Here is a 576,716-nt window from a genome sequence, read left to right on the forward strand (position 1 = left end):
ACTTGGAGCTGCTTCCACAATGGGCAGTATGCTCCCGCAAAATTAACTCCATGAGATTAATTTCTCCACCCTATGATTCAAGATTTAACCATGCGATTCGCTTTGGTCAATGAGACACTATCAGGTGTGACAGAAGAAGCAGCACACACAGTGCTTATACATTGGGAACTACCCTCTGGCTGCACATGAGAACACTGTGGCTACAACAATGCGAGCAAGCTTGAACTAGCCTGCTAGAGGATGAGTGGGATATGCCTACTTAACTCTGTTATCACTGATAACAACCACCGCAGCATCAGACATATAAGCAATACAAAAACCTACTTCTACTCTCAGTTACGCACTGAGCACAAATGTGAGAGCGAACCCAGCCAACGCTGCACGCGACACAGATAAGCCAAACTAGTTAAGCTGAGTCAAAATTGCTGATCCACAAAACTGTAAGCAAATAAACTGTTGTCATTTTGGAATAGTTTGTCACACAGTAAAAATTAACTGACACTCAGGTTGAAGTAAAATGACTGCTACTTAGTATCTGAATACATTGATCAATTACTCTGCCTTCCTTGTTATGTATAAAGATGCTGTTATTCTATCTTCAAGCAAAATAAACAGAGGGAACTAATCAAAGTGTACTGCCTCATAATTGTTTGTGGGGCCAATGGCTTTGTCTTAACAAACTTGTTCCTGAAGGCCAAGACACTTACTTGATAAACCATAGCCTTGGTGGAAGTATACTTCCGGCCAACCTCACCTGCCATTTTTTTTAATATACCAGAGTGAGAATACTGACTCAGTATTCTCACCAGAGTGAGAAGCATGATTGGTGTCACCATTAAGGCTTGGGTGATATCATAAAGGCCATTGTAGAGTATTTTTTTGTAAAGTTCAGCAGGCACATCTTTTGACCAAAGAAGTATGACATTAATAATGGCCAAGAAGATGCTCAACAGTGAAAGTATGTCAGCCACCTCTGTCAGAAAAATAAAAGAAGAAATATGATGCTGTTAGTTGCATAAAGTAAGCAACTGCTTTCTAACAAGATCAGCAAAATCAGGTAATACCTGCTAGAGAAGATTTGCTTACCTGTTCAAGTCTACCAACCCTGGTTTGGCCTGCCAGGAGTTGTACGGATCTTTTTCTCATAGATTTAAGGATACAGAGTTAATGCCCCCAAAAAACTAGTATCAGTCAAGATTCATGGAAATGAAGTTTAAATTTATTACTATTAAGTATCTCTTGATTCCACAGTGCTCACATGATTATGTGGCATATTCCTACGATTCACGGAAAGATGACAGTTACTGTGGTATGCATTTCCAGCAGGAATTGTGAATACAGTAAGGACAAGATAGAATAAGTGGTCTCCAAAAGAGCTGATTTTATAAACTGTGAGAAAACATTATTTAGACATCTCCAATGCCACTGAAAGTGCAAGAGTAAAGAAAGCGAAAAGCACCATACCCAATTGATGTGGAACTGAGAAATCAGATTATCTCAAGGTAGTCACTTCCCACAGCTCCTTGTGGATGATCAGAAATTCAACCTCCTTCATATACAAATGAGATTGGGCAGAGAATGTGAACCAAGAATACTATGTTTTCATCAATATGGGACACATTGTTACATCATTTGTTTTAGCAATGATTATACATGTCTCTGATATATTTTTTCAGAAGACTCAGTCATGCTAAAGTTGAATGCTGAAACTGTATTTCATTCCCTCACAAAGACCTGGTACATATTATATCAATTTGTGCTATGTGGGTGTATCATGTCTCCTTACTAAACATGTTTCTTTTACACATGACACATGACAGTGGAAATCTTATTCAGAATGAAACTCTTTCTCATCTATAGGAATAAGCATTTAAGGCAATATCAATTATAATAGCCAACACTTTTATTTTTTATCTTATTATTAGAACAATATAACTACATAAAATGTTTAACAGATTTCCCATGTTTTCTTTGAGGAAATAATTTACTGAGGAAATAGAGTAGGTGTCCTTATATTTGGTTTTAGTCAGCATACCATTTCACTGTAAAACTGTCTCTATATAATTGTTTTTAATGTTTTTATGACTCTCAGGGTAGCCTGTGACAAACACATTCATGAATAATTAATAGGGCAATGATACTCTCTACCTCTGTATGGACAAGTCCTGTAAAATCTGTATTAGATAGAGGGAACTATTCTGACCCTGCTGATATTTTCTTTCTATGCTACATTCTTTTTTTCTCATTTTTTGCCATTTAAATATTTTTTAGTTTTTTAAAATTATACTTTAAGTTCTAGGATATGTGTGCAGAACGTGCAGGTTTGTTACATAGGTATACACATGCCATGGTGGTTTGCTGCACCCTTCAACCCATTATCTACATTAGGTATTTCTGCTAATGCTATCTCTCCCCTACCCTCTCACTTCTTGACAGGCCCCAGTGTGTGATGTTCCCCTCCCTGTGTCCATGTGTTCTTACTGTACTTATGAGTGAGAACATGTGGTGTTTGTCTTTTCTTTTGTCCCTGAATTAGTCTGCTGAGAATGATGGTTTCCAGCTTCATCCATGTTCCTGCAAAAGACATGAACTCATCCTTTTTTGTGGCTGCATAGTATTCCACGGTGTATATGTAACACATTTTCTTTATCCAGTCTCATTGATGGGCATTTGGGTTGGTTCCAAGTTTTTGCTATTGTGACTAGTGCTGCAGTAAACATACATGTCCATGTGTCAAGGCTACATTCTAAGGACTCGTCAGTGTCACAAAAGGAGCAAAGCACTTTTTTGTTGTTGTTGTTCACAACTTTTATGTGCAATAATAAAAATAACAAATAGTGGGCTGGGCACGGTGGCTCACGCCTGTAATCCCAGCACTTTGGGAGGCCGAGGCGGGTGGATCACAAGGTCAAGAGATCGAGACCATCCTGGTCAACATGGTGAAACCCCGTCTCTACTAAAAAAAAAAAAAATACAAAAAATTAGATGGGCATGGTGGCGCGTGCCTGTAATCCCAGCTACTCAGGACACTGAGGCAGGAGAATTGCCTGAACCCAGGAGGCGGAGGTTGCGGTGAGCCGAGATAGTGCCATTGCACTCCAGCCTGGATAACAAGAGCGAAACTCCGTCTCAAAACAAAACAAAACAAAATAAAAAAAATAACAAATAGTTTTACAACGGGCTTTCATCAAATCATGTTATTTGCTTGTCTTGATAACCTCCTGCCCTCCATCCTCTAGCACCAGTTTACTGATGAGAAGACTGAGATTACAGAGAGAGCAACATTTTTCAGTGCCTGAAAGAAGACTAGTATCTGTGACTTCCAATCTTTCTAAGATAGAGTACGTAGTTTTCCAACCAATAGTTTAATGGAGACAGGCAGAATGAGTACATGCATTTCTGGGCTTGCTTTATTTAAAAAGCCTAATTTGTATACATTTATGTACTCAAGTTTTGTTTAAGACTGTATTCTACCTATAAATAATACTCCACTAAAAAAATACATAGAGATGGTGACATCACTATGCTACAATATCTCTATGCTACAATATAGAACATACTGATTCCATTACCATATTCTGATTTTATGGATAATAATGAAGATCATATTAATGCAGATGAAGTTAAGACATAAGGAACAGATATGGATGGCTGCCATGTTTAAAGTAAACTAGACTAACAATAAATCTCAAAATGGTAAAAATATTATTTGCAGTCATTGTATTCTACCTGGTATGTCAATTTCTGGTTTTTGTGTTTTGTTTTGTTTTGTTGCCAGTAGAAAATATATGTTGACTCCATTGTTTTACTAGTTTTTAAGGAAAAGGCTGAAACTGTTAGCACCATTCAAAAATCTTTCAAAATGAAAATACAGGAAAAACCATAATATTTTATATTATTATATTGTCATATTTTAAAAATTTTTCTGTTTTGATTTCTAATAAGTTCTGAATATTTCCCCTCAATAGCTCACATTTCCATGTGTACCGTAGTTCCCCTCTGAATATTTCCCCTCAATAGCTCACATTTCCATGTGTACGGTAGTTCCCTTCTGAATATTTCCCCTCAATAGCTCACGTTTCCCTTGTGTACAGTAGTTCCTCTCTTCTCCAGACTTTACTTTCTACAGTCTCTGTTACTGGTGGTCAATGGAAGTCCAAAAGTATTAAATGGAAAATTCCAGAAATAAACAATTTAAAAGTTTTAGATTGCTCATTGCTCTCAGTTGCTTGAGGAACTCCCACACTGTCCTGCTCTGCCTCGCCTGGGACTTGAATCATCCCTTTGTCTAGTGTATCCATGTTGTATACCCTACTCACCTGTTCATCACTCAGTAGCCATCTCACTTTTCAGATAGATTGTGGTAATATTTCAGTGTTAGTGGGATCATTGTTTTACCTAATAATCATCCCAAAGTATAAGAGCAGTGATGCTCAAATATTTTATAATTGTGATCTTTGATTATTATTGTGGTTGATCTCTTACTGTAGGTAATTTATAAATTAAACTTCATCATATGTATATATAGAAAAAACATAGTATATACAGGGTTTAATACTATCTGAAGTTTCAGGCCATATTCCCCCCAAATAAGGGAGGACTAGTGTATATAGCATCTATATGCTGTATGTAAATTCTATTCTTAGCACAGTAAAATAATTTAGTACAAATCTAATAAAATGTTGAGTTATGAGACTCTAATAAACTGTTCACTTTATTCTGTATAATTTTGAGAAAGTTAAAGACTATTTTCCCTTCAGAAGCTCATTGATTATTTTTTATTTATATCTCTGGTCTCCCCTGCCAAAACAGGACTAACTGGCTTGCTTTGTATCTCTCTTGACCTCTGGCAGACAGAAAGTCAGAAATCTATGTACCTTAGTCTGGCCATGGTAGCCAGTATCCCAACCCTGCAGCTGCTAATGTGCAATGCTATTTACATATGCACGGTCCCTGTTTTCCTCTTGGCCACCCCTTGTGTACACTCTGTTGTGTCAATCAGTTGCATATGTTTTCACAGGAGGCAGAATCAAAGTGGTAACCATCTACCATATGTGACTATGCCATATGTGACTCTATCCTTTTCTATTGCTTTCCTGAAAACAAATACGTAAGATACATTTTACCTACACATTTTGTTTCATGTTAACGTTAGCCACAAATGATTTTTAGGCTATCCAAAATGTTAAACATGACCAGGGCTTTGGGCTTCAAGATGAGATGCTAACAAGTTATCAACAGAATTCCAACAGCTAGGTCACTATTCTACCATTCACTGCTCACACTTGTTTTTATTTTCATCTTCATGAGGTGTTGAGTTTCAGTCATTCAGTTGGCATCTACTTTTAATGTAAAATTTCAAGAGATGATAAGATGAGGAGGTAAATACCTTCTTACTCTTGGACAATTTTCTGAAGTCTAATCCCTGGTAACCCTTTGGTGGAACCGAATCTGGAGGCATGTATGCACTAATGAACAAGCTGTCTTTGCTGACACATTTATAAATTAGTGCTTGAAGTAGAAAAGGAAAAATTTTGCTGCAATTTCAGGGTGTTGGCTAGCTGATCTAAGGATGCCTAAAACCTATGTTGTAAATGCTTTCACCTCTCTTAATAACAAAAAAGGAATGAAGTGCTGTTTTGTTGCTGATTATTTTCTAATATCCTTCTATCAAAGTTCTGGTAAACATTGATTGGAGAACACAAGTTGGCCTTTTTGTCTAAGTGGTGATGATACAAGATCTCAAATCCTGCTCTTGGAAGCTAGCCATTGTTTGGCTAAATTAATAGGCAGACTTCCAAAGTTATGAGAAGCACATTAGGGCCTATGTACAAAGAGAAACTCTGTATAACATACACACACACACAGACACACACACACAACCTTTTAATGCACAGAGACTACTTCCAGTAGTAAATAGTATCCTAAAATTTGAACATTTGTTCAATCTGTAACGTACTTCAATTTCTTTTGAAAGAACAGGAAGGGTTAGGGTTGAAGGAAATTTTCTTAAAGAATAGAACCAGAGCTTTCTACCCTAATATTTATTTTTCTCTACCTTTAACCCATATAATTCCATAAAGGATCTGGGATGATATTTTTGCTTGTCTATTTTATATTTACTTGCTTCTAAAATAGTTTAAAGATAGCTGAAGTTTGAAGTCAGTTAATTAGCCTATATTTCTAACATTTCTGAACATGTTATTAACTTGGTCTAAAGATTGTTTAAATTTTGCTCTTCCTCTTGATTATTACAAAGTCTTTACTTGATTGTTAAGAGATAAAACCCATTTTATATTCTCCATTTACTAAGCATCTAGTATTTTTCACAAATTAAATGACTTGCTATTACTAGTGATATATAGGCTACCAAGTTCAGTAATGGAGACTCTGGAAAGCATGGCGCTAGGAATTTGCTGAGTAGGTGCCAGATATTGCCTTTTTGGCTCTTCCTTACATTAAAATAAAATGCATTTCTCTTTCACTCTGCTCTATTATAATATTTCTTTGTACTTGTTCTCTATATCCATTTAATGTTATTTATTTTTTTGCTACAATTCCAAATTTATATGGCATTTAAATTTGCTTGTTAATTTTATACTTAAATGGATAAAATATGATCTAACAAACTTCTGATTTATAGAAGAAATGTAACAAAATACTTTTAAAAGATTAAGAAATTAAAGTATATAATGGTTTCCACCTTCACTGGCATCTTGGAAATAAACAATGTTTTATTTTATTAATACACTATTTTTCTTAACAAGTTATAAAATACCTCTTTAGTTATCCTCAACAAATACATAAATCTTTCAGCAAGCTTTCCCCTTCCTGAAATTATACATACGAAAATACTGCTCCATAAATCCTACCTACTGAAGTATAATAATAGTGAAATCAATGTCTCAGAAAATATGCAGCTATCCAATGTCTGTTTAATAACTGCTGAACAACAAAACCTGTAGGAAAATATTTTTCCTATTCTCCACAGGATGTACTGAATCAAAGTATTTTCATTAAAACTAATATGAAATGACAGAAAGTAGAGAAAAGGAGAATGCTTCTTGTTTATTTTACTTATTTCTGTCCCATATCATATATTGATAAAGCAATTTTAAGAGATGTATGCATGATATAATACAATGAAATTGACTTTTCTTTTTCATAACCACATGCACATTTTTACATCTGCAGCAATACGCTTTTTGAATAGCTACCTGCAGTTAATTTCAAGTTCTCATTGATCTTTGGTGGCCTAGACAAGTTAAGGTGATAATAAAACAGCCAACCTGAATTATCAGCATACCAAATAGAATATGAAAACTTAGTTATGCACATTCATCTCTGATAATGTGTAGTGGCAGACACCAAATTTAAAAATATATTTCATGTTTTTCAAGCCAGAACAGATTGCAATGTCAAAAAAATATTTGTTTCTGTTCTTTTGTGAATTCGAATTGCACAAATATTTATTTAAAATAGTAGCAATCAAAGAAGCCCAGAAAAAGAACTCTAACAATGCCCCATATTTAAGTGTATCCAATAAAAAATATTTAGAAGATTGAAAATAAAATTTGTCAAATATGAAATAACATATATACTGCAAAAAACATTTTTTTTTCATCTCACCACATAGAGCAGACGTGTAGAGAGAAAATGTTCTTATGTATAATTCAATGTGAATCCAAGGTAGCGGTAAATTCTACAGAGAATTTTTGAAAGAGATTTAGGCAGGGAAGCAAATGGATCACACTGGGTCATGTTAGACAGGATAAATATTATGGCTCCTCTTCTGCCACAGAAAATAGGAAAACCATAGAGCTACATTGCTGATACTTTTTGAAAATCAGAAGCTACCTTTAGGCAGTAAAGACGAAGTCTTTCACTTTTTTTAAAGGGTTTGAAATGGGCTTTTCTGTCAAGAAATGTTCTCTGTGATCATTCTAAATAATACTAACCAAAATCAATCTCAGACCTCAGTCCCATATCTTTCCTAGCAGAGGACTTGTTTATAGAGCCCTTATTGACAAACAGTAAAACGCCAATTTATAACTCTCTATGGTTAAATGGAAATCAAAATAAGAAAAGCTATTTCATGGGAAAAAGCAATTTTAAAGTGAAAGGATTGTCCAAGAGAAAAAGAAAAAAACCCTAAGTTGTGGCAAGTCAGCAACATGCTAGAAATTAGAAGAGAAAAAGTAATTTAAGCAAAGAATAGTAGGATACTCTTCACTGTTTCAAAGTTAGAATGTCAAACAAGAGTTCAAGTGTTTCCATTTTGAAATGTGTAAACTGTTTTTCACACCTCTCTTTTATACATTATATCCTGCCTTGAGAGGTTTGGCAGGGTCTATTTCTGTCAGTATCTTATCTTGCCTTTTGTATGGTCATCTTTCTGAGCATGAGCTGGAACCAGATTTTGTAACCAGCTTTCCAGAGCTGACTGTGAACATCTCTCTTAAACTTGGCATTCGGTAAATATCAAGTTGATAACTTAAAATCAACCATAGTCATAGTATTTATAGAAAAGAAAACCACAAAAGCTTCAAATAAGGCCCTTTCTCCCCTGAGAAAGCCAACTGTTAAACATTTACATCACTATGCATTTCTCTACTTTAGATAGCCAAGTATAATGCTTAATAAAGATTCAATAAATATTTTGGAATAAAAACATTGATGTTTGGTACCACATATTTTCATAATTTAAAGCATAAATAAATTATACCTTCTAATTTATTAAAAACTTTTTAAAAACTGTCTTGAAAATAACATGGAAAATAGTATGCTGGAACTTACAGGTTTGTGGTTAACGATCCAGCTCGGCCACCAGTAATAACCTTCCCGAGAGGTTTCTGTTACCCCCCTCACCTCTATGGGCACTGAGAAAAAATGAAATAAAACAGTGCAACTTAGAGAATTTACAAATTATACAGGATTCTATGAATGCAGAGTTTATAACAGTGTCATTACTATAAAAAGTTGCCTACATATGGGAAGCAGACAGAAAGGATAAAGGTATGCTCATATATCAATGAGGAACAGACGTTAAATTCTTTGTATTCACATTCTAATTGCTACAGAAGGAACAATGCACAAAAATATATCTAACCAATATATGTTTAAAAATACTAAAATACAGATCAAAAGTGAAAAAAAATCTGATAGAACCTTGGTGTTTGAGTGAATTGACAGAGGAGTAGAAGATGAATTTTCGTGTAGGAAGTAATTGAGTAATACAAGTAAAATAAACTATGCTCTGAACACTCAAAATTTCACATTGACAACCTTTGGTCTTAATACTTCTAATACCTAAAGAAAAATAACATAAAAGTAGCTACGGGTATTAAATTATCTTGATCCTGACAAATAATAACATGAAGAAGACTGCAGGATTATTTGCCTAAGTAGTTAAGAAAGTGTTAAAAGAAAATAAATAATATTTTAGGTCAGGTGAGGTGGCTCATGCCTGTAATCCCAGCACTATGGGAGGCTGATTCAGGCAGATCATTTGAGATCAGGAGTTCAAGACCAGCCTGATGAACATGGTGAAACTCCATGTCTACTAAAAATACAAAATATTGGCCAGGCATAGTGGTATGCATACCAGCTACTCCAACTCCAGCTACTTGGGAGGCTGAGTCAGGAGAATGGCTTGAACCTGGGAGGTAGAGGTTGTAGTGAGATAAGACTGCGCCACTCCATTCCAGCCTGGGCAACAGGGTGAGACTCCATATCAAATATAGATAGATAGATACACAGACAGATATAGATATACACGTTTGTATGTGTTTATATACATAGATATACACATATTTTTAAAGCCGTTTTTGTGGGGAAAGATAAACACATGGCACCTTTTTAACAAAATTTGTTCAAAGCAACAACTTTAAAAATTTTTCTCATATATTTTAAATAAACTATTAGAATAAATAGAGTGAATGTTATACATTTAAGAGATTTGTATAAGGATTACGAATTTAACTGTGTACATGCCTTTGATACAGTATTGGAACAATATATGCTGCTTAAGATACGACTCTGTAGATGAACGTAGGTTGGAAATTTTCTTCATGAGCCTCTTGACCTAGATTTTTAACTTTATGCTTTGGCTTGCGTCTTGATCTATCATTCACAACTAGATCTGGGCCCGCCACACAGCACCCAACAAATATTTGTTAAATAAATATTGAATTACTTTGTTAACTAAACTCTCCATTACATACTATGTGTGCATAATCACTTTAATAACTACGCCTCAAGCATGTCTTGTTACCTTGACCTCTTTTAAAGTCAAACTATTCTATATTCCACAGACCTCAAGTCATCCTTGAGGCACTTTGTTACTGTTTCATTTTTTTGATGTCACCCTATTAGTTTTTTTCCATTATCAGGTGGGTTTCAAAATAAAGCACTTGCTCCAAGATCATATTTTGCTCCATCATTGCTCATATATGAAGATACATTTTCATATTTTTGCTGCTTACAGGCTGGTTCTAATTTTTGTTATCTCTTGCTCGGGTTATTGCAATCATCTCCTAAACTGTTTGCCAACTTCGACCTGACATACTCCATTATAGTCTATTTTCAATACAGCAATCAGCATGAGACTTTAAAAACGGAAGTCAAAATATGTTCCCTGTTTGAGGTGAACCTTCCAAGAATTCACATCTCACTGAGTGTGAAAACCCAAACTTTTACACTGCCCAAAAGACCTACACCTTTTGTCCTTACTGCCTCTCTGATCTGCTCTGTTTATCCTTCTCCTGGACTCCCTTTGGCCCAGTCACACTGGCTCCCTTTGCTGGTTCTCTTTTTTTTTTTTTTTTTTTTTGAGACGGAGTTTCGCTCTTGATACCCAGGCTGGAGCGCAATGGCGCGATCTCGGCTCACCGCAATCTCCGCTTCCTGGGTTCAGGCAATTCTCCTGCCTCAGCCTCCTGAGTAGCTGGGATTACAGGCACGCGCCACTGTGCCCAGCTAATTTTTTGTATTAGTAGAGACGGGGTTTCACCATGTTGACCAGGATGGTCTCGATCTCTTGACCTCGTGATCCACCCGCCTCGGCCTCCCAAAGTGCTGGGATTACAGGCTTGAGCCACCGCGCCCGGCCTTTTTTTTTTTTTTTGAGACAGAATCTCACTTTGCTGCCAGGCTGGAGTTCAGTGGTACAATCTTGGAACACTGCAACCTCCTACTCCCTGATTCAAGTGATTCTTCTGCCTCAGCCTCCAGAGTAGCTGGGATTACAGACATGCGCCACCATGCCCAGCTAATTTTTTGTATTTTTAGTAGAGACGGAGTTTCACCATGTTGATTAGGATGGTCTCAAACTCCTGATCCTGTGATCTGCCTGCCTCAGCCTCCCAGAGTTCTGGGATCACCCGTTTGCTGGTTCTTAAAAACTATAGGCACATTCTCTCCTTGGATATTTTAAGCCAGCTGGAACTTACCTCTGCCAAGAATGTTGTTCCCCAAAGATGACTACTTTAACAACTCCCTTACTTCCTACAAGTCTTGGCTTAAAATATTATTACCTTTGTAGGAAGGCCTTCTCTGACATCTGCACTTAAAATTGTCAATTGCCACCTCTCCTTCCCAGCAAGACCCACCTTGCTTCTGTTTTATTCTACTAATTGTAAACATTTCTTTAGACTTTCTAGCATTTACCTTTCCTTATTCTAATTCTCATATAAAAGAATACAAAGTATGTAAGAGAAAATATCTATTCACAGTCATGTCCCCAGCATATGGTAAGTGCCGAATAGATATTTCATAAATAGATGAATGAATGAATATTAATAACATTAGGGATACAAATTAAGAATTCAGAACTTCAAAATTAACATCTTAATTCTGGTAGTCAAAGGACCTGATTTCTAATCAAAGTTCCAACAATACTTGACTTTAGAAACTTCTAAGAGCAAACTGTCTTCAAAGGATCCCTTTATTTGGAGAATTAGTGTTAATTCTGAGTATCTTCCTGTGATAATCAAAATGCTGCAGAACTTCAGGAATCCTATAGATATGTGGGAGATCAGTTTTTAAACTCTTTGGAATCCTTTCCCCCTTTTTCTACTGTCAAAATTTGTTGGTTAATTAGTGTTTAGTTTAAATGAAAGCTCTTTCACGAAAAGGAATCCTTTTACATCATGATTTCCACATTGTACATGTGGAAATTTAGTATTATTAATTACTTTTGAATTATATAAATATTGTACTAGCCGTACCTTTAATTATTAGGCATTCAGTCTTTAAATATTTGGCACTAGCATTTTGCACACTGACTTAATCATAACAGGCTCTTAAAAATATTTTTTATTGAACATGAAGAGACTCAATTTGTTATTTGATCAAATTTAAATATCTTACTTGTTTACCAACTTTCTTTTGTTTACAGCACAATTCAGAAACATGTGATATAGAATAAAGGAATAAAAATGACAAATATTAAGTAAATGTTCAATGTGTAATTCTAGAATTCTGTATTGAAGCAACTTGGGAAAAAACATACCAAAGGACAATTTTTCAAAGGTCATTTTCGATTTGGAGAGATGGTTTTAAGATACAAATCAAAGAATATGTTCACTGAAATTTACATGAAAGTTGTACCTTTAAAAGAAACATGAAAGACAATGCACTCCAAAGGAAAGAAATGAAAGTGTCTCCTTCCATGTCTTGAACCTTCATGGCACTTATTTTTTTAAAAAGATAAAATAGTTAATATGATTTTATGTTTCACAGTTGTAATTAGAAGTTATAAGACACCGAAAAATATAACTCATAGGACCTACTTTTAAATGATATTCAAGGTATTTCCACCTTCATTTATAAGACAAATAAAAAATACACACAACTAACCATATACTACTAATATTAAGCATCATTTGTTGAATGATGCAAAGTGTTAGCGCTTATTTAAATGCGGGTACAGGCATACCTCATTTTATTGTGCTTCCTTTCATTGCACTTTAAAGATTGTGTGTGTGTGTGTGTGTGTGTATTTTTTACAGATTAAAGGTTTGTGGCAATCCCGTGCAGAACAAGTTCATCATTCCCAATTTTTTCCCAAGAGCATATGCTCATTTTCTGTCTCTGTGTTACATTTTGGTAATTCTTACACTATTTCAAACTTTATTATTATTATTATATCTATTATGGTGATCTGTAATCAGTGATCTTTGATGCTATTTTGTTGGTGCAAATGTAATTGTGGTTTTTGTTATTACTTTTAATGGCAAAGCTGCAATTACATTTGCACCAACTGAATACTATTGTAATTGTTTCAGGGTGCCAAAACCATGCAAATATAAAACAGGAAGTTTAATCAACAAATGTGTGTGTTCTGATTGCTCCACTGACTAGCCATTGTCCAGTCTCTCTCCCTCTCCTCTGGTGTCCCAGTTTTCTGAGACACAATAATATTGAATTTAGGCCAGTTAATAACTCTACAATGGTCTCTAAGCATTTAAGTGAAAGGAAGAGTCAAATTTCTCTTACTTTAAATCAAATGCTAGAAATACTAAAGCTTAGTGAGGAAGGCATGTTGAAATCTAAGACAGGCCAAAAGCTAGGCATCTTAAAATAGCCAAGTTGTGAATGCAGAGAAAAAATTTTGAAGAAAATGAAAAATGCTACCCCAGTCAACATATGAATGATAAAAAGGCAAAATAGCCTTATTACTGATAAGAAAAAGGTTTTAATGATCTGAATAGAAGATAAAAGCAGTCACAACATTCTGTAAGTCAAAGCTTAATCCAGAGCAAGACCCTAATAGTCTTCAATTCTGTGAAGGCTGAAAGAGATGAAGAAGCTTCAGAAGAAGAGTTTGACACTTGCAGACATTAGTTCGCAAGGTTTAAGGAAAGAAGTCATCTCTATAACACAAAAGCACAAGATGAAGCAGCAAATGCTGATGTAGAAGCTGCAGCAAGTTACCTAGATGATGTAAGATAATTGATGAAGGTGACTACACTAAACAGCAGATTTTCAATGTAGACAAGTCAGCCTCAGATTGATGCCAACTAGGACTTTAATAGCTAGAGAGGAGAAATCAATGCTCACTTTTAAAGCTTCAAAGGACAGGCTGTCTCTATTGTTAGGAGCCACTGCAGCTGGTGACTTTAAGTTGAAGCCAATGCTCATTTACCGTTCTAAAAAGCCTCGGACTCTTTAGAATGATACTAACTCTACTCTCTCTATGCTGTATAAATGGGACAGCAAATCCTGTAGGACAGCACATCTATTGACAGCATGGCTTAATGAATAGTTTAAGCCCACTTTTGAGACCTACCAGTGAGGAAAAAATATTAATTTCAAAATATTACTGCTCACTGACAATGCACTTAGTCACCTGAGGGCTCTGATGGAGAGTACAAGCGGATTAACATTGTTTGTATGCCTGCTAACAAACACAACTTTCATTCTGCAGTCCACGGATCAAGGAGTAATTTTGCCTGTCAAGTCTTATTATTTAAGAAATATATTTCAGAAGGCTATCGCTAACACAGATATTTATTCCTTGGATGGATCTGGGTAAAGTAAATTGAAAACCTCCTGGAAAGGGTTCACCATTCTAGATGCTATTAAGAACATTTGTGATTCATGTGAAGGGATCAAAATATCAACATTAACAGGAATTTGCAAGACATTAATTCCACCCCCATGGATGACTTTGAAGGGTTCAAGGCTTCTGTGGAAGAAATCACTGCAGAGGTGATGGAAATAGCAAGAGGACTAGAATTAAAAGTGGAGCCTGAAGATGTGACTGAATTGCTGCAATCTCATGACAAAACTTTAACAAATGAGAAATCACTTTTGATGGCTGTAAAAAGAAAGAGAGTTCTTGAAATGAGATCTACTCCTGGCAAAGATGGGGTAAACATTCTTTAAATGACAACCAAAGGTTTAGAATATTACATAAACTTAGTTCATAGAGCAGCAGTAGGATTTGAAAGAGTTGACTCTAAGTTCTAATGTGGATAAAATTCTATCAAATAGCACTGTATGTTAAAGAGAAATTTTTGTGAAAGAAATGTAATCAATGAAGCAAACTTTATTGTTGTCTTATTTTAAGACATTGCCACAGCTACCCCAACCTTTAGCAACCAGCAGCATGATCAGTCAGCATCCAGTAACATCAATGCAAGACTCACAACCAGCAAAAAGATTGTGACTTGCTAATGGCTCAGATGATTGTTAACATTTTTGGCAATAAAATAATTTTAAATTAAGGTAAGTGCTTTTTAAAGACATTTTCTTCATGTTATTTCTCATCAACTCAATTGCATATCCAACCCACCCCATAGCCCTTTTTAAATCATTATTATTGAACAAATAATGAAGGCACTTTTTTTATCTCCTGAATTTTCAAATAATTCAAGTAGAATCATTAGAAAAGAAAAGTGTGAAATATTGTGCCATGAAATTAATGTGCATTTCAGGCACAACTGAAATAAATGTAGTATGCTAGGCATGAGACGTGTCTTCTATATTTACCTATATCTTTACTGTCAGTTTATAAATAGATAATATATAAATAGATGGTAAATATAATATAGATATAAATATACACATATCTTGAATATTATGTTCCATTAGACATGAATGGTGACTATCTCAGGAGAGGAGAAAGATGAGTCATAATATTCATGTTGAATTTCACAAACATGTTAGTTTTTCTCATTCACTGAGTAAGAATGGGAGCTTTATAATAACTCTTAGGGCTGGAAAGTTGGGGCCTCCTCAACTATGCTGCTAGTAGGAATTTATTTCAAAGCTTGGATGGCTACCATTAAGCTTAAAAAAATGCAGGCAGGAGGAGCTCTACATGAGAAGCAGCAGTGAGTTTTATCTGTAATATCACAAAAACGCTACTAAAAATTATATATTTCTAAATACTCGTGGAAATGAGAGAGGATATTACTCAGAGGCAGCTTATCTTCACAAAAAATCTGAAAAAAATCCCTATTAAATGTATCTAATTACTTTATACAGCCATTCTTAAAAAGATTTTGGCAAAAAAAAGCAACATTTATAATTCAGCTATCCATTCAAAGATATACCCTAAAGACGTTTATAAAATTGTGTCACATATAGCAAACAGAAAGGATTGAAAAAGGAGAGGCTTGGGATATTGGAAGACATATGGAGGGAAAAAGATGGATGCAAAGAAACAGTCACTCAACAAGAAGACACGTGATGAATGAAGGAGGATCAGTAAATTTAGCTCACTCAGAAAAAAAGAACTCAAATTAGTTTTTTTAAAAGTCCAAAAATTTACCACCAGCAGCTAAGTAGCAAAGGCAGAAACCACAATCTGAAGTTAGATTTCATTCAAATAAAAAATTTGAGCTCTGTCAAATACACTGTTAAGAAAATGAAAAGACAAGCCACAGACTGACAGAAAATATTTGCAAACATATATTTGACAAAAGACTTGTATCTAACATATACAAAGACCTTTTAAAAACTATCAGGGATACAAATTATCCAATTAAAAATGGGCAAAAGATCATAGAGAGACCTCACTAAAGAAGATATACAGATAGAAAATAAGCATAGGAAAAGAAAATCAACATAATATACCACTAAGAAAATGCAAATTAAAACACTGTATATTAGAGAGGAAATATTTGGAGAACAACCAAAACTAATGGAAGAATATATGCCTTTATTGCATCCTGATAAGAAAGAGTGGGTAGAATCTTACGATTTTAGTTAATGATCCGCAGCCTAATGCAATGAGATATCCTGCAGTTGCCCTCTATATAATAGGACATAAGAGCACATAATGATATAGATTTCTGAATTATGTGCTTAAATAAAAATTATTTTCAGGAGAAATAATAGTCTTGGTTTCCCCATTTGCCTAATGAATAAAACTTCAAAGATATTGCTAAATACGAACACCTTAAGAAAGAGATTGCCATGTTTTACCTTACAGTTATGTATTACCTTTGCTTTAAACTATGTCTAGGGAACAAACTGAAACATTTGTTATGTTCATTTTTTATTTTATAGTCTTCAAGATAGAAAATAAGCTGTCTCTGAAAAGGCGCAAGTGGGAGGCTCCCAGGCATTTCTTGTAACTTGTAATACCACACTGCCTGAAATGATAGTGATATATTCTTTACGTAACTTTACAAACTTGCAGGTTTTGTTATTAAAGAGTACAAAAGAACTGAGTAACACAGACTTGTGATGGGATAATGTTTCCCTGGATAATGCGAAAGCAATCGTTTTGTAATGTGTAATTCATTTCTTTGTAGCAGAATCAGAAAATTGTTCTTTTATTCTGAATTGGTCTGAAATTTTACTCCAGCTGGAATTATTTTTTTTTATTTAAGCAAAATAAAAGAACAAGACAATGTGATTAATCCAGAAATTATTTTACACCCAAGATTTTCTAACTAACTTTTGTTTCCTTTCTTTGAAGACTTTTTGTTAGCTTGTCTTTGAGATGACAAAGGTTATCCCAAATATCCTGCACATAATGAAATAAAGCAAAATATTCTACCATATAAAATACACGTAAAAGAGTAACTCGATGTATATGCAAAGCATCTATCTGTCATCTGTTTTGTTATACAAGAATCCTGAGACTGGGTAATTTATAAATAAATTTATAAAATTAAAGTTTATTTGGCTCATGGCTCTGGAGTCTAGGAAGTCCAAGAGCATGACACCAGGATCTGGTTAGGGGCCTTGTGTTACATTATCCCACGGCAAAAGAGAGAAAGGCAAGAGAGTGCGACAGCAAGAGTGAGTTGAACCTGTTTTTGTAACAACCCACTCTTGTGATAATGAACCTATTCCCACAGTAATGACATTAATCCGTTCATGAGAGTAGAACCCTCAGGACTTAATCACCTCTGATTAGGCCCCACCTCCAAACACTTCTGCATTGGGTATTAAGTATTCAACACATGAACTTGGGGACACATTCACACAAAGCAGTACCCAGATGAGGCATAAGGTAAACAAGGCACAGAATATCTTCATTCAGTCTGTTATGGCTTGACTGCCATTTTGTTTGATTGTATTTAATCATTGATTGTATTTAATCATCTATTATTTGCTCAGTGCTGGCAACTTTAAAGCACCTACCTCTCCTGTGTCTGGCATGAAGGTGTCTAAATATACCTCAGGATTCATCTATACTGAAATCTCTTTTGGACCGTTCATTTCCATAGCAAAATAACCAGGTGCCTATTGTCATTGTTTCTTTAACTTTTCCAAATCACTGACTGAAAAAGCTTTTATTTAACACAACTCTGTGACATTCACCATTCTAGACAGTTGGGATAGATTTGTGAACAAATATTCCTGTCTCTATGAGCCTACACACTACTGAGAGGCAGCAGATAATAAGCAACACTTTAATAATTAAGCAAACTATATATGTTAGAGGTAAAAAAAATGCTATTAAAGAAAAAATTAGAGCAACTTAAGTAGAAAACATTAATGAGACAGTTCACAGAAAAAGAGTGATCACAAATCATGATTTGGACCCAAACTTGAAAGAAGTGAAGAAGTTTGTTATATTATTTGAAGGAAAAGGAATAGCCAGTTCAAATCAGAAAGTATGCCTGCTGAGTTTGAGGAACAGCAGCAAGGATGAAACAAATTAAGCAAGAAGAAGCATCGAAGAAGGTGAAGTCAGTGAAGCTATTGCAAAGATTCACTCCAAGTGAAATGGGTATATATACAGGGTTTTGAACAGAGGAGTGACATGAATTTACTTTTTAAGAATGCTTACACAGGGTTACAGACTGAAGACAGACTCTGTGGAGACAAGGTGGAAGCAGAAAGTCTAATTAATCCATGACAGACGGTGCTGAGTAGTTGGGATCTCAATGTATTTTGAAGGATTACTGAGAGGCTGACTGGAGCTATGTTGGAAGTAGAGAAGACAAGGGTGATTTCAAGGGTTGTCCTTTACAACTGCAAAGATAGAGTTACTTTTACACACGTTGGAGCTTAATGCCTTGCAGAGTCTAAACTCCAGTATTTTGTTTTGAACACTTCTGCTAGCTCTTATACTTCGCTAATCTTCCTGTGTCTCTTACCTTTCCAAGTACTTTGTGCTTTGACCCCTTTCCACTTAGATTTATCATTAGCTCTGCCAGCTCAGCTGGCTTTCCTTTCCTAACATAAGTGTCTCTAATTCCACACTCATGAAATTGCAAACTATAAATGTAGTTAACAATTCACCCTTCGAATATTTCACATGAACTGCTGTGGATGGCCAGAATCATGCACACTGGGGTGACTGCAAATTTATATTTTTCAATTTTATTGAGACTATTGACAACACTTTTTTCCCCTGTCACTTTAAGAAACTCATATTCCCCTCTACTTTCAAATTGTCATTATATCCTCTTTCATCTACTGCATAAAGATGATAGAGGTTGTCAAAAGTTAATGATCTCATCTACATTCACAGAGGCATATGCGCAAGTACATCTGCACCCAAGGAAACGATTGTTTCTTTTACCCAAATCTCTCCACCTGCCATTCAGATCCTCCTCCCTCAGCACTTTGCTCCAGAGATTATACACACTCTCCTATATCTCACAGTTCTCCCTTTATAATGATTTTCTTTCTTAGTCTAAGGATATCCAAATCTTGCTTCTGAAAAAAGGGAGAAATTTCCCCCTCTAGATCCTATTATAGAATTCTTTTTGTCTTCAAAACTAGCTTTATTTATAGAACAGTTTGTATTTCCTCTCTCTCCTTCTTAAACTTCAAGTCCCACTAAATTAATCACAATTTTAGTTTCACCTCATTACTCCTGTTCTGAGTAAATCAAAACCAAGTTTATAACTATTTTCAATCCATTCTCTCACCCTAATTTTTATGTCTGCAGACATTTTTTTCTACACTTGTAGCTCTAGAGATCTATTTGGTCATATATTGGGGTCCAGATGCCACTTGGCTCTAGGCAGGACACACTCTGTTAGCAGAAGTTAACACAGTCAACACTATGCAGATTTAATTTGAAAGCTATTGTACTATGATCTGTCATGGGCATTTTGGAAGATATCATTGCAAATACACAAATTTCTAACATAAGATTCTTCCCTTGATAGTAGTCCTTTAAGATCGCATATCATAATTTTCACAATTAATTATGAACCAGAAATATGCAGATTAAAATGACTCTGGACATCAAGAAAGCACTTTCTCTACATCCCTGTCAACAGTTGTTGTTGTTGTTGTTTTACATAGTAGCCAGTTGAATAGACATGAAGTGATATCTCATTTTGACATCTGATTTTGATTTGCGTTTCTCTAATGATTAGCATGTTGGGCATCTTTTCATGTGCTTATTGGTTATCTGTATATCTTGTGAGAAATGCCTATTCACGTTTTTTACCCATATTTTAATCAGGTTTATGTCATTGACATTATTGTTGAATTGCAGGAGTTCTTTCTATATTCTGGATTTTAATCACTTATCAAATACATGATTTGCAAAATTTACTCCCATTTCACAGGCTGCTTTTTCTCTATACTGATAGTCTCTTTTGATGCACGAAAAGTTTTTGAATTAGCCCAATGATCTATATTTTCTTTTGTTAGCCATGCTTTTGGTATTATATCAAAAAATTTGCTAAATCCAATGTCATTTTTCCCCTATTTTTCTTCAAAAAGTTTTATAGTTTTAGCTCTTATGTTTAGGCCTTTGATCCAAACACATTAATTTCAATTATTTACTTATAAATCTGTTTTTTTATTTGCTATTCTCCAAGTTCGAAAAGCTATGCCTGAAATTTTATAAATTCTTAATAAATGTGTGATGACTAAAAAATAAATGATCAATAATAAACATGAAAATAGTAACATCTTTCTGTCTCAGGCACTATTCTAAGCATATTAGATACATATAACTCATTTTATGCTTAAAAATATCTATTAGTGAAGAAACTAAAGCACTGAGATGTTAAATTGCTTGGCCAAGATTACATCGATACTGAGTGACAAACTTTGGAACTCATGTGTGCATATGTGTATTAAATGATGGAGCAGTTTAGAACAGTGCAATCTGCTAGATGGCAAACTAAAGCAAACAGAGCATAGCAGAGGTTCTCAAATTTGGCTTCACATCAGAATTGCTTGGAAGAGCTTTAAAAATTACAGATTCTTGGACTACACTCCAGACCTACTGAGATACTGAGAACTTGTATTTTAAAAATCATCTTTGGTGATTTTTATGCAGTCAGCCTGGTATCTGCCTAAGCAAAATTATTTCACAATCGCTGAACACTATCAGAACATGACAATTCCTCATTTTTGTTTTACAGGAAACGATCAGAAAGCACTGGAAATATATCCTTGCTGCTGTTATCAGCTATTCAACTGTATTCTTCCAATGAGAACTGAAATTCTTTGAATAGAGAAAAAATACTTGGGAATTTAAAGGGCTCAGTTTACTGGAATGGAATGGGGAGCATTAGTGCTGCTAGGAGATAAAAGAAGCGTATTTGAAAATGCAAAGCCCAATCCTGTGTAATGAGAACTGAAGTAGGTGAGTGTATAAATCAATCTGCACAAATCATATAGAAAGAAAATTTTAAAAAGAAAGTTTGAAGATACTTTACTCCAATTCACTCATTTATAAATGAACAACCTATGAATAATAGCCAAACTTTAGGTGAACAAAAGAACAATCTGAGACAATCAATGACTAAATAAAGAATGAATCAACCCTGGAGATGTATAAAATATCAAGAAATTATGTGGTGACAGAAAGGGAATTCTATCATATATTATTTGTCCTATAGAACCTAGAAAAACATTTCAAAATGAGCCAGGAGTGGTGGCTCATGACTGTAATCCCAGCACTTTGGGAGGTTGAGGCAGAAGGATCACGAGGTCAAGAGATCGAGACCATCTTGGCTAATATGGTGATAACCCTGTCTCTACTAAAAATGCAAAAAATTATCGGGGTGTGGTGGTGCACACCTGTAGTCTCAGCTACATGGGAGGCTGAGGCGGGAGAATCACTTGAACCCAGGCGGTGGAGGCTGCATTGAGCTGAGATTGTGCCACTGCACTCCAGCCTGGTGACAGAGCCAAACTCGTCTCAAAAAGAAAAAGAAAAACATCAAACTGCTGGAGAATGTGAAGCCTCATTTTCACTTATGTGTGAAGACACTGGTAACTGCAACAGAACCTCCCTTCTCTTCCAAGCCTGAATGTGAAGTAGGCCCCTGATTAAAAGTCAGACCCTAGTATACAGTATTATTAGAAATAATTACGTATGTAGCCCAGATAGTAGCCCCTATGTCTCAGCAATGTGTACTCTGGTGCCTCATTTAAGAGCCAGGAATGAAGAATCTGGACTTACTTATATGCTAATGTGAATCACTTTATCTATTGCTTAGATTCTTTGGAGTATGTGATAGTGAGAAAACAATTTCTTTATCACCTTATAAGGCTTTGGATTGCACTATTTCTGAAAATTAATGCTTTTCATTGAGAAAGTATGGTCTTTGTAGAAGAGAGACGGAAAAACTCAACAATTTCAGTTTAAGCGACTGTGCATATGTGTGCATGAGCAAGTGTAAATGTGTGTGTGAACACACAGTATAGAGGGAAAGACTCAAAGTGTCCAATCAGGGAAATCTGGAGGGTGAGGGTGAAAATCTCTGAAATCATGCTAGAGAAGAGAGCCAATAGAGTGCTGCCCTAGAATATTCTGTGGGACTCATGGTGCCATTGGGGATTGATAATGTCACTGTTAAAACCTGCTGTTATTTTCCAGCTGTTCCAGATTTCAGGAGTATATTCTAGGAGGAGAGCATGTGATATAGGCTTGGGATGGGAGACCTTTTTCCAAAAGGTGAGTGAAGCTTTGAATATTAGAAGACAATATATTGGAGAGGAGGTAAGATCTGAAAATAAGAAGTCAGGTTAGGAACAGGGAAGAACTCATGGAGAACCCACTCGTGAAAAATTTAATATTTTATGTGCTTCTCTCTTTGACTATGGGAAAGCAATAATACCATGCATCTTTAAGTTTCTTGCCTCGTGTTGTTATATGTTTTATTTGATCTGTGTGTCTTATATAAACACAATATGTAATTCAATGAAACATTTTTACTTGGTTACCCAAACAACTTTGATTCATAAACTTCTAGCAGAGTTATTTTCTATTCTGATCTCAATATCCATCAAAGGTATGTAAGCAAGTCTCTGAAATTGGGTATCATTTTATTTTCTACATTATTACAAGCATAAGAGATACGCTATCTTATTAAAATTACTATATTTATTAGAAGGAATGGGGTATATTTTTCATGCGATGAACTAATCATATAAAGACGGCATTGATATAGACAAGATAGTTTCCTACTTACTCTTATAATAACAGGATATTTTATCATCCACAAATATTTAGCAGAGATGCTAAGTTCCTATATCCCTGGAACAATTCACTTTTCATTTAACTTATAAAAGAGAAGAAGGTTTTTACTTGGAAAAACCGATAAGCTGCCCACTTACTTTCCTATTTTTCTTACAATTCACCTTTAAATTTTATAATTTTAGTCTGTTTCTCTTATAATAACAAGATATTTTATCATCCACAAATATTTACCAGAGATGCTAAGTTCCTATATCCCTGGAACAATTCCATTTTTCATTTAACTTATAAAAGAGAAGGAGGTTTTTACTTAGAACAACCGATAAGCTGCCCACTTACTTTCCTATTTTTCTTACAATTCACCTTTAAATTTTATAATTTTAGTCTGTTTCTGGGATAATAAATATATAACTCTGCCTAAAAACGGGAATTGATGAGGGAACAATTCACCCAAACTGATTTTCTTTGGCATATTTTATCTGTCTTGGAATCTAATATGCATCTGCTATCATTTCCATGAAAATGCATCTGATTACTAATCAACCATTTTTATTAATAATAAGTTAATACCTCTCCTAATGATTTTACATTTTAATGAAAATGTAAATGCTAAGTGTAATGCTAGACACATGAATTTATGTGCCTAGTGTTGCTACCAAATTTGCTTAAGTAAACTCCTGAAAATGATAAAACTTCAGACACAATGTTACACCTTGTGATTTTTCTAAGGTAGCCAGTAATCCATGTATCTGTTTAACTCTGTATTGTTCAATTCCAAGTGGCATGCTACATTTTAACTGATACAATCTTTCCCCACCTGTCAGAGGAAATGTTCTGAATTGGGTGAGAGGCCAAGGAATATGTCTCTGTCCTCATCCTAAAGGGGTCCTGAGCACTGTGTGACACTATTCACCACTCCCTCCCTATTGAAACTTGCACTTCACTTGGCTTCTACCTTTTACTTCAAGCTGTGTAACCACCCCTCAGGCCCCATTGGTTCACCCTTCTCCACCCATTAATGAGCCATTAAAAGCTGGGATTCTGTGGGGCTTAGTTTCAGACTAATTTCTCCTTTCTGCTCTTCCTGTTGGTAAGTCATTGCATTCAAACCAGTGATTCACTGTCCTCTACATACCAATAACTAGCAAATTTATGTCGTTTTCAAAATCATTTTTTGAGTTCAGACTCATATCAACATTTCCATTTGAATATCTTAAAAAAAGATTCTTGCTTTTAACAGGTCCCAACTGTTCTCCTAATATCCATCTCGTCTTTTCCTGTCTCAAACCCAGTCATTTTCCAGTGTTTCATGTCCTAGGGAATGAAATCACCAAACTTCTAGATGCACAAGCCAGCAATCTTGTCTTCCATTCTATCAACTCTTGCATAGTGATCCAATGCCAAATCTTTCCTTTACTATCATCTTAATATCTCTTGAATTCTAAGAGTACTAATGTAGAATTAATTAGTAATCTCTGTACAAATTGCCATCAAGAAAGCAGCCACCTTTGCCTTCACCCAATACCTTCTTTTGCTAAAGCAGCTCTCTGTACTGTATTCATTGTTATCTTTTCAAAATGAGGAACTTACGATTTGAAAAACACCCCATTCCCAAACCACTGTCAAACTTTATCCAACTTAAACGTCTCTGTGACTACCCTATTGCTTTTAAATTACAGACCAAACAATTCCATAAGAACCACTCGTTTGCATGTAGTTCTGCCCATTCCTGTGGCTTCTTTCAGAAACTGGTTCGCTGAGCATCCATCGCATGGGTCTCTCTCCAGTTCCTCAGACAGGCCATGTTTCTTCCCATCACAGAGCTCTACATGCGGATTACCTCTCTCTGAAATGACCTCCAATGTCATCACCACTCTTTGCCCAGTTAATCCCTATTCACCAGACAAAGCTCAGCTCCATGGCTGTCCAGAACTTTCTAGACACTCAGATGAAGACAGATTTCTATATTCTATGACCTCATCCAATTGTGTTTCTTTTCTTTAGGACATTTACCTTCACATATAAGTATACCTTTTCTGTCTTACTTAGGTTTCCTTCCTGCTGTGAAGTCTTTCTCCAACGGATCTGCATTAACATAGGCCAGGTTTTAATCTTTACTTAAAAAGGATACGCACTAATAAATGCTTATAATATTTGTCGTGCATATTATTATCTATTTATTTTTTGCTTTCTCTTCCCCTTCCCCATTTTTAGGTTCTCTATTATTTTGTTTTGTATTGTATTTGACGGTGGTGCACTGTTTTTATTTCCAGGTTTTCTTGGTTCATTTCTTCATGCTGAAAGTCTTACCTCGCCTCACCTTTGTGGTATTGGTCTCGGTCAAAGGTTGACATTTATTTAAGGTTTATTTCAAAAAATTTTGGCCTATTTTTAATTTAATTCCATCTTTATAGTGTGAAGAGAAAGGTTTTAGGCAAACTAATCTCACAGAGTTTAATTAAGCAAAGAAAACTTCACGAACTGGGCAACCTCCTGCATCAGAGTAGGCTCAGAGACTCCAGCGCAGCCATGTGGTAGAAGATTTATAGACAGAGAAAGGAAAGCAACCTACAGAAAATGGATAGGGGCAGGTGCGGCGGCTTATGCCTGTAATCCCAGCACTTTGAGAGGCCAAGGCAGGTGGATCAATTGAAGTCAGGAGTTGGAGACTAGTCTGGCTAACATGGTGAAACCCCATCTCTAACAAAAATACAAGAATTAACCAGGCATGGTGGCACTTGCCTGTAATCTCACCTATTCTGGAGGCTGGAGCGAAGATTGCAGTGAGCTGGGATTGTCCCACTGCATTGACAGAGCTAGATCTTGTCTCAAAAAAACAAATAAGTAAATAAAAATAAAAATGGACATGATGTACAAAAACAGCCAGATTGGTTTATAGTTTAATGTTTGCCTAATGTGAACACAGTTTGGATAGTTGGCCCCCTTTGATTGGTCAAAACTTGGTGTTTGGCACAAGAATAGGTTACAGTCTGTTTACACCTCCATTTAGGTTATAGTTCACTATGTATAGAGAAACCTTTAGGCTGAACTTAAAATATGTAAGGAGGTAGCCTTAGGCTAAACTTGATTTAACATAAACTTCTAAATAACGTAGTCAAGTTTTACTAACATAACTTTTACAGAAAAGAAAGCCAAGTTACTGTCCATGACTCAGTGGTATTCGGGGTGATAAAACGTGGCTACCTAATACAGGCATGCTGCATATGGCCACGCTGGCTGTGCATTTGATGAAAATTGTGCCTCCTAGAGTTTTGTAGAGAACAGTCTTCACACTACATCCAGGGGCCTGGCAACACCGTGCCCTCTGCAACAATCAAGAAAATTTTAATTCAGTTGTTTTCCTTTCTCCCAGGACCACTTTTCTTTTCTACCAACACACACACACACACACACACATTCATACACACTCATAAACATTTTTCACCATGCATTCATTGTCCTTATGCCCTCCAAATTAAATCAGTGCTAGAAATAGGAAGAAACTTTCTGGAATCTACCTTTAAAGAATGAATAATGGTAATTATTCCATAATATTGCAGGATGAAAATGTACAGAAAAACATTTTCTCAGTAATGTGCATACAGTGCCCATACTGTACTTATGTGCCTACTGCTGGCTAACCAATCTATTATCATAGCTAAACAAAGCAACATTTTCGAACAATACTTGTAAGTTAAAACATTCTAAAAAGGTCTGGCAGTCAGTCCTTGTATGTCAAACCTGAGATTAAAACAACAATTTCCCATTCTGTTGGTTGCCGAACCAACAGAACGGGAAAAAATTTTTGCAGCCTACCCATCTGACAAAGGGCTGATATCCAGAATTTACAATGAGCTAAAACAGATTTACAAGAAAAAAACAAACAAGCCCATTCAAAAATGGGCGAAGGATATGAACAGATACTTTACAAAAGAAGACATACATGAGGCCAACAAGCATATGAAAAAATGCTCATCATCACTGGTCATTAGAGAAATGCAAATCAAAACTACATTGAGATACCATCTCACGCCAGTTAGAATGGCGATCATAAAAAAAATCTGGAGACAACAGATGCCAGAGAGGATGTGGAGAAATAGGAACACTTTTACACTGTTGGTGGGAGTGTAAATTAGTTCAACCATTGTGGAAGACATTGTGGCGATTCCTCAAGGACCTAGAAATAGAAATTCCATTTGACCCAGCAATCCCATTACTGGGCATATATCCAAAGGATTATAAATCGTTCTACTATAAGGACTCATGCACATGAATGTTCATTGCAGCACAGTTTACAATAGCAAAGACCTGGAACCAACCCAAATGCCCATCGATGATAGACTGGACAGGAAAAATGTGGCACATATACACCATGGAATATTATGCAGCCATCAAAAACGATGAGATTGCGTCCTTTGTAGGGACATGGATGAACCTGGAAACCATCATTCTCAGCAAACTGACACAAGAACACAAAATCAAACATCACATGTTCTCAGTCATAGACGGGTATTGAACAATGGGAACACATGGACACAGGGAGGGGAGCACTATACACTGGGGTCCGTTGGGGGAGAGTGGGGGGGACAGCGGGGGGTGGGGAGTTGGGGAGGGATAGCATGGGGAGAAATGCCAGATATAGGTGAAGGGGAGGAAGGCAGCAAATCACACTGCCACGTATGCACCTATGCAACAACCTTGCATGTTTTTCACATGTACCCCAAAACCTAAAATGCAATAAAAAAAAAAAACAAAAAAACAATAATTTATTTCATAGTTTCAGTGAGGATATCAGACGTTCTCATCTCTAAGATAATTTCAGCATGGATTTATTGATGCACGCTGTAAGTGGTATAACTGAATGTATGTCTTCTTTGCATGGGGCTATCAAGTGTCTAGATAGGAAGTTGCAAATAAAGCAAATTGAGACATATTGCTTGTTACAAAATTATTTCAAATATTCATGCCAGTAAGAAAGAAAATGAACAAATAATACAAACTCCTCCTCTACTTTGAGGAACAACGTTCTTTGCACTCTACTTTAAAAGCTTGTAGCAGAAATTCTCAATCAGAGAAATTTTAAATAACCTAATTTAACTGGATACAGATTACCTAAAATTAGAATGCAATTGTCATTTTGGACCACTGAAAAAATGGATAATCCTTCTTTAAAAACCTCGAGCTGGGTGTGTTGGTGTATGTCTGCAAACCCAGCACTTTCAGAGCCTGCTTGAGGCCAGGGATTTGATACCAGCCTAGGCAACATAGCAAGACCCCAGCTCTAATTTTTTTTTTAAATCAGCCAGGCATGGTGGCACATACCTGTGGTTTCAGCTACCTAGAAGGCTAAGGTGGGAGAATTGCTTGAGCCCAGGATTTTGAGGCTGAGTGAGCTATGATCACACCATTTCATTCCAGCGTGGGTGACAGACTGAGACTCTGTCTCAGAAAGAAGAAAAACTTCTTATGAGAGATTGATTCTAATACTTATATTTTGTATGCTAGCTTGAAAAAACTATGAACCAGTTTATTACGTATTTCTACTTCTTATAATCGTGGAATAAATGAGAATCACGTATAACTATTATGTGTATTTCAAAATTACCTATGTCAAACCCTGAAGTAAATCACATTTTTGTATTGATACATATGTGTATGACACGTCTGGCAAACGAAGCGTCAGTGGATACTCACGAAAAACTGAATACCTGATTTCCTGGTCTGAATCTTAACCTTTATTTTGCATAAAATTCTTTATTTTGTATAAAATTCTTAAATTTTTATTCTATGAATAAAAGAGCATTTCTTTAACAGGTTGAGATTGTCTATTAGAAAACAAAATGATGTCACATCTACCATTGTCATATGAGGAACATCTCTGCTAGAGTCAGTGGTAAACAAGCCTGACTACTCTTACCTGATGTCTTAGTCTCTGCTTGTGCTGCTATGATAAAACACCACAGACTGGGTAATTTATCAACAACATAAATTTATTTCTCTCAGTTCTGGAGGCTGGGAAGTGTAAGATCAAGGCACTGGTCTGATCAGTGTCTGTGAAGCCCCAGTCTCCTGCTTCCAAGATGCTGTCTTGTTGTGGCATCGTCTGGAGAGATGAACACTGTGTCAGACATGGCAGAAGGAATAGAAGGAAAAAAGGGCCAAGGCTAGTTTTCTCCAGTTCTTTTATAAGCACTAATACATTTACAACGGTAGAGTATGAATTGATCACTTCCAAGAGGCCTCCTCTGTTAATCCACTACAGTGGAATCAAGTTTCAATACCTGAATTTTGGGAAGCATTCAGATTATAGCACCTGACTATTCAACTTTGTACCTGAGTTCCTAGCCAATGCTACATGAAAGAGAAAAATAAATGAGATCTGTTTTTAGAAGACTCAAAACATGCACTATGTATATATTGCCTACCTTAAAATTCCAGAATAATCAAGTCACATAACTTAGAAACTAATAGGGGTTTGATAATGAGACCAAATAGAAAAACAAGTCGAGTGCTGGTTTCTTGCTATATTGACAATAATCAGTTAGAATAAAGAAGTAACTGTTCCAAACTCTCGACCAAGACAATGCTTTCCCATTTAAAGATGCAAAAAAAGATCTGAATAAGTGGGGAGTGGTCTACTGTGTTTTAAAAGCGTATTAGTCCATTTTCACACTGCTGATAAAAACATACCAGAGACTGGGCAATTTACAAGAGAAAGGTTCATTGGACTTACAGCTTCACATGGGTGGGGAGGCTTCACAAACATGGCGGAAGTCAAGAAGCAACAAATCATGTTTTATATGGATGGCAGCAGACAAAAAAAGAGAGCTTGTGCAAGAAAACCTATTGTTTATCCCACAAAAATTTCAATCCCATAGGACATGAAGTTTAATTTTTGGTGTTTAATATTATGTATATTATATATTAATATATTATTAATATATACTATATATAATATACTATATATGTATATATATGTACATATATAGTATATTATATATACACATATATGTTATATATAGTATATGTATCTTACACATATATACTATGTTATATATAGCATATGTATATATACTCTATATATACATATATAATATATGTATATTATATATATGTAGACTATTAATTACTGCCTCAATGTCAGAATTTGTTATTGGTCTATTGAGGGATTTGACTTCTTTCTGGTTCAGTCTTGGAAGGGTGCAAGTGTCCAGGAATTTATCAATTTCTTCCAGATTTTCTAGTTTATTTGTGTAAGGTTGTTTACAATATTCTCTGATGGTAGTTTGTATTTCTGTGAAGTTCGTGGTGTTATCCCATTTATCATTTTTTATTGTGTCTATTTGATTCTTCTCTCATTTCTTCTTTGTTACTCTAGCTAGCAGTCTATTTTCTTAATTTTTTCATAAAAACAGCTCCTGGATTTATTAACTTTTTGGAGGTTTTTCATGTCTCTACCTCCTTTGATTCTACTGATCTTAGTTATTTCTTGTCTTTTAGCTTTTGGATATATTCGCTCTTGCTTCTCTAGCTCTTTTAATTGTGATGTTAGGGTGTTAATTTGAAATCTTTCTAGCTTTCTGATGTTGGCATTTAGTGTTATTAATTTCCCTTTTAACACTGCTTTACCTGTGACCCAGAGATTCTGGTTTTTTATCTGTTTCTTTTAATTGGTTTCAATAAATTTCTTGATTTCTGCCTTAATTTTGTTATTTACTCAGGAGTAATTCAGGAGCAGGTTGTTCAATTTCCATGTAATTGTGTGGTTTTGAGTGAGTTTCAAAATCCTGAGTTCTAATTTGATTGCACTGTGGTATGAGAGACTGTTTGTTATGATTTCAGTTCTTTTACATTTGCTGAGGAGTGTTTTACTTCCAATTATGTAGTCAATTTTAGAACAGATGCCATGAGGTACTGGAAGAATGTATATTCTGTTGATTTGGGGTAGAGAGTTCTGTAGATATCTATTAGGCCCACTTGGTCCGGAGCTAAATTCAACTCCTGAATATTGTTGTTAATTTTCTGTCTCATTGCTCTGTCTAATATTGACAGTGGGGTGTTAAAAGTCTCCCACCATTATTGTGTGGGAGTCTAAGTCTCTTTGTACGTCTCTAAGAACTTGTTCTATGAATCTGGGTGCTCCTGTATTGGGTGGCTATATATTTAGGATAGTTAGCTCTTCTTGTTGAATTGATCCCTTTACCATTATGTAATGTCCTTTGTCTTTTTTTAATCTTTGTTGGTTTTAAAGTCTTGTTTTATCAAAGGATTGCAATTCTTGCTTTTTTTTTGCCTTCCATTTGCTTGGTAAATCCCTTTATTTTGAGCCTGTTTGTGTCTTTGCACATAAGATGAGTCTCCTGAATACAGAACACTGATGGGTCTTGACTCTATCTAAATAACCAGTCTGTGTCTTTTAATTGGGGAATTTGATCCTGCCATCCTGATGTTATCTGATTATTTTGCACACTAGTTGATGTAGTTTCTTCACAGTGTCATTGGTGTTTATATTTTGGTGTGTTTTTGCAGTGACGGGTACTGGTTTTTCCTTTTTATATTTAGTGCTTCCTTTAGGAGCCCTTGCAAGGCAGACTTTGTGGTAACAAAATTCCTCAGCATTTGCTTGTCTGGAAAGAACTGTATTTCTCCTTCACTTATAAAGCTTATTTTGGCTGGAAATAAAGTTCTGGATTGAAAATTCTTTAAGGACATTGAATATTGGTCCCCACTCCCTTCTGGCTTTTAGGGTTTCTGCTAAAAGGTCTTCTGTTAGTCTGATGGGCTTCCCTTCATAGGTGATCTGGTCCTTCTCTCTGGATGGGCTTATTATTTTTTTCTTCATTTCAACTTTGGAAAATCTGATGGTTATGCATCTTGGGGTTGATTGTCTCATGGAGTATCTTAGTGATGTTCTCTGTATTTCTTGAATTTAAATGCTGGCCTCTATTGCTAGTTTGGGGAAGTTCTCCTGGATAATATCCTGAAGTGTGTTTTCCAGTTGTTTCTATCTCCCTGTCTCCTTCAGCTACTCCTATCTATTGTATGTTCAGTCTTTTTACATAGTCTCATATTTCTTGGAGGCTTTGTTTACTCCTTTTAATTCTTTTTTTCTCTAGTCTTGTCTGTATGCCTTATTTCAGGAAGGTCTTCAAACGATATCCTTTCTTCCACTGGGTCAATGTGGTTATTGATATTTATGTATGCTTCACGAAATTCTCTTGCTGTGTTTCTCAGCTACATCAAGTCATTTATGTTCCCTTCTAAACTGTTTATTGTAATTGGCAGCTCCTCTAACCTCTGATCAAGGTTCTTAGCTTCTTTGCAGTGGGTTAAAACATGCTCCTTTAGCTCAGCGGAATTTGTTATTACCCATCTTCTGAAGCCTACTTCTGTCAATTCGTCCATCTCATTCTCCATCCAGTTCTGTGCCCTTGCTGGAACGGCAATGCAATCATTTGGAAAAGAGGCTTTTTGGCTTTTCAGCAATTTTTAATTGATTCTTTCTCTTCTTCACGAGTTTGCTTCGTTTTGCTCTTTGAAACCATTGATCCTTAGGTGGGGCTTTTGTGGGGACTTTTTTTTTTGGATGCTGTTGCTGTTACTTTCTGTTTGTTTTTCTTTCAATGTTCAGGTCTCTCTTCTGCAGGGCGGCTGTGGGTTGCTGGGGGTTTACTTCAGGCCCTATTCATCTGGTTTGCTCCTGTGCCTGGGAGGAGCAAGGAGGCTGGAGAACAACAAAAATGGGTGCCTGTTCCTTCCTCTGGGATCTCTGACTTCGAAGGGCACAATCCCTGTTCGAGGGTCTTACCCAGTTAAGTGGCACAGTGAACAGGGCCCATTTAATGAAACACTTTGTTCCTTGGTGGAGGGGATGTGCTTTGCTGGGGGGAAATCCCACTTGTCTGGGCTGCTCAGATTCCTCAGAACTAGCATGAGGAAAGGCTAAGTTGCTGGTCCGGGGACTGAGACCACCCCTCCCCCTGGGAGCTGAGGCCCATGGAGATCAGAGTTTTGTTTCTGAGCACCTGGCTGGAGTTGTCGGAGTTCCTGCAAGGAGGGCCCATCCAGTGAGGAGGGATGGGTCAGGGTCAGGCCTGAAAAGACGCTCTGGCCACAGTTCTGCTACAGCCAGTGTGTTGGGCGTGGGGGACCCCCTTGGGACCAAACCATGCAGCCTCCCTAACTCGAGCAGGGGAAAAGCACAGCCTGGAACTATAGAGATGGCTGCTGCCATTCCCTTGCCCAGGGAACTTAGGTGTAAGGCAGCTATCAGTCCCAGGGTTGGCTGTTGCTCTCCCCAAGAAACACAAATGGCTTAGACAGCAGGCAGCTGCAGTGCTGGTGCTGGTCGCCCCTCCCCTGGGGAATTCCACAGGTTTAAGCAAATTCTACCTGGGAGACTGTGGAGAATCTGCATGGCTCTGGGCTTGGAAGCCTAGGCCCCAGTGACATGGGCTCATGAGTGTGATCTTCTGATCCATGGGTTGCACAGTTCTGTGGAAAAGGCACGGTTTCCCCCGCTGGATAGCATGCTCACTCTCTGCCTCCTTGGCTGGGGGGTGGAGGCTCCCCTGCCCATGAGGCTCTCAGGTGATCCACTGCACTACACGGCTCTTCCTTCCTCCTTGTGGGTCACACCAGCCGCCTGGTCAGTTCTGATGAGAGAATCCAGATACCTCAGTTGCCCGTGCAGGATTCACATGCTATTACAGTTCTTTTCCATGGGAGCTTCTGATCACCACTGCTTCTAGTCGAACATCTTGCCCCGCCACCCACTACCTGTTGCCTTTCAATAGACTGCTCTTTCTTCTGCCTTAGCAAGACTTAAAAAACTTATGAAGGAAGAATGGGAGAAAAGCAAGCTAGTCAATATCAGCTCTAGGCTTTATCTATAGCATTATGGCAAAAACTGCAATTACTTTTGTACCAACCTGATAGTATTCACATGATGCCGTCTACTTCATTAGGCGTCTACAGTGGGCTTTGAAAACAAAACTTTACAACTTATATATTATTCAATCTTCCTTTATCTGCTGCAGTTGTTTGTGCATACATACATCTACCCTGAGGACCTATTCCAGCAGTGGTGGCTAGGGAATGCTTGGGTGTTGCTATATGCCCTGGGCAGAGAGCACCTTCATATTATTTCTTCAACATATTGCACCCTTTAGATTAACTTTGGCCACAGATTTTATAACTATAATCTGCAGCCATGACTCTTGCTAATGCTAAAGAAATTAAACTTTCAAAATGATTGAATTATGCATTAGTTGGTGAGTTACAAATGCTCTCTCCCTATAAAGTAAAAAAATATGGGAAGATACGTCACTTCAGAAAAAAGAGAGTAAGTCAATAAAGAACTTCTTTGACAAACCTGATAAAAACAAGCAATGGGGAAAGGATTCCCTGTTCAATAAGTGGTGTTGGGAAAACTGGCTAACCATATGCAGAAAGCAGAAACTCGACCCCTTCCTGACACCTTACACTAAAATTGACTCCAGATGGATTAAAGACTTAAACATAAGGCCTAACACCATAAAAACACTAGAAGGAAACCTAGGCAAAACCATTCAGGACATAGGCGTAGGCAAGGACTTTATGACCAAAACACCAAAAGCATTGGCAACAAAAGCCAAAATAGACAAATGGGACCTAATCAAACTCCACAGCTTCTGCACGGCAAAAGAAACAGTCAATAGAGTGAATCGGCAACCAACAGAATGGGAAAAAATTTTTGCAGCCTACCCATCTGACAAAGGGCTGATATCCAGAATTTACAACGAGCTAAAAAAAGATTTACAAGAAAAAAACAAACAAGCCCATTCAAAAATGGGCGAAGGATATGAACAGATACTTTACAAAAGAAGACATACAAGAGGCCAACAAACATATGAAAAAATGCTCATCATCACTGGTCATTAGAGAAATGCAAATCAAAACTACATTGAGATACCATCTCACGCCAGTTAGAATGGCGATCATTAAAAAATCTGGAGAAAATAGATGCTGGAGAGGATGTGGAGAAATAGGAACACTTTTACACTGTTGGTGGGAGTGTAAATTAGTTCAACCACTGTGGAAAACAGTGTGGCGATTCCTCAAGGACCTAGAAATAGAAATTCCATTTCACCCAGCAATCCCATTACTGGGCATATATCCAAAGGATTATAAATCATTCTACTATAAGGACACATGCACACGAATGTTCACTGCAGCACAGTTTACAATAGCAAAGACCTGGAACCAACCCAAATGCCCATCGATGATAGACTGGACAGGAAAAATGTGGCACATATACACCATGGAATATTATGCAGCCATTAAAAATGAGGAGTTCGCGTCCTTTGTAGGGACATGGATGAACCTGGAAACCATCATTCTCAGCAAACTGACACAAGAACACAAAAACAAACACCACATGTTCTCACTCATAGGAGGGTGTTGAACAAGGAGAACACATGGACAAAGGGAGGGGAGCACTATACACGGGGGTCTGTTGCGGGGGAGTGGGGGGGACAGCGGGGGGGGAGTTGGGGAGGGATAGCATGGGGAGAAATGCCAGATATGGGTGAGGGGGAGGGAGGCAGCAAATCACACTGCCATGAATGCACCTATGCAACAACTTTGCATGTTTTTCACATGTACCCCAAAACCTAAAATGCAATAAATAAATAAATAAATAAATAAATAAATAAATAAATAAAAAAGAAAAGTTGAAAAAAAAAAAAAAGAACTTCAAGAAGCATCATTTAAAAACAGGATTTACAAAGAAAATAACACAATGCGCAACAATCATATATAACAATTGAGGTGGATGCTGCATGTTTGGGCATTCTAATAAATGAAAGATGCGATACATAAAAGCATTGTTCCTAAATATTGTTGATTCATTCAACAACCACTTTTCATAATTGTTGGAGATTATTCTAGGTGCTGAGGTTACAGCCGCTAAAGGGAGAAAAGTACTTTGTCATTTGGGATAGAACTATAATCTCTCTACTTTAAGTGTAGATATACTGTTACTGGTTGTAGCAAAGGAATCTAAATTTAAAAGCTATGTAGGCCGGGCGCGGTGGCTCAAGCCTGTAATCCCAGCACTTTGGGAGGCCGAGGCGGGTGGATCACGAGGTCAAGAGATCGAGACCATCCTGGTCAACATGGTGAAACCCCGTCTCTACTAATACAAAAAAAAAATTAGCTGGGCACGGTGGCGCGTGCCTGTAATCCCAGCTACTCAGGAGGCTGAGGCAGGAGAATTGCCTGAACCCAGGAGGCGGAGATTGCGGTGAGCCGAGATCGCGCCATTGCGCTCCAGCCTGGGTATCAAGAGCGAAACTCCGTCTCAAAAAAAAAAAAAAAAAAAAAAAAAAAAAAGCTATGCATACAGCTCAACTTAGTAACCATAAGTATGAAATACAGTTCTTAATCTGTGATTGGCAACCAATCATAGAAATCATTTTCAAACTCCAAGAACAGCTATAGCATTTATATAAAAAAATCATAGACATTCACAAGACATAAGCTATGTTTCTCACCTTCTTTTGGTCTTCACTGCTCCTAACATTAATATTATAAACTATCCTTATTCTCCAGAGAATTATCTCTTTTAAGTCATTCATCACCAGCTCTGCCACATTACTTACGTATATTTTATTACTTAAGAAGAAAGAAATTAAATATCCAAAATGAAATTTGTATCATTTTAGGGACTTAAATCTTTAAAGCAAGGGCATTTAGAGCAAGGACTGAGTTTATAGTCACTATTTTCTGCTCTATCTAGACATTGTTCAGAATTTCAATCATAAAATGTTCAATAATCTGGCTAATATACTTTGCTTTTTGACACCAAGTCACACAGTTAATTATATGTAGAAAGCTTTAGAGGTGACTACAAGGGGCATTTTTCTTTCATTGCTTTAATACGTATTACATTTTTTAATTGATAAAAGTTTCTAATATTGTAAAAATACAACATTTAGGTATGATAACTATTTGAAGGAATATTCTGACTTCCATTTTGAATATTTGAAAAATTAGGCTGCCTGATAAGTCCCCATAATCTTTTTAACACAATAACTATGTAAATACAGAAATCTTTAACTACAAGGTATAAACTTAGGAAAGTTATAATCACGATTCAGTATTGGGAAAGCATTCCCATAAAAAATTAATTATGTACTTGTATTCTTCAACCACCATGACAGGGCATGGGATCCACTGCGATTCTTTATAAATGCTAACCTTCATCTCCCATCACCAGCCCTCCCACATCACAGGTCTTCTCATGTCCAATTAATAAGTTGATAGTATAGGACTAAAGGTGAAACATCTGAAAATCTATTAAAGGGGCATACCACAGTTTTAGGGAGTAAGCAAATGTGCATGTGTAGAAGGACAGAGATTGAGAATCCATCCCTACAATTCACAACACATGGCATATAAAGTGGCCACTGCCGTTGCACTCTTCATTTTATATGTTACTAACACATATATTTGGAATCAAAATGTACTAATTATGGTACAGTATATTCTATGATGTAAAGTATGTAGTATGAATGTGTTTATAAGTAGGAATATAGAATCAGGATACTCTGAAAGTTAATGTTGCTGAGTGAGTAACATTATAAACAGCTTATAATAATCCAATATTGAATTATCTGCATAGAAGGTACAGCAACCTGTAAAAGAAGAACATTTTTTTCTCAATTCAATAGTGGTAATACTAACTAAACAATAGCTGCTAATATTAAATATTTTACTTATGGGGCAGGTTGGAAGGAGCAGCCGAAGCCAAGCATGCTGGCTCACACCTGCAATCCCAGCACTTCGGGAGGCTGAGGTGGGCGGATCATCTGAGGTCAGGAGTTCGAAACCAGCCTGGCCAACATGATGAAACCCCATCTCCACTAAAAATACAAAAATTAGCCAGGCGTGGTGGCACATGCCTGGGTCCCAGCTACTCAGGAGGTTGAGGCAGAAGAATCACTTGAACCTGAGAGGCTTAGGTTGCAGTTAGCTGAGATCATACCACTGTACTCCAGTGTAGGCAACAGAGTAAGATTCCACCTCAAAAAAAAAAGGTATTGATTCATTCAGGAGAAGATGGGCGAAAGGAAGCTTCTCTGGAATGCAGCTACCACCGAGTGAGACAGAACCAGAGTGATATCCATGTCTCCGAGCGAGGTGGTGGTTTTGTTTTAAAGGGACTGGTTGAATAGCGGGATTAACCCCCAAAAAAGGCAGTGAAAGCAGCCCAAATGCATCCAGCCGAGGCATGGCAGGGCACTGCCCCACCTGGAAAGTGTATGAGGCACAGAGGATTGGCGGGGGTGCGCATCACCTCCTTGGTTCTCTGAATCAGATACAGCAGTTCACTCCAAGACTTTGGCAGCACTCAGACCAGGGAAATGCTGCCTTGCTGAGAACCCCCTGGAATCGCGGACCCGGGCGACAGTCCAGGCTGGCAGCCCTGGCCAGACCAGTGCCTTGTTAGCACAGACCAGGGCAGAGATATGGACTAATACTGAGAAAGCTTGTGAAAAGGAACTGACCCTCCCACAGAAGGGAGAGTTGAAAGTGGGGAGGGGATACAACCAGACAGGCCCCCCCCCACAAGATCCAGCAACCAGAGTCCCTCTCCTGGGAGAGTTTTGCAGTTAACACATCCTCCACCTGGGAACAGCGGGCTTGGCAGAGGGAAAGAGCCCGCTACTGGGAAGGCAGGGCTAACCCCACCAGTATGACAACCAGGCGAGGAATAAACAGCAGCTTGGGCTGAGACTGAGGCAGTCCAGCAGTGCCTCCACAGGCAGACAAAGGGCAGACTGTCTCAAGTGGAACACTGACACCTGCGTTTAAAAAAAAAAAAAAAAAAAAAGCCTCATACAGGAGAAATAACTCCAACTTTAACAGAAAGGATGTCCACTCAGAGAAGATGGGAATAAACCAGTGCAAAAAGGATGAAAACATCAAAGTCCAGAATGCCTCTCCGCCCCAGAGATATCACAACAAATCACCAGCATGGCAACAAAACAGGTCAGAAAACGAATTTGACAAGCTGACAGAAGCAGGCTTCAGAAGATGGTTAACGAGAGAGATCCAAGATGGCTGATCACTAGCAGCTCGGACTCCTAGCTCCCAGTGAAAGCGCAGAGAACAAGAGGACGCCACACTTTCAGACGAATATTTGTTGCTCACAGACTAAGAGATTAGCAGCAGAGGAGCCCCACGTGTCGCCAGGGCGACTCTTGTGGCCGGCGTGGCGGTTTTGCTGGTGCCTTAGCGCGCCAGTTTGTGGTGCAGAGTCCGGAGATTCCCGGGCAGAAAAGCACCATCAATCTTAACACCGCTATTTTGGCCGGCGCAGTGGACTGCTCAGATTTCGGCTCTGGGAATCAACAAGTTGGACGTCTGCTCAGAGACCTAGTTAGAAAGCCAGTAATTACAAAGACAACAGATGGATAAATATATAATGAAGGGAAGAAATCAGCGCAAAAAGGCAGAGAATATTCAAAATCAGAATGCCTCTCCCTCTACAGGGGATCGCAATTCCTCATCAGTAACGGAACAAGGCTTAATAGATTATGAGCGTGTTCCAATAACAGAAGCAGGCTTCAAAACGTGGGTGATAAGAAACTTCTATGAATTAAAAGAACTTGTTCTAACCCAATGCAAAGAAACTAAGAACCTTGAAAAAAGGTTTGACGAAATGTTAATGAGAATGGACAATTTAGAGAGGAATATAAGTGAATTGATGGAGCTGAAAAACACAACACGAGAACTTCGCGAAGCATCCACAAGTTTAAACAGTCGAATTGATCAAGTAGAAGAAAGGACATCAGAAGTCGAGAACCAGCTCAGTGAAATGAAACGAGAAGACAAGATTGGAGAAAAAAGGATGAAAAGGAATGAGCAAAGTCTCCAGGAAATATGGGACTATGTGAAAAGACCTAATTTACGTTTCATAGGTGTACCTGAATGTGATGAAGAGAATGAATCCAAGTTGGAAAATACTCTTCAGGATATCATTCAGGAAAATTTTCCCAACCTGGCCAGGCAGGGTAATATTCAACTCCAGGTAATACAGAGAACACCACAAAGATATTCTTCAAGAAGACCAACCCCAAGGCACATAATTGCCAGATTTATCAGGGTTGAAATGAAGGAGAAAATACTAAGGGCAGCCAGAGAGAAAGGTCAGGTTACCCATAAAGGGAAACCTATCAGACTTACAGCAGATCTCTCAGCAGAAACCCTACAAGCCAGAAAAGAGTGGGGACCAATATTTAACATCCTTAAAGAAAAGAACTTTCAACCCAGAATTTCATATTCAGCCAAACTAAGCTTTATAATCGAAGGAAAAATTAAATCCTTTGCAAACAAACAAGTACTTAGAGAGTTCACCACCACCAGGCCTGCTTTACAAGAGCTTCTGAAAGAAGCACTATACATATAAAGGAACAATCAATATCAGCCTTTCCAAAAATATATCAAAAAGAAAAGAACATTAACACAACGAAAAATTTACACTAACTAATGGGCAAAACAGCCAGCTAGCACCAAATGCTAGTATTAAAGTTATATATATTTTAATTGGATAAAAAGCCAAAACCCATTGCTATGCTGCATCCAGACCCATCTCACATGCAACGATACACAAAGACTCAAAACAAAGAGAAGGAGGAAGATTTACTAACCAATCAGAGAGTAAAAATAAACAAATAAAAAGCAGGGGAGGCAATTCTCGCCTCTGATAAAGTAGACTTTAAAGTAACAAAGAGCAAAAGAGGCAAAGAAGGACATTACATAATGGCAAAAGGATCAATGTAACAAGAAGAGCTAATGATTTTATAGATCAACAAGACAGAAAATTAACAAGGACATCCAGGACTTGAACTCAGACCCGGAACAAGTAAACTTAATAAACATTTATGGAACTCTCCACTTCAAATACATAAAACATACATTACCACCTCACACCTATTCCACAAGTGACTATATAATTGGAAGTAAATCACTCCTCAGTAATCGCATAGCATTTCATAGGTTTAAATGAAATATTGGTTGGCTGCTCGTTTGTTATTTTCTTCCCTTATTCCTTCCTGTTTACATCAAGTATAATTATTGGTATAAAAGAGGTTTTCAATACCCATTACTAAACTGCATTCTAGTCTGGGCAAGAAAGCAATACTCCCATTCTCTCTCTCTCTTTCTCTTCCTTTTTCCTCCTCTTCTTTATTCTTTTTCTTTCTTTCTAAAAAATAAAAAATAAATAAAATAAAAAAAAAGAAGATGGTTAACAAACTTCTCTGAGCTAAAAGAACATGTTTTAACCCAATGCAAAGAAATTAAGAACCTTGAACAAAGATTAGATGAAAAGCTAACTAGAAAAACCAGCCTAGAGAAGAACATAAAAGACTTGATGGAGCTGAAAAACACAGCATGAGTACTTTGTGAAGCATACACAAGTTTCAATAGCTGAATCGATCAAGCAGAAGAAAGGATATCAGAGATTGAAGATCAACTCAATGAAATAAAAAGAGAAGGCAAGAAAAGAAAAAAAAAGAGTGAAAAGAAATGAACAAAGCCTCCAAGAAATATGGGATTATGTGAAAAGACCTAATCTATGCTTGATCGGTGTACCTGAAGAGGACAGGGAAAATGAATCCAAGCTGGAAAACACTCTTCAAAACATGATCCAGGAGAACTTCCCCAACATAGCAAAGCAGGCCAACATTCAAATACAGGAAATACAGAGAATACCACAAAGATACTCCTCAAGAAGAGCAACCCCAAGGCACATAATTGTCAGATTCACCAGGGTTGAAACGAAGAAAAAATGCTAAGGGCAGCCAAAGAGAAAGTTCAGGTCACCCACAAAGGAAAGTCCACCAGACTCACAGCGGATCTCTTGGCAGAAACCCTACAAGCCAGAAGGGAGTGAGGACCAATATTCAACATCCTTAAAGAAAAGAACTTTCAAACCAGAATCTCATATCCAGCCAAACTAAGCTTCATAAGTGAAGGAGAAACAAAATCCTTTACAGACAAGCAATTACTGAGAGATTTCATCACCATGAGACCTGCCCTACAAGAGCTCCTGAAGGAAGCACTAAACACAGAAAAAAACATCCAGTACCAGCCACTGCAAAAACGAACCAAATGGTAAAGACCAACAACGCAATGGGAAACTGCACTGACCAATGGGCAAAACAACCAACCACTAACAAAATGGCAGGATCAAATTCACACATAACGATATTAACGTTAAATGTAAATGGCCTAAATGCCACAATCAAAAGACACAGACTGGCAAACTGGGTAAAAAGTCAAAACCCATTGCTGTGCTGTATTCAGGAGACCAATCTCACACACAAAGACACACATAGACTCAAATTAAAAGGATGGAAGAAGATCTACCAAGAAAATGGAGAGAAAAAAAAAAAAAAAAAGCAGGGGTTGCAATTTTAGTCTCGGATAAAATCAACTTTAAACCAACAAAGATCAGAAGAGACAAAGAAGGACATTACATAATGGTGAAAGGATCAATACAACAAGAAGAGCTAACTATCCTAAATATATATGCACCAAATACAGGAGCACCCAGATACATAAAGCAAGTTCTTAATGACCTACAAAGAGACTTAGACTCCCACACAATAATAGTGAGGCTTTAACACTCCACTGTCAATATTAGGCAGATCAGTGAGACAGAAAATCATCAAGGATATACAGGACTTCAACACAGAACAGGAACAAGTGGACCTAATAGACATCTACAGAACTCTCCACCCCACAGCCACAGACTATACATTCTTCTCAGCACCACATCACACTTACTCTAAAACTGACCACATAATTGGAAGTAAATCATTCTCAGCAAATGCAAAAAACAGAAATCCTAACAAACAGTCTCTAAGACCACAGGGCAACCAAATTAGATCTCAGGATTAAGAAGCTAACTCAAAACCGCACAACTTCATGGAAACTGAACAATTGGCTCCTGAAGGTTGACTGGATAAACAATGAAATGAAGGCAGAAATAAAGACGTTCTTCGAAACCAACGAGAACGAGGACACAACGTACCAGAATCTCTGGGAGACATTTAAAGCAGTGTCTAGAGGGAAATTTGTAGCCATAAATGCCCACATGAGAAGCAAGGGAAAATCTAAAATTGACACCCTATCATCAAAATTGAAAGAGCTAGAGGAGCAAAGATCAAAAAAACTCAAAAGCTGGCAGAAGACAAGAAATAACTAAGATCAGAGCAGAAATGAAGGAGATTGGGACACAAAAAAATCCCTTCAAAAAATCAATAAATCCAGGAGCTGGCTTTTTTAAAAGATCAACAAAATAGACCACTAGCCAGATTAATAAAAAAGAAAAGAGAGAAGAATCAAATAGATGGAATAAAAAAATGATAAACGGGATATCACCACTGATTCCACAGAAATACAAACTACCATCAGAGATTACTACAAATAACTGTATGCACATAAACCAGTACACCTGGAAGAAATGGATAAATTCATGGACACTTACACCCTACCAAAACTAAACCAGGAAGAAATTGAAACCCTGAATAGACCAATAACAAGGGCTGAGGTTGAGGCAGTAATTAACAGCCTACCAACCAAAAAATGTCCAGGTCCTAGAGGGTTCACAGCCGAATTCTACCAGACGTACAAACAGGAGCTGGTACCATTCCTTCTGAAACTATTCCAAAGAATACAAAAAGAGGGAATCCTTCCCAACTCATTCCATGACACCAACATCATCCTGATACCAAAACCTGGCAGAGACTCAACAAAAAAAAGAAAACTTCAGGCCAATCTCCATGATGAACATAGATGTAAAAATCTTCAATAAAATTCTGGCAAACCGATTGCAACAGCACATCAAAAAGCTTATCCATCATGATCAAGTAGGCTTCAACCCAGGGATGCAAGTCTGGTTCAACATAGGCAAGTCCATACACGTAATCCAACAAATAAACAGAACCAAAGACAAAAACCACATGATTATCTCAATAGATGCGGAGAAGGCCTTTGACAAAATTCAACAGCCGTGCATGCTAAAAACTCTCAATAAACTAGGTATCAACGGAACCTATCACAAAATAATAAAAGCTATTTATGAGAAACCCACAGCCAATATCAAAATGAATGGGCAAAAACTGGAAGCATTCCCTTTGAAATCAGGCACTAGACAAGGATGCCCTCTCTTTCCACTCTTATTCAATATAGTACTGAAAGTTTTAGCCAGAGCAATCAGGTAAGAAAAAGAAATAAAGGATATTCAATTAGGAAAGGAAGAAGTCAAATTGTCTCTATTTGCAGACAACATGATTGTATATTTAGAAGACCCAACATCTCAGCGCAAACTCTCCTTAAGCTGATAAGCAGCTTCAGCAAAGTCTCAGGATACAAATCAATGTACAGAAATCACAAGCATTCCTATACACCAATAACAGACAAACAGAGAGCCATCAAGAGCGAACTCCTGTTCACAATTGCTACAAGAAGAATAAAATACCTAGGAATATATCTAACAAAGAAGGTAAAGGACCTCTTCAAGGAAAGCTACAATCACTGCTCAAGGAAATAAGAGAAGACAAATACAGATGGAAAAACATTCCATGCTCATGGTTAGGAAGAATCAATATTGTGAAGATGGCCATACTACCCAAAGTAATTTATACATTTAATGCTATCCCCATCAAACTACCAATGACCTTCACAGAACTGGAAAAAACCACATTAAACTTCATATGGAACCAAATTAGAGCCCGCATAGCCAAGACAATCCTAAGCAAAAAGAACAAAGCTGGCGGCATCACGCTGCTGGACTTCAAGCTATACTACAAGGCAACAGTAATCAAAACAGCATGGTACTGGTACCAAAACAGAGATATAGACCAATGGAACAGAACAGAGGCAACGGAGGCAACACCACACATCTACAATCATCTGATCTTTGACAAACCTGACAAAAACAGGCAATGGGGAAAGGATCCCCTGTTTAATAAATGGTGTTGGGAAAACTGGCTAGCAGTGTGCAGAAAGCAGAAACTGGACCCCTCCTGATACATTACACTAAAATTAACTTCAGATGGATTAAGGACTTAAACACAAGACCTAACACCATAAAAACCCTAGAAGAAAACCTAGGCAAAACCATTCAGGTCACAGGCATAGGCAAAGACTTCATGACTAAAACACCAAAAGCAATGGCAACAAAAGCCAAAATAGACAAATGGGATCTAATTAAACTCCAGAGCTTCTATACAGCAAAAGAATCAATCATTAGAGTGAAGCAGCAACCAACAGAATAGTAAAAAATTTTTGCAGTCTACCCATCTGACAGAGGGCTAATATCCAGAATCTACAAGGAACTGAAACAGATTTACAAGAAAAAAACAAATCCATCCAAAAATGAGTGAAGGATATGAACAGACACTTTTTAAAAGAAGACATATATGAAGCCAACAAACATATGAAAAAATGCTCATCATCACTCATTATTACAGAAATGCAAATCAAAACTACATTGAGATACCACCTCACAGCAGTTATAATGGTGATCATTAAAAAATCTGAAGACAGCAGATGCTGGAGAGGATGTGGAGAAATAGGAACACTTTTACACTGTTGGTATGAGTGTGAATTAGTTGAACCATTGTGGAAGACAGTGTGGCGATTCCTCAAGGACCTAGAAGTAGAAATTCCATTTCACCCAGCAATCCCATTACTGGGTATATACCCAAAGAACTATAAATTGTTCTATTATAAAGACATATGCACACATATGTTGATCGCGGCACTGTTTACAATAGCAAAGACCTGGGAACAAACCAAATGCCCATCAATGATAGACTGTACAAAGAAAATGTGGCACATATACACCATGGAATGCTATATAGCCATAAAAAATGATGAGTTATGTCTTTTGTAGGGACATGCATGAACCTGGAAACCATCATTCTCAGGAAACTGACACAAGAACAGCAAATGAATCACTGCATGTTCTCACTCATAGGCAGGTGCTGAATAATAAAAACACTTGGATACAAAGAGGGAACATTACACACTGGGGTCCATTGCGGGGGGCTATTGGAGGGATAGTGAGAAGGAGGGTGGTGGAGGGATAACTTGGGAAGAAATGTCAGGTGTAGGTGATGGGGGGATGGTGGCAACAAACCACCTTGCCATGAATGTAACTATGCAACGATCTTGCATGATCTGCACATGTACCCCCAAATCTAATGTACAACAAATAAAAAATTAAAAAAAATTTACTTATGGTTTGAAAGTCAACTAAACCTATAATTTAAAATCTAAGAGGAAAGAAAGTTTGTGAAGATCTTGCTCAACCAGATAGATGGTGAGATGTCAGCAAGAAAGATGCAACAACATTTTATTTGTATATGTGCAGAATATTATCTATTTTGTTGTCCAAGACTAGGAAAAAATAAGACTTGGTAAAAGCTTCATTACAGTAAGTAACAGAAAAAGTCTATTCCACATTTATTGGAAAATCCCATTTATAAAATACAAGAAAAGACAAATTTTGGAAAGCACTTTTTTCAGTAAAATTCAATGAAATATAGGCTCTATTAAACCCGTGAACAAAATTATATTATAATGACTGAAATGGAAAGGTATCCATAAGTGTGGAAGGGAATAAGAAAGCTGAATGAAGTAAAAAATATAAAAGGAAACTAAAATGCAATTGTACATGTGGTTTTTACCAGAAATAACAATATGCAGAAGTAACTGCAACAAAATCTGAATCCTGATTTCAATTCTAATGTGTTAACTGAATTCAGAAGTCAGAGAAAAATAGCCAATAAGCAGAAAATATCCAAATAAGATGATATTTATATAAGAGAAAAATCCAATGTAAGTTAATATTTCCTGAAAATAATATTAGAACAAATCTAAGAAAAGCAATAATCAAAGATAAAATAGACATAAGCATTCCTGAGTTAAAGAAATGCCTGATTTTAAAGATTGACATGAATTACTGTATAATAGAAAAATAATCAGTGAAAAGAGAACAATGTTCAAACTTATGCTTATGAAATTAATATTTGGAGTAATAAAGATAATAAATCAACATTATATAGGCTACACTTTGGGAAACATAAGCACTCAGGAACAGTAGCACTCAGGCAAGGGTATGCCATTTAATTTCCAGGCTTTCATAAACCCTGGTTTGTGGACAAGGAGAAGATATTGGTGGACAAATAGAGGTTCTTCTAAATTTTTTTTAAATGCAGATAGTTTTATTCTAATCTTGAATATATATTATATGTTGCTCACACAATTTTATTTTATTTTTTGTTTAACTCAATCAATCTTATGGTTAAATGAAGATTCTCTGCAGTTGATTGTGGTCCTTACCCCCTATGTTTACATATATATTTCAGTTGAAAACGGTGAAAAGAGGTATCAAAGACTGCAAAGGAAACCATATTTACACTAAATATTTTATTTTTACCTGATACAAGCTTCCAATAAATTGACTGCTAAATATTTAACTCTGAAAAAGTAATCAAAAATTGAGTTTTTAGTATATTATTTGTTTTTCTTTTTTATGTGAATATTAAGAAATAAATAGAAGACTGTCCAAATTTTTCCTTGATGTCCCTGTATCTTAAAGGTAAGTAACAAAGAATGAATTGTTAGGTATAAGACAGATTTAAAAACCAAAATCTTTCCCTACTTGCTTGTTAGGCTCTTGCAATGTGACCTGCTTGGCCAATGGAATTTTATCAAATATAATGCAGACAGACAGTTGCAAAGTATTCACATACTGGGGTTTCCTCTCTTGTTCCACTTGGAACTCTATATCCACATAAGTAAGTCTAAGGTAGCATTGTGGAAGATGAAGTGCCATTATGGAGAGAAGTGATATACCCAGCTGACAGCCAGTGGTGACATATTTCAGATAATGAGTATGGCAATGATGGAATATCACCTTAAAGCAGATCTGCCAGTCAAACTGCCAGCTGAGTCTATAGATGCACAAAAGAGTCCAGTATAGATCAAAATGGGTTGGTCAAGACACACACAAAAAAACAGTTGACTGACCAAAAAAATTATAAGTAAATAAAAAGAACATTGTTTTATGTCACTAAGTTTGGTTGCTTTGATGTGTAACATGTTTCATGGTATGAATTGCTTTGGGTTAACCCTGGGAACTACATCACTGATTACTGTCCTCTTCTGTGAAATAAAGTCAGCATATAATCTCAATTTCCAAAATACATGTTCATGTAAATTTTATAACAGTGTTACCTCCTTATATTTTAAAGATGAAATATATTTAAATAAAAATATCCTTACTAGAAAAATTCCTTTCAGTAAAAAAATAAATATCCAGATATTTATTTTATTAAAAACATGTTTTAACTTCAGCAAGAAGAAATAAAATAGGTACAAATATATAGCTCATAGCTAAAATGATTTTTCTATATATTGATTATGTCTTTTTAATTGAAAATGTGCATCTAACTTAGCTATAATGCTGCCCATGGTTTTATTACTAATGGAATTTTACTCTGAAGTGTTCCTCTAAAATATCAGCTTGAACAAATTCTATAATGGCCAATAGAATATATATATACAACTTTTTAAATTGAGCTATTTCAGTGGAATGTCCGGTGTTGTATAATGATGTAGGATTTACTTCCAAAACAAATGATGTAGGATTTACTTCCAAAACAACTTTAAATTTTTGCCATATGATGCGTGTGAAAGTCATTCTAAAATTCTATAAGTTTTTACTCACTAACTCTGTGTCACAGACACTGACTGCCATATCTACTAAGTAAAATCTCAAGTTTGGAAAACATTTAATCGTGATTGTCAAGGCACTTTGTTATCACTTAGTAAATAATGATTAGCTTCTGTTATTTACTAGAAAAGTTACACTTGATGAAGCAGTTTGGCAGTGTATTGAATTTAACAAATCAAAATGATCATATTAGCATGTGCATCAAATAAATGATATTGAATGTTTTTAATATCTTATAGATGGAATCCTCCGGTTATTCTCCTTCCTCACTTTTCCAATGTTCCCAAGACTGTAAAACAAACGTATTCTTAATTTGAAGTCATTCAGGCTGTATTTATACCAGGCTATTGATAATTTAATCAAGTTTCTAAAATCAATTACACTCTACTCTATTTAAGTGTAACCTCACATTACCACTAAAGATGGAGAAAATGAAATTTGATTGCTTTTTCAGGTTATTCATCATGAGTACTTAATGGAAACTTGCCAAGTAAGCTCCCTCACCAGACTCTACACTATACCAAAATGTACTCACCAATGTTTTATAACACTTACTGTTCAGTAATCACAGTTATCATTCTAGGTCCCACTGTATAAGTTTCTCCTATTGAAGAAAATGAAGTATTATCAAATATTGAATCTCTCATATTTCTTGATAACACTCAAAGGAACTGCTTAGTTCTTATTCATCATTTCTGTATTTTAAAATTCTGAACATAATCTACAAAGCGATATCTAGGGTTTTGGCAAGCAGAATCTCAATGCTCTAGGTATTTAGTGTGAATGTCAAAGTCTGTGATTTCCCCCATAATAAATTTCAATTGACTGGTGTCATTTACTGGAAAGGTTACATGTGATTGAATTTATGACCACTTGCTGCTGAACTCAGCTTATAAATTGCTAATGATTCTGGCAGATGATCCAGTTTCTTATGCCAGTGAAATATTTGAGGTTAATTAAATAGCCTCCATCACCTCTTTTCACCATAATGCCAATGAACTGCTGAAAAGTTAAATAAATGTACTACTTGGTACCCAGTGTGCCAAATAAACTACTCTATACACACACTTTCCTGAGCCTACTGTAGTGATCTTCTAAAACAGCTTCAACTGTTGGATTCTTAAAAATTGCTAAATGGTGAAATTATTTGAAATGTAAATGTTTTCCTCAGCACCACTAGACAGAATCCCATTAGGTCAAAGTAAGAGTAAAATAAATTGAATAAGTTAAGAAAAGGCACAATTTAAAATATGCAATAATCAACAAATAGATTATAAATAAAATTACAATTCACATCTAACTTAAAATAAAACTAAATTAACGGTAATAAAATTTTTAAATAAAATACTTACTAGATTTCTTTTAGTAAGGAAGATATTTTTAGTTCTCACCATCTGAGAAAGTATTTCTATTTTGCCAAAGGCATAGTGTTTTATATATAAGTAATTCTAAAGTGACATCATTAGGTCTTACACACGATACTGTTATTTTTCTGTCCTATATCTAATCTACCCTTCTACCCATCCTAGTTTTTACTAGGACCTTAGTTTCTGTTTTATTTATTTATTTGGCAAACTCCTAGCTAAAGAATTACATTTTTCAGTATTCCTTGTAGTCAGGAGTCAACAATGAGTTGTAAAATGTTATTGGGTAAGGATTCAAGCAAAGCTTCTTAAAACTTATCTGGAACACTAGTATTTTTACTTTCTTTTCTGCCCTTTTCCTTTTACAAATCCTGGAGTTTCTTGTATACAACCTAAATCATAGATGACCTTGAAGACAGTCAAGCAGAAAGATTAAAAGAGGGTGACTAATGACTTTGGAGCCACCTCCAGACTTATTTCATGTAAGAAACAGAAAAATACAGTATTATTAAGGTCTCTTTATCAGTCACTTAGTAACTGAACTTTATCCTAACTCACATAGCAAATACTGCATTGTTGTATCAGGTGGTATACTAAGTATTGAAATAAAACTAATAGCCATTAGTTAATTAAGCAATCATTTGAAAGATGGTAAACAAATTCCTTGTAGATGTTTCAGTTTTTGCAAATAGCAGTTTCTATACATTTACTTATGAGGATAAAATAGAATAAATTATTTTTGAGTAAATATACATGCAATTTTAACCTTATTAACTCTTACCTACTCTAATGAGTCTCAACCCCCTGTATCTACCTCATGTTATATCATCTTTTAAACTAGCTCATCCAATCCCAATATTTCAGGTATCATAATGATGGCTCTAAAAGTATGATCTCCAGTCTTCACTTTTTCAAGGAGCTCCAAAATAATTTGCATATATCTATGTGCCTGGTGCTATGCTAGGTTGTAAATACACATATATATCTGAACAAATCAATTAAATACTTGCATTCATAATACTGTGCATGATAGACATCAAATATGCAAACTAAAAGCAGTATATTTATAACTTTTGTAAAATGCCATGAATAACAATTTAGGATTGTGGAATAGACAGTTTACAGAATAGAAAATAACTACATTTGTTAGTCAGAAAAAAGGTAATATAGCAGAGTCTAGAAGGAATAGGATTAATGTAATGGTTGTACAGATGGAGAAATGGGAGCATATTTAAGAAGTATTTAGAAAGTAGAATTAAAGTAACATCATGATATATTAAATACATAGGAAAGCGAAGAAGACCAAGAAACAAAAACTGATATACAAGCTTTTGGTGCTACTTTTTGGGAGATACACAATTTTAAAATAATTAATGGGGTTAAAGTTGTATTTTTTAATTCTTAAATTTGATACAATTATGAGATATTCAAGTTAAGTGAGTCTAAGAAGCAGGGAAAAAGTCAGAATTTGAGATAAAAATTTGGAAGTCATAGGTACATTAGTGTTTCAACTGTGGGAATAAATGAAAAAATAAATAAAAGGGGACAACTTATATCTGAGACCTCTATAGCATCAGCATTTTGGCATCAGAAGAAACCTAATGGAATATAATTTAAATTTATTTTATTTTATTATTTTTTTTTGGAGACAAATTGTCACTCTGTTGCCCAGGTTAGAGTGTGCATTGGTGCAATCTCAGCTCACTGAAAACTCTGCCTCCCAGATTCAAGCAATCCTTCCACCTCAGCCTCCAGAGTAGCTAGGATTATAGGCACGGACCATCATACCCGGCTAATTTGTTCAGTATTTTTGGTAGAGACGAGGTTGCACCATGTTGGACAGGCTTGACTCGAACCACTGACCTCAAGTCATCTGCTTGCCTCAGCCTCCCAAAGTGTTTAGATAACAGGAATGAGCCACTGCACCCAGCCATATATTTAAATTTCAAATGATCTAAATAGCAATCTCAACAGAAAAAAACATATTTAAAAAAAAAAAATTTAACTGTAACTTTTATATGTGTCTTCTTAACATATCTGAATTATTTGCATAGAAGGATCCGATGGTATATACAAATATATATGCAAATGGCTACTAAAAATCAATTTTATTTAAAAACTGCATAACAAATTAGCAGAGACTGATACTTTAGGTGGCACAGAATTAATAGATCATATCCACCTTTTCAAGTATACTGTCCCAATCACAGTCTATGTCAATGCTAATAGTCAACCTGAAAACAAAAAGCATAGACTTTCACATTCTTAATGAAGATTATGGTACAATTTTTCTGTATACTAATATTAGAAATATTAGCCATATTTCCGTATACTATGTTAATATATTACATTCTTAAAAATTATTTTTAAGTTTTTGATTTTTTGTTTGGTTGGCTTTTTGAATGTTTGTTGTCATGGTTTATTTTCATTATCTATTTATTTATTTTTATTTTTCTGGAGACAGGGTCTTGCTCTGTCACCCAGATTGAAGTACAGTGGCAAGATTACAGCTCACTGCACCCTCAACCTCCCATGCTCAAGCAATCTTCTTACCTCAGTCTCCCAAAGTGTTGGGATTTTATGTGTGAGCCACCATGCCTGGTGTAATTACTTTAAATCATATATTTTTATTTTCTACAGAGAACCCTAGAAATGTTATATTTGCATTTTAAGCTTATACTGATAACTGAGAATTACATATGGCAAACTTTGAAAAATAAACCTTTTGAGTAAACTGAGGAAGGAATCTTAAGTATGCTCTTTGTGAACTTTGTGTCTTTGCCTCACTACCTCTGTTTGCTCTACTAGGGCTATCTGGCCATTGATTTATTTATTCACCCTATGGCTTATACATTTCAATTATATGAATCTCAGGAAATTTCCATTACTTTAAATTCTGGGTAGCTGGAAACATTTAAATGACTTAGAAACTTTTTTCTTTTTCTTTTTTTTTTTTTTTTTTTTTTTACAGAAAAAGACATTCACTTTATTGCTATAACAAATGATGTCTTTGGAACATAAAAACAGTAGCATTAATCTGTATCACATAATGAAATGTCAAGGAAAAAACAACAATGTCAAAGGTTACTAGCAGCTCCAGAGCCCTGCATTCATATGGGCAAAACGATGAAGCAATTCATCCATTTTATTTAAGAGATCAGGCAATTTGGAAAAGTATTATGCAATTTCTTTGCTTTCTTTTATACAGAGTAAATCACAAGCACTGATATTATACTGAAAATGAAGCAATCTCACACATAAATCTTAAATGTAAATAAGAGTAATTCAGCAGTACATTAAAAATATTATAAAAAAATAATGTGTTTTATCCTAGAAATGTTGCAATTATTTCATATATGAAACTCTTTTAGTATATTTCATCTGTTAGTAGACTAAAGCAAAAAAAATCTGATAATGAGTAAAATACAACATTAATTCTGGACAACTCTTCCTGCACAAAGAATAGAGAACTACCTCCTTTTACATCGTGAATAGATTTATCTCAAAAAACCAAGCATTTAACATAGGTGCTCCTAAAGCATGACTATGAAGGTTGGGCAAGCTAAACATTATGGCTGTCCTCATATCACACAGAGTGGTGCTGTGTGTTCTATTACAGGGGAGAAACAGAAGCAAAGAAGAAAGTAGCAAATAAAATTATCATTTTTGCAGGCTGCATAATTGTCTCAAGAAAATGGAAAACCCATCAATTAACTAAATAATACTGTAACTCCTAAGAGTATGGGAAATGCTGTAATAACAATAAACGACCTTCATATATTGGGAAAAATCATTTACTTGCTTTTTCCACAATGAAATCAGTTCATATATTATTTTTCTCATTATATAAAAAAAGTTTTTATTACAAAATAAAACACTGAGTATATGTTACAAAGAAAAAGTTACCAAGTAGTAAATTGTTAACAAGTTAACAAGCACCCAGTAATAATCACCATTTTTTCTTCTTTTTTTTTCTGTTTTTTTGAGACAGAATCTCACTCTGTCACCAGGCTGGAGTGCAATGATGTGATCTCGGCTCACTGCAACCTCCACCTCCCGGGTTCAAGGGATATTCCTGCCTCAGACTCCTGAGTAGCTGGGACTACAGGCGTGTGCCATCACGCCCAGCTAATTTTTATATTTTTAGCAGAGACAGGGTTTCACCATGTTGGCCAGGATGGTCTTTATCTCTTGACCTTGTGATGGACCTGCCTCAGCCTCCCGAAGTGCTGGGGATTACAAGAGTGAGGCACCGTGCCCAGCAATAATCACTATTGGAACATTTGTGATGTTCTTATAAGCATATGTATAAATGGTGAATAATGTAGCATAGATGGGTCACTATCATATATTTTTCCCTTAAAGCACTTTTTGCTTTTTATCATTCCCCTTTATCTCCCTCATGACTCTGCTTTTCCCCTTTAACTGCTATTGACAAAGTGACCACTGGTAACAATCTCATGTGTATTTATTTCCTCTACATCCTTTTTCTCCAGTGTCATAGTACATATAGATTGAGCGCATGCGTGCACGCACACACACACACCCCATGCCTATGACTGTGTAGTTCTTTGTCATTGTTTGCCAGTTAAAAAAGGAAGATCACATTATATTGGCCTGAATAGCTTTCTTTTCTCAGCAATGCATCATAGAAGTCTCTCCAGATTAACTTTACTTTTGTTAATTATAATAGTTTTATATTTCTTGAGGGAACTGTAATATAGTTCACTTAAACTTCTCAAAATATGGGCATTGATGATGATCCTAGAATGACAGTTATCAAAACACTGTTGATTAAACATTCTTGCACATAATCGGCTGGGCGAGGTGGCGCACGTCGGTAATCTCAACACTTTGGGAGGCCAAGGCAGGTGGAGTTCGAGACCAGCCTGGCCAAAATGGCAAAACCATGCCAAATACATAAATTAGCCAGGCGTGGTGGTACATGCCTGCAGTCCCAGCTACTCAGGAAACTGAGGCAGGAGAATCACTGGAACCCAGGAGGTAGAGGTTGCAGTGAGCTGAGATGGTGCCACTGTACTCCAGCCCGAGTAACAGAGTGGGACTGTGTCTCAATAATAATAATAATAATAATAACACATTCTTGTACGTAATTATTTCACATATGGCATTTTTTGTTTCTAGCTCTGCTACTTGTGATCCTAGACAGCCACAGGGAATGTATTTTTGGAATATGACCTTAAATCTCAGTTCACAAAGCCAAAGCCACTGAAAAGAAATTTTCTCAGTTTCCTAGAGCCAAGTACATAAATGAATCTGCTTGTGTATTACATTTACTCTTTCCATCCTGCTAATGTAAAATGGGTATTTACTCTTCGGCTTAAAGCAAATTCCTACTCCACTGATGTGAATCATATCCCCTTTTACATTTAACAGAATCATTACATCTGTTATACTATTTATCTGAAATATTCAACATCTTTTCATTTTCACTTGCCACAGCTGTCAGCATTTAAGCATGTATAAAACCTTCTTCCATTGGGGAAAAAAACAAGAGATAAACATAAACAAACCTCATATTCGCTTGATCCCACATCTCATCCTCTCCTCTGGCAATGGCCTCTTTCTCTTCTAATTCTCACTAAAAACTCGGGAGTTGGGCATGGTGGCTCAGGCCTGGAATCCCAGCACTTGGGGAAGCTGAGGTAGGTGCATAACTTCAGCTCAGGAGTTTGAGACCAGCCTGGGCAACATAGAAAAACCCTGACTTCACAACTGCTTGGGAGGCTGAGGCAGGAGAATGGCTTGAGCCTCAGAGGCAGAGGTTGCAGTGAGCCAAGACTGCACCACTGCACTCCAGCCTGGGTGACAGAGCAAGATCCTGTCTCAAAAACAAAACAAACAAACAAAAACAAAAACTTTCTTGGTTTGTAAACACCTACTGTCTTCATTTTCTTGGTCTTCCCTCAATCTCTGGAATCTAGCTTCTGTACTCACAATGCCACAATCCACAGTATCTTTTTGATAAAAAACAATGGATAGTCTTGATCTTTCATCTTTTTTTACTCAGGAAATAAACTAACACTATTTACTGCAATGGTTAATTAATTTTATGTTTCAGCTTGACTGAGTCACAGGGTGCCCAGATTTGCTCAAATATTACTCTGGGTGTGTCTGTGAGGGTGTTTCTGTATGAAACATTTGAATGGGTAGACTGATAAAGCAGACTGTCTTCCCTAAATTAAAAATCTGACCTTCTCTCAGTTAAGAGGAAACTCCTCCTGTTTGATTAAGTCAAGTTGGAATATTTATTTTATCTGGTCTTTAGACTGGAACTTACACTAATGGTTCTCCTGGTTCTCAGACCTTTGAACTCAGACTGAAACAACACATCAGCACTCCTGGGTCTCTAGCTTGCCAAATGCAGATCTTGGGATGTCTCAGTTGCCATAATTGTGTGAATCAATTCCTTGTAATAAAATTACATATACATATATGTATGGACAGATAGAAGATAGATGATAGATAGATAGATAGATAGATAGATAGATAGATTGATTGATTCTGTATTCTGTTTCTCTGGAGAACTCTGACTAATACAGTTACCCACACTCTTTTTCTTTTTTGTTTACTTCATTGACAACTTATCTTCTGAAATACTTGTTAACTATGTAAACAAATAATTTTTATATGTTTATGTAAAAACATAACATAGAAAAGTCACAGTAGATAAAACTGCCACTGTTAACTTCACCAACAATATGTTCAAACTAACATTTTTTATCTTTTTATTTTATTGTTCTTATTTCTGCCCAAAATTTACAACCTCAATCTAATCCTGAAGTAACGTCAGACATTCTACAAACTAGCTTGAGTTGAAATCTACAAAAAATTCAACATTATGAAAGGCAAAGGAAAGAAACTATTCCAGACAAAAGGAGACTTAAATGTGCAAAATAAATGCAATGTGTAATTCAGTATTAGTTCCTATACTAAGTTTTCTTGTGGTGGTGGTGACAACGGTTATTATTGGGACAATTTGAAAATACGGATAGGGATTGTGGATTAGATAATCAAATAGTATCAGTGTTAGTTTACAAATTTGATATATCAAATATGGCTATATTAGGGTATATTCTTGGTCTTGACACTGGAATATTTGAAGTCATGTGTATCATAGAGAAAACTGAATCTCTAATATTTAGAAAATGATGGGGGGATGTGTGTAAAGAAAGAAAGAGGAGAAAAAAAGGAAATGTGGAGAATTTGGGTGAAAGTTCTATGTAACTGATGTATGTCAGAAATTATTTCAAAATTTAAATAATTTTCCCTTATAATGTCATCATCTCTGAATGTTCCTTTCAATGGGTTACAAATCCTGGCCTTACCCATGGCTTTGTGCTCCGACTCTCCCACCACATCTTTCTGTCACCAATTCTTTACAATGAGTTATTTTTCTCTACAACCATCTTTCACTGCACTGCTCTTCAACGTAGAATTTTATCCTGTTTTTATTTAAAGAGTCTTTTACTGGCTTCCTCTATTATTTTTATTTTATAGCCATTCTGCAGTCCTACTCTTTGTGCTCCAATCATTCATTCAACAAAAATTTAATGGGGGTCTGCTATGTGCCGAGCACTGCCCTTTGCCCTGGGAAAACAGAATGAAAACACAGACAGATCTCTCATAAGATGAATTCTGTGTTAAGGAGGAGGGAGATAATCAAATATAAATAGGCAAATAAATCCAGATGTGTAGATAGAGCACAGCAGGGGATTGAGTGGTTTAGGAATACTACAGATAAAGTAAAATTTGCACAAAGTCTTGATTAGAGAAAAACCAGGAGAAAAAGATCCCATGTCCAGGGAGGAGCAAAGGCAAAGGTCTTAATGCAGGAGCTCACACAGCCTGGTCAAGAAGGCCAGTGCAGTGAGGGAGGAAGAGAGCAGTGAGAAATTCAAACTCAGAAGGTCCATCATGTAGCACCTTAGGTGCTATGGTCAGAACTCATGACCCCCTGTGTAGCATTCTATATGCTATGGTAAGAACTCGATAATCCATTTACGCAACACTGAATGTGCTATAATAAGAGATCTGTGATACATTATGCAGGACTCTATGTGCTATGGGAAGAGTTCTGTGACCCAATCAGACCACCTTCTTTGGTCCATTTACCAGGTATGTCACGCATGCATTTCCCTCCTCCTGGTAAATCCTACAGCCAGCCTTCCCAAACTGCCTTTGTTTGAGTGACTTCTATTTAACCTTTAAATCTCTGCTTTCTGTGGGAATCATTCCCTGATACCCTCAACCCATAACTGAATTAGGCAGCCTCATTCTGTATTCCCACAGCTCATTGTACTAACCTCTCTGAACTCTGATCCCAATGCAACAGTAATTGTGATAGCTTGGTTTTTTTTCCACTAGCACTGAAACTTTGTGAGATTAGAGAGGCACTGTCCTGTTTGCCAGTGTATCCTCAGCACCCAGCAGTACCTAAAGTGAAGAATGCCCAAAATTGCTCTTTTCTGAGTGAAATAAATAAATGTAAAATTTTGTAGATATCATTGCAGTTACACCAAAATGGAAAACAACTATAATTACTGAACTATGGCAGGCAGTTTTATTCTCTGCAGATATGTATATAAATAGGTGTAGACTTTCAGAGCCACAATTTGTTCAATAATGTAAGAAAGATTCATATCCTCTAACTGATAAATTCTACTTCAAGGATAGTTTTCCTAAATAAGTATATAGCTATTGATTGAGGTAAAAGTTTAGGTATTTTAACCAGAAAATAACGACTCTAATGAAATGAAACAATATACTGCTAACAAAAATGATAGAATGAGCATATATTTGTTAAAATAAAAACAGTCTATACTTGTGAGTAAAAAAATCAGATTATAAAACTTCATTATAACTAATAATTATATGATACATTAATATAACTATGTAGCTAGAAGGATGTATACCAAACTATTATTAGTAACTAACTCTGGGATATAAAATTGCATGTAAATTTTATTTTAAATTTTAGCCTTCGGGTCTTTCTAAACTAAATATATATTTTTAGTTTAAAAAAAGAGTGGAAGTTTTTCTTTTTTATTACACATCAATAGCATGTTTTAAAAGAACCTTACAGGAAACCTATTCAGTTAATTTCTATAACAAAAGGCATAGTGGAAAAGGTGTATGAGATTTGGTGTGTGACAAACCAGGATTAGTACCAGTTTTGCCCTTCCACTGCGGATCTGTTAACCTCTCATAGCCAACATCTGAATATTGCCTTATCCCAATAATAGCTATCTCACAGTTTCTGAGAAATTGTGAATTTAATGTGCACACATCATACTAGCTAATAAAGCAACAGAAGTTATATGCAGTTTGTTTCCAAATACATCAAAAATAATCCTATTTTTTTCTCTAGGTGTTTCCCGCATTAAAACAAAAGCTCTGTGATGCCACTGTTAGCTTTGTTTACATCTGTATGCCCAGAGAAATACTCAGCATGTGTAAGCATTCATGAAATGTTTTTGAATAGATGAGTAAACGAGTAAAAATGAGGTAGGGAAAAAAACCCATTTTCATATCTTATCCAAACCAACGCTGAATAATGGCCAATATAAGATTGTGATATTGAAGGTTTCAATATCTTAACTGAAATGCGTCTCTTATAAGCAATATTAAAAGACTTTAAGGAACTCAGATGATTATGGCCACTATCATTTAACCTCTTAAGAGAAAGTCAGACTTATTCCTCAATTAATAAATTAAAGCTTAAAAAGAAAAAAAAAAAGATACAAGAAATAGAAACTAAGGATAAAGTAATAAATTAGTGCCAAAGAAACTTGTGAACAGTGATTAACTTCCTGACATTCCAACTCCCCTATTATTTATAATAATTCTAAACTAAGACTTACTTAGCCCTTTTAGAAGATGATTGCAAAATTATATGAAGTTCCAGGACTTATTTCTCTTATTACCTAGCAATTTCCATCTTCTGGCTCATTTGGGAAAATATGACTATCCTATACATATATGTATTTATATACTCACAGTTATATATCTATCATTTTAGTGGTTGAATTCATTATCAAGGTTTGATTTTCTCAGAAACACATTTTAAAGCTGAAACTCTACAGTAAAACCACAGCTCAATTTCTTTTCCTGACAAATAAAATGCCCTAGGAAGTTCAAAGAGCAGGAAAAGAGCATTTAACATTTGAAATTGTGTCTTTCCTTAAACCATAAATTCAGAAACTCCCCGGAATGGATGGCATCTCAAAGATCTTTTTGCTTAATTACTAAAATTATTCTACATAAAGAACCACCTATTCCAAGTTGTCATTCAGATACTATTTGAATATCTCTGGTAATGAGAGTTTCAATGAGGGGATTTTTTTCTGTGTTGTGGCCTCAAAACTAGAAGGTTTGCAATATAGTGGGATTCAGTAAATATTTCTTGAATGAATGAATGAATGAACTCATTATCGTCTGAGGCAAACCTAATTTTTGTACTTTTTACCATCTTTAGTGATGTCATAAAAAAGCATTAAAAAGATACAATACCTACTGTAGAAGAAATATGAAGAACAAAATACTACATGGAACGATAAGCCATGGATATAGTTTCTTGTCAATAAATATAAATCAATCACATCCCATGCTTAGTAGATGCAAGGCATTTCTTTTAATGGATATATAATAATTTAACTTACCAATTATCATTTGATGAATATTTATGCTATATCACATTTTTGTTATTATTAATAACACTGTGGTAAATATCTTTGTACTTACATTGTTTCTTGTCTGTGTGATTTAAAAAGGACTTAATGGCTGGGCATGGTGGCTCACGCCTATAATCCCAGCACTTTGGGAGGCTGAGGCAGGAGGATCTCACTTGAGCCTGGAAATTCAAGAACAGCCTAGGCAATATAGTGAGACCCTGTCTCTACAAAACAGAAAAAAAATTAAACAGGCATGGTGGTGTGCACCTGTGATCCCAGCTAGTTGGGAGGCTGAGATGGGGAGAATCATTCGAGCCTAAGAAGTCGAGACGGCAGTGAGCTGTGATTGTGCCACTGCATCACTGCACTTCAGCCTGGGCAACAGAGTGAAACCCTGGAAATAATATCCTTAGTCTATGCTGTATGTTTCAGTCATGTTATATATAATATGGTATATTTATAACACACACACATATATATACATACTATAACTGAAATATATGTGTGTATAAATATACCATATTATATATACTACACACACACACACACATATACTATATATGTATATATGTATACATATATAGTATATGTGTGTGTATAAATATACCATAATATTTACACTATAATAGGAATATAGTATATTTATTATATTCTATAATAGGAATATACATGCTCATTATGTCATACTAATACTTTTTTTCCTTTGGTCATTATATTTGTCTGCTAGCCCTGCCATAAGAAAATTCCACAGAATGGGTAGGTTAAGCAACAGAAATCTATTTCCTCGTAGTTCTGAAAGCTGGAAGTACAAAATCAAGGTGCTGGCAAGTGAAGTTCCCCTGAGGCCTTTCTCCTTGGCCTGCAGAGGGCCACCTTCTTCTCACTGTGTCTTCATGTAGCCTTTTCTTGATTCAAGTGTATCTCTAGTGTGTCCTCATTTTCTTCTAAGGACAATAGTTAGATTAAATTAGGGCTTCACACTTGTAACTTCATTTAACCTTCATTTCCTCTTTAAAATCTTTGTCTCCCAATATAGTCTCAAGATATAAATTTCAGAGAGACACAAATTTAGTCATTTTGCTAAATACCTGGTACCCTATAATGTTTTTCCCTAAAGGAATTTTTTGAGATATTCGATTGAAAGTATACGTATATAAAGAAGAATTCACAAGTTGTAAGTGTGCAGATTGAAAAATAATCAAAAAGTTAATGAATCCGTATAACCAAAACCCAGGTCTGGAAACAGAATTTGACCAATACCACAGAAGTCTCTCACCCCCTTATTCTTCTCCTAAACACAATGCCTTCCTCTTCCTCTTTTGAACTTTAAATAAATGAATTATATACTATGCACTCATTTGTGTCTGGCTTCTTTTGCTCAGCATTGTGTTTATAAAATTCATCCATGCATGAAGTTGTAATGCATTTATATTGATTCTATGTAATATGTAATTTAAATATTATAAAATTCATACACTCATATACTATTAACGAAATTTTGAGTTATATTCAATTTGAAGCTAATTAAAAATAATGCTGCTATAATAATTCTTACGCAATGCTTCTGGTGCACTCTTCCACACATCATTATTGGATATGTACTTTAAATGGAATTATTAGGTCTGAGAATATGTATTCAGTGAAATATATAGGATAAATCCAAAGTAACTGTACAGATTTAAACCCTCACTGGTTTCTCATGGGTCTACATCTATAATAAGAATCATCACACTTTTTTACTTGGGCTATTCTGGTAGGGATGTTGTGATGATACCTCATTTTTAAATTTTTTTTATGCTTAATTATGAGTTGGAATGATTTTTCACATACTTAGCCATTTGAAAAAATAAATCTATTTAAAATGTATTATGTAGTTATGTGCATAATGATTTTTAGCTTTTAAAGCATAATCAGAAAATTTTCCCAAATAAAGATTATATTTTAATAATTCACCTGTTATTTCCTAGCATTTTTATGATTTAATATTTCATTTTAAAATATTTAATCCTCCTCTAGTTAATTCTCATGTAAGCTTTCATGTACGAATCAGATTTTTCTTGGTCCATGTATATTTTATTGGGTTGGCCATAGTCTTAACCTCCATCTGTTATTCTGGCTTGTCACTGGTGCTGATCTTTATGATGCATTTGAAAAGTTACTGTGTCCATGGGACACACACATGCAGCTACTGTTTTTATCTTATTCCTGAAAGTGCTTTTTCTTGTTTAGTACTATAATTGTTAATTTTTGTGTCAAAAATTAACGATTGACTTGACTGGGCTAAAGGATGCCCTAATAGCCAGTAATACGTTATTTCTGAATGTGTCTATGAGGGTGTTTCCAGAAGAAATTAGCATATGAATCAGTAGCAGGCTGAGTAAAGAAGTTCACCAGCACCAATGTGAGTGGGTGTTATCTCATCCAGGGGTCCTCAAACCCCTGGCCTCGGACCGGTACCGGTCTCTGGCCTGTTAGGAACCAGGCCACACAGCAGGAGGTGAGTGACGGCTGAGCGAGCACTACCACCTGAGTTCTGCCTCCTCTCAAATCAGCTGCAGGATTAGATTTTCATCGGAACACCAACCCTACTGTGAACTGTACATGCAAGGTCAAGGTCGCGCACTCCTATGAGACTCTAATACCTGATGATCTGAGGCAGAACAGTTCCATCCCCAAACCATCCCCAATCCCTCCCATCCCCTATCTGTGGAAAAACTGTGTTCCATGAAAACCAATCTCTGGTGCCAAAAAGGTTAGGGACTGTTGATCTAATCCACTGACGGCTCCAATAGAATAGAAAGGCAGGAAAGGGGTAAATTTGTTCTCTCTTCTGGGGCTGCCGCATCCTTCTTCTCCTGCCCTGTGACATTGGAGCTCCTAGTTCTCTGGCTTTGGGTTTGACTTATACCATTCTTACCCCTGGCTCTAAGGTCTACAGGCTTGGACTGGAATCACACCACCAGCTTTCCTGGGCCAGTAGCTTACATATAATAGATTATGGGACTTCTCAGCCTCCATCATTGCATGAGTCAATGGCTAATAATAAATGTCTTTCTACATATCTATACATAGCCTTTGGGTTCTGTTTCCTAGAGAATCCTGAGTAATATAAATATAGGCCCTATTTTCAGCATTGTAAGGTCATGAATCTTTTCAGACTACTTCAACATTTCAGTTGATTCAATTCCTCACTTAATATTTCAGAATCACAGGATGAGAAGTGTGTCCTGGAAATGAACTTCTCTCTTGCTTCCCTATAATATCAAACATCCAGCTGCAGCCTCTGCATCTCTTAAAAATAGCTTTATTATTTTGTGATAACATATTTTTATCTTTCCCATTTCTAGTGTCTTCTTACTACTTTCTGTCTAATCCAAGTCTCTTGTATAAAAAGTAAGAAATCCAGGGCACTAGATTTTAAATTTTTGTATGTACAATATTTGATAAGTAATTTTATAAATTTATTTGCTATGTTAAAGCCCATGTTATTAAACAGAGAATTATATATTTATTTAATAATCTTATCTAGGAAAGAGAAAACATCTTGTGGATTATAAGTCATTATATATTTTGAGGTAATGTTGTCTGACACATAATAGGGCTCAATAAATATTTTTAATGAATGAATGACTAAGCTCATAGTGGGAACTATGTTTATAATCTTTATCAAGAAAGCCATTAATCTAGTTTATAAATATTCATATACTTGTTGTATTGTAGGAATTTGGACTATGAAGATTAAAAAGAGGAAACAGTGCCAAAAACACATAGCGAAAGCCAAAATTGCAATTAGGTTTTTTGGAATGGGGTCGACACTTTAAATATACCCTTAGAATAGAATAGATAGCAATGTATGGATCAAAAAAAAAAAAAATCAATGTTATAAAAAAATCTTATTTATAGACACTTCAACAGAGCCCTTTGACACTCATTTCTGTTAATTTTTCAAGGACAATGTTTTATTTTTAGCTCAGATAACATCTCCTTCTATCTTCTAGGAGCCCTGTTGATTCTCTCTCCCACTCAGGTTTGGGCAGGTATCCTTCCTCTCCTCCCACAAACCACCTTGTATCTGTCTCTGTTATTAAAATTACTACAGCATTTTCAGTAAACAAGTATAAGTTCTTGTGTCTTTTCTCTTCGTAAGCCTATGACAGCAGGGCCTATAACATTTACCTTTATGTTCTCAGAACTATGCATAGTGCTTGACATTTTGTAAATTCAATATAAATTTTGTTAAACAGAGCAAACTTTTAAAATTGAAACTCAGACTGAAATACTCCAGTCTGAACAGATTTAAGTAGAAGACTTTCCCCTTTGTTCACATAGGACTCATCTATGGTCCTAGTGTCCTAAAAATAATTGAAAATATTTATCGCTTACGTGCCTGGCCATATATTAGATGGTGTATATTCATCCATCTATGGCTGCTATAACAAATTACCACAAAATTGGTAGCTTAGAACAACCAGAACTTATTCTTTCACAGTTCTAGAGTGAGAAATCTGAAACCAGGGTGTCAGCAGGGCTATGCTTTCTCAAAAGTCTCTAGAAGATAAGTCTTCCTTGCCTCTTGTGAACCCAGGAGTTCTTTGGCTTTTTATTACTCCAGTTTCTGCCTGTGTCTTCACTGGGCCTTCTCGTCTCCTCTCTCTACCTAAATTCTCATTCTGTGTTTCTCTTACAAGGATATTGATCACTGGATTTATGAACTGCATGGACAGTCTGAAATGACCTCATCTCAAGATCTATAACTTAATTACATACGCAATTACCCTTTTGCCAAAGAAGGCAACATTCACACATTTCAGAGACTTGAACATGGACATATGCTTTTGAGGGCCACCATTCAACCTACTACAGAAGGATATTATTATTAACCCCATTTATTAGTAAGGAAACAACAGCATAGAAAGACTGAATGATCTGCAAAAAAAAAAAAAATTACAGCAAATGAACAATAGAACTAAGCTTTGACTCTAACAAATCAAACTAATACAGAATTCATAATTTTAACAACTTCCCTGTACTGATTCTTCAACATCTATCATTATGACTAAAATGCTTCTCAATTACCATAGGGTCACGTTCTCAAATAGTGGTACTACCTCATAAACCTTCCATAATGAGGCCTGGAGTATGAGACATGTCCTCTTGACTGCCATAAACATGTATTGACCTAAAACCCATATTCCAACCAACTCTCTTGCACAAATAGATTTTCTGACTTCATTCCACCACTGACATCATGAGACCACTTGGAATACCATTTTCTTCAACTTTATTGGCCATAGTTTATTCTTTCTTATGACAGTTTTATTCTAATCATTCCTACATTCGCCTTCTCACACCTTTAGGCAGAAAGGTCTACTATCTCATTTCAAAATTCTTATAACAGCAGTTTCAAAAGGGTAGTCTGCAAAGCATTACTCAGCTGAGTGCCTCCAAATCACCTACACTATTTGGCTAAAAACAGATTTTTTTTTTTTAATTGCATTTTAGGTTTTGGGGTACATGTGAGAAACATGCAAGACTGTTGCATAGGTGCATACGTGGCAGTGTGATTTGCTGCCAAAAACAGATTTTTTTTTTTTAACTGCATTCCATGTCTATGATGGAGCTTGACAGTACATTGTTTTTTTCAGTTTTTTTCTGTTGTGGTAAAATATACATACATAAAATATGCCATCCTAATCATTTTTTTAAGTATAAAGTTCAGTGGTATTAAATACATTCATAATGTTATGCTAACACCACCATCCATCTCCATAACACTTTTTATCTTATAAAACTGAATGTCTACACCCATTAAATAACTCTCAACTGCCCCTTCCCTGCAGCCCCTGCCAACCACCTTCCTACTTTATGTTTCTGTGATTTCCACTACCCTAAGTACTTAGTATAAGTTAATCATGTAGTATCTGTCTTTTTGCAATGGGCTTACTTCACTTAGTACATGTCTTCAAGGTTCATATACATTGTAGCATTTGTAATCACTGACCTCCTTTGAAAGAGTAAATAGTATTTTATGTATAAAGCACATCTCCTTTATCTATTTATTTATCAGTTAACACTAAGGTTGCTTACATATTATCGCTCTCATGAATAATGCTGCTATAAACATGGGTGTATAAATATCTCTTCAAGATCCTGCTGTGGATTATTTTGGATCTATATCCAGAAGGTGGAAAAACTGAATAACACGATAATTCTATTTTTAATTATTTTTTTAGAAACTACCATATTGTTTTCCACAGTAGCTGTACCATTCTACATTCCCCAAAACAGTGTGTAAAGCTTCCAACTTTTAAACATTCTCTCCAACACTTATTTTCTGGGAGTATTTCTTGGTAGTAACATTCTAATGTGTGAGAGGTGTTGAGACTCAGAAAATAATACTGCAAAATGAAGGCTTTAGAAGCAGCCTCAGAAGCAAAAGTTTTTCTCTGGCCTTCTCTCGCTCTCCTGTCTTTCAGGCCTATTTCCCCCAAGGATAGCTATATAAACTAGGACCTCACTTCCCCAAGATGGGTCAGAGGAACCAGAGCCTCTTTTTCCCCATGCCAGCCATAAAACGTACAATTTCCCTTCTGCTTTTCTGTATAAAAACTGGCTGTAAAAAAATGATCTGACCTATCTTATTTGACTGTAGATCATAAGACTTCCATCCCAGAGAGGGCCCTGCCCCACACCCTTATTATTTATAAAGGGAAGAGGTTTAAATGACTCACAGTTCAACATAACTGGGGAGGCAACAGGAAAGTTACAATCACAGGAGAAGGGGAAGCACATTCTTCTTCATATGGGATTAAGCAGAAGAATGAGAGCCAAGTGAAGGAAGAATCCCCTTATAAAACCATCAGGTTTTATAAAAACTTACTCATTATCACAAGAATAGCATGGAAGAAACTGCCCCCATGATTCAATTACCTCCCACTGGGTTCATCCCATGCCATTTGGGGATTATGGGGCCTACAATTCAAGATGAGATTTGGGGGGAAACACAGCCAAACCATATAATTCCACCCCGACCCTCCCCAAACTCATGTTCTCACATTTCAAAACAGAATCATGATATTCCAACAGTCCCCCAAAGTCTTAATTCATCCCATCATTAAATCAAACTCCAAGTCCAAAGTCTCATCTGAGATAAGGCAAGTCCCTTCTACCTATGAGCCCACAAAATCAAATGCCAGTTAGTTACTTCCTAGATACAATGGGGTTACAGGCATTGGATAAATACACCCTTATCAAAAGGGAGAAACGGGCCAAAATAAAGGGGCCATAGGCCCCATGCAATTCCAAAATCCAATAGGGCGGTCATTAAACCTTCGAGTTCCAAAATGATCTCCTTTGACCCCATGGACTCTGGGTAGGCTCCCACATCTTGGGCTGTATCTTTGTGAATATGGCCTTGAGCAGCAATGCCCCTGTGGCTTTGCAGGGTACATTCCCCCATTCTGGCTGCTTTCACAGGTGGGCATTGAGTGTCTGCAGTTTTTCCAGGCATATAGTGCAGGCTGTCAGTGGATCTACTATTCTGGAGTCTGGAGGATAGTGGCCCTCTTCTCACAGCTCTACCAGTGCCCTAGTAAGTACTTTGTGTGGGAACTCTGACCTCACATATCCCTTCCACACTGCCCTAGCATAAGTTCTCCATGAGGGTTCTGCCTATGCAGAAAACTTCTGCCTGCACATCCAGGCATTTCCATATATCCTTTGAAATCTAGGTAGAAGTTCCCAAACACCAATTCTGGACTTTGCACTGGCTGGCAGGCTCAACACCACATGGAAGCTGCCAACGTTTAGGGTTTGCACCCTCTAAAGCCATGGTCTGAAATATACTTTGGCACCTTTCCTTTTAGCCACGGCTGGAGTGGCTGGGATACAGGGTACCAAGTCCCAAGGCTGCACATAGCAGGGGTGTTCTTGGACCTGGCCCAGGAAACCACTTTTCCCTCCTAGGCCTCTGGGTCTAAGCTCCCGCAAAGGTATCTGTCATGCTCTGGAGGCATTTTCCCCATTGTCTTGGCAATTGGTTCCTTGTTAGTTATGCAAATTTCTGCAGTCAGCTTAAATTTCTCCTCAGAAAATAAGTTTTCTTCTTTTCTATCACATCGTCAGGCTGCAAATATTCTAAACTTTTATGCTCTGCTTTTCTTTTAAACATAAGTTCCAATTCCAAACCATATCTTTGCAAATACATAAATCTGAATGCTTTAAATAGCATCCAAGTCACCTCTTAAATGTTTTGCTGCTTAGAAATGTTTTTTCTGCCAGATACCCTACAAAAGTTTCTCTCTCAAGTTTAAAGTTCCATAGATCTCTAGGGCAGAGGCAAAATGCTACCAGTCTCTTCGCTAAAGCATAACAAGAATCACCTTTGTTCCAGTTCCCAACAAGTTCCTTGTCTCTATCTGAGACCATCTCAGCCTGGACTTCATGGTCCATATCACTATCAGCATTTTGGTGAAAACCATTCAACAAGTCTCTAGGAATTTCTACAGTTTCCCACATCTTCCTGTCTTCTGAACCCTTCAGTCTCTAGGAAGTTCCAAACTTTCCCACATTTTCCTGTCTTCTTCTGAGCCCTCCAAACTGTTCCAACCTCTGCCTGTTACCCAGTTCCAAGGTTGCTTACACATTTTTGGGTATCTTTGTAGGAACACCCACTCTCTGCAGTACATATTAACTGCATTAGTCTTTTCTCATGGTCCTAAGAAGAAATACCTGAGAACTGGGTAATTTATAAAGGAGAGAGGTTTAATTGACTCACAGTTCAGCATGGCAGGGGAGGCCTCAGCAAAATTACAATCATGACAGAAGGAGAAGCGAACATGTCCTTCTTCACATGGCAGCAGGGAGAAGAAGAGTGAGAGCTGAGTGAAGGGAGAAGCTCCTTATAAAACCATCAGATCTTGTGAGAACTAACTCACTTACACAAGAATAGCATGGAGGAAACTGCCCCAATAATTTGGTTACCTCCCACTGGGTCCCTTCTATGACATGTGGGGATTATGGGAACTACAATTAAAGACGAGATCTGGGTGGGAATACAGCCAAACTATATCACCTACCTCTTTGTCTATACCTTGATGATTAGATGCAGCATCAGTAATTATAGCGCAGTTCTGTGATATGTGGAAAAAAGGGTTCTTTTTGTTTACCTTCCTCCTGCAAACTCTATGCAAGCTGCTTTAAGAACAAGTGCGTAGTTGCCTGCCACCGGGCTGGGAGTGGGGAATAGGAAGTGGCTACCACATTCAGAACTGAAATTGACTGAAATTAATTGCAATTTACCATCCAAGACTTTCTCTAGAAGATGCTAGCCTTCAATACACTTCAGAGTTCCAAAATAGTTATGTCAAATAGATTCTGCAAGGGCAGGTGTTTCTAAGTGGGGAGACAGTTTCCTAGTCCTTCCTATTCCATCAACTTCTCAGAAACGAATCAATAATTTTTTGCAAAAAGCTCCCCAGTTGATTCTCAATCACAGAGAGGTTGTAGAATTGCTATCCCACAAAATTCTGTCATTAAAGAAAGAGGTTGGCCCTTTAGTTAATCATAGCTAATTCAAAGCCCTAACTTTGAAACTTTTAACCTCAGAATTCTTAGGTACCTCACTTAAAGTATATGTCAGTTTCTTCATGTTAAAGAAAAGTACTTCCACCTATATCATTTATTGTGAGAAATAATAACACATAAATACTACTACTGCTTACCATTTGCTGAATTTTTGCCAGGTGTTCAGTTGTGTTCAAGTCTTTTCATGAATTATTTGTATATCCCTGTCATATTACAAGAGAGTATGATAGATTCTTCTCTTTCATGAATTCTACCTTCCAAAATATTGTGCAGCATAACTTGAATAAAACAAGACACTTGTCTCCCTAAAGTCTTTACGGAAGTCCACTCAGTAATTAGACTGCTTTTTCAAAAGGGAGAGCTAGGGATTCAACATTAGCATAGTAAGAATAAAAAAAATTTTGGATACCATATTTATTCAAAATAGCTGAACTCTGAAATGGATCAGGCCCCCTTTGTGTGAAATGTGGCTTCTTCACTAATGTGTAATAATTTTTTTGACACTAAACATTTTCTCTGCCATACAAGAGACATCTATATTATGGGAATAATAATGCCTGCCCACAGTCTTTAAAATGTATAAAATACAATAAAAAGTACTTTAAGAAATCAACTATTAAGAGCTCCTGGATAGCTGAACACAGGGAGGTCCCTGGAGAGTGGTACACCCAGGAAAGGTGTGGTGGCTCAGTGCCTCTTTCCCCAGATCTCACCTTAGGCATCTCTTCACTGTATTTTTTGTAATATTCTTTGTAATAAACCAGTAAATATAAGTAAGTGTTTCTCTGAGTTCTGTTAGCTGCTTCAGTACATTAATCATACCCAAAGAGAAGGTTGTGGGAACCCCTACTTGAGGCCAGCTGGTCTGAAGTTCTCAAGGCCCTGAATTGCAATTGGACTGGGGGATACAGTTTTGGAGACTGAGCCCTTAATCTGTGGGATGTGATAATATGTTGTATTAGTCTGTTACCACACTGCTATGAAGACACACTTGAGACTCGGTAATTTATAAAGAAAAGAGGTTTAATTGGCTCAAGGTTCCACAGGCTATACAGAAAGCCTAGTGACATGTGTTTCTGGGGAGGCCTCAGGGGGCTTTTTCTCATGGTGAAAGACAAAGCAGAAGCAAACATCTAAATGGCAGGAGCAGGACCAAGAGAGAGAGCCAAGGAGGTGCTACACAACTGTAAAACAACCAGACCTCCTGATACTTGTTCACTCACTAGCACAAGAACAGCATTGACTGGATGGTATTAAACCATTCAGGAGAACTCCACCCCCATAGTCAAATCACCTCCCACCAGGCTCCAACACGGGGGATTATAATTCAACATGAGATATGGCAGGCACACAGATCCAAACCATACCATATCTCTAGGTAGATAGTGTCAGAATTGAGTTGGGGGACACCCAGTTGGTGTCCACTGAAGAATTAATTGCTTGCTTGGTGGTAGAGAGAAACCACTACACATTTGTTTACAGACGTCTTCTGTGCCAATGTGAGTGCAGAGAAAAAACAAAAAAAAAAACATGGTTTGAGAGTTTTTCTTAAACAATTGCTGGAATGGCCCTGACTCATAGAAACATGTGGGTTGGTTACAGGAGAATGAAATGATGGGAAACGAGCAAGTTTTGATTCCTAGGTGGCCACACGGTTGTGCAGGGTATGGAGCTGAAGCTGTGCTCCACTAAGTTACTAAAGGTAAAAGTTAACAGTGGAATTTTGTGATAGATCCAGCTCCTGGGGAGTTGATTCACTGAATGCATAAGGAAATGCAAACTAGTAAGAAGAAAGCAAAATATTCAATCCATGATTATTGTTATCTACAATACCTAAAATGAAGAGAGTGCTGGGAAGAGCCTTGAGGCTGAACCAAGCTCCTAAGTGACTGTCTGAGCTCAGGACACTAGACTCAAAGCCACTGACAAAGGGGGAGATTATGCTAGGATGACAGAAAATATCTCTAAGACCTCTGGTTACCAAAAAGGTAGTTAATGCTGGGGAAAGGCAAAACCAAGGAACTATTGAATTGAGAGGGTATAATGAGGAGGAAATTTTCCATTTTGCAAATTCTCATCAACTTACTGAGGAACTTTTACTAAAGGGATTGTGAGAGTAACTAGGTAGGATAATTTACGGGCAGTATCTTTGGTTTTAAATACTGCAGAGTGAAAAAGCATGTTTGGGTTGATATAGGACCTCCAGCACATTATGGCACAGTCACAGATGGGCATATATAATACAGACACACAGGAGGTTATTCCTGAAGGCATCATCAGTGTGGTGGACTGGATGAAAACCACTGTAAGGTCTCTTTATTCTGAGAAGGGGATTGTCTGACTCTACTCAATATGCCTAGTGCAAAGCCCCAGATGAAGTAGCTGATATGCTTCATATGCAAGCCATGTGGGACCAGACTTACGATAACCAGGGTATTTACCTGCTGAATATACCTATTACTTAGGTCATGGTAATTGCTGTGGTTAAGACAGCCCCTTTACTTGGGGATTCCCTGCAATACTACTCCTGCAGAGCTTAAACCACAGTTCAAGAAGTCTTATCAAACTTGCTGTCTCCACATCCCCTTGGGTCTTACGGATAATAAAAACATTAGGTTAATTAACAAGAGAATGGTAAAAGGCAAAAGAGAATGTCAAAGTACTCATCCCAGGAAGTTGGGAAATTTTAAACAGTTATTAAGAAATAAGCTGAATAAAGAAAATATTGATGGGGTAAAACTAAAAGGGAGAAGAGATTCCTGGGACTCGTTCTAGCAGGACAGAAATCTTTAGATGGCTATTAAAAATTGGAATGAATAAGATGGAAATTGATGGGGTTAAAACAAAGGTCTTAATACAACACTATCAAAGTTTGGGTGCACCCAAGGGAGGCCTTGCTGGACATTAAAGGGCCGCAAACCAGTTTTCTATATTTAACCCAGATTGAAGAAATATTAAAAGCGGGAAGGCAGGATTACAATGGGGAATTTGATCTGAAATTGCCTCAGGCAAGAGTTGGGCATACTGCTCAAGATAAAGAGTGATAAAAGGGCCAGGGTCTTTTGGCTCAACTCCTGGCTGGGGACCCGAAGTCTTTTGCACAAGGGTCTGAGGGTGGAGAAGTTCCTGGAAATAAAATATTAAAGAGTTGACAGTATTATAAAATTAAAAATGTTAAACGGGCTTTATGTAAAGAAGCTGTGTCTCCTTTACCTAAATGTTTTATAAAAATGGACTTTGTATCTGACTGGAAGATATCTCCCTACCTAGTACTGTAAAACAGAAGGCACATAAATTCGCCCTTCAAGTAGTTGCAATTGGACATGCTAAATGGAAACCAGTGAGACTGCCTAAGCCCACAGTGTCAGGTAGAAGCTGGAATGCTGGTCTGGACAAATTCTCCAATTGACAGCTTTCCATGGAGCATTTCCAGGCGCTTATGGGAAAAGCTTGTGAGAGCCTCCCAGCAACAACTACTAGAACTTCGGACTAGAGAATTTCCACTTCAGGGGCACTTACTACCTTATTATGGGACACTAATTGAAGCTACCTCTGTGACTGAAGGTTATAACATGATCTTGAGACCTAAAATACCCATGATTTCCTGGGTGATGTCAGAGAAGTGCTCTAATGGGGATGGTGGTCCCAGAAGCATTCCACAATAAAATGACAATGGTTCATACAGAATCACTCTACTTGGGTAATGCAAAGAGGAGATACTCACAAGCAGAGACACCTTACCCCTAAAACTGACTGTGGAACTGTGCTGCTGAATTCTATCAACATTAGGACAGTGCCCTATGAACAGCTCTTGACTGACCAATAAGATGCTGCTTTGTTTAAGTAGTTTCCAAGTGAATGAACAAATCCTGTTTGGAAGGCTGCTACTGTGGTCAAAGAAAGTACAAGCAAAGCAGAACAGCAAGCTGAATTACATGCTGTTTTCCTAAGAGTAATGGAAGAATTGAACAGTGGTAGGAGCCTCTGTGTTTGGGCATGTTGGACTCATGGGCAGTGACCAACAGCCTGGCCACATGGTCAGGTAGAAGTGCAATAGAAACCTGTCCCATTAAAGGGATGTCCATCTGAATCACAACGAAGGAGGAGTACACTGGTATAACAACCATAATTTTTTCTTTATTCCCCTAATCAACTCAAAAGATTTTTTTTCTTTTTTGATGCAGTGGTCCTAGAACCAGACCTGCAACTACAAGTGCTGGAAGTAGGTATGATTTCTAAGCAAAAATCAGTAACTATGTTTTTTAAACTTATGTCAGAATTCCTAAGGGCCTGATGGGAATGAGTCGTGCCTTCACTCAATCTAGCAAAATTCATTCATCTAGAATGAATACAGCTATATTGCCTTGTCGTTAAGATGTTCACTAGTTGGGAACCTGTGTAATCATATGCTATACGAATGGGAATGGACTAAGGGGGCAGCACTTAACAGACTGGTATCACTACTAGCAATTTGGAACAGCACAGTGGCTGAACTTAATGTCATTCCAAAAGGTGGAAAGTTTGATAAAAATAAATAACAAATGGAGGAAAAGAAGAAAAATAGCTGAGGGTAAAGAAATAAATATATGGATTACAACTTGAAGGAAATTCAATATTACATTACAACTGGAAAGGGTCTCAGAGCAAGAGATGACATTGTCTTTTAGCTCAATTATTCCATATCCTTAAGAGATATATACATATTTGTGGAGATTACATCTGCTTTTGGAATCTTATGGGATTGAAAGAAAGCTACCAACCTGAGAGGCCTCACCCTGGAAGACATTCATACAATGTAATGGACTGGACAAATTATTAATGATTGTGTGTATTATTTTCATATAAAGGATCCATGTTCAAAAACTAAAGCTTGGCCTGTGGTGTTATTTAATACACACACAGACACACACACACACACACACACACACATAAATATGTATTTATATGTCTACACAACATAATATACTTTTATGTGCATATGTAATATATAACATATAAAACATATAAGCCAGGAACTGGTTTATGACTCCTAGATACCTTGTTGTAGTCTTCTGTTATAATGCTGGGTACTTCAGGTCTCAGAAAACAGAATGCTCAAATATTCTCCTGACCTACTTTCACCACGCCAAGGCAGGACTCTAATCTTCCTCCACCTTTCTGATTGTGGGTCATGTGACCTTTCCCAGAAAGGGTTATACCCAATAACCTGGGGGAAGGAATGCTGACCTCATAAAGCTTCCATAAAAACCCAAGAGGTCAGGCTCCAGAGAGCTTCACATCCCTTCCCCCATACCTCACCCTAAGCATCTCTTCATATGTATCCCTTGTAATATCCCTTATAATAAACCATAAAATGTGAAAAAAAGAGAAATCAATTATTAGCAACAATAGCAACACAAGCAACACCACTCAATGGTTTAAAGGCTAGCTGGGCTAGGGTAATATGCAATACTTATATTTGGGCATGATGTCGAACAGCTGTGAACAAAGTTATACTGACTGGTATGCTTTCATGTTGGTGGTGTTGGTTGTTCATGATGTCGCTGTTTATGTAGTTTCTGAATTCTGAAATCTGGTTAATCTTGTAAACTTTCCATATCTAAGATGGAAGATAATTGAAAAATTTTCTTTAGAGTATTTTTGTGTGTATTGTTGTGGGGTAAGTGATGAAAATACTCAAAATAGCATCTTCCACAAAATATTTTAATATGTTGTATAAAAAGTAGTGTTACTTGTCTAATAATATTCTAACATAGAGAAACTTACAACATAAAAAATAATGATGTTGCCAGTAACTTTATGTACAAAGTTTTGTTTGTCATCTGGAGATGAGAATAAATTAAATACAGTAGTGATATAATTTTAAACAAATACATATCAAATATAATGTATGTAAAAGATTTGGCATATATGTTTTGAGATTCTATTATCAGACTTAAATTTCATTTTAAGCATTTTTTTTAAATGTTAACTATAATTTAGAAATAATACTTAGGCGACTTTATTGATTTATGGTGACTTTGTTTTTAGTGGATCAATAGAAGATAAATACATATGCTAAAGTAGGCTTCCACCATTTCTCTAAATTTTGCCTTGAGTCAAAACCTTTTAGAACTTTAAAAAAGTTAAATCAAAATTCCATTTCACTACTTTTTATTGTTGAACCCTCAGTGGTTTCAGATAGTAAGTGAAGCCAGCACTAAAAATGTTGAAATAATGTCAACTAGTTTTTCCCATTGAATTTCCAATCTAAACAGAAATCTCATAAGGAAACTACTTTCACAGAATCTGAAAAAAGTACAAGGAGTTTAAACAGAATCTAAAACTTTGGATTATTATTTAAAACAACTCCTAATTCGCTTCAGGTTGTCTATATATGAGGAATCATGTAAGGAAAAAAACTTCTCTTCCCAAGTCCACAAGGGGAGTTGTTTCAAAAGCAGGAGCTTCCCAGTGCCATGCCTCCATCCACACCCCAATCCAGGAACCTAGAGTTCTTTGTCTGACTTTCCCTAGCACAGGGTAGGTTGAGGAATCCAGGTGGTCTCTTTGTCCAAAAACCCCGCTGAAAGCTCTGGGAGGAAGGGACTCTGTTGCAGACCAAGCAGCCAATTTGGTATTAGAGTCAAATATCAATCACTTCAGAGGAAGTTTGAAAGAACTCCTCTCATTGGACAAGAACATGAATAGAGAGGGAATAACTCCAGGGTTAAAACCCTGATACTCCTTAACTATAGGGATTCCTTCCTTGGATCCCCTCCTGCAGCAGCATGGGAGCTCTCTCTCTCTCTCTCTTTCTCTCTCTGCCTAATAAATCATTCTCTGCTAAACTCATTGGGTCCATGATATTTATTTGAATAGTAAGCTCACCATGCCTCTGGGACCCCTTTCCCCATTCCTGGGGTAAGAGAGGCCAAGGACCCGGGCACATCAGAGCGGGGAACTGGGAGCATCTTCCAGAAGTCCTGCTCTCTCCCCTGCTTACATCTTGTCAGTTATTCCTCTTTTAGGAAGCAGAAAGGACTGTATATAAAACATTTTCCTAACTGTATATAGTTACTCAAGTACTAGTTTCTAAAATCATAATACATTGGTAGAACTAGAAAAGGTATTAATAAGTTAAATTGGAATTTAGTGTAAAATGTCAAGTGTCTCATAGTTCATTTATTCATAGCATTATTTAGTTTTACATTCTTTAAGTTTAATTTTTTTTATTCTTTAAAAGCTTTGCTGAATTTCAGTTTGTTAATGTAATTGCTTTGGCCTTTTGATTGTCTTATCAATATCTCATAGAATAAAAAGAGCTTTTGCATTACCCTATCATGTCTTGCATATAAAAATTGTCCTTGAAAAATGCCATATTAAATGCTCTGAAAAGTCCTGCAGTAGAGCAGTCTCTTAAATTTATTTAACAAGAGTTTTAGAAATTTTTTAGCATAAATCTTTATTCTTTTATAAGACTTTTTTCCTAAAATATTAATATTATATTCTTTATTAAAAAGGATAGTTTAAGATGGAATGTTTTCTTTCTTCTCTCCTAAAATTCTGTTGAAATAATGAAAAATGCACAAATGTTTAAATGCAAAACACAGAACAAAAGGAGACAGTGGGCTTTTCAGTTATCAATGTTCCTGAGCAAACCCAGTATATTCTAGACTTGGGGAAGACTGTGTTTGCCTGTCTGCTGTGTATATACCATAAAGCAAAGCTATCAGTTGAAGTGCTTGTCAGTGTATGCAGAGCTTCTATTAATAATATAATTCTTTATAGGTGAAGGGGTAAAAGGGGTATAGGAAGAAAAACTCACCTATGTGGCAACAGAGAAAATGGAGACTAACTGCTAACATGAGTCAATTCAGTCTTTAATTTTAAGTAAGAATTGACATCCAAGGTACAACAGATACTTGAGAAAATTAGAATAAAAGGGAAGAATTCGAATAAAGAAAGAACATGACTAAGCTGAGAGAAAACAATCCAAAGTAAAGAGAACAATTTCCAAAAAATTTAATTAATATTCCTTTAGATATTCATATGTAATACATGAAGACCTAGAAGTCTATCACAACAAAAGTAACAGAGAAAGGAAGACTTTAAAATTAAAGTGTGACTCTTGAAAATAAAAAGAATTGAAAGAATAAAGATAAAAATTTTAAAAATTCTAGAATATACAGCCTACCAGCAATAAATCATAAGACACGAAAGAGAAATAGAATAGAAAAAGAGAAGATAACAAATTTAATAAATTTAAGAGGTCCAATAGTCAATAAATTTGAATTACAGAGACAATAGAGAACATGAAGTAGAATAATAAAACAATAATACTAATAAATAGAATAACATTTTCAATAGTTAAAGGTAAATATTCAAATGATAGATACTTCTGAGTGCCAAATTCAACCAACAAAAATTGACTCACATAGACCTCATAAACCTTCAGAAGTACAAATATAAAGACAATTTCTAAAAGGAATGACTATGTAATTTATAATCCAATCCTGGATAATTTTATAGTTCAAGTTTTGCTTCTATCATTACTGTAGAACAATAAGAATGACACAAGACTATCCCAGACACAATGTGACTTTTGCAAACTGTTCCCGTAAAGGAACAAACTTAAGATTGACATCTGAATTCTCACTGGCAATATATGTAAGGAAAATGATTATAAACCTATAATTTCAGAAGCAGTCAGCATGATTAAATATAAAGATACAATCAATTTTTATATCTACCTAATCTCAGAAAGCTTACCTTTTATAAACTTAGAAAAAAAATGTTGTATAATAATTAAAAACAAAGAACCCAAATAAGGAAAGTATAAGATGTAAAAGAAACAGTAAATAAAGGAAAAAGAATCCTAGATTAATAGCTAACTATGCCATTAACCCATAGAGCAAATATTTCATGCTTTAGCAGAAAAGTATAGGCCTCTAACAATAATGCCCTTTTGAAGAATATGGATTCCACATGATAAACAGCTTAAATTTTTAATTTCTATGTTAAAAATATAACAAAAGTGGCTGCTTAGGGAAAAGGCAAGGTAATCAGAAACCCAGGAAGAATTTTAAAAGCTAATCAAAAAAACTGTGGTCAAAAAATGTATTACTTAAAATGTGTCATAACTTTGATTTTTCAAGTTACCCTTAGAATTGGCACAGAGAGAAAGAAAAACCTCAACAAAATAATAGCTGGAGATTTCAACACTCTACTTTTAGCATTAGACAGATTATCCAGACAAAAAATCAACAAAGAAACATCATACTTAATCTGTATTCTAGCCCGACTGGACCTAAGAGATATTTATAGAACATTTCATGCAATGGTTGCAGAGTACACATTCTCCTCCTCAGAACATGGATTATTCTCAAGGATAGACCATATGTTAGGCCACAAAATAAACTTTAAATATTTTTAAATGAAATCACATGAAGTATCTTCTCTGATCACAGTGGAATAAAACTAGAAATTAATAACACAAGGAATTTTGGAAACTATACAAGCATATGGAAATTAAACAATGTGATCCCAAATAACCAGTGGGTCAATGAAGAAATTAAGTAGAAAATTTTAGTTTCTTAAAACAAATGAAAATGGAAACACAACATACCAAAAAGAAACATAGCAAATGCATTACTAGAGGATTGTGTATAGTCATAAGCATCTACAGAAAAGAAAAAGAAACTTAAACAACCTAACAATGCTATGTATCTTTAAAAAACTAGGAAAACAAGAGCAAACCAAACTCAAAATTATTTGAAGAAAGGAAATAAGTATCAGAGCAGAAAAAAATGAAATTGAAACAAAAGCACAAAAGATACACAAAATTTTAAAAAATTGCCTTTTTTTTTTTTTTTTGAGACGGAGTCTCGCTCTTGTTACCCAGGCTGGAGAGCAATGGCGCGATCTCGGCTCACCGCAACCTCCGCCTCCTGGGTTCAGGCAATTCTCCTGCCTCAGCCTCCTGAGTAGCTGGGATTACAGGCACGCGCCACCGTGCCCAGCTAATTTTTTTGTATTAATAGAGACGGGGTTTCACAATGTTGACCGGGATGGTCTCGATCTCTCGACCTCGTGATCCACCCGCCTCGGCCTCCCAAAGTGCTGGGATTACAGGCTTGAGCCACCGCGCCCGGCCAAAAATTGCCTTTTTTTTGAGATGGAGTCTCTCTCTGTCACTCAGGCTGGAGTGCAGTGGTGCAATCTTGGCTCACTGCAATATCTGCCTCCCAGGTTAGAGCAATTCTCCCTACTAAGCTGGGATTATAGGAACTAGCCATCATGCCTTGCTAATTGCTGTATTTTTAGAAGAGACAGGGTTTTTTCATATAGAGCAGGCTGGCATCTAACTCCTGACCTCAGATGATACACCCGCCTTGGCCTCCCAAAGTTCTGGGATTACAGGCATGAGCCACCATGCTTGGCCCAATATTGGTTTTCAAAAAGGTAAATAAAATCAACAAATTTTGAACCAAACTAACCAAAAATTGAGAAAAGACCCAAGTAAATAAAATTAGAGACGAAAAAGGAGACATAACCTATACTGTAGAAATACAAAGGATTATTAATATAAGCAACTATATGCTAATAAATTGAAAAACCTAGAAGAAATGCATAAACTCCTAGACACATACAACCTACCAAGATAGAACCATGAGGAAATCCAAAACCTGAATTTTGGATTCAGATCAATAACAAGTAATGAGATTGAAGCAAAAAAAAAAAAAAAAAAATCTTAGCAGGGAAAAGCCCAGGATCTGATGGCTTCACTGCTAAATTCTGCCATGCATTAAAAAAAAGAACTAGTACCAATCCTAATCCCACTCAAATGATTCCAAAAAATAGAAGAGAAGGAGATACTTCCAAACTCATTCTACAAGGCCAGTATTACCCTGATACCAAAAGCAGATAAAGGTATATCAAAGAAAACTACAGACAAATTTCCCAGATGAACATTGATACAAAAATCTTCAATAGAATATTAGCAAGCTGAATTCAACAATGCATTACAAAATCATTATTTGTGACCAAGAGGGATTTGGATAAATCTCAGATGCAACCATAGCTCAACATATGCAACTGATCAATGTGATACATCATATCAACTGAATAAAGAATAAAAACCAAATGATCATTTTAATTGATGCTGAAAAAGCATTTGATGTAATTCAACATTCCTTCATAATTAAAAAAATCTCAGAAAATTGACTATAGAAGGAAAATATCTCAGCACAATTAAAGCCATATATGACAGATTCACAACTAGTATCATACTGAATGGGCAAATCAGACAAGGGAAAGAAATAGAGAGCATCCAAATCGGCAAAGAAGATGTGAAAGTATCCTTGTTTGCAGATAATATAATCTTATTTTGGAAAAACTGAAAAACTTGACCAAAAAAACTCTTAGAACTTAACAACAAATTCAGTAAAGCTGTAGGATACAAAAGCAACATGCAAAGGTCATTAACATCTTTTATTACAACAGCAAACAATCTGAAAAAGAAATCAAGAAAGTAATCACATTGAAAATAGCTACAAATAAAGTGCCTAGAAATAAACCTCACCAGAGAAGTGAAAGAGCTTTACTATGAAAACCATAAAACACTGATGCAATAAACTGAAGAGAAGACACAAAAAATGGAAAATGATTCCATGTTCATGGATTCAAAAACATCAATATTGTTACAATATTCATTCTACCCAAAGCAACCCACAGATTGCAATCCCTGTCAAAATATTAATGACATTCGTCAGAGAAATAGAAAAAAAAATTCTAAAATTTATGTGGAATCACAAAAGACTGAGAACAGCCAAAGCTATCCTGAGTAAAATGAAAACTAGAGAAATCACATTATCTAATTTCAAATTATAAAATAGAGTTATAGTAACCAAAACAGCATGGTACTGGCATAAAAACAGACACAGAGACCAATGGCATAGAAAAGAGAACCCAGAAATAAATCCATACATCTACAGAGAATTCATTTTCTACAAAGGCGCTAAGAGTATACCTTGGGGAAAAGACAGTCTCTCCAATAAATGGCGCTGGAAAAACTGAATATCTATATGCAGAAGAATGAAGCTAGCCCCTTATCTTTTGCCACATAAACAAAATTCAAACCAAAGTGAATTAAAGACATAAATGTAAAACCTCAAACTATGAAACTTTAGACAATTTTAGTAGGAAATTTTGGAGAAACTCTTTAGGACATTGAACTGAGCAAAGATTTGTTGAGTCATACCCGACAAGCACAGGCAACCAAAGTAAAATTGGATAAATGGAATCACATCAAGTTCAAAAGCTTCTGCACAGCAAAGGAAACAATCAACAAAATGAAGAGAAAATCCACAGAATTGGAGAAAATATTTAGCCCTATTCATTTGACAAAGGATTAACATCAAGAATATAAGAGGCACTCAATAGGAAAAAAAATCTAACCACCCAAGAGGATAAGTAAAATCTAACAATCCAATTAAAAATGGGCAAAAGATCTTAGACATTTCTCAAAAGAAGGCATACAAATGGCAAACAGGTATATGAAAAGGTACACAATATCACTGATCATCAGAGAAATGTAAATCAAAACTACAGTGAGATATCACCTCACCCCAGTTAAAACTGCTTTTACTCAAAAGACAGGCAATAACAAATGCTGGTTAGGATATGCAGAAAAAAGAGCCTTCCTACACTAGTGGTGGGAATGTAAATTAGTACAACCACTATGGAGAACTAGAACTATCATATGATCCACTAATCCCACTGCTAGGTAGGTACTCAAAAGCAAGGAAATCAGCATATTAAAGAGCTATCTGCACTCCCTGTTTATTGCTACACTAGTCATAGTAGACAAGGTTTGGGAGTTACTCAAGTGCCCATCAGTAAATGAATGGTAAAAGAAAATGTGGTGACTCAGGCCTATAATCCCAGCACTTCGGGAGGCCGAGGCGGGGGGATCCCGAGGTCAGGAGATCGGGACCATCCTGGTCAATGTGGTGAAACCCTGTCTCTACTAAAAATTCAAAAATTAGCTGGGCATGGTGGCCCAGCCTGTAGTCCCAGCTATTCGGGAGGCTGAGGTAGGAGAATTGCTTGAACCCAGGAGGTGGAGGTTGCGGTGAGCTGAGATGGCACCATTGCACTCCAGCCTGGATAACAAGAGTGAAACTCCATCTCAAAAAAAAAAGAAAAAAGAAAATGTGGTACATATACACAACTATTGTATATAGAGTACTGTTCCACCATAAAAAAAAAAAAAGAGAACCTGTTGTTAGCAACAACATGGATAGAACTGGAGTTCATTACATTAAGTGAAATAAGCCAGGCATGTAAAGCCAGGCACAGGTCATTACAGTAAGTAAACACTTACTAATGGGAGGTAAAAGCTAAAACAATTGACCTTGCAGAGATAAAGTATAGAATGATGGTTACCAGAAGCTGGGAACGGTAGTGGGGGATGGGAGGGCATGGAGACAGTTAATGGGTACAAAAACATAATCAGAGAGAATAAATAAGATACGGTATTTGATAGCATAAGAGAGTGAATACAGTCAACAATAATTTATTGTACATTTTAAAATAACTAAAAATATAATTGTTTTTCTTTGTGTTACAAAGAAAAGATAAATGCTTCAGGTAATAGATACCCCATTTGCAATTATATAATTATTACACTTTGTGTACCTGTATCAAGATATCCCATACACCTCATAAGTATGGTACATCTACTATGTACCCATAAAAATTGAAAATATAAAAATAAATATAAAGAAGTAGCACTAGGTTAGTGTCACAGGGTGATAGGGTGATATTTCCTTCTCTACAGATCCATCCTATCAAATTACTTGATTGATAATTAAACTTTAGACTGGGTGCAGTGGCTCACAACAGCAATCTCAGCACTTTGAGAGGCCGAGGGGGACAGATCACACGGGGCTAGGAGTTCAAGACCAGCCTGGTCAACATGGTGAAACCCTGCCTCTACTAAAAATACACACACAGGGCTGGGCGCAGTGGCTCACGCCTGTAATCCCAGCACTTTGGGAGGCCGAGGCGGGTGGATCACGAGGTCAAGAGATCGAGACCATCCTGGTCAACAAGGTGAAACCCCGTCTCTACTAAAAATACAAAAAATTAGCTGGGCATGGTGGCGCATGCCTGTAATCCCAGCTACTCAGGAGACTGAGGCAGGAGAATTGCCTGAACCCAGGAGGCAGAGGTTGCGGTGAGCCGAGATCGTGCCATTGCACTCCAGCCTGGGTAACAAGAGCGAAACTCCGTCTCAAAAAAAAAAAAAAAAAAAATACACGCACAAAAAAATAGCAGGGCATGGTGGTATTCGTCTGTAGTCCCAGCTACTTGGGAGGCTAAGGCAGGAGAATCACTCAAACCAGGAGGTGGAGGTTGCAGTGAGCCAAGATCTTGCCACTGCACTCCATCCTGGGTAACAGAGTGAGACTTTGCCTCAAAAAAAGAAAAGGAAAAAAAAAATTGAAATTTATAATCATATGTTGAATGCCATTCATTGGTCAATCTTCAAAATTTTAAATCAAACTATTAACATAAAAACTCAATTAATTAAACATATGTTCATATAAACTATGAACATAAAACTCAATTATCTCAATTTGAGATGGAGTTTCAAATCATCTCATAAATCTAAACACATACATCTAAGACCTCAAACTGTGAAACTACTAGTAGAAAATTTTGGAGCAACTCTCCAGGACTTTAGATTGAGCAAAGATTTCTTGAGTAATACCCAACAAAGACAGGCAACCAAAGTATAAATGGACAAATGGAATTACATCAACTTAAACACCTTCTGCACAGCAAATAAAACAATCAACAAAGGTTTGATCAAAAATTTCTATTCTAAAATTCTAATGTACATGTTCTAAACCTTGTCAACATAAAAATAATGGTAGAGTTGTCAGAAATTGAACATGAAAAGAAGAAAATGGAAAGAAGGAAATCTAACTTTCTAGTTTTTATTTTATATATTGCAGAATTAACTGCCTAAAATTGGCTAGTCAAGAATCAGAAGCTGAAGTGCATACTTAAAATTTTTAAGGTAATTGATCCAGGAAACAATTAGAAATTGAATAAATGTAGAGAAGGAAAGACTGTAGTTTAAGAAAAACACAAATGAGCTAATACTTTCTTTTTTAGAGATTCAATGTTCACTGTCTAAGCTTGATTAATCAAGACATAGAGATATAAGCATATTAGAATTTACAAGTGACTATAGATCTAAGAGAAGCATTTAAAATAATTTGTGTCAGGCCAGGCCTGGTGGCTGACACCTGTCAACCCAGCACATTGGGAGACCGAGGCAGGCAGATCATTTGAAGTCAGGATTTTGAGATCGGTCTGGCAAATAAGGTGAAACCCCATCTCTACTAAAACAAAACAAAACAAAAAAAAACAACTTAGCCAAGCATGGTGGCACATGCCTATAATCCCAGCTACTTGGGAGGCTGATGCAGGAGAATTATGTGAACCCAGGAGGGAGAGATTGCAGTGAACCGAGATTGCACCACTGCACTTAGTCTGGGCAACAGAGCGAGATTCTACCTCAAAAAAATATATATATAATCAAATACTTAGCTTCAGGAAAGGAAAATTCAAGGTTAGATGATTTGTTTAGAAACTTTTGTTTTTGGCTCTTTTGAATTCTTTGCTTTTTTTCTTTGAACCATGTTTTAAACCCAACTTTTACAACCACAATTTTAAAATCCAGAAATATAATTATCCAAGCTATAAACAGATACATATTTGCATTAATAGAATTTCACTACACATACTGTTTTGCAATCTGTATTTTAATTGAATAACATATTTTGCACAGCTTTTTCTGTCCATAAAAATAGGCCTAACATCTACTTTCATAGTAGAATAATTTGACTGTATTATACTTGATCTAACATTTTCCTTTCTGCTGAAAATAGTTTCCATGTATTTGACATTGTAAATCATGTGCAATGAATATCTTTGTGCATTTATTTTTTTTTTTTTTTTTTTTTTTGAGACGGAGTTTCGCTCTCGTTACCCAGGCTGGAGTGCAATGGCGCGATCTCGGCTCACCGCAACCTCCGCCTCCTGGGTTCAGGCAATTCTCCTGCCTCAGCTTCCTGAGTAGCTGGGATTACAGGCACGCGCCACCATGCCCAGCTAATTTTTTTGTATTAGTAGAGACGGGGTTTCACAATGTTGACCAGGATGGTCTCGATCTCTTGACCTCGTGATCCACCCGCCTCGGCCTCCCAAAGTGCTGGGATTACAGGCTTGAGCCACCGCGCCCGGCCTGTGCATTTATTAATGCACATTTTGCAAATCTAAATTTCAAGTAAATTTATGGATAAAAAATTATCAGGGAAACTGGTAATATGGCATGAACATACACATTAGCAGATGGCCTTCCCGAATATTTAAATCAATGAAAAACCCTGATCAGTATGTGGCAATGCCTGTGCTCATATCTACACTGATGCTCAAATCTCAGCATGCATCAGAAAAAAGTGGATTAAAACATGAGTGATTTGGCCCTACTTCCTTCCAAAGTTTCTAATTTTGTAGGCATTAAAAAACCTTGGGAATTTTCATTTTTGGCAAGTACCCATGTAATGCTGATGTTACAAGTCAAGACATCTCACCTTTGAAACACTTGCTAGGGATTTGAAATACCTTTTGAAACACTGCTATGGATTTGAAAATGCATTCTTTTTTTTTTTTTGAGACGGAGTCTCGCTCTTGTTACCCAGGCTGGAGTGCAATGGCGCGATCTCGGCTCACCGCAACCTCCGTCTCCTGGGTTCAGGCAATTCTCCTGCCTCAGCCTCCTGAGTAGCTGGGATTACAGGCACGCGCCACCGTGCCCAGCTAATTTTTTTGTATTAATAGAGACGGGGTTTCACAATGTTGACCAGGATGGTCTCGATCTCTCGACCTCGTGATCCACCCGCCTCGGCCTCCCAAAGTGCTGGGATTACAGGCTTGAGCCACCGCGCCCGGCCCTTGAAAATGCATTCTTAATTGAAAACATTCCATTTGGAATTAGCATTATGCCATTTCATTTACAATGTACTAACTTTAAAATATTCCATTGTACTGTCAATTATCTGTGATGTCATTAATTATATATATTTAGTAAAACTCACTATATATTGTTTTTGCTTTTTATTGTCAATATTCTTAAATATAAGTAAAAGAGGTCTTTATATTTACCACTGTAGTAGCTAATGCATATTATTCTTTCTGGTTGATCCATCCTGCTCTCTAGAATTAATTCCCCTTATCCTACAGAATTTCCTTTAGTACTCGTAATGAAAGACTTCTAGTGAGGAATTAGCTTGATTTGTTATGTATCTGTATTTTGTCTTAATTTTTGAATGATATTTCACAGAGTATAGAAGTCTCAGTTCACATTGTGACTTTTTTTTTTCTTTTCACTAATTACAACTGAAAAACCTAAAATTCCTACATGTAAAAGCTGGGGCTTACCTCTGTTTGTCTTTGGCCTAACTTAACCCACATTATCGTCACCTACTCTCCATCACACACTTTTTACTCTGATCATACTGATATATCTTCCACAGCCAGTTCTTTCTAAACTCGTGTATTTGCTTATTTTACGTAAATTATAATACCTTGCCTCATCTAGGTTATTGGTTACTATTATTTTCTTGGTTATTATTATTAAAACCTAACTCTCTTTGTATTAGTTCTTTCTCAAGGTGCTAATAAAGACATATCTCAGACTGTGTAATTCATAAAGGAAAGAGGTTTAATTGACTCACAGTTTAGCATGGCTGGAGAGACCTCAGGAAACTTACAATAATGGCAGAAAAGGAAGCAAGTGCGTCTTTCTTCACATGGCATCTGGAAGGAGAAGTGCATAGAGAAGAGGGGTCAATCCTTTCATAAAACCATCAGATCTCATGAAACCTCCTTCATTATCCTGAGAACAGCATGAAGGTAGCTGTCCCCATGATTCAATTGCCTCCCATGACATGTAGGGACTATGGGAATTATTATTCAAGATAAGATTTGGGTGAGGATACTGCAAAACCATATAAACTCTCTTTCATCAAAACCCAGTCTAAATGCACCTTAGGCATGAAGCATTTATTGTGCAGTGAACTCTGAACTCTTCTAATGTCCTAACATTTTCTCAGCTCCTACATAAAAACATTCATCATTACACAATACTCACTCATGTTACCATTCTGTCTCCTCTAAACCTTGCTAGATTGGGATAAATTCTTTCTGTTATAAAGTTATGCTATTATCTCATTCATCTTTGTTTCCTTAATCTCTAACATGCTTATTGCAAAACTAACACAAATTATTTCTTATTCAAAATACCACAGAAAATGCAATTAGTATAATAGGTATACTGTTGACTAGAATAATTTTGCTTATGCTGCTTAATGAACTTTAAACTACTAACATAATTTCCTGTAACATTTTTCTTTTTGAATCTAAATGAAGACAATTGACATGACTAATTCACAGCATATGGCATGCCCATCTGCGGTGGACACTGTGCTGCCCAGATCCCCTTTCAAAAATGAAGGACTTGCTCCCCCAGCTCTGGGAGACCTGCTGACAGGCAGCCCTCAACTCTCAATCCCTCAGGGTCTACTTTACCTTTAGAGAGACACTGTGCCCAAGGTCATACCTTTAGGCAGTCCTTATCTAATAACAACTATCAATATGATGAACAGGCCTAGCTAATGCAAATAGAACTCCATGTAAGGTCAACTGAGTCTTTATTCAGATCACACCACAGCTTGATTTCCTCCTTCTGGGGAATTTATTTCTTCCCTTCCACAGGTGTTTATTCCGACACCCTTCAATGTAAATATCACTTTCACTAGTCTTCATCTCAGAGACTGGTTTCATGGGGAATCTATCGTGTGGCACAAGATTAAGACTGATTCAATGCAAATGCTGAATATTAAATTGCCATTCTCTTGCCAGAAAATATGCTTTAAAATTCTTTCCTTCCTCCCAATGCTCCTGATCAATTCGTATGTAAAGGTGTAAGCAAAATATTAGTTTAACAATAACTAGAAAAATCAATGTATCTAAGAACTACAACAAATTCTAAAGTCATATTTGCCTATACCTTTTTCTCATTAGTTCATAAAGTCAAGGGCATAGTAAAGGAACAAATGTGTAATTCAGTTTAATTTGTGAATATTGCGGGGATGAACCCCTGCAAGTAGTTAACATAGGTACATATGCATAGATCCAGATACTACTCTTAGCAGGCATTTGCCAGGTCATCTGACACAAAAATTTCAAGAAAGATAAACTATAGGTATTTATGAAACTGGTCATAAAGCCATTTTGTGAAAACTGCCCCCTTTTTCAGCTGCTGACTGAAGCAATATGTGATTATTTTGGTACAGAAAAGAGACTGATCACATCTTTTTAGTAGAATAAAAATAAAAACAAATTTAAGAGAAATGGGGAAAAGCTTTTTTGTTCCATTTAAGACCCACTTAAAATGCTTAGATCCTGGGCTTTAAATAGAACTTGAGCTTTTCCAGATTTCTGTTCCTTTCATAGATGAAGAAAAGCCATTCCCACCTTCAATAAAGAATACCAAAAAAAGTATGCCAGCTTAGTGTACACTAGCTTTCTGGTATATTGAGAAAAATAGGTTTCTATAAAAACCCACATAAATTTTCTTTTGTACTGTGTAATATTTTCATTTTATTGTAAATGAAAATGTCTGTAACAAAATTCAGAGAATAAAAAAGAAACAGAAGAATACAAATATCCTAAGTAATCAAACTGTAGTTAAGTCAGAGATGCATTGATGAGAACAAAAATTAGTGTTTTTATTATGCAGTTTGTAGGTATGGGAATACACAAAGGCTCAGAATAAGTCAGAGTAAAGCATTCTCACACAATGGAGCATAGCTTCCATATCATTATTGTGGAGCCCCAGGGAGAAACATAATATATCACTTCTTAAATTTATGCATACATATCATGTATAAGTAAATACTACTCATAAAAATTGCATTTCAATTTTAAACTTTCTATTTCAAATCCTGATCTGTTCCTCTATATTGAATGAAATTATTTCTTGGGTCATTTAATTTTGCTAAAGGGTGATTCTGGACAATCAAGTGAATGTGACAAAAATATTTTCTTAAAATTTTAACTTGGAAGAATGATACTAAAATGGTTCTGGTAATATTAATGAGTGTTTAGATAAAGGCAGACAGTTAGATAGAAAAGTCTATTATGACAAACTAAGCCATAGGCATCATCTTTGTTTGGGAGAGTCAAATAGAATTGAAAATAATAATAAAAAGAAAGAACATGAGGACAAGATATTCATTCATTCATTTATTCTTTGGACGGGTGAAGAGTATTTTATGTTGTTCATTGTTCTTGTGTTCACAGATCTTTTAATCAGGAGGAACAAACACAAAAGCAAAAAATTAAAATGATTTGTATGTTGTTGCAGCAAAATTTTTTAAAAGAAAAAGAAAAAAAAAGATTTGAAAGTATACCCAAGTCTACTCAGAGTAGCAGAGAAGGCTTCAGAAAAAAGAATTGGAGTGAGGGGTTTGCCAGGGCCAGGGTCTATTTGAGAAGTTGCCAAAGAACTATTTGGCCTGTGTCTCACATTCACAGCAGGCTCAGGATATGATCTTTGATTTTGTCTTCAGATGAAGCATATGTATAGAATTTGTGTGTATATTGGTATGTGTGTATTTTCCAAGTATGTTATTTTGTTCAATATAAGCGTTTTAAATATAATGCATTTTAAACCCTCTTGATAGCTTTTGACCTTTTTAATATAGTGGTAATTGTCTCCAAAATTAGAAGAGACCCAGACTCTTAGAACTTCTGTAAAGTCCTGGGCCATTTATTTATTTGAGAGAGGGTCTCATGCCTCACTGTAGCCTCCACCTCCTGCGCTCCAGTGATCCTACCATCTAAGCTTCACGAGTAGCTGTGACTATGGGCATGCACCACCACACCCAGCTAATTTTTAATATTTTTTTGGAGAGACGGGGTCTCCCTCTGTAGCCGAGGTTGGTCTGGACCTCCAGGACTCAAGCAGTCCTCCCCCTCAGCATCCCAAAGTGCTGAGATTACAGGCGTGAGCCACTGCACCCAGCCCTTTTTTCCCCGCTTTGGGAGTGTTATTCATCTTATAGAAATAGATGTGAACATAATTAATGCCAACACTGCTTTCACTTATCTCACAGGCCAGAGGAAGTTTCCAGTTGTTCATTGTAGAACAGTCACCTTTCCTATGTATATTCACTGGTTGTCATGAATGCACCCAATACCATCTCTTTCTACCCCCTCCTCTTATTCCACTTTATTTTTTTTAGATAGATTCTAGCTCTGTCATCCAGGCTGGAATACAGTGGTGTGAACTCAGCTCACTGTAACCTCCATCTCCAGGGTTCAAGCAATTCTCATGCCTCAGCCTCCCAAGTAGCTGGTATTACAGACATGCACCACCACACCCAGATAACGTTTGTGTATTTATAATAGAGATGGGGTTTCACCATATTGGCCAGGATGGTCTCCTATTCCTGACCTTATGTGATCTGTCTGCCTTAGCTTCCCAAAGTACTGAGATTACAGGCGTGAGGCACTGCACCCAGCCTTCCTTATTCCACTTCTAAAACTCTATTTGTAGAACCTCCACCTTTCTTAAAAAGTATACTCCATAAGAAATGAACATGACTTAGCCTAAGACAGAATGCATCTACTCACTCATGTGATGAATTTTGAATGAACAATCTCTGATATTCATTAAACAATATTTGGATGATTACTAAGAAGCAAGCAATATTCTTGGATATGCAGTAAAAAAGATAGGGAAAAAACCCACTGTATCCTAATGGAATTTATAATTTAAAGTATATTTTTACCTGCTGTTTATATAATTTTCAATTCATAAAGAACTTGATCACTAATTAGTATTTTGATAGCATATTCTGTTAAAAAAAAAAAAAAAAAAGATAACAATAATAAGCAATGAATGGCCTTACTGCCAGCTCTCTCATTGGGCTAGGTTTAGAATAAGCATATAGAAATGGTTGTATGATGAGGGTAAGAATTTTCTCAAGAAAACTATCATAATTCTTTGCAAAATTATTCCCTCCAATAAGAAATTCTTTGTCAGTAACAGTGAAAAGTAATATAAATTCTAAGGCAATATTTCCATAGTTTTTACTTTTGGAAATTCACTTGCAAATATGTAACTCTTCTCCCAAGGTACAATTCTACTTTCCCAAAGAGGTACTTAGACAGACTGCTGGCTTCGGTACTGGAACACTAAATAGTCAAGCTGGCTTTGAATTCTCACGCTGCCCAGCAACACATTTGTTTTCTCAGAGTCTATTTAGCCCAGCAGGAGATGTTATGATACCACTGAGAGCCAAGCTGCTACCCAGCAATGCAGGATGTTTACCACAACTTCCTTAATTACTTCAGTTCTGCGTATGGCTGAGCATTTACTGTGTGCAAAGAAGCTATGACGTATGAATCATTTTGTGGCTGGACCTAGATTTTAGTCTTTTTTTTATGAGCAAGGGAAGTAGGTAAAGACATGGTAGATGAGGGGGAAAAAAGTAAATTCCCTTAAAAGGGAAATTTCACTCACTAAGAGGTAAAGTGAATGTATGTACAACTACATATAAAGATATATAGACAATATTAGCTATATAGCAATGCTTTTTTAATAGCATGCAACTAAGAATTGTCTTTCAGTAGAATCTCAATATCATCTCCCATTCTCAAATTTCCTGCTGATTTTAGAAAGGCACATGAAACTTGGCTACAGGGTATACATTTCCAACCATACTTACATCAAAAACTGGCTAGCTGACTAAATTCTGGGCAATGAGAGGCACATAGAATTAGTATATGCAACTTTAACATCTCATCTTTATGAAGAAAGCTATTTGTTTTTCACTTTCTCTTTCTATTCTTATGTTCTGGAATATAATTGTGGTAAAGGCAAGAATTTTTTCCACCTTCAGTGGTCAAAGACAATGTCCCAGAAAATGGTACAGTAAAAAGAGGGATTTGCATATTTATACATACATGCATATCTAGATATATATGCACATAATAGGATATTAATTTGTTTGTTATTTGCAAATTGTTGTGCTCCCCACAAAATTAAAATATGTATTTTTTATAAGAATTGTTATACTCTATCTACATAACAGATTTGTTTTAATACATATTCTTTTAACTTCTTGTTTTTGTAAGACAATAAAAAGTTCTTAGTAATCATTATTTCTTGATGCACTATGTTTTCAAATACTGTTTCTAATCACTTGCTAATTCCTTACATTCATATTGTTTCTGCTCTGAAAAATTATGAATTTAGTTACAAATTCAGAATAGTAAAATTGTTAAGATACCTTTTTGTGCCTACATTATGTTTTGCCATCCTGGACTGTTGATCGATAAAATAAAAATGTTCTTCTTTATCTTGTTATTATTATTATTTTTTGAGACAAGGCCTTGCTCTGTCACCCAGGCTGGAGTAGCGCAACCATGGCTCACTGCAGCCTCAACCTCCTGTGATCCTAGCATGTCAGCCTCCCATTTATTTATTTATTTATTTTTTTATTTTAAGGGTAAGAGAAAAGATAGGGAAAACAAAGTAACCAGGTTTGATATTCTCTAAATTTTATTGAGTTTAAAAATATCAGAAGAACTCTTTTCTATTACCTATTTATAAGGTAATAAAAATACAGATTAAAAAAATTTGGTGGCTCACGCCTATAAGCCCAGCACTTTGGGAGGCTGAGGTGGGCGGATCACCTGAGGTCAGGAGTTCAAGACCAGCCTGACCAATATGGTGAAACCCCATCTTAAAAAAAAAAAATTCTCATATTTAAGAATAAAACCTAGCATAATAACTGTCTACAAAATATTTACTTCTAAATATCCAGCTTTAAACATTATTGTCAATCAGAAAGTATCCATGGGATAAATTAAAGGCCCTGTAGTTATGTTAATGTCCTCATGATTGCTTTCCCCTTTGCAGGTCACTATCACTGCAGCAATCTGAAATCAGCAACCTCCTTCCCATACGTAAGGAACGAAAAATCTCTCTATTGGTTAACCTCTTAGAAAATAATCTATACCCTGTTCAAAACTTCTGTAGACTCCAGGGAATAATCCTGATTCAATTTTGTTAGTTAACAGATCATACTGAAAAACCCAAACTGGGAATAGTTCAACAGATACTATTACCACAGATTCAAGTTTATTTTTTAAATATCAGCTCCCAGAAGTTAAATCAATGCCAAAGGCTGAGTTAATTGCCTTCTACTGAGCCTGCCAGGTAGCAAAACGAAAAAGAGCTGTTATTTATACAAATGTTAAATATGCTCTAGAATGCTTTAGTCTTTTTTTTTTTTTCCTTTTCAATATGGATTGAAAATTTTCTTTGCTGGTAAATTGTATTTTACTGGAACTTTTTTTTTTCTTTTTTAACTCTTTTTTTTTTTTGAGACAGAGTCTGGCTCTGTCACCAGGCGCCTGACTGGAGTGCAGTGGCGTGATCTCGGCTCACTGCAACCTCTGCCTCCTGGGTTCAAACAATCCTCCTGCCTCAGCCTCCCGAGTAGCTGGGACTACAGGCGCACGCCACCGCACCCAGCTAATTTTTGTATTTTTAAAAAAGTAGAGATGGGGTTTCACCATGTTGGCCAGGATGGTCTCGATCTCTTGACCTCGTGATCCATCTGCCTCAGCCTCCCAAAGTGCTGGTATTATAGGTGTGAGCCACTGCGCCCAGCCATTACTGGAACTTTTATTTTAAAATGTTGAATACTGTTTTCAACATTAGAGAGTAAATGGACTTCTAAAACCAAAGTAGAGACTAAATGGACTTCTAAAATTGGCAAAAGCTATAAGAAGATTAAAAACTGCCTTTGTCAGGTCAGGCGCGGTGGCTCACACCTGTAATTCTAGCACTTTGAGAGGCCACGGTGGACAGATCACAAGGTCAGCAGATTGAGACCATCCTGGCTAACAATGGTGAAGTCCCATCTCTACTAAAACAAAATTAGCCTGGTGTGGTGGCGTGTGCCTGCAGTCCCAGCTACTTGAGAGGCTGAGGCAGGAGAATCACTTGAACCTGGAAGGTGGAGGTTACAGTGAGCTGAGATTGTGCCACTGCACTTCAGCCTGGATGACAGAGCGAGACTCCATCTCAAACAAACAAACAAACAAACAAACAAACAAAAACTGCATTAGTCAATATGGTGGCCACTAGCTATCTGTGGCTATTTAAACTTAAACTTGAATTAATTAAACTTAAAATAAAAATGCAGTTCTACAGTTGCACCTGCTTTATTTCAAGTGCTCAATAGTTACATGAGGCTAATAGCTACAATATTAACATGAGAATATTTTCATCATTATAAAAATTTATATTAGAGAATGCTATTTAGAACTTTCATGGCTTTCTACTAGCCTTGCTCTTTATGAGTTAAGAAAAGACTATCCCCATACCCTGTTAGAATCTCATGTTTGATCAGAGATGCTATCCTATAGCAAACTAATATAGATACAAACAACTCTTATATGAACAAAGCCTAATAGTTAAGCCAGAAAAAAACAGCTTTTTTTAAGATAGACACACAAATAGCTCCTGTAAGATCTGAGGTGGGGGGAAAGGAGAGAGACAGATAAGAAGAAAGAGCAAGAGAGAAAGAGAGAGAGATCTATCCTTCAGCCTCTATGGAAAGTATTTTATCACACTATTAATAATGATCATTAAGAAAAATGTTATTGGTATTGTTAACAATTTGCAATAATTTACACAGCACTAAAACTCCAAGAAATTGATCTTTGGATTTATTTTTTCCAATTAAAAAGACATAGCCATTCTCTCTGCTTCATTGAGCTGGCACCCTATTGGGAAACTTCCAGCTGAGTAGCCTTCAGAACTTCCAGAATTCAAGTAGCCAGGGAGTTATGACCAAGACTCTTAACATTCCCTTTAGTTTTACTAAACTTATTAGACAGCTTTCTTCCAGACACTAAGCCCCCAACCTTCAGTTTCCTAGTCATTTATATTAGAAAACTTTCATTACAAATCCCGTGTCTGCTCCTTTAAAATGTAAATCTTTTTAAAGCCTCTTGCTAGTTTTACAATCCAGGTATGTCTTTCTTAAGAACTTGAAAACAATTTATTTCAAATGCAATTATTGAAGGAGTCAGACCCCCCATCTCCCAGTCTCTGTGGGAGAGTAAGAGCCTAACTTTGGTAGGCCCCTTGATCCAACATGTCAAATTGTCTCTTGTCATGAAGATACAATAAAATTTAATTTTTGAGTAAAGCAAATGAGTAAACACCCAAGGCCAGCCTAAGAAACTCCTCTACCCTAGCTCTTAAAAACTCTCCATGCTGGCTGGGCACAGTGGCTCATGCCTGTAATCCCAGCACTTTGGGAAGCCGAGGTGAGTGGATCACGAGGTGAGGAGTTTGAAACCAGCCTGGCCAACATGGTGAAACCCAGTCTCTACTAAAGATACAAAAAATTAACCGGGCATGGTGACACACACCTGTAATCCCAGCTACTCAGGAGGCTGAGTCAGGAGAATCATTTGAGCCCAGGGGGTGGAGGCTGCAGTGAGCCAAGATCACACCATTCTGCTCCAGCCTGGGTGACAGGGTGAGACTCCATCTCAAAAACAAAAACAAAAAGAAAAACCTCTCCATGCCATCACCACCACAGAATTGGGTATCCAGTCTTGATATGTGCTTTCTGCCCTATTGCTCCAACAGTATCTGCTTACTAATCTTGTTCAATGTGGTTTTTCTTTTCCAATAGATAGCTGATTCAAAGATTCAGTTTAGATGACAACACAAAGTAGATAATTTCCAACCAAGAAGTGAAATATAAATTTTCCAATACATTTATGCTTTTTTCCTCTTTTCTCTAATACTAATCTTGTCTGTTATACTTCTGTGCTCTCTGGTAATCAATTAAATAGTTTTCAACATGCTCCACTGTACTTCCACCCCCACAGTCTTCTAACTGACACTTAAAACAAGACAAAACTCTTTTTTTTTTTTTTCAGATAGTAACTACTGATCTGAACCTAATGATTCCTGATGTGTCAGTCTTCACCTGATCCTGCTGCTCAAAATTCAACTACTGTTCTTTAAATTCTTTAGAAGGTTGATTTTCTTCTTGTTGTTCATTCAAGTCCTTACATTTTTCTTTCATTATTAATCCAACTTTTAATTTCATTATAAGTAGACTTTGATTCTATGCCAACAAAATGCTTCCAATGAGATCAGTACAGTCCTTTCATCAAAACTCAGTTTGATAAGACTGGAAACGAATAGTGAAGAGGCTACATTGCCTGGGGTAGATACCCAGGGTTCCTTGTCTCCCGCCAGGAAAATTTAGAACACAGACACATACGGGGGGTTTAGGAGCAGAGGTGTAATAGACAAGAGAAAGAGAGAGAAAGAGAAAGGAAAATAGCTCTCTCTAGTGAAAGAGAGGGAACTTTAAAAGGCCAGCTAGCTGCAGATGTGCCAGGTCAGGTTTCAGGAGGCTGTGTCTGATTTACATAGGTCTCACAGATTGGTCCATCAGGTATGACGTTTACCTAGTGCTCGGGAATACTGGATGCCCCCGCCCCGATTCTATTATGCAAATGAACTTTCCCCATCGGCCAGGGCCATCTTGCCTGCTCCTGACTGTACATACGGTAGACAAAGAGAAGGGAAGATGGAGCTGCCATCTTGAACATGACTGGCACAACGACTGGCATCTATGTCTGCAGCAGCTCGATTTTACAGGCTGCTCTTTGTTATAAAGGAAAATAATTTGTGCTGCTTTTCATTTGAATAAAGGTAAAGGAAAACCTTACTGAGACTTCTGTACCCTCACTATCTGCTTAAGTAATTTCTTCTTAACTCCTGTATCAATAGCAGGGTATCTTTTTATGTCACACTCAGCTTGTTACTTTGTAAGTTCTATTTATCTTCACTCAGAAAATCTGTTCTCCTTAAGGTATAAAAGGTTGTTTCACCAGTTGCCATAAATTAAATTTATATTTCTGATACATTTTGTATCCTACAGTACTGTTTATTCTACAAACACCAGCTTTTCTCTGAAAACCCAGCAAACCAGTTTGTAATTCTCCAATGTTGTCACGAACTACTGAGGGACTCTGAGTCCGCAAGGGGCATGGTTTCAAAGGCAGGAGTTTCCTGGCTCCATGCCTCCATCCAGGAATGTAAAGTTCTTTGTCTGGGTTTCCCACGGGGGCTAGGTAGAGAAATCCAGGTGAAGCCCCTTTGTCTCAAAAAACCAACCCAAAGCTCTGGGAGGAGGGGACTCCGTAACTCAAAGTTGTGGACCAAGCAGCCAATCCGGTATCAGAGTCAAAGATCAATCACTCCAGAGGAAGTTTGAAAGAACTGCTCTCATTGGACAAGAACATGAATAGGGAGGGAATAGCTCAAGGGTTAAAATTCAGCTGCTCCTTACCTGAATGAATTCCTTCTCTGGGTCCCCTCCCACAATAGCATGGGAACTTTCTTTCTCTCTCTCTCTCTGTCTAATAAATCGCTTTTCCACAAAACTCTTTTGAGCCCACGATATTTATTCAAAGGGCAAACTCACCATGCCTCCCGGGTCCCTTTCCCCATTCTTCAGGGTTAGTGAGGCTAAGAACCTTTTGGGAACCAGGAGGGAACTGAGTACGCTCTGGTTACACTATTAACATTAGCCCTTGATTTTCTTTTGGCTAGGTGAGAAATACAGCATGCTATAGCAAAAACTTCTTGCTGCCTCTGTATGGAACAGTCCACGAACAGGCCAGTTAAAAAACAAAAACACTTCACTGGGTGTGGTGGCTCAGGCCTGTAATCTCAGCACTTTGGTAGGCTGAGACGGGCAGATTGCTTTGAGCTCAGGAATTCAAGACCAGCCTGAGCAACATGGCAAAACCCCAGCTCTACAAAAAATACAAAAATTAGACAGGCATTGGTGGTTTGTGCCTGTAGTCCCAGCTACTTAGGAGTCTGAGGCTAAAGAATTGCTTGAGCATGGAGTAAGAAGTTGCTGTGAGCTGAGATCAGGCCACACTGCACCCTAGCCTGGGCAACAGAGTGAGACCCTATCTCAAACAACAACTTTACTCTGAAAAAGGCCCATCTGAACCGTGGAAAATGGTTTGTAGTCAGAGTTTGGTCATCTAGGCCTCTGGCTTCTATTATAAAAACTAATAGTCATATTGTTTCTGCTAAATGCCAGTACTGCAGTTAGCTGATGAGTTCTTCATAGAGTCCTAAAAGTTACTTTGTAGCCATTATCAAATTAGTTTGATAACTTATCCTGAACTAGGAAATACTAACTTTAGTTCAATTAGAGAAAATATTACATGCACATCTTTTTGATTAGCAAATTCTCAGCAATCCCTTACAGCCTGGCTTTATCAGCTCTTGGCCCAAAGACTTACCAAGACAGAAAAAAAGAAAAGAAAGGAAAGAAAGGCAAAGAAAAAAAGAAATAGCTCTGAGAGCTGTCAGCTAATAGCTGACCCAGTAGCTACCAGCAAGGCTGCAGTATTGCCCTGCTGAGCACAATCGCCATCATACAGTATCAGCATCTGATGAAAACTCTTGCAACTATGAAGACAGTTTCATAGTCATGACAGAACAAAGATAAAAACAAACTCTACTGACCAGGCGTGGTGGTTCACACCTGTAACCCCAGCAATTTGGGAGACCAAGGTGGATGGATCATGAGGTCAGGAGATCAAGACCATCCTGCCTAGCATGGTGAAACCCCGTCTCTACCAAAAATACAAAAATTAGCCGGGCATTGTGGCACATGCCTGTAATTCCAGCTACTCAGGAGGCTGGGGTTTGAACCTGGGAGTCGAGGTTGCAGTGAGCCTAGATTGCAGTAAGCCGAGATCGCGCCACTGCATTCCAGCCTGGCCACAGAGCAAGACTCAAGTCTAAAAGAAAAAAATCCACTCTGTTTAACTACTAAATATTACCAAAATCTCCAATTTCCAGTTTATACAAGTGAATACTGTTACTTCTTTCATGATAACTCTAGCCTCATCTGCTTTTCCTGACCCTTACAGAAAAGATCCCATACACCAAATTGTACCATTTTTTGGTAGCACCCAATCCAAAAGGGATCCCTTCTTCCTTCAACCTTCTGCTAAATTAAATTCTGTAATAACAAGCCGTTTCTAATTCCCTTTAATCAAGGTGCCTCAATGTTTCACCTGGTGACATGGCTGCCTCCTTAGTCACAGTAGATTTAATAAACTTAACTTTTTTTTTTTCTTTTAAATAACAGGTGTACTCTCTAGTAGTCTTTGGCTTTGAAATTGGCAAGGTACTATTCTAATTCAGGAAGCTGATGTAGATATGCTAAGTCACACTTTCTAGGTTACGTAACCACCTAGAGGTAAAAACAAAATTCAAACACAAAGTTTGACCCAAGAGTTGATACTCTCAAATTTATGCTGTCTTCAAATGATGGAATATCAGCAGAAATTATGTCAACTCAGTTCTATTCAAGCTGCCAAAACTGAAAACATGAAGCCAAATAGTTTGACATACTGAATGCAAAGAGGTATACAAAATAGATAATGTACACAGTAGCTCCTGTGTACATTAGTTCAAAAGAGCTTAGCAATTTATCTAAACATTTATGATTATATATCTTATTCATGAAATTACAACTCATTCTATCACCTGGGGTCTTAACAAAATCGTAAACATAAAGAAAATCAGTTTTACAAAAATATAAATATGTTTATCTTTGCAATCTTGTCCTCTTTTGTCTTTATATGGATATATTATGTATGGAAGAATTTATATACAAACTTAGCAAATACAAAAGCAGAAAAGGTAGAAAAAGAAATAGTTTGGCAAAAGTGAATCTGTGTGGTGTCAAGTACATTTTATTTGACTATAGTAATTGCAGGCTCAGAAAAAATCTGCCAAACAACTGACAAGAAATGCTTAATCTTCATTTTAATATTAATTTCTTGTTCTGCTTTATTGCTTTATATTTTATGAATTTTATTTTCTGTATCTTCCTAAGATATAAAATGATTATATCATAGAATAAATATCTTTCATCTATAGAAAACAAAAAAATGTCATGTGCAATTCTTAGGGTCAAGCAATTGATTAAAATGAAAGATAATTACAAATATGCTACGCAAAGCATATTTGCTTTTAAGTATTTTTTCTTTGAGGAAATTATAGCTTATTTGCTATATTTTCAAGGCATACTGACAGGGCAATTAGTAATCTGAACTATCAAATCCATTTGGAGATAATGGAGCTTATCGGTTCTTCTGTTATAATTGCTTTTCAAGGCCCCTCCCCCTGCCTGTCTTTCCCCCACCCGCCTCTGCCATCACTTACCCAATACACTTAATCCTGTTTAAATAGCAACATGTCAAACATATCTGCTAATCAACTGGCTGGCATCCCCATGGAGATTTCTGCAGTTTTAAGAACTGTATTTCACTGTGTAAGGATTTTTCCCAAATATTGACTTTTGGTTTTCAAGGTTACTGATGATGTGCTCTAGCACATTAATCATTCTAACCACCTTAACAAAAAGCTCATTAAAAAGACAAATACATTTATCAAGCAAATCATCAGGCAGATTATACACTTTCCGCCCATAATAGATTATAACTGAATAAATAACTTGGGCATTTTATAATTAAATATGCAGAACACTTAATATTTTAATACTCATATCCTTTACTGATGAATGGGGATGGATGAGGTTTTGTAGCATATAATTTGTATGGTACAACCTAGCCACAATTATGTCAGTTAAAAATAGGACTACTGCTTTGAGTATACAAACTAGATAATGTTTTGACATCATGATGAGGCCCTAAATACAAAGACATTTGAAGTTGTAAATATTGGAAATTTAACTTAAAATTTCTGTAGAACAACATTTTAGTATCTATTTCTAGTATCTAACAAATACATAGAGTCTGCCTTGGAAATAAGGCTTCCGGGTTGGGGAGATACAGCTCAGCAGTCATTTGCCCTCAGGCCTCCATGAAGGTGGAGTGATTATTCCTTTTGAAAGCCAAATAATACTTTAAAAGCTTGGGAAGCCCTCAGGGGTCAGCTTTGTTTTAGGTTCCAATCCTGTCTCCTGCTGTACCTCTCATCAACTTACCTCACACAAATCTGAGTTTTAGTTGGACAAGCTTGCTTTTCTATCTTGGGGTCTCCAAATTAATGGACCACAAATAACCTTGAATTGTAGCCTGCAGGCAGAAAGGATCTTCCTTAGCAGTTTCAGATTTCATTACTTTTGTTTTTAGTTTCAAAGTATCTTCCTTTCTAGAGAACCTTACTAAAACATGTACAAAATAGCTTACACACTCGGTTATCTTAAAATCTCCCAGTGCTGCTTTACTGAATCCCAAAGAAACAAAGGCTACAGATAGGCTACAATTTCATTACAAATTTTTGTGACCAGGAGAGAGATCCAAGATGGCTGATCACTAGCAGCTTGGGATTGTAGCTCCCAGAGAAAGCGCACAGAACGAGAGGACGCCACACTTTCAGACTAATTTTTGTTACCCACGGACCAGAAGATTCCCAGCGGAGGAGCCCCACGGGTCACCAGGGCGACTCTTGTGGCTAGTGTCACGGTTTTGCCCCCGGCGCGGCGGTTCTTGATGCAGAGTAAACGGGACTGGGTCCCCCTTTGATTGCTGTTTGGAGCTCCGGGAAAGCAGAGTTGCCCATTTACCTGATTGAAAAAGGGACTCAAGAGGGAAGCCAGACCGGAGATTCCAGGGCAGAAAAGCACCACGAATCTTAATGCCGCTGTTGTGGCCGGTGCAGTGGGTTGCTCAGATTTTGGCACTGGGAATCAACAAGTTGGATGTCCACTCAGAAACCTAATTTGAAAGTAGGCAATTACAAAGACGACAGGTGGATGAATTTACAATGATGGGAAGAAACCAGCGTAAAAAGGCTGAGAATACCCAAGATCAGAATGCCTCTCCTTCTACAGGTGATCACAGTTCCTCATCAACAAGAGAACAAGGCCTGATGGAGAACGAGTGTGTTCCAGTAACAGATTTAGGCTTCAGAAAGTGGATAATAAGGAATTTTACTGAGCTAAAAGAACATGTTCTAGCTCAATGTAAAGAAACTAAGAACTTTAAAAAAAGGTTTGACGAAATGCTAACGAGAATTGACAACTTAGAGAGGAATATAAGTGACTTAATGGAACTGAAGAACACAAAATGAGAACTTCGCGAAGTATGCACAGGTTTTAACAGTCGAATTGATCAAGCAGAAGAAAGGATATCAGAGGTCGAAGACCAACTTAATGAAATGAAACGAGAAGACAAGATTAGAGAAGAAAGAGTAAAAAGGAATGAGCAAAGTCTCCAAGAAATATGGGACTATGTGAAAAGACCTAATTTACGATTGATAGGTATACCTGTATGTCACGAATAGAATGAATCCAAGTTGGAAAATATTCTTCAGGATATTATTCAGGAAAATTTTCCTAATCTAGTAAGGCAGGACAATACTCAACTCCAGCTAATCCAGAGAACACCACAAAGATATTCCTCAAGTAGAGCAACTCCAAGACACATAATCACTAGATTCACTAGGGTTGAAATAAAGGAGAAAATTCTAAGGGCAGCTAGAGAGAAAGGTCACGTTACCCATAAAGGAAAGCCTATCAGACTCACAGCAGACCTCTCACCAGAAACCCTACAAACTAGAAGAGAGTGGGGGTCAATATTCAATATCTTCAAAGAAAAGAATTTTCAACCCAGAATCTCATATCCCGCCAAACTAAGCTTCATAAGCGCAGGAAAAAGAAAATTTTTCACGAACAAGTAAGCACTCAAGAGATTTCATCACCACCAGGCCTGCTTTACAAGAGCTTCTGAAAGAAGCACTACAAACAGGAAAGGAACAACCAGTATCAGTCATCTCCAAAAACTTAGCAAAACATAAAGAGTATCTCTATAATGAAGAATCTACATCAACTAATGGGCAAAATAGCCAGCTAGCATTAAATGACAATATTGAACTCACAAATATCAATATTAATTCTAAATGTAAATGGATTAAATGCCACAAAGACACAGACAGGCAAATTGAATAAAGTCAAAACCCATCGGTATGCTGTATCCAGATCTATTTCACAAGCAACGACATACAAAGACTCAAAACAAAGGGATGGAGGGAGATTCGCCAATTAAATGGAGAGAAAAAAAAATACAGGAGTTGTAACTTTCGTCTCTCACAAAATACACTTTAATAGTAACAAAGACTAAAAGAAACAAAGAAGGACATTACAGAATGGTAAAAGGATCAATGCAACAACAGGAGTTAATGATCATAAATATATATGCACCCAATACAGGAGCACCAAGATATACAAGACAAGTTCTTAATGACTTATAAAGAGACCTGGACTCCCACATAATAATAGCGGGAGATTTTGACACCACATTGTTAATATCTGACGTATCAATGACATAGAAAATTAATAGGGACATCTATGATTTGAACTTAGACCTGGAATAAGTAAACTTAGTGAGTATTTATAGAATTCTCCACCCCAGGTCCACAGAACATACATTTTTCTCAGTATCACTTTACACCTATTTTGAAAGTGACTACATAATTGCAAGTAAATCACTCTTCAGCATTTGCATAGCATTTCACAGACTTAAATGAAATATTGGTTGGCTGTTTGTTATTTTCTTCCCTTATTCCTTCCTGTCTCCGTTGTTAAGCACAATTATCGGCATAAAAGAGGTTTTTAATACCTATTTTTACATTGCATTCCAGCCCGGGCAATAGAGCAAGAATCCCGTTCTCTCTCCCCCTTTTTCTTTCTCTTTCTCTCATTAAAAAAAAAAAAAAAAAATTGTGACCATTAATAAGCCTTGCTGACTTTCGTGGCTGGCATCAAAGTAAAAATTGCACCTGACAAAGTGAAGCAGGCAGGAAAAGACTATCCGATGCTACTGCCACAGTAAAGAAAGATTAGAACTAAGCTGGAGCTCAAAATGGCCAAAATAAAGAGCTGGAGAGTTTTTAAGAGCTGGTCATGGATCAAAGAAGGAAAGGGAAGTGTCACAGGCCATCTGTGTTTGCTAATGGGCTTTACTCAAAAGAAAAGTAAATTTTCTTGTATCTTTGTGACAGGAGATAGTTTTACAACTTTAAATAAGAAGCCCACCAGAGAAAGACACCTACCCTTCCACAGAGACTGAGATAGTGGCTTTCTCTTTCTTGTGCTTACATTTCAAAGGGATGAGCCTGGAGTCTCAATTGCTCTAGAGGCTGAGGCCAGAGGATCATTTGAGCCGTGGAGCTGGAAGCTGCAGAGAGCTGTGACTGCACCACTGTACTCCAGCCTGGGTGACAGCCAAGATCTTGTATCCCAAAATGAATGAATGAATGAATGAATCAATCAATCAATCATTTTTTAAAAATTAGAAATAAAAGGGAAGTCTCCCATGTCCTTGAGAAAGACATTTTCCTGGATTGTAACACTGGCAGGAGACTTTCTAAAAGATTTACATCTAGAAGGGAAACAATGTATGTGACCTAAAGTTAATGCTCTAGGAAAAAGGAAGGCCAGTAGCCTAGAGTCAGGAAGAAGCCTCTTTAAAGATTAGTTAATCTGATCGCAATATGAAGGCTATCTTGGTTCCTGGTTAAGTAGCTATTCACTGCCTCTGCCCTACTTTCCAAAGTAGCTCACATTTTAGGATCTCTTTCTTTATACAATAGATCAAATTTGATATTAGAATTTTTTTGCAATTAAAATAACTCAATCCAAATTGGATTAGTAATGAATTAACTAGTGGATTTAAAGACTTGGACAACGAAAACTTCCAAAGATAGGCTAATTTTCAAGTTTAGTCAATCTGCTGTCTTTGTATTTGCTCCACTCTCTGCCTGACTTCCCCCCATGGTAGGAAGAGCCTTCTAAAAGCAACAGGCTTATGTGATTATTCAGACAGAGAAAACAGTGTGGTGGGTGGGAGCTTCTTAAAATTTCAAACAAACATTTTGAGATGTACACTGATGGAACTACCCTTGAATTAGAATATGTGGCCAGCGCTCTCCACACACTGTTTCATTTCTCAATCAGTAGCTGCAGTAATGAAGACAGAATTCCTGTGAAGGTAAGGGACTCTCTGGAGTGAAGGGTAAACTTAATCTATGTAAACCTCTTGATTGCTACAAAATGAGCAAGAGGGGAATGAATTCTTGAGGTGCACATGAGGCAGGGGAGCAGGATGAGGATATGGTATCTTCTACTACTAGGATATAATTGCCAAGTATTCTTGTTAAACCTTGACCAGTGTTACAGTACTACAATCCACTAATAAATAGGATTTTGCCATATGATAACATATGGCCACCTTAAATGCAGCTTTACTTAAACTGAAATTATTCTTACTAATTCCTCTTTATAGCTGCTCCACTTTGCTATAGGGTCACTCTAGGGTATATTTTAAATCTGAAGTCTATCAACTACTACTTGTGTGATTGAGAGGAAGTTGCTAAACTCTCTCACACTCCATTGTTCCCTTTATAAAACAAAAATGAAAATATCTTTTTGACAGAATATCATGAGAATTAAAAGAATCAACATTTTAATGTGCCTAATTATCTGCCTGGCTTATAGAGGAAATTTATTTAAAGTCATTTACCTTCCTTTCCTTTCCCTTGTCGACAACAGGTTAAGCCCATGTGTCTTGAGTTTTAGAGACTTCAGCATCTTGATTAACCTATTCACTTAATAAAATCAACAGAATTTCTTGCCTGACCCTCAGTGTATATGCCATGTGCTTTCTTAAGCCTTTGCTAAGTCTGCCTTCAGTACATGGGAAGTCCTCTGACCATCCCCATCCCACTGCCTTCTACTTAAGCCTTATCTCAGATGGCAACCTTCTCTTTCTGTTCCACATACTCCTAGAAAAACAAGCTATTGTCTCAAATTTCAATTCAACTCCACTGAGAAAGAAAACACAATAATCAATAACTGATCTAGAGTCAGACAGGCCTGAACTGGATTTGAACTGGCTCTTTTACTTAAAATGTGTGTAATTTCTTAGAAGTCATATTTCTGTGCCTTGGTTTAATCTACTAAAAAGAAAAAATAAGGGGCCGGGCGTGGTGGCTCACGCCTGTAATCCCAGCATTTTGGGAGGTCAAGAGACAGCGACCATCTTGGCCAACATGGTGAAACCCCATCTGTACTAAAAACGCAAAAATTAGCCAGGCGTGGTGGCACACACCTGTAATCCCAGCTACTCGGGAGGCTGAGGCAGGATAATCACTTGAACCTGGGAGGTGGAGGTTTCAGTGAGCCCAGATAGCGCCACTGCACTCCAGCCTGGCAACAGAGTGAGACTCCGTCTCAAAAGGAATACCTATTTCATGGGTTGCCAAAATTAAAAGACTGTCTTCAGATCTTACACAGCTACCAATATATGGAAAGTGCCATAATTCTCATTACTGTACCAGAGATTCTATACCTTGAGTCCTGGCGAGGCAGCCAGCTGGGAGACGTTCCCGGGAAACACTCAAACGGGCCTGTGCACTGCGGTGGAGCCTCAGGAAGTTCTGGCTTCTGGCTCCTCCTCTTCCTGGGTGGAACCCGGGACTAGAAAAGCCACGCCGGAAGCAGGAATTCTGGCGTCGTCCCTCCTTCCCCCTTTTCTCCGTTTTCGCCCAGTAAAACCGTTTGACCGCTCGAATTGTCCGGGAGCCTGAATTTTCGTGACTGTGGGACGATGAGCCAAGCCTTTAGCTGAACTAAGGAAAAGTTCTGCAACATTTTTGACGCGCAACATGGGTGCTGAAGCGGAGAAGCGGTGAGTGAAACAATGAAGGAAGGGGTTCTCTCTCCGGGTCCACGAGGAGGCGTGGCTTTAAGGGCAAGAATTTCCCAGAGGGCACATCTCTCTCCATCCGGGAAATTTAAAGGGAAATTTAAAGGCTTATGTTTAAATTTCGCGGGCGGGGGAAAAAACTAAAAGTCAATCACTCCAGCGAAAGTTCTAAGAAGCTCATTTCATTAGCCCAGAGTCTTGGAGACAGTGGGGGTTCCTTCCAGAATAAAAGTCCGTGTCCACACACCTGGCTGGATTTCCCCTCTGGAATCCCCTTTCACACTCTTCGTGAAAGCCTTTTTCTTCTCCTTTCCTTCTCTTTTCTCTACCTAAATAAAATCACCTTTCTGTAACAACAACAACAACAAAAGGTGGGGTGGACTTAAAACTTCTCACTGCTGCTTCTAAGCCTTTTATCTTTGCACTTCTAAGGGCAGGGGAAACATGCCCCCGTCCCCATAGCTCCTGGGCATTCGCTTGGCCTTTTCCTTATTTTCTCAGCTCCCTGCCACTCTCCCCTCCCTGCCACAGCTGGGAGGCGTGGCCCAAGGCGCCACAGAAGGCTGGCTGGCCTTTTCTGTCATGGGCCCATGGAGTCTCCTCCTCACAGAGTGAGGGAGGCCAGTTCCAACCCTCGGCAATTAAATTTGTCTCCCTTGTGAAGCAAACACTTGCATATGAATAAGAGGTTCTTCCCCAGGCATTTTAAACCTCTTTTCTTTCCTCTTCTCCACCATATCAGCAGTTAAGTTTAAGCAAGTTTTTTTCTTTCTAGAAGAGATTTACTAGGCTGGGAATGATAAGAATCCCTGTGTATATTCTCTGTAAAGCTGTAAAACTGTGAAAAAGGATTTGTAGGGCTCCTGTTGGGCTGTGGTCAGTCTGGTATGCTTTGTATGCCTGTATGGTTTGTGCTGCAAGCCTCCATCTTGTTTTACACAGGCCGGGGGCACGGCCAGTAACTGCTTCGCAGGGCTTTGTTTAGCAATCCTACTTTTAGGGGATGAGCCATCTCTGGACGATGTCTGCGTGTTTTTCTAGCCCTGCCTCTTCAAGGGCCCCACTCAACGACTGGATTTTCTTTTGCCTGTGTGGGCATTGTGTGTGGTGTCTGTAAAAAGAGCTCTAATTAATTTGGACTTACAAAACACTTGTATCAAGTATTTTTTTTTAAGGGAGGTTAAAAGCTGTGGTACCTTTCAGTTCACCTGACTTTAATCTTTGAGAAATAAAAACAGCCCTAAAGACTGGTAAAATGAAGGTGAGATGCAAAGTTTGCTAAGTGTTAGGAGGTTAAAAACTGCTTTTGGGGTTTTGAGAAATACTTGATTTGAGGGCTTCACAATTGGTAAGGCCTGGGGACATATGGAACTAACCACGTCCTTGATTATGCTGGGAGTCAAACCTTGGTTGCCCCTAGCACACAAATAAACAACTTGCCGGGTTTTACCTTAATTAAAAATTGCCTAGGGAAAAGATTCCCTATTCAATAAATGGTGTTGGGAAAATTGGCTAGCCATATGCAGAAAGCTGAAACTGGATCCCTTCTTTACACCTTATACAAAAATTAACTCAAGATAGATTAAACACTTTAAGACCTAAAACCATAAAAACCCTAGAAGAAAACCTAGGCAATGTCATTCAGGACATAGGCATGAGCAAAGACTTCATGACTAAAACACCAAAAGCAATGACAACAAAAACCAAAATAGACAAATGAGATCGAATTAAACGAAAGAGCTTCTGCAAAGCAAAAGAAATCATCATCAGAATAAACAGGCGACCTACAGAATGGGAGAAAATCTTTGCAATTGATCCATCTGACAAACGCTGATAATATCCAGAATCTACAAGGAACTTAAATGTACAACAAAAAGTGGGTGAAGGATATGAACAGACACTTCTCAAAAGGAGACATTTATGCAGCCAACAGACATATGAAAAAATGTTTCATCATCGCTGGTCATTAGAGAAATGCAAATCAAAACCACATTGAGAGACCGTCTCACTTAGAATGGCGATCATTAAAAAGTCAGGGTGCCTCACGCCTGTAATGCCAGCACTTTGGGAGGCTGAGGTGGGTGGATCACGAGGTCAAGAGATCGAGACCATCCTGGTCAACAAGGTGAAACCCCGTCTCTACTAAAAATACAAAAAATTAGCTGGGCATGGTGGCGCGTGCCTGTAATCCCAGCTACTCAGGAGACTGAGGCAGGAGAATTGCCTGAACCCAGGAGGCGGAGGTTGTGATGAGCCGAGATGGCGCCATCGCACTCCAGCCTGGGTAACAAGAGCAAAACTCCGTCTCAAAAAAAAAAAAAAGTCAGGAGACAGATGCTGGAGAGGATGTGGAAAAATAGGAACACTTTTACACTGTTGGTGGGAGTGTAAATTAGTTCAATCATTGTGGCAGATAGTGTGGTGATTCCTCAAGGATCTAGCACTAGAAATACCATTTGACCCAGTAATCCCATTACTGGATATATACCCAAAGGATTGTAAATCGTTCTACTATAAAGACACATGCACACCTATGTTTATTGCAGCACTGTTCACAGTAACAAAGACTTGGAACAAACCCAGATGCCCATGAATGATAGACTGGATAAAGAAAATGAGGCACATATACACCATGGACTCCTATGCAGCCATATAAAAGGATAAGTTCATGTCCTTTGCAGGATGAAGGTGGAAACCATCATTCTGAGCAAAAACACAAGAACAGAAAAGCAAACACCACATGTTATCACTCATAAGTGGGAGTTAAACAGTGGGAACGCATGGACACAAGAAGGGCAACATTACAAACTGGGGCTTGTTGGGGGTGGGGGGCTAGAGCAGGGATAACATTAGGACAGATACCTAATGTAGATAATGGGTTTATGGGTGCAACATATCACCATGGCCTGTGTATACCTATGTAACAAGCCTGCATGTTCTGCACATGTACCCCAGAACTTAAAGTATAATAATAATAAATTTTAAAATTGCTAGGAGTTACTATTCTAACATGTAATTGAGACTTTTGGAAATAGATTTACATGCAAGATGTGTAAGAACAGTAAAATGTGTGTCTGTGTGTGTGTTTTTTTTTTTTTTGGTAAAATATTATAAGAAGGCATGGAAATACAAACTTTTGCCTAGGGTTAAAGGATTGTTTAAATCAAGATAAAGCTGAAGGTTCAAACAATTGGTGGAAGAATTGTGGAAATTAATCTTACAGAAGAAGTTGAACATATTAACTAAATTCAAAAGGGTTATAAAAGGTTTTTGCTTCTTTGAAATTTCTCAGTCATCATTTTGGCAAAATAAATAACTTAATGGCAATTTGGAATTCAATTTCATAGTTTTTTTTTGTTTTTTTTTTTTTTTTTGAGACGGAGTTTCGCTCTTGTTACCCAGGCTGGAGTACAATGGCGTGATCTCGGCTCACCGCAACCTCCGCCTCCTGGGTTCAGACAATTCTCCTCCCTCAGCCTCCTGAGTAGCTGGGATTACAGGCACGCGCCACCATGCCCAGCTAATTTTTTTGTATTAGTAGAGACGGGGTTTCACCATGTTGACCAGGATGGTCTCGATCTCTTGACCTCGTGATCCACCCGCCTCGGCCTTCCAAAGTGCTGGGATTACAGGCTTGAGCCACCGCGCCCGGCCAGTATCAAGTGTTTTAAACCTCAGATGTATTTGACAGCCTTCCCAAAAAGCAAACTTAAATTTCAAAATTGTCTTCCCTGGCACCTGGCTTTTGGAATACTTCAGAGGTCCCCTTAAGTGTCCAGAAAAGAGAGGTAAACAAGGTTATTTGACATGTTTAGGTACATGGATTGCCAAAATGAGGCTCAATCTTCTTTAGGTTTTATCTTGGTAAATAATGCAATATATGTTCTAAAATTGTATGTGATTTCTATAATTTTAATGTCTAAGTATATGCTATCAATTATAATTAAGGCTAAGTTATTGTAAACCATGGAGATAACCAAACTTCTTTGTCATTGTGTTACTAACTGTAAGTACCTTGGACATTTTGCTATTCACAGGCAATTGTTTTGTTTTAATCCTTTTCAAAAGATGGTTTATGATAAGCTATACAACTTTAACAGGCACTCTCAAATACACGCTTCTGATAACTTTGGATATTGTAACATTGGAATAAAGAAAGATCTATAGGACTCATAAAGAGTTGAAATGTTCACGATTATCAAGCAAAACAAGAGTTAACTAAATGGACAGAACTCAGAAAACTGAAGCAACCTTTTTGACTTTTGCTTGGAATATTGCTGATCCTTATTTTGTTTTTCAGAGTCAAGGAAACTTACTTTGAACTATTTACAGAAATAATAAACTAAAGCTGTTTTAAACATTTTTGCTTTTTGAATTACTTCATTATTATCTGAAAAATTCCCTGAGAATGTTTTATTATAGAGAAGTTCTGTAAAACCTTAATAAATTTCCCTTATTTACCTAAATTAGATGGGAACAGATAAGAAATATCTCTTCCATCAATTTTCAGTTATAGCCAAATAAATGAACATATCCAGAAGAAAAAAAATTCTGGAAATCATTTCACCTGGTTTATGGGAGTAAGGAAATTCAATAAAATTACATTATTCTGGTTAGAAATTGTCTTAGTCTATTTTGTGTTGCTGTCACAGGATAACACTGACTGGGTAACTTATAATGAACAGAAATTTATTTGGCTCATGGTTCTGGCTGCTAGGAAGTCCAAGAGCATGGCACTGGCACCTGCTGAGGGACCTTGTGCAGTGTCATCTCATGGCAGAAAGTGGAAAGGCAAGAGAGCACACGAGAGCGAGACGGAGAGGCCTAAACTCACTTTTATAACAACCTGCTCTCACGATAATTAACTCACTCCTGCAATAGCAATATTAATCCATTCATGAACGCGAAGCCCTTATGACCTGATCACCTCTTGGTTCCATCTGCTAATACCTTCACAGTGGCAATTAAATTTCAACATGAGTTTTGGAGGGGGCATTCAAACCATAGCAGGAATAAGTTCTTACTGTTCAGTAAGTTGAGAGTCACAGAGGACTACTTCCCAAAATAATGACTCCCTTTCTCATTCTGTTGTGAACAATTTGAGAAATAAAAAACAATAGATAGAAAGTCAGTACATTGTTTTTAGTACTTCAGATTGGAGGACATAATTTCAAACAATATTAGCTAATTGGTTGAGCCCCATATTGTACCTCAGTATTAGTCAGATTTAACTAACTTTTTTCTGAAACTAAATAACCCTGAAGGAGGACCAGGTTCTTGATGAAGGAGAAAAACAGCCCCAGATTAGCAGGGCCAAATCTTTATTCCCCTGATACCACTGACATCTCTGAAGAACAGATGCCACAGAAGAGAGCTGCTTCCCAAGAAGGGCAGAGATCTCTGAGGCCATACTTGCTCTTAAGAAAAAAACAGAAGTGGCTCTCTACATTCACTTACACATACATTGTTCTTTAAGACAACTTCCCACCTAGGTTAGTTTCTCTGCCTTTCCTATGGCAAAGAAAGTTGTGAGGCTAAGAGAGGCTGGAGCATGTTTATGGAAGATGTCCCTTTATTAAAAACTCTTTCAGAAGAGTAGGGCAATAAGGTTCTCTACCACAACTCTGTCCATAGAGATGGTCAAATTTTTTTTTTCAAAAGGATATACATGTGAGATGCAATTCTCAGATGTCATTAATATATACACACACATAAACAGTTTTATTCTTAATAAAGATCTTCCCAATTGCCTTAAAAGGGAAATGGCTACAGATTATCTTATTTTCTTTATTTTAAATTATATAATTCATGCTCATTTTAATTGATTACATTGACTTCTATTCTGCTTATTTTTATAGTTCCTATTTGTGACAATTTTATTCATTTTCCATTTGTTCTAGTGATAAAAAATTTCCTTTAAAACAAACAAACACAAGATCTTACTGTGTTATTCAGGCTGGTCTGAAACTCCTGGGCTGAAGCAATCCTCCCACCTCGGCCTCCCGTGGTGCTGTGATTACAGATGTGAGTCATAAGGCCCAGCTGCTTTCTTTAAAATAAAAGAATGAGTTAATTTGTCGATTTTATTATTAATTCTGTTACAGACTGTATATAGGCACAGCAAAATTGTGAAGTCCAGACCTGGAAAACTAAAATATTAACAATTTTTGTCTAAAGGACAATAGTGATCTATATTTCAATGTGGTGTTACACTATCCCCCCATAAATATCAACTAAGAGAGTCAAAGCCAGGTGCATGGTAGCTATAATCACTGTTAAGTACTTTTTACTAGTGAGTCCACTAAAGCTGAACAAGCAGGCACTACTAATGTGTTAGTTACACAGCAACTAACACATTAAATTCAAAGAAGCTATTTCTGAAATACAATTTGCAAATTCTGATTAACGTGTAAAATACTAGAAGTGTTTAAGTCATAGTTTGTGTTTATAATATATATGCAGAAATAAAGATTAAAGGGATTATTCACAAGGAGAAGACACAATTGGCAATAAAACTGTAAGAAAGATTAATTGCAATTTTTGCAAGCAAGCCAGTTGTCAGAATCAAAGTGCACAGATTCTTTTTTTTTTTTTTTTTTTTTGAGACGGAGTTTCGCTCTTGATACCCAGGCTGGAGTGCAATGGCGCAATCTCGGCTCACCGCAACCTCCGCCTCCTGGGTTCAGGCAATTCTCCTGCCTCAGCCTCCTGAGTAGCTGGGATTACAGGCACGCGCCACCGTGCCCAGCTAATTTTTTGTATTAGTAGAGACGGGGTTTCACCATGTTGACCAGGATGGTCTCGATCTCTTGACCTCGTGATCCACCCACCTCGGCCTCCCAAAGTGCTGGGATTGCGCAGATTCTTAAGGTACATGTAGTCACAGCCATCAGATTCTTCATTTTGTTCTGCATTTTGCTGTGAAAGTGCTTTAAAATTGATGAGCCTTCTTGGGAAAGGACCACTGTCAGGTTGTGGCAGATGTTACAGCAGCTGCTCCCATGTTTTAAAGTGCATTTGATGTGATCCAGCCAATGCGATGGAAAGCAGCCTTCAAAGTGGAAACGGTAGCAGCTGTGGCTGCCGCAGACCTTCCATTGATGGACACTGTTGAGGAGTCTAAATGGCTCCAAAAGATCCTAAAGCTGGGCTGATGGACATTCAATCACCATCCCTACTCCACTGTTGTGCCAAGAAGGGAGAATAGAGAGAGAAGCAGTTGTGGTAGCTGCTACTGTTGGGCTTATGATGCATTTCATTCTGTAATGAATATTCTTAGTATTTTCTTTCTCCCAAATCTCATCAGCTTATCATATCTGCTCCTCCATAGGCAAAATTCTTGAATCAATATTCATTCACTCGACAAATATTCATTGAGTTTCTGATGGGGCAGGCATCATGAGGTCCTAGGCACTAAATAATAAATAAGAGAACATTTTTCCTTTCAAGAGTTTAAAACTAATAGGGAAAATAATAAATAAGCCAAAAGGCCATGTACCATCATTGAGGGTTATAATATTGGCAAACAGTGATGGTTCCTAAGAGAGATTGTGAATATAGGTGACATATAGGAGGAATACTGAAAAGCTAAATAAAGACATCTGCAAAGAACAATTAGACTTTAATCTAAAAACAATGGGAAAAAACTAAAGCCTTTAAACATAGGAGGAAAAGAATTTTTGTTTTGAAAATAAGAAAAAAAGACATTGGGCCGGGCGCGGTGGCTCAAGCCTGTAATCCCAGCACTTTGGGAGGCCGAGGCGGGTGGATCACGAGGTCAAGAGATCGAGACCATCCTGGTCAACATGGTGAAACCCCGTCTCTACTAATACAAAAAAATTAGCTGGGCACGGTGGCGTGTGCCTGTAATCCCAGCTACTCAGGAGGCTGAGGCAGGAGAATTGCCTGAACCCAGGAGGCGGAGATTGCGGTGAGCCGAGATCGCGCCATTGCGCTCCAGCCTGGGTATCAAGAGCGAAACTCCGTCTCAAAAAAAAAAAAAAAAAAAAAAAAAAAGAAAAAAAGACATTGATTGGAAGCAGGCAACCCTACCAACCTGAGACAACTCTTCCAGGTATGTGCAGTGTTCACATATATTTCATTTAAAACATCTTTTAAAAGCCAATCCTAAGGACAAGGAGGTTTAAGCAGCACTGAGACCAGCGAGGCCTCTGATGAAGATAATGGTGAGAAAATAATAATTTCTGGTCACAGCTGGCAGCTTGGAGCTCTGCAGCTCCCAGTAGCTACTAGTGATCATGCTGAAACAGATGGCCTCACTTGGCCCAACTAGCCATTCAGGGATAGCCTTTGATTTCATTCCTTAATCTCTAGTATGTCAGTGATTGAGAAGATCACAGCTTACTGCTGTTGTTATGAGATAGGATGTGATAGTGACATCATTCTAGCCTTAAGACCCAGCTTAAATCTGGAAAAGACTGAATTTCAGTGGTGTCATCCTTCATATCTGCTTCTACTCACTCATCCCTTCTCCTCACCTCTTCCTCACAAATCTTCCTACAACAGTCATCTGGAGTCAGGGCCTGTTTCATGGGCTTAGGAACCACATAGTCCCATAGGGATCCATGCACGGAAGTATGTCCCATGCTTGGGGTTTGATGCTGCCTTGAAATTGATAATAACTTTATTTTTGAATTTTGGTTTTGTAAGTGAAGTCAGATGGGGCAACTGAGCATGCACTAGAAGCTTGGAGTTTCAGCTTAAGCGTGGCTGCCCCCCTGCACTCCCGTGCCCACTTCCCTGACCCTGTCCAGTGACCACAGTCACCAACCATCCTCTTTAGAGGCCTGGGCCCAGGTGCTGGGAGGGTCAAGGTCAGGCACGCACACTCCAGGCACCAAGTCACTGGGCCAAACTCTTGGCAATTGGAAGGATCTGCACAAGGCCTGGGAGTATTTCTGTGCCTGAAGGAGGTACAGAATTAAAATAGACCATAACAAGTCAAGAGAGAAACCACAGAGAAAAGGGAAAAAAGCCTTTTCTGTTTCTTGAACAAGGAGCTTGACATCTTTATTTTGTTCTGATACTCACAAATTATGTAGATGAGATGGTCCTACTGAGAGGGAAGCAGCAAGTAGTCTTCTGGAATGGGCCAAGAGATCTTAAGTTTGATAGAATGCCTGCCTTTCTCCATTGTTCCTGCATACTGAGATGGAAATGTTGGCTTGATTGCTTTCATTCCTTTTGATCTGCCTAATGTTTTAAAAAATTTACTGTTTGATATTAGGAGCTTTAGTGTACAGTACAGGCCTGCCAGGAATACTTTCTGGAAGAGCTGCAGTTTGAGGAAAATGATTAATACCAACTGAAAGGCAGGCTTTTGTAGGGAAATCAAGCAGAGAGAAAGCATGGGGTGAGGCTCTGAGCCATGACTGAGAAGCTGTGTAATGGACGACAACTCTTCTAAAATGCAGGTTCTACATTTAGATGTACATAGTGATTATGGTCTTCCTTTATCCACCTAATTCCTCTTGGATTGATTGTATCTGTGTTATTGTTTTGCATTGTATGACCAAATAATACTATGCTATTATGCAGCAACTAACCCATTGAATTCAAAGAATCTTTTTTCGAAATACAATTTGAAAATTCTGATTAACGTTTAAAAACTAGACTAGTTTTAAGTCATAGTTTGTGTTTATATCTTCAGAAATAATTTAAAGACAAAATCAAAGGGATTCTTTACAAGGAGAAGACGCAATTGGCAATAAAACTATAAGTAAGGATTAATTGCAATTTTTACAAGCAAGCCAGTTGTCAGAATAACAAAGAATTCTTTAAAGTGTTTTATCAGTTGGTTGATTTTGTTGGCAGGAAATCACTATTGAGGAAATGTAATGAAGTGTCTTCAGATGTGAAATTCAGAAATAAGAGAGGGTTCTACAGAATCAGTTGAATCATTAAAAAGATTGCACTGATGGACATATTGATAAGAAATAAAAAAGTTTAATTTGAAAACAGTGTCTTATAAAAGTGAAGCCAGATCAACTATTAAAAGGATGGTTTAAATTATATTAATCTTTCATGAGAGGAAAAATAGAACTTACATCTCAAATTAAGTAAATTAAAGCATTTATATTTAATCAAAATTCAATGAGTTTCTTTTGACTTTGAAAAAACTACATTTGAGATTTATTTGCTTGGAAAATATATAGACAATTGTTTCTGACCTTTTGCACACAAATGCCATATTTGCATCTTATAAATAATAAACTTAGGCAAGTTTCACTCTGTGGCCATAAAAATAAGAAACTTTGAGTTTCTTTATTTTGTTGTCAGTCCCTTCAGGAAACAGTGCTGTAAGCAAATCCTTCTGGCTCCCAGAAGGGTTCAAGGATGTCCTGAATACAGGGAAAGGCTTTAATAAAGTCACACAATTGTACATTGGCCTCAGTGTGGGTGTGCTTTGCTCCTGGGAGCAGCACAAATGGAAGGCAGCAGAATAAGCACACTGCGTATACTTCTAGATGGAAATCTCCAGTGAGCACATTAGGAAGGTAAATTTCAGGGTCAACTTCTGTGGCCAGTCTCAGAAGGATATCTTCTCTCCCTTCTATGTTATATTATTGTCTCTCTTAGATGTCTTGTAATTGTCAGTATTGTAAATGGTAAGTGTTGCCTAAAGCATGGTAAAAAATAAATTTTGTAACTTATAATTATTGTATTTTTTGAAATCATTAGCAAGTGCCCACTAGATGCCAGGTACTGCAAAGTATCAGGACTTTCAGATAGACGCTGTCATTCCCCCTGGTCAGAAATATGGGGATGGTATACATTAAGTAAGAAGCTCCAAGTATGCAGTGAAAAGCAAAAGAGATCTGAAAACATTGGGAAATAATTCCCCTCCTTGTATGTACCACAGCAGGGATTTCAATAGAAAACTATTTCAGTGGAAAAAAAATAAAGCTAGTATGACTAATAATAATAATGCAAAAGTCCAGATTTGCTAAAAGACATTTTAACAAAGCAATTTACCCTTGGTTTATAAAAGAGCAGTAGGTAATAATAAAATGTACAAATACACAAGAGATATACAAATATACAAGATAGTTAAAATTTAATATCATGTTTTAGTGAATATAATGCAGAGTTGTAATTTAAACTACATTTATTCTTTTAATATTCAATTCGGTTCATTTCACACATTCTTCTTGAGTGCCTACCATGTTTCATAAACTGCACTTGGCACCGAAGAGAATGTTGAGTAACGAAGAAAGCACACACTTGATAAACCACAACAATAAGATGCTCAGGAATGTTGGCTGTTAAGATAAAGAAGAGATGATTTTGATGTCTGAGTACCCAGAGATGTTCCTTACAATTTCATTTATTTGAATTACATTAATTTATAAAAAAAAACATAATGGCCGGGCGTGGTGGCTCACGCCTGTAATCCCAGCACTTTGGGAGGCCGAGGTGGGTGGATCACGAGGTCAAGAGATCGAGACCATCCTGGTCAATATGGTGAAACCCTGTCTCTACTAAAAATACAAAAAATTGGCTGGGCATGGTGGTGCGTGCCTGTAATCCCAGCTACTCAGGAGGCTGAGGCAGGAGAATTGCCTGAACCCAGGAGGCGGAGGTTGCGGTGAGCCAAGATCGCGCCATTGCACTCTAGCCTGGGTAACAAGAGCGAAACTCCGTCTCAAAAAAAATAAATAAAAATAATGGTGCTTCCCCCTCCAAGAGTAGTTATGTTGGTTTATAAAAGATAATTTACAAATCTCATTTACTTTTCTAACAATGTTGTAAACTGTGCTAAGTAACTCTATTTGCTCAATGAAGGGATTAATTTAATAAGGTGAAACAATTTTCTTAATTTAAACAGTATCTCAAATGAAAGCAGATCATTATTCACTCCCTCCCCAAGCATTAATCAACTGCCCACATGACCTTAACTGGCCTACTCCAATGACCAGCATAATTACAAATAAAAGTTAATTCTGATTTTTATTTTATTTTATAACTGGATCTTATTTTATTAAAATTAGCTCTAGGCTTTTTCCTACTAGTTTAGAATAAACTACAAATCATATTTTTCATTCGGAATAGTTCTTATCCCTTAGGAAAAAATCAATACATCAAAATTAAATTTCAAAACTGCATTAACAGCATCTTTGAGGTCAGGTATTCTAATAGGCCCGAGTGGAAATTATAGAGTCACTATATGTGGACAGTGTAATTATCTGTACTACCTTTTACCTTATAGAACACAACAAAAAAGGAACTAAATCTGGCATAAGGATTCAGTTAAAAAATAGACATGTTTATCTATATCATCTTAATATCACTAAACTTAATGATTCCACATGAGCATTACTTTAATAGAATCTGCATTAAAATGTGAATATTTAAGCAGGGTGTGGTGGCTCACCCTTGTAATTCTAGCACTTCAGGAGGCCAAGTTGGGCAGATCACCTGAGGTCGGGAGTTGAGGACCAGCCTAGCCAATGTGGTGAAACACCGTCTCTACTGAAAATACAAAATATTAGCCGGGTGTGGTGGCGGATGCCTGTAATCTCAGCTACTTGGGAGGCTGAGGTCCAAGTATTGCTTGAACCCGGTAGGCAGAGGTTGCAGTGAGCCGAGATAGCGCCATTGCACCCAGCCAGGGTGACACAGCAAGACTCCAACATCTCAAAAAGAAATGAATATTTGAAAGGGTTAGCAAATTTATTTTAAAAAATATTAGAGTTAAGCAAAATTAACCTCTCTGGCAGTATACTAAATCATTAAAGATATCAAAGTATTATTTAATAGGAGACCTGTGAGAAATTTTATAAATCAATGAGTCCAATCACATTTACTTTAAAGAAAATGAGAATTATGTTAAGGAACAAACATGATTCTTAATTTTATCTCTTGAGAACTATTCTCATGAGATTTCCTTTTTCTCCATACTGCATTTCCTTACCTATTGTTCGCAGGATTTGGAGCTTAATCCATTGGGAAATTTTGATACTTGTGATGCCTGTTAGTTGTATAAAGGCAGGAATTTGTCTGATGTATCCCTTGATACATACTTCTTTTTGTGAGTAAGGGAGTCGCAAAGCAGGTAAATGGATTTGAAGAATGGGAACAGATAGTAGTGGACTCATTATCAGGAACCAAAAACTGTAATGCATCATAATATAAAAAAGTCATTATTTTGACCCAGATAATTCTTAGAAGATTATGTTGCCTTTAGGAAATATTTTTTTGCTTACTATGATATGGCAGAGACTGGTAGTTGATTTACTAATGTCTATTCCCCTTTCTTAAGCACAATATCCCCTACATTTAACAGTCACATGACTGCTTCTCTCGAGATTATGTTTGCCAATCTATATACCTTGCAGCCAGAAATGCTCATGTAAGTTACTTTTCCTCAGTAGAATCTGGGTGTGGCAGAATGTGTGCCGTTTGTCACAAAAGCTTAAAAGAAAGCAACTTGTGCTTTACCTCCTCTTTCCCTCTTCTCACTGGCTAAACTGTGGACACAGTGAGAGCCAATTGGTCCTGACCATGAAGAGATAAACCACACTTTAAGTGACGATGGAATTAAAAAAACACATGGAACTGGGGTTCCTGGATAACCTCATGAAGGAGAGCTCCCTTGTCTCCTGGTGGCTTATCCCCCGACCAACCCAGACTTTGAAGTAAAAGTAGAATAAATTTTCAGTCTTACTTAAATCACTATTTATTGTTTTCTGACAAAGACTGAGGGCCCATATCCTACAAATACGCAGGAATAAATTGATACTCTGTATATGTCCTTATAAAAGAGAAGTGTGTGTGTGTGTGTGTGTGTGTGTGTGTGTGTGTATTATCAAAGGTTTAACTACAAAATTAATAATTGCAATACAATAAGAACCTATACAGGAAGAAAACCTATCGGACAGCAGAGGAAATCTTTACTTAATTATGTGGCAGGGATTGAAGAACATCTTCACAAAATAGATTTCAGGATTGCCCTTTCTTTCCTGTTTCCTGTATTACGATTTGCCTCCAATTTTCCTAGATTCTTTGCAGTAGACCTTGAGTTTCAAAATGCTATGAAATACTCATCTTTTGGTCATTGACACTTCACTTAACATATGGCAAATAAAGACCAGCCTTCAGTTCCTTTGGTGTATTGGAATTTAGTTAGTTTGGGCTCAGAGGCTGGAACTTATTTGAAGTGGTCAAGTGCTTTCTTGCTATAATCTGTTCTGTATTGATCTTACTTCATTCATGCTTTTCATTTTGGAGAGTACTAGATTTGGAAGGTAAGTACTTATACTCTCTCTAATGGTCTCTTTAAAATTGAACTTTGATGGCACTGTTCTTAAAAGTCAATACATTTTCTTTTTTATCTTTTTAATTTTATGCCCTTCTCCCATCATTTGTGTATGACCTTTCTAATATTTAAAATCATCAGAGTTCACATTGTATTTCTTTTTGTAATCTCCAAAAGCAAAAAATTATAGTCAAAGTTAAGACTTGATTATAGATACTGCATAAGCCTGACTATATCTTTGTGTTTATTCTAATTTGTATAATTTATAATTTTAAATTTCCTATTTAGTGACTTATTTTCAAATACTTTAGATACTCATATTGTTCAATTTGAGTTTTGTGTAAAATCTCACACTCTGATCTTTATTTTCCTCTGCTTTGTCATTCAATAGTTTTAAATGTTCACAAATTTTTCTGTTTGCGTAAACCCAACAGTGGTTGTCCATATGAACCTGTTTGGGTTATACAGGTTTCTTGTTTCAATATAAGTTTTTCTCAAGTGTGAGACTGTGATATTAATAGATAATCTCATGGTATAGTTAGGACTAGCAATAGTATTTATAGAACCTATCTAACTCAATATAAGACAATAATACATTTTCGTTACCATCATTCAAAGTATATCATATGGAGAACCAAAAATTTTAATTTGAGTATCAAAATATGCAGCACAGTCCATAACATGGTAAAAGAATGATATATTTTCTCCATAAGCTCTCAACATGACCAATATTTCTTAAAACAGAATTTCTTTGCAACTCCAAATGTATAAATATTAAAGACCTTAGTATTGAATGTCATCTAAATGACCTCACTTAAGGTTTATGCTTCAAGCTTTAGAGGATATAATGTCTGAGATACATCAGGATTTCTCTGGTTATCTTGTCTGTACCTTTGTCGTAGTGTTACTAGGTCTTTTACATTTGTATACACACTTCCTGGGACTCTCGTAGGCAGTCAGCAGCAAATTTTACTGCAGAAGTATCTGAATTTGAAAACCACACTTTCACTATATACATACAAATATGTGTATGTGCATATATAAACAATATGTTTAGTTATAGTTAAATAGTGGAGTTAGAATGCAGCTATAAGTTTCATGTTATGTAGGTAAAATTAAATAATTATTGATTGCCTTGTTCTTTTGAATGATTGTATTTAAAAGAAAATACACTTATTTTGCTTAAGAGGGAATTTTTTTTTTTCCTTTTAGACAGATTCTTGCTTTTTACCCAGGCTGGAGTGCAGTGATGCCTTCTTGGTTCACTGCAATGTCTGCCTCCTAAGCCCAAGCGATCCTCCCACCTCAGCCTCCTGAGTAGCTGGGACCACCGGCATGCCACCACACCCAGCTAATTTTTGTATTTTTTGTAGAGAAGGGTTTCTCACTGTGTTGCTCAGGCTGGTCATGAACAGAGAGAATTTACATTAAAGAAATTATGAGAGTTGGAACATCTATTGGCATTTGTGATAATTGCATGCATAAGCTAGTCACAAAGTAGAGAATATGTATAATCTCTTCTGAATGCGTTATTGCCTTTATTTTACCTACCATAAACTTGACTATGAAAAGAAACCTACTCTGTGACTTTGAGCAGTTAATAGCTATCTCACAGGGTTTTGGAAAGAGTTAAATTAGGTACAGCCAAGAAACTCGTGAAAACAACCTCTATCACAGCAAACACATTTTAATTCCTTTTCTTTTTTTACTTTCAGTGTTTATCACCAACTAATAATAGTAAATTTTTTAAGACTTATTTTTCTGAAACTTCATGTAAACCAATGAACTGAGTTGATATGGGAACTGTTATTAACATTAGTAGTACAATTCTAATAATTACTAATTTTAATAATGATAACTAATCCTTATTGAAAACTTTTTATAAGCCAGTCATGGTACATGCATCATCTCAGAATAATATTATTGCAGAGAGCTTATTATTATACTGGTTTTACAAGTAAGGAAACTAAAGCTTGTAGACACTAAAGAATGTGCCCAAGATTTACATAGCTAATAAGGTATTCTGTCTATATAAATCCAGAGACCATATCACTGAAGTTATAAAGCATTGTTTTCTATAGTGCTTATCCACTAAGCAATTTGAAAAATCTGTATTTTACCAAAATACTTCATTGAAGATGGTGAAAATCTCAAGTCACTGGATAATAGCAGAGTTTACACTTTATTTTGCTATGAGGCAACAAGAAGTATTTGTTGCTCTTTTCTTCCACCTCTGAACACAAGCAAGTTAAGTTTCTAGAAAAGACTATGACAAATAACTAAATGTGGTCTGGATCAATAAAGCGGCTGCTGTAAAACAGCCTTGGGCTCTGAAATTTCTACTGAACTATCAACATCGAATGTCAGAGTGTTCTTTGAAGAATGAAAGTCAGACTGATATCTGGAAAGTAATTTTCTATTTGTATGTCAGTGATTGAATTTGGGTCAGTTTCCAAATTGTTTAATAAGACAACACAATGTGATTACTCATATCTCCTGTAAACAAAGCAATGATGATTCACAGAATTGTTAATGTGTCTTAAGAGAGAAAAACATCCCAGTCTAGTAATAATTACATATTTACATACTATAGCAATTTCACATGTTAAAAAACACTATTTTTAGGATTAGTTGTATTTCTTTTTTTCTTTTTCTCTTCTTCTTCTTTTTTTTTTTTTTTAAGACAGTGTCTTGCTCTGTTGCCCAGGCTAGAGTATAGTGGCATGATCTCAGCTTACTACAACCTCTGCCTCCCTGGTTCAAGTGATCATCCTGCCTCACCCTCCCACGTAGCTGGGATTGCAGGTGTGCACCACTAATCCTGGCTAGTTTCTGTATTTTTAGTAGGAACGAGGTTTCACCATGTTGCCCAGGCTAGTCTCAAGCTCCTGGCCTCAAGTGATCCTCCCACCTCAGCCTCCCAAAGTGCTGGTATTACAGGTGTGAGCCCCTGTGCCTGACCAGGATTAGTTGTGTTTCATCTTTTAATTTTTGTATTCTATACATATTTTTAGGAACTATATTAAAATACGAAGAAAATATTGTGGTTGTTAAAATACCTGAAATATTAAGGCCAATTCTCTCATTATAGTATTATAGGGGATATAAAGAACTGAAACAACATAGCAAATAAGTTTATTTTCTTACTAGAGGGGAACATGTAATGGTTGAGAAGCATGAGCTGAATTGGTGATACTGCTGCATCCCTGTGCTTTGTGACAGTAACAAATCATTTAACTGCCATATTCCTCTTACATCAAGGGTTTGCCTAGGTATTTCTTAATATCTTCTCAAGTTCTAAATTTTCCAAGACTTTTTCTGTCAATGTTTTAATTTTGGTCCAATTGGAATAGCAAAAGGAACACTTTATAAGTTGGTCTTTCCCTAAATAAATGATAAAATTATTTCAGTTATCTTTTATAAAGAAAACAGGATCCTGGACCAGAATCACATAGGTTACTGCTACCATAACTGCCAATGCCCAGGGAAGTGGTAGGAAAAGAGGGATTGAAGGCAACTATTACCATCTTCCATAGCATACAGTTTATCACTTCACATTTAAAATTTGTTCTTACTACCTTTCCATCTCATTTCTTATTTGTGATATGATCAATCTGAGAGCTTTCATTAATGAGGATATTTTCTGAAGTTTTACTCTTAGATAAAATGACTTTAATAATTTACTTTGACATTATATATTGTATTTATATAGTATACTTCTGTTGATTCCTGAACTGGTGATAATGAAAATAATTTAACTAGATAAAAATGTAACTAGATGATGAGTTAAGGACAATAAGTTAAAAAGCACAAAGAGTATATTTCCTTCTGTAACACTTATAATAAGTATATTCGAATAGTACCAAAAAAAATTATTAATGTGGACCCTGAAAAAATGATGTGAAAATTCACATATCTTTCCCTACTATTGTACCCAGTTTATGGTTTCTAAGTGCTATCCTCCCAAAGGGAACAATGGTTCCTTTGATGAATGGCTAATTCCAGATGGGAGCAGAAATTGTATAAGCTTTTGTCAAATGGACATAGGGACTAACTTGAAAGGGCTCATGTCTGCCAAAGATGTGACTGAACAACAGTAATAATAATAAATGCAAATGACTAAATCATATTTAATATATAAACCTCCAGAGGTTCATGATGATTCTCAAATAAATAGAAAACCAAATGACAAATAAATAAGTCATTGGAAACTATTGAAAGTAACTACAACTTATTCCACTCCTTCTATACTAACTGCATTTCAGAGTAAACAAATAGTTCTAGCTGAGAAGAAAAGTTATTTTCTTCTTGGAGTTAGAGTCTTACTCTGTCACCCAGGCTGGAGTTCAGTGGTGCATTCATGGCTCATTACAGCATCAAACTTGTGGGTTCAGCTTCAGCCTCCTGAGTAGCTGATGTGCACCATCATGCTCAGCTAATTTTTTTTTTTTTTTCTGTAGGGATGGGGTTTCACCATGTTTCCCAGGCTGGTCTCAAACTCCTGGGCTCAAGTGATCCACCCACCTTGTCCTCCCAAAGTGTGGGATTACGAGTGTGAGCCACTGCATCTGACCAAGAAAAGTTATTTTCTTTACAGGTAAACTTCAGCTAAATTGTTAAAGAAATAGTAAAATTAGTAAATAACCATTTGCCATGTCTAAATAATTTAACTATTTAATTATTGTGCCTACTTTTAGGATATATAAGTTTTTCACACTGAAATTAATTGATAGTATATAGAGTTTAGTTAGGAGAAGGTAAATGTATGACTGCTTATAATTATCAACTCCCAGCTCAGATCTGTGCATCCTTAATCTCATGCTTCTTTAACATATAGAATAGAGTTCTAAATTTAAAATTCTGTATCAAAAGTAGTTGGTACAATGAACTATATACAACTAGAGGGCGGTAAGATACTGAGTATCACTGAATTTTATGCCTATTTTAGACTATTAATCATAAAACTTCAAAATTGAAGAAATCTTTCTGGAGTACCTAATTTCCCCTATAATAAGGTATTTTTCTAAGCTCCCTTAACTGTTAGAATTATGAGCTCTTTCTAGATATAAGACTTCTTCTAGAATTCCCTACGATCCCCCATAATGGTTCTAAATGTAAATTGAAGAAAACTTAGAACTAAGATTTTCAGAATGATAGTTGAAATTGATGAATGGAAAAATGGAACTTGAGCCATAAAGAAAATTGTTTTCCTAGGATAGAGATGACTCTTGAACTGAGCCTTGGATCTTGGTATTCTGAGTCTGTATAAATGAAAATCAGCATGCTGGATTTGTAATATCTATTTATGAAAATGATTGCTTAAACCTTGGAAGATAATTGTTATAAATATTATATATGTATAACAAATAACAATTGTTATGATTATTGTATTATTTTACATTCACCAGCTAAATGATCGGCTCATATTAACTTGACAATGGGCCTTTTATAATTCATCTATGTTCTGTACACTGTCAATACTGTTCATGAGTATTGACATTTAAATTTTCTTATGCTTGCATTGAAGAGTTTGTTTTGTTATCTCTCGGGATGCTGCAATATCATTTCTCTATGTTGCTTCTGCTAGCTGCACCCTTACTTTTCTTAGCTACGGTTTTATGGCAAGATTAAAGGGACTGTCCTAATAGTGGATATGTTATTTACTGTGGACAAATGAAATTCTTTCTTAGAAGAGAGTGACATATAAATGATAATTCCATCAACCAACTATATTGGTGCTGAATTAACTTGAGTTGACATGAACAATAATTCTGATTCAGGAATAAATTTAGTTAAGCATCACTTTATTCTAGAATTACCAGTTACTATTTTTAATGAGACACATTTGATGGGTTGCTAATTTGATGCTGAAGATTAATTGGCTACCCTGTGAAAGACTAATAAATATGTAAAAAGAAAATAAGAAGCTAACTCTGAAAGAATCCACCATTTCAGCTGTAATAAATCTATCATAGCTGTCACTGAGATTAATATTAATTGTAATAAATACAAAAAAGAAGGCCTACTTCTGTCCATTTCTTTCATCCTTTCTTTTATTCAAGTGATATCATGGGTTTGAAAAGAGAAAACTTTTTCTGTGAGGAACCTGCTTACCTATGTTAGGGCAGAGTACTAGGATATAATTCAGTAAACGCTATCTTTCTGCGCATGAAATGATAACCCATATTCTTTAAATGCTCATTCATCTCCATAGTATTAAATATGTGTAATTAGGTCTCTCTTTTCTTTCTTTTCTTAGATGAACCTCAGTTTTTAAAAATAATCCTGAAAGAATTATGTTTATTTTATGTGAATAATTAGAAATAAATTGCCCCAATATATCCAAATTAATACATTCAAATATTAGCAAAAATATTTTTAAAAATGTTTAAACCTAACTAAATTAAAATCGAAAAGCTGAGGTTGTATTTAGTTTTAGTAGAAGCAAAACCAATTCTACAAACGACAAATAAATGTATCCCGACCCACATATTGTGAATCTGATACTGGCAATGTTTCTACCAAGAAGCATATTTTAACACATGATTGATATATAAGTTCTTTTAAAAGATCTGGATTGATATACTTTAAATTGATAATAATATAGGATCTCTCCTTGTGTTAGGTCCTTTAAAAATCAACAGCCCTTGTCTGATTATATGATTAAACCATTTCCTTAGTCCTTTATTTCTTTTAGCATACAAATTTTTTTTTAACATTTCTTACTGGGTTGTATTAGTCTGTTCTCACATTGCTATGAAGAAATAACTATAAAGAAAAGAGGTTTAATTAGCTCACAGTTTTGCAGGCTTTACCGTAAGCATGATGCTGACGTTTGCTTGGCTTCTGGGGAGCCTTCAGGAAGCTTATGATGATGGTAGAAAGTGAAGGGAGAGCTGGTATATTACATGACAAAAGCAGGAGCAAGAGAGACAGGGGGAGATCCCACACTTTCAGACAGCCAGATCTTGTGAGAACTCATTATTGAGAGGACAGTACCAAAGGGAGGTGCTAAACCATTCATGACAAATCTGCTTCCATGCTCCAGTCACCTCCCACCAGGCCCCACCTCCAACAATGGAAATTACAATTCAACAGGAGGTTGGAGTAGAGACACTTATCCAAACTATATCACAGGCCCTATATGATCTTTCTTGCTTAACCTTTGAAAGAGTCTAACTACCATTAACACCACCTCCCCACTCAGGATACCTATGAGTCCATTTTTATACAAGTATTTTATTTAAATGCTCATGTGCTAAGCAAGGTGATACAGTGTTTAAAAGAAAGTTGCTAATGTCAAGGAGCTTTGTAATATAGTTACTGAATTTCTTTTAGTTCCTCAAACTCGTGGTGTTTATGTCTGTCACTCCTTTTTCATCTTTGAGGTTTCACAAATGCTGGTTCCCTCTTCCTGAAATGTTCTTGTTTTGTCCCTTCCCCTAACCCTTCAATTCCTTTCATCCAGCTAAGTACCATTTAGTCTGCATGACTCCCTTGGATTTTATATCTTGAGAAAAAGTGCTTTATAGATCACCTGCTTCTCCATATACAAATCCCTGAGCTAGCACGCTTATCTAATGCTTCAGTTATGGCAGGTAACCCTCGCTTGCTTAGTGCTTATGAAACGAGAGACTAGCGCCAGCAGAAGAGAATCCCTGTAGGTCCAGGGCTTTGTTCTTGTTCCCTATTTTATTCCTGCCGTCTAGCTGAATACATGGTCATAATGCTGTTGGATAAATATTTGTTAAATTAAAAAATTATATATTTGGCGGTTTTCTGCAACACACATGTGAGACATGTAATTACATGTTTATAAAATAAAACTGTGACAATGTATTTTTTTAAGAATTTATTCTTCTGATAAGTCTAAAAAGATAAGCCATAATGACTAGGTGCTAAAGATAAGTAAAAAACCATTTGTGCTGTCATTATGTCATAACTAGAATTGTTTTACTCTCCTAGAACATCTAGCTTCTTCCTGAAGACTTCCACTGATGGGTGATCGTGTGGTTTTGAAACTGCCCCTTCTGTGGGAAAACAACCCTGATTGTCATATAGTTCTCAATAATGAGTAACAGTCTGCCTCCTCATGACTTCCACTTCTTCATCTTGAACCTGCCATCAGAAGCTAACCAGAATTCTAATTCTTTTTCTGAATGAAAACTGGTCAGGTTTATGAAGCTGCTTTTTATACCCTTCCGCCACCTTCTCCCAAATTTTTTTTTAACAGAAGGCACTTGCGAGATTCTAAGAGAGTCTTTACATGGCAAGACTTCTAAGTTTTTACCCACTTTTCCTCTTTTGAAGGTACTCTAATTTATCATTCTCCCTTTTACATTGCATAAAATAGTACTTCTCATCTGAACAATAATGTCTATCGACAGTCTTATTTTTATACCTTTTAGCAGCTACTTTATAGTGATGAATTACTGGGGTGTCCAATCTTTTGGCTTCCCTCAGCCACATTGGAAGACAAAGCATTTTCTTGGGCCACACACAAAATACATTAACACGAACCATAATTGATGAGCTAAAAAAAATTGCAAAAATACCTCAATGTTTTAAGAAAGTTCACAAATTTGTGTTGGGCGTCATTCAGAGCTGTCCTGGGCTGCATGCAGCCCATGGGCCATGGGTTGGACAAGCTTGGCTAAGCTTGAAGAAACCCAAAAGATCTAGGTCAACTCTGGAAAAGATTTTTAGATTTTTCCATAGTTCCTTTAAGTTTCAATCAAAATTGTTACTATGGTTACAAGGACCATATATCTGATAGGCAGAAAAGAAAAAATTCCAAAAAGAAACATTTTATAGTGTCCAAGGCATTGGTGAATAGCAGAGAAAACCTGGAGAGTGTAATTCTGACTGCAGGCTATAAACAAGGACCAGGAAACAACAGGGTAATGTTGATAGCTAGGCTGGAAAGTAAGTTTGCCTGAGAATAATATGGTTCCTGCCCTCTCATAGCCTAGCACAATGTTTCAAATAGACTGGAGGTCTCTTTCAGAACAGCATGTCTTCTGTTTAAGCTCCAGGCCCTTTACTCACACATTTTGATTCAGGAAACTCAAATCATTTCTTGCAGAAGGGATGTGGAAAACACAGTGTTCTGACACCATTTTATAGCTATTCCAGTGTCTTTTAATTCTTGTTAAGTGCATTTCAAAATTAAAAGGAAATTTTCAGGGCTCCAATTGAGTTTTAGCAATGAATCTATAGTCCATTATATTTTAAGCCCTCAGACTTTTGCCTTCTTTCCTCTTTTAACATTGAGAATATGGGATACAATAAATTACAGGTATTAGACTTCCTGCAAAATGCAGTTTAGGACACTGCATGTTTTAGCACAAAAAAATCAATCTTTTCTGCTGTCATAAAGCTTATTGAAAACTGCTATTGTGCCATTAAAATTAATGTAATCACTTTTCTCTTTCTTTCTAAGTCACATTGCCCTTTTGCCCAACCCCTTCTGGTCATCTCCCCCTGAAGACAATGAGCCCTTTCTGATTCTTCCACTTGAATTAAAACTCAAAACTAATGCTCTGAAATGTTGCTTTTCTAATTCATATTTTACACAAGAAGATTTAATTTTCACATAAGATTGCTGAATTTCCATTTGGATTTTTCCTGTAGTCTTTGCATCATTTAAAGCCCACTTCTATAGTAAGTTAGACTAATATGGGTTCCTTTTTTGAAATATGCTTGAAAAAGGCATCAAACCTGAAATAATTTACAGCAACTTTTTGATTTGAGAGAAAACTTTTGGGCTTTTTATTAGGCTTTAGCATAGTCATCTACAGTATATTAATATATTTTTAAATATAAGGAATTAGATATCCTATGCAATATAGATCTTAAAATGTAGTTGCAATTCATTGGGTATTCAAACATTTGCTTAAGAAAATGTAGCCTCATTTATAATGCTCTAAAATTAAATTTACATCAAATTTTACTTTATTAATATCTAACCAGGTTGTTGGTTAACCTCACTGACCTTGTTAACACAGAGAAGAAACTTGGGAGCCATTCACCTCTTCAGGAAGGCTCAGTCCTGTGGCAGCTACTAAACCCAGTCTCTTTGAACACGGAAACAGCTGGAGTCTCAGGCTCTGGGTGCGTCAGTCATCTTTAGAGCGGGGCAGATATGTTCTTCTTCTATACACCTCTTTCTTCCCCCCTCTGCTTTGGTGAAATATTCATTAGTTACTTGCAAGTTGTTAAGTTGTCATGGGAAGGTTAATTCATCTCAGGGTCTGCTCAACCTAAACAACATTTATTGGCAAACTGATCCTTGCCCCTTAAATAGTCAGGATTTGAGGCAAATTGTTTTAATGGGCATGCATGCTAAGATGCACATAAAAGTGTTCTAACATGAAATTTAATAACTTATAAAATTCACCAACATTTTGCTTACACATTTCCCCATCAGGTATACACATACACTCACAAGTCATATTTGGTGAAGGAACCCTATGTTTTACTGCATTATTGCGTGGTCTACTAGCCTTTAGTTCCTTGCTACGTGTAAACAGAAACTGCTTCTACTCTTGTTCATGGTGAATATTCTTTGTACTTGCCTAATGGAGCATGGGGAAAATTAAAGAGTCTGCCATTCACCATAGACTCTATGAAGGGAGATAAATAGTCAGGAATCTCTTCTAGTTCATTCTTTAGGCCTTCATCTCTTTCCTTGCATACCTGTTTCTTTCCTTTTCTATTTCCCTAGTGCTAAGATCCCAATTGTTCCATCACATTCTGTGGAGACATATGTAGTGCTGTTGACTCAGAGCTTAGGAAGCTGGTGGGGCAGTTGCTTGCTACTCTGTTATACTTTATCTGCAAGACACCCAGCCTTCACACATGAAACTGAAATACAATGCAACACCGAAATACAAACATAACTTTCAGGCTATCATAAATCATCCCTTTTACTTCTCTAGTTTTTAACAATGTACACACAACCCAAATACGTGATTGTCTTTTTTAAGGTCCCATTTTGATATGAGTGGTATTTTAAAAATAATAGAATAAATTGCGGAAGGAAGAAAACCATTAAGAGATTTGAATTCCAATTAACTGTCAGTGATTGCTTTGTAGCTCTGGGTCAGTTGCACTGAGAATTTCAGAGATCAGTGTTTTTGGAAGGTGGCAAAGGACAGTGTCCTGGAGGCTTGCAAACTCAGTAGCCTTTGAGACCATCAGTTAAGCCTCAGTTACGGTGAAAATTTACTTAAGTAGTGCACCTCATTTCCCAAAGTCAGATAAGTAAGGAAGATTTTCTGTTCCTTCGCTTGTTCATATTGGAATATTTCTCCATTTTCCTCCGGTTTTTCTGACTTCCTACTTTGTCTTCCTAATCATTTGACTCGAGCCAACCTTCAAAACAAAGTATCTGAAATTGTTTAATCCAAACTTTTGAAAGGAACAAAGGAAGATGGGGAAAGAAACCTTTTATGTATCAATTGTAGAAAACAATTAAATATGGATTATACTTACTAGCATTAACTGAGGCTCATTGTATGCCATTCCATAAGGGCATTCTTTGTATTAATTCATGTAAACTTTATAAAAATCTTTTATGATATTTTTATGTTACATATGAAAAAATTGGGATTTAAAATCTGTTATTTTAGTGCTAAAGCCTATAATATTAGCCAAAATACTACATAAATGGTTGATATAGAAGTTACAGAGATGAATAAATATGGTTTTTCCTTCAAACAATGCAGTCTTAGAAATAAACATTTTACTAGAGAAAACAACAACAGCAAAACATAGGTAGTAGGAGGAGTCTTTTTCCTGATTTGTGTTTCAGTGAAACAAAGCTGTTTCTTTACCCTGCCTTCTCATTTTCTTCTTTGATTTGTAATTGGGTAAGTTTTGAGGAGGAGGATGCATGACTCAGCCTCCCCTCTTCCTGTTTGAGATGGGGTCACCTGAATTAAGGAATGTGTTCGGATCTGTTCTCAGTCTAGATAGACTCAACAACAAAGGTCTGTCTTGCAGGTAACTGATATAGTCATATGAGGATAAGTCATGCATAAGAGTGAAAAAAAATTGGCCCCTTTTTTGGGGAGAGAAAAAAGCAGCCTTTTTCAGCAACCAAAGAGAGATGCATAATGAAGGAATAAATGAGGCATAAATGAAGGAATTTGCAGAAAGAATAAATGAAAGCATAAATGAAGGAATTTGCAGAAAGAGTATAGCGAGAAGATCCGGTAGAAAATTCACATACATTTTGAGTATAAAAAACAGTACATTTGTTAAGGTTTAGTGGCAGCTTGGGTGGTAATGAAGATCTTCTTGACATTTAGCAAATAATATATTTATGCATATTTAATTATGCCTTACAAACATGTAATTAAGGACTAAAACATTTACATTTAGTAAGTACCATAGGATTTTAGGAGAAAAAATAACATTAATATAAAATGCAATTTATGTATACCACTTTGAGTTTTACAAAATGCAGACCTAAGCTTAAGACATGATCCCAAACTTTTATTTTAGCTACTATTGCAATCTAGATACCCTGTGAAATCTGCTTAGTATAGGACACCAAAAATATGCAATAAAATATAGTTTTGAATATTTATAAATTCACAGCCAAGAAAAGGAAATAAATTACATGGAGTAGAGAGAAATAAATAAAATAAAGAAAAAAAGCATAAATCTGGAGCAAATCACAAGTATTGCAGCTGGTTCAGTGGCTGGTTCCCTTAATTGAAGCTGCTGCTGTTCCTGTTAGCCTGGAGCTTTAGTTTCTCTCTCCTTCCCTCTCCCTGTCTCCCTTTTTCTCCCTTTCTCTCTTTCTTTTCTTTTCTTTTTTTCTTAGAGACAGGGTCCCACTTACGGTATAGCCCAGGCTGTGATCATAGCTCCCTGCACCCTGTACCTGCCTCCTGAGTAGCTAGGGCTACAGGCTTACGCCACCACTCCAGGCTGATTTTTAAAATTTTATTTAGAGACAGAGTCTTGCTATGTTGCCCAGGCCAGTCTAGAGCTTTAGTTTCTAGTAGTTCAAAACATGGCACAGTGATAAGGCTGGGGCCTGGGAAAGAAGTTGTAAGACAATCCCATGCATAAGTTCAGATATAAAAAAAAAATTACAAAACAAATGAAAAATTTCACAGTCAGGATCATCAAGAAAACAACACAAAATCGAGTCAAACTCTCAAAGACTTCAGAAAATAAAGAAGATTGTAAAACATTAAAGTCTGTCAATATGTCATATTGACAGGATGTGGAGCAAAAGGAACTCTTATAAGCTACGGCCTGCTGGTAAAACAGTAGGACCACAAATTTGAAAGTGCATGTCTTTTGAACTGGGATTCTCTATCACAGCAGTATTGACATTTTGAGCTGGATGATTCTTTGCTGTAGAAGGCTGTGCTGTGTATTGTAGGATGCTTAGCAGCATTTCTGGCCTCTAGCCACTAAATGCCAGTAATACTCCTCCTGCTCCCTTTCCAGTTGTAGTATTCAAAAGTGTCCTCATACATTGTCAAATGTCTCCTGGAGACCAAGATCATCCCTGGTCAGAAGTTACTGCTGTACAGCCAGCAATTCTATCCCTAGAGATGTATGGCAGAGAAACTTTTGTATATTGGTGTTAGAAGGCATGCATATAATCAGAGTAGTGCTGTTTATAAAACAGAAAACTAGATACAATCTTAGAAAATTTGTGAGTATATTACAACACATTAATACAATGGAATATTACACAATTTCACTATTAAACAATAAGAAACAAACTACTGTTATATGCAATAGCATGCATGCATTTCATACTCATACTATTGAGAAAACGAGTATTTCAGAAGAATACTTAGTTTTGCCCCATTTAAGTAAAATATGAAAAGATGTTAGACTGAATGAATGAATCAATCAATAAATCAGTCAATCAATCTATCTGTCTCTGGGGATATATACTTGATAAAACTATAATGAAAAGGGAATCAAAAGCAAAATATTCAAGATAATGACTACTTCTCAAGGCAGTGGTGGGAGGAAAGAACATAGGATCGAAGTGGCATGATAAACTTCAAACATTAGTAATGTTCAATTTCTTCATCTTGATGGTGAGTATATGGTGTCTTATTTTATCAATGAAACCATTTTTATTATTTTACTCATGATTTATTTCATAATTCAAATATAAAAATATAATTTCATATACAGTTTAATATTATCAGATAAATTACAGACATTATTTTATTTTGTTTGCTGAGGATTCCCTTCTCCTTCCCAGAAATGTTCTTTCTCCCTTCTTTAAAATTTATAGAACCTTTCTTACCACCACTATACCCATGCCTCTAATGGAAACTGCAGTGTTTTTGCTCCCATGGGCACAAGGGGAGGAGTCAGGGTTCAAAGACAATCGTGGTACTTAAGTTAGTTTGATAGGAATGCCATAATGAAATATCACTGGCTGGGTGGCTTAAACAACAAAAATTTATTTTCTCACATTTCTGGATGCTAAAAGTCCAAGATCAAGTTGTCAATAGGTTTGATGTCTTCTGCAACCTTTCTCTTGGCTTGCAAGTGGCTCCTTCTCATCCTGTCCTCACATGGTCTTCTCTGTGCAAGCACACGTCTGGTATATCTCTATGTGTCAAAACTTATTCTTCTTACAAGGACACCAGTCATATCAGATTAGGGTCCTTGCTGATGGCTTCATTTAACTTAATCTTCTCTTTAAAAGACTTGATATTCAAATATAATATCATTGATGTGACTGTATTTGAATATCAGGCCTTTCAGAGAGGTGATCCATTTCTTTTTATTGCCTATGTTGTTCAATGTGTGCTTTTCTCACTTGTGATCACAAGATACCAAATAATACACGAATTATTGTTTTGTAAGTGGAAGAGTACTAATAATAATACTCATAAAACATTGAATACATTTAGGGCTAAAAATTAACTCCAGTTTTTCTTATATGTAAGAAAATAGTTGCTATAATTTTATTTCACTTTACTTATTAATACACATAATGGCCAGGCGAGGTGGCTCACACCTGTAATCCCAGCACTTAGGGAGACCTAGGTGGGTTGATCACCTGAGATTGGTAGTTCGATACCAGCCTGACCAACATAGAAAAACCTGGTCTCTACTAAAAATACAAAATTAGCTGGGTGTGGTGGTGCATGCCTGTAATTCCAGCTACTCAGGAGACTAAGCAGAAGAATTCCTTGGACCTGGGAGGTGAAGGTTGCCATGAGCTGAGATTGTGCCATTGCACTTTAGTCTGGACAACAAGAGTGAACCTCCATCTCAAAAATAAACAAATAAATAAAACATGGTGTTGTTGAAATATTTTATTACCGAAAATCTAATCTTACTATCCTAGGCGTACTTTTCTGATGGTGACCCTGAATAAAACACTAAATAACTATTCAGGTGCTATAAACATTATGTATAGAGGCAACTGCAGAGTTAAGGCCTCTCCTGAATTCTATGACTGTATCTAGTGAGGTTCATGGGATGTACATAAGGACAAAAACTGCAGTTATTAGTGTACCATTTGCTTAACAGTAGTTGCATTAAAACTGATGATATCTATTTCAATTTGTGCCTTCTTAATACTTATTACCACAGCTAGATTGACAGTGAGAATCACCAAATCTCATGGAAAAGAAAGCTACCAATTATGAACACTTATACCATCCATAATTTTTAGAAATTATTGTTAATACTTAAACATCTAAAACTGGGTTTTGTTTTATTTAACTGTATAAAATAAAGCTTTTCTGTTATCTCTGTTGCTGTCAAACTAAAGGTTTTTCTATTTGACAAAAAAGTGGAAGGGGAGCTGTGTACTCTGTTGTGTACAGCAGGGATTCAAAGGAACCAGTTGTTTGCACTATGTCATAATGTAGACTTTTCAGCCGACTAATTTGTTAAAAATTTTCCTGGAATAATTCTAATAAATAAATTTCAACATTATTGTATTCAATTCATGTTACCCTGTATCTGATAAATTTTAAAATTTTTATGAGACACGTTTGATGCATATCATCTATTTATATATAAATATGTAACATAAGAAACTTTGGAAAATTTTTAGGACAAGACCATATCATGTTTACTAAATGGATGTCTAAATTTATACAGAAAATGAGTATACACTCTGTTTAAACATGACAGACTGAACATATAAATTTATCTCTAACACTTTTGGAAAATCTCATAAAATGGCAGTAAAATAGTTTTAAAAGGGTAAGCTCCCCTGGCCCCCACCAAATTAATGAGACTAGGAGAGAAACCACATAACGCAAGATAAGTCAACAAAATTTGGGAAGCTGGAATGTAGACATATAAATGTAATAGATTTAGCAGATTGAAGAAAATTAAACATAAGTCAAAGCAATTCTTGCCATAGACTCTAAATAAATTTTAGGATCTGTAGACACAGATATCTCTCCAGGATGGACAACAAGAGGACTGGTTGGAAGTATGTATAAGGAGACTTTTGAGCCCAGATATTGCCTGGTTAGCAGACTGATATAGATTGAATGTGTGTCCCTACCCAAATCTCATATTGAAATGTAATCCCCAACGTTGGAGGTGGGGCCTGGTGGGAAGCCATTGGATCATAGGGGCAGTTTCTCATGAATGGTTTAACACCATCCTCCTTGTTACTGTCCTCACAAGAGTGAGTGAGTTCCTGTGAGATCTGTTTGTTTAAAAATATGTAGCACCTCCCCCATCATTATCTCACTCCTGCTCTGCCTGTGTGATATGCCTGCACCCCTTTGTCTTCTGCCATGATTGTAAGTTTGCTGAGGCCACCCCAGAAGCTGAGCAGATGCCAGCATTATGCTTCCTGTACTGCCTGCAGAACTGTGAGCCAATTAGATCTCTTTTCTTTATAAGTTACCCATTCTCAAATATTACTTTACAGCAATTCAAGAAAGGACAAATATACAGACCATATAGCTAATCCTTCAATAACTCAGCAGAAAACAAGAGATTGTTCTCTTACAACTTAAATGGAGAGATGTTCAGAACAAAAGGAGAACTAATTAAAGGTAGGAGTAAGTGCCATAATAAAAACAGAATGATAAAACTGAAATTTGCACGCTAACCAATGAATTTTCTTCAGCCTCTCTAAAACTTGGCTGCCAGAGCAGTGGGAGCAGGCTTACGGACTCTAAGAAGGAGACTAGAAAACTCTTGTAGAAAAACTAAGTCGTTTACATGTACAGTTTACGTGATTAGTGTATTAATAAATACCAAATATAAAGTTAAAGCTTGATAAAGAGAACATAGGTTTCATGAGAAAACAAAAGTTTAATAATAAGAGGAGACAGAAGAAATTTAGCCTTGTTAGGATACATGACAAACAGTGGCAATCACTTCCTAGATGTCTCACAAAATGGTACAGAGATGCCAATAACAGGTCTGAGTGAGTGAGGTTTACCTTAGAACTTCAAGATGCATGTCTCTCTCCTGTTTCTCTTGGGACTGTATTATTTCAGCATGTAGTCAAGAGTGGATACCTGGGGAAACAGTGACATCTGGGATGATTTTGCCTCTAAAGTCTGAAATGAGTACCAGAAACTATGATTGAAGGACATCATATATTTAGCTTAAAAAGCATTTTCCCTCATCACCTTAGATTTTCTGTCAGCTATATTCTCTTCAGTAAAATGATGTCAAAATATTCTCAGAAATATTGAGAATCATGATAACTAGTATCATACAGAATTTTTTCTTTCATGATATTCTGGTGTTCCTCCAAGAAGAAAAAGAAAAAAAAGGAAGAGGAAGAGAAGAAAGAGAAGAGGAGGGCCCAGTTCCTGCCAGTGAAACCCATTAGCAATATGCAGCACAGAAATTTTCATTGCCATTTTAATTCCTCAGTAGCAAATTTGAATGTTGACCCTAGAATCCCCAGAAATGTAAGATAAGCCTGAATGTAAAAAACAGCAAAAAGGAAATTAAAAGTCTCAGTGCTATTACATAGAAGCAAGAAGAAACTGTTGAATACGCCTTAACCATCTTGAAGATGAGAAAAATTTTGCTGCCACAAAACAATAATGTAATGCTTTTGAGGAGGTTTTTTTTTTTCTTTTTTTTTTTTTTTATTGAGACAGAGTTTCGCTCTTGTTGCCCAGGCTGGAATGAAATGGTGTGATCCCAGCTCACTGCAACAATCACCTCCCAGGTTTAATAAGTTGCTAATCAATTTTAAATTGCTTCTATATAATACATTTTCAACTTGACAATTGGAAATCATAGTGATACTCCAATAGCAATCTTTCTTACGTCTGTGGATTTACTACTTATAGCTTATGAACTTTTAGTGAACATATTAAGTTTTACATCCTATCTTTATATATGATTTTTTTAAACTTAGGCTTTCCCTTACAGTCTATTGAGTGTTTATTTTGTTCTTTCTACTCATCGTATGTCTTTATACTTATTTGATTATATTAATGAATAAGTAAAAAGAGAAGGAAAAGGTCTAGGAAGAAAAAGTTTACTGATCACTAAAAATTATTCAAATTACACACTAACTTCAAGGGTCTATTTAAAATTTAAATGCTATATTATATGTGTTAAAACAGAGATTTAATTGAATTTGATGCTTAAAAGTAATGTGGCATTTTTTACTTCAGACCTGCACAATATGTGGTTTTTTCTAATTAGAATTGTTGTAACTTTTAAGACAAACTAGGTTATCATTTGAGTAGATTGTACACGAATGGAATTTACTAATTAATTCCCTCAATAGTTGTTTATTGAGCATTTAGTATGTGCCAAGGATTCTGTGGACACTAATAATTTGATGGCAAAATAAGACACAAGAAAAAATCCAAACAATAAAAGCATGTTGATGCCCCCAATGAGTTTACAATCCAGTGGGAGGGAGACACACAAATCAGAGAAGTATAAATGAAAACTATGCAAGTTGAGGTACACCATGCTTTGCAGGTATAACTTGGGAAGACTAGCAAGATGCTACTTAGGGAAGGGAAATCAAGAAATAATCTGAAGAATGAATCATTTTTGGAAAAGAGTGTGGGAGCAACAGAAATGTAGAAAATTGAGAAGCTTGACAAACATTCTAGCAAGAAGAAGAACCATGGCTAGATTGAGACAGCAGGAAAATGGAGGTGAGAAAACAACTGGAGACATAAGCAGATTGTCAGGCTGGGGAATGCCTGAAGTATCCTGAGAAGTATTACAAGGGCTTGGCACGATCACACTAGTCTTTTGAAAAACCCACTTTGCTTGTATTCTGAAAAACTAGTTGGAGTGCAGCAAGACTAAATATGTAGAGATAAGTTAAAAGACCACTACAAGTTAGTAGTAATTTTATGTTAATATTTTATTAACTAATTTACATAACTTACAACAATCATAGTTTGGAAGTATCAACTTTTTAGCTATAGAATGATGCTACCGTAATGGCCATTAAATAAAATGGATTCCTTATTAAACTTGTATTAAAATGGAAATCTTTATGCCAGCATTCATTAAAATAGCAGAAGAAAAAAAAAAACAATTTGCAAGATTACAAGGATGAAAATAGAAACAGAAGCTGCAAGAACAAAAGTTGACTGACTCCAATATTACTGAGTGTGACATAAATTTCTACTTAAATTATTCATTCCACTTTCTAACTAAAACCTGAATTTTCTAGGAGACCATATAATCATCATTTTAATAAGCTGCTAATCAATTTTAAATTCCTTTTATATAATAAATTTTCAACCTGACAATTGGAAATCATAGTGATACTCTAATATGCATTACATGAAAATAGGAACGACAGTCCTTGATGAAAAAAGCAGACATGGGGACTGGTGTATTGGTTAGGGATCTCCAGAGAGATGGAACCAATAGGGTATATACATTACTCCCTCTAGAGAGAGAGTGTTAGAAGAAATTGGCTCACATATATTATATTGGTTCTACCTCTAAAGAAAGAGATTTAGAAGAAATTGGCTCACATGATGATAGAGACTGGCAAGTCCAAAATCTGTGGAGCCCATGTCCTAGTTAGAGTCCAAAGGTTGGGAGCTGCTGTAGAACCATGAATAGCCCAATGTCTCAGTTTGAAAGCTACCAGGAAAAGTAATTCTCTTTTACGGTGGGAGGGTGGGCCTTTTGTTCTGTTTAGGCCTGCAACTGATTGGGTAAGCCCCACCCACATTATGGAGGACATTCTGCTTTACTCAGTGTATCAGTGTAAATGTTCACCTCATCCAACGCACTTTCACAGAAATGCCAGAAAAATGTTTGTCCACATACCTGGGCCCACATGGTCCTATGAAGTTGGCATGTAAATTAACCATCACAGATGGATTTAGGAATAATTCAAAACACACACAACACAAATTACAAACTATCACACATTTAAATTTGAAATCTAGTACCTTATTTGTATTTGTCAGCTAATAGCTACTTGCTTTTTTTCTTGCAAAATAAAATTTCTCAGTGTGGAAGAGAAAATTTGAAGCCGATCTTAAATGTATTTATAGCACATGAAATGTCATATCTGTTTACATTTTTATTTTAAAAATGTAGGTGTAAAGAGTTTTCTGTTTGTTTTGTTTTTTGCTAATGACAAAGCCTCTGACTTTAGAATAAATCCTAACAATTAGGTGAATAGTAGATTATAAGAGATAGAAACAGATAAAGAGAAATTAGGATACATTTTTATAACTTTGGATTTCTTCAACTTTTGTACTATAAGAAAAAATTTTTCTGTATAAGAACTTTTTTCATATATAACACGAAAGTCAGAACACTGAAATGTTTTATACATATTTAAAATTTCAGTGTACGATTGCATTAATCAGCTGTCATAAACAGTTTTCTTATTGATGTATATTGAAAATTATAATTTTTTGAAGGCAATGTAAATAAAACTATAAATGGATTTAAAATAACTGACAAAATTATTTAAATGTGTAGTTATTTAGTTATTTGTGCAAGAATTTTATGGGTTTTCAAACAAATGAAAAGCAGTAACAAAGTTTGATCTATGGGCAAAACTGTATTCCCCCTGCCTTGCCAGTTTTCATGTGACTGGTGAAGCCTTAATCTCCAGTATAACTGCATTTGGAGATAAACCCTACAGGGAATAATTAAGGTTACATGATTTCATGAGGGTTAGAACCTGATCTGATAGGAATAGTGGGCTTATAAGAAGAGACCCAGAGAACTCCCATCACCCAAAGGGTGCACAGATGGAGGGAAAGGTTGTGTGAAGACACAGTGGGAAGGCAGCAATCAGGAAACCAGGAAGAGTCCCTAAACAGAAACCTAATTGGCCAGAACCTGGATGTTGAACCTCAAGCCTCCAGAACTATGCATAAATAAATTTCTGTTTTATTAAGCCACCCAGTCTGTAGTATTTTGTGATGGCAACCTGAGTCAACATACACGCTGTACAAGCGGAACCAGCTGGGATCATTTTCAGTGGCTAATCTCATACCCAGAATATCTTGCCATTCCATTTTATTGGTATATATATGTCATGATTCCTGAAAACTTGAGTGCATACATTTTTAACGTATGTATTATAATTTTTTTTTTTTTTTTGAGACGGAGTTTCACTCTTGTTACCCAGGCTGGAGTGCAATGGCGCGATCTCGGCTCACTGCAACCTCCGCCTCCTGGGTTCAGGCAATTCTCCTGCCTCAGCCTCCCGAGTAGCTGGGATTACAGGCACGCGCCACCATGCCCAGCTGATTTTTTTGTATTTTTAGTAGAGACGGGGTTTCACCATGTTGACCAGGATGGTCTCGATCTCTTGACCTCGTGATCCACCCGCCTCGGCCTCCCAAAGTGCTGGGATTACAGGCGTGAGCCACCGCGCCCGGCTATAATTTTTAAATGTTATAATATTGATGCTTCATAAGAAATTCAGTAATTATAAAATTCAGATTTATGGTAAATCCAGACCTCAGTTTCATTTGGTCATGAGTTTTGAGGTCAGAGGAAGATGTTTTCATTAGGTAAGAGTATCTGTAAAGCAGTAATCAAATTATCTGGCCCGTAGCAAACCCAGAGTGAACAATTAATTTCTCCCTGAAACTGGCTTCTCCCCAAATTTTCTCAATCTTAGTAAATGTCATCAATACCCACTTGCCTGTGCAAGCCAAATCTTAGGTGCACCTTGAAAATCTTTGTTGACTGTCACTTCCTGAAAGATTTTCCTAACTGCTGAATGGAAAGTGAGAAACCTGCCCTTCTGTCACAAGTCCCTGTGCATTATTTATCACAAGTTGATATGTCTATTTCTTAAAATTATTCATCTGAATGTAATCTGTCTCCTCTACTTGCATTTTAACTTCATGATCAGGAAAGCTTGGTTCTCTCATTGTCTTCTTCATTTCTAGTCCTGGACCTGTGCCAGCCACATAGAAACTGCTTAATAATTATTTGTTGGAGAAAACTTTTAAATTAATAATCTTTACCAAATCCCTGAGAGGCAAGTGTTATTCACTTCACTTTACAAGAACAGAGACATTAAATCACCACTAAACTCCTGGGTAACTTTTTTGAGTTTTAGACATCTTTAAAAATGGCCATAAGACCTAATAAAATTGTTTCAAGGTTTTGATAAGATATTGAATAAAGTCAAATTCTATAGCAAATCATCTGTCACACGATAAATCTTTAATAAATATTTTCTCATATTTTTTGAGATGATGAAAACAAGAAATTTAGAATTGCGTTTGACATTTTTCACCCGCTATAACTTATAACTCAGAGTTCTGTGTCTGCTGAAATTCAAGTAAGCAATCATATATGTAAAGTCACATATGTAAAAATCTAAAAAAAAAAATCAATCTCCTAATGCACTGGCAAGAAAAAACTTTAGAAATACATTCACATGCTGTATAACTTACTCCTTGCAGTGGTCAGTTATATAATATTTTAAAATATGTACTATTGTAATCACCACCACAATCAAGATATAGAAAAGATTTGCATTTTTCTCCAAACTTTCCTTATGCACCTTTGCAGTCAACCAGCCCCCAAACCAGTATTAGCCTCTTGTGACTAGTGATGTTTTCTTTCCCTATAATTTTCCCTTTGTCAGACATGTTTTACAACTATTTTCTCCCAGTATGTGACTTGTCATTTCATTTTTGAAACAATGACTTTTGAAGGGCAGACACGTTTAATTTTTATGAAGTCCAATTTATCAAGCTTGTCTTTTATGATTTGTATTTCATGTCTTATAGCTTAGAATTTTTATATACCTAAGGTCAAAAATTGTTTTTCCTAAATATTCTTCCAAAAATTAAAAAAATTTTTATGCAAAATCTAGGTCTAAAATCTATTTTTAGTTATTTTTTTACAAGTTGTAATATATGTGTTAAGATTTACTTGTTGGTAAGTTGAAGTCCAATTATTTTAGCATAATTTGTTGAATAGATTTTATTAAATTGTTTTTGTGCTCTTGAAGAAAAACAATTGACTCTATATTTGTAGATCATTTTCTGGTCTCTACTGTCCCATTGATTTCTGTACCTACTATTTTGTCAGTATATTCATTCAATTACTTTTGCTTTATGATAATCACATTAGTGTGGGTTTTTTAACTTTTTCCAAATTGCTTTTGGTGTTCTAGATACTTTGCCTCTTTATACGAATTTTGGAATCTTCTTGCTAATTTCTACCAAAAAATTTACTTTAGTTTTTTTTTATTGGAATTGCATTGAATCTACAGACCAGTTGGGAGAAGTAAAATATTTACAATATTGAGTCTTCCAATCCACAAGCATGGGATATACTGTAATTTATTGAGGCTTATTTTGATTTCTTTCATTAGTGTTTTCTAATGTTTAGCCTACAAAATTTGGAAATATTTTCAAAAGTTCAGACTTTAGTATTTCAGGAATTTTTTTGGTGTTATGTTGAATGATACTGTAATTTCTCTTCCCAAACATTTGTTTATTCTGTGACAATTGCTAAACCCATGTGTCAGGTACAGTAACATTTGCAAATTCTTCTAAGACAATCAGCATGGTATCTGAATATAGAGCTAATTTTATTTCTTCTTTTTCAACTCAATACCTTTTATTTCTTTTTTATGTCTTCTCATATAAAAATAAGGCGGCAACACCATGTTGAATAGAAGTGGTGAAAGCAAATTTCCTTTCCTGGTTTCCATCTTAGAAAGAAGGTATTCATGCACTCACTGTTAAGTGTGATGTTAGTTGTAAGGTTCTGGAAATGTCCTTATCAGGTCAAGAAGGTTTTTTAGTTTGCTAAAATATTTTTAGTTTGAGAGTATGTTATTAGGAAGGGATGTTGAATTTGTCCAGATGCATTTTCTAGATCTATTGAAATGTTAATATGCATTTTCTTCTTTACCACTGAAATTTTAATGTTGAATCAGATTTGCACTCCTGCATAAATTCAACTTGGTTATGATGTATTATCTATCTATCTATATGTCTATCTAATTTATAATTTATTTATCTTGCTGAATTTAATTTGGTAATATTTTGTTGAGAATTTCTGCATATATTTTTATAATAGATTTGGTTTGTAGTTTTATTGTAGTATATTTGTCTGATTTTAGTATGATGACAATGCTCTCATTATAAAATAAGTTGTAAAATATTCCCTCCATTTCTGTTCTCTGGAAGAGTTTATATAGAATTGGTAACTGTTTCTAATCAAATGTGTAATAGAATTTCCTAATAAAGTTGTCTTATTCTGGCATTTTTTTGAAAGAATTTTACCGATAAATTCAATTTTTTAAATAATCATTATTAAAGACTTTTCTGATTATTAATATCTTTTTCATAAGGCCAGGTGCTGTGGTTCATAACTGTATTCACAGCACTTTGGGAGGCCAAGGTGGGTGAACTTCTTGAACCAGGAGTTTGAACCTAAACTGGGCAACATGGTGAAACCCTATCTCTATAAAAATAAAAAAACACTAGTTAGCCAGGCATGGTGGTCACATGCCTATAGTCCCAGCTATTCTGGAGGCTGAGGTGGGAGGATCACATGAGCCCAGAAGCTTGAGGATGAAGTGGGCTCTGATCATGCCACTGCACTCCAGCCTGAGTAACGGAGTGAGACCCTATCTCAAAACAAAACAAAACAAAAAAACCCGTTATTCATAGGCTTTGGTAGTTTGTGTCCTTCAAGGAATTTCCTCATTTTTTTCTATTTATCAATGCATTGTTACATTTGTCTTTATAATTATTTTATTTTATTTTATTTCTGCTCTGGCACTAATTTCATAGTCCTTTTTTCATTTCTTAATGGGAAAATATAGATTTAAGATCTTTATATTTTTCTAATATAGAAATTTAATGCTATAAATTTTCCTCTGAGCATTTCTTTTTATTTATACCAACATTTTTATGTTTCTTTTTCATTTCTTTTGTTCAAAATATTTTCTAATTTTAATAATGATTTATTCTTTGAACAATGAGTTCTTTAGAAAAATTGATTTGGGGATTTTCCAACTATTTCTTTTGTTACTGATTTCTACTTTTATTCAATTTTCATAGGAGAGAACATTTTATGTGATATCAATTTATTTACATGTGTTGAGTTTGGATTTAAGGTCCAGGAAAGCATTTAGCCTGGTGAATATGACATGAGCTATTGGAAAAGTAGTTAATTCTGCTTTTGTTTACTGAAATGTTCCATAAATAATAATTTGATGTATAACTCACATCTTTTATATCCTTTTTGCTTTTCTGTTTATGTTTCTCTTACCAAATATTAAAAAAGGTCTTCAACTAATTGTGTAGGTGACTGGTCCCTTTTCAGTTTTAAAATGCTTTGCTTCATAAATTTTGAAGTTCTATTTTCAGATAAAAACACATTCAGGGTTGTTACGTCTTCTTCATAAATAGATACTTTTGTCATTGTATAACACTCTCTAACTCTGATGGTGCTCCAGGTACTGAAGTCTGCTTCCTGGATAGTTAGTATAGCTACTCCAGCATCCTTTGCATAGTATTCCATAGTATATCTTCTTCTATTCTTTTGCTTTCAGTCTATCTATATCTTTATAGTTTAAGTGCATTTCCATAGACAGCACAGAGTTGTATTCTGATTTGTAATTCATTCTAGAAAACTGTTTTCAATGAATATGTTTAGATCATTTACAGTTATTATGATTATTGCTATGGTTAGATTGAATTTTACCATCTTCTTAGTTTTTTACTTGTTTCCATCTGTTTTTGTGCCCTTTTTAAAAAAACTGATTTTATAATTTGTTGAGTATTTTAAAATAATTCTATTTTATGTCTACTATTGGCTTCTCATTTACTTCAGTGTTATTCATTTTAGTATTATATTTTCCGTATTTTGTTTATTTGTATTTAGGGTTATTTTAAAATTTATTTTACCATTATTCTTATAGTTACTCTAGGGTTTAAAATATATATCTTTTATTCATCATAGTTTTAAATATTAATGTATGGCTTTATCTATAGTGTGTAACTATTAGAGTATATTTCAATCTTTTTTCATATCCTTTTTGCCATCATTGTCACATATTTTATCTTTTTATGCTATAAACTTTGAATACATTGCTACTATATATGCTTTAGATAGTCAGTTATATTTTTAAAAATATAGCCTTCATCTTATATCAGTTTTAGATTCACAGCAAAATTTAAGAAAAGGTCAAGTGATTTTCCATATACCTCTGCCCCACACATGTGTTACCTCTCCCACTATAAACTTCCTCCATCAGATAATATATATATTTTTTACAATTGATGGGCTTACATTGGCATATCATTATCAATTGCCTTTTAAAACAAGTAGAATAACAGAAAAATGTCTTTTATATTTACCTTTACTTCTAACTTTACCAGAGTTTTTCATTTTCTTATATAGACACAATTATGTACTCTGGTATCATATTCCTTCTGCCTCAAGAATTCCTTTTAAATGAATTCTCTGTCCACTTTTTTGGAAAGATATTTTGATTGGACATATAATTGCAAATTGATGTGTTTTTTTTTTCTTTCAACCTTTTAAAAATGTCTCAAATGATATCAAGCTTGTATAGTTTCAGATGAGAATTCTGCTTCTTTTTCCCGTTATCTTTCTTCGTTCTTTGTATACATCTTTACTCCCTTACTGCTTTCAAGATTTTCTGTTATATGTAATAAGAAGAACTTTCACTTTCACTCTGAACAACATGGGAAGCTATTGGAGGGTTTGAGCAGAGGGGTATCATAATCTGTCTTTGGTAATGACAGAATCACTAGGGCTACAGTGAAAAGAACTAAATAAAGTCAACAGCAGAATCAAGGAGCCCAGTTAGGAGCTTATTATAATAATCCAGGCAAGAGATGATAATTGCTTGAGAAATGTGGTGTCTTTTTTGATGTGTCAATTTAATTTGGGTGTAGCCCTCATTTATTCAATTAATCGCTAACTGTTGTGAAGGGAGCTTGCAGAGGTAATTAAAATCCCTAATCAGTTGGCTTTAAGTAAGGGAGTCTATCCTGGATAATACAAATGGACCTGACTTAATCAGTTAGAAGACATTAAAAGTAGTGCAGAATTTTTCTTGAGGGAATAGAAGAAATTCTGCTTGTGGGTAAACAGCTTTGGCTATGCACTTGATTTCCAGCATACCTGTGATCTTTCTTTCCAGACAGTCTGCACTGCAGTTTTCAGACTTGCATACCCAGCCCACACAATCATGAAAGCCACTTCCTTGAACTCTTACCCTTTCTGTCCCTACTCTCTCTCCCACGCATTTATCTCTCTTTTTACACACACACACACACACACACACACACACACACCCGCACCCACCCACATATTTATTTTACTTGTTCTGCTTCTCCGGTGAACACAAATTGATTTCAGAGTTGAAAAATTGTTAGACTGCTGTTATCAGTCTGTAACTGAAAATATATCTCTATGCCATTTATATATCTATATATCCATGTACAAAAGAAATTTGATTCACGTATCTTGTAATATGTCATAAAATTGCCTATTATATAGATCAGTACCATTATTTTAATGGCTGTGTTGCCATTTGCTAAATAAATACCACCATTGTTTATTTAGCCCATCTCTATTTGGCTTATTTTTTTATGTTTCAATATTATGAATAATGCTGATTTGAACTTTATTGTATGTATGAATATGTGTATGTCATGTTTAAAGCTAATTTTTTAGCTAATGTAATATAAGATGATTGCATTCTAATATATTTATTTGGTAATCCTGAGCCTTTAAAAGTTTAGTGTTCTTAAATAATGTTATTTACCGTGTTAAATTTATTTAATTGTATTTAAACCATGAATGCATATTTAGATTCATGCAGGTTATAAAATTACACTATGGTTGCTTTGGAAAATCACAAACAGAAAGGCTGTGAATATTATTTGACAAAATAGTGAATTTTACTTTCCAAAGAACTTTCTAATATTAATTCAGAGTCTATTCCTTTGTAAAGAAAATTAAATGACCCAATTTTTCTCTGTTCATTTATTATTTATGCAATAATCCCCACATAATATAATGGTTGGTTTCTAATTGAAATGTACAAAGTCCTTTGCAAATGAAAATGTTACAAGCTGAAATCAGATTAGCTAGTAGGTTTTGAAAAATATAAGCAGAGTTTTACTAATGCATTACACTATATACTTCATTCTTAACTTACTGATATTTCAGTTGGCTGTGCCATCTTATGAATTTAGGGGAGTCTGTGGTTTAATAGAGCCACCTTCTAAATATTAAAGATTTCTGCAAGTTGACATTTTAGAAAAGAGAGATAATAAAGGAGGGTGGGAGGAGTGGAATGTTGTTACTTGTTCTCACAGCTGTGAGGACTGTTATTAGTGAAAGACACTCTAAGAATATATTTCATTTTTGACAAGCAATCTCTGTCAAATGATGGCATGTCAGCATTTGGTGATATTTTGAAAAGAATGTCAGGTGCAATAGAGGAAACAATCACTAGTTTAATGGATTGTTAAAACAATGCATTACATTTGATTTCTGAATACATTTGATTTAATCAAAACTAAAAGCTTCATTTCTTCTCATTCTTGAAAAATGTCCTTTCTATTTTGGAGTTGGAGGAAGGAGAAATAGTTTTGTGTTAACCTAGACTTGTCCCTTCACCACATCTATTTGCAGTTACAAGTGCAGCAGAAATATTTTAAACCTTCGATTGCTATTACTGATCTAAAATCTGCATTTAGTACTTCCTTCAGTCTGACATGTAGGATTTTAGTCTTGTAGATGTTTATTGTATGTAAAGTCCGCATTTTTAAAACTATCCTAATTTGCACTGTTTTTTTTCCTGCTAAGAAAAGCAATTTTTCGCTTTTCTTATCCTGTTATTTACTACGTTAAATTTATTTAATTGTTAATTCTAAAACCAACTAAATATACAATGGTAACAGAAATTCTCACTGTGCCATTTATGTGGATTCAGGAGGTCAATGTGAAACATTTAGAATATTGTCTTGCACATATTAAAGGTGTAGGAAATGGAGGTCCTCCAGTAAGCATTACGTGCTAGATGGAGTCCTATCTGCAGTATTTAATCTGAAGATAGCACTGTAGGCTGTCATCATTGAAATTGGCTTCATGAATCAATAGCAGCCAATACTATAAAATGAATCCCTTAAGCATATAATCGGCACTTCAAAAATGTAGTTGGCACAAAAGATAATTATTTTAAAGGAAAGCTTATTTTAATAGCAAGTCTCAGTACCAACTCTATCACCAGATGGGTAAGTGACCTCGGGCAAGTCACTTAGATTTATATAATCATAGACATTTGAAACTAGTATTTGAAAGTAGTGAATTTGAAGTAACTATAATTAGGGGAATTGAAGTCAGAAATCACATAGCTAATTGGTGGCCAAATCTGAACTCTCTGTGCAGTGTTATCCAATTATACTGCATTAATGCAGTCAACAAACATTTATTGGCAATTGCTCTATGCCAGTCAATCAATATCAACATCTATCAAATGAGATTGGATAGACACGTTATGTAAGGAACGTTTGAACTCAAAAATCCTCTTTCTCTGTGAAACAAAATTGAGAATCATTCTAACAATTTAATTGATCATGAAATTTTTCAGAAGTTTGAATTAAATCTTGAGACAATTTACTTAGGGAAATGAGAATTCAGAAGCACTGGTATCCATCAGGACTTAGACAAATAACCTCTGAGCTTCAGTGTGTTTTCCTCTGAAGATTTGGGATGGTACACAGCAGGATTATAATAAGTAATAGGGCCAGAGTGATTTGGCACCACAAATTCCAGCATCTTACTGTTGCCAAACTTAGAGGCTAGTTGGTGTATAGAAATGTTAACACCAAACTTTTATCACATGGAACCACATTGCTCCAGAGTTTGTGAGATAGAGCTTATGAGGCAGTTCTCTAAAAAAAATAAAATCAAAATGCCTTTTTATATAATCCATTGAAACATTACTTTACTTTTCCTTCTTTAGAATCATGAAATGTTAGGACTATATGGGATCCAATCACTCAATTGTTGATTGATTACATTGAGAGGCAGAAGTCTTAGCAGCCAGCTTGTTGCAGAGTAGGAGGCATGTCCTAGTACTCCTGAACTCTACTCACTTTCTGATTGTATGTGAGTGATTGAGAATGAGCGTTTGAGTATCATCTTCTGATACACTGTTAGATGCTTTCACATGGATTATCTTGAAACAATCTCTATAGTTTTATATTTTCGAGGTTACATGATTAGATACCTTCAGATTTAATGTAAAATACTATTATGTTTTTCTTGAAAATTCATACCTTTATCACTCTGAAATGTCCATGTTAATCTTTAGTAAAACCTTTGAATTAAATAATTTTGCCTGATATTAGTAGAGCTAGAGCCACTTTGTTTTGTTTAGGGTTTGCAGAGTAGAACATTTTTTATCCTTTCACTTTTCACTTTTCAATTTCCTGATATTTTAGAGTGATCTAAGTAATATATATTGAAATTTAAGAAATGTCCATTATTACAATAATATATTTTTAATTTTAGTAGTCTAATTGTATTTAATGTCATTACTAATATATTTGGTTTATAACTACCATCACGCTATTTGCTTTCTATTCAAGTCTCATGTTTTAAGTTCTTTTGTCTCAATTTCTCATTTTCTGACAGTGTTAGAACCTTGGAACATTCTAATTCTATTTAATTATTTCTGCCTTTTATGTTATTGCTGTTGCGAATTTTAATTCTTAATTTATCTTAGATTCCACAAAACATTTTTATTATTGCTTTTTACAGACAATAGACACTTATAGCTAGCATTGTTACTCTACTTTTTGCATTTTCATGATTCTGCCAAATTACATTTCTTCTTTCTAAGGAAATTCTTTTAATAATTCTTTTAGTATTGGCCTATTGACAATAAATTTTCTTTATGTTTTTCTCAAAATAAATTTTTATCTATTAGGTATCAGTTTAATAATTGATTGGGAATGATTTTCTTTATACTTAAAGATGACATTCTTTTGTCTGTTGGCTTCCATCTGTTCCTTTGACAAGACAACTGACAGCTTTATCCCTTTTCCTTTTCTGTTTCCTATATGTTTCAAATGATTTTTATGTAAATATACATATATTTTATTGTGTTTGTGTTTGTGTGTGTATTTACTCTGTGCTTCAGGTTACAATAATATTATTGACCTCACTTTCAGTTTATTCATTCTCTTTTTTATTTGGTGTATCAATTGAACTTACCTCTAAAGTTTTAAATTTTTATTGATTTAATTTTATATGATAAAATGAACAGATTTTAAGAATCCAAGGTGAGTTTTGACAATTGCATATATGCATTTGAATGCTATCCTACATGTATATAATGTGTATTAGTGTGTTTCTATTACTTTATAAAGTTATATGAGACCACTTTTTTAGTCAATTAAATACTTCAAAAAGGCACATATATACCATGGAATACTATGCAGTCATAAAAACGATGCGTTTGTGTCCTTTGTAGGGACGTGGATGAATCTAGAAACCATCATTATCAGCAAACTGACACAAGAACAGAAAATCAAATACTGCATATTCTCACTCATAGGTGGATGTTGGACAATGAGAACACATGGGCACAGGGAGGGGAGCATCAAACACTGGGGTCTGTTGGGAGTGGGTAGGGGAGGGACAGCAGGGGGTGAGGAGGTTGGGAAGGGATAACATGGGGAGAAATGCCAGATATAGGTGACGGAGGAATGGAGGCAGTAAACCACCTTGCCATGTGTGTACCTATGCAACAATCATGCATGGTCTGCACATGTACCCCAGAACCTAAAGTACAATTAAAAAAAAAAAGGGGCCACTTTCTAATATTTATAGGTACAACTCTATATGCTTGTGTATGTGAGTGTATGTAATCACAGGGTGGGGATACTTTAGTGTCTGACCTTATACTATTTTTGATTTTGAGATGTACCAGTAGTTCATTCATTTTTATTGCTGAGTAATACTTCATTGTATAGTTGTATATTCTTCTGTTGTTTGTGGAAGTTTTGTGGGGGGCAGTTTGATTCAATTTTTAGCTATTTATTAATATGACTACTTTAAACGTTCTTTTTCACATCTTTTTTCTGGGTATGTGTTTTTATTTTTGTTAGATAAATACCCAGGAGTAGAACTGCTGAGTCATGTGGTCGAGATGTTTAACTTTATAGAAAATTACCAGTGGTTCTTCAGTGGCAATGGATAAGAGCTCCGTTTGCTCCACGTACTCATTGACATTTAGAATTGTTTGTCTGTTTAAATCTTCTAGTGAATGTGAAATGGGATCTCGTGTTTTTATTATGTGTTTCCCTATTGACTCATGATATTGATCACTTATTCATGTATCTTCTTTTGTAAAATGTTCATTTAAATATTTTGCTTAGTTTCAAGTTTTGACTGGCTTCTATTGTCTTTTTAAATGACTTTATGTATTTTTAATATGAATCCTTTGAAGATATATAAGCTGTGAATATGTTTTACAGTGTGTAGCTTATTTATTTTCTTAATGGGAACTTTTTATAAGCAGAAATTTTAAATTTTGAATGAAATTCAGTGTGTCTTGTTTTCTTTCTATCATGATGAGTGCTTTTTGTATTCTCTTTAAGAAATCTTCAATTACCCCAAAGTGAAAAAGTTATTCTCCTATGTTTTCTTTTAGAATATATATTTAGGTTTAAGAGGCATCTCAGGGCCGGGCGCGGTGGCTCAAGCCTGTAATCCCAGCACTTTGGGAGGCCGAGGCGGGTGGATCACGAGGTCAAGAGATCGAGACCATCCTGGTCAACATGGTGAAACCCCGTCTCTACTAATACAAAAAATTAGCTGGGCATGGTGGCGCGTGCCTGTAATCCCAGCTACTCAGGAGTCTGAGGCAGGAGAATTGCCTGAACTCAGGAGGCGGAGGTTGCAGTGAGCCGAGATCGCGCCATTGCACTCCAGCCTGGGTAACGAGTGAAACTCTGTCTCAAAAAAAAAAAAAAAAAAAAAAGAAGAGAGGCATCTCAAAGTAATTTTTATGTATAAACTGAGGTAGGGGGTGGAGGTTTCCTTTCTTCTCCATACAAATATTCTGTTATTCTGACAGTTTTCATTTCATTTATTCTTCTTTTTCTATCTTCTTAAGGAAAGAGCTTGGATATCTGTTTTTATACCGTTCTTCTAATCATTAAACCTTAGCTATAACTCCCAAATGTATTAAATTTTTATCATCATTCTTTTAAAATATCTACAGTTTCCCTTTTTATTTTTCTTTTACTAATGAATTCTTTTGAAATGTTTTTACTTCTGCTCTATATCTTTATGTTATTAATTTCTAATGTATTATATTTGTTAGTGATCATGTTATATATTATTTTAATCCTTTGTAATATATTAAGATGGATATTATAGCCTGACAGAATGTATTTTAATGAGCATTTCTTGTGCAATAGAAAAAAATGTGTATTCTTTGATTGCTGGAGGTATATTCTAAATATGTCAATAGGCTAAGTTGATTGCATTTTTTAAAATATTCTATAGATTTGCTTTATTTTACCCTTGATTTTTTTCTATAATTCATGGAGATGAATGTTAAAGTATTTAATCATGTTTGTTGATTTGTTTATTTCTTCCTTAAGTTCTGTCAAATGTTGCTTAATGCATTTAAACCTTTTTTGGGGGTGGGGTACATACGCATTTAGAAGTGTGTCTTTTTGATAACTCGATGCTTTTATCATTATGAAATGTCCCTCTTTGTTTCGAAGTCTACATTAGTCACATCAGCTTTGTTTTTCTTGGTGTTTGGGGTATCATAATGATACTCTTATGTTTTCAATTAGCATTATGTTTAAACTGTTTCTCATACATATAGTTGTATCTTCCTTTTTAAAATTTCCAGTTTGTCAATCTCTTTCTTTTCACCGTAGTGTTTAGTCCATTTATGAAACATTTTGGTCTGCCTTCATTTACAGTAATTATTTCAAAATCCAGCCACTTAAGGTATACTGGGAGGAATTTCTTTACTTAGGGAAAAAGATAGTCTCCTAAAGGTAGTCTGTCCACTGTAGTAAGGTAAACAGACAGGCAACAAGGCCAGTTTCTCTTTTTCAGGCAGAGACAAGAAAGGAAATTTTAGCTCGAGATGTTTATGTGTTTCCAAATAACATCTCCTCCTATACAAACCCACTCAGTAGCTGCTAAGGAATGCTAGCCATCTGAATGATCATAAATGTTTTCACTTTTCTTCTGCTCTATATCCTAATCTTATTGATTTCTAATGTAATATTACATTTGTTAGTGATCATGGAAAACTCATATATGTGTTGACAATAGTCCTTGTAGCCTGTGACAAACTTGAGCAAGGCCTGGTGATGAAGACATAGAAGATTGTCACCCAAGGACTTGGTTATACCTCTGTTGAAAGTTAATGCATATTAAATAGAATATGGCAATTGGGACTCTCAATTCTATATTCTCAACAATTACTGTAAAGATACAAGTAGAATACAATCACTGGCACATTTTTTGAAATTCTGTGCAAACTGTAATACTCTGTCAACATTAATGACATTTGAAGTGTCCTGTCAAAATAATTACAGCTACTTCATGGATAAAACATATTAAATAAGCTCCTCAAACTTGCATTCTTCATTAAGTTTATTTTCATATTTTTTCCTATGGATGAACTTAAAAATAATTTTGTTTCTTAATTAAGATGCTATGCATGAAGATGCTGAATAATTTAAGACAATTGTTCATTCAAATGGTTGCTAATTACACCCTCCTGGCATAGTTTTTGTATTATTACTACATTTAGGAATAATATGCTGTACTACTTGGACTTGAAAATATTTCTGACATTTTAATGAACACACTACTTAGTTATATTTTACAGGGTTTCTCAGTGAACCACAAAGAATTAAAAAATGTCATTCAAGGGCTGTAGATAATTAAACTGACTGAATATAAGAAGTCTCATATGGAAGTGAAAATTATGTATGAATTTTGTTGAGCTGGAAATGTGTTTTACTAAATGACTTTAGATTTGTTACTTTTAAATACAAGATGAAGGGAATCAAGGGGATACTTTCTTCTTACCTCAATTTGTTCTATTTGCATAAGCTATTTTATCTTTCAGCATCCCTTTTGATATTTCATTTTAGCTCTTGAATACATTAAAGATTATTTAAAATAAATAAATGTTGACATTGAAATACTGCTAGATATGTTCATTACAATACATCAGGGGGGAAATTGGTACAATTCAGTCACACAGACATACTCATAGATCAGATTTCCAGTTATGTTTTAATAGAAATAAATTTTAGATAGATATGACTTTCAATAAAGTAGAAGATTTTTTATTAGTTTCAAAATAATGATTTTACTTGCTAATCAACACAGTTGACCTTTCCCCACAATACTATGGTCTTCTCAGTACCTTTGCTATAATTATATTAATGTCTTCCTATATCTAGAAATTTGATTATTGTTCTATTTTTAAGGATCATTAAATTTTTCTATTCCAGCAAGATCCCCATAGTTAAGTTCCCGAGGGATTTCTGCTTGTTATTTTCTGTTTCAATCGTGTACGTTTTATACTTACTATTAAAGATTTAAATAATGACACATTGTTTAAGTGGTTGTAAATTTGATTGTTATAAAGCTCTCTGGAGAATTCTATAAGCTTTCACATCTGATGGAGAAGTTCAGTGAGAACATCTCTAATGTTGAATTCTTGGTCAAGAAACTAGAGATTATCTACTGTTCAGAAGACATGAAGAATTAGTGAATATCTTTCTTTACATAAAAAGTCAATCTTCCCAACCAGTTTGTTGTTTTAGCTAAATGAATTTGATCAAATACTTTAGTTATATTAGCTGTATTTTGTCTCTAAAATATCTTGACATAAAACTGTTAGAATGCATATATTATTAACCATGATCTTGTATAGCTCTATTTCAAGTATATTATTGTTACATAAAAGTATAATGAAAATAAATTTTAATACTGAAACACTTCATCAAACTTCTAAGACTTTATCTATTTAAATTCCTAGGATTTGCAAAATTCTATCAATGTAGTTACTTAAAGCAAAACAAATTGTATCATAGTTTCTTAAAACAACATTTTTTTATATTATACTTTTCTAAAAACAACATTTTCTAGCTATTGCTTTTGGCAAGAAATTGAGAGCTTAAACCTGTTGAAAGGAAAAATAAGATGAGTGTGTGTCTCATAGTCATAACTAAAATGTGTTTATGAACATTTATATACTATTACATGTAAATTATGTACTCTTATTTCTTTAAAATCCACTATTTCTCATTATCTCAGATTGTGCTAAATTTTAGGTTAAGCTAATGAGGTATTTTCTTCTGAATTTTAAATTTCTTTCATGAGAAGTTACTAAGAAATTGTAAGTAAGTTCAAATTATTTACCAGTTCTCTATGTGAACACTGATATTCTCAGAAACCTAGGAACAGGAAAAGCACACCCTGCCTTTATCACAGTAGGCTAGGATATGCTGCAACAGCCAGGACAAAAATCAAAGTGGTTAAACACAATGAAAATTTAATTCTCCCATTACAGATCCACACAGGTCAGCAGGACTCACCCTCCAGCTGATGTAGACTCCATCATGTTGCAACTACAGTATCTGCCACCCATGATCTCCTTGGTCACTGCTATATAGAAGCAGAGCCCCTGAAAAATAGCCCTAAGAAATTTAACTGCCTCAGGCAAAGATTGACATGTGTCACTGCTGCTCATATTTCATTGACACGGTCATGGCATGCTTAAATGAAAGGGTGCCAGGAAATGTGTGTTTGGAGGATTAAAATAGTTAGCAACCATCAGTGACCCTGCCACATGAATATCTGCTATCGCTGACACCCTGACTGTCAAAATATATGAACAAATACTCAGGTGACTATGGGAAAAATCACATATTATAAAATTATAATGGAACACTTGGGAACTAACAATTTTTCTACTATAAGATAGCTAACTCTTGTTTAATTTTATTTGAAAATTTTTTATAAAAGTGACAATTTTATTTCTAAAAAATACACACCAATGTATTGTTTAATGTCTAGTGTGAGTGGCCAGCTTGATAAAGTTTGCTCCTCATGCATTGTTTTCTTTTTTCCTCCAGGATCATACTGTGGATTGAACAGAGCACAGAGCTGAATCTGAATAGATGCGGAAGGTCAAATAGAGAGCAAGACCAACTAGATATAAATGACGGGCAAAGGGGACAGAGAAACACGTACAAGGTAGGTTTTCGTCTCATGTATATTAGTTTCCTTTGGGTGCTGTAACAAAAGACCACAACCTTGGTGGGTTAAGACAAAAGACATTTAGTCACTCACATTTCTGAAGCCCAGAAGTCCGAAGTCAGTATTACTGGGCCAAAATCAAGGTGTTGGCAGGAACGTGCTTCCTCTGCAGGCTCTAGAAGACTCCTTCCTTATCCCTTCCAGCCTCTGCTGGCTGCCAACATTCCTGGATGTGTGGCCCTATCACTTCAGTCTTCAAGTTCAGCACCTCCAAATCTCTCTATACTCCACGTTTACATTGTCTTCTCTGCTGTGTATCTGTCAAGTTTCTTGCCTTGCTCTTATAATGATACTTGTGATGGCTTTTAGGGACCAACCACATAATCAGGGATAACTCCCTCATCTCAAAGTCCTTAATTTAATTTCATCTGAAATGACACTGTTTCAAGTAAAGAAATATTTACAGATTCCAGGGATTAGGACCCGATATCTTTGTGGGCCATTATTTAGCTTAACTGTGCTACTTGAAATCTTTCTTTTATTTCTGTGCCAAACCTAAAAAAAAAGGTGTCTAAACAGAGGGGTATCCAAAGGGAGAATGTTTTTAGATGAAATATTCTAGGAAGGATGCTGGCTGAGCTGGCTTTAAGCCCAGGAAAACTCTATAGCTTTCTTTGCAGTATCATTTAAAGGCATTGGAAGACTTATCTGACTGAAAGTATCAATTTCTTCCCAAACTTGTTACTGTGTAGTCATTCTAGCTAGACAGGGAGTCAAATGAGGATACCAGTTAATGAAAATTAGTCAGGAAAATATTGGATAAAGAAGGCGAAGACAGTATTGCCTAAATTCACTATTTTAGCCATTGGAGGTTAGATTCCTCCTGGGCTCCAGATAAAAAAAAATAGAGATGTGTGTGTCATGGTAGAATGAAAACATCAAGAGTTTTCAGTAAAAATGTTCAAAAGAGCACATTTATTATTATTAAAGATTAAATAAGCAGTTCTGCCATGAAACCTGAAAAGAGATTTTTGTTTATATTAATAAGAGGCTGGTCATGCCTGACCTTCTTTCTCTGGTTCGTTGATGTGCCATGTACACATCACCGAGCAATCTTTTATAGTCCTTTTGCAGAAATTATTGTCTACATGCACTGAGTTTTGATTCTTCACCTCCAGCCACATCACTTCTGAAGATTTAGACACCGTATGTCTATCAATTTTCTGTTGGTCATACCAACTATTGTGTATTCCAAAGGCACTTCAAACAGGGCTTCCTCAACAAATTCATCTTCAGCTGCAATTCCACCACTTCAACAATAACACTCACTCTTTCATCTCTCAATTCAAGCTTTACTGAATATCAAACCTTGATTGACTTTTTAAACTCACCACTTTTTGGTGTTGGGCAAGCAAAGTCAGCCAGTTGGTAAAATATACATTAATATATACAATTGGACTGTAGAGGAGGAAAATACTCTCTGTGACTCTATGACTCCTCATTCCAACAACAGCACAAACCTCCATCTCTGAGCACTTCCCAGTGTCTGAGGACTATAGGCAATTTAATGACACTAAGTAGAGTAAAATACGTGTCTAAGGAAACTAATTCAAATTATGCCTAAGGTAATAATATAATGGGTGAGGTATCCATTAAAGCCTTGGCTCATTTTTAAAGTGTGTTCTTTGGTAACTTGGTTTTTAAGAGTTCCTTTTGTATTTTGGGTAACAGTCTTTCATGAGACATGTCTTTTGCAAATCTTTTCTTCCAGTATGTTGCTTCTCTTTTCATTCTCTTAAACATACATCTTTAAGAGAGAAGGAAATTTAAGTCATTATGAAATCCAGCTCAATTATTAATTTCATTGATCATGCCACTGATGTTGTATCTAAAAATCATCACCAAACTCAAGATTATCTCGATTTTCTTCTATGCTATCCTCTAGGAGTTTCATAGTTTTGCATTTTAAGTTTAGGTCTATAATCCGTTGTGAGTTAATGTTTGTGGAGGGTTTAAGGTCTGCATCTCAATTCACTTTTTTAAAAATGTGGTTGTTCAGTTGTTCTAGCGTCATTTATTAGAAAGACTACCTTTTCCCCATCATACTTCCTTTGCTTATTTGTCAAAGACCAGTAGACAAAGTATATTTATGTGGGTGTATTTCTGGGCTCTGTTTTCTAGATACACAGATGACAAAATCACATATAAAAATATGCTCCCCACCATATGGTCATTAGAGAAATGCAAATTAAAACTACAATGTGATACTATCGCACACTTAACAGAATGGTCCAAATCAAAAACATTGACAACATCAAATCCTGGCAAGGATGTGGAGCAATAGGAACTCTCATTCATTGCTGGTGGGATTGCAAAATGATACACCCACCTTGGAAGACAGTTTGGCAGATTCTTACAAAATTAAACATATTCTTACTATGTAATTCACTAATCACATTCCTTGCTATTTACCCAAAGGAGTTGAAGACTTGTGCGTGCGCACGCGCGCGCACACACACACACATCCCTGCACAGGAGTGCTTATAAATTTATTAATAAAAAACTTGGAAGTAACCAAGATGTTCTTCAGTAGATGAATGGATTAAAAAAATGTGTTACACATAGACAATGGAATATTATTTAGTGCTAAAAAGAAATGAGCTATCAAGCCATAAAAACACATGGATGAAATTTAAGTGTATGTTACTAGGTAAAAGAAACTAGTCTGAAAATGTTACCTATTAAATGATTCTAAGTATATGACATTCTGGAAAACACAAAGCTATAGAGTAAAAAAATCAATGGTTGCCAGGAGTTGGGGGAGGAGGAGTTGAGTAAGCAGATCACAGCAGATTTTTAGGGCAGTGAAACTACTCTGTATGACACTATAATGGTGGGTGCCTGTCATTATGCCTCTATCCAAATTCACAGAATGTACAAGGCCAAGAGTAAATTTACTAAGGTAAACAATCCTCTCTGGGTGACAATGATGTATCAATGTAGGATTCATCAATTGAAACAAATGTACTGCTTGGAAGGGGAGGTTGACAGTCAAGGAAACTACACATGTGTGAGCATAAGGGATGTATGAAAATTCTCTGTACCTTGACTCCAAGTACAGGGGAAGGATATGTCTGCTTTGTAGCTTACATTTTGCCCCAAATGTTCTAAGTTGGTTTCGCCACCAAATAATTTTTTTTTTTTTTTTTTTTTTTGAGATGGAGTTTCGCTCTTGATACCCAGGCTAGAGTGCAATGGCGCGATCTCGGCTCACCGCAACCTCCGCCTCCTGGGTTCAGGCAATTCTCCTGCCTCAGCCTCCTGAGTAGCTGGGATTACAGGCACACGCCACCATGCCCAGCCAATTTTTTTTTGTATTAGTAGAGACGGGGTTTCACCATGTTGACCAGGATGGTCTCGATCTCTTGACCCCGTGATCCACCCGCCTCGGCCTCCCAAAGTGCTGGGATTACAGGCTTGAGCCACCGTGCCCGGCAACCACCAAATAATTTTTGACAATAAAAACAAATCCTGAAGCTCTTTTAAGATGAGATCTCATGATATTTCTTTATTTCAGGATGTTCTGTCCTAAGTCAACATTTTTTCTTTGTGTCCCTGATGCTCACTGACTGAATAGAAAACATACCTTTAGATTATCTCTGCCTCTTGCCACTTTGAGCTCTTAGAGGGCTCCAGTCTCATACATATACAACACACATTGCACCAATTTAATTAATTATTTTATTATTTGACTCTTTCTGTTCAAGGAACAAGAATCCAACTCTAAACACTTAGGCAGATTGAAAATTTGAAAGGATAAAGCTGGAGCATCATAAATATCTGCAGTTTCTCCTGGACTTTGTTTCTGGGGAGACATGTTTTCCAGTAGTCACTTTAGTTTCTTATTCCTGCTTCTCTCTTACTCCAAATCATCTCTATTCTATGAGAAGAAACAAGGAGCACTTTGGGTCACTTGCCCACCCTTGGATCTATCAACACTGGCTATAGGGCAGAGTCACGTAGAAAAAAACACTTACTGGTGCCCACCATTTCTTCAGGCTCATTCCCAGAGGATGAGGGATTTTCAGAGAAAGCTATAAAAACATCTCATAAATAATAGATCACTTCAGACTCTTCCCTGTCACTCCTGCTTTACACAACAGCAACCCTTCACAATTTCCAGTTCACTTTTTACTCTCTCTGCCTGGACTGGTCACTCTCCATCAGGAAGCTTTAAAGTGAAAAAGTTTGACTTATCCCCTTAGTTCTGAGCTTAACCATTTTGTTCCTCTAGACATCTTCCCTGTGATGTATGGCTAGAAGTCTTCCTTGCTATGCATGCTCTATGCTTCCTAAGTTGTCCCATGACACCTCTACTACCCACAAAACATTACTTTTGACTGTCTCTCTAACTTGACTAGAGACTGTTTCAGGGCAGCAACCATGGTTGGTTTCCAGTCAATACAATGCCAGTGTCTTCTTGGTGCTTAACAAAATATTGATTAACTTTCTAAGTAATGTTTGCTTTTTTGCTGTTGCCTCGAGTTTTTTTTTTTTCCCTCCTGCTGCCAGAACGATCTATGATGTCTTTTGGCATTCTCATCGTCACTGTCAAAAAATATTTATTAATAACCAAATTGACATAAGTCAATAGTGAATTTGATAGAAACCGTGGCATACAGGGAAACAAAACTGTATGAGGTAAAGTGCTTGAGAGCACTGGCTCTCCAGTCCAACTGCTTGATTTCCTGTCTCTATTCAATTACTTATAGTGTGAGCTTAGGTGAATTACTTAACTCTTTTTTACTCTACTGTTCTCATTTCCAAAACAAGGATAGTAATAAATCTTGCTAATAGGTTCTATTTGTGAGAGAAAATGAAGAAAATACATGTAAAATTATATGAGCAGTAGTTGGCTCAATAATGATGACTAATTGGAAAGTCTCTCATCATACATTGAGTATATTTGATGACCCATATCAATATGAAAAAGGTGCGTAGTATCTCTCAAGTTGTACATAACAGCAATTCTGCTGCTGGTACTATTACTGCACACCGATGGAAGAAGTAGATAATAACACAGGTGCATCTGAATTCCACAACTGAGCATTTCTATTTTATAAATGCTAACATTATATACTTATTTTAGAAGTAAAATTGTCATATTTATTTAGCATATAAATAATGCACAGTGCACTCGTAGACTTCAGGACCACACAAACATCTTCTTAGTACTCAGACAATTACAATTACAGCACTAGTTATTACTCCATAACCAGTCTTGCATTACCGATACTGACACTAGTTAGTACAGGAGACCAATATTCACTTGTATCTGAGAAAAACAAAAAGAGCCACTAAGAGTTGTGGAGGCATAATAGGAGCCTTGAGTACATATAACTCAGAGAAGGATCTTAAAGAACAGCGGGAAAACCTCAGCAGAGATTATGAGTTCTCATTAACACCCCAGGGGGTATGCCATCAGCAATTGTAAAGCCACGGGAAAAGGATAGGGGATATATCATATATCAGAACACATATATTGTATCTCAGAACAAGAAGGGCGGTGTCTTAGGGTCTCCAACCTGGAATAAGCAGAACGTAGGGGGAAGCATGTTTGAACATCGATACAAAGCTAGGTTTGAAGTCAGAAATCAAGATCAGCTAAGAGCATCAAACAAATAAGGTGAAGTGAAGACAGAGTGGTCATAGAGAACTGCTAAGAAATTGTTCTTTGAAGGTCTTTGGACCCTGGTCTTGAGTCATCCTGGTGTGACTCAAGACTACCGGAACTTATATGACTTTCAGGGAGAAGAAGCATGGGTCAGAGAGGGTCAATCTTTCTCTTAAAGGAACTATGTTGTTGGGATATAAAAATTTAAGCCAGGATTTCCAGGGGAGAAGACAAACTAAAGCAATCAGGCATTGTTTTGTGGAAGCTATAAAATGAGCTCCAAGTTCTGTGAGGGGATGACTGGGAGAATGGTAATGCTGCCAGCTGTAGAAAAGGTGAACCCAGAAGAGAGCTGTTTCACTCCACTGTGGAAAAAGCAGGGTGCATGTTCTGGGTGAATGCATTTGTTCCTGTGATTTATAGTTTGACTCTTTCATTGTCTTCTGCCTCTAGTTTGCAAACTTTCAGAGACCACTGGTTCTTCCAGAAATTCTCCATGTGAGACACAGCAAAACTGCCTCATTGTGATGGTCCATAATTATGCTTGGTTCATGAAAATAAGTTAATACAACCAAATAAGGAAATATGCATATTTGATTTGTCTACCCCAATAAAGAAATTGAGCTTAAAACATACTAAATATACCAGTAGAAAAGATGGAAATTATTAAATAATTTTTGTCCAGATTAATTTCTAGGAATATTTTTAGGACTAACAGTCATTATTTTATTTTCCTCATCCCCAGATACTTTCTTGTTTCTTTTACTTAATGTATTTGTTCATCTCTACATGCAGTAAACATGTTTTCAATGCATCTGATGTACAGGGCGCTGGGCTAGGTAGTGTGTCTTGTTTTTATTAACCTCTGGATCACAATTCAAGTTGTAGTTACATTACAAATAGATCACTTCTATATCACAGAAGATTGTTAGAAGGTTAATTTGCTCTTCAACAAACCAACAGCAAAATTCTCATATTTACTACATTATTGAAACGGCCACATCATTCAGTGGAGATTGCATTGTAAGGTTATGAATCTGACACCACAATACAGTAGATTTAACAAACTTAAATAATACTGGGGAAGGGGGAAAAAAGCTAGGCGGAAGAATTGTATTTCTTATAAGCAAGTTTTTCAGATGCTTGATTCTGATATTTCTAGTGCAACCAGACAAAAGATTGCTATGGTTTTCCTCTGCAAAACGACAGACCACAAAAAATACATTTTCATGGGTCACATTTATGTTTGAAAAAAATTTGTTCTCATTCTTTCAAAATGGTATTCACTGTATTTCAGGCTCTAAAAGGATTTCCATCTGCTTTATCTTCTTGGCTTTTCCTGCTGTTTTTTAATTAAAGTTTTAAGAATTAAATAAACCAGGGAAGCCAGGTTACACCAGAGAGAGATCAGGCTGCCAAATCCATTGAGGTGCACTGGGTTACAGGATGATTTTGGAATTATCATTCACAATAATTTTTTGTCCAGTTTAAAGACTTAAACATTAATGTATCTAAAAATAGGCAGATTATAGAGCTCAGAGTTTCAGGTCAGTCTCGTGGAGTAAAATTATCTGGGATAAGATGTTCTTTTAATAATATTTTAAGGCTATTTTATGTATCATCTCTGTCAAATTTGGGTACTTGTGAATACCAAAGTTTCCAGTTTTTCACAAAGTTTAGTGATATTTAAATCCAATTAAAATGGCAGCTTTTGGAATTTAATCTAGTGCATATATATATACCTAAAATTCATAAAACATAATGTAGTGAGGAATATAGTTTTACTAAGTTGAATGTTCAGTTCAGTTGAAAAATAAAATACAAATATCCCATGGACAGAGAGCTTAGTGGAAGACGGGAGCGATCAGATGTGAAAAGAGTCAGCGCCTCCCCAGGCTGGGACAGCAGCAGGGCATAGCCACCCTGACCCCTATGCCTTGGCCCTACAGGCTCCTACATTGCCCCTTTTCAGACCTGCTAACCCTGTCTGCAGTCTGAAGGAGGTGGAGTTACAGGAAGATGTTCATGGAGATGGATTCTGAGCTGCTGCAACCTCTGCAGGCCTGAGTTAAGCACAGAAATCTACCTTTGCCAGCTGTGTGAATCATCTGACTGTCCTGTTTCTTGGCAGTGATCCCGCAGTGTGGCTGTGTGGGACCAGGGCAGGTGTGTGTGGATCTACAGCCAGCACTTAGGGAAGCTTGCTGAGTGGGAGAGGATAGGAAAAGGAGATGAAATGAGAGAAGCTGATCAAAGTAAATATTCCTGCTGCTACTGTTTTCCACCCACCAAACCCCGGAAGTGGCCCAGCTAGTCCTTGGTTGTTCGGATCAGCAAACAAATGATCACTTTCTTGTCCTTCAGAGAGTAAGGACAGATCTTCTGTGGATTCTCCCATCCCCCCTATTTTGAACTCTGAAGCCAACTGGTGACCATGGACAAGTCTCTTTTCCTCTCTTGGCCTCCATTTCCGTAAATGCAAAGAAAGTTGACTGGACTTAGTGTTCTCCAGTACCTGGGATTCTTGTTCACCTGTTACCTATGGTCTTCTCCTTGGCCTATTCTTTTTGGTTTCTTGGGTGACCTCTCATTTCAACCATTCCATGGCTACTTATTTCCCACAGAACAATTCTGAAGCTTCTGGATGTGCTGCTCTAGGCTTTTCTGACCCCTTCAGCCTCAACTTTTCACCATGGTGTCTCCCACCCCCGACTGATTACAGCTGGTGCAATTTTAACATGATGAATGAAGACTCTAGCTGGCATCCATGCGTTGAAGACAGTATTCATGCTGACATGCTGACATCCAAGTCCTTTGCCTTCTTTGTCAGAATTACCTTTTTGGAAAGGCAGGTCTGGGCCTGGTCCTCTCTATGCTCCTGACATAAAGAAGATAAGCGACAGGAAAATAGACATTTGGGAAAGCAGAGGAGCACTGTGAATTGAGGCTGCTGAAGTTGGCATAAAAAAACTGTAGCTTCTGGCTGGGTGCGGTGGCTCATACCTGTAATCCCAGCACGTTGGGATGCCGAGATGGGCAGATCACCGGAGGTCAGGAGTTTGAGACCATTCACCTCTATATACCATCCAAATACCGCATGCCACTTGGTGTACAAGGTCTTCCTCTGGAATTCTGAAGCAATCAATGCTAATATTGTCATGAAGACGGATCCTGCTGTCACTGTTTTGGAGTCAAGGAGGACTCATCCATAGTAACTGGTATCATCTTTTGAATATTTCAAGACAAATGTTGATTTAAATTCGCTTGGATGGCCAGGTGTAGTGGCTAATGCCTATAACCCCAGCACTTTGAGAGGCCCAGGTGGGTGGATCACATGAGGTCAGGAGTTCATGACCAGCCTGGCCAACATGGTGAAACCCTGTCTCTGCTAAAAATATAAAAATTAGTCAGGCATGATGGTGCATGCCTGTAATCCCAGCTACTCAAGAGGCTGAGGTAGGATAATTGATTGAACCTACAATTCAAGCAATTCAATTGCTTGAACCTACAATTCAAGGCGAAGGTTGCAGTGAGCTGGGATCGTGCCACTGCACTCCAGTCTGGGCAACAGAGCAAGACTTTGTCTCAAAAGAAAAAAAAAAAAACTATAGCTTCTGAGCTGGGATTCAGTGGGTATTTAAGAGTCACAGGGTAAACAGATCTACCCCGGATTTTGTGAAAAACATAAACAAAGGGAAATAAGCACAGCTTGGAGTATCCCCATCTAATGGAAATAAATACAGTGTCAGCCACAAAGGCAAGCCACATGGTTAAGTTCACATTTTCTAGTGGCCACATTTAAGAAAAGTAAAATCAAACAAGTGAAGTTAAATGTAATGACATATTTAATGTAACACAGTATATTCAGCATATTATGATATGAACTTGTAATTAATTTTAAAATTACTGATGAGACATTTTACATTTTCAGACAATGCTTCTGAAATCCAGTATGTATTTTATATTGATAGCCCATCTCAAAATGGAGTAAATGCCCTCCAAATGTTCAGTATCGACATGTGGCTGGCAAGTGTGGAAGGTCAGCTTCAGTCACTCTCCTCAGGCCTACCTGGCTATGTATTTTCATCAGTGAAGAATTTCTTAGGGACTTTACGCAATGTCTTCATTAGAGAAAAAGAAATGCAAACTACCCTGATAGTTTAGAATAATGTACAGATTTTATAAAAGCCTAAGCAAAAAGACCCCTGTCTCGTTGGACCTCTCTGCTGCATTTGCACTGTAGATTACTTCTTAAAACTACCCACCGATGCCTTCTCTCCTATTTCAGTGACTAGTGCACATTTTGCTTGTTAGTTGGGTCCTCTTTTTCTAACCTTGAATGTTAGTGTTTTACAAGGTGCTTTTTTAATACCCCTTCTTTGTTCTGATTCTACAAACTTTCCCGGGAGTATTTCAAGCTCTTATATATGCTGATGTTACTCAAGTCGTATCTCTAAGCTTTCCATCTCTTTTAAACTCTTCACAAGCTGATCGTCCTTCCTTTTCCGTGTATTCCTCTAGTCCGTATTTCATGTTGTCATCACCATTTGTTCAATTAGAAACATGATAGTGAGCCTTGATACTTCCCACATTCTTGTTAATAATCAGCAAATCCTGCGGCTTTTACCAACTCACTATATATCAGTCCTTCCGTTCCTACATTTCTACTAAAACTGCTTCACTTTCATTCCCTACTCTCTGTTTCTTGGAATGAGGCAAAACCTTCATTTATTCCCTGTTCTGTTAATCATATGACCTCAAACCCATTCTCCCAACTTCTAACAATAGGACATAAAATGAACATCGATCATCTTTACTCTTGCTTAAAACATTTCAGTGGCTGACACTGCCTTAAGAAAAGGTCCAGGTTCTCTAGTACTCTTTATTCCCTGGTTCTATAATTTTATTCTGCTATTACTTTCTGAATCAAACTTCATACCCTATCAATACAGAACTCCATGTAGCTTGCCGCAAACATCAAGCAGCGTGTGCCTATTGAACTGTGTGAATCACGTTTACATGACTCCTTTTGCCCTTCACTTTCTTCGGCCCTGGACTCTTACTCCGCTATCAAGAGCCCACATGTGTATCAAGTCATTTTTTAAGGGTTGTAAATGGACCACCATCAAAGATTGCTTCAGACTAAAATGGGTTCTCTTGTTATAGCCTATTGCAGTACTCAACATACATATTAAATTATCTTGTGTATGGCTCCACCACTAAGCTGCACACATCTAGAGGGCAGTAGTAATCAGTCATGCCCTATCTATTTTTGTATCTCTGATATAACAGATTTGCTGAACTCAACTGTAATCAGGCTAGAAACATGATCATTTTGTATGTTCAAGCTCACATACAAACTTGTGTTCACCTGTACACCCAGACAGATTCAGGGCTACTTAGGTTAAAAGCAGCACATATGAAGAAACTAAAATATTTTCTCAAATTAAAAGTTAAATATATATGACAGTGAATGCAGCTCCTTCAAAACTTGATTTGTGTTTAGACTGCCATATTTAAAAATTATATGACACTTTCAACTCTAAAATTCCTTGTCGGCACCTGAAACACTGTATTTAGTTCTTGGTAAACAGACACAAAAAGAGCGATGGTGATTAGTATTGAAATATCCTCATACAATCCATGGTACCAATTCACCTCTTTAGCCCTCAGTTTCCTCATCTGCAAAATGAGGAAATTAGGCCTGTAAAGACCTTCTTGGATCTGAGATTTTTAAATTCAATGCCATGTCAAGATGAGGGGATACAAAAAAGAAGGAATGGAGTGAGAGGAAATAAAACAAAGCTTGCTTACCTCTCAATGTGTGCTGCATGCACTGTTAAAACACACATACATCATTTTGATTAACACAGTTTATAAATCTAAACTTTTCAAAATGCATGAGTGTTTATATGACATTACAGAAACATAAGAGAAGGTGAATATGTTTTATTCTTTATAAGTCCAATAGGTATTATATAACAATGCCCATAAACATTAATAATCTTGGTTTTATTTTTCTGTCCCCAAGATAGAAAGAGTTGCTCTAAGATGATGTTGACTCTGATAGGAATTTAGTTCCTTATGTGGCCATTCCCAGAAAATCAGTGGGATAATTTTGAGATATTAGTTCACTTTCATTTGGTTAGTCATGTCATATAGATGTGTTAAAATCTTCACATTAGTCTATGTGAAGTTCTGAGAGGCATTAAAAATATATGAACTCACTATGGCCTTAAGTGGTATCAGAGCATTTTTGTGTACATTGTTAGTGTGCAATAAATTGTGATTAGCTGCATTATGAACACACTAGTAAAAAGTGTTCCATAAAGCACAGTGATAGCAGAGATACTCTACCTACTGTCATCATAAACTTTGCTTTTCAGTATATTTTTCATCATTGATGATGTTTCTAAAACTATATCAAATGCCTCTGATAAACTGATTATAAGTAGATAGTTTGTTCTCTATTCTCTTCAGAACATCTTTTTTTGTAAATAATATGGATAATTCTTATTCTCTATTTTAATTTGTTGTATTTTAGTTCTTGTTCTAGGCTACATACAAACATAGATAATGTATTTTTATCTATGATAATACAAAGGCCTTAATAAATCTATAGTTTGACATGATAGAATCTGGTAAAGGCAACCTATTTCTGATTAAATCTAGGGCAGAACTTTCTAGTCAGCTGCTTACTTTAGTCATGCCCTGACTTGTGACATTCTAACTACTGAAGTAGAATGATGAATACTACTATCATTATTAGCTGTTCAAACATGGAATATGTTTTTAAGCTGTATAATATTTAATAACATTAAATAGATTGAATGTTTGCAATGTTCATCTAATTAGTTTCATATGTCTTAAATATATATTAAATCAGCAGAAAAATATGCCACTTTTATCATATAGTTGGAGTATTTATATGTCTGTGTTTGGAATACAAATGCATAATTTTTCTGTAAAAAAGTACCATGTATTCCAGAAATGATATTGTACATAATGTATTTCCTGTCAGAGTCAAACTAACATGAAGTTAATTATTGCTTTCAAACTATACTCAATCATTTGTTCAACATTTGCTATTTGTCAATACATTATTCAGTATTTTCTTCATTAGGAAGACATTTCATTACTATAAATTAGTACTAATTATAAAATAATTACTCAAGAAAAAATATGCCAGGTGAAAGAATTAGCTGTTCTTTACTATCCACTGCAATCATCTATTAAACATACAATACATTTATGTTTACTAGTCAATAATGAAATTTCAATTAAAAACATTATAACTTGTTTTTGGTACAAATTTAAACCTGATCAAAATAATAAAAAGAATATATTTTACTCTAACGCTGGATACTAGCCAAAAGTATTTCATCTATCTACCTACTTATCTATATTCTTGTTTTTAAAATAAATTGACTCAGACCCACATTTACTAAACTAAATTATTTTTATTTGCACGGCTACTCTTTTCCACAAGTAAAATATTTTTATTATTTTATTCCATTCTGTCTTCTACGTCTGCCTCTGCATATTTATTTACAAATGAAGAAGGGGTAAGACTTTAGTGTACATGTATCAGTTTATTCTATGTTTCCTCTTCATATATAATTTACATGCAAAAGATCAGATCTAAATATAACAGAAAGTTTGCTTTTCACTGTGTTTGCCACCACTCAGTTCCCCCATCCACCTATGTACTATGAAATGTGCCCAGGAATAATGATGGATGCTTGATACAGCCTTTGTGTAGAGATGTGTTGGTGCCCTTACCTTGAGTTTTCCTGATCCAGTTCTTATAGACTCCAAAACATCTAGGAGAAAACTCATCTGTCACTTGACCCCAACAGTCAGCATAGTTAGAATTTCAGCCAAATCAATTTGATGTCATACAGATAAAAATTCAGGATAATTTACTTCTATACCGAAAATATATTGGCAATACAATGTAGTTAAGAACATTAGACCAAATAAACCAAATAAGGTCTAAAGAAATAGTAGAAATAAAACAAAGCATTGCAAAGCTCTAGCTTCATTCCACATAAACAACTCCTGAGTTATAGAAATCCTATTTGTGTTATCAATGAGCTCTTCCCATGTACAGAATCTCGGAGTTGCAAGGACACTTAGAGATCATTGAGCCCAATTTTCTCAACTAGCACAGAGAAACTGAAGTAACTTTTCCAAGGACAAACTGCAAGTTCTGGCAGAGTGGAGACAAAATCTAGGCCTCCTGTCTCCCATTTGGATGGGCTTCGGCCACATTATGCCTAAGACACAGCAAATTAGGACAGTGTTCCAAGCTCTGGCTTTACACTAAGATACTAAAGCACTCAGACAATAATCCATGGGACAACCAGTGGAGGAAGAATGAAATGGCTCTATTGTATATGTTTTAAAATAATATAATGTCTCCATCCATCACTCTGAAGGCTGCTTGTTGAAGGAGGCTTAGGAGGTACACTCACAGGGCACTGTGTCTAAGGAGAAAGACACTACATTGCAAACACTGTTAACCTATATGAGTGCGGGTGAGCAGAGATAGATTCCTGGCCTGGCTGAGTCCTGCAAACTTGAATTTGTGGAGGGACCCAGTGGAGATCCCCACCATCACGCAGCCACTGCAGCACCGTTGGTCATGCACGCATTCTCACCGGCACACCCAGCCCCATCGTGGCAGACTGTTCCCACCACTTTCAGGGACTTATCCAAGGACACTTCCCTCACCCATCTGCTGTTCCTGGAGGCTCAATTGCTCTGAATTTGAATGTGACATTTGCCTCATCATGAAGTGGGCATAAAAGAGTGTTATTGAGCAAGGGAAAATGCAGACAAATCCTGTCCAAGCTTAAGGCAAATCTACTTAGCATCTCTGCCTCTGATTCCTCATGGGTTGTATAGGCTGTGGCCAAAAATGGAAAACACGGTTAATTTTTTGGAACAGCCAGCAGGCTGAGTTTAAGACTAATGTTTCTGATAAAACCTCATAGCTAGCTTTCCCCTATATGGAAACTAATAATAAATCCTGTTAGCTTACTACATTTTAACTTACTGAACAGCTTCATCGGACTAGTTTCCCTTTTGTGTGCTGGGAGATCTCAACTTCTCATCTCAACAATGTCCAATAGAAGAGATTGCACTTTTTGTTCTCACATATCAACTTAAATATTTACCTTTTTAAGATTATGTTTTATGTTAATTGGATGTGATTATTACTTGTATAAAAATATAAATAAGTACTTTTCTGCCTCATAGCCCTTACTTTGTATTAAAGCCCAACATGCCAGCTTTATTAGAATTTCTTAATCCCATTACAAAGGATAAATGCTACACAAAAAGAGTTTTCAGGGCCAGATGATTTTAAGTCTGGAATATTACATATGAAATATTCTGAAAAAGCCAAATCAAACTCCATCGCTGGAAAAAAATACTCTATGTACGTGTTGCATGACACTAACAAATGAACATAAGCTTTGATTTTGATGTTTTTGTTTCTGTTGTTTTTGAGAGAACCAATGAATCAAAAATTAATTGTGATCTCCCAGCCGTGTTCTCTGGCATCAAAACACTCCATGGTGACTTCAAGAAGCCAGCCTAGCAGGTGCCAGGAGGTGATGCAGGGGAAGGCACAAGGCTACCAGTTGCTCAGAACCTGAGGAGATAAAGAAGGAAAGGCCCATTGTGCTGCCATACCCTGATTCATGGGAACCCAATGTCTAGCAAGACAGTGGGGAGAGTAGAAACCAGGAGAGAAGCAGCTACATCTCCCCGCCCACAGCAGCTTCTTTTCCTGGCTGCAGATCCATCACTCCCCATAGCCTAGACAGTCAGAAGAACAGAAGGATGAGTCACTGTCTTTTGAGGCACCATCTAGATGCAGTATGTATGTGGCCCTGAAAGTCAATGCTGTCACCAAGGACCTGCCGCTGCCTCTGTGATCTGTGAAACACCCATAGATGACACTTCTCTCAACAAAACTGGTATCCCACAGTGCACCTACTGTTGGGTCCGTGAGGGGCATGCTTTTTGCTTTGGAGGCAGCACTAGGACTTTATCCTGCAGGGACCTGAAGAAGACTGAAAGATTGAATCCAGGTGAACAGTAGCACCGTTAAAGGAACCAGACAAGCAGCAATGAAAGATGTTAGAGAAGAAGTGAGTAGAAGACTTAGAAGAAGAAATGGACACCACTGGAAGGAAACCAAATACAAGTAGAACGATGGGATGGGCTGTGCTTGAAGAATGAGAGAAGATGTGAAAGCTAAAGCTGAAGAGAACTTCACTAAGAGTTTTCACAGAAAAGAAGGGAGGTCTTCTTCTTTTTTTTTTTTGAATGACATATTAAAGTTAGATTTAATGTTCATTAATAGAATACCCAGGATATACTTTTTTCAAGCACTCATGAATTATTCTTTTTTTGTTTGTTTGTTTGATTTTTTTTTTTTTTATTGCATTTTAGGTTTTGGGGTACATGTGAAAAACATGTAAGGTTGTTGCATAGGTGCATACGTGGCAGTATGATTTGCTGCCTCCAGAAGGGAGGTCTTCTATATCAACAATCAAACAAAGCTCCCTCACCATTTTTTTTTTTTTTTTTTTTTGAGACGGAGTTTCGCTCGTTACCCAGGCTGGAGTGCAATGGCGTGATCTCGGCTCACTGCAACCTCCGCCTCCTGGGTTCAGGCAATTCTCCTGCCTCAGCCTCCTGAGTAGCTGGGATTACAGGCACGCGCCACCGTGCCCAGCTAATTTTTTGTATTAGTAGAGACGGGGTTTCACCATGTTGACCAGGATGGTCTCGATCTCTTGACCTCGTGATCCACCCGCCTCGGCCTCCCAAAGTGCTGGGATTACAGGCTTGAGCCACCGCGCCCAGCCCCCCACCATTTTTTTAAACCAAGAAAGAGAGAGATTAGAATATGGATTTGATGAACAGGGACACAGGCAGGTCTTGGCTCTGCAGGAGGAGGTTTGATTTATCTGGAAAACAGTGGCAGGCTGAAGCCATTCACTTAGGAAAGAAAAACAGGAAGGAAAGGACCAGTGGTCAGCAGAAGCTTGTTCGTTTCTTTGTACTGTGAGATTCCCACTATATCAGGAGGCAGTATATCAGAAAAAGAAAGCCCAGAACTGGGAAAGGGAAGACTTTTATGATAGTGTTGATGATAATACTCTTTGATTCAGCTGGCCTGGTTGACAAGTGTCTGAACCAAATTATAAAGGCTGGGAAGATTGATGAGAAGCTAGAGACCTTTGCATCATTGGTTGCAAAGTTAAATGATGCTGAAATCTGAAGCCTCAAGCAAAGTTCTATCAGAGTCACCATCTCAGGCTTCTTTAGATGTGTTCATGTCAGAAGTGAAATAGAGAAATGCATTCATTAAATGGTATGTCAGAGAAGTAATTTTGAGAACTTTGAACTGACGAAACTATAGAGACTTAAAGGATTGATAAAAAATGTTAAGCCAGCAGAGATCTCAGAACTAAAAATGATTGAAAACTAGACTAAACATGCAGATGAAAAGCTACAAAACTTATATTGACTCTCTTTGGTGCCATCAAAGGGGGAAGCAAAATTCAAATAAAAAATTGGAATGGTAAAGAATTTACTCACCAAGCACCTCTGAGTCTAAAGAAAATGAAAGACGAGCCTGAAAAGGAGGAAAGAAAGCTTAGGATGAAGAAAGGAACAGAAAAAGCATGAGGGGGGAACAAAAGAAGAGGCTAGAAGCAGTAGGCTGGAGCAAAACTTAGAGCCAGAATACTCAGTGCAGGGAATGAGGTATTTCCCAGATTTCATATGTTCTCAAGAAATAGAAAACCACAGCAATATATCTCAGCCAGATGAAACAGAATCATTATTATCCAAAGATTAGCAAAACAGCCTTATCACTCAAGAAATGCCCAGCATCAAATAAATAAATGTGAGAAAAATATAAAAAAAAGAAAGAAAGCTTCAAGTCCAAGCAAATTTATTCATTTATTTATTATTTTGTTTTATTTATTTATTTATTTTTGAGATGGAGTCTTGCTCTTGTCACCCAGGCTGGAGTGCAATGGCATGATCTCAGCTCACTGCAACCTCTGCCTTCAAGGTTCAAGCAATTCTCCTGCCTCAACCTCCCGAATAGCTGGGATTGTAGGTGACTGCCACCATGCCCAGCTAATTTTTTGTATTTTTAGTAGAGACAGAGGTTTCACCATGTTGAACAGGCTGGTTTTGAACCCTGATCTCAGGTGATTTGCCCACCTTGGCCTCCCAAAGTACTGCGATTACAGACGTGAGCCATCACGCCTGGACATCCAAGCCAATTTAAATAAACATTTTTCTTGAAATATCCAAAAGGTGATCCCAGTTACTATGGATAAGTCTTCTCTGACTCCAAAACAGTAATGGTAGGATCCGTCTTCATGACAATATTAGTATTGATTGCTTCAGAATTCTAGAGGAAGACCTTATACACCAAGTGGCATGAGTATTTGGAATAGTATATAGAGGTGAATGGTCAGAGAAGGTGTTCAGAAGAGCATTTGTAAAATGTGGCAACTGGTCTTCCATGCTCTTAGTTTCTTAAATGTATCAATCTGTTTGATTCTCCTGAATTTGATATTTATACATAAGGGTGTTTGGTGCACATACGCAAAAATGACACCAATGCATCTTGAGAACTACCAAATGGAGAAAATTGGCCCTCCTAAAATGAAAAGGAAAAAAAAATTGTCATTAAAAGAAACAAAACACTTTGGTATGATAAGTTCATGATTCTATTTCTCAAGTATGTGGCGTCTTCTAATTTTTAAAATTTTATACAAAAACAAAAGTAAGATACTTTCTTACTAGGCCACAAGTATCTTCTCATTTAGTAAGGGAGCAGATTCAGAGACTATTTTTGAAATTTGCTAGTATAAATAGATTTTTATTGTCTTACATATTTTAAATATTTGATTTAAAATCCTATTGCAAATAAAATTCATGAATTGTAATGTTTATGAGATCTTAGTTTGGAAATTTACAGATTTTTATGGTTATAAAATACATATTAAATATTTTCAATGCGCATTTTTTCTTTTAAAGGAAAAAATAAAAGGATCTGTTTTCAGGTTACCTGTGGGCAAGAACAATGTATATTCACTGAAAGGAAATGATTCAGGAGATCAGGAAGTTTTGGTGCATGATGTGGCCTTCAAAATATCTTAACACATTTTTGATGGCTGTCTTAAAGTAGTAAAAAACAATCTGATGTTCCATATTTGACATGACAGCATTTCATCAGAAGGTTATCAAGTTGTAACCTGGTGGTACGATTTGAAAAATATTTAGGAAAAGTTGAGAAATGGACCCACATAACTAAAGGTGATTTGGTAATAGGGCTATAATTATCTCAATACATTCAGGTTGTGCTGGAAATTTAATGAATGCTGGTAAATTCAGTGTAATTCAATTCCAAACTATATATTCTTGATTACCTTTAATTAAAATAGAAATTAGTGGCCTGGTGCAGTGGCTCACACCTGTAATCCCAGCACTTTGGGAGGCCAAGGTGGGCAGATCACCTGAGGTCAGGAGTTCAAGACCAGCCTGGCCAACATGGTGAAACCCCGTGTCTACTAAAAATAGAAAAATTAGCCGGGCATGATGGCGGATGCCTATAATCCCAGCTACTTAAGAGGCTGAGGCAGGAGAATCGCTTGAACCCAGGAGGCAGAAGTTTCAGTGAGCCAAGATTGTGCCATTGCACTCCAGCCTGGGTGACAGAGTGAGACTCTGCCTGAAAAACCAAATAAATAGAAATTAGTATTATACTTGCAGAATTCCACTTGGAGTCACAAGATGTTTGTATCTAGGCTGAGTTGCACTTGCATTAGAAGTATTTTTTCCTAGGATAGTGTTTTATGTATTTGTTTTAAATGTGATGGTTTTAAATTGAGCTTAAATCATCTGCTTCAATATTTTTCAAATGGTGAAAGTGTCCAGTAAGAAACATGTATTTTTTGCTTTCTTCAACTTTTAAATTCATGGGTACATGTGCAAGATGTGCAGGTTTGTTACATAGCTAAATGTGTGTCATGGTGGTTTGCTGCACAGATCAACTAATCACCTAGGCATTGAGCCCAGCGTACATTAGCTATTCTTCCTGACACTCTTCATGCTCCTCAACCTCCCTTCAACAGGCCCAGTGTGTGTTGCTTTCTGCCATGTGTCCATGTGTTCTCATCATTCAGCTCCCACTTATAAACAAGAACATAGGGTGTTTGATTTTCTGTTCCTGCATTAGTTTGCTGAGGATAATGGCTTCCAACTCTATCCATGCCCCTCAAAGGACATGATCTTGTTCCTTTTTATGGCTGTATAGTATTTCATGGTGTAAATGTACCACATTTTATTTATCCTGTCTATTATTGATGGATTTGGGTTGATTCTATATCTTTGCTGTTGTGAATAGTGCTGCAATGAACATATATGTGCATGTATCTTTATAATAAGAGACACATTTTGTGTTGCTACCCAAACTCTCTCTCTGTTAAACACATACACACACACCCAGACACTCAATATTTACTGCTTACTACATTTGTGGGGTATGTTCTGATTGATCTATTGTATTCTATTCTACTCTATTCTATAGTTTTTTGTTTTTGTTTTTTTTTTTCATTTGAAAAGCACTGCCTGTGGCCCACCAAATTCAACCTGAAGTTGAAAGCATTGTCTGTTCTTACCTTTGGCAAATGCCACACATTTCACTACCTAACCTGCCCTCTGAGGCATTTATATTTGTGAACGTTTAACTAGATTAGGAAAACATGTTCTAAAATCTGAAGGGAACATTTTCAAGCTGATGAGCTCATCAAACAAGGTGAAACAAATAGTGTTGGATGAGAAGGGGGAATCTTAGATCAGGAAAAGAAGATAAATCATGTACATTGTTACATTTACTGTTAAGCACTTGGATCACCAGTGAACCTTGAAAATCAGTGAGCATGCTTTTGGTTGCAAGAATAAAAACCCGAACACAAATGACATTAAGTAGTAAGAATGTATATTTAAAACAAACTGAATTACATAATAAAGATATTTATTATCTCCCATGTCTAAAAGTTCAGAGGTTAAGTTTGCTTACAATGAATCAATGATGCTACTAAGTAATTTTTCCCCCATCTTACCATTTTACTATTTTGCATATTTGATTCATCCTAACACTAGTTTTTCTTGTGACCTTCAAGTAGCTCCAGTAGGCATTCTTTCACGACAGAGAGGAAAAAATATATAACTTCCAAGAATGGAATGTAAGTCCTTACTCTAGTCTGATTGGTCCAACATAGATTATGTTGGATCCTTTGACTCAATGTTAATTTTCTGGGGATTGCCAGTCATTGATTGGTTGCAACTAATTCAGACCTATTCCTAGAGTCAAGAAAGAGTTCAACTTCTCTGCAGTCACACAGCGGAGGAGTAAATCTTGTATCAAAATTGAGATTCAGTTAGAATGGGAAAGGTTGTGGGGAGGGGCTAGATAATACATGCTGCAAAGACAGTATCCACGTTTTTTTTAAATAGATCCTCTTTCAGGGACCCATCTTATTTCATGGCTTCACCATTTCTCAGTTCCCTATAGCTGATGCTTTGACTGTCATGGAAAAGATCAGTTTTATCTTAAGAGCTGGGATATATACCAGCCTTAGTCATGTACCAGATAACAGGAGAGTTAGCACCATTTATATCCAGATTGCTTAGTATTAATGATCTTTATTTATATTTATTTCCAACTATTTATCACACTTAAATGACTCAGATTCATTTTTATGTTTTACTACCATCTTTACTTTATTTTATTCTCTTGCATTTCAGTGTGCATGGTGATAATCAGCCTGATTCCTTTTCATATTTAGGACTTCAGCCGTGACTTATTCAAGCCAGTCTTCTTATCTAGAACTTTGAGTCCTCCCCTGATACCAAACTTCGTATTTAAGAGCACTTTTCTGCTAAAACTTATCCTCTTGCCTGTTTGGATCTCCAAGTAGCTCTTGATTCTTGTTTTCCAGTTGTTGTGTTAATAGACACGTTGTTGACGCCTGCTGTATTTCTTTAATCGTAATTGCAGTTCTGTAGATTTTCTTAGTGCATCTTGCCACAGTTTCTAAGAACTACTATCTAGTCAACTGGAATTCCTTTTACAGACTGTTCTAGATTTTCTCTAAACTTTAGTACTGCCTTAAATTTTTTAACACATTCAGTCCAAAGATGTTGACCTCTTCCGCTTTTAACCCATCCAATTACACTAAACTCTTCCATGCTTGCTATACATATCAGATATTTCTCTTTCTCCCTTTCTGATCTGTCTGCACCAAGTATTTCATTTGGTCTTATAAGGTATCTTTTTAAGTACTATATAACAGATTCTAAAATTCTACTTTCCCAATAGTGTATAACCTACTTATTAGTAATATTGATGCTGAGATAATAGTTTATTAATTTTTTTACTCCTTCCCCCAGAACTTAGCCTTATACCTTACAGTAGTCAATGAATATAATGAATTAATATGCATATGAATGAATATAACGAATGAATTAATGTATCCATTGAGCCATTAATCTTGTTTAGTTCTGAAAATTCTTCCTAGTGCCTGTGAATCTCTTCTAGATAGTTCTAGTTTTCTGTACTAAGACAAACCCAAGGTTTGGAGTCCTGGTTGGTAAAAAAAGGAATGCTTTGTGCTGCTAGAGGAATTTTTTCAGTATTCAAATGGTGCCAACCCACTCAATCCTACTCTTCTTCATTACTACTTAAGGAATATCCAATCCTTAAGTCACAGCCCTGGCACAAGTGGAGAAGTAGTCACCCACTGTCTACAGAATTAGCACTTGCTGAAGTATATGAAGTATTTCCTTTTTTTGAGATGGAGTTTCACTCTTGTTACCCAGGCTGGAGTGCAATGGCGCGATCTCGGCTCACTGCAACCTCCGCCTCCTGGGTTCAAGCAATTCTCCTGCCTCAGCCTCTTGAGTAGCTGGGACTACAGGCATGTGCCACCATGCCCAGCTAATTTTTTTTGTATTTTTAGTAGAGACGGGGTTTCACCATGTTGACCAGGATGGTCTCGATCTCTTGACCTCGTGATCCACCCGTCTCGGCCTCCCAAAGTGCTGGGATTATAGGTGTGAGCCACTGCGCCTGGCCGATGTATTTCCTAATAGTACAAGACTGAAAAGTTCAGGTAAAGAAATGGATTGATAAACTTTATTGATTGATTGAGAGAGAGTCTTGAATTGTCGCCCAGGCTGGAGTGCAGTGGGTTGATCTCAGGCTCACTGCAACCTCTGCCTCCTGGGTTCAAGCAATTCTCCTGCCTCAGTCTACTGAGTAGCCGGGATTACAGGCGCACGTCACCATGCCCAGCTAATTTTTATATTTTTAGTAGAGATGGCGTTTCACCATGTTTGTCAGGCTGGTCTCGAACTCCTGACCTCATGATCTGCCCGCGTGGCCCCCTCCGTGCCTGGGATTACAGGCATGAGCCACCATGACCTGCCAAGAAACTTTCTTAAGACTAATGGACATACTAACATCATACAGAGCTTGAGAAAAATACAATGGAAAGTGCAGGCTTATCAGGACTGGTATATGTGTTGGTACCCAATCACCTAATCACATATCCTTGATTAAATTGCAAAAGCATTTAATGTGTCTACAGCACACATTTAAAAAACTGGAATGATAACAATATTCACCAATTCATGACATATTTTTAAGTAAATAGATTTTAGTCAGTCTTTCCTAGAGTTTCTAATACATATTTGTTCTTTAACATGGTAGTTACATTATATTTCAGTTTTTACCTTATGAGATATGAAACATGCGGTGAACCAGTGTAACAAACCAGAAATTATAATAAATTTTAAGACGCTCTTCTGAAAGGACCCAATGGATTTGTAGATTGTGTTACCCTGATGTTCCTATATGTGTTATAGGACATAAAGAGGGTCCTTGCTTGTCTCTGAAGGATAATATTAATCTTTATTCTTCCACTAAGCACCCAGTATATCTCAAACGTCAGAAAGAAAGCTTTATTCAGTGTTGCTGAGTTCATAAAGGATGACATTTATTCCTTAGGAAGCAGCATTCAGAATACTATGATGGGACATCTTACCCGAGAGGTAAAGGTCAGCTTCTATGCCGTGCAGAACACTGCTCCCAGAACCAGCACACAGGGCCACAACTTTGACTTTAGCACTCTAAGGTCCTCCCTACTTTAAGAACTAAGCACATATGTGATAGTTCTAAGTGTCTTTAGATTTGCTCAGTTGTGGTTGTCAGGGAGATAGATTCATCCAGTATTGGTAACATTCCATTCCAGTATGTAGAGGCAAAGTCTTCTCTGGTACATAATTGCAGTCTTTTAATAGCATTTTATGTTCTGGAAGAGAAAAGCCACTACCTGCATCAAAGTCTTCTGAGTATAATTGAGACTGATCCATGTTTGTTTCCTACCATCAATCTCAGCAGACAAAGAAGTGACAGAAACATTCAAAACTGTTTTTTTCACTGCAGACATGACTTTGTCCAGGTCTTAGGTGGGTTCTCTCTGTGAAGTAGTTGGAAGCTTTGAAAGGATGCATGGGCCTGGAGGTCCTAGCTCCAAGCCCTTTAGCCAACCAGTTGTGAACTCCCTAGGGTGCAGCATCATAGGCTATGTGAGGAAAATACATACTAACTTAATTCTCCAGACCCTGGATCACCAAGCTCTTTCCAGGTTTTCTAGATTACGTGCCTTATGGGTCTGAAAATTGGTGGATGGTAGGAGAGAATGAGGTCTGCCTGTTTTCACAGCACCTCCTCCATCACTCCCTCACTCAAGCCATTGGTCTGGAAGAGTGTGTTTATAGTACATGATGCTCTTGGTTCCACCAGTAATCCAACACTGTCATGACTCGCAGCAAATAAGAGGGATGCAAAGTCCTTCAAGGAGGCAGGCAGAGCCTTCAAATCCATGAAATAATAAGATTTGCAGATCAGGGAATCTTTAAGCAGGACAGATTCCATGTCCTGATACTACACCATTCTCCAGGTTCTCCTAAATCTGGCAAGCTTGACAGTGAAGCCCTAGTGGGCCACCACACTGGCTTTGAGTTATTTACTGTTACATTTGAAAGAGTTCTTGGAAATAACATAATAGAACACCTTCATTTCACAGATTAGAAAACTGCCAGGCTACATAACTTGAAGTCACGGTTAACAACAATGGGGGACACTAGAGCTAAGTGCTTCTCTTAACGAGAAGCAACTCTGAAGCTAAACTGAATCCCAGAGCCACAGCTGTGTAACCACAGGCAAATTACATAATCTCTGCAGTTTCTTCTTCTGAGGAATGGAAGTAATGGTACTCAGCTGATAATGTGGCAAGATTTCCACAGAAAGCTGGAAGCAGTGCCTGTCCTAGAATAAGCACGGTGCTATTGTTGAGTAACATTAGCAGGGCTCCTTTACACCTGCAAACTGCTCCCTCTATGTTGCCCCACTCATCCCTCATTTCAAGGTTACTTCAAGCCTCTTCTAGGTCAGTGAAGAGCCGGGTGACTCAACCAGTAAATCTTTGAGTCTGGACTCCTGCTCTGCTGGCCCCATGCTCTTGTGTGGCAGGCAGTTTTCTTCCCAGTCTTCTTCTCTGCCATCTTTCCCTGTGGCACCACCATAACAGCATAGCCTGCTCCAGCCAGGACGTGCCTCTGCCTGACATGTTTTAGAAACAGTATGTGAAGTAAAAGGCTTGATATTGCAAACTCATCTGCATGCAAGGGTTGAAGTCTCTATGTGGACATTTAGGAATGACAACGGTGGAAGAATTTTGTTTACTTGTGAAAGTATTCAGAGCACACCTGGAGCATGAAAATTTTAATTCAAAAAGCTACACACGAAGTCACCTTTCTATATATCTTTCTTGCGTGTTTTATTTTTATTTCTAACCAAAAGATAATTCCATGACAGCAGTCCTATGTCAAAGGCACAGAAGAGGGGAATGAATTAAAAGATTGTCAGGGCCGGGAGCGGTGGCTCAAGCCTGTAATCCCAGCTCTTTGGGAGGCCGAGGTGGGTGGATCACGAGGTCAAGAGATCGAGACCATCCTGGTCAACATGGTGAAACCCCGTCTCTACTAAAAATACAAAAAATTAGCTGGGCATGGTGGCGCGTGCCTGTAATCCCAGCTACTCAGGAGGCTGAGGCAGGAGAATTGCCTGAACCCAGGAGGCGGAAGTTGCGGTGAGCCGAGATCTCGCCATTGCACTCCAGCCTGGGTAACAAGAGCGACACTCTGTCTCAAAAAAAAATAAATAAATAAAATAAAAGATTGTCAGAACTTCATTTGAATAGGCGATAACACAAGCTCGAAAACTGCTGACACTACAAAAATAAAAGTGTATTCAGGATTAATGATTTTCATGAAGACATTAATTGATGCCGCCAAGACTAAAGAAATACTCCACTCTCTAAAATACATTTTGTTTCGTAAAACATTACTTGTTTGAAGGATTTTAATGTCCCTCCCTGCCTCAGTCCAAAGAAAAGACCAAAACCTGAGTAATGTTTTTTTTAAATCTTTATGGATAACGAAATACAACTTATAAATAGAAATTACACTTTCTGAGTTGTTGCGACAGTCTTGATTTCAGTGTTCTGTTGTCTCTAAGTATATTTATACCTAACAGTTCATATTTTGTAATTTGTATTACTAAAACATATTCACCTTACCAAAGGTAACAGTACTCATGGAAACATTGACTTTATTTTCTTAATCATGTTCTTGTTTTGGATTCTTTGTATTGGAACCAAAATTTTCCTTCAATTATGTCCTATTAAGAATTAGAAAGTGTTGCTAACATTTGTTACAAATAGAAATATCAAAGTTTTTAATCTTATGGCAGTGCCAACCTGAATTTCAAGGGAGAATTTCAAGTATAGAAGTGATATATTGTGACCTTTACAATAAACATATTAATAATTGTATATTTTGCTTTATGTGGGTTTCAACTTCAGAGAGAAGATTTATATAATCTAAGCCAATGAATTATCCAGAAAACAACTGTGCCTACAGGATAATAAAGTAGATTTTGAGAAATTAAAAACTCAGCCAGAGCAAATCTTTCATAACATACACGATGATCAAAAACACTGCTTTCATTGGAAACTGTTACTTTTTAAAGTCAAACTAGTTTCTATGTATGACTAGGGTGACATTTAACTTTATAGTTGTTTGTTCATGCTATGAAGAATTATATGTAGATTAGAAATCAATATAGTTTTGAAAAAGTGCTAAAATTTTAATTTTACATTTTTTCATTTAAAAATGTATAGAATAGTATAGAATCAGGAAAAGCAGTATGGCAGTGGGTTTAGTAAGTCAATTCTGATTACACTTAAAATTGCTTTTCGATACTGGCTTTGCCACTTTTTGGACTCCGTGACGATGTTGGTTAAGACACACACTTTTACTAAGCCTTAAGGGGAAACATCTTGTAAGGAGGTTGTGAGATAAAAAGGGTTATTGCATTTAAAGTGTTTAGCACATGAAATTGCAAATAAACTAGTGGTAATCATTATTGGCATTGTCATCATCATCAGTCGTTAGCAATAGCAGCAACAGTGTTACTACCTTACTCTCTTGTCTATGTATCCTATGCTTCTGAGTCTGTAGGTATCATATGTCTTTATTGCATATGTTTAACTTGTATAACAGGATGTTTTGACATGCTCATACACATGAAAAGGATATGAAAACCAACAAAATTAAGATACCATCATCTCACAGTTACTCTTGTTTTTTTTTTGGTGGCAAAAGCACCTAAAATCGATTCTTACATGTTTTAGTGGATTTATGGCAATAAAGTGTCTCTCCATGTCTTTGGAAGAAAAAGAAAAACGTGTTTAATTACTCAGGTAAGTTACTTTTAATAACTGGAATATTATTTAATATCAACCATATTCAATAACTATTACTTTGATTTTTTTAAATTATACTTTAAGTTCTGGGATACATGTGCAGAATATGCATGTTTGTGACATAGGTATACATGGGCCATGATGGTTTGCTGCACCCATCAACCCGTCATCTAGGTTTTCAGCCCCACATGCATTAGGTATTTGTCCTAATGCTATCCCTCCCCTTGCCCCCCCCACCCTTCAACAGGCCCTGGTATGTGATGTTCTCCTCCCTGTGTCCATGTGTTCTCATTGTACAATTCCCACTTATGAGTGAGAACATGTGGTATTTGGTTTTCTGTTCCTGTATTTGTTTGCTGAGGATGATGGCACATCAAAAAGTTTATCTACCATGATCAAGTCATCTTCATCCCTGGAATGCAAGGCTGATTCAACATACACCAATTAATAAACGTAATCCATCACATAAACAGAACCAATGATTAAAAAAACCCACATGATAATCTCAATAGATGCATAAAAGGACTTCAATAAAATTCAGCACCTTTTCATGCTAAAACCTCTCAATAAACTAGGTATTGATGTGTATTTCAAAATAATAAGAGCTATTTATGACAAACCCATAGCCAATATCATACTAAATGGGCAAAAACTGGAAGCATTCCCTTTGAAAACTGGCACAAGACAAGAATGGCCTCTCTCGCCATTCCTTTTCAACATAGTATTGGAAGTTCTGGCCAGAGAAATCAGGCAAGAGAAAGAAATAAAGGATATTCAAGTAAGAAAAGAGGAAGTCAAATTCTCTCTGTTTGCAGATGACGTGATTGTATATTTAGAAAACCACATTGTCTCTGCCCAAAAACTCCTTAAGCTGATAAGCAACTTGAGCAAAGTCTCAGGATAGAAAATCAATGTGCAAAAATCACAAGCATTCCTATACACCAATACTAGACAAACAGAGAGCCAAATCATGAGTGAACTCCCATTCACAATTGCTACAAAGTGAATAAAATACCTAGAAATACAACTTTGGGACTTAATTTTAATTCCATATATCAATCCAGATGACAAATATTTATTTTAATATATCTTTATGTTTATTAAAGATAGCATTTCAAATGTGGTGGCAAATCACAGAAGCAAAGATTTTAACTTTAAAATATTACACTGAGAAAGTGAAGAAAACTGGTTTCTTCGCAGAGAAGTTGAGACAATGTTATGAGTGTGACAAAATTACAGAGGAACCTGATTATTAAGTACAAAAGAAAGCTACTTGTGATGCAGTGATCCTCCCTTCCTTTTTCTCTTCCTTTTATCTGTTGTTCCATCAATTTGTTTAACAAATATTTATTGAGCAATTACTATATGTTAGGCATATGCTGGGCATATTAACTTTGAAAGGTAATACAGAGTAAATACCCAGAGAATGAGAGGTGTTATTTCAATTAGGGTAGTCAGGGAAGCCTCTTTGATATGAAACTTGAGCAGAAAAAAGACCTGAATAAAACGAAAGAACAGGAGAAAGAAATGCACATATGTGGGAGGATTGTGTCAGACAGAGGAACCAGCATGACTTGTCCTTGGATTGTCTGTTTTTTTCCTGATTTATAAGGCTGTCACCACTGGCATGGGCATATTCTTATAAAACTTAACTGCCTTTATCACAATTGCTTAGTTCAGGCTAGTGCCTGATTGAAATTGGAATAGTCAGCATTTTTCTCAGGGATTTTTTAAAACATCTGACTGAGTATAGATAGCAACTATGTCTGCAGTTATGGAACCTATAAGTCAGAAGTAAAGAATTAAGCATCGGGAGTATCATGGTCATGTTATTCACCACGTGGGAAAAGTAATTGTACAGTGACGACAACATAAAAATAAACCCAAAAGACCAAAAGATTCAAGTTCATTATTTCAGTGTTCCTGATACCTGCTTGTACCCTAAATGATCTTCTGATCTTAATCATTAGTCTTTATCTCCTGCTCAACTTTAGATTGACTTGGAGTGCTACTATTTGCAGCCAGATGAGTCCATGTGAAGAGCTACTGAGTGAATTTAAGTACAGGAATTTGAAAGTTGCTACTCAAGCACAGTTAGTGGACTTTGATGGGGACCAAAAAACACCTTTCTACCTTTATAAGTTTGGAAGCAATTGAGAGATGACCACAAGTTTTCAAAAGAAAGAGATAACAATATGAGTAATATTATTGAAAAAATAACCCAACAACCTTGATAGGGTGTGCATGATCTTTCCAATTCCAGACTCAAGAATTAAGTTGTTTGGTTTCAGTCAGAGCTGAGAAGCCATAAGTCCTCCAAACAGTTGCCTCCTTCAACTGAAGAGAAAGAGTAACACAAAACGTGTGAGTTCTATAAACAGGTTGGCTGGCTCAGAAACAAAGTCTAACAAGAAACGTATGAAAAAATGCTCATCATCACTGGTCGTTAGAGAAATGCAAATCAAAACCACATTGACCTTTGGGAGGCCGAGGCGGGTGGATCACGAGGTCAAGAGATTGAGACCATCCTGGTCAACATGGTGAAACCCCGTCTCTACTAAAAAAAAATACAAAAAATTAGCTGGGCATGGTGGTGCGTGCCTGTAATCCCAGCTACTCAGGAGGCTGAGGCAGGAGAACTGCCTGAGCCCAGGAGGTGGAGGTTGCAGTGAGCTGAGATCACGCCATTGCACGCCAGCCTGGGTAACGAGGGAAACTCCGTCTCAAAAAAAAAAAAAAAAAACACATTGACATACATCTCACAGCAGTTAAAATGGTGATCATTAAAAAATCTGGAGACAACAGATGCCAGAGAGGATGTGGAGAAATAGGAACACTTTTACACTGTTGGTGGGAGTGTAAATTAGTTCCACCATTGTGGAAGACAGTGTGGCGATTCCTCAAGGACCTAGAAATAGAAATTCCATTTGACCCAGCAATCCCATTACTGGGTATGTACCCAAACAATTATAAATTGTTCTATTATAAAGACACATGCACACATATGTTCATAGCGGCACTATTTACAATAGCAAAGACTGGGAACCAACCCAAATATCCATCAACGATAGACTGGATAAAGAAAATATGGCACATAAACACCATGGAATACTACACTGCCATAAAAAACTATGAGTTCGTGTCCTTCATAGGGACATGGATGAATCTGGAAACCATCATTCTCAGCAAACTGACACAAGAACAGTAAACCAAACACCATATGTTATCACTTATAGGCAGGTGTTGAACAATTAGAACATGTGGACACAGGGAGTTGAGCATCACACACTGTGGTCAGTAGAGGGGGAGCTAGGAGAGGGACAGCGGGGGTGGGGAGGGTGGGGAGGGATAAGGTGGGAGAAATGCCAGATACAGGTGATGGGGGGATGAAGGCAGCAAACCACCTTGCCATGTATGTACCTATGCAACAATCCTGGATGATCTTGACATGTACCCCAGAACCTAAAGTACAATTTAAAAAAAGAGAAACAAAGTCTAGAAGGAAGTCTCTGCCTCTGCCTCCTCTTAGAGTCAAGATAGAGTGAAATATTCAAAGAGAAGCTAGCCTTATTACTCTAATAGAAGTCCCTCATGAGGAAGTAATATAGTGGTTACTGCCTAAAATAAAAGTATCTCTTTGAAATTGTAGCATATAGTGGAAAAATGGGAAGTGGACAGAATTCGAATTTCATTCTTCCCTTCTTAGATAAGCAATCTAGCTTTTTGAGTATAATTTTATACATTTTTAAAATGGAGAATGATTATACTCACATGATTATTGTGAAGGTTATGTGAAATGAGAATAGCATATTTATTGAATAAAAAGTTTCATGTGTGAAATTTAACTTTAAACTTAATAACAGTTATCAAAATTATACTTAACACACTTCATATAGGAAATGTCATAATATTTGTTTTTCTGAAATCTGATTATATCAGACCCTAAGCCATTATATTTCCTGGCTAGTGAAATTGAATCTGCCATTGCTGGGACTCTTTTATAGCATCCAAGATTATATGATTCCCTTGCTGGCATACTTCTTGCCTAAGACTTATCCTTTGAGATTGAAGTTTTTTTGTTTTCTCCTATCCCATGATTTTTACTGAGGCTGGAAACCCTCATACCTAGGATTTAGACTCAAACTGCCTCGGTGCTACAGACAAACTTCTCCCCATCAGGAGGATGTGCTGCCAACCTAGGGAAATGAAAAGACATGGCCCATCAGTCCATACTGTTCATCTACAGAACTCTTCCTCTAGAAATTTGATATATTTTTCTCTTTTCCTGAATGCCTTGATTGCTCAGCTCTCTAGTCTTACATAGTCCTATAAAGTTAGAAAGAAAATTGAAAGAGAAAAACCAGATTGACATGTAGTCTATTGGTAACTTGGCTTTTGGCCTGAAACAAAATTCTTAGAATAGGAAAGAAGATATATGATGAAAAAATAAAGTCAATGCTGAAATTAGTATATTCATAAATTATTCTGACCTAGCAATATTTATTTTTCTGATTGAGTTTTTAAAATATAACACTCACATGGGTTCTGTATTGTAGAATATTAAAATTAGCAGTGTTCTTTATTTTTTTTGTTTTTTGCTTCTTTTTGCCTCTTTGGATAGAAATCTCATTAAGGAAAATTATATTTTATAATATTTTTTATCTTTGAATTGTTTTAAAGTATGTAGTAAAATATATACTTAGCAAAATATAATAAAATTAAAATTTGTAACCCTGATTTTTTGAATAACTTCAATATAGTGTATTTCAGTTCACTGTTAAATGGAAACCATTTTAATGAGCTAAGACTCCTATTATAATTTCTAGCTATAAATAGTTTCAAAACCAATTATTTTTTCTTAAAAGAGGATATGTATGTTTTTTGGGGAAAGACAGAAACACTAACCTTTTAAAATATTTATTTTAGTCATTGATTATTTGAGCTGTTCTCAGAGAACAGGAGAAATTTTAAACTAGCCAAAAGAGAGAAAACAACAACAAAAACTTTTACAGTCTGCTGAAGCAGAAGGTTCTAAGTCATTGGAACTTATTTATTGTGTGCTTGAGAGACCCTTGGAACTGTACAAAGCTGGGTATTAATACTTGGGCCAGCACAAGACAGACAGGGCAGATGTTGCATTAATCGAAATTCACTGAAATTGGAGAGCAGCTGTGTGGTTTGAGATGTCCATTCTGGCACAAAATTTATGCAAAGATCAAAATAAATGGTACTGTACATTTAAAAAAATAAGAAGAAAAGAGCTAAATTCCATTGTAAAACCTGACTAAAATCAAATTGTATTCTCATAACAGCAGAGCAGTCAGTCAATCATAATATATGAGAATTAGAATTTTCCCTAGGCAATAAACCCTAAATTCTCGGAGTTAATTGAAATCTAAATCACCTATTCATTATTTTAAATCTAATATATCTTCATTAACATAAAAGTATAGCTAGCCAATATAGAGTCCATCTCAATCGTGATTCAGAATAGTGCTATTAATTCACAAGTGACTTCTCAGTTCTCATCTGTCAAGAAAATTAAGACCATGACAGCTCTAACATTTTGTATGGTAGGCTACATGTTATAATAGAGAGAGAATGGGAGCCACAAGATGATCTCAGCACCACTACTTATAAGTCAGGTTTTAAGGATATTTTTCTCTAAATTTCCTGACACCTGTTCTCCTGTTTCTAAAATGGGGATATCTATACTTGCCATCTCGGCTCTTCTCTGCTCTTCTCTCTTGAACACACTCTGGAGAGGCTTTCATTTCTGTCACTCCACTGGAAGAGCTCTTGCTAAAGTTGCTAATGACTCCCTCCTATACTAATAAGTTTGATAGTCATGTCTCCTCCAACATTCTATTTGTTTGCCAACAATATTTTACAGAGTGTAACTCGTTTAACTTGATTTTGTATGGAACCACTGTCTTTTGGTGGAACCCCTACTTCATTGGCTATTCTTTCTCAGTCTTCTTTTCAAATTCTCTTCTTCTAAAAAAAAAAATCTAAAACAATTTTCAAGTTAAATTTTAAGCTATGTGTTCCTTTATATTTTGAGAAAATGTAAAAGGTCTGAGGTTTTATGATGCAATCTAACGAGGTAGCTTGGCACTGCTTCATATATATCAGAAGACACAAGAATCCTGGGTCAGAGATAAAAGACAGTTTGTTATTCAGAGCAATAGCAGAATCCACAGAAGCGTTGCTATGTCAGTCACCTTTCCCTAGAGGATGATGTGATAAGGGGTGGCTGTTGTCTATACACACAGTGGAGTGTGCTAGAAGAGAGAATCACTAATATTAGAAAGGCTTGATTGTTACATAGGAGGTCATTGGCAAATGTGCCTATTCTCTTCTTCAGAGACATTAATTTTATTACCCTGGAATCTAATCACATATGCACCAAAGAAGGAGGCGAAAGACATTTTTGTCTTCAATATCCTGAGATGTAAGCAAATCTTTTTTGGAGAGGTATTTCTATTTTCCCTGACACTTGTGTATTTAAACATCTTAAAAAAATACCATTTGGAGCAAAAGAGCTATTATCTTGACATGTGGACACATGAGAGACCAGTGGAAAATTGTCCCCAACACATAAGCTTGTTTTTCTTTTAGATTATGAAACTATGTTTTTGGCTTGCCTTTATTTAGCTTTGCCATAAAAAGTAATATTGCTTTGATGATTCAGAATTTAGGACAGTGTCTAAAAGTATTGACAAAGTGTTCCCCTATAACATCTTCTTATCTTTGCAATGTTTTCTTTTACAGTATTGATAAGGAATTTTAGCTTATAGTGGATATTCAAACACTGAAAAACACCAGTGGACTTTATTGGGTAGCATTTGAATAATGTCACATTTGGATCTCCTAGCAAGTTTAATACATCACACAAAATGACTTGCTGAAATTGCCAATTTAAAGACTTATTCTTCTCCCAAAACATATTATTTCTTGGAAACACCACTCATAGGGTTTTCAAAAAGTGTACCATGCATTTAAAATTATCAAAATTACTTTATTTGCAATGGTTCACCATTAGGAGTAGATTGGACTACAGATCCACATATAAAACATGGCAACTCTGCTTCTTTCCTACATGCTCTGGACCCAGTTCATGCAAATGTTGGTCTTAAACTTCATGATCTTGTGTTAGTGTTTTCTGTTCTTTCTCTTGATTTGATGTTGGTAGATTTCTTCAAGTTTTATCTGTATGTAAGCTTAATGCTAGCAGATTTATATATTTTTTACATTTTCCAAATTGCTCAGCTAATTTTTCTCTAATTTCTGGACATATAGGGGTAATCCTTAGGGGGAAGTACACACACACACACATACATTTATGTGTGTATATATTTCCGGAGATATATATCTTCAATACTGTATATATATGGGTTTATTTCTGAGTTCTTTTTTTTTTTATATTCCACTGACCTGTATGCCTTTCATTTTACAAATTCCATACTCTCTTGATTACTATAGGTTTAATTTAAATCTTAAAATCAGGTAGTTTGTCTTTCAACTTTCTTTTTTAATTTTAAAATTGTTTTGGTACTCTAAATTGAATTTTCATATAAATTTTAGAACACATTTGTCAACTTCATTTACAAAATCATGTTTGAATTTTGTTTGGCCCTGGATTTTATTGATAGATAATTTTCAAAGAACTGACATCTTCATGATCCTGTCTTGCAGTTGACGAACATGGACTATCTAGCCAGGTCTTCTTTAATTTCTCTAAGTAGAGCTCTGTAGTGTTTAGTGAAAAGAGTTTGCAAAACTGTTAAATTTGTTCCTATTTTATGCTTTTGTAGCTAATGAAAAACAAGTACCTTAAAATTCTATTTTATGATTGCTTAATTCTTATACATAAAACAACTCATTTTTATATATTAAACTTATATCCCATGACCTTGTTAAATTTATATATTAATTTTAATAGTTTTTATTTGTTTGTGCTTTGTAGACTCCTTAAGATTTTCTGTCTAAACAATTCTGTCATCTACATATAGAGAACCTTTCCTTCCTACCTTTTTTTTTCTTGCATACTGTAGTGTCTAGGACCTCTAATAAGATATTGAATCGAACAAGTGACATCAGACCTTTTGCCTTATTCCAAGTCTTGGGGTGGGGAAGGTGTTTAATATTAATTATTATATATTTTGTAGATGTCCTTTATCAGATTATAGAAGCTCCCCTCTATTCCTTGTTGGCTTAGTGTTTTAATCATGAATAAGCAGGAAATTTTCAAATTTTTTTTCTGCATCCACTGACTTCTGACTTCTATGGTTCCTGATAGAAACTCCATACTTGTTTGCATCAGTGTTGCCTCTAGACATGTCTTTGTTTGCATTTATTCTATTTGGGGTTAGCTGAGCTTCTTAAATCTGTAAATTTATTACATTATTTCTTCAAATAATTTTTTTTTGCTACATTTATCTTTTTTCTTTTCTTCTGTCTCTCCTAATACACATGTATTAGACGTTTTGAACGATTAGACCATTGTTCCACAGGTTCCTAGGAGTCTGTTAAATTTTAATATATCTTGCTCTCTTTTTTTCTACTTGAATTGTTTCTATTGATTTACCTTCAAATTCACTGGTTATTTTCTCTTTCATATTCCTTTTTTCTTAAGACCATAATATATTTTTCTTTGGTTCTAAAATTTTTCAGTTCTAAAATTTGTATGTACTTTACTTTTATATTCACATGCACATTCTCCCTAAAATTTCCACATTTTAAATGTAATACTAGTACATTTGCTTTTCCGTCACTGAGCATCATTGTATCTGCTTTATAGTCCTTGCTTGAAATTTCAGCACCTGGGTCATCTGTAAGTTGGAATCTATTGTTGTATTTTTCCTTGAGAATGTATTGCTTTTCTTCAACTCTTCACAGTTTAAAATTTTTGTTATTGTATCTTAGACATTATGAATGTTATGTAGTAGTGACTATGGCTTCACTTATATTCCTTTAAAGTGTGGTAATGTTTTTGTTTTAGCTAATGATTAATTTCTTAGAGTTTGTTTACTCTGCCATTACTAGGGTGGGCAGTGGGTCAGATTTCAATTGGAATACCTGTCTTCCCATAAAATGAATAGTTCAGCATTTAGCCAGATATATCATGGGCACCAAATCTGAGATTCTTTTTCTCTGGTTCTCCTTTATTTCAACCCTGGTGAATCTGACGATTATGTGCCTTGGGGTTGCTCTCCTTGAGAATATCTTTGTGGCGTTCTTTGTATTTCCTGAATTTGAATTTTGGCCTGCCTTGCAAGGTTGGGAAAGTTCTCCTGGATAATATCCTGAAGAGTGTTTTCCATCTTGGATTCATTCTCCCCATCACATTCAGGTACACCGATCAAACGTAGATTTGGTCTTTTTTCACATGATCCCTTATTTCTTGGAGGCTTTATTCATTTCTTTTCTCTCTTTTTTTCTCTAATCATCCTTCTCATTTTATTTCATTGAGATGATCTTCAATCTCTGATATCCTTTATTCTGTTTGATCAATTTGGTTATTGAAACTTGTGTATGCTTCTTGAAGTTCTCGTGCTGTGTTTTTCGGTTTTTCAGCTCCATCAAGTCATTTATGTTATTCTCTAAGCTGGTTTTTCTAGTTAGCATTTCTTCTAACCTTTTTTCAAAGTTCTTAGTTTCTTTGCTTTGGGTTAGAACATGCTCCTTTAGCTCAGAGAACTTTGTTATTGCCCACCTTCTGAAGCCTGTTTCTGTCAATTCAACAGATTCATTCTCCATCCAGTTTTGTTCCCTTGCTGGTGAGGAGTTGCAATCTCTTGGAGGAGAAAAGGTGTTCTGGTTTTTGGTGATTTCAGCTTTTTGGTGCTGGTTTCTTCCCATCTTCATGGATTTATCTACCTTTGGTCTTTGAAGTTGACTTTTGGATGGTGTCTCTGAGTGGCTGTCCTTTCTGTTGATGTTGAAGCTATTTCTTTCTGTTTTTTAGTTTTCCTTCTAACAGTCAGGCTTCTCTGCTGCTGGACTGCTGGAGGTCCACTCCAGACCCTGCGTGCCTGGGAATCACCCACCGGGGCTGCAGAACAGCAAGGATTGCTGCCTCTTCCTTCCTCTGGTAGCTTTTTCCCAGAAGGCTACCTGCCAGATGTCAGTCAGAGCTCTCCTATATGTGGTGTCTCTTAGGATATACAGGGGTCAGGGAGCCACTTGAGGAGGCAGTCTGTCCCTTATCAGAGCTCAAGTGCTGGGCTGCAAGGTCCATTACTCCCTTCAGAGCTGCTGGGCAGGGACGTTTAAGTCTGCTGAGGTGGAACTCACAGCTGTGCCTTTTTCCAGGTGCTCTGTCCTGGAAAGGTAGGGCTTTATTTGTAAGTCCCTGATGGGCTGCTACCTGTTTTCAGAGATGCCTTGCCCAGCAAGTAGGGAGTCTAGTCACAGTCCACCTGCAGAGGCCTTGCTGAGCTGCTGTGGGCTCTGCCAGCTGCTGTGTAAACTTCCCAGTAATTTTGCTTATACAGGCGAGGTTAGAACTGCCTCAGTAATGGCAGATGCCCTTCACCTCACTGAGTTCCAACATCCCAGGTCGAGCTCAAACTGCTGTGCTGGCTGCGAAAATCCCAAGCTTGCTGGTCTTTGTGGGGGTGGGACCCATGGAGCCAGCTCACTTGGCTCCCTGCCTTCAGCTCCCTTCTTTTCAGGAGGATGTGCTGTTCTGTCTTGCTGGTGTTCTGGACACCAGCTAAAATGGCTGCCCAGTTTTGCTGGAAACCCACGGTGCTGGTGTTTTGGCACAGGTGAAAATCTCCTGGTCTGCAGGAAAAGCTCAGTATCTGAGCTGGAATGCCAGAGTGTCCGGAAAAGTCCCAGTGGCCTCCCTTGGGTAGGAGGGGGAGTCCTCCAGCCCCTTGCACTTCCGGGTGAGGCAACACCCTATCTTGCCTCAGTTTTCCCTCCTTGGGCTACACCCACTGTCTAACAAGTCCCATTGAGATGAACCTGGTACCTCGGTTGGAAATACGGCGATCACTCATCTTCTGCGTCGCTCTCTCTGGGAACTGCGCTCCGGAGCTGTTCCTATTTGGCCATCCTCGCAGAAGCTTTCTCTTGTTCTCTATTACAGAAATTCTCCCCTCACTCTGTGGGGAACTCCCAGCTTCCCTAGGTTTCTTCCCCTGATTCCTATGGCTAGAAAGATTTTGGGAAATTTCGTGCTGCAGCCACAGCTGTGATATGTCTTATGATAAAGCTGCACATATGGAAAATTCATTTTAATCAAATAATTTCCCCCAATTTTAACTTTCCTCTGACTCCTCAGGCAGTTGTGCTTTAGGATTATGTTCAGAATTAAAAATTGTTACCTGTACACAGAAAGCTTAGCCTTTGTAGCATAGTTTTCTATAATGGAAAAGGAATTTCCCTCACTACCTGTAAATTTAAAGAAAATTTAAAGAAAATTCACATATTTAAGTGATTAATTTGATGAATGTTGGCAATTATGTATATCCAGGTGATCACCAGCAAAACAAAGTACATAATATTTCTGTCATTCTGGAATATTCCATTCCTTCCCTTTTCAATCAGTCCCTCATTTTTGCTCCAATATAAACCTAGGCATCCATTTTATTATTTATCTTATTTTAGAATAATTTTCCTTTTTAGAAATCATAACAATGAATATGTGTATTATTCTGTGTCTGGGTTATTTTGTTAAGTTTAATGTTTTTTAGAATCAGCCATATTGTTGCATGTATAAATAGCTTGTTTTTTTTGATAACTCAGTATTAAATTTCAAAAATACATTGCATTTTAATGATTGATCCTCTTGTTGATGGAAACTTGGATTATTTCCAGTTAGATATTCTTATTAATAAGGCTGCTGTGGATACTATTTTCCAAATTGCTTTTGTGGGCACATTTTAATTTATCTTGAATAAGTATCTAGGACAAAAATAGCTAGGCTATAGTGTAGACATAACACATTTTACAACAAACTTCCAAACTCTTCTTCAAAATTATTGAACCCTTTTATAATACCACCAGCAATGTGTGATCAATTGCTCTATATCCTTGCCAATATGTTCCATTACTTGTCATTCTTATTTTAGTCATTCTAGTGTCTGTTTAAAATCTTTTTCTTTTTAAAGAAAACAAGGTTTTATAGTGATATTCAGACACTTAGGAAATGCACCTGCAGGATCCCATATCAAGGATCTGTCATACTTCAATTGATGCTGAGATACACATTTGTTTTTTTCACATTTTAACATCTCTGAAGGAGGGATAAATGATGGATTAAATTATTAATCATTTATTATTTTTATACATTAAGCTCTGGGGTACATGTGCAGAGCGTGCAGGCTTTTTATATAGGTATACATGTGCCATGGTGGTTTGTTGCATCCATCACCCTGTCATCTACATTAGGTGTTTCTCCTAATGCTATCCCTCCCCTAGCCCCACACCCCTCTGCTATCTCTCAGCTAGCCCCCCACCTACCAACAGGACCTGGTGTGTGATATTCCCCTTCTAGTGGCCATGTGTTCTCATTATTCAACATCTGTTTAAAATCTTTTTAGAGAAGTGTTCATTGAAGATACTGGTTCATGTTTTATTGAGTTGTTGTATATATATATATATATATATACAGGTTCTGGGGTACAGGTGCAGAACATGCAGGTTTGTTACACAGGTATACCCATGCCATGGTGGTTTGCTGCACCCATCACCTCATCATCTACATTAGGCATTTCTCCTAATGTGATCCCTACCCTGGTCCCCCACCCCCTCCCACTTTCCCTTCTCTAGCCCCCCACCCCCTGACCGGCCCCAGTGTATGATGTTTCCCTCCCTGTGTCCATGTGTTCTCATTGCTCAACACCCAACTATGAGTGAGAATATGTGGTGTTTGGCTTTCTGTTCTGTGTCAGTTTTCTGAGAATGATGGTTTCCAGTTTCATCCAAGCCCCTACAAAGGACATGAACTCATCGTTTTTTAAGGCTGCATGGTATTCCATGGTGTATATGTATCACATTTTCTTTGTCCAGTCTATCATTGATGGGCATTTGGGTTGGTTCCAGGTCTCTGCTATTGTACACAGGGCTGCAATGAACATACGTGTGCATGTGTCTTTATAGTAGAACGATTTATAGTTCTTTGGGTATATACCCAGTAATGGGATTGCTGGGTCAAATGGAATTTCTATTTCTAGATCCTTGGGAAATCGCTACACTGTCTTCCACAGTGGTTGAACTAATTTACATTCCTACCAACTGTCTAAGAGTGTTCCTATTTCTCCACATCCTCTCCAGAATCTGTTGTCTCCAGATTTTTTAATGATCACCATTCTAACTGGCGTGAAATGATATCTCAATGTGGTTTTGATTTTCATTTCTCTAATGACCAGTGATGATGAGCATTTTTTCATGTTTCTTGGCCTCATATATGTCTTCTTTTGAAAAGTGTCTGTTCATATCTTTTGCCCACTTCTGAATGAGGTTGTTTGTTTTTCTCTTGTATATCTGCTTTAGTTCTTTCTAGGTTCTGGTTATTAGCCCTTTGTCAGATGGATAGATAGCAAAAATTTTTTCCCATTCTGTTGGTTGCCAATTCATTCTAATGATTGTTTCTTTTAATTAGATCCCATTCGTCTATCTTGGTTTTTATTGCTATTGCTTTTGGTGTTTTAGTCATGAAGTCCTTGTCTATGCCTATGTCCTGAATGGTTTTGTCTACATTTTCTTCTAGTGTTTTTATGGTGTTAGGTCTTATGTTTAAATCTTTAATTCATCTGAAATTAATTTTAGTGTAAGCTGACAGGTAGGGGTCCAGTTTCTGCTTTCTGCACATTGCTAGCCAGTTTTCCCAACACCATTTGTTAATCATGGAGTCCTTTCCCCATTGCTTGTTTTTGCCTGGTTTGTCAAAGATCAGATGGTTGTAGATGTGTGGTGTTTCTTCTGGGGCCTCTATTCTTTTACATTGGTCTATGTCTCTGTTTTGGTACCAGTACCATGCTGTTTTGATTACTGTAGCCTTGTAGTATAGTTTGAAGTCAGGTAGCATGATGCCTCAAACTTTATTTATTTATTTATTTATTTATTTATTTTGCTTAGGATTGTGTTGGCTATGCCAGCTCTTTTTTGGTTCCATATGAAGTTTAAGGTGGCTTTTTCCAATTCTGTGAAGGTCATTGGTAGCTTGATGGGGATAGCATTGAGTCTATAAATTACTTTGGGCAGTATGGGCATTTTCACCATATTAATTCTTCATCAAAGAATTAATCAATGGAATGTTTTTCCATCTTTGCATCCTCTCTTATTTCATTGAGCACTGGTTTGTAGTTCTTGAAGAGGTCCTTTACATCCTTTGTTAGTTGTATTCCTAAGTATTTTATTCTCTTTGTAGCAATTGTGAATGTTAGTTCTCTCTTGATTTGGCTCTCTGTTTGTCTCTTATTGGTATATAGGAATGCTTGTGATTTCTGTACTTTGATTTTGTATCCTGAGACTTTGCTGAAGTTGCTTATCAGTTTGAGAAGATTTTGGGCTGAGACAATGGGGTCTTCTAGATATACTATCATGTCATCTGCAAATAGAGACAGTTTGACTTCCTCATTTCCTAATTGAATACCCTTTATTTCTTAACAGCACTCTTTTACATACTCATTTTCATCAAAGTCAAATACATATATTGATCTCTTTACTACCCACTCTCTCATCTATTATTTGCTTCTTAACTTTCATTGAGCATATCATGGCTTTATTATTATCAGTTTTTAATATGCTTTAAGCAGTATAAGGCCAAATCTCTTGTTATTCCACTTAAATAAAATTGTCTTTGTTGAGCAAATCATCAGTTAAATGGGGTTTAAAGTTAATAGTGATACCCCCTCAACAATCAGTCTACTCTCACTGTTTGGAGTAACAGTAATATGGTCTTAATTTATGACAGTATCTTTAAAAGACATAGTTTTTAGAAAGATGGAGATCAGCTGAACTTACATCTTTGGGAGGTAGAAATCAGCTTAAAGATATGAGATATTTGAACATAGTCACATACACATATCAGTGAATAAATACTTGTTAACCAATGTGTGAATATTTTTAGAACATAAGCACCTCAAATTAGTATCAGTCAAGCAACTGGCATGTGGCATATATACAGATGGATCACAACAGCCTATCACCAGCTGTGTATGTCAGACAAGCAAGACTGACACTTGTGAGACAGATAGTGAAAAAGGCTATTATCAATATCTATTCTGAACTTTTTTTTTTTTTTTTTTTTTGAGACGGAGTTCCGCTCTTGTTACCCAGGCTGGAGTGCAATGGCGCGATCTCGGCTCACCGCAACCTCCGCCTCCTGAGTTCAGGCAATTCTCCTGCCTCAGCCTCCTGAGTAGCTGGGATTACAGGCACGCGCCACCATGCCCAGCTAATTTTTTGTATTTTTAGTAGAGACGGGGTTTCGTCTTGTTGACCAGGACGGTCTCGATCTCTTGACCTCGTGATCCACCCGCCTCGGCCTCCCAAAGTGCTGGGATTACAGGCGTGAGCCACCGCGCCCGGCCTATTCTGAACTTACAAGCTTTCATAATACCGTCTATTTTGTCAGTACAATGATTAGCATATCTTGCTTGTCATTCATCTTGACTTTTATCTATATCTATAGATACAGATATAATAACATATCCATATGTAATATATAGATAGGCAAATAGATAGATATTATATAGAATCCTACCTTAATTTTATGATCACTCTTCATGGTAGTTTAAAATCTATCTACTTGAAATGATAACTATCTCAGCAATTTATATCTATTTTGACAACCTCACTATCAACCTAGGTAAGCTATGCAATACTGAGGAACTGATGGATTCTACTTTGCCTCTGAAAAGAGAGATAGAAGTATTATGGTGAATTAAAAGAGCATGAGTTGTATGTCAGGAAAACTGAAAACTTATATCATAATTCTGCCACTACCTAGCTATAGGGATATAAGCAAATTGTTTAAACTCTCAACACCTCAGCTTCTTTATGAATTAAAATAAACAATAATACCTATTTTGTAGTATTGATGACCATGAGAGTACTGATTAGTTAAATTAAGTTAAATTTTACCTGAGGCTTCCTTTGTATTCTGAGTTCCTACTTGATAAACTGCAACTTAACTTAGCATGTAAATAAACTAAAATCAAACTTAGGAGTAAAACAAACAGCCATGTTTCAGCCAATTACAAGGGCCAACTCATCATACCATGCCCAGATAAGAAAAATGCCTCATTACGTATGCCATGTCCAAAAAAGGCTAACACCATGTTTTGCACATAGAAAATATAAACTAACTTCCACTATTATTACTGCAATTATTGTTATTACTACTGTAACTACTATATTATATAAGGAAAATTAATAAAGTTCAATCAGGTGACTTCTCTACTTTGCTTCTGTGTCTTCCCGATACAAGCTCAGTGCTCAAACTGCTGCCTGGAGCTCTCTGAACTGCTTCTCATTCTGAATGTTGCCCAATTCATGAATTATTCTTTGCTCAAATGAACTTCTAAATGTAATTTGTCTAAAGTCTTCTGCTTAACAAATTATACTACTAATAATCGACGTGATAATAATAAAATAGATAACATTACATGTATGAGTTTTGCCAGCACTGTGCTGACTGCTAGATTCTATCATGTGTGCTTAAAATATACCATCACTCTTAATACTCTAAATACTCATTTGAGGTGAGTATTCTTAATATCTTTATTTTACAGATGATAAAATTGCATTTCATAGTATTTTAAGATTATGTTTAAGATAACATAGGTATCTATCTGCTCTGAAGAAGAGAAAGCTAATTCTATCAACACTCCAGAGATTCTTTTATTTGTTGCCACATACTCCAAGGACTCAAATTGATTTATTGTTGTTCAGTAGCTGCCACAATCTCTTATATATTTTCACATTTTTCTTCCCTTAATATGTGACTTAAAATTTCCACCCACCACCAGAACCAAAGGTGTATCTGTCTGGCTGTCCAAAAAGACAAGTAAAACTTTTTGTCATTGAAGAGATTTAACTATATTTTTTTATGGGAAAGATAACTTCAAAAATAAATAACATAGTAGTATGTCTTATAATTTCTGAAGTCTTAGGTAAGCCTTCCAGGACCTTATACAAGTTCTCTACCAGATGTTGCTTTTGTTTTTGTTTCTGTGTGGTGTCTTTTTCTGGTTTTGGTATAAAGGTGCTCACAGTCTGATAAATTCTCTCCTCTCTTAATTTTGATAAGAGTATAAGAAGAGGTAGTATTAATTCTTCTTTGAATGATTAGTAGAAATCACCAGTGAAACCATCTGGTCCTGGGATTTTCTTTGTTGGAAGGTTTTTGAATATTCAATATGAAAAGGCTATGGCTAATTAATGCTTTGCCTCTAAAATTCAGTGCTAGGCATGGATTCCTACTCTGCCCACTTCTTTTCAGCATAGTACTGAAAATTGTAGCCAGAGCAATTAGACAAGAAAAAAAAAGATATCAAAATTAGAAAAGAAGTAAAATTATCTCTGTTTGCAGATAATAAAGTACATAGAAAAACCTAAAGACTCAATGAAAAAACTCTTAGAACTAATAAATAAATCCATAAGGTTTCAGGATACAAATTTAACATACAAAAGTTAGTCATTTCTGTTGCAATGAACAATTTTTACAGAAAATTAATAAAACAATCCCATTTACAATAGCAACAAAAAATAAAATAAATAGAAATAATTAAGAAGGTGAAAGACTTGTACACTGAAAATTATAAAACACTGATAAATAATTAAAGAAAACATAGATAAATAGAAAGATAACCTGTGTACTGTGTTCATGGATTGGAAGAATTCATATTCTTTTTTTTTTTGAGACGGAGTTTCGCTCTTGTTACCCAGACTGGAGTGCAATGGCGCGATCTCGGCTCAGCTCAACCTCCGCCTCCTGGGTTCAGACAATTCTCCTGCCTCAACCTCCCAAGTAGCTGGGATTACAGGCACGCACCACCGTGCCCAGCTAATTTTTTGTATTTTTAGTAAAGACGGGGTTTCACCATGTTGACCAGGATGGTCTCGATCTCTTGACCTCGTGATCCACCCGCCTCGGCCTCCCAAGAATTCGTATTCTTAAAATGTTCATACTACCTAAAGTGATCTACAGACTCAATGCAGTTTCTATCAAAACCTCAGTGGCATTTTCACAGAAATAGAAAAAAAAAAATTTATATGGGACCCAGAAAAATTCCCAAATAGCCAAAGCATTTCTGAGAGAGAAGAATGAAATTGGAGGTGTTCCATTTCCTGATTTCAAAATACATAACCAAGCTACAGTAATTAAGAAAATATAGTACTGGCATAAAAAGAGAAATGTAGACCAATGGTAAAGAATAGAGATTTCAGAAATAAATTCATACATCTGCAGTTAACTGATCTTTGACAAGGATGCCAAGAGCGTGTAATGGGGACACAATAGTCTCTTTAACACTGTTGAGAAAACTGGATAGCCACAGGCAGGAGAGTGAAATTGAAATTTGAACTCACACCATATACAAAAGTCATCTCGAAATGGATCATAAACAAATATAAGACAAATTATAAAACTATTAGGAGAAAATATAGCCAAAATGTTTTTTTACTTGGTCCGTGCAATGATTTTCAGATACGATACCAAGAGCTTAGGCAGTTAAAGCAGAAATAGGTGAGACTGTGGTAAACTAAGATCTTACTCACAGCAGCGAAAGCAATCAACAGAGTAGAAATACAACCTGCAAAATGGGAGAAAATATTTGCACACTATGTATCTGATAGGGAGTTAATATCCAAAATATATGAGGGTCTCATGCAAATCATTTGCTAAATAAATAAATGACATTTTAAAAGATGGGCAGAAGAGGCTGGTTGCAGTGTCACTCCTGTAATCCCAGCACTTTGGGATCCCAAGGCGGGTGGATTGCTTGAACCACGGATTTGAGACCAGCCTGGGCAATATGGCAAAACTTTACAAGAAAAATTAAAAATTAGCTGGCTGTGGTGATGCATGCCTATAGTCCCAGCTACTGGGGAGGCTGAGGTAGGAGGATCACTTGTGCTTGGAAGATCAAGGCTGCAGTGAGCCATGCTCCAGTCTGGGTGATGGAGTGAGACCCTGTCTCCAAAATAAAATAATAAATAACGATAAACATTTCTCTAAAGAAGAAATAAAAAATGATCACTAGGTGCATGAAAAGGTACTTAACTTCACTAATTATCAGAAAAATGCAAATGAAAACCACAATAGTTTTAAGTTTTTGAGAAACCTTCATACTATTTTTTGTAAAGGCTGTAACAATTTACATTCCTACCAACAGTTTATAAGGGTTCCCATGCACAAAACCTCACACTTGTTAGAATGGCTATTGTAAAAATGATAAAAATGATAAAAGATAAGAAATTATGCTGAAGATTTAGAGAAAAGGGAAGCCTTATATATTGTTGGTAGAAATGTAAATTGTTACATATTTTACAAAAATAGTATAGAGACGCCTCAAGAAATTAAAAATAAAACTATTGTGCTCTAGCAATACCACATCTGGGTATATATCCAATGGAAATGAAGTAATTGTCTTGAAGATATGTATGCACTCCTGTGTTAACTTCAGCATTATTCACAATAGCTAATATATGGAAATAACCTACATATCTGTCAATGGATGAAAGAATAAAGAAAATTATATATATATGTAAATATATACGTGTGTGTGTATATATATTATGATGGTTAATATTGAGTGTAAATTTGATTAGATTGAAGGATCCAAATTATCGTTCCTGGGTGTGTTGTAAGGGTGTTGCCAAAGGAGATTAACATTTGAGTCAGTGGGCTGGGAGAGGCAGACCCACCCTCCATCTGGGTGGATACCATCTGATCAGCTGCTAGTGTGTCTAGAATAAATCAGGCAGGAAAAGATGAAAATGCAGACTTGCTAAGTCTTCCAGCCTTCGTCTTCCTCCCGTGCTGGATGCTTCTTGCCTTCAAACAACAGACTCCAAGTTCTTCAGCTTTTGACTCTTGGACTTACATGAGTGATTTGCTAGGCACTCTCAGACCTTCAGCCACAGACTGAAAGCTGAACTATCAGCTTCCCTACTTTTAAGGTTTGGGGACTTGGTCTAATCCACCACTGGCTTCCTGACTCCTCAACTTGCAGATGGCCTATAGTGAGACTTTACCTTGTGATATTGTGAGTCAATGCTCCTTAATAAACTCCCTTTCATATCTACATATATCCTATTAGTTCTGTCCCTCTAGCAAACGCTGACTAATAACACATACGCGTGCACGCACACACACATATACACCCACACAAATATTACTCAGCATTTTAAAATAGGGAAATCCTGCCATTGAGAACAACCTGGATGAGTTTGTAGGACATGATGCTAAGTGGCATAAACTTGTTTCAGAAAGACAAATAGTGCATCATCTCACCTACATGTGGGATCTGAATAATCAAACTCACAGAAGCAGAGAGTGGTGGTCACCATGAGTTAGGCAGAGGGGAATATGGGAAGATGCTGGTCAAGGGGTACTAAGTTTCAGTATTCAACATGAATAAGTTTTCAGATCTAACATATAACACTGTGACTGTAATTAATAATACTCTATCATATAGGTCAAATTTGCTATAAAATTTGCAAATTTGCACATGTGTTCTTGTTACAAAAAAAGGAGATGGTATCTGGTAACCATGTGAAACGTTGAATATGTTAATTAGCTTGATTGTAGTGACTATTTTACAATGTAGATACATATCAAATCAAGTTGTACACTTTAAGTATATACAATTTTAAATTTCCAATTATACCTCAATAAAGCAGAAAAAGATAGGCAACTCTGTGTATATAAATGGATATTTTCTTTGGTGCATTTATTATTTGTCATGGAATTACCTTAAGATAATCTTCAATGCTTTGTGCACAAGGCTTATGACCCCTAAAAACTGGAGGATCTCCAGCATATGGGTTCTTGAAATCTCTATTTAGAAAATGAAACTACAGGAATGTGGGAACATTTTACAGTAGTCTGTCTCCAGGAACAAACATTAAGTTTCATAGGTTATGGTCTATCTGTATAGAAAAATATGGTGACTCTATTTTGGAGTGTGTACATTTTATGTTTATATATGTTAAAGTTGATCCTTTAACCAACATTAGTTATAATTTCTTATTTTTTCAAATGTCATGAGCCTTCAGTTTTAAACTTTAGCCTGCTCCATCAACCAAAACTTAATTGCAGAACCGTAAAATTTATGAACTGATTATTTCATTCCTCATTAGAAGTTACTCCTTTAAAAGTTTTATGGTTCGTTTTATGGTTTTATAGTGTCAAGTTACCATACATGTTCTGATAAAACCTAAATCTTTATACCATAGCCACTAAACTTCAAGTTTTCTATAACTTACACACAAAGCAAAACCTTTGTAATCTAATATCGAGGATTTTTGTCTTTAAAAATATATGAAAGATTATATTAGCAAGTCCTTGAAAATGTCCCTTATCTATAGATCCACACCAAAACTTTATTATCATATAAAGTATATTTGTTCACAGATTTATGGTTGTAATTTGCTCTGTGCTATGTTATTGCAAGTTATTGAGGTTGTTGCCGATATCATTAGAGCCACTTATTTGGCACAATGTGAATGTGAGAACTGCAGTGATTCTTTAAATTCAAATTTAGTCAGCAATTTATATAATTGCCTTTTTTTTCTAGGCTGAAAACTTTAGCCTTCATACCTCTGTTTCATCTAATCAGACACTAAAATTAATTTGTTTACTAATAACCTTTTCTGATAATGACTATAATGCATGGTGATTATTTCTAACCTCTCATTAAAGGTATTTTCTATCCATTCTCACTAACTTTATTTGTTCTAATTCACTGCTTTATTACACTTAAATTAATACAGCAACCTCAAGTTCATCTATTTTAGTTATCTAATGCTATGCAAAAAAAAAAAAAATCTGTAAATCTTAGGAGATTAAAACAACACAGATTTAAGGATTTATTATTTCACAATTTCTGTGGGCCGGGAATCAGGGAGCAGCTAAGTTAGATGCCTGTAGTTCATGGCCTCTCATGAAGCTGTAGTAAACCTGTCAGTCAGGGCTGGTCTCTCATTTGAAGACTCAGCTATTGAAGGACTGCCTTCCAACCTCATTCAAATGGTGGTTTTCAGGTTTCAGTTCCTTTCTGGCTACTTGGAAGACATTTCAATTTTTCACACATGAGCCTCTTGAAAGGCTGCCTGATGTAACCCGGCAGTTCATGTCCCCAGTGCAAGTGATCTGCGGATGAGTGAGTGAACCCAAGACTGAAGCAACTGGTTGTATAAACTAATTTCAGTGGTAACATACCATCACTTCTGCTATATACTATTCATTAGAACCAAGTCACTAAATCCGCTTCATACCCAAAGAGAGGGAAATCCTTCTTTATCTCTTCAAGGGAAGCATATCAATGCCTTTGTAGGCATGTTTTTAAAGCTACCATGCTCATACTCCCTGTTGTGGCCATAGTAATGATTCTTAAATACTTCTATTTCAAACATTCCAAGGTAGTTTATTTTCTTTTTGCAAAAAATCTTTCCTACACACTGCTTATGCATAGAAAGGCTGTACTTCACCCGATAAGAGAAGGAAAATAACTTCCATTCTGTATTTCTGATGCAATCATGTGCGTTTATGTGGAAGAATCTGTCATTTTATTATTCAGATAGAGTATCCTAGCAGGAAACCTAGGAGAGGACACAGGTAATTTCTCTTCAAGGTGTGTTTTTATTCATTCACTGAGTAGTAATGACATATTTATTTTCTTCTTATTATATAAGATATTGTGTTGAATACTTTCAGTACTTCATTTAATTATCAAATCAGTCCTAAGTTGTTGGAACATATTCACTATTTTATAGATGAGGAAACCAGGCTTAAATGAATTAAATAAATGGCCCTAAGTCTTAGCTAATAAAGAGAGGTACAGAAGTTAAAATACAGTCTTATCTCTGAACCAATAAGTTTGTCTTTCCTCTTGAATGTTACCAAAGAAATATTTACATGATTTGACATTTCTCCATATCATATCAGTAGAAAGCTTCTTTCTCCCACCACTGGAGAATGATTTCTTTGCTAACTTGTGAAATCATACTCAGCCTCTATAAGTTGTTCTATAGTCTACCTACATGGTCAACAGAATTGAACACTCTTAGAAAAGTTAAGAAAGGTGTATATTGGGTTTGGTGACTAAAAAGAAAGGATGGAAACTATTAATTAGCCATGACCATAAGGAATAAGGATGAAGAAAATAGCTTAAGGGCCAAAGTGAGAAAAGCCCGCTTAGGGTTAATAGACACATAAAATAAACTTATTAGCTGTATGGAATCTCTTTCTTAACCTGGTAATGGGAATTTGAACATGTTTGCATGCAGGTTCCAGAATGAATGGAAACAAAATTTAAGTTGGAAAATGTTGTTTTGGTTCTCCCTTATTTACATGAGTGTGCATCTGAAATCAATGCTGCGTTCTCTGATCTTGGAAATATTTCTGCCTCATAAAGAGCCTGAAATATATTAAGCATCTTGCTCAAAGGTTACCTAGCTAAGAAGTAGTAGAGTCAGTTATAAAAACCCATGTTTGTCTAACTTTACAGTCTATATTGTTTTACTGTATCACACTGTCTTCATAGAAATGAAACAGGAAGGTTGTTGTAGTCTCCACAAAGAAGCAGGATATATCCCTACTCCAGATTTGGTTTGGATGTCAATAATGATACTGCACACACATCAAGAGGGAATAAAAAGTGTATTATATGAATAATGAGGCTTTCTGGGGAGAGCAGGGCAGGCCTCAAAACTGGTCTGAGCAGGGCTTGAGGGAGCAGAGAAGAGAGACTGGCTTGGGTTTACAGTGGTTTTTAGGCGATGGGGATGTGGGGAGAGTTCTCACTCAGGCAGGAGCTTGCACAATGTTTAAAGGAGGAGCACCTAGGATTTTTTCCTAACTTGCCAACATGTTCAGCAGCAGAAAGGAAGAGGGAATGGTGACAGCAACAGTCTGACATCAAAAATTGGAATCAGATTATCATTCACTGCTGATTTTTGATTGAAGACTAAAATATACCATGTTTTGTTTAGTTGAGTATTAACTTTATAAGTAAGCAAGCTTATACAGCCTGTAGACTGAGGCCAGTAAGAAAGGTGAAAGTTCTGTTCAGTGCTTCGGTCAAGATCCCAGCACTGTGTATTCGGGAAAGTGAAGTGAGGGTCTTAGTTGCTACCAGTAATGCCTGTAACTCCAAGGAGGATGAGCAGGGTCACTGGGTAATGAATTTAATACGTATATAGATATATGTAACATTCATTTATATTTGGGTATCTATGAGGCAAACAATTACTATCATTTTTTTTACCCCAAAGGGGGCAACCTTGGACAAATAATTGTTACTGCTGCCATTAGACAGACCAGGCAGTGAGGTCATTGGCAATGGCCCAAAAGTAGGTAAAAATGCACAGATGGAGCTGCTTATTGTCCAGGATATCAGTGCTAAGATGACAGCCTAATATGTGTTTGATTGTGCTCATCTCTGAGTCTGTCCTTTATTGGAGAGTAAACAGCAGCAGCTCTCCAGTAAGCACAGTGGGGGTGCCATCAGTACAGTGTGTGCATGCTCATCACTGCTCAATATAGTTTGAATGTGTCCCCCTAAAGTTCATGCGCTGGAAATACAATCCCCAATGGGATTATATCTAAAGATAAGTTTATATGAGGTAATTAAGGTTAAATGAGGTCATAGGGGTGGGGCCCTAATCCAATAGGACTGTGACCTTCTAAGAAGAGAAAGAGGACTCTTAGATTACATGCTTCCTTTTTCTTGCCATGTGACATCTTCCACCATGTTATCATACAGCAAGAATGCCTCACCAGATATGGCCTCTCAACCTTGGGCCTCTCAGTCTCTAGAGCTGTGAGAAATACATTTGTTTTCTTTACAAAATATCCTATCTCAGGTATGCTATTATAGCAACAGAAAAACGACTAAGAACTTTGGTAGCAAGAAATGAGACTGTTGCCATAATAAATACCTAAAAATATGGAAGCACCTTTGAAACTGGGTAATGGTTAAAGGCTGGAAGAATTTGAAGGATTAGGCTATATAAAGGCTCTGCCTTAGAACATGGAGTCAAAAAGATTATTCTGGAGCTTTAAGACTTAATGTTGTTTAACTTTAGTAGAATCTCAGGTATGACTGTGATTTGTACTCCAGTAATGATTATGGTCATAAAGGTCTGTCAGCTGGTGCATTTTAGTAGATGTTAAAGTTAATTCAGAATCTGTTTTACAGATGTTTACAAGCCAAGCATCATCCTTTTGTCCTTTGTTGTTTACATTTGTTCAGTAAATTTTGGATTTCTAATTCAGTGAGAATGTAGATCTCTGTTTTATTTTTTTATTTACTCCTTTTCCTATATCCAAGATTTTATTTTTTTATTCCCCTCTTTTCTCTATTTTTCTGTCTTTCTTTTTTATTCTCCTTTTCTTTCTTGCTTGCTTTCTTGTTTTCTATTTTTGGTTATTAGATATACTTTGAGGGGTTCCTTTCGTCCTGGTATTATTTTTAAATTTCTTCCTTCAGAGAGCCTCAAATCAGTATCATCTGGGTTAAGGGAATCCTTATGGCAATATTTAACTCCTTGGTTGTGCCACAGAGGTTCCATCTGGAGACAGTGGCATAGGCAGCAGCAGGAATTTTGAGGGACTCAGTAACTTGAAACTTCAAATAATGAATGCTCTTCAAATTGTAACTCTTCATCCTTCACACAAACTGTCTAGTGGGTCTTATATTGGATAGAAGACTCTATAAAACAAGGTCTAATGTCTGGTGACAGAGGTGAGACCATTGGTCACAGAGCCTGATGTCAGTCACAGCTTATGCTGAAATCAAGACATGGTTTAGTCTAAGACACACAACAGGACTTGAATGAGACACATGTCCCTGAGCTCCTTTAATGAGGGTCTCATCTTATATGTCTATCCCTAAATGCCTGTAATCAAAACTTTCTACATAGGTCAGTTAAACTTATAACAGAGATTTGGTAGAATTCAGCAAATGGGGCACAAAGAAGAACAGCTGAAAAGGCTTGCTCGTCAGTGGATTGCAGAGCCAGGCAGTGAGCCACAGCAGGAGAAAAAAGATCCCGGCACCTTGGTTAGACCCTCTGAATATGCCATCTTTTTCTTGCTGAGATTTGGCTAATGCAATACCTAAGAAATTTTTCTAAGTCAAAAAGTTTCTTGGAAAGTAATACAGTACAACCAACCCCCCAGTACAGTTTTCCTACCCTCATTCAACTCTGTGTAGACATTTTGAGGAGAATCTAGAGGAAGTCTTTTGTTTGAGATTAGCCAAAAGAAAGATAAATTTCTCCAAAAGAACAGACTTTTAAGAAACAGGGAGACTTATGAATGTCGTGGGGTTAGCCAACCCCTGACAAAGGAAGGAGAGAGCTAGCATTTGAAGTGACGAGTGCTGCTTTCCAGATGACTCCGTTTCTTAAGAAAATGCCAGCAATGTTTTGCATTATTTTTCAATGTTTCTAAAATAAAGCCTAATTCCCAGATGTGAAAACATGCTTAAATGGATGTCAGACTGAGTGGAATTCAGCTCAGGGAGTTGCAGTTAAGAGTCAGCTTACAACCAAATGCACAGAATCTTGTTAGTGTGAAAAATAGCAAAATACAGGCCAGTAGATGTATAGAAAAAATAAAGCGCAATGTGCTTATGCCTTTGATAGATTTCTTTTGAGGATAATGAAAGGGTGAAATTGTGAAGAATAGAGTATGTATACACACACAGACATGCATGTGTATAATGTGTGTAGTGTCTGAATTTTATAAATTAAATGTATATTAAATGCTAATTTAGAAAATGAAACAACAAAAATAATGCGTAGTACACAGTAAACACTGTTTTGGTTGTCAGAGAAGGACTGCAAGCTGTACAGGAAGTTGAGTGGGATTCCTGACTGGAGTACTGAGAATAATGGTGTCTCCAGTAAATATCCTAAACATGGTGTCTAGCACAGTTATTATGTCATTAATTTAATCCTTAAACAAATCTACCTGGCTGGTGCTATTATCTTCTTTTTACTCATGAGAAACATGACACATGAAGAGGGTGCCAAAGTTCACATAGCCTGTAAGTGTCAGAACTTGGATTTGAACCTGATCCTGACTCTCTCCAGAGCCTGACATTTAACAGCTTCACTCTCCTGCTTCCCAGCAAAATTATGCATATTTAATGGATGTGGGTGTCTATACTATAAAAGAGCAGTTAATGGTTATAGATTAATTTTAATTGGAGAGATCAATGTTAAAAGAAAATATATGTAATATAAACTTTAATTGATCATGTTAATTTACTGTGTTGCTTATTCTACTTAAATCTTTTTACAATAATGTCATCTCATCATTTTACATATATATATTTCCCTTTTCTTTCTTCCATTAATAATTAATAAACAAAGTTTGAGTATATGATACAATGTTATAATTAAATGCAAATTTTTCATAAAAGTTTTTACAAGAATATTCTAAAATTAATGAAACAAAAAATACTTACAGATAATTCTGTAGTGCGTCATTTCTTTTTTTATGCAGCAACTCAACTAATATTGAGAAATCTGAAAGCAATGCTTTCCCTTAAAGTCTAGTTGGCAGCATAGGTACAATTATCATAAATTTAAAAAATATTTAGCACAATATATTGACAAGTTGCATAAGAAAAACATAAAATTTCACAAATCTTGAAATCTGATGAAGAAACCACAACCACAAAAGATTAAAACTGATAAATAATTTATTAGTGTATTACAGTATGTTAAATAATTATTTTATACCATTTGTGATGTAAGAACTTTTAACAGTTTTAAGAACCTATTCTTCAATATAAATGAGTTATTGAATGATATTTAATATGCAGTAGTTATACTGAGCCAAATTTTTTACCTTTCTCAGTTTCTTGATTTGTGAATGCCTTTAAACCTTCTGTAAGATAAAGAGAAATAAATGGGGTGAGATTGAGTGAGAAAACATTTTGAGATCATGTGAATTAAGAAATGCTAACATTAATTCTTCCTCTCCAATTCCTTAGAGCAACCTGCAATTACATTTAGGAGATTAAAAGCATCAACTCTAGCAGATGAACATATTTAAAAGGTATTGTAAGGTAGCTACTCACTAATTACTCATTGATTGTACCATATATTTAAGGCACTATCAGATTTAATATAAAGAAATAGGACGAAGACACAATGTACTATAATAAAGTATTCATTCCAATCAGGTAATGTTGACTTTTAGATTTGGTCTTGCTAAGAGCAGAATGTTTCCTTCACATCCACTAATCTGCTGCCTAAGTGTCCTGGCAGAAGCAGCCCACAGGTTCAAACAGGGTAACTGAGGACTGCCAAAGGGGTTATGTGCAAAGATGCAGTCCAGGTACAAAGAAGCACCTAAAGGAGGGGGAACAAAAGACATAAATCTTACCAGAATTAGACCTGAAGGGTCGAGTGGAGGGGGTTTACAGAAACCCATAGCCAGCAGTTGAAGCTGTAGTTGAGGGCTGCTGTAAAGGAGCTGGGGTTTTTAAGGGTATCCAGATACATGAAGACATGTAGACCAGAAAAGCCAGGAAAATAATGCCCATATCTCACTCTCCTAGCTACAAGCAGATTCTCTACTGATGCCTCACTTTCACTGAATGCAGCTTGAAGCCAGAGGATAGGCAAAGCCATTGGTGGTAGAAGCTACTGATCGGGGTGGGTTCATTGGTCTTCAGTACAAGAGGAGGGCAGAGATTGGATTTGGAGGGAAGAATAGAAAATATCTTGTATCACCACTGTTTGCTAAAGCTGCCATAATAAAATATTACAGGCAGAGTGGCTTAAACAGAAAGTTATGTTCTCACAATTCTAGTGGCTAGAAAATGAAGATCAAGGTGTTGACAGGTTTGGTTTCTTCTGAGGCCTCTCTTCTTGGCTTGCAGGTGGCTACCTTCTTGCCGTGTTTTTACGTGGTCAGCTCTCTGTCTGTTTTTTAATCTCTTTTTCTTATAAGGAGGCCAATCACGCTGTATTATCATCCACTCTAATAATTTCACTTACCCCAGTTAACTCTTTGGAGGGCCAGTCTCCAAACACAGTCACATTCTGAGGTACTGGGGATTAGAGATTCAATATAAATTTGAGGAGGACGAAGTTTGACTCACAAAATCCACCAACTATGTGGTCACAGGAAATCCTGTGGTGGTCGTGGTACTATCTGAGAAGACAATAATGGGACCAGAAATAGTAATTAAGAACCCAAGATTATAAAAATCATGACTAAACACATGATTTTAAAAGTCCTTGAATATTACCTTAAATATTTTATCAATTTTACAATTTATTATACATCTATTATATAAATATTATATAAATGTTAATATATACAAAATATTCAGTATAAATACCATTAAACAACATAGAGAAAACCACCAAATTCTTTGGTCTCATTAAACCAATTATCTGTTCAAATGTGCTTCAAGTATCCAGAGTCTCAGGTGAGATTAGAATGCTTTGTCCCTAGATTTAAAATATGTCTTTACCATTTTTTTTTTTACCCCAGACGGTGCCCAAACAAAACTGTCCACTAGGCCAACCTCAAACTTCTACCAGTACCAGTGTTCTCCAGTTCTCTCAATTCTCCCTTATCTGAAATCTCTCAGAAGATTGGATTTATATGTAGTAAAATCGTACAGCTTAAATTGTTACTTTATTTGTATTTCAACAGTTGACAAAGACTTTTACAAGAATTTTCCAAATTGTTTTCAGAATACCAATATTCTAAAAGGTACTAATTTATATTTTCATTTAAGGAGGAGAATCTTATATATATACTTTAAGTTCTGGGGTACATGTGCAGATCTTGCAGGATTGATACATAGGTACACATGCCATGGTGGTTTGCTGCCTCCATCCCCCCATCACCTACATTAGGTATTTATCCTAATGTTATCCCTTCCCAACCTCCCACCCCCTGCTGTTGTTCCCCTAGCCCCCTACCCCACAACAGGACCCAGTGTATGATGTTCCGCTCCCTGTGTCCATGTGTTCTTATTGTTCAGCCCACTTATGAGTGAGAACATGTGGTGTTTGGTTTTCTGTTCTTGTGTCAGTTTGCTGAAAAGGATGGTTTCCAGCTTCATCCATGTCCCTGCAGAGGACATGGACTCATCCTTTTTTATGGCTGCATAGTATTCCATGGTGTATATGTGCCACATTTTCTTTATCCAGTCTATCGTTGATGGGCATTTGGGTTGGTTCCAAGTCTTTGCTATTTTAACAGTGCCACAATGAGCATACGTGTGCATGTGTCTTTATAATAGAATGATTTATGATCCTTTGGGTATATATCCAGTAATGGGATTGCTGGGTCAAATGGTATTTCTATTTCTAGATCCTTGAGGAATCGCCACACTGTCTTCTACAATGGTTGAGAATTCTGTATTAAAATAACTGTAGAAAATTAAACAAAATATACATTTCTTTGACAGATTCACAAAACATGTGCATTGGTTAATTTTAAGTGTCCACTCGACTAGATTAAGGGACATCCAAATAACTGGAAAAGCATTATTTTTGAGTATACCTGTGAAGGTGTTTCTAGAAGAGATTGGCATTTAAATGAGTGGACTGAGTAAGGAAGATCCACTTTCATCCAATATGGGGGGGCAACATCCAATTGGCAGAGAGCCCATATAGAAAAAAAGATAGAAAAAAAGACAAATTCATTTCTTATCTCTTCTACAGCTGGAATGCTCTTCTCCTGCCCTTGGACCTCAGAACTCCAGATTTTCTGGCCTTTGTATTCTGGGACTTGCTCTAACAGTCCCAGGTTGTCAGGCCTTTGGCCTTGGACTGAGAGTTACACCATCAGCTTTTCTGGTGCTGAGGCTTTCAGACTCAAATTGAGCCAGTCTACTGGCTGTCCTAGTTCTCCAGCTTGCAGACAGCCTGTTGTGTGGCTTCTCAGCCTCCATAATCATATGAGCCAACTCCCCCAATAAGCCTCCTCTCTATCTATCTATCTATCTATCTATCTATCTATCTGTCTGTCTGTTTGTCTGTCTGTCTGTCTGTCTGTCTATCTGTCTATCTATGTATCTATCTGTCCATCTATGTATGTATGTATGTATCTATCAATCTATCTGTCCATCTATGTATATATGTATGTATCTATGTATCTATCTATATCTATGTATCTATCATCTATCTATCAATGTATCTATCTATCGATGTATCTATCATCTATCTATGTATCTATCTATCTATCTACCTATGTATCTATGTATGTATGTATGTATCTATGTATCTATATATCTGTGTATCTATGTATCTATCTATCTATCTAGGTATGTGTCTATGTATGTATGTACGTATGTATGTATGTATGTATGTATGTATCTATCTATCTGTCTATCTATCTATGTATCTATGTATCTATCTATCTACCTACCTGCCTACTTACCTACCTACCTACTTAACTACCTACCTACCCATCCATCCTATTGGTTCTCTCTACAGAACTCTGATTGATTGATACAGCATGGTTATGTATTTAAGGCTGTATAATACAACAATACAAAAGTTTTCTTAACCTAGCTTTAAAGCAAATAATCGAATCTAATTAAGAAACATAAGCCATCAATAGGCAGAAAGTGAGGGAGTGGTAGAGACTCTTCCTGACCATGAAATTGGCCTAGAACCTTATAATGTGTCCTTGGAATTCCAGGCAAAGCACTATATATCTGGTAAACATACATTTAGTCACACAAATCAATATCCTTTTTGCTATACTAAAGAGTATGCTTCACATCAGGCATCGCTCTTTATGTTGAGAATTCAACAAAAACAAACCTTTATGAAAAAATAACTTCTTACATGGGTGACAGTTGCAATTAAAGAGGATCCTTGTCTCTTTAATTCAGAAGTGTGACCTGAAAGAAAAACCACACATGTAAGACTGAACTTTAAATATTATTGTTTGGAAAGTTTCTGAAATCTTTTTTTCTATCTGCTGGTAACCTAGAAAGATATTTAGAACACTGTGGTGCACTTAATATTGTCGATTTAGAACATTAAATTTAAAGTTCAATAATAAATTAAACAAGCAAAACATGTAGAAAATACTAAGAAGTCAAGTCTGAAAAATAGAGGCCTCATTTTTCTCATTAACTATGTTAATCTAATTCTTCACTACAATAATGTGATCAGTATGTCAAAAGGAGGAGGTAGAAGAAAGTGAGGGTAGCATAGCGTTCTCTTCCAAAAAGAGTTTTGGTTTTTATTATTCCAGCTCCACTATCTATATATGTACACACACATGCGCACGCACACACACACACACACACACACTCATTCAAACTCACTCACGTGCTTACTTGCAGTCACTTACATGCTTCACATCTCACATCAACTCATATGCCAAGCCACACATACTGCAGTCTATCTATTCCCATGCATTTCTCATGATTCACAGTCTCTGGTTAGAGTCAAGGCAACTAAAAAAAATTCCGGAGCATCTTGAATCTGTAACCAGGTATTAGGCACTGATTAAACCAAGTGTTATCTTGTTCCTTGCTCAAACTCCAAGTTTTTGCTTGTTTTTCTGTAATAACAAGCAATAATACTAATATTTTAGAACAGCAAAGAACTTAAAGACCCAATAAAGAGTTATTTATTGATTATTTATATTTAAATATAAAAACTTGTACAATATTCAGATATTATCACACTGGCTTCAGTTACGTCCATTGGAGATGAATTCTTTGAAATGTCAGTATAGACAGGCTTTTTGATCCTGCCACGTGCCCACACCAACCAAGCTTTTTTCTGGAACCATATAAGCACTTACTTCTGAGTAAGGGAATATTCTGAATCTTCTTATAGCCTCTCCCGGGACAGAAGTAACAAGCAGTGAAGAGGTCCAGTCATGACTTCTTTAAAGAAGTCTTTTGCTTCTTTGAGAGAGTCTCAATTGGCAGATCTCCCTCTAATCTAGAACGTCAGTGTTAACAAACAGTGTGTACAGAAACGCTTCTCTGTGGAGCTCAACAAACAACACATGTTCCTTTTGGTGCAAAGGTGAATTTTATCCTTTTGATGAAGTTTCTTAGAAATCTTGTTGTAACATACTTGAAAACATTGGTTCATATTCACAAATTTGTTATATTTATCTCTCTTTATTTTACAAGAAAGGAAATTCTTAACACACTAAAATCTTTGGGAGCATTAGGTCTATAAATGTCAATTTGACCAAACATCTCCTGGAATAATGTCACTTTTCATTAAGTGTGTATTTACTTATGAAAATAATATATACACATATATTGTATCTTGTATATAATATATACATATTGCATATTACATTATATTAATTACAATATATTACAATATTAAATAAACATACAATATTATAAAACAAACATACGTTATATATTGTATATATTATTGTTTATTATATGTACAATGTTATATATATACAATATCATATATGGTAGTGTATATTGTATATATACAGTATTGTATATATAATTGTATATATTTTCATAAACACATGACATATGAGTGTGTGTCTATATATTATATAATGTGTATTATTTTAATAAATACACATATATAAATATTATATATAGTATTTACAAACACATATGCTGTGTGTATATATATATAATATACACTTATATGTTCATATATATATGAATACTGGTCAATTCATGTAATCTTGCACAATACTTACCCAGGAATGCTGTGTAGATATAGCTGAAAGGAAAACCATAGAATATAATGTCATTCCTCATATCTTGGTAAGAAAAGGACAGAGGAAAAACCTCATTCTTGTAATGCACATGCTCCAAGCAGCCATGAGACATAATGTAGTATTTAGGAGTTCAATTTCCTGCAGTGGTCTTTCCTCAGAGAGGAGTCATAGAAGGCAGTGGTCCCGGCCACGCATGGTGCCTCATCATGCCATTAATCCCAGCAGTTTGGGTGGTTGCGGCAGGTGGATCACTTGAGGTCAGGAGTTCAAGAACAGCTCGGCCAAATTGGTGAAACCCCATCTCTACCAAAAATACAGAAATTAGCCAGGCATGGTGGCATGTGCCTGTAATCCCAGTCACTTGACAAGCTGAGGTACAAGAATTGCTTGAACCGGGGAGTCAGCGGTTTCAGAGAGCTGAGATTGCACCACTGTACTCTAGCCTGGGCGACAGAGTGAGACTCTGTCTCAAAAAAATAAAAGGGCTTCTGATGTGATGATCAGGGTGTTCTGTGTATCAGAGGATACCTGATGTCATATTTCTATGGGTCAAATAAACACATACAAAACATTTTAAAAAGAAACCAATATCCTGAACTGTACAAGGCTGAAAAGTTACATACAGAAATATCTGTGGATTTGAGTGTTTATATATGTGAATGTATATTAAAATGCGTAGTATATAATCCAGCTTTAATATTTAGATGATACTTCTGTGACTCATTATTATTATCCAATGCAAAAAGAGAATCTTCTCTTCAGAAAATTATGCCTTCCTTAAGAGAAATATTCTTGAAATATGTATTTTTTTGCAGTAGATATTTCTCAAGGAACACTATCTGCTATGTGTTTAGTGCCTCCTAACCTCAGGCCGTGTGTCTCTAAGAGGCTATAAACCATCAAGCTGCAGACAGCATCAGATTACTCCTATAGAGCAAGTACTTGCAACTTCATACATAAGTTAAAGAAGCCAATCCATTCTACACGAGGCGTGGACTAGAATACTGGAATGCTGCTCTCATAGATAGTACTTTTGTAAGCACTAGATATTGTGGTATTCTGAACACTGTGGCCCCCACTTAGCTGTGAATGTCTAAAGAGCTTTCCATTTCTGTGTATAGGCAGTACAGACTAGAAGTACTGGATGCCTGCTGTAGCTTTGGGAGGGTTGATAGGAATCTATTATTAATCTCATTACCTAGCATCAAAGAATTCTGGACTACTGGAGTCGACTAATTAATATACTGCTGAGAAAGTAATTACAATGTAGCAAACACAACTACAGACTAATATTCATCTTTTAGGCTGACAAGGAGAATCTGCGAATACATTTTTTTGTATAAAATAGAATTTATTGTTTTGCTTATTGATATATATATGTATAAAAGATAATAACTGTGTTTTAAATAGAGGTAAATATGTGTGCACCCTAAAACTACAGAGTCAAAATATTAGAGCTTAAAAAAATTAGAGATCATTTCTTTTGGTAGTTTTAAAGCCTCTTTTCCTTAGAATGAGAGAGTTTGCAAGGGGAGGAGAGAAGGCCGAGTAACCTAATCTTCTGTCCTGCTCACCCCAATACCCCTTTGTTCAACTGAAGCATCTCAACACTGACTTGATTCACATACTAGGCTTCCATTTGGACTGACATTTGGGTACAATTTTTGTTGTCTAAGAAGTTTGGTGGGCAGTGGCATATTGGATAAAAACAGTGACTTTGGAGACAGATTACCTGGGTGACAATCTCTACTCTTTATAGCTATCAGATAACCCCCTTCTCCAATAATGTCCTCAACTGTAAAATGGAAATAATGGTAGTGGCCATTTAATAGGGCTTTTAAGGAGATTAAGTATATTACTGTACATCAAGTGCTAAGAATAGTCCCTGGCACATGGTAAGTGCTGTATAAATGTTAGCCTTCATCTAGACATTAGACCAATAGATTGTATAAACTGAGAACTGCCGAGCTGGAAGGGAACTTGTACATCAGCTACTGAGACACAAGAGTGCTAAGTGTGTGTGTGTATCTACATGAAAAGCAGGAGCTGAGACGATATCAGAGCCTAGGTCCGCAGTGTATGTTAGAGTGAGTAATTTATGTTAATCAAGTTATTCCTAGCTACCAAGAAGAGGTTAAAACATGTTTAGTTCAAATGTAGAAATGTTCACACTCCATGTTTTAAAAATTCTATCTCAAATGTTTTAAATGAAAAGTTTTTATTCTTTTAGAGAGGAGTTTTCATTTTTTAAGTAATGTATTTATATATAGGAGTAATCGATAGATTTACTAACGGTGCTAGATAGACGGAGTGTTATTCTACCACAGCCACTTATGTCTGATCACTCATTTTTTGCAGTTTCCATGGGACCCTTGCCCTTACCTTTGAAGTGGTAATTTATCTAAGTAATGTCTGGGTCAGAGCCAAGCATAATACTTAAAATGGACCAGGGGTTCAATAAGTTTTCCATGAATAAATAGGAAGAATGAAACTCTTCTTTCTGTTGATCGCATTTATAGCCTACCTTTTGGCCACTGTGTTTCAGGCAGCGATGCTGCAACATCCCTGGACAGCTGGCAGGCATCGTGCATGGAAGCAGGAGAAAGACTCAGAGGATGCTCAAATCAGCCTGTGTCCCTTGCCAAACTACTATGGAGATGAGTCTGTAATATTGGGGTTCAGGTGTTCAGGGTGCGCTCAGCTCCCCTGAGAGGACGTTTCTCCAGGTTCTCGGTCTCCTGCCCTCTCAAGAATGAGAGAGGGGACCACGGCGCAGTGCACAGTAAATGCCGAACTCAAACGTGTTTGTAGAAAGTGATTTATTTAGAAAGAGGAAAAAGGAGAAGGAGAGAGAGAGAAACAGCTAATTCTCACACTGAGTGAGAGAATCCAGAAAGATGGAATCCAGGAGAGGAAAGCAGCTTCCACACTGAGTGGAAGGGAATAGAGAGATGGAGTTTAGGAGGGAAGACAGGCTTCCACGAGAGAGTGTGGAAGGGGACTCCAGAGGGGAAATCCAGGAGAGAGAAAGATGGCTTCCACAAAGGGAGTGTTCGTGGAAGAGGACCCAAACATGGAGTCTGAAGGGGTGTGGAAGAAGGGGACTTCTAACCTGGGAGGAACTCCCACCTTCTGTAAGACCCCGGGCTAATGAAAGGAGTTCCTTAGAACTTCCACTGGAGTGACTGACTCTTAGTTTCTTCCCGTGCCAGCAAAATTTAAACATAAACCGTTAAAGCTCCCGGATGGAGAGAGATGGGAGGGGGGCATGGTGCTGAATTCGTGCCCTTGAAACTACGCCCCCCGTGGACCCTGGAAAGAGAGAGCTTTCCTCAAGTCCACCCTAATAAAGTAAGGGTTTTTGTTGCTGTTTTCTTCTCTGCTTTGAATAAAAGTGCCATAGACTTTTCAGCTATGCATCAGTAAGGTTGTGTCTGCTGAGAAAGAACTGATTGCCCTGTGTCCCACGAAGGTGACCTTCAGTCAAGCAGCTTCCCTGCTAGTCATCAGATGAGTTCCGTCTGAACCAGGGTCTGGCATTCTCAGGTCAGTCTCCAGTGACTGGCAGTCCTGGTGGCCTCCCATTTGTAATCACTGCCTGTCAGTAGACAGTTTTGGCACTAATGCATCAATTTACAGTACCTGTGTGGCCCTTGCGTGCTTGATAATTCTACTGCTTAACACAGTTTTCATACTTTTACCTAGCCTCATCCACTTTGGTCCATCACAGTTGAATCTGTGCACTGCACCTTGATAGCCGCCAGTCCCATCCAGTCTACATCTCTCCTCTAGACTTTTATCAATATTGTTAATACGGTGCTTTGCCTCCCACCTGTACCAGCTCAAACGAGCTCATTCTGATGTTCTTTCACCAAATTCCAGCCCTTTTTCATTCTGCTTTCTTCTGATTAGGTTCACCCTCTGCTTTTCTGTTGTCTTTGGGACTCCTATTTCCAGATTCTGATCCCTAAAAGAAAACTGCCATGTATGTCTTTTCACCTGCCTCTCTGACCCGTCAGGCAGCATTAGGATCCCTAGAAATAAACAGATCCCTAGAAATAAACACAGCCTGGAAGGCCAGCCTCTGCCACTACGTGACCACCCCGACTCTAGTTCCTATACCTTACTTACAGTGACACAGTTTTGTTTAAACTATAGATAAAATGTTTTTTAAAAATACATAGTTTTATTTATTTCAATTTTTAAAAATACAAGCATACAAAATAACGTTTTCCCACAATACTGTGTTTCCAGTGAGGTTTCAATTACTTTAAAATAATATTTATTTATTTTGCCATTTTGGACCCAGAAAGAAACCTCACACTGGAAGTTTCTTCAACCATACCATTTTGCCGTTGATAAGAGTGTTTTGTCTGGAAATATGAATTAGAGTTCTAAATTTACATAGTCGGCAGAAAATGTCTATCTGAAATATTCAAGAATCCTTGCTTACTGTTCTGATATTATATGCATGCATGAGGTATGGAAATGCAGAAGGAACAGGTAATAGTACATACAGCATAGTATTTTTGTGGTGTATGAATCTTCCCATCAGAGCAATTTGATCTCCGTGAATCTTAAATCTTTTACAGTGTCAAGTGATCTGTAAAAGATCATTAGGAAAATTTGATTTTCTTAGGCTATATTTTTAAAGTGAATATTTTCTTCTTTTTACCTTCGTAGAACAGATATTCCATGTTCAATTGTTAACTTTTGTTTAGCAGTGTTTTCTTTGCTAAAGAATCATAATTAAAGAAAACCATTTAAAAAATTCACAAGCTCTTACAGGCTCGGAGCAATTAGGCTGGGTAATTAGAAACATGATAAAAGAGAAGCTTGGGAAAAAGATTTAAACCCCTATTGAACATTTATATTAAAAGATGAATAAGGAATAGAGAAAATTAAAAGCATAGTTTCTATCTGGTAGGCAAAGGATAAAGGCAATTATTCTGGAACATATTTATTTACCTAGATTTAGTAATTCATAATAGGTAGAAAAAAATCAGATGTGCTGAAGGAAAAAAAAAATAGGTGTTCCTTTTCATTTTGCAGGCAATAAAATATGCCCACACCGGAAAAGGATATTCTACCAAAGAACATTTTTCTTTTCAGATCTCTTAAGTTAAAAATTAAAGAGATGCCAATGTATTTCTGAAGTCAACCAGGTAAAATTGTCTACTTTGCAAATCAGAAGATAAATTTTAAGAATAGAGCAAAAGCTTTGCATGCAGAAGCTAATCTGGAAGTAGATCGTTAATGACATTGCAAAGGAAAACCATCCAGAAACATTTCCTTGAATGAACAGGATGTGTCAGTTGTGCATTATTTGGTGACTTGAACTATTGCCACAAAGGAGATGTTCACAAACTTCTGACAAGGAAAAAGGGACTAAAACAATTACGAATGTAAAGATCACCTTGGAGCACCATTTGCAATCTATAAGGAACAAACCACAACAAAACAAACAAACTTTCCTATTACTGAGAGAAAAGGAGTTATTTTCTGCAGAATTTTTAAAACAATCTGAATGTTTTGTGTTATAAGAGTGTAGCTTTGGCTCACACTTATTTTATTTTTTTTCCTAAGCTTGGGCACAATATACGTAACCTAAAATTCACCATTTTAAGCAGTTTAAGTGTATAATTTCCTGGCATTAAGTACATATTCACATTACCGTGCAGTTACCACTACCATCTATCTTCAGAACTTTGTTATCATCCCCAACTTAGACCGTACTCATTAAACACTAACTCCTCCTAGCCTCCACCCATTTTCTGATAATCACCATTCCACTTTCTGTTTTACAAATTTGACTACCCTAGGAACCTCATAAGAGGAACCATAGAATATCTATCCTTTAATGACTGGCTTATTTCACTCAGCATAATGCTTCCAGCGTTCATTCATTCTGTAGCACGTGTTAGAATCTTCTTCCTAATTATTAAGGCTGAATCACATTCTGTGTTAGTCAAGGTTCTCTAGAGGGACAGAACTAATAGGATAGATGTATGTACAAGAGGGAGTTTATTAAGGAGAATTGACTCACGTGATCACAAGGTGAAGTCCCACAACAGGCCGTCTGCAAGTTGAGGAGCAAAGAAGCCAGTAGTGGCCCAGTCCAAGTCCCAAAAACCTCAGAAGTAGGGAAGCCAGCAGTGCAGCCTTCAGTCTGGAGCCGAAGGCCTGAGAGCCTCTGGCAAACCACTGGTGTAAGTTTAAGAGTCAAAAAGCCAAAAAACCTGGAGTCTGATGTCCCAGAGCAGGAATAATCCAGCTTGGGAGGAAGATGAAGGCAGGAAGACTCAGCAAGTCCACCTTCTTCTGCCTGCTTGTTCTAGCCACGCTGGCAGCCAATTGGATGGTGCCCACCCGCACTGTGGGGGGGTCTTCCTGGTGGTGGGTCTTCCTCTCTCAGTCCATTGACTCAAATGTTCATCTGTTCCGGCAACACCGAGATACACCTAGAAACAATTAATTTACATCCTTCAGTGATTAAATTGACATTTAAATTTAACCATTACACATTCCATGGTATGTATGTAGCACATTTGGTTTATTCATTCGACACTAGAACATTGGGTTGCTTCCACCTTTTGGTTTTTGTGAATAATATATGCTGTGAACATGTACAAATGTCTGTTCCAGTTTTCACTTTCACTCCTGTGGGAAAATTGCCTAGCATTGGAATTGCTGGATCATAGGGTGGCTCTATGTTACTTACGCTGTTTTTGACAGCAGCTGCAGCATTTTACATTCCCTCCAGCAATGCGAGGGGTTCACTATCTCCACGTCTTTGCCAACACTTTGTTGTTTTCTGTTTTATTTCTTTTCTCTTTCTAATAATAGCTATGCTACTGGGTGTGAGGTGTTACCTCATTGTGGTTATAATTCTCCCTTTTATTATAGTAGGGTTTACAGCTAACTACACTTTATCAGGAAGAATAGATCAAAACTGAGCTTGTGACATTTTCTTTGTTCTTTCATATATTCCAGAGATATATATGGTGAGACACACACACACACACACACACACACACACACACACACACAGTTTTAGATTCCATTTGACAGCAGACAAGCCCTGTCGTGGTTAAACATAGTCAACATTGTGTTGATCTGATTTATAAGCAATTGTACTATTATCTATCATCTATTGTGAGCATTTTGAAAATTACCATTCAAAATATACAAATTTCTAACATAGGAGTCCTCCACAATAGGTGTCCTTTTAAATAAAATATCATAAATTTGACAGTTAATTGGGAACCAGAAATACGCAGAGTAAAATGACTTTGGACATCAGGAAAGCATTTGGTATATTTAATATGAAAGAAGTCCTGCTTGCATCCGTCTGTTTCACAAGCAAATTAGTCAAAAGATGAATTACTTAATTTGGCTTCTTCCTGCTTGAGGCTATTTTAAATATCTCAGGTGGTCTAATGCAACTGGGCAGTAACATGACCAGGATTTTTATTTGTGTAGTTACCACTCACACTGTTATTGACATATAATTTAAAAGTACAGACTTAAAATTTTCTCCATTTGGGTCAAAGATCGCGTTTATATTTTTATTATTTCACTAAATCCAAGGTCATAATAATCTTCATTTTATAATTGCAGTTTAAATGGAAGAATATGTTAGCATTAATTACTTAGCAATTAACTAGATTTTTTTCTATTATTTGTTCCTATTTTGAATGTTTGAAATGACACTCTTTAAAAATATATTTGGTCAAAATATTTTACACCCATTCTTTAAATAATTGAATGTTACTGTTTTTGCTCATTGAAGTTATATAGTTATGGAATATGTAAGCAAAAAGAATACCAATAAATTAACCATATATATATTATCATATATATGTATGTGTATATATACACATACATATATATGATAATTTTGAAAAACAGAATTGATCCTTAGTAAAGTAGATGCACAGACTAAAGCTGAGGCTCACTTATATAGGTTTGGAGTAAATGTCTGGCTGTTCAGGTATTAACTGCTCATTTACTTCCCTTACATCAACAGCCATGCCACCATCCCCATACAAGGAAGAGTACATGAAGTAGACAACCAGGTAAATGACATTCAAGTATCAATTTATTTAATAATACTTTACCATTCTTGTTGGAAATCTTTCTATAAAATATATTCAGTGTTCTTGCCTTTCTTAATTGATGCACAACAACCAAAAAAATTGTAACACTCATTGTGAGTGTTGACTAGTATGTAATGTCACATAATGTTATATTCTTTCAGATAAATTATTGTGTAGGGAGCATACTTATACTCAAATCCACATCTCTCTATTCTATTTTAAAGGAAGGCTTTGTGGCAAATGTCTATGAGCTAAGAAATTTTTACCTCCTTTTTGTGACTGGATGCCGAAGATCAAGTGTGCAGAAACTCTGACCCTTGAATAAGTGAGCTAGTCTTGAAATTACAATGGAGGAAACTTACTGCCTAGGTATTTTTTAGATATTATTATTGTTATTATACTTTAAGTTCTGGAGTACATGTGCAGAATGCGCAGCTTTGTTACATAGGTATACACGTGCCATGGTGGTTTGCTGCATCCATCCCCCCGTCATCTACATTAAGTATTTCTCCTAATGCTATCCTTCCCTAGCCCTCCACCCACTACTGCCTAGGTATTTTAGCCTCAAGCATGGGTGCTAAATCACAACTCATGTTTGGGGTCTCCTGGAAGTGGAATTAAGACAGAAGGGACTTCTTCCTTTCTTGGTTGTTGTTACACGTTCCTGAATTTTGTCCATAGCTACCTCCCCTTTTTACCCATGGCTTGAAAATCATTAAGTATTTCTCTACATCCTCTCCAGCATCTATTGTCTCATGATTTTTCAATGATCGCCATTCTAACTGGAGTGAGGTGGTATCTCAATGTGGTTTTGATTTCCATTTTTCTAATGACCAGTGATGGTTGAGCAATGGATGCAGCAAACCGCCACCATCACACATGTATACCTATGTAACAAACTGCATAATCTGCACATGGACCCCAGCACTTAAAGTATAATAAATAAATTTTTTAAAAAAGGAAAATCATTACCTAGATGAATACTCTAAGAATTGTAATCTCTTGAATCTAATAAAATTAAATAAACCCAATTAAGGTATTATGAATAGTGTATATTATAATTCCCTATAGACAAGTATCTCCTGAACTTTAAAAAAATTTAGTTCAAACAATAGTTTTATTCATTTATATACATTTGTTCTTACTCTGTAAGGCAACTAGAAATATGCCATTATTTGCAAGGTGGAGATTCACAAATATAGTAGTCCATCTTATCTGTGGATTTTCTTTCCATGATTTTAGTTACGTAAGATCACCCTCTGTCTGAAAATATTAAATAGAAGATTTCAGAAATAAGCAATTAATACGTTTTAAAATGCATGCCATTCTGAGTAATGTGATGAAATCGCACGCCATCCTGCTCAGTCCCACCTGGGGCATGAATCCTGTCTTTGTCCAGATCATCCACTTAGTAAATCATCTTAGTTATCAGATTTGCTGTGGTAGTATAGCAGAGTTTGAATCAAGTAACTCTTATTTTACTTAATAATGGTCCCAGAGAGCAAGAGTAGTGATGGTGGCAATTCCAAGATACCAAAGAAAAGCCATAAAGTGCTTTTGTTAAGTGAAAAGGTGAAAGTTCTTGACTTAATAAGGAAATAAAAAAATCATATGCCGAGGTTGCCAAGATCTATGCTAAGAATGAATCATCTATTCATGAAATTGTGAAGAAAGAATACAGATTTCCTGATAGATTTGCTCTTATATATTAAGCTGCAAAAGTTTCAGCCACAGTGCGTGATAAGTGCTTAGTTAAGATGGAAATGGCGTTAAATTTGTGGGTGGAAGACATGAACAAAAACCTGTGCTAACTGATGGCAGTCAGGGTTTGTACTATCGTTGGTTTCAGGCATCCCATGGGCCTTGAAGCATATCCCCTGCAGATAAAGGGGGACCAGCGTTTGCTATACTTCATAGACTTTTTGTTCCTGAGTTTTACCATTTGATTTCTATGAACCTTTCTGTAGAACTCTTATTGCAGGGACATACTCTTGAAACATATGGGCACAGATGGTCCTGAAAATGTTGCTTTGCAGCATGATTCCTGACCTCAGCTGCAGGCTTTCCATATGCTTCCTCTAAAGGATGCAGCCCTTCCTGCTCTTCCCTAACCTCAGGCAGATTTGATGCTCTAGTATCAGCTGGCCCTGATGCTCTCCTTTCTCCGCCTGCAGTGGTGCGTCATTAGACTGTACTACACTTTGTTCGATTACACATTTAATTTACATTTACTGGAGACAACATTCAACTATATCTGTCTTGGAAATAAAAATGGTAAATGATCAAAACCTATATTCTATTTATTTCTTTAAAAATTCAATGATTCCAAGCTTAACGTAATATTTCAGTGTTACATAAGAAAGATAATGTAGCTAATAGCATCTGTTCTTATGAAGAATGACAGGCCAGAATCCTCACAGTAGCCCAATCCATAAAGTTATGAATCTTATTCCTATGAAAATCTCTCACTCAATATTCCGTTCTGGCCAATAATGTGGAGTTCATTGTTTTAATCTTCATTGTAGTCGTAATAGTAATTGGGAATTTAGAAAAACCTAAGGGAAATAAATGATTCTCCAAATGAAAATTATTTAAACTACCCAGTACTATATTTTAAAAAGAGACAAATATGCATATTTTTCTTTGCAATCTAATGCCCAATTTGTCCCACATTTAAAAATAGCTATATTGAACAATTTGAGTTTTATGTGTGTGCCAAACACTAAGTAAGTTGTGGGATTCCAATATTTAAAGGGCTTTATTCTATATATGAATAAAAATGTTTATATTGAGCTTTAATTTTACTTAATATTAAAAATTACCCATAGTAGGATTAATTTTTTTCTAATAAAAATATGTCATTATTTTCATCAGAGATGTCTATTTGATTTTATAAGTAAATGCACACAGTATTACTAAAACTGTGAAGGGCTGGCTCTTTGTAGTAGGCACATCCCTTGTTATCAAACCAGGGCAGTATGAAAAGTTGTTGTTGCTTGTGGTGGTTTATTTATTTATTTTATAGGAATAGGTATCTGGCATAATGAAATGTATTTAGAAATATCCTCGTGGCCAGAAATTTCATAGATAGATTCTTCTCTTTACTTATGCTTAAAGCATATTGCTTAATATGCATTTATTCATAACTTGTTGACCTCTGAATTTCATCCTCAGAGGGCTATGAACTTCCACATAAATTAACAACTCATGTTCTAAATTTATTCCCTGAATCAAGCCAGTTCACAATAAAGATGAATATTTGAGTCATGCTGTTTTCTTTACAGAATTGCCCTTTTTTTACTTTTAATTTTTTTCTAGTACCACTTAAAATAATAGGTATTGGGAGTAAAAACTTAATACAAAATACTGCTGTATATATTTTAGAGATGTTTTCTTTTCAGTCATTTTATTTAAAGCATTTTTATTGGCTATCTAGTCTGTGCTAAGTGCAGCTTAAAGCTATGGTAATATGGTAAAAAAGTAATTTTAAACTTCTCTTCTTATGAAGTTTACTTAAAGTAGTTGTAAGGTGCAGGCAATAGATGATAACCAAAATAGCTAAATGCTGTAGTCTACTACATGGCAATAAATGTGAAAAAAATAAAGCAGAAAATGAGTGAGAGTGATAAGGAAGCCAGAGAGAATCTCCATGACATGGATTCCGGTAAAAAAATTTAAAGAGGTGAATGAATGCATTCACATCTAGAAGAAGGGCATTCCAAGAAGAGAAATCAGCAAATGCCAAAGTCTGGAGGCAGTGGTGTACCTAGAGTGCTCCAGGGGCAGCACGGAGGTCAGAGTGGCTGACAGAGTGATGGAGGGAAGAGACTGGAGAGAAGGCTAGAGAGGTAACTGTGTGCTACAGGATAGAAGGCAGAGGAAATAAAAGTATGTGAATTTCAGGGCAGTATTCACTGGCTATGAGAATTTGAGCAAGTCATTTAAACGTCCAAGCTTTAAATGTCTATTACTGATGTCCCCTATAACTATGGCCCCTTGATTGCTGGTGTAATGTAGAAGGTAGAGGTAGTTTGGCAGATTTTGTGGGTTTATGAAACTGAATATGCCATGAGAAATAAAGTTTCATTCCAAACAAGAGGTCAAGAGAGTGAATTTTTCAAAGTAAACCAGATTTTATAAGCTTCAGTATGCCATTACCTTCTCAAGTAACCATTAAGTTATTTGCTTATAAACGCAATAGACACTCATATGCCAAACTGTGCTGTCTCTCCTCTCCTACACTGACCAAGTTTTAGAGGGTTTCATAGATTTCTCTTTCCATATCCTATTGCCTACCCATCCTTCAAGCCCACCCTCTCAAACAAAGTTCTTTCTACTGAGGTCGTCATTGACTTCCATGTAGCTAGATTTCATTTTATTTAATCTCTCAGCAGCATTATCGAAAATAGTGAAATTTTCTCACTGAAGCACTCTGCTGTGGACTGAATGATGTCCCCCTCCCCCAAATTCATATGTTGAAACCTTAACCCCCAATGCGATGTTGTTTGAGATGACACCTTTAGCAAGTTATTAGGGTTAGATGAAGTCAGGAGTTTGGGGTCCTCATGATGAAATTAGTGTCTGTATAAAAAAAGGGAGAGAGATCACTCTCTTTCTACCATATGCAGAGTCGAAGGCAGCCATCTGCAAGCCAGAAGGAGGGCCCTCACCAGATCTGACACCCTGATATGACACCCTTATCTCTGACTTCCAGCCCCTGGAACTATAAAATAATAAATTTCTCTCATTGAGTACCCAGTCTCTGTTAGTGCCATTGTAACCCACACCAACTAAGACACACTCTCTTCCCTCATCTTCTAACTGGGCTTCTGATACTGTCCTGGATGTTCTTTCTCAACTCTAGCAATTCCTGCTTTGCCTCATTTTCAGGCCATCTGCCTATCTTGACCATTAAAAGACTGGGATTTCCTGAAAGCTCAGACACAAACCCTCATTGCTTCTCACTGTCTACCCCTCTACAAATATGATTTATGTTAAATCTTGCTGATGGATTCGTGTGTATCTGCAAATTAACATGTCCAAAAGGAAACTCGTGATTTTAATGAATGGTATAAACAATTATTCTAGGTAAAAGTCAAGTCATCCTTAATACTTCTCTAGCTACTCATCATCAGATCCACCACAAAATCCTCTAAATTTGACTTTCTCTAGAGCTTTCCAAGTGAACATCCGTTCCCACCCTCAGTGCCACTGTTGGTGCAGTTATTTCACCAGGCTTATAAAGACTTCCTAGTTGGTCACTCTCAAACCCTTCTCTCCTCTTTTTGTCTATTCTCTACACTGTATTCAGAGGGATTTGTTAAATACGCAAATCCAAGAAGGTGGTTGTCCTGCTTTAAAAGCACTTCTGTGGAGGGCCTACAAGGTTCCTCATGGAGTGGTCCTGCTTACGTCTCCTGCCTTGCTGTGTTCTCCCTCCCTCTCTAACTTCTAGACACGCTGATGTGTTTCACTTGTTAAAACAAGTCTTCCGTTATTTCACCATAGTGCCTTCTAAATCCTATTCTCTTTCCTTATGTTTCCCTAGGATGCTCTTGTCTTCCTTCCTCAGCAAATTAACCCTGCTGTTAAATATCACTCATTTGTCACATTTTTCATGGTGATCCTGAAGTCATTTCGGCTGTAATTTATTCTTTTGGGACCCAATCACTGCTCCTTGATGTCACTTAATGGAATTGCTGTTTTCTATTTATTATTTATTCACATGGCCTCTTGAGCAATATTTGCCTCCCCCAGTAGACTGTGAACTTCATGGGGGGAGATAATATTTCTGGGTTTTGTTTTGTTTTATTTAGTTTTTTCTCAGTATTACATGTGCAGAACTGAAGCTGGAGTCTGTCAGATGATCAGTGCTCAATAAATAATACTTTAAAGGGTACATTAAAAGAAACAAAAATACTCATAGGGGATATGGTGGACAGGCACTTTTCAAAGCAAAGAACAGTTAAGACTTTGGACTATCTCAGCCTTTAAAGAACCAATAGGAGCATTTTATTTTGCAGATCTCAAGTTGTCTTATTTGTGTATATCAGTGGAACATCTAAGCATCTTTGAGAAACAATCAGATTTATAATCAAAAAGGTATGAGAAGAAGCAGTGATTTTTTTTCAGTTACTTAACTAGAAAATAATAGACATTAAGTTATCTGGAAATTCATACAGTTCCACATTTACACAAATTCAGCTAAAATGGGACAGAGTAAGATTATCTGGTTCTCAGATAAGCATTAAGATTAATCTTTGGATTCAGTGTCATTTTTTAATGTTATCACTCAGCAAAGGCCTGTCCTTATTTAGCTGCAAGGTCACTATCAGAATCACCTGATTTCAAATGTCTGTTAATTTCCTGAAGAGTGGGAGTAGTGTCTTCGTAGAAGTGATTCTTGATTGGTGAGATTAGGGTTACTACCGTACTCTTATATATCCATATTAAACCAGGAGCTCCTTAAGGGTGAATAATACATCTTGCTGAGCTCATTATTTTTGACCTGAATACATAGCATATATTATGCATTTTATTATTTTTTAAAGATATATTACTTTCTAAATTCTATTTCATTTTATTTTGTTTTATGTTATGTTATTTTATTTTTATGAGATGGAGTTCACTCATCTCAGGCTGAAGTGCAATGGTGTGATCTTGGCTCACTGCAACCTCTGCCTCCCAGGTTCAAGTGATTCTCTTACCTCAGCCTCCCGAATAGCTGAGATTACAGGCGTCTGCCACCACATCCAGTTAATTTTTTGTATTTTTAGTAGAGATGGGGTTTCACTATGTTGGCCAGGCTTGTCTTGAACTCCTGACCTCTGGCAATCCACCTGCCTCGACCTCCCAAAGTGTTGGGATTACAGGTGTGAGCCACCGCACCTGCCCAATTCTATTGTATTTTAAATTAAGTATTATTGGTAACAAAGAAAGGATGATATCTGCTGTATTAAAGAACTTACGTGTATATGATATATATGTTTTCAATTTAAGTAACATTTGAGAAACTGATTCATTTCTCTTTTCATAAAGTGCTTTTGATCACTGTAATATCTTAACCTGTGATAATTTTCATGAATTTCCTCAGGCAATTGATTTGACAAAAAATTGCCCAGTGGAATGCTCTTCTTATCTAGCATTCCTGATATGATCTAAAATGAGCACTCTCAGTGTCAAGTTAAAGGAAAATATTTAATAGAAAATATCATATGACATGAAATAGTAAGTGTGAAGTATTGGTGGTACATAAACACTCATACTTTCTTGGATAATGTCAGTCTGAAAGTTCAATCATCTCACCCACACAGATTCATGTTTTAATCATTTTATTCCCTCTGCAGGAAGATATAAAATATATGGAGGTAATTTTGCATCTATCTTTAGCCAGTCATCAGTTACAGATCTTCATGGTCTCACTTTTCCTAGTCTCACTCCTTCTCAGGCAAACCATTCCACACAGCAGGTGCCAAGCTGTGGAAATTGGAACCTGGCAAAGAAATCTCTCTGGCCTATCAACAGGTCCAACTCTGGAGAGTCATGGATTCTTCTCCTGTTTACTGAGGGCTCTTCCTGTTCTCTCCTTCTAAATTTGTTTTATGGTATAGTTTTCATGCGGCTGAAGTTTGCGAATCACCCTCTCAAAAACTTTATTATCATGTGTAGGATTCAATAAATTATAAAAAGATGTTTTTCTCCACAACTCTTTATGCCGCTATTCCTACCCATCTTGCCTGCAATTAATTTTTAGCTGCTGTTACTGTTACACGTGGTATTCTAAGTATCTAGTGCAAAAGAAACTATTCCTGTGAGGATTGTTTAAGATTCAAATGCTATAGTCTATCTTTCAAAAGTTCAGTTTCCTCTTTAAACTATTTTGCATTTTTTATGTTAAAGTATGATTATATTTTCATTTAATCTTATTTAAGTAAATGTAGTAAATTTAATCTTATTTACTAAAATGTAGTAAAATATAGTTTCTGATTTAAGGTCATAGAACAGTATTTAATATCCTCTCTGGAACTTATCTCCTACCCGTCTCATGAGGGAGAGATGGAAGATGACTCATTCTGAATAAATTGAAATTTTCAATTTTTGATCTTTTGCAAGTGATTAAAACTATGAAGAAATTACTGTTAATCAATATTTAGTCAGACAAAAACACTAGACACAAATTATGGATGATTAAAAAGATGTAACAATTTAATTAAGACAGCCATAGAATGCTTGTTTTTCCAAGCAGAAATTATTAGATGCAATGTCTTTTCATTAATTTATTCCTTTGGCAAGTATTCTTTGAGTTCCATAATTTGCTAAAATCTGATTCTTCTAGGTTCTTAGAATATTTTCAAGAGAGATGATCCCTGGCTTCTTGAAGCCAATATTCTAACTGGGGATATTGGAAACAAACAGTAAATACATAATAAACTCTGAGAAAGTCATAGATTCTGAGAAGTGAGTCAGGGTAGGGAAATAAAAGTGTTACGGTGTAGAGGTGGGAAATTTCTCTTTTAGAAAAGGGACTTAGAGAACACTTAACCTGACATTTGAAGAGAGACTTGGATAAAGTGAGAGTGACATGTTTAGGCTGCCTGAAGAAAGAGACCTCTTACCAGAGAAAGTAGCGAATAAAAGTTTCCTGAAGATGCTCGGAGTTTGGTATTATGAGGAAATAGCAAGAAAACCGGTTGTGTCTTGGTGGCAGTGAGCCAGACATAACATGTCAGTTAGGCCCTAGATTAGGAGGGGTCAGAACAGGTAAGGCCTTATAGATGGTGGTAAAGCTTTGGTCTGTGCTGAGAGAGAGGGGAAACCACAGGAGGGCTTGAGCAGGTGAAGGACGTGTCCTGGTTAATACTCCGAAAGAATCTCCCTGGTTACTGTGGAGTGAGGGGCAGGTGGGGAGGGTATTGACTGTCATGGGACAGGAATGGAAGTCAGATGACAATTAGGAAGTTATTGCCTTAGTCCCGAGACGTGAAGGCACTTAGATTAGGTTTGCAGTGATGGTGGCAGTAAGAATTGAGCAGATTCAGAATATATTTTAAAGGGAGAACTTACAGGACTTACCAATGTTTTAGATGTGGAGTATAAGGAAAGTAAGTCAGGAAAGATTGCTAGGTTTAAGGTTTAGGCAGTTGGACAGATGATGGTGCCATTTACTGAGTTGAGGAAGCTAGGGCAGAATCAGCTTTTTTGCGAAAAATTATCTGAAAACATGTTTTAGATGTGTTACGCTTGGGATGTCTATTAGGCTTCCTTATTTGGCAGTAAGTTATATGTGCCTAGGACACAGGGAGAGTGGCAGTTGAGATAGAAATGAGGAAATCACTAGGGTATTGATGGGATTTAAGTTTGTGGGTCAGGATATAAACATCAATGAAATATGTGTAAAACCAGGGTTTCTCAATCTCAGCATTACTGACACATTGAGCCAGATAACTCTGTCCTGGGGGGCTGTCTGCACTGTAGGATGTCCAGCGGCATCTCTCACCTCTACCCACCAAATTCCAGTAGCACCTCTTCCCCTCCAGTGTGACAACCAAAACACTGGCAGACATTTTAAAATATCTCCTGGTGGAAAAAATCATTCCCCTAGTTGAGAATCGCTGGTGCACACAGAGGCAAGGAGAGGCCCAGAAGAGGAAATAAAGTGTGAGCCCTGGGCCATCCCATTACATGGAGGTTGAGAAAAAGGTGAGCAGCAAAGGAAAGTCAGAAAGTGCAGCCAATAAAGTGTAGAAAATTCCCAAGAAACCTTTTCGTGAAAAGATAAAAACAACTGACGTTAACCTTTATAATAAGATTATAGCTGCTGTAATACAGTAAATATTCCTGTAGACACAAGTGTAAGCAATAATATTTCTACCCAAGTAAGCAGAGTGATACTTACAAAATAAAAGTTGTGCTGCTTCTCTGCTTCGGTGTTCCCTACCTTTTTAAAAGTAAAAGTTAAAAAATCTTACAGTGATCCAAAAGCTCCTACGTGATTGGGTCTCCTCAACAAACAACCACCATGCTCACTCCGCTCCACAATGCTGCATTATTTTGCTTTTGTGCACAGCCCCCCATATTCAGGGCCTTGCCATCACTGTTTACTCTAGATGAATTGTTCCTTCCCAGGTATCTGAAGGGCTCCCCTTCAACCCAGATGTCTTCTCCACTGACCATATTTTATTAATCAAACATTATTTTTAAAGCATCATAATATTATCCAATTAATTTTTCTCATGTAACTTTTTATCAATAATTTTTGTTTCTTTAATAAACACATTGCCCTTAATTGTTGAACAAACACATTCAGTGGTTACTATATATCAACCATATATATAGCTCATTTCACTATCTATAACCAATTTTGAAAATTGTTTTCAAAACTAATACTCCTTTTAGGGAGCAATTCCTTGACCCACCCCCTACTTCATCTTGGTCCTTTGCATTTATCATCATAGAACAGACTTATTTTTTGCTTAATTCTTTTGCTTTTCTTGGTATCTTTATTAAAATTTAAGATTTTTTTTTGCAAAATTTTTGTCTGTGCTATTATTCACAACTCTATTCTTAGCATTTATAACAGTGCTTCCCACATAATAGATACCTAATTTATTGAATCGATGAACAAACACATAAACTAAGATTTATTGAGTGCTTAAGATTTGCCAGATTATATTTTATTTCTTTGTATTGAATGTGAGACAAATGGCTTAGCAATAAAATCAGGACAATCGCAAACTTTCGTATATGTACAGTCATCCTTTAATATCCTCACGGGATTGGCCCCAGAACCCCCACAGACACCAAAATCCACAGATGCTCATGTCTCTTGTAAAAAATGGTATAGTATTTGCATGTAGTCTATGTGCATTCTCCTGTGTACTAATCTCTAGATTACTTACAATACCTAATACAATGTAAATATTATATAACTAGTTGTTATGCTGTGTTGTTCTTTGGACTTATTTTTATTGTTGTGTTGAGGTTTTACAAAATATTTTTGATTTGTGGTTGGTTGAATCTGCAGATCTGGAATGCTCAGGTACAGAGGCTGATTGTGTTCTTTTACAGAATGGATAAATAAATATACGATTATTTTCAAAGTGTGCTGGTCTTTTTCGAAAATGCAAATTAAAGCAAATTATAGCTCATTCCACTATCCATAACCAATGCTTTGCTATATTTAAGTTTCCTATAAAATGTAAGTATGATTCATTAGCAAACTCTGCTTCCAAAACCATTATGTATGTAAACATGGTAATACAGCCATTTTTTAAATCAGACATGAATGTAAATATAATAATACTTTTAAAGTGAAAAATATACATATCGAAATGTAAAACATTTTGGAATATAACAAAAATGTATAAAGCATTTATGGATAAATTATTGAAAATACTGAAAGACATTCACAAAAATACTTAAATATAAGGAGTCATTCCATATTCATGGAAAAACAAAAATATGTGCCAGACACTTTTTTTTTTTTTTTTTTGAAATGGAGTTTTGCTTTTGTTACCCAGGCTGGAGTGCAATAGCGCAATCTCAGCTCACTGCAACCTCCGCCTCCTGGGTTCAGACAATTCTCCTGCCTCAGCCTCCCGAGTGGCTGGGATTACAGGCACGCGCCACCATGCCCAGCTAATTTTTTTGTATTTTTAGTAGAGACGGGGTTTCACCATGTTGACCAGGATGGTCTCGATCTCTTGACCTCGCGATCCACCCGCCTCGGCCTCCCAAAGTGCTGGGATTACAGGCGTGAGCCACCGCGCCTGGCTGCCAGACACTATTTTTAAAGCATCCTAATATTATCAAATTAATTGTATTTTTGTCACAACTTTTCATCAATAGTTTTTATTTACTTATTCGATCAACAAACACACTGCCCTTAATTGCTCAACAAACACGTTCAGTGGTTACTGGAAACAAAGTAACAGCCACACTTGAGGAAAAGACATAGTAGCCAGCATTGTTAACAGAGTAGAATTAAGAAAGGCGCTGTGAGGGCGTTCTTCCCAGGAACCTGACAAAGCGTAGTGGAACAAAGCCACATTAGTCTTAAGGGTCAGGGAAAGCTTTCTCAATGAGCTGATCATTCAACTTTGTTTTAAAGATGATAAGAAGAAGTTAGAACAAGCGGAGCATTCTGGTAAGAGAGAACAGTATGTGGGTTAGTATAAAAAACAGTATATGGTCCATTTTGAAATTTTCAGAGGTTTCACCATGCATTTACTGACATGACTAGGAATGAAACTCAGGTACTTAACAAAAGAGTTTTCATATTCTTAGAACTATATGAGAACCACTGAGAGATTTTTAAGCTAGAAAATGATACAATCATATGATCGTATTTTAGAATTTTCAGTTTGACATACATTGAAGGTTTTGCCACACAGAAAAACTACAGGTAGCAATGGACTATGACATTTTTCCAATAGTGTAAAGATCATAGCCTGAATAAAAAAGTGGCTGTAGGATGGGCAAGGTGGGGTTTTAGAGAAATTTTATTGTGTTAAATTTTTCAGTGAACCAGCATTATATATATTTTCTTAGGCCCAAGTCATGATAGAAAACAAATGCCCATTGCTGTTTGTTTCTTTATTTGTGTCCACTGTCTTTCTGAAAAACTCTGCCTTTAGGGATAACTTGGCTGGATATGGGAACAAAGGGAATTAAGCTTTTAAATATTACTCATGGCTAATATTATGGGATAAAATCAGCATTCTTTTAACTTCAGTTTATTTAAATTTATTAGACATCCATGAGTTTTATATCCCAAACGTTAAGTATTCAGAACCTGGAGGCACATAGAGTTCAGTAAAAAAAATTCAATGAAAGTGTAAAACCAGAATATATTAAAAGATATGTTTGTTTTGGTTTATCAGTATAACATATCTTGCATTTGGATTTTGTGGAGAAGTACATCAATGATTGAGAAAATTGATAGGTCTATTGTCTTTTAAAATAAGATCCCTCTAGTCCTTATTTAATAAAAGATTTTCTGTTGGCTCATCTAAATGTTGCCCTTTGATGAGCTGTACACTTTTTCGGTTTAAAGAGTGCAGTCCTCAGTTTAATGGGTAGACTGAGAACCAGATGTCTGTTGTCAGGGCTGAAAACCCAATTAAAATGGGGGCCATAAAGGTGAGAGGAAGCCAAGGGGTCAACTGGAGCTAGTTTGAACGGTGCACAGCCTGGTAGGAATCAGAGATTTTGTGCTGCATTGGCAGATCTGTTAAGAAGCTAATCCATAGATACTTTCATCAAATGCTTTGAAGCTCCTGAACCATATGGGATTTAGGGAGATAATAATCTCCACAAAAAATTTCAGGAAGCATTTGTTCTGAATTTTGACCTCGAAAGTAGAACACAATTTTTAAAAATCCATTAAGATCCCTGTATTAGTATAGTCTCCCAAAGTCTCAGTAACAGTTTTTAAATAGAATCTAAGCACCTTTCTGCCTGCATATATTAATATAATAACAATCTATTTATCTATACTTAGTCAACACTATTGTAAAATTTTCTGCTTCCTATTTTTCCAGCTTCTCCACCCGTCGTGCCATCTTGATTCATCTTTTCTAAAGCAGTGCTCTAATATGTCAATATTGTTAAAAATCTATGAGTTTTCCCAATTGGTAACTAAATAAAGTCAAAATTGCTTTCTCTCAAAAGTGAGGATTTGTATGATTTTACTCAATCTTTCTTGCATTCATGTATTAATTTCAGTAGATATTTGTCATGCACATACCATGTGCCAGATATTTATCTAAGCACTAGTGATATATATGTAATTAAATAAAGCCCCCCACCTCAGGGAATTAATAGTTTAGTGGGAGGAACAAAAAATTTACAAAACAAAAATATACATACACATATAAAGGGTGAAACTTACTCTAGAGAAAAGCAATATAAAAATCGATAGGGATTAGTGTGGTGTTTTCTGTTGGGATTCTTTTTTGTAAACAGTATTAAGGAGGTGAAAAATAAGTCTTCAATCATCTGAAGGAAGGCCATTCTGGGCAAAGGGAAGAGCAAGTGCAGCGATCCTGGAGAGACAGCGTGTTTGTTAAATAAGAAACCAGCCAAGGCTGTGGTTCTGCAACAGAGTGGATCAAGAGGTGCTTGTCTGTGATGTTGTTACAGAGGTAATGGGCAGGCCAGATCCAGTAGGATATTATAGGGTATTCTTAGGCCTATTTAGCCTTGGATGAGAATTAAAAATTTTGAGAAAAAGGTGAGATGATATGACTTACTTTTAAAAGAACCACTCAGGTTGGTATGTTTTGACTATAGAGAGGAAATAAAAATATGAGAATTATGGATTTATAGGTGATTTTAAAACCAGTGAACTTTTGAGTTCAACAAGGAACTCTAGGGGAAACCAGAACAGGGATGAGGTCCGTGGACTGCCTCTGGCCACTCTAATATTAAGGCTCAGACAGTCAAGGGGGACTTCAATGGAGCCTTAAAGGGTGTGGCCAGCAGGCAGGAGGAAAACCGAGAGTGAAGGTTATCTCATACAATGAAAGTGATCAAGGAGGTTCAAACGATGGACTAGGTTAAATGCTGCTGCTCATAGGTAAAGTTAGATTAGGGCTGAGAACAAAAAGAAGTTATTGGTGATCCTGACTGTGTAATTGATGGACTTGTGTAGGTGGAAAGAAAAGGTGAAGGTAACACTCTTGAGCAGAGTTGTCATCAAAAACAAAACAAACATAGAGATGGTACAGGGTGAAGGATGACGTAAGGTAAACGAGAGTGTTTTTTCATGAGGGGAAATTAAGCAGATTTGAGTACTGATGGGAGGAAGTTAGTTAAAAAAAATACTATGAAAGTTTGAGGAGAGAAAATGAGGTAATTATTTATAACACAAACAGGTTGAAGAACCAGGCAAATATAAGGTAAAAGAATTGTTGGATCAGAGTGGTCAAGAATGAGAATGTAAGCTGAAAAGTTAGGAGGTAAAGAGTGGAATACATGAAATTGAGTTTACGGGGGGGATCAGTTATTATTACCAACAAAAGCTGTAGTATCACTATGAGTGTAATTGGTTGAAATACCATGAGTGATAAGGTCATTGTTGCAGTGGAGGTCAAAGTGTTGGGAGGAAGAATATTGGGAAAATCACCTATATAATTACTGCAAATGTGCTAGGAATTATGACAGAGTAACAGTGTATAATAAATCAGAATCCACAGTATGGATGGAATAAGAGAAATGAACCAGAAATCTGTAGATGACTGCAACAAGGAAGTGTAGTGGGTGACATGATCTAAAGGCCTGAGTGTCAAACCTAGGGTTTTTATTTATTTTTTTCTTTAAATTTTTTGAATTTTTTATTACACTTTAAGTTCTGGGGTACATGTATAGAACATGCAGGTTTGTTACATAGGTATACACGTGCCATGGTGGTTTGCTGTATTCATCTGCATTAGGTATTTCTTCTAATGCTATCCCTCCCCTAGCCCTCAGCCCCTGACAAGTCCTGGTGTATGATGTTCCCCTCCCTGTGTCCATGTGTTCTCATTGTTCAACTCCCACTTCTGAAGAACATGCAGTGTTTCAAACTTAGGGTTTTTAAAGAGAATAGTGGAGGAAACAATGTGGATGACTTCCATGGCCCAGTATGATAAGGGATGTAGAAAAGGAAATAGCCACTGATTAAGAGGACTGCAGTGGGAGCCTTGTCCTCGGGGAAAAACTAGTCTTAGAAAGAAGTGAAATTCACAGAAGCAATTGAAGATCTAGATTTTTCTAAAAATATAAGTTCCAGAGTACATAATGAAAGGGTTTTGGAAACAAATATTTGATAAGGGATGAGGGTCACTTGTGAGATTTATATTTTTGATGAAGACTGATATAATCAGGAATTAACTTAGGATGCCATGCAAAAAGTCCTCAGGTCTTTAAAGCAGATTCCATTGAAAAGGCTGTATGTATTGATGGGAGCAAGAGGGGAAAAGGAGTAAAGGGAAGATTACACAAAAGCATGATTTTGAGCAGGTGAGGACTATTGGAAGCATCTCAAAGGCTGCCTTAAATGGCAACAATCATGATTGTATTTTATTATAAACCCAGTCTTCTTCCTGTCCTGTGCTTCATGGTAGCCTATAACATTTGGAATACTAGATCCTCTTTTTTCCTTATGCCGATGGGGAATGGAAGTCAAGGAAAAAAAAAAAATGTAGCATTCATACTTAAACTTTGAAGTATCCTCCTCACTCCTGCAGTTGAAGGCATGAAGGTAGAGGAAGCGGGTAATAATATCAAGATAAGTGAAATTCTAGAACTCCCTTCCCTTTTAGATTACCTTTTCTACCACTCCCCATTGCACATGTTATCTTCATCCTTGACTTCTCTGTTTCAGTTCATTTCCTTTTTTATTCTACTCATACTGTTTTCTCTATCTGTAAAGTTAATATGGCATAGCATTATCACACTTCCAAAGATCATTAGAAATGAGGTTTATTTGACAGGAAAGGATACAAGCAGGTAGAATAGAGTTGGGGATCCTTGCTATGGTTTTCTTACTTTTCTTATCAGGAATTAACTACAGCTTTGCAGAGCATCTGAACAAACATGCCATATATAAGACACAGCTGAGATTTATCAATTAGCAAGCATATGCATGCTAATGCCTATTGTTTTGTGAGCTTTTTTTCACCTTGACACAGGTACTTTGTATTTTTAATACATAATAGTTTGATCACTGTGTAGCTGCACATTTGCATCAGAGTAAAGCTCCTTGTTCTCAGATGAGCAATCAGAATTGCCATCACTATTGTCACAGCATTAAGTATTTTATTTATATTCCTGTAAGCTCCATGAGGGCATAGATACAAATCTGCTTTATAAATTCTGTCTAATTATACCCAATACAGTCCCTGTGTATTCAAATATGAATATTTTTGAATAAATGAATGTGAATTTTAAAATGTTGGTGAAAGTGTTAAATAATAACTCAAAAAACAAAATAGATAACTGAAAGATAAACTTGAGAAAATTCCCAGATCACACTTTTTAAAAACTCTAAAATATCAGAAAAAAATCCAAAAGAAATTAAAGCTGGAGAATGAATTCAGAAAGCAGAACATAAGCCAGATAGGAATTTCAATTAGTAAAAATAAAGAAAAATGAAAAAAAATAATCAAATACATGAGCATTTATATTGAAAAGGTTGGTCAAATCTCGAATGGAAATAATAACAGCAATATGAAAAAGATGCTCTGCTGGGCACGGTGGCTCATGGCTGTAATCCTGGCACTTTGGAAGGTCCAGGTGGGTGGATCACAAGGTCAGGAGATCCAGACTATCCTGGCTAACACGGTGAAACCCTGTCTCTACTACACATACAAAAAATTAGCTGGGTGTGGTGACACGTGCCTGTAATTCCAGCTACTCAGGAGACTGAGGCAGGAGTATCATTTGAACCTGGGAGGCGGAGGTTGCAGTGAGTCGAGATCCTGCCATTGCACTCCAGCCTGGGCAACAGAGTGAGACTCTGTCTCAAAAACATCAAAAGAGGATCAAATTTCTAATTACTAAAATACATTTTTAGAAGTGTATTAAATTTTTTAAAATTATAATACTGAAATGTAACACTTGAAACTATAAAAAATTTAGAAGATTTTTCTAGGAAAAATACTTAGCATATTGGCCTAGGAAAAGAATTGATGACTAAGACCACAAAAGCAAGTGTAACAAAACAAAAATAGATCAATGGGACTTAAACTAAAGACCTTCTACACAGAAAAAGAAATAATCAACAGAGTTAACCGACAATATACAGAATGGCAGAAAATATTTGCAAACTCTGCATCTGACAAAAGACCAATATCAAAAATCTACAGGAAACAAACAACCCAACAAGAAAAAAAAAAATAAAACAAGCAAATAACCTCATTAAAAGTGGGTAAAAGACTGAACAGACACTTCTCAAAAGATGACCTACACGTAGTCAACAAACATATGAAACAAATAATAAATGTGATTCATTATGTAAACATAACTAAAAACCAAAACCACATGATTTTCTCAGTAGATGCAGAAAAAGCTTTTCATAAAATTCAACCTCTCTTCATGTTAAAAACAAGGAACATATTTTTGGTATTTTAAAATATACAATAAATTATTGTTGAGTGTAATCTGATCATTTTTATTAATGCCATTGAGATAATCAGGTATTAGCATATTATGATATAATGCAATGAAAGCACATCACTGTGTGGTATTCTATTTTTTTTCTAAAAAGGTAATTTTAAAATACACTTTTTAAAATTTAAAGCTCCCATTTTGATTAATGTTCACAAAGTGAATAGTTACATTTATAACATCTGGGTGTTGTTGGGGGCAAAAAAAACCCTCCTATTAATCTGCACCACAGAATCTTCCATCACAGCCCCCGGTTCACTATTCCTACTCCTTTAAGTAATCATTTTCTGGTTTTGCTGTATCTTATAAACTGGTCTTTTCATAAAATGCTTACCCTGAATTGGATTAGTCTTACACTTCTCAATTCTATATGTAAAACTGAAGAGAAGAACTTGCTGACAGCATGAGGAAACAGTCTAACAAATCCAGAAGTTGGAATACTCTAAGGGACAACTTGCTTGGTCTTTGCAGTGAGTATCTGAGGTAGGAAAAGGAGGACATTATTATAAATTAAAATTGATGTAAGTAAAATTACAATAAATTGAATTCCTCGTCCTTGATTAGATCCCAACTAGAACAAACCATCTGTAAAGGGCATTTTAGAAAAATTGGGGAAATTTAAATATGGATTATATATGACACTAAGTGACTATTTTTAACTTTGTTGGTTTTGAAAATTATACTGTAGGTAATATTCTTCTTTGAATTGCACGTTGAAATATTAAGGGTGAAATGTCATCAGTAACATATTTTAAATTACTACAGAAAAAATAGATGAATACATAAGACAAATTGTTAATCTTTGCACAATCTATACTAGATTACAAGTATATGATTATTATTCTCTTTTATGATTAAAATTTTTAAAATATTAATTTTAAAGAGGATACCATTATGTTACACAGATAAGGTCTATTTTACAATGAGGAATCTATAAGTAATTATTCCAGATTAATTTATGTATTTGAATTTTTGTACATACTTTAACCATAGACATTTTCTTCCTTACTTGACTTCATATTTATGTGTCTATTTTATTGATGTTGTGGTTAACAGTCTAAACGTTTCAAGAGTTTAATCTAAATGTCTCTACAAACAATTTCACACTAACAGACATATTTGAAGTTGTTTCAATTTCAATATTACTGGAAGCCACTTAATAGGCTTTTTTCTGCAAACTTCCATTTTCTTTTACTCTATAGAAAATCAATATGAAGTTAAGAAGACTTTTATCTAAAGTTACAAAAGGTTAACTCTTCCTCATTTATAAATATATCTCCCTTATAAGGATGCTAAATATATCTTAATTTTAAAATGGAAATTTTTGAAAAGAATATTTCATATCTGAATCTTTTTCCTCACATATATTATTTTTAATGTTTAAAATAGTATTTGAATATATAAATATCCTTTTTAATAGGCATATCTAACAAAACATGAGATTAAATGCCAAATGTAATTATAAACAATAAAACCAAACATTGGTAGAAGCCAGAAGCACTCTCAGCTTAATTTATGCTGTGCTTTCAAAGGCCTAGTATAGCATAGTATTGTACGATGTTAGAAGCATACTGTAATATCTGTACTTTGAGAATGTAAGTCATTTATGGACAAATTATTTGGTCATTGTTGCAGAATAAAATAAAGTGCAAACATACTTGAGGCATTGTTATTATAATAGTCATAGAGTAGCTTCTTCTGTTTTGGTGGGGCTTCTAGTATAAACTAAGCTTTAATGTAAACTCGACTGATATTCTTGAAAGTTCACTAGTTAATGTAATACTGAGCTTTCATTATAAAAATACTACCAAGGTTTTTTTTGTTTTGTTTTTTGAGATGGAGTCTCGCTCTGTCCTCAAAGTGGAGTATAGTTGTGTGACCTCAGCTAACTGCAACCTCCGCCTCCCAGGTTCAAGCGATTCTCTTGCCTCAGCCTCCTGAGTAGCTAGGATTACAGGCGAATGCCACGACTCTAGGATAATTTTTGTATTTTTAGTAGAGACGGGGATTTCACCATGTTGACCAGAATGGTCTCAAACTCCTGACCTCGTGATCCACTCTCCTCAGCTTCCCAAAGTGCTGGGACTACAGGCGTGAGCTACCACACCTGGCAAGAATACTACAAAGTTTTATATAGATGTATAGCTCAGTTTGAACTAGAGAAATAAAATGGTTTAAAACATACAGTTAGGCAACTGGTACTTTAGATCATTTCAACTCAGAACCGACTCAAGCTCACAAAATAAGCACCATTTATTGATTTGTTTGTTTAAAGATACACACAGTTCTCTTGAAATTTCAATGATCTTAATTGTACCCACTGACTTTTATTTGGTTGCCTATTATGGAGAGGTCCCATTGAGCTGCTGCTTGTTCTTTTCAGCAAGTAATGAATTTCAGTTTACTCATCTTCTGCAAGAAAATAGAAATTGGTTTCTTTTCACTTGTGTACCTGTGATCAGAAAACAAATTCTCAAACTTACAATCCCACTTACAAAGTTAGATTTTAAATTTCTTTTAATCTGTCTTTCAGAATCTGTATTTATGGATTTATTTAAATATGAGAATAAAGTTTACTTACATAATAAATTGATCAGAATTATTGAATGATAAAAATGTATGTACTATGGAACATTCATCCCAGGTAATAGCATCAAATGCAGTCTATAGCTTGTGAAGCTGTCCTTGGACTTTGTCACAATATAGTTCCTAACCATTAGATGGCACAATATGACACAATGTTTTAAATTGTTTATTAACAATATACTTTTTATATAGAATCATAATATATGTGCACCTGACCAAATTTTTTGTTTGGTTTGGTTTAGATTAATGCAATTTAGAAAAGATCATAGGCCCTTTTCTTCTATGCATCAAAGCAACAGATGTTTTGGGTGAAATAGTGAATTCCATTCTACATTTTGGTGATACGGTTAGATAGTAGGACATATTACTTAGTACTACAGAGCATAATGTAACGAAACAGTGTTCCTACCCACAGGAAACTAATGATGTAATGGAAATGGTAGAGTAAGTCCAAAATTGGCAAGAAGCCAAACTAGAACACATTTTGAGCTTAAAAGGGAACAAAAGTATAAACTGATCTTTTTAAATGAGAATCCATGTATTTGTAAAAAGCTTGTGGTTATAAAAAAGCCTCTACAGGGCCAGGACTATATTCAAAGGTGCCCTGAGAAATTTAAAAGTAGCTCAAAATTTTAAACTAAGTTTTACCACTTAAGAATAAAATTAATAAAAATAGGTTATTTAATAATTTAGTTCTTTATAGCACTGAACCTTTATGGCAGTTCAAAAATACTTTTTAGCAAGGTATTAATCCCAATTAATCTTAATTAATTGTCTTAACATATCTAAAAAGAAGAGGTAGATAGGTTGTGGGGTTTTTAAAAGAAATCAAAGAGCTAGGATTTAAAGCTATTTCCAGCCTTGCCTTGCCAAATGGCAAGAGATCAAAATAACAGCCACTAGAGAAATACACCTTGCTTTAGAAGTCAAAGGAAGTTAATTATCCTTTGTCTGTCATTACGCAGAAGAGTGCAAATGGGTAAACTGTCCATACTGCCTAAACATTTTATTAGCAATTTAGCTTGTTTTTTACAGTGATACAGTAGATATGTACATTTAGTTTAATGAAAATATATAACATCAAGTACAATGTAATTAGTTGGTATTATGATTTGTATAAACAGTAATTCCCTTTTGAGGTTAATTATTTCAAACAGATCTCTAAGAGCTTGATAAGCTGTGAGATGATTGAAAAAATAAGTAGAACTTCTAATCTCGAGGAACAGCCTCTAAACTCTTGTTGTTAAACGATTTCTTTAAAGGTCTGTAACAATAGTGGATCGCCTTATTTAATAATGTTTATAGAATACTTAGTTTCAGGCACTGTCTTAGGTGTGGGTCTTATAATGCCAAGCAAAAATCAAGTTGTCTCCGTCTGATGTTACGGGTTTAGGAGAGCTGAAAAATAAGTTTATTGAATTAATGAAACTAAATATATTAAGATTTGTATATAAAAATACTAGGAATTAAAAATATTAAAATAGGATATGATCAGTGTTGGAAAATTTCATGCATTGCATTTTAAAGTCAACATTGTTTTCTAAAAATAAAACTAAAAATAATGTTACATAACCAAAGGACATTGACTCTTTTTGTTAGTTAGCATAGCTTTTGATGTACTAACCAGATTAGAGGCCCTAGAGTACTGTTAAATTTAAGAACTAAGTTTCCAGCTGCCAATACTCTGTCAAATAATCCAGATGGTGCTTTTTGAAGAACACATTTTCAATGACTTGGCATCATGTAATTCCATCATTAGGGAAGAGAGCTTCATCAATTGAGTAGATTTTGTTATACCAAGAGTTTTAATGCACTTAATTATTTTTACCCCCATTGAAACTATGTGAGTATGAATGCACATATTTAAGATGAAATAGCTTTCTAAGAAAAGTTAATACTTAAGTGTAAGTATTGAAATGAGATCATTACTTTCTTTGAGACTCATTAAATTTGATGAAGGCAACTGCCTTATCATATTGATTATAATGTCCCAAATTTGAAGCTTCTTTTTTGGTTGCTGTTAAACACAAAGAAGTTCTCTTTAAGACAGGCAGTCTAATCCTAGAAATGTGGGAGCATTAACTGAGTCAGTGCAATCTGAGGTTCATATAACCTAGTCCTCTTGTGATCCTGCCCCATTGTTGCACTTGGAACTCTCTTCTGTTCTCTTCAAAGTGCCTGAAGCCCTTAATGTAAATAATGATAGTACTGGTCCTTCCTTTCTACCTGCACTAATGTTTGCAGTCGTCTTTATAATGCCAAGGGCTTCCCATAAATTCCTAGTTGCCTGGTTGCCTGCTTTCTTTTTTTGTTTTTTCCTTCCTTCCTTCCTCCCTTCTTTCCTTCCTCCCTCCCTCCCTCTTTCTCTCTTTCTTTTTTTTCTCTCTCTTTCTTTTTTTTTCATTCTTTTTTAAGTGACTACTTCCCTAGAGATTTTATTGAAGGATGCTAGATACTAAACTTTATTTTTAAATCCACTCTAATAATTTTTTTTCTTCTGTGACTGTATGATGATCAGTTGAAGAACTTTTATCGGCTGTTATGGAGCTAAACAATTTTTCAAAAAATGTGAAAATACATGGCTTATACCAGCCCATAACAAAAACATAGTGAACTTAGCCAATGCAGAAGAGTGTAACAGAGCACTAAGTAGTGAAGATTCTTCGTGGTGTAAGTCACTGACGCTATAGCAGCTTCCCAGGGAAGTAGACTTTGGATGGGAATTGCTTTGCAGGCAGTTTATTACAGAGTTTCTAGTTTCTCGGATCAACATGGGAAGGAGGGGAGGAAGTAGGAAAGGGAAGAAGCGAAGAGAAAAGTCTTATGTGATGCAGGCTTGATGGAGGCTCCAGCCATCTCCACAGGGAGCTTTAAAGCAGACAGAGCCTTTCAGAGTTGTCCCAAGTTGGGGTGAGGATCTCAGGAATTTATATCCCCTTGTCGTAGCAGCCACTAAATGTGACCTGACTATTTTTAAAAGAGATGATAACTGAGGCATTTTTGCCAGCAACACTCCCAGACATCCTTCAGTCATAAGGCGAGTGCTGGGTGACGCATGGAAGCATCTATTCCAAATACTTCTTGGTCAGTTTTATCTTCTGCAATATTCCACACTGCTTCACTGACTGAGAACATGTAAGAACGCTTAGAGAATGAGGAGAAGTATATACAGTGTTATTTCACTTATTTGTTTCATACACACACATATACACAAATGCATATGAGTATATGGAAAATAGTCATATTTTAAGACATAATTTCACTGTCACTTCTAGTTGTAAGTACTTATTTCAATTTATACAGGCAGACACACACACAACATATAATTTTAGTTTTGAAAAATATTTTTTAAAAAGTTATTATGAATGCATTGGTAGTGAGTGTTGACATAAATAGGATATATCCCAAAATGCTTATTGAGCACGCGACTAAAGGAGATGCTATATAATACTACGTCTTCTCAATTATGTTTGTATTTAGCTTTGTATCACAGTTTTTCTGTATTTAAACATCTACTCCCATTACCAGTTTACAAAGTCTTGGATGAAATAGATTCTGGATTGGTCATAATGACCTCAGAAACTTGAATTGTGCATTATATATTGAAATATACAATAACTTCATATGCTAGGATGAATTGCACTATTTTAAGGTGCTTCAAGCACCTCGTTACCTCTATTGTAAAGCTTTTGAATATGTTTGTATATCTTTTTACCATGCATATTTTTCTTCTCAGAAAAAACATTTTTATTTTCTAAAAAGATGTTAAGCAAAAATTCTATGGCATTTCTATGGAATGTACCTTAAAAGTAACATGTAAGCTGCCCTGCTGATTAACAACATGGCCTAACAATTTTTCAATATGATACTTAGAGCACATGGGTTTCAATTAGTTCCAATTTAATGACATTCACTTTTTAAAAATATGACCTGATTCAGTGAAAGGTGAGCTGGTCTGAGACTACCAATTCACTGAAGATTGGCCAACAAATAGTAAACAGATGGTAACTATATGTACTCAGTTCACATGTAGGATGGAAATCAAACAATGACCTTAATACAGAAATCTCCATGCTTTTATTTATTTATCTATTGCTTCCTATGTACATGTCTGAGGTAACTTTCTTTTTAAATATGGAAGATTAGCAATGAAACTCTTTTATTAAAGTATCACTTTTTGTTGTCTCTCTGTGTGTGTGTGTATATATGTATATCCTTAATTTTCAAGTTAGATAATGAACAAAAAATGGTCATTTTTAGAATATGAAAATATACATTTGAAAATTTGCCTTTGTCATCTTTTAACTTTATCAATAAATATACAGAAATACTACATAATATAATTTTGATGTGAATTAAATTAATGTTAGTAGCTTGTTTTGCCCCAGCATTTAGTAAGACTATATAAAAATCATTTAATGTAGACAGCAGAATGTTATATCCATGTGGTCAAGGACATTATATTCCTTCTCATTGCTTTGCCTTCAACACTTAGTATAGTGCCTGTTTAATGTTAAGCTCAATAAATATTTGTCAAATAAGTGAATGGCCTTGTATTTCAAGTGGCATTTACTGAATCTGTCAGTATAAAAATCCTATATGTATATCCTTTTTACTAAGCCAATGTTTACTGAATAATATTTGTCTCATGGGTACAGACAAAGGTGTACGTATTAAGAGTATATTCTCTTCAAAAGGTACAATTTATTGCTGGTCAAAATATATAACTAAAATATCTTTCTGAAGTGGATTTATGTAAATTATGATACAAATAAGCGCACTGCTTTCCTGGGTTCAAATTCATTTTGGAAATAAGTGGACTGCTGTTTGCATCATTTAAAGGTACTATATTTCTTTTATATTGAAAATGTGTTATATGTTAAAGGACATAACATCATGTCATTGGCAGTGTTCTTCATAATTCTTTTAAAATGCACTAAATGATATTCTATCTGCATCATTAGGTTACTGTACAACCCTGTCCTTTGAGAATATGTTTTTGCTATCATTTTTAGTTGTAATTACTTCTCACAAAAACTGTGTGGGCTTATTGAAATGACTTGATGTGTGAAGGTTGAGAAGACAATGCCTACCATCACTGTAAATAACCACAGCTTGAGTGCATGGCATGTTTATTTCACAGAAGTTCGACCTTACAAGCTGCCATATTTCCGAGTGTGATGTTTTAAACCTTTCGGAATTTATGATTTCTCTATAAAAGTCTGAATTTAGAGATTTCTTGTAACTCAGAGTTTTTCAGCCTCAGCACTTTTGACATTTTCGACCAGATAATTCTTTGCTCCCTCATGGTGGGAAGTTCAGTGAAATCTCTTGTCTCTACCTAATAGATGCCAATAGCACACTCCACTTGAGTGGTGAAAATCAAAAACATCTCTAAACATTGCCAAATATCCTGTGGCAGCAAAGCCACCCTTGGTCGAAAACCACCGCCTAACTTTCTTTTTGTTTTATGTGTGAGTGTGTGTCAATAAATTCTCAAGAGAATTTTGTTCTCAAATTATATGAGGCTTAAACCTGAGAATGTTAGGTTCAGTGATGCACAACCTAAAAAGAGGTGCTATGGGGCTATCCAAAAATGGGAACCAGGCACCTTGTCTGAGGGCTGTCTTGGAGGTAGGACTAGTTCCACTCTACCAAACATCACCCTAGTCATTCTTCCCAGATACGGGAAGAAGAGAATAATCAGAAAAATGATTCCTTCACTTTTGAAAGTGTAGCATTTGTTGTGAAAGACTTCTTCACATCAAGAAAGTGCTGAGGGGACCTCCGCCAGGGCCTTCTGAAGTACTTGCTATGAAGGAGTTGATATGAAATTACTGTATAAATAGACAAGTGGCTTAACCAGTTACCTGTCATTGTGCATTTTAGTTGTTTTCTGTGTTTAACTGTTATGCGTATATCTTTTGAAGGTTCTTGTCTAATGAGGTATGTGTGTGTCGTGTGTGTGTGTGTGTTACATTTCTTTCGTGCAAACATCAAACAGTAAACCTTTTAGGCTAGGGAAGGAATAGATATACCTTTAAGTGTTTCAGAGCCAAAGCTTTTTCCAGAAGGCATCAAAGGCCAGTTATTGTTTTGTTATAGAAGCATCAACAGGTCCTAAAGATAGAACACTGACTTTACTTCATGAAGCTTTTCTTTTTTTTTTTAAATTATACTTTAAGTTCTGGGATACATGTGCAGAATGTGCAGGTTTGTTACAAAGGAATACATGTGCCATGGTGGTTTGCTGCACCCATCAACTGGTCATCTACATTAGATATTTCTCCTAATGCTATCCCTACCCTAACCCCTTACCCCCTGACAGGCCTCAGTGTGTGATGTTCCTTTCCCTGTGTCCATGTGTTCTCATTGTTCAACTCCCAATTATGAGTGAGAACATGCAGTGTTTGGTTTTCTGTTCTTGTGTTAGTTTGCTGAGAATGATGGTTTCCAGTTTCATCCATGTCCCTGCAAAGGACATGAACTCTTCCTTTTTGTGGTTGCATAGTATTCCATGGTGTATATGTGCCACATTTTCTTTATCCAGTCTATCATTGATGGGCATTTGGATTGGTACCAAGTATTTGTTGTTGTGAACAGTGCTGTAATAAACACAGGTGTGCATGGGTTTTTACAGTAGAATGATTTCTAATTCTTTGGGTATATACCCAGTAGTAGGATTGCTGGATCAAATGGTAGTTCTAGTTCTAGGTCCTTGAGGAATTGACACACTGTCTTTCACAATGGTTGAACTAATTTACACTCCCAAGAACAGTGTAAAAGTGTTCCTGTTTCTCCATATCCTCTCCACATCTGTTGTATCCTGACTTCTGCTCCAAAACACTAGAGGAGCTAGAGCCTTATGAGGGGAAAATAATAACTGCCTCTTTATTACTGATGTGAGATTACAGGTTTAAAATGATTTGACCAAGTTTAACTACCAAATTGCAAAGTACTATACTGAGTTTATCTTTAAATTTATTGAAGATATTTGACAAATGACATTTGTGTATAATGAAGAAAAAGTATACTGGACTTAAAATCTGGCAGAAAGAAGACTAGAGAGTAACTCACGTGAGGTGGGATTCCAGGAACTTTGAGGCCGAGATTAAAAAAAAAAAGCCCCCTTCCCCTCCACTCCAATTTATAGAAATCACAATAAAGGCTTGGACATTCTGTACAAGGCATCTCAAAAGCCAAAAACCTTCAGGTGAAAGAAGCTCAAATTTACAATGACTGTATGAAGGGGATCTTCTAATCTTTGTCTTACAATGCAGATATTGAATCTTGGGAATGGTAATGATTTATCCAAGATCCCTCAGTAAGTAGTTATCAGATTAGGATTCAAATTTGGCTGAGTCTAAATCTACATAAAACATTTCTTTCACTGCAATTTATATGGATATCTCAACTGAGGAAACTGGAAGAAGTTATCAGGGTTTGAGGAAGATTGTGCATTTTAGTCCCATATTGTTGTGTGTACATGTATGTACGTGTGCGATTCATGATCATTGAAAATATAAATGGCAGTAAATAATCAAGCAGTAAGTATTTCTGAAGACCAAGACTTACTGGAACTATAGTCAAGTTGAAATGGACTTGGTATGCCACATATTTTTACTAATGACTATAAGATTTAAGTGTAAAAGAGTGGCAAAATTCAGACTGTTCAAACAGGCTCCTTTTGGCATGTGATATATACTATAATATTACCAGAGGTTACTTAACAAATAATTTTACTGAAATATTTAATTAAAATAGCATGAGTTTTTAAGACTGGAGACCATAATTTGTATGCATAGGTACCTCATGAATGTATTATGTTATCTTATGTCCAGGACAAATTATAAAATACCATAACTCATTTATCTTTAGCTCTGTTAAAGATTTTTGGCAAATTATATGTAGCTCTTTTAATAAACCAGAATATTAAACGTATCCATTTTTTTTCCAAAATAAACATATTAATATGCTTGTAAAAATTGGAACTTTGAACACCATTTGAGCAATTAAATGAAACGACTTATTAATTCAGAAGAAAGCTTGCATAAATGTGAACTAGTGTGTGGAGAATAATTAAATTGTAATTCCAAAAGGTTAATGTAGCAATTTACTTGTCCTGATTTTTTAATTTAGATAATAGTGCAGATTTTTGCAATATGGCAAACCAATCTATGACTTATTTTCCAATATGCATGGGAATTATACATCTGTGTTAAGAGTTTTATATGTTACCCTACAATAATATATTTGATATCAATTATTTTTATACATTGCATGCCAAATTGTATTGGCATTTAAGTTTCAATAGCTTATAACTATTCCAAGTATGATGATAATAAAATCAATTTATATATGAGTTGGCTGATGAATGTCCTTGCAAAAGAACAAACAATTAATTTATTCAGAATTATGCTGTAGCAAATATTTAATTGTTCTTATTTACTACTCTTAAAGTCTCACTTAATTCTGGGCACATTCTATTTCTCAGGCAAATTCTGTTGATTTCAGTTTTTTACATTTTCTTCTTTGACAACTTAAAGTACTAATCAAGTTTCTGGAAAAAAGAAGATGAATATATTTATTTTCTTTCTTTTCAAATGATAAAATATGTGAGGGAACCGTTATTTACTAATTTGAATAAGCTATAAACTGTCACAACCAAAATTAAGACCAGTAATGCCTTCCTATATTATCATTACAGTAAATATTTTAGTTTGTTTCTACTGTTGTGATTTCCTCATAGTTGAGACTGGGAATGCCTTTCAGTTTAATTTGTAAAGCATAATTCGAAAAGGTAGGCATGTGTAGTGTTTAAATTTTTATGCTGTTATGTTTTATAAGTACAATGTGATTTAGAAATCAATTTGCATTTAAAAACCTCTTGCTAAAAAATAGAGTTTTTGAGAATCAGTATTACTTTGATAAGAAATGCATTTATAAAATGTTATTCTTAAAGCATTTATCTGATAAAATGCACTAGATAATAAAACAGCCTTTTGAGAATTCTAGTGGTATATTATTGGAGAGCATTTTAAGTCACTGATGTTCAGTATATTGACTAACCTACATGGCAACTTAATACCTTAAATTTTTAATAAAATGTCTACTGATGGTTGCCATTGAAGAAATTTACAAATGGATTCACAAATATAAAACTTTTATACAGCCTGTCAGTAATTGCTTTGTCTATATTATTTACTTTCCCTGCATTAAGTCTTACAGATGCTGCATGTTTTTACCAAATATTTTTTCAGGAGACAAAGCATAAGAAATATAAATCTCTGATGAGAGTATCATAATTGCTAGATGATAATGGGACCTATGGAATAACAGTAGGAAGAAATGTTAGGGTCAAGAGTTTTTGCTTCCAATCTCTATTTTTTCATCTCACACTTCCTTATCTAATATGGTAAATGAAACATTAAAATATTGGCAATGAGACAGAATTTAAAGATTAAAATATCATTAAAAAATACACACCAAAAATAAAAACTCAGATAATAGACACCAAAGATTTTAACATAAAGATGCATGATTATCATTAATTTGAATTGATTCTTTTCTATGTACTCCTTCAATTCAACTCTAAAGACTTTCTCAGAGATATTGTGGTTACTGCTTATTATTCTCATATGGTATTAAATTTTATAACATTTATGATTCTCATATATACATACACACATACACCCACACATATATATACACACACATACACACATATGTGATTCTGTATGGTTGTCTTTAAGGGAATTTTAATTATTTTTTGGATGTGTTTATTTCATTAATTTTCAGTTATCCATGCAGACATGAGCTGTAGATGCCACCCAAATACTCTTTAAAACACAACAGAAATGACATGAAGTCATTTATTTGATTTTAAAGTAGTTCTTTCTGAAATACAATAGTAAGCAATATTAAATAGTTAAAGACATTATGGAAATCTGGATAACATCACATAAGCTTTTACTTTGCAATAAAAACAGGATTATAATGTATATATTTACATCACACACTGGTGCCCGTCGAGGGGTGGAGGCCTAGAGGAGGGATAGCATTAGGAGAAATACCTACTGTAGATGATGGGTTGATGGGTGCAGCAAACCACCATGACACATGTATACCTATGTAACAAACCTGCACGTTCTGCACATGTACCCAAGAACTTAAAGTACAATAATAATAAAAAGATAGAATTGTAGAATTGAGCTTTTTTACAGCTTTCTTTTGCAATAGATGGCAAAATAGTGTATTAATAGACACAGAAAACACCTTGCTAATGAAGAATTCCATTTTTTTAAATTTATGATTTTATTTGTTTCATCAATTGACATTTTACTTTAGATATTTGTTTACAAATTGACTGATGTGTCATCAATGAAACACAATTTCTCCAATTGTAACAATATTTTTGCTTGTGTAGGAGCTTTATGCATGAAATAGGACTGAGAGATAGAAAAAGCACTTGAAGTAGGAATGTTTTAATTAAGTGGTTAATGAGGTCTCTAAATCTATTAAAAATTCTGGGTCAGGTGCATTGGCTCACACCTTTAATGCCAGCACTTTGTGAGGCCGAAGTGGAAGAATGGCTTGAGCCTGGGAGTTCAAGACCAGCATGGGTAACATAGCAAGACTCCATTTCTACCCAAAATTAAAAAAAAAAAACAACAAGCTGCTCATGGTAGTACATACCTGTAGTCCCAGCTACTCAGAAGGCTGAGGCAGGAGGATCTCTTGAATGTAGGAGTTCAAGGCTGCAATGGACTATAATCATAATATTGTACTTCAGCCTGGATAACAGTTCAGTTTATAATAAATATTGAACTCTAGTAATAAACTTTGAGCAAATTGATGATTGTGCGTGCTTTATTTCTACATAACAGTTACTTACTGAAATTAATCCTTCTTCCTCTGGAAAAAAAAGTGTATTTTATTGTACTTTAGGTTCTGGGGTACATGGGCAGATCATGCAGAATATTTGTTGCATAGGCAAACACATGGCAATGTGGTTTGCTGCCTCCATCCCCCTGTCACCTACATCTGACATTTCTCTCCATGTTATTCCTCCTGGACCTCCCACCCCCCCACTGTCCCTCCCTTGGCGCCCCCACCAGCAGACCCCAGTATGTGATGCTCCCCTCCTGTGTCCATGTGTTCTCATTGTTCAACACCCACCTATGAGTGAGAACATGTGGTGTTTGATTTTCTATTCTTGTGTCAGTTTGCTGAGAATGATGGTTTCCAGCTTCATCCCTGTCCCTACAAAGGACACAAACTCATCATTTTTTATGGCTGCATAGTATTCCATGGTGTATATGTGCCACATTTTCCTTGTCCAATCTATTGTCAATGGGCATTTGGATTTGTTCCAGGTCTTTGCTATTGTAAACAGTGCTGCTGTGAACATATGTGTGTATGTGTCTTTATAATAGAATGATTTATAATCCTTTGGGTATATACCCAGTAATGGGATTGCTGGGTCAAATGGAATTTCTATTTCTAGGTCCTTTAGGAATCACCACACTGTCTTCCACAATGGTTGAACTAGTTTACACTCCCACCAACAGTGTAAAATTGTTCCTATTTCTCCACATCCTCTCCAGCATCTGTTGTCTCCAGATTTTTTAATGATTGCCATTCTAACTGGCATGAGGTGGTATCTCAGTGTGGTTTGGATTTGCATTTCTCTAATAATCAGTGATGATGAGCATTTTTTCATATGTTTGTTGACCTCATATATGTCTTCTTTTGAAAAGTGTCTTTATATCCTTCTCCCACTTTTGGATGGGTGTGTTTGTTTTTTTCTTGTAAATCTATTTTAGTTCTTTGTAGATTCTGGATATTAGCACTTTGTCAGATAAGTAGATTGCAAAAAATTTTTCCCATTCTGTTGGTTGCTGGTTCACTCTAATGGTGGTTTCTTTTGCTGTACAGAAGCTTTGGAGCTTAATTAGGTCCCATTTGTCTATTTTGGCTTTTTGCCAGTGCTTTTGGTGTTTTAGTCATGAAGTCTTTGCCCATGCCTATGTCCTGAATGGTTTTGCCTAGGCTTTCTTCTAGGGTTTTTATGGTGTGTGTTAGGTCTTATGTTTAAGTCTTTAATCCATCTGGAGTTAATTTTAGTGTAAGGTGTCAGGAAGGGGTCCAGTTTCTGCTTTCTGCACACTGCTAACCAGTTTTCCCAACACCATTTATTAAACAGGGAATCCTTTCCCCATTGCCTGTTTTTGTCGGGTTTGTCAAAGATCAGGTGGTTGTACATGTGTGGCGTTGCCTCCAAGGCCTCTGTTGTATTCCATTGGTCCATATCTCTGTTTTAGTACCAGTACCATGCTGTTTTGATTACTGTAGCTTTGTAGTATGGTTTGAAATCAGGTAGCGTGATACCTCCAGCTTTGTTCTTTTTGCTTAGGATTGCCTTGGCTATGCAGACTCTCTTTTGGCTCCATATGAAGTTTAAGGTGTTTTTTTCCAGTTCTGTGAAGAAGGTCATTGGAAGCTTGATGGGGATAGCATTGAGTCTTTAAATTACTTTGGGCAGTATGGCCATTTTCAAGATATTGATTCTTCCTAACCATAAGCATGGAGTATTTCTCCATTTGTTTGTGTCCTCTCATTTCCTTGAGCAGTGGTTTGTAGTTCTCCTTGAAGAGGTCCTTTACATCCTTTGTTAGTTGTATTCCTAGTATTTCATTCTCTTTGTAGGAATTGTGAATGGGAGTTTACTCATGATTTGGCTGTCTGTTAGTCTTTATTGGTGTATAGAAATGCTTGTGATTTCTGAACATTGATTTTGTATATTGAGACTTTGCTGAAGTTGCTTATCAGTTTAAGGAGATTTTGGGCTGAGATGATAGCGTCTTCTAAATATACAATATGCAATCATGTTGTCTGAAATAGAGACAGTTTGACTTGCTCTTTTCCTAATTGAATACTCTTTATTTTTTTTTTCTTGCCTAATTGCTCTGACTAGAACTTCCAATACTATATTGAATAGGAAGGGTGATGAAGGGCATCCTTGTCTACTGCCAGATTTCAGATGGAATGCTTCCAGTTTTTTGCCCATTCAGTATGATATTGGCTGTAGTCTTGTCATGAATAGCTTTTATTATTTTGAGATATGTTCCTTCGATAGCTAGTTTATTGAGAGTTTTTAGCGGAAAGGGCTGTTGAATTTTGTCTAAGGCCTTCTCTGCATGTATTGAGGTAATCATGTGGTTTTTGTCTTTGGTTCTGTTTGTGTGGTATATTATGTTTATAGATTTGCGTATGTTGAACCAGCCTTGCATCCTTGGAAGGAAGCCTACTTGAACATGATAGATAAGCTTTTTGATGTGCTGTTGCAATCAGTTTGCCAGTATTTTATTGAAGATTTTTGAATCTATGTTCATCATGGATATTGGCCTGAAGTTTTCTTTTTTTGTTGAGTGTCTGCTGGGTTTTGGTGTCAGGATGATGTTGGTCTCATAAAATGATTTGGGAAGGATTCCCTCTTTTTGGATTGTTTGGAATAGTTTCAGAAGGAATGGTACCAGCTCCTCTTTGTACATCTGGTAGAATTCAGCTGTGAACCCGTCTAGACCTGGACTTTTTTTAGTTGTTAGACTATTAATTGCTGCCTCAACTTCAGCCCTTGTTATTGGTCTGTTCAAGGTTTCAACTTCTTCCTGGTTTAGGCTTGGGAGGGTGCAAGTATCCAGGAATTTATCCATTTCTTCCAGATTTACTCGTTTATGTGCATAGAGTTTTTTGTAGTAATCTCTGATTGTAATTTATATTTCTGTGGAGTCAGTGGTGATATCCCCTTTATCATTTTTTATTGTATCTATTTGATTCGTTTCCCTTTTCTGTTTTATTATTTGGGCTATCGGTCTGTCTGTTTTGTTGATCTTTTCAAAAAACCAGATCCTGGATTTATTGATTTTTTGAAGGATTTTTTTGTGTCTCTATCTCCTTCATTTCTGCTCTGATCTTAGTTATTTCTTGTTTTCTGCTAGCTTTTGAGGTTTTTTTGATCTTGCTCCTCTAGCTCTTTTAATTTTGACGATAGGGTTTTCTCACTTCTCTGATGGGCATTTATTGCTATAAATTTTCCTCTAGACACTGCTTTAAATGTGTCCCAGAGATTCTGGTACATTGTGTCTTCGTTCTCATTGGTTTCGAAGAACATATTTATTTCTGCCTTCATTTAATCATTTATCCAGTTGACATTCAGGAGCTAGTTGTTCAGTTTCCATGAAGTTGTGCAGTTCTGAGTTAGTTTCTGAATTCTGAATTCTAATTTGATTGCACTGTGGTCTGAGAGACTGTTTGTTATGATTTCCATTGTTTTGCATTTGCTCAGGAGTGATTTACTTCCAATTGGAAGTAAATTTTAAAATATTTTTAAATAAATTCCATTATTTACTTTCAAATTTACTATTTTAATATCAAAAATCAATTCTATGATTACTTCACCATCACTTTCTTTCTGGCATTTGATGAAGTCTTCTATATTATTTTTGTTTTGAGGGTTATGAAAAAACAGGTGTTGAGATGTGCAGACACACACAGACACTTAAAACTTTTTTTTCTATTATAAGCTAGATGGAGAGAAAGGGTAAAATTACTTACATTATAAAAGATAAATATATATTGGGAAAATCTTTGGTCTCAAAACAATTAGTTCAGGAATTTTCCTTTGTATTTTCTATAATTTAGTTGAAAGCATAGTGTTATTAAACTAAAGAATAACTATACTGCTGGCAACAATTGTCCATGTTGCCTTCTAATTTCCAAATCATGTTGCCAAATGACTAACAGGAGCAACTAAAATAGACGAAGGAAACATGATTATAAATAAATTCTTGGCAATAGGAGAACTCTGAGAAAGCGTTAATTTTTCTATTCATAATTTAATCATCTGGATAACCACTAGGAGGAAAACATAACTGCTAAACCACATGATGAAGCTCATGTAGAAATGATAAATGTGCTATTAACTGGCAATATGAAGAAACTAGGCAAAATGAGTATGTTTCTCTTACATTTGAATGGTTCCTTCATTTTGGTATGGATAGGGGCTAGATAATAAAATGTTTTTGCACTTGCAGTTTTTGAAAAGTTATCATCTATAATACCTTAAAACTGAGGGCCATGACTTGACGTCATAGACACAATTAAATTAACAAATGAGCATGAATATACAGGTTCAGAATAAAAATTGAGTACTTCTTAAACTTCAGATTTTCTAAGGATCACCCAAAGAGCTTATTTACAATATATATATCTAGTCCTCATCCATTGAGGTAGTGATTTGGTAGGTCTTGGATTGAGCCCAAGTAGTTGCATTTCTTACAATCTCCCAGAGATACTGATGCTACTGGGATAGTATTTCTAGTCAATGTTTAAAATACCGTCTTTGTTAGTGTCTTGAAAACTCCTTTTAGTACTAGTTTGTGGTATAGATTGTGAATCATGAGAGAAAGGTTTCAGTATATTTAATAATTCTATTTATCAGTGCCTGTAGACCCAGGTTAGAAAGACACGTAATGCAAACAAAAGATAAAACCAAAGAGTTGAAGTGCTTAAAATGCTAGATACCCAAGCATTTAACATTTAATAAATGTTATTAAACAGCAACTAAAGGTTTATACTTGTCAATGTGTGGTGAACTCCAGAAGCTTACACTCATACACCCAGATGAAGATATCCAGCAGCTACTTGATATCTGGTAATGATCAGTAAAAGTACATATTTTTAGACACTCCTCTCACTTTTCTGCTTTTCTCCTTGAAATATCTTTAAGGTGTCAGCTTATGGCTAGCTAATTTTCCCGGCCAGGCCCTGGAGTGGTGCGTTGTGGTTAAGACCTCAGGCTTTGGGATAATATTGCCAAAGTTCCCAAAAAGGTTTATATCAAGAGTCTTCTAACATGTTCTTTGTTCTGAGTCTGGACACATAACTTTCAGTGTTGATTTTACCATCTATAAAATGGGAATAAAGTACTGAGTACAGTGTAACACAGAAAGCTCTCCATAAATCATAATTATTATCATCACTATTTTTCTAAGGTAAAACCAAAATAGAAACACTTCTATAAAATTTTATGCTTATAAAACTTCCCTGGACATGTTCTATCTGATTACAAATGCAGGTGATAATTTCCACTTAGGGAAGTAGTTGTTGCAACCATTAATTACATATTAAGTTTAAGAACTTGATGTGTCTCATTTAATCTCGATTAAACCTGGTACAGGTCAAGTGATTGATATATTCAAATGTAAATGGGATGGGAAAAGTACAGATATCTAAAGGTTGCAGTTTGTTACAGCAAAATATTATAACAGACAACAGGAAACTATAGCAAGCAGGTTTCTATGGAAACAACTGAACATTATATTAAACACAGGCAAAAGCTCTTTAACAGTGTACAATTAAACCAAAGGTAAGTTTGGTTTGCAGGTCACCTAAGGTACAATTTTTCAGAGTATGGGGGAGAATGAAAGCAATGACATAAAACACTCAGAAGACATGAGAGAATAAGATGAAAATCATCTTTGAATTTCAGACATTTAAGTTTTTCAAATACATAATTTAGTGTCAGTGCAGTGAGGTCTGAGCAAATGTCACTCTGAATTACCTCAAGGCTTAGGCTCATTATTATTAATTATTTCATAATGGATATGGCAAAACTAGAAGTACTTACCATATTTTAGCAAAATGTTGTATGTTAATATACATCCCAACTGTTCTAAGAACTCAATAAATTGGTGAGGAGATTTATAAAGGAAATTTTATTCTATTTATAATGATCTCTGATATGTCTGTGTCAATCCATTCTTCAATGAAAATATTCAAAACATGAATGAATGTCCTGTAATAACTTGGTAAAACCAATATCAGTTAGAAAAACATTGATTACTTTCTTTATGAGTAATTAAAATTCAGTTATATACAAAAATAATATAAACTAAGATATAGTTTAATTGAATGAAATTATGTTTGAATTGTGATTTATTTTAAGAGGTATGTATACATACCTGTATATTTTAATATTCAAATATTTATGATAAAATAAATATTCAGATTATAAAATTGTGGATCAAACTGATTATTCATTCTGCAAAATATTTATTTAGGACCTATTATGCATCAAGCATTTTGCTACATGCTTAGATTTGAACAAAAACTGAACATATCAGACCTCATGGTACTTACTTTCTATAGTTTATTTTCTACATATTTATGTAATTAAATATTTTAGGTGGTGAAAAGTAATATAAAGAAAACAATGAAGGCAATCAAGAGCACACAAGTGGCTGCTTTTTTGGAAGACATAGGCAGGGAAGGACTTAGGAAGGGAAGTTGAACAGAGTGTTACAGTGGACCCTTATTTTTACTCCACAAAACTTAACTGGGAATAATGTTCACATGTCTTTCTTTAGCATAGTACCTACTCTACTAAGTAAAATATTTAAATAAATTGCAGTTGGCCAATATCAATCCATGGACCCTTGTGTATCTTCTTATTCCTGGCATAATGTCTCCATTATATCATGCACATACCCAACAGTGATAATTTCTTTAGAAATTAGCTTCTGAAACATATAGCCAATATGTGAAGTCTCTGGGTCAGTAAAAGACATGTAATTACTTATAATTATTTTCTTGTTTCTCACCACTACTTAATATCATAACTATCCCTTTTCTTTCACTTTGTCCTGCATCTCACCAGTCAACTGAAGCTAAGAATTTCAGCCTGAAGCTGACATGCTGCTACAACTGTGAGAGCCAGATCCACCACGGTATTTTAAAACAGCAGTTTCTGTCTTCCTTAGGTGGCACTCAAGTTGGGGGAGTTTTTTTCTTTAACTAGTTTTTGTACATGTTCCTACTTTCTCTAAAATGATTGCCAATTAAGGGCTAATCTATGTTGCTTTTACTCAGATGTTTTTTAAACAGCTAACATTTTAAGTCCCAAAGCCTTTTTTTCCCCCTGAGTTTCTTAAGGAGGAAAATCACATCTTTCATGTATTGTGGTGAATCATGGTGAGCTGTTGCATATAGAGTCTAAGTGGTGTCTTTTTTGGCTTAATACTCGTTATTTGTCCTCTTGTGGCCTTGAACAGATTTCCTTTCATTCTTTCTTCTTTACATGCAACAGTTTCTGTAACTGGAAGAAACAATATTAAAGTCCTTGCTCTTGTAGTCAGCATGTTTGCTACATTATTCTACTGTGTATGGATCCAGGATTTGAACCTCTTGCAACTTTTGCTCATTTTTCTGTTTTGTTTTTTTTTTTCTAACAAAGCCACTAATATTAAAACAGAAGAGAAAAAAATTCTCTCTACACAAGACTATAATTTGAGGTCATTTATTTTGGTTATGATGCTCACAAATGTGAACTAAAGCATATGCTGGAATATAATATACATGATCAAAGCAGTATTTGTCTTAATTTAGCAAATATGTATTGAGCCCCGAATATGTACCCAAAGTTCTCAGTGTTGGAATGTGTCAGTGAACAAAATAGACAAAAATTCCTATCTCTATAGAGTTTTTATTCTAATGGCAATGAGACAAACAGTAAACACAACAGACAAGCACATGTTATTGAACGTGAATTCTACAAACTCCATGTCACCCTTTCAGATTCCCTTGAATGCCTTTTTTCTTCCTAAAGCACTTTCACTTCTCATATCTTCTGCTGCCTTGGGCCAACCATGTACTTGCCCAGGGATTTATGTCTTCTTTTTTTTCCCTCCTCCTCCCCTTCCTCCCCCTCCTCCTCCTCTCTTCTTCTTCTTCTTCTCCTTCTCCTTCTTTTTCTTTCTTTCTCTTTCTTCTTCTTCTTCTTCTTCTTCTTCTTCTTCTTCTTCTTCTTCTTCTTCTTCTTCCTCTTCCTCTTCCTCTTCCTCTTCTTTCCTTCTTCCTTCTTTCTTCTTCTTCACTTTTATTTTAGCACCAAGGGTACATATGGAAATTTGTTATATAGGTAAACTTGTGTCATGGAGGTCTGGTTGCGGATTGTTTAATCAACCAGAAACTAAGCATAGTACTTGATAGTTATTTTTTCAGATCCTCTCCCTCCTCCTACCTTCCATCCTCTGGCAGATCCCAGTGTCTGTTGCTCCTCTCTTTGTATCTATGTGTTCTCATGATGTAGCTCCCACTTATAAATGAGAACATGTGGTATTTGGTTTTCTGTTCTTATATTAGTTTGCTAAGGAAAATGACCTCCAGCTTCATCTATATTTCTGCAAAGGACATGATCTCATGCTTTTTATGGCTGTGTAGTACACCACTTACCTCTCTTTTTTAAGGGTTATCACTACCATAGCTGAAGGCCAGTGTTTCTAGTTCCTTCTCAACTTAAGGATTTTAATAAAATGTAAGATATCCCAAGTGTCCACCAAGGGGGGGGCAAATCATTCAACATTATCTCTAGTTTATTTATTTATTTATTTAAAAAATACTTTTTTGAACACTTAGTCTGTCCAGACACTGTTCTATTTCCTTAGGCTACATCAGTGTACTGAGATCTGTGCCCTCATGGAGCTAACAATTTAGTAGTAGTAAGGGAACCAATGATAAGTACTTTAGAAAGTGACAAATGAGACAGTAAAAATAAAAAGCAAACAGGAAAAGGGAGATTAGGAGAGCTGGGTGTGGAATGGTTGCAGTTTTAAAAGAGGAAGTCAGTGTAGGTTTCATTGAGGGAGAGGCATTTGAGAGAAGACAGGAAGGAGGGCTGGAGCAGAGTGATGAGGGAAGAATAATAAGAAATGAAGGCAAAGAGGTAATTAGTATCAGCTCATGCAGGATAGCTTAAGAACCTTGTCTTTTACTCTAAGTGAAATGGGGAGCTGTTGCAAGATTTTGGGCAAAGGAATGACATGGTATGTGTGCATGTCCAAATAGATACATGCAATTGATACACAAATCTGCTGAATACATAACACACATTTCCCTTTGCTAAAACCTCAACCCTCCCCCTTTTATCTATTTCACCTAGATTTCAAAAATTATTGGAAGTATGGTAGATAGGAATTCACACATGCAGGTTGTTCCAGTGTTTCTGCTGCTGCTCTGCTGTTTGTCTTATTTTCACTGTTCACAATTCCACATCAGTGCTACCTGTATTGATGGACACTGGGTTGGCTGCTCTACTCCTTTTAGTTACCCATCAGAGGCAAGGACATACCTCAGTGGCTGACATTATTTAGACATCTGCCTGTCCTATTTTAATCTTAATTAACTGATAAGCTATGTGTCCAGTATTAACACTTGAGCTGCCTGTATATATATGGGTGTAGCACTGCCCTGGACTTCAAAATATTTTCTCTGGCCAGTTCAGGACATAATGTCTTTTTTTCAAGCCAGTTCTTTGGAAGATGAGTTCTCATTATAGTTGCATGGGTCTTTAGTAACACCAGTATTTTAATTTTACCGGAGTAAATGGTCGGTGCCACAGGCTATGTCTAAGCAGTTTAACTACAGTCTCATGCTGTACCAAGCACCATGCACTTTGACCATCATTCAGGTCCTGCAACTATGATTATCTAGGCTGACTCCTTTACAACCTCTAGCCATCTAACATGATGCCACATTCATTTTTCTCTTCTAAAGTCTAGCATGTATCAGTGCTCTCAGTATATCATACACATAAGGAGGCCTGGTAGAGATGGATTTTGTGTACATTCCAATGTATTTCTTAGGCTGCATGTAAAAGTTGATAATGGATGAAAATACCGAAGATGTAATGATTTAATATATCAGCTGACACATCTAGAAATCCAATCATTGCCCTTGTTATAATAAAAAAAATCCTCTTCAAGATAGGAATTATTCTCCTTAAAATATAATGAACTCAATTTCTAGATGTACTGGAGTAGATATGATGTGACTATAGCTTAGGAATGGCATGGAGGAAATTTCTGAATTAATTTGAAATGTCTGCTACCAAACGTTAGTTTTTACATTAAAAAAAATAATTGGCTCTAAAACCTGTGATCTCTCAAGGTCCAGGAGGTCTAAAACTTAGAGGTCAAGGTACAGATGGCCAGCAGCAGAACAAACATTAAGGGAGTAAAAAAGAATGACTTGTCATTTTCCCACCTGGAAACTAAGGGCTAGAACATGACTATAGCGGGGCCAGATCTCAGTAAGGAAGTCAGGATCTCAAAGATCAGACCTAACAGGAATTCAGTCATGGTAATGATGGTAATGAGCAGAAAGGAATCTATAGGGGAAACTAATCATATCGCACCAGAGTCAAGGACACTGCCATATTATTATAATTTTCTGCCCCAAAAACTTCTCTTTGACTCTTTCTTTTAGAAAAGAAAATCCTCTTAGGTCAAAACTGTCCTAGAGTGGTCTCTCTCTCTCTCTCTCTGTCTCTCTGACACACACATACACACACACACACACACACACACTTCCACACTGTTAAATGAAACTACATAACATCATTGTTCAGTAGGAAAACTGGATGAGATTGTATTTTGTGCACATTCTCATATTTAATATTTTGGCCTTGATTATTTTGGCATTTCTATAGAACTATACCTGCATTCAAACTAAGTATTAATAAGTATATGTCAGAATCTTGAAAACATACTGCAAGTTATAAATCATCCTTAAAACATTTGAGAAATTTTCCTGAGCTTAATGCAACACAGAGTTGAATAGTGCAATGCTATAATCCTGAACCAGAACTGAAAGCCATTAGAATCAAGAAAGGATTTGAAATTTTTTGATTTGTTTATAGGGTAGCTATTGTTTTAACTTCTTTTCATGATGATAAGGAGGATACATAAACTTATCTGCAGGAAACAGGCTGCTTATTTCAAAATTCCTTCTCACGTCCCACAGTGCAATCATTTAAAGCCAAGATGCAGTTATGCAGAACACAGATGAAGTTTCACTTCATATTACAAATGCATTCACTTAGACATGTTCTGCAGGAGACCATTGGAAGATAAAACTGTTATCCTTCTCACTATGAACATTGAAATTTTATTATTTTCATTTAACTCTTGATAGAATAATATGAAATTCAGTTGTGATAAAGGAATTGCGATAACATTTCAACCTATTTTTTATGTACTATTAATCCGTAACAGGTGTGTTTTGAAAAGTGAACGTAAAGTCAAAGCATTTAGGGTGGGGAAACAGTCAAGAGGAGTGAGGAGAATTAGGAGCAGTCAATTTTAATGTCTAGTGGAACCAACTGAGTTAAACTGGAAGTAAAGAAATCTAGGAGCTTTAGCCTTTGAAAGACTTTTAAAGAAGATTCTATACAACATGCATAAAACATTGAAAAGACAGAAGTAAAACTGAAAAAAGTGTTCCTCATGGGGCCAGGATATAGCTCTTATCTTAGTTATTTCTTTCCTGATGACCCCAAGTTAGACTATTCAAGCAAAGACTTGTATTGATTTGCTTAACTTTCAGAAGTTAACATCTGGGCATAAGACCAAAATTGAAAGGAAAAAAGTTACACTTAAAGTTCTCAGGTAAAATCAGAGGGGAAAAAAATATAACATGAGCTGATGTGTCTGCTGCTCTTTGAAAAAATTCCAAGTAAAAGAAACACAGATTCAAAGATAGAGATGTATTTTTAAAAATTGATGTATTAAGATTCACCACAGATTTGTAATCTCAGGCTTTGTCTTCACTCTTTTTTCAAATCAAAGGCTTCACATGATCCAGATTGAGTTTAGCACTCTATTGTGTATAGCAGATTGGGATGAATAATTGCTAAAATAATTGTTCCAGGAACCTATGCTCCATCACCTAACTTACAATAAGCATATGAAAAGTATTATTGAGTAAATGAATGAAAATGAGGAAATGCTTGTATATTGGTTGGAAATAAATTGGATTTGGAAATGTTTCAAAATGTTAGAGATGGAGAGAGGAGGAAAAAAATAAGAATGATACATCCATTCTATATACAGATATATAAGTCTACACAGACTTCAGTTTTATGGGTATATGTGTCTCTGTGAGCTAGTTTATTTACACTATGTGGTTATACATACAGTGGATGGGGATGGAATGTGAAAAGTAGGTACTGAGTAATTGTTAAGTAACACTTGAGCTATAAATATATGTATAGGTTCACTATCATATGTTTCCCTCTTCCTCATCAAATAATCTTCTCAGATTAAGAGTTTACACCTTCAATTCATGCATGCATTCATTCATTCATTTGAATCTGGTATCACCACCATCCTTCACTCAACACAGTTTAGCTGCAGACAGCAATGGCTTCCAAAATAAGAGATTTAATTGATGTACCTTCTTGATTTTTCTTGATTTCTCTTTTGTGTGAGACACAGATTACTCCTTGCTTTTGAGTTAATCTTTTCTATGATGTCACTGGAATTTCATCCATAATGTCCATTTATATTTGATTCCATGACTGATCTGTATTATCAGAGATCATTTTCTCTTGCTTTATGTGCTGCTTTGGTATATTCACCTGTAATCATAGTTTAACCTGCTGCCAGAACACTTACGAATCTCAAAGCTATCACTGTATCCAAGGGTCATAATAAATTGTCTGCTTAACACTTCTAATAGATTATCTCAAAATCACTTCATATTTAACAAGTTCAAAACTAAACATCATTTTTATCTTTCATGTTTGATTTTCATCTTATTTCTCTGCCTTAAATGATAGTATCATCTTCTAATCATTCACCAAACCATACCATTTATCATGGCCTGTTAACTACTTCTCACTCATCCACCGCTTACCGTTAATGTCCCATCCAGACTATTTCATCAGTCCTCATGACCCTGTCACGTGTGGTCCAGACCCTCTGTCTCACCTTGACAATTGCTTCAGGCTCCTTTTGGTCTGGGTCTTCTGTCTATCTCAAGCTCACCTTGAGCATGCGTGTCACCATGTTACTGCTAATCACAATGCAGACTAAATCATACTTCTATGTTTTTTAATAACTCCAGATTTATTTTAACTATAAGGTAAAATTCAAGTCTTCACCAAGCTACATAAAATTCTCAATTAGCTGGCACTTTTGTGGCATAATTTCCTCTAATTACTTACTCTTAGATGGTATTTACACTCCAACTATATGAACTACATGTATAAAAATAATTTCCTCTAATTACTTACTCTTGGATGGTATTTACACTCTAGCCATAAAAACTACATTTTTAAAGCATAATGTGTCGTATCATATCTCTGTGCCCTTAAACATGATACTTCATCTCCTTACAATGTTCTTTCTTCTTCACCTTGCTGTACCCTATTTGTCTTTTAATATTTAGCTGAGATGTCACATATTGTGTGAATCTTGTACTAAATTTACCCCAGTCTCCTGCCATAATCCTTTACTAAATTCATTTCAATCCTCTGTCATAATCCTTCTTTGAGATTAAGTCAAGTGTACCTCTAAGATATTCCAATACAATTTGTATCTCTATCAGTTACTTTTAATATTACATGGATATTAATAAAGAAATTTATTAATGTAGAAAATAAAGAATAAGAAAATTTTATATACCTAGTTAACCTGTTTTATAAACCTAGTACTCTGTCTGATATATAATAGATAATCAGTTTTTTAAATTGGATTTAAATTATTTAAATCCAATTAAATTTTCTGCACAATATCAAAGAAACCAAGGGGGTAGGGAGGAAATTTCTAGATGTGATGTATTCTGATTAACTCACAAATATAGTGAGATGTATTGCTGTATAATGGCTAGGAATACAGTCAAGATATTCAGACTGACGTTGGCTTCAGTCCTACTTCTAACACTTGCTTTGTGAATGGAGAAAATTTTGCTATAGCTTTAAGAGTTTAGTCTTCTCATCTGTAAACTAATAATAACAAAAAAAAATGTACCTTAAAGAGGTATTTTTTTAATTGATTCAGAGTATTTTTGTGGTCTCTTTTAAGAAAAAGAATACCAAAATACAGCTACAGAATAAAGTTGAGAAAATAAATCATATCAAATTATAAATTCTAAAAGCTTGATAGACATTTTATTACATCTCAGAAAGGTAACAGAATTTTTAAAATTGACTGCCTCGCATACCTCAGTATTATATTTATTAGTTCCTAATATAACCAGTAATTTGTAATATTTTATATAGAGAGACTAGAAAGGCAATTTAGTCTTCCTTCTGAAATAGCTTATAGAAATTTTTTTATTATCAATGATTTATTTTTTTAATTCACAACTTTTACTTAGTAATATGAAAATTACTGATATTATCAAATATAGGAAACCCTTATTAAGGTTTTATATGATCTGTAAGATTTGGAAGAATTTTCCACAAACCACCACCTGGTTTTGTACATTTCTGATCTTGCTTCTCCTCCCCTACCTCATACACCCAGTGTCCAATGTCACAGGACACACTGACATTATAACCCCTGCTTTGTGCTCTTTCTGTCATGCTGCTGCATAACTTGGTACAGGGGCAGTAGGCGTATTTTGGGAAACCATCTTTACTCTGGATTAGCTAGCTAACAATATTTCATGTGTATAAATGCAAACCAAATGCATCCCCAACTCAGCCAACTCAATTTCCATTTATCTAGATCATCAGGATGCCCAGAACTCTATTTCCACTGGACAAACAGGATAACTTTAACAGATGATAATTGAGGTTGGAAAGAATGAATGGTCTTATCAGATGGCAGTTAAAATCTACTTATGCAAAACGAACCAACTGTATGACTACATAACCTTGTGGAAGAGCCCCCCTACTCAGGCTGAGAAAAAACTTGTGCAAATCAGAGGTCTAGAAAGAAAGACACACAGTAAGGGTTGCTGGTATAATACAAATTTAGATAATAAAAATAAAGCACTAAAAATAGCGCTTTGTCCATTATACGTGTACAATAAATATTCACTATATAAATTATTAAGAAAGAATAAATGTATTTGGATCAACAAGCTAATTTAGATCTCCCCAAGAAAACTACTCACATTAATGGTGTATTATGTGGTGATACATCCCATGGAGGTCATGAAGAGCAGGTGTAAAAGCACAGATCCAATAGTTTAGAATATCCATTTAAAGAATTTAAAGACTTATATTTTTATAAACAAACACGTATTTCAATTTATTAAAATATAATGGAATATTCCACTATAAAGCGGACTACAATATCAGTATTTTTGCAAGGTCACAGAGAAAGCTACCTTTTTATCTGGAGACTTCTTGATGATCATAGAATAGGGGTAAGATACTTTGATGATGTTACTAGCTACTTCAATATATTTTTAAAAATCGAATGCATCTATATTGATTTTGAGTGTATGTGAATGTATCTGGCACCCACTTAGGGCAAAGGATTTCTCTTGATTGTTAACGTAATGGTTTGGATTTGTGTCCCTACCCAAAGCTCATGTTGAATTGTAATCCCCAGTGTTGGAGGAGGTGCCTGGTGGGAAGTGATTGGATCATGTGGGTGAATTTTCCCCTTGCTGTTGTTGTGCTCATGAGATCCGGTTATTTAAAAGTCTGTAGCACCTCCCCCTTCTCTCTCTGCCTCCTTCTCTGGCCATATAAGAGATGCCTACTTCCCATTTGCTTTCCGCCATAGTTGTCTTTTGAGGCCTCCGAAGTCATGCTTCCTGTACAGCTTTTGGAACTGCGAATCAATTCAACCTCTTTTTTTAAAATTAATTACCCAATCTGAGGTGTTTCTTTATAGCAGTGTGAGGATGGACTGATACAGTTAATAAGGGCATTTCTTTACTGAGCAATTCTAGGGACACAATCTTTCTCAATTCCATCTGTCTATGCAGTCAAGATATTTTACTCTAGGTGTCAGTGAATACGGCATTAAACAGCTGTAAAGGGAAAGGGAATGCATGGAATCTAAGCTTTCTAAGAAACGAAAAGTAATATTTCCCACAACAGAGCACTAGTTCAGAGTACTGGAGTGATATTCTCAAGTACTTTTGCTAGAGATTAAACATAAGTGAATATTTTTTAGTCTTTTCATTTCATTCTGCCTTCATGCTAGATTAATAGTCTGGATAGTTACAGAATTCTAGGTTGAAAGTCATTTTCTTGAAAGTATTTCTCTAGTAGCTTCTAGTAACCAGTGTTCTTGGGGAAAAAACTTACTATCATTGTGATTCTCATTACTATATGGGTATATGTGTACATATGTTTTTATTTTGTTTTTCTCCATCTAGGCTGTTATATATTGTGTCCTGAAGTGTATAATTGTGGGTCTTCTTTTATTCGCTGTCCTAGTATGAAACTGGAAACTCTTTTATTCATATTAATCCAAAATTATGTATAATTAAAAAAAAATACTGTCTTCTCTGTCTGCAATTACTACCAGAGAAATGATGAATCCTCTAGATTAATCCTTTATGTATTTTTTCTAATAATTTTAATTCTTTTCATTTTTTTATCTATGCTTCTGTTTCTGTATTTCCCAACCCAGCTTTATATACATGTTTTAAAAACCAGCCATCATGTTTCTAATTTGTCTTACCATTTCATGTCCCTTTGTACATCATTTTGCCATTGTTATTTTTAATGAATGTAAGTATTCCTGTATTATGTGGTGGTGTTTGGTTATATGAGTAAGTTCTTTAGTGGTGATTTCTGAAATTTTGGTGTCCCCATCACCTGATCATTATATGCTGAACCCTATTTATAGTCTTGTATCCCTCACCTCCTTCTCATCCTTTCTCTCTGAGTCCCCAAAGTCCATTGTGCCATTCTTATGCCTTTGCATCCTTATACCTCAGCTCCCACTTAGGAAGTGAGAACATACGATGTTTGGTTTTACATTCCTGAGAATAGTCTCCCATCTCATCCAGGTTGCTGTGAATGCCATTAATTCATTCCTTTTTATGGCTTAGTAGTATTCCTTTATATATATATGTATCACGGTTTCTTTATCCTCTCATTGATTGATGGGCGTTTAGGTTCCATGTTTTTTGCAATTTTGGATCGTGCTGTTATAAACATGTGTGCGCAAGTATCTTTTTCATATAAAGATTTATTTTTCTCTGTGTAGATACCCAGTAGGGGGGTTGCTGAAACAAATTGTACTTACACTTTTAGTTCTTTGAGGAATCTCCATGCTATTTTTCATAGTGGTTGTACTAGTTTACATTCCCACCAGCAGTGTTGTAGTGTCCCCTGTCCACTGCATCCATGCTGACGTTTACTGTTTTTGGCTTTCTTGAGTATGGCTGTTTTTGCAAGAGTAACGTGGTATTGCATTGTGGTTTTGATTTGCTTTTCCCTGATCATCAGTGATATTGAGCATTTTTTCATGTGTTTTTGGCCATTTGTATATCTTCTTTTAAGAACTGTCTACTCATGTCCTTAGCCCATTTTTAATGGACGGTTTGTTTTTTTCTTGCTGATTTGTTTGAGTTCATTGTAGATTCTGGATATTGGTTCTTTGTCAGATGTATAGATTGTGAAAATTTTCTCCCACTCTGTGGGTTGTCTGTTTACTCTGCTGACTGTTTCTTTTGCTGTTCAAACGCCCTTTAGTTTCATTAAGGCCCAGCTATTTCTGTTTGTTATTATTGCGTTTGCTTTTAGGTTCTTGGTCATGAAATCTTTGCCTAAGCCAATGTCTACAAGGGATTTTTTTTTTTTTTGGCTTAGTCTTGCCTTGGCTATGTGGGCTCTTTTTTGGTTCCACATAAATTTTAGAATTTTGTTTTTTTTGATTTTTTTTTAATAATCTGTGAAGAATGATGGTGGTATTTTGATGGGAATTGCAGTGAATTTGAAGATTGCTTTTGGCAGTGTGGTCATTTTCACAATATTGATTATACCTGTATATGAGCATGAGATGTGTTTCCATGTTTTTGTGGTGGCTATGATTTCTTTCATTGGTGTTTTCTAGTTTTCCTTGCATAGGTCTTTTGCCTCCTTGTATATTATTATTTTATTTATTTATATTTTTTTGCAGCTATTGTAAAAGGGGTCAAGTTCATTTGATTTTCCTCCTGGTTGCTGTTAGTTTATAGTAAGGTTAATGATTTGTGTACAAATTTTGTATCTGGAAACTGCTGATTTTTTTTTATCAGTTCTAGGAGCTTTCTGGGGGAATCTTTAGGGTTTTCTAGGTAAACAATTATGTCATAAGCAAACAGTGACAGTTTGACTTCCTTTATGCAAATTTGGATGCCCTTTATTTCTTTCTCTTGTCTGATTGCTGTGGCTGGGACTTCCAGTACAGTGTTGAAGAGGAGTGGTGAGAGTGGGCATCCTTATCTTGTTCCACTTCTCAGAAGAAATGCTTTCAACTTTTCCCATTCAGCATTACGTTGACTGTGGGTCTGTCATAGATTGCTTTTATTACATTCAGGTATGTTCCTTCTATACCAATTTTGCTGAGAGTTTTAATCATAAAGGGATGCTGGATTTTGTTAAATGGTTTTTTCTGCATCTATTGAGATGATCATGTGATTTTTAATTCTGTTTATGTGGTGTATCACATTTATTGACTTGCATATGTTAAACCATCCCTGCATCCCTGGTGTGAAACCCACTTGATCATGGCGCATTATGTTGTTGATATGTTGTTGGTTTCAGTTAGCTAGTATTTTGTTAAGGATTTTAGTATCTATGTTAATCAGGGATTTATCGGTCTGTAGTTTTCTTTTTTGGTTATGTCCTTTCCTGGTTTTGGTATTAGGTTGATCTTGGCTTCACAGAATGATTTAGGGAGAGTTTCCTCTTTCCCTATCTTGTGGAATAGTATCAACAGGATTGGTTCCAAATCTTTTCTGAATGTCTGGTAGAATTCAGCTGTGAAACCATCTGGTCCTGGACTTTTTTTTTTTTGGTCATTCTTTTATTACCATTTCAATCTTGCTGCTTGTTACTGATCTGTTTAGGGTATCGAATTCTTCCTGATTTAGCTAGGAGGGTTATCTGTCCAGAAATGTATCCATCTCTGGGTTTTCTAGTGTATGTGCATAAAGATGTTCATGGTAGCCTTGAATGATCTTGGTATTTCTGTGGTGTCAGTTGTAATACTTCCTGTTTCATTTCTTTAGCTTATTTGGATTTTCTCTCTTTTCTTAATTAATCTTGCTAATGGTCTATCAGTTTTACTCATCTTTTTAAAGAATCAGTTTTTTGTTCCATTTATCTTTTGTATTTTTTTTTTGTTTCTATTTCATTTAGTTTTGCTCTGATCTTGGTTATTTCCTTTCTTCTGCTGGGTTTGGCTTTTGTTTGTCCTTGTTTCTCTAGTTCCTTGAGGGGGGACCTTAGATGATCTGTTTGTTCTCTTTCAGGCTTTTTGATGTAGGTGTTTAGGGCTATAAGCTTTCTTCTTAAAACCACCTTTGCTGTATCGCAGAGGTTTTGATAGGTTGTGTCACTATTGTCATTTAGTTCTGTGATTCTGTTTCTTTATTTTTTAATCCAGTTTCACATACATGTTTTAGAAGTCAGCTATCATGTTTTTAATTTGTCTAAACTTCATAGGTCCTTTTGTACATCATTTTGCCATTGCTAATTTTATATAATTTTAAGTATTCTTATATTATTACACTGAGAGTATTAATTAAAATTTTTTTCTTCTGTTTCTTATATCTGTTTTCACAGTGCATTTTTTTGTTTTTGTTTGTTTGTTTATGGAGAAAGGGATTTCGTTTGACATACTACGAAGAATATGGATTCTACATTTAAGAGACAAGGTCTCACTATTTAGATTTTCAAATCCTTTCCTTCCATATCAATTTCTCTAAAGAATAAGCCTTTATTATCTGGCCTGTGCACAGGTACCTATATCTGAAGCTCCTGTCAGTTCTATGGTCACTCTTTTTAGGTCTCTCCAGGGTGGATGGTCTTTTGTCTCACCGCACTTTCTTCCTTATCTTAGTTATAGCTTCCCTTGCCGTGTTAATTCACTTTCCACTTCTCTATTATGTCTTTGACTTTGAAAAATCTATTAAATTCTCTCTTCAACTATTCTGTTTATACTTCTATATAAATACTTCCTTAGTTGCCAATATAATGTCAGTGGGTCTTAGGAAAGAATAAACATACACCCATATTTACTTCTCTTCAAAAGAAAGTGTCAAATAAGCTCATTTTTGGAAATGATACTAGAACTTGAGGATTTTTTAATACATATAAATGACTTCATATTTGTCCTAATTTTTTTTGGAGTTAGAAGTAATGTGTTAGATGAGGCAGATAGCACACTTTTTGAGAGGGATGAATTTTCTAAGTATTCTAGGAATATGCACTCCATTACAAGCCTCCTTTCCATATGCTGTCATTTATATATAGAAGCACAAACTCTATACATTTGAAACAGCCAGATGGCAACTCTTCTCTTCATTACTGAAATGAAATAGGGAATACAAGAGTTCCCTGGTGACAACAGACTACAGTATTTTGTTTTAAAACATATAGTTTTGAAGTAAACATAAACTTGCTTTCACCTTTTTTAATGTTTGTTCTCTTTTTCACAAGTACACTGACAACAAAAGAAATTCAGTGAGTTCTGTAACCTGATTTTTTAAGTTAAAAGTGAAAAAGCTAAATAATATTAGCATAAACATTTGCAACTGTTACCTAAGAGAATTCTGATAGCTGCCTCGACTCTCTGTGTGAAATTATTCTTGCATAGCATTTGTAATTGTTTCTGTCAGGAAAATGGAAACCTTGCAGATATTTACTAATGTGCCTTGGAGAGCATGTAACCTTGGAGATTTGTGTAATGTACCTTTGGAAATGGAAATTCTACAGATAGTTCATAAACTAACTCCTTGACTCATGATGGCTAAATTCTTCTTGAGGCAGTATTTGTCCTTGGAAAAACCTGTTTGGTTCATTCGTTATTTATAAACAACAGAAGACATGAGATGGTTAAAGATGATCAGGTATGTTTATTAGAAAACTTTATGTAGATCATGAAGTTAAGATATTGTATGTACAACTGACCTTTTTAACTCTATATATAGAGTCAGAAATAAACTGTGGTTAGAGCTATAATTCCTACACAAACAGTAATGCAATTACATTGCAAGAGAACTAAGATATAAGTTATCTGAAGGACTTTGCTATAATTATATGAATAAAATTCACATCAAAGCTTTTTAAATAATATCTTTGTTGTTTCAAGTAAGTCTGCTATTCTCTATAGTCATAACAAATTTGACTTTTAATTTGATTCATAAAAAATGAAACTACTAAAAAAACCTGAATTAGTCATTCCAACATTTGATCTGTAAGAAATTTGACAGCAAGAAAATCGGGATAATGGAAAAAGTTAATTCTGTGGAGAAAAACAAATAGATATTGATATAGATGTATTTTTGAAGATTTTAAAACTGTGTTGTTTATTATGTTTTCTAAAATAAATCCTCTACAGTCCATGTATTATTCTCCATTTTCTATTGTGCCTCCCAGGAGTTCAGTGCCTAAATATCCAGGATCCTACGATTGCTGTTAGGATTGGAGGAAACGAGGGAAAACAGGAAACGGGGTAATGGGGGCAATTACATGGAAAAGCAATGGCGATACTGGAGCACTAGCCCCTGACAGCACAATTACCTTCTCACTGTGCTCAACAAAGCTACTCGATTTTTTTTTTGATGGATTTTCACTCTTGTCACTCAGGCTGGAGTGCAATTGTGCGATCTCGGCTAGTGCAACCTCTGCCTCCCAGGTTCAAGCGATTCTGCTGCCTCAGCCTTCTTAGTAGCTGGGATTACAGGTGTCCACCATCACACCCAGCTAATTTTTGTAGTTTTAGTAGAGATGGGGTTTCACCATGTTGGCCAGGCTGGTCTGGAACTCCTGACCTCATGTGATCCACCCACCTCAGCCTCCCAAATTACTGGGATTACAGGTATGAGTCACCACACCTAGCCAAAGCTGCTCATTTTTAAAAAACAAAATCCAACTTAATAAATAAGATTGCATATAGCACAGATATTTATTATAGGCATTTATTTTTGCTTCTTCAAATTTTAACCTGTATTTTAGGATTTTAGTTACTACGGAAGGAGAAAAATATGATTACAGTTATCAATGGGAAGTTATGACAATATTTTTTGTGTGTGTCAAAGGTCAGTTTTTGTTTCTTCAGGCTCTAGAATATAGCCCTGGTCTTGCAAGAGACCAGAAGAACTACTGAGAAGAGTATTCAACATTTCCCAAAGCCTGACCACAAAACAAGCATTCTATGAATGCTTGTTTCTTCAAACTTCAAAGTCCTTGAGTTTGCATTTAAAACATACCCTTTTAAGAACATAAGTATGAAATTAAGTACCAATGCTGAACAGATAAATTGTGTTCTGCTGGCCTTGTTCTGTTTTTTATTTTGCTAAGCAATGAATTGTTAGATTCAAACTCAAGTATTATGAGGCAACCCTATACCAACAGTAATAAAAGTAATGATTTGACTTTGAGGACCTAAAAATGCAACAAAAATGTTTGGAATAGATTATGTAGAATACTGCATGATATTAATCATTAAGGAAGTATTTAATTATTGTCTCACTACTTCAGAAAATACAGATAAGTTTAATTAAAAACAGATGTGAGTTGGGTTTGGCCACTCACATCTATATCCCAGCACTTTGGGAGGCTGAGACAGGAGGATCTCTTGAGAAGTCCCTCAAGAGATCTCAATCTTCCTGTAGTCCCAGCTACTTGGGAGACTGAGGTAGGAGGATTGCTTGAGCCTGGGAGTTGGAGGCTGCAGTGAGCTATGATCACACCACAGCACTCCAGCATGGGTGACAGAGCAAGACCCTGTCTTAAAAAATAAAACAAAACTAAATGCATCACTTGAAAAGACTATAATATTTTGATTCAGTTTTCTAGCCAATTCATTTTAAATGGGATTATCTTATTTCCGCTGTGACATAAAAGTGGAAGTGGCTGTATGTTTCTTTGGTCTTGTAAACTTCCCTTTCTCTCTTACAACAAGAGTTAATGAATGTAACAAGCAGAGACATAGGAGGAAGAATGTTTTCTGTTTACCACAATAGAAAAATGACTCTGGAAGTAATTACAGAGGTTCTCAAATGTGTGGTTAAAAACAAAAAGATATGAAAGTTAGATAAGTAGATAGATAAGAACATAACATTTTAATATGATCATAAGTCAGTCTTTTAAAAAATATGTTAAGGAGATGCTAATCTTTGAAGTTTTGTGTTCAATCCAAAGGATATGGAAGATTAGAAATAAACAATTCAAGGCCGGGTGTGGTAGCTCACGCTTGTAATCCGAGCACTTTGGGAGGCCAAGGCAAGCAGATCATGAGGTCAAGAGATCCAGATCATCCTGGCCAATATCGTGAAACCCCACCTCTACTAAAAATATAAAAATTAGCCAGGCATAGTGGCACGTGCTATAGTCCCAGCTACTTGGGAGGTTGAGGCAGGAGAATCCCTTGAACCTGGGGGGCAGAAGTTGCACTGAGCTGAGACCGCACCACTGCACTCCAGCCTGGGCAGCTGAGTGAGACTCTGTCTCAAAAAAAAAAAAAAAAAAAAAAAGAGAGAGAGAGAAATAGAAATAAGTAATTTAACTCTGTTGTGTGGATATTGTTCCTCTGCCCCCGCTCTGCTAATCTTGGCATCTATACTGTTTCATTGTTGTACTGCAGTGGACCTGTCTGATGAGCCACATACATTTACACTTCACTGTGGGCCTCCTTTGGAGGCAGGAATCATTCCCTCTCTCGGTTCAAGGCTTCTATGCTAGGGATAGTGTCTCACAGCCACTTAGGATGATCCAATCACTAGGCATAAACCAACAACCTCTGCTCATTTCCCCATCATTAACAAACTGCAGACAAGCACACAATTTAAACAAAAGTAATGGTGGTTTTCTGCAAAACTGTGGGTTTCTTTGAGACATGTCAAGGAGATTGAGGAAAGAGGAGGTGGATTCTAACTGTCATGGATTCTATGCAAGAAAAACCAAACTGAAATTTTCTTAATATAATAACTTTATCAATTTATGTTTATTGCAATTACTCTTTATACACCTGGTGTTCTTACTGAATTTTAGTTCTTTGTGATTATTTGATTTTTAATAAAAGAAAATATTAATTCCTGACTTCATCTTCTTCATATTTACTTTTAAGCAAAATTTACTTTTTTTTTTTCTTTTTCTTAAATAGAGATAGAGTCTTCTTATATTGCACCAGGCTGGTCTCAAACTTCTGACCTCAAAAGATCTTCCTGCCTAATCTCCCAAATGGCTGGGATTGCAGGTGTGAGCCACCATGTCTGACAAAAAAAAAATCTGACTTAAAAAAAATAATAAAATAATTTTTGATATAGACAGAAACTATTTTCACTACTTAGGGTATTAATAAATGGTTTATTTTATTGGTTTTAATCATTTTTTCTCTTTAATTGTGGTACAATTTACAAATAATTAAAATAAACTTTCAATAGTAACTATGTTTTCTGGCTGAAGTTTTTTGATAGCAGTCAGTCACTTATTTTGAATCAAACATTTATTCAAATTGTTTCCAAATTGAACCATGGGTTGCAGTAGGGTTTCTCAACAGAAACATTACTGACATTTGGATGGGATAATTCTTTGTTGCAGGGAGCTGTCCTGTGCACTGCAGGATGTTTGGCATTATCCCTGGATTCTACACACTAGGTATCAGTAGTACATGACAATCCCCCAGTCATGAAAATCAGAATAGCCTCCAGACATTGATAAATGTTCCCTGTCAGGTAACATCACCCCAGGATGAGAACCACTGGACTATAGCATTTTCTTCTCTGTTACTATGTGGTAATTCTGTCTTTGAAAGCAAACTCGAATCTGTGGGGCTGTAGAGTCTCCTATTGTTTGCTTTTATTTCTAACATTTTACTCCTCACTTGTGTCATCCACTTCTCCTAAGTTGTTTTCCAACATCTTTGCCCCTTGCTTTTTCCTTCTCTTTCCCACAAATCCTGTAATTATACATGTTTGGTGAATCAGAGGAGTTAGGTGACAGTAATTATAATCGTTAGTCTCTTAGAGGTTATAACAATAACAGAAAATACAAATGACTAGTAACATCATGTTAAAATCTATTAACATTTCTCTCCATTTCTGTATCTTATAAGTGAGAATATATTTATAAAATTTGTGAGCAAAATATTATTATTTTTATTATTGAAACAGGGTCTTGCTCTGTCAGTCTAGGCTGGAGTGCAGGCATGATCATAGCTCACTGCAGCCTCTAACTCCTGGACACAAGCAATCTTTCTGCCTCAGCATTGCAAGTAGCTGGGACCAGAGGAACATGTCACCACATGCAGCTAATTGTTTTCGTTTTGCTTGTTTGTTTTTTTTTTTTTTTTTTTTGAGAGATGGCATCTCGATTTGTTGCACAGGCTGGTCTTGAACAATCCTCCTACCTTGACCTCTCAAAGTGTTGGGAATATAGGCATGAACCACCGCTCTTGGCCTAAAATCTTATTATTAATAAAATATGGTAAAACAAAAAATTACACACTTCTCAACCTAAAGAGCCAGGTCCAAATATTCTTTAGTTTCACAATTCCTATAAATTGATTGTTTTATCAGATGATAATAATTCCTCCAAGAATTAAAGCTCACACCAAAGGTCTCATGATTATAATGATGTTATTAGATTCAGAAAGCTAAATTAATTCAGGTATGAAAAGAGGCAAAGCAATATTTGAAGCCTTTTGTCTGTATGAGTATCAGCCTCATTGTTCAGTTTCTTCAGGTGTAAAATTGTAGAATTTGTCAAAGGAATTAAATGAGAAAATACATATAAATGCACTTAAAATTGTACCTGGCACATAGTGAGCATGTAATAATCTTGCTTGATAATTTTTCCTATTCCAATTAATTGAAATGCTGCTAATAGGTTAATAACAACCACAATATTTTTTGCAGCCTAGAACATCCTGTGAAATCATCTGCTAAACTACTAGGCACCTTATTCATTTATTCACGTATTCTTTCTAATATTGTTCTATATTTGAGTATCTTTTAGATACTTCTGCTGTAACGTGTCTTAAACTTAAAATCGATGAAATTATATGCTTTCCCTTGTATTCTTTGAATCTACCTCCCTATATTTTATATCTAAATGGGCTTGATTTTTTAAATCTGTCTCACTGATTTCATTCCACTTTTTCTTATTCTTCAGAAAACATGACCCTCCCTGCCTTCGAGGGTGTCTAGCCTGGATTTCAAAAATATCTTCTAACTCATTTTCCTGCTCTGATACAATCTTTGCATTACTATACACAGCCATCTTTCTGAAAGAAATAATCTGATGAAGTAACTTCTTACTTAAAATCCTTCAATAGCTTTCAGGACAATTCAAGATAAGATCTGAGGTCCTTAGTATGCCACTGAAGGCTCTTTGTAAACTGGCCTCTATTCTCCAATCTTACCTTTTGTCCCTCTTCACCTTGACTCCCCTGGTAGAGTCAGGGTAAAGCATTTGAAAATGACAATTTTGTGTCATGTCTAACAGCCCTAATTCCAGCACACACATCCCTCCACCTGGAATGCTTTGCTGCCCATGTTCACCAGACTATTTTCTAACCGTGAGATTAAATACCAATCTTGAATGCTTCTGGTTTTACCTAGGTTTATCTCTATAATATTTGTTATACTACATTGTATTGTACACATGCATACATTTGTTCGACTCTTTTTTTAGATGCTCAGATTCTTGAGGGCTGTTGCTATTTCTTTTTCTCTATAGCCACAAATAGCTCACATTTTTCTAACTATATCTGGGAATGAAGATGCCTAAACTATTGCTGAAAGATGTTTAAAGGCATTGCACAAAAACCATTGTCAGTATAGCGCCATGAGCAATGATTTTTCTCAAACAGACCCAAACTTTGTAAAATTCTTTCATATGGAGTTGTAGCTCCCTCCCATCCCCTCTCCTCCTTCCCCTCCTTCTTTTCTTTTCTTGTCCTTTCCTTCCTTTTCTTCTTGTCTTGTATTGTCTTGTCTTTTCCTTTTCACAGGGTTTCACTCTGTTCTGTAGGCTGGAGTACAATGGCATGATCATGGCCCACTGCAGGCTCAACCTCCCTGGGCTCAGGTTATCCTCCCACTTCAGTCTATTGCATAGCTGGGACTACAGCTACATGCCACCATGCACAGCTAATTTTTCTATTTTTAATAGAGAGACAAGTTGTGCCATGTTGCTCAGGCTGGTCTCCATCTCCTGGTCTCTAGGGATCCTCCTGCCTTGGCTTTCCAAAGTGCTGGGATTACAGGAATGAGGCAATGGGACAAGCCAAAGTTTTGTTTTCCATCTCAAATGTGATTACATCATTAGTTTAGTTTTATTACATATTACATTGTAGGGCTTCTTTGTCAGAACACACTTCATGCATCAAGGTTTATGACCTAAGAGATGGTTCACTGTGCCACAGTTATCAATATTTGCATGACGAACAATTCCCATATTAGTGGCTTACAACACATGCACACAAATTTTTGTTGACCTCAGTTTCTCTGGACTCTGTGTTTCTTCTGACTTTGGTCAGCAAGTCCTGCACACATTAATGTGGTGCATTTATGACATCTGAGGAATCAATATTAAAACACTATTATTTACTAAACTCAATGGTTTTCATTACAGTCCTGTCTTTGTGTTGTGTAGTTCTGTGGGTCTTGACAAATGCATAATGTAATGTATCCTCTATTCCAGTATCATACAGAATAGTTTATTTTGCCTAAAAAACCGCTGTGCTTCACTTATTTTTTCCACTCTTCTGCTGAACTCCTTTCTGATTTTTTTCTGTTCCTATAGTTTTACCTTTGACCTGAGGTCATTTATTTGGAATCATACAGAATGTGCCATTTTCACATTGTCTTATTTCATTTAACAATACACGCTTAAGGTTCCTCCATGTGTTTTCACGACTAAATAGCTCATTTTAAAAATATCTGTAAATAACATTTTGTATATACAACAGTTTGTTTCAACATTCACCAATTGAGCAACTTGCTTCCAATTTTTGGCACTTATAAACAAAATTATGAATTATGAATCTATGAACATTCATTTGCAGGATTTTCTGATGACATAATTTTTAGTTCATTTGGGTAAATACCAAAGTGTACAATTGCTGGCTTATATTAAAATACTATAATTTGTTTTGTAAGAAGCTGCCAAGCTGTCTTCCTACGTGACTGTACTATTTTGCATTCAACAGTAATGAATGAACATTCCTGTTGTTTTACATCTTCACCGGAATTTGGTATTGTCAGTTTTTAAAAATTTTATCTATGCTAATAGATGTGTAGTGGGAGTCTCAATGTTGTTTTAATTTGCAATTCTCTAATGACATTTGATATTGAATGTCTTTTCTTACGTGTCTTTGCCAGCTAGATATCTTCTTTGATGAGGTGTCCACAACTTTTGCTAACTTTTTAATTGCTTTTTATTTTTACTTGAATTTTTAGAATAAAATATCAGTCCTTATTTAGATATATGTTTTGGAAATATTCACTCTTATTCTTTGGCTTATCTTTTTATTCTTGTGTCAGTGTCTTTACAGAGTAATATTCCATTTTACTAAATTCAGTGTATCAATATTTTCTTTAATGGATTATGTAAGGTTAGGTTAGGTAGATGTTTTGTAGATGTTCTTTATAAAATTAAGAAACTTCTCTTCTATTTGTAGTTTGCTGAATGTTCTTATCATAAATTGGTATTGAATTTTATACAATAATTTTTGGGTATAAAATTTACAATTGATATGATAATTTTTCTTTAGCCTGATGATGTAATGGATTATATCAATTGATTTTAGAATACTGAGTCAGCATTGTATATCTTAAACAAATTCAACTTGTTTAGTGTATAGAATTATTTTCATACATTGTCATCTTTGATTTTGTAAACCCAAAATAAAATTTCCAAGCCCACCACAACCATTTAAATGGACTCCTTCCTCACCCAGAGCACCCTAAAATTTAACCTGAAAGACTGGTTCAGACCATGACAGAAAGTGGGGTTGAACAGGCCTCATTAGGCCTCCAGCATTAACATTAACAGAGACCTTAAGTCTGATAAGAAACATTTACAGTCTATTCTCTGTAAAGCCTGCTACTCGGAAGCTTCATCTGTATAAAAAAACCTAGGTCTCCACAACCCTTTATCATAACCCATAAATTAGTTTTTATAGATCATAACTCCCAACCAGTTGTTAGTCAGAAAGGTTTAAGTCTACTGATACTGTTCGGATTTGTGTCCCCACCCAGATCCAATACTGAATTGTAATCCCTGATGTTGGCGTAGGGGCCTGGTAGGAGGTGACTGGATTCTGGGGAAGAATTCTCCTTTGTTGTTCTCATGATAGTGACTGAGTTCTCAAGAGATCTGGTTGTTTAAAACTGTGTAGCCCCTCCCACTTTGCTCTCTTCCTTCTGCTCTGGCCATGTAAGCCATGCCTGCTTTCCCTTTGCCTTCTGCCATGATTGAAAGTCTGAGGCCTCCTCAGAAGCAGAAGTCTGCATAGCCTGCAGAATCATGGGCCAATTAAGTATCTTTTCTTTATAAATTACCCAGGCTTAGATAGTTCTTAACAGCAGTGTGGGAACTGACCAATATAGCTACCTATGATCTGGAAGTACCCCCACTTCAAGTTGTCCTCTATTTTCAGATTAAACCAATGTAAATCTTACTTTGTAAGACTTATTGATTGATGTATTATGTCTCCGTAAAATGTATAAGAGCAAGCTGTACCCAGACCACCTTGGGAACATTTCATCAGGACCTCTGAGCATACAGGTGCATCCTTAACCTTAGAAAAATACATTTTTTAAATTGATTAAGACTTGTCTCAGATATTTATCGCTTTACACATTGGTGACTACAAAGGGATGCTGAATGGAGGTGGCCCTGACAAGTCTCCTATTGGTGTTTGTGCCAGCTTGAGCTATCTTTATGCCTCAAACCAATAGGACAATTTGCTGAGGCCTGGGAGCTTCCCTCAGTCCAGAGAATTCCCTATCTCCCCAAATTTGGTTGAGATCTAACATTTATTTTGCCGTACAACTCCTTTTCTGAAGTTTTACTTGCGTCGAAGAAGGGAGGTAAGTTTCCAGGCTTCCATGATGATGGAAGGCAGGTAACTACTTTCTGGCGTTTGAGCTCACTTCCAACAGGGAAGACAAGTTTGAGTTTTTTCTCTCTTCTAGGATGGTAGAGAGAAGTCTTCAGCCTGAGACCCATTCGTAGGTGAGTAGCTGAACTGGAGTTTTGTCTTGGCTAAAGTTAGAATTAGCAATCAGCTGGTTTTTATTTCTTTTATTAGAGTACTCAGTAATCATACTATTGGGTTATTTGCTTTGTTTTGTTTTGTATTCTTCCAGTCTGTCTCACATCAGATTTGACCAGCTCTACCTGACTTAATCAAATCCAAATGAGGTTTTCAAATTATGGGGAACAAGTCTTCTCTGAATTGGCTAAAATCCCTCACAATTACAAAAGGGAAGAAAAACATAAACAAACAAAAAGAAAAAAAAATGTGCTTGGTTTTTGGCTTTGCTTCTTGTCTTAAACAATTGTCCTTTCATGTACCTTTCTTCCACCCTGTTTCTCCTTCCTAGTTCACCATCTTCTGTACCAAGAAAAATCTAAGGAAGGCTTCTCATGACTCAAACCCCTTTAAGAACTCAGAACAAAGGTGCCACTCACCTCATTTGGGGGTATTCTGTTTTCTTTTGAAGCTTCAAGAGTCACGGGCAGATTATGTCTAAAGGTCTACTTTTTTGTATTGCATTATTCTTTGGCTTTGGGGAGTACCAGAGATTACTTTGCACCGTGAGAGGATTTGACCTTGGTGTATATAATGGCAGATAAGAGGTACAAAATTAAAAGTGGCCTAAGACAGTTTACAGATAGTAGTCTTAGATGCTGTTTTTCTTCCTAGGAAGTTGTTGTTTAGGATCCTAATTCTAATTCAGAGGTGCATTGTAAAGAGCATTCTCCATTGCCTTTCCTCTCAAAATTAATCTTTTTTTTTTTTTTTTTTTTGAGACGGAGTTTTGCTTGTTACCCAGGCTGGAGTGCAATGACGCGATCTCGGCTCACTGCAACCTCTGCCTCCTCGGTTCAGGCAATTCTCCTGCCTCAGCCTCCTGAGAAGCTGGGATTACAGGCACACGCCACCATGCCCAGCTAATTTTTTGTATTAGTAGAGACTGGATTTCACCATGTTGACCAGGATGGTCTCGATCTCTTGACCTCGTGATCCACCCGCCTCGGCCTCCCAAAGTGCTGGGATTACAGGCTTGAGCCACCACGCCCGGCCTCAAAATTAATCTTGATTGGCTTGTCTATGCATTTGCTTGAGGAACTGAACTGTCCTTTTCGTAGATGAATCAAAGTCTGAGTTTCCTCAGCTCTGAAGGGATAGGACATTTTGTTCTCAGTCTAAAGGTGGCGCCTGTGGGTGACTGGTGGCCAAGTGGGAGTGTCTTGAGGGTTGATCCCCCACAATGTGCAGCAACCCAACAGGGAGTGCCCCAAAAAATTAGCTTAAAACGTCATCCAGGAAATGGATATAGGAGCTGGTCACTCTGCACTTTGAGCCTTCCCTGAAGTGCTAGACACATAAGAGGGTGGAGCAACTCAGCAGTGACACATTGTGGAGTCCTGCCCTCACCAGCACACTTACTCCACTAAACCACAGGCCACAGCTCAGGTCCTCCTAAAAAAAAAAAAAAAAAAAAAAAAAAGGGAGACAAATAATCTAAGAATGAGGAAAAATAAGGAGAATGATCCTTATTCAGGAATGCCTGAATCCCTTTCATGCATTCCATTGGTTTTATGGTTCCTCTTCTTGCAAGTATTTGTGTAAAATGATCATATTATGGTCTTTTTGTGCAGTTATGTCAAGGAAAATTCAGTTGCAAGAGGTTGACCTGCAAGTATAAAGTTCCTCAGTTCTCTATCACTTTGCTTTCTTTTCTACCTGCTTGAAGTCTGCTGTTAACTTTGTTACTGAGATAAATCAGTTTGTATTCAATCATTTCTTTTTGTTATTGTTTTTGCAAATCAGTGAATTCGTATTAGTATCTCATGGTTAGATTTCTAAAGTAAAAGCTATAGGATCTTTGTATGAGTGTGTTTATGTTTATATTTGTGTTTATGTGTACATACATGCATTTTGTTATGTGTTTTTGGCCAGAAGTTGCCAAATTTGGCTTAAACTTAAAGAGTACTCATAAACTGAATAATAATCCCAAATACTTTTCAAGTTCATATGACTTAAGTAAAATCTTTAATAAACAAGCTTTAAAATTGTTTGTATAATAATTTTAGAAGTGTCTTAAGAATTATCAGCATACATTTTTGTTTGCATTCATTGATCAAGAGGCTTCATAGTTATCCCTGCCAAATACTATAAGTTGTCAAAATTTGCCATAAAGGTTATTAAAGTATAAAACCAGGCCAAAACAGAATGATTTTTGCTCATGTAGTTTTTTGATAAATAAGATATTAATATTGATTTAATGAAAACAGTGAAATCTTAAATTATTTGGTAAAATAATCATATACTTAATCTTAAGTTTTTTTACTTAGGTAAACACGTATAATTCACACACTATAAAATCATTGGCAAGGAAATAGCTTTAAATGATCACAGTCACAGTTTTCACAATCAGGTAAAGATTTACCTGATTATTTTACCCCATTAAAACAATAGGGTAAATTAAATGAGATAAATACTTGTAGACAAATGTCACAATTTAGAAACTAAAGTTAAATGAAATTAAATAATAAATATTTTATCAAATGTCTGGGTATTCCAATTTAAAAAATTATATTGTAGAAAACCCTGTTTCTAAAAATAGTGTGTTCTTGTTAAAAGGTGAATCATTTTTGTCTAATTCAAAGCTTATTTAAAGGTTATGTGTAAAATAAGATAAAAGGAATCAGGAAACATGAGGGATGTAAGGAAAGTTAATACAAATTAAGCTGTATTTAAGAAAACATAAAAGAAATGTAATTTATATGAGAAAGATTCTGGTATTGTGAATTTTTGTCCTAAAATAAAATGATTGGGTTGTTCAAGAAAAAGGGTTATTTAGGATAAACCAGAAAGTCCAAGTATGTTGTGAATGGTCTAAGTTGTAATAAGGTTAGTTAAAAAGGAATTTATAAACATGTGATTAATTGGCTATAATTAAAGGAAATTAAATATTTTTTTCTGAAAAATTGGACTTTACTATTAAAAATGCTATCATGCAAAACTGAAGAACTGGTTACAACAAGATATCATTTAAAAATATTGAGTTAACTCTTAATGCAAGAAAGTTTAAAGGTTTTAATTCTATAATCTGTTTTTTATTTTTTAAATTATTCGGATTGATATCTCAGAAGCTGAACCCTACTGCTTCAGCTCCTTCTCTCTTTTGAGAAGACCTAAGAAGCTAACTCTCTCCTTCAACTTTTGTTATAACATGTTATTTATTAATAATACAAAGTAAAGCGAAACATTTTTTAAAACAAGCACATGAAAATCTTTTGGATCTGCTTTTGTCTGCATGTCTGTTATATCTATATTTATATCTGTTATGTAGAAGCGATATTTCACTATTAAAGTGTATGAAAGAGTTTCAATCATCTGACTTAAAGAAAAGTAAGGACTTATTCGATTTTTAGAAGCTAGCTCAGGTGCCTTTTAATTCACATGACTATGGCAATCTTTTGTGAGGTTAATTTGGTAAATTTAATCTTAAAATTCTCTGCAATATTTTAAAAGTTTAATGTTATCTGATATGGTTTGGCTCTGTGTCCCCACTGAAATCTCATCTCTAATTATAATAACCATGTGTTGGAGAAGGGACCTGGTGGGAGGTGATTGAATCATGGGGATGGACTTCTCCCTTGATGTTCTCATGATAGCGAGTGAGTTCTCATGAGATCTGATAATTTAAAAGTGTGTGGCACCTCCTCCTTTGCTCTCTCCTGCTCTGCCATGGTAAGATGTGTTTGCTTCCCCTTCACCTTCTGCCATAATTGTAAATGTCCTGAGGCCTCCCAGTCCTGCTTTCTCATAAGCCTGTGGAACTGTGAGTCAATTAAACTTATTTTCTTCATAAATTACCCAGTCTCTCAGGTAGTTCTTTACAGTAGTATGAGAATGGATTAATACATCATCTCATGTTAAATTAAGTAAATTTTCCTCCACCCCACTGGGAATTTGGATTACTAAGTATTAAAATGGTAGGAGCATAAAAGGTGTTTTTGATGAAGTTTATAAAACACAAGGATGTGGTTTTTTCTAAAGAAATTGTAATTTTTTTTCCTAGTTAAGAGACTACCTATGAGTATTTTAAATTAAAGGAAATATAAATAAAACTAAATGAATAAAAAGAAAAATTAAGCTAGGGCAACAAAAGCTACTTCTGAGACCTATGGTTACCAAGAAGAAAGTCAATGTGGGGGAAGGACAAAACCAAGTAACTATTAAAATCAGAGGGTAAAAATGTAAAGGAATTGCTCTACTTTGTAGATTGGTAACATCAGCTTCTTGGGAAACCTTTCCTATAATGGATTATAAAAATAATTCCTTTAAGGACAAAATCCTTTATTTTAAATGCTACAGAATGAAAGAGCTTATTTGGACTGATGCAGGTCCCATAGCTCATTATCAAACAATCACTGATGAGTATATGTGATCCAGATGCATAGAAGGTTATTCCTGAGAGAACCACCAGCCTAGTGTACTGGATAAACACCACTGTAGGGTCTGTTGATCCTGAGAAGGGGATTGCCCAGCTCTTCCTATAAAATACCATGTGGAGCACTCCAGATAAAGCAGTTGATATGCTTCATATGTAAGCCACGTGGGACTGGCTTTTTGATGACCAGGATATTCTCCTACCGAATATGCCTATAACCCAGGTCATAGTATTTGAGGGTTAATGGGGAGCCCTTTTACATGGGCACCTTTCCCACAGACTCCTTATCAAGTTTGCTGTCACTCATGGGTCTTACAAAATATTTATGCTTAATAAAATATTGGGATAATCAACAACAACAACAAAATAAAATGAAAAGGAAAAAGGAAGTCAAAAAACTCACCCCAGAAGAATGATGAAAAATTTTGGGATGATTATTCACTATTTCCTCTAGATTGGAAAATAAAAACAAACAAAAACAAAAACAAAAACAAAAAAAAACCCTAACAAATCAGAAGCGAAAATTATCATGAGAAAGCTGACATTGCCTGCAGCAATGATGAGGCAAATTAAGATAAAAATTGACAAAAGATCCTGATTCCCTTGGCTAAAATTGGAAGCACAAACCTTTTTTTTTTTTAATCCAAAAAAGTAAAATGGTCTGTAGGTAGAAAAGACAAGCTCCTGGGACCAGAATATTAAAAATGTACAGGTTAATATAATTTTGAAATTTGAGATGTTTAAACAGACTATATGTAAGGCAGTTGTTATTCTTTACCTGAATGACTTATGTAAATAGGTATTTTATCTAACTGGGGGATATTTCCCTATCTAGTACCGTAAAACTGAAGGCACGTAAATCCGCTCTTGGTGAAATGTTAATTGGATACATTAATTGGGAACTAGTAAGATGTCTTTGGCCCACAAAATATAGGGTAGAAGCTACAGTGCTAGTCGGGAAAAATCCTCCACTTCATAAGCCTTTGTGGAGCATTTATTGGGGCTTATGGCAAAAGACTGGAGTGAGTACTTCCCAATAACAACTACTGGACTAGAGAATTTCCACTTGAGGGGCATTTATAGCCTTACTGTGGGATGTTAACTGTATCTACCTTTGCTAATGGAAATGATAGTGTCAGAGACATTTGAATCAGAGTGATTCCATTTTGTGTGAGGGCTACGAAAATGAGGCTGGGACTTGCTGGGCTGCAATCTCAGAAAATTAGGCATTCCTAGCCTCTAGATGTTTATGGTTAAGAGAACAAATTAATAATGTTTACTAAACAGACTCAAACTTGGGAGTGTCCAGATATCCTGATATCTGGAAAACAAAGTCATTCCTAATTTTGTTTTAAAGATCGTAATATTGAATCTTGTAAACTATAGTAATTAAGAAAATTAATCCTTTATCACAAACCCTTGTAGCAGAGCACATCTCGCCATACATACAAGCATTGTACCTAGGGTGGATGCATTCCTTCTCTTACTTTTGGGAATATCTTACTCCGTCTATGAAGTAGCTGTTCTTTTACCACTTTAATTTCTTATAAACTTGCTTTTGCTTTGCACTGCGGACTCACCCTGAATTCTTTCTTGCACGAGATCCAAGAACCCTCTCTTGGGGTCTGGATCAGGACCCCTGTCCTGTAGCAATAGGTTCCATGATAAAATAAAATGGTTCCATGATAAAATAAAAATAGTTTACATATTGCAACCTGAGGATTCAAAGAGGAGATACTCATGAGCAGGGGGACCTTTTTTTTTTCCCCTAGTAAGGGACTGCATTAAGGGGACTTCCCGGCATCAGCTGGGGCATTATTTGTAGCGCGGGAATTCTCAGGTTTTCCCACCTCTGGCTGGCTAGGGCTCTTTGTTTCTGTTTTCCTGCCTCTGGACGGCTAGTGTTTTTAGTTTCTACTTTCCTGCCTCTGGCAGGCCAGGTAAGGTCTTTGGTTCTATTTTGCTACCTCTAGCTCTTAGAGGTGGGGGCCCTGTGACTCAGGGTTATAAAACAGTAGCCAATCCGGTAACGGAGTCAAAGATCAGTCAATCCAGAGGAAGTTTAAAAGAATCTCATTGGACAATAACATGAATGGGGAGGGAATAACTCAAGGGAATAGCTGCCCCAGACGGGGCCAAAATCCTCTCCAGATCCCCTTCCACAAAAGCGTGGAAGCTGTTCTTTCGCTCTGCCTAATAAACTGCATTATCACACACTCTTTAAGTCCACAAGTTCTATTTAAGCTGTAAAACTCACCACACCGTCAAAAAGGCCTCTCCCCATGCTTCAGGGTTAAAAAGGCCAAAAGCCTAAATTCCAACTGTAGCTACTCCACTTCTGTGGTAGCCTAGTAGTTAAAACTCCTGGTTTTCACCCAAGAGGCCCAGGGTTCAGCTCCTGGTGTAAAGAACCAATGAACCTGGCTGCGGTTACTTCGGTTACCATCTATTGATGAGCCAGCCAAGAGACGTTGGATTTCAGAGCGGTGAGTTAAATTGGGACCCTTTTGCTTGCTAATCTGTCCTTTCTCTTCTTCTAAATTTGTTAAGGAGGTGAATCCCGGGAGCCTGTCAGCCAGTTAAAAGTGATTAGCACGGCCATCAGACTACAAGACAGCAGTGGCAGGCTTGCTGAGAAAGGGCTCTCTAACAACCCCTGCCTCTTCGGAATGGGAATGTTGAACTGTCTGGAAGCTGTTCTTTCTCTGGGCCAAGCTGAAGGTCAGCTAGCGATAGCTGCCTATGGGAGCTCTGCCCAGCCTTTCAAATCCTGACCTCCTGGGTCCAGATATCTGCGAGGCAAACTTTTTCCAGGCTCTTTTTCTTATATATTTCCTACACATGAGTCCATTACCCTTCTTGCTAGGACCTTGAGGCTCTTGGGGTGGCAGTCCATGGACCATTGCCCATGGTGCCCTCAGGCCTGTTCCTATAAGGACCTCCTACAGTACAAATACAGAGGACTGGTTCCTTAGCCCACTGGGCTAGGCTATGTCCTAACACAGCCAAGGTTTATCAGTGGGTACTGGGCACTGTCCTGCCTAGGATCAGCTCTCCGTATGGCAAAACTTCTCCATCTAGAGCAGCATAGTCAAACCTGGTCCAAGACTCAAATAGTTAATTACAGGGTCCACAACCCTAGAGCATACTCCTATGATGGAAAGTGGGGAGAAAAGGCTCTGGTCCGGAGCATGTTGTCCCAGACGTGGCCTGTGGCCAGCCATTACCTTCTTTAAGATTGTTGTGCTTAAAGGCCCTTCTCAAGGGATTTATCCACCTAGGGCAGTTTTATGGTCAGGCTTATGTTAATTGGGCCCTACTAGGGAATATCAATGGCACCCATCACCCAGGCCTCACTGGCCTAGTTCTTCAAGAACACGCCGGTACAGGGCCACTGAACCCAGGAGTCCCCGTGTTCTTTAAGGTGACCAAAAAAAAAAAAAAGCATTAAACAGTAAGAACATGCCCATACGTCAGTAAGCATAATCAAACCTGGCAAATGGGGAAGGCCCATAAGATGATCATGCATCTAGTGTGCAAGGAAAACTACAAAGTGCTGTATAGCTGGGGAATGCCCCAGGGCTGGCAGTTGCAGGAAATAACCATGGATGCGAGCATCCCTGTGTTCAATTTCAAATGGGTGCCACTCTTCCCAAGGCAAAATCACCCTTAAAGTGTATCCTGGATAATTGGGATCAATTTAACCCACAATCTTTAAAAAAAAAAAACAGCTATTTTTGTCTGCAACATGGCATGGGCGCAATACCCCCTGCAGAGTGTCAAATCCTGGCCACCTGAGGGAAGTAGAAATTGTAATACCCTTCTACAATTAAACCTTTTCTGTAGGAGAGAAGGTGAATGGATTGAGGTCCCCTATGCGCCAGTTTTCTTTTCTCTAAGGGATAATCCTCAGCTATGTAAGGCTTGTGACTTACGGCTGCTCACCAGGTCTGCCCCCATACCCAGGACTCCCTTTGGCTCCTCCCCCGACCAATACTAACCAGCTCTCCCCAGCTCCCACAACCCAAGAGAAGTCAGAGAAAGCCAGAACAACCAAGGCACCTCAGGCTACTAGGATGCCCCAGATCTGCCCTCTACAGGCTGTAGGAGGAAAATTTGGCCCAACCAAAGTACATGCTCCCTTTTCACTTTCTAACTTAAAGCAGATCATAGAGGACTTAGGAAAATTTTCAAATAACCTGGACAAGTGCATAAATGTTCTGCAGGGCCTAGGTCAGTCCTTTAAATTAGATTGGAAAGATAACATGTTACTGCTTAGTCAAATCTTAATGAGCAATGAGAGAGAGTCTACTCTAACAGCAGCTCAGAAGTTTGGGAACACTTGGTACCTTAGTCAAGTAAATTACAAAATAACACCAGAGGAAAAGGATAAATTCCCTACAGGTCAACAGGCAGTCCCTAGTGCGAACTCTCACTAGAATCCTAACTCAGAATATGGGGACTAGAGTCATAGGCACCTATTAACCTGCATACTTGAGGGATTAAATTGACCAGAAAGAAGCCCATGAACTATGCAATGTTATCCACCGTAACTCAGGAAAAGGAAGACAACCCAACAGCCTTCCTTAAGTGGTTACAGGAGGCCCTAAAAAAATACACTCGCCTGTCACCAAACTCCATTGAGGGTCAGCTAATACTAAAAAACAAATGTATTATGCAATCAGCAGCAAACATTAGAAGGAAGCTCCAAAAGCTGGCCCTGGGCCAGAACAGAGTCTAGAGTCATTACTAAATCTATCCATCTCTGTGTTCTATAATCAAAACCAGGAGGAACAGGCTAAAAGAAACAGGAGGGACAAAAAAATAAAAAAGCTTTGGCTCTAGTGATGGCCTTCAGGCAGCCAAACCTAAGTGGCTCAGAAGAGGAAAAGGCTTGGGTTAGCTGCCAGCCTGGGAGAGCTTGCTACCACTGCAGCCTACCAGAGCACTTTCAGAAAAATTGTCCCAAAAGGACCTCCTCACCCTTGCCCACTGTGCCAAAGGGATCACTGGAAGGCACACTGTCCCAGGGAACAAAGGGCCCAAGGGCCCAAGGTGGCTAACCAAATAACCCAACAGCAGGACTGAGGATGCCCGGGGCAAGCACCAGCACCAGCTATCACCCTCACCAAGCCCTGGGTAAAGCTAACCATAAAGGGCTAGAAGGTCAGTCTTCTCCTGGACACTGGTGTGGCCTTCTTTGTTTTGCTTTCCTGTCCTGGACGGTTGTCCTCCAAGTCTGTAACTATCCAAGGAGTCCTAGGACAAGCAGTCTTCCTATATTTCTCCCAGCTCCTAAGCTGTAATTGGGGAAATGTGCTCTTCTCCCATGGTTTCCCATGCCAAAAAGTCCCACTTCCCTACCAAGGTGAAACCTGTTTGCTAAAGCAAAAAGCAACATCTATATATATATGTCAAAAAAATATATCGCTCCCCACTGCCCATTACTTTAAAAAAAAAAAAATTAACCCCAAGATTTGGGCAATGGAGGGACAATTTGGATGAACAAAGAATGCCTGCCCAATTCAAATAAATCTAAAGGATTCTACTTCTTTTCCTTACCAAAAATAGTACTCTTTAAAATTAGAAGTAAAAAAGAGGCTACAGAATATTTTTAAAAACTTAAAAGCTCAGGGTCTAATAAGGTCCTGTAACAGCCCTTGTAATACTCCAATTGTAGAAGTACAGAAACCTAATAAATAGTAAAGGCTGGTGCAAAATCTCAGGCTTTTCAATAAAGCTCTAATCCCTTTATACCCAGCTGTACCCAACCCATACACCTTGCTCTCTCAAATACCAGGAGAGGCACAATGGTTTACAGTCCTGTACCTTAAGAATGCTTTTTTTTCTGTTCCATTACATCCTAACTCCCAGTTTCTGTTCACTTTTAAAGATCCTTTAAGCCACACTTCTCAGCTCACCTAAATGGTGTTACCCCAGGGCTTTCAAAATAGCCCTCACTTGTTTGGCCAGGCTTCAGCTCAGAACCTTAGTCATTTTTCACATCCGGGTACAACGGTCCTTCAATAAATAAATAACCTACCATTAGCAGTTAAAAGTAGGTTATTTATTTATTGAAGGACCGTTGTACCCGGATGTGAAAAACTCAGTGTCAGCAGGCCACCAAACCTCCTAAACTTTCTGGCCACCTGTGAATATAAGGTTTCCAAATCAAAAGCCCAACTTTGTAAGCAACAGGTAAAATACCTGGACTTGTCTTATCTAAGGGCACTTAGGCCCTTAATGGAAATTAGCCTTCCCCCATCCAAAAACCTTAAAACAGCTGCAGAAATTTTTAGAAATAACCAGTTTCTGCCAATTGTGAATTCCAAACCCCCATATACTCTAATTAAGGAAAAAAGCTAACAGCCATCTAATACAATAGGACCCTATAGCCAAGGCAGCCTTTCAAACCCTGAAGCAGGCACTACTGCAGGCTCCAGCTCTAAGCCTTCCTACAGAGAGCGACTTTTCCTTGTACATTACAGAAAAGGCAGGAGTGGCATAGGGGGTTCTCACCCAAACTCGGGGAGCCATGCCACAGCCAGTGGCATACCTAAGTAAGGAAATTAATGCAGTAGCAAAAGGCTGGCCACACTGCCTGTGGGTAGCAGCCGTGGTGTCTATAGTGATCTCAGAAGCTGTTAAAATAGTGCAGGAAAAAGATCTAACTGCATGGACTTCACAAAATGTAGCTGGAATTCTGGCCTCTAAAGAAGGCTGTGGCTGTCTACCAACCGCTTACCCAAATATCAGGCCCTAATGCTCTAAGGGCCTGTACTTCAGCTGTGCACATGCGCAGCCCTCAATCCAGCTACTTTTCTTCCCAAGGAAGGGGCAGACAGAAATCAAACTGTCAGCAGGTCCTAGCCCAAAACTATGTGACCCAACAGGATCTCTTAAAAACTTGTCTGGCCAATTCTGATCTTAACCTATACACTAATGGAGTTCATTTATAGAAAATGAAGTTTGAAAGGCAGAATATGCAGCAGGCAGTAATCAAATGGTGCTCAAAATTAATCCCCGTCCTTCAGGAACTAGTGCCCAACTAGCAGAACTAGTAGCCCTCACTCAAGCTCTGAGATTAAGAAAAGGAAAAAGAGGGCCGGGCGCGGTGGCTCACGCCTGTAATCCCAGCACTTTGGGAGGCCGAGGCGGGTGGATCACGAGGTCAAGAGATTGAGACCATCCTGGTCAACATGGTGAAACCCCGTCTCTACTAAAATACAAAAAAAAAAGAAAAAAGAAAAGGAAAAAGAATAAACATATACCCAAATTCCAAACACACTTACCTGGTTCTCCAAGCACATGCTGCAATATAGAAGGAAAGAAAGTTCTTAACCTTGGCCAGGACTCCCATTAAATATCATAAAGAAATTTTAAACTTATTACAAGCTGTCCAACAACCCAGAGAGGTAGCAGTCTTACACTGCCAGGGTCACCAAAAAGAAGATAAAAAGGAAGCAAAGGACAATCATCAAGCTGACCTAGAGGCAAAAAGGGCAGCTAAACAAGAATTTATTAAAGGACCTTTAATATATAAATTCTTGTTTACTGCCTAAGTCGCAGGAATATCAACATCTGTTAGTATGTGTAGATACCTAGACAAACTGGGTCAAGGCTTTCCCCTGTAAAACAAAACCAAAAAAAGCCCAAGAGGTAAGAAAAGTCCTAATTAATAAAATAATCCCTAAAGTCAAACTCCCTCGCTGTCTTCAAAATAATAACGGCCCCACCTTCAAAGCTGCAGTAACCCAAGGAATTTCCAAAGCATTAGAAATATAATATCATCTGCACTGTACTTGGAGGCCTCAGTCCTCAGGAAAAGTGGAAAAAATGAATTCTTTAAAAACACTTAAAAAAAACTGGCACAGAAAACCCCCCTCCCGTGGCCCTCTCTGTTACCAATAGCATTCTTAAGGGCTCAAAACTCTCCTCAGAAAATAGGACTCAGCCCCTGTAAAATGCTTTATGGACTACTCTTTCTTACTAATAATATCGTATTCTACGAAAAAACAGCAAATCTAATAAAAAATATAACCTCCTTGGCTAAGTACCAACAGGCTTTTAAAACCTTATCTGAAGAACACCCTAGGAAAAAAAGAAAAAAGTTATTCTGCCCTAAAGATTTGGTACTTGTCAAATCTCTCCCCTCAAACTCTCCCTCCCTAGGCTCATCCTGGAAAGAACTATTTTCAGTTATTCTTTCCAGCCCAACGTCAGTGAAGGTAGGAATTAACCCATAAATTCATCACACTCGGTAAAAAAATCATAGGCCCTCTGCTCCACAGCCTAAAGTTCCAGAAGGTTACCCTTTGTACACCTGCAAGCCTTTGAAGAATCTATGTTTGCTCTTTCAACAAAATCCCCAGGAAAGTAACTACTCGTAAGTCTAACTTACATCCTGGCGTTAACAGAAATATCACTGTTAACTTTACTATTTGCAACCAAACTCTACGTGGTCGCCTGTAAGGATTGGCCCAGGTCTCATAAGCTCTCCTTTTCCGTCGCTTTCTGCCTAATTGCACTTCTAATAGCTCTCCTCTTTTCCCTCTAATATTATCGGTCTCTTACTGTAACCTCCCTTGTGGTTCTCATTATCCTTTTGCTGCCTGTCCCCTGCTTTACTCCCATCCCACCCGCCAGTGCACCCAAAGCGGTCACAACTGGACCAATATTAAATGAGAAACATATCCACTCTCTGGTTGGTCTTGGGAATGAGCTCGGCCAGCCTCCTTTATATCCTATACTCATATGTACACAATTTGCTATACATCTGCTTCCCTGTGCACATCCAATTCACACACATATTAAACGGAAACAATAACTTGGCCTAACTGTCCAGCTGCCAAGAGAACCACCACCTGCTAAACATATTTTACCCCTGTCAGAATTTCAAATGGGGGTGGAGTCTGAAATCAGACACAGAAACGGCATCCTCAGAAAGTAATCTCTAGCTTAAGCAAACCACAGAGCCTGGACTTAGTTCTAAGTTACACAAAACCCTTCGCACACACTCCCGTACGCTCAAGGTATTTAACACCACCCTCACAGGAATGCATAAGGCCTCCTCCAGCAACCCAGCTCAGTGTTAAATGTGCTTTCCACTACGCTTCAAACCATCTATCTGGGTTCCAGTTCCATACTCATAAAACATGACTAACCCACACTCAAATCCTATGCGGCTGACTGGTCCCTTGGTCACCAGTCTGCACATTCCAGCTACCTCAGACTTCACTTGTGTAAAGTTTACTAACAACTCCAGTGCCTCTCTGTGTCAAAACTGGGTTACTTCGGTTGCCTTACGCCTGGGCCTCAACTGCCTAACGCTAGGCTTATTCTTGGCTTGTGGCTCCTCGGCTTACTGCTGTTTAAACAATACCCCGGGGAAAATATGCCTCCTCTCCTTCCTAGTGCCCCCCATAACCATTTACATCAGCTCTCAATTGCAAAGTTTTCTCTTGCCCACCACACTCAAACCCCACTTCTTCCATTCATGGTGGGGGCCAAAATAATAGGTGGGCTTAGTGCCAGCATTAAAAGAAATTACTACCTCTACACGGTTTTACTGTAAGCTATCTCAGGAGTTAAATAATAACATAAAAAAGTTGCTAACTCTCTCGTAACTCTACAAAAGTAGCTTAGCTCTTTAGCTGCTGTTGCTCTTCAAAATAAAAGGAACCTGAACCTGTTAATGGCGAAAAAGAAAAAACTTGTCTCTTTTTAGAAAAAAAAAATGCTGTTACTTTGTAAACTAATCAGATACTGTCCTAAACAAGTTTAAAAAACTCAGGAACCAAATAAAACCTAGGGCAAAAAAATCCTCCAAAAAGTAAAATCATTAAGTAAAATCATTTAACAACTGGCTACCCTGGCTCTCCCTCTTCTAGGCCCCTTAGTAACCATCCTATTACTTCTGGCCTTTAGACCTCTCATCTTTAACCTTCCTGTCAAGTTCCTTTCTTCCAAAATTAAGGTCATAAGGCCACAAATGGTCCTGCAAATAAAGCCCCAATTGTTCTTGGCTCATAATTTCTATTGTAAACCACTAAATCAACCTGTGACCCTAGAAAATTCCCGTCTGGACAAAACCTCAAGTGCTGGGCCCCTTCTATGCCCCCATTCAGCAAAAAGTAGTTAAAGCAATTAACGCCCCTGTCCCAACAGCAATTGGACGTTCCTGTTCAAAGGGGGAACTGAGGGACTGTGAAATGAACCTCCCTGGGTGGGCCCGGAGCATTGTTTGTAGTGCAGGAATTCTCTGGTTCTCCCGCCTCTGGCTGGCTAAGGCCCTTTGTTTCTACTTTCCCACCTCTGCCAGGCAAGGTAGGGCCTTTGTTTCTGTTTTCCCCGCCTCTGGCTCTTAGAGGTGGGGGCTCCATCACTCAGGGTTATAAAATAGTAGCCAATCTGGTGACAAAGTCAAAGATCAATCAATCCAGAGGAAATTTAAAAAAAAAAAAAAAAAACCCTGTTATTGAACAAAAACGTGAATGAGGAGGGAATAACTCAAGGGTAAAAACTCTAGCCGCCCCAGCCTGGGCTAAAATCCTCTCCGCCCCTTCCACAAAAGCATGGAAGCTATCCTTTCACACTGCCTAATAAACTGCACTATGGCACACTCTTTAAGTCCATGAATTCTATTGAAGCTGTAAAACTCACCACGACACCCAAAAGGCCCCTTTTCCCATTCTTTGGGGTTCAAAAGGCCAAAAGCCTAAGTTCCAATTGTAGCTACTCCACTTCTTTGGTAACCTAGTGGTTAAAACTCCTGGTTTCCACCCAGCCTGGGTTCAACTCCTGGTGCAAAATCCAAAAAACTCCTGCTGCAGTTACTCCAGTTACACTAGGACTGGTTCTGACTGTGTGAGGAGCTGCTAAATTCTGCAGTGCCTGGTAGACACCTCTCATGAGTTGTTTGGCTTGTGAATGTCAGTTCCAAAGTGAACAATGTCTTGTTTGGAAGGCTTCTGCTCTAGTTAAAGAAGGGTCAAATTTTCTTTTTTCTTTTAAGGTATTTATAGTTTAGAGCATTTGCGTGAAGAATGCTTTTGTAAGAAAATTTACCTTTCTCTCGGGGTTCTCCAAAATTTGGATTTTGGTTTTATGACAATATAGTTATTTGCATAAATTTATTGAGTCTTATAGAACAGGATAATTGGAGACACTCATTGTTTTACCAAGACTTTGACCAAAATAGCTTATTTTTAGGTAAAGATCCAGCAACTTTAGAGGAGCCTATATAGCCAATTCTTGCTGCACTTTGTGTGAATAAGGAGGCAAAATGTAATAAGCTTAAAACTTATTTTGCACTAAAATTGATCTTACTATAATTTCTATTTAACAGAAAAGAAGGGGTAAGAAAGAAAAAGAAAAATGTTTTAAAAGAAAATTGATACTAAATTTCAGCCCTAACTTTTGTTTTTTTGAGTGCAGATTTAATCATGAATTATTTCTTGGCTATAATAATCCTCTAGAGATTAGCAGATTATAAGTTTTCTTTATATCTTATCCTAATGTGATAAGTTCCTTTTTCTGTTATGACTCACAAATACTCTTTTGATTGCCAAAATATTAATGTTATTGATTTCTCCTTGCTTTACTTCCAAGAAACCCAAAAGCATGGTATTCTGAAGACCAGAGATGTAAATCTCCCTAATTTGGCATCCCACCAGGCCCAGTCTTTTTCACTGCAAATGCCCTGCTAATAAGACTGTACAGACATGCTCCCTCTAGGCATAGGTACTGTCATGGAAGACATTGGTTTGATCTCAAAGGGTGGGACAACTTAAAGAGGGGACCTCCAGGGCATAGGTAGATATAAACATATTCTGATTGGCAATTGGTTGAAAGACTTATTAGCCATAGAAAGGAATGCCCGAGTTTTGATAAGGGGTTTCAGAGACCTACATTTTATCATGCAGATAAAGTCTCCAAGTAGCAGGCTCTACAGAGAACAGACTGTCGGTTTCTCTTATCAGACTTAAGATCTTTGTTCACGTTAATGCTGAACTGGTCGAATGAGGACTGTCCAACCCCTACTTTCTGTCATGGCCTGAACCAGTCTTTCAGGTTAAATTTTTGGGTGCCCAGCTGAGGAGGGAGTCTATTCATGTGATTATAGAGGGTCTTTGAACTTAATTTTTGGTTACATTCTCCCTATTTTGGCCAAGATTTACCAGAGACAATATCAACATCCACTGCATTTTAATTTCATCCCATAGCATTGCTGAGGTAGCATGGTAGACTGCCCTGGGTCCATCCTGTCCCTTGGAGGGACTGCCTATGACTGAGGGAATTAGAGTTAATAAGACTTACAGCCAATTAATTGTTCTAGGCCAGATAGGAATGGATGTGGTCAGGCATTCATTATCCCTTAAAATTATTATCATTGGAAAAATGCGCGAGTAAAACCATCTACAGTTTGTGTTTTCTCTTTTGGAAATTATTAAACATTGAATTGTGAAGGAAAATACAAAAAAATCCCAGGACCTCCAAACTCTTTATGCAAAAGGGAAGGTTAAGCTTGGAGACTGAGCCATGCAATACCCTCTTCCAAATAAATAGCTGTTACTTGCTCTATGCATTAGTCTGATCACCACAGAAATGTAAAAGGCCTCAGGCATCTATTAGGATTGCTCCTACAGATCATCATAAGTAAATACTTTGCTGCTCTCCCATAAACAAGGACATACGAGTTGTGACTTTAGACTGACTCTGTGTCTAGCTCCTAAACTCTGAACTCCTAGACTCTGTTCAGTTCTACATTGATATTGTTGATTACGAGTTTACCTTCCCAGGTGCAGACAAGATAAGATGAGTGAACATAAGCATAGAAATGAAAACTTTCCCCTGTATTTTTGGGTCTTCATTCTGAAGGCTCTTATGTGTACACATTAAATAAATATGTGTGCCTTTTCTCCAATTAATCTGTCTTTTGTGAGTTGATTTGTCAGCAAGCCTTCAGAGAGCCCTGGGCCTCTACACAAATACATGCATTCAGGGTTATAAACTTCTCTCTAAACAGTACTTTTGCTGCATCCCACACATTTTGTTAAGTTGCATTTTCATTCAGTTCAAAATATTTTAAATTTCTCTTAAGATGTGTTTTTTTGGCTCATGTTTCACTTAGGAGGCTCATGTTTCACTTAGGAGTGTTATTCTTTAATGTCCAAGATCTTTTTTTTATCTTTCTTGTTTTGATTTCTAGTTTAATCTATCATACAGTCTGAGAACATACTCTTTATGATCTTTTAATATTGTTAAGCTGTGTTTCATGGCCAATAAATAAGGTTTATATAAGTTTGAGAAGACTGTGTATTACGTTGTTGGCTAAAACATCTTTAAAACATTTTACAGAAGTCAATTAGCTCAAGTTGGTTGACAGTGCTGCTCAATTCAACCATATCTTTACCTATTTTCTTTCTTTTGAATGTGTCAATTGCTGATAAAGGGCTGTGAAAGTCTCCACGTGTATGCATGGGTATGTCTTATATTTCTCTTTGTTATTATATCAGTTTCTGCCTCATGTATTTTGACTGTCTGTTGTTAGTAACATATATGTTAAGGATTGTTATATTTTCTTGAAGAATTGATTTATCACATAACTCAAGACCTCATTTAAAGTTGTCTTTTTTTTATTTGCTTCACTTTTAATTTAATAACCTTTGCCCTCCTTTTGCTGCCAGGCATTCCCTTGCACAATGTTTTTCTTATTTAATTATGTGATTACTTAGAAGGCCCAAGGGCTAATTCTTGGAACAATCCAAACAACTATATAATTATCCCGCACCTAGAGATTACCTCAAGGCTTCAGTTAATTTACAACCTAGCTGTACCCAAGATGGCTCCTGCTCATACACCAGATGAGATGATAAAATAATCTCCAGAATAAGTCAAATAGAAGAACACCTCTTGCCATTCCTGCATGCCCCTCATACCAAGTTTCCCTTTTTAAACACTTCCCCTCAGCCCCAAATTTGATATGATTCCTTTACAGCTTGAGCCTGGCCGTTTCTCCAACTCCTAGTTTTTGGAATAAAGTCAATTTCCTTTCATTGCATCTTGTCCTTGTTTATTTGGTTTAACAAATGGCAAGCAGCCAAATATGGATTTGATTATAATCACTAAATATTTTCTGTTATTTCTGGTAATAGTCCGTGGTCTTTAACTATTTCAAGCCACTGTCTTCTTGCTTGCATGGCTTCTGAGGAGAAGGCGATATAATTCTTAATCCTTGTTTCTCTATAGGTATGGTATCCACCATTCCCCTCCCGCTTAACTTCTCCACCCCTGCTTCAGCTTCTTTGAAGATTGTCTTTCTATGTTTTGTTTTCTGCTTTTAATATTTTATAGGCTTAGGTGTATATTTATTTGATTTTTTTCTCTGGTTTATATTCTCTGAGCTTCCTGGATCTCTGGTTTGGTGTCTGTTGTTAATTTTGAAAGTTCTTGAACATCATTATTTTGAATGTTTCTTTTGATCCTTTCTTCTAGAATATTCCAATAATGCATGTGTGTTCTATATATTTTTAAATTGTCTCATAGTTCTTGGACATTCTGTAATATTTTTCTAATTTTTATTGCTTCTTGCATTTTAGTTTGTAAAGTTTATATTGACATACATTCAAGCGCACTGATTATTTCCTCAATTGTATTTAATTTCCTAATGAGCCCATCAAAGTTTTTCTTCATTTCTATTACAGTTTTTTTTTTATTTCTAGTATTTCTTATTGTCAATCTCAGAATTTCCATCTCTTTACATTACTCGTCTGATCCTCAATGTTACCTATTAATTCTATCAGAGCCCTTAACATATTTAAATTCTCTGCCAAATAATTTCAACATCTGTGTCATATCTAAGTCTGGTTCTGATTCTTGCTTTGTCTCTTTAGAGTGTATTTGTTTCTTGCCTTTTAGTATATCTTGTAATGTTTTGTTGAAAGCCACATATGATATATTTGGTAGTAGAAATTGAGGTAACTGGGCCTTTGATTATGAAGTTTATATGAATCTGGCTAGGATCTTGGCTGCAATTAATATTTCTTATAGCTGTAGTGTCAGAGATTTCAGTTTTCTCCAGTATTTTATTTTTTCTCCTTTTGTCTTTGGTTTCCGTAAGATTCCTTTTTCAATTTATTTTGCAATTCTCAGTTATAATCTAGTGTTATTATACTGGACTCCTTTTAATGTGGTAGTAAAGTGTGAGTCAGGGAAGTTTTCCATAATCTTATGATAAAATATTATTTTCTTTGCATCCCAAACCTCTGGGCCTTGGAAATGTTTCTCAGCTATTTTTTTTTTTTCCTTTTGCTGAAACTGGAAAGCTAGATGGGTTTAAAGTTTGTTAAATACCCTACCCCAGGTCAGGTAAGGTTTAGTAAAATTAATCTTTGAATGTAGACCTCTGTTATGGAAAATACTCTGCATACTTTCAAAATAATAACTTTTCTCTTGTCTAGGATCTTCACCCTGAGAATATAGTGTGTCTCAAAGAAATAAAATTCATGAAGATGTTGAGGCTTCACCTGAAAGAGGACCCACAGGAATTTCTCTCTCAAGCTAATCTAAACTCAGCCTCCAGCAATTAATCAAAATTACTTTTTAATTGTTCCTACCAGTTTACAGATCCAGCAGCCTCTGCTCCAAGTAAGCTGTAATCTGACCTTGGCTGTGATTCTCTGAATTCACCCATCTCTCCAGATTTCACAGTCGCAGTTGCCCTGTGACCTCAATTTTCTGACAGGTCTAAAACAAGTTATTGATTTTTAGGTTGCTGAGCTTTTTTCTGGTTGTAAGAATGGGAGTGACAACTTCCGAGCTTTTTACATGTCTGAGCTGAAACCAGAGTTCTCATTCATTGAATTTTTATTATTTAAATTTATATTGGAAAATTAAGTTTAAAACTATGGCCATTTTGATGGTTTGAGTAAGATTTTCATTTTCTAGAGATTTAAAAAAAATTTTATTATAGGTGAGGGATAAAGATGAACAGTTCAGTTTCTGACCATTTATCTTTGTCCTGGAGATTCCATGATCTAGCAGGCAGTTGAAAAGATTCCTGCTGCTTTTTAACTGTGACTGACCATATTTTGCCTATAAAGTTAAAACTTGTTGCTTGTTCTCAGAAATCCTCTTCAGTGGAAATCTCATCTTACATCTACTTTCTTTGCTTAAGCAGAACAGTCACTAAAGTACTTTGCTGAGAAACCGGTCTTTTCTTCTTTGATGTCTTTCTCAATGTCTTTTTGATTAAAATGTTTTCAGTGGCTTCCTACAGGTTATAGTTGAGGGTTGGTAGAGAAAGCTACATATAATACATCTGTTCTGATATTTGTCACTCTTTAACTTACAGAAATCAGGAAATTTCTTGCATTCCAATTTTAGTTAGTAAAGTCATCAATGAATACAATTCTTAGTCAGGTAACTATAAGTCAATTACTTTAGATCTTTGTGTTAAACACTTTGGCTTTAGAATCTCTAGTATTTGCATCTATATCAATAAATTTAATCACATCTGAAATTCTATTTCTTCCTTTTGAGTCTAGCATCTTCAGAATCTACTGACTCATGTTTTCCACCATTTTTCAACTAACTTACTGGAAAATTTGTAATTGTGTACATTGCTGTGCAAACCTTTTCGTGATTTTCTCAGTGTTTCCTTCCTGACACCAGACTGATGCTGGTATTAGACTCTATTTATAAGATTAGCAAGGTGGCTTGTTGAATAGGATGTAAGAAGACTTGGATTTCCCTTGCCAGGTAGCTGTCTCAGGAAGGTTTTTTACAGAGTCTTAAAACAAGGCAAGAATAGCCTCATTTTACAGAGGAATGGGTTAATGAGCCTTAGTGAAATTTGTGGATTCAGGGAAATTTGAGGGTTCTGAATCTTCTTGTATTAGTTTTTTCTCACATTGCTATAAAGAACTCCCTAAGACTGGATAATTTATAAAGAAAAGTGGTGTAATTGGCTCTCCACAGGCTGTACAGGAAGCATGGCTGAGGACACCTCAGGAAACTTAAAATCATGGCAGAAGTTAAAGGGAAGCAGGCATGTCTTGCATGTCTGGAGCAGGAGGAAGAGTGAAAGGTGATGTACTACACACTTATAAACAACCATATCTCATGAAAATTCATTGACTAGCATGGAACAGCAAGGGTAAAGTCTGCCCTCATCATTCAGTCTCCTCCCACTAGGCCCCTCTTCCAACATTGAGAATGATAATTTGATGTGAGATTTGGGTGGTGACACAAATCCAAACCCTATCATGTATGTCTTCTTTCTGTTCAATAAGGTCCACAGAGTTATATTCTTCCTCAGTAATGCCCTCAGTTTCCTTAAGGAATTCAGTAAGAGTTTAGATTAAAAAAAAAATGAATATCCAACAATTTACGGAATCAATTGTTTAGTTTAATTTTTGGCTATGTTAATGCCCTGGCTGTCAATATCAGGAGATTCATTAGGATACTTATACAAATTTTATTGTTCTCAGACTATGCCTTGATCTGAGAGTTTAAAATTTTGACTATGTAGTTTCTTTTCTATAAGCCTTCCAACACAATTAAAAACACAAACCGATTACGTTTTTACATGAGAAAGTTTAATGTAGTGTTAATTGAATAACCTCTGATCTCTTCATAGCCTTGCTTTCAACAACTATTTTATTCAAAGTACTTACAAGAAATGCATTTATTTATTTTCCACTGTATGTCATGTGTTAAGGTCTCATGCTTGCACCCACGTGAGCTGTATTCTTACCGTCTTCGAGACTGACCTTACCAGATAACCACCAATTTAATTAAAGTTCTGTTGCTTGAAACCTCTTACATTCCCACTTGTGTATGCTTTATCACCTTAGTGGTAGAAAGAAAATTTACTGTGTCTTACTTACTGAAAGCTAGGATTTGTTAAAGAATACTGGGTAGAAGTTCATGAATAGAAACACAGTCTTTTCCTCCAGAAACACTACCCCAAGTCCAGCCAGAGAATTGGCCTGTTGAGAAAATAGCTAGTGTTGCCTTTCCCACCATCAAGCACAAAATGAAATGTCTTTACATTTACAAAATCACTTTTTATACCATGGCTGCACCAATTTCACTTCTGCCTCAACAAGAAACTTACGTGACTCCTGACGTTCTTCAGATTCTGTTGCCAACTACACTAGCAACACAGGAGTTGCTATACAAAGTCTCTGCCACCAGTTACCTGCCATGAGCCACATTTCTGTGTGCCTGATAGGCATGTAGGTCACATACCCATCTTTTATTTGCTAAGGTGTCTGAGAACTCAGATTCTTCCTTCTAATATTGGTGAGAGACGGGACTCATGGAAGTTTCACCAGTTATGGAAATACTAGTGAATAGGCCATCATTTAGATGAAAAATGTCAATGACAGTAACCAGTTACTACAAACCTCACTCATGTTTACCCACTTTTGTTTTTATTCACCTTTGCTTTTGCTGCCCTTCTACGGCAGCGTCTAACCACAGACTTGCACTGTGGACTGCTGTCATGACTGCTGGCTTCAGCATTCACTGTGTATTGCATTATTCCTGGAAGTTTATCTGTTTTTCTTGTTTTCTTTGAGTAAACCCAATGTATTACCCCAGTACAAGCAAACAGTACAAACCAGCAGCTCATAATAAGTGTGTTATGGAGTTTTATTCATTGTGAATTCAGACTTCATAACTGAGAGTTTGATAATTTTTGGTTTTGAAAATTATCCCCAAAAACAGGATTCCTTCTTTGGCCTCGGGCCAGAATTAATGGTGTGAAGAGAGTAGCAGCATCCATAAAGACCCTAGCTGCAGGATTCTGGCACTGGTCTCTACTTTTGCAGGCAGTGGGCCTACCACACCTGCTATCTAAAGAGGTGCTCAGGCTGTAGAGAAGTAACAACAGAGACAGTCCCAACAGGAGGACTCCAGCTGCCAAGAGCATATAATTATCTCTGCTCTCTAGAGCATGCTTTTTAAACCAAGAATTGTTGAAAAACATACATGCTGGGTCCTACTCTATCCAATGTATGTCTGAGTTAGTATTTGGGCACCTATAATTTATAAACATATGAATCAATGTTTCATGTGATCCCAAAGAAAGTTCTTTGTTTAAAAATACTGTTCTGATGGAAGAGAAGACATCTTTGTATGGAGATAAGAATGGGAGGACTGATATTCCATGTTTGACTAATGGCCTACAATGAATGACAAGAAAGAGAGTAGTTAAGTGTGCTTGTCTCAGTTGTAATCTAAGAAGAAATTCTGCATATAAGTTGGGGGAAAACAATGCAAGGTTGAAAGCAATGGTCAAAAAGAAAACCAGTTCTACTCTTCAGTATTCTGGCAATCAGAATAATAAAATAACAATAAAATGATCTGAATTCTGATTACATTGAACAGATTGCAATAGCATTATGTCATTTTTGAGTTACAGAAGTGTGCTCTACAGCTGTTTTTCTTTAGCAAAATTCTCTTTCTTAATAATATTCCTTTGCAAGGCAGGTAATTAGCTGAAGGCTAAAACTTTAGATGTGAGGCAGATTTTTTGAGTTATCTTTGCAGAAGACAATTGATTTTTGATTTGTATTATTTAATCACATGGAGTGTATGCTTTCTGTTATTTTGAATGCAAATCCTTCTATAAAGCAAAATGCGGGGAGGAGCCCATGCATGTATAACTTTTAAGAGAACATATTTGTTTTGCTATTTCATCTTTTCTTTCTTTAGCCATCTTCCCTGAGGTTCTAAACCCTAAAGTCTAATTAAATAATAATAAGACAAACACTATTTCTCACACATTTCCCTTTAACAGCTCTTTTAGAAATGTAAAGGGAATCGGCAGGTTTTATTGCTACAAGTAGATCTTCCTACATTCAGATATTATTGATTTTTTTTTCCATTCCTGAAGAAATTGATAGGATCTTTATAGGAGAACAAACTATAGGGTTTTAAAGCCTGAACAACAAAATCTGTGGAAGGTACAGATATTAACCTCTATGTATTGAGGGCAGAGTTAAGTTGATTAGCTATCTGTTTTTGATCTGGGGGGGCTTTGTGTTTCTGTTAACCTCTTTTGTTCAGAGCCTGTGGTTGAAGCTCCTGAGTTTTTAATCTCACATATTCTAGCACAGTCTGTATTAGAGATGTAATCACTCAACTGTCAAATCTATTTTGAAAAGGATTTTGGAGAGAGAATACAGCGATTTATTCTTTACTTTTCTAAAATGATCTTTTCTAACAATCTCACTGCAAGCACACACAAGGGATAGTGTAATACAATCTCTGACAGCCTTAGTTTGCTAACCTTATCCAATAAAGGGATTCTTCTTACAAAGGTTTATCGTATTAGCTCATCTCATGGTGGTATTGTACTCTTTGAAAAGAAATATCACCTGCTCAGAGAAATGCAAAGAAAATAATATCCTTGAAGGGTAAATACGTATTCCAGTGTTTTCAGGGTAACATGAGCAATGCAGCAGGCATCTTATGCTGTCACACCATTATTCTCCTGTCATACACAATACACAAATGCATACATTTCATTGAATGTAAAGTGCAGAATAATCAACCCAATCAGAACAAGAATATTTACTTGTTATAAAGATCGAATGGCACAGATTTTCCTCCAACTCTGTAACTGAAGTGTCAGGCATTCGAAATTAACAATGCCATGGAGTGTGGGTTACAGTAAGGAGGTTTGAAGAACATGAAAACAAGAAAATTCTAGGTTGTTATGTGAACAGATCATAAAATCAAATTCAGTCTAAGAAACAACAATGTTGTGGTGGTGCTTTTTAAAACACGTGGAAGCAGCCTCATGGTTTGAATGATGGCTAGCATTTTAATATTCTGAATCCTTTGTTCTGAAACACAACTCTTCACCCCATATATGAGGGAAGCATCCTCACACAAATAGTACATGATGGATGAGAACACACTCCTGACACTGTACAGAAGAAAGAGCAGTTTATGAGTCACTTGCATCCTAGGAGAGGAGGGCACTGCCATCCATACAGTGCCACATAGGGTTGGAACTTAGGAACAGAGTGAACAGGGGCTTTGGGAGGCAGGCTTTGTAGTAACAGGAGGACGAGATAACCTTGACTACCACAGACCTATTTGAATAATTCTTCTGGGTGTCAAATACTTTAAGTTCACTACTCAGGGATAAGAAAGCACTATGCTTTTCCCTGTTAAAAGAAGCATCTTTGGCTGGGGGATCTTATCAGGGGGCGGAAGCAGGAGGGATTGGATTTCCCCAGGTATCAGGGTTTCCCGAGGTATCAAGGAAGCATTTAATATCAAATTTTAATTTCAGGCCTCATAGCACATATTTAAAATGAAGTTATAGTGATTATTTAGTATTCCATATGATTCTCTTTTCATTTTGATAAGCATATCCCTGGTGAATACCATCAGGAAATAAACTCAGGAAGAATTTTAGTTTTTAAAATTTGTGCTTACATTTTTTTTTTAATCATGAAAACATCATTTATTTCAGAGGTAAAATCTATTTGCACTTGAAACTTATATGAAATTCTCATAAAAAAATAGTTGATAATAATACGAAAGGTATGTTTTACTATATCCTCATAGCAGACCAGTGAATTTTCCATAAAACAAATGGAAATAAAGGGAAATCGCAAAGTTGGGTTTAAAAAGTGCAGTGTTTCACATGTAACATCACTTCACTTGGAGGTTACTCCCAGCTGGAATCAGGTAATGGCTACTGTTCTTTCTTACTCTTTCTGGCAGAACAATGCTCAGCACTGTTGATGTATTATACACATTTAGGTCTGCCCTTCAGAATTATTCCCACTCTGTTTGTTAGTTTAATTAATGTAATTTCTTTGTAAGACAATCAGATTCAAAATAGCAAACATTTAAAAACTGTGTATTATTTGATTGATTCTGATCTAAGATTTTAGAGTCACTCCTAAAAGTCATTAAAAAGTGCAAACACATTTAGTGAGAATATTACCATGAGCGCTTCACTACAAAATTTTTGCACAATACACTTCAGAAACAAGATATATGCCAGTGGTACATGGCATTCCATTTTAAAAAATGCCTTTTCACCCGGCTTTAGCTGCAAAGATAATTTTTTTTTTTATACTTTAAGTTCTGAGATACATGTGCAGAATGTGCAAGTTTGTTACATAGGTGTACATGTGCCGTGGTGGTTTGCTGCACCCATCAACCTGTCATCTACATTAGGTATTTCTCCTAATGCGATCTCTCCTCTAGCCCCCCATGCCCCAGTAGGCCCCGATGTGTGATGTTAGCCCTCCCTGTGTCCATGGGTTCACATTGTTCAACTCCCACTTATCAGTGAGAACATGCAGTGTTTGGTTTTGTCAGATGGGTATTTTGCAAAAATTTTCTCCCATTCTATAGAATGCCTGTTCCCTCTGATGATAGTTTCTTTTGCGTTGCAGAAACTCTTTAGATTAATTAGATCCCATTTGTCAATTTTGGCTTTTGTTGCTGTTGCTTTGGGTGTTTTAGTCATGTAGTCTTTGTCCATGCCTATGTCTTGAATAGTATTGCCTAGGTTTTCTTCTAGGGTTTTTATAGTTTTAGATCTTACATTTAAGTCTTTATTCCATCTTTAGTTAGTTTTTGTATAAGGTATAAGGAAGGGGTCCAGTTTCAGTTTTCTGCATATGGCTAGCCACTTTTCCCACCACCGCTTATTAAATAGGGAATCCTTTCCCCATTGCTTGTTTTTGTCAGATTTGTCAAAGATCGGATGGTTGTAGATGTGTGGCATTATTTCTGAGGCCTCTGTTCTGTTCCATTGGTGTATGTATCTGTTTTGGTACCACTACCATGCTGTTTTGGTTACTGTAGTCTTATAGTATAGTTTAAAGCCAGGTAGCATGATACCTTCAACTGTGTTCTTTTTGGTAGGGATTGTCTTGGCTATAAAGGCGTTTTTGGGTTCCATATGAAATTTAAAAAATTTTTTTAAATTCTGTGAAGAATGTCAATGATAGCTTGATGGGGATAGCACTGAATCTATAAATTAGCACTGAATCTGTAATTTATTCTATAAATTCACAATATTGGTTCTTCCTATCCATGAGCATGGAATGTTTTTCCATCTGTTTGTGTCCTCTTATTTCTTTGAGCAGTGGCTTGTAGTCCTCCTTGAAGAGGTCCTTCACATCCCTTGTAAGTTGTATTCCTAGGTATTTTATTCTAACAAAGAGAATTTTAATTCAGTGTAGTCAGATATACTCACCACTAAGCTATATTATACTAGAAACACAACATTGCAATCAAAAGAAAATAAAAATAGCTTTGTTTAAAAGTTTATAGAAGTGTTCTACTACTAAAATTTATAGAGTTAAGCATGTAAATATTCTCTTCAAAATAAACTATTGCCTTTGAAATTAACAACCTGTGCATTACATATGTTCTTCCAACTGAATAATGTTATTTTACACATAAAATAGAATGCTGACTGGAAAACATAACCATAACAATGCTAAAAAATGTTGCTAGCTGTATTGCACCTCAAATGTGGCAGAATTTACATCTCTTGTGTGGTAGGAGATGGTCATACCCATATTACTAGTTTCCTGTGCTATAATTTAAAAATAAATCCTATAATTTTAAAGGCTTTAGCACATGACCAGACTGATAGTTTAATATAATTAGAAACAAAATTTAAGAACTTTACTATAACATTGAATTTGTGGTATTGTTTCAGTTGTCATGCACATAATCATATATAACAGAAAAATCAAAGTTAAATTGCCTTAAACAATAAAGTTTTGTTAATGTCTCAGGAAGTTGAAATACTATGGGGTTCATGTAATGGTAACCTGTGTTTCAGGCATGAGTCAGGTGATGGGAGACTGTCAGACCTACTGTTAGTCTGAAATAGGACTAAGTTAGTCCTATTAAGTTCTTCTAAATAGGAACTTTTGCCTAATCCTTGCTCTTATTGAGCCAATTTAGCCTATGTAGACACCACTAAAGTAATCATGCTGGATAGAAGAATTCCAAGAATTAACTAATGTAAATTGGAGGTTCTTTTTGACATAATAATGCTAGCCAAGTAAATGGCATTACCTTGACTGGCTTAGATCACTGAAGAGCCTGCAATAGGCTCAAAATTTGATTAGATAAAATGGAACTTGAAGATAATCACAGTATCTACAAAGATGGTGATAAAACTGCATAAGTGGTGTGACAGAAGTTCTTCGTGAAATGTCAATAATGCTTATTTTTTACTGAATATTACAAACTAAAATTGAATGTGTGTGTGTGTGTGCGTGCGCGCGTGCGCACATGCGCATGTGCATTTGGTTATAGAATAGAATGTATCCTCTTTACATATTGGAAAAAATAAATTTGTTATAACATGATGCTTTTAATAGCCAGCATTGTTAACAGACAATTTTCTGTTATTTGGAAAGCATACTTATCATGAGGAAAAACAATTTGAAAGGACTACATTTTATTTTTGATTTTTCCAGTAAACTAATATAAGTTAATAGAAAATGGAAAAATGAGAATCAGCAAAGAACAAAATTAATGTTGCAATTAAACCATACTCAGAGTTCAGTTTAACAATGTATGGTATTTTTTAGTCTTTTTTCTATGTATAAATATAATTATTTAAAAAATGAATTTGGAATCATATGGTATGTATTTTTCTCAAATTATAATTTTTTCACACATAATATTAAATCATAAGTATTCTACATTGATTGTCATTAAATCTTCTTCCAAATCCTATTTAATTGGTGCATATTGCATGTAATAGTTTTGCCATTGTATATTTAACCATTCTTCCTATTGTTTAGTCATCATTCTTGCTACAATGAACAACCTTACTGATTAACCTTTGTTCACATTCTGGATTATGTGTCATTTTAGAAACTGTTTTTCTTTAGAAATGCCATTTCTATTTTAGGAATATATTTTTCCAGTTTTACTTTAATGTGTGACATTGAATACTTTGCATCTTAATGAGAATCCAATTAAGACATGAATACTTTAGCTACCCTATTTTTGTCCCTTTTGATTTTGATCTATAGCAATTTGACTATTCCAACATTCAACTCTTGGATATGATAAATGCTATTTTGTAAAAGCTTACAATTTTCTTACTTCAGACGTTAAAAAATAAAGGCATAAATTTCATAAATGTCAAACATTTACCATAGAATATATTGGATTTGAGGGACTGTCGAGTGAGGTGAAAGGGAGAGAGGGGCGTCAAGAGGATATCTAATAATGTTCTGTAGTCTTCTAAAATAGTTTATCTTTAAATATCATATCACTGGTTCAAATCAACAGTTGGCTTTGATATTTCTACAGTGTTTTTCTACATAGAAGTCTAAAAAATGTGTATTATTTTTATAATGGGGCATGTTCTACAGCATCCTAGTTTTGAAAACACATTTTGTAATTTATCAGAGCTTAAGCTTTTAAAACAGTACATTAAAAAATGAAAGCTTTTGATGAAATTTCATTCCAGAAATGATTCCAAAATGGAACAAACTTTTATTTAATAAAATAGTATCATTGGTTGCATTCTTATTTTATATGTTTCAAAAGAAATATCAGTATACTGCTTGTGAAAATAGGAAAAGGTTTTGTTTACATTTTGAATACATATCCCGATCTAGCTCTTTATTGGGTGAGATTTAATTTTCTATTCATTCCATGCTTTTGGATAAAACAGTATAGTTTTATTCTTCCACCTCTTTCAGTATCAAAATAGGCTGACAAAATAAATAAAATACTTTGTTAAATTTCAAGAGAAAATTCAATATCTATTGTCATTTTGAATGGCAAGACATTTATCTTACAAGTTCATATGGTGAAGTGAAAATGGAAAACAAGCCTGATTACCAAATATGGATTTGTCAATTATGAGCAAGATACCCCCAAAATATAAAGAAAAACAATTATAATTATCTGTGTTTAATATGAAAATTAATCTGTCCAAATTGCTTTTATTGTTTCCCCAGCCTCCTGTCCTTCTATCTGAATGAAGCAGGTACTTACAATTACATGCAATGGTGCACGGGGTCCTCCTTTCTCCCTGATACCTAGCTTTAATGAATTTCATTATCCTTTTTTAATTTACATACTCTTGCAGAATAAAGATTCCCCAAATCATTAACTAATTTGATATGTCTGAAATACCAATTCAATTGTCTGGTCCCCTGAGATTTTCAAATATCTTGTTCAAACACCTCTTAACTTAGTTTCTTAATTAGATACATCGTGATGGATGGGCTTTTATATCACAGTCTCAAAGGGACAGTGAATCAGCCTAATTTTTATGACAATTTAGGAGACTTAGATTAAGAGTCATTTAAAACATTCAAGTCAGAGTTCGTGAAGAAATATTCAGGGTCTTATGAATAAGTGTTATTATTGTATAAGATAAATGTTAAGGATGTTGATCATATTTTTAATGAATAATAAATCTTCCTCAATGAGATTTTAAAATATGTGTTGTTTGATTATAAAGAAAAATAATACTTTACAAAGACATTGAATATATAGAGAAAATAATTAAGGTATTAGGGATTGTAACAAACAGTATTTATTGTCAAAGTATTTAGATTTTCAAAGGGCTTATTTTTCTCTTAGCCTACAGCATGTCATTGTTTTCTAAGTTAATCTTTCTATTTTGAAATCTATTTTCATGTAAAATGAACATAAAATAATCAGTCCATGTTAAAAAACAAGATTGTGGAACAGTTTTGCATGTTTTGCTAACGTGGTCTATGTTTTATAATGATATTACTATACGTCTGATTTTAAGAATATGATGTTAAATGTATAATATCACAATTCTCTTTTATAGATCATGTTTTAGAGAATATGATTTAAACACTTTGAGAACTTCATGCATATCAAAAACTTTATTTTTGTTAATAAACAGTTCTCTCTTGTCACTGAGAAGAAAATGACAGGCTATATATACTGTCATGTTCTATAAACTAATGAATAAAATGCACTTGAAAGTTACAGTACTGATAATTTTAGAGGGATATTGGAAATACTAATTTTGTGATATGACATTTTTAAGCAAAAACCACTTTTAGCAAAAAGTGGGTGCTCAACATTTATATACTAAATGAATAGATTGTAAAGTATGTTTTCATTATGTACTACATTATTTATATTTATTCATATTTCCAGCTTGGCGAGGAATTGTAGTGGTGGTGAAGTGATACATTTATGTTTAAAAAGCCAGAATAATTAAAAACAGAAAGTTAATTAAACCTTAATATTCTCACACATTTTTATTTGATATAATTTCACAACCTATAAACCAATTTTTATAGTATCCCCTCTTTTGTATGTAACTCCACTATGAAGTGATTTGTGTTAGGTGGTCCCTCAGCAAAGTGATGGCTTTTATGATTCAGCCAATGGACTAATGTGCATTAGTTTAAAGCCACTGAGGTCTAGAATTTCTGGAAATGACCTATTAGACTCTCATGAAGGAAACAGGATGATAAAGTGGTAAGAAGTGTCTGTGTCTGGCATTCAATAATAATGATAATAAAATACTACGCATGTGAAGTAGCAACATTTGAAGACGAAAAATCAGAAGTGAATGACTCAATAAAAATACACCCAAAATTCAGAAAGATGATGGAATTTATAGACAAATAAATCTTAAAATATGCTCAAAGCTTTAAAGTAAAATTTGAACATAATGAGAGAAAAGTAAAATATAAAACAATTAAAGGGAAATAAAATCTGCAATGTCTGAAATAAAAATTTACCAAATGGGGTTAATTATAGATTACATAATGGAGAAAAAATGTGATTGAACTTGAGAGCACAGCAATGGTAACTATGCACAATGAGGCTAGGAGAAGAAAAAGACTGAAAATAGTAACAGAGTCTCACTGTTGTTTAGGACAACATCCAGTTTGTCTAACATATTGAATTTGTACCATGTGGATGGAAGAGAGAGGTAGAAACAGCCAGACATGGGAAAAACAAACTGAAGAGATAACGGCAGAAAACTTTTTAATTTTAATAAAAATTGTAAACCTATAGATACCGAAGAAGAAACCTTAAAGAAAAGCAAGTAGGATAAACACAAAGTAAACCACTCCTGAGAACATCGTAATGAAACTGAAAACAATTAGTGTCAAAGAGAATATTTTTTTCTTTTTTATTTGAGGCAGGTCTCTCCCTGTTACCCAGGCTGGAGTGCAGTGGGAGGATCTTGGCATGCTGCAACCTCCACATCTCTGACTCAAGAGAGCCTCCTACCTCATCTTGCCAAGGAGTTGAGACTACAGGTGTACACCACCACACTCTGATAATTTTTTTTTTTTTTTTTTTGAGACAGAATCTCACTCTGTCACCCAGATTGGAATGCTGTGGCACAATCTCAGCTCACTCCAACCTCTGCCTCCCAGGTTCAAACAATTCTCCTGCGTCAGCCTCCCAAGTAGCTGGAATTACAGGCACATGCCACCATGCCAGGCTAATTTTTCGTGTTTTTAGTAGAGACGGAGTTTTGCCATGTTGGCCAGACTGGTCTCAAACTCTTGACCTCAAGCAATCCATCCGCCTCAGCCTCCCGGAGTGCTGGAATTACAGGCGTCAGCCACTGCACCCGGCCCAGATAATTTAAAAAATATTTTTGTAGTGACAAGGTCTCACCATATCGCCTTGGCTGGTCTCAAACTCCTGGGCTCAAGTGATTCTGCCGTCTTAGACTCTCAAAGTGCTGGGAATACAGGTGTGAGCCACTGTGCCTGACTAAGGAGAATATTTTTAATATTTGAAATGTTTAATATTTAAAGTAGCCAGAAGTAAATGACTTCCGTGGGAAGGAACAAAGATGAGAATTCACAGACACATTGTAAAAAATTGTAGTCAGGACACAATGGGGAATATTTTTGAAGTTCTAGGGAAAACAAACAAATAGTTTTCTAACAAAAGTTAGTTTTGTTTTTTTTTCTAAAAAAAGTTGTTCTCTTTTTCCCCACTGCCTGATGTGCTTTGCTTAGCCTCAAAGAGGTTTTCTATAGGAAGAAGGTTTTATTACCAGTCTGGTGTTATTACTTACCTTACAAAATTATAGAAACATTGTAATGTATATTTTCATAAATTGCAGATTAATGCAGCAATAAATATTCATTACACTTAAATAATTTTATTAATAGGTTGACATTTTAATACTTTTACTTTCTATTGTAGAGGGAAAATATATTTTCTTCCTATGTTAGTTTCATGACTGAGGCCCCTGTAACAAAAGACAGATTAACAAGAGAATAGCAATGAATTTTTTTAATTAATATAAGCTTGTGTGACACAGGAGTCTTAAGAACTCAAAACCCAAGGAAAAATTCTAATGTGTATTTTTGTGTCTAGGTTTGTTGAAGAGTGTACAGTTGTCGAGAAATATGATTAGAGGATGGAATTGTTTGATCTAATGATAAGAAACTGAGGGGAATTTAGGAAGTCTTGCTAGCTCAGATTCTTCTCTGTGTTCTTGTGTCTTCAGAGATAAACAGGTTTTTTTGCCCTCGGGGTACAGGGAGGGCACCTCTAGAATGTGAGTCTTCTGACCTGCTTCAAGGGAAAAACAGAGAGAAAGACAAAGGGTGATCTTTCTAGGTTTTACAACCTAGTTTGGGAGAGAAAAGAGAGGGAAGGGTGAGAGTGACCTTCGTCCTTCTGCTGTTCTCTTAATGCCAACGTGCTGTATTTTGGGATAGCATGTTCTAAACCCCATAACTACCAAATTTACTTTTTAAGTGTCATCTTTTCCTGCAGGTATATTCTGAGCAAAATTTGTTTTTTTTTTGTAAGTAAAATCCTTTCAGAATTATGCAGCAAATTTCTGACGACTTTATCTGGGGCTGACAATGAGGGAATGGTTGTAGCAAAAATCAAAAATTATTTTGCATCTGAACTCAAGTTACAGATGAAGCTTGTGCAAGTCCAAACTGAAGCTGTGCTCAGATTTGTATGATTGAAAGATACAAGAACTAGTGATTAGAAACTGAAAGAATAAGAATAACCCAACGTGAATTAGGCTGGAACACAGAGAGTGATATTAAAAGCATAGAATTAGGAGGCAGAAGGAATGTTCAACAAAGGCTTTTCACCATTGTCATGAAAGTCACTGAAATATTCTGTCTGTGGGACATTTGCAGCGATAGCTAGCCTTGTACTAATGGAATAACAATGCATAAAAGTCATAAAAAAGAACAAAGGTGCAACTTACCGGAAGATATATGCTCAGTATGCAAAACTCCAGGAAAAATATAGCCTTAACTACATGCTTCAAAAGGTAGCACATCAGTCTATAAATAGAGAATACAAAGTAAATAATTGAAAGAACATTTCTTAAACAGATAAAACACAGTCGTAAGAATAAGAACTTCATTTGCCAGTATTTCCATATGGAATACTGTGGAAAGAAAGTAGAAAATAGAAAGCTTTTAAAATTTATATATTAATAAAAGACATACCCCCCAGGTACTTAGATCTTCATATTTTAAAAGAGGCTTGTTTTTGAATAAAAATATTAGTAAAGTATATCCCTTTCATTAAATGTGGAGAGGAAAACTAAAAGGTTGCTAAAATAAGAATTAACATTTATGTCAACTGAGTATTTTTAAGAATACGGATGGTTTTGTTAGCAACTGTATGTCTTTATTCATTTATGTTTGAGAAATAAAACAAAAAGTGGATGGTTACTGGTGACTCAGACTGGTTTATACTACAGCTAAATTCGCCGCGTGCACTATGAGAATCACTGAGGTGCCTTTGTGCTTTGAGTTTTAACATTGCCACATGAAAATGGGGCATCAGAAAATGTGTCAAATGTTGAAACAGTTTCTTTCTGTCTCTCATCTGGTTTTGTCTCAAAATTGGAGGATGCTCAAAGGAGTATATTAAACAAAATGGGAATTTCTGTTCTGTCCTGACTTCGCACTGTTCCTTCCTTAAGGACATGAAGAGAGTTGCAGTCCATTTGCAGTTTACATTTGATTTCAGTTTAATTTATTTTGCTTTTGCCCTTCTGTACTTATAAGCTAGTTCAAGAATTGGCTAAATCTGAATAATATCTCATTTCACATCACCGCACTGGTAGGACTGCTACCTCTAACGCTGTGACCCACCATCTCTTTCTTCCAAGAGTTACTATTGTTTTGTTAGTTGCTAAATAAAGCTCTGACTGACATCAACCTAGTTTTCTTACAGAATTTCAAGGATTGTGGGAAGGCCATATAAAAATGCATTTGAAAAATATGAATACTTTAATAAACATGGAAATGAATAAAGAGTATACATACAAATTAGCATAATGATGCATAAATTTATAGGTAAGTTAATGAATGTAAGTTAAAATAGCATTATAAAATTCAGAAAACATTTTAAAATATTAATAATTTCTAATATTACCTTTGTCAAAAAAATTACCAGAATTTTTAAAAGCTAAAATTTCATATATTTCTAGACTCAAAAATACATACATAAGAGTGTCTCCTACTTGCTACTTAAAGAAATAATTAGAATACATTTATTTTAGCAAAATTGTTACTAGCCAAAACTTAAAACAATTTAAATAATCTGTGAAATTCAATGCAAAAATATTTCATGCAATGATTATAGATAATTAGGTAGAAAATTATAAAAAGCAAGACAAAATATTTCAATGAAATAAGAGTAATAATAGATGTCCTGTAAGAAATCATTTTGCCAAAGATGTTCAGAGCTAGGATAAAAAGCAAGTTTAGCGGGTAATATTTCTATTCAGTCCTTCCTTCATTCATTCTTATGACATTAAAGGTAAAGTTTTATTTATTAGTTCATTTCATCATCTATTCACTTTTTAAAGTGTTACTTATTACAGGCACTAGGCTAGCTGTTGCTCATTAAAAAGAAATAAACTCTTTTGTTTTTTTTTTTTTTTTTTTTTTTTTTGAGGCGGAGTTTCGCTCGTTACCCAGGCTGGAGTGCAATGGCGCGATCTCGGCTCACTGCAACCTCCGCCTCCTGGGTTCAGGCAATTCTCCTGCCTCAGCCTCCTGAGTAGCTGGGATTACAGGCACGCGCCACCATGCCCAGCTAATTTTTTGTATTAGTAGAGACGGGGTTTCACCATGTTGACCAGGACGGTCTCGATCTCTTGACCTCGTGATCCACCCGTCTCGGCCTCCCAAAGTGCTGGGATTACAGGCTTGAGCCACCGCGCCCGGCCTCTTTTGTTTTTTAACTGGTAATTTTTGCAGACTCTCAGCAACTACAGTTGGGGCCTATACACAAATTGAAGAACAAAAAGTGACCTTTCTTTGAAGAATTGCAAAAGGTACCTCCTCTGGGTATATCAATGAGAAGAAGAGCTCTCTTCTGATAGATGTAGCCACATCACTCAGGGAACAGCATTGCCAAGGAAGGCAGAGGCTGCATTCAGCCCTTGCTTCTGTCCTATTGGCCAGGCACTGTTAGGTAGAACATACCCTGACAATCTTGTTCAGAGAAGCTAGAACTTGGAAGATATTGCTGAAAATATAGAGATGTAATTGAATCCATTTACTTTTATATTTTCTATATAACCTTACTTATATGTGTTGAAGTGAGCAAATGCATTGGGATGGCAATTAGAAACTTATTTTAAAGTCTTCTGGATAATTTGGAGTCTAGTTCTCCATCATTGCTCAAGCAAATAACTGTACAATGTTTAATGAAAGGTAAGCAATAATTTTGTTCTAGGTTGCAGCTACAGCAGAGCAAAGTTTGTTTGTGTGCAGTCTATTTAGAGTTTAAGAGCAGGGTAAAGACAGCAAAACATGAAGTCTAATGACATTGATCAAATTGATCAAGTTGTAATAGTAGCCATAATCAAGTAAGATAATTTCTACAGTCACTTTGGAACTTTTGATACCAGTTGGGGAAGAACATTTTGATGAAACTCACTCTATACTCTATTTCCTTCCTTTCTTAGTTGTTGCATTCCGTAAGATCTGAATTTGATAATTGGATAAATTTTGTTGAGTATTGAGGGCGTGGCAAAGAGCAAAAAAAAATTATCTTGTTTAAACAATCTTTAGGATTTTTTTCTGACTTTTCTTTCACATTGTTCAGGTATGTTTTCTAAAGGCTTTATTTGAAAAGTACTTCTATTTTGCTTTCTTTTGATTATAGGTTGGTAGTACTATAGAATAATTGAAGATGCAGAAATAGCAAAAGAGCAGAAGAACGGTCACTAAACAGAAGGAAATCAGTAGCTTTTGTTTCATCAGGAAAGAGAGTTCATTTCAGAAATCAATTATGGCTTGCATACGTATCTGTAATCAGTGCTTCTTTAATCTGAAATCCTTAATGAACCCCTAAGAATATTGCTTCCTTGTGGTTTAATCAATGGAACGTAGTGCATAGTAAACAAGCTTCCTTTCCTTGTGTCTTTTATAACTTATTAGGAAAAAGTTTTGCATTTTGCATTTATTTTGAATTTATGCTTTTGTGAGTTTTGGTACTTTGACTATTTTTAAATAGTCTGAAAGGATTTATCTGGATACATTGACATCAAATTTTCTAATTGGCCATCAATATACATTAAATCAGCTTGTGATTTTATACATAAAATACTTAAAGGAAATATTTTGTGGGCATCTATTTTAAGAAATTGTTACATTTATACATTAAAATTCTGCTGCAAATGAAATCAAATGGAATGTTAATGATTTGCATTTAGCACTAGTAAGAACTGAACATTTAAAAAAAATTGAGTAATTGTAGTTCAACACAAAAAAAGAAGTAAATTAAAGGAGTCAAGAAGTTTGACTAGCAATTCCATCTACTAATTCAAGTTACTAGATGTGGAAGAAGCCATAAAGATACAGCTGAAGGAACTCGGCTTAAAAGCTGTGCTCTTTAAATTCACATAAATAAAAATATCAATAAAGAAACAATATAAGAATTATTTCTTTTAATATCTTTATTAAAACTATGATATACTAAATAGTAATTACTATAATTTTTGAAATTTCATATTTGTAAGTTCTATTTGAGAGGTAGATATATATGCATATATTTATATATCACAGTATCAAAATAAATTCAACCCTAATTTCCTTTTGTAAATTCTAGTTATAAATACATTCAGAACTAAAGCTAACATTTATTAAACATTTACACAATCTAAATATTTTGTAAACATTGACTAATCATAAATATCACAGTGCTATTTTAACCTTCATGTTAAAAATGAGGAATGTAAAGCACAAAAAGAGGTAAAAAATTGCCCAAGATTACACAGTGAACAAATGGCTCCATCAAAAACTGGTGCAATTGGATTTCAGACATTATGTTCCAATGCCTATGCTATTCTTTCGTAACCACAGTAAAATATTCTCAGTATATTACAACAGTGATATCTTTATGCAAATACAGTATTGACGAAAAACATCTTTGACATAAACTTCCTGTTTTCATCAAATATTAAACAGCATTGAGAAACTAAGGCAAACTCCTGAAACTCTTCAAACTTTTCATTTTTTTTCCCAATAGAATCAGACATATGTAAAGAATCACTGATTGAATTATTTTTATATACTGCCAAAGCATTTTTCCATACAATGTTGCTATGGACTAAAATAAAGTAAGTAATTTTTGACATATTTGATGTCCCTTTTGAAAAAAGAAAGAAAAAGTCTTTCTCTTTTAAGCAGTGCATTTGGGTGATGGAGACCTGTTAGTTGCACTTTTGTCTTAGGACTCTTCTATGGTCCAAGTCTTCGCTATGCCAGGGAAGCTTAAAAATCTTAAGAGGAATAAGTCAATTATAACAGATAGTCTTTCACTCTTCCATATAATTGCCCTCCACTTACTGCCTCCTCTTCCCTTTCTCTTCTCTTTTCCCTTTTATCTTTTTCAGTGTTTTCTCATAACTTTTGCTTTCCCTTCCATTATATCTTAGCTCTCATGGTGGGTACATAGTATTTGTTTTATTTTAAACTACATGCAATATATTACAAAAAATACTGTGATGAACCATACTGCTTGATAATTTCATTTTGTTCTAAAATAATTATTATTTGGGATATTTTAAATAAAGCTAGTTGTAGTGCTAATTTTTTATATTTATGAAATTATTTTGATAAGAATATCTTATTTTTTTAAAATATACTCTAATGAACACTTTTAATGAAGAAAAATAATAGGTAAGCAATGTCCCAAGGCTTCAAAATTACTTAGTCACTATACATGAAATAGAACTCAGATTCCTCAGCCTGTGCTCTCTCTGGTATATTGTTCCATGGACACTAAAATTAAAGTGAATCGATAGAAACATTAAATTGCTCTTATGTGCTAGGTACTGTTCATGTTAACAAAGATATATATGATATTTCTGTTGTGGAATTAGAAACCACTAATATTATCATTCATAACCCTGAGTTCAGTACAAGTTAGTGTACACTTATTGTACATAGTGGTTTTGAGGATTAATGAGGGCTTCATTGCACCATCGGTGCTTCTCTGCAGGCCCTAAGATCAGAGTCATTGTTTCTAGAGTTGACGATTTATAAGTCTTTAAGAAGTCTCCATGTCCCTCTACTCATTGGAAACATCGTTTAATTCTTTAATAGACAACTAGGACTTTAGTGTATACAACCTGAGAGGGATACCTGGTAATTTACAGAAGACTCCACAAAAACTGAGAAAAAAGCACAGCACAGAAAGAAGAGAAAGAGGTGGGAGGGAGAGGCCCAGAGACAAATTTCATGCTCATCACACTTTTAATTAGAGTTGATTTAGTTGCCAGTCTTACTTCATCTCTGACTATTCTCATTGGAGAATAGCATCATTCACTTTTAGAGAATTGTGTAATTCACTTGCTCTCTAGCTTGCAATCAATTCCAGATGTTTTCCTGAATTACTTCTCTTTTTTGAAATTGTCCAGTATTCTTACAAAGTCCCAGTTTGAAAGTCATGCTGTCTTAAGAACTGAGCAATGAAAAGGCCAACAGCTTTGCCTATTAGGCTTCTTCTCATTCAGGCATTATCTGTGCATCCAAGTTTTCACATTAATTTACTAAGTAATCTCATTAGTCATTCATTTAAGAAACATATTTTGATCCAGAATACACCATAGGGAGGCAAATAAATAGATATTGTTCTTATAGTTACAAACATATATGTGTGTGTGTGTACATATATATAACTATAAGAACAGTATTTATATACATATATGCACATATATACGTACACACACATATATGATTACAAATATATATATGTATAGTTATGAACATATATGTAGAGAGAGATTTATAAATTATGGAACTCTATGATAATAATTTTCTGTATCTTTTATGTTATTTGGTGACTCAGGATAAAAGGCATGTGGTTCTTTTGTGAATCTAATTGCTATCCCTGCCATTCATCTGAACTGTCCTGTGGTATGATCTGTCACTAATGCATTCCCTGACTACTTTGCCAGGTAACTACCTTCAGCTAATCTAATCAAATAATTTAAGCCATCATGCTAATGACTAATGCAATTTTTAGGTATGAATTAACAATCCTAGATACTGTTGTGTTTATCGTAGACTCACAGAATTTTAAACCTAGACAGATAAATGTTTTCTTGGATATTGTCTAATCACATGGAGATAATGAGGTTCAGAGTGGCTGTCCGAAGATTGCTTGGTGACAAGACAACAATCTGGGTCTCAATTACCAGTTCATTGGCCATTCAGTTAGTTAAATTTAAAGCTCTTAGTCGGTCATTAAATTCCTAAGCCCAAAGAGTTTTCTATGGAGATTGTAGGTACCGTGATTATTTGAAAGGTGTGTTGGAAAAGAAGATAGTTTTGACTAAAACAGTCTTTAAAATCACTCAGCATAGAAAACTACTTGCCCTGCTTTCACCAAATATGAGAAGGGTGTATCATTAGTTTATTCGTTTTTTCTTTTCTAAGAGATACTACCAGGTGCTTCAAATGTTGTCCTTATTTGGGTTAGTAAATTGCCGAAATGTGGTATTTCAATGTTAATGATTTTATTTATTTTGATATGATATCTGAATGCAATTAAATTAGTATTGAGGCAACAGGCTTCCCATACATCTGACTAGAGCTTAAACCTTTGAATTTATTGAACCTCACTATCTGGGGTTAGGAACTTAGTGTCTTACAGGAAAACAAATCTTCGAGTTTCCTAAATAGAAAAAGAAGTTCAAATTTCAATGTAGACTGGCACGTCTTTCTTAAATAGAAAATATGGTCTCTGACATTAAAATGAAAAGTCTGCACACATAATATTATTCACACTACAGTAAAATGTTTTGTTGTCAAGCATTACAAATTCAGATTGCATGGCTTCCTTATTGAGTCTGTACTTCTCTCTCTGATCAAATACTTTTATACCCTGTGTCACTTAAAAGACGGCAGCATTTGAATCTTTGTGTATTCTTCTAGCAGCTAAACAAGCTTCAAAAGCAAAGCAAAGCAGTGACCTTGAAATGTACCCTTTGCCATAATAAAATAATGTTTATTTTTTACCCCTGGTACAGAGTTTGCAAGATGTAATATTTCTCTTTTATATTCAGATCCTAAGTCAGATGCATTTCCTCTGGAAATATCTTTTAAAAGGAGCTTAAGAAAGTTTTCTAAAAAATAAAAAAAAACCCCTACTTTATACTTTAAAAATTTATACCCAAAGCAGCAAAGGTAAGAGTTCAGAATGTAATTAACTTAAAATATACCCTAGAACATATCTGACTCATCATGCTTTAATGAGTATCCATAAGTAGATGATCTCTGCAAAAATGAAACAGAATACTGATTACACTGGCCTTGACTCCTTCCTGAATAGAAAACATGTAGGGTGTATTCCTGGAGGAAGTTTTAATGTCACCAAACAGAAATTTCAGAAAACACTTGGCAATTTAATTTTCTTGATTTGCCAAGGGGTAAGAAAAAGATAGGTCAATAAGATTTTAGTATAAAGCAGAGAAATAGTTTCTTCCTGTCACAGAAATTAAGAAATATAAAACATTCAGTGCTTTTTAGAATAAAAAGATTTTATCTCTCATCCACAGAGTAATATTTTGCATTTAAGAAACTAGAATTAAGATGGAGAAACTGTGGTCTCATATGTAGCCATAGATTTAACGTGACACAATTGATGTAATATTTAAGTCTCATTGTTAGGCAATCTTTCCATAGTTCTTTTGGTAGAAAATACAGCAATATGCATGAGTCCATCAGTATACCCTTTCATACCCATTGCCTATGCAGTGTCCAATGTTGGTACTAAGAAATTTTGAATCTTTAGTACATTATGTTTAAAAAATATGGTATTCTTTTATTTGTAATATATGCAGCCATCTACTGGAAATTTGAAACTTTAGAAATAGAAAATAAAGGAAAGGAATAGAAGCCTAAAGTGTAGACAAATGAAATTTATGAAAATTCTTCATCTTCCATCTTATTCTTGCTGAGCTGTTTGAAAAATTATTTTGCCTGAGACATTAGGGAACAGAACCCAGGAGGAGACCTATGGGACTATGGCTTCACAAGCCTGTATGAAACATCTGTTTGAGATAGAGAGGTTGATTCATCCCCATAGAAAAGGGAAAAGTAAAGAAAGATCAAAATACAGTAATTATAAATTTGATGAAATTTTTATTCTATATTCCTCTGACAGCTGCCAAGAAGAGTTTTAAATAAAAGAGATGATTTTAATAGTTCCTAACAAGGGTATTAACAAACAAGGGAACATGGAATTGTATTCCCATATATTGTTTATCTTTGAAGAAAATCTACACTGATACCTAGTAAGAACCTGAATATTACAATTGGTACAAAGATTATTATCAGGCCATATCAACTCAATACTTAGAAAACAATATCAACTGATGTAATCACTTGTTTTTGCAGTGGCAGTGTCAAAATTGGCAAAAATAAAACAATTGTGTATATTGAATCCATGATCAAGCTTTCATAAAACATTTTGAGTCACTGTTATTTACCAGGGAAACTGAAAAGTTACGGTCTGGGCAGCCCCTCGTGTTCACCTGCCTACCAAGGAGCGACACAAGGAAATAAATTACTGTAAATTGTCACCAAATTCTATATAATCACAGAGAAGAAAGTCACTGACTCTAGACCAATCAAGAGTAGGAAAGAAGAATTCACGGAAGTGAGCATTCGAACTGTTTTTTTTTTTTTTTTTTGAGACAGAGTTTCGCTCTTGTTACGCAGGCTGGAGTGCAATGGCGCGATCTCAGCTCACCTCAATCTCCGCCTCCTGGGTTCAGGCAATTCTCCTGCCTCAGCCTCCTGAGTAGCTGGGATTACAGGCACACGCCACCATGCCCAGCTAATTTTTTGTATTTTTAGTAGAGACGGGGTTTCACCATGTTGACCAGGATGGTCTCGATTTCTTGACCTCTCGATCCACCCGCCTCGGCCTCCCAAAGTGCTGGGATTACAGGCGTGTCGAACTGTTTTAATGTTTGAACAGGAGTCTGGTTCAAAGTTCGCTAATACGGAAAAGATTGCAGTCATGGCAGCAGGTGTATATTGAGATGTGAGGAAGTAGAGGAGTGGATAAGGTATGTAATCATGGTGAGAAAATAAAATATGGATTTCAGAGCAGTCCCAGGTGGTTTTGTGATTATATAAGTGATGGTCAGCTAGGAGTAGAACTGGAATGTTGCTATGTTTCTCTTTTGTCTTAGTAGTATGAATGATGGGATGTTGTTGCTATGGAGAAATCAGATAAAGAGAAACACTAAGACAGGGATGTGGTATGTATGATGATGTGAGGAGATGTGGCATGTGGAATGGCCAGATGATGTCAGTAAACATAGTAGTGGTTTTTCCAAAGTCCCATGGTCTGTAAGAGGAGGTGGGTAGGGAGAGAGGACTTCTGGTCTACTTTCTCTTACCTCCTGGTGTTTAGAACTTCTCTGTGTGAAGATTACCTAGCAGGTAAATGAATATTATGTAAAGACCTAGGCTACCGGGGAGTATTTTGGGCAAGGAAAGTGGGCAACGGCCCAGTGGAACAGGTTCAGGAGCGATCAACAGCAGTAGAGTGAAGCATAATAAGCCTCTGAAGACTGATTGGAATATCACTGGAGACAGGCAACAAGAGAGGCTTGATACGTGCTTGTTGACAGCGGAGGGTATGTAGACTTAATTGGATTTTGCTTAATATTTGAAATACAACTTTTTTTTTGTTTTGTTTTTGAGACTCGGTCTCATCCTGTAGCACAGGCTGGAGTTAAGTGGTGGAATCATGAAATTAGTGAAGGTGCGACCTCTTGGGCTCAAGCGACCCTCCCACCTCAGCCTTCTGAGTAGCTGGGACCACAGGCATTTGCCACCACGCCAGGCTATTTTTTTTTTTTAATACAGACGAGGTCTCCCTCATTGCCCAGGATGGTCTTGAACTCCTGGACTCAAGTTATCCTCCCACCTTGGCCTCCCAAAGTGCTGGGATTGCAGGCATGAGCCACTATGACTGGCAAAGACTTTTTAAAATAAATGTAATTGCTTTAATGTTGACAGAAACTCCATGATCCTGACGAAAAGAAAATGGTAAATGAGATAAAATTTTAAAGAAACATCCATTTATTATCCTCTTTGCCTCTTTTCTACACAAATGAGGTCCTGGATTTTCTTTTCTGAAATCTTTTTGATGCCCCAGTCTTTACTGTTCTCCCCATTCTCAGAGCTCCTGCAGTCAGGTATGAGTGTCTTGTCTTACACTGTTTTCTGCTAGTTAAGTGCCTCAGAATGTAGTCTTCAAAGTTGTACGCTATGTTTTTATTTGCCATAGTGATTAAAGTGATATTGAAGACATCATGGCTATTCAGTAAAAACCCGCCTAATTAAGTGGTTTAATGGCATGAGACTACCGGGCTAATAACTGAGTGGCTGGTTGCAGCTTATGTGAGTGTCTTTTAACTCGTTTTTTCTATTGATGTCTATCCTCATCCCAAAAATGTCTCGCAAAGTCCAACTGATCCTTTCTTATTAATCTAGAAAATTGCATTTGCTTTATATTTATACAATTGAATGAACTGGTAAATTTAAATGGGTTAGAAAAGTTTAAAAGTATTTCATAATATTGAGATATATAACTTCTAGTATAGCTACAATGAAAGTAGGAGAACAATAATTAATCCTTAGTTAGTATGATTGAATATTAACAAAAGAAGATAAGATAATACTTGAAAAGGAGGTAAATGGCTAGGGAAAAGGAAAGCTATGTATGTGTGGACATAGACACACATGTTGATTAAAATAGTGAGTTTCATAGAGGGCAAGCAAACCATTGTTTATGGTTTATGTTTATGAAGACATTATAGTGGTAGAATCTGTTGTAATTTAATAAATGTATATTGAGCGCTACCTTGTGCAAAACACTCTTTTAGTAACTAAGATATAGTAGAGAAACAGAAGAAATTCCTGATTATATGAACTATATATTTTAGTGAGAATAAATACAGGCTGAGCATCCCTAATTGCAAAATTCAAAATCCAAAATGCTCTCAAATCCAAAACTTTTGAGTGACATCACAAGTGGAAAATTGTACACGTGACCTCATGAGATGGGTTGCAGTTGAAATAAAGTCAACACATTGTTTCATGCACAAAATTATTACAAATGTTCTATAAAATTACATTCAGACTATGTGTCTGAACAGATATAAATTCCATGTTTAGACTTGGATTCTATCCCCAAGAGATTTTATTATGTATATGCAAATATTTCAAAATCTGTAAAAATTCAAAATCGAAAACAATCTGGTCCTAAGGATTTTTTAAGGGATACACAACCTGTATAGAATATTATAAATATATAATTGCATACTTATTAAAATTAAATTTATATATATACTTCCATAATATAAACTTACATCAAAGAAGTTAGATATTTTACATTTCAACATGATTTTTTTCCTAATCATTTTGTGCTATTATTAGTTCTTCTCTTTGAAGACTTAAAAAATTTTGAGAGTTTGCAAATTATATTACTGCTGTGAATATTATTAGCTATGGGTATCACTGAAAGGAAACTATTTAATTAACTTGTGGATAAATTGATAGGTCCACAGAGTATTCTCCCCTCTAACTATTTTGGAATCTGTCCTTGTCCTTCATTGTTCTTGAAACTCACTCTCAATTTTTAAAATATAGTCTTTGTATCTTTATAAAACCATATTTTATAAGATTGCTTGCAAAAGACTTGCCATTAACAGAAGTAAAATGTGTTTATAGAAAAATAGCAACTATTGCAAAATCACTGGCATCCACAAATGTTTAGATTCATTATGGTATCTTTGGTGACAGAGCTTAAGCTACATTTCATGAAGCACTTAAATTTGAGGAAATATATGAAATATCAAAACAAGCAGCTCAACAAAATTTAATCCTCCTTTTAGATACGTGAGCTTTAAAATATTCAATTATTTGAATCATCTGCTTACTACTTTTTAAAATTTCTTATCAGTCCATTTCTGGAATTAGCCTTTTGTTTTGTTCATATTCATAAACATTTCTGTTGGGTGTAAGTTTAATGACTACTGGAAGTTTAAATAGGCAATTTGTCAGTCGTGCTTTTCTGCCTCCTGGAAGGCAGGTCTGTATACAATGCATGCCTTATGCTTTCCTTTCCTGGCTAGTGACACCTCACTCAAGCATACTGTCCCAAATAGTTGTACATACTAGCCATTTCTTCACAATTCCCTGTCACTACTTTAAAACAGACAAAAATTCTATGACATTTTTCTCATTGTAAAGGAGCCTGAATATTCTCCCTGTAAATGTGGGTGGAACTGAGTACTTCACTTGGTTTAGTGTGGCAGAAAAGATTCTCTGTGTGTTCCTAGGTTAGGGTATAAAAGACCATGACATTTCCAATATTGTTTGTGAAGATATTACTATGGGACCATTGACTGTTGAAAGGGAACATTTTATGTAAATGCTCCTTATTCATGTAATAAGTCTGAGTAAAAATAAAGTTTATGTATTCTTGTTTCAATACATTTTAATAATACCATAATGAAAACAGTCTTCCAGCCATCTTTGCTAAGAAGCTGTCTCAGATACTCTGTAATTTGAATACTACCACTGACCTCCACCAGTTCCGCATGGATTAGAAGCATTATCCAAGCGCAGCATAGTTTGAATTCCAGATATATAAATTTATACAATACAATAAGATAATTATTGTTTCAATCCACTAAAATTTGGGATAGTTTGTTGTGCAGTATTAGATAACAGGAACCACCCCCATCAAAAGTTTTTTTGACTTATCAGCCATTTAGTTTGCTCACAGCTCTTTAGTTGGAAGTATGTTATATGTATATTCATATCATAAAACATATAATCAGATGCTGTTGACTGGTGATGAAATGTTAATATATTCCTTTCTCGAACCATTCATATACTAACATAGGTCAATGTAGCCTAATTATATACTTCTAATGAACATATTACAGCCATTAGAATTTGAGAAGCAGAAAAAATTTCTGGCGCAGCAAATTTTGTCTAGTGAATCATTAGAAAAGCCAATATAGCAATTTGCTCACTTGCATACATTTAAGACTAGATTTTTAACTTAATGTGAAGATCTACGCCATTTAATACAAGAAGATATTTTCTATTTTAATGAGTTTCTTTTCAAAATAAAATAATAAATTGTAAGTAAATAATTAACTTCTAGGCTCGCCAGGGCTGATGAAGTTCTTTCTAGCATGGTCTCAGAGTCTTACAGCATTGTTTGCTTGGAAACAATATAACTAAAATTAATGGAAATGTTATGTTGACGTGTTTGTGAAATGAAACTGCACCTGCACTGCGGAAACTGTGAAAGAGCATCTAGGCTTCAGGCCAGCATGACTCGAACAGTGCAAAGGAGGGGCAGGAACTAGAGGATGCAGCTTCCACCTCCGTGTGTGGCAGCTGTGCAGATCTCATATGGGTCAGAGGCAAAATGAAAAACAAAAAAACCCAATGGTGTACTTGGGTGGTTGCTGGGACTCAAAATGAAATGATGACACACTTTTTGTATATATATAAAAAAAAGACTTACTTTTTTTTATAAAATTAAGTGAACAAAATATTGGATTGAAAATTGTTTGTGTCTTAGATTGCCTAGGGATCTTGGCTTCAAAATCCGTATTCTAAACAATCCATCCTGCCTTTTAAAATGCTAATATTATCCTAGTAGAAATGGTAAAAAGAAATTAGAATTAAATTTGTAGAGGATACCTCCCAAATCTCCTTAGGAAGTGCTCATTGCCAAGAACTCAGTAGGAGATAGAAAAGACTCCAAATGTGGTTGTATTCCTAGGTATTTTATTCTCTTTGTAGCAATTGTGAATGGGAGTTCGCTCTTGACTTGGCTCTCTGTTAGTCTGTTATTGGTGTATAGGAATGCTTGTGATTTCTGCACGTTGATTTTGTATCCTGAGACTTTGCTGAAGTTGCTTATCAGCTTAAGAAGGTTTTGGGCTGAGACGATGGGATCTTCAAAGTATACAATCATGTCATCTGCAAATAGAGACAATTTGACTTCCTCTTTTCCTAATTGAATATGCTTTATATTTTTTTCTTGCCTGATTGCTCTGGCTAGACTTCTAATACTATGAAGGACCTCTTGAAGGAGAACTACAAACTACTGCTCAAGGAAATAAGACACAAACAGATGGAAAAGCATTCCCTGCTCCTGGTTAGGAAGAATCAATATCATGAAAATGGTCACACTGCCCAAAGTAATTTATAGATTCAGTGCTATCCCCATCAAGCTACCATTGACCTTCTTCACAGAACTGGAAAAAAACCACTTTAAACTTCATATGTAACCAAAAGAGAGCCTGCATTGCCGAGACAATCCTAAGCAAAAAGAACAAAGTTGGAGGCATCATGCTACATGACTTCAAACTATACTTCAAGGCTACAGTAATCAAAACAGCATGCAACTGGTACCAAAACAGAGATATAGACTAATAGAACACAACAGAGGTCTTGGAAGTAATGTCACATATCTACAACCATCTGATCTTTGGCAAACCTGACAAAAACAAGCAATGGGGAAAAGATTCCCTACTTAATAAATGGTGTTGGGAAAACTGGCTAGCCATGTGCAGAAAGCTGAAACTGGACCCCTTCTTTACACCTTACACTAAAATTAACTCCAGATAGATTAAATACTTAAACATAAGACCTAATACCATAAAAAACGTAGAAGAAAACCTAGGCAAAACCATTCAGGACATAGGCATAGGCAAGAACCTCATGACTAAAACACCAAAAGCATTGGCAACAAAGGCCAAAATAGACAAATGGGATCTAACTAAACTCCAGAGCTTCTGTACAGCAAAAGAAAGAATCATCAGAGTGAACTGGCAACCAACAGAATGGAAAAACATTTTTGCAATCTACTCGTCTGACAAAGGGCTAATATCCAGAATTTACAAATAACTAAAGCAGATTTATGAGAAAAAAACCAACCCATTCAAAAGTGGGCAAAGTATATGAACAGACACTTTTCAAAAGAAGACATTTATGAGGCCAAGAAACATGAAAAAATGCTCATCATCACTGGTCATTAGAGAAATGTAAATCAAAACCACATTGAGATATCATCTCACACCAGTTAGAATGGCGATCATTAAAAAATCTGGAGACAACAGATGCTGGAGAGGATGTGGATATGAAATAGGAATACTTACACACTGTTGATGGGAGTGTAAATTAGTTCAATCATTGTGGAAGATAGTGTGACAATTCCTTAAGGATCTAGAAATAGAAATTCCATTTGACCCAGCAACACTGTTACTGGGTATATACCCAAAAGCTTATAAATCATTATATTATAAAGACACATGCACACATATGTTCATTGAGGCACTGTTTACAATAACGAAGACCTGGAACCAACCCAAATGCCCATCAATGATAGACTGGACAAAGCAAATGTGGCACATATACACTATGGAATACTGTGCAGCCATAAAAAGGCATGAGTTTATGTCCTTTGTAGGGACATGGATGAATCTGGAAACCGTCATTTTCAGCAAACTGACACAAGAACAGAAAATCAAGCACTGCATGTTCTCACTCATAGGCAGGTGTTGAACAATGACAGCACATGGGCACAGGGAGGGGAACATCACACACTGGAGTCTGTTGGGAACTGAGGGGCTAGGGAAGGGACAGCGGTGGGTGGGTAGTATGGGGAGGGATAAAATTGTGAGAAATGCCTGATGTAGGTGATGAGGGATGGAGACAGCAAAAAGAGGACCATGGCATGTGTGTACCTATGCAACAATCCTGCAAGATCTGTGCAGAATTTACAGTAGAATAAAGAAATATATATATATAAGACTCCAAGTGTAATGGTGTATTGGCTAATTATTCAAAAACATAAGACAGTACATTGCATTAGTATGTTACTCTATCAAGTAAAAATAATATAACGATATTGAAGTAAAATATCTTAAGTACTTTATGGGCAAAGCCACACATATAAGAGCCTAATAAATGTTTGATGATCCTGATGGGAAGAAGGTCTTTTTATAGCTATTGTGTGATTGATACGATGCTGTGAACCAGGAGGAGCTCAGAGCAATCTGTTAAAGAAAATACAAACCTTTAAATCAATAGAGTCGTGACCACAAAGAAACGACATGAGCTCAGGTATTTACAGAAATATAATGTATCTCTAATTAAATTAATGAGGGATAAGTAATTGTAACAAGCCACATTTATTAAAATAGATTTGCAATTATGATAAAAAGTGCCAAAATGTATAACAGGCTTATCTTACATAACCACTTCATATGTTCCTTAAACATTAAAAACTAATTCTTCTTTTTCTACTGATTCACCTATGTCACATTATATATATATTATAAGTTATGTGTGAATGATAAATGATTGTATCCCTAATGTTATGGTTAGGTCAAATATTACTATTTTCCAAATATTATTTAATAAATAGCTGGATAACATAAAATCTATGTCATGGATATAGTACATATCAACCTTGGGAGAATTGAACATACAGCTTATGTCAATGAAAGCTGGAAAATATGATGTACTTGATGCAGCATCAAAGAAAGTAAACACATCTAAGGTTGTAGGAGAACAACCAAGGAGATAATATTTGTGTTTCCAAAATTAACTGTCCTTTCACTGCTGATCATGGATAAGAAGGTTTTAGGAGTAAAGAAGAGCCACTTCAGAGGCCATTGAAGACGCCCAGGCTAGAGATGGTTGCAGCAGTGGAGATGGAGAGAAATCCCAAACTAGAGTTGGTTGTAGCAGTGGAGATGGAGAGAAATCCCAGTCTAGAGATGACTGTAGCAGTGGAGATGGAGAGAAATCCCAGGCTGGAGATGACTGTAACAGTAGAGATGGAGAGAAATTCCACGCTAGAGATGAGTGTAGCAGTGGAGATGGAGAGAAATCCCAGGCTGGAGATGGTTGTAGCAGTGGAGATGGAGAGAAATCCCAGGCTGGAGATGACTGTAGCAGTGGAGATGGAGAGAAATCCCAGGCTAGAGATGGTTGTAGCAGTGGAGATGGAGAGAAATCCCAGGCTAGAGATGGTTGTAGCAGTGGAGATGGAGAGAAATCCAGGCTAGAGATGGTTGTAGCAGTGGAGATAGAGAGAAATCCCAGGCTGGAGATGGTTGTAGCAGTGGAGATGGAGAGAAATCCCAGGCTGGAGATGGTTGTAGCAGTGGAGATGGAGAGAAATCCCAGGCTAGAGATGGTTGTAGCAGTGGAGATGGAGAGAAATCCCAGGCTAGAGATGGTTGTAGCAGTGGAGATGGAGAGAAATCCAGACTAGAGATGGTTGTAGCAGTGGAGATAGAGAGAAATCCAGGCTGGAGATGGTTGTAGCAGTGGAGATGGAGAGAAATCCCAGGCTGGAGATGACTGTAGCAGTGGAGATGGAGAGAAATCCCAGGCTGGAGATGGTTGTAGCAGTGGAGATGGAGAGAAATCCCAGGCTGGAAATGACTGTGGCCGTGGGGATGGAGAGAAATCCCAGGCTAGAGATGGTTGTAGCAGTGGAGATGGAGAGAAATCCCAGGCTGGCGATGACTGTAGCAGTGGAGATGGAGAGAAATCCCAGGCTGGAGATGGTTGTAGCAGTGGAGATGGAGAGAAATCCCAGGCTAGAGATGGTTGCAGCAGTGGAGATGGAGAGAAATCCCAGGCTGGAGATGACTGTAGCAGTGGAGATGGAGAGAAATCCCAGGCTAGAGATGGTTGCAGCAGTGGAGATGGAGAGAAATCCCAGGCTGGAGATGACTGTAGCAGTGGAGATGGAGAGTAATCCCAGGCTGGAGATGACTGTAGCAGTGGAGATGGAGAGAAATCCCAGGCTAGAGATGGTTGTAGCAGTGGAGATGGAGAGAAATCCCAGGCTGGAGATGACTGTAGCAGTGGAGATGGAGAGAAATCCCAGGCTAGAGATGGTTGCAGCAGTGGAGATGGAGAGAAATCCCAGGCTGGAGATGACTGTAGCAGTGGAGATGGAGAGAAATCCCAGGCTGGAGATGACTGTAGCAGTGGAGATGGAGAGAAATCCCAGGCTGGAGATGACTGTAGCAGTGGAGATGGAGAGAAATCCCAGGCTGGAGATGGTTGTAGCAGTGGAGATGGAGAGAAATCCCAGGCTGGAAATGACTGTGGCCGTGGGGATGGAGAGAAATCCCAGGCTAGAGATGGTTGTAGCAGTGGAGATGGAGAGAAATCCCAGGCTGGAGATGACTGTAGCAGTGGAGATGGAGAGAAATCCCAGGCTGGAGATGGTTGTAGCAGTGGAGATGGAGAGAAATCCCAGGCTAGAGATGGTTGTAGCAGTGGAGATGGAGAGAAATCCCAGGCTGGAGATGACTGTAGCTGTGGAGATGGAGAGAAATCCCAGGCTGGAGATGGTTGTAGCAGTGGAGATGGAGAGTAATCCCAGGCTGGAGATGACTGTAGCAGTGGAGATGGAGAGAAATCCCAGGCTAGAGATGGTTGTAGCAGTGGAGATGGAGAGAAATCCCAGGCTGGAGATGACTGTAGCAGTGGAGATGGAGAGAAATCCCAGGCTAGAGATGGTTGCAGCAGTGGAGATGGAGAGAAATCCCAGGCTAGAGATGGTTGCAGCAGTGGAGATGGAGAGAAATCCCAGGCTAGAGATGGTTGCAGCAGTGGAGATGGAGAGAAATCCCAGGCTGGAGATGACTGTAGCAGTGGAGATGGAGAGAAATCCCAGGCTAGAGATGGTTGCAGCAGTGGAGATGGAGAGAAATCCCAGGCTGGAGATGACTGTAGCAGTGGAGATGGAGAGTAATCCCAGGCTGGAGATGACTGTAGCAGTGGAGATGGAGAGAAATCCCAGGCTAGAGATGGTTGTAGCAGTGGAGATGGAGAGAAATCCCAGGCTGGAGATGACTGTAGCAGTGGAGATGGAGAGAAATCCCAGGCTAGAGATGGTTGCAGCAGTGGAGATGGAGAGAAATCCCAGGCTGGAGATGACTGTAGCAGTGGAGATGGAGAGAAAATCCAGGGTAGAGATGAATGTTGCAGTGGAGATGGAGAGAAATGTTCAGAATCAGGAGACATTGTAGGCAGGATCAAAAGAATTCAATGAGGGATAGGAGTGAAGGTGGGAAAACGCAGTGGGCAACAATGACCCCTGAATTCTGAGATGAGCACTAGTCTCTTTAGTGCTGATGCTGCCTAACTGTGAAGTTCAACTCCTCTTCTTAACAAAGTGTCCATAATTAATTTACTTCTACTAGTCATCCCCGCTCTCATTGCCATAGCATTTCTAACACTCATAGAACGAAAAATCTTAGGCTACATACAATTTCGCAAAGGTGTGTTCTCCAAGGTATTGTGAAGGCTTTTAATATCACTAAAAGATGGCAGAGAAACTTGTAACTTAGTAATGATTGTAAAGACAGGACTTTTCTTATCTGGACTGCAGTGGAAGGGAAAGATCATTAGGTTATGTGTGCACAGTTTCACTAACAATTTGATAGCTAGTCATTCATGTACCATGACTATAGTAAAGTAAAAAGCTTCCTAGCTATTCTCTTTATTACTACTATTTCAAGTATTCTTTTTTTTTTTTGTGAATGTACCTCATGTATAGGATTATCATGCTTTTTTGTAGTTTTATAAAAATAAGAAGTCATAAAATTATTTCCTTTTTGGATTTTTTTAAACTCAGTGGTAATGAATGATTTAGATCTAAAGCCCTGTTTGTAAAACTTAGTTGCCATTTTGATTTTATATGTATATACATAAGATCACATTTTTCAAAATTATTAGTGTTTGGGTTATTTAAATAAGAGGTGTTCAGCTTCTTTGAACATAGGCATATTCAACGTAAACATTAATAACAATTATTTTAATCTGTAAAAATGACAATATATAGTAATATTTTTAAATTATTACCTGTGTAATGGAGTCACTTATTCTTTTATTGACTTTAGAAATATAATAATATATTATTTGTTAAATGCATACAAAATTTTCTTTGTTTTAATCCATATATCCACTCAGTGTGTACTTTGTTCAAAGCGTTTTGGCTGTAATAGGGATAAAAGGCATTAAAGCAGAGTAGACCCGTGGCAGAGTCATAGTTTACAACCATTGTATTAGAGAGCATTGGAGCTCTGAGAGAGACATAAAGTGTTCCTGTCATAGAAATAGCATGTGGAAGACCAGGAGGTCAGACTGTGCATGGCTCATTTCAGAAAGTGAAATGGAGCACCACACCTTGGGAAACGGGAGAGGAGGTAGTGAAATAGAAATGTGAAGTGGAAGAGTTAAATCATGGCCAGATGATGAAGATTCTTATCAGCCATAGGTGCATTTGAATAGTTTCTTTTGGGCAAATGGACATCTATGCACAGATGTTAAGTAAGGAAGGGACACAGGATTTTCTGTGGTTTAGAAAGATTCATCTGGGTACAATGTGGAGACTGAGTTGGTAAGAAAGAGAAAAAAAAAAAAATCCCACAAAACCCAAAGGAAGATCCAATAGGCAGTTGTGAGAATTAAGGCGGGAGGTGGAGGTCACCTGGATTACAGAGGTGTGTACGGAGATTGAGTGCATCAAAGCACTCAGGAGAGAGCTGAGCCAACTGAACTAATGCAGCTTGGTAGATGGGCTGTAGAGAGGGAAGGAACAAGCAAAGACCGGGATGACTCCAGGTTTCTAATTAACCAGAATCTCCACTTATGTAGTATTGCCATGTTCATTGTCTGTTCGTTTAAGTTTCCTGGGTTATTTAAACACCACTTTAGTTTCTTAGATTGAGATGCTCTATTCTTTCTTTATTCTACAAATCACAACTAAGCCTTTACCACTAGAAGCACTAGGAATATAGCAGTGACCAAAAAAACCTTTTTATGTGCCAGTAATGCTGATGAAGATGAATATAAATTCTCATCTTCTGATGTGCTAATTCAATCCCTGGTGGGCATTCTGTATAGTAGTAAAAAGCACAAGCTGTGAAGAGAGATGAACTTGGGTTTTGAACTCTAATTCTGCCACTTACTGACTCCAATGTTAATTAAGTTACTTAAACTTTAGCATCTGTTTCATCACGAATTAAAGGAGAATAATGATCCTATTTCAGGGTTTTAGTTAAATTTTCAGTTAAATTTGTTGCCATAAAAGTATTTTTACTCCTTTCCATCCTTTGAACTATAACAAACGTGACTAGAGCAATGAACAGATGAGGGGGCGGGAGAGATAGAGAGAGGACGAGAGAGAGAGATACAATTTCCAGGGAAATGAGGAAATTACTTTAAAGCTTCATCACATATTTTGAAAAAAGTAGTTGCCAAATATGACTTTCATACTAAATGAGAGACAATGCCAAGCGCTCACACATACCTCTTCTGAATTTTGGAAGGGTTATATGTCATGTATCAGAACTGAGATTTTCAGCCCTCATGGTCATATCTGCTGATCCTACACACAGGATAAGTGAGTAATATTAAAGAAGAGATCAAGATCAATGGCCAGAGAGGTTGGAGTCTGGGTGTGTGGAGCTGAAGGAAGAATGTCACAGGACCCCTTCCTTGTTATCTGGGACACAGCTTCTCAGCAGAGGGAACTGACCTTGGCCTAAGGCTGGGTGAAGGAGGAAGGAGGAGCTGTGGGCGGCCTTGGCACTGATTATGGGAAAAAGCTTAGCAGAGACAGACACCATAACTGATGTTACAGAAAGTGTGTGTCCGAAGAGACTCTACCCGAAGCAGAGAATGGTGAAAATGAAGAGAATCTGTGCCTCAGGGAAGAGGACAGGAAGGTGGGGTGAGAGAGTATCTAGAGTTAAAAACAGACAAACAAACAACTCACATTCACAATCCTCACTATAGGACGTAATATCACTAAGATATCATTGGCATCAAGGAATTAGAGTTATTTTACTTTAAAACCCTTTAAGTAGCATGTAACGTATCTACAGAAAGTTGCATAAAACATATATATGTAGTCAAACAAATACTTCCAAAGCAAACATCCATTAAGTATCCAGAGACCCTTTTTAGGGTAGACATAGAACACTGTAAGCACCCAGAATCTCCCACTGGGACCCTGTTGGTTGCTTACCCTTCTTCTCTGCCAGAAGTAGTACATGCTAATTTTTATAAGAAACAATTACTTCCTCTTTCATAATTTTGCCTCTTCTCTATGTTTCCCCTAATTGATGTGGTTTAATTTTGCTTATTTTTAAAACATTATACAAATTGTTAATACCATATGACTTCATAACGTCAACATTATATTGTAGAGGTTCATTCATACTATTGCATATACTGGTAACTTATTCATTTTTGTGCTTGTATATAATAGCTTGTTATGAATATATATCACAATTTACTTAATCTTTGTTCTCTCAATGCCTTGGTTCTGCTTATGTTTCTACTACTTTTTCTTTTAACACGAAGAAACATTTAAAATTTGTGAGATACTTTTGGCATTGCATGATTATCTTGAGATAAAAGACAGAATATAAAACATTAAAAAAAAAATACCAAGGACTAAAATGCCTTTGTCTCTACCTTCCCAAAGAGCCTTGCCCACTAGAATAGCTTTTATTCAGCCTTGTTGTTTTTAAAAACACATGGAGAATGTCCATCAATAGTGCATCACTTAGGTTTACCTAGTATCTATGTAATGGGTACTTTACAGATACTAAAAATAATCAGATAAGTTGCACAACAATGTAAATGTACTTAACACTACTGAACTGTGTGCTTAAAAATAATTGAGATGGTAAATTTTATGTTATGCATATTTTACCAAAATTAAACAAAATAAATATTTTTAAAAGTAAAAACATACACATTTCTATATTTATAAATGTTTTTCTAATTTTTTCTGTGCAACGAGAATAAAATCCATAGGAACTGTGAGAGATTCTCTCCTTATCATTAGTAATAGTAATTGTTTCGATATATACAATGTGTATGTTAAATAGTTAAGTACAATTTAATAGTAGAGTTAAACAGAAGCATAATGAAAATCTCATTTAGATTTCAGCTATTAGCGAATCAGGATGGTGTAAATGATAACGTAGGTTAGTCCAGCTTCTTCAGATTGTACGATTGTAGGTCACTAAAGTGAGAACTTAATTGCTGAGAGTGTAATAAGGGTATGTTATACTTTCACTTTAGGCATAACTTCAGACAAATAATTTAATAAAACTTGTTCCTTGGAAACTGGAATAGAGAAGTAAGGCAAATGTTTCACTCTGTGTCTTTTGGAGACTAGTTTCTCTCACGTTTTTCCCTCTGCCTACATTTCTCTGTAAATGTTTCTTTCTTTATCTTGCACGACTTCTTTGGAACCTCATCTTAAATATGATCCAGTGTTCCTGAATAACAACACTTGTATTCATCATCTGGAAAAGGAGGTGTCTCTTGGTTCAGATCATTGAGAATGAAAAAGTTGTTATCATAGATCATCTTTCAGGGTTTTTATCTGCAAGAAGTAAGATCTCAGATAACAAGCTGGAGCAGAGTAGGATTTAGTGAAAGAGATTAGGTAGCTCTGAAATTCTTCTTGTTAAAGAACCAAGCTTGAATGTTACACAACTAGAAACAGAGCATCCACCTTGTAAACCCTGCTTTTTCTCAGTTCCTCTGACAGCAGGGAGTAGATGCTGTAAACTCCATTAGCTTATTGAGGGGAACTGCATTTGTGCATCATTCATGTTTTCCTCAGGATCCAGTCTTTTTGCTTGTAGAAGTTACTTCCATTTATGCACTGCTACCTGAGAGTATCTGGTTGATAAAATCTAGATTATGTGTTAAATTCTAGCTGATTTGCTTGCAATTAATTAACCCAATGTTATACAAATACTTAATTGTACCAAACTATTTAATTCAGCAGAATTTTTTAACTGTTTGTGATTTCTACTACTAAAGTGCTTTGAACACAATATTAATAAATCATGTTCTTTATCCTCTAAAAACCTACAATATGGTCAGAGATGATATTGGATTATTGCCTTAATTTGTGAAATTTTAAAAATACCATTCACAGTCTGAAGGATTCTTATTCTGTTGTCTATGTACCATATAGTAATTAATTCTATCCCCAACGTTGACCTGGTACAAAGGAAGGAATAGGTAACATTTGACTTGGGTTTTGGATTAAAAGTAGGTGTTCTATAGGAAATAAATGGCAAAAAGATATTTCCATCTTGAACAAAGGCATGAATGTGTAAAATTTTATAACATAGATGGTCTTTAATCAAGGATTCATTTAAAGAAACAGACCAGGTATGTGTGTGTGTACACCTGCATGTTTTTGTGCATATATATGTGTATGTATGTGGTGTGTGTATATTTGTGTATATGTATGTTATAGGCATACAGGCTGTTATGGGTTGAGTTGTCTGTATACCAAAAACATTGGTTGAGGTCCCCATCCCCAGGACTCAGATGTGAACGTACTTGGAAATAAGGTAGTTGCGAATGTAATTCGTTAAGATGAGATTATACTGGAGTAGTGTGGGCCAAATGCAATATGACTGGAGTCCTTATAAAAAGGGAACATTTGGGTCCAGAGGCATGCCCACAAGGAGAATACCATGTGAAATGAAAGCAGCTCTGAAAGAGGGGTCATGCCTCTACAAACCAAGGAATGCTGAAGATTGTTTGCAAAGCTCCAGCAGTCAGGAGATGGAATAGCATCTCCCTTAGAGCCAACAGAAGACACCATCCCTGATTTCAGACTCCTTGATTTCAAACTTACGGCCACTAGAAGTATAAACGATACATTTCTCTCTCTCTCTCTCTCTCTCTCTCTCTCTCACACACACACACACACACACACACACACACAGGATTAGTTATAGGAATCTGATTTCATGCATTTTTAAGACCTGGTTAAACAATCTTTGTAAGACTGTTTGGCTACTGAACTGTCTTCATGTCTCATGATGGAGATTTAGAAGTCCACAGGGCCAGTAGCCAGGAAGGTACAATAGATGTAAAGTGAGAGAGAGCAAGAAAAGGCTGGAATCCACAAGCACAATCTGGAACCCATGCTAGCTCCCACTGCTTCTGATCCTTCATGATGGAATTAAATGGGAGGCTCTTTCATGGAGTTAGCGCACACCTGTTCCAGGAGTTGGAGTAGCTGAAGGAAAATTTAAAGGAGGATGGAGCAGTTGCAGGCCCAGTCACTGCCTCATTACAACAAGATGAGCCAGCAGGTAAGGGACAATGCGTGGGAGCTACGAAATGGCTGCAGCTCCATTTTAAACCTCCAAAATCTCCACAAGAATTCTCTGGAGCACTACCCTAACCAAAAACATGCAGAGAAAAGAATTTGGGGGAATGTAGTTTAGTAGAGCCAAGTTAATACATTGCAAAGCCACCACCCATGGTAGACAGCAAGGAGTTTTGGATATTATTGTAAGGAGATGGGAAGTATCTAAATTTGACGTTATAGAATATTGTCTGTATTAATACTCTCTAAAATAATTGTTGAAATCTCCGCTGATTTTCACTCACTTTCTCATACTACTATATATAAATACGTATTTCTATCCCTTTAGTAATGGCCTGACCAAATCCATGCAACTTGCCTTGCTTTTTGTAACTTGCCTCAAGAAAGAACTTTTCTCAATGCTGTTTGGAATCAGCTTCAGGAATAGAAAATACTCCTATTTCACTGCATTTTCTACTCTTTCCTTCTGCTCCTCCTCCTACCTCCCAGCCATCACTTATACGACTGTATTTAAACCTGCCCAAAACCTTACTTTCTCTATCACTTGGTGGAAGATTTGCATAATTAGTTGCATTAATTTTATAATAAATTATTTTTTGGTTAATGGTATATTAATTAGCTCACCTCAGTCTAAAATCTAAACATGCTTTGTTTTTCTTTTTGCAAACAGTATTATCCATCATTTTGACTAGCACCTAGGTTTTACAGTTAAAGATTATTTGCAAATACGAAATACTAAATAGACTGCTCTTTAGAAACTTTTTCCCACCTCATTGGTCATTTTGACTGTTCAGTAACCTGTCTCTTACGTTAAACATTCAGGTGACAAAAGTATGTTAGAATTATTTAACTTCTTCAAGTGTTTACTAATTTCCAAATTGATCTCATTAATTTCATTACAACAGCTTTTTAAATAAAACTTTCTTTTATAAAAATAAAAGCTGGCATTTGGAGGCTCAGAACGGGGAGGGTAGATGGAGGATGTGGGATAAAAAAACTACAAATTGGTTATAACGTACACTATTTGGGTTACAGGTGCACTAAAATCTCAGAATTCACCACTACAAAATTCATCCATGTCACCAAAACCCAATGTACTCCAGAAGCTATTGAAACAAAAAATATAACAAAAATATAAAACAAAAGACATTTTACGATACTTACATTTATTTCCTTGACTCTTGCACATGAATACACACTGTATATTTTGTAACCACCTTTGATTCAAGGAGCAGAGACAGCATTTCACAACCAGAAAACAGTGCTGCTTTGTGTCTGCACACACACAGACACAGACACATACACACACACACACATATATATAAATATTTGCAATACTTATTTCTGCAAGTGCAGTAGACTGTAATAACAGTGAATCAACATTGTTTCTTCAATTACATTTTACTGTTAATTTTTTCTTATAAAATATCTTGTTTAGTCACACTAAAAATGGTATAAGTGGCTAAATTACAGTAGAAAGCAGAATATATCATTTTCGTACCTGAAATGTAGAATTATAAGAAATTCCAGTTCTTCAGAGGAGTAGCAAATATTGAAGAACTGTGAACAGCATGACCGTATAAATCATGACTGCTACAGAAAATGGGGGATATACTGCCTAGAATATTGGAAGTGACAGCAGCTGCCATTCTGTTAAGTCTTACAGAGTCATCACCAGATATGTTAAACATCTTTTCTCCAATTCTGTCATATTTTGAAGTTATTTCAGTCTATTGAGTTAAATATAAAATTATTTCATATTTGAATTTTAATTGTTTTTTATACCTTTTCTCCAATGTTCTTTATGATATTTATTTCCAGACAGAAGTATTAGCTTGCATTTGAGCAACTGAGTGTAGAAACCAGGAATTTCCTATTTGTAACCGAAAAAAAGAATATTAAATGACAAAATAACTCTTCTTGAAAACCAAAAGAGGCCAAGAAACACATCTTACTTAGTATTTACTAAGTAAATATATTTACTTAAATATACTTTCATATATTTACTAAGTAAATATACTTACTTAGTATTTACTAAGTAAATACACTTACTTAGTATAATATACTTACTTAGTAAATATATGAAAGTCATGAAAAATTAACACTTTTTAAGCCATTAAGTGATTTGTCTACTATGATGACTATGCCATAGGGCAGGGAGACAGAGTGCTCACCTGTCACTTGCTCTGTCATCATCCTTGTCTTTTTCAGCCTGGTTTTGTGGCCTGTGAAATGAGTATAATGTTTGCCTTTCAGGTTGTTTAGTGATAATACATACAAAATATCGTGGAGAGCCTCATTGCTAGTAGGCATTCCAAATGTTTGCTTCTGATATTATATGATAGACTAATCTATTATTAAATTACAATACAATATATATAATTTTCTGATATAATTAGCATTATTTTTGCTTACTCTATAATTATGCAAAGTAAGAAATGTTTTGTAGAGTGCAACATCACATGTATTTTATTTTATTCTCGACTTATTTTAGGTTCAGTGGTACATTTACAGGTTCGTTATATAGGTAGATTGCGTTTCATAGGAGTTTTGTGTGCAGATTGTTTCATAATCCAGGTAATAATCATAGTAACTGATATGAAGCTTTTGATACCCTCATCCCACCCTTCATCCTCCAGTGGCTCCCATTGTCTATTTCTTCCTTTATTTCTGTCCATATATACTCAGTGTTCAGCTTCAGCTTAAAAATGAGAAGTGATGGTAGTTGGTTTTCTGTTCCTGTGTGAGTTCACTGAGGATAACGTCCTCCAGTTCCATCAGTGGTGCTGCAAAGGACAGGGTCTTGTTCATTTTCATGGCTGTATAATATTCTGTGGTGTATATGAACCACATTTTCTTTATTCAGTTTATTTCTGATGGGCATTTACGTTGATTTCATGTCTTTGCTATTGTAAAAATAGTGCTGCTTACATTTTAAAAGTACCCTTGATGTTTAATCTTTCTCCTATTTTCCTGCTGCTACAGCACCATACCAAATGTACTCAAAGCTACATGGTCATTATTTTTTGTAACTCTAAAAGCTTCTCTTATATGTTAATGCATTGCTTAGCGAAGTTGGCATAATTGTGTCCATCTTAATATACTGATTAGTTTATTAGAATCCTGACAGAAAATATGATATGATCATAGAATTTAAAGTTAACTTTCATCTTTTGTTGAAAGTATAAATTATTTTTAAGGCATTGCTGAGGCATAGGCATTAAGTATCTACTTAGTTACTTCTGGAAAGAAAGAAGCTCTCAATCTAATTTACCTGTCTTATTGTCTAAATAGCTGTAGTTACTAGAAAAATAATTCTTACATTGACCAGAAATTCAGCAATAACTGCTATTCATCAGTCTTACTTCTGCTCATTGCAACAACATAAATCAGTTTACATCTTCCTCCATATTACAGATGTTAATAGAATATTCTGTGCCTTAAAGTCAAGTTTAAAATCTTTTCATGCTTTATATTTTTCTCTAATTTACTCAGCAGTTACTTCTTTGCATGCCATATTTCAGCAAGTATTATAGCGAGTAGCAAGCAGTTTCTAGCTTCCATGTTTACTCTTTCCAAGGGAAATGAAAAAGTATTTTAAACTTGTATTGTCTCAGCTGTGTCTGAAATGACAGTTTCATGCTATTCATGGAGTAGCTCTGTAATAACATCATTTCTCCCTTGGTAAAATCCTATTTATAATGAATGATCCAGACTGCCTTTTCTGTGGCACTTAAAATGTTCCAAATTAAAAACATTAACCCAATTAGTTTGTGTTAAGAACATTCTGGAGGAATGAAGCAATATAGGCATTTGAACATTGAGAAGGTCGGGAAGTGTTTAAAGCAAAGTTTAGGCCTGATAGCTTTAGTCACAGCTTAGGAACAGCAAAATGGAGAATTATTTGTTAATTCCTTTGGCGGAAGCAGAAAAACTCAGCACTTAGCAACTTACTACATAGCAGCTAATGATGCTTGATTATTTTTAAAAGATAAGGAATTGAATTTGATATTTATCATGTACACACATTCCTCCCATTTTGTTTAAGCTAAATTACTGCTTTATTTCTAAATATTTGACATTTTCCATTTTAGGAGTGTTTTGCAGGCTGAAGGTGTCAACTTAGGAATGTTGACAAATTTCAGCATATCTTTAGTGAAACAAAGATTTATTAACTTGTTGCATCCAGGGAGCGTACACATGATGAGGCATTACAGACTGGATATCTTAGTAAGAAGAGAGAGGTTTTTTCTTTTAGCAGGATTTAAGCTTACATTGAATAACTGTAAAGAGTGATTACAGGAATGCAGGGATTAGTTCTCCCTTAAACATCAGATGAGACTGAATTATGGATAAGTTACTGATAAGAAAATTGCCAAAAGGTAAAGTGTCGTGTGACTTCAGTTGTGTCAGTGTTTTAGTTTCTGGTAGGAATATCATGGTCTGATTACTATTATGGCTGAGAGGAAGACTATATCTTGGGAACTAGACTTATAAACATGCCTGAAAAGCCCTTGGCTGAAGCTGTGCACCTGAATGGAAACCCAAGGTTGCTTCTCAATGCCCAGATGACTCACATGGCTAAGATTCTTCAAACAAGAGGGCATGTTCCAGTCTTCCTGGTATTATTTCAAATAGTAAAGTTTCTGATAGTCTATAATTTTAGAAAATAAGTTGTTTTAGCACCTTGTCCTTGATATTGCTAAACATACCATTTTTTAAAGAGTTACAATTTTTTGTGAATACAATATAACCATTTAAATGCACTATAATTTACACCATCATTCATATTTACACCATTACATTTTTTTACATATTGGGCAATTGTTCTAGTACAATTCTATTTAGTGTAAGAAAAATAAATATTAGGTAATTGTTCTAATACAATTCTATTTAGTATAAGAAAAATGAAACCACACAGTCAAAGTGAAGAAAAAACGTTAAATTTTCATTCTCAGAAGACAGGTTGTTCAACCTTCAAGAGATAGATTGCTTTGAAAGACTGTGTAGTATTTTGCTTAATTGATTAATGACTTTTGAAATTTTAGCTTCAGGGACTTTTGAAGATTAATTTAAAATATAATACTGCTATTGATTAAAATAATAATTGGCCTGTTATTTAAGGGTTGTCTTTCTCCTTCAAATGAACTTGTGCTATTTCTGAAAAAAAGTGCCAGATCATCAACATAGGAGGTAGTCAGAAGTACAACTTGATTATATTAAAATGTATCATTTTAGCATCATTAATCTTTACTTTTCAAGGAAAGGCAATAACTAAGGGGTGAAATTGTTATAACCAATGAAAAGTTAAAGGATGCTCAGTCCGGAGGTGTAGAGTATCTTTCCTACCACAGTTCCATGCAAACATTAATTTTTTGCTGTAAATGCAATGTCAGCATCTATAGACTTTGAATAAGAGCAGTTTCTTTTGCTTAATGAGGTGATGTAACCTGTTAATATTTCAGGTCACTACCTTGAGAGATTTCAGTACTTAAGCAATTTAGACTCACAGAAAAAGAGCAGCGGGAGAACAAATAGATCAATACATGATTGCTAAGGCGATGAGAAATTTGTAGCACTTCACTTTCAACATAAGGGATCCTAAGAAAAGACAAAATGTACTGCGAAAATCTGAACAATAACCAGTTTTGACCAGGCAGCAGTTATTCCTGTGGAACAACATAAGCAAAAATATACAGTGAAATTGGTTTGCTATAAAAGAACAAGTAACATTAATGAGATACACACAGGAAATATGTGATAAAGTAGTCTGTTGTGTATTAAAATTTAACAAAAGGCAGACTCATCCTGTACGTATCCGATGAGGTATAGTTATGGAGTCCTTATCCTAAGGTGATTTCATCAATAAGGAAATGAACTAGCAAGCACCTAGAGGCTAATGATGCTATGATGTGTCAGTGTCTTTTAAACTCCATTAGCCAAGGGCAAAAAGAATAGAGATGACAAATACTTCATTAACAAAAGTGCAATTATGAAATAAACTTATAGGAAAATATTAAAGTTTTAGACGTGATGATATTGATGGATTTACATTTTGGGGGGTACTAATATCAATTATGCTACCATCAAAGAGATAATGACTATGAAATAATTTTGCTAATTAAAAATTCCTACACAAATCAGTTGATATTTGACAAAATAACAGTGTACACTATAGATTCTAAATGAGGAGATTTAAAAACTTTGATGTGAATGTCTGTAATGTCAACCAAAATCTAAGGGAAGCTGCATGCCTACAGGAAGCAAGTGTTATTTCTTGGTCTAGCATTGCCTACGACAGCTAGTTTAACTCTGCCTAATTCTGGACATCAGCTTTAGCAAGTTCACTTGGCAAAGAGAACTAGTTCTGTAGTGTTTCACTAGGCTCTATTAGTAATAAAATGATTTGTTTGATTTCTAATCTGTTCAGATTCAGAGTCTTTTTTCAAAATAACAATAATCCTTATTTCACAGTAACTTTGAGAAGTTAAATAATGTTTCCAATATCAGAAAAAGCTTTCAGCTTTGATACAGTCTCTCTCACACCCCTTCTCTTCTAACCCTTCTAATATATAGATGCTCCTCAATTTATGATGGAGTTACATCTGGATAAACTTATTGTACTTTGAGAATATTGTAAGTCAAAAATATATTTTTTGACAGAACGTTTTCAACTTATGATGGGTTTATCTGGACATAATCTCATTGTAGGAAAACACAGTTATAAAGTTGAAAATTCCTTAAGTTGAACCATTGTGAGTTGAGGACCACCTGTAACTGTCTTGGGAGAGTGAACTTTGAGGCGTAGTTTACTTTGGAACAGAAGTGCAGGGCATATGACTTTGCTTATATCCCCTGATTTGGCCTATTGTTGCAAATCTTGTCTCTAACCAATGAAGATGGCAAAATTATCAATCCTCTCTAAACATAGTCTTAATCAATAATATTGTACAAATCCTCTCAGTGGCATTCATCTCTACTTTCCATGCCATATTTTAAAATTTCATATTTTTGTTACTTTTCCTTTTTAGACTTGAATCCTAATGTATAGCTTGCTTTAATTAGCTCAATTTAAATATTTTTAGTATTCACTTTCACCATGTTTATCAGCGTTACCATCTAGGGAGTCACTGTATTCTGAACTCACACAAGAGTCTAAAAATAAAATGTCTTAACTAGTTGGAACTACACCTTAACAAAATAATTTAAAATGACTAATATGATCTGTGTCTCTGCACATCAATTTAAGGTTTTTAAATTCAGATAAAGACTGTTTGATGCCTGTATGCAGGTTCAGTTTCACTTTCAGATTCTACGATGAATTTTTATCGGAATCAGTAAACATTTCAACATTATCAGCTCTTCAGTTTGGGCGTGAACATCAAGCCACAGCTGAGCCCAGCCGGACTCTAGAACTGTGCCTCTAAGAGGAGTTCTGACAATTGCTCTCCTCTTGTGCACAACAGTTTGAGTATCTTTCTTAATTTTTGTCTGTTTTCTCTTTGCCGTTTTAGTGTAAGAATTCTGTCCCAAGTCTGTAATCTAGAAAAGAACTCATTCAAATCATGTTTCATAGAACAAACCAAATTAGTCATCTAAGAACTGAGACAGGAATTTCACCTCAAGGCAGAATTTATTTAAGAAACAGGTTTTCTGTGCTAAAATCTGTTAGATTCTGTAGGTACAACTTTGACTAAAACACAATGATTCTGCCATTATTTAACTTAAAGACAACGTGAGACGAAGGCCAATTACACAGGATTGGGTTATAGCTGCTGAAAACATTTTAAAAAATGAACAAACTTTTTTCTGTATTCTCATAACACTTCTGATACCAAATGTGTGCCTCTTCCATACTAAGCAAGTCTCCAAATCTTCAAATACTAATTGGTGTCCTACAATTCAGTCTAATTCTGACACTGTCTACCCGCAGTTGATATAGATCCCACAAGAAAATGGCTTAGTCCCTCAATATTGCCTCCGCTTCAGATGCCAGTCTTAAGCCCAGGCCCCCCTGCTCCATTTCTAATCAACCAGCTACAAATCTGGTGTTTCTATAACCTTTTCTTTTTTGAAAGGTTTGAAAATTTGCTGGACTGAGTCCCAGAACTCAGGGAAACACTCTACTTACATTTACTGGTTTATTACAAAGAACACAATTTAGGAACAGCCAATGAAAGGGATGAATGGGGCAGTGAGGGTCTGTGGGGTGGGAGGAGGTAGAGTGAGCTTAGAGCGTCCATGCTCCTTACACATGCACCATCGTTCCAGAGCCTCTGTGTGCTCACTGACCCAGAAGCTCTCTGAATCCTATCATTTAGGATTTCTGTGGATGTTCCATGACATAGGCATGATTGATTAAGATATTGGCCATTGATTATTGAACCCAATCTCCAGTGCCTCTCCACTCCCCAGAGGGCAGGAGGTGAGACTGAAAGTTCCAACCCTCCAATAACATGGTTGGTTGGCAAACAGTGCCCATTCTCCAAGATTCACCTCATTTGCATAAACAGGTGTATTCGAAAGGGACTTATTATAAATAATGAGATGATCCTCTCACTTCATCACTCAGGAAAGTCCAAAAATGTTAGGAGCTCTGTGCCAGGAACTGGGTAAGAAGACCAAATATATATTTCTTATTATATCACAATATCACAGGTGCTATTTGAAAGAATAGTGGGATGCTATGAACCCATTCTGACCATCTTCTTTCTTGGGAAGAAGGTATTAGAGACTAGGTGTTACAGTACCTAGTATCACCCAAACTAATAACACTCTTGGTACATACTGTGACAATGCATTAGGAAGAATTGAAAATAAGTTTTGTATTCTTATTCAAGCAAAGCAAGACTCAAATTGTGATAAAAAATTTTTGATGGAAGGAAAAGGTTTAAAAGGATATTCTAGTGTGAAACAGCACTTCTTGGAGCTAGTCAGAGAGGGAGAAACAATTGAATTTGAGTTTTTGAAATGGGTATTTGAACTCTTAATAAATTCATGTTTTTCCAAAAGTATATTTTATCAAATATGATTGAAAAACAATGCATTATGTATCCAGCATCCAGAGTTCCATGTGCATTATCACATTAAAGGTTTTAAAGACCTGAAAGCAAACTGGAAGTTCTTAATCGCAGTTTTTCAAACTTGCTTTACAGGGCAACTCCTTTCCCCTTGTAAAACCTGTTAATATCTCACTGGAATATGTTTTGAGAAACACATTGGAAGTACTGGCTATAACGTACTCTGAAATGAAGTTTAGCTTCACATAAGATTGTCATTCAAGCTGATTACCAAATGTTTCTACTTGTAGCTACTTTTGCTACAGGGAATGGTGGGTAATATGTAGATCACAGGTGTTCGAGGTCAGGCGTTGAATCCTGATTCTATCTATCTCTGCTAGGTGTATGAATGGGAGCAATTTACTCTGGTCCTAAATTTCCTCACTGTAAAATGTGTTTGTTATAAATATTAAATTAGTTGATACACATAAAGATCTTATGTATAGAGCACATAGTAAGCACTCGACAAATATAGATGGTATCTGCACCTCTCTTTAAAAAGTCTAAAGCTGACAGAGGAGTGAAGAATCCCACATACTAAAAACGAACAGAAATCCGAACAAAAAAACAAACATCAGAGGGCAAATGCTATACCATGAATGGATACACCATTTTTGCAAAATACAATCAGGAGATTTGTTACTGAATAAGCAAGATGAAAGCAAAAACAAAGTAAACAAAACGCTATTGCCATTTGCACACTCACAACATTTTCCCAGTGCTAATCCATTTATTTCTTCTTTTTACCACTTCCTTATCTTAAAATTCCTGGGAAAGAAAAGCCTGCAAAATCATCAAGAATGTTTGATACTTTGGAGAATGGAATAGAAAGAAAATAGAAAGGAAGGAAAAGCTGCAAAAATTCTTGTGTGTTCCTCAGAGGAATGAGGTGCATGACAAAATGGGAGGTGGCAGCCAGAGGGAGCCCATAGCTTGATTAAGTCTCACAGGAGAAACCATGACTGCATAAGTGAGGAGAAGAATGAGTACAGATGGTTCCAGGGCAGTTTGTATCAACAGGGGACCCCTCTCCTTGTTTCTTCTCTCTGCCTTCGAAAGTGTTTTTTAAATACCAATATGTTGTCTTTGGCTTTGTCTTTTACTTTTTTTTTTAAGTTTCAGAAAATTAAGAAGATTAAAATATGAAATTTGTCATAAGGGAAGCTCACTTTGGAGACATGAGATCATTTATTCTGGAAAATCAGTGTCTAGGGGAAACAGAAGTAGCAACAGTAGTCAAGCAGACATTTAAGTGAGGCTTTAATCTATAGGCTCAGCACAGATGAAGACTGTATAAAACAACAGATCGGAAGTAGCCAGTCCTAGGCAAGAGACTTTACACAGCATAACGTGTAGAGAGTGTGCAACCTTGGAATTTGACATGTATTTACTTACCTCTTAATGTGCTGTGTGGGACTTTGCAACGGGTGGGAAAGCATGTGTTAAAAGTGTTGATCAAATATGTATCAACACATCTCAATCATTTATCCATCCCATTTAAGCCAAACTATTACACTCATGCCAGACAGGGATAGGAAAGTGACTCTGTAGTAACTCTAGACAAATAACTAGTGAAATATTGTGCATTTTGTCTTGTGAATGGTGACATGCCATGTTAATCAGAGTAACCACATTTCACCTTTCATCTTTCTTTAAATTGAGTCTTTTCGATCTTTTCCTTTCTCATGGAGGGCTAAAGCCTGGCTCCCTACATTTTCTCAGGTATGCCTATGGTTGTAATTATCACTGTATGCTGATGCCATGATTTGCTTCTTAGCCCAGTTTTGTTCTTTAGTTCCTGCATAACTTCTTCATCTGTACCTATACAGGTAAGACCAAAATAGAGCTCATGATCTCCAACCCTAGTGCATTTAGTTTGCAAATCAGTAAGTTAGAAATTATCCATGATACCTCCCTGTCCCTTATCATTTACACAAATTTTGCCATTGATTCCTTCTACATGTCATGAAATAATCATTTAAAATATCAACTTTATGATTGTGTATTATTTTATCATTGTTCTCAAATGTATTTAACCATCTTCTCTTCTGGGTATTTACGCTGGTTCTAAGTTTTTGTTATATATAATATATAATAACATATATTCACTAATGTATTAAATAATATAATATATAAATGATTTTATTAGTTACTCATTATTTCCCTATTGATAATTTCAAACCTCCTAGAAGCCATAAGTTACATTCATAAAATTGGTCTTTGACATAGGAAAACAGTGATGACTCCAAATGTTTTTATTACTTTTGAAACTCTAATAGTTGCAAATTTTCTCATTGTCTATGCATTTGTAAATGTTTTCATTAAGAAGCCAAGAAAATTTAATGTGTAAGAGACCATTAACAATATTAACATTTTAGAATTACATATATCATTACAGATTGCTCCTAAGGATCACGTGTTTCTTTTGTTGACTATATTAAAGAAGACACTAGCTTTGTTAAAATAATTCCTTTATATTTGAAAGAATATTTGGAATATATAATATAAAATGGGTAAAATATTTAGAATCATTTATCTGGAAATAATTCTCTTCATAACAAGTATTTACCAAGTACTAACTATGGTTAGGAACTGTGCTAAGTGCTTTGCATGAGTTGTTTCTCAATGATCTAATGCAATTCATACTATTATCACCATATTGTAGAGAAGAAAAATAACCCTCATGGTAAATATTTGTCCAAGGCTATTAATGGCAAAGAGAACATGCTTTTAATATCTGAGTATCCTGCTATCACTTAGTATTTAAAAATATTATTTAGAATACTAGATACAACTAAATTCACAATTCAACACCTTCTCAAAATAGCCAGCTTTAGAAATATAAACAAGAAAAATCATTTCATCTTGAGTACCTACATCTTGTGAGTCAGTTTATTCATATTAACAGGTCTTATAAAAGTGTTATCATGAAATACTAATAACATATAGTTATAAATGAATTTTACTAATGGAAACAAAGGTAGGACAAATAATCTTGTAAGTCTGTTTTCTTACATATAACAAAGTAACATGGCAGAATTTATAGCCCTATTATTACTTTACCAGATTTCTTCCTCTCGTTTCCAAATTTACTTTTTCTGAATTAGCACATTACCTTTCTTTTCATGAACAAGTAAACAAAGGCCAGAGTGGTTACATTTCTTTACCAAGGCCAGGAACTTGAGTCAAGGACCCAGATACACTTGTGGAATGTAACCATTTCTACTTTCCATTGCACGCTGCTGTCACACATTAACATCTTCTTGACTAAAACTTGACTCATATGATTCTGTGAACACTCAGTAATTTTCAGATATTAAAATTCTCTATCACAGGCAAGTTACTTAAATATTTAAAATGTAACGGCTCTTTTTCTGTCTTCTACAGCTGCCATTTTCTGTAAATATTTAGAGTCTCATTAATTCTATTTAAATCAGGAAATCATCTTTGTGACAAGAACTTTACTTAGAACTACAGGTTGAAAACTCAACATTTCCCACCACATAGATTTTTCTTTGTGAAAATGTTAGAGTTGAGACTGTGAATAACACCTGACTTCAGTTATATTTGTCTTTGCCCTGACTGAGGAAGGGCAGACACTGAGTTTATGTACATAGAGCCTATAGTCAGATATTTCTCTAGTATAACAATTCTTTTCATATTACGTAAAGAATAAGTAAATGCCTTCACTTTGCAAACAAATCTGATCATACAGATAAAGCTACCAGCACCTGCTAAAATCCCCTTTCTAACTTCCCAAACTTAGTGGTTTGTGTCCTGTACTTACAGATCTGTTTCTACACATTTGTGTTTGTAATGGATTTAATGATCAAATACTACTGTATGTTACTGTACAGCACTTTAGGAGGCTGAGGCGGATGGATCACCTGGAGTCAGGAGTTTGAGACTCTCCTGACCAACAAGGTGAAACCCCATCTCTACTAAAAATACAAAAATTAGCCAGGCATGGTGGCAGGCACCTGTAGTCCCAGCTCTCGAGAAGCTGAGGCAGGAGAATTGTTTGAATTTGGGAGGTAAATGTTGCAGTGAGCCAAGGTCATGCCACTGCACTTAATCCTGGGCGATGGGGCAAGACTCCATCTCAAAAAATAAATACAATTTAAAAACTATGTAATTCAATTGTATAATTAATTGAATCATTCAGTGTTTTATTAGAAATAAATATAATTCAATTTTTCTTTTATATATACTTGGTAATATGCATGAGATCTTTCCAAATTAGTATGTTTGGATCTATCACGTTTACTTTTACTGCTGCATAGGAATGTCTGAATCTCTATTTCTGTTTTTTCTTGATTTCAGTTCCTCTAATCCAAGTGTCCATCTTGTCGTCTATCATACAACGCTCCTGGAGGTTCATATCTATTGTTTCTTATTTTGTTTTGTTTTCAACCATTTAAATTTACATCTGGTATCACTGTTACCTTTTTGCTAAATGCCAGTCCTTTTATGTTAAAAGAAAAAAAATGCTGGGAGTAATTTGTGTCTCTGAATACTAACTTTGTCCAGAGGAAAGCTTAGCCTATTCCAATGAGGAATTGGGCTTGCTCAGAGCTCTGTTTCAGTGGTTGTAGGGTTTGTCTGTTTTGATGCGTCGTTACTCCTGGTGTGTAACTGGTCACATCTGAAGGCCTGGAGCATTTGCCATGTCCCTTCTACCATAGCAAGCCCTGAGTTTGATTTTTTCTTCCTTGCCCTGGAGACTGATGATAGGTCTGCTTCGTTTTTCAGACTCTGTGCTGTTTTGGTACATGTCTCATGTTGAAAAAGTTTCACTCACATCTCTTTATGAGCCTTCTTTTCAGTATCTTCACTCTGCGAACGCAAACTGTCCGAGTAGATCTCTGATGCCTTTAAACATATATTTTTTTCTAGCTTCTTTAGAGTCTATTGTGTATAAGTTAGTCCTCCACTGCCAGAAATTAAAGTACCTTCAAATGGCTTTTTAATACTTAAACGGTGTTCATATCAAATAATATCCTAATCATGTACCATTGGTAAAAATCAAAATGTAGGCAATATTCTAAGTTGGATAAGAAATCATACATATCCACTTCCTTTAATTTTAAGACTTTAAATTGCATGTCATTTTTTTTTTTTTTTTTTTTTTTTTTTTGAGACGGAGTTTCGCTCTTGTTACCCAGGCTGGAGTGCAATGGCGCGATCTCGGCTCACTGCAACCTCTGCATCCTGGGTTCAGGCAATTCTCCTGCCTCAGCCTCCTGAGTAGCTGGGATTACAGGCACGCGCCACCATGCCCAGCTAATTTTTTGTATTTTTTTTAGTAGAGACAGGGTTTCACCATGTTGACCAGGATGGTCTCGATCTCTTGACCTCGTGATCCACCCGCCTCGGCCTCCCAAAGTGCTGGGATTACAGGCGTGAGCCACCGCGCCCGGCCCGCATGTCATTTTTATAAGCAGTTTAGCAATACCTATCAAATTTTGGAATGCTCATATATATTGATTCAGTATTTTTTCTTCCAAACATCTATATAAATTATGTACTCATACAAATATACCATATAATAAACCTGTAAATGAATTTCAGCACCCTTTATAGTAGTAAATCCCCATGACCTACCTGATTCCATTACTAGTAGATTGATTTTATAAAGTCCTGTGAATTAATGCAAGGCAATACTATGTAATAATTTAGAAAGGTGAGATAGAAGTACCAACGTAGACCATGAATGAAAACAATCCACAAAATATATGGCAATCCTTACAGGGTATTAAGTGAAACAGATAATTTTAGAAAACTGTATTTTACTTTTAGAAATAACTGTACATTTTAATTAGAAATTTTAATTAGAAATAACTGTACATTATTTATAATTAAAATGTTGTATTAATGTATGAGTATGTGTGAAATAGTAATTGCCTCGAGGACAGGAATGGATAAGGGAACCGAAAATCATGGGATTAGGGTTTTAAGATCATCTTACTTCTTCTGTGTTATTTACCATTACCTGCCAGTCTCAGTGTTTAACTTTTTACTATTTTAGTTTATACAGAATAGGATAATTTGCCTCTAAATGGTAAAGTGGAGTCAATCCAATCACTGGGGCTGTAAAGCTGACAAGCAATTAGAGACTGATTTTCATTTTCATTATCTTTTTACTTCAGTGTTACAACCATATGTGTGATAAGATGTAAGACCAAAGAAAGATCTGTAGATTCTAGTCTTTCTGGGTCATCTATATCCAAGTGAAAATGAACAATGTATGACTGATGATCTACTTTTAACAAGGATGTTTTCTCAGAGATTTGCTGCATTATCTCATGACTTGTGAAGATATAATAGCTAACATTACTATTCTGGTAATATATTAATATAATCAGTTATTTCTTTTGATTTGTTCAAAAAAATTTAACAAATCGCCATAGAAATTATTCATGGGGATGAGTTTATGCTTTTGTATTTTTCTCAAGAGCAAGTTTTTGTATCATTGTTGACACAGTTTTCAATGTTAATGTCAACCAATGTCTACATGGAGAGTACAAAGTTTAGGCAACTTTCAAATTGTTTTTAGCCATCAGAAGGAATTGTGAAGAGATTATTATATAGTTTGTTAATCTGAAATTAGTTGATTTAATCAAGATGTTGGCTCTAGATTTTTGAACTTAATTTTGAAATAAAACCAGATATTCTCAAGGATAATGTTTAACATGTACAAAACTGTCAGAGTTTTCATATGACAAAATTATTTTGCCAAACTTCTGAAAAGGAAGTACCTGCTGGGTAGCCTAGTTACTCTCTAATGGCCAATTCTAATAGAGCTTTAATCTTTATGTGGTAGACAGAGTCACACAAAAATATTCAAAAAAGATATATCTATACTTTCTCATGCTATCACAGTTCATGCAGACAATTATTTATGTTGGTGCAAAAGTAACTGTGGTTTAGCCATGGGATTTTCACCTCCTCCTCCTTTTGTGTGTGATGTGACTCTTCCACCTTTGCCTCCTATCATGATTGTAAGTTTCCTGAGACCTCCCCAGAAGCCAAGCAGATGCCAGCACCATGCTTCCTATAAAGCCTGCAGAACCATGAACCAATTAAACTCTTTTCTTTATAAATTACCCAATCTTGGGTATTTCTTTAAAGCAGTGAAAGAAAAGTGCATTAAAATTAATGACAAAAACCACATTTACTATTGTACCAACCTAATAAAACATTATGAAATATAACAGTTAAAAAAAGACACAATTTTGTCCTTTTGATTTGAATTATGTGTTGCCAGAGTTATTATGAAACTGGCACTGACACCATTAAGAAAGCCTAATTAACCAAGTCTAAGTATACAGGGAAAAAGGCAGTTTCATACAGTGTGATTTAATTATCAGATTCCTATTCTATGTTAATGGAGAAGCTCATCCATTAAATAATATAGCCAGTTACTTTCTGCTTTGAAATACTGATTCTGAGTAAGTGGGAAGTGGAAAATTAGAGACAAAAAGGCACATATAAGCCATCCCATGTTATAAGGTATTTTAAGACCTAAAATCATAAATCTGGAAATTCAAGTTATTTTAGAATTCAATTATCTAATTCATACCTTACGTTGATACGTGAGTTTATTTACACACTTAATGTATTCATTCTTTTTCAGTTGTTCACTATTATAAGATAAGTTGCTATGCATGAAAAAATGATTATATGTTACATATTTAGTTTCTATAAACTTTACAAAACTATTAGTAGAATTAAATATCTCTATGTACCATAATATTTGTTGTATTTTAGGCTTGCTTAAAGCATTCTGGTTTTGATGAAATTAACCCTCAGTTAAAAAACCGAGATCAATATTACATTAGTAGTCCACATTTCTATCAACTACTTTTTGCCTTTTTCTTATTTCCATTGCAGACTGAAAACATCTTTTATATTTAATGGTTTTAAAACGCATGATATATTGCTTTTATTCATCTATTTTTAGATTATATGAGGAAAAATGCCCTTAGAACTGTCCCACCTCCGTGCACCACCACTACCACCACCACCACCACCACCACCATCAGGCCCATAATTCAGCAATAAGCAACAGCCGTTTACTACTGGGGAGGTGAGCACAAGAGTACAGAAAAAAAAAACCTCTTTAAGAAGCAAAGGAAGACTTTACGCTGAAGGTAGGGACCCCGTCTCTGGAATGTGTGTTGCTTTTTCTTCCTTATTCAGGTGTCTCATTTTTTGTTGTTGTTGAAAGTTGACTTCTTCTGTAAAGCAGTGAAAACTGAGATAAATAGTAACTATTTCTGGGGCCACACCTGTTTTGTAGTAGGCCTGTAGTGTGGGTGGTTGAATCAATCCAGCTAGCTGCGCTGAGCCTGGGATTTGTGGTAGTTACCCATTCTCCACAGGCTTCACTTTCCTCTAGTCACCCTGTGCTTCCAATAGGGGATGATTTCCTAGACTGTTTTTCACAAATCTCTCAGCTCCCACCCAGAAGTTAGAATTACCAGGTAGGGAATACCTACTGTTACTATGTTAACTACTTTAGTATAAAAGGTGAACAACATGCATAGGTAATTTTTGCAGAGAGATGGAAATTACAAGGAAAAAATAATAAATGATAGAAATGAGAAGCATGATAAGAAAGAACAATGCCTGCACCAGGCTCAACGGCAGACTTAGATTCAACAAAAGCATGGACCGTAGAAGAAACAAATAGATGTTGAATTCATACAAATAAAGTTTTTTTTCAAAGACACTGCTAAGAGAATTGAAAGATAAGCCACAGACTGGGGGGAGATATTTACAAATAACCTATCTGGTAAAAAACTTATTTCTAAAACATAAAGTGCTCTTACAACTCAATAAGAAACAACTCAAATAAAAATGGATAAGAACTTAAAGAGAGCCTTTACCAAAGGAGATAAAAGAATCTCACATGAAAAGATGCTCAACATCATTAGTCGCTCAGAAAAATGCAACGAAAACAAAATGTGATAGCATTACTCAATTATTAGAATGGCTAAAACAAAACAGAAAGAAAACATGAAGAGCTCATAAATATATAGAACGACTAGAACTCTCATATATTGCTGGTGAGAATACAAAATAGTATAGTCAAATTAGGCAGTTCCTTAAAAAGTTAAACGTATGGTTGCCATATAACCTGGCAATCCCAGCCATAGATTGTCAAAGTAAAATGAAATCTTATGTTCACCCCCAAACCCATCTGTGATTTCAAATAGCAGCTTTATTCATAATCATCTGAATGAGAAACAACCCAAATGTTTTATGATAAGGAATGAAAAAATAAGCTATAATATCTCCATTCAGCAATCACAAGGATTGAATAAATTACAGATACATTTAATAATTTGAATGAATCTGAAATGCATAAAATTAATGAAGTTAACCAGATTTCAAATGCTACGTAGTGTGTGATTCTATGTATGTGATATTCTTTCTCCCTCATTTCATGCAGGTCTTTGCTTAAATGTCACTTCATCAGCAAGGCTTACCATATCACCCAGTCTAAAAGAGCTCCCAACATTCCCATTATACACTTTGCTTATCTATATTTTACTTTCTATGTAGCATTTATGTATATAGCAAGTGTTTACTGATTTACCATATGTATCCCTCACTGAAATATAAGCTCCATGAGGGTAGACACATTTAATTCCTATTTCTCTAAAACATGTAGATATTTCATAAATACTATTAAATAGATAAATGAGTGATACTGCAACATCAAGAGATTATTGATTACTAGCTATGTCAGTAGTAGCTTCTACGTGATCATCAAATTTGGGTTTAAATATACATCTAAGGACAGAGGTCACCACTGAGCAGACAAATCGTAAAAAAACAGACGAGACAGGGGAAGGCTACCATTGAACATATACCGTTTCTAATCAAGCAGTCCCACAAGTTGCAGGGAGTGGGGAATATTTATATTATGCATCTAAGCCTCGTGAGTTTTCACGGCTAATCTAGAAGTATATTTTCTGTTATTATGATCCTGTGATTATTATTATATTTTTAAGTTATATCTGTAAAGGTGAACACATTTTTACTGTTTACCCTATCTCGTTTCTTCACGTTCTTACTTTATGAATATCTGCTTATAGAAATTATCAAAAGTATTATAATTTTACTTGATTATGTTTGCGGTGTGTGTGTGTATATTTGTGTGTGTTTTCTACATTTGTGTAAAGAAAGTTTAGAAGTCATTTATCTTTGCCTTAAATATCCACTAAGTGAAAACTGAGAAATATTAGCCCAGGATAGTCCACCTTTTAAAGAAATCTACATATTAAAATGTAGATCAGTAAGCACCAAATAGGGAATGATTGCCTCAGTATGTCTTAAAGAAAGTTTTGCATGATGGCTGCATGCATTTCACATGCTTTATGGAATGCACATTCCTGAATCTCTTTATATATATATAACTTGAAACTCAAATAACAGTTACAGGATTTCTTATTTTTATAAACTACAAAATGGAAATAAATTGTAGAATACAGAGATTTAGTCTTTTGATCTATTTTGTCAGAGGAACTTAAAAAAAACTGACCAAAGGGATTTTATAACAGTTGTATAAATGGGACAACAATTAGATAAAAAGCCTTCATAAAATAATAATGTTCTTACAATGAATCAACTGGTAATCAAAGGGCGCACAATCACTTAGTAAACAAAATTAATAATGGCCTAAAGATTTAATCACTTCGACGTGATGGAATTGTGAAAAAGGAATTATCCCAGCCAGGTGGAAATGTATCTATTCCCTTTGAGACTATCTGGATTAAAACACATTTTACTTCAATTTGATAATGCCTAATTTTAGTAATTAACAAATCTGACTCTTGGGAATGTTTTCCTTCCATCTAACTTAAATAGAGTAAGCTAATAAGTAATTAGCTCATCTAAATGCCTTGTAAGGTGTAATCCCTAAGTTCCATCTATATGTCTAGATTTTCTTTGTTCTGTTTGCATCACTAATGGTTTCACTTTAAACTATATATATATATATATTTTTTTTTTTTTTTTTTTTGAGAGAGAGACAGACTTTTGCTCTGTTGCCCAGACTGGAGTGCAATGGCATTACCTTGGCTCACTGCAGCCTCCACATCCCGGGTTCAGGTAATTTTCATGCCTCAGCCTCCCAAGTAGCTGGGACTACAGGCATGCACCACCATGCCCCACTAAGTTTTGTATTTTCAGTAGAGACAGGTTTCACCATGTTCGTCAGGCTGGTCTCAAACTCCTGACCTCAGGAGATCCACCCACTTCAGCCTCCCAAATTGCTGGGACATTTTAAGCTATTTTTTATTTTGTGAAACTTTTTCCAATTAAAGACAGATAAGTAAATGCGAGGAAATGCTTCATTTAATATTATCCCTCTTGTCAATGGAAGAATAACCTTTTAATTCTTCAAAAGACAACGTTTCCTTCTTTGGTTTTCTTTTTTTCTTTATTTTTTTTTTTTTGAGACGGCGTTTCGCTCTTGTTACCCAGGCTGGAGTGCACTGGCGCGATCTCGGCTCACCGCAACCTCCACCTCCTGGGTTCAGGCAGTTCTCCTGCCTCAGCCTCCTGAGTAGCTGGGATTACAGGCACGCGCCACCGTGCCCAGCCCCTTCTTTGGTTTTCTAATTAACAGATTGCATAATTCTAGTTTTATGTATTAATTCCTCATTTATTGTATGTCTCAGAATTTTGTTTTCTAAATGACTTCCATAGCTGTTCTCCAAATTCAGTACCGGGCTCAGTTTTTAAGTTACGCAGCACATAATAAGCTAACTTGATATTTCTGTCTTAGGTACATCCTTCTATCTTCCAGCTTCTGTAGGAAGTCTTACATAAGAGTTGATGATTACATTTACTTTTTCTACAAGCTTTTACTGTTTGATTTTTCCATGCAGGTTGCGTACATAATTTGCAGGGCTTAGTGCAAAATGAACATTTGAGTTCCTTCAGAATCAGGGGTGGGGAGGAGTATGTTTGGTACTAAGATGCAAAGTTTTCCTCCTTTTTAAAAGTTATTTTCCTCACTTCTCATGGTATTTGCTATTCTGACATTGTTTTAAGCAAAGAAAAATTAAAAATTTAAATTGTTAGCATGAGTTTTTGCATTCCATTAATTTTTATATCCAATGCTAGCTTTAAATGCAAACAGAACAGTTAAATTGTATGAAGAATCACCCAGTTATACAGTTTGTATTTCATAGTTTGTCTTCAAAAAGCTTCTTGTGCTCCAGCAGACCAGAACGAACAAATACAAGTCAGACTTCAGGGACTGAAAGGGGAGAGGACCCCTAAGGCATGGAATCCATCCAGAAAGGGCTCCATTGACACAGGGATACTCAGTAAGCATGAGGATACTTGCCTATCTAGGGGAGATCCTGACAGTTACAGAGGTGACTTGCCTAGATGCCAGGACTCAGGACTCCAGCCTACCCAAACCCAATAGCTGCCAGGTTCCCCCTGGTGCCAGCCTCTGCATACATATACTTCACAGCCTGGCATTTCTCCTTCCCATTTGCTGGCACCACAGTCCATGAAAATAAGTCTGTGAACACCAAATGCCTTTAAACTTCCACATCTGGATGCACCAGGTACCTGGGTCACAAACAGTAAGAGAATTGTACCCACAAAGATGGGCCAGCCTCTGCCAAACATGCTGCTACTTCCAGGCCCCACCTGAAATGTTCCAGAGTGCACATCCTCATCCCAACACTCCCTGTGATTACATCTAAAACCCCACAAGGGCAGAGGTTGACAACAGAATGATGACCTTCTTTAAAACTTATCTGGTGATTGCCTGGAGTACAAGACCTAGAAGAACTCAGGCGGTAGGAGAATAGATGGTTAAACCATTCTGGGGTAGCTGAGAGCCAGCAGGACCTTATATAAGTCCAGTTTCCAATCCCCTGGCATATGCTCTTTTTATCAGATTCTGCCTACAAATCACAAGTTCAAAGATAAAATTATTAATAATATCAACAGGGCAATAGCAAAGCATTAAACCAATGTGGGGAACTTCTGAGAATGGAGCCTAATTTGGTTGCACAGTTCCTATAGCCGTGAAGCAGGTCCTGTTCTCATGAACTATACTGAAATTTTTTTGATGTATAAAAAACGTCTTTAACATAATCGCTCTAGCAGATGCCATCTGTTTCATCACATCTGAAAACTCAAACTTGTCAAAAATGTAGCAACACACTTCATTTCCTCAAACTCTACTATTACTTAACCTAATCCACCAGGGTTTCAGGTCTTCAAAAACAACTCTTTTTAGGAAAATAATAATCTTTTTTTAAAATAGATATTTTATTGTGTTTTAGGTTTTGGGGTACATGTGAAGAACGTGCAGGATTGTTGCATAGGTACACATGTGGCAGTGTGATTTGCTGCCTTCCTCCCCATCACCTATACCTGGCATTTCTCCCCATGTTATCCCTCCCCAACTCCCCACCCTCCACTGTCCCTCCCCTAGTTCCCCCTCACAGACCCCAGTGTGTGATGTTCCCCTCCCTGTGTCCATGTGTTCTCATTGTTCAACACTCGCCAATGAGTGAGAACATGTGGTGTTTGATTTTCTGTTCTTGTGTCAGTTTGCTGAGAATGATGGTTTCCAGGTTCATCCATGTCCCTACAAAGGACACGAACTCATCGTTTTTGATGGCTGCATAATATTCCATGGTGTATATGTGCCACATTTTCCCTGTCCAGTCTATCATCGATGGGTATTTGGGTTGGTTCCAAGTCTTTGCTATTGTAAACAGTGCTGCAATGAACATTTGTGTGCATGTGTCCTTATAACAGAACAATTTATAATAGATTACCTTATAGTATTTTTCAGCAACTTTCATAATTGTTGACTTCTCCTTTGGCGACCTCTGTTCTTTTTTACGGCAATGTAATTTTAAGTTTCTCTCTTCCAATTTGAGCTCTCATCCCCATATCCTTTTGCTGCCCTCACCTATATTATCCAGCCTTTTAATGCTTAGTTTCCTGAAGATTTGGTCTAAGTCCCTAAAATCTTTTTAGCATGCTTCCTGTTTTAAAGCAGTTTTCATCCTTGGACATGTTTTTGATGACTCTCAAATTTATAGTTTTATCCCAGATGTCACCTCAGAACTTTAATGCTGCAAGATGCCTGCGAGATGGCTCATGGTTAACATACATACAACGGGTATCAAGATCTCCTTGAGTCCTTCTTCACTGTTCCCTCTCCTGCTGAATTACATCACCCTCCATTTTCTAAATCCATTTGCTAAAGTAGGAAACTACATAGTCATCCCAGATAGCTCTTTTTTACTTGTGCACCTCATTCAATCCTATCACAAATTCTCTCATTTTAATTCCCGAATATCTCCCTAAATTTTTAGCTTCTTTCCTATAGTCATCTTTGCTATAGCCTGAATGCATGTGTCTCCCCGACATTCATATGTTAAAATCCTCACCCTCAAGGTGATAGTATTAGAAAGTGGGGTCTGTGGAAGGTGACTAGGGATGAGAACAGAGTCCTCATGAATAGAATTACAGCCTTTACAAGAGGCTTCAGAAAGCTGCCTTTCCTTTTCTACTGTGTGAGCACATAGTGAGAAGACACCGTCTATGAACCAGAAGGTGAATCTGTCAGCATTGTGAGAAATGAATTCCTGTTGTTTCTAAGCTACCAAGTTTATGGTATTTTGTTACACCAGCCCGAATGTCTAAGACAATCTTTAATACTGTCACTCTAGTCTAAGCCGCATTTACTTCTCATCTGGGTGACTGCAGTGGTTTTCTAATTCTTTTCCATTCTTTATTTTGTTCTCCAACATTGCAACCAAAGTGTTTGCTGAAAATATAAAATTAGTGATATTTGTTCTCTGCCTATGACCTTTCATTGACTTTTTTCTGATTCCAGTACACATGAGAAACTAATATACCTTGAACACTAGTGTGGCAGGCAAAGTAAATCTACCAAAGATGTCCATGTCTTAATCCCTGAAACTTGGGAATAGATTACTTGAACATGGAAAAAAGAAGTGATTAACTTAAAGACCTTTAGATGAGGAGATTATACTGAATTATCCAGGCAGGCCAAATATAATCACAAGGAAACAGACAGAGAAGGAGACATGAAAATGAAAGTAGAGAATTAGAATGTGTGGTATGATAAAGACTATCGGTCATTGCTAGCTTTAAAGATGGAGAGACACAACCATGAGACGAGGGATGGGGTTTACCTCTATAAAGAATGGACAGATCCAGCAGGCAGAAAATCAGTAAGGACATAATTGAGCTTGAGAGCACCAATAGTCAACTAGATATGATTGACACATACAGACTACTTCATCCAATAACAGCACAATACATGTTTTCTTCTGAAGCTCATATGAAACGTCAACCGAGATAGATTATGTTCAGGGCCATAAACCACATCTTAACAAATTTAAAAGTATAGAAATAATACAATGTGTGCTCTCAGACCGCAGTGAAATTGAACTAGAATTCAATTACAGAAAGATAGCAAGAAAATTCCCAAATACTTAGAAATTCAACACACTTTTAAATAACACATAGATTAAAGAAAAAATTTCTAGATAAATTAAAAGATATTTTACACTAAATTAAATTGAAAATGCAACTCATCAGTATTTATGGGATGCCTGAGAGCAATGCTTGGAGTGAAATTTACTACATCAAATGTATACATAAGCAAAAAGGAAAAATCTAAAATTAATAACCTAAGCTTCTACTTTAGAAAACTAGAGAAGAAATAACAAATTAAATCCAAATTAATTGTAAGAAAATAAATAATAAAAATTAGACCACAACTCAATGAAATTAAAAACAGAAAATCAATACAGAAAATTAAAAAGAAAACTCCAACATCTGGTTCTTTGAAAAGATGAGTAAAATTAACAAGCCTCTTGCCAATCTTACTGAGATGAAAACAGAAAAGACAGGTTACTAATATCAGAAAAGAAAGAGGAGACGTACCTGCAGATACCATGGAAGCTAAGCAGATAATAAAGAAAGGTAGTGACAGACTCTTTGCCCACAATTGGGTAATCTAGATATTACGGACTAATTATTTGAAAGGTATAATCTGCCAAATGCACACAAGAATTAAAAGACAATGAATAAATAATTAATAACCTTCCAAAAGAGCAAATGCCAAACAAGGATGGTTTCAGTGGTAAATTTACAATTAGGAGAAATTATCTCCACAATCTCTTGAGAAATCCAATACTTGTTTATGATAAAACTCTTAGCAAACTAGGAATAGAGGGGATCTTCCTCAATTTGATAAAGAACATCTTTGGAAAACCTACAGCTAATATCATACTTAAGGTGAAAACCCAAAACTTCCGCATGAAGATCAGGTAAAAGGCAAAGATGTCTGCTCTAACCACTGCTTCTTAACATCATACTGGAAGTCCTACCTAATTCAATAAGACAATGAAAATGAAATAAAAAATGCATAGATTGGGAAGCAAGAAACAAAATTGCCTTTGTTCACAGATTATATGATTGTCTATATAGAAAGCATAAGTGAATTGACAAAAAAAAAAAAAAAACCCTCCTAGAATTAATTGGTTATAGCAAGGTTGTAGGATACAAGGTTAACCTACAAAAGTTAATCACTTTCCTACATACCAGCAATGAACAGTGAAATTTAAAAATAAAAACCCATTACCATTCACATTAGAACACCTGAAAATAAAAATGTAGGTAAAATATGTGCAACATCTAGATGAGGAAAACTACAAAACTGATTTTAAAAATCAAAGGACTAAATAAATGGGAGATACTGCATGTTCATAGATAGGAAGACTCAATATAGTGAGATGTCAGCTGCTTCTAACTTCATCTATAAAACAACACAGTCTCAATCAAAATCCCAGCAAGCTATTTTATGGATATTAACAAACTGATTCTGAATTTTGTATACAAAGGCAAAAGTCCCAGAACAGTTTTTGAGAGCTTCAAGTTAAACTGGGCTTCCAGTACCAGAGGGGGTACCCATTATGCTCTGACCCTACCCTTGTCCTGCCCAACTACAGTCATTCACTTGAAGGAGGGCCAGTCATGGATGTTTACACTGCATCTTTTAAAGACTACTTAGGACCTGGCAGATGGTTAAATGCCTCAGTGCCCCACCCATGACCAGGAAGCTTGTTTATACTGACAGAAGCCCTTGTGGCTCCTTCCTAACTCGTGTCTAGTTTATGCCTGCTTGACAATTGCCCTGGCACATAGAGCCTGACCTTGTATTTCCTTCACTGTCCTGGGGAAAACCCTAACTGGGGTAGTCCCTGGTTCTTTAGATGAAAGGCACAAATTCAGTGTACCACCACAATGGAAAATAAATTCACAGTTTTACTTAAAGATCCTGGGCAGAGAGGGTGCAGTGAGTCTGGAGGGCAGTTCTCTGTCCCTGGGTCACTTGAGGGAGGAATGAAGTGTCAAGCAGAAAAAGAGAGAGCTATAATGTTTTGTTTTGGTTTTTTTTTTTTTTTGATTTTTTTTTTTTTTTGAGAGTCTCCCTCTGTCAACCAGGCTGGAGTGCAATGGCATGATATTGGCTCACTGTAACCTCTGCCTCCTGCGTTCAAGCAATTCTTCTGCCTAAGCCTCCTGAGTAGCTGGATTACAGGCATGTGCCACCACGCCCGGCTAATTTTTGTATTTTTAGTAGAGACGGGGTTTCATCATGTTGGTCAGGCTTGTCTGGAACTCCTGACCTCGTGATCCTCCTGCCTTGGCCTCCCAATTGCTGGTACTACAGGCGTGAGCCACTGTGCCCAGCCAAGAGGTATAACTTAATTTTTTGTAGAGATAGTATCTCATTATGTTGCCCAGGCTGTTCTTGAACTCCTTGACTCAATCGATCTTCCCACCTTGGCCTCCCAAAATGCTGGGATTACAGAAATAAGCCACTACACCAGGCCTAAGTTTTGATTTGATATATAATTTTTCTTGCCCCTTACCCCTGATTAAATATTTAAAACATAGGGCTGGATGAGATCACTTTAAGAAAGAACATGCTCTTCTCTCTGACTCTCTCTCTCTCTTTCTCTTTTTATAACACCTTTTTAGTTAAGTTAATTAGCAACCTAGACGCACTTGAAGATAAAATTAGTGAATTGGAAGAGCTATATAGGAAATTAAGTACAATTTACTGCAGAGAGATAAATGGATTTGAATGATAAAATGTTAAGAGATACGGAGGAATAAATAATCTACAAACACACACACAAAATAAGAGTTTAAGAAATTAACTATAAAAAGGGCACCATGAAAAGTGAAAATGGCTTAAAATTCTGTAGAAGAGCTCAAATTCTCATGTTGAAATGTGAGGAGGAAAAACAAACTTTTTGAAAAGAATGATGAAGAAAAATGTTCTCAAGGGTCTCCCAGAAATCAATTAAGAAAAATAAGGAATATAAGAAAATGGGTTGGGAATATTGGGATCATAAATTGAGGATTCAAATAATCAAAAAGCAATATTCTGATAAGTAAGGGGTAATGGAATATTGAGTGATAATAGAAAAGGTACACAACAGGATGCCACTGGGAATCCAAGATTAGAGGGCTGACCTTATAGTCTTCGGCTTTGGAAGAAACCGAGGTATTCAGGAAGTGTGAGTCATGATCAAAGTCTTTCAAAGGAAACAAAGCAATTAGAAAAGGTATTTATTAGTATGAACTTGATAAAACAAGACATTTTGACATCTCTTCTTAGCTTGCAACAAGGAGGCCTTTAGCATTGAGCTATCCTCATTATCTTTGCAGGTGTACAAGGCAGATGACAGAATTCTTTTTAAGGCCTATTTTGAGATGGAGGCAAGAGACATCAAGAACCAGTTGTGCAATTGCTTAACTGCTCTCCTATGACTTATGAAATGGTTTTCTGGATGTGAGGCCATGAGCCTTTGATTGATATTCCTTTAATTGAATGTCACCTTCAAGTTGATCTGTTCATCATCATACCTTAGTTTGGGCAGAAATATCCTCATTCACTTCAAATGGATTATATAACTTAAGGTAGTAAACAGCAATATAGAGTTTTTAAATCTAGGCTGTAATTACTGAGCATATAAATTTAGTGCTTTTTTTTCTTTTTCTTTTTGGCTCTGGCTTAGCTAGTAACCCATGTGAGTATGCTGTCAAAGTAATTCCTTTCAGAAATTGGGCACCATGGTGAAGGGAGTTCAGTATCAGCATTTAGTTTATGTCCTGTCTGACTCTAGTAGTATAAAGTCACTCTCCTTCTGCCATGTTGTTTTTTATTGTTTATGAAGCCAAACAAAGCAATTACCTTAATAAGATTTTCTTGGTTCATTTTAAAGATCAATAGTGTATGCTGATGAGAAAATTGCAATTAAGAAAAACAGCTGGACTTCTTCCAACATAATTCAAATGAAATAAACAATTTCACAATTCCAAAATCTTGCTTTTATCATATTATGATCAATTTTAGTTGCATTTTCTTTTCTAAAATGCTTAAATGCTAATTATCTTAAATTATAATAACTTTACAATTGCTTTTAAACTTGTGAATGAAAAATAATTTAATCCATTTAAACTTTTTACTAGTCAGGATGCTCCAGAGAAACAGAACGAATATATAGATACAGATATGATATAAATATACATATCATATAGATATAGGTACCATCTAGATATACATGTAGATATAGAGATATATAAAAAGGGATTTAATATAAGGGATTGGCTGACATGGTTAAGTAGGCTGAACAGTTTTACAGTTTTCCATCTGCAAGCTGGATGACCAGGAAAGTGACACCTGACAACCAGGGAAAACAATGGTGTAAGTCCCCATCTGAGTTTAAAGTCCTGAGAACCGGTAGCACTGGTGTCCAGTGGCAGGAGAAGATGAAGTCCCAGCTCAACCGCAGAGAGCGAGTTTGCCTTTCCTCTGCCTTTTTGTATTATTTGAGCCCTCATGAGATTGAATGATGCCTGCCCACATTGGTGAAGAGGCATCGTCTTTATTCAGTCTAACAGTTCAAATGCTAATCTCTTCCAGAAACACCCTCACAGAAACACTTACGAATAATGTTTTCTCAGCTATCTGTGCACCCCTCAACTCAGTGAAGTTGGCATAAAATTAACCGTCACACTCTCCTTCCTTCCTTTAGATAAATTAGTGCCTAGTATTATGCAATATTTTTCTTCCATTTTGGTTTTGTGCTTGAGCTATAAATTTTTATATAAGGGCACAATATTATTCACTCTATTCTATGAATGGAAGTTAAAATGAAAGTACAAATTCTCACTGGCTTTACTCATGGTTGTCCTCATCACATATTTATCAGTAGAATCCTAAATTGTATACTTGTTAACAAATGATCTCTGCCATCACCATTAAGCTGGCCTCTTTTACACCTGACATGACTGAAAATCATGGCACAATAATTTTTCTTTTTATGTCTGGGTCATTGTTAGGCTAACTCTCTTCTCTGATAAAAATATTATACTATACCATGCATGCAAAAATTATCTTGATATAGAAAATTACTATAGAACACTTCATGTCTTTGCTATTGGCCTTTGTTATAGGAATTTGTGAATTTGTACACATCATTTCTTGGGATTGGGCCATGGTAGCCTTGATGTATTAGACTCAGTAACAGGTGTTTAAGTTCATCTCTTTAGAGTGTGAGTGAAAAAAGTGTTGCTACCTGGAATTTTGTGATGACTGTTGCCTGTTATGCAGAATTGTTTGTCTGTTCTCACTTTCTCATGAGGTTTTGGTGTTGAAGTTTCAATGAATACGAACTGTAAAGTGAATAGAAGATAATAAACATCGGTAATTCTTGCTTTCCACTATTAAACTTTCCTTGCTGCCTTTATTGCAGATACTTATTTTCCTCTTCTGAGCTTGTATTGCATGTTTTCTTCCTTTATGTAAACTTTCATACTCTATAGTTTCTTAGGATTATTTGTAAATATTTCATTATTTTTTCCCCGCAAGGTTTTAAAGTGTTGTTCTACTGATATATTTATGTTAGTATCACACTAAAGACCAGATCAATCATAAAATGTATTTATTTGGGGAATGCATATCTAAAGATATTTAAGATAGCACAAAGCACATTGATAATTGTATGTGATCATATTATCTACCTAGTCACCCTCATTATAGTTCACCAGATATCTTTGTATTTCTATTTAATAGCTTCCATATCAGGTAAGTTATGTAGTCATGTATGTCCTATTTATAAAATCTCTTCTAAACCTTTTTCTCTTCTTTATTACCATTTTCACTGTCTATTATCAAATGCTAATAACTAATTTTTCAGGTCCCCAAAATAACCTTGCAAATGATCTTCCAGAGTTTTCTCTCAATTAATATATTTTCTTTCTTGAATTAAGTTTGTAAAATATTAACCCTATCATTGATTCTAATGTTAGACAAACAAACAATAAATGATTAGAATATTACAAAATGCCCTTGACCATCTGACTGCAACCTCCCCTTCTAACTTCATCTCTCAAAATTCCATACTCTACATTTAGGCACCCCAAATGATAAGCTCAATTCTAGTAGCATAAATAATCGTCATACTGTGATGACCGCATTTGAAGTTGCTGTTTATTGGAATGCTTTTAGCTGAGCTGCTGCACCAGGTGTATTTGCTTCCATCTCGAAGACCCTCATCAGCTATCCTTCTTTTCAGCAGATTTGTCACCTCACTCACCCTAATAGCACAAATAGATTAATCCATTGCTCAAATATTAAATCAATCTCTCTACAAAACTCCTTGTGAATCACCTATGGTTATAACTCTATTCTCCATTCCCTTACCCAAATTATGTACTTATAAATCTTTTTCAAATTGTCTTCCTCATGAGTCTATGAGCTCTAAGAGAGTAGAGACTTTTGTCTTTATCACTTCCTTATTCCCATGTATTAGAATATATGCCTGTATATTATATTTGTATATTCACTTTCAAATAAGATTAACTCATGTTCTCGCATCTGGAGAGCTTCTGCTCATCTGCTTCCATGATTGTGAGCACATGGGGAGGAAATCTTTTTGATTTCTTAATCATAAATAAAAGTTACATCATTTTCTTTCAAGCATACTGTGTAGTGTGCCAGCATTTCCTCCTTGTCAAACATGTCAAGTGTGGGACCTTATCTCACAATTGATAAATATTTAAAATTGCCTGACTTGCTTGCAACTATGGACTGAGACATACATTCTATCAGATACAAAATTTACAGTGAAACAACACTGTAAAAACTAGCTTGATTGCCTTTCCCTGCAATTACATGTTCATTCTTTGTAACTACTGAGATTTAACTGTATTTGAACTTGCTTCGTAATAAATGCTTTCAGTCAGATGAAGCAGCAAGATCCATTATGCTTCTCCATAGACTCATAATATTAATACATTCATATACAGAATATTCAAGTTCTACATTAAAAGATGTCTGTTTTCTTTTTCTTTTAAATCCATGCTGTTTGTGTGTCAGCAGCACACAGACTGCAAGGATTTAACAAAAATAAATAAATAACAAAAATTAGTGCTAAACATTTATGGTTACCAAATTATTTTATGAAATAGCAGGTGTGTCTATGTGAAATGTAGTAAAATTTTTCAAAAGTAAAACTAAAACATAGAAAATATAATAAATATTTAGCAATTATATTTGTCTTTATCCAATGTCCAAAATATATTTTTTATTGTTACTTCATTAAAGTAAAAAAAAAGAATTTATCTATGACAGGTATAGATACATTTTAAAATTTCCTATAACTACTCAATAAAATTCTATGTTTAAAATTACTTTCTCTAAGATTTTAAATGTTAGAAAGATTAATACTTTCTATGTGATCATATACATAACATAAATCAAATAATTTTAAAAATAACTTTTTCATTTTTTTCTGTAAAATTTTTATTTTTATCTCCCTTACTTAGTATTACATGTTTGTTATTATTGCAACATTCTAAAGGAAAATGTGTTCACAATTTGTGGTCTGTAATCTTTAGCCTGAAAGTAGGAAAAACCCTTCTGAAACTTCTTTCTGAATTTTTCTTAATATGTCTAATGCTTACATAGTTTTAAAGGCAGGGACTATTGTGACTACTGTCTGCACACATCTAAGGGTGTATACTTCAAAGATACGAGAACCCTGGTCTCAATAAGATACGTGGTTTCATTGAAATTCATGAAGGATTTCTCCAAAATGTTCATGGTAGTCTATAAATAATGGTGAAAATAAAGATTGCCTTAGTTTCTAGTAGTGAACCTCAGCAGTTCATTTTATCCTAACATGCCATCATTTGTTTAAGATTTACACAAAATGTCTCAGCTTTCGTTTAAATATTTGTTGAAATAGATCTCTAATCCTTAAGTTTTGTGTTAACACTTCAACATTTGTACTGAAAACACCAAAATTCAATGTAAATATTGTAATAAACCAACCATTATAGTTTGGCAACCATGAAAGCAAAAATCATGGACCCCTACTTTGCAGTGTTTCTAATTTTACTTAGAAGGGCAACTACTTATAATTATTTCTGGATATTGTCTTTATGTGTTTTTCCAAACTCTTAATAATATTTTAAAAACCCTCTAGTTTATATAGTTTGATGAATAAATTAATTTACATTATTTTCTTCTTTACCATAAAATAAGAAAAGTAACCTATTCATCTACTTCTCCTAACTTCTTCCTTTATCTGATTAGGAGTTTTTTGTTTGTTTATTTGTTTTTCTTCCTTTTTTAAATTGTACTTTAGGTTCTGGGGTACATGTGCAGATGATCATGCAGGATTGTTGCATTGGTACATACATGGCATGGTGGTTTGTGGTCTCCATACCCCCATCACCTATACCTAGCACTTCTCCCCACCCCCCACTGTCCCTCCACTAGCTCCCCCCACAAAAGACCCCAGTGTGTGATGCTTCCCTCCCTGTGTCCACATGTTCTTATCTTTCAACACCCACCTATGAGTGAGAACATGCAGTGTTTGGTTTTCTGTTCTTGTGTCAGTTTGTGGAGAATGATGGTTTCCAGATTCATCCATGTCCCTACAAAGGACACAAACTCATCCTTTTTCATGGCTGCACAGTATTCCATGGTGTATATGTGCCACATTTTCCTTGTCCAGTCTATCATGTCATCCTTGTCTAGATGGGCATTAGGGTTGGTTCAAGGTCTTTGCTATTGTGAACAGTGCCACGATAAACATACATGTACATGTGTCTTTATAATAGAACGATTTATAACCCTTTGGGTATATACCCAGTAATGGGATTGTTGGGTCAAATGGAATTTCTATTTCTAGGTCCTTGAAGAAGTGCCACACTGTCTTCCACAATGGTTGAACTAATTTATACTCCCACCAAAAGTGTAAAAGTGTTCCTATTTCTCCACATCCTCTCCAGCATCTGTTGTCTCCAGATTTTTTAATGATCGCCATTCTAACTGGCATGAGATGGTATCTCAATGTCGTTTTAATTTGCACTTCTCTAATGATCAGTGATGATGAGCATTTTTTCATATGTTTGTTGGCTTCATATATGTCTTCTTTGGAAAAGTGTCTGTTCATATGCCTCACCCACTTTTTGGATGGGTTTGTTTTTTTCTTCTAAATCTTTTTTAGTTCTTTGTAGATTCTGGATATTAGCCTTTTGTCGGATGGATAGATTGCAAAATTTTTTTCCCATTCTGTTGGTTGCCAGTTCACTTTAATTGTTTCTTTTGCTTTGCAGAAGCTCTGGAGTTTAATTGGATCCCTTTTGTCTATTTTGGCTTTTGTTACCATTGCTTTTGGTGTTTTAGTCATGAAGTCCTTGCCTATGCCTATGTCCTAAATGGTTTTGCCTCGGTTTTCTGCTAGGGTTTTTATGGTGTTAGGTCTTCTGTTTAAATATTTAATCCATCTGGAGTTAATTTTAGTGTAAGGTGTCAGGAAGGGGTCCAGTTTCTGTTTTCTGCACATGGCTAGCCAATTTTTCCAAAATCATTTATTAAACAGGGGATTCTTTCCCTATTGCTTGATTTTGTCAGGTTTTTCAAAGATCAGTTGGTTGTAGATATGTGGTGTTGCTTCAAGGGCTCTGTTCTGTTCCATTGGTCTATGTCTCTGTTTTGGTATGAGTACCATGCTGTTTTGATTACTGCTGTCTTGTAGTGTAGTTTGAAGTCAAGCAGCCTGATGCCTCCAGCTTTTTTCTTTTTGTTTAGGATTGTCTTGGCTGTGCAGGCTCTCTTTTGGTTCCATATAAAGTTTAAAGTGTTTCTGGCAGTTCTGTGAAGAAGGTCATTAGTAGCTTGATGAGGATAGTGTAGAATCTATAAATTACTTTGGGCAGTAGATTAGGAGCTTTGTTAACATTTTTGGCTTTTATCTTGTGATATTTATAACTCTAAATAATGCACTGTACTCTTTTCTTCTTCTGTTCAATAAATTTGAACAATATTTTCTGACTATACAAAATTAAGACATTACTCATTACCCTTCCATTTATCTCTCCTATTGGTATAAATTACTTTACATTGCCCTATTCAGGAGTGGCTGGCTATCTAACCTGAGATCAGTTTGTTCATGTTCTGGAAGTAACTCATGTGTGTGCCAACTAGAATCTACTCCTCAAGTAATCATTCTATTTTATTGAGTATCATGTATTAAGTTATTTCTAATTTAAAATACCTAGAGGAAATTCTGATATCTATGCTGAATACAGGCTAATATTGTTATTACATAGGGTCTACAAGTTTATCATATAATCTGGAAAAAGGAAACAATTATTATATATAAGAATTACTTTGTATAATTTGCTGCAAAATCAAAGTGAGACTTCAATCACAATTCATTTGTTGCTATTTGAAGAATGTTCTGAAAGTCTCAATTAAATATTTTCTCTATCTTGCTCCCTATCATTCTTCATGCCTCTTTCTCTCCCCTTGTCCCCATCATTTCCTTTACTTTACAAATTTTATCATATGGAACAACTCTCAAAATTTATATTAAATGCACACTTTTGCCCCTACATTCTGTCCCAGTCTTTGCTCTTGCTGATAGTGAAAATAGAGATTATCTCTGGCTGTATTATTGTATCCTTAATATTATGAGTTTTTTCCCCTTTCTGATTAACTATAATTTCAATTATATTTAAGGAAAGAGTGCACTCAAATATTTACTTAATCCTATATCTTGAACTGCTGGTAAGTTGTTAAGTGTTTTCCCAGTTCATATAAATATAAACATCATCAAACGTATCTTACAAATGCTAGCTCTCCTCCACATTAACAGTGCATTTAATTAAATATTTATAGGGCATCTACTATATGATTTTTAAAAATTACATTCATTGAATAATGAGCAAATTAGATATAGGTCTTCAAGTTCATAATTTATTACAAGAGGCAAACAATAAATAATTACATATATATCAATAATTAGCTTGCTAAAAAGAATGCCATTAGAAACTAATTTAGAGTAAGAGAAATAAAAAGAATCTACTAAAAAATAACTATTAAACTAAAACTCAAAGCTTACCAGCTTTTTTGTTTTATTTTATATTTCTCATCTCTTTATTGATATTAACTTACGTAAAATTTTTAAGTTCATGATTGTCCCTAGATGCAAAGCGTTGCTTTATTTTTTAAAACATACTTTCATCAAATTATTGAAGCAGTTCTTCTAACGTGTATTCTTTATTAATATTTACAAACATATGTAAATAATTCTCTTACTGAATTGGTATTTATTTTTTCAGCATTTCAGCGTCTATAGATTTAGCATTTTTCTAATCAGGAATAGTGTATCTGAATTTGTTGTTCTTTGAAGACTAATGTGGATGACTTTTCTCTGACTCATAAATCAAGAACTATCTGTAAAACTGAATTATGTTTTGAATCTTCCATGACACCTGGTTACCTCAAGTTAATCTTTGATATTGACTGACGATTTCCATTTAATTTGTATTTTGGGGCTTGTTACTGGCTAACTTTTTCTATTCTTAAGGAAGTGAAAAACTAGTTACAGATTGACACCCTGCTGTTTGAATATTGCTACTACATTCTGTCCTAGCCTTTTTGGGCTACAATAACAAAAATACCACAGATGGGGTGACCCATAAATGATAGGATTTTGTTTCTCATAGTTCCTCATAACAAGGATGCCAGTTCTTGCTCTGAAAAACAGCAAAGATTTAGAAGGAAAAGACTAGAAAGTCCAAGCTCAAGATGCCAGTAGATTTGGTGTGTGGTGAGTGCCCACCTCCTGGTTCATAACTGCCATCTTTTTGCTGTGACCTCACAAAGAGGAAAGAAAGGGCAAGGAAGCTTTCTGGGGTCTCTTTCATAAGGGTTATGATACCATTCATGAGGGCGATGCCCCCATGACCTAATATCTCCTAAAAGCCCCGTATCTCAATACCACCATTTTGGAAACAAGCTTTCAACGTATGAATTTTGAGGGACCTTAGTCTGTATCATATCCTGTATATGTTTTTCTTCCATATGCATTGTGAGATTTTAACTTATTATCTACTTCAGGAAGTTTAAGTCATTTAGGCAAGAAACAGAGGTAAAAGGAAGTTCCATAAGTTACTGAATTTTTAGAAGTCCATAACTATTTTCCTTGATCAGTCAACATTTGTCAGAAATTGCAAATATGGTTACTGTGTTTTTGTTATGTGTCTCACTCCACTTCAGCCTTGCCTTTATGTTTTACTCCACTTCACAGGTTTAAACAAAAATGCTATGCCAATCAAGTATCTTCTTTAACTTTTCTTGTTTTGTTGTTCCCTGGTAGAGGGATGATCTCCTGGGTTTTTGCTTCCTACATGGCTCTTCCTTCCTCCAGGTCCAAGGTACAAACTACAAACTTTTGTTGTTAAAAGTTTCACAGTTCATAATGCATGATTAGAAATCACTATTATGCTGGTCCAAATTATATACCCTCCAGCAGATACTCTTCCAGGTGTATGTTACTTGTTATTTTCTAGCTTCAGAAAGTGGCTGTGTCCCACCCTGTAGCTCATTTCTTTCTTTATGCCATTCCACTTTGAGTTATACGATGTGTAGTCAATATAAAGACAACATTAAACCATAATAAACAGAATGAGAGAACGTAGTATGCTTATGTAATTTTGAAAACTAGCACTCCATTTATTGCTAATTGAACAAAACTGTGTTAAAATTAAATGTTTTAAATAAAAATTAAATGTAGGGTACCTACTATATGATTTTTACAAATTATATTTATTGAATACTGAGCAAATTAGATATGGTCTTCAAGTTCATAATGTATGTGTGTGTGTACACAAAACTAATTTTTCCGTTATTTGATAGTGAAAGCTCACTCTAGAAAGGGGGAGAATAAAGAAGGATAACAGTCTGTCACACTAGGAGAAACAATTCGAGGAAATATTTGCTGCATATTAAATATAACTGCAAGTTCAAAACAAAACTTAGGAGCTATTTAGTTAAGCTACCAGTTTGAACTGTCCTTTTCCTCATCCCTGGGAAATAGTCATGCAAATTGTCTTTAAATTCTCCAAGAATTAAAAATGCTCCAGCATTCCAAGCATGTATTCACCATGTAACCATTACTTATTTCGTGCTTAATACTTTATTGGCCGTGTGTATACTAGTGAGGATAAAATAGTGAATAGATGACGGTTGAATATAACACAATAAAGAGGTTGTCTATAAATATTGAATAGTCTTTAGCTGATGAGGGAGAAACAGAGGAAGCAACACAATGAATGCATTGAGAGTGGATCCTCAGATAAGTGTTGTGAGACAGCATAGGGGTTAGGGAGATATTAAAAATAAGATTGTAAAGTAAGCAGCTGTAAGGATATGGAAATATTTTTATTTCTTATAAGGTGCCTTGGATTTTATCATCTATGCAATAGAGTGATTGGCAAAAAATTAAGCACCAAGTTTACACAGAAATATCTTTATTTTAGATAGATCATGCTAGCAGATTTTCCAAATCTGAAGGAGGTGAAGTGGGAAACAGGACACCAGTTGTTGCTGTGGAAAGCAACACAGATTTGGAAAGGGTGGAAGTATATGAAAACTCATTTATATGCCTCAATTCCACCTACTTATCCAACATAAAAGTCTGTCCATCAGACATACGAAAGGCGAAAGAACAGAAATTTAAGGGAACTGAGATTGTAGAGATACAATTGTTTTTCCTTCTTTAGTATCCCCTAATCACCATATGTTGTGTGCATACAATGTATATTAAACTCATTTTTTCCAAGATACCATAGAATTTCAACCAAGAATACCACTGTCAATGTAGTTTCTTCTGCTGAGAATGCTTTCTTCCTACCACACATTTTTTTTTAACTACACCTTGTTCCACTTGTCAAACAAGGGTCAAACTGATCCTTCAATCTTACCTTTGGGTCTTTGAACATTTGCCTTTATGGGAGGTCTGCTATGCCACCCCAACATATTTAATTCCTATTTTATCCATTGTCCTATAGTGATATAACATTTGACACTACACATGACACTGAGGGGGTAACCAATAACTATTACTTAAGAATTAAATTATAAAATTTTAAAAATGTGTTAATTATGGAGATGATTAAAAGCGTGGATGGATAAACTTGAATATATCTAAGTAATATGATTATATTGTTATTTATTATTCATTATTATATTTTAGCCTGTCTAACTTGTTCACGCCAATTTACCAAAAAATAAAAAAAGTAAAGAGGAATCATGCTTCTGCAGATGAAAATCTTAAAACCATCGCTTGCCAAAACTGGTCTCAAGGAGGCATTCAAGTCATCTGTAGAAACAGCATCTTCACCAAAATTATACTTAAAGTAACCAGTAGTACTCAAATTAGAGGAAAAAACCCAGCATTTTATCTATGCTCTTTATCATTTAATCTACTTTAAAGCTACTCAATGAGAAGGTAATATGTATACAAAGTATTAGTAAGGCCTACTTTATACAAGGTAAGAAACACGATGGGACAAAGACTTTTCCTTGCCCACTAACATTTCTTCCATTGGTCTTCCTTTAATATTAATAGTCTTAATTGAAATCTCCTTTACCCATTCTTAACTAGGCCTTTTTTTCCCCAGTCTACCTTGAAGGTAGATATGTCCAAATGAAGAAATACTGGCCACTGTAATGTGAAATGTGAGCTCTGCATTTCCAACTATTCCCTTAAAATATACACATTTTAAATTTCCTATATGTTTTCTTTTTCTGCTGACGGGGAAAGTGAGAGGCAGATCAACCACTACAGATGCAGAAATTACACCTAAATGCTGAGGACAGCAGAGTCATTTTTGGGGTTCTGAAATTTTTACCTCTGGACAGCCACTTAAAAGTGAAAGATCAATTTATCTTGTTTAAACTACTGTAATTGTGGATCTCAATGTTACTAAAGCTTTTTAAAATCAATACTAACAAAACAAAGAAAATTGTAAGGTAACATTCTCTTTGAAAGTGCAATCCAGTTAAAGAATATAGTCACATAATCAGGAATCTTGACTATCAGCCCACTGGTTTGGCTGCTAACTAATAATAGTATTTCTGTATTGAGGTAAATACTCATTCATTACTATGTAGTATTTATTGTGCTATTCATGTAGTCCTAGGAATTACTATGCTTCTATTTTAGCAAGTCAGGTTTCTCCGGAATCATATTGTAAAAGTTGATTTGGGAAGAAATTTGCTTTTTGATTAAAAATCATTGCCTATTACCTTTTGGCCCCAGTATTTGAGAAACAGATAATGTGAAAATATGCTACTGAGAAGAACCTGTCTCATTCATCCTTTTACATTTTATCTCTTGCTTCTTCTAAATAGTAGGGCATTTTGCACATTTATAGTAGGAGTTAACAGATGTTACTGAAATAATAGAACTCACGGCAGATGGGACAGACTTAGTGGGTGAAGGGAGTTCATAGTGGATTCACAGAATTTAACAGGCATGACTCATAGATCGGTAGCCACATTGATGCTCCAAGACACACTGTGCTGGAAGTTGTCAACACTGACTGAAGGTAGATGATTGTAAAATTAGATGACAACAAATAAAAATCTGAACTTGGAAGTTCTTTTCATTTAACAAAATTAGCCTTCTTGTTAATAAAACTTCATATCAAAAAGTGATAATTTATCTGGTCAAAGAGGATAGCTGAAATTTAATGAGCTACTACATTCTTAATATAACATAAATGGTTAACAATGTTGTTGCCAGCTTTATTTCCAAAACCACAGCTTTATGAAAAAAATTATATATATATATATTTATATATCACACTTAATAAACTCATGTTGAGTTAAACTCATATTCAGTTATATGCGAGGCACCGTAAGAGACAGATGTAAAAGCATGTTTCTGCTCCGCTATGGATCACAATTGATAAAAAGAAATTAAGTATACAAACAAGACAGACTGATGAGCGTTATTGCTAGATTGAAATGTGACAACTCCTTTTACAGACAAATTATGCATGTTAGCATCATATTCTCAGGGGAATGTATCAAATTACTTAGCATAGAAATTAAAAACTAAAAAATAGAGTACACTTAATCTAAAATATAATGGAGCTCCAAACGATATTTGTCAGAATGAATTATAGAGCAATGAATTTAACAATAAAATATGCAGACTAGAACTTTGAAAATCAGCCTAGGGAAAATTTAAGTTTTTTTAAATGGAATAAATATTTAGACTTAAAATCAGGCAAACTAATTATTTTAAAGCAAGTTAAAAAAAAATTAGGAATATATTACTATACAACTGGGTTGATCATTTAAAAAAATACCTTTCTTTAACATGCTCAGATGCACCTTAAAATGAGTCAGTGGGTTTTGGAAACTAACACATTTTCTTCCCAATTATTTTTGAAGGGTTCTTGACAAACATTTTTCTAGGAAAGAATGATAGACTCTCTTCTTTATTTTGTTTTTATGAGACTGTTATTTTTATCCTGTCATAAGAGGAAAATGGCAGAGCTATGATTTGGGTAAGCTGTGTAGCAGAGGCTCAATTTGCACAATTTATGATACAGCTTTCTTTAATCCATCAAGGAATGCAAGTTATATGGTCTTTCAATAAAAGATGTTGGTTTCCTTATATATGTTCATGGATTCTATCTTGACAGTCAAAAAGTTACCAAAAATTGCTGGAGCAGAAACTGTATATGATACTGAATGCCTTAGAAAACAGCCTCAAGCATTATGAAAATTTTCTACCTAAGTATTTTTGCCATACTATATAAAATTTAAAAGTTAAGTTTAGATACAAATAATTATAAAAAGCTATATTGAAAATGACAGCTCTGTGTAACTGGGCAGGTGATGTTAGAATACCTTAATAATTGAAATGTGAGCGGTTATTCTTTACTTTTAACAAAAAGGCTGTTATTCAAATAGTAACATAAAATATTGTTTTTAAGATTCGAAAACAGTTAATAACATTTTGAAATTACAGTGTCTCACTAGAGTGGTGAGACTTCTATTTAAAGATGTAGAATATCCGCTTTCCTGTGAATGTTTAAGATGACATGTGTCTCACATTTTTCAATTCTTTTAAACTTGGTTCAGTAGCTATTTAAAACACAGTATACTCTGTTTTGAAAAGCATACTTATTTTCTAGTCAATTTCATTCTTCTAAACATTGGTTTTCATTTAGTCTGATGAAAAGCCTTGTTACAGGCCCTCACCACCTGGGCTACTGAGCATGCCTAATTCTGACAAATTTATTTCAATATTCTGCAAGAGCTTTCATGGAGGGTTGAAATTAAAAAACAAAAAACAAAAAACAACAAACAACTGTTGGAGAGAAACTCTTTCAACATAGAACTTAACTCTGATGGTCATAACAGCACTTCCTCATTCATTAAACCAACAAAGCAATGAACAAACAAATTATAATGGTGATTTTAGCTTAAATAGACTGACTTTTCTTAGATCTAGCCAGCTGTACTGGCTAAAGTGTCTTCTGTTTATAGTTACTAAATACATATATCTCCCTATAGTTTTTCCCAGGAAAGAATGCCATTGCCTATCTCTTTTAAAATATGTGACTGAATTCAATTATTGCTACTCACTCCCTCAGTCAATACCAAGGAGATATTACTAAAGGCAGTATTGTTAAATGATAATTGTATTGATTTGATTGTCCTCAAGTGTGGGTAATTTTCTCTCAGTCATTCTTCAATCTGAAATACAAATACAATATTTCTCTAACTGGGCTTCATCCAACCAAGTATTACTTCACTCAGTTGCTAGAAAAGAAAAGTCAGCAATTAATGATGTCCTTGTTCTAATGTAATATCTTCTGGCAGAAGATTAACACATGGCCATAGGTATATTGGTAGATTTGGTGGTGATGACAAAGACTAAAACTTTATCACACATTTATCATGTGAGCACACAAAATAGTATCATGAAAAAAGACTTCTGAAACTTTTAATATTTATAACTGATCTCCTGATAGGGTTCAATCCTTATAAAAATAGAAACCTGCCAGCAAGTTAACAGAATGAAACAAATGCCTTTCAAGACTTGAGTCTAAGCCATCTCTGGTTATTTTTAATTTATTGTCTACAATATGATTTTTTTAAATTCACAAAAATATAAACATTTTTACAAATTTAGTGCAGAATCTCAAAAGTAAAATTTTCAGTCAGAGTTCTTATTTATTTATTGTACTTCAAGCTCCGGGGTGCATGTGCACATCCCGCAGGGTCGTTGTGTAAGTACACACATGTCATAGTGGTTTGCAGTCTCCGTTCCCCCCGTCGGCTACTTCAGGCAGTGCTCCCAGTGTTCTCCCTCCCCAGCCTCCCCACTCCCCATTGTCCCTCCCCTAGCCCCCTAACCCCTAGCAGACCCCAGTGTGTGATGCTCCCCTCCCTGTGTCCATGTGTTATTGTTCAGCACCCGCCTATGAGTGAGAACATGCAGTGTTTGGTTTTCTGTTCTTGTGTCAGTTTGCTGAAAATGATGGTTCCAAATTCATCCATATTCCTACAAAGGATGTGAACTCATCGTTTTTTATAGCTGCTTAATATTCCATGGTGTATATGTGCCACATTTTCCTTGTCCAGTCTCTTGTCAATGGGCATTTGGGTTGGTTCCAGGTCTTTGCTATTGTAAACAGTGCCACAATGAACATACGTGTGCATGTGTCTTTATAATAGAACAATTTATAATCCTTTGGGTATATACCCAGTAATCAGAGTTCTTTTTAAACAATCTCATATTTATGCCTGGTTATTAAAATGCTCAACTATATTGAGGTTCTTTATTAAATTCTTCTTTCAGTAGCTAAGGAATTAGCTCCTCTGCACTCCTCTTTCCTTCTCCTATCCCCTTCATATTGCTAGATCATGTTAGCACAATTTTTATACTACTATGACTATGTAAATATAAACAGAGCTAAGCCAAATAATATATTAATTAAAACTTCCTTTCAATTTTGTTTCTTGGGTTTAATAATTGCCTTATTTTTTATTAGCTCAGTGTTCTAATTGTTTCAAGTGTTCTTACAGATGTGTGATGCGCCAGTCACAATTTTTCAAAATGCCCAAATATCTTTGCAAATACTCAAACATTCTAACAATTCTATTTTAATAATTATTCTGCTTTTCTTTTTTCTCACTTTTCTAAGACCTGCTTCCCACAGTCTTCCTGCTTTCTACTGCCATCTAGAAAGATTCACTTTTAAGGATTCATACATACTGTCATCTAGGGGCTTTACTTTTTAATGTTCTGTACTCTGTGCTTTCTTTTAGTTTGCTTTGTTACTTCGTTTTATTGGAGCCCATCTTCCACAACTCTACCAAATTTAAAAAAAAGGAAAACATAAAAATATCCAGATTTCTATTTAATGACCCATTTTTGAAAACGTCTTTATTTAACCTTACCCTTGAGCTCTATTTGTTTGGACCTGACATCCTTAAGCAGCATTTTTGTTTAAAGCATTAACAATATTGCACTATGTTTTTTTTTTTAATATTCAGGGTTGTTTCTCAGAAGATGGATATCATTTTTCAATTTTAGAAAGCATTTAAGATTATTTCCTCTCATCTAAGGAATTCTAAAATTTCACAAAAATATGAGGGGGTGTGTGTGTGTGTGTGTGTGTGTGTGTGTGTGTGTATTTGAGAGAGAGAGAGAAAGAAGGATTCATTATGCAGTACATGTGGTAAGCCCATTTCACCTACAGACTAATCTCTGGGAAATGATTTTGTGTTTTTCTTTTATTAATACTTTCTGCTTTTCACTTCTTTTTAACTCTTTTGCTAACCAAAGTTTCTATCACCAGATGTTGAAACTCTTACATTTTATTTCCTCTTCTAAAGTTTATATGTTGGTATATTATTATAATTTCCAGAGTAAGTTCATTGACTTTATCTTCAAACTCTTCTATTGTCTTTATGTTTTTACCATTACTTTTCTCTAATATTCTTAAATTTTAAAATGTACTTCTTGTTACTGTAGTTTATCTTTATAATGTCATATTGCTCTTGTTTCACAAATATAATATTGCCTTATAATTTGCAGTGATTTTAATGATTATTTAGAGGCTTCCTACGTTGTTTGTGTCCTGAATTAAATCTCTTTTCTGTTAATGTTAACATTGCCATTTTATTATTGATGATTATTCATCTGCCTCTTTTATGTTGGAGCCTTTTCTATGCCCCATGGTTATTGATCCCCATTCCCATTTAAAAATGTGTCTCTAAAACATAATTTAAAACTGAGTTTATGGGTAGGTCTCTTTATAGAGTATAAGCTAATTTAAGCTCTAACTTACATGGAGTGATTAGAAAGCTATCTGTCTTTCTATTAGGATACCTCAAATATTATAAACTATAACTCTTTTCTAGAGAATCCAATTATTTTAGGTAAAATTTTTCTAACATACTGGCTGGAGCATTGGTGGGTTGGGGTGCGGGAAGAAAGACCCATATCTCACTGCCAGCTTTCTAGCATTAGCATGCACACTTTTAATCAATTCCCGTTTGAACTATGTGGCTATGCACCATCACTTTGGTATCTGGTACTTTTGTGCCTTTTTTTTTTTTAGGATTTTGCAAAAGTTAAATTGCTGGTTCCTTATTATTATTTCCTGTAGGGATTAGGTTTCCACCTTTTCTGTTAAGTGACTTCAGTTACCATCTCTCCCTCTGCTTCCTCTGTCTGAAAATTTTGGCGACATACTCATCTCCTATCAACTACTATTTATTATTTTGGTCTAGAAATACTTGAACAGATACAAACATAGTTTCTAGCAGTTCAAGGATGATTTCCTAGCATGACCCTAGCTCCTCTTAGAGTGCCTGCCTGAGAAATCTCACAACTGTCAGAAGAATTTACTTTTTGTTCCAGCAACACCTGACAGTAGGGCCCATGTTTCTGTGGAAAGGCAGGAGCTTAAACTTCAACAAGTGCCAGTTAGCAAACCCAGATAAATACAGTATAAGTGGATGTCATTTAATACATGGCATTAAAATTACTTGATAAATAATTTAAAAACTGTTATTAAACTTCACTAAGCCTAAATTTCCACATTTTATAGCATGAAGATAATAATGATACTTATATTTCTGAGAATTTTTTGCTTGTAAGGTGTTTTAAAAATGCCTAACAAATATTGAGAACTCAAAAAATGTTCGCTCTCCTCTTCCTCTGCAACCTCCTCATCTTCCAATCTCTTATTTAAAATTTTTTTTTTATCTCTTATACACTCCTACATTTTGAACCAACATCTAAACTTTTACTCTTAATAGAGAAGAGCTTAGCTGTAAATACTTTCTGTTCATGATCTCCAAGCTTTCTATTTCTTTTTCACTCTACAAACCATGTAATGTTTCTATTTTTTTAGTAATTTTCAGAAATGAATTTAGTCTTTATATTTTGATAGTTGTTTGGGTTTTAAAAAAGTTTTACTAATTATTAACATCAAGATTCAAGCAACATCTTTTATTGTCATGTAACAATTTTTTTTTTTTTTTTTTACTTTAAGTTCTGGGATAAATGTGCAGAACATGCAGGTTTGTTACATAGATGTGCATGTGCCATGGTGGTTTGCTGCGCCTATCAACCTGTCATCTAGATTTTAAGCCCTGCATGCATTAGGTATTTGTCCTGCTGCTCTCCATCCCCTTGTCTCCCACCCTCTGACAGGCCCCGGTGTGTGATGTTCCCCTCCCTGTGTCCATGTGTTTTCATTCTTCAATTCCCACTTATGAGTGAGAACATGTGGTGTTTGGTTTTCTGTTCCCATGATATAACAAGAAAATTAACATTTTATTTCTACACACTACTCTTCCATTTTTCTGTTTATCATAAGATTACTGTGTGTTTTCATTGTGTATATGTTATTGTCAGATTGCCTTTTGACCTTAGTGTTTGTTTGGGGATCTGTATATGGTACTTATAAAAAAAATTGACTGGTATAACTTCTTGAACTGTAGAGTAGTCTTGCATACTTTTTAAATGTGTGTTTGGTTGGCTGTAATATAAGTAAATTCTGGTGACATTTTATACAGCTGTACTTTCTGAGTACGTATATACTGAGAGTCTTTTATATCTTAAATATTATTTAGTTTTTATTGTAGTAAACATTTCTAAGAACGATATTTTAAAATATGTTTCTTTTTTTCTTATTTTTTAATGTACATCCTTTTATTTAGTCTCTTTTCTCTCTGGATATCTATAACTTTTTTAATGTTAAAAATCTAAAATTTTCAAATTTTAATCTGCAGAATTTGGTCATATAAAGTTTGTACTTAAGTCTTTAGGTATAGTTTCCTATTAATTTGTTCTTTTAACTTATTATAGAATTATGAAATTAGCATAATACTTTATTTTTACGTTTTATACTCATAGTTCTTATTTTCACATTATTTTCATTATTTATTTATTTATTTGAGATGGAGTCTCACTCTAGCCCAGGCTGGAGTGCAGTGGCACAATCTCAGCTCACTGCAACCTCTGCCTCCTGGGTTCAAGCGATTCTCCTGCCTCAGCCTTCTTTCTGAGCAGCTGGGATTACAGGCATGTGCCACCATGCCTGGCTAATTTTTGTATTTTTAGTAGAGTTGGGGTTTCACCATGCTGGCCAGGCTAGTCTCAAACTCTTGACCTCAAATGATCTGCCTGCCTCAGCTTACCAAAGTGCTAGGATTACAGGCGTGACCCACTGGGCCCGGCCATTTCCATTCTATTGAATAACCCAAAACCATCCTAAGTTTATTTTTCAAAATATAATGATATAAATTTCTATAATATTAATTCTATACTGTAATTTTATTTTTAGATTTATTTTTATTTAATGATTGCCTAGTGTGTCATAATGCTCATAATACATGCATAATAAATAAATAAACTATAATATACCTTTAAGCTCTTCATGTGTGGAGATATGTCTAAACTGCACTGTGTGGTTTTGGCATTTTGATGAAGGAGATTTGTCTTTTGCTTACATCTCTCTGAACATTATGTCATTTGTGTCCATCTAAATCACCCATGGTATTTGAAAGTTGTATCTTTACCTGAGCCCACAGTCACAGGGATGCATCAGATATCATTGGTAATTTTTATTAAAGTAATACCATTTTTAACATTTAAAGACCTGGAAAAAGTATATTTTATTAATAAATAATTCTTATGAAGTACGAAGAATGGGAGTAGTAGGTGCTGGGTAATGATTTCCTAGGAAAACTTGAATTCCTAGGAAAACTTGAATTCAGATTGATTTTGGTAGGCTTCCAGAAAGACTCACAAACAACACGGTAACATTCAACATGGCTCCATGAAAGATCTGCATTTAGATTAAAAAAAATTGCTTGAACCTGTTTTGTGTCAAACTAACAGGCTATCTTCCTACACCAGGAGATCATTATGAGGTAAAAATGTATTTATGAATAATATAAACAAAATATGATTAAGTACATGCTTAGGTTGCTTATTTTTTCTGATAAAAGTAAACAATACTATCACTTTATACTATATTGATCTCACAAAACTTGGAACATTTTGTTTATATTTGTCACCAACGTTAAGTAGTTTCTTTACAAACTGGAGAAATCTAAAATTCAACCTAATATAAAGATCTTGTCAGAGAAAATAATGAGGTGAGTGAATGCGCTACTCAAAGCTATTTGAAGGCACATTAGGTAAGTGAAAGATTGTCTTCTTCTATGTATCTTCAGAAGGCAGAAATAAGTGGCAAACAGGAAATTATATGAAGATGAATGTCAGCTCCATATGTAATAACAAACAGCTTACTTAGCTTTGTAACAAAGTGTCAATCTTCTCTCTTTGTAGTGAATTATCTTTTTCTAGACAGATCCAAATAGATGCACTATTGCCAAAAGGGGTTTTCCAGTTTTTCTTTTCTCTAACATCGGATTTATAAACAGACTCTAAAATAGGTAGAGTTTAATTTCAATCATTAAAATATTTTTATAAAATATAACAAGTTTCTCATTATCAACATAGAAAAACGCACTATGGACTCTGGAAGTCCTGCTGCATTATATATTATTGTTAACATTGATTAGTTCATTTGTTTAAAAATATTTATCAGACATATAACTTGTTCAAAGCACAGTACTAAGTACCAGGTATACAGCAGTGAAGAAAGCATATATGTTCCTACTTGACTGGATTTTATGGTAGGCTGAATCATCCCTGCTTTCCACTCCACCACCAAATGTCCATGTCATAATCTCAATAAATATGTGAATGTCTTACTTCATGAGGAAAAAGAGATTTTGCAGATGTGATTTAGGTAACGTGCTTGATATGGGGAGGTTATCCTGGGCTGTCCAGTATCACTCAATATAATTGATAAAGCCCATTATCAGAAAGATATAGGAGAATCAGAGTGAGAAAAGGTAATGATATGATGAAAGACAAAGGAAATAGGGAGATATAAAAAAGAAATGAGAGGAGATAGTTGTGCAGGGCTGTGAAGGACCCAGAAATACAGACAACCTCTAGAAGCTGTAAAGGCATGGAAATGAAATCTCCTCTAGGATCTCCGGAAGAAACATGGCCCTGCTCACATCTTGATTTTATCACCTTAAGACTGATTCTGGACTTATTATCAACAAAACAGTAAGATAATAAATTTGTGGTGTTTTTAAACAGCAAAATTTGTGGCATTTTATACATCAGCACTGAGAAACTAATACACAGTATATATTCTGAAATCGTCCTAAAATTTTCATTCTTGGAAAACAATAAAATCATCACTGGTCATTGTGATAGAAGCTGATAGATAGTCTCCAAGTATCCATTTCCTCTTTCTAAGAACAAGCTAGACAATATTTTCCAGCTTCCCTTGTAGTACAGGTGTGGTCCTATTACTGAGTTCTAGCCAATGGAATATGGGCAGAGGTAATATGCTCATGTCTGGGTCAGATATTGTAAAAGGAGTCATGTCTTTTCCAGCCTTTCTTTTTTCTTTCACTATCCTTATACCAGGGATGTCCCTGTGGATGGCACAGCAACAGGAATTCTGGATTTTTATGTAAACAAGAAGTCAGTTACTATTTTATTTGATCTATGTCTTTCAGATACGAGGTCCATTTAAAAAGCAGTTAATTTCACCCTAAATAATATAGAAATTATTAGCTTAAAGTGGAGTAGTACCAGGATTTAAAACAACACCAACAACTAAACATGATATTGGCATCAGTTGTTTGATGGTAGGCCTTTGTACTCTGGCTTCAGTAGTTAGGTGTCAGGTAAGAGAGATGTACATTCATTTGTTTATAGTGGCAGAAAATGGAAAAATCATTTCATAAGATAATTTAGACAGTAAGCAAATACTTCCTGAGCTGTGGTTCTCAGACAGGTTTTCTAAACAGTGGCAATATTGACATTTGGGCAGGATGCTTGTTTTGCGTGGGGGACCATCTTGTGCGTTATAGAGTGGTTAGCAACATTTCTTGCACACTAGAAGCTAATGCACTTTTCCCACAGTCTTAACCATTAAGAAAGTTTCCAGACATTGCCAAATTGCCCCTGAAGGACAAAATTGGCTCCAGTTAAGGACTACTCTTCCAGGCAAAACTGACAGAAAGAGGAAAATATTATTTTGTTGTTCCTTGCAGCATAGAAATTCAAGAAAGAGAAATGAGCTTAGATGAAAATTGATCGGTTTAAAAGCATGAATAAAAGGGAGTATGCTATCTTCTTTGGGTTTTCCACAGTATTACAAAACCAGCCTGCCTCTAGATCCGAAAGGTAGGAAATTAGAATACAAATGTCTTGAGTTACAATGATTTTTAACTGTTTCTCCGTGAAACACAGTTCAGCAGTATAGCAGAGATAAGAGAAAGGATTTTTTTTTTCTTTTAATTTCAAGTTTTATTCTAGAATCAGGGGTACATGTACAGGTTTGTAATAAACATATATTGTGTAATGCTGCAGTTTGGAGTATGAATGAATCTATTACCCAGGTAGTGAGCATAGTACCCAGTAGGAAGTTTTTCAGCCTTTACCCACCACCTTTTTTCTGCCTCTCCATGTCTGTTGTTTCCATCTTTATGTCCATGTGCATCAAGTGTTTACCTCCCACTTATAAGTGAGAACGTACGATATTTGGATTGCGGTTTCAGTGTTAATTCACTTAGGAAAATGGCCTCCAGCTGCATCCATGTTACTGCAAAGAGTATGATTTTATTGTTTTTTATAGCTGTGTAGTATTCCATGGCATATATGTACCACATTTTCTCTGTCTAATCCACCATTAATAGGCACCTGAGTTGATTCCATGTGGGAATTTCTCAGAGAACTAAGAATTGAACTACCATACAACCCAGGAATCCCATTATTGGGTATACACTGAAAGGAGACAAAAGAGACAAAATTATTCCATGAAAAAGACGCATGCAAGCATGTTTTCTTGTCGTCAAAGTCTTTTTCCAAGAGGAGTGAGGGAAAGGAAGAGAGAGAGAGAAAGGATCTAAGAAAGCCTTAATTGTTTCTAGAAAATAATTTTAGATATAATTATTTACATATGATGTTAATAGACTAGAAATCTTTTAAATTGTGAGCTGCTTTATCACCAATGAAAACACAAGGCTTGTAATTATGAAACAACTTCACTGTCACCAAACATGCACAATCAGAAAATGTGCTATGAATCAAAGTCAAGGGGGTGTAGTCATCCAAACTAATGCTAGATGTCACAATGAATAATAATAGATAAGGAAGGATGTTATAGAGACAGTCAATAGGTGTACGCAAAATAAATAAGGGAATTGATCTCAAAGATAATCAGGGGTCTGATCAAAAAATATCCTCAACCACCCAAACAATGAATCTTCTAGGTGCTTGGAAAGCAAGATTCCATAACTGCTCTCAATATCTCATTCTCAGCTTTTCCAAATGGATGATATTTTTGGTGGCTATTCCTTCTTCATCAAGATATATTAGATATGTGTGGATTGGTGTATATAATTTCTCTTGTAGTTAGCAGGGTTCTAGGTTATAGAGACTACATTGATCAAGATGTTCTGGACGATGAACCAGATGCAATAACTAAATGCAGTTATTTTCTATTTGGAAATGTGGATAAGTATATTCTATCTGTAGACAGATCATAGGAATATTTGGTAACCAGAAGCAATGATCATTATAAGAAATATTAGTTGTATTTTAAAAATCTGTCTGTCTTCCTGGTCATATGGTATTACATTCTCATGTTGTCTTGATTAAGTAGATTTTTGTGCCTGGGATCTATTAAATAGATTGTGAGAAGCAATGTACACCATTTTCAGGAAAGAAAGAAGAAAAAAACTCTTAAAGAGCAGCTATTCCTCCTCAAAATCCTCTTTTCTCCCCTGTCCCCAACAAGTGGATGCTGGTGATACTGTATGAATGATGCTTTCTTTGGATTATTGTACAGAGAAAACTTGACCATAAAACAAACTCTGATGTCTACTTATGTAAAAAAACATCTTTTGTGTTTGAGTTGTATGTTTTGAGTCTGTTTTTCACAGCAACTCATTCATTACTAATAGAGGTTACAATAGTATAGTTGGGTCATATTTTGGAAACGATGACTTTTCTAATAATTAACTACATAGGAAATTCTCTTCTCTCTCTCATTGCTCTACACACACACACACACACACACACACACACACACAATTTAAACGCCTCAGGCTTTCTGTGTTTGTCTATTAATTTAATGGATCAGAGTCTGAAATAGTGCAGAAACCTACATGAACGAGGCCTGTCTCGGCAACAACCTGGCTCTTAGTTACTTTGCACTCAGTGGATTATGCATGATAATGAATATCCATGTGAAAAAGATAACAATAAGGACAAGATGCCCCTCAATCACTGCCTTCGATAGCATACATACTTTATAATCTTTGACAATTTCTTTTCTTCTTTTTTTTTGGGGGGTGGAGTCTTGCTCTGTCGTTGGGCTGAAGTGCAGTGGTATGATCTCGGCGTACTTCAGCCTCTCCTCCTGGGTTCAAGTAGTTCTCCTGCCTCAGCCTCCCAAGTAGCTGGGACTACAGGCACGGGCCACCACACCCAGATAATTTTTGTGTTTTTATTAGAGACAGAGTTTCACCATGTTGGCCAGGCTGGTCTCGAAATCTTGACCTTGTGATCCACCTGCCTCGGTCTCCCAGGGTGCTGGGATTACAGGCATGAGCCACTGCGCCCGCCCAGTCTTTGATAATTCAAGTGCAATCTAAAGGCAAAGAGGACTTTTCAATGCGAGATAATTTGCTTTCTACCATTATGGTGAAAGAAGATATCAAATAAAAAGTTAAGGTTTTATTATTTTCCTAAAGTGGCACCTTTTGCTTATACACTGGTTTGTGAGCTAAACTATATCTTCATTTTAGTTGTTGCTAGTCACATAATTCCTATATTATCATGTCATCTCACCTTTTACTACTTCATAGGGAGTTAAAGACAAAACAATTATGTGATTTGGCAAACTTACGTTAGACAGGCCACTAGAGTAATATTTTGTGCAGGTAAGTTTGAAGGTCCGCATTGAAGCAATCAGTAAAACAACTTCTGCCATGAGAATCTTTGAAATAATTTCAAATATTTAAAATATGTTAGTGATAGAAAAATAATATACTAATTGAAACATAAAAATTAGAAATAAGCATAAAGTTAAAATGAAACAATAAAATTGTTGACTACAGTTTTATTGTATTTTTATAGCTTTTGCCCAGTTTATATTTGAAATGCAATTCTAAATTTTATTTAATGTTCTATATTGTCTCAGAATGCTGCTTTGAATATATAATCATAAATGCGTCTTTTCCACATGACCTCACATTTGGAGTGTTATACTCTCTTTCACACACATTCCAGTAGTCTTTTTGTGAAATAACCCATTGTTAACTCGCATACCCACAAAGTAAATAAAAAGTTTACCACTCATTATAACCAATGTATTGAAATTTTCTTTCACTGACAGTACATTTGGATCTGCAGATATATGCACAGATATTATAATATGCAAATCAAATATAGTTAACTTTTAAAAGTATTTTATGACTGATAATCAACCCATTTGGAATAGATAGCAAGAGTGTTCTGAACTTTGTCTTAGTGTATAGCATTCTTACGTATCACTTGGTGAGTCTTTAAATGGGATAAAAGTAAACTGACTACTGATCACTTAATTCAACAAGGTAATACAGTCTATATAGTATGCCATAGTCAGTCAGTTCATGGGCTTAACCTTGTTATTCAGCTTTAGCTCAGAAAGACCTAAATGCTCCCAATATCTATTTCTCATAACTAGAAAACTAGAATTTCATTTGTTTTGTTTTCCCCTCCTCCCTGACCATTTGGGTTGTGTCCATAGGTGACCTTGATCCTATCCGACCACTATGTCAAGATTCCAGGGCCTAAACTGGCTTCTACCTCTTAACTAACTCTTCCTTTGTTCTTTGAACTTTCTGAAATCCAGGTCACATACTCAATTTTTTTTTATAAAACCTCCAGTCTAACTCCCAACAATAATTCCACAATTTTGTTTCAGTTTATTTTCAGGTGTTGCCTTTTCAGGTTTTGACCTACAAAGTTAGATGTCAAGCACTCAATTATTTCTTCATATCCACTAAAATCTTTCTGGAATTGCTGAATTCTTCTCCAATAGTTTTTTTTGTCTGTTATAGAACAAAGTCTTTTATGAGTTTATTTCACATTATATGTAATTTTAAATAATTAGGAATTTGGCCCTTTGAAGTATGTTTATTCATTTATATTAACTGATTTCCACAGACATTAGGTTGAAAGTTTTTTTTAAAAAAGAAAACAGAAGTTACTAATTAAAAGAAATTTGAATGCCATGAAACATGAAAGGCTCTTATTGTTAAAAAGCTTACTTTTAAAAAATACATTACTTTAACTATGGACACATTTAAATTAATTGCTAGATAGAAGTAAAGTTGACCAGTTTATAAACATCTGCAAATATATTAATAGCAATTCTGCAATAGTACAATTAAAAGTTTTAAATTTCATTGTTGCCCTCCCATCTTTTAACATACCTTAAATTGTTTTTGGCTAATAAAAACCCATGCAATAGATGCTGATTACTTTTGTTTTTAAGCACCATTAGATAAAACACAAAGATGGTTTTATAACTGCACTCTTTGCTTGAACTTAACCCATTCTAAGTTGAATGTAATTCACATATATTAAATGAATGAATAAATGGGTGATTACTTATTGCATTTAGCCTGAAGTATCATAGCTCTTTTTGATTATTATTTATGTGTATTACTGATTCTTGGAAAGAAATATGTTCCTTATCAATATCATGTTATTGGTGCTGATGTTTTATCTGATTCATCTGGAACAGGGTTGTCAAAGGATCTATTTGACAGATAATGGTTATTGTATGTTAACCATGAGTCTTTTGTGTTGTCACATATTACTATCTGTAGGATCTCAAAGCAAAATGAGAAATACAAGGCTACTAAGATTTCTTTCTCTTCTTTGTCATTACATCATGGCTTGAAATGAACAATTTAGAAGTGATTTCCCCATTGCAATGGCTGTGTCAGTGACCACAAAGAGAATCTTCAAGCTCCAGTTTAGAATGCTATGGCAGAACATCTTGGTTAACATGTGTTTGAATGTCAGCATCAACATGGTATTGATCATCCAGGAAACATAAATTTCGATCACTTTTTGGTAATTATGTACAACTGTATAGAGTAACTCTTGTTATCTGACAGGGCTTATCTGATTAGACTAGCGCTGCCAAGGACTTTTACTCTCTTAATGGTCAGACACCTTATGGGGAGTGTCATATCTGATGTTCCAGGAGTTATAGAATCAAGTGCACAATTCTCATGTGTAAGAGTTAGACACCGAAGGCAGGGAATGTGTCTTCCTATCTCTCTAATTTCTCATTTGATCTAGATAAGCAAGTAGTGTTCAAAGGATACTTGATAAGCAGCAAAACAAAACAATTAAAAATGGAAAATTAATGGAAAAATGCTTTGTGATTTACTTACTTAGATTAGCTAAAACACCATCCTGGCACCCAGAAATCAAGTGAAATTGATCTATTCAGAATCAAAATACTGGAATTCTCACGCCTAGAATGAAAAGGATAGAGATATTGCCAGGTAGAACTGCAATTTATTCATGGTATAAAGAACAGATGTATAATCAATAGTGAGCTGCAAGATGATCACTTTGTCACCTCACTCACATTCAAACACTGCAGAGATAATGCTGCCCATCACAGCAGCCACTGATTGTCAACAATTACATGTGATGGAAGCATTGGGCAGATGCATTTTCGAGAATGAGCCAAAGATAGATGGGTAATAATTACTTTAAAAATATAGGGAAGTAACATTTGTTTTAAAATAATGGAAAAAATATATTTATAAATTATTTTTTCTTCACATCTAGATCAGTTACTGTAGCTTTACTCGATTTCCCTATTTTCAATAGAATAGGAGACAATATTTAAGTTTTAGTGATAGGACTTGGAAGCCAAAGTAAAACCAACAATAGCGTTTCCAAATGGAGACTAAATTAGTTTGTTTTCCATAAAATAAGCTATAGTCTTAGCTATAGATCGCTGGATTTTGTTCTTAATATTGTTGAGATTTATTTTTAACCATGCAATTTTTTTAGCATTAACTCTTCCCAGTACTCCTTAAGACACTAGAGTTAGTGTTTGTACAAATCCACATTTATAACATAGAAATGCATTGTACTGTATGAATAACAATCTTTGCTGTTGTTGATTAAATATGATTTTTCATTGGTAAGTGTTATAGATGGCCTCAAGAGAATTACAGGTGTATTGTATGTATAGGAGATCTGAAATGAGTAGAAAACATCAATTATGAGCATCCGTGCAGTAAATTAGTTTATACACTTTGCTAGTTTTAAACAAAGAACTTTTGCTCTTTGTATTTGTAGCCAAGATTAAGGGGTAAAATGTAGAATGTTTTCTACATTTTAAATGTAGAATAATTCTTTCTATAGAAAGATTTTTTATAAAATTATTCTACATTATAAAATGTAGAATAATTCTTTCTGTAGAAAGAATTATCTTTCTATATTATAGATAAGCAATGTGTAATAGGAAAAGAAAAAAATAACATTTATGTTTTGATTGGCAAGCATTTACTTTTAAATTTATTATGATTTTTAAAGATTTCAACAATACAGATCATTTTATGTGTGAATTTTTACTATTTTGTTAACCATTTTTGATGCTGTGTTTGTGAATTGTTTTGAATTATGCATTTCGGTAGGTTAAAAATTACATTGACAAAATAACTTTTGTGTAATTTCGCATGTGGTAGTGTCAATAGCTTATATATATACCATTGGGGCAATTCCCAGTAATTAATCAACCAGACATCTTTCTTCAAAAGCTTATTTTATAACTGAATAGACTTTCTCAAAAGGCAGTGAACTTGCAAATATTTAAATGCAAATTCGTGTGCCATTATTAAACCATATACTCAGGCACCACTAAATTACTTTTGACTCATAATTAAACACTTATTCTAGGCATTTGAACTCCCTGCACTTAATGGAACAATCAATTGCTGCATATATTTGAACACTGACCAACTGGCTTCATAAGTTGGATCTCACATCATGATATTCCCTGGCTTATCAGAGAACATCTGTATAAAATTTAACCATTACCATCTTTAGCTACTAGTGAATATTCTGATGATAAATTATATTTATACTAATGCATTTTTTAAAATAGTTGTTAGTAATTATGACTGACTCCATGAAGGTAAATTATGTTATACAGAAGAAAGACAAATGGAAAAAAAAAATCACAGCTCACTTGTTCAACACATTGGGCCCTGATTATTCCTCATAATCTCCTAATTAAGAGAATTAAGTCATATAAAAAGGACTTCATCTATATCTATATATTTGTGTGTATAAAGATACACACATTTTTTAAATAGTCAAGATGAGAATCATAATCAAACAAAAAGTTGATAGTTACTTACAAAAATGTACTAGTTAGGTTTTGTTTCAGAGATTTTAATCCAGTTGAGGATAAATTGCACTATCACATGAAGATAACAGAAAGCTGTAGACACAAAACAAAGCTACAAATTATTTGTACAAGTAAAGACTATAGTAGAAGCGAACACTTGACATAAAAAGGAAGGGCTGGGTATGGTGGCTCACACCTGTAATCCCAGCACTTTGGGAGGCCGAGCAGGGCTGATCACTTGAGGTTAGGCATTCGAGACCAGCCTGACCAACATGGTGAAACCCCATCTCTACTAAAAATACAAAAATTAACCAGGCATGGTGGTGCACGCCTGTGAGCCCAGCTACTCTGGAGGCTGAGGCACGAGAATCTTTTGAACCCAGGAGGCAGAGGTTGCAGTGAGCCAAGATCCCACCACCATTGCACTCCAGCCTGGGTGACAGATGAGACTCTGTCTCAAAAAAATAAAGTAGGAGAAAAAAAATGGAAGAGACGGCAACACTGTCTCACCTTCCATCAAATTGGAAATTTGTCCTAACAGTCTTCCCTCTTTTATCTGAGTCATTTATCTCTTCCTCTCTAATTAATGATATGAGTAAAACTTGTTTCAATATTTTCCTTCTTAAAAATAAACACTTCCCTGCAGATGCCTATTTTTTTCCTCTGCTTTCCTATGTTGCAAAATTTCTCAACAAAGGTGTAGACTTGTTTCTGCTCTGTCACATCCATCTTTGTTCACTCCACTATGATTCAGTTTTCATCTCCTCAACATCCCTGCACCCATTTTGGTCAAGGCTCCTAGCCCTCAATACTTACCAAATATAAATAGGTTCTCAATCCTCCAGTCCCTACTTTACTAACAACCATTCAAAATATTTGACAAAGTTGATCAGTTTCTCCTTCCTGAAACCTCTTTTCTTTCTTGGCTTTTGTGCTTTTCATTTATTTACTGGCAAGAAATATATCTATCTACCTATATATCTATCTGCATATCTATCCATTCATTCATTTTACTAGAAGTCTTAGAAAATTGCATGTGTCTTAGTACTTTCTTTTTCCTGTAACAGAATACCTAAGACAGGGTAATTTATGAAGAAAAGAGGTTTATTTTGCTTATGGTTCTAGAGGCTGGGAAGCATCTGGCAAGGGCTTCATGCTATATGATAACATGGTAGAAAGTGGAATGGAAAATAAATGCATACAAACATTCAAATAAACTTTAGATTCTGAGAGTATGAATGAGATTTTGCAAAAAGATAATAGTCTTAAAACTAGAAACTTTTGAGAGAAAATGTATATGTTGATTTTTTAAGAGTTGTTTAAAATATCCAAAACTATCCCAGGAAGTGCAGAGCAGAGGGTTTCCTTCATAGGATAATTCCTTTTTTTTCTCTTGGTGCCTAAGCCATTTATACTTGATTATCTTTAAGAGATTTTAAAAATTACATTGAAACTCTTATGTTTAATTAGATCCCATTTGTCTATTTTGGCTTTTGTTGCCATTACTTTTGGTGCACAGCAAAAGAAACAATCATCAGAGTGAACTGGCAACCAACAGAATGGGAAAAAAATTTTGCAATCTACCCATCTGACAAAAGGCTAATATCCAGAATTTACAAAGAACTAAAGCATATTTCCCATTGCTTGTTTTTGTCAGGTTTGTCAAAGATTAGATGGTTGTAGATGTGTGGTATTGCTTCTGAGGCCTCTGTTCTGTTCCATTGGTCTGTGTCTCTGTTTCAGTACCAGTACCATGCTGTTTTGATTACTGTTGTCTTGTAGTATAGTTTGAAGTCAGGCAGTGTGATGCCTCCAACTTTGTTCTTTTTGCTTAGGATTGTCTTGTCTATGCAGGCTCTCTTTTTTTGAGAGGATTAAATGCCTTCTCTTCCCAGAAATTGCTCAGAACCTAACAGTTTTCAGTATTTGTTATGCTCACCCAGCACAACACCATGGAATTTGTAAAGGAATACTTTAGGGAGTCATTTATTAATGTCAATCATTTGCAGACAAAGGAAAGCTCTCTCATGTTCCTCATGTCTATCTCCAGTGATAAAATTACATAATTATTAGATAAATGCAAATTATTCCATACATTAAAAAAATTTTAATTGATTTTCTAAAATTATACTAAAGAGAGAAAATATTCAACCATAATTCTATAGTTCAGAGAAAAAGCATTCTTAATGTTAGACATTTTATATATACCTTTAGAGAGAGACACTCTAGCATAAGTGCTTATACTCTATATATATGTTTTAATTTTCTTGAGTAAATATTTAGAAGTTTCATAATTTAGGTAGATACTTACCATTATGAGAAACTGACAGGTTGATTTGCAGATGAGTTGTTTCATATGCAGACCCATCAGTGATGTTTGGAAATTCCAGTTGCATAAATTAACTCATTTAATCCTCCTTCACGTACTCTGATGTCAGTATTATCATCATATCTGTTTACAGTGACCAAGTCCGGCTTCAAATGCATCGTGTTTGGCCTTCCAAATGGGATTCTTACACTATATCATACCAGTGAGCTCATTTTAATTCCATTCATCTAGTTGAAATGTGGAAATTGACGATGGTTGAGAATTTAGTCTCTTGGCTATCATGTGGGGCATTCCATTTCCTTCTGTCAACATTTGCTCATGCACACGATCTACTCTCCTACCCTGATTTCTGCTTAAACATCTGTTGATTTGTGTTCTTCATTCTAGGATAGAGTGTCTAATTTCCTGGTCAAGCCAGGCACTCTCAGCTCTTCTGCTTTGGGTGCTGCTCCATAAGTCTCAGCCTCTGAGGTGATGTTCATGTAGTCTCCCCACTTGAATGAGGAAAAACATCTTTCCTTCCCATTTTTCCACATTTTAAGGATTATGTCACAAAGTTTACAGTCTCCTATTCTCAAATTCCTACATGTCTTAGTAAAACAGCTTTTTAAAGTGTTCACTTATTTGCTCTCCAGGCTTATAGCACATGCCCCTGGGTACATGAAAGAAATGAAAGAGGCTAAAGAATGATTTCAGCAGCACGAACTCTGACCTCCAGCAACCCTACTGCATGGAACTTTTCTTCCATTTCACTGAGTCAAATCAGGACATCCCGTCAGCCGCTCTCCCTTCTGTAAATATATTCTGAAATGCTAAAACTGGAGTCTGTTATGCTAAAGGGAAACTCAAAGAAGACACAATCTCAATACTTTACAAGTCAAAATAAGTACTTGATAATTGTGCAGACTTAAGAAATATGTTCAAATTATTTGCTTGAAATTTTCAGCTTTCCAATTGTCTTAGCATTAAAGCTTTGTGACACGGTGTAGAATGTCCAAGGATTAATATCGTGGTTCAGATACTCATTCTGGAAATAGAATATTATATCAACATGACAGTTCTGCCTCTCAAGGGACAAGATATCACATCAGTTATAAAATGTAGCTCTTTTTCAGTCACTGAACACTGGACTGAAGACAGTATTAAGGCTGTCAACAGCAGCAATCTTAATCTTTTACAGAAATAAAATAATATGTATTTCTAAAAGGTAAAATACATCATTAAGGTTCTTGATTCATTGAAAATAAGACTTTGAAGTGATTGCTTTGAAGTTATTATTTAGCGCTTAACATAATGTGTTTGCTCAAAGTCCTAAAAACCTATAGATATAAATGATATAAATAAGGAAAGAAGGGACATTGATGTAGCATTTACATGCACCCGGCATTGTTCTGAGCACCTTACATTTGGAAACTTAATTAATTTCAGAACAACTACTTGAGACTCTATTGTTTTTTCTACTCTTAAATGAAAAAATAGGACAGACATAAAGCATCTCACCTGTGATCATACGGCCTTTGAGGTTTGAATACACACTCTTTGTCCCCAGTGTAAAAGTGACTGAGATCTAATTCCATAGGTGTCTTTTCATTCTTGGAAATTTTAATGACACTAAATTTTCTCGGGAAAAAAATCACTAATTTTGAGAATATCAGTAATCACACTTTTGATTCCTTTCCCATAAACTGTTTTGGAAATATGGAGTTGATTATATGCACGTGGTTCATTTGTCATTCTTGTATTTTTTTTTCCACAGGACAGAGTAGCAGGATATTTTTTGTGGCTAACCTCCTTAACTAATTATGCTTTAACGTTATCCTAAGAACAATTTCCAGAACCGAGACACAATAAATAATAAATAATGCTTTCATGCATATTAACTCCTGTGGCAGAAAGACTGAGGAACTTTTACTCTTTCACTATGGAAATTAGTGCACTAAATAACCACCTCTCCAGTCAATTGTGGCTCATAGGTGGTTGGTTACCTGGAAGAGTTAGTGAATGTGGAGGGAGAATAATTAGAGAATTTTACTTCATATTTACTCTGTGTCAGTCACTGTTCTAGTACTTCACATATAAGAAATAGCTTATAAGTTTCAGGCATTTGGTAGACCTGGGCATGAATCAGCATGTTTTTAAAGGAGGCTGATACATCTGCTGATTTAACAAGTGGACCAAGTGGTGCTTTACTAATGGATGGTAAATTGAATCTGGTCTAAGCATATTCTCTTTTCCAACTGCTTAGCTTCAAGTTTTGTGTCCGGCATTTATTAGCTTGTGACTTAGAAAAATTTAATCATTCTTAGTCTCAGTTTTCCCATCTGTAAAGAGGTATTAATAATAATACCTACCTAAGAAAGCTATTGAGAAGATTAAGTGAGATGGTGTATGTTGAAAGTCCTTTCTGTCATGTCTGAGCTATGGAAAGTTCTCCGTAATGGTTAACTTGTGTTTCTTCCTTAAGAATAGAGCTTTATCTATTATATAATCTGTACTCTTTATCTGACCTATTTCAAGAGCAATGAATTATAGAAAAATTGGACAAATCATGAGTTTCAAGCTATAGTCTACCAATAACTGAATTTCTGATCTTCATTGTCACTTACTTCTCAGACTTTAAACTTAATCACTGGCAAAATGGAGTCAAACTAAATGACTTTAGAGACTTTTCCAGTATGAAGATTTTATGGTTTTTATTAAGTGCTGAAATCATCACACAATTTAGTCACCCAAAATATGGGACTTTAAAAATCTAAAACATTAATCAAATAAAGCAGTGATTTTTAAAAAATAGAAAACAATTTTTTGTTAGTCTTCTATGATTTCTAGTTTTATTTTTACTGAAGATAAGTAGATTTTGTTGTAATTTAAAAATAATTTTAATGGGTCTAATTACCTATGAACTTGGATTTATTATACAAAGGAGTGGGTGAATGTATTACATCATATAATTAAAGGACAGATTCTTAGACAAAATTGAACCAGTGAATTCTGATTTCATCCTCATGTTACAGACACAAACGGATATGCAACATCAATATTTGTTCTTGTCCCTAATATTCACAACTTCTTTATGACTTACTAAAGATATAGTAAAATACCATTCATGATGAATATGTAACCAGTAAATTTATAAACTAAATCCTTTCGTTTCTGATAAAAACTTCCAGTGAATTTCAAACTCTTAGTATAATCGCTTTAGTTACTTCTCTTTAAATCATTTCTTAAAATTCTACTAAAATTATCCAATATTCAGTATATATAGAAAAAATGAATATATGAGATAAATAAAAATCTATTGTACATTGAAATAAATAGTCAGAAAATATCAATAGATTTGAATTTTTGAATTGATATCAATACATGTTGCCTTATAAACTTCTTTAAAATTAAACACTAAAATGAAATAGAGTACTTCTAATCTCTTCATTATATCTGCTTTCAGAAACAAAGTGTTGGCTGAGTTACCAACATTTACTTTTGAACAGTAGAGTGCTTTGGTAGGAATACTGATCATTGTAGTAAATTGACCGATAAAATACATCACCTACGTTATTGTCCTTTTGTGAAGCATTAACTGAGTTCCTCAACTCTTTAATACTCAGCTTCTTTTTTTTTTTTTTTTTTTGAGATGGAATCTTGTTCTGTCATCCAGACTGGAGTGCAGTGGCCTGATCTCGGCTAACTGCAAACTCTGCCTCCCGGGTTCAAGCAATTCTCTGCCTCAGCCTCCTGAGTAGCTAGGATTACAGGCACCTACCACTATGCCTGTCTAATTTTTTTTTTTTTATATATTTTTTTAGTAGAGATGGGGTTTCACCAACTTGGCCAGGGTGATCTTGAACTCCTAGCCTCGTGATCCACCTGCCTAGGCCACCCAAAGTGCTGGGATTACAGGTGTGAGCCACTGTGCCTGACTTAATCCTCAGGTTCTTAATCTATAACATGTAAATAATAATACTTAGGGAATGGAGAAATAATTAAATAACATTCAAAATTCTGAGAAGTACCTGATAGTCACTATCCTTTTAATTCGAATGCATTATTTTACAAATAATATTTCCCCTAAGAAAGAAGCCTTGAAGAGAAATGCAAATGATTTTGATATTGTCATCAACTGTATTTAGAATTAGCATTAAAGTCAAGGAGTAATGCTGTACCACCAATAGATATAGCTAAGTGTATGATTTATGTATTTATGTATTTTTTTTTTTGAGACAGGTTCTCGTATTGTTGCCCAGGCTGGAGTGTGGTGGCTATTCACAGGTGCAATCCCACTACTGATTAGCACAGGAGTTTTGACCTGCTTTGTTTCCTACCTGAATGGATTCACCCATTCTTAGGCAACCCGGTGATCCCCTGCTACCAAGAGGTTATCATATTTATGACGAACTTAGTGTGGACAACCGATCAGTGTAGCACACTACAGCCCAGAACAACTGGACTCACAGCGATCCTCCTGTCTTGGCCTCCTGACTAGCTGAAACTACAGGCATGTGCCACCACGCTCAGCTAGAATCTATTATGTAATTTTTTTTTTTTTAACAAAAGGAAGTCCACTCTCCCATTATTTTGATATAGCCAGCTCTTAATATATACCTTTATAAGCATAACATACTCTGAAATTCATTAAACATAACTCCTCGTGCATTGCCTAGTAGATATAATAAGGTACACGGAAGTTGTGTGTTGGAGAATTTTCAGAAAAATAATTGGTGATAGGGGAACTGCCTCACGTAAACAGTGTTAAAAACTGTAACATATTAGTAGTCACTAAAATATTAAAGAGCCTCGTCCTTTGGATTAATATATAATTAAGACATTTACTCAACTATAAGTCAAAATAAAACCTTATAAAATATGTATATTATAATATATATAAATGAAAATGTATGAGTGGATTAAGCATGTGAGTTAATTGGGGGGGTCCTCAGGTCCATAGCTGGAAATGTTATTATTGCCTTGCCCAGGGTTTCTCAACTCTGGCCATGTAATAGTATTGCCAACCTGGGAAGCTTTGAAGATGTTGTTTATATGCTACCTTTTCTATATGTAAATTGTTCTTCAAGAAAAAATTTTTAAAAGTACTGGTTAATATCCAGTCTGATCCTCAGCTTCTGATTTAGTTTTTCTGTGGTAGGGTTCAGGCCATGATATTTTTTCTAAAGTTCCTTAGAGGATTATATTGTGAGGCCAGAATGGAATAAACACACTAAACAAGAAGTTTCTATATTCTCAAGTACGGTTTAAGGTTGAATGGGAAATGGTGAAGAATTTTAGAAATGGAAAAAAATAACTTTTTAAAGTCATCTTACATGATAAAGACACATTACTTTGACAACAGACTTGGAATCACCCGTTAGACCACATGGCTCTGGAATAATGCATCCAATTCATTATTTCAGGCTATACATGTATACTAATAGTTTTCTTATATATTCTCTGACCTAAACTTCACCTTAAAATGAGAAATTTGCATTGTGTATATCAGACTTTAAGAGTGCCCAATGTTGCCCAGTCGAGTGGTCGAATTTGCACTTGAAGGCATGTTATCCACCTTTGAGGTCTTTGCTCCTTAATAAGATTATAGTGTGGAAATAAAGATATCCCAAATAAGATAAACCAGGGACTATTTATTTAGCATTTGTTGTAGCAAGGGAGTCAGCTCCCATCACTTACGTCTATCAGAGATTCAAAGGTTTAATAGTTTTGCTTTTCTTTTTTTGTTAGGAAGTCTTTAGGTATGTTTTAACTGGAGATTGTTGACATGTGGAAGCTGGAAATAGGCCAGTTAGAAGAGAGGCATCTTATTTGTTTGATTTGATGAACATATTTGACTTTATCTGGTTAGTCCTGAGTTGGAAGCTGGAACAAAATCTAACAGTCATTGGTCAAGTTTTGAATGTTCTGGACCATTTGCTTCAGAGGTTATAGTTTGGCTTTCCAGGGTTGGATGCTGCAGATCTGTGGGTCAGAGTTCTGTTGCCTTATATGATTTGGCCATTGTCAACTGTGTATTCATTCATCTCTCAAAAAGATAAAATAAATCACCTTTATCTAGTATCTTAATAGAAGGATAACATTTTTGAAAGTTACATTAATTCTTTAAGGCATTCATTATTTGTTCAATGGTAACAGAATCCTAAAATAATGGAACTCATTGCTTGGAAATATGGAGTACACTGGGAAAATCTGGTTTACTTAGAAATTACATTGTGATGGTTAATATTGAGTGTGGACTTGATTGGATGGAAGGATGCTAGGTGTTGTTTCTGGGTGTTTGTGAGGGTGTTGCCAAAAGAGATTAACATTTGAATCAGTGGACTGAGAGAGGAGGCCACCCTCAATCTGGTTGGGCACCGTCTAATCAACCACCAGCACGGCTAGAATAAAGTAGGCAGAGGCTAGAACGTGCTGACTTGCTGAATCATCTGGCCTCCACCTTTCTTTCCTGCTGAATGCTCTCTGCTCTGGAACATCAGATTCCAAGTTCTTCAGCTTTTGGGCTCTTGGACCTACACCAGTGACTTCCCAGGGGCTCTGGGACCTTTGGCCACAGACTGAAGGCTGCACTATTGGCTACCCTACTTTTGAAGTTTTGGGACTTGGACTGGTTTCCTGGCTCTTTAAGCTTGCAAATGGCCTATTGTGGGACTTTACCTTGTGATGGTGTGAGTCAGTTCTCCCAATAAACTCCCCTTTATATATTCATCTGTCCTATTAGTTCTGTCATTTTAGGAACTCTGACTAATAAATGCATGCATTCATTATAGAACAATCTTACCTAATATTTTCTCTTTTAAAACTAACATTTCCTATTATGAAAAGGCATATTACAGTACACTAAACAATACTAAATATATCAAAATGTTATAATATGATTACAATTTTAATGGAACTTTATATGTCTGATATTGACAGGAGTTGGGGCTGAGTGACTAGAAGCTATATTTCAAAGGATTAGACTTTCTAGTTATATTAGTAGAGACATGTTTAAATCCAGGGGGTTATCACAGGTTATAGGCCAGTTTCCTGTTTTTGTAAATAAAGTTTTATTAGAGCATGGCCATGCCCATTCCTCTGAGTATTGTCAGTGGTTATTTTCCATAAAACAATAGAGTCGAGTAATTGCAACAGATATATGGTCCACAGAGCCTGAAATATTTGCTATTGGGTGTTTCACAAAAAAACTTTTGTTTACTTCTGCAGAGCATATCTAAATATGTGAAAATATAATCTCCAGATTCATACCACTAAATTAAGGCTGTGGAACCAAGCCTTAGAGATGACATAATTTATTAAGCTCTACTGAGCCATTTCAGAAATTATAAGAAAATTAATGATTGATTTTTACCATTGTCAACATAACGTTCCATCAGTACTTTAGAGGAAAAGACTCCTTTAGAGTCAGTTTTGCTTTCTACTTACAGAATGCACCGGGTCCATTACATCTATGCCATACATAAATAGCTTCAATTCCTCAAGAAATTAGAGCATTCATTCTGCCTCACAGTTAAATTCAAGGTTGAAAAAGTAACTTTATTTTCTTTCTACCCACTAATCAAGGCTCAAACTGCTCCCATTTTCATACTAATGGAAAGCTGACTAAGAAAGAAAACCATTCATTTCAATATATCAGTTAGCTAATAAAATACTTTTCTACATGGGTGTTTGCCTGGTAAAATATTGTGAAGATCTTGTTTTATATTTTAATTCCTCCTGCATAAACCATTTCTAAAAGATGATTTTCAGTTACATAAAACCTTTTTTGTTTTCTTTCAATTTATAAACATTTACTAATGACTGTTCTTTATCAGTACGTTTAGAAGAGTCTATTGCGTGGTTTCACACCAGGAATACTTACACACACACACACACATATACACATACACACACACACACACTCTTTCTTTGCATTCATTGGCACTACATAAACAGTTTTATTAGGTAATGAAATCTTTGTTTTGTAAGCCCTAAACTCAAAATAAATAAATAAGTTTAAAAAGAAATCATGTTGATTTAAATCGCTCTTGGAAATATTACTAGAAAGTAAATAAAAATAACTTATATTTTCAGTATTTTAGTAGTAAATGTATATTTTAATAACATATTTAAAAGTTTTTCTTATATACTTCAGTGCCCCTATAAAATAAAATTTTTGAAATAAATTTCAGTTTTCTCTTTTTGCTGTATCATTAATATCTAACAGTATTAATCATACTGTCGTAGGTTAGCCATATTTTGGGGACCTTGACTCTAACAGAAATGGTTTTAATATGCTAAAATCATGCAAACATTTTAGGAACCTTTGAATCTTGGAAATAGGGTTTTTAATCTGCTGATTAAAAAGAAATCACTGTCACGGATCTCAAAGAATCCAATCTATTTCAGGTGGAGGATATAGGATATATATACAAACAACACATTCCTATGAAAAATATTATTATATGTATATAAAATACAGTAGAAAGTCATTCTTTCTGAGCATATTAGAAACATTTATAAAAGAGTTATTACATAATCATTATAGTAAAAGGAGATATATAAAACAAAGCTGTTGATTATAAAAAGTACATCCTATGACAGATGTTGTTGGTACTCATAAAATATAACAAGCGCAATTGGCTTTTCTTCTTGAATCTATTTGACTATTCCCCAGACACAAACTTTTGTCATATGTCTAAATTAGAGTTAAATAAAATATTATTTCACATAAGTTCTGTTCTTATTTAATAACTGGGAGACATTTTATACTTTCATATTTAATTATGAAGAGAAGTCATTCTTGATTTTTATTCATATATGTAAAGGAAATATACCAGTATTTACTTTATCTACTCACATTGATAAATTTTACCTTCAGAAATCATTCTTCTTTTTTTTTTATAAATATTGATTGCTGTACTCACAAACGGTATGAATAGAAAGGTGTGTTCTATGCTGTGACCTTATAATTGCATAAAGTAATACCTAAGTTTTCAACAACTGTTTTGTAGAAATGCATGTGAGACTGTGTAATATATTTTATTTGATGATTGACTGAAAGTACAATTGTTTATTTGAAATTTCATTTCAGTGACCATCAAAAAAACTTGTACTGAGACTAAAGATTTAGTTTGCATATAGGTCTTCGAGACATTTTTATTTCTATTAGCATCTTCAGTCCTGAAATGCCTTTTGACATAGAACAGATTGGTGATTATTATCCTGTTTTAAAGACGAGGAAGCAGATGTTAAGAAAATTTAAACGATCAGCCTATCTTCATATAGTGCTGGTAAAAAGTGGATGAATCAGATCGGTATACATTTTTAATGGATAAGCTTCAAAGGCAGCAATGGTTGAATTTAATTTGATCTGTAAACTAATGCTAAGGCTTTTTCTAATATGTGTTTATATGAGCAAAATAGAGGTTGAAAATAAGGAAGCTTACAAATGAATACCATGTAAAATAATTCTTTGAAAATACAATTTTTCTTAATGTATCTAATCAACCTCTCTCACTTGGGTTTATTTTAAAGGTCTTTTGGCCTATTTTCTCTTTGTCAAATGTCTTTATGTTAGAAACAATATAATATTGATAAAATTGGATTATTAAATAGATGAATATGTGCTTAAAATTATTTTTCTTGAAAAATACACATCTATACATTTCTGCCTTGTGCAACTTGTGTTAAATAACATTCAATTCTGTAGCCAATTCCAAAGTTATCAAATGAGAAATAGAATAAAATGGAGAATAAAAAGTAAAGTTAAACTTAGTATATTATTAAATCACTTCAGTTTAATGTGATGATGTCATATTTAAAGGTAAAAATTCAATTCTTAAATTTGTTAGTTAACATCTAGAATCCTCTTGATCACCTTATATATGATCACATAAAAACATTCTACAAGAAGCCATTTAAAAAGTCATGATTTTCACATTTCAAGATGTTACATTTTAAAATGCTTCAGCATATCTAGAGAGGGAGTATTATAGAAATCCTCATAAATAAACTAGTTAAGAGAGGTAATAAATTTGATATAGATATAGCCAACTTTTTATTATATTGAGGGAAGATAGAAAATGAAATCCATAGATAATCCTCAAATCTGATTTTTGCAGTTACATTCAATCTGCTCCTCTGCTGAAACCTTCAGCAGAGCTGATCATGCAGACCCGTTGGGTGAAGTCAGTAACATTGCCTCTCCTCTTCTCTTGTCCAGGGGAAAAATGGGGGAGGGTTGGCAGCAAAGAAAAGAGCAAAGAGAACAAGCTCTTTTCATCATTCACAAAGACATACTCAGACCTGCAACTCCGAGTGGCTACCCCTCACATTGCTAGACATATATAGGCAGTTCTAATTACCAAGTTCACTCTATGATGCAAATTTAAAACGAGATTTTTGGGATAGGCTGTGAAGTGTTGTCACAATATGTACTTGGTTCTGTTTCACAGTTGATAAAGCAATCAAAGGAAATGGAACAAGTTAGATAGAATTTTAGTAGCATTCCAGCTTTGCCATTTGCAGCTGTAACTTCTGGACAAATACCATAACTCTTGCAAATCTTAATTTCCTCAATACTTAAAATGACTTTCTAAAACCTGTCTTTATAAGTTTTATTGTTTGAATTGAAGCCTATGTAATTGTCCTAACGTGGTGCCTTGGACATAGTAGGGGCCCAATAAAAGTATCAATTATTATTAGAACAGTTAGTTAAGATGAATTCAGTCTTCTTTTAACAATAATGTGTTAATTATAGAAGACTGGAGAAAAATATTGCCCAGTTGTAAGATAGGTGTACCAGTAACTTTAAAAACATATTAAAGACATTTATTGTTTATGCTTTCTTAATGGAAATAATTTGAAACACATCTGTCTGCTTCAAAAGATGTAGAATCTACAAACAAGTCTATTGGATAGAGGGAAACTCAGGCCAAAGTTATGTTCCAAGTGTAAGAGAATTTATATTTAGGCACATGATGCTTGGACATAAACCCAAGTTCTGTGAAGGATTGGACAGTATCCAAAGCAAGCATGACAATGCCAGATAATTCCGATAATTTATGATTATCATGAGTTTATGGCTTGCAAATCATTCTTCTCTTATAGGTAAGTATAAGACAGAGATGAATGATCAATGGCTAAGATTGTCTTCTGTTAAAGAAAACATATGAGGAAGTGAGATGAAGTAGAAAAGGAAAAAGCATAGAAGGTATCAGAGAGAAATGAGGCAAATAAAAAAGGAGGGAGTGAAAGAAGTAGAGAAGGAGGAAGTCAATAACTGAGGAAGCAAGTGAGGCTGTAGGGAAAGGCGATATGACTGACTCTTGAATACCCTAGGTTTCTGTTCCCTTTACAAAATTAGTTTTTTGTTAGTTTATTATTTACTTATTTTTACTAAAAGCCTGACTTTATAGGTTATTTCAAGCAAAAACAAAAAAGGAAAAAAACAAAACAAATCTATAACCCAGTGGCTAATAACACTGTTTTTAACAGACTACAGCCATTAGTATTAAAAAATACCCCAGACTTCTATTTTGTTCTATCAAAATTTCAGGAAAGTTTCTTATAAAAAATTAAAATAAGTTTTAGTGCATTTAAAATAGGGAAGAGGAGAAGGTAGAGTACATGCTGGGGAAAAACTTTTATTTTTCAGTGACGTCTTGCCTTCAAAATGCTACCAACACATATCAATGGGGCATGGATGCCAACTTTCCCCAAAAAGTATTCTGGTTACCTGATATGTGAGAGTAGAGAAGTATCCTTAAATCAGGGCCAGAGAACACATAGAAATTGTAAGTTATAAGGTACTGGACCCTTTGAGCACAAAATCAATCTTTTCAATAACTCTGCTCCCAGTGGGTCTGGCATTGTGCCTGACATTCCTGTTACGGAAAGTCCTTTGAGTTACAACGTGGCCTTCAGAAGAATCTTTGTTAAATCAAAGTATATGACTTGGGAGGTTTAACAACTCGGTGTCTTATCAGTTAGAATTAGATAATTAGCTGTCAAAAGGAGCCTCTAGAGAGAGAAACATAGGTTAAGTACATTTAATTGAGTGGAAGTACAAACGGGGATAGAAGGATTTTCACAGATCGTAGCCCTGTTACCACCTGGAATAGGAGGAAGCAGAAAGCAGAGGCCTCAGAAGGTCTTTGGTATCTGCAGAGAAATCTGCAGAAAAGATAGCAGCCAACAGGCCAAAGGCAGCACAGAGCAATTGAAATAATTAAATCGAATGAAGAGGAATGAAAATAAACACATGAAAAGAAAGAGAAGTTATGGAAAAGAAGCACATGAAAATTTTATAACAAAATACGATAACTGGGAATAAAAAGTAGGTGAACTCTAAAGCAGTATAAAAAAATCACCACACAGTGTGATCATCTAAGTTTCTGTATTTTTTATTTTATGACAATTAAAATGAAATCTTTTCTCTTTTTCTTTCCCTCTCTCCTTCTCTCTCTCTCTCTGTTTCTTGTGTGTTTAAATTACCTCATCTGAAAGTGGTTTTAGCTGGTTTCTTTGCCAGGACACTCTTGGGAAAAGATAAAATGTTTCTCCTTAATAGTGAGGTTTTAACAAGATCATAGATCAAAATTATTGGATAAGAAAATAAATTGCATATCACACTGTCCATTCTAACTCCCATAAGTTGTATTTGGTTATGAAATACAGTTTATAACATTCTAGATACAACTAATTGTATAGGTGTATTCATTTTACTGACATTGAGAGATAATGTAAATTGTCTTCTCAAGTGTTTTCAACTTATTTAGTCCAAATTCATCTTTTAAAATTTGTAACTGTTGTCACTTTACCTCTGACCTCTGAATTTTTCAAACAAGGATAAATAAAATTTGCTGATTTATTGATGTTCAAAGGATAAGAAACCATTGCTATACGAATTCAATTTCTGCTGCAAATATTTCAATAGCAATGTTGAAGAATAATCAGAGAGTTTTTTTAACTGCTTATTTTTTTAAACTCGTTGGCCTTTTAGAATTACACAACTGATTAAGTATGAGTCATGCCTTGTGGGTGTCTTTATATACCTTTTTTCAACATGTGGTCATAGCCCTGTTCTCCTTCTTTTCTTATAAGAGTCCAGTCATATTAGATTAGAGCCCCACTCTTAATTACCTCTTTAAAGGCCCTATCTCCAAATATAGTTGCATACTGTGGATTAGGCCTTCAGCGTAAGAATTCTGAAATAACATACTACAATCCATAGCAACAGGCCTTCCTCAGTCATTGCCTTTATCTCTGTGGGGTGGGTTCTTTAACATTGCTGCATCATATGTGAAATTTTATGTTTAATTTTAATAGATGCTGTTTTTCAATAAGGTGGTAAAATTTATCTTTTTTGTCAGCAAATTTTCTGCATATCTCTACTGGGCATAGTTGAATAATTCTTTTCATTTTGTTTTCATTCAGAGGGGATGATATATCTCATTGATAATTTAGTATTTATTGTCCTCATGAGACTAAATTCAGATTCTTTATATAAATTTGTTGGACATTGAGATTTGATCCCTGTGGAGTCCTTATTGTTATCTTTTGTTCAATTTTAATGGGACTGAGAGCATTTTTTTTGTTTCTTGCAAACCTGGAATTACTCTTCGCATTAGAGATAATAATGATGATAAATTATTCATTATATATTTTTTTCTGGAGTCAGTAATGTATTTTCCCAAATAGAGTTTTTGAGATTCCAGGTTTGTTTGTGAGGTGTTTCTGAGAAATACTGAACAAGCATTTTCAGTTCCTATTAGAACTTGCACTTTACTTACCACTTTCATTTTTTTTTTTTTTTTTTAATTGCATTTTAGGTTCTGGGGTACATGTGAAGAACATGCAAGATTGTTGCACAGGTGCATACATGGCAGTGTGATTTGCTGCCTTCCTCCCCTTCACCTATATTTGGCATTTCTCCCCATGCTATCTCTCCCCAACTCCCCACTTTATTTTTTAAAGTTAGGCATTGGTGTGTGACTTGTTTTGGCCAATACATTTTGAGCAGAAAAGGCAAGTCGGATTTCTGGGAAAAAGTATCTGGAGCTAGTATACTACAAAAACCAGCATCATCTATGGTGATAATTTTCACTAATCTCTGGTGTTAGGGTGATAAGAGTCACTGACAGCCTAGGATGAATGTACAATGTAATGAGATATAGGCCTTTATTTTTATAACCATTAAGGTTTTGCAATTTTTATAACAGCACAATCTAGTCTATCTGAATTAATAGAGTTAGTACCATTCTTCCAATCTCTAGTTTACACTGGATTTAGATTTTCTTAAAAATATTTTTATATGGTTTTAAATAAATAAAACATTTAAAAATTTTCAAATTTATTTTTATAAATAAGGTAGACATAAAGGTCTGACTTCATTTTATTTCATTTGTACAACATGTTGTAAGAGCAATAAGTAACTCCTTCCAACCTCTTAAACTGCTGCTTTTTTCATCTCTAAAGTTCTCACAAATACCACTTTCTCATTCTGGATTCTATATTCAGTTAAATGAAATAATATGTTATTCTGGTCCTACACCTATATAAACTGATTTGTGGTTTTATCCTACGTCTTAATGTACTATAAATTTTCATAGGGCCTGTTATCCAGCTGTTCTTATTTTTTTATAATTTTGGCTTTTATCAATTTATCTATTATTTTCTTTTTGAATGTTTATTCTTTTATATAAAACATAAATAATTTTATATAAATCCAAGACAATATACAATAAATAGTCCCTTTTAGATTTTAACTTTCCACTATGGTGTAGTAATAAGAAGTGGATTTCTCTTCACATCATAAATAACTAGAAGACTACACCAAATATTTAAAATTATTATTATTAAACAATAAGTCAAAAGTAGAGCCAAGCGGAATTCAATAAATCTTCAGTTAATCTAAAAAAAGGTATAAAAAAGGAAAACAAGTAATAAAAAACACATGGAGAAAAGAGAAAACAAAGAAAGATAATAGACTTGAATCTACCCATATTAATAAATTACACTAAAAATGCATGGTCAAACACGTCATTTAAAAGGCATGGATGGCTAAGCCATATATATATATATGAAAAGAACAAACTACATACTTTCTACAGGATACCCACTTTAAATAAAATGCACGTATAGATTAAAAATAAAAGGAGAAAAATCATACTCATTGTATATCAATGAAGGCTAATGAGGAGACAGCAGAGAATAATTTGAACAGGGAAAGTTTACCTTAAAGAATTACTAACTCTAACAGAGAATTAGAATAATGAGGGATTAGCTAGTCAGAAGCACAGAGAACTCTAGAGAATATACGAATAGTAGATAAAAGGAGCAGCTGCCATCTACAGGGCTGAGAAAGAGGGCACAAGAAAAAGAAAATCCCAGAAGTTAGATTCAGACTTTGTTGGAGGGAGCACAGCCATGATTCAGTCCATAGCAGAGTAATTGTGGAGATGCAGCAGAAGAACATTTTGCAAATTTGACTTATGAATCTTGTTGGAAATTCACCTTCTAAGACAAGGGTTGCAGACTTTCCATAAAGGGCCATATAATAAACATTTTAGGCCTTGTGGACTACCATACAATCCCTGTCGCCATTACTCAATTCTGCAGCTGCAGTGTGAAGGTTGCCAGTACAACTAACTAAAGAAACGGGTGTGACTAGGTTCCAATAAAACTTTATTTGCAAAAACACCTAATAGGCTAGAGTTGGCGTACCGGCTCTGGTTTTCTAATAACTGCTCTACAGTGTGGGGCAATTGTCCTCAAAGGATGTTCTCACTGGAGGCACTCTGCTACAGAACAGCCTGCTGGAAGCTGCTGGCTGCTGGACACAACAGAGCCTGGTGGCAGAAAAGCCTGCCTCACAATAGGGATTTGTTACCAGGAAAGCTGTGTATGCTGTAGAAATGATTTATTTTTCCAATTTAACTTTGCCAAATTAAGAAAAAATTCCATTAGGATTCCAACTTAAGAATTTATAATATTTGGTTATTCTATTTCTATAATATGTCTCTCATGGCCTATGTTTATCAATAAACAGTTATCCTTCATATTGGTCCTGCCTACTTCCTGAGAAATTTATTTTTAATATATCATTTTTTATTATTCTAACTTTAAACATAGACTGTTATTGCCATAATATGCACAATAATTACTGAATGCAAATGAATATTTTGCCTTTTCTTAAAACTTTTAATGTTTTATTTGTGGATACAGCGTCTCACCTGTGTTGCCCTGTTGGCCTTCAACTCCTGGACTCAACAGATCCTCCCGCCTCAGCCTCCAGAGTGCTGGGACAACAGGTGTGTCTCCTGCTTGGTTTTGTTTTGGCTTCTTTATTTAATTTTAATTAATAATTTAATCTTAGATTTTAATTGCCAGAGTTTCAATTGTAGAGTTGTAATTCCTCTCCTATTTATTAAAATATAAAATGGAATTTGAAAATGTCTCTATCTATCTAGCTCTATTATCTATCTATGTATTGAAAATAAATATAGTATCATTCTATTCCTAATTTACTATTCTTTCCTCTTCTAAATTTTCAATGGTTTCTGAGGTGCAGATGGTTTTTGGTTACATGGATGAGTTCTATAATGCTGAATTCTGAGATTTTTTTGCACCCATCACCAAAGTAGTGTACACTGTACCAATGCATAGTCTTTTATCCCCCATTTCTCTCCCAGCTTCCCTCACTGAGTCCCCAAAATATGTCATATCACTCTGTATGTCTTTTGGTCATCCTGGATTAATCCCCACTTATAAGTGAGAACGTATGGTATTTAGTTTTCCATTCCAGAGTTATTTCACCTAGAATAATGGCCTCCAGCTCCATGCAAGTTGCTGCCAAATATATTATTATTTTGTATAATCATTTTGTATTATTATTTTGTCCTTTTTATGACTGAGTAGTATTTCGTGGTGTATGTTTACTACATTTTCTTCATTCACTCATTGGTTGATGGACACTTAGGTTAGTTTCACATCTTTGCAATTGCAAATTATGCTGCTATAAACATGCGTGTAATGTGTCTTTTTCATACAATAACCCTTTCTCTTTCGTTAGATACCCAGTACTGAGATTTCTGGATCAAATTGCAGTTCTACTTTTATTTCTTTTTCTTTTTCTTTTTTTTGAGATGGAGCCTTGCTGTGTGGCCAAGGCTGGAGTGCAGTGGTGCAATCTTGGCTCACTGCAACTTCCAACTCTCTGGTTCAAGCGATTCTCCTGCTTCAGCCTCCAAAGTAGCTGGAATTACAGGCAGCTGCCACCATGCCCAGCTAATTTTTGTGTTTTTGGTAGAGACGGGATTTCACCATTTTGGCCAGGATGATCTAGATCTCCTGACCTCGTGATCCACCCGCCTCAGCCTCCCAAATTGCTGATTGCAGGCATGAGACACTGCACCCAGCCCTACATTTATTTCTTTAACACATCTCCGTACTGTTTTCCATTGTGGTTGTACTAGTTTACATTTCCACCACCAGTGTAAAAGTGTTCCCTTTTCAGTTCACTCACACCAACATCTATTGTTTTTTGAGTTTTTAATTATGGCCATTCTTGCAGGAGTAAGATAGAACCTCATTGTGGTTTTAATTTTCATTTCCCTTATGATTAGAACATTTTTTCGTATGTTTGTTGGCTGTTTGTGTGTCTTGTGACAAATGTCCATTCATGTCCTTTGTTCACTGTTTGATGGTGTGTGTGTGTGTGTGTGTGTGTGTTTGTGTGGGTGCTGATTTGTTTCAGTTTCTTACAGGTTTTGGAAACTAGTCCTTTGTCCAATGCATAGTTTGCAAATATTTTCCCCTACTCTGTCAGTTGTCTGTTTACTCTGCCAATTATTTCTTTTGTGGTACAGAAGCTTTTTTTAAATTAGGTCCCATTTATTTATTTTTTCTTTGCATTTGCTTTTGGGGTCTTAATTATTAATTCTTTGCTGAGGCCAATGTCCAAAAAAGCTTTCCTAATGCTGTCTTCTAGAATTTTATGATTTCAGGTCTTAGATTGAAGTCTTTGATCCATCTTGAGTTGATTTTTGTAGAAGGTGTGAGATAGGTATCCAGTTTTATTCTTTGACTTCTGGCTTGCCAGTTTTCCCAGCAACATTTATTTAATAAGGTATTCTTTCTCCACTTTATGTTTTTGCATGTTTTTAAAAGATCAACTGGCTGTAAGTATTTGGCTTTATTTCTGAGTTCTGTCTTCTATTCCATTGGTCTATATATTTATTTTATTTTATTTATTTATTTAAATTTATTTATTTATTTGTTTGAGACAGAGTCTCGTTCTGTCACCCAGGCTGGAGTGCAGTGGCACTATCTTGGCTCACTGCAATGTCCGCCTGTTGGGTTCAAGTGATTCTCCTACCTTAACCTCCCGCATAGCTGGGTTTATAGGTGTTTTTTTATACCACACCTAACTAAATTTTTTATATTTTTAGTAGAGATAGGGTTTCACCATGTTGGCCAGGCTGGTCTTGAACTCCTGACCTCAGGTGATCCTCCCACCTCAGCTTCCCAAATTGCTGGGATTACAGGCATAAGCCACTGCACCTGGCCTATGTGCCTACGTATTTATATGCCAGTACCATACCATTTCAGTAAATATAACCTTGCAGTATAATTTGAAGTCTGATAATGCAATTCCTCCAGATTTGTTCTTTGACTTAGTATTGCTTTTGGTACCAAATGAGTTTTAGGATTTTTTTTTCTAGTTCTGTAAAAAATGATGATGGCATTTTGATGGCAATTGCATTGAATCTGTAGATTGCTTTGGGCAGTATGGTCATTTTCACAATATTGATTCTTCCTCTCAGTGAGCATGGGACTTGTTTCCATTTGTCTGTGTCATCTCTGATTTCTTTTGGCAGCATTTTGTGGTTTTCCTTGTAGAGGTTTTTCACCTTCCTGGTTGAGTATATTCCTAGGTTTTGTTTTTGATTTTGGTGTTTTTGAAGCTGTTGTAAATGAGATTGAATTTTTGATTTGTATCTCAGCTTGGTTGTTGGTGTATAGCAGTGCTACTGATTTATGTACATTGGTTTTGTAACTAGAGACTTTGCTGAATTCATTCGCAGATCTAGGAGCTTTTTGGATGAGACTTAGGTTTTCTAGGTATATGATCATATCATTAGCAAACAGCTACAGTTTGGATTCCTATTTTTCAATTTGGCTGCCCTTTATTTCTTTCTCTTGACTGATTGCTTTGGCTAGAACTCCTAGTACTATGTAGAATAGCAGTGGTTAAAGTGGGTATCCTTGTCTTGTTCCAGTTCTCAGGGGGAATGCTTTCAACTCTTCCCCATTTGGTATGATGTTGGTTGCGGGTTGTCATATGTGTCTTTTATTACTTTGAGGTAAGTGCCTTCTATGCCTAGTTTGTTGAGGGTTTTTATCGTAAAGGATGCTGGATTTTATCAAATGCTTTTTATACATCTATTGAGATGATCACACAGTATTCTTTTTTAATTCTGTTTATGCGATGTATCAAATTTATTAACCTGCATATGTTAAACCATCTCGGCATCTCTGGGCTTCAACCCACTTGATCATGATGTGTTATCTTTTGATGCACTGTTGGATTTGGTTACTAATTTACTATTTATTATACAAAAATGGATATTCAGTTTTGGAAAATGCCCTTTTTTCATCAATTAAGATGATTATTTTTCCTTCTTCAAACTATGTGAATGAACTTAAAGGGACTAAATTGCCATTAAATGATATGTACAAAATGTTAATTGTTTGAACTATAATATTGGTCAATAATTACTTTTGTTTTTAAAATACACAATTTTAGAAGTGTTATTTATATTTTGATATATATAGAAAATGTGGATATGTGCTTATGTTAGAGTTTATTATCTACAGGTTAAATAATTCTGGACTTACTCTGAAAATTATTATGTGAACATGAATTAGTATTATAAACAAACATATCTATTTCTTAATATTTAAAAGTCAGTTACATTTCCTTTCATCTTATTTAAAAATTTTTTAGTTCGTAAGCTGTTCTTCAAATATAAATGAAAAAATAATTAAAATGATTGATTATTCTATCAGTGATGAACAAAAGTCACAATGTCTGCATTCAGCATCTGTCATGTTTTCTATTAGTTAGCTTTTCAGAGCCAGTTTTCTTAAGATTTATGTTCTGCTTCTGTGCAAACATAATCATCAAAGAGAGCATAATGAGACATCATAAATTTAATTTAAATTTTCAAAAGTGCCAAGTTGATTGATCTTTTAAAGTGCCATAGGGATCTTGAAGGTAAACATCTTTTTCAGCATTATTAGTTTAAATCGGTGGTACAGTGGATCCTATGAGAGTATTATGAACACTGAATCCTTCATAAAATTTTATATGCCAGTGCACTGTATTATAACATATGCTTGAAAGACTAAAATTTAATTAGCACAGCCATGCAGGAAAATTAAGGAGTCAATATCATAATTTCACAAAAAGTCTTTAAACTGTTTTGAATTATATAATTTAAAAATATTGTATCTTCTCACGAACTAATAAAAGCTCATGTTGCTAAGGGCTCAATTAGGTAACACACAATTTAAGAAGTTTCATTGTGTATTAGAGTTCATCATATGAATTCAACTGTGTAATAGTCAAGCTTCTTCCTGATCATCAAGATATTGGTAAATCATATTGGTGCCAAAATTGAACTTGTTTCTTTGACTTGTTTTGGGTCCATAACTTTCCTTCTTGACATCAAATGCTCCACATGGACAACAGTTTAAATAGCTGACAAGTATGTTCAGTAGAATTAATAGATGTCTTTATATAGAATACCTAAAAGCTCACTACATCTTTGCATCTATTTTTTTAGGTTGCTAAGGGAGAAACAGAAACATGTACTCTATGTAGTTTTCTAGAAATGGATAACAAAAAAATTATTAATGTAAGAAAAATATTCTTAAAACCAAATCAACCTTTAAAACACAACTGTTGGGTCAGTAATGTTGCAGGGGGAAAAAAGACAGTCATTTTAGCTGAGTTAATTCAGTGTAAGGAATCATTAAATAGCTATTTTAAAAAAAGGAACATGCAATATTACACCAGCTGAAACAATGGGAAGCAGTTACCAAAGGGAGTGGTGAATTACTGATGCTTTAAAGCTTGAGAGAGGGATCCCTGGACCAGGGACGCAGATCTTGAGTTACCAAAGGGAGTGTTGAATTACTGATGCTTTAAAGCTTGAGAGAGGGATCCCTGGACCAGGGACGCAGACCTTGCCAGCCAGGGCCCCAGCCAGCTGGCACTGTCATCTCTGAGAATACACATAAGACTAGTTTTGTAATTGTCTGAAAACTGAAAACGGCAATAAACTATTGCTGAAAAAAAAGTGACAAAGGCAATAATGACAGGAAGAAAAAAGAAAACAAAGAAGGACAGAAAAAGGAGGCAAACAGGAAGGCTGTGTGTCCTTCCTTCTCCGTGTTTCCAGGCTCCTGACTTCTCTCTATCGTCACGAAGAGTCAGTTGGCAGAGAAGTGTGGTTTGCAGTCATGACCCCCTTATCACAAACGCAATAATATAGAACAGGTTTGTAACTGGCGCAATGTTTAATAGTTTGCACATTGGTGTAAAAAGTTTAATATCTTTAACATCAAGAGAAAACTTTTAAACATCTCTATAAAGGCTCTTCTGTTGCTGTATTATCTTTTCCAACTTAGTGTGAGGCTACATCCAGGAAATGTTATTTGAGTGGATAGTTACAGATGTCATTGCCGTGTTCCCTTTTACCTACAGGTGAACATTTTCTCTCACTTTGTGTGTTGGCAATTGTTTTAATTATTTTCCATTTTGATGTTCACATTTCCATATTTGAGTATTAATTTCCCTATAACTGTTTCAGTTTGGTATGAGGCAGAGATATAATTTGATGTATTACCCCCAACCCTTGTGAATGGGCAGTTATCTCAGAATAACATACTGGGTAACCCACACTTTGTCCTCCACTTCCCAATGCCACTTCTGACATATATGAAGAATGCAAATAACTATAGACATGTTCGAAGCAGTTTATTCTGTTTGTTTGGTCAAACTTTATTATTGTTTTTTAAATTTTCCACAAGAAATTTAGGATAAATTTTACAGGATTTTTGAAGAAAATGCAATTGTAAATTGGATTAATTTCAAATTAATTTGTGAAATATCTAGTTTTATGATTTTTAGTCTTCCTCTGCATATATTTCTTAGGTCTTATTTTATTCCTTTGTTGTTCTGCACAAGTCTTAAAATATCAATACATATTTATTAGCTTTGCTCCTTGGTAAATTGTATCATTTACTATTCTTACAAATGGCATTTTAAAATAAACTTTTTCTATAATAGCTTTAGATTTATAGAAAAGTGGAAAAGATAATACAAAGAGTTCCTAAAGACCATTCTCCTTTTTTAGTATCTTACATAACGATGGTGCATCACAACTAATGAAACATTTTTAATACATTATTTTTAGCTAGTTTCTAGACATTATTCAGATTGTATTAATTTTTCCTAATATTATTTTTCTCCTCCAGGATCTTGATACTACACTGCATTTAATCCTTATAACTCCTTAGCCTTCTCTGGTTGGTTTCTCAGACATTCCTTATTTTTGATGACTTTAAAAGTTTTGAGAAGTACTAATCAGCTATTTTTAGATGTTTCTCAATTGAGATTTTTCTGATGCTTTTCTGATGATGAAACCATAGTTATGGATTTTTGAGAGGAAGACCATAAAGTGCTCTTTTCACCATATGATATCAAGGATACATGCTATAGCATGACTGGTGATATTCACCTACATGCTAATAACATAACTGCTGATATTTTGATGCTCACCTCGATCATGTGGTTTGAGGTTATGTTTGTGAAGCTTCTCCAAGGCAAGGTTATTATTTTTTTTTACTCTTTCCCTAATGTATCGTTTGGAAAGAAGTTACTATACTCAACATTTGCTCAAGATGTCACATATAAATGATACTGTTTAAGATTGTAGTTTATACTATTTTTGTGGCAGATAGAAATACTTTTGATTCTACATATTAATCCCTGCACTCAGAAACTCTCTTTAATTTTTCTATAATTCCAGTAGTTTGTGGACTTTCTTTTATTTTCTAGGTAGACAGTTGAGTTTTCCAAAATGTGTCCAGGTTTAATTCTTTCTATTTCCAATCATTATACTTTGATTTTTTTTCTCACATGTCCTACTTGCCTGGCTTTGTCTCTTAGTAAAATGGTGATTTCTTTTTTGTATTTTTTACATCGAAATGGAAAAACTCTAATGTTCCACAACATAGTGTCTGCTTTGTATTTTAATGACTTATTTATTTATTTATTTATTTGTTTATCATACTTTAAGTTCTGGGGTACCTTGTAGATTGTGCAGGTTTGTTACATAGGTGTACCCCTGACATGGTGGTGGTTTGCTGCGTTCATCTCCCTGTTATCTACATTAGGTATTCCTCCTAATGCTCTCTCTCCCCAATCCCACAACCCCCTGCTATTGCTCCCCTTGCCCCTCACCCCACAGGCCCCAGTATGTGATGTTCCCCTCCCTGTGTCCATGTGTTCTCATTGTTCAGCACCTACTTATGAGTGAGAACATGCAGTGTTTGGTTTTCTGTTCTTGTGTCAGTTTGCTGAGAATGATGGTTTCCAGTTTCATCCATGTCCCTGCAAAGGACATGAACTCATCTTTTTTTATGGCTGCATAGTATTCCGTGGTGTATATGTGCCACATTTTCTTTATCCAGTCTATCTTGATGGGCGTTTGGGTTGGTTCCAAGTCTTTGCTATTGTGAACAGTGCTGCAGTGAACATATGTGTGCATGTGTCTTTATAACAGAACCATTTATAATCCTTTGGGTATATACCTAGTCATGGGATTCCTGGGTCAAATGGTATTTCTATTTCTAGATTCTTGAGGAATTGCCACACTGTCTTCCACAATGATTGAACAAATTAACACTCCCACCAACAGTGTAAAAGCATTTCTATTTCTCCATTTTTATCAGCATATAAAAGATTACACTGTCTACAAATTTCCCCCATTCACTCTTTTTAATAAATATGTCTGTATCCCTATCAAATTTTAATAAATAATATATTATAATTATTTAAATGACCACATTTGCTTTCTCCTTTAATGTACTAACATAGTGGTACAAAACAAATGTTTCTTCAGTATTTAGAATAATGTATTTCTGGGACACATCGTTTATACTGGCTATGCAATGTATATATGTATTTTTCCGTATGTATGCATATGAATACTTGTGTTCATGGCTTTAAAAAATAATATCTTAAGAATAATTACATCTATTTCAAAACTGAGGTTGAATAATAATTTTTATTTCTTAACTTCTTAAGCGTTTCCATGTTTTAGTAGCCTTCTAAAATGCCCCTTTCCCTCATTTTCCCACCTCTAAAGCTGTTTGTCTAATACAGACCATGTTAGCACTTTTAAAGCTGGTAAAACTGTGCATCACATTAAAACATTTGAAAATTGAGAAAATTTTACATCACCTAGCCTAGTGCTTATTCTAAATTTGGAATTTAATTTCATAAAATTTTCAAGTCCGTTCTCATTTTTCTTCAATTTCTTATGAGTCTACTTTTTTTAAAAAAGTAGATGTCTCATTCATCTATATTTTTAAAAATATTGTAAAGGTTTTCATACTATTCTAATATGACCTTGTATATTTTTATATGTGATTTTGTTGTGTGGCTTCTTTCCTATTTCATATGACATAATAAGTTCCATCAAAATAAAGATTTTTGTCTTGTTTACTGACACATCCCAATGCTGAGTAGTCCCTGATACATATAGTACATTTTAAATCTGTTAAATGAATAAATAACCCATGTTATAGTATAAAAGGTAAGAATGTGGGTTCTGCAATGTAAAAGATATGGAATTGAACGATTTTCTTTGTTTTCTAATATGACAAAAATTGCTTAATCTCTTTGAAACCATAGATAGCATCTGTTAGAGGATTAAACATAGTTACTTGATGGAGTGGAGTTTTTCTGAGGATTAAATTGGATAATATAAGTAAGGAGCTTGAACACAAACGTCTATTTAGGAAACCTAAAAAAGATAATTTCAATTATTATTGTTATTGTTATTAACCGGTTGCTAAATATATAATGATGAATAAAAAATGGCCCTCACTCTAAAGAAGTGATAATCTCTCCTAAGAAATTGAAGAATAAGCATGTTACTAATTGCAATGTGATAGGTGCTATAAATAGTTATAGATAGAATGTATACATTTATTTTTATTAGTTGTTAGAAATATTTTGGAAAGCTCTACTTATTTTTTCATTTATAATACTGATAAACTTTCAGATACAATTCTGCCCTCATGGTGCTCAATTCAGCATGAAACAAACTGCATTTTTATGGGTTTTCAAATGGATAGTCCATCTCAAGGCCAGTTTTAGCCATATGTAATTTTAGAATAAGTGAATGGTGATTATTTCCACTCCAACACTAAAAAATTAATAAAATACTGTTAAATAAAATTTATTTGATCTGAGCTCCTCTATTAGGCCCCAAAAGAGCAAACCCAAATGTAGTTATTCGTGTTAAATGCCAGATAATCAAAGTAAAACTTTTAAGGAAGCAGAAAACTCTCCAAACAGAACATATTTTCCTGAAAACAGGAGATCCTCAGCAACCAAATGGAAAGGGCCCCGTCAACACGAATGGCTTGATAAGGAAGTCCCCTCTGCTTAAACTCTTGTAAGAAAAGTAGCCTGAAGTAATCTGTTATTAACCAATCCACTTTTTTTATTGTTCTGTTTCTGTTCCTACTTGATGAAAACCAAGGAGGACTTATTTATTTCTAGATGCGATGCTCTTCAATTTATAAATTGTCAATAAAAGCCAATGCTATTTTTAAAACTAAGTTTGTTCTAATTTTGTCTTTTGACAGTACTATCAGATATAATATTTCAGATAATCATCATATTTGTAAGATTTTAATTTTACTTTAGATTTCTCATTCTCTAAACCTTGTTCTTTCTCTTCAGATTTGCTATACAGGAAAACTGGGGCTTAGAAGTATTAATAGTAAGATGAAGTTCATGCAAAAAATTCTATCTGAATGAATCTTGATACTTAAAATAGAGTGGATTTTGATCAGAAGAACTAAATTTTTGTCATATGAAATAGAGTAGAGACAAATGCAATCCAAACTTGACCCTCACAAAGAAAAATGTGTCGATTGACTGCATGAAAAAAGGGTAACTGAAATTTTGCACATTTGGAAATTCATGTTTAATATGTTTTTCTCAAAACATGATCAAAAAGTTAAAAGGCTTAAATTTATATTTATGTTTAACCTTAATAGCATATGTTGAACCTAAATAATGCAGATAGGTATTTCTTTTTTTAAGCAGAAAATAACAGTTTGCAACTTAGTTCTAAGAATTTTTTCGTTGTAGTTACTATTTTCCAAATTGTTTAATTGGAGAACTTAAGGCATTTCTGAACCCTTTCATCTCAGAAAGTTTGGATTCATAAAAGATATAGCTAGACTTCCATTATTGTGCTTGGGAATAAATTTATAAATGTTTTATAACTATCATATGCATTTGAGAGAACTCATATTGCATTATTTTACAGCATTAGTCTTGAAATGTTAATAGTAAATTTCCAAACTGGGAGGATGAAAAGAGTATTACTGATAGAAGGTATAGGAAGTGTATATTCAATGAAATAGAATACAGTTTTTTTTAAAAAAAGTTTATTTGTTTGACTGGAACATAGTTGTAGTGGAGTAATTACAGATGAAGCTAAAAAAGCAATTGAGATCAAATTATAAAAACATAGTCTGCCTAAATAAACAATCTTGCACACCTTAACGTTATTCTCAGTTATTTTGTAATTATACATAACAGCTAAGGTTTGTATTATATTTGACTCATGGACAATGAAAAACATTCATAAGTTAGAGATTATCATTTCAGTTCTATTGATGAAAAATATTACTAGTTTGAAGCTGCTAAAGAAAAAGAATTAATGACACTTATTAAAACACAGCAAATGCCTAATGTAGGTGACGGGGGGATGGAGACAGCAAATCACCATGACATGTGTGTACCTACACAACAGTCCTGCAAGCTCTGCACATGTACCCCAGAACTTAAAGTATAATAATAATAAAAAAAACCAGCAAGGAATACTTTATTCAGGACCATCAAGATAGACCCACTGCAGTGGGAGTTAGTAGCGGTGGCGAGACATTAAGCTGAGTTCCGAATACAACATTGGCAAGCGGGAATTCATGGCAAAGGAGGAGGGCAAGGGTCAGTGGATGGAATATTACTCAGAGGAAACATCAGGAGTAAGGAGGATTCTTGCTAAAGACAGGCCAGGCTGACCAGGTGTCACTTTTGAAATGGTTGAAGATGAAAAACCTGATCAGATATCGGCATGATCAGATTATCAAGAGTGGAGAATTCTTGCTGAACTGATTTAGGATGTTTCTTTACTAAAACTGGATTTTACAAGAAAATACACAGATGGATCTAAGAGAAACTTTAGTAGCCTGACTAAGTTTGGACAAATGAAGAATTTTCATCAAAGCTATGTAACCTACAACTCTACAACAATTTAACACATATTGTGAATGATTAAAAAATACTTGTTTTCCATGAGTATATTTAGGTTTAAAGCATTGTATGTATATTAATTTACTTATGAAGACATTCAACAAATATTTTTATTTCTTGTATGTCTTTGGTACAGTGCTGTGTAAAGTTTGCAGATATAAGGATGGATTGATTTTATTAACTCCCTAAAGTGGTAAAGTATTTAGAAGGAGAAGAAAGAAAATGCATATCATTAGTCAGGTTATAAATGTTTTAGTAGAAGTATATGCAAAGAATTATAGAAGTAACAGAAGAGGTATACACTTGGCTGGAAAGAGAAGAATCTGTGGGGAAGAGGAACTTACAGCCAGGTCCCTGGTTGAATTAGCAGTTAAAAATGCTTTTAGAGGAAAGGACAGAGCTGCATTTTATTTAACCTAAACTCATTTTTCACAAATATATTATTATTATTAATATATTTTTGGATTTACAGAAAAATTACAAAGCTAGTACAGAATTCCTGTTCACCCCACATTCAATTTCCCCTATTGTTAGCATCTTACATTTGGATGGTATGTTTGTTACCATTGATAAATATTGACACATTCTTATTATCTAAGGTTCATACGTGATACAGATTTTCTTAGTTTTACCTAGTGTCTTTGCTCTGTTCCCATCTCTGATACTGCATTGCATTTAGTTGTCATGTCTCTTTTGGTTCCCTTTGGCTGTGGCCGTTTCCTGGAATTATCTTGTTTTGGATAACTGTGACATTTTTTGAGGAACAGTGGTTGAGGATTCTGCAGATATCTCTCAGTGGAAATTTGTCCAGTGTTTTTCTCATGATTAGACTTAGATTATGAGTTTTTGGAGGAAGAAAGGAAGTGCCATTCTCATTATATCATGAGAAGGGTGCTTACTATCTACGTGACTTAACACTGTGGATGATCACCTGGGTGCGATGGTATTCGTCAGGTCTCTCCACTACAAAGTTCCCATTTCCTCCCTCGTTTCAAACTGTCCTTTTTGGAAGGAAGTCACTATACGCAGTCCACACTTACAGAGTGTGGTGCTATTACCTATCCCCTTGAGGACAGGGCATCTACATATATTATTTGAAAGACTATGCTTAAGATATTCCTCTTCCTTCATATATTTATTTACTCAATTATTTATATCCATAAGGACGTCTAGATATTTATTGTGTACTTGGGTTATAATTCAGTTCTACTGTGGTTTCTGCTCAGATTGTTCCTGCTTTGGCCATGAAGAGCTCTAGAGTTGGCCCTGTGTCACACTGACATGCTCCACCGTTCAAGTGTTTGTTGGTTTGTTTTTAAAAATGTTCTGACTTTCCGGTAATGCCTACAAGATACTCCGGACTCATTTTGTATATTCCTTAGCCCTAGAATGAGCTGAGGAGCTGTAGTTTCTTTTCTTAAAGAATAGTGTTATAAACCAGGAGATGGACATGAGGTGTGCTTTTTCTTACTGGGTCGATATTGTTTTTATGACCTCTCAGTTGACAGAGCAAGGGCTTATATATGTGTGTGTGTGTTCTTAAGGCTTTTGTTAAAGTAATATTCACTTTAGCTATAAAACAAATGTTTTTAGATTGGGCTAGGTGTTAAATATCATGGCTATACATATATATATACACACATATACCCTTGCTCTGTCAACTGAGAGGTCATAAAAATACATACATACAACAATTTGAATGTACATATAAACACATTGTGTATATATATATGCACATTCAAATTGTTGTTCACCATTGTAAATTTGTTGTATAGCTAAATGAATATTACTTTAACAAAGCCTTAAGAACACCTATTTGTTCAATTAACAGTTCAACAATTTATTTTTCTATACTCCTTGAAATAAAACTGATCAGAAAGCATAAGGAATTAGAAAAATAAATGAATATAAATGTAACTAAAATAGTAGTCCTATTTTCACTTAAATAATTGAGCTGAGACTGTATTTTCTTTAAGAGGTAGGTTTTAGAATTATTGGACACAGAAGATTAAAATTTATTAGATCATAAATCATAACTATAAATGACATTCATGTTGTTAAGTCTGAGTATGAAAATGTGTGCCTCAAATTTCTATCCATGGAATGACACAATTATCTTTTCCTTCATTAGTTCAGGTTGCTCTAATTAATTACCATAGACTGGGCGGCTTAAAAGACAAACTTATATTTCTCACAGTTCTGTATTCTGTGAAGTCCAAGATTAAGGCTTTGGCAGGTCCAGTGTCGGGTGAGGGCCTGCTTCCTGGCTTGCAGATGGCCGTCTTCTTGTAACCTCACATGACAGAGAACAGAGAAGGAAAGCAAACCTTTAGATGTTGTTTTATAAGGGCATGAGTCCTATTCATTAGGGTTCTACCCTCATCCCCTAATCACCTCCCAAAGTCTCCATCTCTTAATACCATCACATTGGGGATTAGAACTTCAAAATATGAATTTTGAGAGGACACAAACATTCAGAACCTAGACTCAGTAAAGGATGCACAATGCCTAAGATTTTCTTGTTAGTCTGAGGAAGCTGCTTATGTTTCAAGTTAATGCCAGTAGTGTCAAATGAATTAAGTGTTTCTATAAGATAATCTTCTGAGATAACCTGCCTGTAGGACCTGGAATACTGAGTGTTCACAGTAGAACCCTAGAGTCTTTAACTGAAGATAATTGATTTATGTAAAATGCAAGCTGATTAGACAATTAGTAGGTGATCACACTGCTTTTCATGGGGTGAAGAATATAACTTCATGCTGGCCTGCCTCGTTTGGCAGGCTTAACTGATTGTGTTTTGTGTCTAAACAAATGGCTAAAGAGTATAATATTCTTCAGAAAGCTGGCTGAATTCTGTATTTTCCTTTCCCTTTTTTTTTTTATTATTTGAGACAGGGTCTCACTCTATCCACCTAGACTGGAGTGCAGTGGTGCAATCATGGTTCACTGCAGCCTAGACCTCCCGGGATCAGACTGTCCTCCCACTTCATACTCCCGGGTAGTGGGACTGTAGGCATGTGCCACCATGCCTGGCTATTTTTTAAATTTATTTTTTACTGATACAGGGTTTTACTTACTATGCTGCCCAGGTTGGTCTTGAACTTCTGGGTTTAGGCAATCCTCCTCCCTTGGCCTCCCCAAATGCTGGGATTACAGGCATGAGCCACCATGCCCAGCTTCATTTTCCTTATAGCTTTTTGTCTCTAAAAACAAAACAAAAAAATCATCAAGTTTAAAATAGCTTTGCTTGTGTTTAGGGGATGTGTATAGTATAGAAATAGTTTAAAAAAAAAAGAAAAAGAAAAAAAAAGAATAAAGTGTTATTTTCTTTCCTGATGTGGACAATTGAGATTTTTACTTCTTAATGTTCTGTATAGGAAAGATATCCACATCCCATCTTTAAAAAAAGATAAGCAGTTTTGAATCATCCTTTTCCAAAAATATTCTTTTAATCTGTTTAAAAAGCATGTTCTAATAATTGATCAAATCTATATTTATATTACAAAAGTCAAATTTTCCATTTTTAGAATTGGTGGTTAACAGAGAAAATAATTGAGATTTAACGTACTAATCTTTGTAGGTTCTAAGGAATCACTTTAATATACTTTGACGCCAAATGTATATTTTTAATTTTTCCATGAAAAGTTATTTAAGTGTTAGAAGATCAGATTGGGCTAGGTGTTAAATATCATAGAGATAACAGAGTTATTTTAAAAGATAAAGCTTTAATCCTCTGAGCCGTGCAAGAATCTATAAAAGAATATTACTTACAGTGCACAGAGTGACACGGGGAACCTACTGCTTGTTTAACTAGAGTCTCTGCCTTCCAGATATAGCCTTATCGCCTTAATCAAGTACTCTATACAGGATTCTGAATTAAATGATAAACTCAAAAAGTGCAAATTCCTCCCTACTTTCTTGAGACCTTCTGGTCAAGATTTTTATAATATATCTGAACCATAAAAATAGATACTTTTTTCAATTTTCTGTGGTCTCTACATTTGCAAATCTTGTTGATATATCACCGACTTGATAAAGGGGAACTGTTGAAAGTATCAGTTGGCTTGATACAGTTATTGAACTGCATATCTAAAAGAATGTTCAGTGGTACTTGCTCAAAACTCTAAAAATGTTCTGTGGTCACTGATTCACTTTTGTGTGTTTGGTATATCAGAATTTGCCTTAACTAAAGGTTAGGTTTTCAAGTTTTAAAAAATTGCTCATTTGTCAATATTAACTAAATACTTTTGTGAGGTAAAATGGGATACTAAATATAAAACAGGCTGTGCTGGGCATATAGTAAGTGCTCAATAAATAGTTGTTGTTATATTATTTTGCAGCCACCCAAATTAATGACACTGAACCATGCTTCATGTAATAGATTAGAGAATTTAGACCCAGAAAAACTGAGTTACTTTCCCATGGCTAGTAAATATATGAACTTACTTTTAAGCACAGATAACCCTAATGTCTTAGTCCCCTAAAGCACACATACTATTCATTTACATGCACATAGGTATAAATGCACAATTCCCAAGTCAAATTAAAGACTAATTTTCTAATTATGAAGATGGAACTGAAATACACTTCTTTTGTTTTTCCCTAAATGATTGGACTTTACACAGAGAACACAATTTATTTTATATGTCATTACCTACCAACCATAACTCTGGGGAGACGGGTGACAAAGAAAATTGTGGTCCAGGGAGAGAAACAATTTCCAGCTTCTCACTGCCTCAGTCAGGATGTGAGACACACTGTTGGCAATAGAGCAAGCGAGATAGAACCATTCTGTAGCCTGTGTGTTCTTTAAAATCTGTGTCTGTCTCATGCAGGCATGGTAGAAGAAGCAGCAGGAATGGCATAAAACAGCAGCCTCTAGAAAGGGCCACCAAGGGTAGCTTTCTTCTCTTGGGCTGCTAGATGTTGTAAAGACATTGAAAGACTGAGTTATCTTTGCAAAAATAACTTATTGACACACAATATGTAGTCCAAAGGTGTTAATACTGTTTCACTTCAAACATAGCATTTGTTCTTAAATTTAAAATCAGGTGTCATTTACTTGGTTTTAATAAAATCCCTGCCGACTCCCAATAATGTACACATAGCATAGTGGCCAGAGGAAGAAAAGTTTCTCCTAATGCATCAGATATAAGAAGGACTCAGGATTCAAAACCCAAATGGTGGTTTTCTTAGAAAATCCTACCTATGGACACACGCACATGCAAACATATAATTTGAAGCAATTTTGTTAAGACATGCCAGTGTTGGCTGGGCATGGTGGCTCATGCCCGTTGTCCCTTCACTTTTGGAGGCCGAGGGGGGCGGATCATTAGGTCAGGAGATTGAGACCATCCTGGCTAACACGGTGAAGCCCCATCTCTACTAAAAATACAAAAAATTAGCTGGGCGTGGTGTCACACACCTGTAATCCCAGCTACTCAGGAGGCTGAGCGAGGAGAATGGCTTGAACTCAGGAGATGGAGGTTCCAGTGAGCCAAGATCAGGCCACTGCACTCTAGCCTGGGTGGTAGGGTGAGACGCCATCTCAAAATATAAAAAACTAAAATAAATAAATAAATAAAGACATGCCAATGTTGACAAAACTAACTTGAAAACTTTATTTTCACAGTGTTTACATAGCATCACTGAGGGTGATTGTTCCTTCAGATTTGGTTGATGAGTTTTCATGATCAGGCAGCAATGGTTCCCTTTCTCTGTAACCATTTCACGCACAATCACAGAGTCCGTCTTACTGGGTAGAGGGACCTGTTCTTTGGTAGTTCCGCCAGATCTGCAAGCAGTACATCATCTAATTAAATGTCTTATGTCAACTAACATGTCAGGCAAGTTTAGTGTAATGATTATAGAACCTTTTTATTAATGTGTAAATTTATTCATTAGATAAAAATGTATCTGTCTCACTTTGCCTTATGGATCTAGTTAATACTTAGATAAAAGACTGTACATAATAATTTATAAACTTTACTTTTTTTAGTATCATGAAGTAAGTAGAATTAAGGCTTTCTGATTTTACTTAAGGCAAATTGAAGATTGTAAACTGTATGCTTCACATCCAGTAAACAAGCCAGGTAGTGGAAAAAAAGGGATAGTTATTTTATTTTGATACCTGAGAACATCTTATACATTCTTTCCCTTCTCCATTTGATGTTTTTTTGTACTCTGGAAATTTAGAGGGGAAACAATTTGCAAAATTTTGGATAAAAATCTAGGCAAGGGAAAACAGTGTGTTAAAATTCATAAATATCACAAACAACAATTTCAGATCATTGTAAATAGTCCAAAAATAAAGTTAATATACAATATTATATAAGTTGCCCAATGTCTAGCAAAAAATGGGGTGAGTTAAATTAACTCTACTGGAAAATCCAGGGCTCTCTCTTATGATGAAACAACATGCATGTTACTCTCAGACCTGAAGCGTTCACTATGAAAAGCTACATTATGTGTTCAAAGCTTTATCATCTTGGGTGAGGTTATATGACGTATTGAAGGTCAATTTGCGGTAACAACTCTGATGCCCAAAACCGAAATGACAGCTGTTGACACAGAATGCAGTTAAGGAGCAAGTATTGAGGAAACTTCTTTTAAATAAAATATTAAACTATCCTTGAGCTAAATAAGTGGGTCTGCGGTAACTGTTAGTCTTGCAAAAGATAATCTTATGTCAGAATGCATTTTTCAATTGACTTCAATTTTCCAAAAGAGAATTTGCTACGTACAGGAGTTTGCCGAAGTGTAAGCAGATCAGATGCACTAACAAACAAACAAACAAAACAACCCCAACCTCCCTCGCAAAAAAAATCTTACTTTTTTTTTTTCTTTCTAAAATTGATTTCATCTGAAACCACAGCCCCTTTTATCACTGATGGAGTTGGGATTCGGAGAGGGATGCTGTTTGTGTGAAACCCCGTCTCTACTGAAAACACAAAAATTACCTGGGCATAGTGGCACATGCCTGTAGTCCCAACTACCTGGGAAGCCAAGGCAGGAGAATCACTTGAACCCAGGAGGTGGAGGTTGCAGTGAGCCAAGATTGCGCCACTGCACTCCAGTCTGGTGACAGAGCTCCTTATCCCTGTTGCTTCCTCTGGCCAACTAACATACAATCTGTTCTCTATGCAAAGCCAACAGTCATTGGCTGCCATATAGGAAGATAAGCCAACCTCTTCTGCTGGCCACAGACCCCTCCTGAGACAGTTTCTTTCTCTCTCTCTGTAAATTCAGTTTCATTTCATAACTTCTCCATCCTTCAGAATTTCTTCTTAACACATTTTCCTTCCTCAAGTTGCAAATTTTTTCAAAGGAGATTTCATATGTGATCCTAGTACTTAGCTTTCTGGCACCTTCTTTTCTGACTCCTGCTTACCTCTTGCTACCTGTTCTTTATTTTATTCATTTATTCATTTTTATTTAAGATTCAGGGGACATGTTCAGGTTTGTTACATAGATATGCTGGATAATGCTGAGGCTTGGGCTTCTGTTGATCCCATCATCCAAATAGCGGGTGCAGTGCCCAATAGAAAGTGTTTCAGCCCTTGCCCCTCTCTCCCTCTGCCCTTTTGAAATCTCTACTATTGTTTCCACTTTTATGTCCACGTGTATCTAATGTTTAGCTCCTACTTATGAGTGAGAACATATGGTACTTGGTTTTCCTTTTTCTGTGTTAACTCACTTAGGATAATGTCCTTCAGCTGCATCCATGTTGCGGCAAAGACGTGATTTCATTCCATTTTATGACTGCATACTCTTCTGTGGTGTCTACGTACCACATTTTCTTTATCCAGTCCGCCAGTTGATGGGCATCTAGGTGGGTTCCGATTTTTTCGGTTGTGAATAGTGCTATAGTAAACATATGAATGCTCATTTGGTAAAACGATTTATTTGGTGGAGTTATCCAGTAATGGGACTTCTGGGTCAAACAGTAATTCTGTTTTTAGTCCTTTCAAATATCTTCACACTGCTTACCAGAGTGGCTGAACTAGTGGTTTACTTTCCACCAACAGTGCATAAGCATTCCCTTTTCTCTGCAACCTCGCCCACATCTGTTATTTCTTTTTGTCTTTTAAATAATAGCCATTCTTTCTGGTGATTAGCAATATTGAGAATTTTCTTAGATGTTTGTTCGCTGCTTAAACATTCTCTTTTGAGAAGTGTCTGTTCAAGTTCTTTGCTCACTATTTAATGGGGTTGTTTTTTGTTGTTGTGTAAGTTCATATAGATTCTGTTGCCCGTTTTTAATGGCAATCCTGATTGCCATTTAGGAAGATCAGCAAAGCTCTTCCGCTGGCCACAGACCCCTCCTGAGATTTTTCTGTGCTTTTGTCCTACAGAAAATCAGCCATGTGTCCCTTGGGGATATTCATCCTGTCACTTCTGATACATAGTTCTTTTCCCTCATTAATTTGCATCTCTTAAAGGGAAACTGACTCTGGATTACATAGTCCTTTACTTCTGCCCCTCAAGGACTCATGGAAATGTCTACATTTCTGAAATTATCTATACCAGTCACTGGATTGGGAAGCAGGCGAATTTCTGTTCCAGGACATATCATTGCCCAAACACATGAGCTACCATTTGTAATTTCCTGTAGCCACTCTACTCCATTTTATTTTTATTTTATTAATTTTCTTGTTTCTTTGAGAGATGTAGTGTTGCTCTGTCACCCAGGCGGGAGTGCAGTGGCACAATCTCATCTCACTGCAACCTCCACCTCCTGGATTCAAGTGATTCTCCTGCCTCGGCTTCCCAGATAGTTGGGACTACAGACATGTGCCACTATGTCCAGCTAATTTTTGTGTTTTTAGTAGAGACGAGGTTTCACTGTATGTTGGCCAGGCATGAGCCACAGCACCCAGCTTCTACTCCATTTTAGCAAAAGATTCTATAATGGACTTAACCCTTTTTTTTGTAAGGAAGTGAGAGGAATAAACAACCACATTACGTCTACAGCTCTAAAAAAACTTTCATATCTCCCTCATATCCTCTAGCACCTAATTCAGAGCTTCAACGCTACATTGGGGTAGACACCAAAAACAGTACCAAAAAATGTATGGGGATGGTAATCAAGAAGTTCATTTGGCCTTCCACTTTGCATACTTTCATCCTTTCTCATCTCTCTGGTGATAGGTAGAGACAGAGATGAAGATTTAGAGAGTTTTGTATCCCTATCTACCATCTGTCTATCTATCCATCCATCAATCATTGCATTTTTGTCCTATGACAGCCTGCTTCTTTCAGCATCAGAGGGAATTCCTATTCTTGCCTTTTCATGTATGGGAGGGATTATCTCATAGGGTAATGTTCTCCCCACCACATAATTTTCAATAAAAGGGATGTTGTCGTATGCAGAAATGGCTCCCAAAGATATTCATGCTCTAATCCCTGGAATTTATGAATAGGTCACTTTATAATGCAAAGGGAACTTTGTAGATGTATGTGATTGAAGTTACAGACTTCGAGATAAGATTTTCTGGATTATCATGGAGAGCCCACTTTAAGTGCATGAATCAGCTGAGGTCAGGGAGGGAAAGGCAGGAGTATGGGGGAAGAGGAGAGGAGAGGGGATGGGATAGAGGGGTGGGAAGGAGAGGTAGATATCTGTGGAGAGGGGATAATAATGAAAAAGGGTCACAGAGAAGCAATGTTATGGTTTCAACGATGGCAAAATAAGATGAGATGATGAGGAAGATAAGCAAGCTCTAGAAGCTGGAAGAAGTAATGAAATAAATTATTTACCTAGAGTAGAGCATCTTTTCTTAACTACTATGCCTTACAGCCTATCCATAACAAATTACATCAAAATGGTGTTCCAACTAATACTTATTTTTTTAACTGTGGGTAGCAGGACCCAATATGGTCTGTCTCTCCAGGATAAATCCGTATCACACATTCTTGAATTCTCCACATTATAGTCAGAATGCAGCACTTTTTATCTGCAGCAGCCACTCCAAGCCTTCACGCTGGCTATTCCTTCTGCCTGGAATACCTTCATTTGACTAAATCTTACTCATTCTTTAGGTCTCAAGTTAAAAGTTGTTTCCTTATAGAGGTCAATCTGGAAAACTCATTCTAAGTCTTTGCTACACTTTCTTTCATGAACCATAGTGGATGGAATCCTATGCATTTATTTTCACATTTCTGTGATTATTTAGTAGAGGGATGTCCAATCACTTGGCTTCCCTGGGCCACATTGGGAAAAGAAAAATTGTCTTGGGTCACACATAAAATACACTAACACTAATGATAGCTGATGAGCTAAAAAAAATTACAAAAAATTTATAATATTTTAAGAAAGTTTAGGAAGATGTGTTGGGCTGCATTCAAGCCCATCCAGGACTCCATGCGGTGCATGGGCTGTGGGTTGGACAAGTTTGATTCAGTACACAATTCTTGCTGTAGGCTGTATTTCAGTGAGCGTAGGGACAATGTCTCTTAGAGCACAGTGCTTCACACAGCGTAGTTTCTCTCTAAATATTAGCACAATGCAAACATTCTACTAATACGGCAATCTCCAGTGCTAATGTCAAGGATAGCAATGAGTTATTTAAATAGGCTTTTCGATTATTTATTTTATCATATCAAATTATACTTAAAATTCTAGGACTACATCTGTGGTATTTGGTGCAATCAAATCTCAAGTATGAGGATAAAATTGATACTTAAGGTAATTTGACGAAGCTAACAAATTCTTTTAATTAAACCTCATTTTGCATTTGTAAATCAATTTTGTCATATATTAGATTATAATTTAGTATGAGAAGTATGCTAACTTATAGTTGATGTCAACTAAAGGTATGGATTAAATTTTGAATTTAAAATATTGTTTTGACCATCCCTTATTGAATTTTTACTCTTCAATATCTTTAGTTCTCAAACATATTTGAAGTTAAAAAGAGATCCTCTTTCTTACTTTGTCTCATTCTCCAAATATATATCTCATGCCTTGAAAATTATTAAGAAATTATTTTATGTGTAAGTTTTGTGAAATTGATATATCTGTGAATTTGTGTGTGATTTATAGTCTTGTTTGGCAATAGGAAATAGAGAAACATAATAGTAAATTATAAGCTTAAAATAAAAAGAATCAAAAAATTAAGAAAAACAGGCCGGGCGCGGTGGCTCAAGCCTGTAATCCCAGCACTTTGGGAGGCCGAGGCGGGTGGATCACGAGGTCAAGAGATCGAGACCATCCTGGTCAACATGGTGAAACCCCGTCTCTACTAAAAAAATACAAAAAATTAGCTGGGCATAGTGGCGCGTGCCTGTAATCCCAGCTATTCAGGAGGCTGAGGCAGGAGAATTGCCTGAACCCAGGAGGCAGAGGTTGCGGTGAGCCGAGATCGCGCCATTGCACTCCAGCCTGAGCAACAAGAGCGAAACTCCGTCTCAAAATAAAAAAAAAAAAATTAAGAAAAACAGACTTGAGGGACACATAGGTATTTAAAATGAAAAGTAAATGGACTGACTTTGTGATTCAGCACCCCATTGCATTCATTGGTCAGTAAAGAAAACTACAAAACAGTAGCCGTTACTACCTGTCAGCACCTACTGAGAACGTTTTACCTCTGCCATGTTTAATTCTCACAAAAACTCTAGGAAACAGGATTGCTCTTCTTCCTTCACAAGAAAGAAAAATTAGGTGTAGACGTCATGAAGGTAGTTGGTTGATTTAACTTCTGAATTTATTCTCTTAACTATAGATTTTTTTCCCCAATGTAAAACAACCTCTTGGTATAATCTGTGTTCAGTGTTTCAAATCCCACTTTACAGGTATCACTGTCAATCTATTTGTTGGTATTTTTTCAGTAAATTGCACACTGAAATTTCTTTGCTGTGATTTGAATTTAGTTCACCAAACGACAAATAAATCAAGTTTTACATGTTCTGATCATTTGGGATTACTTGTAAATAGCTGAATCTGCCATAGTCATTATCCATTCTGTGTATGATTTTTGTAAATTATTAATATGCTTTCCCTTTTTAATATCATATAACCATTTCTGTACTGTCTCAGGAATGGCTGTGTTTACAAGTTGCCTAGTGTTGCAACCCTGTTCTGATTATTCCTAATCAGAGAGCTTTTTGTTCTGGCCTGCCATAGTGATTGGGGAGGGTCTTGAATCTAGTTAATCATCTAACTGACTGGCTGTTAAGACTGTGTCCAAGTTGAAAGCATTTTATTTATGTAAATAAGCATGGAGCCACTGTATTTGATATGTAATAGCATTATATATACCTCTGGCCTATATTTTAGCTAATCAAGTTAATCATCAATTTTCTAAATAGTTTAATGATGTTCTACATGAAAATATGTAGCAGTGTGGTAATTGTAAATTTCAGTTTCTAAAATCTATCCAAAATCTATGTTTCTGTCACAAAACAATGGACTTCATCATTTAGGATTTCATTTTCCTCCACATGTATATAAACTTGTGAAATGGTGCCAACAGTGTGAAAGGTGGTAATAACCTTTATATTACTTTTGTATTAATACTACTATTTTTATAAAGAATTTTACCTGTATTCCTCAGGTTGTTTTGCTCTGAAATATATAACAAAATACACATTTTCTAAAAATACTTCAACAAAGTATAACATCTATCCTCTTATTTGGTGACAAATCATATTTGACCAAATTATCTTGTTCTTTCAGAGATTACTATTAAACTTTTAAACATAGAACTTTTTAAACTCTGGTTTTCAGCAGTAGCTTTCAGAGTTATTTCTAGGAAGAAAGTCACAAGGAAACTTGATTTTCTATGTTACAATAAAAAGAAGTTCTACAGAAATGTTTTGATATTATTTTAATGAATGGTTAAATGGAAATAAAAATCTTGAAACTGAAGAATAACATGTTTCTGAGCAGAGTTTATAGAGAATGTGAGTCAACATACTTTGCACATTTATACGGTGCTGTGTGTGATACTCTGAAACATCAGAAGTAGATGTTCCATGTGGAGGAAAGATACAAGTGGCAACAGAGGGGCCACTTCACTGTGTTTCATGTAGTTTCTCTAAAGGAGTACAAAGAAAAAAACCCGAGAGGGTTCCTATAAAGCCTATCTTTTTAAAATAGCTTTGGTTTTATTCAGGTAAGTTTTCCTTCATTTGGAACGTCATACTTGCTTTTACAATTAGGTAAATGCATCTGACCTACAAAGTGCTGAAAGAAAAGTTAACAGAAGTTGTCTTCCATAGAAAGAAGGAAAACAAGTAAGCTAGCAAGCAAAACTATTTGAAGACTTCTACAAATTAAAATACTTGGCTTCACCTCAAAAACTTCCACACATGAAGGTTGTATCTTTTGCTTTCCTTTTTCAATCCATATATTTTGCTAAACTAAACCTTATCCAGAAAGAAACCTTATCTGAAACCTTATCTTCCATTAAGAAGTATAATGAAATATCTTTCTTAATGAAAGAAACTTGTATTTTTACAGTTTCTCAGGTTTCTCAGGATAAGTACCTAGGTAGCATGTTGACTTTTCTCTTTTTTAACACAGACCCTGTCAGAAAATGAAAATTTAAATCTGCCTAAAAACTACCTAAATCTACCTAAAATTTTAAACTTCTTTTTTTTTTTTTTTTTTTCGAGATAGAGTCTGGCTCTGTCACCCAGGTTGTAGTGCAGTGGCGCCATCTCTGCTCACTGCCAACTCCACCTCCTGGGTTCAAGCAGTTCTCCTGCCTCAGCCTCCCTAGTAGTTGGGATTACAGGTGCATGCCACTGTGCCCATATAATTTCTGTAGTTTAGTAGAGACAGGGTTTCACCATGTTGGCCAGGCTGATCTTAGACTCCTGACCTCAGGTGATCCACCCGCCTCGGCCTCCCAAAGTGGTAAGATTACAGGCATGAGCCACCGTGCCTGGCCTTTATTTATTTTTTATATGATCACTGGCCCCACCCTAGTCTAAGCTATCATCCCTCTCTCCCAGGCCACTGCAATAGCCTCCTAACAGACCTTCCTTTTTCCAACCTTGAGAGTCTATTATCCATACAGCAGTCAGTGCAATCTGTTTAAAATGTAAGTCAAAACATGTCATTTGTTGTCACAATGTCTTTTCATGTGAATGACAGTAAAGCTAAACTTCTCAGAATGATCTATAAACCTTTGCACTTGCTGTCCCTGCTGCCTGAACAGTGTCCCAGCTATCAGCATGGTGTGATTCATCACTCTTTTTAGACCTCTGCTCAAGTGTCACCTAATTAGAGTGGTCTTCCCTGATGATCCTCTATCAAATCACCACAACATACACTCTTCCCTATTTTCCTTAAACTGCGTATTCCCCTCATCGCTCTTGAAAATAAAAGCAAGTATTTCTATGATACTATATTCCATACACCATTCTAAGTATTTTATCTATATTAACTCATTCAATTCTCATAACAGCATAAAGAGATAGTTTTATTATATCCATTTTACCCATGAGATACTTTAGGCAAGCTAATGCTAAGAATTAGCCCAGGAATACAGAGCTATGGAGTGGTAGAGCTGAGATTCAAGCCCTTGCAGTTCGTCTCGAGCATCGATGCTTTTGTCCACTGTGCGATGTAGCTTCTCATCTTACGGATAATCTTGCTCATTTGTTTATTGTTGTCTCCTTCTGCAAGAATGGAAACTTTGTGAATGCAGTGATTTATTCTGTCACTCACTACCGTATCACAGTGCTTAGAACACTCCTTGCTCACAAAACACTCTCACTAAATATTTGTTGATGATGCCATGTCACCATTCACATTGTTCCTCTGTCTAAAACATATGGCTTTGCCTACACACCTCATTAATTCCCGCTTAGATTTGAGTTACGTTCTTCACTACACTTACAGTTATTTGAAACTGAAGACATTCCTGATATTCTATGTTGGTTAGCACAAATCTTTGCACATAATATAACGTAATACTGTATGAGAGACAACTAATGCATTTATCTGAAAGAGCATATTGCTCAGGATAAGGATACCTCAACAGGTAGTTATTAGCAGAGGCAATGTGTTTACAAGGATATGCCCTAACAATACTCAGAACTGGCTCTACTCTCTCTACCTCCCAAGCTAAGGATGACATTAAACGTAAAAAAAAAAAAAAAAAAATTGATCTGGTCACATGATTTTATTATATTTTACTTAAGCAGAATATAAAAATAATTCATTCTGTGGTCATATCCAATAGAATAGGTCCTTTGCCTTATTTCAATTTCACTATATAAAAATATATCTGTATTAAATTACCAAAAGAAATCTGAGGAGATTCATTATTTTTTAAGTATATTTCATTTAATGGAAATTGTATATATATTTGTTAGATCTGTTTAATCAATATTTGTATCATAGTATGTTTTGAATAAAATAATAAACAATTATTGGAATGTGCAATATAGTAACTGCAATTGTAAAGCATGAGAACCTGAACCAAACCATATTAAAAATCGGTTCAGTGAGATTTTGTTATATTTCCTTCATTTCTTAATGATTTTTAGGTGTACACTTTAGTTAATAGATAGGTATGATGAGTAATAACTTCTCATGCAACAATTACTTTGTTGGCAACATGAAAGTGTTTTTATATCACTGATGGAGCAATTCTATAATGAAACCGTACTGACTTTCATGAGTTATGTGAGTAGAATGAACTTTTGTGACAAATGGCCTTTAGAATTGCTCACCTTTTAAATTACTTTTACAAATAATTGGCAAATCTTAGTAAAACAGAAGCCGTACAGCCTGCAAATCCTAAAATGTTGACTATTCGCCCTTTTTTAGTAAAAAAAAAAATTCCAACCTGGAATAACTGAAAAAGCAACAGATTTGGGAAAATGGCAGAGGGAGTGTGAGGTTGCTCGAGAAAACTGTGCTGAGTTAATATGGAAGTCATTATAGGGGTGCTGATACTTTTTTGAGGTCCTGATTTCAATTCTCTTTGATAAATACCCAGAAGTGGGATTCCTGGATCATATGATAGTTTTCTTTTCTTTTTTTTGGAAACCTCCTTCTGTTTTTCATTGTTGCTGCACTACTTTGGATTCCCACCAACAGTTTGCAAGGGTTCCAATTTCTCTAAATCCTCATTAACACGTGTGTTTTTTCTTTTTGATAATAGCCATCCTTATAGGTGATTTTTGTTTGCATTTTTCTGATGATTAGTGACGCTGAGCATCAAAGAGATATTAGCACTCCTATTTTAATTGCAGAACTATTCACAATAAACAGGATGTAAAATGAGCTTAAGTGTCCGTCAGCTTTATTTATTCATGAATGGGTAAATAAAGGTTGGCATGTATATGCAAAGGAATACTATTCAGCATCACAAAAGAAGAAAATCCTGCAATACGGAACAACATGGATGAACCTGGAGGACAGTATGCTAAGTGATATTAAACCAGTTACAGAAAGACAAATTCTGCATGGGTCCACTTATATAAGCATCTAAAATACTCAAATTCATAGAATTAAAGAGTGGAATGATGATTGCCAGGGGATGGGGGAAGAGGGAATTTGGGAGTTACTAATTGACAAGCATATAGTTTTAGTTAAGCAAGATGAATAAGCTATGGAGATTTGCTGTGCAATACAATACCTATAGTAATAATGTATTGTACTTAAAATTTTGTTTACAAGGTAGAATTCATGTTTTTATTTTCTATACCATAGTCTCATGTTCCAATTTGGCAAAGTACTCATTTAGAACAATTGACCCGGGAATTACAAGTAGGTATACCAATAAATGTACTTATTTATTTAATTCCAAAAATCATCAAAACTATAAGGCGTTCAATACCCTGCATAAGTGAGAGGACATAATTAGGAATCTCTATTCATACTGTGAGTGATGAAGGCAACTTTTTCCATATAGTGGATATACATATACATATAGTGGATAGGTTTAAAAATAAAAATAAGATCACAAAGTTTGCATTTGGATTTAATATTTTTTGAATCAGACAGTCCTAATGATGTAAGTAGAAATATTTTACCAATGTCACTAAATATTTATTTTCAAATTTGTATTTTGTTCATTAAGTAAATATATGTATATATCATATTACATTAAATAAAATTACAAAGATTTTTTAAATATTTGATTCATATTCCTATAGAGCTTGGTTAATGTAGTCTTTTTGACCCATGTAATTCAAATTCAGTCACATGTATGAAACTTTGAAACATTTTTAAACCATGGAGAATATTGCTGCTCATCAGAAGTAGAATGTACATACTTAGCCCTTAAAAAAGTTCTTAAGAAAAGGTTTTGTTTTTAAAATAACTTTTTAATTTTTAAACTTTTTAAAAAATGAGGGCATACAGTCAGCATTTAAAGTGCATTATAGTTTACTCAGTTTTTTCTATTCTTTCTAATAATAAGCTAAAATTATTTTTATTTTCACATCTTAGTGATAATCTGAGATAAGTGGAAATGTAAACGTGGTAAAATAAAGCAAAATACTCATTAAGTTAATATAAAGCATTACTTGTTTTATTTTATGTTCCTCTGTGTCCCGATAAAATGGATGCCAAATGTTATTCTTAGCTTTAACTATTGGTTTTGATGGTTGCTTCTCATTAGAAACACAACAGCCACTTCTGAATGGCTTGCTTACATATATTTCGGGTGTTCAGAAAAGTTTGTTGGCCAGCTTCTCCATCACCGAAACATTATTTATCTGAATGTTTCAGCTGTGCCTGAAGACCTTCAATGAGACAAGGTTATATCCCTCTCAGATTCTAAGCAGGTATTTATGTGTGTTCTTTACTATTTATTCACTATTGTTTATCAAAATTTTGTGTTATTGAGACTACAATATCAATCAGATTTCTTCTTTTTTAACAAGATTCAAATTCACTACATCTTTTATCCTATAATTTTATATGTAAAACAGCTTACTTTTGTTGTTCAAGCTATAGCAATTATTCATGCACCTTCTTTTGTATAACTAAGCTGTTCTATCTGCCATCTGTGTATACGCATAATTATATCTGGAAGATAATTAAAAGCATTTGGCCTTGTATAAATTTTGACTTATTGTTGCTATTTTTGTTGTGTGTATGCAGATCACTAGAGTACTACAGAATTGCACTGAATGATTTTTAAATATTCTATTTACCTATACTGAAATTTGATGAAGTGCTCTATTAAACTAAAAAGAAAATGCAAAAAAATTATAGGGATTGAGGATTTTTACTTCTGTTAAACTATCAAGAAAGGCCTAAAAATTAAAGAAAAAACAGAGGCAAGGGTTGCTTAAAGTTCATACAGATACAAAATAAAGGACAACATAATTTCTTAAATAGAGACGCTCTATAAATAAATCTGACAAATACTATATTTGAACACTTCTAGAAATAAAAAATCAATACCATCCTTGCATCATTCAACAGCTCTCATTATTCAAAAGCTTTAAACTCACTGGTAAAATAATTAGAGCTGCTGAAATTCACTTTGTTTCTTCTACTGCAGTTCTATAATAATAATAATTATGAAGACATCTTTGGATTAATGTGTATCATCTACTCAACCTATAAATGTTTCACACTGAGTTCATCGCTTCAGTAAATTCTCAGCATTTTAATATTAAGTGACTCCATGAATTCTTCTAAATTAAAAAGCTAGAAACACATTTTTTGCTCTTCTCATGTGTGCTATGTATGTAGTATTGAGGAATACACTGATTTTGGTTCGTTATTTGCAAGGTCTTTTCCCATTCATGCATTTCATGGTAACTTGCCTTTCTATACTGTAAACACTATTTATAGAATGACTTGTCTTTTTTGAAAAATCTCTTAAATTTCCTATTAAAACAATCTTATTCTATGTGCCTTTTGCTTACTATCTTACTGAAATATACTACTACAGAATTTTGAAGACTTTTCTCCATCTATAAACCAATTCCATGTATATCTGAGAAACACATTCATTCTTTTATTCTACATTTATTGAGGATGATACTAGGCTGTTAAGATGCAACAATAAATAAGACAAAAGTGCTCCCCAAGTAGAATTTATATTATTTGCAGGATGCATAGGAAAGCAAACATTTAATGCCAATTAAAATAGACTACATTGTAGAGGCTTGTTAAGAGTTCAGAGCCTGTCAAGAATGGTAACACAGAGTCAGCTTAAATAGCTTTCATCTTGTTTTACTATCCAACCTTCAAACCAAATTGCAAAGGCCTTGTGATATAAGAAGTCAATTAAAATTATACAAACAGCTCCCAATATTTCTCTAGTTACTTTAGTTAATTCCATTCACTCAAGGTTGAATGAGCCAGAAAACATACAGCCTTGTTCCTTTTATAACATTAGACTGCCAGAAGTGACAAATAATTGAGTATCTTTACCATGTAAATCAGTACCTTATGATATTACAGGCACATATATCCATGGACCACATTTTGCATGAGCCTTAGACATTCAGCAGACCTGGAACTGGGTAACAAGCAGAGGCTGGAACAGTTTGAGGGCTCAGAAGACAGGAAAATAGGGGAAAGTTTGGAACTTTCCTAGAGACCTGTTGAATGGTTTCGCCCAAGATGCTAATAGCAATATGGACAATAAAGTCCAGGCTGAGGTGGTCTCAGATGGAAATAGGGAACTTGTTGGAAACTGGCAAAAAGGTGACATTTGTTATGTTTTAACAAAGAGACTGGTGGCGTTTTTCCCTGCCCTAGAGATTTATGGAACTTTGAACTTGTGGGAGATGATTTAGGTTATCTGGAGAAGAAATTTCTAAGCAGTTAATCATTCAAGAGCTGGTTTAGATGCTGTTAAAGGCATTCAGGTTTTCTTTCTTTTTTTTTTTTGAAATGGAGTCTCACTCTGTTGCCCAGGATGGAGTGCAGTAGCACAGTCTTGGCTCACTGCAACCTCCACCTCCTGGGTTCAAGAGATTCTCCTGCCTCAGCCTCCAGAGTAGTTGGGATTACAGGCACCTGCCACCATGCCTGGCTAATTTTTCGTATTTTTAGTAGAGATGGGGTTTTACCATGTTGACCAGGCTGGTACTGAACTCCTGACGTCAAGTGATCTTCCCACCTCAACCTCACAAAGTGCAGGGATTACAGGTGTGAGCCATCACACCTGGCTGGTGTTAGGCTTTATAAGGAAAGCAGATTATAAAAGTTTGGAATATTTGCAGCTTGACAATGCAATAGAAAAGAAAATCACATTTTCTGAAGAGAAATTCAAGCCAGCTATAGAACTTTGCATAAGTAATGAGGAGCTAAATGTTAATCCCCAAGACAATAGGGAAAATGTCTCCAGGAGATGTCAGAGGTCTTCATAACCGCCCCTTTCATCACAGGCCTGAAGGCCTAGGAAGGCAAAATGGTTTTGTGGACTGGGCCTAGGGTCCCAGTGTTGTGTGCAGCCTAGGGACTTGGTGCCCTGCATCCCAGCCACTCCAGCCATGGCTGATAGGGGCTAACATAGAGCTCGGCCTGTGGATTCAGAGGGTGGAAGCCCCAAGCCTTGGCAGCTTCCATGTGGTGTTGAGCCTGCAGGTGCACAGATGTCAATGATTGGGGTTTGGGAACCTCTGCCTAGATTTCAGAATATGTATGGAAGCACCTGAATGCCCAGAAATTTGCTGCAGGGGCAGGGCTCTTATGGAGAACCTCTGCCAGGGAATTATAGAAGGGAAATGTGGGATTGATGCCCCCACAAAGAGTCTCCACTGGGGTGCTTCCTAGTAGGGATGTAAGAATAGGGTCACCATCCTCCAGACCCCAGAATGGTTGATCCACCAACAGCTTGCACTGAGCACTTGGAAAAGCTGCAGGCACTCAACACCCACCCAAGAAAGCAGCCAGGAGGGCAGCTGTACCCTGAAAATCCATAGGGGCAGAGCTGCCCAAGACCCATAAGAACTCACTTCTTGCATCAGCATAACCTGGATGTGAGACATGGAGTCAAAGGGGATCATTTCGGAGCTTTTTTTTTTTTTTTTGAGGCAGAGTCTTACACTGTCACCGGGTGCCAGGCTGGAGGACAGTAGTGCAATCTCGGCTCACTGCAACCTCCACCTCCCAGGTTCAAGCAATTCTCCTGCCTCAGCCTCCCGGGTAGTTGGGACTACAGGCACATGCCACCACACCTGGCTAATTTCTTTTGTATTTTTAGTAGAGATGGGGTTTCACCATGTTGGCCAGGATGGTCTCGATCTCTTGACCTTGTGATCTGCCCGCCTAAGCCTCCCAAAGTGCTGGGCTTACAGGCTTGATCCACCATGCCCGGCCCATTTTGCAGCTTTAAGATGACTGCTCAGGTGGATTTTCGACTTGGATGGGCCCTTTAGCCCTTTCATTTTGGCCAATTTCTCCCATTTGGATTGGCTACATTTACCCAATGCCTGTACCCATGCTGTATCTAGAAAGTAACTAACTTGCTTTTACTTTTACAGGCTCACAGTGGAAGGGACTTGCCTTGACTGAGATGAGACTTTGAACTCTGGACTTTTGAGTTAATGCTGAAATAAGTTAAGACTTTGGGGGACTGTTGGGAAGGCATCATGATTGGTTTTGAAATGTGAGGACATGAAATTTTGGAGGGACCAGGGGCAGAATGATATGGTTTGGCCGTAACCACACCCAAATCATCTTGAATTGCAGCTCCCATAATTCCCATGTGGAAGGACCCAGTGGGAGAGAGTTGATTCATGGGTCCAGGTCTTTCCTGTGCTATTCTAGTGAAAGTGAGTAAGTCTCATGAGAGCTGATGGTTTTATAAAGGGAAGTTTTCCTGCAGACGTTCTCTTGTCTGTCACTATGTGAGACATGCCATTCACCTTCTGCCATGATTGTGAGGGCTCTCCAGTCACATGGAACTGTGAGTCCATTAAACCTTTTTTTTTGGTAAATTTCTCAGTCTCAGGTATGTCTTTATTAGCAGCATGAAAATGTACTAATACAGCTTCTTTATCATTGCTGACGACATGCAAAATAGCATGTTAGTGTTTCATCTTTACCTGTGGCAAAGATGAGGCTCACGAAGGCACCATAATACCTAGTTCTGATGCACATGTAGGTAGCTGCTCCATGTGTTTTTCCATTTTATCTTCTTTTGCCCAGGATCACCTTTGTTGCATTCTGTTCTGAGAACTGAAAAGTCAGGATCTTAAAGTGTTGGCTTTGAGAATGAGATGTGGTGCTGGCACAAGGCTAAATAAAAATAAATGAACCTTTAAAGCCTTCGTGATTACCGATAGAAATATTAGAAATAGCTGCCACCCAAATGAAGAAGTGAAAATGGGAATGTATGTCAACCGTAATGAGAGGTTTCAAAAACCATCACTCTTTTTGCATTCTTGTGGCTCCCACTATAGGTCACATATAGAGGATGGAACTTTAATGCCCAGTCTTGATTGTAGATAGAAAACTTTCCATTCAAGTAGGATTCACCCTCGTCTCTGGATGCATTTTGAAAATCCTTTTTCATAGCCTTGCCTAATTGTGTGTGCATGTGTGTCTATCTGTAGTGCTGGTTCCTCATTCCTTCTAGCCTTAATAGCTAAGATGTGTGTGTTTGAGAGTGAGTGTGTGTGTGTGTGTGTGTGTTGAGAAGGTGGTCAATAGGGATGCTCAGGAAAGATAATGGTATTCGTATATAACGAGGGGAATATAGTCTCCACATGGGAGGGAGAAATAGAGTAGTCCTTCTGTCTGATCTGTGTAATTAAATACATACTGTATACATTCCTTGTTGTTTATGGTAGAGGCTTTTGTTGAGAACAATAGTTTATTGGAGGTGATTATATAGTTTAATACAAAGTAAGAGATAGGAAATATGCATCTTACTTTCATACAAAGTAAGAGACAGAGAGACAAGGTGAGGTTAAAATGAGAGGCTTTGCCTGTACGAACTTGCGATGAGAATAATTTTTACTTACTTCTTCGACATATTTCCCAGGATTAACCATTCTAGGCTAAAATAGTTTGATGCTGTCTATAATTTATTGCCGTACTGATGCATGATATAACCCATCACTGGATGAAGAATTAGCCAAACAATGTAAAGAATGTATGGTAAGAAAAATCTGACATCCTTAATAGCTATAATAATCACCTGAAGATTTGTACTACTGGTATGTTATTCAAGATGGAAGTGTTTTCTTCTTATTATTATTATTGTACTTTAAGTTCTAGGGTATATGTGCAGAACATGCAGATTTGTTACTTAAGTATTCACGTGCCATGGTGGTTGCCTGCATCCATCAGCCCATCATCTACATTAGGTATTTTTCCTAATGCTATCCCTCCCCTAGCCCCCCATCCCCCATAGTCCCTGTTGTGTGATGTTCCCCTCACTCTGTCCATGTGTTCTCATTGTTTAACTCCCACTTATGAGTGAAAACATGTGGTGTTTGCTTTTCTGTTCCTGTGTTAGTTTGCTAAGAATGATGGTTTCCAGCTTTATCCATGTCCCTGCAAAGGACATGAACTCATCCTTTTTTATGGCTGCATAGTATTCCGTAGTGTATATATGCCACATTTTCTTTATCCAGTCTATCTCTGATGGGCATTTGGGTTGGTTCCTAGTCTTTGCTATTGTGTACAGTACTGCAATAAACATACATGTGTATGCGTCTTTATAATAGAATGATTTATAATTCTTGGCAGAAGTTTTTATAGTGATTTGTATCACTATAACACTGTAAATTTAGAAAAACTCTTTAATGATAGCTTCTTCCAAAACCTGAATAAAACAAACATTTAATCAAAATGATTAACCAAAAATAAACCAGATTATACAAAATTATGAAAAGGGAAAAAAAGAGAATAAAGAGAAAAGTGGCATCCATACATACAGAGGGGACTAGGTTTCCAGACAGCATGCTTCCAAAACCTAACAATATAACTTATTACTTCACAGAAAACATTAGAAAATTTGTGTAATAAATAAAATAATAAAATAAATTAGCAAAGGAAAACTCAGAAATGACATTATAGCTCAGAAAAGATCTATAATGTTTTATAAAAATATGAGAAATAAATTAGTTTAGAAGTAAGAATCAAATTAGATAAATTATAAGAGCAAATAAACACAACCGATAGCATCTCAAACTAAATAGACATCTAATAGAACATCTTTGTATAAAATACAGCAAGAAAATTATAAATATAATACCTTTCATCTAAATAGATGAAATTAAAATTTTAATTTAAAATTAAATGATTAAAAAATCTTAAAATGATTTGAGTAGAGTTTTAAAAGTTTAAATACAGAAAATAGGAGTCACTAAGCAGAGAACCAAGTCAAGAAACAGAACTAACTCTAACAATTTAAGTAAAAAATACTATTCTGAAATTTTAAAAATAGCGAAATACTGAAACTGCATATTAAGGAACACCTTGTGTAAGAGATTACTGAACCAGAATTACCATTATTAAAACATATTCTTATAAAATTACTGACTTTAAATGAAAAAGCATTATTTGAGCATCTAGGCAAAAAAGAAAAAAAAATGGATGTAAAAGAGAATATTATAGATTTTAAAAACAACTCTTTTATTAGCAAAAAGTGAACTAGCATTTAATATACTCCAGAAAAGTATACATGGGCCAAAGACTCTCAAATTCAAAATCACAAAATGACTTACAATTTATAAAACTCGGAAACTATTATCAATATGCAGAAATGTAGTAACTCAATTGGATAATAATATTTACTTAATTAAAATGACTTAAAGGACACCGACACAAGGATGATAGTAAACATGACGCTTATGATTATTTGTAGAGGTAAATATAAATGACAATGGAGACGTAGTACAGCTATAAACAATGTGGAGACAATGGGAGGAGCATATGTAAAAATGAGTTTTGGTAATTAAATTTATATTGGTAATGCTATATCTTGAGACTGCTGTCTGTGTAATGTGCTAAAATGCAAATTAATTATTATGAGATATTCTAATTCTATCATCCTCTGGGTCCTGGAGAATTAAGATTCTCTCAGTGTGGAAGAAATGAGATACAGACGCAACAGAAAAGAGATTAAGCAACAAAACCCTTAGGCCTGATTTGAATGTAAAATACCAGTATGAATACCTGAAGTTTTTAGTCTTAAAAATTATAAATGCATATTTCCTATCTCTTTTGAAAGAAGCAGCCTGACTAATCCAGGAGTGATGAGCATTCCTGTTATTCAAATTATTGTCTTGCCTTACAATTCACTTCCAAAGGCATCCAGGGTTTCCTGAATGAATGGCCGATTCCAGGTTTAGACCAGCATGAGAGAAACCTAGAACATCTTTGTACAAAATCCAGCAAGAAAATTATAAAATAAAAATATTTTATAATAAAAGTACCCAAAAACCTACTTGAAGAAGCTATTATGGGCTGAAATGAGATAATTTGAACTACAGTAACAATGATGTAAGCAATTAATAAAACCCAAGAAATACATTTTTGAGTTTAGAATAATGTTAATACTTATTGTTGATTTTTGGAAAGTTATTGTAATGAACAATAAACCTATTAATTACAATAAAACCTGGTAAATAAAATCATGAATCACTCATTTTTTGTCTTTCCAATATAAACTCTAATACAAGAAAACAAGAAGTAGAATGAAGGGATAGCAGGGCGTGGGGGTTTGGAGAGAGACAGCATTAGGATAAATACCTAATGTAGTTGAAGGGGGCATGGATACTGCAAACCACCGTGGCATGTGTATACCTATGTAACGAACCTGCACGTTCTGCACATATACTGAACTTAAAGTACAATTAAAAAAAAAATAGGCAATCAAAAAAAAGGAGAAACAATTAATATATGTAATTTAAACTATTAGATATAAGAGAAACAATTCCATTTGCAAAGTATATAAAGAAAGTAGAAAGGACTTTTGGTTAAAAATAAAAGTTATAAAAAGGCATGAAAATATGGTTTTTGTCACAGGGAAAGTGATTTTTCCCTATTTTAGCTTTTAAAAGTTGGCTTATATTAAAGAAATTTAAAAATCGATAAAACTAAATGAATATAAAAAGTTGGAGAAAATGAGAAAAATTGTAAGAGGTTATAAAAAGTTTATAAAAATCTTGTTAAAACTGAGATTAGAGAGATTTGATTATAAGATTTCATTAAAATTAGCTTGAACATTAATTATACACTAACACAAGTTAGAATTTGGATTTCTTTTTTGAACAATATTTTTGTGTAGTATTAATAAGAGATAATAAAACATTTTTGTTCAACTTTTGAGTGCACTGAAAGAAAAAAAAGAGGAGAGAGAGGGAGAGACAGATCTTTGTTTGCCTTACGGTGTCTTTGTTAGGTTTTATAATTGGGAAACTGAGTATCCTCTCTGGCAAAGAGTAAAACATTTTGCTTTTTAAAACATTTACATTATTACTTGGTTAAATGAATGACTATTACTTTATAATGATCTGTGATCCTATTTTGAGCAAGTGTTTTAAACATTTGACAAACTTTCCTAAATCAACATTTCGAATTCTAAATTCAGTTTTTTTAACCTCAGACTAACTTTGTGTATATTAGACCCCCTGGAAGTTCAATGGAGCTATATTAGGTTTATTTAGTATGTTAAAATCATACAGGAAGCATTGTCAAATATGAAATAGTGTTTAACTTTCTTTGCATTACATTTATGTAAATGTATTATTAATATATATTCTAAAATTATGTGATTCATAACATTCTGATATATTTTAGTATGTTATCAATAATAATTATGATTATTATGTTAAATTATTGCATACCATAGAAATAACCAAATGTCCTTGTCAAATGTCATTAGCCATAGTTATTCTAACGCATTTGTCTTCCACAGACAATTATTGTTTCACTGCGATTCTTCTCAAAAAGTGGTTTATAATCAGCTACACGATAAAATTTGCTTCTTTAAGGAAATTTGTGGAAAAGACTCTGACAAGTACTCTTATACAGGTTTCTGATAACTTTAGAGATTATACCATTGGAATAAATAAAAACTTCTAGCACTCATGAGAATTGCTAGCCCAACATCAAGCAAAACAAGAATTAATTATGTGGGACTAAACTAATAAGGGACTAAAATGATGTTTTTTCATTTATTTTGTTTGAAACACTTTTTTTTTTTAAAGTTTTGTCTTTAGAGTCAAAAGAGCTTTGTTTTCCTTTCGAGCTATTTATAGTTTACAACAAAATTTGGTAAAGTATATTTTGTGAGCAAAACCTGAAACTTTTATATTTCTCTCTAATTTCTCCAGAATCTGAAAACTATATTTTTAATTTATAGTAATATGGTTATTTGCATAAATTCAATAACAATCTGTTGTATTTTTAAAAATTCTAGCTAAGTGTGAAAAATAAATTTAAAAATTTAGAATATGATCATTTTGCAATCATCTCCAGTGAATTAATGAATCTAGGCACTACGCAATGACAACTTATAACTCAAGAAAAATAGGAAAACCAGATGTTACAAATGTCTTGATAGAAGAAAATGCCATTTATACTCCTGCCAAAGGGATAAAACTTGAGTTTAATTTGACTGAGCCTCTGATCATATGATCTAGCCTCTGAATCCAGCTGACAAATCGTAGGAAATTCAGTGGACACAGGAACATACCAGGGTACTCCAAGATTGTGCAATTGACTGAGTGACAGTATCCAGGCCGATTGTGCAATTGACTGAGTGACAGTATCCAGGCTGAACCTCTCAGGTTCTTCAACAGCAAAGTTGTAAGAAAAAGAAATAGCCAAATGGAAAATCTATGAGTGAGAGCAGTTTAACATGTATGTCGCCTTTTTTAAATAAGCAAGACAAACTTTTGGTGTCTGTGTGCACACAGGTGATACTACTAAGAAACAAAAGGAATAGAATGGTGCTTACTTTTGGAGAAAGACAGGAATTTGTGATTGGAATGGAGCACACAGAAGAGCGAAGTTCTACTGTTTGACCTGGCCAGTGGTAATAAGGATCTTCACTTTATAATAATTCTGTAAGCTATTACATTAATTTCTTTGATTTTTATAAATAAGTTTTATAAAATTTAAAAACAAATGAAGCTGCACAGATAAAGACTGTTTCACTAATTTCACTGGGTAGTTAGGCACACGTTCATTTCGTAGAATGTGATTGGGGCTATTCACTGACTCAGCTGTTTTCTTTCTACAATTAGCCCCTCGACCTGAGACCTGGAAGACCAGGAAGCCAGCGGACTCAACGAGAACGGCAGGCTGTGGAAGGAAGTCATTCGGTGGCTTCGGGCTCAAGTAACACAGGTAAGGCCAGCAACTTGCCTTGAGAGCACTTTGTTATCAGAGGCCTGCTGCTGCGTCCTCTCTCCTCTCTGAATGGGTGTCTACCTTGTTTTTGTTGTGTTGGAGTGGGGAGGGGAGCTAGCTGTGGTGAGCTTCTCATTTATTTCTTTTGCAGCTGCCACCTCTTGGGGTCATGCTGCTGACAGCTCATGCAGGTTCCAGTATATGTCCTTCCCCAGTCAACCAAAGAGACACAAAATAATTTCCCACTGTTTCAGTGTTGCACCGTTTTTACTTATTGTGACTCAATTTAGGTAGCCTGGAAGATTTCGTTTGAGTATAGTGTAGTGTATGCGTGTGTGTGTGTGTGTGTGTGTGCACGTGCGTGCATTAGTTCTCATCTTTATGTTTTCTAAGTTCCCTACATAAAACAAGAACTCTCTTGCGTTTTGCTGATGTGGTAAGTTACCTAAACCAGGCCAAGAAGATTCTTAATAATTGACTCAGATTTAGCTTAAATTGCTTTCTCCTGGAATTCCCTAACAAATCAACAGCTCGAGCAATGTAAAAGAGTTTTTAGTAAAGATACAAATGACAAGGAACAGAATACCCCCCACCCCTGACCTGCCGTGCCTCTCTTTGTAGCTCCGCGCCGAGGCTTTCCCTATATTCATTATTAATTGCAACCTATAGAGTGACAAACGCATCCTGAAAGTAACAGAAAATGAACCATGGGCTCATTGAGTCTCATACCAGTAAGCAGGACGAGGGGCCACATTAGCCCTCTACGATATACCTTTCATTATATCAGTTTCTGCTGTGGCCAAGTTGTTTGCTTCTGTGTTCTCAGTGTTTCTGAGTCCTTGCCCCGTAGTGGAAACACCACTGGATACTGTTATACGGTGTTATTATCCACATGCCATTTTAATAAAACTTGATTTTAAGCAATACTCCAGATATTGCAGCTATTAAATGAATAAGACAGAAGGCACACCTAGTTCCAATCTGCTTTCAAAGTCTGTATAACCTTTCCTGCAATTTCCTTTCAGAATAACTTCATTTTCCATTCTACCTACTTAAATTTCACTCATTCTCTATGTCCTAGCTCAGTAAGTGTTTCTGAATTCTTGGAGTATACTCAAAATTCTTCTTTCTCCGAGCTCCCATTGTATCTCCTGAAAACACCACACAAATTACCACTCACAATTTTTGAGATGTTATTGTTGGATTCTCAACTACTTGACTGCTACCTTATGAGCAGGCAGTATTCTTAAAGACAGAAATGTGTTTTCTTCTTATTTCCTATAGAGTTTAGCACACAACGGAGAGTTTAAAATACTTGAATGAGTGAATATGTTTCACCCCTTTCACATTCATCTTAGAACCTAACAAAATTAATTACCTAATAGAATTGAAAAAGCAATAATATATTGAATCAACTTATTAAAATACTGCTTTTAGCCCTCCTCCCCATTCTCTTATACTTCACATAACTGCTGCTTACTTAGTGTTTATAATGTGTGAGTCACAACTTTTGACACTTTGCATATAATATCTCAACTAACATTCTAAACACCTCTGAGTAATAGGCATATTTATTCTTTATAGAAAGGACATGTATACCCAAGAGAGTAAGTAGTTTATCTGAGACCCAGAGCTTTGTGATTCTTATGTGATGTGTATGACTTCACACACAAAGCCTCATCATGATGAAATTCCAGTGTTACTGAGGTACCCAATGACATGACTATTCAGTTTGAATTTGGAGAAATAAATGAAAACAATATTGGCTTACATTAACTCATTTTACAAAAATGCAACACATCTAAAATACAGTTTTCTAGTATTTCATCCCTTTGCTGATAGCAACACCAGCAGTGAATGTCTGTATTGCCATTGCTTCCCTGTCAAATTTAAGAGCGCCTTTAATATGTCAGTCTAATAATCTATCTTGAATGAAAGAACGGCAACCATTTCTAAATCTTATCACTTATGTAAAATTTGCAGATGTTAATAATAAAATAAATTGCATGTGTTTTTTTAGTAGTATAATTAGGTATGAATTTAAAATTTGTTTTATTTGCATTTGAAAAAGCAGCACACTTTGCTAACACAATCCTCAAATGCCAAAAATCTACATCTTTTAAAAAAGCATTTTAATTCACTGTTAACTACTATTGCAATGTACACAAACTGTAACAAACTCTTGAATTTGTATAATACCTATTAATTTATCCAAACTTTCTTCATTTATACAGATAGATTTTAGAAAAATACATAATACATACTTTTAAGAAAAAGCTTATATTTACATCCATGATTATTCCAGTTCTCAACTATTTGCTTAATAGCCATACATATAAAAAATTTAGGGTTTCTGGAACAAACAACTTTTAATAAAAAATACAAGAATATATATGTAAGATGTTAAGAAAGATATAATGCAGACACAATGTTAATAAAAATATGCATTCTAGGCAGACTATTTAAAATATTTTAGTGATGTAAAGCATTGGTTTCAGAAATCTTCCAGTTTATAGTATTCTGTATACTCTCTAGAAAAAAAGAGCAAGAAAAAAAAGTAAAATGTAATAAGTGGAGGGATTCTGAACACTCTAAGTGTTAATAACGTATTTTAATGCTTAGAGTTATTTCAAATATATTAAAGAATTTGGGAAGATACGTTTCAAGCACATCTGATGCTTTTGAAGTAATGAACCAGAATTGGCACCTTAAAGTAATATTTCAAGATGCCCATTTGAGTCATTTTCCTCCCAGCACTTAATACTTCTGTTGCTAGAAAATTGCTTTCAGAAATTACATTTAAAAATCATTTTCTTAATGTACCCTTGCTAGAATTGTGTTTCTGTGAAAAATCATGCTTACAGATAATATGACCTCACATATTGACGAAAATGTTTAGTGATCAGTTTTTATCATGAACCTAAGAACAAGCTTGTATTCTCTGCACGAACAGGAAAACAGTCATTTTTATAATTGCATTGCCCATGAAAATACCCACAGAAATACATAAACTCATAAAGAGTATTTAGAATATTGTGTTCTATGAAAGTATTTCCATTGTTGTATTTATATAAAATAAAGAAACCTTAAATCTCAAAGAGATGGCAGTTAACAAAAAGAACAGCTTTTTGTTAACAAAAAGAAAGCATAGCTTTTTTGTGAAAGAAGAAATATATCTAATATTAAATTTGTCATGTTATTTCTATAAAAATAAGAAAATGTTTACCAAGTAAAATTTAATACTAGCATCTTTGATTAGTTATCATGGAACGTATCGCTTTATTTTCTCAATCAGTGCTTCATTTCATTTTCTGTGTATGTCCATGAGCTTCAGTAGTTTGTTAAACATGATTATATCTGTCAAAAATTCTTACATGTCCCAGAACATTTTTCAAAAGATGTTTTTTTGCACATAAAGTTTAATAGAATTCATTTTAGAACTCCTTATTAGATTTTCTTCTTGCTTTCAGACAGAAATGACTGAACTAACATTTCATTCAGTTCCCTTAATGATTTTGAGCTTACTAAGAGTAGAAAGTAAACTGAGAAAAATTTATCAAGAACTTTTAGATATTTTTGCCCCTGGACATCTTGAATGTTGAGAAGCAAAGTGGCTACTGAAGAGCTGAAAATACAGTGCCCAGCCTTTGATATCCTAATTGAACCTAAAGAAGTAAAAGACATGCTCAATTCGGGAATCCGGCCTTTATTCTTACTGCTTGTTGCAGGTGCACCTAAATCCAATAAGTCATCCTCATACTTAATCCCTTTGATATTTTCCATTGCACACAGTATAATAGAGCCATCAAAAATAATAAATAGGACATATCAAAGGGAAACATGTGAACCAAAAGGAATACATTTTCAACAGAGACATTCTTTAAAGTTAGGACCGGAAAAGGGGGAATAAAGAGCAGGATGTAGAACAAGAAAGAACCCGTGATAAAAATATATAAAGAAATTATAAGGAACAGTGATGCTAGCAAAGAAAAATTATACCATAGCCAGCATCAGAATCATAAATTGGCAGAAGTGGACGTTGTTTCAGGGCCACTGGAGTGAGTCACTTGAGATTTAGTGGAAGATTGCCCATATAGAGTTGGAGAAGTCATGAAAACAAAGACCATGTTTTTGTATTCTCCAAATACAAAAAGAAAAAAAATACCAACATAAAAATCCATGCAGCAGTTGTTTGAAGTGATATATGTAAACCAAATGGAAAAGCTTCATTTGTTCTGTTCAGGATGCCTCTACGGTGCACGCATTACATTATGTTAGGAATTCATTTTTCCACTGAGCTAATAGTTACTTGTTTGAGTAATGATAGAGCCAATACCTTAGTTACAGAGGCTGCCCCAGTGCCAATTACAGAACTAGGCACCTAGTAGGAATTCAATATATTTTTATTTGATTAATAAAAAAAAATCTCTGGCAGAAGTGCTATACTTTATATTTTTGCATTTTTTTTTCTTAGTAGTATTCCTACTAGGCAGAGATATTTTTTCAGATAATGAAAAAAGTAGAATATTTAGTGATTCATATTTAGTAATTGTATGTTGCTTTTATTGGTCTTTCTTCGTTAGCTAGAGATAAGAAAACTTAATTGCACTTCAGAGAACTTAGGATATAGTGCTATTTTTCCTACTTAAGTTTTATATAATCCACAAGAAGGCCTTTAACATTTTTATGTTTCTTCTACCTCCGGACTTCTGTGTTTCTGTAAAAGAGAAAAATTTCTTCAGGGCAAGTAAAGGATTTCATATTTCCTTGATTATTAGCTTTACCTTTTCAGTTAAAAGTGGTTAAAAAGTCGTTCAGCACACATGCATGTTAAAGGTCACTAATGTCTTGTTCTATAGACAACAAACACCATACCTACACTTAGCAGGCTGACCCTTGATTTATGTGTCTGTGATCATTACAAAGTCATCGCCAAAGGATTCCACACCTGCTGCCAACAGAAATGATAGGGCTTAAAGAGCTGCACATGGCCGATGGCAGAGCCATCGAGGACTGTAATAACGTCTCTGAGAAAGTAGAACTCCGCTTAGGAAATGAAATTCTCCAGCACGCTCTGCACCCTATGGTGCTTGTAGACCCCTGAAGGGAGCACAAGTTTCTTACATCAATCCCACCTCTTTGTTTTTCACAATCGATGTGAAGATTAGACATTACACTGGATCCACATCAAGCCTATGGGGCCACAGAAAGAACCATAGCCTTCAGCCTGCGTTTAAGTGGTTTCTCCTGTTCTTTGTGTCTCTCTTTAAAGTCAGCTGGTGGCTGTTTTTGACGTGGGTTTGGCAGTGAGGTAAGGCTGGGGCACTAGGATTTACCAGCTAAATTCCTTTTTAGAAACAACTAATGAATTGTAGAGATACTCTGGTACAAGTTCCCACATGGAATTATCATGATCACATGTAATTGAGAATAGCTTTGTTAGTGGAAAGGAAGGCACAGAGGGCCATAAAGTCATTTGAATACCCAAGACCTGGTGAATAATATCTCCAGGATTATTCCTGGAGGGGAAGGAAAGATATGAACTGGATGGAGCTAAGAAATGACCCTCGGTGACTCAGACTCTGTTCCTGTTTTCTGATTTGTCAGCCATAGCTGAGGATGTGACTGGTGACTTCAAGATAAACAAAATTAGGTCCCTTTCTAGGACACAAGTAGGTGATGGGAAGAAATGTCAGTGCATTCATCAGAATAACAAAGATTAGAAACGATTTCACATATTCAGATGAAAAAAGGAAAGTTTTGAGGAGAAATTATGTTAAGCCTATGTCTTCCTGTTTAGCTTTCAACAATTGTCTTAGGAAGCATGTAAAAGTGTAGCAGAGGGAGAAAGTGCTATGGAAACTTTCTACCCAGAGAACGAAATTTTACACACTACAAGGCAAAGAATTGTGATTTTATAATTCCCTACACATTGAATTTTTAAAATGCCATCTGCCTTTATCTAAAAAGGTTGGAGGTTGTCTGTGTAGACTGTACTCGCATAATTTAGCTTTCATATTCCAGAGAAGTAAAACTCATGCAGAAATGACACTTTGAAGACAAAGCTAACCTCAGAGAAAACTTGTACACAACAGTTACCATAATCACAAATTTCTAAAAGATCTAAAATTGATTTTGAATGCCATATTCTAGAAGAGGCTGTTCGTATCTTAAAGTATTATTCTCCCAGAGATATAAGAAGCATGATGTCCTAATTAACCCTTTGATAGTTCCCCCCCACCGCTCCTGCCCCAGCAATGCCTTAGACTGGTGAATTGGTGAATGGTGTACATCATGTCACTTACAAGGAATTGACTAGCATCTCAGGAAAGCTAAGTCAGTTATTGTGCTTTGCTTTTATTTTACCTTTCCATCCCAGCCTCCCTAATATTTTGTAATAACAATATAGGTTCAGGCTGAAATATACATCTCATTTTGGGAACATTAAAATTATTAGGAATCAAATGAAGAATAGCTATTAAGATTGTAACTGGTAATTTATTTTATCAGTGTAAATTCCTACTAACCCTCTGAAAGTTTGAAAAAATGGGGCACAGTGGAGACAGAGGCTTGAGTTCATTTTTTAAAAAACTATTTATTTTTAATTTTTGGACGGAGTCTCACTCTGTTGCCCAGGCTGGAGTACAGTGGTGATCTTGGCTCACTGCAGTCTCCATCTCCTGGATACAGTTGATTCTCCTGCTTCAGTCTCCCAAATAGCTGGGAGTACAGGCACACGGCACCACCGCCTGGCTAATTTTTTTGTATTTTTAGTAGAGACAGGTTTTCACCATGTTAGCCAGGATGGCCTCCATCTCCTGACCTTGTGATCCACCCACCTCGGCCTCCCAAAGTGCTGGGATTACAGGTGTGAGCCACCACACCCGGCTGAGTTTATTTCTTTTAGTAGTTGTGGAGTGAGTCACTTTAGATTTAGTGAAAGATTACCCATATAGATAGAGTTGGAGAAGTCATGAAAACAAAGACCATGTTTTGGTATTCTCTAAAAGAATAAATTCAGAAGAGAGGAAGACACTTTATGATAATTTTGAAACTTTTATTATCTCTAGTGGAAAACAGACATCCATTTGAGGGCCTTAATGCTTTTGTCAGTGAAAGAATTAATTTGATAATTGAAGGGTTTTGTTTTTATTTTTAAAATATAATACACTTACCACAAAATTCACCCTTTTAAACTGTAGTTGGGTTTTAGTATATTCATAGAACTGTGCAATCATCACAACTACTTAATTCCAGAACAGTTTTATTACCCCAAGAGAAAGAAACTCACAATTCCTGCTTCCCGCTTCCTAAAGCCCTTGCCAACTGCTAATCTATTTTCTATCTCTGAGTTTTCTTATTCTTGATGTTTTCTTTAAATTGTCATTATGTGATCTTTTGTGTTTGACTTTTTTACTTACTGTGTTTTCACAGGTCGTGCATGTTTTAGCATGGATCAGTACATTGTTTATTTGTATGGCTGAATACTATTCTATGTTATGAATATACCACATACTGTTTACCCATTTACTGGCTGACAGACATTTGGCATGTTTCTAGTATTTGACTGTTGTGAACGATGCTGCTGTGGGCATCCATGTAGACATTTTTGTGTGAATGTGTTTGTTCATTCTCTTAGACATATGCCTAGAAGTGAAATTGCTTGGTTATACACTATGTTTACATTTTTAAGGAGCAATAAAACTGTTTTTCCAAGTGACCACTTTATTTTACATTCCCAGCAGCAGTTAATGAGGGTTTCAGTTCTTCCACACTCTTGCGAAACACTTTTACTTTCCGTTTTAAAAAATCATTTCAGCTATTGTAGAGAGTGTGAAGTGGCATCTCACTGTGGATTTACTTTAAATTTTCCCAAGGACTGATAATTTTGGGCATCTTTTTATGTGTTTATCGACCATTTGCTTATCTTTTTTGAAAAATGTCTATTCAAAATTATAGCTAATTTGTAATTGGATTGTTTTATATTGAGATGTGTTTGTTATGTATTTCAGTATTATATCCTTACTAGATATATTGCAAATATTCTTTCATTGTATGAGTTATCTTTTTACCTTCTCATAGCACATTTTGAGGCACATTTTGAAAAATTTTGACATGGTCCCATTTAACTATTTTTTTCTTCTTTGGTAGCTTTTGCTTTATATGTCCTATTTAATGAACTGTTGCCAAATCTAAGGTTACAGAATCAGAATTTGCACTTATGTTTTCTCCCAAGAATGTAATACTTTAGTGGAAACATTTAGTTCACTGATCCACATTTAATTAAATTTTGAAATAGGGCAAGGTAGGAATACAACTTCATGTTTTTGGATGTGAGTATCTCATGACTATTGTTGAAAAGACTTTTTCACTCTTGATTTATCTAGGCACCCTTGATGAAAAAATATGTCTTTTTACGTTAATACCACAGAATGTGGATTATTGTAGCTTTACGGTAAGTTTTGAAATCAGGAAATGTAAGCCCTCCAAATTTGTTGTCTTTCATACTAAAAGTATAGAAATCTTAGGAGAAAACATAAGCACAAATTCTGTGACCTTGGATTAGACAACAGTTTGGAATTTTGATAAAATTATTTACTATTTTTGTCTGGATTGGTATCATAGGAAGAAGTGGGAAATATCTTCTCTTTCTCTATTTTTTGTAAGAATTTCTCAATGTTTTGTGTTAATTTTTTAAATATCTGATAAAATTTATGAGTGAGCACATATGATTCTGAACTTGTTGTAAGTTTTTTCTATTACTAACTCAATATCTTTACTTTGTACTAATCTATTCAGATTTTCTATTTCTCCTTCAGTCTGAATTGGTAGTTTGTTTTTTCTAGGAATTTGTCCATTTCGCTTAGGTTACTTAATTTTTATGGCACACAACTGTTTCTTGTATTCTCTTAGTGTGACTATAACGTGAATTTATCATTTCTTTGTGGTGAGGATGCAGAAAAGCCTCTTTTCTAGCTCCTTTGTAAATATATCTTAACCGTTAACCACCCTTACCCTACCATGTGATAGAACCCCAGAACTTATTCCTTCTATATAATTGTAACTTCCTACCTGCTGACCAACCTCCCCATCCTCTACTCTCTCCCATCTTCCCCAGTCCATTGTAACAACCATTCCACTCTCTGTTTCTATGTAAACCATTTACATTTAATGAGATTTCCTATTAGATAAGATTATATCTGCCGTTTTGCTATTTGTTTACCATATGTATTAGGTCTGTTTTGTTCTTCTCCTCAATTACTATTTTCTCTGTTAAATAGTTATTTGCTAATATATCATTTTAATCTCTATAATTTTTGTATAGTGTTTATGAATTTTTTTCAGTGTTGCCCTGCAGATTACAATTACTGTCTTAATTTATAACAATCTAGTTTGAATCAATATCAGTTTACTTTTAATTGTATACAAAAATGTTGCTGTTATATAGCTCTATTTTATTGCCCCTTCTTTGTTCTGTTTTGTCCACGCAAATTACATCGTTATCCACTGGGTCCCCATCAATACAAATTTATAACTATTGGCTTATGCATTTTTCTTTTAAATCTGGTAGAAGAAAAAATAAATAAGACTTAGAAACACACACACTCACACACACACACACACACACACAATTTTTTAAATGTACCTATCTTTTTACTTTTACTTGTGCTGTTTATAAAAGGTTTTCCATAATGATTGAGCATAGAGTCGGGCCAAATCGACACTACTTTCCATCAGGGTTATTCCAGGGAACCATTAGACAAGTGAAATAATGATAATTCTCTGGAAATGGGGCTTGCAAGGAGCACCAACCCTGTTCTGCCCACTTTGGTGTCTATCAGGCTGCTGGTTTTCATCTTGATGTGGACTATTGGTTTTCAAGACTGTTACAGAGCTGGAGTGATTGAATATGTTCAAACACCACAAAGCATGGTTTTGCTAACAAGATTTGGAAATTTTTCTTGAATAAATATTTCCCTTATTCTTGTAAATTTTGGTTAATTTTCATAATTGTGAAAAGTTGGTTTTGACCGTTTCTGCCTGTTTTGCATTGCTTTCATGGAGGAAATAATGTTTGGAGGTCCTTATTCTGTCATCTTAAGTGTTCTGCTCACATCTTAAGTGTTTTAAACAGTTATTTATTTGTAGAGTAAACGCAAATCTGGTGAATTTTATGTCATTGATATTTACTTATTTATTTGAGTTATTCTGGGCAGGTAAGTTTGGGTGGACAACAGCTGATTAGACAAATATTGAAATATGACGTAAGATAGTGAGAACATTTTGGCTTTGAATTTGGTATAACTTTTGAATAGACTTAACTGAAATAATGTTTTGACTCTTGCAGGGGTTTAGGAATGGTAGCCAATACTTATTCTTATATTCACTGAGAGATTTAACTTCTAATTTCATTGGTCCTTGACAGTCATACTGTACTGGGTACAGATTGTGAAGTGGCCCCATGTAGGTAGCGTCTTTTCTGATTAATGCTTCTCTGCTCTCATCCTTCAAGGAAGGTTAACAACTCTGCTGATTAATTTGAATTATGTTTATTGTGTTGTCAGTTATTATCGACATTCCCTCACAGGTGAGCTCTTTACAAAGAACAGTGCCCACACCCCAGTAGAAGATATTATAATACACTTTGTCTCTGGTTGAAAGTTGACACTGTTATTCTTACATTGTAAAAGCAGCTAATATCAAGATAAATTGTGTTAGATGAATGAACAAGTGCCTCCAAAGACCTCTCAGTTCCACACCCACACACAAATAGTTGCAGGAGTATTGATAATGGTAGATTAAGATCCAGATTATTTCTTAGATTCTGGTATTGAGCATAATTGTCAATGTTCTTTTTAATCGCTAGAATTAATATATTAGACCATCTTATTAATAGACTTTAGGAAAAACCCTACCCTCTTGCTTTTGCTCTTTTTCTTGAAGTTCATATAATAATATACAAAAATAATAAGTAGGTTTCAATTTAGGGGAAGATGCAGAAATGAAATTCTTAGTTCTACCTATGGCTTAGCAAGACAAATTTGTGTAGCTTAGCATGGTCTAACCAAGATCATCAAGGCTAAAATGTTTTCAACCACACCTCAGCAAGTAACTACTATGTGTGTCTTTGCTGTAACATGTGCTTTGTACTTTTCTATTCCTTTGTAATCTCGTGAGACCATCTATATGCAGCAGCATTTTGTTGGTCAGGATCCTGGGCCTGGGCCATCTTTCCAATTATTTCACTGAAGATTTCCACTAAAATAAAAGAAAGCTGAACTTTCTGTGCAAATCCTTGACTGAATGTCATGTTAATATTGTCTAAGTGCATATGCTTATGAAGAAATGACTTTGTTTACATATGTCAGTACCCGATGGTGAAACTATGTGGAGCACCGTTATACTTAAAGTTAGGATTGCTGACTCACTATGAAAAGCAATAATGCACATCATAGGGAACTGAAGGATATGTCAGCAAAAGGAAGTTAGAAACATGTATTTTAGAATTTGGGCTTGTGTGAAGTGATTTTGGGGTGGGAACAAGGAGGTGGGACTTTTCTCTGAATTGGATATTGCCAGGAAACAGCGATGATTCTATAGCTGAGTCTTTTTTAATAATTCTTCTTTAGAAGATGGAAAAATAGAGTGAAGTTAGTAATTTTTTTAAGAAACAGTCATTTATAATCACCAGAATAGGGAACATGTTTGGTCATTTTGGGAGGCTTGGACAGCTGTTCTTTTTGTCTGTGTTCAGTTGTGATTGTGACAGAATAGACTTGTTTTTGCCTTGATTCATCACAATCACGGATTATTCTTGTCCAATGTTGGTCCTCTGTGAAAATGTTTAACAGAAGAAATGCACAGCTTATTTGTAAGTGCCTGGACAGCTCGTTACAACACCAAAAGCTGACAGTGCCAGGCTGGATCCCAGATGTCAGTGGCTTCTTTTCTTTTCAAATATAATTTATAACCAAATATGTCATCAAGATTAAGTTTATCTTTGTCAGATGCTGAGAGATCTTTTCGTCTTCTGTCACACCGCCTCTCCTGAGGCAGGATGCCCTACTGTTAGCATAGATAATTTCTTTCATTATTGGCCCTTACATTCTGATTGATGAGTTTTCCATGTTTACAACGTGGAAGCTCAGTCTTGATAAGGATTTTCTTGTTCCAGACATGTTATCGCACATTTTTTATCCTTTTCCTCCTTAGTACTTGGCCAAATTTAAACTCTTCTGGTTGTATTTTCTTCCCCATAAAATTATTTTCATGTTGTTCAGATGTTTTATTCTCTCTTTTCTCTGCTCTTCCTGAAAGAGTGTTTAATAGTATCCTTTGATATTAAACTTTTCTTTAGATGTTTCTACAAACTAATACAGCCTGACTGAATTAGAACATTCTTTTAAGGATGTTGATTCCTCTTGCTGCCCTCTTGAGTGAAAGGTCTTCCCCACCTCCCATTTCTGAAACCTTTTCACACTTTTGTACTTTTATTCTTGTTTTCATATAGAACTTGTCTCTTTAACAACCTAATCTTAGGAGAAAAATAACTCTATGTTGGATACTTCTTTCAGCAGTTGTGTTTGGTTATGTAGGTGAAGGTATTGGGGAATAGCCTTAATGGACGAGGATATAATTTTTAAAATCATAGCTAAACTAGTCTGTGGGTAATTTAATACAAATTTTTGTTTGGGAAAAAGAGAAGATATAATTAGAGAAGTGAGGGAAGGATGTCAGAGGAAAGAGATATAACAGATGTTGCAGCACAAAATAAAAAGTCAACCCCCTTTTATAGAGATAGCGAAAGGAAACCTGACAGCAGTCAGATCTCAGATTCAGCCTTCATTGTATGTGTGTATGTGCTATAACTATTTCTCTGCTTCCGAACTTTGGTAAAATTAGTTACACATGCAATATCAAATAGTGATAACACAGAGTATAAGAAGTAGAGTTGGAATTATATAATTTTTATTAAGTTAAAAGTTTACTCTTATGTAAGTTTATAGTTGATAGCATTCAATGACTCTAACTTGTTAATGAGAGAACTTCTAGGATAGTTAAGTTGGTTCAGATAAAAATTGAGGAAAATAGATTTCTATAATTATTTACTCAAAAGAATACTTAAATAAATTTGCATATTGTATTAGTCTGTTTTCATGCTACTAATAGACATACCTGAGACTGGGTAATTTATAAAACAGAACGTGTTTAATGGACTCATAGTTTCATGTGGCTGGGGAAGCCTCACAATGATGATGGAAGAAGGGGAAGCAAAGTCACATCTTACATGGCAGCAGCAAGAGAGAGAACATGTACAGGGGAACTCCTCTTTATAAAACCATCAGATCTCATGAGACTTACCGTCACAAGAACAGCAAGGAAAAACCCACCCCCATGATTCAATTACCTTCCTCTGGGTCTCTCCCATGGCTCCTGGGAATTATGGGAGCTACAATTCACGATGAGATTTTAGTGGGGATACATCCAAACCATATCACATATATATACACACACACACACACACACACACACACACACACACAGGATATTATCTATGGGATATATTATATACATTATATGTTATAAATATGTATAGAATATCATATGTATAGGATATATATCTGGATATATATTCCATATTTATTTATATATCTATTCATATATATGAAATATTCCACAGGTCAATAAAAATAAAACTTTTAAGATAATCTTTTCTACTGCTGAGAAGTCCTTTGGTGGACCTATTAGAAAATGTTTCAGTATGACATTGAGTAAACACAATTATCTTTTTGTCCTTATTTCCACATTTTAGAAAATTTTTCTAAGTAGTGAAGTATCCATTTGTTTAAAATGACAGAGTAAAAGAATCTGTTGGTAGACCTATTAGAAAACGTTTCAGTATGACATTGAAAAAAGTTATCTTTTTGTCCTTATTTCCATAGTTCAGATAATTTTTCTAAGTAGCGAAGTATCCATTTGTTGAAAGTGACAGAGTAAAATAACACAGAATCAGGAAACCATAGGATGTTCTAGAATTTTATCAATGAAGAAACCTGAAACCTGAGGTTACTAGGGAAACTGTAAGGACCTACCCATACCTTATTTCTATCTCCAGGGATTCTTAAATATCTATCCCCAGTGATACCAACACATAATAGTTTTCCTACTGTGTGTTGCATGTTGGTTTAACCCCAAAATTTATTTTTATCTCCAAGAATAGGATGGCTCTATTTGATATTTGGGTTGAATATTTATTAAAAGCAAAATACAATGCCTGAAAATTAATAATTGCTCCTATTCTCTGTATCATTTTCATAATAACCATTGATATAAAGTTAAATATACTATTGTTGGTTTTTCAATAAATAATATAAAAGTACAGGGATATGTTTAGCAATACATAGTATAAAGGTATATATATACACACACACACAAAAGTACACATTTGCATTTTTTATTGATACAAAATACGCATTATGAGGTTACATGTGAGTATTTATTACATGCATAGAATGTATAATGGTTACATCAGGGTATTAGTGGTATCTATCACTTCAAATATATATCATTTTTGTGTGTTGATAAAATTTTAAGTCTTCTTTTATAGCTACTTTGAAACATACAATACATTGTTGCTAACGGTATTCACCCTACTCTGACATCTAATATTGTGACTTGCTTGTTCTACCTGTATGTTTGTGCCCATAATCAATCTCTTTATCCCCTCCTCCCACCCACACACTTTTTCCAGGCTCTGATATCTATTATTCTCTTCTCTGTCTCCATTGGATCAGTTTTTGAGCTCCCACTTATGAGTGAGAACATGTGGCATTCTATGATTTTGTGCCTGGCTTTACTTCACTTAACATAACAACATACAGTTTCATCCATACTGCTGAAAATGACATGATTTCATTCTTTTTTATAGCTGAATAGTATGCCACTGTGGCTGTGATAAACATGTGGGTGCAGGTATACCTTTGATGTACAAATTTATTTTTCTGCAAGTAGGATTGTTAAATCATAGAGTAGTTTTAAATTTTTACAGAAATATCCATACTATTTTGCAGAGTAGTACCAATTTATATATTCACTAGCGTATAAGAGTTCCCTTTTCTCTTTATCTTCTCCCACTTTTTTTGTCCTGACAGCCATTATAACTGGAGTAAGATGATATATCATTGTGTTTTTGATTTGTGTTTCTCTGGTGCTTAGTGATGTTGAACATTATTTCATATACCTATTGGCCATATGTATGTCTTCTTTTGTGCAATGTCTGTTCATGTCTTTAGCCCAATTTTAATGTTTTTTTTTTGTTTTTCAGTTGTTTGAATTCCTTGTTTGTTCTCCATATTAGTCCATTATTAGATGAATAATCTGCAAATATTTTATTCTATTTAACATGTTGTCTCTTCACTGTGTTGATAGTTTCCTTTGCTGTGCAGAAGCTTTTTAGTTTAATATAGTTTCCATCACTTGTTTTTCTTCGAGTTGTCTGTGCTTTTGAGGTCTTAAACATGAAATCTCTACCTAAAACACATTTGACGTCTTTTTTCTGTTTTTTTTTTTTTTTTTTTTCCCCCACCTAGTTTAGTGCTTTCAGGTCTTATGTTTAAGTCTTTAACCCATCATGAGTTGATTTCTGTATGTGGGGAGAGATAGGCATCTAGTTTAATTCCTCTGCATGCACATATTCAATATTTCCTAGTACATTGATTGAAGATGGTGTTCTTTTCCAAGGGTAGGTTCTTGATACTTTTTAAAAATATCAGTTAGATGTAAGCATATGGATTCATTTCTGAACTCTATCCTGTTCATTAATCTATGTGTCTGTTTCTTAACCAATACCATGCTGTTTGGAGTACTGTATCCCTGTAATATATTTTGAAGTCAGGTAATGTGATACCTCCAATTTCGTCCTTCTTGCTCAGGTTTGCTTTAGCTATTTGGGCTCTTTTTAGGCTTCTTATAAGTTTTAGAATTAGTTTCTCTAATTCTGTGAAAAATGATGTTACTATGTTGTTAAGGATTTCATTGCATTTATAGATTTCCTTGAGGAGTATGGTCATTTTCAATGATATTAATTCTTTTGATCCTTGAGTATGGGATGTTTATTTGTTTGTGTCTTCTTTAATTTCTTTCATCAGTATTTTGTGGTTTTCCTGGTAGAAATCTTTTAACCACTTCCTTGGTTAAGGTTACAATCTATTGTAAATGAGGTTGCCTTGATTTCTTTAGCTAGCTCATTATAGTGTATAGAAATGCTCCTGATTTTTGAATGCTGGTTTTGTTTCCTGCAATTTTATTCAATTTATTTATAATATTTAGGAGACTTTTGGAGGAGTCTTAGTTTCTTATAGATATAAAATCATAGTCAGCAAAAAGGGAGAATTTGATTTATTCTTTTCTCATTTGGTTGTTTTTCAGTTCTCTTTCCTAATTGCTCTGGCTAGCATTTCCACTATTGAATAGTAGAGGTGAAAGTGGGCATCCTTGTATTGTTCAGATCTTAGAGGGAAGGCTTTCAGCTTTTCTCCATTCAGTATAATGTTACCTGTGAGTTTGTTATATATGGCCTTTATTTTATTAAGTTTTATTTAAGGTTCAGGAGTACATATGCAGGTTTGTTATATAGATAAGTTGCAAGTCATAGGGGATGAGTGTAGAGATTATTTGATCACTCAGGAAAGAAGCATAGTATTTGATAGGTAGTTTTTGATCCTTGCCCTCTTCCGTCTCTCTACACTCAAATAGGCCCAGTGTCTGTTGTTTCCTTATTTGCTTTCATTATGTACTCAGTATTGAGCTCCCACTTCTAAGTGAGAACATGACAATATTTGGTTTTCTGTTATTGTATTAATTTGCTTAGAATAGTGGCTGCCAGTTCTATCTGTGTTGCTGCAAAGGACATGATCTCATTCTTTTACATGGATGCATAGTTTTCCATGGTGTATGTGTACCACATTTTCTGTACCCTGTCGACTGTTGATGGGCATCTAGGTTGATTTCATGTCTTTGTTATTGTGAATAGTGCTGTGATGAACATCCATGTATATGTCTTTATGGTAGAATAATTTATATTCATTTGGGTATATACTCAAATATGGGATTGCTGGGTCGAATGGTAATTCAGCTTTGAGTTCTCTGGGAAATCACCTGGTTGAATTAATTTTATTCCCACCAGCAGTATATAAGCATTTCCCTTTGTCTGCATCTGTGCCAACATACGTTATTTTTTGACTTTTTAATAATAGCAATTCTGACTGGTGTGAGATAGTGTCTCACTGTGGTTTTGATTAACATTATTTAATGATTAGTGATGTTGACTACTTTTTCATATGCTTGTTGGATGCATATATGTCTTTTCTTGAAAAGTGTCTGTTCCTGCTCTTTGCTCACATTTAAATCAAGTTGTTTGTTTTTTTGCTTTTTAAGTTCTACATATATTCTGGATATTACACCTTTGTCAAATGCATAGTTTACAAATATTTCCCCCATTCTGTAGGTTGTCTGTTTACTCTGTTTTTTCTGTGCAGAAGTTCTTTAGTTTAATAAAGTGCCATTTGTCAATTTTTGTGTTTGTTCCAATTGCTTTTGGAGTCTTTGTCATGGAGCCTTTGCCAGGTTCTACATCCAGAATGGTATCTCTTAGGTTGTCTTCTGGATTTTTATAGTTTAGGTTTTACATTTGTCTTTAATCCATCTTGAGTCAAATGTTTGTTTTGGCCTAGGGAAGAGCTCCAGTTTCAGTCTTCTGCAAATAAGTGTCTGGTTATCACAGCACCATTTATTAAATGAGCAGTACTTGTTTTTGTTGACTTTGTTGAAGATCAGATGGTCGTGGGTGTGTGTGTAGCATTATTTCTAGCCTCTCTATTATGTTCCATTGGACTATGTGCCTGTTTTTGTAACAGTATCATGCTGTTTTGGTTACTGTAGCCTTGTAGTAGTTTAAAGTGATGTAATGGAATGCTTCCAGCTTTGTTCATTTGCTTAAGATGGCCTTTGTTATTCAGGTGCTTTTCTTTTGGGAAGTATGACCATTTTAAGAAAATTGATTTATCCTTTCAAGGAGCATGGGATGTTTTTCCATCTGTGTCATCTCTGATTTCTTTGAGTAGTGTTTTGTAATTTTCATTGTAGAGATTTTTCACTCAATAGCTAGATTCCCTCATTAGCTATATTCTTGTATATTCTTTTTGTAGTTGTTGTGAATGGGATTGCATTCTTGATTTGGCTGTCAGCCTGGATGTTGTTGGTATATGGAAATGCTTCTGATTTTTGCACATTGAAATTGTATCTGCAACTTGGTTGAATTTGTTTATTTAGAGCGGAGACTGTATGGTTTTCTAGGTATTAGAATAATTTCATCTGCAAACAGGGATAGTTTGACTTCTTCTCATCCTATTTGGATGCCCTTTATTTATTTATTTTGCCTGATTCCTCTGGCCAGGACTTTTAGTACTATATTGAATAGGAGTGATGACAGGGAACAATCTTGTCTGGTTGTGGTTTTCAAGTGGAATACTTCCAGCTTTTGCCCATTTAGTATGATGTTGGCTGCATTTGTCATAGACAGCTCTTATTCTTTTGAAGTGTATTACTTCAATGCCTAGTTTTTTGAGGGTTTTTGACATGAAGCAATGTTGAAATTTATCAAAAGCCTTTTCTGTGTCTATTGAGATGATTATGTGCTTTTTTAAAAGTTCTGTTTTTGTGGTGAATCACATATATTGATTTACATACATTGAGCCAAACTTGCTTCCAAAGGATAGAGCCTACTTGGTCATGCTGCTAGATTTAGTTTGCGAATATTTTATTGAGGATTTTTGCATTGATACTCATCAAACTGGTTGGCCTGAGTTTTCTTGTTTTGTTGTGTCTCTGATATATTTTGGTATCGGGATGATCCTGGCCTTATAAAATGATTGAGGGGGGAGTCCCTTCTCAATTTTTTGGAATAGTTTTTATAGGAATGATACCAGCTCTTATTTATATATCTGCTAAAATTTGGCTGTGAATCTGTCTTGTCCTGGGCTTTTTCTGGTTGGTAGGCTTTTTATTACTGATTCAATTTTAGAACTCATTATTGGTCTGTTTAGAGATTCAATTGTCTTGCGGTACAATCTTGGGAGGTTGTATGCTTCTAGAAATTTATTCATCTAGGTTTTCTAGATTGTGTGCCTAGAAGTAGTATCTGAGGGTTTTTTTGTATTTCTGTGGTGTCGGTGGTAATGTCTTCTTTGTCATTTCTGGTTGTGTTTATTTGGATTATCTCTCATTTATTTGTCTAGCTAGTGGTCCATCGATCTTACTAAATTTTCAAAAAACAAAAACAAAAAAATAAACCAGTTCCTGATTTTTCACATCTTCCTTTACTTTAGATCTGATTTTTGTTACTTCTTATCTTCCACTGGCTTTGGAGTTAGTTTGGTCTTGTTTCTATTATTCTACTAGTTGTGATGTTAGGTTGTTAATTTGAGATCTTTCTAACTTTTCAATTTGAGTGTTTCTCTCTTAAAACTGCTTTAGCTATATCCCAGAGAGTCTAGTATGTTGTATATTTGCTCTCATTAGTTTCAAAGAGTTTCTTTATTTCTGTTTTAATTTTATTGTTTATGCCTAAATAATTCAGGAGCAGATTGTTTAATTTCTGTGTAATTGTATAGTTCTGAGCAATTTGCTTAGTATTGATTTTGATTTTTGTTGCTCTGTGGTACAAAAGTGTGGTTGGTGTAATTTTGGTTGTTTTGAAATTGCTGAGGATTGGTTTTTGTCCTATAGTGTGGTTGATTTTAGAGTATGTGCCATGTGAAGATGAAGAAGAATGTATATTTTGTTGATTTGGGGATAGAGTTCTCTAGGTGTCTACCTGGTCTATTTGGTCAAGCATTGAGTTAAAAAATATATTTGTTAGTTGTTTGCCTCAGTGTTCTGTCTAATACTGCCAGAGGGATGTTGAGTCTCTAAGTATTATTGTATGGTTATCTAAGTCTCTTTCATAGGTTTCTGAAAGCTTGCTTATGAATCTGTGTGCTCCTGCTTTAGGTTTGTATATGTTTAGGAAACTTAGATCTTGTTGAGTTGAATCATTTACCATTATGAAATGCTCTTCATTGTATTCTTTGATCTCTTTTGGTTTAATAGCTGTTTTGTCTGAAATTAGAAAAGTAATCCCTGCTTTTTTTCTGATTTCAATTTCTTGGTAGATTTTTTTTCCATCTTATTACTTTGAGCCTATGGATTTCATTGCATTCAAGACAGCATATCATCTTGAAGACAACATATCATTGTATCTTGCTTCTTTATCTAACTTGACACTCTGTGCCTTTTAATTTAGGTGTTTAGCCTATTTACATTTAAGGTTAGTATTGATATGTGTGTGTGTCTTTTTTTTTTTTTTTTTTTTTTTTTGGCGACAGAATTTTGCTCTTGTTGCCCAGGTGGGAGTGCAATGGTGTGATCTCGGCTCACCGCAACCTCCACCTCGTGGGTTTTAAGCAATTCTCCTGCCTTAGCCTCCCAAGTAGCTGGGTTTACAGGCATGTGCCACCATGCCTGGCTAATTTTGTATTTTTAGGAGAGATGGAGTTTCTCCAAAGTAGGTCAGGCTGATCTCGAACTCCTGACCTCAGGTGATCTGCCCACCTCGGCCTCCCAAAGTGCTGGGATTACAGGAGTGAGGCACCGCACCTGGCCGATATGTGTGGGTTTGATCCTGTCATTGAGTTGTTAGCTGGTTATTATGCAGACTTGATTGTCTTGTTGCTTTTAGTGCGAATGGTCTATGCGTGTAAGTGGTAAGTGGGTTTCTTGTTTTTCTTTTTGTTTTTAGTGGCTGGTAATGGTCTTACCTTTCCATATTTAGCAATCCCTTCAGAACCTCTTATAAGGCAGGTCTGGTGGTAATGAAGTCCCTTAGCATTTGCTTGTCTATAACAGATCTTATTTCTCCTTTGCTTATGAAGCTTAGTTTGGCTGAGTATAGAATTCTTCATTGGACATTACTGTCTTTAAGAATGCTGAATATAGGCCCTAATATGATCTGGCTCTGTGTCCCCACCAAAATATTACCTTGAAGTGTAATCCTCACAATTTCCATGTGTCTAAGGCAGGACTTGGTAGGAGGTGATTGGATCGTGGGAGTGGTTTTTCCCATGCTGTTCTCGTGAGACCATCAGTTCTCACAAGATTTGATGGTTTTATAAGGGGTTCTTCCCCCTTCACTCATTGCTTTCTTTCTTGCCTGCCACGATGTAAGACATGTCTTTTCTTCTCTCTCACCTTCTGCCATGATTGTGTATTTCCTCAGGCTTCCTCAGCCATGCAGAACTGTGAGTCAATTAAACCTCTTTCCTGTATAAATTACCCAGTCTTGGCTATGTCTTTATAGCAGTGTAAGAACAGACTAATACAGCCCCCAATCTCTTCTGGCTTGTAGGTTTTCACCTGAAATTTCTGCTATTAACCTAATGGCACTCCCTTTGCAGGTGACCTGCCAGTTTTCTCTGTCTGTCTTTAACATTTTTTCTTTTATTTTAGTCTTAGAGACTGTGTTTCTTGGGGATGATCTGATGAATATGAATCTTGGGAATGGTTGTCTTGTGTAGTATTTTTCAGGGGTTCTATGCATTTCCTGAATTTGAATGTTCACCTTTCTAGTGAAGCTCGGAAAGTTTTCATGAGTGGTATCCTTCAATATGTATTTCAGGGAGCTTCCTTTCTCTCATTGTCTCAGGAATGCCAATGAGTCATAGATTTGGTCTCTTTGCATAATCCCATATTTCATGGAGGTTTTGTTTATTCTTTTTTGTTTCTTTTGGTCTAAGTTATATCATTGCAGTCTGACAGCAGCTTGGTCAATTCTGCTGTTAATATTTGTGATTGTATTCTAAAATTCTTGTAATGAGCTTTTCAGCTCTATCTGATTGATTTTGTTATTTCTTAAAATACTATTTCATTTGTCATCTACTATATCATTTTACTGTATTCCTTAGAATCCTTGGATTTGATTTTTACTTCCTCCTAGATATCAATCATTTTCCTTCCCTCCATATTCTGAATTCTTTTTCTAGCATTTCAGCCATTTTAGCCTGATTAAGAACCATGGCTGGGAAACTAGTTAGTACAATCATCTGGAGGTAAAAAGACCCTCTGGCTTTTTGAGTTACCAAAGTTTTTGTCCTGGTTCTCTCTCATCTTTGTGGGCTGATATTTTTTTAATCTTTGAAGTCTTTTGGATGCATTTTGTTTTACCTTTATCTTCTTTTATGACCTTTAGGGTTTGATTGTGGTATAAGGTGAGTTCAGTCTACTGGCTTCATTTCTGAAAGATTTTAGGGGGCTAAAGCTTAGCTCAGCACTCCAGTGTTGTGTGCTCTGTCTCTGGGTGGCAGGTATTGGGCTCTCAGCTTTGTTCTCTGGCCCCTTGTGTTTAGGAACCTGCTATGTTCCTAAAGCTGAGGTGTTACCAGACCACTGGCGACAAGGCCACATGGGTGATGGCAGCCAAAGTTTTTTCTAAGAGGGCAGCTGCAGGATCTGTGCTTGTTTGCACATGCCAGCAGCAGCAATATCGTGGCAAGGTGCATGCTTATTGGAAAGGTGTGGCTCTGTTGAACATGAGACTGCTGGCCTCTGAAAGAACATTCACAGTACTGGTGGTGGCAGCTTGGCAGGGAGCTGGTTATGGGGCCACAGGTTTCTTCGTGCATGTTTGTACCGGTGGTGGTGGTACAGGGGCGGAGTGCTCAAGTTATATATATATATATATTTCAATTGAAGTTGTTATGTGATTAAAATATATATTTTATAACCTATGATGTTTTGTGTACTCTCAATTACTAAAGGTGATCACAAAGAAAATTCCTGGGTTTTTGGCTCTATATCTCAGGTCTCTCCACATTACATGGCTCTTTTATTTGCTCTAGACAGGTGATGAGGTCTGACTTAGAGATTTTGAGACCGCAGGAAACCAGGTTTCTCTAGCTATCAAACATCACATTCTTATGCAAATTCTGCAGAGTTCAGTCATTCCTACTCCTCCAGAGAGAATTCTGTGGCCCCCTCCCTGAGTCAACAGTCTGTGCATTCCACAGGGTGACAGAAGTTGTGGCAGAGTCACCTGTGCCTCCTAGAGCTGAGGATAAGGAACAATGGATACAGCATACGTGGTATTTATTGCTTTAAGTTTCTTCTATTATTAGTTTGTTGAGCTTTCATCATGAATAAATGAACTTTATCAAATATGTTTTCTGCATTTATGCCTATGGTCATATGGTTTTGTCCTTCATTCTTTTGGTGTGACGTACCACATTGATTTGTGTACATTCAAATATCTGTATCCGTGGTACAAATCCCACTTGGTTATGCTGGGTTTTTTCTTTTCTTTGATGTGCCGTCGTATATAGTTTGCTAGTATTTCTTGAGAATGTTTGTGTCTCTGTTCATTAGTGATACTGGCTTGTAGTATTTTCTTTGCTGTGGTTGTGATTTGGTGGTATACTGTGGTGGTAGCGTTTGAGGCCATTCTCTTTCATTGCGTGTTTGGTTTACTACTGAATTTATACTTTTATGTATGTTCTTGATTGTCAGTGTCATCCTTTTGCTTCTGAGCTTAGGAGTCTCTTGAGCTTTTGTCGTAGGACAGATCCAGTGGTGATAAATTTCTTTAGGATTTGCTTATCTAGAAAGACCATTTTTTGTTCATTTATGAAAGATAATTTTAAAAAATACATCCTTGGGTGACAGTTTTTTTTGTTTTTGTTTTTTTCCTGTCAGCACTTTGAATGTGTCATTTCATTGTCTCCTGTAAGGCTTCTGCTGAGAAACTTTCTGTCAGTTTGATGAGGGTTCTTCTGTAGGTGACTAGATGCTTTTTTCTTGCTACTTTTAGTATCTTGTCTTTTACTTTGTCTTAGTTTAATCACATTGTGTCATGAAGATGACCTTGTTGCATTATATCTGTTTGGGGATTCTGGGGCATTCTGTATGTGGAAGTCTAGGTGTCTTACTCGGGAAGTTTTAAGCTAATATTTTATTAAATAAATTTTCTAACTCTTTCATTTTCTCTTTACCTTTGGGGATACCAATAATTTGAATATTTGTTTGCTTTATATTATCCTAAATGACACAGGGCTTGGCTTTTCTTTGTTAGTTTTTTCTTTACTTTTGCTTGTCTGGATTAATTCAAAAGGCTTGTTTCCAAGTTCTGAGATTCTTTCTGCTTCTTGATTAAATTAATGTAGTATATCTATTGTTGAAGCTTTCAAATGTGTTTCATATTTTATTCATTTTTTATTTCCTGATGTTTGGTTCATTTTAAAGAATATCTAACTGTTTGGTAAATTTCTCATTTATATTCAGAATTACTTTTCTGATTGGTTGTATTGTATTTTAGAATTCTCTTTGTTGTGTTGCATTGAGCTTCTTCAAAATCCATATTTTGAATTCTTTAATGACTTTGTTAAAATTGTTTGAATTGAGATCTGTTGCTGTAGAATTATTGTGTTCCATTGGAAGCGTCAGATTTTCTTGCTTTCCCATGTTACCTGTATCCTTACATTGATATCCACACATCTAGTGTAATCGTTGCTTCTTCCAATTTTTTGAGATAGCTTTTGTATGGGGGGACTTTTTTCCTGAAGATATATATATATGTTTATGGTTGGGTAGGGCATTCTGGCTTTGATTTTGGGTGGTTGTAGCAGTGTGATCTCTGTAGGATTTCTTTGGATGTAAATCGTATAAGTGTTATCTGTGATTTCCTCAGTCACATAGAGTGCAATTAGCAGTAAGGGCTGCGGTGAAATTTTGCCTGGAACTAAAATGCTATCTGGGCCCGACTTTGTGTTCCAGTGGTGGCAGCAGTGAGCTGAGTTTGTCCTGGGCCTCGCAGTGGCTCATCCTGGTACTGGTGTCTGTGGGCCCAGGCAGTTCCGTGTTGGGACTTCACATGGTTTGCCCAGATGTTGGTGGTGGCAGCAGTGGGCTGGGTCTGTGGGCAGGTTCTCGAACCCCTGGACAGCTTGTGTGATGTTGGCAATGGCACTATCAGTGGTGGAGCAAACCACTGGAACCCAAGCAGTTCACGCCGCTGTTCGTGGTGGCTGTCACAGGTGGTAGTGCTTGTGAGTGTGTGCAGCTGCATTGGGACTGGCAGGTTGTTTCCACCCGAGAGGAGTTTCAGGTGCCGACAGTGATAGTCTGGGCTGTGTGATTCTAGGCAACAGACAGCATGCTCACTACTAGGAGAATGAGATTGGGCCAGCTAACTTCTTCTCATCTGAACACCCCTTGCTAAAGTGTTCAGATGCTGGTTATGATAGGAAGGGTTGGGTAGTCCTCAGGCTGCTAGCAGAATTTTCAGGTGTGTTCAGCAGCAGCTGCACTGCAGGACTGCCACTGGGGAGGATGAGGCCACTGTCAGCGAGGTAGTATAGGAAGGTAGCTGTGGGACAGATAGTTTCTTAGTATCTTAGTTTCACAGCAGCCTCCAGCAGGTGGTAGCATTTGTTATCAAACTCTGTGAAAGTACTGTCTCCCATCTCCTTTCTTGGCTCAGCAGAGGAGTCCACAGTGTTAGCCGTGTCCCCAAGGCAGGACACAGACCTTTGGAGGCTAGGTTCTCAGAATGCACCAGCTGCAGGCCTGCACTTGAGAGGGTGGGGCTACTCTCAAATGGCTGCATAGGCAGGTAGCTGTGAAGAGTGAAATCTGATTGTGCCTCAGTCCCACAGCAGCCCACAGCAGCAGCAGTGGGATTTGTCCTCAGAGTGCATGAAGGTACCTGGCCTTCCTTCTCCCTCCTTCATTCAGCAATGACTTTGGCAGCATTGGCCAGTGCAGGACACAGTTCTTGGGAGTTTAGCTCTCTGAATGGTGCCAAGCTGCAGCTTCTCTAGGATCAGAAGCCTGTGGGACTCTGCATGAGCGTCCTCTCTGCAACAATGCCTCTGTACCATCTCTAAGCAGCTCCCTATGTCAGTATCAAGGCCAATGTGGGTCAAAGGGTTCTCGCATAGCTAGGATTGTGAAAGACTATTGTGAAGGTGTGGAACTCTAAGGATCACTGTCTTACCTTTTCTCCACATGTGGGAGCTTCTTCAGGGTCCCAGCCAATCTCAGCCAAGCAGGTTGACTTGCTTCTGTCTCCTTATTTGTTTTTGGTGCTTTCTGTCACTTCTCTGTTTAATCTTAGTGTTTGCTCTTAGATGATTTGTTCAAATTGTGACTATCTCTTTGGTATTACGCTTTTTCTCTGTGGAGTAGGAATTCACTGGTTGCATCTCAGCCATATTGAACCCAAGTCTCCCATATTTGCTTTTTAAAATGTGAACCTCAATGTTTCCTATCATTTATAATAATGTTTTACATAAATCATACAAATTTTTAAATAAAGAATTAAAGATTAAATTGCCCAATTAACCTATTTTCTAGGAAGATCTTCTCTCAATGTATTTGAGATAATTTTAACAAAATAGAACTTTAATTTGGGCTGCTAATTGGATTTAGGTAAATAAGCAAACTCATCTTTAATTACCATCAAAAGAATATTAAACAACAAATAAACAAACATGAGGATATCTCAGGTCTAATAACATATTAGTCAACAAAACTATCTTCATCAGTGTTTGAGCTAATACAGGAATTGGTAAACTGTTGCCAGCAGACCGTTTTTTGTAAATGAGGTTTATTTTGGAACACAGCCAGATCTATTCACTTACATCTTGTTTAGGGCTGATTTTGTTCCAAAATAGCAATGTTGAATGGCTGCTGCAAATTTTGATTGACAGCAAGGCTTAAAATATTCGTTGTCTGGCTCTCTACAGAAAACGTTTGTCCATTCCTAACTAGTAGAACCCTAAATTATACACCAAGACCAAGATGTTCTTTCTTGATAAATACATTCATTTAGCTGAGAACATTTGCTTTTATATATGACTAAAATTGCAATCCGAGTGGCACTAAAATATCTGAGAGAAACATGTAGTGAACTAAAATATATTGATAAGATATAAAATTTATTAGGGATCACTCTGATTTCACTTATTTGTTGTTAAAATTGTTCAATGGTAAACTTTCATAGTTAATAGTACATTTTATTTTGCATTCCAGCTGATTATAGTATTTATTCATTCATTCTTTCCAACTTTTAGGATCAAGGTCTACACGTGCAGGATTGTTGCATGGGTAAATTGCATGTTATATGGGCTTGGTGTAGAGAGAATACTGTGACCCAGGTAATTAGCATAATACTCAATAGGTAGTTTCTCCATCTTTACCCTCTTCCCACCCTCCACCTTCTGCCCTCAAATAGGCCCCAGTGCCTATTGTTCCCTTCTTTGTGTTCATGTGCACTCAACGTTTAGCTCCCACTTATAAGTGAGAACATGGCACGTATTTGGTTTTCTAGCCCGTGTTAATTCACGTAGGATATTGTCCTCCAACTCCATCTATGTTTCTTCAAAGGGTATCATCTCATTTTTTTGTGACTGCATAGTATTTCATGGTGTATATGTACAACATTTTCTTTATCTAGTCCATTGTTAATGGGCATATAGGTTGATTCCATGTCTTCACTATTATGAAGAGTGTTGTGATGAACATATGTGTGCATGTGTCTTTACGGTAGAACAATTTATATTTCCTTGGGTCTATACCCAAATATGGGATTGCTAGGCAAAATGGTAGTTCCATTTTAAGTTCTATGAGAGATTTCCACACTGTTTTCCACAATGGCTGAACTAAGTACAATCCTACCAGCAGTGTATAAGCATTTCCTTTTCTCTGCATCCTTGCCAGAATCTGTTATTTTTTGACTTTTTTTTAATAATAGCCATTCTGAGTAGTGTAAGATGATATCTCGTTGTGGTTTTGACTTGCATTTCCCTAGTGATTAGGGATATTGATTTTTTTTTTCATATGCTTGTTTGCCACATGTATGGCTTCTTTAAAAAAGTGTCTGTGTCCTTTGCCCACTTGTAAATGAAGTTGTTTTTTGCTTGTTAATGTGTTTAAGTTGTTTATGAATTCTGGATATTAGACCCTGTGTCAGATGTATAGTTTGCGAGTATTTTCTCCTGTTCTGTAGGTTGTCTGTGCTCTGCATTTTTTCTGGCTTTCTTTTTCGGTTGTGCAGAAGCTCTTTAGTTTAGGTGCCATTTGTCAATTTTTCTTCTGGTTGGAATTGCCTTTGGAGTCTTTGTCATGAAGTCTTTGCCCAGGCTGATGTCCAGAATGGTATTTGGTATTTTATAGGTTTTCGTCAAGGGTTTTTAAAGTTTTAGGTTTTGCCTTTAAGTCTTTAATCCAACTTGAGCTGATTTATGTGTATGGTAAAAGGTAGGGGCCCAATTTCAGTATTCTGCCTATGGGTAACCAGTTATCCCAGCATTGTTTAGTGAATGAGCAGTCCTTTTAGCATTGCTTGCCTTTACTCACTTTGTTGAAGATTAGATGGTTGGAGGTGTACAACTTTATATCTACATTCTCTCACCTGTTCCATTGGTGTATGTGTCTGCTTTTGTACTAGTACTATGCTGTTTTGGTTACTGTTGCTTTGTTGTATAGTTTGAAGTTGATTAATGTGATGCCTTCAGCTTTTGTTCTTATTGCTTAGGATTCCATTTTTTTTTTTTTTGCTTCCAAATGAATTTTATAATATTATTTTGTAATTCTGTGAAAAAATACTGTTAGTGGTTTAATAGGAACAGCATTGAATCTACAAATTTTGTGGGGTACTATGGCCATTTTAAGAATATTGATTCTTCCTATCAATAAGCATATGTTTTTCCATTTATTTTTGTTGTCACTGATTTCTTTCAGCAGAGAGCTTTCATTTCTGGTATTTTATTCTTTTTGTGGCTATTGTGAATGGTATTGCATTTTTGATTTGGCTTTCAGCTTGGATGTTATTGGCATATAGAAATGCTACTGATTTTTGTATACTGAATTGGGTCCTGAAACTTTGCTAAGGTTGCTTTTCAGCTCAAGAAGCCCTTTGGCAGAAATTACAGGGTTTTCTAGGTTTACTATCATGTCATCTGTGAAGTGATGACATATTCACTCTTGTCCTATTTAGATGCTTTCTGTTTCTTTCCTGTGCCTAAATGCTCTGGTTAGGACTTCCAGAACCACGTTAAATAGAAGTGGTGAGAGTGGGCATCACTGTCTTATTTCAGTGCTTAGGGGAATGCTTCCCAGTTTGTCCATTCAGTATGTTGTTGACTGAAGGTTTATTTTAGATGGCTCTTATTATTTTGATATATGTACCTTAGATGCCTAGGTTGTTGAGGGTTCTTAACACGAAAGGATGTTGAATTATATCGAAAGCCTTTTCTGCATCTGTTGAAATGATTATATGATTTTTGTTTTTATTTCTGTTTATGGGATGAATCACCTTTATTAATTTGAATACGTTGGACCAAACTTGCATTCCAGGAACAAAGCCTACTTTATTGTGGTGGAATAGATTTTTATGTGCTTGTGAATTCAGTTTGCTTAATGGTGAATTTTAAACAAGCCATGAAAATAAAAATAGCTTCTTTTTTAATATTATAAGGGGAAATTGACCTACTTAACCTAACTTAAAAAAAGCATATGTTTTTCAACTTGTATAAATTTATTCATAAGTCTATCTAAAATTACAAGTCAATTTTTTGTTAGATGGTAGCTCTCTTTGTCTATATATGTTTTATAATATTTTCTGTACTTTCCATCCCTTTTGATATCTGTACGTTGGTGGAATTTACTACTGATCTATCTTCAAGCTCTCTTATTTTCTTTTCAGTAGTATCTGATGTCCTGTTAAGCTCACTTATGAAGTTATACGTTATAATTGCATATTTTTTCAGTTCTAGATTTATAGCTTTTTTCTTTTGACAATTTTAGTTTTCAGATCAAATGCTCCATTCTTATTTATTCTTTTCAAAATATTAATTAGAATTATTTAAAAATCCACTTTAGATAATTCCAATATATAGGTCATGAGGCTTTTAATTATTTTGGTATGTTTTATTTTATAATAGTGCTGCTTCTTGATATTCCCTTTCATTTTTTTTTTTTTTTTGGTTTAATATGGGATCTCATGTTTGAAAAAGTATAGCAGTTTTGAATGATATCATCAATCCTCAGAGGATTCACCCTCAGGCAATAAGAAGATAAAATATGTCTCCCCTTTTTCTGTGGTCGACACCACATTCTCTACCAGTATTTATGTCTTCCTCTGGTCTCAGTTGCCACTAAGCAGCTGCTCCCTCCATGGTTCCAGTTCCTGCTGGTAAACTAAACTTCAGTGTTTTCAGTTCTCACCAGGCTCTTGTCTTCTTACCATCAGCCCCTTTCTCTGTTGTCCTAGTCCAGAAGTGGTAGCATCTGCTTGCTAAGGCTAATCTTAGGGTCGCCTTACCACTTCAGTTTTCTCTATTATTTCATTACACTATTTTAAAAGTTCTTCTGTTGATTCTCATCAGACAACTACCAGGAACATACCTTTAGTCAAATTTGGGTTCTTTACCACAACCAGGGAGAACACACAAAAGGAAGCATTAGATATCTCAGAAAGATGGTGAATTGGAATAGAATAGATTTTATGAATGGAATGTATTCTTACTAAGATCTAAGCTTGTGTTCCGTGATTTGAGGAAGAATTCAAAGAAATAGTTTTTGTTTGTTTGTTTTTGCTCTGGAATGAGTGCTATAAAAAGTGTGGGTTAGTTATATTCTTTGTTACCTTAGTATTTTTTCGTTTAGGATGTGGACAGAACAGAGCACATGTAAAGTTGTAACTGCTGAAAAAGTCGCAGCTAGTCGTGCTTGCTGGGACAGAGGTTTGGTGGTCATTTCCTTGCACAGTGTTTTTGGTTTTGTCTGAATTAAGACAGGTTTGCAAATGATTTTGTTTTTGTCTCAATTCATTTTGTATAGGCATTACTTGAAATTTTTCCTGTTCAGTAGAAACAAATGGCCATCAAATCCCAGCTGACAGATTAAAAAGTTGCTTTTTCTTTGCCTCACCTCTATTACAATGTCTGTTACGGGTTTCCTTTCACTAATGAAACTCGGACTGAAATAGTAGCTTCCATCACTACTTCTACTTATAAAAAGAAACAAGTTACTTTATAATATATACCTTTCTCTTAACATTAATTTATTCCTTTCCAAACTATGTAATTGCATTAGGATAGTGAAAGTTATAAAACTGACTGAGAGGAAGGCAGATTAAAAAGTCTTATTTTAGCTAATTAGTAATCTTTAAGATGTTCTGTTAGATTAAAAGTAGAATATATGACAAGTTTTTTACTTGGTTTGGTGATAATTTAATTTTCCAGAGTCTACATGGGGATGAGAACAAGAGCAAAATATTTCTAGGCACAAAATCTGAGAAGCAGGGAAGAATGGATGAAAGTGACGAGGTGTTTTAAGAAATCACTGGGCAGCCTTGGAGTTTATGATTTCAGGGAGGGGTGTTCATAATCTTACACCTCTTTTGCTTCCTTTTCTGCACTGTTGGGAGTGACATGTTATTCCTCCTGTGTACTGACACCGACTCATCTTATCCCTTGATATTAATACAATGTCTTTTTATATTCTCTGAGTCCTGAATTTAGAAAAAGTGATTTTCTCTTATATATAATAATCCCCTCACTCTCTAAACCCAATTTTCTTATTATCTTTCTTTATGTTTTGAATCCCCACATATCTATGAACTCATTTCAGAAACCTAGGAATTATCAACCGGGCTCATGCCTGTAATCCCAGCACTTTAGGACGCTGAGGTGGGTAAATCACTTGAGACCAGGAGCTCAAGACCAGCCTGGCCAACATGGTGAAACCTGTCTGTACTAAAAATACAAAAATTACCCAGTCATGGTGACACGTGCCTGTGGTTCCAGCTACTCAGGAGGCTGAGGCAGGAGAATCAGTTGAGCCCGAGAGGCGGAGGTTGCAGTGAGCCAATATCTTACCACTGCACTCCAGCCTGGGCAACAGTGAAAGATCCTGTTTCAAAAAAACAAAAACGAAAACAACTCGAAATTACCTTTGATTCTTTTTTCTTTCCCTACTCTCTTAGTTTAGCTTCTAGACAACTATAGAATCATTCTGCCGGTCACATGCCTGCTATTAGTATTGGAACTCAAAACCACATGCTTTTTCTATTTTACTATGAATTACACTAAAATTTCAGAGCAACATATAAAATAAAAATAATGAATTCTCTATCAAACACCTTCAAATACAATATAAAATCCTAATATTTCCCCACAAATATGTCAGAGTAAACCAAAGTGAAGCAGAACACAGAGGCGAAACCTATGGTGTCTCCTTATTCTCATTTCTTTCCTCTATCTCTCCTTCCTTGGGTGGTATCACTCACTCAGATCACTGCTGAAGGTGCTCACTGGGGATTCTCGGCTCTAGTTCTTTCATCTTGCATCAGTTATTTACATGTACACCAGATTGAGCTATTATAAATAAAATCCAACTAGGTCAGATCTCCAGGTTTAAAATCCTTCAATGTTTCCCTGGCTTCTATAGCAGAAAACTTGAACCACTTGCCATGGAATTTATCGGATCTGAGACTTATCTCTTTACCCCTAGTATAATTCATGCTTTAGCCCTACAAAAATGCTTGACATAAACATAAAAACACACATCCAGTAAAATGCTGCTTAATAGTAATCAATGAGTAGTAAAATGGGAATTGCAACCACAAGGATTAACTAGAGGGTTTTCATTAACAAATTATGTGATGTTAGGCAGATTATTAACCTGAGTGCTTCAGTATCTTTTCTGTAAAATATGCAAAGGAATTATAGCTGTCACAAAATGCAAACATGTATACAAGGAGCATTTCTGAAAGAAATGTTTAAATATTTAAACAAACACTTACTGAATCAAAAACTTGAAACTGGCATCTGTAATTTTCATCTCAGGATATAACTAACATTTGTAAAGTATTTTTTAGACTGTATGATTTATTTATATCGTCTTCTGATATCTAGTTGTTATTAATACCATATTGTGGATGCGGAAACTTAGGCTTAAATCGCTAAGTTTATTCAGTTCCTTAATCATTCAATCAGTATTTATCGAGTAGTTACTTGGTGCCAGAAAACTTTCTAGGGAACATGGATAAAATTGGAAGGAGGTTAGTAATACGGGGAATCACAGTGAGTAATCTATAGGCTCAGATCAAGCTCACAGGGGTTTTACTTCCATGTTGTTTTATACGTCAGTCTGGCCTCGATAGCAGATCACCAGGCAGACAATCATGCTTAGTAGAAAGATGTTTTTTAAAGCAGTTTTTCTTCAGTTTTCTATGTTGTTTGAAGTGACTTGAATATTCCCTCTTCTTTACTTGTAACTGCCAACACCCTAAGCTCTCATTCCTTTGTACTTGGGTAAGGCAGGGACCACCTGATACACACTTTCTTATCTCCACTTTCCAGTTCCTCCTGAATTGCAAATTCTGAAGACATTTCAATATGCCATTCCATATGCTCCAGGCTGCTCCGTAGCTTTTTGTTTCACAGCAGGTACTTCAAGCATCTCATCCTCAAATTCAAGGCTTTTCATTATGTTAGTCTCTCAAAGCCTAGCACTGACACCCAGAATGTATGTCCTCTTTTTTCCGGTGAGGCAGGGCTCCTTCCCATCCACTATTTCCTCTCTATTTTCATTTCCTCTGCTGCTAATCGTGTTTCTGGGAGAAATGCTTCTTTCCTTCTCTGCCTAAACAAGTCGTATACCAATACTCTGGTTCCTGTGAAGTCATACCTCTATTATGAAGTGTATGTGTGTTTTTTTTTTTTTAACAACTTTAAATCAGAATGCCTCTTTTTTCTTACTAGATCTTAGAATTTTAGAACTAAAAGGAGTTGTTGAATTTTTATCTTAGTGCTTAATTTTTAAATGTAAAAATCAAGGGCTAGAGTGGTTTTGATTAGCAGTAAAGTAATTTTCTAAATAGATAATCTTTCTCAAGTTTTCATATTTCCAGTTCAGACATTTCTTTAATTCTTTCTGTATCCATTGATTATATGATGTTATATTGCCCTTTAATTATTGTAATGTTATTAAATTTGTTTTCCCTCTAAGGGCTTTGAAACTACTGGAAAACTGGTATTATAGCATATACATTCATTACATATACACTCCTGCATAAGCAGTAGTGTCCAATCTTTGGGTTTCCTTGGATCACATTGGAAGAAAAATTATCTTGGGCCACACATGCAATACAGTAACACAAATGATAGCTGATGAGCTAAAAAAAAAAAAAGCAAAAGAATCTCATAACGTTTTAAGGAAGTTTATGAATTTGTATTGGGCCCCTTCAAAGCCATCCTAGGCTGTATGTAATCCTTGGGCCAGTGGTTGGGCAAGCTTGCTTTAAAGTATTTTTTATTTAAATACAGTGCCTAAATTTTTTATTTTATTATTTTCTAAAACTTTACATTTTTAGTTTGCATCATACATAGTAGGAGTATATATTTACGAGGGTACATGAGACGTTTTGATACAGGCATGCAATGTCTAATAATAACTTCATGGAAACTTGGATATCCATCCCCTCAAGCATTTATCTTTTGTGTTACAAAAAATCCAATTATATTCTTTTGGTTATTTTAAAATGTACAATTAAATTATTATTCACTATAGTCTCCCTGTTGTGCCATAAAATATTAGTTCTTATTCTATTTCTTTGTGCCTGGATTTTTAAAAACTGAAAATTTACCTGAAATAATTTTATAAAAATTGCTATTAGATTTTACTTGGCAAAAAAAGAAAAATATCTAAATCATAAAAGTTGGAAATATACCTACAGGTACTCATTTTATCAGACAACTCTCCCCAAAAGAAAGCAGTAATTTGGAATGTTTTAAAAATTTTTATTTATTTTTAAGAATCATGCTTAAGAGACATGATTAACGTACATTAGTGTAGGTCAAGATAATTTAAAAACAAATATTAATGTATTTACCTGTTAATTTATTTATAGGACATAACATCATTAATGTATCAGAACAAAATATTAAGTATTCATTGGAATGCTTCTGCATTTGACAAATTATACATTGACAGGTACATAATATTTTTAATAAATGCATTTTATATGCGTATATTACTATAAAAGTTACCATTAATCTGTGAGTTGAAATCCAATAAAATAAATAGGGGAACATTTTCAAAAAATCAAACATTTTTAAGACAATTTTTCAAAAGCAAACCAATAATGCTTATGTTTATAGTTTAAGAATTTGTCTTGGCAAAAAGATTAAAATCTCTCCATATGTTTTCTTGTTCTCATTATTTCCTATAAAATTGAAGCAATAAAATATTTGATGTTTCATTTATTTAGATCTTCTTTCGCCCAGAAATTATTGAAAGTGAGGGTAAATAAATAATTTACTTTAAAATTCACTTACTTCAGTATAACATAAGGTTCTTGTTTAAATTTTCCTGTTTGCCACGCATTAAAAACCACTTAATTTAAGGCTATGGAAGATGCTCATATAGTATCTCTAAGCACCTGTTTTTTAGAAGGATTTATGGCTTCTGTGCCACAGATGATAAGGAATTTTATTGTTCTGGTTTCCATACTCAGCTTGACCTATTCATCCTAAATAAGCTAATCCTGGAGAGATTTTTGCTTCAAGTGTAAAATGATCAACACAAGAATGGAAAGTAAATCTACCCCCACACATGTGAAAACTGATATAAAGGCCATAGTAGAGCATTATGTTCATAAAAATAAAGTTTCAGATCATACTTCTCTCTAAAATCAAGACATCCAATTTTGAGAACTTCTGTCCTCATCAACGATAATGTATTTGAGTACCGGAAACTGATGTTACACAGAATAGAAAATAGTTCTTTTTAAATAGCATGCAACTGTTGCCAAAGTCCTGATTCAGTGATAAAACTATGGAGCTTCATAATAACCAGGAAAATACAGGGTTAAAAACAAAAACAAAGGCTACCAAGAAATTATACATATGTTGTTAAGGACACTGGCTTTCTTTAGGGCTTGCTCTCGTAATTGATACCAAATGGGAATTCAGAGTCTAAAAATATCTTCTTTGGTGAAAAGAAAGTCTTGGCCAGGAAGTAAATGAACTCTTTTCTTAATTCATCACATCTCCCTAAATGCACTATTATCACCTACCATCTGGAATGAAGCTTCCACCAACTAATGATCTGCCTCATTAAATATCAGGAACCAAAATCCACAGAACTAAGACCACCCTGAGCTGGAATCAGTCCTGTTCTAAAAACTATCAACTTTTAACAAGCGATAAATCTAACATAGGGCTTTATGTCAAGCCAGCCTAGTCATAAGCACAAAATGGCCCATATCAAAGTTGTTTTGTATGAATATAGATACATTGCTATAGAGAAATAGAAAAACACTTGGCACACAAACATTGGGTTGCTTCATTAGCATTTATTTTTGTTTTAATGTAAGCAAGATTTCTCGAGGGACATCTTTTCTATGTTGGATTAACAAATATTTTATTTAAACTTGAAATTTTTTTCAGTAAGAGAAACCTATATTATTCAGCCAAATTCTTAAGCTTCAGTTAAATAATTGGAACAGAAATGTAAAAGTTATGTTATAACTAATGGATATTCAGACATTGTTAATTTCTTACCCAAGTGTTACAGTAGGTTAGCAAGGGACTTACTATTTTAAGTGACACTTGAACATTTACAGTTGATTGATGTATAGGCCATACATTTTAATGATCATAAATTGCGATTTACACAATTATTGAGTTAACAAATCACAAAGTTAAAGTCTCTTTTTCATAAAGGTAAAAGTTAGGAGTCAGAGCAAAACATTATGAGGTGCTTCTCAGATGCTGTACCCATACTTCCTATTCTTCAGTGTCTTACTAAATCTCTTCTCACTTTATCAAAAATATTTTGCCAGTTGTCCTGATAGGAAGTTGAGGGAATAATAGCTGTTCCTTTGTACGAGGATCATTGGTGCTATTCATTCGATGTGTGACTTTATATAATTAATAATCAACCTCACACCACGGCCATTGGAATCATCTTTTGTTGCACATTTTCCAGTATCTAGTCAGTGGTAGAATGGTGGAGATCTGTGGGGACTCAGGCAAACATACGTGGGTTTCGAGGACGAGCATTTCAGATTTTAAACTGATTAATGTTAAACATCTACTGCCTTTATCGTGTATGTTTTAATCCAGCTATAAAGAAGTACTGTTTTCAACCCACACACATATATGCACACATACACATAAATTATACATTTAGATAATATATAACCAGTAGCTTTACGATAAACTTGCCTCTATGCCTGCATCCGTGATTCTAGTAATGGAGAAATAAGCGTATTGTTTCCAATGACAGCTTAGCCTCAGACTTTTGTCTGTGACTCTGCTTTCTTACTCTGATGAAAAAATGATCTTGTAGACCCTGAATTTGTTTTAAGAGCATAGATGGCACTGAGATTAAGTTGAGTAATTCTTTAATTTTTTTTTTTTTAAGATGGAGTCTCACTCTGTCACCCAGACTGGAGTGCAGTAGCATAATCTTTGCTCACTGCAACCTCTGCCTCCTGAGTTCAAGTTATTCTGCTGCCTCAGCCTCCAGAGTAACTGTGGCAACAGGTGCACGCCACCGAGCCTGGCTAATTTTTTCTATTTTTAGTAGAGAGGAGGTTTCACCATATGGGCCAGGCTGATCTCTAACTCCTGACCTCATGATCTGCCCACCTTGGCCTCCCAAAGTGATGGGATTAAAGGCATCAGCCACCACACCCGGCCCTTGAGTTAAGTAATTCTTAAGTGAGGATGTAAGTTTTAGAACAAAAAGCCTCTGGCACAGAATATGTTGAACCTCTTGCATAGTACAGAACACCTTGTGTAAACAATACTCATGGCAAACCTGGGCACATATTCCTCCTCTAACTTAGGAAGGACAGGAAAAGTATTGCTATCATATACTATTCCTTATGTTGACTTAAATAAATTAGCACCTATTTTGTAATAATAGGAATAAAGTAAAACATCAACAATTCCCAAAGTAAACTCTGCTGAGTTCCAGCCTCTTGAGATTTATAAGGAAAAAAAAAGTTTTCCGTATTAAAATAAGATTGAATACCGGAGTTTAGGAACCGAACACTCAGGTATTATTTTGGGGTTATGAATTGAACATATCTAGGAATGTCATCATAGACTAGATTTGTGCAGAATCTATACCACAGTACATGGTGATCATCTTTGCTGATGCCACTATGAAAATTCAAAATGACAGCCTACCAGAAGAAAGCTTGTAAGAAACAGCAATAAGAGTTTTCAAACATATTTAGCAATATAATTGTGCATGTGTCGGGGTGTGTAATAGCTACATCTTACAGAACTAGGTTTCCTTAAGTTTTAGCAAAACTATGAAACATTTACATAATCACCAGATGCATTAAAGAAGTTAGGTCCTATCAGTCTTTGTATAAAAACAGCTATGGGGATCAACACATAAATTATATATATATATATATCATATATACATATATATACACACACACACATATTTATTTCACTTCTGTGTGCCTCATATTGTTCATGGAAAAATGAAAATAATAACTTTTTGATGGCTACTGTAAAGTTTAAAGATAATCTGTGTAAGACATCTAACACTGTGACCGTGATAAACACTTAGTAAACGTAGTAAATAATAAAAGTTGTAAATATTTTTATATTTACAACTATGTAAGTATGCTGTAACTAAGCATCTCATTATTTACCCTGATTTTTAAGTCATTTTGGAGCTTCTATAATGTGTTTATTTTGAATATATTTTTAAGACATATGTTACCTTCTTTAATTCTATCTACTGAATGATGCAATCAATCTTTCCCTCTCTAGTGGATCAATTTTGGTTGATTATAAGTAACCTCTAATATCTCCTACCCCTAAACATACATTCTTTTTCCTTATGTACATCAGCTATTCTCTTCTCTAATTATTTTCACAGCCAAAATTCCTAAAAGAGTTGCTTATTCTGTTTCAGTTTCAATTTACACCTCACCCTAAAGCATTTCAATAAATGTCTATCCACCTCACTCCACCATGAAGTGCTTTTTCAGGTTTTTTTTTTTTTGTCTCCTACTGTTTCCTTTGATGGTTCCTCCTCTGTTCAACACCTAAAGGATGGATTACTGCAGTACTCAGTTCTGAATCCTCTTCTCTTTTTACATTTTCTTCCACATGATCTTATTCAAGTCCATTGCTTTAAAACATACCTTAATACGTTGTTAGCTTATACATTTATTCTGTAATGCAGACTCTCATCTGATATGCAACTTATGCTTCCAGCTGTCCATTTGACGTCTTGTTTGAAGAATCTGAAAGGCATTTCAAAAACCAAAGGGCCAAAGTGGAACTTTTGTATCTCTCCCACCTCTATGGTCACCACGTCACAGACATTGAAGCCCACCAGCTGGTTATCACCACGTCTGTGGAAAGGTCATGAGCATCTATCCCACTATCATTTAACTTGGAAAACTTAGTGTCCCTTTGATTACTCCCTCACTCTCAATCACCTCCACCCAATATATTCCATCAGAAACATTGGTAATTTCTGCTGCTTAAATATATCTCTAGCCTACCTATATATCTTTTCATTTCTACCACGTTCATATTATCCAGTGGGTTTCTATATGACACTCAAAGGCCACAAAAAGATCCATAGATATGACATTAGTTAAATATAGTTGATTTCATTTAGTCTTAGTTTATTATATACATTTTAAGTATTTTAAGTATGTTATTTAATACATTTAATAAATGATTTTTTTTTTTTTTTTTTTTTTTGAGACGGAGTTTCGCTCTTGTTACCCAGGCTGGAGTGCAATGGCGCGATCTCGGCTCACCGCAACCTCCGCCTCCTGGGTTCAGGCAATTCTCCTGCCTCAGCCTCCCGAGTAGCTGGGATTACAGGCACGTGCCACCGTGCCCAGCTAATTTTTTGTATTTTTAGTAGAGACGGAGTTTCACCATGTTGACCGGGATGGTCTCGATCTCTTGACCTCGTGATCCACCCGCCTCGGCCTCCCAAAGTGAATAAATGATCTTTTATCATTCTCATGCTGCTATGAAAACTGGATAATTTATAAAGAGAAGAGGTTTAATTGGCTGGCAGTTCTGCATGGGTAGGAAGGCCTCAGAAAACTTAAAATCATGGCAAAAGGGGAAACATGTCCTTCTTCACATGGCAGCAAGAAAGAGTAGTGCTGAGCAATGTGGGGAAAGCACCTTATAAAACCATCAGCGCTCATTAGAACTCGTTCATTATCACAAGAAGGGCATGAGGGAAAGCTGTTCCCATGATTCAGTTACCTCACACTGGATCCCTCCCCTGACACATGGGGATGATGGCAACTACAGTTCTAGATTAGATTTGGGTGGGGACAAAGCTAAAACATGTCAGCTATTCTGAGACTTTGTCCATTCATTTGGCCAGACTGCTATAGGAATCCTAATTTATCTTGAGAATTGATTCTTTTGTTTTTGTTGTTGCTTATCTATTTTGAGAAAGGGTCTCATTATATTGCACAGTGTGGCCTCAAAATCTTGGGTCTGAGGTATCCTCTTGCCTCAGTCTCCTGAGTATCTGGGACAGCAGGTGGATGCCACTGTGCCCAGCTAATTATTTTGACTTTAATTATGAGTGACATTTTATAGAATAGGACCACAGTTAATGTTTGTTTTATTTTGCTTATCATTGTTGTTACTGTGTTTGATTTTAAAAAACCTTTTGCTCACGTTTCTTTAGCATTTCTAGGGTTTTTCCAGCATGGTAACTAAATACTGTTATGTAAATGCTAAGGTTACATGGTAGGCATTATAATAGGCACCATGCTATACACCTATATATTAAAATTAGTAAAATCATATACAAATCAATACAATCATATCAGGTGACATAGTTGTTAATAGCTCAGAAGGTAAATAGTTTCACCATTGCTCAGTAGATAAATTTATTCTTTCCAAAATGTGATTTAAATATCAAAATCTCATTGCCTATTTCATGCAATTGTGTACCAACCCAAATTCTTCATTAACACCTAGAATTTTCCAATAAAATATACTATGCCACAATCATTATTTTAGAAAACGAAAAAGCAAGCATTGGTCAGACCACTTACCCAAACATTCTTCTTACCTGAAAAATGGAGAACTGAAGAGAAGGTCTAACTTTTTCCTGCACGTGGTATTCACAGACACAGTTATAAGCCATCCCTGCAGAGTTATAGAAATGATTGGTTTCTTTGTTCCCTGGGAGAATTTTTTTCCATTTCTACTCCTTGTTGTTTTATTCCTCTGAAAGCTTTTAAGGCTTGTTTACTTACTCACCTGCAGGTAAACCTTCTTTTCGTAGGTAGGTGGTAAAGCTTTTCTCAGAGCCAGTTACAACTTTTTATTCTTTAAAGGAAGGCACTTTGATTTTCCCCATATTTAGAATTATAATCTTCACATAGTATTTTCAAGATAAATTGATGTATTTAAGGGTTATCTTTGGTTTTGCTGAAGTTTAGCATTTGGCTGGATATTTATATGCCAACATTTCCCCCCTTATTCTGCATGTTATCCTAACACTTTCAAAATACAAAGATATATGGGAGTGAAAGTCACTATTTGGCTTTTTATTTTTTAGTCAGTTTCTAAAATCTTGCTGTGGAATCCACTTTCTGAAAGAATTCAGCTATATAACAGTATTTCCATAATATAAAATCCTCACTGTAGAAACTGCTTTTGAATTATGTTATCGGAAAGACCTACCAGATTTATGTATACTCAGTGGTTATGAGTTTTGGATTATTTTGTTGTTTGATTTAGTAAATCAATGAACTTTCTCTTGTACAATGTTTATTTTAAATTTATTTGATTAAGCTGACAAAACTCAAACAGTACAATTAAAGTAGATTTAAATAGAACAGCACTGGCAAATAATGTTTTTATGTTAAAAACAAACATGTTATATTTTGCAAAATGTTTCCAATAATACCATGGACTGCATTATAGTTCAGCAATTACTGAGTCTTTTATTTAAAAATACAGGTAGATGAAAATATAAACAGATAGGTATTTCCATTGATTACAGGCAGCTACAATAATATCTCAAAATTTTCTACAATATCTTAATGACTAAATATTGCCAGGTATTTTAATAAGAGTTTGACGCCATTTTTGATGTTTGCTGACAACTTTCAAGCCTCACCCCCCCTCTTCCCATCTAGACTCACATGTGATAAAAAACAAACAAAAAATAAAATATTTCCTCAAATATTTCTTCCTTTAGTTCCAGTTAAAACTCAAACCATGTAAGCCCCAGATGGCAGGCAGAAACCCTCACTACATTTCCATAAAAAATATGATTGTATACATTAATGGAAACAATAGATTAGGCATGGGGTAAAAAAGAACAAAAATAACAAAAGTGCTTTTATTTTTCTTTTCTTTCTTTTTTTTTTTTTTTTTTTTTTGAGACAGAGTCACACCTTGTTACCCAGGCTGGAGTTCAGTGGGACAATATCGGTTCGCTGCAACCTCTGCCTCCTGGGATCAAGTGATTCTCCTGCCTCAGCCTCCCAAGTAGCTGGGACTACGGGCACATGCAACCACACCCAGCTAATTTTTGTAGTTTTAGTAGAGATGGGGTTTCACCATGTTGACCGAAATGGTCTCGATCTCTTGACCTTGTGATCTTCCCGTCTTGGTCTTCCAAAGTGCTGGGATTACAGGCGTGAGCCATTGTGCCTGACCTATTTTTTTAACTACAATAAAACACCAAGACAGTAGCTGCTCCCTCTCTCTCAGCTATTTTCAAACCTGCTTGAGAGCCTGACCTCCACAGAAAGTGAAGCCTACCCTCCTCAGAAAAACTCCCCCCGAGTAATAATCTTTTCATGCCCTCTTGGTGCATATGTGGCACCATCAGATCAACATCTAAACCAGTGGGCAATGATCCTGCTCCTGGCGTGTCACCCACAGGATATATAGTCGTCTTTGCAATGTCAAAATTTCACTCAGTTTTCTACTTTTGAATGTTGAAATTAATACATGTAAGGCTTCTGATAACGTTTGTTGCACCTAACAGTGTGCTGAGCTCTTTGCATATGCTTCAAATATGCAGCCTCACCAATTCCAGGCAGATGCCAGTGTGTATACATGTTTTTAAAGTGTGCTTCTCGAATCACCTGCAGTTTCAATTACTTAGGAGTGCTTTATTATAAGGGCAGATTCTGGGGGAAATACAACAGATCTTCTGGAACAGAATCTCTGAGGATATGGCATAAGAATAGATATTTCTGTGAGAACCTGATGTGCTTACAGGTATTTTTGTTTGAACACCATGGGACTTGAATATCTTTGAAAACATCTGACTGCATCTATCCAATCACATTTATTCATAGACTTACTGCATCTATTTGGTTACACTTCAACTGTTTCTTTTAAGTTGTGCTGTGTTTTTCAGTTCATTTGGTTGGTTTTGGGTTTGTTCTCATGAAAATTACCTTAAATATCTTTTTGTGCTATAGTTTTATCCAGAAAAAGTTTCTCAAAATCCTTAAGAATCTTCTGTGGGCCTTTTTTCCCTATTGTTATATGCATTTCATGAGATGAAAAGAACAAACACAGCAAAAGTGCATTGTTTTTTCTTTTCTTGTAATCTGAAGAACAGTTAGATTTCGAATTTTTAATTGCTTGTTTTACAAAATTTTTTTAGGAAATAGTTAAGGCCAAAATTATACCTACATTACACCTATCTTTGAGGTTAACTGGATGTTCTCTAATAATCACGAAGATTTATTTATCTTTAGGCAGTTATTGACAGTAAAGTAATTAGGAATGTTTAGAATTCACCATATTTCAATGAACTCAATAACAACACTGACTCACTATTAAGAGAAAGAACAAAGAAAATAGGAAAAGAAAAAAAAAGAACATCTCTGGATACGCAGCTGAGAAACTAGATACATTCAATGATATAATAATGAAAGTCAATCTTAAAACCGTATTGTAAAGAATAAGTCAGTTACCCTTAACCATATACTCAATGAACTCTAGGACGTTGAATTATGACTGTGATATGTGGAGTCTGACCCTGAGGCTCCTTTTTAAAAGGTTCTGAAAGCAGACAGTATTTAAACGCAGGGTGCTTTCTTCCAAAATTTATGAATCAGGAGGATGACATCAGCTCTGCAGGAATTTTTCCTAAAATCTTATGATCAAGATGCATGATTGAGATTCCCCTTATTTTTTCCTCTTTTTTAGAACATCTTTTTTGCCCCCTTTGTCTTTCCAATAGTTAATTTTTAAAATTATTTTCCATGTATTCCAATAAAAACCTTCAATTATTCACATTTTATTAAAACCTCAACATACAGTAATATCAGGATGGTCTAAAACATTGAATTTTTACTATAAGATGTAAGAGTTTTCAGCTGTACTAAAAAAACACAACAAAAATATGTATTTTGTAATATAGCTCTTTATGGCCCACAGTAAAAAATACAACAAATCAAATTATAGAGGCTGGACACCCCAACAAATTTGATGGCTAAATAACAAAATTATCCTCAACTATATTTTTCATAGTGTATTATTATCAATAGGGTTTCCTGAATTATAAGAAGTTAAATTTATCAACCCTTCCTTTTGTAATTATTTTATATCCTTGTTTATAAAATCTTTACTGATCTCACAATAGCAAAAAATATTTTCTTATGCTTTTTATTTAAACAATTTATTAAAGAGACTGTATTTCGTCACTGTATTTCAAAGAACTAAGTAAATTACATGACTGTAAACCTATGGGTTCCAAATATATTCTGTTGTCTATTCCATTCCATTGGTCCATTTGTCTTGTATGAATATAAGACTGTCAACTACTGTAGCTTCATAACAATTTTAATATCTGGAAGTGTAAGTCCTCCAAATTTGATTTTATTTTAAAAATTGCCTTGACTGGTAGTCTGCATTTTGAATGATTGTAAACCTATGGGTTCCAAAAATATTCTGTTCCATTCCATTGGCTCATTTGTCTGTCCTTGTATGAATACAAGACTGTCAACTACTGTAGCTTTATAACAATTTTAATATCTGGAAGTGTAAGTCCTCCAAATTTGATTTTATTTTAAAAATTGCGTTGACTAGTAGTCTGCCCTTTTAATATCTATTGGTTTTGAAAAATAAGCATGTTCAATTCAGCCACGAAAATATCTGATGAGAGTTTTATTTGGATTACATTAAGCCTGTAGATCAGTTTAAGTACAACAGTTTTGAGTTGTGATATGAATATTTTCATTATCATTACACTTGAAACACTTAAAAATGTCCATTGAGATTTTTCTATTTGACTGAAGAATTATTTAACATTGCATTACTTGACTTAAAAGAGGTTGGGTTTTTTCTTTTATCTCTTTGTTACTGATTTCTAACTTAATTCTACTGTGACCAGGGAACACACTTTGAATTGTCTAATTCTTTTAAAATTGAGAATTGCTTTATGGCTCACATATGTTAAATGTTTCATGTGCGTTTGTAAGAAATGTGTACTTTGGGTTTGTGCAGATATTCATAACTGTTAGATTTTCATTTGAGGAATTAACTATTGATCGTTATAAAGTTCCCTTTTTATCTCATTTAGTATTTCTCATCCTAAAATACACCTGTCTGATATTAAAATTTGACCCTCTACTTTTACAAATCTTAGTCATACTTTATATCTAAGTGACAGTCATTTCGGTTTTGTGTTTCGTATTTACAGTCTATGGTTATGTCTGCAATCTTTTTATTTGTTGATATGACAGATACAGTTTTACTTTTAGATTTTTTACACGATTTAAAAATGTGTTCCCCTTTTAGTAATTCTAGTCTCTTTGTTTTGCTTTATGCAATTTCTTCTTCTAATATTTAGGAAAATTTCATTTTTTTCTTTCACCGATGACATATTAGACTTTTTAAATTTAAACAAGGTTTACATTGATGTTCTACAGTGATAATAAAAAATCATTTGAGAGACAACAAGAATTGGTGGAAAAATACTCCAACTTCCTAGTTCCTTTTTAGAACAATTGTTAGGTTTGTGTTATATGGTTTCTCAGGCGGTTCCCAGATGAATAAATTCTTAGTTGTGCCCAGCAGTACTCCACTAATTATTAAACACTTTATTGTCTTTCTACACTTTCTTGCTTGCTTCTCTACCCCTTCATCATACTTCTTGTTATTTCTTCTGGGGAGAAATTAAAATAGCCGATCTTTGAGGGGAGATGCTACCAGGGGAAGAAGGAAGGCCATTGCCCCAGTCCTACCACCTTATAAATATGACGGTAACAAGAAATCCTGTCCTGGAAAACTTAACACTAAAGCTATTTGCTGGGAGAAGAGTTTTTACGTATCAAACGTTTTAAGCAGTAGTGTCAGAGGTGTTAGAACCAGAGTCACTCCATCTTGAGTGAGGGCTAGGAAAAATGAGGCTGGGCCTTGCTGGGCTGCATTCCCAGTAAGTTTTATATTTCTAGCCTCTAGATGTTTATGGTTAAGGGAACAGATTGATAATTACTAAAGAGGTCCAGACTTAGGAGTGTGCTGATATCTCAAGATCAGAAGCATCCTAATTTTGCTTTTAAGATAATAATATAGATTCTTGTAAAATAAAGTAATTAATAAGATTCATCCTTTATTATAAATCTTTGTAGCAGAGCACATCTCCTGTGATTGTTTTTGTCCTATGTATAAACAGCATTGTACCTGGGGTGGATGCATTCCACCTCTTGCTTTCAGGAATGCCCTACTCTGTCTGTGGAGTAGCTATCCTTTCACCCTTAATAAACTTGCTTTTGCTTTGCACTGTGGATTTGCCCTGAATTCTTTCTTGAGCAAGGTCCAAGAATCCTCTCTTGCAGTCTGGATCAGGACCCCTTTCCAGTAACAGAATGTTCCTAGTTTGAACTTGCTTATTGTTCAAGAACCTAAAATCTAAAGATTTTGTGAGCTATGACTCTGGAAAATCTCATAAGCTGTATAACAGTCTAGGATATTATGGCTGTAATTCATATATCTCCCAGAGGCCTCCTTATTACTTTAGTCTAGATAGCATGTGTACAATATGAGAAAGAAGGTTCTAGGGAGCAGGTCTCAGTTTCCTAGACCTCCCACTAGTTCACTTCTGGCTTTTGATTGCTTATTTTTTAACTTCTTCATAAAGCTTGATCATGGGTAAGATCTCTGATTTTGTGAGTCTAGGTTTAAAGTCTGAGGCTTTGTGTCAGTTCACCTCCTAAATAAAGTATTTACTCAAATATTTGTCTTACTGTCTACTTTTGAGAGAAACCACACAAAGGCACCTTCTTTCACCTATACCTCCTGCTACAGATTGGGTTCTAAAACGCAAATTCTGAGACAAACTTAATGGGCAACATATTGCCCCTAAGGAAGCAAACACGTACAGGTGATTTATCTATAACACTCTCAACCTTTTAACCAAGGACAGATCCTCCGTTGAAACCACATCTTGGTAGCATATCACAGCCATCACTACACCGCCAGATTTATTATGATTATATTATTTTTACAATATCCTTTTTTTCCTTTTACTTTCTAGTCTACATTTTTAACCTTTGAATATTATTGCAAGGCATTCATCTTATTTTGACGGCTATTACGTATACAAAATATCAACTTTAGAGTAAAAAATAGAAAAATAATGCATAATCTGTCACCTTTTATAAGGTCAAAGAAGTGAGTGTACATCTCATCTGAATGAGAAATGTATATATGAAAATGCTATTTAGTTTTGTTAGCCATTCCGGAAATAATAAAGCCAAAGACAGTGACAAAAGTCTAACATAATTTGTCAAATTTACTAAAGATAACGGAACAAATATAGTGTATTAAATTGATGCAGAAAAATCATAAAATTCAATTTTAGCAATTATATTTTTATTGGTAACATCTATACTAATGAGAGAAAAGACATATAGGTTTATTGTCACATATCCAAAATCAAACAATTCAGGACATCCAAAAACACTTATATGCTAATATTTTTCATCATGCACCATTTTCTCTAGAAGCTAGAAATTTGCATATGCCATATACATGAACCAACACTCAATATCTGGTTTTGCACCCAAAACCAGGGAAGCAAGCATCCAAAAATATATGCTAAATAAAGTATCTGAGGGTAAAAAGATCTTCTTTAGCCATGAGCTTTCTGTCTTCTGATAAATTCATTTTTATCCTGTAGTAAGTGGAGAACATTAAAAGTTTTTTGGAGGACAGGCACAATGCCTCAAGCCTGTGATCCCAGCACTTTGGGAGGCCAAGGTGGGCGGATCACTTGAAGTCGGGAGTTCGAGACCAGCCTGGCCAACATGGCGAAACACTGTCTCTACTGAAAACACAAAAATTAGCTGGACACAGTGATGTGCACCTGTAATCCCAGCAACTTGGGAGGCTGAGGCATGAGAATCGCTTGAAACCTAGGATGTGGAGGTTGCAGTGAGCCAAGGTTGTACCACTGCACTCCAGCCTGGGCAACAAAGAGACTGTCTCAAAAACAAAACAAAACAAAAAAACAATACTCTGAAAATGAAGGCAGAGGCAACCTTAGAAACAAAGTTTTCCTTGGACCTTTGCCTGCTCTCCTGTCTCTCAGTCCCTGAGGTTAGCCGAAGAAACTAGAACCCCTCTTCCTCAAGTTGTGTCAAAGAAACCAGAACTCCACTTCCCCAAAGCCAGCCACAAGACTAAAAATACTTGTTTTAACTTTCCCTCTGCCTCTCTGTGTAAAAACTGGCCATAAAAAGTGATCTAACCTACCTTGCTTGTTCCAGAGGCAGTCCTGCCTGCAAGCCAGAAGGGAGGACTCGGCTGCATGCTCAGAGAGGGCAAGGAGGATCTAGATGAGCTTTGTTGAGTTTCCTCACTTAGTCTATTAAGATTAGACCATACTCTTTGTCCAGTCTTAGTTATACACAGCTGTCCATATTTTGTTGAAGCTAAGCATAAAAATAGACAGTTTCCCCTGTGTCCTTGTGTCTTTATTCTAAAGGCTATTACAAACACATTAAATAAATTAATATGTCTTTACACTAATTAACTTGCCTTTTGTGAGTTAATTTGTCAACTAACCTTCAGAGGGCAAAGGGGAACTTTCTGCTTGAACCTTACACTGTAGATTAAAGGAAAAATTATTAGATACTAATTAGTAACAATACTAATAAGATGGAGTGAAAAAATTCCGTAAGTTCATATGTTTGTATAGACAAAGAATGATGAAACGACACAATAAATTGTTCATTGTTCACATTGAAGATTGAGGAACAGGTATCAGTCTTGAATTGAGCACTTTAGTTTTGAGTAAATTTTTCTTTCATCTCAGTTATTTGAAAAAAATAATTCCTGAATGTAAACAAACAGCTGACAAGGAATATTTAGTAAATAACTTCAAGACGACATTGAGAGCAAGTTTTGATGTGTGATAAGCGTGAAGAGCAAAATATTTTTACTAAACTTTGATTTCTCACTTGGACAAATATGTTGATCTTGGTTTCTTTAACTGAGATTATGAATACAAGGTTAGGGATGTTTTCTTGTTGTGAAGGAAACCAGAATATTTTACTCCTAAATATGCTTCTTCGGCACATTTTGAAATGACTATTCAGAAGGGCTGCAAACACAAGAATAGCCCTGAAAAGCTGTCTTCTGTGGGGGAGCTTTGCATCTGTAGCGCGAATCTACATTAGTAACATGAAGCAAACAGCAGAAGCAAATAGGCTTACTCTGAGGCTCCTCTTGGCCAGATCTAGGTAAGATTAATTCACAGGAAAAGAGCCTAAAGATCTGAAAGAGAAACTTCACCACAGGCTACCTACCATCTATTCTTTCTGAGGGCAGCTGTGAGACTAACTGATATTTTCATCTGCAAAATAAGGCAGTTTTTGCCTGACATGTTTTCCTCCCTTCACTCTCCCATGACTTTGACATCACCTCTGCTCCCCACCCCTAGAATCCCAGGGATCTTATTCTTTCTGTTATCTGAGGGTGGTGCAAAAACTTCAGTCATCTGTCCCTCCTTTGAGCCTCATGTTTTGTGTATGATTCCCATGTCCCTATACACATTAAATTTGTACACCTTTATTTCTTGTTAATCTGTCTTTTAGTATAGAGGTACCACAGGTAAGAATATATGAGGGTTGAGAAAAGATATTATATATATTTTTTCTTCAGTTTGGTGAAACAGCCAGAAGACTATAGGACTCCCCTTGCTCTAGGACCTAAAGATGGGATTCCCAGAGGCTTCAGAGGAGCCACCAGAATAATGTAAGATTTCCTACCAATGTCAGTTTCTCCCAGATTTCTATCTGTGGTATCTTGTTGACAGAAAAAGGTAAATCCTTTTCCTTGTTCCTTTATTTTTCAGTCTCAGGCTATCAGGAGGAAAACATTTATAAAGAAATTATTTCTTCGAATTTGTGACATTTGTGGATTTGTTTCAGGTGTCAATTGATTATTGATCTTTAGAATTCCAGAGATGATCTCTTTCTTTCTCGTCTCCATCTTTTGTCTGGTTTGTCATAAGGAGCAAAATCATGATAAGCTTTTACTTTTAGCTTGTTTTTAGGTCTTAAGAAGTGAATTAGTCTGTTCTTACACTGGTATGAAGAAATACCTGAAACTGGGTAGTTTATAAAGATAAGAGGTTTAATTTGCTCATGGTTTCACAGGCTGCACAGAAAACATAAATGGGGAGGCCTCAGGAAGCTTTCAGTCATGGCAGATGGGACAGCAAGTATGTCTTACATGACCAGAGCAGGAGGAAGAGGCAGCAAAGGGGGAGGTGCTACACACTTTTGAACAACCAGATCCTGTGAGAACTCACTATCATGAAAGCAGCAAGTGCGAGTCTTCCCCTGTGATCCAGTCGTTGCAGTCTTCTTAGTCCTGAGTTCAGCTAGGTCCAAGTTCTTGTCCCACACCAAGAAGAATAAGGCATGCGGACACAAGAGGGTGAATGGAGTAGGATATATTAAGCAAAGGGAAAGCTCTCAGTGAAGCAAGAGAATCTAAAAGCAGGTTGCCAGAAATGGAGCTGAGTTCTGGGTCTCTTATGTGGCAAAGACAAGGAAGGCTTCTGTGAGCTCCACCAAAATGGAAGGGGTAAGCTTTCCTCTTTGGGGTATTTGATCTGCTCATGCCTAGGGTTGGCCATAGTGATTCCATCTTGGTTATTACCCATGAATGACTAAGTGGAATGGAAGGGAGGGGGGTGTTAAAACCACAATGCTAATGTCACATTAATGACACTGTAATGAGTTGGATGAACTTAAGGACATTTAGGTTGATTTATTGCACCTGCACCTAAGTTGGGACAGTCCTTTCTGAGCAGACATCCTAGCATAAAAGGAACTTTTTAACTCCATTTCTTTCTGTTAGCTATAGGGGCTGTGAAGGTGCAATCCCACAGGTATTTTTCACTCCAAAGACCCTCCCTCTCTAGCTGCCTAAGCAACTTGTAACTGCCTCCTGTCAGTCACCTCGACCAAGCCCCTCCTTCAACATTGGGAAATACAACTCTACTTGAGATTCTGGAGGGGATTCAAATCCAAACTATCTCAAGAAGCTTGGTTTTATAAGCAGTAAAAGTATTTTCTGGTATTTGACACCTAAGAAGACATAGTTGGGCTTATATAAGGACAGACAGTCAATTGGCAGTTGGGTTTGAAATGTCTGCTCACTTGAATGTGCCAGTTGTCATGTGAATTTGTCTTAATTGTCTCAAACTTCATTGCCTTGCTAATAAAGAAATCTCTGCTTTCTTAGGATATCTTTGGAAAAAACTTTAGATGTTGAAAGAGACTGAATTTTTGTACCCTTTATTGGGACATAATTCTCGTGTTTGGTTATAAGCCGTGAAAAGGCGTACTGATCTTGACCCACAACTGAAACATGCAGGTTTCCCTTGAAACAGGTGAGTCTGGCTCTACCAGTCTCTGGCAAAAGGCCAACTGCTTTCAGGGCAGAAAGTTTGCTACTTACATATTGGAAATACTGTATTTTCCTAAAGAGACTTCAGATTTAGGAGAATTAGATATGTTCAAGGGGTTGTCAGAAATATTTGTTGGCAATTTTAAAGAGTTATGAGGATTGGAGATGCAGAAAGGGGAATCATTAGCGGTAGTTGAAGACGTGTCTTAATTTTCTGTTGCTCATTAAATGGTTGTATCTGCGTAACTTATAAAGAAAAGTTATTTATTTTTACAATTATGGAGACTGAGAAATTCAAGGTAAAGGGAGTGCCTCTGGGTAGAGCCTGCAGAGACCCCAAGTGGGCCACCTCTTAAACACCCCACCTCTCCGTGCTGCCACATTGGGGGTTACATTTCAACATGAGGTTGGAGGAGACAGATATTCAAACCTGACATTCCGACCACGACTTCAAAATACATGTCCTTCTTATATGCCGATACATTCAATCCAGTCTCATAACTCCAAAGTCTCAACTTGTTCCAGCAATAAATGTAAAGCCCAAAATCCAGAGTCTCATCTGTGACTCTGTGATGTCAAAATAAGTTGTCAGTTTCCCAGATACAATGGGAGTATGTAATGGGGAAAACAAACAGTCCCATTCCACAGCAGGAAAAACAAGCCATATAAAAAAGGAGTGGAAGACCTTAAGCAAGTCTGAAATCCTTTAGGGCGAACATCAGCTCTTAAAGCTGGGGAATAATCTCTGCTGAATCTGTGCACCACCTCCAGGAGACAAGGCAGCAGTGGCTGGGCCCTCGATGCCTCAGGAAGCCCCAGCTCTATGGCTCTGCTGGGTGCAGCCCACATGGCTACTTGGACAGGTTGGAGATTGTTGCTTGAAACTTTCTTAGAGAAGCATTTAAAGTTTCCGGTAACTCCACAGTTCTGGCGGCCCAGTGGCGGTCCCACTCTGATGGCTCCATTAAGCATTGCCCCAGTGAAATCCCTCTGCGGCAGCTCTGACCCCACAGTTTTTCTCAAAATTGCTCTACTGGGGGCTCTCTGCAGTTTTTTCACTCCTATGGAGCTTTGGAGCCTAGGCTCCAAAGCTTTCAGTAATATTTTTTGAAATCTGGGTGGAGGTTGCCGAATCTCCACAGCTCTTGCTGTCTACGAGCCTGCAGAATTGTCAACAGGTAGACGCTCTCAAGACCTATGGCCTGTACCTACTTGATGGTGGTTCCATCATTCTGGGCAGCACGTCTGTGGACGATGCCTTGGGCCCATCCCGGAAAAAAATTTTTCCCTCTTAGGCCTCTGGATCTTTAATGGGTGGGGCAGCCTCAAATATCTCTGGGTATAGTCTTGCTTTCATAGCACCTGGCTCCCTTCTGTTTGTGCCTTTAGCAAATGGTTGCTGAACTATAACCTTGATTTTCTCTCCCAAATGTGCTTTTTTACTCTTTATGTGAGACTTTTTCAAATCTATTAGTTTTGTTTCAATTTTGGTAATAAATTCCATCTCCAAGTCATTTTTAACTTTCAGAGCTTTATGTAAGCAGTTAAAAGTAGCTGTACAGCAGCCTGAATGCTTTGCTGCTTGGACATTTATCAGATAACCCGGTTCACCACGCACTTTTCATGGCCTTCTTCTCTTCTTAAGCCCTCATCAGAATCTAGGCTCTTTATAGCCTGCTCCTCCAAGTTCTTCCAGTTGCCGTCCATTACCTACTTCCAAAGCCACTTCTACATTTTTAGGTAATTATTCTGAGCTTCTCAGTACCAATTTTCTGTCTTTACGTATGTTCGTAACAATACGTTATGCTATGTAATTTCTGAAGGAAAATAATTTATTTCTTACAGTTATGGAGATGGAGAAGTTCAAGGCCGAGGGAAGACATCTGGTAGAGCCTTCTTGCTGATAGAGACTCGGCAGAGTCCCAAGGCAGGGCAAGGTGTCATATGGTGAGGGGACTGAGCGTGCTAGCAAATGTCGTTTTTCCGCCTCTTATAAAACCAGAAGTGTCATTTTCATCATAGCTCATTAATCTATTGACCTGTTAATCCTAGCAAATGTCATTTAAGAAATTTTTCTTCCTCTTATAAAACCAATAGTCTCACTTTCATAATAACCCATTAATCTATTGACCTATTAATCCTAGTGGATTTATTCATTCATGAGAGTAGAGCCTCGTGAACTAATGACCCCTTAAAGAACCCCTCTCAGTACTGACATGTTGGGCATTCATTGTCAACATGAGTTTTGGAGGGAACAAATATTCAAACTATAGCAACATAAGGATGAGAGTGTCTAGGAGATAGCTCAGAGACAGTGCAGAGGGTGAGAGGAGGCCAGGGCCGGCAGCACAGCGCTGAGACTCACTGACCGGAACGTGACAGCTCCTATAAAGGCTTTTAAGAACATGAAAAACGTTAGCTGCATTGCAGTCTAAGTGAGAAAATGGTGACGAAGAGATTTTTAAAAACATAAAAATATAAAGTATGAGTCTACGAATCACAAATAAATAAACCTTCGATACTTATTTCATCAAATAGAAAACTCAATCTTTGTATAAATCTCAATTACTTTGTATATTACTAAGAAAAGAGAAATGCTGCCATTAAAATTTGATAACGATGCTTTCTTATAATATCAATTGTAAAACCCATTCTGATTTCAGAGGTGTTAAGACGTGAGAATGATGACAAATGATGGTTATGATTGTGTGCCCTGTTACATCCAGACGGCGCTGCAGCAGTTATGTTCTCTCATTTGCAGCTTCAATCCTTGTGATTCGCCTGGATCATTCTTCTCTGTCTACACTCTATTGTCCTGCTCAGTATAAAACTAAACACTGCAAAGAAACTATAAGCTTCAGCTCAGATGAACTGGGCAGCTCAGTTTTCTTGGTTGTTTTTTTTTTTTTTTTTTTTTGAGATGGAGTTTCGCTCTTGTTACCCAGGCTGGAGTGCAATGGCGTGATCTCGGCTCACCACAACCTCTGCCTCCTGGGTTCAGGCAATTCTCCTGCCTCAGCCTCCTGAGTAGCTGGGATTACAGGCACACGCCACCATGCCGAGCTAATTTTTTGTATTTTTAGTAGAGACGGGGTTTCACCATGTTGGCCAGGATGGTCTCTATCTCTTGACCTCGTGATCCACCCACTTCGGCCTCCCAAAGTGCTGGGATTACAGGCGTGAGCCACCGCGCCCAGCAGTTTTCTCTGTTTTAAACGACAAAGGCATCTATTCAAATCACTCAAATTGTTTTCTTTCCTATCTTATTCAAATAAGATAGAACTTTTAAAATAAAATTCCTCTCCTATCCTCCTTGTATAAAACTTTGAGCAATTTCATTTTCCACAGCATATATTATAATTTTTCCTCACTTTTTTTCTTGTGAAAAGATTTTGGGATATCTTATCTTCCCCCATTAAATGGGTATAGAGTGTTTCTTATAAGAAGGACATATAATGCAGTGGAAAATCTTTATATGCCCTTTTTGTAAGAAGAAGGTGATCCAGTAGAATATGTAACAGCTGTACAATAGTGGATAACATGCTTATCCATTCAATTCTCCTTGAAATTCAGCTAACTTCTTTGTAAAAGAAAAAGTGATTTTATTTTATTGTGTTTCCTGGTTTAATTGTGAGAAATTAATACCTCTAAAGCATAGTTTCCTGTGTTTTGATACCATGTTATGAGTATGGTTACTTCATTATTTTTCTAATTTACCTTTGTGTCTCCTACATTGCCTTCCATGTCTTTGTGCAGAGTAAATGCTATACACACATACACACACACACACACACAGACACACACACACAGACACACACACAGAGACACACACACACACACACAGACACACACACACACATACACAGTCTCTCTCTCTCTCCACCAGATTGCTTTAAAATTCCATTTCTTTCTGTGCAGGACAAATAATAACAAGCTCACATTCAGCATTATTTTTATAGAAATGTGCATGGTCTCTGTAAAATCAATTAAGAATCCTATACCTCAGGATTTCAGGTTTTGAAACATTAATACAAGTTATAAAGAAATGTCTTTTTGACACAGTGCCTTGTTAGCTACAGAAATCTGTCAGTACGGACTTAATAGTTAGCCTGTATACAGCAGAATAAACTCCTAGAATTCATTTCTTTACGGGGTGTTCCACGGTGGGTTGTATCTGCAGTGGTTGGGGGTATCTGACATGGAATGGAGATGAAAAGCAGCGTTGAGTGGGAGCCTGTGAATAAACCAAGCTTTCCTTGCTCAGAAAATTCACCTCTATCTTGGCATATTGTCTATGAGAGTTCATAAAGAGCACAACTTCAGGATTACAGGTAAACATCACAAAGGACATGTTTTAATAGCGTCACCTTCTTTTCCTTCACCTTCTAGTGGGGGAACAAATGAGTTCCCTGAAATACAATTTAAACGGATTCATAGAACAAATCTCAGCATCAGTGTTTCACTCAGCGGCAATTATCCACAAATGGTCAATCTTTCCAGTTAAATAGTAAGTGATGGACTAAGCATTTATGTGTTTTTAATGCTGCCATAATAACATCATGAATCATTTAATTGCAGTGCTCAAAGTTTTCATTTTAATGGGAGCTCTCACCACCATAACCATCATCAAGAGGCCTTGGTAAAAGTGCCTTTCCCAGATCATGACATTGCCCACTGAGAGATTTAAGGGAAGCCTAGAGAGCTTCTTCCCCATTTTTGGCAAGTAATTTTCCTCTGCCACAGCACCATCTGTCTCATGATTCACACTCCCCAAGAGATTAATTACTAGGAAGAGGCAATGATTGCAATGGATTGCTCCCATTACCCTAAGAGAACGACACTAATTCCACCTTTTGTTGGCAACATTATTTATTCATTTCTCACCCTACATCTAAAACGTTATGATGACCTCTCATCATATGTACTCCCTAATCTGACCTAAGGTCCTATCACTTCTTAATCCCACAAATACTTACATTATATTTTCCAGAACTCAAAGCCAAATCTGTATCTCCAAAAACTTCTCCAAATATTCCTTTGACCTTCTTGATTTAACTGGAACGCAGGGTAAATGCAAAAACAAAGACAAAAGCCGTTGGGGCTGTTTTCTTCCCCACACTGTGTGTACCATGAACCCAAGGGGATTCCGTCTTCTCTTCTGCTTCCAGACCTCTCATTCTCCCTCTGTTCTCAAACAAACCAACAAAGAGAAAACTGCTCTTGACGACGACTCTCAGAACACAGCACTGCCGTGTTATTAACATTGATAAAGTTTACAGTCTTTCTTAAACAGTGACTATTTTCAGGCATTTATGCCAGGCTTGTTTTATCTCTCAGTGAGAGTCCCTGTTTTCACTCTTGGTTACTTAAACAACCATGTTGACAAAACATTTTAACAATAACTGAATCTCTTCACCTTCAAATGACTTTTTCTCCATCTCACCTTAGCTTACCACTTTCATCCTTGTAATGTGGAATCTCTTACTACTCATTGCTGCATATTCCATTGTAAAAATCTCAATTTTAAGTATTCTGCTTACTAAACCACCAATTACTTATCTTTCTTGCTCTTTTTTGCTATAACCCTAACTCACTAATACTCAGTTTTATTAGGGTCTTGAATCCATTAGTCCTGACACTTTTCCCTATGCATGATTCCATTCTTGCTAGATACCTTCCTCTGTATTTTGCTAAGTCTTCGTATGACCAGGATAAGCTCACCTTGACTGCACTTCAGATGGGTTCCTCTTTTTTATTGTAGGCCTCTAGTTAGTCTCCCCTTCGTTTTTGTTTTTGTTTTGAGATGGAGTTTCACTCCTATTGCCCAGGCTGGAGTGCAATGGCGCAATTTCAGCTTACTGCAACCTCTGCCTCCCAGGTTCAAGCGATTCCCTGCCTCAGCCTCCCTAGTAGCTGGGATTACAGGTGCCGGCCACCACAATCAGGCAATTTTTTTTTTTTTTTGTATTTTTAGTAGAGACGGGGTTTTACCGTGTTGGTCAGGCTGGTCTGAAAACCCTGTCCTCAGGTGATCCAGCTACCTCTCACAGTGCCGGGGTTATAGGCATGAGTCGCTGTGCCCAGCCGGACTCTTAGCCAATTGACTGTAGAAAACTCACAGTTATAAATTGTTTCTTTATGCCTTTAAGCTGTAAATCTCATCCCAGCCTCTTGCCACTTTTACAACCTAGGAATGGTGTAAAAAGGGCTTATCTCTCTGAAACATGATAATCAAGAAAGCAAGTGCCACATACCTGGGTCTGTGTTCAAATGTAGGCATCTGACATCTTCCGCAGGAATCAGTTATCAAACACGGAGTCCTAATCATGTTGAAGTCTTCTCATTTCTTCTACTTCCTTATCTCCAATTCCTTCTTGAACCAACTCTAATTAGGCTTGTTACCCTTCTGAGGGAATCACTCATGTCAGTATTACTCATGTTCTCTGTGTTGCCAAAGCTTTAGTCAACAGACTTCTTCTCATCTTACCCGATCTCTCAAATGACTGCCCCTTTGTTTTGTTTTATTTATTTATATTTTTTGAGACATAGTCTTGCTCTGTCACCAGGCTGGAGTACAGTGGCATGATCTCGGCTCACTGGAACCTCTGCCTTCTGGGTTCAAGGGATTCTCCAGCCTCAGCCTTCTGAGTAGCTGGGACTACAGGTGCGCAGCACCATGCCCAGATAATTTTTGTATTTTTAGTAGAGATGGGGTTTCGCCATGTTGGCCAGGATGGTCTTGATCGCTTGACCTAGTGACCTGACTGCCTAGGCCTCCCAAACTGCTGGGATTACGTGATCTATTGTGCCCGGCCTACTCCCGTATTTTAAAAATACTTTCTTCACTTTATTTTGTGACAGTATATTTCTGGTTTACCTCTTACATTCTGACTACCTTTTTCAAGTCTCCTTTTCTAGCTTCTTATTTTCTGCCCAACCTCTAAATACACTAGTTTCCCAGGACTGAGTAACTGGCTCTGGCCTTATCTTTTCTATCTTCACTCATTAAAGAATATCTCCTACCGGTCATTATTTAAACAGCATCAGTGGTCATTTTGTTTCTATTTCTAAACTCGTCCTCTTCTCTGAGCTCCAGTCTGGTGTACCCAACTGTCTACTTTGCAGATCTATTTTCATAATAAATACTCATCTCAACTTGAGACATCAAAAATAAAACTATTGATTTTTCTTTTTCTTAACCCTCAAAGGTTTTCCATCCTCAGTCTTCCTGTTTCAATAAATGGCAAAACTAATACACAGTTTGATAAGTTTTATAAATATACTCTGCCATATAACAACAAAATAAAGACAAAATATTTTATCACTCAGAAAGTTATGTTATGCCTCTTTGCCATCTTCTTCCCCTATTCCAGCCTTTGGAAACTACTGATCTGATTAATTTTTACCTTTTTTAGACTGCTGTATTGTTGGAATAATAGAGTGTGTAGACTTCTGTGTTTGACTTCTTTAACATAACACGAAGTAGCTGACCTTCGTTTGTATTGCTGTATATATTGATAGTGGCCTGCTTTATATTTCTGAGTAGTATTGCATTCATGGATGTGCCCCAAATTTTGTTCACTTATTCAACAGCTGATGAATTTTTTAGTGCTTAGTAGTTTGAAATTATTATAAATAAAGTTCTTATAAACATTTATGTACAAGCTTTTATGTAGTCATATGTTTTAATTTTGAGTAGTTAAATAGCTAAAAGTGAGATTGCTGCATCAAATGTCAAGTAGATACTTAACCTTATAAGACACAGCCAACACGTTTTCCAAAGTGATTGTACCATTTTGCATTCCCCAAAACATTGTAAGATAGTTTTACTTCTCTCACATCCTCATCAGCACCAAGTATTATCATTCTTTTTAATTTTAGCCATTCTAATAGGCATGCCATGGTAACTCATTATAGTTTTAGTTTCTATTTCCTGATTGCTAATAGTATCACATACTTTTCCTGTGCTTATCTGCAATTTTATACCTTCTTTAGTGTCTGTGCAAATCATTTAAAAATTTCTTTATTTTTTAGTTTGTGTTATTGAGTAATAAGAGTTCCTTATGTATTATATATACAAGCTCCTTTTAAGAAATATGTTCTTCAATTATGTTTTTCAGCTTGCAGCATTTTTCACTTTATTTTGGTGTTTTTTTGAAAAGCAGAATTTTTAAAATTTTGATGAATTCTAATTTATTCACAGACACCATGATCATTTATGTAAAAATCTTAAAAGAATTCATAGAAAGCTACTAAAACTAATAAATGAGTGTTTTGCAGAAATAAGCTATAAATAATTTCCATTCCTATATATTAGCAATAATATTTAAAAATAATATCAAACATTTGATGTTGGAATAATGGAAGATATTTGGGTAAATGGAATATGATTGAAAACTGTATCAAAACATTAATTACAATTTTAATACACGTGAGATGTGTACATTGAAAGCTACAAAACATTGTTGAAAGAGATTCAACAAGAACAAAATAGATATGGAAATAGAGTAAGTTCATACCTGAGAAATGCATTCAGTGCCAATTCTTTCCAAATTGATTTGTAGGTTCAACATAATCTTTCTCATATTCTTAGCAGTCTTTTTACTTTAATAGAAGTTAACAAGCTGATACTAAAATTTATGTGTAAATGCAAAAGTTCTAAGATAGTTAAACTAATTTGAAAAATAACAAAGATGGAGGACTTATATCGCCTCATTTTAAGAGTTATCATAAAGCTATAGTTATCTACACAGGGTGGTGTTGGAATAATGGAAGATATTTGGGTAAATGGAATATGATTGAAATCTCAGCTAATTTTTTTAAAAACAGCCCCAGGTAATTCAGTGAGGAAAGGATTTGTTAAATTTTTTTTTTAAACCAATTGTGAAGGAAACTTAGACATTTATATGCAAACAACTAAGCATTTACAATAACTTCACATTATTACAATAAGTAACTTAAAATCATAAACCTAAATAATAAATGAAAAACCCCTACAACAAAGGATAGAACAAAATAATTTTAACCTCAGATAGAGCAAATATTTCTTACATAAGACACAAAAAGGCAAGATAAATATTGTAATCACGAAATTAAGTGAAATAGTTCATAAAGCACTGTTCAGCATAACAGTTACCTATTGTTAGGGTATGAAAATTTCTAGGGTCATCGTCTCTAAAGCAAATTAATGTTAATTACATATTATCTAAGAGAATATGTGTTACTCTTTTAACAAATTTAAAACTTGCTGTGTACTTAAGAAACAACATGAAAATGGAAGCCTGAGGTTAAATGGTATATAACTCCCTTGATTCTTTGAGGATTTGGATAAAAGTCATCATTCTCATACAGTGTTCCATAGACTCCTTCCGACCTTTGAAAATGTCTCAAAGATAAAGTGAGGGATGAAGGGAAATCCGCTGTGGAGGCTCCACTTTTTGTATCCTCATCAACCAAAGTATTTTCTTTTGTCTGATTTTTAAACTGAGAGACCCTAAAGAATTCAATTAGGATATATTTAGGAAACTATACTATATTATGGTGTCTTATCTTTACAAATTAGATTATCCTCTTGAAAAAAAATTCTAATGGCCTGTTACTTAATCTCTTTGCACTGAAAATGTTGACTCAGTACTTAAAATAACATTTTAATTCTCAATGAAAATGAGCATTTTATGTTATAGGAAAGAAGAACATTAGTAGAAAGAAATTGGTCCTCAGTCTTTATTCTTCTGCTTACCAACTGTGAACTTAACTCATATGCCTTATAGGGCTCTTGTGAGTATGGACGCTCCGTGACTTACAATGGGGTTGTGTCCCAATGAACCTGTCATAAGTTGAAAATATTGTACATCAAAATGTATTTAATACATCTAACCTACCAAGCATCAGAGCTTAGTCTAACCTACATTAAACGTGCTTAGAGAATTTGCATCGGCCAACAGTTGGGCGAAATCATCTGGCCAACACAGTGCACTGTGGAGAATCAGTTCTTTACCCTTGTGGTTCCATGACTGACTAGGAGCTGCCCAGTATGGCAACCCAGTATCACTTTCTACTGAATGCATATCACTTTAATATCATCATAAAGTTGAAAAAACATAAATCATCTTAAGTCAGGAACCATCTGTATTAATTAATTTTATATAAGATCCTGGTCTTACAAGTCTGATGAGAGCTTGATGAAAAGTTCAAGGCATACATGTTAATTTTAAATTTAAAAAAAAATCTGATGGAAAGTAATTCTAGTTCTATTACTTATTTTAGGAATGAAACCTTAATTTATTAAAAATGTTAAGCACATTATCAGTACAGGTCACTTTTGTATAGATGAGGGATATAGGAACAGTAAAATAGAAGTGGTCCCTGGCCTCAGCAAGCTCTGTTCTATAGGAGCAGATAGACATTAATCACATTTGTACAGACACGGTACTCCGTGTGTGCATGTGGTGTTTACAATTTGGCAAGCGCTAAGTAAGCATTACCAAAAGGCGTGACATTGTACAGCCCAGAAGTGAACTAGATGTACAGAAACAGTCATTAATTCTAAAGTTGAATTACTCATAAAATAGTTGTGTATCATTCTAAATTAGTAATAAAAGCTAAGATCATGATTATTTTAAAATAAAAGCTGCCTTTTGTATATTTATAGTAGAAACAAAAACCAAATGCTACTTTATGAAGACCTCTAGAGAAGATAATTTAATGACTATTTCAGAATCAATTGTAATTGAGATTTTTATGGTTGTATGTACTATGCGCTTTTGAAGTGCTTATGTTGCTTGGGGTTTATTTCTTACATTCTTAATTATTAACACAAAAGTTTTCTTCATTATCAATTTGGCGTCTCTGTGAGGTAAAGATGTGTTAAGTCAATTTCAGTTTAGCTTTTTTTTCCCCAAAGGATCACTAAATTTAGAAATACTTTTAATTTACTACACTTAGAAGTGATAAACATTAACATATATTTATATTTTAAACAGATAAATATAAATAATGAAATTAAAACAAAATAATACTTTATGTAGGTGAAAAGTTATTTAAAGCTCAACTTTCTGTGGCCAAAATTATGGTACTGTTAAAATGATCATGCATTCAAACTTTCAGATGCTTTGTGTGAAGCATAAAGACAACACATCTATATATTAAAAATTAATCAACAAAATATGTTTTCCATATGGCAATCTGAACATAAACAGAAAAATTTTATTTTGTGTAATACAGGAAATATAACCGCTTCTAACAATTGTCTAAAACAAGGGAAATTAACCAAATGATTTTAAGGACCAGAAATAAAGAACGGAATAATGCTTCTTGTACCTGCACGTTATCTTTCTGCCCTCATTTTAGGTTGTCATTGCCTCATTCTGAATGAATGACTTGGCTTAACTTTTAGAGCAATGTAGTTAAAACTCAATATACTGTCAGTTTGAATGCAGTATTTCTTTTTTGTTATTTTATTTCTTTATTTCTTTTTTAATCCACTAATCTAGTCTTCCATAAGGTCCAGAGGGAATATTTGTGCTTCAAAAGTTTCTTCGTAATGGCTGTAAGAATCTCGTTATAGATATATCTGGGCTATGTTATATTTAGAAAGAAAAATTTACTTTTGGGTTAGTTTGATCATTCTGCACAAGGATACCTTCATCTTTTTGGACCTTAATCCATTATCAGTGACTCAATATCCATTTTGTCAGTTTCAATATTTGTTTGTTCACAGCACTGCATTAAACATAAAATTTAAAAATAACCAATTATTTTGCAACATTTTAAATATTCTCTCACTTAGATAGTATCCTACTAGTGAACTAAAGTGTGAACTTGGAAATCAGCTGAGATCGTTTAACTCATGGCTCTTCTACCTTCTATTTATATGCCCTTGGACAAGCTATTTAACTCTTTTATGTCCGTTTCTTATTTTTTCTTCTATGAGACAATGCCTCACTCTGTTGCCCAGGCTAGAGTTCAGTGGTGTGATGATCATGGCTCACTGCAGCTTCGCTTCTCCGGGCTCAGGTGATCCTCCTGTCTTAGCCTCATGAGTAGCTGGGACTACAGGCATGTACCACCACGGCCAGCTAATTTTTGTATTTTTGTAGAGATAGGGTTTCACCATGTTGCCCAGGGTAATGTCAAACTACTGGGCTCAAGCAATCTGCCCACTCCACCCTCCTGAAGTGCTGGGATTACATGGGTGAGTGACTGTGCCCAGCCTGGCCTCCTAGTTTCTTAATCTGCAAAATGTGGCCAATAACAGCATTCATCTCATAAGGTAAATATTTTAAATATGCACCTCTTAGAAAAGTAATAATCTCGTTGATTATTACTATAAGCATCATGAAACCTAATGGTTGCATCATTTGGTCATCAAAGAAGAAAAAGTTTATAATGGTCCTATAATGTGTCAACTGTTAGGCTCATTGCAATATTGTTATACTCCTAAATGTTCAATCAGTGTAGACTGTGGTTTACACTTACATGGAATAGAGTTATACTGTGTTAGGATACTTCAAAATATAGTAATATACTATGGAACATCTATAGCGATGTGCTATAAAATGACATATACAGAGATACATATCTTAGGTGCGTATTTATTTTTGATACAAAAACAAGTTTTGATGAAGGTATGGGAGGAATGGGAACTTTCAGACATTGCCGGTACAAATGATAACTATAATATTATAGGAAGCAATTTGACAATACATATTTTTAAAATGTATAATATTTGTGTACCTTTTAAATGTAAACATTCATGTTTAAAAGCTATTTTGGAAGAATTAGCTTTGGAACAGATATTCAATTGTAAGAATATTAAACATGCTCTTTTGAATATAAAAATCAAAGCACATAATACCCACAGATTGGAGAGTGGTAAAAGTAATTATTACATAATGACATATGATAAAATGTGTCCATAAGCATTGTAAAGACTTGATTTATAGTATGATATAGTAGATCGATTGCCTTAATTGACCCGAATCTTAAAACCATCCTTCCTGGTATCCACAACTTTTATGGTGTAATTTTGCAACGTCCTTTTAGTCTGAAGATCTTCCAGCTTAACCCTTCACTCTGGGCTTTATTCTTAAATTTGTTATTGCCTGTGGGATATTAGCATACGGTTTACAAAGTGCTTTTGTGTTTCCACTCACAGTTTCACTCCTCTGGCTTCACTGTGTGATCATGCCCAGAGTAGTGGGGTTGGAAGGAAAATGAGACAGGTCCTGCAAAGTTGATTCACCCCAGTCGTTTCAGTCAACACCGTCTTGCATCAGCCAATAGCCAGTCTCCTTTCATGCCTTCAAGGGTGTAGGGCTAATATTAGCAGATCTGCAGCTGACAGCAGATACAGGAGTGAACCCAACTAAATCCAGAACTGACCAGTGTTTCTGCAAACGTGTGTGCTTCACATCCCTCTCTTGGGGAGCTTGTCTCATCTTCCATCTTAGTGCTTCCCCAGTGCCTCTGAACCTAACACACTGTGGGACTTACTCAGTGGCCACGCTTGAGGAACTTACAGATTAGCTGATTCTCTGGTTGCAGAACATTGTCCGACAGAATTTGGTAGCCAACATAAATTGCGAGGATGAAGAAGCAACTTTCCAAAGCAACTTCAGTCTGTTCAGTAATGCCTGTCCTTATATTCTCTCTCCCACTTTTCTGCCACACTCTTCTGCAGTCGCACTTTCTGTCAGTTGTAATGCTATGGAAGTGTAAACACTTAACTTTTGCCTCAGGCTTTATTATTCGGGAACTCAGGTTAAGACATAATCATATGGTAAACATGATTTTATCTCTTGCTTCTTTCATTCAACATTGTGTTGTCACATTGTTGCTTTGATTACTATTAAGTATTTTATATCAATATAATAAATTACTTGTATTTAGCTATTTCAGATAAGGCTGCTATGAACAATCATTTATAATTATTCTGTTGCAAAAGTACGTGCTTCTCTAGGTTATATATAGAGGAGTCCACCTTCTACACTAAAGGCTTTCATATCCACATTTTTATCTTTAAATTTTTGGATTGTGCCAATGAATGTTCCAAAGTGGGTGGTATTAATTTGTAATCTTAAGACAATAGATGAGGGCTCCAGTTGCTCTATTCACTCTAACTCTTAGTACTGTCAGATTTTTATTTTTGCTAATCTGGTGGGAATGTGGTGTGTTGCGTAGTCATGGTTTATATCTGTTTTCTAGACATAATTATTAGCAGCAGCCAGTGCAACTCCCCAACCATCTTTTTAAAGAACAAAGATGTGACCAACATTTTTATTTTTTTGCAATTTGCATTCATATTTTCCTAATGATAATTTTGGCCACTTTTTTTTACCTTGATCGCATATTTTGAAATGCCCTCTTAGTTATAATTTCAGGTGTTTTGGCTATTTTTTCATTTCATTGTCTATTTTTTCCCTTGATGATTTGCTTTTTATATATATTAGATACTGGTTCTTTATTAGTTATAGATGTTTGAAAAGATTCTTTACTCTGTGATTTATGTTTTTACCTCTCTTCAGAAAAGAAGAAAGTGTTAGTTTTAGAAGTTAAATTTATCAGTCATTTCCTTATGTGAATTTTAATAAATATTTTTTTGCTTTAAAGTCTTCAATATATTTTCCTATATTCTCTAAAAATATGAAATATTATGTTTAATGGTCAGTCCTATAATTCATGACTCATGTGCAGTTGACTTTTTTGACTGGTGTAAGGTAAAGTCTATTATAAATATAGACATGTAATACACACATACATATGTCATGAGAACTTAGACCTCTTGGTAATAATATACTTGTATATGCCCATGTATGTAAATGTATAATTTCCACGAGTTCTAAGTTCCTTTTATATCCAGTTATCCTAGCTTCAATTTTATCAATATTTGGGTATATTTCTTCCTTTTTATTAAATAATATTCTTTATTGATTTGAACATGTCAAATACTTAAAAATTTTAATCAGTCTTTGCCATAAAATTGTTTGGGGAAAATGAACATACCTATTGTTGATTTGTTGGAATATTGTTATCAGCACTAGTTTTTATTAGTGTTTCAGAATTTTAGTTCCCAGCATCATTTTGAATAGAAGGTTTTATTTATAAATTATCATAGTTTTATTGCTTCATTCCTCTATTCCTAGGCCTAATCCTAGCTCCTCAGAAAGAGACGTATCTTGGACCTTCAGGTCACCAAACCACAATTTACTTCAGAGCCTCATCTTAAGGCTCTATCTATTCTTTACATGATTCTTTTCCATAGTTTGACAGAAATAATAGACAGATTCAGACACTGTTTTATTATATTTCTAATTTTTTTTTTTTTTGAGACGGAGTTTCACTCTTTACCAAGGCTAGAGTGCAATGGCACCATCTCGGCTCACCGCACCCTCTGCCTCCTGGGTTCAGGCAATTCTCCTGCCTCAGCCTCCTGAGTAGCTGGGATTACAGGCACGCGCCACCATGCCCAGCTAATTTTTTGTATTTTTACTAGAGACGGGGTTTCACCATGTTGACCAGGATGGTCTCAATCTCTTGACCTCGTGATCCACCCGCCTCGGCCTCCCAAAGTGCTGGGATTATAGGCGTGAGCCACTGCGCCCGGCCCTCTAATTTTTTTTTATTGCAAAAAAACCTACCCTACATCTTAGTAAAAAGTAAGTAACAACAGAAAAAATGATCCCTTGCTAGGGCCAGACTTTTGGCCCTTCCCCCTCCTATAGTTAGAGCCCAGCAGGCCTGTGGCTGAATTCCTGCTGTTTCTTTGCATTTTTGCTTAATTTCTTAGCCATGAAAATGTCAATCTTATTATTATTATTATTATTATTTTTTTTTTTTTGAGACGGAGTTTCGCTCTTGATACCCAGGCTGGAGTGCAATGGCGCGATCTCGGCTCACCGCAACCTCCGCCTCCTGGGTTCAGGCAATTCTCCTGCCTCAGCCTCCTGAGTAGCTGGGATTACAGACACGCGCCACCGTGCCCAGCTAATTTTTTGTATTAGTAGAGACGGGGTTTCACCATATTGACCAGATGGTCTCGATCTCTTGACCTCGTGATCCACCCGCCTCGGCCTCCCAAAGTGCTGGGATTACAGGCTTGAGCCACCGCGCCCGGCCTTCAATCTTATTATTGAAATTGACCATGGTGCTTTATATTTTTTTCTTTCATTGCTTTTTTCTTTAATTTTTATTTTTTTCTTAGCAGGGGAATTTACCAGAACTTTGATTCTCTAAGCCATTTGGCTATAAGTCTGGACTTCAATTTTTAATGGAAGATGTTTTTATTCAGAAATTATTTAGGAATTGAAAATATTCAATATATGCTCTAAATGATGTAACTACCCTCTGATCTGTATTTTGTAACGAATGGACATGTCGCTATAAAGTTTTCCCAAATCTTTCAGCTACCTCCCTAAGCAGATGCCATGTTCCCTCGAAGTACCTGATGGGAAGGACTTATTTATGCCTGTACACATGACTCAGGTGAAAAGAATAGGAATCAGAATGAGGAACTTCTGTTTTGAAGAAAGGAATTAACATTTTAAGCCTCTTAAATAAAATATTCTTGGCTTTTATTTATTTTTTAATTTTTTTCAGATTTATTAAAATACAATTGACAAATATTGTGTATATTTATGGTGTACAACATGAAAACATTCTTAGCTTTTAAATAACATGAAGCCATGATCAAAATGTTTAAACATTTGTTTTTCACACCCTCAATTACTAATTAATATTTTTTTCTGATTTCTAAGGAGTAAGAACTAACTGAAAAATTTTTGTTTAATAAAAGCAGATACTCATTATCTATAGATTAATATAGTTCATGGGTTATTCCAGTGTCTCAATTTTATACTATTATTAAAACATATAAAACAAGTAAAAAATGATTCATTTGTATGTACCCTCCTATAAATGAATGTTTCTAGTCCAAAGGACAAAATTATCACCTCTACATTTAAGTTTTATAGCTCCCATGAATTCTGTAAGTTTATATCCTAATTCAGCAGACCTTATTTAACAACTTATTATTATGTTTGACAAAACATATAAAAGGCAAAACATAAATATATTTTTCTTTAACTCCTTAGGAAAAAGTAGGTCACATTTAGATGTAGAATATCTACATCTAATTATCCACAAAACTCATTTGATCTTCTGTGTTCTTGTTAGCTTCATTGTAAAAAAGCTTACTACAGAAATCAATCATTTCCAAATTTTAATTATATTGAATGTAACAGAAATATAATAGGGTAATTATGTATATTCTAAAGGTCCACTGTTAAGAATTAAAGAATATTAGTAGCTATTAAAACAGTTTTAGTAATTATTAATTTAATATAGTAATACTAATTTAAAACAGTATTTAAAAGACCCTATTTTTCTAATTCTCTCCTAATTTAAGCAGCTAAAATTTTGAATTTTTTTTCAACATGAGATAGCGCAGGCTGATTTCACATTGTGACCGAAATTGGCTTTTGAAGAAACTACTCAATTGCAGTAGTAGTGTTCCAAACTAAATATTTTCTCTTCTATTCATTAAAAAAATAGTCTTTATAGTAGTAAGTGGCCCCAGATTTCCCATCACCCTCTACTGTTACACCTTCTCTTTTTGTGGCAGACTAGTGTAGTTTATGTCTTTACTTCATATTTAAGGTGACATATTTAGAATTATTTCACCTGCATTTGCTTACCTCCTCTTGAATGTCTTTAAGACACATTGAAGTGACTCAAATTTAATAGGATCAAAATGGAGGTCTTAACTCTCCCACCTCAACATAATCTTCTCACAGCAAAACTAACCATCATTCACCCAGTTGTTCAATCTAGAAACAGCTTTAGTGCATTTTTTTATCACCCAGTTGCAATTCCTCACAATGTGTTGTCAGTTCCACCCTGCTCCAAGTATTTCTCAAATCCATTCATTTCTTTCTAACTCCACTGAACGTTTCTAGCTCATGTTGTTACCATTATAATAAGCTTTTGTAGTTGACCTCACTTCTTCATATTTGGTCTTCTCCAACCTGTTCTCAGAGAAGCAATTTAGATGACTGCACTTTTCTGCTTAAATCCCTCAGTGATTTCTTAGGGCTTTTAAAATAAAATCCAAACCTCTTACAATGACCTGCATGTCCTTGCGTGCTGTAGCTTGTTTACAGTCTTTCATCCTTACTCTTGTGCAGCAATGACAGAGTGTTGCTGTTTTTTTCGAGCGTCACACAGCTAAAAATCTTATTCCAGATAATGAAGTGAGATATTATCTGTAAAGCTGTTGTGTTGATGGTTACTGCAGTTTTATTGAGATATGAAAGTATTTATATCTCAATAAAAGATAACTTGAGTTAAACTCAGTTTTAATAGGCATAAAACATGAATTCTGGGTCTTCTCTGTATTTTTCTTCATGCTAAATGTTAAGTCTTATACTTTGTATACTTATATCAAGAGCTTTTTTGTTTTCTGTGAATGACTTTAAAGTATATATTAGTCTGTTTTCTACAGCCATAAATAATTGCCCAAGACTGGATAATTTATAAAGAAAAGAGGTTTAATTGACTCACAGTTTCATATGGCTGGGAAGGCCTTAGGAAACGTACAATCACGACGGAAGGTGAAGCAAACACGTTTTTCTTCACATGGTGACAGGAGACAGAAGTGCCAAACAAAGGGGAAAAAGCCCCTTATAAAAACATCAGATCATGTGAGAATGCACTCACTTATCATGAGTACAGCGTGGGTGGACTGCCCGCACAATCTGATCACCTCCTACAAAGTCCCTCCCCTAACATGTGGGGATCATCATTCCAGTTACAATTCAAGATGAGATTTGGGTGGGGACACAGAGCCAGGCCATATCGAAGTATAATTTTGAATTTTAAAGCTAGTATTTTCATTCTTTTGAGGTTAGGTAAAATTGACAGGATTATTAGATTTTGTTTTGTCAGATTTTCATAAGTTGTTTGACATCCTGTAAATTGATATAAAGACTTTTATTTTAAAAAGTGGTTGAGCACAGTGGCTCACACCTGTAATCTCAGTGCCTTGGGAGACCGAGGTGGGCGGATCACCAGGTCAGGAGTTTAACAGCCTGGCCAACATGGTGAAACCCCATCTCTACTAAAAATACAAAAAATTAGCTGGGCTTGTTGGCAGGCAACTGTAATCCCAGCTACTTGGGGGGCTGAGGCAGGATAATCGCTTAAACCCAGGAGGTGGAGGTTGCAGTGAGCCAAGACCATGCCACAGCATTCCAGCCTGGGCAACAGAGTGAGACTTTGTCTCAATCAATCAATCAGTCAATCAATAAAGTGCATACAACATCTTATCACATCTTACCAGAGACTGCATATTTCCCCCCAAAATAATCAGTTTAAAATTCAGATTTCAAATAAATGTTTATATCTTTATTGTTTTTGAATGTTTGTTTCCCCATTAAATTCTGAGCTCCTCATTGACGAGTTCTGCAGGGCTAGTTAGACTAGCCGTGTTATGAATGAGGGTCCTGATTCTTGTGAACTGAAATTCCTCTTTTTACAAAATCCTAAATGTCTATAGGTTTTTCATATATTTTCCTAATAAGATACGGAGGAAGTGTGGTAATAAGATATGATTAAGGAAAATGTATTTGGGGCCATGTTTGGTGCTCTGCTAGTCTCCTTGCTGAGAGGACCACCTTTTTGAAAAGTTGAAGCTGTGATGTAGTAATACAAAATCTTAGAATACGTAATGTGAAACAACAGATAACCTTTATAAGGTATTTAGCTGCCTCCTCAGTACAGGGGATCAGCAACCACAGACTCAGTTCCTGTCCTGATAATCTCCTATTGTATTAGCCTCTGAGTTAGAAATGTTTTCTGAGTATATTGTATCTAATGAGGGTAGCAGCAATAGAAGGAACCTAAAACAACTTTAACTTAGCAATGAACATTATTTTCTTCTTCTGCATTTCCTTCCACTGGAATAGTTTTAAAGGACAGATGCAAAGGACAATATTTTGTCAATCATTATATCAATAGCATTCCCTCATTTTAATTTTATTTCTGTATAATAAATGATTTCTCCTACATTTATAGACTCAGCTTTCTCCTAAAATAGTGTGCATCTAAGGTCATGCTTAATCAATGGTGATGGAAGTGGTATACAGAAAGCACCTTTTAAATTACAGTGGTGTAGAAATTCCATTCTTGTACCTATGGAGTACACGCTTTATACTGTGTTATGCATTCAAATGCGTTAGCTCATTTAATGCTTGTAACAAAAGTATGAAGTGGGTTCTTTTTGAACCCCATTTTACAGATGAGAAAATTGAGGTTTAGAGAGCTTAAGTAGCAAAAAAGCGATAGAACCAGGATAATTAAAGGTTGTGCCTAATTTCAAACTCCGTGTGCTTAAGTCTTAACCATTACTTGTAGTCCTTTTCTATCATGCGATAATAAATTGAGATTATCCAAATGAGTTCATTTTTTTGTATCTTGTGACTTTATTGTAATCATATAATGATGCTATGTATACACACACAAATATGTTCTATGGTAACATGCACCTATGTGCATATGGTACGGCAAGCACATATGTTGTATGGTAACACACATGTAACACAATGTATGGTCTATAAATACATGAAATGAAGCATATTAGAAGAAATCATGTCAATACTGTGTAATCCACCATTATGTAGTGGGAAAATGTCCATGTTCCTTGTTGCCTGTCAGAATTATTATAAATAAAGCATGCTTTCTTTTAAATCTTATGGGAAAATAGCATTCTTTGCCAATTTCAAACAGGTTTTATCCAAGTGCATAAATACATCTCCCACTTTGCTGCCCTTTGGCTTTAATTATCGTGTCCTTCATTGACTGCCCAGTCATTAGTGAGGGTCTATCATGGGTTGGCATTGTGTTTAGCACTAAGAATCTATGGGTGAGGAAAATAGTTTTCTATCTTCAAAGATACCACAGACAAGTAGAGAAAAATGACAGAAATAAATACATGATATTCAGTAGAAATAACTGTTTGATGGTAGATAATTATATATGATATTTTCCTCATTCCATACTTCTCCAAAAGTTGGGAGAGAAGAAGAGGAGTCGAGGAGGAGAAGGAGAAGAAGACGACGACCACGAAGCAAAGCACTTGCTCGATTTCAAACCGTCCTTCAAAGTGCAGGTCAAGTTCCACTTCCTCCACAGTATTTCCATGGCATCTGCAATAAAAGCAAGCTTTCCTGTTCTGAATCCTTACGGTTTTTATTTTGTGTTCCTTAGCACATACTATTTCTGCATATGACTTACTTTCTCTGCTAGATTGTGAAACATGTTATATATTTCATTGATATCCTTGAGAAATAGCAGGACTACATTAACCCAATAGACACCCAGTATATATTATTTGATTAATGAAATACAATTATAAATAGAGTAAATTCAATAATGGAATGTCTCACACCATCGTTATTTAACTTCCAATGTTCCTCAAGCTCCGCATCTCAAATACGTGCTAATTTCATTATTGAGGTTTTCTGACTTTGTTCTCTCAGATGTTTCTTCATTCTTCCCTGACTATTGTTAACAATGTGTTTCCTTTTGAAGTCATTCTGTATTTTGCTTTGTATTACGTTTGCATTTATGCTTATATGCGATGCAGTGTACTTGCACATAATGGTGATTATACAATATTGTTAGTTAAATTTTCATTCCTATTTTGTATCTTGTTTGTTTATAATTACCTCAAATACATTCAAATGTTATAAAATATATATATATATATCCAGTAAGTTGAGTGAAAAACATTTTTCTTCCCCTAGCATGATAACGCTAATGAAAGTTGTAGCTTTTTTTTTTGATGGTTTTCAAATTGCGCTTATGTTTATTTCTAGAGTTTTTCCTAATGAATAGAACAAAGAAAATTATTTTCAGATTGGCAAATAATAGTAATGGTTTCAAGCACTGTATTTGGTGCTTGCGATGTAGATTTATCATTTTGTATGTAGACTTACATACCATTTTTACGGTCAGTTATTTAGAACAGTAGGTTGCTCCCAACCTCTAACAGAACAAACTAATTTCAATTTGCCTTCTAACTAGAAACAACTGATAATAATATGGAAATGTAATGAACACAAGGCAAGCATCTTTCCCAGAAACTAATTCCATTATATTCATACATTATTCTTTAAAAAATAATACATTTCAGAGTTGTTTGGTAATGGAGGAAGCAAGTCATCATAATTTCATGTAATCATGCTGTTCCTCTGAATAGTTTGTGTGACAGGTCATTTTTTATCCAACTAGCTGTTTACATTATATTAATGTGAAAAACCCAAACTCCAAATTTGCAAGCTATTGGTGCTAAAATAATGTCTGTCTTTAAATAGCTTATTTCTTGATTCACCAGCAAAACAATTATAATCAGTTTATTGCCTGCATCAATGTTCATTAACAGCAGGACAGAGTTGGTTTTAGTAAATACAGTGAACTTTCTGTCAGCTTCTTTTCTGCATTGGTTCCTGCAACATGGAAAAGAATTAGGCAACCAAAGCCTTATCACAACATGGACAGGCCAGGGAAGAAAAGTGAGAACAGAGACATCTCACCAGGAGCAGGAACAAGTCTGGACAAGAATTTGCAAATAACACCTGTGAGAAGATTAGAAGGTCTACAACTACTCTTTGGGAAGACAAAACAGTTAAGCATACTACATTTGTCTGAGCCAACAGTTTTGACAAAGAGAAACTTACTCCTGCAAATAATTTTGATCCTTACGGGTGCATTATTTTACTCTAGTGCTGGAGGTGAGAACACACACAGACACAGGTGCATAATCTCACGCACACACACACTTGAAATTACACCGTCCTATACTAAAATTGTCCAGTTAATCAACTCCGTCTCCTTACTGCCTTGCAAAGTTAAGACACGGCTCTCATTATTTTATATCATTTTACTTCTAAGCTCAAGTTCTGTGCCTACCACATAGTTGGAGATGAAAATACTTTGGTAGGTCTGAGATCAGTTGAAACCAAGGTGTCAGCAAAGGAAAACTTCCTTTTCCACGATTCAGCGAAATGATTCTCAAGCATGTAAGCAATTGCATGTGGTCTTTATCTCTGAAAATGTAGCATCATGGCTATACCGAAAGAGAGCTAGGACTGTGAGTCACATCATCCCAGTTCTCCCTTTTGTATCACTTCTCTCCTCTCTGTCTGGCTGATTATCATTGCATTTGCTCTGGACACCAAATATTTTCTTCATTTAAATATTTCAAAACAAACATTTAATGCCATTGCGTTGTAATACATAGAAATAAGCATTTATATAAATCCAAATATTAAAAAATCAGTTCTAATATACGTACATGTGTTTCTTAAGGCTGGCGTAATGAGTAAAGTAGGAGAACTATGGCTGTGCAAATCAAAGGTGGACCCGGCTCCCCCAAACCAACGTCTTTATTTTGGAGAACCTTACCTTACTAAAACCCCTGAAACTGCCTGTGCAGTGCACAGGGTTCTATAATAATCAGAAAATTTAGTGAGATAAAGTCAGAGGAAAGAATGGGTAAGACACAATATATAGCTGAGTATTTCAGAATGTAGGAAAAGTAAACGTTTCACGTTGTTCAATTTACATGGATAAAAGTATGGCGAAGCTTATGATACGGTTTGGATTTGTGTTCCCGCCAAATCTCATGTCGAATTGTAATTCCCAGTGTTGGCAGTGGAGCCTGCTGGGAAGCGATTGGCTCATGGGACCGCTCCTCTTGAATGGTTTAGCCCCGCCCCACATGGTATCGTCATCACAATAGTGAGTGAGTTCTCAGGAAATCTGGTTGTTTAAAAGTATGCAGCATCTCGGTCCTCTTTCTGCTCCGATCACATGAAATGCTTTTTCTACTTTGTCTTCTGCCGTGATTAAAAGTTCCCTAAGGGCTCAATGGAAGCTGAGCAGATGCCGCTGGGTCTTCTGGACAGCCTGCAAAACTGAACCAATTAAGCATTTTTTCTTCATAAATTGCCCAATCTCTGTTGCTTCTTTATATCAATACAAGAATAAACTAATAGCGCTCAGAGCTTAACACTCTGACTAAAGAACCAGGATAAAAGTGAAAAAGCGGTAGTGTGAAGCCACAATTGTAATGCAGCAGAGCTTAGATTGCATATAAATAGGATTCCCCTGCTCTTATTGAAAGAGTAGTGGACAAAGGTTGTCTCAGTCATGATTGCTATGTTGCAAACACACCACAATTTTGTGGCATAAGATATCCATCATGTTATACTTAAAAATGATGTTCAGGAATTTGAACAGAATGGAATAGTGACAGGAGGAATGGTTGTCTGTACTTTAAGATGTGTGAGGACTCAAGTAAGACCATTGAAGACTGGGGTTCACTGATAGCCTGTGGGCTGAAATCATCTGAACACTCCTTCACTCATGTATGTGGCAACTGGGCTGGGGTGATCAGGTGGTGTGTTCAACCTGGGGTGTAGACTGGAGCGCCTGTATACATGGTTTTCCCACATAGCTTGGTCTTCTCACAGTGTGGTGACTGATTCTGAGGGCAAACAGAGAACAATGATTCTAAAAAATTATGATAATTTCACCTAAAATTCATGAGTTTAATCAAAGATGAAAGTTATATAGGTTTTTCTGACCTATCATTGATAGTCAAATAGTGTCACTTTTGCTGTATTCTATTGATTATAAGCCAATCAGTTTGGATTCAAGGGAAGGGGGCATAGGTACCACCTCAAAGTACTGGCAGCAGTAATCAGTTTTTCAGTCAATTAGCAGATGAACTAAATCAATACAATCTCAATTATCTTGAATTCAAATGTAAATGTTAGTAACTTCACTGAGAAAATGTATATTATAAATATTAAAAATAATAGTACCTAGTGTTTCTAAACTTAAATTTTTAAAGCAGAATTTGAGACTGTAAAAGTGTACATTTGCTCTTTATATTATTTTTCTGGGAACTTTCTCAAGAGTGATCTTGCTTCAGTTCTGCTCTTAATCAGCTCTCTAAACTTTGATCCAGTACTTCTATTAACTCAAAATTTGTAGGGCCATCTCAATAGTAGGATGATCTTCAGAACTGGCTTATGAACATCTCCAGTTCCTTGAACATTAAATCACCTCTCTACTTAGGGCCTGCATTAATAGTCTTTCTAATAGAGACATGCCTTTCCACTTACAGACATGAAAAGCTCCAATAATGTTTTTAGGAGCTAAAAGTCAGGTGAGAAGAAATATATCATCAGGCAATTGCTGCCTTCAAATTGCCCCGTAGGATGCCAGGTTTCTAAGAAAATGTCTGAAGTTAATTGCACATTTTTATCCCCCTTTACAAAGAAAGGTAGGGATTCCCACAGTAGGTTAATACTTCCACTTGAGAGCTAAATAAAAAGAAAATCTTTTTGAACTTGGCAAAGCACAGCAATTAATTTTGTCTGTTAGGATATAAATTAAATGCACAGCTACTAGTTAGGCTTTGAAAGCAAAAAGCTAGAGTCATTTTCAAACCACAGTAGGGTGCACACTAAATTCTGGATAGAATGGGATCTCTTCATTACCTGAATTCAAATATATCTTTATCTTTTTACGTTCTACCAATGTTTCAAGTCCTATTTAAAAGTCAAACATTATATGATGCCTTCTATGTTGTACCTAGCCAGTGATGATTTATGTTTTGTTTAGTAAGACAAATGACATTTCACAGTGCCTTGTATCAGAGCTATTGGTGTATGGAAATGGCATTTCCCCATAACACTTAAATTTATTGTATAGCTTTACAGATTTTGTGAGTTATGAAATATAGTAGTTAAGTGAAAAAAGTGCTTCTAAAATGCATTTGAAATGAATGGATGTTGCATCTAGTGTACAGAAAAGGAGCTGCAAGGGAAAAATGATTTGTGAATCATAACATTTACCACAAATGCAATGCAGAAAGTGCCTGTCCGTTTCTCGTGTGCACACACTCACATCCCTCCCCTTCCATATTCAGTTTGTCTATATCTATAAACACAAATTTCACTTTTCTGCTTAATTTCTATAAAAGATATAATGGAATGATTTAGAAGAATACATGAGTAAAACATAGCTATACTGTTAATCAGACTACTTTTATAAATAATTCATTTCATATAAATAAAGTGAATTGTATCTTGCTTTGTAAGAAACAGACCAAAGCAGAAGTACCGTCTATGAGAGTGTTGTAGTCTGTTTGTACTGCTGTAACAAAATACCTGAGACAGTAATTTATAAAGAACAGAAATTTCTCACAGTTCTGGAAACTGGAAAGTCCAGGATCAAGGGATCATCGGATTCAGTGTGCCTGGTGAGGGCCTTCTCCATTAAGGTGTCTTCGTCCTCACATGGCACAAGGTGGAGGGACAGAAGGGCCTAGGCTGGTTTCTTCCAGATGTCTTAGAAGTCACTGTATACATAAGAGCAGAGCCTCATGGCTTAATCACTTCCCAAAAGACTCTTAATATTGTCACAGTGAAGATTATGTTTCAAAATGAATTTCGGAGTGAACATAAACATTTAAACTATAGCAGAGAGTAAGTGAGGTGCATCTAAAGTTCATTTGGAGCATGTTAGCGTTAACGATGTTTCTTTTTCAACTTGCCTTTTATATATTAAAGGTTTTGCTGATACTTGCCTTCAGGATTTCCCCAAGCTAAAGTAATTTGAGAGAAATGTTTTTTATATTTTTCGGATCCTGTTAAGGAAAGTCTCTGCTTCCACTCTCCGTTACTATCTCCCAGTTCCTTTCCTTGGCAAGCTTACCTTACCATTTCTTTGTTCCTGTCATGAGAACAAAAAGAAAGTACCCCAAAATAGCTAAGTGACAATACTTTTGATGAAAATCAGTGTGGTGTATCACAGATCTAGAAAACGATTTTTTTCACAGGTTCTAAAAATAGAGGTCAATGGTAAAACAATTGGGGAGTTTTATTCAATTCATATATGCTGTTGACATTTTTTAAATGGTAAACTCAAAATAGAAAATAAATTGCTATAAAATGTAATTTTAAAAACAAAACCAACAGGATGATAATTTAAAATTGTTTCCTTTATTTCCCCCCTAAGATGGAAGCTTAGAGGGTTTTAACATGCCTCAGTCACTTGGAAGTAGCAAAGTAGTGCGTAAGTATCAATTCTGTGAGCTTTAATTCAAAAAGCAAAATGTGAATCCACTGGATTTGTGAAAGACACCCCAGATTCCAAGGAGGAGAATATGAGCAATCAGGCCCCATGATGGCATCCAGCTAACAAAAGTGAGGGAAGCCCCAGGACATAGGAGAGGCAAAGAGCCTCCCTTTGAAACTCGCTTTTTCTATGAGGATATTGGAAACCTGGGCTCAGGAGAGCACTTTTTCTCCCAAGCACTGGAGCTTACCTGGGGAGAGACTTGGAGGCCCTGAGAGGGAAAGACACTGGGAAAAGCTACAGGTGTTTTCCCAGACCTGAGACCAAGAGCAGGATGCCATTTTAAATCCAGGCACAGAGTCAGCCATTATGGCAACCCAGCAGCGTGACCAGGCAAGCATTTTTTTTCTGAGGCCAGAGACTGGAGTGCTTGCTCTGGAGGGGAGGGGCCTCCACAGCCAAAATTTTGGAAACTTCCTCAGTAGTGGTCTCCTCCATTACAGTCCTGGGCAGCAGGAGAGCTGCTACAGGTACCGTTTCTCCTGAGTGACAATACTTGCAGGCAGGGACAGCTTAGTGACCTGGAACTGGTCTGCATGTATCAGTGCTGGGTATCCCAGCCTGGTCCTCTGAGATAATGATGCAGTGGGCCCTCTGTGCACCATCCCAAGGGAAAACCCTAGGTATTCAGAATACCCACTTACATGGACTAGCAAACCGAGTTGCCCCACTCTTCCTGTGCAGAGTTGCTCATATAAGGAAGCCCTGTCCGCTTCACATTCAGGTAGACCTCCAGCATTCAAATCACCTGCTCACCTAATGCAGCAGCCTGAGCTGTCCCACTCTTCCTGAGCATAGATTGTGATGCAACAGGGCCCTTTCTACTCCACAATCAGGCATATCCCCAGGCAGTCAGAGGACCTGCTCTCCTGGATTACCAGCCTGGGCTGCCCCATCCTTCCTGTCCAGACATCATGGTGGAGCAGGGCCTTCTCAACTTCACACCCAAGCAGATTTCTAGACAATTGGAGTACCTGCTTGCCTGTAACAGCATCCTGAACTGTCCCACCCTTCCTGTGAGGAAATTGTGCAGCAGGGCTCTCTACTCTCCATGCCCTGGCAGATCTCCAGGAATCTGGAGTACCCACTCTCCTGCATTAGGAGTTTGGGTTGTCCCCTGCACATGCAGAGAACTTGGAGCTGAGGAGGTTTCCCAGTTCCACGCCTTGGCACACCTCTGAGTGCTTAGTGGTCACCTCTTAGATTTCCCTCAGGGCTGGTGCTTGTGCATGCCATCAGGGGATCTGTAGGTAGGCCTGCACAGTCTGGCCCTGCTCACCTTGCCGCCTGGTCTCCCACAGGCCTAACCAGGGAGTTCAAACCAGTGTGCACTCCAGGGATCAGCCCATTGCCTGAGGCAACAGAGTTTCTGCTGATAAACAAGAATCAAGCATATACCTAGCCACTCTAGCAACAGTCAGCTCTTACCCATAAGCACCATCTCTGGCTTATAGGTCAAACAGCGCAGCTCAATATAAAACCTGCTGAAAGAAGTGCATAGGGTTATAGAAGCAAATCCAAAAGGCCCTACACAACATTCTACACAGTCATATGCCCTAGAGAGGAGAGGAAAAGAAAAGGGGAAGAAAAAGAATATTATAGGGAAAGAAAAAGAAAAAAATCCTATCTGCACAAATATAATTACAAACATCAGAAGTACCAGTGTCCCTACATGAGAAGGAAATGGTATATATATTCTGGCACTTGGAAAGATCTGAATGTCATCACACGCCCAAAGGATCCGACTAGCTCTCCAGCAATGGTCCCTAATCCAATGGAAACCCAAAAATGACAGATAAGGAAATCAAACCATGGATTGCAAGGAATTTCAATGAGATTGAAGGCAAGGTTGAAAATAAACACAAAGAAACTTGTAAATTAATCCAGGAAATGAAAAAAGAGATAAGCATATTAAATAATCAGATTTTCTAGAGTTGAAAAACTCACTTAAGGAACTTCGAAATACAATTGAAATCTTTTATCAATACACTGGACCAAGCAGAAGAAAAAAATTTAGAGCTGGAAAACTAGTGTTTCAAACAAATTGAGTCTGATAAAAAAAATTTTAAAAAAGAATTTAAGAAATGAACAAAGTCTTTGAGAAATATGGAATCAGGTAAAGCGACCAAATCTATGAATTACTGGCATTCCTGAGAGAGAAAGAAGAATAAACTACCTGGAAAATATTTTTGAGGAAATAATTCAAGAAAACTTTTCTAATCTTGCTAGAGAGGTAGACTCCAGATACAAGAAATCCAGAGTATACCTGTGAGATACTATACGAAATGAATAGTACCAAAGCATATAGTCACTAGACTGTCAAAGGTCAATGCTAAAGAAAAAAATCTTAAAGAAAGCTAAAGAAAAAGGGCAGATCATGTACAAAGGAAACCCCATCATGCTAAGAGTGGACTTCTTGGCAGGAACTTTACAAGCCAGGAGAGACTGGGGGCCTATTTTTAGCATTCTTTACAAAAAGATTCTAACCAAGATTTTTATACCCAATTAAAGTAAGCCTCATTAGTGAAGGAGAAGCAAAATGTTTTCCACACAAGCAAGAACTAGAGGAATTAGTGACCAGTAGACCCGTCTTCTAAGACAGCATTGAGGGAGTTATAAATGTGGGGTAAAAAGGACTATATATGCTACCACAAAACACAGTTAAGTACATGACCCACAAACTTCATAAAGCAACCAATTAACAACTTCATGATAGCATCAAAACCTCACATTAATACTTAACTTGAATGTAAACACTCTAAACACACCACTTAAAAGGTGCAAAGTTGCAAGTTGGATACAAATCAAGACCCATGGATCTGCTCTCGTAAAGACACTCATCTCACATGTAATGGCAACCACAGGATTAAAGGGTTGGAGAAAGATCTATCATGAAAATAGAAACCAGAAAAGAGCAGAGATGCAGAGGTTGCTATTCTTCTATGTGACAAAATCAACTTGAAACCAGGGGTGTCCAGTCTTTTGGGACTTGATTTATGGTGTAAGCAAGTGGTTGATCTTGGAGTATATTCTCTGTGCAGATGTGAAGAATATATATTATGTCGTTAATGAGTGGAGTGTTCTGTAGATGTCTATTAGGTTTAATTGTCAAGTGTTGAAATTAAGTCCAAAATTTATTTGTTAGTTTTCTGCCTCAGTGATCTGTTTAATAATGTCAGTGGGGTGTGGAGGTCCCCAACTATTATTGTTGGGCCAGCTAAGTACTTTAGTAGGCCTAGAAATAGTTGTTTTATAAATCTTCTCCCAAGATAATTGGAAGAATAATTGTCTTGGGTCACACATAAAATACACTAACAATAATTGATAAGCTAAAAAAATTTGCAAAAAACCCCTCAGTTTTTAGGAAACTTTATGAATTTGTATTGGAGTCGTTCAAACCTCTCCTGGGCTATATAAAGCCTGTGGGCCACAGGTTGAAAAAACTTGCTTTAAACCAACAACAGTGAAAAAGGAAAAAAGGCATTACATAACAATAAAGGATTCAATTCAACAAGAATTAAATATCCTAAATAAATAAGCACCCAGTGTTGGAACACCTAGATTTATAAACTATCTCTTCTGATGGATGAAGTAACTCGATACCTAGAAATCTTGAAAAACTTAACTAAAAGGCTCCTGAAATGAAAACGAACTTCAGTAAAGTTTCAGGATACAAAATCAATGTATGAAAATAAGTAGGGTTTTTATACACCAATATTATTCAAGCTGAGAGTCAAATCAAGAATGCAATACCATTCACAATACACACACACACACACACACACAGGAAAATATGTAGAAATACATATAACCAAGGAGATGACAGATCCCTACAACGATAGTTATAAAACACTGCTGAGAGGAATCATAGATGGCACAAACAAATGAAAAAGGATTTCATGCTCATGGATTGAAAAAATAAATGTTGCTAAAATGGCCATACTTCCACAAGAAATCTACTGATATAATGCTATTCCTATCAAACTACCAATGTCATTTTCGGGACTTGAAGAATGTGGTATGATCATGATATGTATTATTTTAAATTAAATTTGATATTGGATCTAAATTAATCAAAATTATTACAGATATATCAGATTCATACTCTAGTTTTTATGTTAGAAAATATTTGTATATTTGAAAATCAGAAAATCCAAATTCTAATCTCAGATCTGTAACCTACTGTGACGATGGGTCATTACTAAATATCTCTGACTCAGTTTCTTGATTTAAAATATTAGGATAGTATATAATTTATTTACTATGAACCAAATAGAAAAGAAATATTTCTGTGTGTCTATACATCCCACACACACAGATACCCAACACACACACTATTGACACACTTATAACACAAACTCACAAATACAAATGTATAGACATCTGTCCACCCTATCTCTCTTCTGTGTCTACATATTATTAATAGATCCTTTTTTACTTCATCTCTGATAATAAACACAATCACCATTCTTGGGACATTTCCTTCAATAACTCATGTCTTTTTTTGTTTTTACTTATTTCTTGTAAGAGTTGAACTTTCTTGCTATTTCTCTCTTTCTTTATATCTATCTATTTCTCATCACATTTTTTATATCTTTGAATATGTTTCCTAAAAATCTGCACTGTTACAAAAGCCTTTATAAATATCTTATGCCAGAGTGTTTCTATATTAATCTATTTTACATAAATTGCTGATAAAATTTATTAATTTCTGTTTCACAAATCATTTGTTTTAATTCCTATAGTACCCTATAACACTAGTGAAGCTAACTGAAAAATAGACAGGATTTTGTATTAGAGGTCCATGTTGCTGTAAGAGACAACATTTCTAAATTTCATTTTCATTATTAGGAAGAATAAGCCCTACTTCTAATGGTTTTTAAATTAACTATGAATATATATGAAAAATATTTTTAAAATTCAAATGAAAGATGTATGCATATACATATGTAGTAATAACTTCAACTTGGCTAACAATATTTGCTTCCTATACAGCCAATATATTATTATTTTCCTTCATGTTCTATCCATATGTGGAAAATTGCCCCAAGCATATTCCCTACATATTACTACTTGCTTTTATATCTGAAATTCGGTATCACTTGCTGATATATAGTGTAATGAGATCTCATCAATAGTAAGAACCAATGTTTTACTGGCTTTTTGCTTCCATTTGTTATAATACTAATGCCACATCTTCAAATCTCCCATTGTTTCACGACTGTTCCTCAGTATGTTCAGCAATATGTTTTATCAGTGTTCACGGCCAAATTTTTCTACCAGAGGCCACCAATAATGTGTGCAGTTCTGATTGACATCATTGCTTTTCCTGTCATTCTTCCAACCCACCTGGATTCCATTCTTTTTTATTGCATTGGCCTCTCAAATGACAGAATTGAGTGCTGTCTGTTATTCCCTCTTCAGTTTTCTTGAGGAACCACCCTTCTCTAACTCAAGTCCGTGTGCTTTTGGAGAAGCTGTTTCCTTTCTACCTTTAGAGTTGAGCACCTCAGGGTAACACACACCAGTGCCAAAGTGACAGATTAATTTATGAGCATATATAATTTTTCTTTGTTCTATATATTTCAGGTGTACAACATGATCTGATATACGTAATGAAATGTTTATTATAGTCAAGAAATTAAAATATTAATCACTTTATATAATTATCTTTTGTGCCTGTGTGGGCTAAGAGCATCTAACATCTATTAGCAAGATAATATATTAACTATAGTCCTCATGCTGTACATTAGATCTTTAGACTTCCTTATTCTACATAATTGCAAATTTGTACCTTTTGACCTACTTCTTCCCCATCCCCTCCTTTCCCTGCCCCTAACAACCAGCTTTCTACTGTTTCTATATATTTGGCTTTTTAAAGATTCCACATATAAACAAGACCATATAATATTTGTCTATGTCTGGTTTGTTTGACTTAGAGTATCCTCCAGGTTTATCCATAGTGTTGCAAATGGCAGGATTTTCTTATTTTTAAAGGCTGGATAATATTATGGGGGTGTGTGTGTGCGCGCGCGCGCGCACTCTGATTTTGAAATCCATTTATCCATATAGTGATATGATCTAATCAGAGTTAATTAAGTTCTGATCCTGGGGCTTTTGCTAGAAATTTCAGATAGATACACTCTCATTTCTGTGAGTGAGAACTTGGGGAAACAATAGCCTGAATTTACTGCTGGTGGCAGAAAGTGAAGGTAATTCTGAAGAAAGCAGAGACAAAAGACAGAGAAAGATAAATTCTTTATAATATTATTTGATTCTTTATAATAAATTATGTATGAAAGTTTTTCAACTATATTATTTTAAATTACATAAACCAATTCTGTTCTTAATACTAAAGCTAATGTAAGTTGTGTGTGTGTGTATGTCTTACAAATAAAATACTGTCTCAAAACCATAATGCCATAGTTCAACCATTTATCTTTTCTGAGGATATTTTCCGAAAAGGCAGTAGAAATCACAATAGTTTTCATATCATTTAATTCTCAGAGTACCGTTTGTGTTCTAAGTTTATATAGACTCAGATAAAGTACTTTTTAGTACTTTTCTTATATCAGGGACCCAGATATGCATCCATGGGCAAGAGAATTTATACTTCCTTCTATGTGCTGACAAAGTCCTAGGACAGATTCAACGAGGTGGGCATTCATTCCTTGGGATAAGTTCTCTTTCATTACTCTTTGGTGTATACTGCAAATATTCTTCTGTTGGGTTCTTCCCAAATGTTTGTTCAATATACACTAGATATAGACTGACTTTTATTCCATTTTTAACCAGACACCTTAGTCTTGACACTTTGCTTGACATACTTGAATGTTTCTCATAAACTTAAACTGTGCTTCTTTGCATCTCTGTTCCTTTGCACAAGCTTTTCCTGATGACAAGTCTTCTCTCTTTTATAGTGCTCTGCATAACAAAGTAGCAAATTTAAGTCTAAATAAATTAAACATTAAATTCAATTTAAAAATCGATTCCTCAGCTTCACTTGTCCTATGTCAAGTGCTCGATAATCACACGGAACTGGTAACTGCTGTTTTGGACACAGAATATTTCATCATCGCAGAATAATTCTATTGCACACATCTATTCTAGATTATGGTTTACAATCTTGTTTCAAATAAAAATCAGAATCTAAAAATGTAGATGTCTGTGTTGCACCCCAAACCCAGTGAGCCAGACTATCTAGGCATGGCTAACTATTCGGACATTTTTTATTGTTTTTAAAAGAAAGAAAAGTTGCCAAGGATTTGAGGTTACCTCTGCTAATATTTTGTAGGGAGTGATGCCAAAAACACAAGCATAACCAACCCCTCCTTAGATCTCCCTTCTGCTTAAAGTTTTCAGTAAACACACTACCAAGCTGCTATTTGTATTTGGCAATTTCTGGTATTACCTGTCATTTTCGTCCCAGTCCTCAGTTTCAATTTGATAACACACAAAGACTAAAATCTAAACATCATCACTTTGTTGTTTTATAAGCCAGCTCAGCCATTGTTTTGGGATTTGGGGTAAGTCTTTTAACATCTAGCATTATTTCTTTGTCTGTAAATGAATGGTAATTGGAGATTAATTAAATTATCTTTAAGCTATAAAAATTGGTTATATTTGCTTTTAATATCATTCCTCTTAAAAATATCTATTATTATTCTACATCTGTTTTTGAAAAAATACTTTTACATTTAATGGAATAATTATTTAATTACTATATAGTGATTTTTAGTAATGTGGTTTGTTTCTTGGAGATGCATAGCAAAAAATAAAAATAGGAAAGTGACAAAAATTCAAAAAAGAAGAGTGAGGGAGAGGGAGACGTATAAAAATAAAAATGAGGGGACACTTTATCTTATAGTCTCTGCTGTTTTCCATCTTTTATTTCCTAAATAATCTCTATTTGGTCATTGGTCATGAACAAAATACAGGTTTTCTTCCTCTTTGAGACAGTAACCCAAAGATGACTATAACTGAAAGATAAGGTGTCTTTGACGATTATGTGTTGTATCACATGTTTATATTAGTACCTTTTTAAATGCTTGGCGTTTGAAGTCAGAAGACAATAAAGAGAAGAAAACTGCAATGAGAGAATCAGTTAAAACCTTGAAAAAAATGTTTAAAAGCAATAAGTTGGAGTAGATGTCATTTCATTTAATATTATGTTTCTAACAGTTTTTTAATTTGCTTCGATCTATGATGTACGATGCAATTCTGACACAAACTACCTGAAGTTGAGCCAAACTTTATGAGTTACTTTAGGGCACAGACCCTCGAAAGACTGCTCTCACTTCAGACACCAGCCTCAAACTTGGGGTTTTTAGACGACCTACACTTTGGCCAACTGACTCCAATTCGAGAAGGAAGTTTTCATTACGCCCTCTAGATTGATAACACACTAGAATGACTCAGAACTCAAGGAATAATTATACTTAATGATTATAGTTTTATCATAGCAAAAAAATGATATAAATCAAGACCAGCCAAAAGAATAGATGTTTAGGGCAAGGTCTATAAGGGTCCTGAACTTGAACCTTCCTTTTGTCCTCTCCCCATAGAGTTCAGATGAATCACTCTCCTGGCCCATCAGTGTACAGCAGCTATATGAACAAGATACTGCTAACCAGGACAGCTGTCCCAAACATCTATGTCCACAGTTTTAATTGGAATTTCATTACAAAGGCATGATTGATTGAATCACTCGTGATTAAACTCAGTCTGAGCTTCTCTCCCCAAAGGCCAGGCACATACCACTTCGCTCAAAGTTCCACCCCTGTAATCACATAACTGGTCTTTTTGATGTGACCACTTCCCGTCATGAGTCATCTAGTTAATATAGGCACAGCCCAAGTGGCCTACCGTAAATAACAAAATATTCCTATTGCTTGGAAAATTTTGAGAGTTTTTGGAACCAAAGACAAAGGCCAGACAAATATTCAACAGATCAAAGATAGTAATTTGATCTAACTATATCTGCATAAATTTTGTTAGAATCTGCTTGCTAGCAATTTACTTGAGGGATAAAGGAGTAGTGTGAATTAGATTGGGTAATGGTAAACTATTATGAACAGTTTTTTCACACAAACAGTAAACCTATGGTTAAAAGACGTTTGTCACTTTCTTTATCACAAGTATTAAGTTACCAACTTGCCATCTAAATGTGGAGTTGGGAAGAGATGTACTGATTCTTGCCAACTTGCCAGAGCTATATCCAGCATCACTGACTAAGAGTACTATATAATTGCAGAACTGATTTATTTATTATGATATATTCCAATGTTTTAACTTTAAACGAACATAAGAATAGATAATAATTATATGTGTTTTAACTCAACAGTTTGCTTCTCAAATAAGAGTTTGTGATCCAGCTGAATTTTAACCAGTTATATGAGTTAGTGTTTCAGATACTGCTTCCCAGTAACTGAGCTGGAAGACAGTATCCATATAATTGATTAAACTTCTTTTTCCTGGAATACTAAAACCTTATTCCTGTATTATAGCTATAATAACGCAGAGCTCTAATTATTATTTGTGCTTCTACATAACACTGACTTTTTTTCTATGCCAACTGTAGTATTTGCATTTTATCTGTACAGCGGCAGAATGATGCAGTGGTGGCATTTTACCTGCAAATGATTTCTCCAGGAAATTAAATATGTCCAGTTCAAGGTTTTAAAAGTGGTTACTGGAACAAAGACTGGGAAGACATGAAAAGTCATTAGCACATTCCTGACTTAACTACCTAGCCACTATTCAGATGTTTTTTGCTTTCCAAATTGCTATATTGTTACTACTATTCCTTCTATACCGTTTCTCTCTTCCAATCAAATCTACGTTTTACCCCCAAAATAAGCTTTTCTGTCTATATCATTTATTCAGGTTTTGTCTGTGGTTATTCTATGTGTCTGTGATGGTTAATTTTAGGTGTCAACTTGTCTAGGTCATTGTACCCAGTTTTTGGTCAAACACCACTGTAGATGGTGTGAAGATATTTTTTGGATGTGATTGATATTTAAATTAATAGATTCTGAGTGAAGTGAATTGCCCTCCGTAATGAGAGTAGAGCTCGTTAGTCAGTTAAAGGTCTTAAGAGCAGAAACTGAGGTCACTGAGGAAAAAGGAAGTCTGCCTCCATGTTGCTGTTATACCTGAGCTGCTGTCCATGTTGCTGTTATACCTGAGCTGCTGTCCATGTTGCTGGTATACCTGAGCTGCTGTCCATGTTGCTGGTATACCTGAGCTGCTGTCCATGTTGCTGGTATACCTGAGCTGCTGTCCATGTTGCTGGTATACCTGAGCTGCTGTCCATGTTGCTGTTATACCTGAGCTGCTGTCATGCCAAACCCGTTAGATTTCAGTGGGGCTGGGAGGTTCAAGAGGCCAAACACCCAGAGCCAGCAAAAAATACATGGAGTTTTATAGGGGCTTACAGTCCAGTGGCAGCAGCCTAGGCAGGAGAACCACAACTGCTTGCAAAAAGCATGCAGCTTATATAGCATTTTCACTTGGTATACTCCCCCTAACAACCTCCACCTTCATTCAATCCAGAACTTGGGGCCTCGAGCACCTACAGGGCCTGCGTTCCTTGGAATGGACCGGGGCCTCGGATGCTTTTCACAGACAACGAACGAATCTCCTGGTTGGCCACTCCTGGATTCCCTAGCTTGGAACACCCCATTCAGGTGAGTCTGTCATGCAGGGTGAATCTCGGGATGGGATTAAGTTACCATATAGCTGCAACATCAACTCTTGGGTCCCTTGCCTGTCAGCCTGCCTGCAGACTTCAGATTTGCCAGTGCCCACAGGTATGTGAGCCGATTCTTTACACTTCTAAATATGTTTACTTACAAAGCCTATTGTTCTGCTTCTCTGAAGATCCCTTACTAATACAGTGTTTGTGGTTATTTCTTATCTATTTCATTAGAAATACAGCTGTACAAATACTCAAAGGCAAGGATCAAGTAAAACTTTAACATATATAGAAGACAAACCCATGGATAAGCAGCAAACACTAGCTCTCAGGGAATCAGGAAAAAAGTCATGACTTGTTTAAAATGACCTTTTATTTTCATTTGTATCTAAAGAGAATTTCTTATAGAAAAATAGACCTTAAACACATAAAATATGACATTTAATCTAAATGCAACATGAATACATCAGTAACAGCATGTACACAAAGTGTATACAGTCTGGGAGAAATAAAAACATTCCTAAAAATGACAAGCAAGTGCCATGAATTTATATAAGTAGTACAAGTGCATTTTCCATCCTTGATCAGTTCACTTGGATTATCTGGAGCACCTCATTGTCTGCCAGCTGTCAGACGTATTTTTAATTAGGCACTAATGGAGTAATATATGTATGTAAACCATTTAAATCGTGTTCCAGTTTGCAAGGACATCTGTGAGGTGGAAAGTGAGAATCCTTGATCTTTGCCAGACGTTACAAATTATAAAACTCTAAAACATGAAACTCAGGTACTCAGAATGACTCAATTTAAAACAGGGGAAGGTGCTATTAAGAAGGTTAAAAAGGACATTTTACTCAGTCAAAAATAAGTGGTTTTTCTCTAGTTTTCCTTTAAAGCTCTATTTTCACATTGCTTTAATGCTTTAGCATAATATACAACTAAATGTCTCTTAGTGTTCTGATATGCTTGAAACTTAGACTTTAAGTACAATTTTGAAGAAAATATATAGTGTGGAATTTTTAGTTCAATTTATTTTAACAAATTAAGATAAAAAGGGAACTACTCTGTCACACAAAGTACCTTACATCCAGCAGATTTCAAGAATGATTTTGGTTAATTTTAACCCAAAGATTATTGTGGCAGTGGGTGGTGTCAGACAGCTTGAGACCTTTGTACATATTAACTCCGAAGGACTAGGGCTGCGCTGACGTGTCAGAGCTGTTTGGATCTCCAACCCAAAGATTATTTACAAGTGCTTAGAGAAGTGGGTATGAAAGAGCGTACCTTAGATCCATGCATGTAAAAAACAGCTATACCCTTTTTTTTTTTTTGTCAGAGGGAGCTCTAGTACAACTGAGGCCAATTGCTAAGATAGAAAATGAGGCATGTTATTTTTTTTTTTTTTTTTTTTTGGAGACGGAGTTTCGCTCTTGTTACCCAGGCTGGAGTGCAATGGCGCAATCTCGGCTCACCGCAACCTCCGCCTCCTGGGTTCAGGCAATTCTCCTGCCTCAGCTTCCTGAGTAGCTGGGATTACAGGCACGCGCCACCATGCCCAGCTAATTTTTTTGTATTAGTAGAGACGGGGTTTCACAATGTTGACCAGGATGGTCTCGATCTCTTGACCTCGTGATCCACCCGCCTCGGCCTCCCAAAGTGCTGGGATTACAGGCTTGAGCCACCGCGCCCGGCCGGCATGTTATTTTTTTAATCACTCACTTTTGTGATTCACTTCTCTGACCTTTCTATATTCAGAAATGCTTTTAGCAGGTAGTAGTTTATCCATTTATTTTTAAGTAACTGATGATAAGGGATTCAATCTTTCCTTTGTTCTTTAATGTCTGTAAAGTACCACACCCAGCAGCCATGTGCGCAGTTCCCTAAAACTAGAGGAGACCAGCAACTCCTGTCATGTGTGATCTGGCTGTGATCTGTGGGAGATAAGAGCATGACCAGGCCTTGACTGCTTAATCTTTGTGGTTTAATTACCCAGTTGCCAGTTAATAACACACCTTTTAAAACAGTTACAGCTATGTGAACATTTAAATGGGAATACTTTACTCAAACTAAACTTGAGTGAGTGAAGGGAGATCATCTTCTCAACGGAGGATCATGGTTTTGTGATGCCAAATTCAGTGATGGTGACTTTGGCTGCTCATTAGATTCAATTGGAAAGCCTTATAAAATAGCAGTGACAGGACCCATCCCAGACCACTGTAGCCTGATTCCTGGAGTGAGACCTAGGCATATTAGTTGCAAAAGCAGCTATGGTGTTTAAGATGCACAGTTACCATAAGAAGTTGATATTTAAAAGCCACAATGGATTCTGTAAGAAAAAGGACTGAGGACTCTTGAAGAAGAAGGAATTCTACCTTTCGTTTCTCCTTCCATAAAATATCATTACACAAGAGTGTAATTGGGAAAAACAATTGAAAAATAGCATTTAGATCCCACACACAAAATAAATTGTTGCAGATTGAGAGGTGTATGCTCTGGTCTACCTGAGGACCAACTTCAATGATGCTTCTGTGAGTATTAGACATTAAATCCCAAATCTAGGTATGCATGTGTATCATCTAGCCTGCCTGGTAAACATGTGTATTTGGAGGTGAACCACAGAATTTCAGAATTCTGCAGACTGGGGTGGTATCCAGGAATCTAAATTTATTTAAATATCCAAGCAATTCTGATTCAAGTGGTCTGTGAGTCATTGGGAAACCCTGACAAAATGGTTCAACTAAATCAGCCATGATGAACTCTTTCCGGGCACAGTAAATAATAATTTGCCTTAATATTTGTTACCAATTGGATATTCTCATTTTAAGTACAATGACTTTTTTTTTTTTCACTGAACAAAGAACTAAGTAAAGCATTGTGTTCTGGACAAATGATTGGTATGGCATAGTCCAAAATGCCTTAAGAAAATGCAGTAAAATAAATATTGATTTCTGAAAACTTCAGTGTTGATTATATTTACACATTATGTAATGTGGTATGTTGGTACCTGTTATGATGCAGTCTGCATAATATATCCAGCCGCAGCACGGTTAATTTCACTTGAGGAAAACACTCCAGGTATACCAGAAGTCTTTTGAGTGATCCTACAGAGGTTAAAGAAGGTGGCAGCAGAGGTGCAGGTAACTGAATCAGAGGCAGAAATTATCATGAATGCGTAGTTGTAATTATGAAGTATGAAAGTGCAGCAAGTGCTCAGTGAAAGGGATGTGCTCTAGGATTAAGATATTTTAGGAATAATTCTGGAAAGGAGATACAGTTGAAAATATTAATCAATTAGCACTTGGGGGGTAGTCTTGATCTTACTTTGAAATCAGGGACATGACATAATTACATCTTTGTTTTAGGTGTAACCCAAAGACTGGCCCTACTGATATAATTTAGGTGGCTACTCCATTAGATGCAACAAGAGTTAATAATAGCTTAATCCATTACACTACAATGAGAACAATTTGCTTGGTATAATACTCTCGTATACTGTACTATATAAACATTTTGCAATTATTTCTTATGTTCTTTTAAAATTATTATACTTGAAGTTTTGGGATACATTTGTGATGAACGTGCAGGTTTATTACATAGGCATACATGTGCCATGGTGGTTTGCTGCATCCATCAACCCATCATCTACATTAGGTATTTCTCCTAATGCTGTGCTTCCTCTAACCTCCCACCCCCTGATAGGTCCCGGTGTGTGATGTTCCCCTCCCTGTGTCCATGTGTTCTCATTGTTCAACTCCTACTTATGAGTGAGAACATGTGGTATTTGGTTTTCAGTTTCTGTATTAGTTTGCTGAGAATTATGGTTTCTGCTTCATCCATGTTCCTATAAAGGACATTACCGCATCTATTTTTATGGCTGCATAATATTCCCTGGTGTATATGTGCCACATATTCTTCATCCAGTCTATCATTGATGGGCAGGTATTTGGGTTGGCTCCAAGTCTTTGCTATTGTGAATAGTGCTGCAATAAACATACATGTACATGTGTCTTTATAGTAGAATAATTTATTATCCTTTGGGTATATGTCCAGTAATGGGATAGCTGGGTCAAATAGTATTTCTGGTTCTAGATTCTTGAGGAATCGCCACACTGGCTTCCACAATGGTTGAACTACTTTACGCTCCCACCAATGGGGTAAAAGCTTTCCTATTTTCCCACATCTTCTCCAGCATAGTTTCCTATCTTTTTAATGATTGCTATTCTAACTGGCCTGAGATGGTATCTCATTGTGGTTTTGATTTGCATTTTTCTAATGATCAGTAATGATGAGCTTTTTTTCATATGTTTGTTGGCTGCATAAATGCCTTCCTTTGAGAAGTGTCTGTTCATATCCTTCTCCCACTTTTTGATGGGGTTGTTTTTTTCTTATAAATCTGTTGAAGTTCCTTGTAGATTCTGGATATTAGCCCTTTGTCATATAGGTAGATTGGAAAATAGTTTTCCCTTTCTATAGGTAGCCTGTTCACTCTGATGATAGTTTCTTTTGCTGTGCAGAAGCTCTTATGTTCTTATACTTCACAAAAATGATATAAAATTATTTTACTGGTTTGTCCAAGCTTATACAGTATAATTAGCCTGAAACAAGTAAAATTTAACATTATATACAATTACTTTTTCATCTAGTGAATTTAGGTATTTACAGTTTAAATTCACTCTTTACAAGATAATTAGAAACATTTGGAGTTTTATAATTAAACGCATGTTTTCAATCAGAGGTGTCTTAAAAATGATAGGAAAGTGGATCTCAGATTTAAAAAGAAAACAGCATAAGCATCTTATTTGGTTTTGGGATTGATCACTGTATTCTGTCATTAAAAAACAAGCTGTAAAATATTATTACTTTTTTAAAAGCAGTATGAAAACATTCAGTCAAAAGAAATCATGATCTCCATTTAACTAACTTAAGTGACTAAAACAAGTGAATATGCTGATGCTAAAGCAAAACTAACTTGCTAATTCCTCTGAAAACTCAAGGTATTACAATATGCTAACCTCAATACAACTTGTTTTCCTCTTTTGCGAAGATATATTTTAAATGAAAAAGATAAATTAAATGGGAGTATGCTCACACTTACAACTGTCTTTCATACCAAAAGAGATTAATCTCTTCCTCCCTCATTCCCTGCTCTTGGCCTTGATCTGATCTAAGAACTGCACTTCAGAATTTGAAAATGGGGAGAGAAAATTGCAAAAGGAGATAGAAAGTATGAATATAAATAATATAAATAGGGAAGATTTGTATAGAGAAAGATTAATCATCATACACAATAAAGTGTTTTAGATTTTTCATTGGCTCACTAGACATGGGTGTTTCATTGCATACATTCACAGATTTGCATATTATAGAGTATATATTTCTGTGCAAACATTAGAGTATTAGGCTGGTGCAAAAGTAATTGCGGTTTTTAATGGGAAATGATTTTTGCCATTAAAAACCACACTTACTTCTGCACTAGTCTAATAAAATCATATTTTAAAAAAATTAAATGCATATCCATTATGAAGGCTTGAGTAGAATCAATTTAGGTTAAAATTAGGTTAAAAAATTCAAGGATGAAACAACTTCATACTTCTTTTATTTTCATTTATATAAATTATGTTAAAATTACTTAATATTTACATATACTTATTTGATTATAGTATTATATGGAAAAATCAGAAATATTCTATTGGTGAAAAGAAAAATGTGAACAAATATTGGCTTTTAAAATATTTTCTATGTTTTTTTCTCTACACATACTTATCAAGTACATATTATCAGTCTCCCTACACTGAATCTGCTTTTCTTCACATAACTAGAGATTATTTTAAAAGTGAAATAATAATCTGGTATAATGAAATCCAATGAAGAACTTTTATCCAACAAATTATTTCAAATATGTGAAATATTGTGTAAGATCAAAATGCAGAACCAATAGTTTAGTAAGATATTCCCACTCACATTTGTAATTTGCTTACAGAAGAATTTACTCAACTTTGCATTGGTAAGCTTATCACATTATAAAAATTACTACAACCAGTTGTCACCTGGATACAGATATGCTTGGACTAGACAAGTGACCGGTAACAACAGAGTAGTTGGTTGTTTCAGTGTTTGAATTAACATGACATGTAGCCAGTCTGATAAAGTGCAGAAGATGTAGTCATTACAGTGCAGACTCCCTCCCCACAGAGTAACCAGGAAGTCAGCTCAGCACTTTTATATACATTTAGCCTATGTCTTTTTACTTTCTATGTAAAATATGACTTAATTAAGATGCTGCATTTGAAAAAGTAATCTTCAGGGTATCAGGTGACATTTAAAGTAGGAGTTATGGCTCAAAATGGTGCGGGACAGCAGTTTCAATAATGCATGTTATATTCTTATGGTTTGTACCCTCTAATAGGAAAGCTTTACTTGGCTATTATTTGTTACTCTTTTAGGCTTAGCAATTATTAATCCGTGGGTTACTTTAATCCGTCTAGGGCCTGCATTTAACAAACAATACAGGCCATTTAATGATCTAGCCTTAACAGTAGAATATGTAATCTCATACTGACTTTCAAATATATCTTGAAGTAGAAAATTGGAGTTTGGAAGCAACATATTTATTTATGTAAAGGAAATCTGATAGATGGCCCATATTTATTCAAGTTTTATCAGACAATTTGAGATTAGGAAAAATCAATCTGTTTTGTTTACTGTTGTTGCTTGCCTCTGTTTTTTATACAATGAATGAACATAGCCCTGAAGTGTACTGGGAAGAGTCCTAGATTAAAAATAAGACTTTATCTGTAGTTACTACTATAGTGCTAATTAATGCATGACCTTGGACAATAATTTCATTTATTTATATCTTAGTTTCCACATTTTTCTTAAGGGGAGATTATGCAAGCATTTATAATGTTGTCTCCAGTTTAAAATTGCTAGGAGTATATTTTCACACTTGGTTCTATTATTTTATTTGATGTCTTAATTCATGGGCTTGAAAGCATGTTATTAAAGACCTGTGAAGGGCACCAGAAGAGACATTTCAATAGAAGTGATATTTCAGATGGATTCTTATCTTATCTCCTGTTGGAAAACTTACTGATTCTGGGTTAATGTGTGAAATCAGTAAAATATAGTACAACAACTTTCTCTTATTTGCTAATGAGTGTAAATATTTTCTATGAGTTCTTTATGATCTCAAAGTCATATTCTCTGATGACTCTGTTATAGATATGTTGCAAATATGTTCACCAGCAAAGGTGACAATTAATGATTCTGGACTCCAGAAGATAGTACTGAAAAGGTATTTGCTTCCTCCTGAAGTTTAGCTGTTTAGTATTACATGTCTCAATTATGGGACATAAGTATTGTGATTCTGGATTATCTTAAGCAGCACATGGACAGACCATTAAATATCATTGAAAAAAGAGAAGAAAAAGGAGACATAATGAGACGTGCTTCTTTATTAATTCCCTTTATTTTCTTCTGATTGATTCAAGTATTAAATCTCATTTGGAGCTAATATATATTTAATCTTTCTCTACCATGTGTTCATACCCATTTCTAACAAAGCTTCTCTTGGGTTCACAACATTTGGCAGTGAGCAGTATTTTGTTTTCATTACATTTTTGCTGTGATTATAGTCTATTTATGTAAAATGATACTCATTTTATGTGAATAAAAATTAACTTAAAAATGCATTTTATAAAAAAATTAAAATACAGTAGTACATAAAGTAAGGTGTGTGTGGAAATAGTCAACAATATAGTTCTTATGTGGAGATAGAAAAAATATTTGTTTTTGTTACATAGAAGTGTAACTTTGTGAACTACTAATTTTATGAAAAATCACAAACTTTAAAATAAAGGACATCTACAGGAAAGCTTCTCTCTTCTTTCACTGCTGATAAACTTGACCAACTAGTTGAAACTTTCTAACCTTTAGTTTTCTCAGTAACTCAGAGATGATGATATCAGTTTTCCAGTGTTGTCAACAGGGATGAATTTAGATGTAAGGTAATCTGGAGTTTGGAGGTGCTGAAAAACAGCTTTCTCTCCCAGATGAGATAGGAATAAATGGTGCTTTCACTGGTTCACTGAATAGACAGGGAACAGTATAAAGTATAGAGAAATTACAAATTTAATTTATCTTTCTTTTGACATTTTATTTAGTCATAAATAATCAAAGAAGTACATGAATGTAGAAGAGAAAATCAAAATGAAAAAGGTATACATGTAATAAGAATATATTAATACATTTCTACCTTACATAGCGACATTTACACAGCAGAATCAAACTTAAATTTCACATTGCTGTTTTGTCATTGTGTAGATTAAAAATGAGCATTATAATACCACTATAGTATAAAGTTAATATTATAAAGACAACAATAAAACACATTTTAGGCCGAGACGGGTGGATCACGAGGTCAAGAGATCGAGACCATCCTGGTCAACATGGTGAAACCCGGTCTCGACTAAAAATACAAAAATTAGCTGGGCATGGTGGCGCGTGCCTGTAATCCCAGCTACTCAGGAGGCTGAGGCAGGAGAATTGCCTGAACCCAGGAGGCGGAGGTTGCGGTGAGCCAAGATTGCGCCAGTGCACTCCAGCCTGGGTAACAAGAGCGAAACTCCGTCTAAAAAAAAAAACACATTTTATATTATGGAGAGGAGAAAGGGAAGTTCGGGCATATATTGCAAAACTTTAAGAGAGCCCCGAGTTTTGATTGACAAATGTACAATATTTACCTGGATTATTAAACAATGGAATATGTTTATAAACCTTCAGTTTTACAATAGTTTTACAGTATCTATTACCTACCAAGGTTTTTCCTGATACTAATGTTGTAGTGATTTAATTTATCTTCATCATTTCTACTAGAAGATAGGCAAAAGGAAGATAAAGGGATTAACTCGATGGCTTTCAAGAGGTTTGCTGATAATTTTAAAGTTGCCTTCATTTATCATCACTTGTCTCATGTTAGTAGGGTTAACTATATTAAATATATTCTCTGTGAAAATAGGTTTTTTGATAACTTTGTCTTCATAATAGTCCTTGAATATATTTCTTATTCTATTGTTTTTTAAATCCAAGTTTAAATTCTTATTTGGTCTTCCATTATAGAGGCATTCAAGAAGAGAAACAATAAATTGGTCCATAAAGGGCATCTGGGTCTGGTACTCACCTGTGCAAAGCGGAAACTCAATTGATCAGTCTCTAGGGGACTAAGACACACAAATAAAACCCGTACCATGTGATTGGCAAGTCATGATACCAGTTTATTCTCTTAAAATAGAAGCTACTTTTACAGCAATCTAAATACCCCTAGGAAGTGTTAAAGACACTTTGTTCTCATTATCAGTGTACTTGTGCCACAGAAAGTACATTAGAATTCACCAGGTGCCTTTGTAAAGAAAACTGTGGCAAAAGATACTTCGTGTATTGATGAATACTCATCATATAAAATGTGTAATTCATTAATTTTTTCTTTAGGAAACAGAATAGAACTCTAGCAAACAAAATGATACATAAATCTATGGGATATATTCATTCTTTCTTCGCCTTTATTTGAAAAAAAATCACAAATTATCTTGATTCGTATTTGAGAATTAACAAAATTGAATATATCACTCATGCACAAAATGGCACAAGAATGTTTTGAAGTTATAAAGCTTCAGTTAGACAGGGGGAATAATTTCTGGAGATCTGTTATTAGCATAGTGACTACAGTTAATTATTATGTATTGCACATTTGAAAACTGCTAATAGAGTAGATTTTAAATGTTCTCCACACAAAAAAATAAGTATTGAGGTGACAAATATGTTAATTATCTTGATTTAATTATTGTACAGCGTATACATATATCAAAACATCACATGGTACCCCATAAATATGTACAATTATTATTTGCCAATTAAAATAAATTATAAGAAAGAATATTCAAGATTATCATATACCCAAGCAAATTGACTAAAATAATATGATGGTCTCAGGAACATATAATTTGAAAATGCTTTAAAAATAAATCACTTATATAGACAGCTCACCTCAAGCATTAAACTAGTAGTTTTCTTTGTTTTAATTTTTAAAGTAACTTTATCTCAAATTTATGCTTTAAACCTGTAGAAAAAAACCTTGTAGAACGTACACCAATCTGTACATGACCTATGTTTAATACACAGAGTGTGGATGACCATTTCAAATCCTATTTTATTATTGATGCTTTTGGAGTATTACACATTCAGGGCATGAATACCTGCCAGTAAAATGGTAAGATTTTATACCATCTAAAATCTAAATATTATTAAAAGTAAATAAAAGCCAACAATGTAGTTTTGTATTACGAAAACTAAAATTTTCCTACTGTTACTTATATGCAATTATTTTTGTTGAAAACAACCTTCCATATTGAGACTTCTTATATTCTTTAAAGCCTGACTTGTTATAAACCAGAGCTCCTATTGACAGTAATATTTCTGACAAAGTATTACTGTGTAACTCCCAAAACTCTGGTTATCTGACAAACACAATTGAAAAACTCAAGTGCCAATTTTGCACAGCTGAATATATGTCGCTGTTGCTCCATCTAAGACGTCTGTCATATGGCAGAACCAGCTATGCACAGTGAATTGGGGAAATAAATTATGAGAGAAAGAAAAAGTTAAAAAAAAAACTTAGGCATAATTAGGAAACCATATGTTTTCTCTCTGCCCTATTTTTTCTTGTACTTTAAAATATTCTCCTGAGTTCAATTATACTCACCTAGGCTCACAGCAGGTTGAATTTGAAGAACATTTATAAAAAGAGAATGAGCTTCATCCAAATCCCATAGCACTGAAAGATGAAAAAGTTAGCCAAGAAATAACTGATATAGTTGGGGAAATAAAAAAAAAATAAGGATAGGTTTTAAAAATTAGATAAATTCTTTATTTATAAACTTTACTATGCTTGACTCAAAGCATTATATTTAAAAGAATAATCATATGTCACTATATTAAAATACAGTATTTCAATACTAATTAATCCTTAAATTGAAAGTTTTAATACATATAAAATATTAGAATTATATGTAATTTGATCAAAGATACAGGATTTCTCTATGAAAATGAGATAATAGGAAACATTGAATACTAACAATGAAATATCCAGAATACTGCAACAATAACGAACATTTTGGCAAGGCAAATCTTTTTGGAACCATTTCAAAATTGGTTTCTAATTTAAACAAAAATAAATACTATTCACTTAGATCACTAATTTTTTATTTTTTCGCCATATTTCTTTATTGGTTACTATATATTCTTTAGCTCCAAATGTAATATTTGAAAAGCATTCCAGTATTGTATTTCCAACTATGTATTTAATATTTCCCCTCAAATGATTAATTGAATCCTCAGACTTCAGATGTTCAAAATGTAACTGATCCTCTTACTAGACAACACCTTTAGTGTCATTAGTATTATCCACCTTTCTCAGCATTGAAGATTTCTTCTCTTTGTTCCGCTTATCTAATTAGTCATGAAATCTAATTGAATCTTTGTTTTACACTTCTGTAAATTACACTAGTAAAATTACCCTTGTGTAGCCATTGTAATTTTTTACCTGCCAGACTAAGTTTGTCATTGTGCTTCCAGTCTCTTCGTTTTACTGCTTTCCTCATTTTTTAAATGTTTTTCTGCTAATGAAGTTTTTAAATGAGTTAAATTCTTCAGTCCATCATTTACAGCCTTATAACATGTTTATAATCCTCATGCTAGTGTAACATATTTTTCTCATTGTATCTCATATGAGCCTGATACCTGAGCAAGTTTTTCCCTCTGCTATTGCTCTATCTCCACCCTCAAGGTCAGCCGTGCCCCACCTCGCTTACCCCCTTCACTACTCTATTTCCAACTCCATCGTCATAAAAGCCATTGGCCGTACGACTCCTCTCAGGCTTTCCTTCCCCTTAAACTGCAAAAATTACATAATTCTTGAAAGCCAGATCAGATTCTACTTTTTTTTTTTTTTTTTAAAGATTTCTCTGGTTCATTCATTCAGCCATGAATTCATTTTTATATGCAGTCAGCAAATACTGAGTGCTCAGCTCCATTCAGGGACCTAGAGGTACCCAGACTGTCATGTGCGGTCATGAAGTTTCCAACTTATTTTTCTCCACACAGACTTCTTTCTGCTGAACACCACTGTATGCATTTTATAGCTTAGGATTTCTATTTTACCTCACTTGTTAATTATTTCAAGTTCTTCTACAAGCTTGGAATGTAGGTTTGAAAGAGTTCTGTGGCTTAAATTTTCTATATGCATAAAAGAATCCAGAGCCTGGTACACTGCTGATGCATGATAGTGCTACATATGCTTCATAAGTAATTTTTAAATTACAGAACCAAAAAGTTATTTTTGAAATAGTATTACCTGCAAGTTCTGCTTGCTATGGATGCTGGTCTAGTAAATACCTGATGTGTTTGTTCAAATATTAGTGCCCTTATTTTTTATAAGTTTGATATATCACAGAAAGACAATGACCCTAGTTTAAAAGGGCAATTCAATATAGCTATGAGGGTAAAATTTCAGCTCTGGTAAAATAATTTTCTTATAAAGTCTTTTTTAATGACCTCTTGTTCAGTTTTAAATTCAAAAAAAGAAAAGCAGCATTATAGACAATTTCCTTAGGTATCAAGTAATCTATGTTTTGCAAAAATGATTATTGCAGACAAAAATTTGGAAAAAAGAATATTTCAGCGATCAAAGTCTCTCCAGGGACAGGTTAAAGAAACTGAAGATCATAACAGATGTTTTTAGCTATCTAGTTAGCTAGGGCTATGATGCAAATAATTGTTACTGCCATTATCTTTGAAACCAGATGTCTGATGTCCCTATGAGAGACAACAAAATAATAATGATAATGGTATAGATGATTTTCAAGTCTATTGCTGAGTTACAACTTAATATTGATTTTTGTCTGTATGACTGCTGACAGGCATGCCAAAATGTTGAGACCAGAAACACTATTTTTCCTAAATTTTACTGGAACATCATTTACAATTAAGACCTAATTTGTTATTAGTGATGGCTTTTAGTGTCACAATATGCTAATAAGATTAAAGCAATAGAAATAGAGAAATACGAATCTCTCCAGAAAGTCTCTGTCAACTGATTTGAGCATGAAAAACTGTTAAGTTAATTGCATGACATGTTTACTCAAAATTTCCTCTGTGGAAGCAGCCTAGTACCTGGCAGTATTTTTGTTACTCTAATTTTATGGCTAGGTTCAGAAAAAGAATAAGGTTTTTAGTGGGATTTCTTCAGGGGCTCAATTCATTTTGAACATGGTACACTGCCTCCTGTTTAGCAAGTTAACTGGCCTGAATTTAACAGAACAGATTTACCTGCCAAAGGACAAAGGTTTCCAATGGCATAAAGGCCTTTGGAAGTGCATGACTGGCAAAATACTATCAAATGAAGTCAATCAGAAGTGGACCTGCCTTGAAAAGTTGGCAAATAATAACTTTGTTAGTTTTACATGATGTATTTAATTATAATTAAATGTATGCTGGTAAGTTTTTATTTATTTGGAAATTGTAATTATTTAAAAAAACAGTAAGATTTAAAGGAAAACAGTAATGATTAATAGTCATCAACGAATTAACCCAATATGTAAAGCTACGTTTTTTTCCCTTTTCCTTTTTCTTTTGTTAGGGCAGACTGTCCACATGCAGTGTTTTGCTTGGATGTGTCTGGACTCATGGGTTTGAATACCCTATGTTCTCCTACAAATGGACCTTAAGAGTTTATTTAGAGGGTGCTCTAACTGGGGACTACAGCTGCTTTATACTCTTGACCAAAATAAGTTCTCCTCTATCAGGGAATGCTGGGAAGGATACAACCTGGAGCAGGGAGGGAAGAAGGGGACAACTGCCTAGCCAGGCAGTTCACTCTGGCTAAATTACCCAGTTGAATTAACCCTGGAGATTAATGAAGTGACAGATGTCGCAGCCACATTGCCCTCATAGTCATAAGGCTATATTTAAACATGTTTCTTTGGCTTATATTCACATATGCTTATAAGTAAAAACAAGTAATTTCAAAAATTATTTTTAATTTTTTAAGTAGGAAAGAATACCAGAAATGGTGAAGAGAATACCAGAAGTAGTATAGCAAATAAGTGTGCTTCTGGCTTTCTGCACACCTTAACTGATAATCATGAAAAATGCACACTGCAAAAAGTCAAATATGTGTGTAAAGATAGAAATTCAGAAGTTCCAGAAAAATTACAAGTCATGTAATGAAAACTACATGTAATTCATAAATTTATAATACAATATATTGACAAGTGAGCATTTCTACCTCTTTTTGAACTCCTTCATTCATGGGGAGCTCATTATCTCCTTGGTTAATTCATTCTATCTTTTGGTTACTCTGATTAGTAAAACTTTTTTATGTATATTATTTATCACTTTTTAAAATAATTTCTGAGACATTTCTTCTACCTGAAAACAGTAACTCTTCTTATAGACATTCTTGTCTATCAATTTTCAGATTTCATTTAGTGATCATTAAAAGTGTCAGAAAGGCTGGGCGCTGTGGCTCATGCCTATAATCCCAGCACTGTGGGAGGCCAAGGCAGACGCATCACAAGATCAAGAGATTGAGACCATCCTGGCCAACATGGTGAAACCCCATCTCTACTAAAACTAAAAAAATTAGCTGGGCATGGTGACATATGCCTGTAATCGCAGCTACTCAGGAGGCACAGGCAGGAGAATCGCTTGAACCCAGGAGGCAGAGGTTGCAGTAAGCCGAGATCGTGCCACTGGACTCCATCCTGGGCAACAGAGTGAGACCTTGTGTCAAAAAAAAAAAAAGTGTCAGAAAATGAGTAAAATATATACCTGGAAAGAATATATGTTTTTAAAAAATGTAGTTAGTGACAAAAAGCTAAGTCTCCCTTGCAGCCTAGGATGGTTTATCACATTCTGCAAATAAGAACTATATCAGTAATAAGTTGTGCAAGCAAGTAAACATTTTTTTACCTTCCCTGCAATGTGACACAGTGGCCACAGTACAGCAGAAAAAGCCTTCGATTGGTGCTCAAGAAACTGGGCTTTAGTTCTATTTCTGTCTTAATTTTATTCATTAGCTAAAAATATGACTTTGGACAAATTATTGATTTGAAACTTGATTTTCTTAAATGGGGGATGGGCTACATAACCAACATTATTTTTATGATAACGATAGGATGCTATTCTGGAAAAATGATGCCTGATGATACTACCACAAATCACTTGAAAATGGAAATATCTGTTTTACTATAGCACATAATTCACTTCTAGGTGAGAAATTACAGCAAATTCTTCATGAAAATGTAGTTTTTTTGAAGGGGTCAATATGCTGTGATTGAGACTCAGTGATAGAAGAATGCTCTCTATATGCATTAGAGGCAAATTTCATTTAAGAATCTGATTTCACAGCAAGAACTCAGTGATATTTAAGACCAAATATAACTGAGTCTTAAGCATGATATGGTAGTCAAAATAAATATGTGAAGTCAGAACACTTGAGTTCTTTTCTCAGATCTACCAGTTACCAACCAAATTATCTTCAGTCTCTTAAACTCATGTCTTATAAATGGAAGAAATTTTAAAATGTTTAAAGGAAAATGCAAATATTCAGTTTATAATAATATGTTAACTAATTATTTTAAAGAACCCAAGGGAATTTTGCCTTTTATTAGAAGAGCTCTATCTGAATAAACTTATCTTGCCAGTTATAAAAATGAATATTCACCAACTAATTATAGATTTATGTAATACAAATCCCTAATATGTATCTGAAATATATATATCCCTTTACATATTATATTATTCTGCTACGTTACTGTAAAATACATACAAATGCTCCTTCACTTACAATGGGCTATATCCCAACAAACCCATTACAAGTTGAAAAATATCTTAGGTGCATTTAATACAGCTAACCTACTGAGAGCATCATAGCTTAGTCTAGCCTACTTTAAACATGCTCGGAATAATTTGGTTGGCCTACAGTTGGATAAAGTCATCTGGCATCACAGTGCACTGTAGAGTATTGGTTGTTTACGTGATTGATTGCGTGGATGAGTGGGAGCTGCACCTCTTCGGAAATTGTTTAGCATCAGCAGAGGGTATGGTACCACTTCAGCAGAGAGAATGCGTATAGCTTTCATACCATCATAAATATAAAAAACTGTAACTTGAACCATCATAATTCAGGGGGCCATCTGCATACATAGCTTTTTAATGGAAACGTGTTTAGTACAATGGATAAAAGTCAGCTCAGCTTAAGAAAGCCCTGAAAGCACAGAAAGTGAAAATAGCTTATTATGTGCCCATTTGGATGACGAGGTGGGAGTGGGGGTGTCTGTGCCTCTATGATGAGGCCGTAGTTGGGTCTGTATCTGATGCTTATAGCTCAGTCATGCTATCACTTCTCTAAAACATGTATACACATTGCTTCAAGCTATATATGGTATTGTGATTACTTTATTCTTAAATGTATTTAAGCATAAAAAAAAATAACTTCTGGCAGCTGTTGTCGTGCTGGTACAAAGTTTCTCAGGAGTCTCCAAGAAATGAAGTAGTTAATTTGATAAAAATCTGCTCTGAGAGTATTTTAATATATTTATGCATCATAATTTAACTCCCAAACCACATGAAATAAAACCTCAGTGCTTTTTTCCCTTAAGACATGAACATATAATATTTTAAAAGATATAGTGATTTTATAGCTTCTTCAATTAGGAAATATCTTGATTCTAATAATGTTAGGGAAAAAAGCTTTGCCTGTTGGATATTTTCAAAACTAATTTATACTCAATTAAGAACTTTATTTTTAATCTAGAGAACCATCCAAATCAGTAATTAGAAACCATGGCTGGAAAAAAAAGTCCACTTGCATATTGCTGTGAGAATAACAAGAAAGAAATGAACCATTTTTTTTTCCAGCTGCGTTTCATCTCTTTCTACCTACATTATAACATATTGAACAGAAATGAGCCATCAATATCTGGTAATACATGTAACATTAAAACACTTAAATAAGAAAAACAAAGTTGTTGTTTGCCAGTATAAAACAAGAAAAACCTACTATATTACGAAGGCTATGCAAAATACGTTTCTTATGAATACCCTTTTCAATCACAATTTATCTATATGGGAAAATAAAGCAAACATCATATTAAGTACATTTGGCTCCTCAAAAAGGAGGAAGTAATTCTTTCAGGGTAAAAGACTGTCAGTCCTTCCATTTAGAATCCTCTGAAAGACATACACATTCAGAGTTGGAACCACAGTATTTATTGAAATTCAGCTTAAATACCATACTCTGCATTTTTTGTTCAAATTGTCCATATTTTATAGGCTATTTCTCATTTTTCACAAGATTTTCACTATAGAGAGAGTAATTAACAGAGTTTTTCTTTAAAGTAATAAAAATGTTGGAAGACTCTCCAAGTGTAGTTGTTTATTCTCTGATGTCAGCCCTCTGACAGTTGTGATTTGCTTGGTTGTTGAATAGCTAAAGCCAAATAAATAATGTCCCTTCTCCTGCTAAACATTTGTGTTCGTGTTTAGCTAAAACTGTTAAGAGACTCATACTGTGGTGGTGTGAAAATTTCATCTTCAATTTTTATCACAACAGATAAACTCGAAGCAAAATAGACCACAAATACTGTAAAAATATGTATGACAATAAGGAAGTAAAACTTGATCTATACTCAGTAATGAATTGTGAAGATAAGCTATAAATACAGTATTCGTGACTGACACGTCCACTGAAATAATTGATAAGAATTTTCTAGTTAAAGTCAACCTGTGATTACCAAAGGCACTTCATTGCATTCAGATAAAACTAAAATAAACATGTATTAAGTGTGCTGTCACCTATTATACAAATATACATGATTTTGTGAGTGATGAAAATATTAAGGCTTAGGACTTTTTAAAAAAATCATTGATAATGATTCTGGATTACTTCTGAACATAAATTTTTCAGGTTTTCTATAGTAGCTCTGATTTAGCCTGCTTCTAAGTTGTTGCATGTAGCTTAAGTGCAGAGTAGTTAAGAAATGCAATGTCTTTATACAGTCATGCCCACAGCAGAAGTGACCAGAAAGTCAGTTATTCTGATTTACGTAATACTCTAAGCCTGTCTAAACAAATTTTGAAAAGAAAATAAAAGCAGAATCTCAAGTTTCATAATTGTCCCATCATCATCTCAATGTAATGGAATCTTTTGGATTAAAAATATTTTGGTTTAATTTAAATGTGTCAGTGAACCAAACATAGTTCTTAAATATAGTCCATAAGGCTGAGGGCACAATGATCTTATGTTCACACTTTTCTTTCTTTGAATTTCCTTTCGGTGTCAGAGTGATCTATACAGGTTACATATGTGCGTGCATGTGTGTATTCTAATAAAGTTGTTTCAATTTAAATTTCTTTGTTCT

This window comes from Aotus nancymaae, unplaced genomic scaffold (assembly GCF_030222135.1).
Source record: "Aotus nancymaae isolate 86718 unplaced genomic scaffold, 86718_ANA_hifiasm-v0.15.2.pri h1tg000108l, whole genome shotgun sequence".
In the NCBI taxonomy this organism is placed as follows: domain Eukaryota; kingdom Metazoa; phylum Chordata; class Mammalia; order Primates; family Aotidae; genus Aotus; species Aotus nancymaae.